Source organism: Cervus elaphus, chromosome 18, assembly GCF_910594005.1.
Source record: "Cervus elaphus chromosome 18, mCerEla1.1, whole genome shotgun sequence".
NCBI classification, from domain to species: domain Eukaryota; kingdom Metazoa; phylum Chordata; class Mammalia; order Artiodactyla; family Cervidae; genus Cervus; species Cervus elaphus.
Genome location: NC_057832.1, coordinates 42,008,919 through 42,511,529, shown reverse-complemented (window position 1 = coordinate 42,511,529; position 502,611 = coordinate 42,008,919). Strand labels below are relative to the sequence as shown.

Genomic DNA, 502,611 nt, shown 5'->3' with positions numbered 1-502,611 from the left:
TGTAGGCAGTCTTTGTAAGTTTTATATATTATACCTTTGCTTACCACGTATGTCACAAATGCTCCTCTCGGTTTGTAGTCTTTTTTTTTTTTTTGATAGTGGAGTGCAGTTTATTACACCGGCGGGCCCAAGGCAGAGTCTCCTCTTAGCCAAGGACCCCGACCAGCATTTGTGAAAATCTTTTATACCCCATGTGTACGATGTGTAGGTATCCAAACCCACTACCCCAATTCCCTTGAGACTTACATGAACAAAGGAAGGGTAAATACAACTACAACAACCCCATCATTCACGTGTTATGTGTTCAAACAGTCAGTAATCAACAAGCCCGCAGTTACATTCCAAATAGTTAATAACCGATAAGCCTGTGCTTACATTCTGATAGATAGTGTCTGGAGGCAGGGGTGATTAGTGTCTGTTTTCTCTTAGGTGATGAGTAACCTGGATATGATCTTCAAGGTTCCCCTGTCCGGAGGGGATCTTATCCTTCCATTGTTGTTCCCACAGGCACTAAGCAAAGAGTTCAAAGTCCACTGGAGAGGTGGCCGAGTACAATCAGCACAGACAGGCCTGAGATGGAGTCCAGGCCCTATGAATTCCTTCTTTATTCCCCCCTCTTGATGCTCTTAGTTTCCATAACGAGCATAATTCATTGAGATATATTGTACCTTAGCCCTCCTGTCACCTGTGGTCTTCTTTTTAATTTTGTTTCTGGTGACCTTTTCTGCAGAAGACTGTCATTTTTATGTACTCAAATATTGCCACATTTCCTTTTGTGAGTTCTTCCTTTGTTTTATGCTCAGAGGTACTGTACCTCTGCAAGATCAAATAGATGCCTTTATTTTCTTATTTTGTTATTACTTTCCTTATATGTTTTTAATATTTAATCCATTCAGAATTTAAGTCAAATTACATTATTATTTTTGTTACCTAAGTGGGACCTAACAACATGGTTAATGGATTGAAAACAATTTCTTTCCTTGTAAAAAATAAAAGTCATCCCAGTTACCTTAGCTTACATGACAATTACAAATTTTCCTAAATGGGACAATTTACCACTTTCAATAAATTATTTTCTCATAGGATTTTCACCTAGATAAAACATGTTGACCTTAAATAGTTAAGACCAGCAGGCAGACTGGTAGAGAAACGAAAATTCTGAGAAAAATTTGTGGTTCCTTTGTACTTATTTATTTTAGAATTTAACTGCAGGTTATTCAGTTGATTACTGATTATCTGATCAATCAATTCAGTTCAGTTCAGTCACTCAGTAGTATCCAACTGGTTGCAATGCCATGAACTGCAGCACACCAGGCCTCCCTGTCCATCACCAACTCCCAGAGTTTACTCAGACTCATGTCCATTGAGTCGGTGATGCCATCCAACCATCTCATCCTCTGTCGTCCCCTACTCCTCCCACCTTCAATCTTTCCCAGCATCAGGGTCTTTTCTAATGAATCAGTTCTTCGCATAAGGTGGCCAAACTATTGGAGTTTCAGCTTCAGTATCCGTCCTTCCAATGAATATTCTGGGTTGATTTCCTTTAGGATGGATTGGTTGGACCTCCTTGCAGTCCAAGGGACTCTCAAGAGTCTTCTCCAACACCACAGTTCAAAAGCATCAATTCTTCGGCACTCAGATTTCTTTACAGTCCAACTCTCACATACATACATGACTACTAGAAAAACCATAGCTTTCACTAGATGGACCTTTGTTGGCAGAGTAATGTCTTTGCTTTTTAATATGCTGTCTAGGTTGGTCATAACTTGTCTTCCAAGGAGCAAGCATCTTTTAATTTCATGGCTGCAGTCACCATGTGCAGTGATTTTGGAGCCCAAAAAAATAAAGTTTGTCACTGTTTCCACTGTTCCCCCATCTATTTGCCATGAAGTGATGGGACCAGATGTCACGATCTTAGTTTTCTGAATGTTGAGTTTTAGGCCAACTTTTTCACTCTTCTCTTTCACTTTCATCAAGAGGCTCTTTCGTTCTTCTTCACTTTCTTCCATAAGGGTGGTGTCATCTGCCTAAGGGTGGTATCATCTGCCTATCTGAGGTTATTGATATTTCTCCCGGCAACCTTCATTCTTAGCTTGTGCTTCATCCAGTCCAGCATTTCTCATGATGTACTCTGCATAAAAGTTAAATAAGCAGGGTGACAATACAGCCTTGACATACTCCTTTCCGAATTTGGAACCAGTCTGTTGTTCCATGTCCAGTTCTGTTTTTTCTTGACCTGCATACAGATTTCTCAGGAGGCAGGTCATGTGGTCTGGTATTACCATCTCTTGAAGAGTTTTCCACAGTTCGTTGTGATCCACACAGTCAAGGCTTTGACATAGTCAATAAAGCAGAAGTAGATGTTTTTCTGGAACTTCCTTGCTTTTTTGATGATCCAACGGATGTTGGCAATTTGATCTCTGGTTTCTCTGACTTTTCTAAATCCAGCTTGAACATCTGGAAGTTCACAGTTTACGCACTATTGAAGCCTGGCTTGGAGAATTTTGAGCACTACTTTACGAGAGTGTGAGATGAGTATGATTGTGCAGTTGTTTGAGCATTCTTTGGCATTGCCTTTCTTAGGGATTGGAATGAAAACTGACCTTTTCCAATCCTATGGCCACTGCTGAGTTTTCCAAATTTGCTCGCATATTGAGTGCAGCACTTTCACAGCATTATCTTTTAAGATTTGAAATAGCTCAACTGGAATTCCATCACCTCCACTAGCCTTGTTTGTAGTGATGCTTCTTAAGGTCCACTTGACTTCACATTCCAGGATATCTGGTTCTAGGTGAGTGGTCACACCATCATGGTTATCTGGGTCATGAAGAAACTCGTTTCACAGTAAAATAATTAAGGCCAGTGCTCTTGGGTTTCACTAGTAATTCCACAAAACCTTCACTCAAAAGCACCCGACTTATAGCATAGCAGAATGGTCCAAGGAACCAATTTAATGAGTCAGCTAGGAAACAATGCCTTTTGACATTAGGGTGGTATCCTTCAGTATAAAATATACAGTATTATCTGAACTAATGACTAATATGTGATGCTGTTTCTCCCCAAACCAGACATATATTAATATAAGAAAAAATTAACATATGATTATATACATAGAAGAATAAGGAAGAAACTGTGGGCAGGGACAATCATTTCCATTTCTGCAATTGCTTCTGAGATTATCTGCAGCATTGGTCACTTTCTTCCTCCAAGTTTCATTCATGCTCATACAGCTCCTCAGCTGGTCATGGCTCTTTGGTTAATAGGCTGATCAAAAGCCTAATCCCTGAGTAGGTCTGAACCTTGGTGATACTTGCTATATGGGGTTGCTGTGGTCTGCCATTAACTTTTGGCACTGGATATCACAATACTAGGAGGTACTCCAGAGAAATTCCTGAGCTCCATCTTAGAAACTCATAGTTAACCACTCTAGTAAACTTCATTTTTCTTCCTGGTCCATTGGCAGGAGGAGCCCAAAAAGCCAAATGGCAGTCTTAACAACCCAATTTTCATTCCATTGTCTCCCCCAGTGAAATATTTATCCACTGAATACTAAGACCTTCAGGCTAGCAGGACCTGGATTTGGGAAGGAAAATTTTGTGCTTTGGTCATTCAGTATAGTAATGAGAAATACCACCCACATTGTACTCCTTGATTTCTGGACCAACATGTCCTGGTTGGGGGAGAAACAGCATCACATATTAGTTACTAGTTCAGATAATATTGTATATTTTATACTGAAGGATACCATCCTAATGTCAAAAGGCATTATTTCCCAGCTGATTCAGTAAGTTGGTTCCTTGGATCATTCTGCTATGCTGTAAGTTGAGTGCTTTTGAGTGAAGGTTTTATGGAATTACTAGTGAAACCCAAGAGCACTGGCCTTAATTATTTTGCTGTGAAATGAATTTCTTGATTAAAAACAATATTCTATGAGAACACATGGTATAATAAGGCAAGATGTAAATAAGGCATTAAGTCAACAGACTCAGCAAAATGGCCCAGGAAAACAAACCAGAACCAGAATACTGTTCACTCCATAATGGAAAGGACTCAATATAATCAACCAGCAGGTAGGCTGCCCTCTCATTGTTATACATTATGGAGAGCTTTCTATTGGTCTCTACAGCTGGCTGATTGGCATTTAGCCATAGTGGGAGAGCCAGGTCAACCTCAGAAAGGGGCAATCAATTTCTTTATGGAGGCATATCCAATCATCATCACTGCTATGATGCACTATTGTTTATAAGCTCATTGACACAGCAAGGTCACTAGGGAAAGAAGCTGACTGACATCAATGGTGAGTCATCTTGTTTACCTGGTCATTGAGCATGTGGTGAAAATTCACATGGTATATTAATATTCCCACAGGCTAGGCCCATTTCAAGAGATACAATCACATAATTCTTCTCCAATACTCCTTATCAGCAAACCTCCAATCCTATTCTTTCCAGATTCCTTCACTACATCGCCAAACTTTTAGCTATTACCTGGGAGCTGGTGTAGAGCTGACATCATGGCACCTTCCTGGTAAAGTTCACCATAAGGATTGTACCCACTGGAGGAGTTCCCTTCGTTGTCCTTCAGAGCCACTCATGATTTATTTGTTAATCAATGTAAAAGCAGAGGATTGGTCCCTGAGTTTTTCAGCACATAATTCTAAGGCCAGGAGGCATGAACTAAAAATCAAAGAAAAGTTAAACCACTTGGAAGCAGAATATTATGCTGAGCTAGATAAATGTCAATACAATTTTTTTCTGTACATACATTGTTCCAAGAATCCTCTGCCCTCTGCAATAACCAGCTTGTCTGTGAACCATATACTAAATATTTGCATGCCCATTAGCTAATATATTAGGTGGGACAGGAGCATTACTAGCAACTAAAGCTGAGCCATCAAAAATCCTATGACCTGACAATTCCTTTATCATTTTATCCACTTCCCTATTCCAAAAGAAACACAAGTATGATTGGCATGCACAGATTCTGCAAATCCATTTACCCAGATAAGAGCAGGGAAGGAAATAAATTCTAGCCCGTTAAAGGTCAGGGATATGCAATTTTTATTTCATGTAAGTGACTTCAGTCAAATAATTTGGAAGAAAAGACTAGGTGAGTGGATGCAGATTTTTTTTTAAGGTTTTAAATGTTAAGCACAGTAAAGAAGTCAACAACTGAACCTCAGGAAAGGATTGGCCTTTAAAGATCACTGAGCCAAATCCCATCTCAAATCCCTGAATCCTCTTGGCAAGTCTCCCTCAAATGACTTTTCAGACTTTAAAAAAAATTTCAGTGACTGAGAAATCACTACCTTTGCAGTCATGTAAGGAAGTCTTTCTTCAGGGAGCAAAACATCTGTGTCACAGTCACAGTTCTAACTCAGGCCCAAACAGGGCCAGCTCCATTCCTCTTTCAGTGACAACCCTTCCAATAGCTTCTTCTATCATAACCTTCTTTTCTCCGAAATAAGTGGGCCCAATTTCTTCCACAATTTTTCACATGATCTAACTTTACATTCACCTCAATTTTCCAATATTCCTCTTGAAAGTATACATTTAAACTGAAGTAGTAGCATAGATTTAGTATACAATATAGTAGAAGTATAATTCCATATATTCTAGAGAGACTATAGTTTTTTCAACTTCATGTCCAGGTGGATTTTTCTGAAAGTTGCACCAATGTTCACTCTGATTGCTAATATTCACCAGGAGCTCACAATGTGCTAAGTACCTTGAAGACGGCCTCATATGCGTCATCTCATTTAATTTTCCTGACAACCACCTGTGAGAAAGGCACTATTTTTATGCCACTTGCAAATCAGGAAAATGAGGTTTAGAAAGAATAAGTACCTTGGAAAGAAAGTGAAAGTGTTAGTCACTCAGTTGTGCCACTCTTTGGGACCCTATGGACTGTAGCCCGCCAGGCTCCTCTATCCATAGGATTTTCCAGGCAAGAATCCTGGAGTGGTTTGCCATTTCCTTCTCCAGGGGATCTGCCTGACCCAGGGATTGAACCCAGGTTTCCTGCACTACAGGCAGATTCTTTACCAACTGAGCTACCAGGGAAAGACTTAAATGTGAGTGAGTGAGTGAAAGTTGCTCAGTCGTGTCTGACTCTTTGCGACCCATGGACTATACAGTCCATGAAATTCTCCAGGCCAGAATACTGGAGCAGGTAACCATTCCCTTCTCCAGGGGATCTTCCCAGCCCAAGGATAGAACCCAGGTCTCCCACATTGCAGGTGGATTCTTTACCGTCTGAGCCACCAGGGAAGCCCAAAGTACCTTACCTAAGGTCAAATACCCTATCAGTGGCAGAATTTGGTCTGTCCCAGGATTTCTGGGAAAGCAGCAGCACCTATTGATACTTAGTATGTGCCAACACTGTGCTAAGTTCTCACTTCAAACAGTTAAGTACTTAGTATTAATATTCCCATTATACACATAGGGAAACTGAAACTTAGATATAACAAAATGATTAGAAATAATGAGCTAGCTTATCTGAACAAGTTCAGTTTATATATCCAGATTTGGGATTTTTAATTACCCCTTAAAAAATTAATCTTGCTGGATTCAGTCTATGACTCTGTCAAATTTTTTTAGAGATACTGATTTGTTCCAAAGTATTTTTATCTCTGCTCCATTTTTATAACTGCAAGTTTTACAAGAAAGTTTCCATGTGTTCGATTTACCAACAAATTACACTGCATGAAAGGAGACATAGGAAAGAGTCACGCACAAACCACTAGAACCGTCTTTCCAGATGCTATCAACATACTCACCAGACCATATCAGCCAGTCATTCAACCTTTAATACACTATGTAATCTAGGCCATATTTCTCCATTTTGTCCATAAGAACACAATTTATTGGGTCTTACTGAAATACAGATTTGTCATCCCAGCTCAAACTTAACAACCCTATCAAAATAGAATCTTATATTAGTGTGAAATAATTTAGAGATAGTAAATCTATCTTGGATCTCAGTGATCTACATGTGTTTCTAAGTGTTTGCTATGTTTTCAGAAAGAAAACAGTAAATTAAATGTATTTGCAGTCACTTTCATGCTCATTATGCTATATTTTTATTCATGTAATTAGAGGCAGCACTTTCTCCATCATTAAAATGATATCTGAGTTCCAATTAGTCTTCTGAGTTGATTTTTGACTCTTGTGACTTGATTTTTATAATCCATGCTTGTGATCTTGACCTCTTGGGCATCTTTAAGATTGGCAGTATAATTTTAAACTTTTTTTTTGTATTTCCTATTTTGCTAGGTTGATAGTTTTACTTTTTCCATCACTGAATTACCCATCAACTATAAGTAAATTATCTTCTCCTGAAAGTCATCGAAAAGCTTTTGACAAATAGAGGCTTGGCACCTGAATAATAATCCTTTAAGACCACAAATCTGTCATAGAACCTTTCCTGGCTTTGAAATGCCATGATATATTCAGTAGATTTGGCAGTTTTCTGTTACCTCTGATTTCACTGCTTGGCATTTAATAGTCCTTCTTTGTATAAAATAATGTTCCCTTGTATATATATGGCTGAGTCCCTTCATTGTTTATCTGAATCCATCTCAACATTGTTAATTGCCTATACCTCAGTACAAAATATGGAGAAGGAAATGGCAACCCACTCCAGTGTTCTTGCCTGGAGAATCCCAGGCATGGGGGAGCCTGGTGGGCTGCCATCTATGGGGTCGCACAGAGTTGGACATGACTGAAGCAACTTAGCAGCAACAGTACAAAATAAAAAATTTTTAAACAAAAAAAAATGTTTTCATTTAAAAAATAACATTTCTTTTCAGTATTACAATGATATTTAAAACATTGAAAGCAATATTATAGATTTAAACTTAAGTTAACTACAAAGCTACAGTCATCAAGACAGTATGGTACCGGCACAGAGACAGAAATATAGATCAATGGAACAAAATAGAAAGCCCAGAGATAAATCCACGAACCTATGGACATCTTATCTTCAACAAAGGAGGCAAGAATATACAATTTAAAAAAGACAACTTCTTTAACAAGTGGTGCTAGGAAAACTGGACAACTACTTGTAAAAGAATGAAACTAGAACACTTTCTAACACCATACACAAAAATAAACTCAAAATGGATTAAAGATCTAAATGTAAGACCAGAAACTATAAATCCTAGAGGAGAACATAGGCAAAACACTCTCTGACATAAATCACAGCAGGATCCTCTATGACCCACCTCCCAGAATACTGGAAATAAAAGCAAAAATAAACAAATGGGACCTAATTAAACTTAAAAGCTTTTGCAAAACAAAGGAAACTATAAGCAAGGTGAAAAGACAGCCTTCAGAATGGGAGAAAATGACAGCAAATGAAGAAACAAAGGATTAATCTCAAAAATATACAAGCAACTCCTCCAGCTCAATTCCAGAAAAATAAATGACCCAATCAAAAAGTGGGAAAAATATCTAAACAGACATTTCTCCCAAGAAGACATACAGATGGCTAACAAACACATGAAAAGATGCTCAACATCACTCATTATCAGAGAAATGCAAATCAAAACCTCAATGAGGTACCATTACACGCCAGTCAGGATGGCTGCTATCCAAAAGTCTACAAGCAATAAATGCTGGAGAGGGTGTGGAGAAAAGGGAACCCCCTTACACTGTTGGTGGGAATGCAAACTAGCACAGCCACTATGGAGAACAGTGTGGAGATTCCTTAAAAAACTGGAAATAGAACTGCCATATGACCCAGCAATGCTACTCCTGGGCATACACACCGAGAAAACCAGATCTGAAAGAGACACGTGCACCCCAATGTTCATCACAGCACTGTTTATAATAGCCAGGACATAGAAGCAACCTCGATGCCCATCAGCAGATGAATGGATAAGAAAGCTGTGGTACATATATACAATGGAATATTACTCAGCTGTTAAAAAGAATACATTTGAATCAGTTCTAATGAGATGGATAAAACTGGAGCCCATTATACAGAGTGAAGTAAGCCAGAAAGATAAAGACCAATACAATATACTAATGCATATATATGGAATTTAGAAAGATGGTAACGATAACACTATATGCAAGACAGAAAAAGAGACACAGATGTACAGAACAGACTTTTGGACTCTATGGGAGAAGGCGAGGGTGGGATGATCTGAGAGAACAGCATTGAAACATGCATATTATCAAGTGTGAAACAGATCACCAGGCCAGGTTGGAAGCATGAGACAAATGCTCGGGGCTGGTGCACTGGGATGACCCAGGGGGATGGGATGGGGAGGGAGGCGGGAGGGGGGTTTGGAATGGGGAACACATGTAAATCCATGGCCAATTCATGTCAATGTAAGCAAAAACCACTACAATATAGTAAAGTAATTAGCCTCCAACTAATAAAAATAATTGGAAAAATAAATAAATAAAACCTATCCTGTTCATCCCCCCCAGAAAAAAAAATAAAAGCAAATGCATAGAGAAAAAAAAAACTTAAGTTAATTTAGGCATCTGAATGCTACCACATATGACTGTAATGTTATTCACAAAGATAATGACCACTAAGAAGCATAGGAATTGCAGCATGTTTCTTTTGACACTGCCTTTTAGAAAACACCCAGATTTCAATATGTCAAAACATGGAAAATGTGTAACTCAGATAATTGAGGAAAAACAATAGCTATGCTAGTTTTTGAGTCTATGGTACAAATTGTGCCCATGTTTCAAAGCAGTGCAAAACTGAAAACTTTCAACAGTATTTTCCTGTCCTCCATTCCCCATTTACAACCTATAACAGAAGGTGAAGATGTTTGATTAGGAAATAATAAAGGTCAGACATCTGTCTAATATTATGAAATGCTTTGTTCAAGATACTTTGCATTTTTCAACTGATTACCAAATTTCTTCACATAATCTTGTAAACCTTTTGTCCTGTCCCAATTAGCTTTATTTTAAATGTATCTGTAGAGCTATTATCCCTTTGAGAGATACAAAAGGTCACTTTCTTTTTTTAAAACACAGAATTATTCAACAGAGCTTAATAACTACACTGCTAATGTAATTCTTACTATACCTCTGAGATGAAATGCTCCTTGAGATAGATTCAGACCAAGTTTCATTTGTAATGTTAATGTATTTTGCCTGAGAAAGCCTCAGCTGTGACACTTCCCCACATGCTGGCCAAATCCTAATGAGGTTTTGGTACTACAGTGAAGAAAGACATATATTTTCACTTTTTGTCTCGGTTCAGAAATTAAAATTACATTAGCCATTTGCAGTATGCCTATTAGTGTTCCTTTGATAATTTTCTGATCCTTAGCATTTATAAAGTAGACCTTGAATTTTGATACTACAAATCCTGATTGACAGTTAATGATTCTTTTCCTTATTAATAAAATGGAGTGGCCTGAGAAATTGATAGAGATGCTCTGTTAAACTAACATCATAACCTAAAAAGTAAGATAAAATAAGCAAAAGTGAGCAGGAACTAGCTCAGTTCTTCCTCTTCAAAATGAGGGGGAACATTTGTTTCTAAATATCGTGTCCTCAGTGTTACAAGTCAGACGAATGTTACTCATGGAAGAAAAACCAAGATGTGGTTTCAAACCTATTCAGAAAATAAATTTTTTTTTTCTAAGCAATGGAAGAAAGTAATTATATAAACCACATTAAGCCATTGTCAGAAATCAAGATTATTCATATCAGACACCCTGAATAAACACCAACATTTTTACTTGTTTCACACCCCCATTCTTCATCTCACTCTAGTTTAAACCCCTGTTTACAATTGCTAGAGTTTAGCTAATTCTTTGTTTTTAGATACTTTATTTATTTGACAGGGCCAGGTCTAGCTGTGGCACATGGGATCTTCAATCTTTATGCAGTATGTGAAATCTTTGTTGTGGCACATTGGATCCAGCTCCCTGCCTAGGGGTCGGACCCAGCTCCGCTGCATTGGGAGCACGGAGTCTTATCCACTGGACCATCAGAGAAGTCCTGAATTTAGCTAAGTCTTGATTCTACTATTAGCCCCGCATAAATGACACATTTTAAACTGTATAAAATTGAGAAGTTAATACATTAATGACTCTCAGTCCCCCACTAGTTTAAGATCAAATGACAGGGCTTAGAATTCATAGCCCTTCTTGTTCTGGCCTCAGCCTAACTTTCAATCCTTGTCATTAACCATTTCCTTAAAACTGCTTATGATCCAATCACTTATGAGATAACATACAATTATCTCAGCTGCTCCATGACTTTTTATCTCTACACCTTTGTTCACATCCTTTGGTCATTTATCTGAAATGAATGTCCAGGTATCTCCCCCTGTCTATCCTACAAAGTAAGCTAAAATATCACTTTTTAGATAATGATTTGTTTTAGTTCCCCAGTTGGGTATCAGCATTTAGTTTATATGATCTTTATTGAATTTATTATTTACACCTATAAATGATCAAATGATCTTTGAAATCCAAGGACCTTTCAATATACTTTCTGGCAGCTTCTGCAGTGTAACATAGCACCTCACATTACAGAGTTCTCAGTAAATATGTATAAGAGCGTGAATAAATGAATAAATGTCTAGTCTCTGGTCTTATATTTATGCTATCTATTATTCATAAAGCAACCTCTCTTTTTTTCATACCAATCTAAACTTATTATAGGAATAAATTATTTTCAAGGACTAGGAAAAAAATCCATTTTCAGTAATGTGACCCATGACACCATGCCACTGAAAATAATTAAAATAATGAAAAATATTTTTAAGTATATCTCATATAAGCAAGAAAATAAGGCCCCTCAGAGACCAAAAACTAAGTAAATACAGGAATCCAAAGAAGTAAGCTGAACTTTGACTCTGGCTTTCACTTTGAGGACATTTGCCCATGGAGGTGAATTTGGGTTTCTGTATTCATAGGTTACAAGGAGATAAATCCTGGGAGCTACCTGACCAAGATGAGCAATCTGACAGGAGATGCCTTAATAAATCAGGTACCTCACAGGCCTAAACTTTCCCGGTATATGTGAACTAGAAATAAATCCAGAGGACAGCAAGGAAAATGGCCTATTATAAAATGTGTCATTGGGTAGAAGCAAACACTAAATCGCCGCCTTGGAATTCCTACCCACAAGCTGGCCCTCACTTGAACTGGTAGCTGAATCTCATACCATCTGGGTACATCCAAAAAATCCTCAGGCAAAAAATTTAAAGTATTTCCATGTTGGTAAAGTTACCCAAAATTTGGCAGAAGCAAAAGCAAGTAGTCACTGGAGATATAAATTGCAAATACAGGGCTTAAAAAATTCAAAAGAAAAATTCCCAAACATATGAACTTATAGTTTAAAAACTCACACAGGGCTTCCCTGGCGGCTCACTGGTGAAGAATTCACCTACCAATGCAGGAGACACAGGTTCGATCCTGGTCTGGGAAGATGCCACATGCATGCCATGGGGCAACTAGGTCCACCTGCCACTACTGAGGCTCTGCTCTAGAGCCTGAAAGCTGCCACTACTGAGACCACATACTGCAACTACTAAAGCCTGGGCGCCCCAGACTCTGCTCCACAAGAGAAGCCACTGCAGTGAGAAGCCTGTGCACCACAGCTAGAGTAGCCTCTGCCTGCTACAACTAGAGAAAGCTTGCATACAGCAACAATGACCCAGAACAGCCAAAAACAAATAAATAAATAAAACAATAAATTTTTAAAAACTCATACAGCGTATCAGGAAACAAGCCACCTAGAGTCAGTGGTAATAGAAACAACAGATAGCAAAGTCAGATAGGTGAAGATTTCAAATATCGGATTTAGAAGACAGGGACGAAATATTAAACTTTTCTATTTTAAAATTTAAAAGGAAAATGAAAATACAAAAGAAAAATAATAATGAATGTTTTAAAAAGACAAAACTAGTTTTAGAGAGAGAGAAAGAAGGAAGGAAGGAGGAAGAGAAAGATAGAGGAAAGGAAAGAGGAAAAAAGGAAGGAAAGAAGGATGAAAGGAAAGAAAGAAAAGGGGTGGGAACTACATAGAACATTTAGAAATTAAAGCTATTAAAGGGGAATAAAAAAACTCAGTAGACTCTCCTTTCCCATTCTATTTCCCTTTCTCTTGCCCCAGCCCAATAATTCAACCTTGATTTTTTTTTTTTAATTTGCAAATTGTCTTAACCTAATTAAGAGTATTTATAAAAACTACCACTAAATGTCATACTCGATGATAAAAACTTTCCTTTCCTGATCAGGATAATGACTAGAATGTCCAATTTTTCAGCTTTTTACTGGAATTTCTAGCCAATACCAAAAAGAAATAAACAATAGAATATAGGGGAAGAAATTAAAATATCATTACTGTCACAAGATATGAGTGTTATGAAAATTCAACAGAACTGTAGATATTTTCTAGAATAAGAAGAGTTTATTAAATTTGCAGGGTAAAATCTATTATATTTTATACATCAATAATACAGAACTGAAAAATATTTTTGAAACCAAAATAAAAATTTATAGAATACTCAGAAATAGACTTAATAAAAATATGCAAAATCATTATGGACAAAAATATAAAGCTATGCTGAAGAACATTAAAGACCTGACTAAATCAAGAGATATATCATTCCCATGAAATAAAAGAGTAATATCATATAGATGTGAAGAAGGAAATGGCAAGCCACTCCAGTATTCTTGCCTGGAGAATTCCATGCACAGAGGAGCCCGGCGGGCTACAGTCCATGGGGTCACAAAAGAGTCAGACTGAGTGACTAAACAACAAACAACAATCATATAGATGACAACTCTGTTATGTAAATTCAATGCAATGCCACTAAAAATCCCGTCGGATGTGTGTGTGTACAGATTAACATGCTGAGGCTAAAATTTGTAGTGAGATTTAAGGATCAAAAAATTGTCAAGCTACTGTTTCAACTGAAGGAGAAAAAAATGTTTGGAAAACTTGCCTTACTAGAATATCAAGATTTTCAATACAGTTATAGATATTTAAATCAGATGTTGTTTACACAGATTGACAATTAGAGAAATGAAGTAGAGTAAAAAGCTTAGAAATAGACATATATTTATCAGTTGATATATGACCAAGGTGGTTTTAAAAGTTCATGAAGGAGAAATTGACTTTTCAAGGCAGTTCTGGGATAGTTGAGTATCCATAAGGGGAAAAGATGATATTATAGCCTTACCTGATAGCATAAATATTCAGTTTTATTTGGATTAAATATCTACATGTGACTGTTAAAAATATAATTAAAATACAATATAGGAAAATATAATCATGACCTCACAGCACAGAAAAATTTCTTAAAATGTGCAACATAAAGGAAATGATTGATAGAATTTACAGAAAAATAAAGAACTTTTGTTTCTCAAAAGATACCATAAAAAGATTAAAAACAAAGGAGCACAAAGAGAAGAAGATATTCCTGGCAGAAGGATTTATATCTAGAATATATAAAGAATTCCTATGAAACAAAAAGAATGCAGAATCCAACAAGTTTATTAAAAGTATCCTTCCAACAGATTTAACCTGTCTACAAAAACTTCCTAAATCTCTACCTCAGTGACCCCTAGCCATATTAATTTTGGTAAATTTAATATTGAAGTAATCTTGTTTTTCCTAAAACTAGAGTCATCCAAGTTCAAAACTTGTAGTCACACTTAACATTTACTTGACTTTGCTTTCCATATTCAATTATTTATTAAATACAGTCAGTTCTTTTTCTGCAAGTTTTCTCACATTTTTGTCCTTTTCACCACCATGTCATCTTCATCTTCATGAATCAGAACCTCATTTTCTTGACCTGTGGTAAATTCCTAACTGGTCTCCCTGCCTCAAATTTCTCTTTTACAATTTTCCTGGCTGTTTCTCAACAGATCTAGATTCATCCACCTAAACCACACTTTATTTTTCAACGAAAACACATTTAATCACAACCATATAACAAAATGTTGTTGAATCTGATCTAAAAACAGGGAGTGGCTTTTTTATTACACAAGTCAAGAAATCTGTTATATGACAGCATTAGCACCTCAATTTGGTAGAGAATGTCAGAATTCTAAGTGGTTAACCATTCGGAAAAAATAAATTATACTCCTAAAGCACACTAGATATATCAAGAAAATCATGTATTGAAAAATAAAACATTTTTGAAGAAGATGAAAGAGACTATCAATAAAACCTTAGGCTAGAAAGGGTTTCTTAACTGACACAATAAGTACAAATTATACGAGAAACAATGATAAACACAAAAGAAAGTGCAGTTGCTCAGTCATGTCTGACTCTTTGCGACCCCATGGATTGTAGCCTACCACGCTTCTCCGTCCATGGGATTTTCCAGGCAAGAGTACTGGAGCGGGTTGCCATTTCCTTCTCCAGGGGATCTTTCCAACCCAGGGATCGAACCTGGATCTCCTGCATTGTAGGCAGATGCTTTTACCGTCTGAGCCACCAGGGAAGATAAACACAACTACACTAGAATTTAATACTTGTGTGTACCCAGAAAAATTATTTTAAAAAATGAAAAAGATAAATCATAAATTGAAAGATCTGCATCACAAACTACTGTCAGATGATTAGTATCCAGAAGATATGTTTCAAAAAAACACATGTTCAAATCAATGATCAAAAGACAACCCAATGGAAAATAGGCAAAGATCTTCAGACCAAATAGAAACAAGAAGGACCAAAAACATAAGAAACAGTGTTTAATCTCATTAGTACTTGAGATATACAAATTAAAACTACACTGAGTTACCAGATTAGCAGGAGTTGAATAAAAGTGACAATAATAAGTGTAAAAGGTAGCTGTGGAACAATTAAAACTTTTACATGACTCTTGGCAGTGTTCTGATACAACACTCACTCTGGAAAAACAGTGTGACATTATCTGATAAAGTTGGTACAACTTTATGATCCTGTATAGTTGACCCAGCAAATATACTCCTAAGAATATGTCTCCCCTACAGCGACACATGCACACATGCCTCAGAATACTTGCAAAAATAATGCTCACACCAGCATTTACTTGCGACAGCAAAAGCCCAGAAACAACCCTGCTGCTGCTGCTAAGTCACTTCAGTCGTGTCCGACTCTGTGACCCCATAGACGGCAGCCCACCAGGCTCCGACGTCCCTGGGATTCTCCGGGCAAGAACAATGGAGTGGAGAAACAACCCTAGTGTCTGTCAAAACTACAAGTGAAAAGTGAAGTCACTCAGTCATGTCCGACTCTTTGCAATCCCATGGACTGTAGCCTACCAGGCTCCTCAGTCCATGGGATTTTCCAGGCAAGAGTACTAGAGTGGGTTGCCATTTCCTTCTCCAGGGGATCTTTCCAACCCAGGGATCAAACCCGGGTCTCCCGCATTACAGGCAGATGCATTACCGTCTGAACCACTCCATCAAAAATACAAAGAATAAATAAATTATGGTATATACACACGATGGAATTTCACATATGACAGTAAAACTTAAAGAACTACACCTACACAAAACAGTATGGATGAATCGCAATGATATAACATTAAATAAAAAAGCAAGCTATGGAAAATGCTTATAATATGATTCCATTCATATAAAGTATAAAAGTATGTACTACCTACTGGGATTTTTTTCATTTATCAATATTGCTCGTTCTTCACAATCAGAAGCAAGCAATCTATTTTGCTAAACTGTGAAAATAATTTCACTATATATTACTTTCTTGGGAGTCAACCAAAGAGAGTCCTGTCCATCAGTCCTTTTCCAGAAACTGATGAGATATAAATTAGAAAGGAAGAAAAAGAGAATGAGAGCATTGAATGGTAGAGAGGTACCTATATTTTCTGTGATCAAAATCAGTAAATATCCATATTTTTTTCTTTTTTTAAATTTATTTATTTATTTTAATTGGAGGTCAATTACTTTAAAATATTGTAGTGGTTTCTGCCATACCTTGACATGAATCAGCCATGGGTGTACAGGTGTTACATATCCATCTTTCACCTTTCTTCTTTCTTTGTTTTACCTTTTCTGTGGCATTCCAGTGACTAATCTTTTATTCTACTTGACATGGCTCAATAAAATGCACAAAATATCGGTCAGAGATTATAATAATCAGTTATATTCATGTCACTATTACAAAGCAAGGCAAAAAAAAGAAGTCCAAAGACTTAGTTTCCAGTTCCAGTTCTCCAAAGTTAGAAATGTGTCCTTCATCAAGTCAAGCAACTTCACTGTGCTTCAGTTTTGTCTTCTGTTAAAACAGGGGTAATCATGCCTGCCTCAGAGCATCCTCATGAGAATTAAAACAATAAACTTATTTTTTTTTAAATCGACCAACACATAGTAGACATTCAACCAATGTCAATTCCCTACTACCATCATTGTGCTACCTGAGCACCTGAATCACTTCTAAGTACAAATAGAGGCAAGGTGGGGTTGGGGTGGAGAATGAGCAAAATTGTTCCTCGGGATGCAAGCAGCTGCTTAATTTGGTTTCATTCCATAATTACAAGGTCACCAAGTCTTTGGAAAATAAATTTATGTCTGTTGCGACAAAAAGAAGGTCATGGTAATTCTAACTTGTGTTTTCTTTAGCTATTAATGTCATTACATAATCTATCATTATGCTTGTTTCTTTTCCCCCTTATTTTATATAACAGCCCTTGCCAATTTGATGACAATCATCATGTCCTGTCACTTGTTTCCTATTCTTTTATCTAGCTTTCTCGACCCAGATTCCAAGTCCCAGCCTTATCCTCCTTTAAGACGCCACTGACTGCTTCACATGCAGTATCTTATGTTTATGCTTCTGAAAAAAACTAACCTAACATATGCAAGTTCCTCTGACTGCTTAGGCCCACCCTCTTCAGTTACTGAACATGGAGGACTGTTTGCAATCACTACCAGCAACTGGGGCATCTAAAATGAGCCCAGAATCCATGTTATCTGATATATACACCATAATTTGTATATTATTTCTAGAGGTTAAATGTGCCCCTATTTCTAACAACTAACTCACAATAAAACTTCGAACTCAACCTATTATTGAATGATTTGCTTAAACAGAATAAGTCAAAAAGACTTCTTGCCTTAATCCATTCTCTATATCCAAGCATGGGACTTTTGACCTTCTTTCCACTTTCATGGTACTTAAACAACAATAAATATTGCTGACTGACCATTTCTTATTAGAAAATATGACAGAGACTATAGGAAGGTCACATTTCCCCACTCTTTGCATCTAGGTCAGGTCATGTAATTTTGGCCAGTGAAATATGGGTGGTCATATAACCACCCATGTAACATCCTGGCCCCTATAACATCCCATGTGGCCCTCAACCCTCTTTGCTAATTAGCTGGCCAAATGGAGGGTACCCACTGAAGGACTTGGGAGCACCTACTAGAATTACAGCCACCAGCTAAAATGGGCCTGGATCCCTGACTCAACACTGGAGGAGAGAACCCCTGGGAGAGCCATCTGACCTGCTTTGGGCTGTGACATGATTAAGAAATAAAGCTTTTTTGTATTATGTCACTGAAACTTGGAAGGTGTTCGTTATAGCAGCTAGTGTTAATTACCTTGACTAATAGCATGAACCACCTTATTACCCAACAGTGTGCATGTCAAAATAAAACACCAAACAAAGCTGTAAACTTTCCTAAAAGAAATTTGGACAATTTGGGGAAATGCAGTCTTTAGACTGTGATTGTCCTAGTCAAGACTGTATCTGTAGGTTATCAGCTTTATGTAGTTGTGCTCTTCCTAAATGTTAAATAGGAAAGATATACAACTGTAAAATGAATAGATAATCTGGGAAATATTTGGCAGATATTAAACCAAATTGTTTTATTCATATTAATCCCTGGTTTTTGGTAGTTCCCAAACTTTTATGATAATAGTCAAGCCTATAAGACTCTGAGCATAGTTTCTTCCATATTACCCCTTCTAAAGAATACCGCTTCTACCTTTAAGGCTGAGCTGGGAAACTTGATGCTTTTGGTTGAAGATGTGTATGTTGAGAGACAGTTCCCCATTTATCTTTTGTGTTTCTTCACATCATGTAAGCAGAGGCCATGATAGCCTTTTACTTTAGACTATCTCTTCTAGGATGGCTGCGGAGGGAGTAGTCTTGAAAAATAGAGATAGTATGCCCTTTTGGAATACAAGCTTGTTTTTTTTTTTGCTGTCCAGTAAAACAAAAATAATGCCTCCCTTTAGTTCAAAGTTTGAGCGGGTTTGGGTGGGTTTGGGCTTTCCTAAGCTTGAGTTCCTCGGCTGTGACATCAACCTTGTGTGTGTACAGCACCCATCTAGGGCCATCATCCTTACTGCCCAGGACCTAGGGGAACTGGGGAATGGGCACTCACATGAAGCTCATGCTGCCTCCTGTGCCATGAGTAATTCAGCCCCTCGTCTCTGACCCAGGAGTCTCCTGAGTTCTGCCAGCAACCATGAAACCGTGACAGGCTAACTTGCTAGCCAGGGTAAAATCTCAGACACCTTACGATTCATGATGACATGAGGTAGGAGGATAAGTCCACTCCAAAGAGAAGCAGGATGGAGAAACCTCTCCACTCTCACAGTCCAGGGAGAGTGTGAGAAATACGAACAATGAGGAATTAGAGCAATAACAACAAATGACTGTGCTGCCCCCCTGCCCTCTCAGAGTGGAATGCCTAGACAGAGTGGGGGAATTCCAAGAACATCCATTAGGAATCAGGCGAGGCTAAAGCAGGCTTACCCAGGGTAACAGATGCTCTGGTATGGCACCCCGTTCTTCCCTTCTTCAAGACTAAGACACTCATTTCCCTGGCTGGTGGGAGTATTGATGCTGACAGTTCATAGCTAAATATTTCTCAGAGAACTGTTCTCAACTCAAGACAGTCCCACTGCCCAAGGGAATCCCCTCTGGGGAGCAAGAGAGTAACTCTCATCCAGGGACTGGTCAATACAGAGTTACACATGCCTTATTAAATTCAAGACCACTCTACCGTTCATTTCAGCTTCAGAGATTCTCCATAGGATGAGCTGTGTCTTTACTACATTCCATCATAACGTTCCTGATGTTACTGATCCTGATGCTGGGAAAGATTGCAGGCAGGAGGAGAAGGGAACGACAGAGGATGAGATAGTTGGATGGTATCACTGACTCAATGGACATGAGTTTGAGCAAACTCCAGGCCATGGTGAAGGACAGGGAAACCTGGCATGCTACAGTCCATGGGGTCACAAAGAGTCAGATACGACTCAGTGACTGAACAACAACAATCACACTGCTGTCATTCCCCTCCTCCAAGAATAGTTTCCCGGGAAACTTCTCAATAAACTTCTGCATGCAGTGAATCTCTATCTCAACGTGTCTCCTGGTAACCTTATCTACACCACATAAGCATAGCTTAAAGACTTTATGCCCCTAGATGGAGTGCCACATACAGCCTCATCTGGCATGGTGGGAAGCAGTGACGCAGTGATGGAGAGATGAGCCTGAAGCAGCACTCATGTCCTCCTATAGCCCACTCAAAGGATGCAAGGGGCACATAGCACTGCACTAAGAAGCATAAGATTCTGAGAGCTGTGGGACCAGCAGAAGTTTGGATTGTGAGGCCACAATGTATGGAGATTGTGACTCCAGAAATACATGTCTAGGACAGGGGTCTATTGTTTGTGGGTTTTTTTCATTCAGTTGCTCATGTGTGTCCAACTCTTTGTGACCCCATGGACTACAGCAAGCCAGGCTTCCCTGTCCTTCCCCATCTCCTGGAGTTTGCTCAAACTCATGTCCATTGAGTCAGTGATGCCATCCAACCACCTCGTCCTCTGTCATCCCCTGTTCCTCCTGCCTTCAAACTTTCCCAGCACCAGAGTCTTTTCAAATGAGTCAGCTCTTCATATCAGGTGGCCAAAGTATTGGGGCTTCAGCTTCAGCATCAGTCCTTTCAATGAATATTCAGGACTGATTTCCTTTAGGATTGACTGGTTTGATCTCCTTGAAGTCCAAGGGACTCTCAAGAGTCTTCTCCAACACCACAGTTCAAAAGCATCAATTCTTAAACACTCAGCCTTCTTTATGGTCCATACATGAAAGTGAAAGTGAAAGTGACTCAGTCATGTCCGACTCTTTTCAACCCCATGGACTATACAGTCCATGGACTTCTTCAGGCCAGAATACAGGAGTGAATAGCTTTTCCCTTCTCCAGGGGATCTTCACAACCCAGAGATTGATAGATGACTACTAGAAAAACCATAGTTCTGACTATACAGATCTTTGTCAGCAAAGTAATAATGTCTCTGCTTTTTAATATGCTATCTAGGTTGGTTATAGCTTTTCTTCCAAGGAGCAAGTGTCTTTTAAAAAAATTTCATGGCTGCAGTCACCACCTGCAGTGATTTTGGAGCTCAAGAAAATCGAGTCTGTCACTGTTTCCATTGTTTCCTCATCTATTTGCCATGAAGTGATGGGACTGGATGCCATGATCTTAGTTTTTTAAATGTTGAGTTTTAAGCCAGTTTTTTCACTCTCCTCTTTCACCTTCATCAAGAAGCTCTTTAGTTCCTCTTAGCTTTCCGCCAAAAGAGTGGTGTCATCTGCATATCTGAGGTTATTGATATTTCTCCTGGCAATCTGGATTCCAGCTTGCTTCACCCAGCCTGCCATTTTGCATGATGTACTCTGTATGTAAGTTACATAAGCAGGGTGACAATATACAGCCTTGACATACTCCTTTCCCAATCTTGAACCAGTCCATTGTTCCATGTCCGGTTCTAACCAGCAGAGTGTCCAGGCTCAAGAACATTTCAATGCATACTAATCTAGGAAGAAAACCAGAAGAGTCACTCCACAGCAGACACCCCTGTACTCTACTATGATTGTGTAGTCACAGAGCCTCATCCCTAAACACACACAGATACCATTTTGGAAAGGTAGAGGAAGAGGGGAAATAGATTTTAAACCTAAAAATCTGAGTCAGCCAGAAGAAAATACTTAAACCAGAAGATATTGTAAACTGGCAAATTTAAAGTTTATATCTCTTTCTCCCCCATTTCACCATCACTAGACATGAGAAGCCTTCATTTTATTGGCACACTGTTCAGTTGGCCCTTAAACACACAGGTTTGAAATGCATAGGTCCACTTACATGTAGATTTTTTTCAGCAGTGAATACTGTAGTACTACACGAATCCAAGGTTGGTTGAATCTGCAGATGCAGAACTTGTGGATACAGAGGGCAAACTATAAGCAGATTGTTGACAATGTGAAGGGTTGGTTCCCCTAACCCCTGTGTTGTTCAAGAGCCAACTGGATGAGAAAAGTTGCAACCACTGGTAAATATAGGTCTATAGCAGTATCATTTTAAAAATTCTAGTTTTCAAATCCTAATGCTTATTAATAACGTATTACAAAGGACTAGAACCTACATGGGTGGTTTGAAAGTCCTCTGCTGCAAGAATATGAATTTTAAATTGACCAGACTACCAACTCCTTGAGTATGGCAACAGAGCTTTACTTATTTTTGAATCTCCCCAGTGGCTAGCAAAGCATATAATGAATAAACATTTCAACATAATTTACTATCAGCCTATTATGAATCATTTGGGAACCTATTGCTCCACTTTTTGTCCTTCAGTCTTTGGATTTTCCAAACTTTTGATACTGTGAAAATATCCTTGGAAGGATCATTTGTTTAGCTCCTGTTAAAAAATATTTTATCAGGATTAACCCAGGGCTGAGAGTAAGAAGAGAGCAGAGTTCTGGGAAAGGAGAAATAGAGCTGGAAGGAAAAAAAATTGACAGGTCAGACAAATCGCATCACCATTTTGCCATGGGCCAGCCCTGAAAAAGAGCTTGCAAGAATAGCAATTTTACTCCTGAAATTTTACACTACACACTCCTGTATTTTACACTACAACAGCTGAAGCAGTAAACTAGTATGACTGAGAAACAGCAAAAGGAAAACAGTATTTCCCAATGACCCTGCCCCACTTCAGACATTATCCATTCTTCTGAGTTAAAGTATTTGTGGTTGGTAGGATTATGTACTCCACTGGAAAGATGTCCATGTCCTAAGCCCTAGAACCTGTGAACACTTGGCCTTCCATGCCAAATGGGACTCTGTGACTGCGATTAAGTCAAGGACCCTGACCTGGGAGACTATCCTGAATTAACCAGGGTGGCCCCAAGGTAATCATGAGGGACCTTAAACATGGGAGACACAGGAGTGTCAGTGTCAGAGAGGCGCACTGTGAGAAAGACTGGACAGGCCTTGCTGGCTTTAAAGATCCAAAGGGATGCAAGAGATCCCTAGATACTAGAAAATGCGAGAAATCAGTTCTCCCCCAGGGCCTCTGGAAAAGAACACAGTCCTGCCAACATCTTGAGTTTAGTCTGGTGAGAACTGTTTCAGACTCCTGACCTCCAGAACTGTAAGATAATAGATGCCTTTTATGCCACTAGATTTGAGGTAATTTGTTTCAGCAGCTATACTAGGGAACCAATCTAGTGTTCACTGAAGATTTCTTTTAAAATGTAAACATAATCTTGGGGAAGAAAAGCAAGGCTAATGCAAGAATCAAATCATTATTCAGCCAGTGTGTTTGTTTAATCACTTGAGAAGAGGTGTGTGAACTACATCTCCAGACACAGACACTGTCACTCGTTTCTCCATCAGGAAACATCCTACATGGCGTCTTTTCAGAGAACACGTCTGACTGAGCAGCTACCATGGGTTTTTACACAGGAAACAAGAGGCTAGACGAGAGCTAGAGATACTGCAATGGAGAAGGATCCTAGGGGCTTTTTACGTTTCCCTTTTCCTGAGAGATTTTTTTAGTGTGAATGGTGAAAAAGGATCACAGCAGTACATATTCATGCTGGTGGGATAATGAAAAAAATCAGTCATCTCAAAACAACTTCATTTCTAGGGTGACCTCAGTAATTTAGGAAATAATGGCCTGTCTTAGATATGAATATGTTTCTTGACTTTTGGAAAATACATGCAATCTTACATTTCACAATGAAAAAAGAGGCAGGTGACAATTAATTATTTACTGACTAAATATTCTATAAATACATTTGAAGTTAAGCTAGAAACAGTGAGAAAATAATAATGTATCAATTTTTTTCTATTCATTGAGCATTTTTCAATTAAAATTAATGCTAAGAAAGAAACCAAATTAACAATGGTTGTCTGTAGGCGGTCAGTCTAGAGAGTTGTCTATTTTTCTTTCTACTTTTTAATATTCTTCCAATTTTACACAATAAATGTGTATCACTTTTAAATTTGATTAATTAGTAGGCCTTAAAAATTAATGAGGAAAGTTTTTTTTAATGTTGTGAAATGTTAACAATTAAAAAAGTAAAGTCACCTCTTAATCATCAGGAGGCAACTTTGCATTGTATCAGTGATCTATAAAAGTTTTCTGAGTAATTATACCCTTAAAATATGCCTGTGAAAAGTAGCCCACCCTCTTTAGGAGACAGTCATTCTGCCCTGTCTTCTGAGAAATTTACTAGTGACATAGAGACCATAAATTCTTTAAATCTACAGACAAGAAAACACAATATTATTGAATTTGTACTAACAAAAAGGGGTGATCACAAACAACTTAAGCTTTATCTGCAATGTTTTCATTTTTGGAGCAGGGGTAGACAAACTTTTTCCATAAAGGGCCAGAAAATAAACGTTTTAGGCTTTGCAGGTCAGAAGGTTTCTGTTGCAACCGTGCAACTCTGCCTTTGTAGCTCAAAAGCTCAAAAACATGCACGCAGCAAAGTTACTATAATGGATTGCAATTTTAGTTTTTGCATGTTATGGGACGTCTCACAATTTTCTACCCATGAGTCAAATGTGAGGGAGAAAACAAGTATGCATGAACATAAATGTGTAAAATCAAAGTGGCCTTGAGTCTTGAAGGACACGCCAAAACAATCTGATGAATTTTGGCCTAAATGAAGTTTTATAAATGAGTCTCAGAGCAAAAGTAATAGATGTGGTTCCTTGCTCTACATCTACTCCCAACAAACTTAAATTTAGAGGGCCCTCAGTGTTTTCCTACATAAAGTGTGTCAAAGCAATCAGACTCCCTCATCCCTAGGCTGCAGAGAACCACCATCACAGTCACACAGTTATTTTTATGGATGCTGGAGCTCCTCTCACTAATGTATTTCTCAGTGTCTCAGTGAAGGGAATGATTGCTGGGCCTTCTCCAACTTATAGTGGAGGGAGTGGGGCAGTGTGAGATTGCGTATGATTAGTCCACTCCAAATTCCCACCTCCCTAACTTTTTGAATTCCTTCCTCAACATTACACCTGGAAATCCTGGCATCTCAACTTCAATGAATGTAGACAACCAGTGAGCCCAACTTTAATTCAATTAATCAAGCAAATTGCTACAGCCACTTTCAGCCGCTTGAACCAGTATATTAAATCCAAACTCTCTGTGAACGCATATCAATAAAAAAATTTAGCCTAATCCAATGTTATAATCCATCTATCTTAATCTAACAACTAGAAAATCCATTCCCACATAAATTCACCAAGTTTCTGCCAACATATAATAGCAAATTTTGAACATAGCTATGTAAGCACTTTTTGGCAGGTAAGAGCCCTTTACAGGAAAGAGCTCTGCAGGAGGCCCCATTGTCTCATCACGAACCTTAAACCAGGCACCCCAATGCTCTGCTGATCTCCATCCCCTGCACACCTTTCACATCTTTTGATCACATACTACTTCGCCTAACTTGTTTGTTCTTTCCATAGATCAAAGACGTAGAAGTGAAGAATAAGTAGTTAACAGCTAACCGTATCTCTTCTCTAGCTTCCCCTTCAGTAATCTGGTGAATAAACTGTGTGAACAAAACAGCATTGAAAGAAGAATCACAAGAAGTCAACAAGCCTGCACACAGGCATGCACGCGGTGGGGGATGCCAGTGACTCTGACACCCTGTCCCAGTGATTGTTGTTGTTTAGTCACTAAGTCAAGTCTGACTCTTTCTCAACCCCATGGACTGCAGCCTGCCAAGCTCCTCTGTCCATGAGACTTCCCAGGCAAGAATACTGGAGTGGGTTTCCATTTCCTTCTCCAGGGAATCTTCCCGAGCCAGGGATCAAACCCATGTCCCCTGAACTGGCAGGCAAGTTCTTTGCCACTGATCCACCAATAAAGCTCTATCTCAATGAATAACTGATACAATGTTCCTTTCGAAGCTTTCATGGCTGAACAGAATCTTCAGAGATGGTTTTTGGGGAACACAGGAGTCCACCATCTCTCCGGATTGCCGGCATTCTGCTTAAAAGGAATTTTCCTTACTACCAACACTTGCCTCTCTCACCAGTATTGATTGTCAAGTAGCGAGCCGCCACACCTGAGCTCCTCGTACCCATGACCTGTACATGTTCTGACTCAAGTTGTAGAGGTCAGGACAGATGGTACTTGTGGGTCTTGACAAGGCTAGGCATGAGGTTATTACAGGACCTTGTTGTAAGGGAAAGCCAGTTTCCTCAGTGACAGCAGGAGGCAAAGGAGGCTCAAAAAACCCAGGGATTCCAAACTCTCAACTTTGTCTGAATTTGCACAGTTACTCCATTCCAAGTCCCACTCCTTCCCAATTAAGGTTTTAACTTTCAAGTAAGAGACTGACAGTGTATAAATCCAACTTGTATTGTAATTCTGCAGTCTACACAACTAAACTGTGGCCTGCTCTTCAGCAAAGTCCATCCAGGGGCTACAGTAAGTAAAAGATTCTTTTTGGGCTGCTATAGAAACTCTCTGAATCCCCAGGAGTGTCTTCAGCTGAGAGCTAAAAGGTCTGAATTGGTCATTTTCTCTCAGAAAGCTCATCAGTTCAATCAAGGAGTTACCCTGCCTTTTAGATTTTATAGTTTTCACTACAAACAAAAAAAGATACATACGACAGCCACTTGGTCTCCAAGACATTTGCTTCAGCAAATACTTCATCACCATCAACCACAAGAGATTATTTAATTAATCATGACACTAGTGCATGTCATGGACTATTAACAACTCATTTTTTATTACTAAGGCATTAAGCAGTAATTCAAGGCCAAGAACATAACTGAACCAAATCCAGAAATCCATCTTTTAGGATATGCTTCCTGGGACCATTTCTGTTACTACACATTGGAATCTAGTCAGGAAAACAGACACCAATGTAAGTATTTCAAGAGGGAATTAAATATAAGGAATTGGTTATACAGGTGTTGGTGGGCTGAAAGGGCAAAATAGAGACACTGGGGTGGGCCAGAGAAAAGTACCCAGGGAACTCCCCGGTAGCCCAGTGGTTAAGATTCCACCACCACAGTGCAGGGGGCACCTTGGTCAGGGAACTAAGATCCTGCATGACGTATGGCACAGCCAATAATAATAAGTGTAGCTATCACCCCTTATGCCAGGGAAACACAAAGGGGAGTTTAGATTATCAGAGCCTGGAAGCTCAGAGGAGGGAGACCTGGCTGCTCCAGGTACCTCTGAGCAGACAAAGGAGCAAAATACCTAAAGAAGATGGAGCCTGGAACAAAATGCTCATGTAGGTGCCTTACTAATGGGAATAACAAGCCAATAGGATAAAAAAGCTTTTCTCTCCTCCTCCTAATATCCAATTTCTTTGAAAAACCTGCTATTCAAGGAAACTGGCAGGCAAAGGTTTCTGGGAAATATAGTTTACAAAGACCTAGCTCCAACATTACAGAGTAGACTAAAATAGGTTAAATGTAAAGTGAAATGAAAATGGTACATTGCCATTTTCTAAGTAACTGGTACATTGCCATCTCCCAAGGGTAGACTCATGTCAGTTCAGGAAACTGAAGCATCAAAAACCAAATGCCCACTTAATATTATACAGTTTTTTAAATTGCCATACAACTAGAATGTGCAAAGCCAATAGGATCAGCACATTCTCTCTCTCTTTAGAGGCAGATTTCCATGAGGGTAAAGACAAGAAGCTTTGACCTTCAGTTCCAATTCAACCTTCACATTTAGAGCATTGCATGCGAGCTAAGTCGCTTCAGTTGTGTCCAACTCTGCGACCCCATGGACTGTAACCTGCAAGGCTCCTCTGTCCACGGGGATTCTCCAGGCAAGAATACTAGAGTGGGTTGCCATGTCCTCCTTCCAGGGATCTTCCCGACCCAGAGATCAAACCCATGTCTCCTGTGGCACCTGCATTGCAGGTGGATTCTTTACCACTGAGCCCCTGGGAAAGCCTCTCACTTCAGTTCAGTTCAGTTCAGTCGCTCAGTCGTGTCCAACTCTCTGCAACCCCATGAATCGCAGCACGCCAGGCCTCCCTGTCCATCACCAACTCCTGGAGTTCACCCAAACTCATGTCCATCGAGTCAGTGATGCCATCCAGCCATCTCATCCTCTGTCATCCCCTTTTCCTCCTGCCCCCAATCCCTCCCAGCATCAGGGTCTTTTCCAATGGGTCAACTCTTCGCATCAAGTGGCCAAAGTATTGGAGTTTCAGCTTCAGCATCAGTCCTTGTAATGAACACCCAGGACTTATCTCCTTCAGGATGGACTGGTTGGATCTCCTTGCAGTCCAAGGGACTCTCAAGAGTCTCCTCCAATACCATAGTTCAAAAGCATCAATTTTTCGGCGCTCAGCTTTCTTCACAGTCCAACTCTCACATCCATACATCACCACTGGAAAAACCATAGCCTTGATTAGACGGACCTTTGTTGGCAAAGTAATGTCTCTGCTTTTTAACATGCTATCCAGGTTGGTCATAACTTTCCTTCCAAGGAGTAAGCGTCTTTTAATTTCATGGCTGCAATCACAATCTGCAGTGATTTTGGAGCCCCAAAAAATAAAGTTTGACACTGCTTCCACTGTTTCCCCATCTATTTCCCATGAAGTGATGGGACCAGATGCCATGATCTTAGTTTTCTGAATGTTGAGCTTTAAGCCAACTTTTTCACTCTCCTCTTTCACTTTCACCAAGAGGCTTTTCAGTTTCTCTTCACTTAGAGCTTTAGATATGTGTAAATACCAGTACCCTCCATGACTCCTGTGTCAAAATTCTGATTCATCGTCTCATTTTAATTAGTCCATCCAGAATACCACCTGAGACTTTGCCTACTAAACTCGGAAATGAAAACTACTACTTCTTCAGTTCTTCAGGCCATTGTATTCTTCAGGTTCCCTTGTATTTAACAGAAAAAAATTAACTTCTCAAAGCATAACCAATTAGGACTTTTTGTGGCTACAAATGACAGAAGCCTAACAAAGTAGCTTATGCAAAAAGTAGAATTCATTAACTCATGCAAATCTGTTGATATATGTTTATTAGGTATACCAAGTTCAGTTATCCAGGTGGGGGATATAGAGTGAAAAGCTCTCCTCATTGGTGTGGCCTGGAGTTGACTGTAGGTGCCTGCTCTTCTTGCTTAATAGTCTGCAACTATACAAAGGGCCTATCACCTCCTATGTTCCAGTTCCCTCTTCTTTTACCTATGCTCCAGCAAAACACAGTTGTCCCCTGAAAAACAAAGGTTTAGACGCACTGCATTATCCAGGTAAAACTTATATAACTCCATTATCCACAGTTCGTACATATCCCCAGTTCCAAATATGAGGATTCAACCAACCTCAGATGGAATAGAACCATAGCATTTACTCTTGAAAAAAATCTACATATAAGAGGACCCACGAAGTTCAAACCCATATTGTTCAAGGGCCAGTTGCATGCAACCACTAGACCCTAAGGACAGTTTCAGCAATTCTTTATTCAGTGGTTCGACAGAACAGTGCCAATTGTAGAGAACCAGGGACTAAAGGATATAGGATTAACCACTGAGCCTCCAACCACTTCATTCCTTTCTTCTATAGTCAGCCCTCCATATCTGAGAGTTCACAAGCACAGATTCAACCTGACATGGATTGAAAATAACTGGGAAAACACATTCCAGAAAGTTCCAAAAAGCAAAACTTGAATTTGCTGCACCAGAAACTTTTTACTTTGCATTTACACTGTATTAGGCATTATAAGTTATCTAGAGATGATTTAAAGTATATATGCTAGGATAAGTGTAGGTTACACGCAAATACAATGCCATTTTATACAAGGGGCCTAAGCAGATTTGGGTATCCATGGGGTCTTGGAACCAATCCCCAGGGGGTACCAAGGGATGGCTGTACTTGGAGGGGGGAGGCCTCTTTGCTATCTGGGGCCTCTGGAGGAAGGAAGCCAAGCACAGGGCTCAGCTTTCCCTGCTCTCTCCCTTCTCTCCAGTAATTCCTACAGTCCCCTTTCCACCTACCAATTCTCTCCATATTCTGAAAAGTTGCTTCCCCTGTCTTCTTATTTCTTACAAATTATGTTGCATATAGAAGCTTTTTCTATCAGAGTCTATTGATTCTGCTAGAGAAGAAGTGAACATGGGTTTGTGGGAAGTAGGGGTAGAAAGAGGTGAAAACTCTACTGCTATCAGTAAAAGAGAAAGTGTTGGAATATGATCTTCAAAAATCTAAAATCAAGGAATCATAACAATAATTGCTAACATTTATATAACATTTGGGCTTCCCTAGTGGCTCAGATAGTAAAGAATCTGCCTGCAATGTGGGAGACCTGGTTTGGGAAGATCCCCTGGAGGAGGGCATGGCAACCTACTCCAGTTTTCTTTTTTTTTTTTTTAATTTATTTATTTATTTTAATTGGAGGCCAATTACTTTATAATATGGTAGTGATTTTTGCCATACACTGACATGAATCAGCCATGGGTGTACATGTGTTCCCCATCTTGAACCCCCCTCCCACCTCCCTCCCCATCCCATCCCTCAGGGTCATCCCAGTGCACCAGCCCTGAGCACCCTGTCTCATGCATCGAACCTGGACTATTTCACATAAGATAATATACATGTTTCAATGCTATTCTCTCAAATCATCCCACCCTCATCTTCTCCGACAGAGTCCAAAAGTCTATTCTTTACATCTGTGTCTCTTTTGCTGTCTTGCATATAGGTTCATCATTACCGTCTTTCTAAAGTATTCTTGCCGGAGAACCCCCATGGACAGAGAAGCCTGGCTGACTACAGTCCATGGAGTTGCAAAGAGTCAGACATGACTGAGCAACTTTCATATATAACATTTATTATGGACCAGGTACAGTCATAAGTACATTATAAATACCAATTCACTTAATCCCTACAAAAAGTGCACCAGAAATCCTGGGTCCTTTACTTACTAATGGTGGGATAAGCAGGAAACTCTTTACTTCACTGAACCTCTGCTGAAAATGTGGGTAATAGAAGTAGCTACCCCAAGGCTCATGGGGTTGTTGTGATGAAGAAATAATAAAATACACGATGCACTTGGCTGGCTCCTGTCTGGAACAGAGTAAGCACAGAACAAATCATTAGTAAAGTTAAAAAACTTAACAAACATGCATTACACTGGCTGATTAATTCCCTTTTGAAATCCCCACTTCTCTTGCACAAATGATTCTTATAACTTCCTACAGATTTCCCACATTTCTCTTGGGGTTCTGCTTCTCCCAGTGGTGGGGCTTGAGGGAGGGTTGGAAGAAGAGGTCTTCTTAGGGACACTGATTTTCTTTGCAATCCAGCCAATTATGTCATGACTTCTCTCCAATCTTTACATTTTTCCCCCAAGTCCTTCCCTTTCGCCCCAAAGACCTAAGTTTTTGAAACTCAGAAAACGGGAAAATATTTCTTTGTCTCTGCTAGACACTACTTCCCTCCAAAGGCAAAAGCATAAAATAGTGCCCCTGGGTCCTTGAAGTGTGGTCTTCAGATCAGCAGCATTGGCATCTCCTGAGAGCTTATTAGAGATGTGTAGAAATAGAAAATTTAAAAAAAAAAGTTAGACATATGCAGATCTAGAGAAAAATTAAATCTATGAAATAAAAGAATATGCATTTGGGACCCTGAAGAAAATCTAAGTATAGTCAAATCTAACTATAATCACTTAAGGTTAAATATTGAGATAAGGGAGGTTGTTTTGCATTAATATCTGTGATGGTTAATTTTATGTATCACCTTGAAGAGTATCTTTGAATGTGATTCACATTTAAATCAGTGAACTCTGAGTAAAGTAGATGGCCCTCCATAGTATCATTGCTGTTATTCAGTCATTCAATTGTGTCCGACTCTTTGCGACCCCATGGACTGCAGCACTCCCAGCTTCCCCGTCCTTCATCATCTCCCAGAGCTTGCTCAAACTCATGTCCATTGGGTCAGTGCTGACATCAAATCATCGCATTCTCTGTCGTCCCCTTCTCCTCCTGCCTTCCATCTTTCCCAGAATCAGGGTCTTTTCTAATGAATCAGCTCTTCGCATCAGGTGGCCAAAGTATTAGAGCTTCAGCTTCAGCATAAGTCCTTCCAATGAATATTCAGGACTAATTTCCTTTAGGATTGACTGATTTGATCTTCTTGCAGTCCAAGGGACTCTCAAGAGTCTTCTCCAACACCACAGTTCAAAAGCATCAATTCTTTGACACTCAGCCTTCTTTATGATCCAACTCTCATATCCATACATGACTACTGGAAAAACTATAGCTTTGAGTATATGGACCTTTGTTGGCAAAGTAATGTCTCTGCTTTTTAATATGCTGTCTAGGTTGGTCATAGCTTTTCTTCCAAGGAGCGAGCACCTTTTAATTTCATGGCTGCAGTCAGCTTTTGTGGTGATTCTGCAGCCCAAGGAAATAAAATTTGTCACTTTTTCCATTGTTTCCCCATTTATTTGCCATGAAGTGATGGGACCAGATGTCACAATCTTAGTTTTTTGAATGTTGAGTTTTAACCCAGCTTTTTCACTCTCCTCTTTCACCTTCATCAAGAGGCTCTTTAGTTTCTCTTCACTTTCTGCCATAAGGGTGATGTCATCTGCACATCTGAGGATATTGATATTTCTCCCAGCAATCTGGATTCCAGCTTGTGCTTCATCCAGCCCAGCATTTCGCATGATGTACTCTGCATATAAAAGATTTAGTGTAGTTAATGAAGCAGAAGTTTAGATGTTTTTCTGGAATTCACTTGCTTTTTCTGTGATCTAGTGGATGTTGGCAATTTGAACTCTGGTTCCTCTGCCTTTTCTGAACATCTGGAAGTTCTCAGTTCATGTACTGTTGAAGCCTGGCTTGGAGAATTTTGAGCATTACTTTGCTAGCATGTGAGATGCGTGCAATTGTGTGGTAGTTTGAACATTCTTTGGCATTGCCTTTCTTTGGGATTGGAATGAAAACTGACCTTTCCAGTCCTGTGGCCACTGCTGAGTTTTCCAAATTTGTTGGCATATTGAGTGCAGCACTTTAACTAACAGTGAAAGGTTGTTGCTGAACGATAAGACACTGGGATTCTTGGCCTCCGGAGGAGACGAATTCAATCCGGGGCCAGAGACAAGGCTAGATCGCTCAGAGCTTTTGTGTAATAAAGTTTTATTAAAGTATAAAGGAGATAGAGAAAGCTTCTGACATAGGCATCAGAAGGGGGCAGAAAGAGAACCCCCTTCTAGTCTTCAGCTGTATGTTATATAGTCACTCGCAGTCTGTTAATGAAAAGAAAGGAATGTCTTAAAATTTAGAATGGCACCAGCTAATTCATCCCCGACCATAAAGGATTGACTTGAATCTTGTAGAAGGGCAGATTACCAAACAAACAGTTTCGTTTACATAGATTAGGGGAACAATATCTGAGTAAGTAGGTTGGGCCATTTGGCGGGAACTTACAGAGTCTGGGGTAAATTAACACATCTTAAGACAAACATTTCCATAAGAAAAAAGATGTATTGGTTAACTCACGGTTTGCGAATAGTTAGCTTCAGGTGAAACCAGGTGTCATGGCAACACAGCCTTTTAAGAGAAACCGCCTTTCAAATCTGTATAGAGAAGAAAAAAAATATCACTAGTTTGTTTCCTTCTGCCGCTTAAGAGAGATTAAAAATGTCTGGCGCTTGCAGCCTATTTCCTCCGTTTGGAGACCCCTGGCCTTTCTGCCTGTTACTCTCTCAACAGCATCATCTTTTAGGATTTGAAATATCCTTATCACCTCCACTAGCTTTGTTCTTAGTGATGCTTCCTAAGGCCCTCTTGACTTCACTCTCCAAGATGTCTGGCTATAGGTGAGTGATGGCACCATGGTGGTTATCTGGGTCATGAATATCTTTTTTGTATAGTTCTTCTATGTATGCTTGCCACTTCTTCTTAATATCTTCTGCTTCTTATCTTATCCAGTAACCTGAAGACCTGAATAGAATAAAAACACTGCCCTCCCAAGGAAGAGAGAATCCTCCAGCAGATTGAGTTTGGACTTTATCTGCATGACTGCCTCTCCTGGTCTTGCATGTGCCAGCCCACATCGCAGGCTTTTTAACGTGCTAGCCTCCATAACCATGTAAGCCAAATCCTTATAATAAATCTCTGTCCACCTAATTAAACTTAAAAGCTTTTGCACAACAAAGGAAACTATAAGCAAGGTGGAAAGATAGCCTTCAGAATGGGAGAAAATAATAGCAAATGAAGAAACAGACAAAGGATTCATCTCAAAAATATACAAGCAACTCCTGCAGCTCAATTCCAGAAAAATAAATGACCCAATCAAAAAATGGGCCAAAGAACTAAACAGACATTTCTCCAAAGAAGACATACAGATGGCTAACAAACACATGAAAAGATGCTCAACATCACTCATTATCAGAGAAATGCAAATCAAAACCACAATGAGGTACCATTACACGCCAGTCAGGATGGCTGCTATCCAAAAGTCTACAAGCAATAAATGCTGGAGAGGGTGTGGAGAAAAGGGAACCCTCTTACACTGTTGGTGGGAATGCAAACTAGTACAGCCACTATGGAGAACAGTGTGGAGATTCCTTAAAAAACTGGAAATAGAACTGCCATATGACCCAGCAATCCCACTCCTGGGCATACACACTGAGGAAACTAGATCTGAAAGAGACACATGCACCCCAATGTTCATCACAGCACCATTTACAATAGCCAGGACATGGAAGCAACCTAGATGCCCATCAGCAGACAAAAGGATAAGAAAGCTCTGGTACATATACACAATGGAATATTACTCAGCCATTAAAAAGAATACATTTGAATCAGTTCTAATGAGATGGATAAAACTGGAGCCCATTATACAGAGTGAAGTAAGCCAGAAAGATAAACACCAATACAGTATACTAACACATATATATGGAATTTTAAAAGATGGTAACGATAACCCTATATGCAAAACAGAAAAAGAGACACAGATGTATAGAACAGACTTTTGGACTCTGTGGGAGAAGGCGATCCTTAGGATGTTCCTGGGAACAGCATGGTCAGTCATGGGATATAGTGAGTTCTCCATTATTGGGGGTAATCACATAGAAGCTTAGTGACTATTTAGCAAGAATATTGTAGAAGGGTTTCGACATCAGATAAGACATTAGATGACACATTTTGAGGCTTTCCCAGCTCTGAAATCCTTAAATCTATGACTTTAAACACACAAGTAGAAAGTTAAATAACAAAGCAAGCCAGCATACAACTAGGACCCAAACATATGAATGATGTAGGAGTTTTACAGACAGGCAAGGGTTCTGTTAACAGTGGGCCCAGAAACAACCCCCTGGAGGTGCCTTAAAGCACTGGTCCCCAAACTGTTTGGCATGAGGGACTGGTTTCGTAGAAGACGATTTTTCCATGGATCAGGATGGGAGGATAGTTTCAGGGTGATTCAAGCACATTACATTTATTGTGCACTCTATTTCTATTGTTATTACATCAGCTCCACCTCAGATCATCAGGCATTAGATACCAGAGGTTGGGCACCCCTGCCTTAAAGAATGGTTTGGGTGTGGGCAGGACATTTCAAGAGGAGGGAACAGCACATACAGAAGCACAGAGTAAAGAAGATGCCTTTTGGGGACAACAATTATTTCAGCCTATCTTGGGTAGAAAGTTCACACATAGGGGATAAGATTGAGCAACAAGATTAGAAAAATAGAATTGGTTTCAGGTACGCTCAGTCTCTTCAGGCAGGTCTAACTCTTTGTGACCCTGTGGACTGTAACCTGCCAGGCTCTTCTGTCCATGGGATTCTCCAGGCAAGAGTACTGGAGTGGGTTGCCATGTCCTCCTCCAGGGGATCTTGATGACCCAGTGATAGAACCTGCAACTCCTGCAATGCAGGCAGATTTTTTACTGCTGAGCCACCAGGAAAGCCCAGTAGCTCTGAAAGCATTTTTTGCTTTTTGTTTTTCCCCCAAGAGTGGACAGTCTTTAGAATTTTTTTTCCAAGTGATCATATAAATAATATACATATTTTGAAAAGATGAGAACAGTAAATAGAAGACAGCTATAATTATACAGGGCCCAAATTGGTCAGCAGCAAGAGGATTAAAAAGAAAGAGACAAGAAGAATCATCAGAACATTTACATGAATTTTAAATGGGTCAAAAATGTACTTGTAAAAATGAAACTATGACTGTACTAGAAGAAAATTTAGGTAACCTCTTTTATAGTCTTGAGATGAAGAAAGATTTTCTAAGCATGACTCCAAAGTAAGAAATAAAGGAAAATATTGACATTTTTGATTATATAAAACTTAACATTTCTGGTAGTATAAAACACAGCATAGGTTAAAAAAAACAACCGATAACCTGGAAAAATACTAGCAATTTGTATATAACATTACTAGGATTTAATATCCAGATAATACCCTAAATAAAAGTGTTTAAAAGACTGCTTTGAAAGAGATGAGTAATCCAAAATGGAGAATATTTAAAGTACATGAATAGGTAATTCACAAAATAAGGGGTATATTCAAAACATTGAATGAAATCTAGAAGAAAGAGGCAATTCAATAGTTCAGTTCAGTTCAGTTCAGTTGCTCAGTTGTGTCCAACTCTTTGAGACCCCATGAACTGCATGCAGCACACCAGGCCTGCCTGTCCATCACCAACTCCTGGAGTCCACCCAAACTCATGTTCATTGAGTCGGTGATGCCATCCAACCATCTCATCCCCTATCGTCCCCTTCTCCCCCTGCCCTCAATCTTTCCCAGCATCAGGGTCTTTTCAAATGAGCCAGCTCTTCGCATCAGGTGGCCAAAGTATTGGAGTTTCAGCTTCAACATCAGTCCTTCCAATGAATATTCAGGACTGATCTCTTTTAGGATGGACTGGTTGGATCTCCTTGCAGTCCAAGGGACTCTCAAGAGTCTTTTCCAACACCACAGTTCAACAGCATCAACTCTTCTGCGCTCAGCTTTCTTAATAGTACAACTGTCAAATCCATACATGACACTGGAAAAACCATAGCCTCGACTAGATGGACCTTTCTTGACAAAGTAATATCTCTGCTTTTTAATATGCTGTCTAGGTTGGTCATAACTTTCCTTCCAAGGAGTAAGCGTCTTTTAATTTCATGGCTTCAATCACCATCTGCAGTGATTTTGGAGCCCCCAAAAAATAAAGTCAGCCACTGTTTCCACTGTTTCCCCATCTATTTGCCATGAAGTGGCAATTTGATAAACCACTGTAAAAGCAAAATTTTGTTAATTTAGCAATAAGAAAAAATAATAAAATCTGTACATTTTTGTCCCAATAACTTTACTTCTAATAATTTAGCCTAAATAAATAATCAGGTAGGGACTTCCCTGGTGGCATAGTGGATAAGAATCCACCTGCCAAGGCAGGGGACATGGACTTGATCCCTGGTCTGGGAAGATTCCACGTGCTGCAGAGCAAATAAACCCGTGGACCACAACTACTGAAGCCTATGCACCCTAGAGCCTGTGCACCGCAACAAGAGAAGTCCCTGCAATGAGAAGCCTTCTCACCACAAGAAGGAGTAGCCCCTGCTCGCCACAACCAGAGAAAGCCCACACAATGCAACAAAGACCCAGCACAGTCAAAAATAATATAAATTGATTTTTAAAAATTATTTAAAAAAATAAATCATCAGATATGTGTACATGTGTACATATTTGGGCTTCCTAGGTGGCTCAATCATAAAGAATCTGTCTGCCAATTCAGGAGACACAGGTTCATTCCCTGGATAGGGAAGATCCCGTGGAGAAGGAAAAGGCAGCACACTCCAATATTCTTGCCTGGAAAATTCCATGGACAGAATGGAGCCTGGTGGGCTATAGTCCGTGAGGTCGCAGAAGAGTTGAACATGGCTTAGCAACTAACAACACTAGAGATATTCATTGTGGTGTTGTATGTAGTAGTAAAGAGTAGGTATAAGGTTAATATTTTATAAGAGGATATCAGTTAAATGCATAAAGATATATCCATTTATTTGGATGCTACGAAACCATTAAAATTGTTTTGTAGACATAGCTTTATTAACATGAAAAGATGTACACAATTCACTAGGCAATTAACAAGTTAAGAAGACAACCCAAAAATATATATAGTATAATCTAATTTTTTAAAATACGTGGGATTTTAAAATATATGGAAAGCATATATATATGTCTGTAAGAATGTACATTACAATATTGAGAAAAGGTATCTCTGAATGGTGAGATGACTGATAATCTTTTACTCCTTTCTCCATACTTGCTAAAATATATGAAATCTTACATCTCAATGAACTCTTTAATGTTTATTTTACAAAGGCATAATAAAGTCATTTCTACTTAGGAGATAGGTAATGAACTAGCCTGACTTAACAACTGGATATGGGTGACAAGGGAGATAGGAGAATTAATAATAGCACTGAAGTTTGGACCCACAATTAATGTAAGAATAATACTGGAACTGAAGAAAGGATGACAGCAAGGGAATCACTTTGAAGTTGAGAAATTGAGTTTTGTGTTAATCTTTGTGTCTGAGATGACATGAAAGAAGCAGAAATATCTGGCAAGCACTCTTTCTTCATTTCTCTGACCAAAACCAAAATGATGAATGTGGGAATCACACAGGTTTCAGCCTACTCTGTGTTGAAATTAGGAATCTATCCTCAGAGGATGGTTTTGAGGCAAGCAAGGACTAAGCTGAGGCAAAGTGAGATGTAAAATTGAAGGGGTGCCAAAAATCAGATCAAGATACGTAGTATTTTATGCAGTATTTTAGAACATCAAATGCAAAGAAAATATCCACAATGAACAAAATAAAGACAAGATCAATATTACTAATTTTTTATTCCTTTTGCTCCAGGCTCCAATATGCTCAGCACAAAGCTACCACTTATCCTATCCTTATTTAAACTTTTTATATTTTGTTTGGCACCGATTTTTTTTTGCATTAATTTCCATTCCTTAAATATTAAATGAGGATATTATCTATATTCATTACTGAAGGGTATTTTTAATGCCCCTTAAATGTTGGGCCTGAGGCAAGCGCTTTGTTTTCTTTGCCCTAGTCCCAGACCTGTTTAAGAAAAACAGAGAAAATTTTACCTATGTGTATTAGTTTACTAGGGCTGTCATAACAAAGTACTACAAACTGGCTGGCTTAAATGAAGTTTATTGTATCACAATTCTGGAAGTTGTAAATCCAAGATCAAGGTGTTGGTAGGTTTGGTTCCTGTGAGGGCTGTGCTCCAGAACCTGTTCCAAGCCTTTCTCCTAGTCTCTGGTGGTTTCAGGAAATCGTTGGTGATCTTTGATCCACAGATGCTTGACTCCAATACTTGTTTTCATTGTGTTCTCCCTGTGCCTGTGTCTGCCTTGAAATTTTCCCTTTTGTGAAGACACTGGTCATATAGGATTAGGGGCCCACTCCACTCCAATATGACATCTTATTTTAAGTAGTTACATCTACAATCACCCTATTGCCATGTAAAGTCACATTCTGCAGTACTGGAGATTTAGGACTTCAGTAAATGAATTTGGGAGGGGGGACACAATTCAACCTGTAACACCATGTTTAGTAAATTTTCTATCTGCTTGAGTCTAATATTCTTTAGAAGTCTTAACACAGTTAAGCTCAGAGTTTCTGTTCTGCATTCAGTGATGAGCAGGGTTGACTTATAGCCTCTGACTTCCTATCTGACTATTAGTTCTATGTCTACTTGCATGCTAAGTTATCTCAGTTGTGTCTGATTCCCTGCGACCCTATGGACTGTAGCTCGCCAGCCACCTCTGTTTATGGGATTCTCCGGACAAGAATACTGGAGTGCGTTGCCATGCCCTCCTCCTTGGAATCTTCCTAACCCAGGGATCAAACCCATGTCTCTTATGGCTCCTGCATTGGCAGGCAGGTTCTTTACCACTAGCGCCACCTGGGCGGCCCAATAAGTGACCTACAAATCATTAATATTAATAGTAAGTTCTTTAGAAAAAATTATATTCATTCTTCCTATTTTGAAAACACTTCATTATCATTTAATGAGTAAAAACACCCCAAGATAGATCAGAATATTCCTGACATTATGGAGGATGTCACTTAGATCTATATGTGGACTTCCCAAAATCTAGTTAAAGAATAATACATATATATATATACACTGCTGTTATTGTTCAGTTGCTAAGTCATGTCCTACTCTTTGTGACCCCCATGAACTACAGAAAGCAAGGTCCCCTGACCCTCACTGTCACCCGGAGTTTGCCTAAATTCATGTCCATTCACTCGATGATGCCATTCAAACATCTCATCCTCTGTCACCGCCTTCTCCCCCTGCCCTCAATCTTTCCCAGAATCAGGATTTTTTCCAGTGAACTGGCTCTTCACATCAGGTGGCCCAAGTATTGGAGCTTCAGCTTCAGCATCAATCCTTCCAATGAATATTCACGGTTGATTTCCTTTAGGATTGACTGGTTTGATGTCCTTGCTATCCAAGGGACTCTCCAAGAGTCTTCTCCAGCACCACAATTCAAAAGCATCAATCCTTCAGTGCTCAGCCTTCTTTATGGTCCAACTGTCACATCCATACATGACTAGTGGAAAAACCATAGCTTTGACAATACAGACCTTGGTTGGCAAAGTGATGTCTCTGCTTTTTCATAAGCTGTGTAGGTTTGTCATGGCTTTTCTTCCAAGGAGCAAGAGTCTTGATTTTGTGGCTGCAGTCACTACCCACAGTGATTTTGGAGTCCAAGAAAATAAAATCTGTCACTGTTTCCACTTTTCTCCCATCTATTTGCATATTTATATCATATATTGCATATATTTATATTATAAACATATGTACATATTTTATATATAATTTATATAATTACATAAAAGCAATGGGGCTTCCCTGGTGGCTCAGATGATAAAGAACCTGCCCACAAAGTGAGAGACTTGGGCTTGATTCCTGAGGCAGGAAGATCCCCTGGAGCAGGGAATGGCTATCCTCTCCAGTATTCTTGCCTGGAGAATTCCATGGACAGAGGCTACAGTCCAAGGGGTTGCAAAGAGTTGGACACAACTGAGTGACTAACAGTAACTAAAAGCAATACAGAAAGACAAAAGAGGGAGAAACGTAGACCACGGTGAGCTCAAAATATTCCCTATCTTCAGACTTCTGTTCCTTAAACTGAGTTCTAGCATTTCTACTTGGAAAAAATTCCTTTTAAAACTTAAAACACATCTGCCACTCTGACCACCTTCTGCCAACTCCTATGTTCTCCCCAAGGAAGCAGGAATTGCTTAACCAGACTGATAAGGCTCAAAATACTCATCTGGCCACACATAAAATATAAGCATTCACCATGCATTTAAATGCAAAGGGTACACACAGGTGACCTATTTGCCTTCTTTATTCTTGGGGTTAAGTGTATAACCAGGCCTAGAATTGCCAACAAGGAAAAGCAGGTCCTTCCAGCTCTTAAGGAACTGGTTATTGCTTCTTACTGTGGTAATTTGTGGCTTCCCAGAGAGCGGTGACATGCCAAGGTAATAGATTGGGTTTGGGAGCAACAGGTGGGAGGCACTGTTTAGGCTTCCATGAATGCTTTTAAAATAAACACTGATAAATTGGAATGTGTCCAGAGGTACAAAGGCAACCCTTTGGGAAACACTGACCTAGGCTCTGTGTATCAGGTATTAATAAATGACCCTGGACAACCTGTCCTTCACTTTATCCTCTCCTCTTGTTGAAAGATGAACTGCAAGTCAAGGAAGCAGCCACAGGTGAGGCAGGTATTGGTTCTGATGGCTAATCTGATATGAACATTCAGCCTATAAAAATGCATCTTATTTGCACCCACAAAGCTCAGCAGGAGGAGCTCCTCTCCTCACTTCCTTGCAGGCCACAGCCATTTTAAAAACTCTTTTCCTACCCCCCATCCCGCAATGGCTTAGCGGGTTAAGAATCTATCTGCAATGCAGGAGACACAGGCGGTGTGGGTTCCATCTCCATGGGTCAGGAAGATCTTCTGCAGGAGGAAATGGCAACCCACTACAGTACTCTTGCCTGGAGAATCCCATGAACAGAGGAGCCTGGCAGGCCACAGTCCATGGGGTCACAAAGAGTCGGACACAACTGAGTGACTAACACTTTCACTTTCCCTACCAAGGCTCTCTGTGCTCCTCGTGACTTGGTAGCACCTGATTAACAAAACAGATGGAGCAGAAAAGGGGACACACTGACTCATCCACCCCAGGTCTTGCACCCTTCACTCCACCCCAAGGACTGCCCACTTCCTAGAACTAATTAGAAAAAGTACAATCAATAATGCATTAGCCAGTCTTTTGAAATTCCTCTTGGGTCAGCAGGCATGGGCCCTGTTGAATTTTACACTTGAGAAATTAACCAATTCTTGATTTTATTTCAAAGGTCAGAGTAATAGGGAAAATACTTCTTTCATTTCCAAGAAATTCATTTTAAAATTGGCATCCCACACATAATAATATCACTTACAATAAGTCTGGAGCTAAAGTAAAAAGAACTTTTCTCCCTAATCATCCTATCAATCTTTGAAAATATTTAGGTATTAACTGTTTTAATATTTCCCTCCCAACAGCAATGTCACATGTGATTCTGATAAAATACCAGTTAAGTATGTATGAATCTGAAGTATTAAAATTTTAAAAGTGAGCAATAAACAAAAGTACATCAAGATACTAATATAATTATATTCATTGTTGAATTTTTGAAATGGCAAACTCCTGGAATGGACAAAAATATCTATTGATGGAGGTCTAAATAAATGAATCACAGTACATCCACAAAATAGTAGTACATTCTGCCATTTACTTTTTTATTTTTAATGAAATTTTATATCTGGAGGTCTTTCAGCCATAAAAAGGAACTAGGTAAATTTGTGTGTGTTTTCCTGGGAAAATCTCTGAGACATATAATCTTTTTAAATGATAGCATGATCCCATTGGTGTAACTTTCTTACAGTGTGTGCATGTGTGTGACTGTGTCTGTGTCTGTTCCTCTGTACGAAACGTAGGGTCATTCATTCAATAAAATATGTATTATGCCCTGCTATGGACCAGGCACTGGGATTTTTTTTTTTTTTAAGATATCACGGAAACAAAGAGGAACAAGACAAAGTCCTCATTCTTAAGAAGCTTATTTGTGAATGGAGGAGAAAAACAGTAAGCAAGTAAATAAATAAATAAGGTACTTTTAGATCGAGACCAACACTATGAAGAAATAAAACTGACCAACGACAAACTGCATAAGATAGGCTGAGGTAACACCTGAAAGCCAGAATAGATCAGGGGAGTCTTTCAGGCAGAAAAACCTTCTGATGCAAGACCGTCAGACAGAACAAAGCCAGTGAGGTGAAACAGGGCTAAAGAAGATGGTAGAAATAATTGAAGAAGCAGGCAAAGCCAGATCAAGAAGAATCTTCTAGCTTATTTAAAGCAGTTTACATTTTATTCTATATGCAGTAGGAAACTAAGGAAGCTGGGATTGAGTGATGAGGGAGATGACCCAGGATGAATTCCAAACCTTAAAAATTGCATAAGCACTCCCCATGCCAGTCCTTAGGATGCATTAGAGGCACCCAAAATTGAGGCAGAAACTTTTTCTCCACTGTTTTTTTAACTATGTGCAAATAATATTTGAAATGTTTAATGAAAAAATGGGCTAATAATGTAAGGTGGCAAACCAACGCTGAGAATGTTTTCTGGTTTAATGTGCAATACTTTTTTCTAAGCATCAGTCTTCATCAAACTGTGAGCAAGGACAATGTCATACTTGCATTAACTAAGACCTCCAAACTTCTGAATGCCCCACCAATTAAGGAAAAAAAATTACTTTTTAAGTTCATCCTCTTTCTAGCCAATTCAAACCAATTATTTAACCTCTTTAGACCTAGCTTGGGCTTCTTTAAAGAGAGAAATGATGTCTAACTCAGATTTAATGAGTTAATGCAGGAAGAACTTAAAGTTAGGTGCATATTGGAACTACCCAGAATGTTAGTACAGGTTACAGAGGATCACTGCCATAGGATAAGATCTGAATATCTGCATTTTATCCAAAGTTTCCAGGTGACTGATACGCACCGAAGCTTGAGAACCAGCAAGTTAACATATGTGCCTAATCTAGTGCAATTCCTGGCATAGCAAACCCTAATAAAAAAATGTGTGCTCCTCACTCTTCCTTCTTCTGCCTGAACTACAGAGTAGCTGGTTTCCCTTCTGTTATCTGTCTCACCAACTCTTCAGTGAAACTAACAAAACGAAAACTAAGAGAGGTAAAATGTATGACCCTTGTTGTTCAGTTGCTAAGTCGTGTCTGACTATTTGCGACCCATGGACTGCAGCATGCCAAGCTCCCCTGTCTTTCACTATCTCCTAGAGTTTGCTCAGATTCATGTCCATTGAATCAGTATGCTATCTAACCATCTCATCCTCTGCTCCCCCTTCTCCTTTTGACTTCAATCTTTCCCGGCATTAGGGTCTTTTCCAGTGAGTCGGCTCTTCGCATCAGGTGGCCAAAGTACTGGAGCTTCAGCTTCAGCATCAGTCTTTCCAATGACTATTCAGGGTTGATTTCCTTTAGGGTTGACTAGTTTGATCTCCTTGCAGTCCAAGGGACTCTCATGAATCTTCTCCAGCACAATTTGAAAGCATCAATTATTCAGTTCTTAGCCTTCTTTATGGTCCAAATCTCACATCTGTACATGACTACTGGAAAATTCATAGATTTGACTATAAGGACCTTTGTTGACAAAGTAACGTCTGCTTTTTAATATGCTGTCCAGGTTGGTCACAGCGTTCCTTCCAAGGAGCAAGCATCTTTTAATTTCACGGCTGCAGCCACGGTCTGCAGTGATTTTGTCTGTTCTGCACAAACAATAAAAGTCTGGGTGCAGATGTTAAGTTTTATGTGCCCTGCAATTACAGACACTTCTTTGGCACTTTAGAGAATTTGCATATGCATGAGATGGGTGGGAATAGTGTGGGACCTGCCCCTCTCAATGAGTGACAGTTGATGGTAATGATTTGCTCCAGCCCCCTGATCCTCCCCAACATGGGAGAGTGATTCATTTGCATCCAGACTCATCCACACTGTTGGTGATATCTCCAGACACCAGCGTCTGACTCAGCCTCCCAGGAAGTAAAGGTCAGGCACTGACAAGGCTGCGGCTGTGCCCACCGTAATGGAGCCACTGAAGTCCTGGAGGTGCTCCTTGAGACTCTGACTCTTCCCACAAGCTCCCTCAGAAGAGCTGCATGAACTCTGGGTTCTCCCAGTGGAGGGGCCAGAGAAACACAATTCAAGAGTATGGAGGAGGTTACGTCTTCTGAGAGATGAGACAGAAAAAGGAGCCAGCAGATAAAGGAGACCTGCTCTTCTGGATTCTCTCCCTACTCCCCATCCATGTTATACCCCTTCCCGAGCTCTATCCCCATATCAAATTGATACTTCCATGAATCAGTCCCTAAGGCCAACGTCAGGGCCCCAAACACATAGCAACTAAAAGTGAGATGTTAAAACTAGGCAGCTGACTTCACTCCTCTTCATAAAATATGATAGACAAGGAGGACCCCCTACTCCCACCTCAGGAAGAACCAGAGGTATGAATGGGAGGACAGAGGAATTTCCCAGAAAACAGAAACATTGTCCACTAGATTGACAGAACTTTCATGACACCACAGAGTCCTTGCCGCTCCCACCCACCAGAGTCTGAATGCATGCTGTGCACCAATGACAGCCAGATATTTTTACTGTCCCTTTCCAAATGGAAATTTCTTTTGCAATTTTTCCTGCTAAAGTTTAATTACTGCATATGTTTGTGTTGAAAACCAATAACTTGTATTTAAGTTTTTACATCATTTGACACAGGGGAAACACAAGGAGACCAGATGGAAAGGAATGAACATCACTGAGAGACCATAGACTTTAAAGAAGACTTTATATAACTATAAAGAGGGTTATATAAGTGGAAAGAAAAATGTGATATTGAGTACCAAACAGCTGGACTCTGAAAATTCACTTCTACTAGCATGATGAGTATACCCTTGGCTTCTGCATCACTGCTTTCAATAGCTATTATTGCTTTTTATATCTTTTCTTTTTTTTCCCGTCAGCATTTTCTAGTCTGAGAGGTATAAAGTGGTACGTTAATGTTAATTTAGCTTACATTTTTATGACTACTAGCACATTAGAGCATCTTGTAATATATTTATTGGTTGTTTGGATTTGCTCTTGTGAATTGCATAATCATATCCCATGTTTGTTTTTCTGTTGAGTTGTTTGTCTTCTTTGTCAAATTGTAAGAGCTGTGTATTATAGTTATTAACCCTTGCTAAATCCATCATCTGCTTTGCAAATATTTGTTCCAAACTTAATGACTGTCTACAAGCATTGCTTATACTTTATTTTGCATAAAAATTTTAGTATTTTGTGCTCAGATATATCAATTTTTAAATTGATGCTAGAAAAAACTTATTGTAAAAGTTTTAAATAAATAGATGCTAGGCTTATTATTATTTTATTATCATCACCATTAAGGTCTTTCTTTCCCCATAGACTGTATGCCTTGTCTCTTAGATTTTTTTCTAAAATTCTTAACATTTTAATTTTTATAATTAAGTCTTTGAACTGAAATTTACTTTCATATATGTGAAACATAGGAATCCAATTTTATTTTCTTATAGATGAACAACAAGTTGTACCAGCACCAATTGTTAAATAAATTGTTTCTCCATGAATTAAAATATGCTCTTCATGTGTTAAATTTTGATGTTTCCTGTATGTCTGAATGAACAATTTGTCTACTCCTCTGCCAGTTTCATATTACTTGGGTTGTAATGGCTTTATGCTATGTTCTAATATCTAGGAAGTCCCCCTTACTATTCTTTTAGATATATTTCTTGACATTTTTAAGCTTTTTTTCTTGCAACTGAACTTTCATGTTATTGTGTCCAGTTCCACAAAACAAATCCAAGTTGGTATTCTAGTTGGAACTGTATGATATTTATAAATTGATTTGGGAATAATTAGCTCTTTACAATTACATCTTCTTATCTAAGAATATACTATGCTTTTCAGTTTGTTCAGACCTTGATTTTATACTGACAATGTGATAGTTTCTTTCATGTAGAGCCTTCATCTGTTTTGTTAATTTGGAGCATAAGTTGATGCCATCAGTGACATTGTAGAGCCAACTACCTTTCCGTACCTCATGTAACTTGCTTTGGCCTAAAGAAGGGGGCAGAAGTGACAGAGTGCTAGTTTCAAGCCTAGGTCTCAATAAGCCTTGCATATTCCTGCTTGTTCTCTTGCACCTTTCCCACAGCCATGAAAAGAGCTTTCTCTATAACTTTTTCTCTATAGCCACTGCCCCTTCAACCTAGAGACAGACTTTAAAGCAAAGCCACTCAGCCAAGTTCAGACAAGAAATATGGGTGAAAATACCTGTCAGGGTGGTCCATGCCAAGATCCTGTTTATCATTCCCACTGCGCTCTTGCTATCTCTGCTGTGACTTACACTATGTACATCAAATACAACCAAGACTGCCATTTTGACCACAGAAGACTGGATTCTTTTCTATGCTAAAAGCACATATGGTTACCTGAACATTAGGGAGAGCTAATCCTTTGAAGCTTAGAATAAAACTCTGCCCAATAGGGATACCCTGTATCAAATGGTAACAAATCAACAAACTTCATTCCTCTTGCTAAGGATGAAGTACTATGTAAACGGAAAAGGGTCGGTATAGCCATTGTGTCATAAACAATTGCTCCACTACTCCACATAGTTTGCTTCCATGCCAGTTTTGGAAGTGTTGGCTATTCTCTTGGGTTTAGCCTATGAATGTCAACAAATCTGTACTTTCTAATCTTTTATTTTCCAACAACAAAATAATAGCTGGTATATTTTAGTATTTACCAAGCAACAAAAATAATACCAAAAATACCCTATATTTAACATATATATGTCATTTTGTTAAATCCTAATAATCTGTGAGGTAGTTAGTATTATTGTTTTCTTTGTACAGGTGAGGAAACTGAGGTTTAGAGAAGTAAAATAACTAGTAAGATAACCAGTTCATTGTCACATAGCATGGAAGTAGAACTGGGATACAAAATCAGACCTGTCTGGCTCCCAGGATAGTCTATAGCAATGGTTCTGAAAGTGTGGTCCTCAGATTAGCACATCAGCACCACCTGGGAACTTCTTAGAAATTCTTGGGTCCCACCCAGACCGACAGAATCAGAAACTCTGAGAAACGGACAAAAAGTCCACATTTTAACAAGCTCTCCTCACCAGGATTTTGATGCCTGCTTTAGTTTCAGAACCACTGCCCTAGACCATACTACCTCTTCAAAATAGTTTTAAAGGCAGGAATAAATTCTGTGAACAGAAATGATCTGAAAGTCTTCCTAAAGACCATAAGCTGAGCTTTAGAGGATGGAGAGAATGAAAGTGGGTGTAAAAAGGAGATGGCAAAAATTAAACATACTCTAATCAAATGGACTTCCCTGGTGGCTCAGATGGTAAAGCGTCTGCCTGCAATGCAGGAGACCTGGGTTCTATTCCTGGGTCAGGAAGATACCCTGGAGAAGGAAATGGCAACCCACTCCAGTACTCTTGCCTGTAAAATCCCATGGACAGAGGAGCCTGGTAGGCTACAGTTCATGGGGTCACAAAGAGTCAGACACAACTGAGTGACTAACAGTTTCACTTTCAACCAAATGACCCAGTAATTGCATCCTTCGTTATTTACCCAAAGCAGTTGAAAACTTATGTGCACACAAAATGTAGCACATGGATATTTACAGCAGGTTTATCCAGAATTGCAAAATATTTGAAGAAACCAAGATGTCCTGTAGTAGATGAATGGATAAATAAACTGTGGTATATCTACACAGTGGAATGTTATTCAGTGCAAAAAAGAAATGAGCTACTAAGTCATAAAAAAAATAGAGGAAATCTGCTGTTCTTGTTCAGTCGCTAAGTCACATGCAACTCTTTGTGACCCCACGGACTGCAGCATGCCATGTTCCTCTGTCCTCCACTATCTCCCAGAGTTTGCTCAAATTCATGTCCATTGAGTCAGTGATGCCATCTAACCATCTCATCCTCTTCTCCCCCTTCTCTTTTTGCCTTCAATATTTCCCAGCATCAAGGTTTTTTACAACAATCCGCTCTTTGCATCAGGTGGCCAAAGTCTTAGAATTTCAGCTTCAGCATCAGTACTTCCAATGAATATTCAGGACTGATTTCCTTTAGGATGGACTGGTTGGATCTCCTTGCAGTCCAAGGGACTCTCAAGAGTCTTCTCCAGCACTACAATTCAAAGACATCAATTCTTCAATGCTCAGCCTTCTTTATGGTTCAACTCTCATATCCATACATGACTACGGGAAAAATCATAGCTTTAACTATATGAACCTTTGTCAGCAAAGTGATGTCTCTGCTTTTTAATAAGCTGTCTAGGTTTATCACGGCTTTCCTTCCAAGGAGCAAGTGTCTTTTAATTTTGTGGCTGCAGTCACCATCTGCAGTGATTTTGGAGCCCCACAAAGCAAAGTCTGTCACTGCTTCCACTTTTTACCCTTCTTTTTGCCATGAAGTGATGGGACCAGATGCCATGACCATAGTTTTTTTAATGCTGAATTCCAAGCTGTTTTTTTTTTTTTTCACTCTCTTCTCTCACTCTCATCAAGAGGCTCTTTAGTTCCTCTTCACTTTCTGTCATTAGAGTGGTATCTTCTGCATATCTGAGGTTGTTGATATTTCTCTCTGCAATCTTGATTCCAGCCTGTGATTAGCTGATTCCATCCAGTCTAGCATTTCACATGACATACTCTGCATGTAAGTTAAATAAATAGGGTAACAATAAACAGCCTTATAGCACTTCTTTCCCAATTTTGAACCAGTGAATTGTTCCATGTCCAGTTCTGTTGCTTCTTGACCCACATACAGGTCTCTCAGGAGACAGGTAAGGTGGTTTGGTGCTCCCATCTCTTGAAGAATTTTCCACAGTTTGTTGTGATCCACACAGTCAAAGACTTCAGCAGAGTCAATGAAGCAGAAATAAAAGCTTTTCTGGAACTCCCTTGCTTTCTCCATGATCCAGTGAATGCTGGCAATTTGATCTCTGTTCCTCTGACACTTTGAAACCCAGTTTGTACATGCGGAAGTTCTCAGCTCACGTGCTGCTGAAGCCTAGCTTGAAGGATGTTGAGAATAACCTTGCTAGCACGTGAAATGAGTAAAATTGTACAGTAGTTTGAACATTCAGTTGTACAGTAGAGGAAATTTAGATGCATATTAATAGGCAAAATAAACCAATTTGAAAAGTCTGCTTACTTGTAGTAGATGACTCCAACTATATGACATTCTGGAAAACACAAGATCCTGGAGGCAGTAAAAAGATCAGTGGATGCCAGGGAATGGGGACTCTGAGAGATGGAGCAGAGAGATTTTTAGGGCAGTGAAAATACTTTGTATGATAATATAATGGTGGATACATGTCATTAGGCATTTTCCAAACTCATGTAACATACAACATCAATAGTGAACCCTAGTGTAAACTATGGGCTTTGGATGGTTACGATGTGCCAATGGAGGTTTAGCAATTGTAACAAATGTCTCACTCTGGTGAGGGATGTTGACATGGTAGAAATTATGCACATATGGGAGCAGAAAGCATGGGAAATCCCCACACCTTCCTCTCAATTTTGCTGTGGATCTAAAACTGCTCCTTTAAAAATTGCCTTAAATAAATAAAAAATAAAATACTAAATAGAAAAAAGTACTTTGCCTGGGTCAAAAGAGTGATTATGCAGATGAAAAGACCAAGACCAGCTTTCATGGGGGAGGTAATCATTTAAAGAAGCTATAAAGAACAGTTAGAATTTGAACAAAGAGCAAAGGACAGGACTCTCTAGCTTGAGATTCTCAACCTTGGCACTAGGGATGTTTTGGAAGAGATCATTCTTTGTCATGGTGTCTGCATTGTAGAATGTTTAGCAGCATCCCTAGCCTCTATCCACTAGACACCAGTGGCATCCTCGAGTTGGGCCAACCAGAAAGTCTCAATACTGCCAAATATCCCTGGCAATAAGAGGAGGGAAAGAGCAATGTCACACGTGGTTAAGAACCAGATAAAGAGCCAGGTGAAAGGAACAGCAGTTGGAAAGGCAAGGAGACAACACAAAGCATGAGAATGGTTTGGTTAAAATACAGTTGTCAAAACCATTCATCATTAAAGTCAAAGCTGGAGTGTCATAAAGTAATGAATGGTGGGGCTAGGAAAGTCTTCTGGGACCACAAGTTTTCATGGAAAGTGAAAGTGCTAGTCGCTCAGTCACAATTCTTTGTGAACCCATGGACAGTAGCCCATCAGGCTCCTCTAAGGAATTTTCCAGGCAAGAATACTGGAGTGGATAGCTATTCCCTTCTCCAGGGGATCTTCTCGACTCAGGGATTGAGCCTGGGTCACTCACATCGCAGGCAGATTCTTTACCATCTAAGCCACCAGGGAAGCCCCACAAGGCGTCATACTTTGAACTTAAAAGTTTGGAGTACACCCTGTAAACAAAGAGGAAATAGCAAAGGTCTTTGATCTAGAAGTAATAGCTTAAGAGCGCTAAGATTTGTGGATAATGCTTAGAAAGAATTAAAATGACTGCTCAATGTCCTTCTTTGGGGAGAGGATTTTAAAGGGCTGCTACATAGTTAAACCATTAACATTCAATATTTTTTTTCTTCAGGAGATATAGAGGCTGTTTAAAAGAGCAGAGGTCCAGAGAGGAACCACATGGGGGCTTGCTGAGTTGAATCTCAGGGGGGCATCCAGTTTGTGTCTAGGCTGGAGTTAGAATTGTAGAGGTGCAGAAGGAAACCCTGTCCTTCCTAGTGGCCATACCCTGTGGCCAAAAGTGGAACCTTCCCCCTAACGTGCCTGCCTATGGAGCAGGTATTGGAGGCTGTGCTGTACCTGTTTGATGGGATGTTCCTGCTCCGGGCTTCTAACCTGAGTGGCCACTGCTGGACTGGCCCCCTCAGGCTTTTCAAGGCCACTTTGTGCCACCCCCAACGAAGGTTTCTGCTTCACTGGAGTCCAGACAGAGGCCAGAGTGGCTAACCTCACTTGGATAGGAGACAGAGGTATCCTAGTGGCTTCTGATCCAGGTGCTGTTGAATTGTGGGAGCTGGATGAGAATGAGGCGCTCGCTGACAACAAGCTCTGCAAGTATAAGCACGATGACATTGTGTCTACAGTCAGCGTCCTGAGCTCTGGCACACAAACTGTGAGCTGGTAGCAAAGACTTCTGGATCAAGGTTTGAGACCTTGCTCAGCAGATGGTTCAAAATTCCCACCGAGCTCATTCTGGGCAGGCCACCTGTGTCGCTGCCTTTCTCCACAAGGATCCTGTGTTTCTTTCATGTGGTGAGGACAATACAGTCTTACTGGAGGATATCTGCTGTCCCAAGCCAGCCTCACAGATGGGACACAGTGCCTCTGGCTACCTTCTTGCATCCCTGGCGTTGCGTCCTCAGCAGACTAAAGTCTTTGTCTTTGGGGATGAGAATGGGACTGTCCCACCGCGGACACCAAGAGTGCAAGCTGTGCCCTCAGCTTGGGGGTGCAGTCCTCGTGTGTCACTGGGCCAGTGTTCTCTCCACACAGTGCTCCCCTCCTGGCCTCTGTCAGTGACAAACTACTCACTTGCTGTACTGGACTTAGACCCTCCGGAGGTTTAGAAGCCAAGCCCACGGAAACTTTGTGAGCAATGCTACTTGGTCCTCACTGAATCACTCCCTTCTTACCACAGTGGGCTGGGACCGTGAGGTCCTCCACCATTTCATGCCCACAGAACCTCTCCCAGAGCCTGGAACTAAGAGTGTTGCCGAGTAGGTTGGATTCCAGACAAAAAGCAAATCCCCCGAGAGTATCCACTCCCTTTGCTCCTGCCCTCTCATTGTGTGAGACAACACAGCAGCCTTATATAGTGTGTGAGTATACCAGATCTGTGCAGTTAGTAGGCATTGTCTCTCAGGCTGGGAGAGGCTGGATTCTGAAGCCCTATAGTCAGGGAAGAACAACTTCATTGAACATGAAAAAAAAAATATTTTCTACATCAGCTAGAGGGTGGTGAAAGTTTTTTGGACAAGAGTTTATGGAATTCTTCAGGAAAGAATACTAGAGTGGGTAGCCATTCACTTCTCCAAGGAATCTTCCCAACCCAGGGCTCGAACCTAGGTCTCCTGCATTGCAGGCAGATTCTTTCCCATCTGAGACACCAGGGAAATCCCGTATAAAATATTTCATACTAAAATCTTTTTCTTAAAAAGCTCTTAATTTTTAAGTTTTTTTTTTAATTTTTAAGTTTTTAAAAAGGGAGATTTTTAACATTTACTACTGTTTTTTCTATCATACTATGAGCTCTGAAGAAAGTGACTGTTCTCAGCTCAGAACTGACATAAATGGGAGCTGCTGCTGCTGCTAATGTGCTTACTGGAGGAGCTCAGTCATGTCCGACTCTTTGCGACCCCATGACCTATACCCCGCCAGGCTCCTCTGTCCATGGGATTCTCCAGACAAGAGTACTGGAGTGGGTTGCCATGCCCACCTCCAGGGAATCTTCCTGACCCAGGGATCAAACTCAGGTCTCCCGCATTGCAAGCAGATTCTTTACCATCCAAGCTGCCAGGGAAGCCCAAGAATATTGGAGTGGGTGGCCTATCCCTTCTCCAGGGGATCTTCCCGACCCAGGAATTGAAATGGGATCTCCTGCATTGCAGGTGGATTCAATGAATAAAGCTTTTGACAAAAGATAATGATATATACATCTTGTTCTAAGATGTAAATGAAATTGACTTTTGCACTTCTGCATTACCTATTTCCAGTGATCATACTTCAATTTTCTGGTCTTTAGAGTCTATCTCCGGACCGACAAACCCCTCAGCACAAAATATTCATGCCCTCATTTCACATGGCTCTCAACATAATATCATGTGCTACTGTAATACTGTGAAGATAATATGGTAATTAATGCTCAATTAGCTTTAGCAGCAAGTGAATTATTGTTTGAGAAGATGAAAGAGGACATTCCAGAATTAGTTTTGTTAAACTAAAAACTTACAAGAATTGGGGAAAATTTAAATCACAAGAAAAAGAAAAATAATTTATTTCATAGGACATGAGATATTAAAATCTGAAGGAGACACAAATTTACTAAGTAGAAGATTATAAGTGGCATTCCCATTCTAATGCACATGATGCAAAAATGTTAGGATTATTAATTCTATTAGTAATAGTCCTACTGGAGCAGATCATATGATAGAATATGTATATTTTCCATAGAAGTAATGCCCTTTCTGTGATTTTGATAAGCGTATCTTTAGTTATGCATTAATACATAAATAATAATACAATTTTGAATTTACAGAGCTCCTCTAAAAAAATCACATGTCCTGAAAAATTATATTCAAAGTGACCTGAATGAAAAAAGATTTTTTCCACTGTGAAAGAATTTCCTCCCTCTCTCCAAAGTAACTGGGGAATGAACAGTAACAATCGAACAGAAGGCAGACAATGCATGTCTAAATCAAATGTAAATATGTTGTCTTAAATATTTTACATACCTTTTGAAAGTCAGAAGAGACTTCTTTAGGAAGATGATTATTTTAATTAACATATAAATATGCATCATGATTTATGCATGCATGCTAAGTCACTTCAGTCCTGTCTGACTCTTGGCGACCCCATAACCTGCCATCTCCTTTGTCCATGGGATTCTCCCAGCAAGAATACTGGAGTGGGTTGCCATGCACTTCTCCAGGGGATCTTCCCAACCTAGGGATCAAACCTGTGTCTCTTATGCCTCCTTCATTGCCAGGCAGGTTCTTTACCACCAGCAACAACTGGGAAGCCCATGACTTCTTATAGGATATTTTAAAGGGGGATCTAATTTGATTGAATCCAAATTAGAAAAGAAATAGTTCAAAGGTAAGATGAATAAAGGACTTCCCTGGTGGCTCAGATGGTGAAGCGTTTGTCTACAAAGCGGGAGACTTGGGTTCCATCCCTGGGTCAGGAAGATTCCCTGGAGAAGGAAAGGGCAACCCACTCCAGGACTCTTGCCTAGAAAATCCCATGGACGCAGGAGCCTGGTGTCCATGGGGTCGCAAAGAGTCGGACATGACTGAGGGAGTTCACTTTACACTTTTTAAGACGAATAAACAAAATTCAAAGGACAGAAACAAATATCTATGAAATTTGAGATGCTTTGAGTCAGCATTTGAAGGTTGTATTAGCCCATGACTTAAGATAGAGAAGTCCCGGGCAGAGCAAATAAGAAATGCACTGATCCAAGCAGTCAAGGTTTGCAATCCTTTCATTTTGAGTGTGGGCTGGATTAGTGGCTTCCCCTTAACAGACTACATGACACAAAGCGATGGCTTATTACTGAGGTTAGGTTCCATAAAGACCACGGCTTCTGTCTTTGAGGTCCCCTCTTACTCTCTCACACATTCGTTCTGAGAGAAGTCAGCTGTCATGTGAAGAGCAGCCCTCTGAAGAGACATAGCAAGGAACTGTAGATCATGACACAGAACTCATTAACAGCTAGCAAAGAGCACAAGCCCTCAGTCCAGCACCCTAAGAGGAACTGAACAAACTCACAAGTGCATGTTTCCCCAGTTAAGCATCAGATGAGACTGTGGTCTCCTCTGATAGCTTAACTGAAACCTCACAAGGGACCAAGGGCCAGAGGCATCTAACATCTGACTCACAGAAAATGTGAGATAATAGACATTTGTTACTTGAAGCTCCTAAGCTTTAGGGATAATTTTTTAAGCACTGATAGATAACTAAAATCAGGGGTGGTTTGAAGCCCTGAAAAGAAGCTAAAATAGAACTTATATCTACAGCTTGGAACTGGCTCCATGATAAAAAGAATGTATTTTCAAAATGTGCAATGGAGGGGATTGATTCTTGGTCAAGTGATAAGATCCTGAGACCAAGGTGTAGTGATGGCAGAGGAAATTGGAAAAGATTCCTGGTTTCTAAATAAATTCATCTCAACTAACCCAGTTAAGTAAGAATTTACTTTTAATTTTGCTTAAAATATATGTCATTAAATCTCTTTATAAAATAGAAACATCTAGTTGTACCTTGGAATGAACTATTCTGGACTATATTTAATAAAAAGCAGAGAGAGCAATGGGGAGCTACCAGAAGAAAAGAAAGACCATGGAGACATCTAGTTCCAAAGAGCTTAGCCTTTGGAAAAGTTCACTTCTTGGGGTTTCTACCCACTCCCATAAAAGAAAATCCAAGATCCACGATAGAACTTATTCTGTACTGCAATTACTGGTGTATCTGTCTTCTGTACCTGACAATGAGAAACTTGGGTAGAAACTGGGACTTATTTATAAATATATTCTAACACATTTTTAAGGTGTAGAACACAGTAGGTATTCAAGTATTTACTGAAAAAGTAGATCAACAAATAAGTAACTCTAGTGGATTAAGGATCTTTATATCGCAATACACAGTGAACATATCAGATCACATACGTATCAGCTGTTTAAGAGCTAACCAAGGAATTTCTGTTTCCATTTAAGATGGTTTAAGCCCACTACACTCTAACTCTCCTGGTAATTACAAATAAAACCCCTGCAACAGAATACAAAAAAAGCAACTATCTGAGGATTTTGAAAATAAATAAGAGCAAGCACATTGAGGAAGGCAACCAAAACTCAAAGAACAACCTGAACAGCAGTTTCCTAGCCTGGCCCAATGGCAACCCAAATCCTGGAACCGTGCAGCAAGTGTGGACATGAAAATCTCCAAAAGAAATGCTTTTTCTGATCAGAGGATGGGGTAGTGACATGTCTGTGTGCTTTGGTGAAATCTCTCTGCTTTGTTTTGTTTTCCTGTATTCCAGCCTTCCCCAAAGCAAACCCCAGTATGAGGGCAGTGACAATTATGGTTGGATGGACTCCTAAAACTCTGAGAGAAAGCCTTTACCTTCAGTCAGAAGATCCAGGAAAGAGCTTGCTCCCCACCCTCAAAAATGTATGGGGGAAACCCAGGATATTTCTTTCTTTTTCCTCCTTCCTCTATGCCCCAGGTATGGGAAATGCACTACAGTGTGAAGCAGCTAAACTCTGAGTGAAACTGCAGTTTTCCAGTCAGGGGACTGGGATAATGAACCTTAGACACTGGGGAAACAACAGGAGAGGAGCTCAAGGAAAATCTCTCAAGCTGGGTAACCCTGTATGAACCCACACAAGTCCTAGGCTCACCTCCAAGATGTGAATGCACAAAATAGACCCAAAACAGCATAATGAAGGCTTTAGAGATGAACTACAGTGTAACTCCACCCAGGTCCCAGACTCACATCCAGTGGGATACACATGAGATGGGATCCCAGGAGCTGGAAAGACTTTAAAGACAGAACCACTTAGCACAGAAGACAGTCAGAACTTGTAGTCTGAACCTAACTAGGCTTACTGCTGCTAAAATAACAACAACAAAATCAACAATTTCCAGATGAATTTTACACAACCCAGAGGTTCACAGCATAATGTTCAAAATGTTCAGGATAAAATCCAAAATTACTAGGCATACAAAGAACCAAGACAATCTAAACAGCTCTTAAGAGAGAGTGCAATCACCAGATCCCTGGAAGCAGGTAGAAATGTTAAAGAATATAGAGGTCTCCTATAAATCTATAATTATGCAAATACACTTGACTATATAAGCAGTTTCACAAACTAAGAATGACTTTAGCCACAAGAAGACTAATTTTGAATAAGGAAGCTTCAGGGCATTACGGTAGGAACCCCTAGAAATCATTAGAACCTCAAATTGGGCTCTGGCTACACTCACCCTCCACAGATGCCAACAGTACAAACTAACCCAGGTCCAGCCTGACTTCAGCACATTTGCCAGCTCTGAAACTTTGACAAAGCTACACTGAAGTAACTTCTTAGTGCCAGCTTCTGAATTAGCAAAATGGACATAATGGCACTTGCCTTAAAGGTACTTAAAAGTACTTGTGAGGATTTATAGGGTTAAAACATATAAAGCACTTATAGTAGTTCCTGGGGAGATTTTTGTGTAGAAAACAAATGGATAACATTTCTTGTGTGCCCTATGTGCCTGCTCCTTCCTTCTCCACCCCCTCTAAGCTCTTATTATGTAGCAGGCACTGTACTAAATGCTTTACACACTTCATTCCATTTAATCTTCACAATGTCACTGTGAAATAGGATGGTGGCTCAAATGGTAAAGAATCTGCCTGCCATGCAAGAGACCCAGGTTTGATCCCTAGGTTGGGAAGATCCCCTGAAAAAAGGCATGGCAACCCATTCCAGTATTCTTGCCAGGAGAACCCCATGGACAGAGGAGCCTAGCAGGCTACAGTCTATGGGGTTGCAAAGAGTCAGACATGACTGAGCAACTAACACTTTCAATTTTATCTGCATTTTTTAGATGAAAAAATTTGGATTAACTCACTTTATTTCTGTACACACAAAGACACACATATCTTTATTTTTTACTTTTATTTGTGAGTTTTCTTTCTACCTAATATTTTATATACCTTATATATCTACTATATATTTATTTTATAGATTAAATCTCAAAGGAAATCCCCATTTCTCTTACATTAAAATTTCTTGGGTGGCAACACACTGTTGCCTCCATATACCACCTAACTTACTCTTGATTATTTTCCCTTTAAATATGTTATTTTATAGACTTTCCCTGACCTCCCTTGATCCGGGTCCTTTGGCCTCATGACAGATAGTCACACCATGGTATACATGCAGAAATCTGGACCAAGGCAGGTGTTTACTGCACCTGGGAGTACGCATTCTTGGAGGCAGTGTGGGGACAGTTCTCAAGAGCCATTTCATGTTCTAAGGACAGAAACATTGTACTAATGTTCAGGCTCTCTCTGGTCTTTGAAATAGACCTGACTCCTTTGGAATATATTCTTTAAAATAAGTTGATCAATTATTTTGTACTTAATGCCAATGGCTGTGTCAGCATTACTGATCTGGAGACTAATTATGTGATTTCATAGCTATTCTGGGAAAACATGAACATACTGGAAATAGAATGAGGGAGGTTATGGAAATGTTGAATGAAAAATGTAGACAAGCCAAAACTATTAATGACTTTCATGCTGCTCAGCAGAAATCACCTTTCATGTTCTCTGTTAATACAGTTAGAATCTAGGGATGACAGATTTCCAAGTTATGGATTCTCAAGAAGTAATTACAAGAAGTTATCTCTTCCTATAATTTAAAAATATAAGATCTATTTAAAATAAATAATCATTATTCAACATTTTATTAACCAAATTTTTGCATTGTTTCCTACAGGAAAGAAGTATGGTAGGTCTCATACAAGAATAAATTACATCTAAGGACAATAATCTCAGGAAGTCCTTCAAAACTAACTGGAGGAAGAGATACAAGTTAGGGAGAGATGAGAGCAGAACTACTTATGGAGGTTAAGGAATTATTTTATGGGGTTCCTTCCATTATCAACATTTATATACAGACAAAATCAAGTAAAATTACATTACATGCACCCTTTTTTGATTAATTTTTATTGAAGTATAGTTAATTTTCAATGTTGTGTTAGTTTCAGATGTGTTAACTTCAGATGTAAATTGAATTAGTTATATATATACATATACCCACTCTTTTTTAGACTCTTCCCATACTGGTCATTACAAAGTACTAAGTAGATTTCCCTGTGTTATACAGTAGGTTCTTATTAGTTATCTATTTTATATTTAGAAATGTGTATATGTCAATCCCAATCTCCCAAGTCACCCCTCCACCCCTTTTACCCTTGGTAACCATAAGTGTGTTTTCTATATCTGTGACTATCCTGTTTTGTAATAAGTTCATTTATGAAAAAGTTCATTAAAAATAATTAAAATGTTGGATCCACTGACAATCATCATATTTGAGAGAAAAATCAACTCAAACTGACTTTAACAATAAAGGAATATATGACATCAAAGTCTCAGTTTCACACTACGTCTCCATTCTGCCTTACATAATATATCTTTAGACTGGCCTTCCTGGGAAGCTTCACAGTTTCCCTGCTGGTGGTAGTAATATGCTACAATACAACCAACTTTACATTTGTTATACCTCAACATCCAGTACCAAAAAGATGTCTCCTCTGCCATTTCTCACGTGTGAATTTTTATTTACCCTCCTTTTAACAAGATAGCAATTGTCACACAAAATATCATTGTTCTGATCCGGTTATGCACCCATGCCTGAAACAATCACTGTGATCAGAAGGATGGGATACAAAGATTGGTCATTTGTCTTACCCTTCTAATAGATAGAACCCTTCTAAAGTACTAAATGCTCTAACTTCAATCTAATTGTCTCAATTAATATCGAACTATTAAATAGCTACAAATTGATTTATCTATAGTTCTAGAATGAGGCTTCCTTGCTGGCTCAGCAGAAAAGAATCCACCTGTAATGCAGGAGACATGGGTTTGATCCCTGGGTCAGGAAGATCCCCTGGAGAAGGGCATGGCAACACACTCCAGTATTCTTGCTGGGAAAATCCCATCGACAGAGGAGCCTGGTGGGCTATGGTCCACAGAGTCATAAAGAGTCGGACACGACTCAAGTAACTGAGCACACACACACAGTTTCAGCAACATCCCATTTAATTAATTTTTATTTTGCTCTGAAAGGTAAAGGCTACATACAGATAATGCCACATTTACTGCTATGTTTAAAAATGCTGAAATGGAATGCTTTTTCTTTGTTGTTTTTATCATTTACATTATGCATTTATTTTTCCAACTGATTTTCATCTGTTAGGTAAGTACTTCAGTTAAAATTCAGTTAAAGGTTCTGAAATAGTTTTCAAAGTAACTATGATATTATAGAATAGAATTTGAAAGAAATGCAATTCCCTTTAAAGTAGTAATATAACTTGTATCCCTGTTCACATTTTTGACTGGGTACCTAGAGCTACAAATATATTTGGACTTTTAAAAAATATTAAAATAAATCTTTAAAGCATGTATTTCTCAAGAAGTTTATCTATGCTTCCCATTTCCACCTTCTCACCTCCCCCCTACATTTTCCAAACCCCTGGAATTTGGCTTCTGCCCCATCATTATCATTACCAGTAGGCTCCATGTCACTCATTTCAACTGCTATTTTTCAGTTCTTGGATTACATTACTTGATCTTTCAAAGTCTCCAACAGTTGGGCCAGTCACACTCTCCTTCCTTGGATGTTTTGAGTCTGCCCTCTCCTGTGAGCCTCCTACCTTTCTAATCACCCCTCTTGTTTCTCCATCGCAGGCTTATTCTCCTCTATGTGGCCATTACATGTTGGAGTCCCTCAATATCACTCTTAGTTGCTGTCTTCATCTCACTCCTCGCTTTCTTCCTAGGAAATTTCACATGCACACAGTGGTTTGATGACAGTCTATTGTGCCAGCCCTAGCAATGCAGATCACAAGCTGTATCCTTGGCCCAGAGAAGTCATCTGAGCCCTGGACTCAGGGTTCCTACTGCCTGATTATGCAGACACTGAAAATACTGTTCAAACCCCACTTCCTTCAAAAAGCTCCTGGCCAGTCAGCTATAAAGAATGTGGCAAGTTGACAGACAAAACTCAAAAAGATGCATGCACATCTATGTGTTTACAGCGGCACTCTTCACAATTGCCAGGACATGGAAACAACATAAATTCATCCATCAGTGGATGAACGGGTAAGGAAATGTGGTACATACACATACACACAAAGAAATACTACTCAGTCATGAAAAAGAATGGAATAATGCCATTGGCAGCAACACAGATGAACCTAGAGATTATCCTATGAAGTGAAGTAAGTCACAAAGAGAAAGACAAGTACCATGTATCACTTATCTGTGGAATCTAAAATACAAAACAAATGAACCTATCTACAAAACAGAAACAGATTCACAGAGAGAGTAGACTTGCGATTGCCAAGGGGGAGGGGGCTGGAGAAAAGATGGGGTGGGAGGTTGGAGCTAGCCAGATGAAAACTATTACTTACAGAATGAATAAACAACAAGATTTTACTGTATAACACAGGGAACCATATTCAATAACTTGAGATAGATCAAAGTGGAAAAGAATATAAAAATAATGTGTATATACATACACACACACACATATATACACAACTGTATATACACTTTACTGTATAGCGGAAATTAACACATTATAGATCAACTATATTTCAATTAAAAAAAAAAACTGATTTGCCAATACACCATGCAGCATCTCACTAATCCAGCTCACAAAGACTGATGCATAAACTCAATTTCAAGTTACTAATTTGCAAAGGAAAGTGTTTACTGCCTCTTGTTGGTATGGCCTACACATTCTTTACCTGTAGGAATGCTACACAAAAAGTCAAATTATAGTCAAAATGTTTCTTGGTGATTCATAACCTTGGAATGAATGGTGTCAGTTCTATGCTATCTCTGGGCCAAGTCTTCTGTGCCTACACACAGTCAATCTGCCTTTTTTCTGAAATTTCAGGGCTGACCAAGCCCCCACACCATTTGATTGTCATGTGTTTTTCTTTAGCTACTAAATATAGTCAATTAGGTTACACAGTTCAGTGTGACCTGGTGGGCAACCATTCTTCCTTTTTAGAGAACAGTTTGCTATTCTGCCCTATGATCCTTTTAAAACTTTAATCCCCAACAAACAATCTAACGTCTCACGGAGAAGGAAGGGAGCTCACCTCCCTGCTCAGTATTCACAACATATAGGAATGTTTAATTTCAAAAATTCCTCCTCCTCTAGCCTTCCCGCATACACCTCTAAACTGTCATCTGGCCAAAATACCATTTTAAGCAGAAGAGAATTTGTAAGAAAAAGGGAAATGATGGAGAAAGGTTAGTATCTGGATATGGGATAAAACTTAGCCATTGTCTGTTCCCAAACGAACATATCAGAAGCTCAAAAATATATACAAAATGAAAGTAAGGATAAGAAAATCAAAAAGAGTGAGAAACTAGAAAAGCAAACAGAAGTCATAATTCATGAATAGGGAAACCTAAAACATGGAGTCGGTCAGAAAACAGTGCACGCAGGAACCAAGAGTCAGGGGCTGGGGCTGTCCCACTTGACATTCCAACGGATGCCTTTCACATCACCATCTACGTGAACAGATTCCAGGGGGTGCCTTTCACATCACCGTCTACGTGAACAGATTCCAGGGGGTGCCTTTCACATCACCGTCTACGTGAACAGATTCCAGGGGGTGCCTTTCACATCACCGTCTACGTGAACAGATTCCAGGGGGTGCCTTTCACATCACCGTCTACGTGAACAGATTCCAGGGGGTGCCTTTCACATCACCGTCTACGTGAACAGATTCCAGGGGGTGCCTTTCACATCACCGTCTACGTGAACAGATTCCAGGGGGTGCCTTTCACATCACCGTCTACGTGAACAGATTCCAGGGGGTGCCTTTCACATCACCGTCTACGTGAACAGATTCCAGGGGGTGCCTTTCACATCACCGTCTGCATGAACAGTGCTTGCTAGAGTTCTGTCGTGTGCATGCTCACTGTTTACAGAGGCCCTGGATATAAGGGTAAGATCAGAAGTCCAGATCCACAGGAATAAGGAACTGAAAGGGAAGGGCAAAACAGGCAGAAGATGTGCGGCCACCACACTCAGATGATTTAAAAATTTTAAATACTCTCTGTTTTGGAGAGCTTTCCCATAGTTGTGCTAAGGAAAGAAACACATTCTTTAAATATGACTGATCTATGACAGCAAATTAAAGCCAGCTACATAACCTATTGAAGTGAGGAGGGGAGGTGGGGGAGATGGCTAAGCCCAAGAAATGTTGTTTACAGCCAGCATTTTATTCTGTGTTTCACACTGGATCTAGGATGGTTTTTCCAAACATATATTGTGATCCAGCTCAATGCACCACTGAAAAAAGGCTTTGGTGGCCAAGAAACATTTCAGAAATGAGTAGAATGTATTTCCCTAATGGGAATTTACAACTCTCAATAATTTATAATGACTCATACATAAAAGGCCAATCTAGCTTATTTGAATATGAAATATCTTTTTTTCCTTGGTAACATTAATATTCTGTGGATGATGCTTTAGGACCAGGCAATTACTGTCATGTGAGATAACTGCTTAATTCTCCCTCAAGATTTTCAGTATATTTACACTTAGAAATACTGTACTCCTAAACAAACAAGATGAGAGAAGAGATCATGGCAGATGTATCCACTGGGAAATTGTTTGGGCTGCTAGAACTGAGGCTCAGTTATAATGGTTAAAACCCATTAGGATCTCAATCTCTTTCTCTTCTCTCTCTGTCTCTTTGGGTTTCACTGTCTTTCTCTCAGTCTCTCTGTCACACACACACACACACACACACACATACACACATAAAAATGTATGCTAAGTGGTCCTACAAAGTTATGAGGAACTTACACTCCATCTTTTTATTCTGGCATCCTTATGTCATGGGTTCCACATCAAAGTTACATAATGATTGCCAAAAGGGCAAAACAAGGCATAAAAGGCTCTCTGCCGAGCTGAGCCAGCCCACCACTTATTTTACATACAGTGAAATATACAAATCTTACATGCACAATTCAATGGATGTACCATATAACCAACATCCCAATTAAGAGAAAATATTCTCATAACAGTAGTAAATTACTTTGTGTCATCTTCCATTCAGGAAGATGAGTGGTGCTCATCTTCCACTCAGAAGATTACTATCGTCCTCACAGGGAGCCACTGTTCTGGTCTATTTTTTTCATAGTTTGCTCTTGCCTGCTTTTGAAATTCATATAAATGGATTCATCCAGGGTGTTTTTATCTGTGTCTGGATTCTTTCACTCAACATAATTATTCTGAGATTTATCCATGTGATAGATAGCATGCATCATTTGTTCTTTTTTTTTTTTAATTTTTACTAAGCAATATTCCACTGTATGAATATACCACAATTCTCATGCACTCTCCTGTTGGTATGCATCTGTGCTGCTTCCAGCTTTGAGCTTTTATGAATAAAGCTCTATAACTATTTTTTTTTCTATAACTATTTTTATACAAGTCTATTTGTGACGACCTTATAAATTTCTGTCCACTGAAAGGCCTGGGAACAGCAATGTTCCAATAGTAATGACCATACTTAGTGCCCAATTCTTGATTTCTAAATACTGCCCTCCACCAAAAGAGAACCAGAGCTTCTTGTAGAAATTGCTAATTCATAAAGTGGGGAATGGGAAGTACAAAATGAGTCTAGAAACAAGGCCTGTTTCCTTGTTTACTGACTTTATAATTTTTAAAATAACAATTTAAAATTTTAGTTTATAATCCATAAAAACCCATGAGGAAAGACGAGGGAAGGAGGAAGCAGGAAAGAAACAGTGAGAAAACTGGCAGTCAGCACTTTCATCAAGTGATAAAACTGAACATTATAAAAAATAAGTCAGGTAGGTAGAATAATGTACCCCCACATAAAACTCCACATCCTAATTTCCAGACCTGTGATTATATTCCTCTAGATAGAAAACAGAACTTTGCAGATTAAGGTTAAGGACATTGAGGTGGGAAGAATATTCCAGATTATGCTGGTGAATCCAATGCATTAAAATGATCCTTAAAAGTGGAAAAGTAGGGCAGGAGATGGAGTCAGAGAAGAGGATATGATGAAAGCAGAGTTCAGTGTGATGTGATTATTATCTTTGAAGATGGAAGGGAGCCACAAGCTGAGGAATGCAGGCAGCCTCTAGAAGCTAAAAAAGGGAAACAGAGATTTTCCATAGAGCCTCCAGGACAAATTCAGCCCTGCTGATAAATCCATTTTAGACCAGTGAACCCATTTCAGGTTTCTGATCTCTAGAAGTATAAAATAAATTTGTGTGGTTTCAATCCAACAAATTTGTACTGTAATATGTTGATACAGCAATAAAGGAAATGAATGCAATGAGATAAATCAAAATTTTGTGTCACCTGACAGGATGCAATGAGAGGAACCTGGCATTACTTCTGTGATACTTCCGAGAAAGGCACAGAACCTAACTTTAATGGTGAGGACACATTAGACAAATACAAATGGTGAGACATTTTATAAAATAACTGGTCTGATTGCTGTGTTTAGGACTTCCAATACAATATTGAATAGAAGTGGCCAGAGTAAGCATTCTTATCCTGTTCCAGATTTTAGCAGTATGGCTTTCAGCTCTTCACCATTTGAGTATTATCTGAGCTGTAGGTTTGTCATAAACAACTTTTATGATGTTGAGATATGTTCCCTCTATACTCACTTTTGCAAGGGGTTTTATCATGAATGAATGTTGAATCTTATCAAATGCTTTTTCTACCTCTGTTGAGATGATCATGTCCTATTGTACAGCACAGGGAACTACATTCAATATCCTGTGACAAACCATAGTGGAAAAGAATATAAAAAAGAATATATACATATAACTGACTCACTTTGCTCTACAGCAGAAATCAACACAACACTGTAAGTCAACTATACTTTAATAAAATTTAAAAATATTTTTTAAAAACTGGTCTGTAAACTTCGTAAATGCCAAGATCAAGAAAATGAAGGAAAGACCAAAGAACTCTTCCATACTGATGGAGAGTAAAGAACAAAGACAATAAGTACAACACATGGTTTGAACTGAATTCTTTTTTCTATAAGGGATATATTAAGACAGTAGGTGAAGTCTGAGGATTAGATGGTAGCAATCTATTTATCATGATTGTGCTAAGTCGCTTCAGTCATGTCTGACTCCATGCGACCATGTGGACTGCAGCCTGCCAGGTTCCTCCATCCATGGGATTCTCCAGGCAATAACACTGGAGTGGGTTGCCATTTCCTTCTCCAGGGTAGCACAGCACATTTATTATGATTATGCAGGGGAAAAGGTCACTACAGGATACACACACAAAAGTATTCATGGGTGACAGTGCATTATGATAGCAGTTTACTCTCAAATGGCTTCGGAAAAAAAATTAATTATACTGCACATGCAACTTTCCTGTAAGTTTGAGATTGACTAATTTGAAATAGAAACTAAAACAAAACTATGGAGAAATATCTTTACCAATAGATTAAATGTTCAGAATCCTATGAATAAAGAAATTTTTTTTAAAGGAGGAGGATATTTTTTAATTGAGGTACAGTTGATTTACAATGTTTCAGGTATACCAAAAGTGATCAGTTATATATGTGTATATATACATACATAAGGACTTCTCTGTAGTGCATACAGTGAAAAATCTGCCTGCAATGCAGGACACCCGGGTTTGATCCCTGTGTCAGGAAGATCCTCTGGAGAAGGGAATGGCAACCTACTCCAGTATTCTTTCCTGGAAAATCCCATGGACAGAGGAGCCTGGTGGGCTACAGTCTGTGGGGTCACAGAGTTGGACACAACTGAGCAACTAAACCACCATCCTACACACACATGTGTGTGTATATATATATACACACTCTTTTTTAGATTCCTTTTCACTATAGGTTATTACAAGATACTGACCATAGTTGCCTGGGCTCTACAGTAGGTCCTTGTTGTTTATAAAGAAACTTTCTAGAATGAATTAACTTGCTCAAGGACAGGTAACTGGTCAATTACTGAAGATAAGATGAAATAACAGATACAAACTTTTGGCCTAGATTTAAAAAGATTTTTCCCTGCTGGAGACAATTCTGTTATGTTATTTTGGGTCATTTTAAATTGTCCAGTTCTTCATATCAAAAATTTCAGATATTTCTGTCTTCAAAGTTCAGTTTAAATGCAGTTTCTAATTCTGTTCTCTTTGTGTTGCTCAAAGCAGGCATATGGAGATGTCTTTGGGTTAAGGTCATCCTACCAGTTCTCCAGTGATGCTGAGGTTGGGGGTGGGGATAGGGAAGTAAGAGATAAGAAGTAAGGAGAGGTATGCTTTTTCTTCAATTTAATTCTATCTCTGCTTTTTCAGAGCATTCTTTTCACCTTCCATTTCTTCCCAAATGAAAACCCCAAATGAGGGCTGTGTACCAAAATGTTTTGGGAATATAGAATATTGTGGGAGAGAGAACCATTATCTTTCCTTCTCCCCAATCTGAAAAAGTATAATGACATAGTCCATATATCATTCTATAACTTTTCCACATGTTGTAAAAAGTCATTTGCATCACATTTTCATGTGAATATTTAAAGTGCCAGTGTTTCCATGAGACCATGGTTCTCGTTTAATATCCTTCCATTTTTGTCAACAGTTCATCTAAGTACTGGCAGCTCAAACAAGCAGCATATGCTCTTCATTCATTCTTATCTCAAATAATTATTTGAGCAAACAATTATTAGTCACTAATTTGCCATTTGTCAGAGATATTTTTATTCATGTATGTAACTGCCAAATCCCTAGTCTGGGGCTTATACTGACATACTATAACATCTTATCTTATAAGTACCTTTTTGATTCATGAAGTTAAATCTCCACCTCTTCCCCTCCCTCTTCCACAGTCTCCCACATCAGCTGAGTACTTTACTAGCTCCTTTCACTGCATTCTACGGCATCTATGTCCAATTGTCAAAGCTTTCTGCACCCTCATATTCTTCCAGCAGTATTTTTTCTTTCACACAGTGAACATCTGGCTTTTCCCTTATGATATCTTTAACCTTAAAATCTGTTATAGTGGGATAATTATTCTTTTTTCCTCCAATTTATAGGGAAAAAAAGTTAATCCTTTTCTTAATTCCCATTGCCTTTTAGTTGTCTTCATCCAATTTCCCTTCTCTGCTTTTCATTGCCTCATGCCACCATCTCCATATACTTGTGCAGCCTGACTTTCTAGGTTACACTGGCCTATGATTGACAAGGGGATGTCAAAGGGGCACAGGAGCCAAACTAAATCTGGAACAATTTGAGCAATAAAATAAAAATTAGTATCAGGTTATAACCCAAAGCATATTAAGCACCCAGTTCATATTGATGTAAATAAATCAGAGTAAATTAATAAATGGAGAAGAAGAAATAAATCTCCCATGTAGAGCAATTCCAAATAATTTGTGTAGATATTTCATCCTTAAGGAACGGGAGAATGACTCCCCAGTGCTTAAGTGTGGGCTGAGCATAGTGACTTCCTTCCGAAGAGCTCATGGCTGGGGGCAGGGGCATTGGCAGGAGGGTGGCTTTACAATGGAGGAACCTGACAAAACTGCCTCAGCCAGGTGATCAAGACTCACATTAACAGTGGGAAGTCATGAAGATAGCATGTACCTTTGATATGTTGACACTGGCACTCTGCCTCTGGGGTCTTCCTTCCAAAACCTCATAAACCAAATCTAACTATGAGAAAAATAGTCAAATTCCAATAGAGGTACATCCTACAAACTATCTGGTCAGTGATCCTCAAAACTGTCAAGGTCACCAAAAGCAAGGAAAGTCTAGAAAACTATGACAACCAAGGGGAGACATTACAACTACATGTAATATGGTATTCTGGGATCCTTGAACAGAAAAAGGACATTAGTAAACACTAAAGCAATCTAAATAAAGCATGGATTTTCATTAATAACACTATATCAGTATTGGTTCCTTACTTGTAACAAATATACCATAATGTAAGATCTTAATAGCAAGGGAATACTAAATATATGGTGTATGAGGATTCTGTACCATCTTTTCCATTCTTCTATAAATCTAACACTCTTCTAAAAAGACAGTTTTCTGGCTACATTTAAGGCTAATCACCAAATCTGTGCCCTTCCTTTCTGTCCACAAATTAAAATTCCAAATTTTCTTAGTTTAGTATTCAAGAACCTAGAAGATTACAAAATACTGCCCTCTGATTATTTGCAATTCTTCCTACCAAGAAGTGAAGTGTTATCTACACACGTGGGCTTGGACGGTGACTTGCTAATATGAAACAACTAGAGGCTTAGAAAGTGTTTGAGCATTGAGGTTTGCTTTCTTTGCTACTCTTGGAATATTGTTGCCGTACAGAAATCTGAAGCCAGATACCTGAAGTGACAACATGGAGGAGGACTAAGCCATACCAGCCATCAACCTATCAACTAGACATGTAGATGAGGCCACCCAATCCCAGTTGATCTTCCAGCTGACTTCACCTGCATGAGTAAGCCCAGGTGAAACTGGCCAACTGCTGCCAGCCCCAACTGACACCAGCCCCAGCTGCCAACCCATTCATAGTGAACTAATGATTGTTTTTGTTAGACACTATAAAATTGGGTGTTTTGTTACACAGCAAATTAGCCAAAACTCACTGATACACTCCTTCATTACCTTACCTCTCTGAAGTCAGTCCAACTTTCTTTTCCAGAATTATTCTATGTTCCACTCAAATTGCTGGGGGTTTATTCCTTGTAAATTATTTATACTTTTCTGAATATTACCTCATAAAATCTGACCCCCCTCTACCTAAAGTAGAGTAGATACTCTCATATCTCTATCTAAGGAAATGTCACTCATTTTACATTTCTACAGAAAGTTTAATATAGAAATACTAAGAGGGGAGGAAATCTGGTTCATCAGAGTTCTTCTTAGAGTCTAAGAAATATCCTGGTGTGAAAGGTAAGAGCTTGAAGACATTGTACGGATTAGTGTATATGAGCTACAGAAACAGGAACTCAAAATACACATAGATTAAAAACAGAGGTTTACCTCTCTCTCATGTAACAGGGCATAATCATTCAAGGACAGGTGTGGGAAAAATCAGATGTGGGGAATTAAATCCCGCCAGTCTATCTTGTTGCTCCACTCTTCCTATAGCCTTTATCTGTGTAGTTAAAAATGATTCATTACCACCACACCCACATTCCAGCCAGAAGTAAAAGAAGAAAGCAAAAAGGAGGGCAGGCTCATTCCTTTAGGGAAAATATCCAGATATTGTACACATCAGTTCTACATATAATACTTGGCCAGAGTGACAGTCATACAATTAAACCTGGATGCACAGGTTAGGAAATTATTACCAGGAATTATCTTGGCACTCAAATATTTTACTATTACTGAACAAGGGAAGAACAAATATGGGGACCAGTAGTAGATTTCATCACAAATAAGATCAAGAATATTAGCCTTCCAAATGTTGTATCTAATGGCTGAGGCAAAAAGAACTGCCTCTGTTCTGAGGTAAGAGAGAGTAGAAGAGGAAAAGCCAGGCAAATGTTGGAGGGCTATGAATCCTCTCTTAAAACCTCTAAATTCTTGGAATGACAAGCCCTGTGACAACTGGTAAAGAGAATAGATTCTTCAAGGTAAAATAAATTCAGGAATTAGAGGAAGAGTGAACCATGATAGCATAAAACTGAGAACCTGCAGAAGACTATGGAAAGCTTTGAATGTAACTGGATTTTGGAATTGGGCATTTGAGGCAATCTAATACTGACTTCCCGATATAGGAAACAAGACCCTAGCTGACATGTGAGGATTGCCAAAGCTCCTTTTATTATTTCTGAAATATAGAAACACTATTTATTTGGAGACGTACAATGCGGGTTAAAATACATGCCAGCATTTTTTCTTTTTCTTAGTAGAGTATAATTGCCTTACAATATTTTTAGTTTCAGGTGTATAAAATAGTGATTTCATATTTTTATACCTTATGAAATGGTCACCACTATAAGTCTACTTACAAGTTGTTACCATGCAAAACTATTACACTATTATTGACCATATTTCCTGTGTTGTACATTATGTCCCCACGATTTACTTATAACTGGAATTTTGTACTTCTTATTCCCCTTTTACTTATTTCACCCATCCTCCCACCTCCTCCACTCTGGCAACTGCTAGTTTGCTCTCTGTATCGATAAGCCTGTTTCTGTTTTGTTATGTTTGCTTGTTTTTTAGATTTTGTATATGAAAGGTCATAAGGTATTTGTCTTTCGATGTCTGACTTATTTCACTTAGCATAATACCCTCTAGGTCCATTCATGTTGTTACAGATGGCAAGATTTCATTCTCTTTTATGGTTAAGTAATATTTCACATATATAAAGCATATATGTTTACATACATACATATATACATGTATTTTATATGTATACATCTTCTTTATCCATATACCCATCAGTGGACACTTAGCTTGCTTTCATATCTTGGCACTGGGTGCTTGTGCTGTGCTGTGCTTAGTTGCTCAGTCATGTCCGACTCTGCAACCCCATGGAATGCAGCCCGCCAGGCTCCTCTGTCCATGCGGATTCTCCAGGCATGCAGTGGTCTGCCATGCCCTCCTCCAGGGGATCTTCCCAACCCAGGAATCAAACCCAGGTCTCCCACTTTGCAGGCAGATTCTTTACCGACTGAGCCACCAGGAAAGCCCAAGAATGCTGGAGCAGCCTATCCCTTCTCCAGGGGATCTTTCTGACCCAGGAAGTGAACTGGGGTCTCCTGCATTGCAGGCAGATTCTTTACCAGCTGAGCTACCAGGGAAGCCCCACTGGGTGCATATATCTTTTCAAATTAGTGTTTCATTTTCATTGGATAAATACCTAGAGTGGAATTACTGGATTATAGTAGAAATAGTAGTTCTATTGATTTTTTAATTTTTTGAGGAACTTTCATATTGTTTTTCCACAATGGCTGTACCAATTTACATTCACTCCAATAGTGTACAAGACTTCCTTTTTTCTCCACATTCTCGCCAACATTTGTTTTTTCTTGTCTTTTTTGATAACAGCCATTCTGATATCTCAGTGTGGTTCTGATTTGCATTTCCCTGATGATTAGTGATGTTGAGCAATTTTTCATCTGCCTGTTGGCCATCTGCACATCTTCTTAGAAAAGTGTCTATTCAGGTCCTCTGTCCATTTTTAAATCAGATTGTTTGGGTTTTTTGATATTGCATTATATGCATTCTTTATATATTTTGGATATTAACCCCTCATTACACATATGATTTGCAAATATCTTCTCCCATTTGGCAGGTTGCCATTTCATTTTGTTGATTGCTATCTTCACTGAGCAGAAGCTTTGTTGTTGGACAAAGTCCTGTTTGTTTATTTTTCTTTTGTTGCCCTTACCTGATGAGACAGATCCAAAAAAACATTGCTAAGACCAATGTTAAAGAGCATCCTGCCTATGTTTTCTTTTAGGAGTCTTATGGTTTCAGACCTTACATTTATGTCTTTAATCCATTTTGAGTTTATTTTTTTATACAGTGTAAGAAAATGCTCTAGTTTCATTCCTTTGCAAGTAGCTCTCTAACTTTAGCAACACCATTTATTAAAGACACTGTCTTCTCCCCATTGTATATTCTTGCCTCCTTTGAGGCAAGATTAATTGACCATGTAAGTGTGGATTTATTTCTGGACTCTCTATTTTGTCATTCACCTATGTGTCTGTTTTATGCCAGTACCATATTATTTTGATTACTATAACTTTGTGGTATAGTTTGAAATAAAGGAAGAAGTAAAACTGTCACTATTTTCAGATGAAATGATACTATATATAGAAAACACTAAAGATCCCATAATAAACTACTAGAACTAATAAATGGATTCAGTACAGTTGCAGGATACAAAATACACAAAAATCTGTTACATTTCTATACACTAACAACTATGCTATCACATATATACACTGCTATATATAAAACAGGTAATCAACAAGGACCTACTATATAGCATAAGGAACTCTGCTTAATATTCTATAATAAACTACATGGGAAAACAATCTGAAAAAGAATAGATATATGTATATGTATAAATGACTCACTTTGCTATACACTGGAAACTAATACAACATTGTAAGTCAACCATACTCCAATATACAATAAAAATTAAATTTAAAAAACTGACCAAGCCTGGACAGATTAACCCTAAGTCTATTAGTCAACAATCTCTTCCTCCACTTCCTCTCCATAGCTTCTAAACATAGGTTTTCAGTGCCTCACTCTCGTGAGACAGACAACCAAGAAAGGCCAGGGGTTGTTGTTTTTTTAATTAATTTATTTTTTAATTGAAGGATAATTACTTTACAGAATTTTGTTGTTTTCTGTCAAATATCAACATGAATCTGCCATATGAAAGTGAAGTCGCTCAGTCGTGTCCAATTCCTTGCGACCCCATGGACTGCAGCCTACCGGGCTCCTCCGTCCATGGGATTTTCCAGGCAAGAGTACTGGAGTGGGTTGCCATTGCCTTCTCCAAGAGCAAGTTGCCCCAGTGTCTAAAAGGAAATCGACAGATTGGCCTCCCACAGTTATTAATACCCAGGGCTCCTCAGGTGTAATTAGGACAGGAGCTTGTGTGGGGACTCCCAGGCACCTTCAGTCCTGATTGTCTTGAGAGTCCAACCCCTGAAACCTACACCTCTGGGGGCAGTCTCTCTTCCACTGCGATCCCTTGCAGAAAGGACATGGAGCAGGGGGCAGCTTGGATGCCTGAGGGCAATCCTGCTTGAGGTGCCCCTCCTTTCCACAGTAATAGCAAGCCCATCCCTTTTCACCTGGGTCCCTCTGGGCATTTTTCTCAGACTGTTTAAGAAGGGTATACATATGTCCCCTCCCTCATGAACCTCCCTCCCATCTCCCTCCCCATCCCACCCCTCTAGGTTGATATAGAGTTCCTGTTTGAGTTCCCTGAGACATATAGCAAATTCCCATTGGCTATCTATTTTACACATGGTGATGTGCTCAACATCGCTCATTATTAGAGAAATGCAAATCAAAACTACAATGTGATATCATCACCTCACTCCAGTCAGAATGGTCGTCATCAAAAAGTCCACAAACAATAAATGCTGGAGAGGGTGTGGAGAAAAGGGAACCCTCTTGCGCTGTTGGTGGGAATGTAAACTGATACAGCCACTATGGAAGATGGTATGGAAATAAAACCACCATATGACCCAGCAATCCCACTCCTAGGCATATACCCTGAGGAAAGCAAAATTGAAAAGGCCAGGTATTTTAAGAACATCTCCATGATGGAAGACAAAAAAAGAAACAAGAAGAAAGAAGGAACTTTAAAAATACTATCTGATAGAGAAATTAAGAAAACCCCTCTGCAATTGCATCAAAAAGAATAAATTTAATCAAGGAGGTGAAAGACTTGGGCAATTGATAAAATTAAAGATGACACAAATAGGAAAATACACTGTGCTCACAGATTCGAACAGTTAATAGTTAAAATTTCCATACTACACAGTGCAATCTACAGAGTTAATGCAATTCCTACCAAAATACTCATGGCATTTTTCACAGAGCTAGAACAAATAAACCTAAAATTTGTATGGATGCACAAAAAACCCTGAATAACCAATGCAATCTTGAGAAAGAACAACAAAGCTGCAAGTATCACAGCTCCTTCTAAAGTCTGTAACTTTAAAAATAAATAAATAAATAAAGTCTGTAACTTTTAAGAAAACAAGGGTGCTAGGAGCAGGATAAAGCATGGCTGAAAAAATATGGTTTCTTTAAAAAAAAAAAATCGGTGTAGACTTCCTAATTGTGCTACTTATAGCAACTATAAAGTTAGCAATTTGAGAGAGCTTTTAATTAGGCATAACATAGTGTTAGTTTTAGCTACTGGAAATAGACATGAAGTATGAATCACTTTCTTAACAGAAATGTAGGCTAAATGTATCCACCACAGATTTTAAGAATTTCACCTAAATTTCTTCTTAGCCACATTTTGCCTACTGACACTGAGACATCAGTAAACAGGATGAACTAGCCAATTTCTGTCTTTCCAAATGAGTCCAAATGAACTATAGTTTATAATGTCAGTGGAAATGACACAGCAGATGGACAACTGCACTTATGACAGATTGCAACATGCCTGATTACAAAATAATTCGTTGCTGAATAGGCCTCATCACCAGCAGAAGTTCTCATGGAGAAAGTTTCTTTAGAACCAAATATACATAAAGCAAGAGTCATCAGGAAGCATTAAGTGAGCCTCCATGTGTCATTTTCCAGATGTTAACCAGGTACAATACAAGAAGGCTCTCTCAGAAAAAAAATTCCTGGAACAAGTTACTCTTGCCCTTCCCATGTAAGCTGTGGGAGAATAGCTGTTCAAATGTCTGGCCAACCAGGAAATGCAAAACATGACTCTGCCCTCTATGAGCTACTGGTGGGATTTTAGATTCAGGTAACCTCTTTGTTATTGATTAACGACATGTAGAATCCAGGTAAGTTCTATGAATATTTCATATTATTAGTAATATAACAAATATGGGAATATCTATTGCATCAACATTCCTTTTCTGCACCACCATGGCTTGCAAGTGCTTGCATCAGCAATATTTTAAAATATGTTGAAAGTAGCATATAACATTTTTTTAGTTTCTAACCTATAGAATTTTCAAAATCCTAATCTTTTTAATTCTTAATCTTCTATGAAAGGACTCAATATCTCTGAATTGTGCTCTAGCAACACTTCCGTGCCCTCATGCCACTATCTTATCTTCCTGTCACTGGAAAGGAGTCAGGTGGATACTCTACTTCCAGCCTTTTAAAACCCAGAGGCATCTCTGTAGTCTTTGGAATGCACTCTGTGAGTTGCCTGTCTCCTGAAAATCCTGGTAATTCCCAGGTACATTTTTCCTTCAGTCTCTATTTCCTATGGTACAACTGTGAAAATTGGAATTCCAGTCCTGGGTATCCATTCCACATTCCCCCAAATTTCAAAATCTATCACAAATAAATAGATAAAAAGATAATTAACTATAACATATACACATACTTTGTGCAAACTTTTATTAATAGGTAAAATCAAATACCACTTACTATCAACATATAAATCAATGCTAATTATCCCGCAGTATAATCATTTCTTTGCACTATTAGTGGGTTGCTGTTCCTCCCTGCACTTTCTTACACCTGTTAATCCTTCCCTTACCATAAAAGCAGCTTTGATAGTTTTCCATGCTCTGATTCAGAGGAAGAATATGCATACAGGTGAGAACAAAGAAGTCAATAAAATTTTTGAATGGATTTTTATAAATTTTCATGAGACAATACTGAAATCCAGAACTTTCGATCTTTAAGAGCCAAGAATATGAAGGAAAAAAAAAGGATTTTGAGGCTTCAAACAATAATCATTTTATTATTACTCATAGCTTCTATCGATCAGAATTCTAGGGAAGGTTGGGATATGCAGCTCCATCCTGCAGGTGTTGCATGCCTTTGCAGTCAGATAATGGTGGGAAGGTGCCCACAAATTCCTTCAAAAGGTAGAGCCCAATCCTTATCCCCTCAAGTGTGGGTTTACCTTAGTGTCTCACTTCTAATAAATGGAACAAAATAGAAGTGACAATGTGTAACCTCTGAAATTAGGTCATTAAAAGCATTGCAGCTTCCTTACTCTTGGGTCACTTGCTCTTCAGGAAGCCAGTTGGCCTGTGCTTGAGGACACTTAAGCAGCTCTATGGAAAGGTCCATATGGTAGGAATTGAAGCCTCCAGCCAACAGTCAGGAATGAAGTCTCTTGCTTGGAACTGGATCTTTTAGTCTCAATCAAGCCTTCAGAGAACTGAAGCCCCACTCAACATCTTGATAGCAAGCTCATGAGAATCCCTAAGAAAATCACCCATCTAAGCCACTCTTGAATTCCTGACCCATAGAAACTGGGAGATAATAAATGCTTGCTGTTTTAAGCCACTACATTTTGGGGGTAATCAACTTGTTACACAGCAATAGATAACTAGTTAGGAGGGGAGGCTGGAGCAGCTGGGGGCTCTCTAATCATCCTTCATTTTTTATGTTCTCAGTATTTCTCTATGTGGTTTATATGGGCTAGCTTGGGCTTCATCACTGTATGGCAACTGGACTGCATATATGATGGAGGAATATGTGTTGGCTGATAGGCCTTTTATAATCTATCTTTAGAAGACACACAGCACCACTTTCTGTATACTTTATCGGTTAAAGTAGTCACACAACAGTGGGAGGACAATTAGAGACTAAGGAAAAAGCATAAAATGTCTGATGAAATAAAAGCTATGTCTTAACACACACAAAAAAGTAGCCACAAAACCTGTCCAGTGTCAAAGGGAGGAGTCATGCACCTCCATCTCCTAATGAAAGGAGTGGCAAGTTGTACTGCATGAAGAACATTTTGGATTGGAAATACTATTACAGCCATCTTTAGAAAATGCAATTTTCCACACTGTAAGCCTTCCACATTTTAAGCCAAGTACCATATCCAAAAAAAAAAAAAAAAAAAAGGCATTTGAATAACAGATTAGCAGAGTTATAAATTTAGGAGTCATCAGTGTATAGAGAGCAACTGTAGCCACTGGGAATAGATAATATCACCTAGAGAGAGAATAGTGTGAGGAAGAAATGTAGGCCTTAGAGGTCACCATGAAGAACTCTGAAATTTAAGAGCCAGGCCAGCTAAGAAGCACATTGAGAGGTAGCAGGAATTTCAGAGTATTTTATGTCAAAGTCAATAAAAGAGGAGTACTCAAAGAAAAATGCAGTCATTTCAGGAGCAAATGCTGCTGAAAATTAAGCTAAATGATAGAATATTTTCACAGGATTTAGCAATGTGGAGGTTGTTAATGATTTTCAGGGGCATGTTGGAGGCACAAGCTAGACTAAAATGGTTGAAAACAAAAGAAGGAATAAGCGTAGTCCCAGGAGGGAGATGAGATCATAAAGTACAAAAGAATGGATTAGCCTTGAATAAGAGAAGGAACATCTGTAGGATTGGAGGAAAGGAGTTTAGGGTGAGCTTGGATGAGCACATAAGCAGGGGCAGGGTAGGGGCAGCAGGCTATCAAGGAAGTTAATGCTTAAAAGTCTCTGGTAAAGGTCATTTGTTGAAGAGGGGGTAGAATGAATAGCTCTTAAGAGTCTGAGAAGGTCTCTGAAGGCCTGTTGCTGAGGAAATGACAGATTTACTCATTGTAAACCTATAGTGTATAATCTATGATTTTAAAAAAGTTCATTGACTTGAATTTAACTTTTTGTTTAAATACCAATAAAAAGAAGTTAAATCAACTATGTTGATTTCTACTTTAAATTTAATAAAAATAAAATTATCTATACAATATCAGATTTTCCTACCAAGTGAGTATGGAAATGGTAGGAAAACCCTGGTCACTTATGTTATTCTACTTTCAGGTATAAGCCTCCTATGCTAGGGAAATCTAATTTCTAAATGCTTCATTTGATTTATTACTTTATAAAAGTGTAATTGCAGGGAGGAGAGACATAAGAAAGGTCTAAAAGCAGGAAATTATAGGTCTATTTTCATTTTTACTCATTGCAAGAGACATACTGCTTATACTATACCTACGATGATCTTTTCAAACATAGCTAATTTATAACATTATATATGAAACACTGTTATATCATATATTCCTCCTGCAGTTGGTCTACAATGGGTTCCTTCTCAGTCAAGACTCATGTGAAAATTTATTACAGACTCATGATCAAGAGTGTTCTCAATAGAGAATGACTCCACAGCAGATGGATCTTTGACAAAGAGGAAAAAAAGACAAGACTGCAGTATCTTTTGCAGTATCTGAAAATGGGCTCCTGTTCAACAAAAATGAGCTTATCCAATTACAATGGAAATAGAGAAAGGATTTTTACCTCTGGACAATGGCTGTAAGAACCTTAAGTCTTGCTACACCACATTGAACCAACACAGACCAAAATTCAGCATAAATGTAAACTTCTGCTAAAAAACACAGACACAGGAAAAAGATTTTAGTGATACTCTCCTGCTGCAGCCACATATCTTTCTTACCCTAGGTTTGCTAAAATAAATACAATACAGCTGTAGAGGCTACAATTATATGATTATATATAATAATAATATTCTCAAGTCTGAACACATAATCCTGTTATTCCCAATTTCATTAAATTAACTATTATGTATTACATGTCTTCACCAGGTCTGTCCACTTAAGGTGCAGTTGTTATAATAAATGTTATTATGCTCTGGAATTTAATTTACTACGGTTTTTTAATGCAAGGTAGACATTCTTTATGAAACAGAAACAGATTCACAGACATAGAGAACAGACTTGCATTCACCAAAAGGGAGAGGGGAAGTGGGGAAAGGATTGAGATTTGGGGATTAGCAAATGCAAACTACCATTAATTTAATGAATAAACAAAGTTCTACTGTATAGCATGGACAGAGGAGCCTGGCAGGCTACAGTCTATAGGGTCACAAAGATTAGGACACTATATAGCACAGGGAACTATATTCAACATCTTGCAATAAACCATAATGGAAAAGAATATGAAAAAGAATGTGTGAATCATTTTGCTGAAATACACAACAGAAATACAGCAGAAATAATACAACATTGTAAATCAACTATATTTCAATAAATTCTAAATATATATATATAATGTATATTTTCTTAAGTACATATTGTAAGACTAGGCTGATAGTTCAGGTAATTGGGGAAAGAAATAGCTTACTTAAGAAATAGTATTTCCTATTGGGTTTAGACTTTGCCTGTAACAATTTCAGGTCAAGGAAAACCTTTAGCTTGCATGTATCTATATATTTCTATTACACTTATATTAAGGGTATCCAGTTAACCCCCATATCATTTTTTCTAGTGCTTGAAACACTTTGCCCAGAAACATTAAAACAGACCAATTTCCAAGAAGGAGTTTAAAAAAAACAAAAGACTTAGAACAATGGAACTTAAAATATGCCTTTTCATACCTTTCAGCAATAGACTGCCATTATGAAACACAAAGTTTTAAAAGGTATTCATTGAAATAGAATTGTTGTCCTAACAAATCCTACTCAACATTCAAATAAGGCAAAAATTCTCTTTTCCTGTTTTTTATCCTTTGCTGTTATGATGGGTAAATACAAATAATAATATCTGGCACTTCTGAAAATCTACTATTTGTCAGATATTTCTCAGAGTGCTTTGACTAAGCAAGACCAATGAAGAACGGTCCATCTTTCCTAGTATCTGCAATTTAGAGCAATCTGAGGATACCAAGTGATTTGATTCATATTTTGTCTCAATCTTTCACTAAGTTGATAATTATGAGCAAGTTCCATAGGCAACTGAAATAATTTAGTAAATCTGTTTTGTACAAGAGGGGAGGGAGGGAGAGGGAAGTCGCTCAGTCATGTCCGACTCTTTGCGACCCCATGGACTGTAGCCTACCAGGCTTCTCCGTCCATGGGATTTTCCAGGCAAGAGTACTGGAGTGGGTTGCCACTGCCTTCTCCATGGGATCTTCCTGACCCAGGAATTGAACCTGGGTCTCTAGCATTGTAGGCAGACGCTTTACTGTCTCAGCCAGGAGTGTCTTTGTTTTGTACAAAGACACATTGAAAAAAAAAAAAAACCTAGTATTTTGTAAGCTCCTTAATACCTTGTCTCTTGATCTCTGCCACGTTCCTGTTCCCTATGCCTTGGATAGGGCTCAACACAAAGGACATGCTCACGAAGGTCTGCTCAATGAAAGGAAAGAATGGGTATATCACAAACATGCAAACTCTTCAAAGCTATAAAGGTTACGCAAGTTCCCTGTTTCTTTCTGTCATGGCATGTTCTGTGCAAGGGAATTAGACATACATCGAATAAAAGAGAAAAGAATTAATAAATTAGTCTTTAAATGCTAGAGGGTCTTTCACACTTGAATTTCAAAGCATAATCCCTTTGGTTTCAATATTCTTGAGGCTTGTCAATTGTCTACCACAGCTTATCACTAACAAATACAAGCCACAGAATTCCCATCTACTCTTGTAGCTACTGGTCTGGAAAGGGGAAAAAAAGAAATCTTGCTGAACAATAAGGACATCTGCTGGTTAAAATGGAACACTCCTATCCTTGAAATGCTGCAACTAGATGGACAAGATTTGGGTAATAAAGTTTAGAATAATGCCGAACATGTGATATCTTGTTCAAATAACCTCCCGCTAAGTAGAGTAATTATAAAGGTAACATTTGTTTATTTTATTCCAGAGTTGTCCAAGTAGGGACACTATCTGAAAAAAGATTGAGCTCTCCCGCCAAAGAATTGTTGTTGTTGTTTAGTCACTAAGTGTCTGACTCTGTGATCCCATGGAATGTAGTACACCAGGTTTCCCTGTCCTTTGCTATCTCCTGGAGTTTGCTCAGATTAATGCCAATTGAGATGGTGATGCGATCTAACCATCTCATCCTCTGCTGCCCCCTTCTTCTTTTGCCTTCAGTGTTTCCCAGTATTAGGGTCTTATGTCCAATAAGTCAGCTCTTTGCATCAGATGGCCAAAGTATTGGACATTCAGCTGAATCCTTCCAATGAATATTCAGAGTTGATTTCCTTTAGGATTAACTGGTTTCATGTCCTTGTAGTCCAAGGGATTCTCAAGAGTCTTCTTCAGCACAACTTGAAAGCATCAATTCTTTAGCACTCAGCCTTCACAGTCAAACTAGATTTAGAAAAGGCAGAGGAACCAGAGATCAAATTGCCAACATCCGTTGGATCATCAAAAAACCAAGAGAATTCCAGAAAAACATCTACTTTTGTTTTATTGACTATGTCAAAGCCTTTGACTGTGTGGATCACAATAAACTGTGGAAAATTCTTAGAGATGGGAATACCAGACCACCTGACATGCCTCCTGAGAAATCTGTATGTGGGTCAAGAAGCAACAGTTAGAACTGGACATGGAACAAGAGACTAGTTCCAAATAGGAAAAGAAGTACGTCAAAGCTGTATATTGTCACGCTGCTTTTTTAACTTGTATGCAGAATACATCACTAGAAATGCTGGGCTAGATGAAGCACAAGCTGGAATCAAGATTGCTGGGAGAAATATCAATAACCTTAGATATGCAGATGACACCACACTTATGGCAGAAGGCAAAGAAGAACTGAAGAGCCTCTTGATGAAAGTGAAAAAGGAGAGTGAAAAAGTTGGCTTAAAGCTCAACATTCAGAAAGCTAAGATCATGGCATCTGGTCCTATCACTTCATGGCAAATAGATGGGGAAAAGTGGAAACAGTGACTGACTTTATCTTTCTGGGCTCCAAAATCACTGCAGATGGTGACTACAGCCGTGAAATTAAAAGATGCTTGCTCCTTGAAAGAAAAGTTATGAGCAACCTAGACAGAATATTTAAAAGCAGAGATATTACTTTGCCAACAAAAGTCCATCTATCAAAGCTATGACTTTTCCAGTAGTCATGTATAGATGTGAGAGTTGGACTATAAAGAAAGCTGAGGACTGAAGAATTGATGCTTTTGAACTGTGGTGTTGGAGAAGACTCTTGAGGTTCCCTTGGACAGCAAGGAGATCCAATCAGTCCATCCTAAAGGAAATCAATCCTGAATATTCATTGGAAGGACTGATGCTGAAGCTGAAACTCCAATACTTTGGCCACCTAATGTGAAGAACTGACTCACTGGAAAAGACCCTGATGCTGGGAAAGACTGAAGGCAGGAGGAGAAGGGGATGACAGAGGAAGATATGGCTGGACCACATCACTGACTCAATGGACTTGAGTTTGAGTAAACTCCAGGAGTTGGTGATGGACAGGGAGGCCTGGCGTGCTGCAGTCCATAGAGTTGCAAAGAGTTGGACACGACTGAGCAACTGAACTGAACTTCATGGTCCAATTCTCACTTCTGTACATGACTACTGGAAAAACCATAGCTTTGACTATACAGGCCTTTGTTGGCAAAGTGATGTCTTTGCTTTTTAATATGCTAAGTTTGTCATAGCTTTCCTTTCAAGGAGAAAGTGTCTTTTCATTTCATGGCTGCAGTCACCAGCCACAGTGATTTTGGAGCCCAAGAAAATAAAATGTTACTGCTTCCACTATTTCCCCATCTACTTGTCATCCAGATGCCATGATTTTAGTTTTTGAATGTTGAGTTGTAAGCCAGCTTTTTCACTCTCCCCTTTCACCCTCATCAAGAGGCTCTTTAGTTCCTCTTCACTTTCTGCCATTAAAGTGATATCATCTGCACATCTGAGGTTGTTATTTCTCCAGGCAATCTTGATTCCAGCTTGTGATTCATCCAGCCCTCCATTTCACATGATGTACTCTGCATATAAGTTAAATAAGCAGAGTGACAGGTTTCCCTGATACCTCAGTTGGTAAAGAATCCGTCTGCAATGCAGGAAACCTTGGTTCAATTCCTGGGTCGGGAAGATATGCTGGAGAAGGGATAGGCTACCAACTCCAGTATTCTTGGGTTTACCTTGTGGCTCAGCTGGTAAAGAATCCTCCTGCAATTCAGGAAGACCTGGGTTTGATCCCTGGGTTGGGAAGATCTCCTGGAGAAGGGAATGGCTATCCTCTCCAGTATTGTGGAATGTAGTCCATGGGGTCACAAAGAGTCAGACATGACTGAGTGACTCTCACTCAACATACAGCCTTATGGTACTTCTTTCCCAATTTGGAACCAGTCTGTTGTTCTATGTCTGGTTCTCACTGTTGCTTCTTGACCTGCATACAGGTTTCTCAGGAGGCAGGTAAGATGGTCTGGTATTCCCATCTCTTCAAGAATTTTCCACAGTTTGTTGTGATCCATGCAGTCAATGGCTTTAGCACAGTCAATTCAATGAACCCAATGTTTTTCTGGATTTCCCTTGCTTTCCTGATGATCCAACAAATGTTGGCGATTTGATCTCTGATTCCTCTGCCTTTTCTAAATCCAGCTCGTACATCTAGAAGTTCTCAGTTCACGTACTGCTAAAGCCTCGTTTGAAGAAGTTTGAGCATAACATGACTAGCATGTGCCAAAGAACAGAAATGGCTAGATTTCTGATCTGATTTCTGATCTTCAGGTTTAAGACACAAGCATCTCTGAACTCAGCAAACATTTTAAGTGTCTGTGAAGTTAAGGTACTGTACCAGGTGTTGAGAAACTGAAGCTGTAGGACAAAGCAGAGGCGACAGATGGTCCAGCCACCTCTGGGCACATGCCCAGTCCCAGCCTTAGAGGAAGGGGGTTAAACTCAGTTAACATCTGCGAGAGACCAAATCAATTACTTACCAGCACTGTGCTCTCACCATTTTATAAACATCATAGGCCAGATACTTCCTTACTAATACATTCTTTCCCACACTAGCTGGACAGACGCCTTCCTCCCTCCTGTCCCCTGTTCACCTTTCCAGTCCCTGCTGAAGTGTCTCCTGAGAAAGGCTAACCTGGAACTCCCTACATGAAGTTCACCTTCAGAGAACTCCATTTGTATCCTTTTTAGAATTTACCAAACTAGCAATTGCTGATTGGTTTGCCAATATTTAGGAAAGTTATGACCAACCTAGATAGCATATTAAAAAGCAGACACATTACTTTGCCAACAAAGGCCCGTCTGGTCAAGGCTATGGTTTTTCCAGTGGTGATGTATGGATGTGAGAGTTGGACTGTGAAGAAAGCTGAGCGCTGAAGACTTGATGCTTTTGAACTATGGTGTTGGAGAAGACTCTTGAGAATCCCTTGGACTGCAAGGAGATCCAACCAGTCCATCCTAAAGGAGGTAAGTCCTGGGTGTTCATTGGAAGGACTGACGCTGAAGCTGAAACTCCAATACTTTGGCCACCTGATGCGAAGAGCTGACTCATTGGAAAAGACCCTGATGCTGGGAGGGATTGGGGGCAGGAGGAGAAGGAGATGACAGAGGATGAGATGGTTGGATGGCATCACCGACTCGATGGGCATGAGTTTGAGTAAACTCCGGGAGTTTGTGATGGATAGGGAGGCCTGGCGTGCTGCGATTCATGGGGTCGCAAAGAGTCGGACACGACTGAGCGACTGAACTGAACTGAACTTGCCAATATATTGTCCCTCTCCCTTCAAAGCAGACTATAAAGGAACAGATATTTGAATCTGGGTACAAACACTCTCCCAGTTTTAGTAAAGTAATTTAACTGTTTCTGTTTTGTTTTGCCCACAGAACTTTCAAGGACAGAATGAAAACTTTTATTCTCATTTGCTGCAAGGATCTGAAGTTCTCCATTCTCTTAAGTAGAAGAGGAATGAATTTTTGCTAATGTTCCATTAAAAGGCCTCAGTAAAGACCGACTGCAAAAGAAAATGAAGTGAAGAGGATATGGAGTGATGATAACCAGGCTGACAGATTAAAAGAAGTATAGAAATGAGACACTGACACAACTGGAGGGTAGGAAGGAGTTATGAGATGGAGTGCCCTAAGCCCCATAGAAAGACCTAGATGACAAAATCTGAGACAGAAGAGGACTTGGAAGGGTCTGATGCGTGGGCCTAGGTAGGGACAGTTTGCTCATTTCTCTGTTAGCATAGGAATTCCCATCAGCTCACCAGAAATTCTGGAAGGCCTTCCAATGTATACACATCCGTTGTACTAGCAGAACTCAAGAGACTGTGTAGAAAGAAAATGGGCTACTCAGTAATAATATTTTTCATTTACTAACAAAAGTTATTGCAAACATCTCTTTCCTGAAGAATGACATCTAGAACACAAAATCATGAAACAATAGAATTTGCCTCTCAGTATTTGAACCACTTTTATATCAACATACCAACCTACCAACCTTTCAAAAAGGAAAGGCCATTTCATCAATATTGTATTGCTAATGAGGTTCATGAAAGTGTTATAAAAAATCTGGAGTCCAACAGAGTTAATCATAACTAGCAAATGAAGTAAATACCGTAAGTGTCCTATACTTTTATAATACCTTCTGTTTGTGAAAAAACTATTTCTCCAGATTTTTCTACAAAACACTTCATTCCTAATTAGGTAATTACTAGGATAATAGTAAAACTCTCATGCATTCTCTGCTACTGCTAAGTCACTTCAGTCGTGTCCAACTCTGTGCGACCCCATAGATGGCAGCCCACCAGGCTCCCCCGTCCCTGGGATTCTCCAGGCAAGAACTCTGGAGTGGGTTGCCATTTCCTTCTCCAATGTGTGAAAGTGAAAAGTGAAAGTGAAGTTGCTCAGTTGTGTCAGACTCAGCGACCCCATGGACCGCAGCCTACCAGGCTCCTCCATCCATGGGATTCTCCAGGCAAGAGTACTGGAGTGGGGTGCCATTGCCTTCTCCAAATGCATTCTCTAGGTACTACTAAATAGTGAGGTATGAAACACCTAGAATTCTAATTGCAGAAAGTTTCTCCAGGTTTAAAATTGTTATGGATTATCTTACACTGATTAGGCAAGTTAAAGAGATATTACTACTATAGATTTACTTTTAAAGTTATGGGTTAAACTGATACTAAAATAGACTTGTTTTCCCAGAGTAAATACCAACTGACCTTGAGGAAAGGTAGTTATGAAGGAAACTCGCCCAGAAAGGAAAAATTACGAGGATGAACTTGACTTTTTTAGGGACTTAACAGCCAAATGCAGACTAACCTAACATTTTTCAGGAGAGAATGGGCAGCAATTATAATTTAGATACCACTGTCTTATGCCTCAGCCAAGAAGAATCCGATATGGTTATGCTTTGTGGAAAATGTAGCTAATTAAGAACCAATTCCTAAATGATAATGTTAACAATTTTATACACATAATTATTATCTCATTAGAACTCTACTTTCAGTAATTTAATTGCTTTCCTGGTTCAGAGGTTTATTTTCCATTTTTAAGTGCTTAAAACATATGACAGGCTCTGTGCAAAGCATTCTACCTACATCATTCTGGTATTTTAGTATCTCCACTTTTCAAAGGCAAGTGAAGCTTAGAGATGTGTAGTACTATATCCACTGCTAAGCAATATAGTCAAGATTCACACTTGGGTCTGACTCCACAATCTGTACCACAACAAGACCCTGCCTCACGGTATTGGTTACCTACAGTTATATACTCATTTAAAAACTGATACCAGCCATAACCACAGGGGATGCAGAGATTACCACAAATTGGTAATAATGTTAGAGGCAATAAAATGCTGCTCCTGACATTTACTTTTGAAAAATGGTCAGACATATCCATCTTCCAGTTTAGTAAAGAATCTGGAAACTGGTTGTAATAATTTTTCATTATAAAAAGACTTGCAAAATGTACTTTATGAACTGCAAGAGGGTAGTGCAGAGCATGGGCTTGGAGCTGAGTCTTCTATTCTGACTCTGCCACTTATTTGCTGTGTGTCCTTGGACACATTCCTTCACTTATTTGATCCTTGTCCAAAATGGGAATCATTTACAATAACTATACTGAAGCTTTGGCACTTGTGAATGTTAAACCCATTTAATATGTGGAAATCACTTAAATGATACATAAGCACTCAAAAAATGTTATCTAACCTTGTCCAAACTCAGTTCATATTTTTTTTTTTAAACTAGACCTTATTTTTGTGGGGTATCATTTAAGATTCACAGCAAAATTGAGGGGAAGGTACAGACAGTTCCCATATAGTCCTTACCCTATACATGAATACTCTCCCCCAATATCAACATCCTCCAAGGGAGTGGTATATTTATTGCAAAGGATGAACCAACACTGACATGTCATTAACAACCAAAGTCCACAGGTTATGTTCTATGGGTTTTGATAAATGTATAACACGATGTATCTACTGCTACATTCTAAGTATTATACATTTTATGGGTTTTGATAGACGCATAACACAATGTATCTACTGCTATAGCATTAAACAGAACCATTTTGCTGCCTTAAAAAACCCTCTTGTGCTCTGCCTATTTTGCTTCCTCTGGCCTCAAATCCTAGCAACTACTGATCTTTTTATTAACTCCATAGTTTCCCCCTTTCCAGAATGTCAGATAGTTGGAATCATTCAATATGTAGCTTTTTCAGATAGACTTTTTTTCACTTAGCGGTATACATTTAAGATTCCCCCATGTCTCTTTCATTTCTTTGTCTTTTCATGGATAGCTCATTTCTTTCTAGCACTAAATAATATTCCATTGTACAGGATGTACCAGTTTATCCACTTACTTACTGAAGCATACCCTGGTTGCTTGAGTCAGAAGAGACACACACACAACTCCTGGCCTTCCTCTGCATCCAGACCCCGCTTTCAAGCCGTTCCACATGCCGGCTCCCTCCGTTCTGTGGCCCTAGGTAATTACGAAAGTCGGCTCGCGAGGCCCAACGGTCCCCGGGCCAAAAGGATCACAGATAAATATTCATCTGCAGGGTTTTATGTGGACATAAAGTTTCAACTATTCCGGATAAATATCAAGAAGTAATTAATGATCACAGGCTAAGAATATGCTTTGTTCTGTAAGAAGCCACCAAAAAGATTTCCACAGTGGCTGTACAATTTTTGCATTTAGTGTTCCAAAGTCTCATCAGCACTTGGTGTTTTGGATCTTAGCACTTCTAATCGGTGTGTGATGGTATCTCCTTTTCCACTTTTTTTATGAAATGAGGTATTTATGAGTGAAAACGTTATCCCAAAGAATAGATAATGTGGACTACTGGTGAAACTTCTGTACCTTTGGCTTAAAATCTAAACAAATATTTATCTATCTAAACCCATTTCTCTGTATAGTTTCTTCCACTTTCTCCAAAGAATTAGTGTCACTTCCACGAAGTCTTTCAACTATATTTTGTATTCAAAAGAAATCAGTTATATAAAACAAATTTTTTAAAAAAGCGAAAAATAGAGGAAAAGAAAGCAAGCATTACTGACTTGATTAGATAAGTTCAATTCAAAACGTATATATTCACATCTTGAAAGCCTTCATTTGACCTTTACAACTGATGCTGACCACATTTGCACTGTGTCCATGTAGTGTGAGTCTACACATACGTACTGGACGAAAGAAATTTCTCAAATCTCATTTCTGAACTCCTCTCATCCCCCTAGTGAGAGAAAAGCAGCGAACAATAAACCAGTTTTATAAACAAAATGAGGTCAGAATCACAAGAGTTGTAACAGGGTTCCGACGACTCATTTTCGAAACTCTTTGAAAACAAAAATTTCTGCCGAGACGGTTCTCTGGCAGGTTCATGACTCCGGGAGCGGGGCCGAGTATTTCTCTTCCTGAGAGCTCCCCGGATAACGAGCAACCAGCGTGTCAGGGCCGGGCTTTGTAAGGCGTACTGTGCATTGCAGACCACCGTCTTCCTACACTCACAGAGCATACATTTCACCAAGAATTGCATCACAAGCTCAACAGGTAACACGTCTACGCGCCTACAGCAGGGCAGACCCAGTCAGAAGAGCCACACACACAATTCCTGGCCTTCCTCTGCATCCAGACCCCGCTTTCAAGCCGTTCCACACGGCGGCTCCCTCCGTTCTGTGACCCTAGGTAATTACGAAAGTAGGCTCGCGAGGGCCAACGGTCCCCGGGCCAAAAGGATCACAGCTGAGCCGAAGAAAGACGGCCCTCCTACACAGTATCAGTAACGGGGAAGTCTGTACTTAAATTTCCTAGTATGAGGTAAGGAAAACAGCAGAAAACAACCCCTACTCTGACCGAGACCGAAGCGCCAACATCCAGAGACGCTTTTTGGCGCGCCGACTTGGCCGGAAGTGACGCAACAGCCGGCGCGCAGGGCCAACCCTAGGGAGAGGAGGCCGGGCGGGGGAGCGTGCGGGGACTGGGGGCGGGGCGCGGCCGTAGCTCCGTTTCCGGTGGCTCGTCGCGCTCGCTCACTCCAGCTGCAGCCACTCTTGCCCGTGGCTGCTTCCTCCATCCTGGTATTTTTTGGAACCTCCATCCTGGTTCTTCCAAAGTGCCCGGACCCAAAACAGGAAGTAAGTGCGATAGAACCTTCAGGTCCCAACCGCCGCCAGGGCCGCTCCGCCCAGTGGAGTCTGTCCGGCCCCCTTGTTGCCCGCCTGCTCCCGCCGGCCGGCGCCAGCTGCCGGCGCTCGGGCACCGCGGGCGGGGTCGGAGCTGGGCCTTCGTGACGCCGAAGCTGCCGTTCCCGCAAGCTCAGGCCAGGGCCTCCTTTTCGGGGCCGGGCCTGCGGCGGTGGCGTGGGTTGCAGAACGGTAGCGAGTTGCCGCCGAGGCACAGCTAGCGATCTGGCGGGGGCGGAAAATGGCGGCTTTGGAAGAGCTAAATGGCGCCGGGACCCCTGGGGGTGGGGTGGGCCGAGAGCTTGGCTAGAGAATCGGGCCCGGGAACACGGAAAGTAAGGAAGCCTTTCTAGCTTTCTGGGGGACGGCGGGGGGGTTCCTTTCTTATGTTTTTGTTATCTTTTCGGGGTTTTTTGGTTTAGCGAAGGAGAGGTGGGCTTGGATGAGATTGAGAGAATTGGGGCGGGTCTCGCCCCACCCCACCGCAGCTCGTTTTTTCCTCGTACCTTTTTGTGTCTTCAAATTTCCAATCTTTTGGGGTTCTCTCTCGCTCAGCTGTTGATGGCCCAGGCGGAGGGAATCGGGGTTGCTGGCCGAATAACTCAGGTTGTCATCCTGAGTCTTAGAAAAGGGAAAGATGGGACCTGGAGTGCGGGGAGACAACCCTAAACCGACGGAGAACAGGAAAATGCGCCTGCAAAATAGGAATTGTGTTTTGCCGAGATTCGAGGAAGTTTTTAAAATTTGTAATCTTCGTCCTTTGAAATAGACTTTGAGAATCTTAAGTGAATCTGCGGCGTAGATTTGAGGGTAGAAGTGACGAAATGCTGTTCTATGCAGTTGAATGATACAGCATATGTTTTTAGAATACAAATAATTTGGTGTAAATAAGGAGAGGTGATAAGTCTATGAAGTGTAAAAGGACTCCGTTTCCCTGATTTAATTTAGAAATTCAAATCCAATGGCTATTTTCTCGTTAACTTTGATTCATCGTTGTGCACCTTCTTTCTGACAGTAGGTGAGGCTACTCCTTGGGACATTTGACAAAATGCGAATTCTGTAGGATTACTTTCTAGTATTCAGTATTTTAAACTTAGAATAATACCATTTGGAAATGTTTTATCTTCACTGATTTTACCTTTGCTTCGAGTTCACGAAAGACAGCCATTTATAGCTTTTAAGCTGCATTTGAAGTAAGACATTCTTGCATTGTGTTAAAAGTTTTACAAACAGAAAAATGTTTAAGTGAAGGATTTTCGTGTTTTCCATTACTTCAGATTTTTTTCCTTTGAGTTGGGGTCTTAAATTTATGTTTCAAATAACTATCACTGCATTTTTAAAATATTTATTTAGTGATGTGAATAGTTTACCATCACTTAAACGTTTAAAAACTGTGGTGATGTTACACCAAAAACTTAGCTTTTTTACTATGATGTTGTAGTGGTAAGATTCATTTATTAGGTTAAGATTTAGGGAACTTAGTTAAGGTTCAGGAAAATATTGTTTACGTTCTTTATCGTTAAAGTTGTCAGGCTGTAAAATTTGGTGTGAAAATCAAGTTTTTTCCCTTCATTCACTAGAGACAAAAAATAGCTTGATCCTTTCTGAAATTACGTGTTATGGAGAAAAAATGCATTTCTTGTTTTGTGATAATCTTATTATTTTACCCCCATATACTAAGTACTTTTATGTGCCACCAAACAACCTAATTTTTTTTTTTTTTTTTTTTACTATTTTAGTTGATAGGCTCACCCCAAAATATGCTTTTTGGGACTGATCTAGAACCAGCATATTCTTCGTGAATCTCTTTAATTGATTGCAGTTGAGCTAGATGGTGGAGCCAAAATGCTATTGCCCTGTCTTCATCAACAGTTAATCAGTAAGTACTGGGCATTGCATACTTATATAGAACTTTTAAGTCCATAGTTTAAGCAATTATATAAATAAATATATGCTATATAAACATTTTTCTCTGAGTGTTCAGGTTTTAGAATTATTTGAGGGGAAGCAATCACAAAACAGTATTGGGGTTAGAATTTTAAAGCAGAGTATGGCTGGGAAATGGTTGTTGGTAGAGAATTCTATCCCCTCCCCCAAAAAGGTAGTTGTCCTCTTTATAGCCCACCCCCCCCCCACCACCAAGTTTTCTTCTTTTACAGGCTTTTTTAAGATGGAGAAAAATTGTCTCATTTCACCTCCACCGCAGCAGGAGAGAGAAGTGTAATTGTAAGGTTAGCTAGACCTTAGTAGTTAATATAGAAGTAAAAACAGCAAAAGTAGACCTTACCTTTCGCTCATGTTTATCTTTCTGCTCACTTTATCCAACAACTATAGACCCTAATTTTTATTGATGTTGTAATAAAAGTGTTTCCTGAAAATATTGTTTTAAAGTTGTTTTCTTCATGCTCCATTAAGAACGTTGGCTTAAGTTAACATTTGTGACAATGAATCAGTTAATGTGAACCCAGTGTCTGGGAACTTACAGCCTGGTACATAGATGTTAAAATTTTGAGGGGATTGGAAAGTGTGTATTCTTGTAAAAACATCAAAACTTTAAAACAGTAATTAGGAAGAATTCCAGTTTTTTAATATCATATGTAGCATCTGCTTGGAGAAGGCAACGGCAACCCACTCCAGTACTCTTGCCTGGAGAATCCCATGGACGGGGGAGCCTGGTGGGCTGCCGTCTATGGGGTTGTACAGTTGGACACGACTGAAGCAACTTAGCAGCAGCAGCATTAGCCTGCTTTCTCAAAGTGGGATTTTCTTTTTTAATAGTTTTCTCTTAACATCATCATTTTTAGCACCCCCCCCCCCCCACAAAAGGATTCCTTAGGAATTGGTTTGCTTCTAAATGCTTTGAGTTCCAAAGCCTTTTCTGTCCTCAGATAATATGCAATGACCTGAGAAAATGAAAAACCTATTGCCAAGAGTCTTAAGTATGATTAATAACATGCAGTTATGAAATGTATGTGGTATTTATTTGCTTTCCTATCTTTTTCTCCCTTCGTTTTTTTTTCCTTTTGTGAAGAAGATGCTTGTAATAGAAGTCACAAATATGTTTTGTTTTTGTTTTGATTTCAGAAAGGTAAATGGTAAACTTAAATAAAAGAAGGAGCCTGATTATCGTGTCTTTTTCAAGTTTATGGAAAGATCCCATTCCATGACTCAATAGCAGAAAGTTGTCATGAGAAAGCACACTGGAGAGCCCTCTATGAGCAATTTAACTTGTTTTTTTTGTTTGTTTGGTGGGTATATGGGAGGGATGTTAACCTTATCCCATATTTTTAAGCTGCGCTTTAGTTGTGTGCACCCTGTTGTCAGGCCATTCTTTCAAGCACCTGGTTATCTTTTTTGACCATTAGGTGTTAATGCATCAAATGAAATGCTTATTAGACTTATTTACTATCCACGTAGTTTTGTATTTGTTGAAGAAGTGTGGTTTAAAAAGCAGCTTCAGTGTGTTGATATACTTAATCTAAGTGAAAGCGAAAGTCCGTGGACTTCTTCAGGCCAGAATACTGCAGTGGGTAGCCTTTCCCTTCTCTAGGGGATCTTCCCAACCAAGGGATCAAACCTAGGTCCTCCTGCATTGCATGTGGATTCCTTACCAGCTGAGCCACAAGGGACTCTGCAACTCCATGGACTAACACTCCAGGCTCATCTGTTCGATTCTTCAGGCAAGAATGCTGGAGTAGATTGCCATGCCCTCCTCCAGGGGATCTTCCCAACCCAGGGATTAAACCCAGGTCTCCCTCATTGCAGGCAGACTCTTTACCCTCTGAGCCACCAGGGAAGCCTGAAAGTTGCTCACTCATGTCTGACTCTTTTCGACCCCATGGAATTCTCCAAGCCAGAATACTGGAGCGGGTACCTTTCCTTCTCCAGGAGATCTTCCCAACCGAGGGACTGAACACAGATCTCCTGCATTGCAGGTGGATTCTTTACCAGCTGAGCCACAATATTTAGTATTCTTGCCTGGAGAATCCCTGTGGACAGAGAAACCTGGAGAGTTAGATATTTATATTTAGATACACTCTAAAGTGATAATTTAATGTACTCCCTTTAAAGAGCTTCTCATGATGCTTAACATAAAGGACTCAGTTTTGAATGGACAAAAATCTTAAAATGTAGCCAAATACACATTATATTAGCTCTTAAATCATGCACTGGGTGAAAGACGTTTTTGCTTTTTAATAAATGGTATGATTATATTGCCAAGCAAGGTATGAAGTGGTGCACCATGAAATGAATGATTACTACCAAGTAATTTTCTTTTACTCTAATAATGTCACTGTTTCCAGTGGTTGGTAATTGAAGTCAACATCTTAAACAAAGCCTTTTATAATAAATCCCAGTAATATCTTTATTGACATTTTATGGTATTACCTTAAAACAAAGCCATAATGAACATTAGTTAGCTACCATAATTCAGTATGCCTTATGTTCATTTACAGCTCTGCTTCTCACACTTTACACAAAGTATAAAGAACAAATCCCCAGGGGCCTGGGACCATAGTTCAAAGCACTCAACATCAACCATGAAGTGTTCCCCATTCCCATTTTTAATAAAATCATTATTTAAGATGTTATTCTGTGGTGTTGTCTGTTTTCTGACATCCTTCTATGTACCCTTGTTCAGGATGTAGGAATTTGTTACCTATTCTCTTCCACTAACACTTTCTATTTAGCAGATTTTTCATTCTTTCAAAATAAAAATTTTTTAAACATTTTTCAAATTATTATATGTTACTAAGCAAATCCCCATGTAAGCATTTCCTAAGGTGTTAGTTACCTATCACCAGGTCTTATAGTGGCCAAAATAGTCTATAAGAGCAAGACCTTGAAAACAAAAATGTTCAGTAATAAGTTAATGCTTAGATAAGTTTGGGTACTATGTACCCAAATAAAGTGCTATGAAAGAGTTAACTAGTAAAAAAAAAAAAAAGAGTTAACTAGTAATATTGGAAAGTCAGTGCAAAATAGTTACAAAAGATATAATAGGTATTATTTAAAGCAATAAACATCACAAAAATTTGGAACATCATCACACAGAATAGTAAAATGAGTGATTTTCTTATGTTGGGACAGGAAAAAAGACATTTGAAAAAATGTGTCCTTACTGCATTATTAGTTGATTATCCCAGAAACTTTGTCTCAGCTACTGTTTCTCAGTCTTTGCCTCATCCAATAAAATTCTGGTGCTTTTATGTTCTGTAGCTTGCCTGATTTCCTGCTGCAAAACTATTGTAATATTTTTCATGCCATGTAGTCTCATCCCATCTTGTAATGTGGAATCATAACTTCAAGATTGAAGGGTCAGCAAATGTTAGCTCTACTTCTAGTGATCTCTACTAATGTTTGATACCCTTCCCACCTTAAACTTGAGTACTGTGCTTGGGAATCAGTGACATTTTTCTACAAAACTAGGAAGAAATGCCACTTTTCTTGGTTTGATCTAGTTTTTAGAAGATTTGATACTTCAGTTAAGTTGCTCAGTTGTGTTTGACTCTTTGCGATCCCATCGACTGCAGCACACCAGGCTTCCCTGTCCATCACTAACTGCCGGAGCTTGCTCAAACTCATGTCCATTGAGTTGGTAATGCCATCCAACCTATCTCATCCTCTTGTCTCCTTTCCTCCTGCCCTCTTTCCCAGCATCAGAGTCTTTTCCATGCTCAATAAATCTTTAATCCAATTTTCTGTTGATGGGCAGGGCTGTATTCCCTCCCTGTTGTTTGGCCTAAGGCCAAACTGTCACCCAGACTCCTGGACACTCACAGGCAAGTCACAGCCTGTTGCATAAGTTCTCTTAGAGGAGGTCACCATCAGTCGCACCACAGAGCCACTGAGCAGACGACCCACAAACTGCAGAACAATTATACCAGAGAAATTCTCGTACTGTTAAGAAAGTTCTAGGACCCACAACAGATTTCCCAACCTGGGGAAATCTGAGAACCCCCTAGGGAATTTGACTTGGGAGGCCAGTGGGATTAAATTACAGAACTTCCACAGGACTGGGGAAACAAATTCTTGGAGGGCACAAAGAAAACCTTGTGTACACCAGGAGAAGGGAGCAGTGTGTCCCCACAAGAGAGTGATTTGATAATTGCCCAGTAAATCAGGACAATTATGTAGGTTTAATTGATGGAAATAACTAGTTTAAGATAATCCAATAAATAAACTTGACATCATACAGAACTGGAGTAGAATGAAGGACTCATTTCCTTAAATTGTAAAATAACAAATTCAAGAATAGCGGGTTTTTTTGGTTTTACATTGATTAGGGTCATGTTCATTGGGAGCTATAAATGTAAACAAATACATTTCTCATTTAAATGTAAGTATTATAAAAATGTTTTGTACCACATTTCAGGTATTCTTGATTTTACTGAAGTATTGTTTCAGATGCCCCCCAAGTGATGGAAGCATGCCAAAATGCCATTTCACCAATTAAAAATGGATGTTAAAATTTTTTTCAAGTTCTCACAGTTGGTAAAACAGTACACATGGTATAACCCATTTTAGAGAAAGAAGGGAAGATCTAAATGGGATGATGGTATGTGTTTATTTGCCCCCAAAATTTGATATTAGCTATATTGCTGATACATTTCCCTGATAAACCAAGTGGAGAATGGGTTTTCAATTTAGGCATAGTTTCATGCATAATGATTACAATACAAAGCACTAAATTACTCAGCTTTGTACCTTACTTTCATAAGTTGATTTATTCACCAGTATTTTTCACTTAGTCTAATAGTTATACTAAGATACAGATGTATTCTTCCTATAAATAACAGCTCTCTTGACTCTACCATCAGCAGTGTCTACTTAACTTGAAAGCTAAGCCTTGTAGACCTGTTTTGCATTACCTTCTATACTTACAGTTCTCTGTATCCCAGTAGATGACCAGTGTTCTCAGTATTGCTGAATCAAGTAGTCACTTCTCCATCTTACCCTCTCAGCAGTGTTTAACAGTCAACTACTGAGTGCTCTTTGAATCTCTCTCATTTTCTTCCTATATCCTGGCTGGTCCTTCTCGGTCTCCTTTACTTGCTTGTGTATTGCTTGACTTTCCAGTAGTACTGGGCTGTCTTCTCTAACTTCTCTAGTTGATCTTATCTCTCCTGTTTGCATGCCACGAACTCATTTATCATTATCTAATTCTTGCCTGTTGAATCACAGCTTCCAACTGGTAACTTGGCATCTTCATTTGGTGCCTTATATCTTAATTTGTTGATATTAACAGTAATAAAATACTTAATAAAATATATTTTAGTGCCCCAAAACTCAGCTATTCAAGCCAGAAGCTTAGGAATCATCTTGAAATAGCTCCTGTTTTTTAATCTTTCAGCAAATCCTGTCAACACTGCCTCCAAAATAAATCCTCTGTCCAGACTCCTTTCATTTCTGCCACCTATTGTGACAGTCATTTCTTAGACAACTGCTTGTCTCATGACTTACTCCCTTATCTGTCCTCCATGTTACAATCTGAATGATCTTTTTAAAATGTAAATTATATTTCCCAATTTAAAACAGTCCAAGAATTTGTAAGGCCTTGTGAAACATGCCCATGCCTTTTCCTCCAGTCTTAAATTCAGCCACTCTCTTGCACAAAAGCCCCTGCATGGTGGCTTTCTTTTTTACTCCACTCCCACCCAGCCAAGTCAGGTCCCACATTGAAGACTTGGCTGTTAATCTGTTGGCTGGCTTGCAGTCATGCACTTGAAATGGTATCTCTTCATCTTGCTGTTGAGGCAGTGTAAAGTAGCCACTGAGATAAGTAAGGTTCAGTATTTGTAGGATGATAGTATTTCTGTAAAATATATGCAACAGGAAGGGATGTGTATGTGGGTCACTCAGTTGTGTTCAACTCTTTGTAACCCCGTGGACTGTAGCTCTCCAGGCAAGAATACTGGAGTCGGTTGTCATTTCCTCCTCCAGTATATCTTCCCAACCCAGGTCTCCTGCATTGCAAGCAGATTCTTTACTGTCTGAACCACCAGGGAAGCCCCAGAGAGGAAGATGTATTTTCTTACATAAAGTAACTGGAAGGAGGCATGAGAAATCAACAGCGTTCTTTACCTCCATGAAAGGGATCTAGGTGACTGGGGAACTAGAGGGGAAAGTAGGGTTCACCATTACCTTTGAATTTTGAACCATGTAAATCTATTAACCTAAAAAAGAAAATTAGAGGAGTTTCTTAAATACTAATAAATATAGACCATGTAGCTCTCACTACAAGAAGGGGAAAACCCCAGGAAAATGAGTCAAGAGCTTATATTTTGGGGGTTTAAAAAAGTTGCGACTGTCTTAGAGTGTCTCACACATTGAGAATGTGATATATATTTGTTGATTGAACAGATGTGCTAATTAATTTGTAAAGCATTGTGGACCCATTTACTTGTCTCCAACATGAATTACCAAACTTTTAAAAATGAACCTAGATTCCTGCTTTAAAGCTAGCACACTGTTTGGGATCACCTCAATTTTGATAACATAGATATCAAGGATGATAAAGCTCCTATCTGGCTATTTCAGACTCCCTTTTCCGTGTACTGTTGTCACTTTTTTTTTCTTCTCAGAGTTTCAGATTAACTTGGGTCCTCAGATCACATTCATTAAAATTCTAAGCCAGTAACAAATTTGCACTTATCAAATGAACAATTGTGCTTTTTTGTTTGTTTTTACTTTGTTGTTTCTTTTTTAATAAAAGTACTGGCAAGGTTACGAGGAGTAGACTTTACATCTAAATGGTTGGACTATAAATTTGCACATCCCTTCTGCAAAATAGACTGCAGTATGATTTAAGAGTTTATTTTGTTATTCTTTGATCTAATAACTTTTTAAAGAGTACAGAAAAACCTCAGTTAAATACCTAGCTTGGCTTCCTTCACAGTTTTCAATGCAGGATATAAAAGTGCTTCTATGGTATAGTCTCATAAACATGTTGAGAGTGAATTATAATTTTGGAAAGTTTATGATGATTTTAACTTTTTTTTTTTTTTTGATTTTAACTTTTTTTAACATTTCATTTTTCCGTCTTCTGGAGTAGGTACAAACCAGCTTTTAAGAAGTTTTTAATGGATTCAGAAATGAGAACAACATGAAATCTATTAACTGACTGGATGTTTCTCTAGCAGGATCTGTACCTGTTGCACTGCAGACTCGTTTATGTATAGCAGTTCTTAAAGATACCCATCCTGGAGAGGAGTTCTAATTAAAATACTGCAAAAATGAGAAATTTAATTATTGGTTTTGCATCCCCTTAAACCTAAAATCTTAGTATGCTTTTTAATTTTTGGTTGATCCTTTGGGATGAAGATGAGAATCCTATTAAAAAATCCTTTAAAAGTCAGTCGATTCAAATTTTGTAAATTTCACATTACATTGAAAAGTTTGTTTATAATGTACATTTTCTGGCCTGATTGTTTAGGATTTCTTTTTCCCACAAATCCCTAGGCAGAGTTAACAGATAGTGTATGGTTTTTAATACTTTAAGATGAAATATAGTACTACATATAAAGAGAGGTGCTAATTATTACAAAGAAAAAAATAACAGTTATTGGTAATACTTGTGGTACTGGTGGTTAGTGTACTCCCTGGATCGAGTTACATGTACCCATGTCTACAGTTCATAGAACCACTGGTATAGTTCAACTTGTTTTTTTCCAAGAAAGCTTGACTGCCTAATGAGGGGCAACTTAGGTTGAGAAACCACATGTAAACTGACGTAGTAGGCATAGGATCCTATCATTTCTGTTCTTCATTGGAGAATAGTTTTAGAGGCTGATTTCCAAAAGCACTGCTTAAAGAATTCTGGGTTGGTCCTTCCTCTTCTACTTGAGACATCACAGAGGCCAGAAGCTAAATTATCATCAGCATACTGCTAGCAGACAGTTGTTTGTTCTCAATAAGTGTTATTGTGTAATGCTATTGCTTTTTCAGAGTGTTGCAGAGGTAGGAACATGGGGGAGAAACAATCTGGATAACATGAAAGTGATGCTGGTGGCTAAGGGAAGGCATCTGGATTCTGTGGGAAGGGCTATAGCTGATCCATCTGTTTTCTAGGTAAGCATTCCTTTGTTCTGGGTACCTCACCTCATGATTTGCAAATTTTCATCATAACTAAATCATGGTCTCCATTTATCTTTAATTTGGAAATGACATCTTTGACATTGTAAAATGAATGATGTCCTTCTAAAACAGTAATTTGTATAGTAAAACTTGAATAAATCACTAGATCTTCACCATGTAAATGTTAATAGTTCTTAAGTTTTTCTGCCAAGGAAAAATGCATTTGTGTAAATGGCAATTATATGTATAGACTAATATCTTACATATAGGAACCAAATAAATATTGAATGATTAATTTGAAACACATCAAGGCTTATGTCCTCTGTATTATTTAGTTGGAGGCTTCCCAGATGGCTCAGCCGGTAAAGAATCTGCCTGCAATGCGGGAGACCAGGGATCGATCCCTGAGTCGGGAAGATCCCCTGGAGAAGGGAATGGCAACCCACTCCAGTTTTCTTGCCTGGAGAATTCCATGGACAGAGGAGCCTGGCGGGCTACAGTCCATGGGGTCGCAAAGAGTCGGACATGACTGAGCGACTAATAATAGACTACTAGACTAGACTATGTGGACCAGACCAAAATTGAGTGTTGAGACAAGAACTTCATTGAACATTACAAGGTAAGCCCAACGACTTCAGTTTAGGTCACTGATTACAATTCAGTGCATTTCCGCCTGTCAGCCATGACATACTGCAATTAAAGTACTGATCATTCAGTTTGTCTAAACAACAAAAAAAGAAAGTGTAAAATAATAGGTAAAGACTCAGTTCTGTATTTCAAAAGAAGGCCTAGCTCCATGTCTATTAGGAAAACAGTTTGGTCAATGATAGATATATGTACTTATTCAATATTATTTAAAAAGTAACAATTGTTTAGTGTTCATATTTTTCAGATAGTAATAAGCTCAAATACTTGTAAAAAAATGTTTTAGAGAAATAATTCTTAGATTAAGAGAAAAGTTGTGATGGATCTTCTGCTAAAGAATCGAAAGTTAAACACCTGAGTATACAGAGCTCAGAGCTGTAAACACAGAGCTGCCAATTAAAAAAAGTGGTGAGTTTTTGCTCATATGTCAGACAACTTGGAATAGACTGTCTTTCATTGGATGTTATAAAAATAACTTTTTTTAAAAATAAATGCTTTAAGTTTTAATTAATCATTGCATTTAGATTGTTGAAGATTATTTTAAGTAATTGGTATAAACTTTGGAAAAACAAGTTTTGAAACTTGAACCATCATTGCAGTTTCACACAAAGAATACTGTAGGCGGATATATTTGGAGAGGGCTATTTTATGTTCATATTTGGAAATGATTTTTTAAACCCTAATCTGAAACCTGTTCTTTTACAGATTTGAGTATGAGCACAGTTGAAGAGGATTCTGACACAGTGACAGTAGAAACTGTGGACTCTGTGACTTTGACTCGGGACACAGACGGGAACCTCATTCTTCATTGCCCTCATAATGGTAGGAGAACCTGCTGACATATAAATCTTTTTGGATTTCTGGATTTCATGTCACCTTTAAACCTTATTACTCAGACAGTTTAGTCTAGAATAGTAGAAAAGGAGGTTATTGCTTAGATAACCTTAATTCACATTTATATTTTTGAAATATACTTTGTATATTTTTTGAATTTACCATAAATTTCTATCTTTATGAATCTTGTAGCTATTTTATAAGTAGAATTTGTTGAATTTCTAATAATGATGGATTAACTATAAATACACTTCTTCTTTGACACCATTTGATACCAGCAGTATATACAGTATATTAGAAAATGTAGAAATAATCCTGCCAATGAACACAGAAGAATTGTTTTTCTCTAGAACCTGTGTTAGAGAATTTTACATGACTGTTTGAATAGGACTTAATATCATCTGTAATGAACTAAGATTTAGTTGACTTGAGGCTTGTGGTTTTGTTATTTCTATACCTGTTCCATATTTATATTTATTTTGCTTTATAAGTTTATCCTTGTTCAACCTAGGTTCTGTGTTCTTTTTTCGCTTTGTACTTAATCCCTGGGTTATTTCATTCAAATTTTTGGTTTTAATTTCTGCATAGCTACTACAATGATTTAAACCTCTCTTTATTCTGAATTCTGTTTCTCATAGGCACCTTAAATTTCACATGTCTCAAACTATGTCTCAGGTCCCCTTTCCTTTGTTCAGGTTCTCATTTCCCACATGAGTAGCCTTTTAGCCTATCTCTCACCTCTAATTTATCCTTCAAACTGCTGATGATGGTGGTCATGATTCAGTAGTACACAAAAGCTTTTTTTTTTAAATAAGCTTCCCAGGATTTTTAGAATATAATTCAGGTTCTTTAATTTGGCACATAGGCTTCCCACCATCTCAGCTTTCTTTCCAGCTTCGTTTCCTGCCACATTTCATATATCTGTGTTCCAGCAGTTCACAACTGTTATTATTTTCCTAACTTACCGTAAGCTTTTCATACCTCAGTATCACTCCACGTATTATTCCTACTGACAGTGATAATCATTTTCCCCTGACTTCTGTTTGTTTTTGAAATTCAAGACACCTTTTCTAGAAACCTCCCTTCACCTCCAGTCTAAATTAAATGCTTCTCTTCTCATATAACAGCCTCTTCATTCCACCTTCATCGTTCTTATTAAACTTTTGAAATTACAGTCATCTCCACTGTACTATGAGCTCCTTGACTGTCAGGGTGTCTCTCATTGTTCTGTTTCTCGAACTTAGCTGATGGTAGGCATTCAGTAAATATTTGTGAGTAATTAAATAACCAATCTTTATCTTTACATGTGAAATATCTGGAAAGCCAGGTAATCACAGCGCAGAAGTGTGATGTTTTAAAAAGGACCACCTTGTCTCCCGGTTCCTTGTCATAAGCAGTGGAGCTGAGGTAGGCATGTTAGGGCAGTGAGTCTTCTTGCACAGCTATCTTTTTCTGACTTAGCAAATTAATAAGATTATTTTACATTCATTATTTGTGGACGATTATGTTTCCTCCTTTTTTATTTGAAGATTTCTGAGGTTTTTTGTTCTTGTTTTATTTCATTAGAAGCTGATGAAATAGACTCAGAAGATAGTACTGAACCTCCACATAAAAGGCTTTGCCTGTCTTCTGAGGATGATCAAAGTATTGATGATTCCACTCCTTGCATATCTGTTGTTGCACTTCCACGTAAGTCACTGTACTAACCTAGAGCTTCCCTTCTGAATCAAAATTCACATTGCAAGAGATTAAACTGGCATCTCAGTTTAACCCATCAGTTGGACCCATTATTTTTCTCCTCATTTAGTCAAAAAACCTTTAATCAGCTCTTAATGAGTGCTTATTTATGTGCCAGGCATGGCTCTACATACTTTTGCATATTGCCGAGTTTAATCTGTCAACCTTTTATTTTAATTGATCCCCCATCTGAGAGTCTTTTTAGACATTTTCTTCATAGTCATGCTCTCCCACATGAAATTATAATTTCAGTATCATTGTCGTTTTGTTTTTAATGTACTGTGTGTATGTATGTATGTCCTTGCTTTCTTAATAAAGAGAGTTAAGATTTTTTCACCTCCTCTCCTAAGAAGCATATTCACCCTCATTGAGAAGGCACTCTCTAGAGTAGGTATTTTTATCCTTATGTTATAAATAAGAAAACTAAGGTACTGAGAGGTTAATAACTTGTCTAATGTCTTACCCAGGCATTCTGGTTCTTTTAGTTTATGTTCTTTTTATGTGTTATATGGCTAAATGGAAAGTAGAAGCCTGATAAGTTTATTCTCACTAAGATCATTTAGAATACACTGGATTCTAAGCAGGTGTATTTTGGATGAAATACTGTTGGTGATAGACTACAGCACACCAACTGTAATGTTAGATTATATTTCTCATTTGTTTAGCAAAGAATATTGGAATCTGTTGAACCGTGCTGGCCCTCCAAGGCTGGAATAGATACCTCAGCCCTCAATAATGCGGTTCGGGCCCAGGGCTATTGGTGACGCACTCTGCACAGAGGAGGGTATTGCCATATCCAAGAACTTCCAGTGGAAGAGAACTAAGACTGGGTTTTCATTGTTGAAAATCATGTCTTCATAAGCAGATGTGTACTTTGTATTTGGAGTTAATTGCTTGTTAAACTGAGCAGAAAAGTATAGTATTAACTGTAGTCACGATGCTGAACATTACATCCCCAAGATATAAAATAAAAATATTTAATTAAGTCAGAATTTTTGCATGATTATCTTGATGTAAATTTTGACCTGTTAATTGATTTGGTTAGAGTGCCTTGAATGTGATTGTAGGTTTGATCTACACTTGATATTTTGTTCTATTTTATGGAGTAAGACTAAATCCTTCACACACTCATTCACTTACCTGGATAAGATAATATGGATGTGTTGACATCCTATCCCTTTTGCCTACTTAAGGACATAGTTGCAGGAATTCTCTCCTTTCTCTTCTGAATCAACAGTTTTTTCTTTGTCATCTGGATCATTCCCATCAGCGTTACAAAAATACTGTAGTTTTTTCTTTAAAAAGTCCTGTTAGCTCACTTTGGGCTCCGATTCAGTTTCTCTACTTCCCTTTAGAACAGAAGTACCTTGGAAGAATTGCATATACTTGCTTCCATTTCTAATTCCTTTGTTCCATAAGCCCACTCCAATCAGTCTCTCAGCTTTTAATGCTATACTACAAATGTTGTCTCCAAAGACTTTCTTTTTTCTTCTTTTTTTCTTTTTTTAAGTTTTTTTCCAGAGACTTTCTTGTTGCTAAATCCAGTGGTGATTTTTTTTAGTCTTTGTCTTACTTGATCTCCCCACATTTTTTATCACTCCTCTCTCAGACTTGTTGTCACTTGGCTTCCACGGAATGCATTTTTCTAGTTTTCCCTCTGTTCATTTCTTCTTAGTCTCTTATGCTGACGTGTCCACATCTCAGTAGTACCCAGGATTCAGTCTTAATTGCTTTTTTCTGTTTTTACTCCCTAGAATTCATGCTTTTAAATCCCCCGAGTTACTCCAGTCCATACCTCTCTTAACTCCAGGTGTTTGGGTTTAAACATCTAGCATGTTTAAAACTGAGCTACATTTTTAAACTTGCTTCTTTTTAAACTCTTCTCCCCATTTTATTATTGGTAGGTACATTCTTCCAGTAGATCAGGTAAAAAACTTTTTAAATTCCATTCTTGACTTTTTACTTTCTTTCTTATTTGGTTTATCTGCATGTCCTGTTGGCTCTACCATCAAAATATATCCACAATTTGAACTACTTATCACCCTCACTTGCCTTCACTCTAGTCCAAGTCACACCTTTTACCTAGTAATAGATTATTACATTAGCTTCTTCACTGATCTCCTTCCAGCTAGGGCTGTCCTTCAGGCTATTTTCCCCTTAGCAGCCAGGGTGATCCTGTTAAAATAAAACTCAGTTTATATCACTCCTCTGCTCTAAATCTTACTATGGTCACCTCAGTGGAAGAGAATTAAAGCCAAAGTCTTCATTTACAGTGGCCTTCAAATCCTACACAATATCTTGTTTGGTCTACTATGGCCAAACTGTCCTTGCTATTCCTGTGAACAATCCAGGCAGGTGCTCAGAACGTTTTTGCACTTGGCTTTCCATCTGCCTTAAATGCTATCTCTCAAGATACCTTCATGACTAGCCCTTTTCCTTGATTTGTTCCAAATCCTGGTTACTTTTCCTGGCATCCTATTTAAAATTTCAAACACTTGACCCCACTCCCAACACATTTCCCATACTTCATTTTTTCTCCTTAACACTTTTCCAACATAATACTGTGTTAATTTTGTCTTCCCCCTAGACTCTATAAGTGCCTTGAAGGCAGAATTTGGGGGGTTTTTTGTTTATTGTTGTCTCTCCGTTGCCCAGAACAGTACCTTGCATGTATTAGGTGCGCTGCTGCTGCTGCTGCTAAGTCACTTCAGTCGTGTCCGACTCTGCGCGACCCCATAGACGGCAGCCCAACAGGCTCCCCGTCCCTGGGATTCTCCAGGCAAGAACACTGGAGTGGGCTGCCATTTCCTTCTCCAATGCATGAAAGTGAAAAGTGAAAGTGAAGTCGCTCAGTCATGTCCAGCTCTTAGCAACCCCATGGACTGCAGCCAACCAGGCTCCTCTGTCCACGGGGTTTTCCAGGCAAGAGTACTGGAGTGGGGTGCCATTGCCTTCTCCGTTGGTGCACAGTAGATACTCGTTAAGCAAGTAGGTATGTGTGTATATCACACACACTTAGGTGTATGGATGTATTGGCGAGGAATATGTTAAGAAATTAGATGATCACATCCTAATTCTTTGGATATATTTTTTTAATAATTAGGACCTGCTTTTATTACTCTGGAGATGAACTGTTCTTTTTCTTGAAGTTTCAGAAAATGATCAGAGCTTTGAGGTGACCATGACTGCAACCACAGAGGTGGCAGATGATGAGATTGCTGAGGGAACTGTGACACAGATCCAGGTATAGTAAGTCTTTGTACTGCTGTAAGAATGTTATCCTTCGTATGTAACCTTAGGTGATCAAATGATGAGACGAGATTCTGTCCGACAACATGCGTGAGTGCTCCGTCTCTTCATTCATATCTGACTCTGCAACTCCATAGACTGTAGCCTGCCAGGCTTTCTGTCCATGGGCTTCTCCAGGCAAGAATACTGGAGTGGGTTGCTATGCCCTCCTCCAGAGGATCTTGGCAGACCCAGGGATTGAACCAGTCTCATACCTCCTGCATCATCTGGTGGGTTCTTTTCCTCTAGCTCCACCTGAGAAGCCCTGAGTCTGAAAAAGTAGCAATCACAGAATGGAAGTAAGACTTATTATTCATCCAGGTTTCCAGTCCCCACATGAGTCTCAGAATTGTAAACAACAATAGAATTTTAAAGCTGATTCCTTGTGGAGTGGTTCACATCTGTTGAACTAGATAATGAATGTGCATTCTTTATCTCCCTAGAGTGATCTCTTTTGAGCTGTTAAATAACTTTAAATTTTATCTACCAGTTATATGAGATACTGATTGGGATATAAAACTTTTTAAAATAAGCTTTACCCGGCAGTTATCTGTAGTGACTGATTTAGAAAGGTTCCATGTGTTCTCTGCCCTAATGTGAATGAAAGCTGGTCATCTCAAATACATTTTAACTATAACAGTGGTAGTCATAGTTGCTTTTGATAACCTGTACAACTAGATAGATTTTACTGTATGTTGAGGTTAAATAATTAGCCTGTTTTCCTATATGAACTTCTTTAATTGTCTCGTGTTATTTCTGCCAAAAGCAATCATCATTCTTAGCTCTCTTCAGTGGCCAGCAGCTTAAATCTGTTTTACTTGTAAGTTTATTTCTGGCTGATTGTTCTTTTGCTCTGTCTCTTCATTTAATAAAATACTTTTTAGCAGACAGTAGAGACATTGTACAATTATTTTCTTATGCGAAGCATCATAATGACCCTTCCTCATTACGAAGTAGGTACAAGTTGATACATATCAGGGACTAAGGACGTTTCAGAAGGGTGTACTGTGAATTGCAGTGAGGAGCTTCAGAGCAGTTGCAGAATGACAGGATTTCCAGAGAAGCAAGTCTCATAATATGTTCCAGACATCTTCGAGGCAGGCTGGGGAATTTGAACAGAAATTTTTTCTAAATCCTCAGAAACAGTAGGGCACATTCTTTCTTCAGAATGGATCTTGCAGGACTTCCCTGGTGGCCCATTGCTTAAGAATCCACCTGCCAGTGCTGTAAACATGGGTTCGATCTCTGGTCCAGGAAGATCCCGCGTGCAGTGGAGCAGGTAAGCCACTGCACCGCAACTGCTGAGCCTGTGCTCCAGAGCCCGGGAACCACAACCGCTGAAGCTTCACAGCCTAGAGCCCTGCTCTGGGGCAGGAGAAGCCACTGCAGTAAGAAGCCTGTTAAGTGTAACTAGAGAGCCAAAAAGAAATAAAATTTTTTTTTTTTTTTTTTTAGAAATAAAAATTTTTAAAAACCGTTCTTGTCATTCATTTCATTTGTAGTGTAGGCTCACTTCCATTTTTAGCATGTTGAAAATAACTATATACATATGTCTGATTTGGTTTCCAACCTAGTTACTATCAGATTGATCAGTGGCAATGTACACAAGTTTTAGGGTTGTTTAGATTATTTCCGAAGAGTTAATGAGTTACAATCTAATGCTAACCTCTTGGTTTGTTATTACCATTTTAGTGAATGAAAAACTTCTAATAATTTCTAATGTTTTTTTTAAATAAGATTAACATTAGATTGGGAGTGAAAGTCAGCACAGTTTAAAGTTCAGAAATAGTGTGATTTTTGCTGTGCCCTTTGTGTCAAACTAGGTGTAGTTATTTCACCTAGTTTAATAGCTAGTGCCCCTTATCCCATTCCAGTGGTGGGACTAGCTTGAAAAACAATTAGGAACTAAAATAAGCTTCCTGTGTATGTAGTACATTGTGGTTGCAAGAGGTATTTAGTGAGTGAAATACTTATTTTCAGATTTCTAAACCTGTATATATGATAAATAAGAAACCCAACAACCAATTAAAGACTTCATTTAGAAAAAGCAACAGTAAGTTAAACAAAGCCTGGGTAACTTGAAAAGATTTATATATAAAGTAGGAAAGTGTCTGGTACTGAGTTGCTTCAGCCATGCCCAACTCTTTGCAACACTATACACTATAGCCAGCCAGGCTCCCCTGTCCTCCAGGCAAGAATACTGGAGTAGGTTGCCATGCCCTCTTCCTCCTAGGGATCTTCCAACCCAGGGATCGAACCCAAGTCTCATGTCTCCTGCATTGGCAGGCAAGTTCTTTACCACTAGAGCCACCTGGAAAGTTCTAAAGTAGTGAGAAACAGGGATAAAATACCAAAAAACTTAATCACTATCTGTATACTAAGTATAGATAGATAGCCTCTTAGCTACCTAAGTCTCCTAATACCCTCACTTTGATTGACAGTGTTGAAACTGCTGGAATTTAGTAATTATTTACTTCATTTGATGATTTTCGTCATGTTTAACATTACATGGTTTAAGTAATGTAAATCTTCTTCAGGAAATTTTGCACCATAAGGCATTAAGTGTTTATCCAAAGACAGTAATTAATCATGAAAGGTTTATTCCTGAGATTCATAGAGTGGGCTTTGCTATATATTTAGACTCACTTTGGGAAATGGTGATTTTATTCTTTCAACAAACCTGTTAACGTAAGAGAAAGTCATCTCAGGAGATTTTTCTGCATTTCTTAAAAGTATTGTATGTGTCAAGATCTTTTGATAGCTCTCCGTGTTGTCCTTGATACGTAACTCCTATATCAAATGTTACAGAATTGTGATCCTCAGAATGTAAGAGGCCTTGGATATTGTCTGACTAGTCTGTTTAAGTTCTCAGCTTTATAAGGTCCTCTTAACCTTTAAAAGAAAAAATCTTTTTTGTATATGACACATAAATGCTGGGTTATAAAACTTTTCTTGTTTGTTCTAGTGATTTCTAGCTTTTGCCCATGGTTTTTTTTTTAAACCACATTAATAAATACAAAATATTACCACTAGGTATAAAAATAGTAGGTAACAATAGGCATGGCTTTTCTCCTCACTGTGCCTTGGTTCTTCATGGACAGCTTCTCTCTTTTTGAAGTGAGATGCTTTCATATCTTCTTGAAAATAGAGATCCAGTTTCTGCCTACTCAAGAAACAGTCAATCTTTGTTATGACCTACCTCCAGAAAGTGACGTAGCTTAGTAGTTGATCCAGGCCAGAGACCCAGCTGGGTTGAGTGGTCCCTAGGCCTATGACTCTCCTCTTCTCCTGGTCTGCATATAACAGGCTCATCATACCTGGTATGGTAGCACTGTTGCCGTATCTTCCTCACTTATACCATAGCTCTCTCTAGCCCACAGCCAAATCTCTTAAAAACAGCTTTGTTCCTGCAGAATTTTCTAGATACTTCCTAATTGCTGATAGCTGCATAAATACACTGAAAGCCACTGAATTGTATACTTTAAAGGGTGAATTTTATGATGTGTGACTTATATCTTAATAAAGCTTATTTAACTATATTTCTCAATACAGGCTATTTTATTGCAATAATAATAAAATTAGTACCATATGGTTCTTTGAAAAGAATATGCTTTTAGGAGGGTAGGTATCAGCTCTAAATACCTACCCTCCTAAATGTAAAAATAAAGTTGTCAGTAAACAATATGCAGACTACAGTTATGCAATAACATCTTTTGAATTAGCCTGTTAATCTTTTAGATTGATCAACAGGTTATATTACAGATGACCATATATTTCGGCAGCAGACTACCTGTGAGAACATGAATATCATGACACTCGACCCCAGCATTTCCATCTTATTTTATATATGAGCTTGTTTTATACTTAGTAGTAGTTGAGTGGCTAAGTCATGTCTGACTCTTGCGACCCCATGGACTATAGGTTCCTCTGCCGGTGGATTCTCCAAGCAAGAAGAGTGGAGTGGGTTGCCATTTCCATCTCCATGTTGTATACATATAAATATACAAATGGCTTTTTTTCTTGTTGAAGATAATTTTGTTTTCATGCTGTCTTAAAAGCAAGAAAATATTTGCCTTTCTATGAATTCAGTGTAGTTTTATTATATCTAAAACAAATGAATTTCATGTTACTAGAAATTCATTTGTTTTAGATACAGCAGAGTTTTATAATGCTTAGCATTACAAAGGTGAATCAGGTTGGGTGTTAAATCAAGCTGCCACTGTTTTGTTTTGTTTCTTTTTTCTTTTTTTTTGCCTTTTCAAGATTCTACAGAATGAGCAACTAGATGAAATATCTCCCTTGGGTAATGAGGAGGTTTCAGCAGTTAGCCAAGCATGGTTTACAACTAAAGAAGATAAGGATTCTCTAACTAACAAAGGTAAGATACACTGAATTTCAGTGACCAGTGGCAAAAGTGAGTGTCAAAAAGAGCTTATAGTCATAAGGATCCTAATTTGGGCCTTCATAATTATGGTTGAATAGTTACAGTAATTTGAACCTACTCGAATTAAATTTGGCTCTGAATGGGACTGGGGAACCAATATTCATTTTACAATAATTGATCACTTGTCCCATATGAAGTAGGTTATAAACAAATGCACAGCGTTACCATTTAAGTGAATACAGTTATTGCTTATGGGAGAAGAAAGTCAAACCTTTTCAAAGTTCTACTAACTTTGATCTGATAAGTTGCTTAGAGGTTTAAAGTAAGTGTTTATAGTGCTACTGCACTCGTAAGGATTGCTAGGAAGCTACTTCAAGAAAGTGAGGGTTGTGTATATGCCACTCTGAAGTAAGGAAAGGAAACAAGAAATATGTAAATAGATTGTTTTCAACCCCTGTACAGTAACTACTCATTAAGAATTAATTACTCACTTGATATTCCAATATGTTATGTTTACCTTGTCCTAGAATCTTTTATATGTATTTTTTTCCCATAAAACTTACTTTTCACTGCAGAAATTTTTCAGAAAGTTTTGAGTGTGATTTGGCTTTTACACTTTTTATAAGTCCTGTCCTGCTGAAAGGGTAAGAGATGTAATTAAGAGGAAGTATTTTTTATGACTCTTTTACTTATTACCCCTGTTTACTAGTGTCACTTGTATTCTTTCTTAAAAACCAGAGGTCACAGAAGCAACTTTGCCTAGGGATTTTTCAGATTTCAGATGAATAAGACATTAAATTAGCTACATTCTTTCCTCTCAAAGAATAACATTATCAATAGCATTACTTGTTTTCTTTTAAAGGACATAAATGGAAGCAGGGGATGTGGTCCAAGGAAGAAATTGATATTTTGATGAACAATATTGAACGCTATTTGAAGGTATCTTATGGCATATTTTTTTTGTTTCACTAATTTTTTGATTGCCAGTTGCAAAAATACCAAAGTAGCACTTTTCAGTAATTATGTAGTTGATAATTGGCTAACATGTTGTAGCTTATTAATTTCAGTTGTATTATAGTATATTTACACATTTTGAATTCTCAGTTTAAAACAGCTTTATTAAAAAAAATAAATAAAACAGCTTTATTGCTTTAGGTAACACCCCAAAGTTAAGACAGAATTTTAATAGCCTCTCAGAATCTTAAAGCTCCATCTTTTCAAGCAGCCTATAAATTGGAGTTTAAATTTATGCTATGTAAAGCCTAAGACATGTGTCTTCTTTGAATTTATGACATCTCACTAGTCCTTTCCCTTAAAAAAAATTAGTTCATTTTCATATTCAGGCCTAGTCATCCTTTTCATTAGATGACTGATGAAAATAATTTTTAAAGCACTGGAGATAGAAATTGCCTTAATACATAGTGTTAGCCTTTCAAATGCCAACAGTCCATGTGGGAATTCTGAAAACACGTGAAGAATGATACAAGGCTTTGTTTGCATATTGGATAACATGTTGGGAATTCTGCATGAGAGCAGAAGGAGGAGTTTACTCTCAGGGTTGGGACAGGTACAGAAAATATTTACAAGAGTAAGGATTTGAGCTGAGTTTCAAAGAAAGGGGTAAGACTTAGGGGTAGAGTAGGGCAGAGTACATCATGAGAAACGCTGGGCTGGATGAAGCACAAGCTGGAATCAAGATTGCCGGGGGAAATATCAATAACCTCAGATATGCAGATGATACCACCCTTACAGCAGAAAGCGAAGAACTAAAGAGCCTCTTGATGAAAGTGAAAGGAGAGTGAAAAAGTTGGCTTAAAACTCAACATTCAGAAAACAAAGATGGCACCTGGTCCCATCACTTCGTGGCAAATAGATGGGGCAACAGTGGCAGACTTTATTTTGGGGGGCTCCAAAATCACTGCAGATGGTGACTGCAGCCATGACATTAAAAGACACTTACTCCTTGGAAGGAAAGTCATGGCCAACCTAGACAGCATATTAAAAAGCAGAAACATTACTTGGCCAACAAAGGTCCGTCTAGTCAAGGCTATGGTTTTTCCAGTAGTCATGTATGGATGTGAGAGTTGGACTAAAAAGAAAGCTGAGTGCCAAAGAATTGATGCTTTTGAACTGTGGTGTTGGAGAAAACTTTTGAGAGCCCCTTGGACTGCAAGGAGATCAAACCAGTCAATCCTAAAGGAAATCAGTCCTGAGTATTCATTGGAAGGACTGATGTTGAAGCTGAAGCTCCAATACTTGGGCCACCTGATGCGAAGAGCTGAATCATTGGAAAAGACCCTGATGGTGGGAAAGATTGAAGGCAGGAGGAGAAGGGGATGACAGAAAATGAGATGGTTGGATGGCATCATCGATCCGATGGACATGAGTTTGAGCAAACTCCCGGAGTTGGTGATGGACAGGGAGGCCTGGCGTGCACAGTCCATGGGGTCACAAAGAGTCAGACACAACTGAATGACTGAACTGAACTGAGGGCTGGAGGGAACATTATGAGCATTATGAGCACATTAATGATGTGTGTTGAGGATTCAGAGTTCAAACCCAGAGTATATTAACATAACCCCTTTAACTTGAACCAAGATAATTGGCTGCTAGAACTTGAGCTTTGAAGTTTAATTCTCCTATTGTTTGATAGTTTACGTATAATTTTTCACTATTTTCAATACATTGCTGCCTAGTATGTCTACATTCTTAAGCTTAATTTTAAGCTACACTCCTCCCAAACTACACTTTATAAAAAGAAAAACTTTACTTCTTTATTAGGGAAGGAAGATCCTTCCCACCAAGCTAATTGTTTTAAGAGAAACAGAAATTCAGTGACTATTGAAATATATCCAAAAGTGTATTAAAAGTTGTCCACTAATCACACATACTTTAGTTAAAATTGGGGAAATGCTACAGGTTTAGTAACCAGTTGGTAAAAAAAAGAGAAAAAACACTGAATTCGGGAAATTAAGAAGCTGATTTCTTATGTAAGAAATTAGAGTAGATGATTTCCAAGGACTCTTCCAACTTGATGGTTAAAGGGCAGCTTTATGATTAAGACCTTTTAGATGACCATTTCATTTGACCAGGTTGTGAGTAGTAAGAACTTTAAATTATAGTAGTTGAAATAGTTGGAGAAGGAAATGGCAACCCCCTCCAGTATTCTTGCCTGGAGAATCCCAAGGACAGAGAAGCCTAGTGGACTGCTGTCTGTGGGGTTGCAGAGAGTCAGACACGACTGAAGCGACTTAGCAGCAGCAGTTGAAATAGAATTAGCAGAGAAAAGACAGATAAGCAAGTAGTCTTCTGAGGAATCCTGGTGACTAAATACTGGCTAAGAAGGAAAGTGAGGAAATGGAATAATTTAAGAGTTTTTTTTTTTATTGAGGATGGTTAGAATGATGATGGAATTGTCAGAAGTAAGAAATGTCCAAAAAAGATACACTGATCTTGGGAAGAGATAATTTGTTTGATTTTTATTTTTGACTATGATTTTTTATTATGTGGTACTCTTGCAAGAACATTATGGAGCTGTTTTTAAAGCAAATAATTACATGTCATATATTCCATATTTTGGGTAAAAATATAAGATACTGTCGCAAGGAACCGAGAAAAAGAAAAGGCTTTTCATCTCACTGTACTATCATCCTGCAACACAGTGCCTTAGATCTAGGTACTTGTAAATATTTAGGTTTAATTGTTTCCAGACTTGAAATTGCATAAAAGAATTTTGAAAAGGATTCTAAAATTTAGAAACTTTTTACTGTAAAGTTTAATACAGTCAAAAGAGTGTATATAATGCGTCAGTGGAATTTTACCTGTTTTAAAATTTACATAAGTAGGTTTATTCTCTGGGTATTCTGTAACTGGCTTCTTTTGTTCAATATTGTGATTTTGAGATTCATCCCCTGTTGGGGTTTTGTTTTTTTTTTTTTATTGAAACCTGTGTTTCATCATGTGAATATATAAGTTATCCATTCCACAGTTAATGGTCATTTGGGTTCTTTTTAGTTTTTTGCTGTTAATTTGTTTAATTCTGGTGGGTGTAAAAGGTATTTATTATGGGTTTAATTTGTGTTTATCTGATTATGTGTTGTTATATGCTTGTTGGCCATTTGTGTTTCCTCTTTGAAATTCTTGTTTGTGTCTTTTATCAGTTTTTTTCTATGGGGCTGTTCATTATAATTTTCTTGATGTTCTTATTTTATGCTGGATACTAATGTTTTTTCAGTTATGTTACAGATCAGATATCTTGTCCCAAGTTAGTGGCTTGTCTTTTCATTCTCTCTAGTATCATTTGATGAAAACAAATTCTTCATATCAGTGTCAAAATTATCTATTATCTTTTTACTGTTGTGTTTCTGTGTGTTTAAGAAATCCTCCTCTGTTTCAGGGGCATAAAGATATTCTCATATATTATAGTTTGGCCTTTCACATTTTTTTTACTGTGGTTATGAGATATCATTTCAGTGTTACTGGGTTGTGGTTGTTTTTGCTTTCTTTTTGTATTGATAACGCTTGTTCCAGCATTATTAGGGAATGTCTGTCCTTTCGCAGTCTACAATACCCATTCTGTCTTAACTCAAACTTAAAAAGATGTGTTTCTAGCTTTTCTGATTTGTTCCTAGGTTCTGTTTGATACCTACACCAGTACAGCACTATCTCAGAAGCCTCAGTGTCTATCTGATGAGGCAGGTCCCTTCATCAGTGTCTTGGCTGTTCTTGGACATTTGCTCTCCCGTTATAAATTTAGATTCAGCTTGCAAAGAATGAAAAACTTGGAATTTTTATTGGGATTACATTGAATCTGAATCAGTTTGAAAGGAATTGACATCTTTTTAATATTCTGACTTCCTATTGAAGAACATTTTATAGCTCTCTATTAGTTGGGCTTCCCTGATAGCTCAGTTGGTAAAGAATCAGCCTGCAATGCAGGAAGTCCCAGTTCGATTTCTGGGTCCGGAAGATCCACTGGAGAAGGGATAGGCTATTCAGCTGGTAAAGAATCCGCTTGCAATGCAGGTGACCTGGGTTCGATCCCTGAGTTGGGAAGATCCGCTTTAGAAGGGAAAGGCTACTACGCACTCCAGTATTCTGGCCTGGAGAATTCAGTCCATGGGTTCACAAAGAGTCAGACATGACATTGAATCTGCATCAGTTTGAAAGGAAGTAGCATCTTTTTAATATTCTGACTTCCTACTGAAGAGCATTGTATAGCTCTCTGTTTTAGTTAGTTCCTCTTTAATTTCACTTGATAGTTTTATGTTTCCTTCATGAAGGAATTGCATAATTTACCTAAGATTTAGTCCTAATTTTGATGCTATTACTAGTGAATAGTTTTAAAGATTTTTATCAGCTTTGTCTAGAAATACAAATGACTTTGTTAACTTTGTAACCAACATTCTTGCAAGTACTCTTAAATAATTTTTTCATAGATTTGTGGGTTTCTACATGTATAACATCTGTAAGTAATTCTTCTAATCTTTATGCTTTTGTAAAAGTGGGGTGTAGTTGGTGTACAGTATTATATGTTTCAGGTATACATAGCAATTTACAATATTTAAAGGTTATACCCCATTTATGATTATTACAGTCTTTATGCTTTTTGAATGTTGGATTTTATGATTGCTCTTTCCATAAATGTTGAGATTTTATTTTTTTCCCTGTAAGTCTACTTGTGTAATTAATTACTAATTTTTGTGAAACTAATACAAACTCATTCCTAGAGTAAGCTTACTTTTTGCATTGAGTATTAACTTTTTATATATTACTGGGTTCAGTGTGCTAAAAGATTTTGAGGAGTTGGGTGATCTATTTTGATGACTGAACTTGGCCTGAAAAATCTTTTCTAAAACTCTCCTTGTCTGGTTTTGCTTTTAAGATGATGCTAGTCTAATGAGTGGGAAGTTATCCCCCTTTTTATATTTAGGATAGTTTAAAATCAGAATTATGTTTCTCCTAATTGTTCGGTAGGATTTACTTGTGAAGTCATCTTGGCCTACTGTTTCCATCGTGGGAAAATGATTAATAACTGGTTAAATTTTCTTCATGGTCTGTGCTTATTGTTAGATTTTTTTTCTCTTCCTGAGTCAGTTGGTAAGTTGAATTTTTCTAGGAATTTGTAAATTATATGTAAGTTTTCAGATTTATTGCCATAAAATTTTCATGAGGTTCAACTATATAATCTCTAGGCTCTAGGCTCTTTTTTTAAGGTTTGTTGTAAGTTTGTCTTTTTGTCTTTTATTTTTAGTCTTGTGGAACTTTTCAAAGAAGCAGTTTTTAGCATTGCTTATCTTTTCTATTTTTGATTAATTTTGTTCTTAAGACTCCTTCCTTTTCTACTTTATTTAGATATAATTTTTTATAATTTTAAAAGTGATTTGCAGGACTTCATTGAATTATATACAACTTATTTTTGGAATATTTAAGTATCATTTCTTATTTGACTTAATTAGCAATACATTATTTTTCTAAATGCCATTGCTTTTAACATTAAAAAATCTTTTAAAAAGCATAGTATATCCATATGTATTTTATCAGAAATCCCTAAATCAAAGAAATGTACCCATTTAGGCACGCGGAATAAAAGATGCTACAGAAATCATCTTTGAGATGTCAAAAGACGAAAGAAAAGATTTCTACAGGACTATAGCATGGGGTCTGAACCGGCCTTTGTTTGCAGTTTATAGAAGAGTGCTTCGCATGTACGATGACAGAAACCATGTGGGAAAGTATGAAAACTTGTAATACTGCATGTTTTCATGTAACTTAGATGGGAAATATTTAAGGAACTATCATTTTTTAACTAAAATTATGATCAAAGCCTAATTAGAGACAGTTGCAGATTACTATTGAGCAGTGTTAGTATTTTTATTCCCCAGGTACATGTTGTAAATATGGTGAAACCTCATTACAATAAGGCCTCTTTTAGAAATTAGAATCTGAAATACCTTATATAGGTTTAATTTAAGACTTAGTTCAGTTAACATTAAGACGTCAAAATCTGCTTTTGCGGAAAGTAGTGTTAAAGAAAGTATAAAAGTAGTTAAAGATTTAGGAGATGTAAAAAAACTCTTAAATTCATTGATAATGTTTTTCCTATTCATTTTTATAGTGTAACATTTCCTAGGGCAGTCAGTGACTTTTTTTTTTTTTAATAAAAGCAGAACAGAAAATAACTAAATTTCTGGATATAATGCATGGATTTCTGTCATAGATAATATCCAAAGGAAGCCTTCATACCTTCAATGCAATGATAATAATGGTGTTATTGACATATTTTAAATTTCTCTTTGGGACTTGTAGATGGTAGTAGTGTGGCATATTAGATACTGCTTTTAAAAAGAACATTGCATTGGTTATGTTGAGTACTTGCTACTAAAAAAAGTCTTGACTTTGGAGCAAGAATACATCAGTTGTCCATGTGTAGGTAGAGAAAGAGAACTTGAATTTTTTCAGTGATTTGTAAGAGTTGACCATAGATTTTCTTTTTAGCTCCAGTTTACCGTGTCATCATCTTTCAGAATAGCCATGGTATTAGAGTACCTGAATCTAACTTGAAATAACACAAGTGTTAGGCAGCATAGGAGAAAATACGTTTTAAATGTTGAATTTTCCTAGAGAAAATTGTTACAGTGCTAACTTTTATTAATAGCTTAAAATATTTTTTAAGAAAAAAAAAACATTAATTTTTATTAATCTACTTAGAAATTGGTTACTTTAAAAATATTGTGAATATGCCAAGTGATTAACATTTGGCTCCCTAAGTGAAATTCTGATTTTTATTAAGGCTTTTAGCATTCTTTGTTTAATTGATCTTTTAAAAATTTCTTTAAATTTCTAGATATACACCTGAAGAAATTGAAAAGCTCAAGGAGTAAGTTTGACTTTTTTTCCCATTTTACTTTGAAAATGTCAAGAGATTATTGGTAGGCTGGTATAACTTAATCCTGCTGTTAAGCAAAGTTGACCATATAAAGACCTTATCAAATCTATACTTGCACAGAGTAGCCATGTCCATAAATTCAGTCTTCTTTTATTGTCCTTAGACAACTAATAGGGGTTACAAAAGAGATTAGATGGCCATTCTTGGTAACCTAAAGACTAAATTTGGGGGACTTACATACCAGGATCAACACCAAGGTTGTGCTAATGGCTTAGTTTAGAATGATTTAGAGTTGGCAGATGTTTCACCGACTATACAGTCCTATTTTGTAGGAAACATAATTTGGGGACCATGAAGTATGGGTTAACGGATTGTGTTGATCATGAAAGGAAAAAAAAAAGCCTGATCCAGTTTATGATAATAAGAACTTGCAAAATTTTTCAGGTGTCTGAGAAGAGCTTGTTAGGAGTACTCAAAAGGGAAAAATCTGGGGATTGCCTGGGAGATTGTGTCAGTAACCTGAGGGGAAATTTGGTCTTTTGAACACATATCCAAGTTACTTATTTCTTCTCTGACCCAGGAAAAAGGCAATTGCTGCCTGTTTTTTTTCACCCACAGACAACTGTGGACCCCAAAAAAAGGCCACACTTTCAAACTTTGGCTCTCAAAGTATTGCTGCCCACCACTTCCAAACCAGTCAAATGGGAAGAAGAAGAATGAAGAATAAATGATGAAATTAAAAGGGAGAAACAGTTGAACCAAATGCTGATTGGCAGACTCTTGTTTTAGGCTCCGGATAAAGCATGGCAATGACTGGGCAACAATAGGGGCGGCGCTAGGAAGGAGTGCCTCTTCCGTCAAAGATCGGTGCCGACTGATGAAGGACACTTGCAACACAGGTACTGTGCGCGCCCCTGTTCTTTGTCGCCATTCAGCCCTCCTGCCCCTTCACATGCTTCCTTCTTTTCTGTTGTGGAAAGAGCTTTACTACTCATTGAAGTTTACATTTTTTCTTCTAGTGCCCTTTCTTTTCAACTAGACCCAACTAATCCTTTATTTTTGAGCTTTGTGTAGTAAGGTGATATTTTCATAGGGACATATCGCCTCAGCTTCAAAGGTTTTATTTAGGTCTAGCAGGTTTCTGTTTTAATAGCAATTCAAAACTGCTCCAGGTGGGAAAGTATTTTTGTCCTATACAGGTACTTTTAAGGCATATGTGCAGGAAGTAATTTTAATTTAAGTCCATCTGACTATTGAACTGATGTTGGCAACAGCTTATCAACTCATATTTATGAAAATCTTTAGTTCAGGCATGTCCCAACTCAGGAAGAAGCTGTGTTCCAAAGGCTGTACATACTTTGCCTATTTCAAACTTGAAGAACTTTTTCCATAGAAAAAAATTGTGGTTGGTGTTTCAGTTCCCAGGCCAGACCACAGATACCCAGTTCATGTATACAAATTACTGATTGATGATACTGTTCAACCTAACCTTTGTGACCAACAGCAGTATTTAGGCTCCACCACCAACTCTCACTTACAACCTGTTTCCTCTGTAAAATAATGAAGGTAAAATAAATGATCTCATAGTTCGCTTTTTAGCCCTCAAATTACCTGAAGGATCCACAACCTGTGCTCAGTCTTTCAATTAGAAATAAGTTCCGTTTGTTCTCAAGCTAGGCTTGAGCTTCCAGGGAATATATTTTTGATCTCACCCCCTAAAGTGGAATCAGGAATGTTTCCTGCTTAACCAGTCCACCAGCGGTATTACCTCTAAGGCAGTGAAAACATAAATTTCACCAACTCTTATTGTGTAGTAAATGAAGCAGAAATGGGAGCTTTAGGTTTACAGTGGGACCCCGGAAGTTAATGTAAGACATTGAGTATAGAAGCCCTTCTGTGAGCATAATGGAAAAACATTATGGCATTCCCTGATTGCCAGCCTGAAGAAATGCTCTGCTGTTACCTTTCCTTGTTGCTATTTATTGTTTTGGATCAGGAGTTTTGTCTTTTGACCACACCATGAGACGACAGTCTGAGTTTCCCCTTCCTTTTTTGCCATGCTAAAATAGGAGAGCAGGAACTTTGTCTTGAATCTCTGGTATCCAGAGCTGTGCTTAGCAGATGAATGAATGAATCCCGGAAAGGCAAGCACATGGCCTTTTTGAAATTTGCAGCTACTGCTAAGAAAATAGAAACTTTAGAGTGGAAGACATTTTAAAATGGTTCTCTCTTTTTTTTTTTCCCCCTGTTTTTCTGCTTAAGCTTTTTTAAAGAAAAAGACCAAAGGGAACATGTGATACAGTTAGGTTTATGGGTTCAAAAAAAACTGAAATAGAAATATGTGTGAATACCAGTCTCAGACTGGTATTTTATCACAGCAGCCTGGAGTTGGGACAGGAAATGGTATAAACCAAGTTTTTGTTTTTATTGAAATGGGTGGGAAGCCATAGGTATTGTTCTACTTGTCCATCTTCATTCATTCCTGTCAGTAAAGGTCTCTGTTGAGCTTACTACTACACTTCTGCACAGCTGGGAATCTTTGGTGGGACTAAGAAAAAAGTATGAGTTTCTGTGTCCATCAAGCCATCAATGGAACACTTCCCAGTTAGGACTCAGTATAACTTGAGAGAATATAATTCTTTCTAGCTATGTTTTAGATAGTTTTTCTTTCCTTAAAGAGTCAGTTGGTGCTTTCTATTAGGATTCTATGTTTTCATTTGTAGTACTAAGAACCTTTGTTGTTTAGTCACCAAGTTGTGTCCAGCTCTTTGTGACCCCATGAACTGTAGCCTGCCAGCCTCCTCTGTCCCTGGGATTTCCCAGCCAAGAATACTGGAGTGGGTTGCCATTTTCTACTCTAGGAGATCTTTCCGACCCAGGGATCAACCCCGCATCTCCTGTGTTGCAGGCAGACTCTTTACCACTGAGCCACCTGGAAGCCCAGTAAGGACCTTACTGGGCTAGTAACTGTCTTAGTAGTTACATACAGGTTTTCCGTATGTCATTCAGAAAAAATTCTGACAACTACTGCATACTTCCGATCAGTCCTTTGAAATACAGTGCTGAATCTGATTTGCAAAATAAGAAAAAGGTAGCAGTAGTCGTCTGGATGCTCTCCTTCTTTCAGGGAAGTGGACAGAAGAAGAGGAAAAGAGACTTGCAGAGGTGGTGCATGAATTGACAAGCACCGAGCCAGGTGACATAGTCACTCAGGGTGTGTCTTGGGCAGCTGTGGCAGAACGAGTGGGTACTCGCTCAGAAAAGCAGTGTCGTTCTAAGTGGCTCAATTACCTGAACTGGAAGCAGAGCGGAGGTACCGAGTGGACCAAGGAAGATGAAATCAATCTCATCCTCAGGTGTGTGTCCTAAATCTTCTCATGACAAAAGCTGCAGAACTGCTGTGGCTGTCTAGATTGACTTTCCTCTTTTGATTTCCATAGATGCCTAATGTCGGAAAAGCATCTTTTCCATAGAGAGCCACTGTTTAAAATCCTAACTGTTTCATATTGAGCTCTTTTTTGTTTTGTGTTTGCTCCTCTTTTAGTGGATTTAGTGCTCGTGCACAGTACCAGGTTGAAGGCGTGGCGACTGCAGTCCCTCTCTGTCCGCGGAGCAGGCGTGGCACGGGCCGCGGCCGTGCGGCTTCCCACTGCCCCGCTGTGCCTCAGGCCCGGCCGAGGGGGACCGTGCTGAGGGTAAGGGGGCTGGCAGTCTCCATGCCCTCAACCCTTGGCTACTGTGCGAATAAGATAACCCACATTAGTTCTCTCCCGCCTTCAAACTGGGCCAGATTAAGACACTTCCATTTCATACATATCCAAAGATAGCTTTTAGATAATAATCCTAAGCTTATTGTTAAATTAGTTGGTCTGTGATTCAGTGGCCAAAAATACCAGCAGGAACTTTTGTGGCTACTCCCTACTGAAAATCAAAATCCTGACAGTTTACTAGAAAACATATAGACCATTAAAACCCCAAATTTAGCTGTATTATTTTGTGTTAATTGTGGGGTTTGGGGTTTCTGCTCAAGCATTGTTTTATCTTTTTATCATTTTCTTTTGAGTTTTATTTTTATTTTTTTTAATATATTTTACTTATTTGGGTGTGCCAGGTCTTATTTGTGACAAGTGGCATCTTTGATGCAGCATGCAAGATAATTTATTTGCAGCATGTGGGATCTAGTTCCCTGACCAGGGATTGAACTTGGGCCCCCTGCATTGGGAGCATGGAGTTTTAGCCACTGGACCACCAGGAAAATCCCTTCTTTTGAGTTTTATTTTTAATATAGCTTTTCCCCAGCTAGTCATCTTTATAAATAGTTCTTTTCTGAAAGTGAAAGCCACTCAGTCGCGTCCAATTCTTTGCAACCCCATGGACTATAGAGTCCATGGAATTTTCCAGGCCAGAATACTGGAGTGGGTAGCCATTCCCTTCTCCAGGGGATCTTCCCAATCCAAGGATCAAACACAGGTCTCCCACATTGCAGGCTGATTCTTTACTCCAGCCTGAGACATCAGGGAAACCCAAGCCACCTGGAGTGTGTAGCCTATCCCTTCTCCAGCAGATCTTCCCAACCCAGGAATTGACCCGGGTTCTCCTGCATTGCAGGCAGATTCTTTACCAGTTGAGCTACGAGGGAAGCCCCATTCTTTGCTACGTAATTTTATTTTACAAGTGGAAGAGCTCAGATCTAGGAAATACCATTATATAACACACTACAAAACATTATAGAACACTATACAACTAAACCTGTTCTTATTCTGTTCTAACTTTTAGCTCTTCCCTTTCCTTCACAGTTCTGGTTCTGACCATTTTTATGGTTCAGCATATTGGTAGTACCATTAACGAAAGGCTATCACTGTGGTGCATCTTAGCTCTTAGCTCAGGAAGCAGGCCTGTACTCCCACAGTCCATCCTTTCCCATGTACCTAGCTTCTCAGTGACATACCCTGCCATTCCCTTTATTGCCGGTGCCATCACCTGTAGTCAGAGGACGATTCTTGCGGAGAAACAAACATCTCACAGATGCTTATTTTGTAACCTATAGGATAGCAGAACTTGATGTAGCTGATGAAAATGATATAAACTGGGATCTGTTAGCGGAGGGATGGAGCAGTGTCCGTTCACCACAGTGGCTTCGAAGTAAATGGTGGACCATCAAAAGGCAAATCGCAAACCATAAGGATGTTTCGTTCCCTGGTAATGTATTATTTGCTCCTTAAGTCCTTACCTTATCTTACAGTATTTAGTACTCAAGGAATTAGCTGTTATAAGTTCTTTGCCTCAGCTAAAGAGAGATGAATCATGGTAGATTTTTACTTCAACCTCTGTCCTGTTTCTTTGGGTAACAAACTTTCCTTGAGCAGAATTAATATGATTTGTAATTCTCAAACCACCAAGGATAGAATTACACATATTTACACACATTCTTCTCACATAAACTGTGAAGAGGAGATAAATTTCACTTGTGTTTTCATTGCATACAAAGATGTAAGAAATTACATTTAAATCAACTTTTATGAATTGAGTAATTTCAAATTACTTAACTGCATTATTTAGAGAAATTCTGTGGAGATTTATTTTGTAGAACAAATGCTGGGGAAGTTTCTAATTTCATTTATTGTGTAAATCTAGAGATCTTAGGTTTGCTTAAAAGTGAAGTATGGCTTACTTTGCACTTCACTGTCTGCTCTGTACTTAGGCACTGAACCAGGTAGTACAGTCTTTGATTTAGGTAATCAGATTCACTCTCACTGATATAATGCTCCAGCTTCATTTTTGCAAAGGAAAATTAAATGCTGAGGAATTTGGCTTGATGAAAATGTGATTTCTTTTCCCCTAAATACCCAGTTACAAATTTACTTTGCATTGTAAAAATTGTAGTATAACCAGGAGAATGAAGGAATACTAAATGTAACAGGAACCCAGCCAGGTGCAAGATCACCTGGGATGACTGATGTAATTTATCACGGTTAGTAGAGGAGCTGGCTCAAGTCATTTGCATACTGCTGTTGGGAAAAGCTCAGCTGCCACTCTGGGGTTGTAAGTTAGATGACAGCCAACTGACTGTTCCTGCAGTGGCTAAAACAGTCAAGTGCCATTTGAGTCAGGGCAGGGGGTGGGTACACAATTCATTACTGAATAAAAATGTTAGTTTTCTTCCTAAATAAGAATTTTATCAAGAAGCCCTAAGACAGAGAAAATGTTGTGTTCCCATGTTCCTTACAATAGCTATTAATGTAGCTTTTGATGGCAAGAATATTCGGTTGTGAATTTTGTAAAAAAATTTTTGATATAGATAAAGTTTCCAAAAATTTCCAGACAGGTTATGGCTTTTAAATATTTTTATTATTATTTTGCTAAGATGTCATATCCTATATACAACTATTTATTCCAAATACTTTCCCTCCTTACCCCCCACTTCCCTTGCTGCTTAGATGGTGGTCTGTCGGAGAATCAATGTTCTTTTTGTCTACCCATCTCCCTTCAGTCTTGATAAAAGGTCTTAAACAGTTACATGAAAATCAAAAAAACAACCCAACGCTTTTGGAGAATAAATCAGGACCTGGAGTTCCAAACAGTAATTCCAATTCCAGTGTACAGCATGTTCAGATCAGAGTTGCCCGCTTGGAAGACAATGCTGCCATCTCTCCAAGCCCCATGACAGCCCTGCAGATTCCCGTCCAGATCACCCACGTCTGTAAGTAACCTCAGAACTCCTTGCTATGTGACCTGTGTGATTTAGTGAATGTGCCTGACACCTTTCAGTCTTCTAGAATTTTGACAGAAATTTATCCAACTTGACAAATTAAAGGAGATCTAAGGCATTTTATGTTTATTAGCTTGATAAATATTTGCAAAGGATGAATGTGTGACAGGAAAGACTGATAACCTACTACCCAGCCATTATAAACCATTTTAAATCATCTTACTTTCTAGATGTTATAAAGAATAAATGGTTAATAGAAAACTACTTAAAATACTGTCAGCTAAGCAAGGACATAGAGTCTCTAGGATAGCACATCATTTGTAGTAATTCACCAGAAGACATACAAATGAGGAATGGATTTGAGGTGAAATGTAGAAGAAATGGATTTTGGTGAGGTTGAAAAAGATTTTCTTTAGGGAGTAAAGACCCAGTTTCCTGCAGGGATTGTTTTGTTTACCTCTCTGGTATAAACAGAGAGGCTTCCCTGGTGGCTCAGTTGGTAAACAATCTGCCTGCGATTTGGGAGACCTGGGTTTGATTCCTGGGTTGCAAAGATCTCCTGGAGAAGGGAACAGCTACCCACTCCAGTACTCTGGCCTGGAGAATTCCATGGACCGAGGAGCCTGACGGACCACAGTCCATGGGGTCACAAAGAGTCAGACACAACTGAGTGACTGTCAACTTTCTCTTCTCCTTAGCCTCTGACTGACATCTTCTTGTGCTTAATGAGATGAGAACCCAGTGAGTTATAGGGAGAGAAATTCATTTTCTAAGATCTAAGCCAAGTTGATCTACCTTTCTTTCTATCATAGAAGGACAGAAAAGGAAAGAATTAGGATAAAAATCTCAGAACCATATTATTTTTTCATTTTTATCTCACTTTTTCCCCCTACACAATGTTATTTGCCTATAGAAAGGCCATTGCTAAGAGTTTTTCAATCACTGAGTGTTATTCTCAATCCAGGGATTATTGGCATTTTGATTGGGACAGTTCTTTGTTGGCAGGATGTCCTCCTACACACTGCAGGGTGTGTAGGGTCCCCTGACGTCAGCCATAAAATGCCAAGCAGTGCTTTCCAGTCAGTGTGACAGATACAGGCAACTTACAGGTTTTCATATGTACTCTATTGATCACATTTGAGAATCTCTGGACCACTTAGTTGGCATTATTAACACTGTATTTCTGGGAATTCCATTAATTATGCTTGTCTTATTCAAGTTCTAATTTAAATGTGCTTATTAATATTAATTAATAAATTAATATTAAATGTGCTTTAGCTTTCTATCAGTATAGTCAAACATGAAGAATTTATTTTCTTTAACCCTGCTTGTTTCGTTTTATAGTCTTGAGAATTGCAAAGCAACTGAAATTACTAATCCACCATAAATATGAGAGAGTCTGTTGACTAAAAATTATTTATGCATGGAGAAAGTTATAATTTTCCTTGGCCACTGGGTTGGTAATACTTATTGAGAAAATAGCAAACATTTTATAGATGCTGCCTTAATATTCATTCACAGCATGCTTTTTTAAGTATTAGAATAATTTTATTTCATCCAGTAAGAAATACGGGTACAGTAAGTTTTACAAGACGCCCATTATTCTTGGCATTTGAGCTAAAATCTCATGGTTGTTTGTTTCTTTATTAGAGGTCAGGGATGCAGACTATTTAGGGCCAGAACAGTAAATGTATGTTAGGCTTTCCAGGCCAAGGCCAGATAGATCTTATGGAATTTTCTGTTTTTGTTTTTACACAATCCTCTAAAAATGTAAAAACCATTCTTAGCCTTGAGCCACATTTGTCCCCAGCCATAATTTGCTTACCTTTGATTTAGGTTATTTATCTGAAATCAAATTATTCTATGTATGATCTTAAGAATCCATGAACTAGTAAGAGAAATAACAGGAATTAAGTGCATTTCTCTGAAACTGAGAAGTATTATAGTCAGAATATAATCAACAATAAACATCATACATTAGAAGTCAATTTCAAATCATTTTCCACATGGATGTACCTACAGGTGGGACTGACAGCACCAAAAGAGCTCACATTTCTGCTAGTTTGCTGTAGTTCTGTATACCTTGTGCAGACACAATGAAGCCTGAGCTTCAGTTGACATACCTGTCTGATCTCTAAAGTACTATTTATTCACCCAGTACAGTCATTTGAAACAGTACTGCATGTATTTAATGTTTTTGATCCTCACAACTACTGTATGAGATAGACAGGGCAAGTAAGTCTCTGAACATTAGTTTGGATTGAAGTAAGTTATTTGCCTGGATTTACATTGCCAGAAGTGATGTCACTAGAACTAAAGCCAGAAGTGATGTCACTAGAACTAAAGCCTAGGGTTCTCGGACATCTCTATATTCCAGACATCTGTACCTTCTTACCAAAAGGTACAGGAAAACTTAGCATTTTATCAAGTTCCTGTATCTTTGCAGGTTAGCCTTAGCGTATTCCTCTTTCTTACTAACTATAATTTTATGATCTATGCCAGGATTAGCAAATTTTGTCTCTGTCATAGCTACTCAACTGCCCTTGTAGTGCAAAAGCAACTACAGAAAATACATAACCAAGCAGGCTTGACTGTGTTCCTATTAATACTTCCATTTATAAAAAACTGGTAGTGAGCTGGATTTGGCCGTGGGTCATGGTTTGCTGACCCTTATCTGTGCCATGCCAGACAGATCCATTAGATTTGTTATCTGTTAAATTTAAATGATTGTGGGTTTCCAGGCCAGTTATTCAATATGAGATGGCCGTCCTATTGAGTACACTAAGGAAATTGAAATTTAGAAAGTGTTTTGTTTATTGTCCTTGTTCTTGCCACAGCTTCAGCAGACTCCACCGCTGCTGCTGTTGACTCGGAAACAATAACACTAAACAGCGGAGCACTGCAGACGTTTGAGATCCTCCCAGTGAGTAGCCGCCTTACAGAGCCTAGTGCGCGAGAGCAGCTGGCGTCACTGTTAGAGATGCTGCATGAGCAAGTGAGATAGGAAAAGTAACCTGACTGTCATTACGTGTAACTCTGCCCATGAGTTTGGAAGCCAACATAAATCAGACTTCTACTTTTTATAATTAATTTTTCAATCTGATATAAACCAATAACATGTTTTTCTTATATAGATGAAAATGACAATGCTAACATGTAGGGTACATGCTACATATTTTTATCGAATTATAAATATATACTTAAAAAGTTCATATTGGTTGAGGAAAAGTTTCTGGAATGAATTATTTAACAGAGTAACACTGCACTAGCCATTGAGGATACAGGGTTTAAAAGTCCTAGTCATAAATGATGTAGCCACTTAGGCAAAGAATCTTGCAGTTCCTTAAAAGGTTAAATATTGTTACCATATGACCCACCAATTCTAATCCCGGGTATACCTAAGAGAAATGAAAACATTATATCCATGAAAAACTTATACATGAATGTTCATAATAACTAAAAAGTAGAAATAATCCAAATGTCCATCCACTGATAAATGGGTAAATAAAATGTAAGTAAGTAAAAAATATGCTACCACAAGGATGAACCTTGAAAATATTACGCAAAGTGAAAGAAATGAGACACAAAATATATAGTGCAGGACTCACATTTGATACGTCAAAACTAGGCAAACCTATAGAGACAGAACATAGATTAGAGGTTAACTATGCTAAGAGTTTTTGCGGGAGAGATGGGATATGTCTGCTAATTTAAATGTAATTTCTTTGGGGTGGGGGGTATGAAAATTCAAAAACAGCCCCAGTTCTTTGCCTGATTTCTAAAATAGGTAAACCCAAAATTATTGGCTCAGTTTTCATGAAGAAAAAATGTATTTTATTTAAATTGTGTCAAGATTTATTTGCTGTGAAAAATATAAGGAGTACTAGTGCATGAGTTTATTTATATCCTATACACAGCCAAATCTCATGATGGCCCACAGAGCAAAAGATTCTCTTTTGGAGCTTCTGCTAGGCTGCTTACTTAACCTAAGCCTCGGGTTCCTAATTCAGTGGTCTTCAAAATAGGGTTGTAAAAGAAAGTCATTTGTCACAGGTACAAAACAAATTTGTTTTACCTTTTTTTGCTACTTTCCCCCTGGCCAAATAAATAATGTACACACATATATTTGAGGTATGTGTTCCGGTTTCAACTTATGAGGTCACAATCAAAGATTTAGAGACTTCTGTCCTAATTTATTAATAAAGCATAATAGTGCCTCAGCTCCAAAAATGTATAAGCATTAAATGTATTTAAGTATATTAAAATATGCATATGATATACATGTGCATATAAAGTATTTACTATATCACCTGATGATATGTGATGAATAAATACAACCTTTAGAAAAACAGTCAGCTACACTTTTATGAAGAGGGAGAGGGAAAAGTGAGTTGAATCCCAAGTGTGTGCCAGGCACCATCACAATCATTTCTAATCCTCACCAAACCTTTCTGTGAGAAGCAGTTGTTATCCCTGCTTTCATGTTTAAGAAACCTAGATTCAGTGAGTCAGAAGCCAGTAGAGCTGCTGTGGAGGAAGTCCACAAGACCATGTCGGACTAGAGACCAGGAGATATGACCTTCACCTCCAGCTCTACGTGCACATGCTCTTCCTTCAGTTTTAGGGTAAACCAAACTCACAGTACCATGGAGAAGCTTATGGTTGTGAAACGTGTGTTGCTGTTTCAGTGGTTTTGTTACACTTCCATAAAACATCTAAACATACTATCAGTTAAGCAGTTTTCAATTAGGAATTTTTTCTTTCAGAAGAAGGCTAATTGCTATTTCTGTACCTCTTCTCCTAACATAAAAATTTTCTAAAATTATACTATGAAAAAAAATCTATTCAAGCAAGTAAACACTGCCATAGTGCCTTTTCAAAGATGTGAAGCTTTTTAACTGGGAGACTGCTAGGTTTTATGTGCTACAGAGAAAGGATAAAGAGGGTGTGCTGGGTTACTGCGCTGGAAACAGTGGTTTATGAGGCAGTGTCTTGGACTGAGATTGAGCTGAAACCAGACCATAGACACACAGGGCGTGAAGAGTAGGACCAAGGCCTTGCCTCTCTGTTAAACCTGCAGGCTGTGAAATGACTTATAACACATAAATAGTCCATAATATTATGCTTTTTATTATTTGCACCTTCATGATTGGTACCAAGTACATTTGCACTTGACTAGCAGTAAAGTCCCCATTTTGGATGTAAAGCTAGATGTAGTGAGCACTAAGTCTGCTTACTCAGTGATGCACCTGTGTTGACCAGATTTTTCTTTTTCCTTTAGTCTTTCCATTTACAGCCCACTGGCACTCCAGGCACCTACCTGCTTCAGACAAGCTCAAGCCAAGGCCTTCCCCTCACCCTGACTGCGAGTCCCACAGTCACCCTGGCAGCTGCCGCTCCTGCTTCTCCTGAACAGATCATTGTCCATGCTTTATCTGTATGTCATCTTACATAAATTCCTTGATTTTTCTAGTTTCTGTAGAAAAGACTGGCTAAACTGATAAATGTCACCAGAGATAGAACTCATACCTTGGGGGAGAGGGGAGATAAATTTTGAGCTCCAAGACTTCAGGACCTGTTAGGGACCAGAATTAGTTGATACATAATATTAAGAGCCAATACTACTGTAATCCATGGATTTAAACTATTCTTCTACCACTGTTGTCCCAGGAGCATGTTTTACACCTTCACTGGGGTACCTCCCTCATTCCTGTACATGAGATGGACGTACATTAGGGGAAAGGGGCTCTTAGGAGCGCAGAGGCCCCAGTAGGTCAAGAAACAGGAATTCTAGAGGAACATGGTAAGAACACTGCAGATCCAGAGGTGAGAGGCATGGAGGGGACACCAGGGTACCACGTGTAAATGTCATTTGTTGTCTATAACTTTAGGCTGGTATGTACTTTTTCATCTTGCCACTGATTGTTTTCGTTAACATTCTATAGCCAGAACATCTGTTGAACACAAGTGACGTCACAGTGCAGTGTCACGCACCAAGAGTCATCATTCAGACAGTTGCCACAGAGGACATCGCCTCTTCCATATCCCAAGCAGAACTGACAGTGGATAGTGATATTCACTCATCTGATTTTCCTGAGCCTCCAGATGCCCTAGAAGCAGACACTTTCCCAGATGAAATTCATCAGCCTAAGATTACAGTAGAGCCGTCATTTAATGATGCTCATATATCCAAATTCAGTGACCAAAATAGCACAGAACTGATGAATAGTATTATGGTCAGAACAGAAGAAGAAATCTCTGACACCCACCTTAAACAAGAGGACGAACCCTCACCATTAGCCCGGGCTTATGTTACTGAGGTAAGTTGCACTTAAACAGCCTTAAGCCTCAAACCTACAGTTTGGGAAAAGCCTAGAAATTGTTTATGGAAAGATGTCCTCAGAACCTTCCTACCTTCTTTTATTTTATTTATTTTTTTTCCTATTTTCTTAGACACTCAATGTGCAAACCTCTCCCTGACAAGTGTCATTCATCCAGCAGGGCTGTGCTCTTCCCACAGTTCCTCACTGAAGCCTTTCCCTCGCCAACCCCCAGTAGATTGAGAAATGCTTGTGGAAACCATCTTCCTGTGGGTGGTTTGTAACAAATCTTTGTGGTTCAGCTTAGGAACCTCATCCCACAGTGAAACAGCAGGACCTGTCACTGAACTGGCTCTTTTATTTTTTTTGCTAGTATATAAAACATCAGAGTGTGAGGTTATTATTATTTTTGTCTGTTTTAAGACCTTAACTTTGGTTTCTTTATATTCTAACTTTAGGATAATATTTCAAAGTCCTTTCAAGCCTAAATGTGTTTGGGGACTTAAGGGAAACCAGGAATATGAGACAATCTTTTTTTTTTTAATTGTTATTACTTAGGATTTAGGCTCTCCTACCATAGAAGAGCAAGTTCATCAAACAACAATTGATGATGAAACGATACTTATTGTTCCTTCACCACATGGCTTTATCCAGACATCTGATGTTATAGATACTGAATCCGTCTTGCCTTTGACAACACTAACAGGTACTGTAACGCCATCGTATGCCTGATAAATCTTAAGGGGGAAATCAAGCAGTGAGTCTTGTTAAATTTTCACTTTGGTAGAAGAACACTTATTCTAAATTCTTTGATGTGGATTAGACGATATATACACATTTAGGATCAACTTGAAACTTATCTCATTACAGATCCCATACTCCAGCATCATCGAGAAGAATCAAACATCATTGGATCATCTCTGGGCAGTCCTGTCTCAGAAGACTCAAAAGATGTTGAGGATTTGGTACACTGTCATTAGGTAATTCTTAGAAACAAGCCATTCAGGCAAAGTCACACTGTTCATTATATCTCCAAAGAAATAGGAGCAACCCCCAAGAGGCTTAATTTACCATTCCTCTGGCTTTTGAATAGCTGCAGTGCTCAAGCCACATTCAGTGTTGCTGCTATGACTTTTTACCTCTTTAAATATATCATCTGAGGTCTAGTCTTACAACAGTGTGTAGTCGAGTGGAGCACTAGGGTCTTAACTGCAGAGATCCCAGTGATTAGTGTTTCTTGTCAGCAGGGAATTTGATTCACTTTAGCTGAGAGAATTTTAAAATCGCCAAAGCTTAACTACTGTTTAAAAAGCAGTAATATTCATCTCTACAGTTCAGACATGGCACTCTGTCCGGCCTCAAGTAGGCCTGTTTATATTTCAGAGAAGTCACATTAACATGCTCTAGAGCTTCCCAGTGACGACCTGCACAGAGATATCTTCTAAGTAGTTTGAGACTTGAGGTGATTGTGTGGGGGTTATTTGGGTTTACCCATTGCTGGCAGTGGGAGCTGATTTGGGCTGGGTAATGGGAAGAGTATTAAAAGGGTTTAGAAAATTCACTACAGGTTTTTTTTTTAATTATTTTTTAAAGGGAATATGGATGAGAGTGGTAAAACAAAATTCACCAGAAGCTAAGCATTTTCATCCCTCAGAACCCACTGTCACCAGTTTACAAAGTTAGCACTTTGAAGTAAAACTAAATGGGAAAGGAAGTACTAAGTTGCCTATCCTGTACCATGACCTTTTATTACATGTTTTGCTATGTAAATTACCCAGGAAATAGCAGAGTATCAGAGTTTGCCGTTCACTTAGTGCATTAACTGGTGGGGGTTTGATATAACTTCTCCCTCTCAGGCAATTTAAAAACACAAAATTTGCTTCTTTAATGAAAGGAAACAAACCAAGAGTCATTCCTATACTAGAGAAGGTTAAGCCAAAATTAGCCTCTAGGGCTTTAATGAATATGACCCCTATAGAAAAAGTTAAAAAAAAAAAAAAAGGAAAAAAAACTTGTATAAATTATTTTATTTATTATTGTAATTAGATCTACACAATCAAAGTTGTCTTTTCACCGTCTGTGTTTTGTTAACGTGAAATTGTAGTTATAAGCAAAAGTTGGTTGCCTAGGGAACAATAATTGTATATTCAGTTTAACAGAAATAAAAGAATATTTGTCTTAAAATGCAAGATTGTTTGTTACATAGCCTTGCGCCATGCAATTACTTTATATAAAAAATTTCAAAAGTGAAAATGACTTGTCCTTTAAGGGGTAATGTTTAAGTGCAACATCGGCTCCTTAAAGAAAAAGCAAAGTGATATAGGATATGTCTCCCCTGCAAGAGGGAATTTAGATTTACAATTAACATGAAAATCATGTATCAGAGTTTTGCAGGAGACTCTTCAGCATACCTTATCCAGCTCTTATTCGAGTCCAAATGTATTGCTTTGAAGAGACCTGGTGAGTGTATCTCTTGGCAGCCTCACTTTCCCACATCATGGAAGTACAGATTCGCACATATACATAACATGATGATAGAAAATAAGATATAGTAAATAAGGTTTCTAAATTTCGGTTCTAAATCTCCTTGTCGATACCAGTAGATCTAAAAGAAGAAGAATTAAATAGAAGTTTAAGTAATAGCATTGGACTGAATATTAAAAATTTAAAATACAACTAATTCTTTTCCACTGTGACCAAGTCCATCCACATATACTTTTCCCCCTAAATGAGGCTAAAGCAGCCAGAATTTTATTCTTTGTAATTCAAGTAGTACCAGCTGAGTTTATATCCAAAATCATACTTTATTCCTGCTTTCTCAGTTAACTTTGTTCAATGTTTAAACCAAGAGTCCACCAATCATTTGGTGAGTCATCCAAGAATATATATCTATCTTCTAGAGATATTTTAATTATATGTGAATAAAAGTTACCAACTTTTTAAAGTACTGGAAGGGAGGACAACTTTTAAATTCCTTTAACTGATTCAAATCGCCAACAAAACCAGAGCTTTACACATGCATGCCTCTAGTTTAAACTGTTACAGATCACTGTCAGCCACTCTGGCTCTAGGCGGGGAGTGGGAGAGGAGCTTTGTTCCCCCAAGCTCTCAAAGTCCGAGGGGCCGCTCCTTCCCTCAGGTCAAAGGAATAGAACAGTCAGTGAATTTGAAGCTGGGAAATGTACCCTTTAACTCAGAGAAGCACATTATTATTTATGATTTAAGTTCTATGTGAGTCAAAACAATTATGTTTAAGGGTTTTGATTCTGCCTTTCCTCAAGGGAAATGAAACAGCTGCCAACTAATGATGACTGGGCAGATACCCAACTGAGGATTGGCTACTGTCTTTGTTTCTTTACCATATTATAAAAACTGAACATTCTTGTGAAAAAGATACAACTGTAGCTTTAGGTTTCTCAAGAGGTTTTGGTGTTAATTACTTTCATTTGGGGAGCTAATACTCAAAGATTAAAATAGACTGGTTTTGTAATTATTAGAGGAGTAATAACATTTCCCAAAGACTGTTGGGCTCTGTATGTAGTCCTTGAAGGAAGATGAATTAAATTACATCATATCTTTGGTGACCTAAGTTGTTTGTTTGGTTTTTTTTTGTATCAAGGGAACAGAGTTGCCTTTTAGGGTTACAAGGTTACAACTTTGGGATTTAGGAGAAAAGAAGACAAATTCAAAAAAAAAAAACACCCTGGGACTTTAACAATGAGAATTGTGACATCCTTTGGGGGAGAGGAGTAGTGGTGTATTAGAGACACCTTTTCATACAGACTTCTACCAGGGCTGGGAATTCTGTCCCAGGCACTGCAACCATCAGCCCTCAAGGATACTGAATTTAAATTCTCAGCAGTACTCACCAGTATGCAGGCAGTGATACTGCTCAAAGAGATGCAGACAGCAAAAAATATATTCAACGGTTTTGGAGGTAGTTGAGGGAAAACAAAAGCACTAATCAGCGTTACCTGTATGAAAAGAAAGTGTGTCAGGCCTCAGGAGTAATTCCAAGACTTGGTTAGACTGGCATCTAGGCAAAGTAACATTATAAAATGCTCCAAATGGTGAAATGGCATCTTATCTACCACCAGGTTTATCTTCTGGAATGTTAATGTTTAATAAAATACTTAAATCTTTTCAATTGTGTTATTCCTTTTAGTACTTCCACTTAATCTTCCCGACCTCCTCCTCTATGAACGGAGACAAACCACCATGAAGCAATAAAACTAGCTAACCTCAAAATAAACTTCTTCATCAACAAAGATTAGGAAGCAGTTAAACATCATTCCCCAGGATTAATGACTATACTGGGGAAAGTTCTAACCTTTTTGTCATTTTGAGTATACCAGCAAAAAAAATATATCCAAAACTGTTTTTCCTTAACATGAAAAATACTAAAAAATAGATTTCTAATACCCTATAAGTTCTCTTTCTACCTTAAATATAAGGTTACCCATTCTTTTTATGAAGAAGTCATAGAGACTTCACCAAAATTCTCTTAGATTTACTAAAAATGTGCCAAAGAAAGGCCATTCTCAGATGTAGCTTTGTTTTATTTTGATAGCACCAAGCTCTAGTATACAGAATGAGAAATTAAAATAATCTTTTAAAACCAAAGGATAATGAACGTACTTTAGGAACAAAATAAATGTAAAGATACCAGCAGAGCTGCGGGTTACATACAGTGGGGAGTTGCTAGTAGCTGCTCACATACTACAGATTTCTTAGGCAAACCCAGGGGGTGAGAGAGGAAATCAGCTAGCTACTCCACTTATACCAAATGCAGTTTTATTCAAGTGTTAATAAGATTGAAAGCATTATTTTAACTACAATTGGAATATTCCATGCTCATGGAAAACCTTAAGGTTTTTTTGGAGAGTTGATTGAACTGCAATATTAAGGTTTTCAAATCTTTGGATAAGACCCTGGCTGACACACAAAGAGATACTTACTAGGATCAGTAAAGATGTTAAGCTGCCAACAACTAAATTGATGATTCGATCCTGAAAAAGAGAGTTTTTTTTAGCCATATGATAAACTCATGGCATTTTAGAAAGACACAATGCAAGACAGAATGGAGAAAGCACTACCCTGCCCCTCTGAGCTTCACACAAACAACTGCCAGAAAGGCAGAGTGTACTGCGCCACCAGGTAAAGACAGGGGTTTGGGGAAGCTGGACAGCTGCTTAGAGAAAGTTTCTTAAAGGGACATGGCATTTTTACATGAGGGCCTTTTGAAGATGGGAAACGGAGGCTTACAAATAATCTACTTTTGCTGCTGAGAACAGTATGAGCAGAAGCAAAAGGGACAGGAGCGTGGGCGTGGCCAGCCCAGATCCTTGGTGAAAACAGTCAGGAACCAGACTTAGGTGATGTCTCTTCCATGAGTTTCAACCTGTTTGTGATACAGATGGTATCCTTGTTCATTAATCTTAAGAATTACCTGAATGAGGAGCCTGGGGTTTCTACCTATCGAGATCTCTTATACCCATCCTTGCCCCAACCAACTCCAAAGAATGCTTTGAAAAACTGATCTAATCCAATCCTCATTTTACTGGCTAAGGTAAATTTTGGTTCAGTGCGTGCAGTTAAACTATTTGCCTAAAGTCAGACAGCAAGTTACAATCAACTTGAAACAGGATATCTAAATCAGGGTGACTGGTTAGATGGTTTCAGTTAAAGGAACTGAAAAGTAAAGTAATATATAAAAATAGTATGCACTGGGAAGACCCAGAGGAATCGGGTGGAGAGGGAGATGGGGAGGGGGGATCGGGATGGGGAATACATGTAAATCCATGGCTGATTCATGTCAATGTATGACAAAACCCACTACAATACTGTAAAGTAATTAGCCTCTAACTAATAAAAATAAATGAAAAAATAAAAATGAGCAGAAGAAAAAATCAATTAAAAAAATAGTATGTACTAATATGTATATTAGGTTGATAGCACTTGGAGACCTTACAGAATGAAGTGACAAGGGTTAAAGACCTGATGAAATAACTATCTTATGGCCAATGAGAATATCAAGTAATCTTAGTTTGGAAAAGTCAAAGCTGAAGTCTTGAATGAATCAGTTTTAAAGACTGTGTTGGTAACGTCTGAGCACTTTAAGATCAGCAGGATATGGAATATGAGCAGCCAATAAACAAAAGCTCAGCAATAGGAAGGGCACAGGATCTTGCACAGAGTTGTCTGCTTCTAAAGATAAGAAGCCAAAGAAGAGTAGGGCAGGCAAAGCTGGGAGGGCGAGAGGAGCGAAGCCAAGTGTTCTCTCCAGGGTGTCTGACCTCACACTCCACACCAAGGCCACTGCAACTTAAATGTCACACAGAACAAAGGAAACAACTGAATACCAAATCTGAGAACTCGGAACAGATCTTATCAGCTAGAGAAGACCACACGGCACACGCAAGAGTGAAACTAGAACCTCTCCTTAAGAAAGTGACCCAGGGATAAAGCGCTGATCACTATTAGTCCTGCACAAGACACATGTGCAGTTAACATAAAATGTGTTTACAGACAACCCATTTATGAGAACCCCACTGTTTCTGCCTTGTGAAAAAGTTTCAACTAAACTCTGGTCTATTCTAAGAAGTAAAGAATATTTGCTCCCATCTCCTTATAAACTCCAGGGATTCTTAAAGGTCTGCATATGTCACAAGAGCTTTTACCAACAGAAAGAAGCCACTGAAGAGGTTCAGGTGACAGGCAGCCAACAAGAATCCCTGTTCTCCAAACGGTACAGCAGGTTTGCCAACCAGGATCAAAACAGGGAGAAGAGGGGGTCTAATGGTGAACAGATGGCAACTATGCCAGAAGCTTTTGTGTATCTTCTAAAAAATTCCAGGATGAAAGGCTAGCATGACTATTTTACAAGTGGAAACACAAGCTCAGGGAAATTGAGAGCTTGCCCCAAATCTCAACACCAAGTAATGGAAACAGGATTCAGTGCAACAGAGTAGATTCCATTTCTACTTTTCACAGAAACGGCAGCGTAGCATGTAACTGCTGGTCTAGACAAAGATTGTTGGTTAGTCACTCAGCCGTGTCCAACTCTTTGTGACTTCATGGACTATAGCCTGCCAGTTTCCTCTATCCATGGGATTCTCTAGGCAAGAATACTAGAGTGGGTTGCCATTCCCTTCAGGGGATCTTCCCGACCCAGGGATCCAACCCACATCTGCTGCATTGGCAGACAGATTCTTTACATCTGAGCCACCAGGGAATTTCTAGACAAAGATAGCAAGTTGCAAAGAACAAGCCTATTAGCAAAGTACAACAGTACTACAGTAAAGTGTTTATCTTTCAGGAATGAAAATTTCCTCATAAGTGATTGTTTTAGATTGGTGAACTTAATCATAGAAGCCTAACCGGTTTCAGTCATTCACGAAAATACATCTAAACTTTAATGACTTCCCTATTTGCCTTCTAGACAATCTACTGTCTAGAATCTCAACTCCTCTTCATGAATATCAGGTATTCAATCATTAAAATGCAGTCTCTCTGGGGCTCAGTGGACATGAGTTTGAGCAAACTTGGAAGATGGTGAAGGACAGGGAAACCTGGTGTGCTGCAGTCGGACACAACCGACTGACTGAACAACTAGGACTCCCAAGATGGGACAAAGTATTTAGAATATAGCACAACTATTTCTCACAGTCTCCTTCCTCCAAGCCAAGGTCTTGGCTTCAGGCCTTCGGCTATTGAAGTAACCTTGAATGCAGGCCAAAGAAACAGCAGAGTTAACTTTGGAAGACCTCCCACTTCGGTCTAAACTCTTGCTATGCAGAGAGCTCTGGCCCTGCAGCACTGGTCTCACATGAGAGCCTGTAAGAAATGTGGAATCTCAGGCCTTGCCCCAGACCAACTGAATCAGAATCTACATTTTAACAAGAGCCTCACACTATCTGTGTGCACAGCTGTAAAGAATCTAAACCATTTAGAACATTGCTAAATTCAAATCTTAGAGACCCTCCCTAGGCCCAGAGATGATTTTTCAGAACTTTAGCAGCTCCCCTCACCCTCCCAGTCTCCAAAGATAGAACAATAGAGAATAATTAAATTGCCCTTAATTAGCATTTCAAAGGGCAGTGTTAGGGCTAATATGTTCCAAGTCAGAACAGAGTGCATGGAGAAAAGGGAATATTGCATTTAAATTTGCTGTTTATGGAATGACTTGAAATTCAGGTTGTCTCCATATCAAAAGCTAGTTTCTATTAACTCAGCTACTCTGTTCCTCACAAAAACTAGCTCTGTTTCTTCCTCAGTTTTATTACTGCTGTATTTCCATCTAACAAAACCATTCTCCCCACCAGATCTTTACACTTTATACTGTTACTTATTTTCACTCCCCAAGAAAGCTCAGCAGGATCAGAATCAGCCCTGATCTTTACCCACGGAGATGACAGGACAGGTTGTCTTCCCTTCCCCTCAGGGCTTCCCTCATGGCTCAGACAGTAAAGAATCCGCCTGCAATGCCAGAGAGCTGGGTTCAATCCGTGGGTTGGGAAGATCCCCTGGAGGAGGGCATGACAATCTACTGCAGTATTTTGCCTAGAGAATCCCCATGGACAGAGGAGTCTGGCAGGCTACAGTCCAAGGGGCAGAGTCAGACACAACTGAGCGACCAATCAGCCCAGCACAGCCCTTCCTCAGACATCTACTCGGCAATTAGGCCAAGAGACTGTCTTAACTCATATGTATGAATTTATGAGCACATAAACATAACAATATACAAACATACATAGTATAGTTTTGACTGGGATTCTTCATATATTGGGCTTCCCTGGTGTCACAGTGGTAAAGAATCTACCTGCAATGCAGGAGACAGGTTTGATCCCTGGGTCAGGAAGATCCCTTGGAGAAGGAAGTGGCAACCCACTCCAATATTCTTGCCTGGAGAATTCCATGGACAGAGGAGCCTGGCAGACTACAGTCTCTGGGGCCACAACAGAGTCGGATTAAGTTTACTGACTAAACAACAACTGCGTATCTGCATATATTACCTCTCGTGTGCTTAGTCGCTCAGACGTGTCAGACTCTTTGCAGACCTAAGGACTGTAGCCCACCAGGCTCCTCTGCCGAAGGAATTCTCCCAACAAAAATACTGCAGTAGGTCACCATGCCCTCCTCCAGGGGATCTTCCCAAGCCAGGTACTGAACCCACGTCTCCTGCATGTCCTGCATTGGCAAGCGGATTCTTTACCACTGAGCCACCAGGGAAACCCATATTCCCTCTTAAGTCATTTATTTATTCACTTAAACATTATCTCAGTTATCTCAATAAATGCTGGAAAAAAAAGTATCTTCTACATCGTAGCTCAGGATGAAGGGACTCCATAGAGACCTGGGGAGAACAAAGGTCATGACAGGGAAGAAGCTGGGCTGCGATGCACAGGTGGAGACGGCAGCCCAAGTCCAAAAGAGGCACGTCTTCCTTTGAAATAATGAAGGAGAGAAAGACTGCTGTGGCTACAGTGTCTGTTCCTGGGGTGAGACAAGGTAGCTCTGAGCAGCAGTAAGGAATATGCTCTCTCCATTTACCAGTGGGAACTGGGTTCAATTAAACCTATTTGCCCAAGGTCATACAGCCAGGTAGTGGCAAAAGTCTCCTCCCCAAAGCTCTCTGCAAAATGCAAGGCTAACAAGCAATTCAAAAGGTCTAAGAATCCTTAGACATGTATGTGGTGGCCCTGAAATGAGAGTTGAGACCAACGTTATCGCACTGGCTAGCCAGAAGGCTTCAAAAAGACCCCTTAACCCACTTGGGTCTATCAAGTGAGAGGACTGGGCTGATATCTGGTCCTTTCCAGTGTTAACCATTTATGGTTCTGGGTCATCAGCCTTAGACAGCACCTGGGCCAGAGGAGAAGACCAATCCCTCAGCAATCAAAAGGCACAGGAGCCCCCCAGATTCCTTGGTCAGTCATTAACCAGCATCCTGATACAAAACAGAGAACCCCAAATTCACTTCAAGTGCTCAGGTGGTAAGGTTCTGGGAACATCCCAAATAACCAAAAGCCGGCCTTTGTCCTCAAGCAACCCAAAACAGCCTGCTCAGAATGCTGACGGGTAAAATCATGCTTCCAATGCCACAGTAATTTATGCTCTGCCTTATTCCAAAATGGACCTGAAGCTTGTGCTATCTTAGCAAAACCATAACCCATTCGAATAACAATAAAAAAGGCAAAATTTCTAAAGGGATTTGGGGAGTAGAAAGAAGGAGTAAAAAGATTTATGAGGGAAAAAATCTGACCATGGGACTTCCCTGGTGGGTGGGTGGTTAGGACTCGGAGCTCTCACTGCCAAGGGCCCAGGTTCAATTCCTGGTCGGGGATCTAAGATTCCACAAGTCAAGTGGCAGAGCAAACACTGAAGAAAACCTTTCTAAGTTCAAATGTTAGCTCTAAGGTTCCGAGCAGCCAAGAAAGAAGTCAAGTGGATTTCAAAGCTCTCAGATTGATGACAGTAAGCACAGTGCACGATGAGAAGAGGCAAGCTTCTCCTGGGTCTGAGGAGAGTTTGTTGCAGGGGCACCCAGATGCAGAAAGCACATCTACTTCATACATAATTATTTCTCTTATTGACATATAAAAATAGCTGAAGGCATAATGCCCCCAGAAGAGTGAGCTGCGGGGTAAGAAGTGGGATGGCTGAAATGCCACACACCCAATTTAACTGCTCTTCCTTCACAGCTCAACTCAAACATCGCCTCCACTGTAACTCCCATCCAGACAGCTTCCTCGGGCACCCCTCAGGATGGGAGCTGTCCCTGTCTCAGGTCTCCAGGATCGCACGGTCCACATGTGACCCTTCTGTATTTATTGCCTGTCGCCTCCTCCACTAGGACTGGCAGTTTATTAACCATGGGGAAGGTAGCCTGGCGCCCTGCCGGCCAGCGCCCTGTGAATGATGCTTAAAGAACACAATCATCGACAGAAGTGGCTGATGGCATTTTCCTTAGAGCCTCTCACCAGGAGAGGCCACTCAGCGGGGGCCTGACTTTGAGAAACCCCAGCTTCCGGTCGCTGCTGTAGGACAGACACACAGCCGCGCCACAGAAGTCACAGGCTGGCTCTGCAGCCCACGAGGTCAGGCTCTCCCCAGCTCTGGGGGCTGAGCCTTCACACTGCCTCCATGGTGCCGGCGACCCCATGGAAATGCCAGGAGTGAGCCTCGGGCACCTCCAGGTCCAGGCTTCCTAAGCCTGAGGATAAAAGCCTGGTCACTCATCTCCTGCCAGAGCAGCACCAGCCCTAGTTTCAGAGGCATGACAGCAACTCCTGCCCAGGAACTGGTCTGCATGCCATGCTCCTTTGCACTCCCAGGCAGAAGCCACAGAAAGCCCCTTGAGGGAAAGGAAAACCCTGGATGGACAATGCCAGGAGAACATTCCCTGACATGCTCTGGGGGGAGCGGGTGGAGGTAAGGGAAGGCTAAGAATCCCCCTTTCTCTGCGACTCCACCCAAGTCCTCCTCAGACATCCCCAGAGGCGGCCCTACAGACCCCATCCCTCCCCAGGTGCGCTCCAGCTCCATCCTCACCCCTCACACCCGCCGACACCGGTTCCATGGGAGCCAACCTGGACACAGAAAGTTCTCTTGAGCCCTGATCTCCCCTGCAGCCTCTGCCTTTCAACTCTCTACCCAACAGAGCCTGTGCCACCTACATACTCCCTCCAGGTTCACTGGGCCAGGAAGGAGTCGGGACAGGGCACATCCTGCTTCCCAAGCTGGAGAGAGATGGCAATTTCAGTAATACCCTCTACTATGTTCACAATGTTTGTGTCCCCCTAAAATTCTCAGGTTGAAGTCCTAATGGCTAATGTGACAACAGGAGGAGGTGGGGCCTCTGTGAGGGACGTGGGTCACGACAGTTGAGCCCTCATGAATGGGACTGCATGCATCCTAAGTCACTTCAGTCGTGTGTGACTCTTTGCGACCCGGTGGACTGTAGCCAGCCAGACTCCTCTGTCCATGGGATTTCCAGGCAAGAATACTGGAATGGGTTGCCATTTCCTCCTCCGGTGGGTCTTCCTGACCCAGGGATTGAACGTCTGTGTCCTGCGTCTCCTGCCTTGGCAGGAGGATTCTTTACCACTGAGCCATCTGGGAAGCTGACAGACAAAAGCATCGTCTATTTTTAAGACACATGTCCCTGGCAGTCTCATGCCACCTTCTTCCCTTCCTCTTCCAATTATTTCAGCACCTGCTCTGCCAGATCCCTCTTCTCCAACCCTCTCCTCCTCTGCTCCTGAGCCTAGTCTTCATCTTCATCCACTAACTAGATCACTCCCAATCTGTGTCACCAAGGCCCTGACCGGACCAGTTTGAGCATCCAGAGTCCCCCTGCTCTCGATGCTTTGACAATCCAGTCCTGAGTCACCCCCAAGCCCCCCCAATCACTTCCAGACTCTGGGGCTAAGCCTTGCAGTGGAGCCTTTCAACAATCCTACCTGTAACTGTTCACTCATCTGTCTTCTCCTCCACGCTGTAAGGCCTGGAAGGCCGAGGGCCACGTCCCCCTTGTTCACGGCCAGGCTCTGGGCCACTACCCATGGCTGACTTCCAGCTCCATGGTGCCCTCTCCAAACCGTGTGCCCCTCTGTGGGCCAGTGCCCACCCAGTGCCCACCCAGAGGCGGGAGAGCTCTGTCTAACTCAGACCAGGCCAAGCCATGTGGTTGTGGGAGCTGCCACCACCCAGGGTGGAGACAACGTTCCTCTTAACCAAACAAAATGCCACCGCACCAGTGGGCGGGGATGCGGGTCATTCCCCTTTTATATATTCCTAGCATATACGAGATATTCAAATATTAGCTGAAAGAACAAACTAACTGGTTTACTACAAGTTCACATGTTCACGGCTGGGCCTTCGCTGTATTTTCATGGCCTTTCATTTTGGGTTGATTGTCCCTGTCTCTCTCCAGGAAGCAGACTGAAGCTCCACCTCAGCTCAGGTTTACAATCTCACTCTTGAAGCCTGTCCATCAGCAGAGATCCTTATAAAATAAAAGATGCCCAAGAAAGAGGATTCCCCCCCATTCCTCCAGCCTGAAGAGGACTGGGGGGCAGCTGGCTCCTCTGCCAAACCCTGGTCTTATTAGTTACCTCTATCCTACTCTCTGTGCTGAATCTCTCCCTGGTGGAGTCCACCTCTGGCCCCCAGATCTCAGCTCCTCCAACATCAGAAGAACCTTCTGTCCACCCCGCTCTCCATTCTGATGTTCAGCATCCATTCTCCACCCTTTTCACATGCCAAGTGTGAGGAAGTCAGGAACTAAGACAGGGTAAGTAAAGAGTGCTCAGGGTGGAGTTGGGGGGCTATTTTTAAAAAAGAAGGTCAAGGAATCCTCCTGTTTGAGCAGGGACCTTTTTAAGAAAAAAGAACGAGACACCCGAGGATCTAGGAGACGGGTACTGCAAACCAGGCAGTATAGCACTTGCAAGGGCCCTGAGGCAGGTGTCAGCTTGGAAACTAGAAGAAAACAAAGAAGGCTAGGATGACTGAAGCTGAATAAGGAGGAGAGAGGGAAGAACAAGGACTTGTTTAGCACCTTTCTCTCCTCTATGCAGTACACACATGCTCCATAAGAAAAGATACACTCTCGGGACTTCCCTGGTGGCCCAGTGGTTAAGAAGCTGCCTGTCCGTGCAGAGGACGCAGATTCAATTCCCAGTCAGGGAACCAAGATCCCACACGCTGTAGGGCAACTAAGCCCACATGCCACAGCTACTAAGCCTATGCACCACAGCGAAGACCCTGTGCAGCAAAAAATAAAATTAAAAAAAGAAAAAGAAAAGATACACTGTAGCACACAGCACACTCCCTGGGACACAGTATGCACACAAAGCATACATCACATGCACATCACATGCACACTGGACCACTGCCAGCCTCCAGAAGAGAAGTGTACTTCATATAGCAACTCCAAGTTCCAGAGTCTGCTCACAGTGGAACACTAGGTTCCCTCCCCTTTCTGGCATTTTCCTGCTCCCAACCCTTCAACCCGGCTTGGGATTCCCAGTCACCTCCTCCTGTCAAATCTGACTCACGTTCCTGGGCCTAAGAATCGAAAGTCCTTTGTCCTGATGCCCCCAGTAGAATAAATATCCCCTTCTTCCGTGCTCCCCGGAACTCTATGCCTCCTGTCCTTACAGGGCTCCACCCCACGTCAGTCCTCCTAGCTCACAAGACCCTCAGGTCCCGGAAGGACGATCATCTTTTCTTGTGAGGGAGAGAGGAGAAAGGCAATCCAGTCACCACGCATTAAATATACCAGGAGCCCACACTTCCTCCCACTGTCAACTGGGACTGAGGGATTCAGGCCCCGTGGGCCGCATCCTGCAATTCCGCGTGCAAAGGTTTACATTTCGCATCACAGCTTTGTGTCCTGATACCAGAAACCAAAGGCCAACTCGCGGAAGTGATTTCCCTTTTCTTCTTCCAAGTCGCAGTGGAAAACATCTCGTCAGGAAAGCTGTGGCAGTGGCCCAGTCAGAAGCCCCAGGGGCAGTCACGTAGGGACAGAGACGCTGAGAGGACCCGACATGTGGGAGGAGGTTTGGGTTTGGTGGAAGCAAGAAAAGTCAGGCCCTGCCGGTGGGTCTCCTCGGGAACCCCCACAGCTGCGTGGTCCTGAGGAGACAGGAGTGTCCCCCAAAGCTGTGGCCAGAGGCAACCAGCATCCCTGGGGTGAAGCCAGGGGCCAGTCAGCCTCCCCGGATAACTCTGGGAAACGGGGAGCTCCGATCACAGGGCTGCTGTCCCCAGGCTTCAGAGAGAACCCCAGGGGCAGAGGCACGTGAGGAAAGCTTATGAGACTCACACACACCCACACTCGCCAACTCTCCTGCTCTGAGCGCCGTCTCAAACACACCAGGGCCTCCACAGCCGCCTATAGCTCTGAACGCCCACTTCTGCCTCAGGCCCTTCCAGAGAAAGGAGACATTATGGACGCCTTGAAACATCTCCCCTATTTCACAGATTCACATTCTGAAGCATCTTTCACTTGTGAATATTTCTGTGATACCCTTCCTGCCAGATTCTCCTCCTCACTGTGAGGCACACTTGAAATATATTATTTTCATTGAAACATCACTTAGGGAAATGAGATCACAGTAAAAATAGAAAACAGACCTACTCCACATGTTTAGGGGACAAAATGATCCCTAGCGCTGGTACCATAGGAAGTGCTGGATCCTTTTCTTTTTTTTCTTCTTCTGTTTTTTAGCCTCACCACACAGCATGCAGGATATCCCAGATCACTGATGGAACCCATACCCCACCCCCCCCAAGAATTGGAAGCATGGAGTCCAAACCACTGGACCACCAAGGAAGTCCCAGAAGTGCCAGGCCTTTATGTGCTCCTACCTTCAGAACTGGGAGACCAAGAACAAGGGCGAGGACATCAGGATCATGACAGACCCACTATCTGTGTTTTCTCCTGCCACATGCCTGCCTATGACCTCAGGTACATCATGGAACACTGCAGCCAAAGTTTCCATATTTGTACAACAGTTTAACATGCGGGGATGCCATAAAGATTCAGATATATTACAGTAAAGTCCTAGAACAGCGTGACATTTACAAGGGTCAGTAAACGGCTGTTGACATGCTATTAGTATTCTTTCCACCACGTCTAATGGGGTGTCATTCACCAATGGGATTAGGTCCTCAGAGATGAGTGTGAGTTGAGTGGGTCCCAGAGCCTGGCCCCCCTTTCAAGAGCAACCCAATTTCAAATGCATTCCATCATCCCCACCGGGACACTTAAGTTTGTCAACCCAAGTGTCTCCATGGCAGCACAAAAAAATATGGTCATTATGGGTGCTCAGTCATGTCGTGTCCAACTCTCTGCAACCCGGTAGACTACAGCCCGACTGGCTCCTCTGTCCATGGAATTTTCCAGGCAAGAATACTGTAAGGGGTTGCCATTTCCTGCTGCAGGGGATCTTCCAGGCCCAGGAATCAAACCCACGTCTTGTGCGTCTCCTGCATTGGCAGGTGGGTTCTTTACCACTGAGGCACCAGGGAAGCCCCATGGTCATTATATCTACACACAAACTATGGACTGAACCTAAGGGGAAAAAAAAAGACTAGTAGACCCAGTCTGTTGAGCTGTGAAAACCTTGTCTACGGAAAGAAAAACACAGCAAACCACCAGCTTCTGAGAGACCAGGCCTCAGTTTAAGTTTTTACATAGTATTGTAATATGTTTATGGGCTCAGCAAGGAGAGGAGAGAGTGATGCCCTTAACTGCACAAGAGCCTGTTGGTACCCAGCACCCCAGGTTTCTGAACACCAGACCCCATCTTCTGCTGATGGTTCAGGAGGTCCCAAGAAAGTAGGTTACTTTTTGGTGATGCTAGATGCTCACTTCACTTAAAACTTAACATACCCAAGAACATAAGAAGAAGCAGACATAGACAGAGAGAACAAACTAGCATTTACCAGTGGGGAAAGGGAAGGAAGGAGGGGCCAGACAGGAGTAGGGGATGTAGAGGTACAAACTATGAGGTATAAAATAAGGGATATATTGTAAAATATGGGGAATATAGCAAATATTTTACAATTGCTATAAATGGAATATAACCTTTAAAACTGTAAATTTCAGGACTTCCCTGGTGGTCCAGTGGCTAAGACTCTGCACTCCCAATGCAGGGGGCCGGGGCTCCAACCCTGATCAGAGAATTAGATCCTGTATGCTGCAACTAAGACCTCGCACAGCTAAATAAATAAGTTAATTAAAAAAAAAAAAAACAAAAATTGTAAATCTATTGCATACCTGCAACTCACATAATATTGCACATCAACTAAACTTCAACAACAACAACAAAAAAACATAAAATCCAGAACTAGGTAAGACATTGTGCCAAGCACTAAAAAGGCTGGAGAAATAAAGCAATTGGCTGCTACCCTCAAGGAGTGTAGACTCTGGCCGGGAAGGCAAGACCTATATGAACCCCTCACAGCACAAGCAGAGAATACCAGGAGGCATCTCTGACCACCAGGCTCAAAGGAGAGAAGCATGGATGTAGGCTGGGCAGAAAGGAAGGCCCTAAGGTAGAAAATCAGACGAACCAGGATGCAGGTATTTGGGGGCGAGAGTGTGCTACAGAAAGTAGAAGAGACCAGGAAGGCAGCCCACGCACAGAAAGAGGCCCAAGGAGAGGGGCCAGCCCAGACCGGGCATCAGAGAGCAGAGTTAAGACCAGGGCTGTCAGCCTCCTTGTGCACCAGCATCCTTGGATGAGCTTTCTCAACATACAATCGCCTGAGCCCATCCCTCAGAAACCTCCCAGTCCTGGCATCTATCACCTGGAACCATCTCTCTAGCACAAGAAACGGCAACTAAAAGTGGTTTGGCAGGCTGGGTGAGAGCCCCGGGGACAACGGATCCATCCTTGGAGAGACTAGCTCCACTTTGAGGGAGAGGAGACAGGTGTGCTCAGAGAATCACCGGGAGGAGGCTGTGTCAAAAGGCAAGAGTCGAGAGGCCCTGGGGCCCTGGGCAGGGGGAGGGCGGCAGGCAGACCCAACACCCCTAACCACGGCTTTGTCCTTAAGGAAGCAGCAACCCTCACCCCCACCCGCAAAAGGCAAGAAGCGACCCTAACCTTAACACAGTTATTTGCAAAGTCAAATGCTCCAAATCTGAACTGTCTGAATTTGACTACAGGTCATCAAAAGACCCGTTTTTCACTTTTTGTTTTTTGACTTCTTTTGCAAGGAGGGGAGGTAAGGATTCAGGAATATGCAATAGAACATGAAACTTTTTGCCTTTGGTACTAAAGACCTCAGCCTCAGTACCCACTCACTTGCTCGCTACATGGAGAGCCCCTCCATATTATGAGGCCAGTGTAGGCGCCTTCCTCCAGTATCGCTCACTCTTCTTATATCACATCCAAGTAGGAACAAAGGGATAGAAGGGTCACCACCCTTCTTAGAGGATGAATCATTTATTATTAGTGAAAACCAACAGAAGAGGCTGGTCCAGGAACTGGCTTTTGCTGCATTCCATGAAGGGAATGCAGCTAATTTCAGTAATATACTTTATTTCCATACATCTAAAATACTGTCATTTCAGTACGTACTCAATACGAAGAGTGGAGAGATTTTTACATCTTTTTTTGGTACCAAGCCTTTGTAATCCACTGTGCGTTTTCGCTTACCCCTCCCTTCCCCCCTGCCAGCCTCCCACCCCGGCCCACTGCACTGGCTGTGGGAGGCGGGTTTACCTTCCACCCCAGACAGAACCATCCTCCTTGTTCCCACAGCTTCACCCATCCACTGGCTAAAACTGATTTCACATGATTCTGCAGCCAGCTAGCAAATCAGGAAATCAACATCAACGCACAAGCCCTGAGGATAACTCAAAGCATTTCATTACCCAGACAGACAGATGGCCCAAAGGAAACTTTTTACAGGCAGCTGTGGCCAAGAGAGGGACAAATACCTCCAGGGTATAGTTCATACTAGGAAGGGAGGAGCAAGGAAGAGATTCCTAGAGTGACATTTCCTGAAGGGAGTTCTGTAGACACTCAGTTCAAATCTGCGGTGGGTGGAGGCAGGCAGGGTAGGACTCCAGTAAGGCAATGATTGTGCCAATGCTAAGAGGTCAGCCACCAAAGGAGCACGATGTACCATCCCCCTTCTCCAACTAGACTCTCAAGGAAAACGAGCACATTAAAGGTTCTGAGAAGTCCCGCGGTAAAGAAAAATGTTTCACAAACAGGACTGTGGAACTACCATGACTAAAAATTCACTTGCTTTAGAACTGCAGACTGAAGTACCAAGCTCCGTGTGATTACTGAGGAGCTGAAACACAGCTATTCCAAACTGAGATGGGCTCTGAGTGAAAATGCACACTGGATTGCAAAGGCTTAGTTCAAAAAAAGTACGTAAAAATGTCTCCACCTTTCATATTGAGTACGTACTGAAATGACAGTATTTTAGATGTATGGAAATAAAGTATATTACTGAAATTAACTGCATCTGTTTACACTTTTTAAATATATGGCTATTAGGACACTTAAAATCTCATACATGCTTCACCTTATATTTCTATTGGGGTAGTGCTCAAAATTCAGAAAATGCTAATCAACAGCACACGCTCAGAAACCTCAGACACATCATATTATCGTATCATTTGTGCCACATTTGTTTTTTCCCTGAAAGAGATGTACTGCATCCCAGAACTGGGATGAAATAAAAACAGATGAGAAATACACCTGGATATTCAGACCAGGGTGGGTAAGACAGCCCACCTAGCAATATAAAATTCCAAAGGTATCAAGGAATGAGTATCTCGGCTTTTGTCTATTATCCCTTAGACATTTATGTAACAACAGAGAACTATTTCGCTTTGCCATTCACTCCAAGGCTGTATCTATAAAGTTATTGCTATAATATCATGCTAACAACTGAATAAATCCAGGGTTTGGTAACTGAAAACAGGATGTAAAGACAGAAGTTCCTTTAGGGACTGCCCATGCGGGCACTGCTCCAGACCTGCTGGGTCGTGTATTTCTTGTTCTACGGCAGATTCTAGTATCTTTCACTTACTCCATGACTTTGGGCATATATATTCACCTATTTCCTGTGAAAGGACCAAGTATGTGAATGCCCACAGTGCTTCCTGGAGCATGTGACCCAGACTGCGAAAGTCAACATTTACTGTCCTAGTCAACTCATGACACATCGCCAGAGGAGAACCAGTTGCGTGACTGAACACATAGCCTGCTTTGTAGTTCAGCTTCCCTGCTTGCGAAAGGAGTGACAACATCCATCGCACAAAGGAACTGGGGGATCAAACAAGGTGACGCTGGATGCAGGGCACGCTGCCTGGCCCTCAGGAACCACCACTTCCCTCCCGACTCCGCTCTGTGGGCTTCAGTCATCTTGGCCACAGAGTTAGAGACTAGACCTCAACCTCTGGTCCTTTCTAGGCTTCAAAGTGCGAGGCTATCTATGGTCAGTCATTAGAAGGCAATGAAGAGGACTAAAAGCTCAGAAGATCTGTCAGACTAGGACAGAAAGTGGGCTTTCCCTTTTCTGGATTTTTTACTCAAAGGCGACAGTTCATTAATGAATTGGCTGTTGTGTCCAGTTTCCAGGGAATCTCTGGGAGCAAACTCACACAGCGGCCATCAACAGTTTCCGAAGGTCCCCAGGAAGCCACCCGGCTGGCAGTGACTGTCCTCCATGGGAATGGCTCCACTGTAACATGTCCTGTCCTTTCACTACTGAGGTCCCATCCTGTGCCCTGCTCGCTCACATCCCAAATAAATCATTTGCCGTCATTAAAGACAGATGCCTCTTCTTCCTCAAATACGACAATTTATATGAAACATGATGTTTCTTCCTATCCTAAGGCCAAAGTCTCTCTCCTTTCTCCATTCTGTTTAATTTCCATATGTCCAATCACCTTGTCAGCCCTACAGAAGAAGCTAAAGGGAGGAATTCTGAGAGATCTGGAAATATATATTGTTCTTCATTTTTTTTTCTCTGAGTAGCTGGTCCTACTGTTATGAGATCTAAAACTGATTTTAGATAAGTAATGTTGAGAGTATACGCTATTTGATTAAATAAATCTGTGATAAACAGATGTATTTGGAATAGTCAAATTCTTGGATGGATTTCAAATGGATCATAGGCAATTTTAGTATATGTGCTACCAAAGTGAGCAGTGGATCATAGGCAATAGGGAAACTTATAGTCATTGACTACTTAGGCCCAAGTGAGTCAGAAAACATCAATATTTCTAAGTGTCTCTATAAATCAATAAGTCCCTTATCGATTCCTGTACATCAGTATTAAGGGGCTAAAGGAGGTCAGGTCTGCATCACCAGAACCCCACAACCCTTTGTGCACCAAGGTATGTGGAGGAGAGACTGAACCTCTTCATTCTCAGGCCAGCTGGGCAGCCACTGGGTAGTCCAGTGGCTAAGACTCTGCTCCCAATGCAGGAGACCTAGGTTTGATCCCTGGTCAGGAAACTAGATCCCACATGCCCCAACTAAGAATCCTGTGAGCTTCGAATATGACCCCGCACAGCCAAATAAACAAAAAAATATTAAAAAAAAGGGGGGGGGGCAATCTGATCCCTTCAAGCAGTCAGCTGCCTCTACCCTCCAGGCCCCAAATCCTCTTCCAGTCAACCCCCAATGTAGGGGCCTTCATATCTGAAAGCTAAAGGCTACCAAACGCTCAGAATGGAGAATTCTGTCGGGAGACGTTATGGGAGGTCCCGCCCGTGACGAGGTCATGAAGAAAATACCGGGCAGGCAAGGCCGTCCGGGACCCCATCCATGACGAGGTCACGAGGGAAATACCTGACAGGCAAGGCCGTCTAGGATAAGGGACCCTCCAGGTTGGCCTCGGCCTCTACCCTACCCTATATCCTCCACCCTTTTCTGCTGTTGTTCTTGTTTGCCCTGCTGCGGATTCTTGTGTTGCCTGCCGAGAGCTCTCCTGCTCCTCTTTCACTGAATGAAGACCAACTTAAAACCCTAATTAATAAATCTCCGGGACGCTGGTACCCTATGAAGGGGCCAGGGATGAAGGAAATGCTTCAGTTCAAACCCTTTTGCTGGCATTCTGGCTTGTGTGATAAGTGTGTGCTCTCATTGCACAAAATGCTCATGATTGTTCTAAACATCCTAAGCACAGTACGCTAACAAAAGAAACTATTAAGCATAGGCCCCTTCGCGGGGTGAGAAAAGCTCCACAAATATTATAGCCACAAATGTGCCTAATAGAAAATAGTTTAGATAGAGATTAGCTGGCGACTTCTTGCAGGTAATTAACTTTTAGACTAAGAGCCTGTTTTGTGCCATATCTGCTGTTTTTGCAATCCTTTGCATTTCTGTTCTGTAAAAATGTAATCCTATCTAGTTCCCTTGGAGATGACACCTAATAGAAAGAAAATAGATTAACCACAAATAAGACAGGGTCGGCTACTGAAGTTGCTTAAAGTTGCACCAGGTGCAAGCCATAAATTGTCAACAGGCCTGAAGGCCAAAAGATATTATACATAGAGATTAACCTTAAAAAAGGCCCTAATAGGCACAGAGCCCTTTGAGGGGTGAGGAAGCCCTATTAGAAAATACAAAAGATATCGTTTTAAAAGTGGTTATTAGATCAACGTTTGATTGATGTTAATGTGCTGAGGTTGTGCAGTGGAAACTATTGTTAATATAGTTAAAGATCTAGTAAAATAAGAGTTTAGCCCTAGTGTAAAAACAATAAGATAATTGTTAATTTTAACCAAGAGTGCTAAACAGGGGCTGCCTCACCAGAGCCGCAGAGTCTTTGTGTGTTAAACTTTTTAGATAAATTTAGCTGAGAATTTCTGCAAAAAGACTGATTTTTATGTTAACAGGATTGTATTTCTATTATGTTACAACTTGCTGTACCATGAGACTGCCACTTTTCTGTTTTCTGCTAACCTCAAGGCCAGAAGATAATGTACAAAAAATCTATGGGAAAAGACTCTCATAAACAAAAAAATACAGAGCACACCTGGTTTCGTGAAGGACAAGCTGATATAATGTTAAACTAAGTCTGTATACTTATCTGCCCCTTAGAAATGTACCAACTTAGGGTATAAAGGCTACGATGAAAAATAAAGCAACTGCCAGACTCTGCTGCATATTCCTGGTCTGGTCTCTTTCCTTCTCTCTCTCTCTCTCTCCCTCGCAGACTTGGCCCTATCAAGGCCGGTCCTACGTGTCTCTGTCTCGCCGACACCATTCATCCTGAGGGTTCCCCTGGATCCTGCTGGGGCTGGACCCTGGCATAATTCCATCCTCTAAGATCTTCCCAAGCTTCACAAATGGACTACTATCTCCCCTGTCCCCTAACATGCCCCCTCTATGCCCCGTCATAGCACAGATCCAGCTGCCTCACGTGTGCTTACATATTTCTGCCATCTGCCTGGATTCCTTGGACCCTACCCTCCCCCCGCAGGCCTATCACAATACTGTTAGCAGATGGGAATTCCATGGCAGTCCTATGGTTGACTCCTCAGCGATGAGAGAGCACCTGGGTTCAATGCCTGGTCAGGGAACTAAGATCCCACCAGCCATTCGGCCAAAAATAAAATAAAAGAAAAACAATGTTAGCAGAAATAGGAATATCTATTGGATTCTGGGATTATGCAAAAGCCACACAATAAACAAGAAGCATCTTCCTAGACATCAAGCTTAAAACATTTTCTTGTAAAGACACTTAGAAGAGAAAGCAAAATCCACAGGGAGGCAAAAAAAAAAAAAAAGCAGTGGTCTCCTGGCAGACTGGAAGCTTCCAAATTCAGGGTCATGCCCCAGGTTGTCAGCTGGACAAGCTTTCTGTCCTTTCTGCTAAAGAGGTCCCTACCTGAGCGGAGAAACCCAGGAAGCTCTGAACTCCATGTGCCCTACTTTCTAAGAGAGACTGAGAGTACTTTGCCAGGGGTCAAAGATCACCAATGTCGCTTTCTAACTGAAAAAAAAAAACAAAAAAAAACAAAAACAGGCTAATCTTGCCCAAACAACTCAGAAAGTTAATGCTGGGGACAGGAAAAGAGCTCTCTTCAATTACTGGCCCACGACATCACAGGATTAAGCTTGTAAGAGGACATTATACTTTTTTAAAGCCTGAAATATGGCACTAGAGCGTGTATGGGTCTGAGACCCTTTGATCACTTCCTGGAATGGAGCCCCATCAAAGGAACCCTAATTTCATGCCTCTCCTCTTTTTCTCTGCTTGGCTGCCTCAGCAGTAAACCCTTACGGGCTCTAGATAAACACAGATCAGAAGCACCACTCTTGGGCCCTTACGGAAGCCTCAGAAGCCTCTTGAAAGTCAGCACGCCAGGTGGACCAGCGGATGTGCAAACAGCCTGACCACCCAGCTGGGAGGCGAGGCAGAGAGCGAGCTTCCGCACTCCGGTTTAGGGCCCCTAATAGTCCAGAACTTTCTGAACTTTTCTCCACCCTCAATCTTCAAAGGCTTTCGGCCAATCCTGTCCCAAAGAGGGAGCCGAGGGGCAAGGCGAGGATCCTGAGAGGGATGAAGGGGGTTCTTGCTGCAAGTGCCCTCCAGGGGCCCGCAGAAGGACCCCGCAGGGCTCCGGGTCCCGGGGGCGGGGAGTTGGACAGACACGCCACTGAGCCCCGCGTCCGGGGCCGCACTCACCTTGGCAGACGTCTCTCCGAACAGAGGTCTGTTGTCCAGGCCACTTGTGCCGTAGGTCCTGGTGGAAAAGTCCTCCATTTTAGGGTTTCTTCACTGTCCCCGAGCCAGCATTGCCTCCCGGAGTCCCGGGTCTACGACTCGCGGCGCCGCCGGTCACCGAGCGCTCATCGCCGAAGCCCAGGGAGGCCGGAGTCCCGGCGGCGGGGGTGGCGCTCAGACCCGCGGGACGAGGCCGCTCCGCCCGAGCCTCTCTCCCCTCCTCATCGTGAGCAGCTGCCGCAGGAAGTGAAAGGAAACAACACCTCGAGGCCGCCCCGCCCGGCCGCTCCCGCTTCCCCCAATCTCAGCGCCCCGGGCCGCCCGGCTGTCTCCGCAGCTCGCGATGCAAATCGGCTTGGCCGGCGCTCCCCGCTTCCCCGCCCTCGCCGCTCCGCTCTGGGACACGACCATTTCCCGAGCTTTCTAAATGTTCTGGGGAGCAAAGATCCCTCCACGCTCGAAGGCGGGGAAAAGTTTTCCCGGGAGAAGGCATTACCAGCCCTCCGCACCGCTCCGCCCCTCTCGCCCCCGCGGGCAGCGGCCGGAGTAGTGAAGCTCCGGGTGCAGAGCCCAGCGCTCCGCCTGCCCCTCCCGCGGCGCTGCGGGATCAGGTCGCGGCCGCGCCGAGCAGCTCGGATCCCCGCTCAGGTGTTGCCGGCACCCCCGGGCCGGCGCGCTCTCGCGGCGGAAGACGGGGATCCTGCCTCGGCCCGCACCGCTGGGCCACCCTCCGGGAGCCGCCCCGCGCCCGCAGGCCAAACCTCGGCGTCTCCAGCCGCCCGCACGCTCGGGAGTCCTGGCCGCACTGGGGAGCGCGGGTCCCGGTCCACGTCGGCGCGGGGATGCGGTGCCAGGCGTCGGGGAAAGAGAGAGACCTTCCGCGCGGGCGGCGAGACTGTGCTGCGCGGCGGGTCCCCGGTCCGTTCCCACGGCCGGGACCCGCGGCCACTGTCGCAAACCGACTCGGCCCGCCCAGGCCACGTCACGGCCGAGGCCGCCAATCCCGCACGCCGGGGCGCCGCATTGGCTACGGAGCCTTATTTCTAGAGGTGCCTGTTTATTCCCCTCGAGGCAGCGGATCTCCCGGCTCCCCGCTTTCTCTGGCTCCTGGTAATTAGCGCTTGCGCGACCCACGTGGGCAGAGCACATCTCGGGAAGATAGCCTCGCAGTGGGCTGAAATCTTCTTAAAAACAACCAGCCTGCTTTAACCACGCCGGTCTTTGCACCACTAGGATGGAAAGGGAGTGGTTGATAAATTAGTTGTTTATCATGTTTGTGTGTTTGTCTGGTTTGTTCTGTGATAGGGAACCTATGTCGTGGACAGAGAGGGTCAAGAGGTAATCCGTGCTTAGGTTTTTCTTCGACTTGTCCACTCATCCTGCTGGTGATGCTGCTGAGAAGCGTATGCGTAGCCGCAGAGGAAAAATGCGTCGTATGTCAGCCTCTTCGGGTTTGAAGCTGGAGAACCGGAGGTGGACAGGCACCCTAGGCAACCCAGCGTCACTCTACATTGGGAGCCTTTGTAAGTACTAGGGAACAAATGCAACCACGCTAGGGAACCCGGACACTACAGCTGCTACACTGAAGCAGCTTAGTTTGTCCGCAGGGAGAGCGCGTGTTGGAACACTGTAGCCCTGTAACACTTAGAATCCAAGCCAAATTTCCACGTGGTCCCTCTAGAGTTTAGGACAAAGGATTAGGATAAGGGATGGACTAAGAACCACAAAGCTACAGTAGAATCAGGTGTGGAGCGTATCGATCTACCAGCTGTGTATGTTATGGATCTTCTCTTTGTCAGGACTTTTTGTTCTAAGAGGAGTGCTACACAAGCTTGCACCCAGTTCTATTAGACGTTTGACCCAATAAGTAGTTTTATTCACTCACAGGCGGCCACATTCATTCAACAATACTTCTGAGAACCTGCTCAGTACCAGGCAACCACCAAATAGAGTAATACAGTCATCAGGAGACAGTCATGGTCCAGCCATGAGGCTGGAGTGGCATAGAAAGACACGTGACACAGTGGAGTGACTAATAGCACAAGCTTTGAGGTTGATTATATCTGCCCTCAAACCTTGATGTCACCATCTACAAGCTATGTAATCTTGGGAAAGTTATCTAACATCTAACCTCTCGAGCTCCTTCTGATATAAAACGTGAAGATGATAATAGTAAATGGAACTAGAATATCTAACTTCACTCTTAAAAAAATAATTGAATAGAGAATATTTAAGACACCTGGCAAGTAAGTTTCCAAATGGTTGCTTGTTTGAATGCTTCCTCAGTCATGTCTGACTCTGTTACCGAGTCCAAGCTTGCTCTCCTCACTGCAGGATAGGCCAGTGAATCCGAGAGACGAGATGCTGCGGCAAGGAAGAGACTAATCCGGGAGCCGGCAGACTGAGAAGATGGCAGAGTAGCGCCTCAAAATAGCCATCTTTTGGGGTCTGGATGCCAGGTTCTTTTATAGATCAGAGAGAAAGAAGCAATGAGGAACTAAAGTCAAAAAGCAGACTAGAGAGGGAGAGGCAGTGGGAAAGTAAAGTGAAAGTTTCTTCAGTCTTGCAAAACATCTCCAAAGGGATGTCCAGCCTTTAGAAAGGGTGTGTTAATCTCTTCTATTCACAGGTGGGCAGGGACAAACAATCTCTCCTCAAACTGAACAAAGGCACATTAGTTTACAGTCAAGCAGAGGGGCAGGTTCCTCTAAACAAGCCATTGAGTATGATTATAATAATAAAGCCAGGTCAAAGAAACAGTTTCCAACATGGAGTCAGAATTGGCTCCCTCCCTGCAACATTTGCAATCACACGGATTGTAGCCCGCCATGCTCCTCTGTCTATAGGATTATCCCAGCAAGAATACTGGAGTGGGTGCCATTTCCTTTTCCAGGGGATCTTCCTGACCCAAGGATCAAACCAGTGTCTCTGGCATCTCCTGCATTGGCAGATGGATTCTTAACCACTGAGCCATCAGGAAAACCCCAGACTATGGAGATGCACTCACCCTATTCTGGTGGCAGGGAAAGCCTCCCCAAGGAGTGTTTTAAATCACCCCCCCCCCCCAAAAAAAAAGAGCATACATTAGCCAAGGTGAAGAGCAGAGTCAAGAAGACAGGCCAGAGAGACTAGATATTCATGTAGGGTGTATTTGAGGAGGAAGGTTGAGTCAGGAATAGTGACCCTCTGGCTCTTTAGCTGCTTATTCTCTTGTCTCGTGTCATTCAAGGGAGCATTCAAGCAAGCAACCATTTGGAAACTTACTTGCCAGGTGTCTTAAATATTCTCTATTCAATTATTTTTTTAAAGGGTGAAGTTAGATATTCTAGTTCCATTTACTATTACCATCTTCACTTTCTATATTGGAAGGAGCTCAAGAGAGGTTAGATGTTAGATAACTTTCCCAAGATTACATAGCTTGTAGATGGTGACATCAAGGTTTTAGGGCAGAGGTAATCAACCTCAATTGATGAGGTTGAGAATTTTCTGTGCCTCTGTTCCATTCCTTTTCCTAAAACCCAGTTTCCTCATGACTGCTACTCACCCAAAACTTCAATAAACCAATGGCTTTAGTTTGGGTTTGTAGCTAAACTCAGGGAAAATGGATTATAGCTCCAGTGCCCACCACTGCTTGGGGGGCTCAGTCTCTCGTCTTTGAGTTCAGATTCTCATGAGAAATTTCAATGGGCTCAGTCCAGATTATAGACTGATCTCTAGTTGCATAAGGTCCTCCATCCCCAAGAGTCAACAGGTGGGACCACATAGAACACATTTTCTAGGGACCACCCCCTTGAGGATGGTTCGGTTCATTTCAGTTGCTCAGTCATGTCCAGCTCTTTGTGACCCCATGGACTGCAGTATGCCAGGCTTCCCTGTCCATCATCAACTCCTGGAGCTTGCTCAAACTCATGTCCATCAAGTTGGACGTGCCATCCAACCGTCTTATCCTCTGTCATCCCCTTCTCCTCCCACCCTCAGTCTTTCCCAGCATCTGGGTCTTTTCACATGAGCCAGTTCTTTGCATCAGGTGGCCAAAGTATTGGTGTTTCAGCTTCAGCATCAGTCCTTCCCATGCATATTCAGGACTGACTTCCTTTAGAATTGACTGGTTGGATTTCCTTGCAGTCCCAGGGACTCTCAAGAGTCTTCTCCAACACCACAGTTCAAAAGCATCATTTCTTCGGCACTCAGCTTTCTTTATGGTCCAACTCTCGCATCCATACATGACTACTGGAAAAATCATAGCTTTAAGTAGATGGACTTTTGTTGGCAAAGTAATGTCTCTGCTTTTTAATTTGCAGTCTAGGTTTGTCATCGAGTTTGTCAGTGAGGAGGGTAGAAGATTGTTTAAATAAAGAAGAGACTATGTCTGTATCAGGTCAATGATAGGATTTTCCAGTGTCTTGCTGCTCAGGGTGTGGTTCCTGGACCACAAGCAGGGCATTACCTGCTAACTTCTTAGAAATGCAGAGCTTCAGTCCTCACCATAGATCTACTGAATCACAATCTGCATTTTAATAAGATCCCCAGGGGACTCAAAAGTCCCCTGAAGTAAGAAAGGTGCTTTTTCATACACCTCCATTTTTACAAATTGGCCACATAGATGACACAGCCAATAACCATCACTTCTTATTTATTGATCTTCATTGTGCTTCAGCCACTCATTCCAATGCAACATTCTGGACTTTGGCAACACCCAGAATGGCACTGTATTTGAAATAGGCCCAGATGGACCATTTAGTAAGCCTCCTCCTCCAATCCCTTTAAATCTCTCACTCCTGGTCAGTGCATCAGTCCCTGGGTCACTTCAGTGTCTCCGACTCTTTGGTCTCTTGACTCCTTCTCGGTGGATCTCCTCTCTCGCTTTCACTTTCTTCCAGCTTAGATTCTGTGTTCTATCATTGCGGTCAATCTTGTGAAAGTATCTTCAGTTCTCTTATCCCACACCTGGGCAGAAAGTCCCCTAAAATACTAACCCTTCTGCTTTCTCAACACCTGTGGCCAGGTGTCTAGTGCAGCTGGAGGGGGAAAAAAACATAAATGTCTCTGATTAGAGTAATTTTAGATTTAAGGCAGCCAACCTCAACTATGCCCTTAAAAACCATGTGGAAGTCCTGTGTTGCCTGGACAACTGTGCTGTGTGTTGTCTACACTCTCTGGCCCTCAGCAGATGACTCGGCTGCCTACTTCACAGGGAAAAAGCCAAAGCCATTCCATGGAAATACCCTCTACTTCCCAGCACACCTACGCACTCACCCGTCCACCCTCTTCTATTCCTCCTTCCCTCCAGTGAAAATGGAAGAGATGCCTGTCTGTTTCTCATGTTTTATGTTCCACTGCACCCAATAATCAGAGGCACCTCACAGCTATGATTATAATTTTTTCTGTGAAAAGCATTTAAACATGCTCAGTTTCAACCATGTTAAAACAAACAAGCAAAAACCTTGCATTAAACCGGTGTCTGGCTACCACACTCCTCCACACCCTCCCTGGAACTCTTGGTTGCCTTGGTAGGCAGCTTAATCCTCCCCTCTTCTCCCTGGAAAGCAGAGCTACCTCCCATTATAAAGGGGAAAACATGCCAGATGTACATTTGTAGCTGGGGGAGTGGAAAGTGAGTGTTAGGGCCACTGAATCATTAAGGCAAGTCTGCTGGGGATTTTTAGGAGGGTTTTGTCTCTGATAAAAGGAGGGAAGCACATGAAGAGGGCTGTCCCTCTAGACGTTGTCATGTGATGAAGTGGCATTTGGAGATGCTTCTACCATCTTATGACGTGAAAGGTGGCTAAGAATATCCCAGAGAAACCAACTGGAGTCTTAAGTTGTGTGTTTCTTACATGTTGTGTGCGGGTCTGTGTGTGTGTGTGTGTGTGTGTGTATTGAATGGGAGTGACTCTATGGTCTGAATCATTTTTATCTGGGTATTCCCATGCTCATAGATGAAAGTGTATTGACACATTTTTAAAGCCAAACTTTCTGAAAAAGCTCCGTAGAGATCGTATCCACTTCCTCCCTTCCCACATTTGCCTCAATCACTGAAATCTGGTTTAGCAGCACTACTTCTTGGGTGTTCTCTCAGGAAGGTTCTCATGAGAACTTTTTTGCTGAATCCACTGGACCCTTTTCAGGTCTTCTCCCACCTGACCTTTCAGTGGCACTTTGCCTTTTAAAATGCAGGAAGTAACCTTTACCATAGGTCTTCTGCTCTTCCTCTGCACATCTCTTAAATATACTCCCCAGGGCTCCATCCTTCACCTTTTCTCTTCTCACTACATGCTTTGCAAGGGCCATGGCTTCAATTTCCATCTCTATGTTAAGGACTCCCAAACCTATATAAATGGACTTCCACACTTTGCCAGGAGAGAGATAATTTATGAAGAAAGTCACTTGTGAAGTTAAATAACTCCTTTATTTCAGATATAATCGAATCATGCTTCTCCCCTTAGACTGTCTCTATAGTAAAGTTTCCCTAAGAGAGCAGTGCCTCTCCATTCCGACTGGACATTAAATACTTAGGACTTTTGAATACCCTGGTGTTTGGGGCCACACCCCAGGCCAATAATATCAGAATCTCTGGAGACAACACTCAGCAACAGTATTTTTTCAAAACTCCAGACAATTCTGATATGCAGCTAAATAGAGAATCACTGGTTAAAGGGCAAAGAATTGGGCTCAAAATCTGGGCCCGAAGTTTCACTGTGGATCTTCATTCTGTTAGGGGAAGCACGCTTACTGAAACTGCCCGTCCTCCGGGCACCATAGTAACCATTCGCATGAGTTGTTTTACGACAGGAGGTCCTGGTAAAGAACACAGAACTAATAAGCCATCGCCAACCTGGAGAGCTCAGGAAAGGTCAAAAAGTGTCACCGCGTGTCCAGCCACTCCCAGAATCCTTCTTGCTGGCATCCTTCTTGGCCAAACAAGCATGCACCACCAGGAAGGACTCAGAGTCAGAAAGACTGGCTAAAGACAACACAGAAACTAATCCCATCACCATAAAACCCAAGATTGCCAGCTACCGTGGCAGAGCAGTTCTCCTGGGTTCTATCCTACTGCTCTCCGCCCACACACTCTTTCCCAATAAAATCTCTTGCTTTGTCAGCACATGTGTCTTCTCAGACAATTCATTTCGAGTGTTAGACAAGAGCCCACTTTCAGGCCCTGGAAGGGGTTCCCTTTTCTGCAACAATTCTATCATCTGAGAAGCCAACAACACAGACTGCAGAGCTGGCAGATGTGGGTTTGAAACCTGGCATGATTTTTTTATTATTATTATTGTTATTATTATTATTATCCAGCTCTATTTTTATTTCCTGAGATGCCGGGGTCCAGCCTGGGCAGGATCCAGGGGGTACCCTCAGGATGAACGGTGTTGGCGAGAGATAGAAGACACGTGAGACCAGCCTTGATAGGGCCAAGTCTGTCTTTTATTTTTTGACAACAGTTTATATACCCTCACTCAGAATGTATCCAAGATACAAGATGCTTACTCATGTTTATACAGGGTTAGTTTACATTACATCAGTTTGTCCTTAAGGAAGAACAAGATGCTTTCTGTATTTTGTTTCTATAATAAATCTTTACACATTATCTTTTGGCCTTGGGGCTATTAACATTTTATGTAAGTCAGGTGAATGTAAACCTATTTTCTGTTTCTGTGGTGATCTTAACAGAAGAGTTACAGTCTCATAGGGCAACAGTACAGCATGTCACAACATAGTAAATATATGACCCTGTTAATACCAACATCAATTGTTCTGAAAAAGTTGTCAGTTAAATTATCTAAGAGTTTTACCCCATACAGACTCTGCAGCTTAATAAGGCAGCCTCTGCCTACCACTCCTGGCTAATAATTAACAACTATTTCACTGTTACAACACTAAGGCTTAGCTCTTATTTTTCTAGATCTATAAGTATATTAACAATGGTTTCCAATAGCACAGCCTTAGCACACTAAAAGCAAAAACACAGCAAGCAAACGTTAACCCAATAACCACTTTCATAATAATTTTTTCTTATATTTTCTAATAGGGCTTCTTCACCCCCCAGAGGGCTCTACATCTATTAGGGCCTTATATGTTCAGGTTCTTTATGCTAATTAAAATAATATAAGCAGTCATGCATATTAGCACCAAGGGCATAAACGCATTTGCCAAACAAACTAAAATATCAGCAAAGGAGTTTAAATTAAAACACTCCTTTCACCCTAAATAATCTCATAAAATACCACCACCCAAAAAACTTATAAAGTTCTAAATTGATTCTTATTTGGAAAGAAATCTGGGAAGGCCTTCTGCCTATGTTACAGAAATTAGGGAGTAGTCTATTAAAGCAAGCATCAGAAGAACAGATACCATCTTTAAGGTGAGCGCTGGGGGCAGCTTTGGGGCAGCTTTTCGGAATCCCTGAAAACCTGATCCGCCTTGCCCGTCAGGCTTTCTCCCCATGACCTGACCTTGTCATCGGTGGGATCTTGTGAGCTAGCCTTTTCGGAATCCTTGAAAACCTGATCTGCCTTGCCCGTCAGGCTTTCTCCCCATGACCTTGTCATGGGTGGGATCTTGTGAGCTAGCCTTTTCGGAATCCTTGAAAACCTGATCCGCCTTGCCCATCAGGCTTTCTCCCCATGACTTTGTCATGGGTGGGATCTCTGTGCTGGCTCCCGGCATCGAGACTCATTAGTGGGCTTTACCAGTGACATTTACATAATTGGTGAACTGGTTTGAGATTGAGCCTCACTTGAGGGGTCACTGGTAGTCCTAACATCAAGTCCAATGATTCTAAGTAAACAGAATAGATTTCGTGATTTTGAGCCAAGTTGGGTCTCAGTTTGGACTTTCATGAAATTACAAAAACAATACTTTCCCTGTAGCATTTGGTAAGAATTGAACAAAATATTTTAGACACCTGACACATAGTTAAAACTGTGAATTATGCATATTATGCATTTACTACATGAACATAATAAAGATTGTAACAAAATGGGGGAAAAAAATGACAATGTTAAGGGAAAAACTAAACATAAAGTATTAAATATAGTCTTTATTTATACAGTTAACCCTTGAACAACACAGGTTTGAATTGTGCCGGTCAACTTATTTGTGTTTTTTTTCCAATAAACATGTATTTCACTATCTGTGATTGGTTGAATCCTCAGATGCAGGGCCGGGGATATGGAAGCACGGCCAACTGTAAATTTATTAACATACACAGAATTTCCATTGCACAGAGTGGGTGCCACCCCTAACCTTTGAGTTGTTCAAGCATAAACTTTGTGTAAAATACCTTTGCATGTGAATCAAGACTGGAAAGGAACATGGAAAACAAACAACTTTTTAAAAAAAAATCTTTCTCTGTTTTCCTGAATGGTTGTGATGGTCCATGCTTTTGGAGAAGACAGAAAGATTGGAAAGGATACATTCATGCTTCTTTCTTGTTTTCCTTTTTCCTTTCTTTCCTTAATATACGCTCAGTATCAAAGGGGGAATAGCCAAGAGCAACAGTTTTCAGAAACTGAAACTAGACAGAGGTCAGGAATGGGTCAGGTGAGAAGTATCCAAGGTCAATCCAGGAAGTGAGAACCAGGGAAAAAATCAGAATCCGATACCTGTCAGCAGGAATGAAGTAATTACCCACGGGCAGCCTTTGTGGTATATGGGATGATGTGGGACAGCCGGAGGGACCAGGGGTCACCCAGATGCATTTGAAGAGGGTGCTTCTCCCAGTTCCCAGGGCTCAGGGGTGAGAGGAGGGCACACTGGGGACCCCGTGCCTGAGTATGGTGGGACTGGATGTTTCTTTAAGGGCAGGGCAAGGGAGAAGCACATGTTTTCCAAACCCTGCTCTGAGTGTGACCCTTGCAGCCTCACTGAGTGGACTCCAGACAAAAGGTAAGGGGGTAAAACAAGTCAAGATGGAACAAAGGCTGCAGTACCAAAGGAAAGCAGCAGAAGAACACAAAGGAGGGAGAAAGTGTCTTCCTGCAACATGGGTGCTCAGCTGCTAAGTCATGTCCAGCTCTTCATGACTCCAGGGACTGCAGCCTGCCAGGCTCCTCTGGCCATGGGATTCTCCAGGCAAGAATCCTGGAATGGGTTGCCATTCCCTCCTCCAGGGAATCTTCCCAACCCAGGGGTCAAACCCGAATCTCTTAAGTCTTCAGCATTGCAGGCAGGTTATTTACTACTAGCGCCATCTGGGAAGACCAAAACTCAGGGGCGGGAGCTAATGGAAATAACTGCTGGGGGCCTTTTCAGGTTTAAAAGGTGACAACAGGCCCCTAAGGGAGTCACTTGTACTTCACATCCAACCCACAACTTGATAATAACCTAATTGCAGTTTTGACCCCCCAGGAATGTCACCTTTATCCTGGGATGACTGGGCCAGCACCTGTGAGGTCACCCAGCAAGAGGCCCTATGCTTCCCCTCAGGAAGGCAACCTCACCTGAAACAGTGCATTCCTTGCTAACAATTTCCTTTTTCAGCCACCTTGACAGACCTTGACTTTTCTACAACTTGGTGAAACTCTTTTCCACTGCTACACGGGAGGCTACCTGATTCAGAAATCATTGAATAAAGCCAATCTGAGCCTTAAATTTACTCAGTCGAATTTTTGTTGTTTAACAAAGGACATATAGTTGGAGTAGTCACATGATGGGAAAAATGACTCACAAATATATTGAATTTAGGCATCGAAACAGATTGCACCTATCAGTCTGAATATGCTCCCAGGAGCGGATGAGATATGTAGCCTTACTGCTATCATTTTTTTTTACATAGAAGGATGAGATTTCTACACACTCCCTGCAAATCAGGCAGGTGTTGTGAAAGAGCCAGCTCAGTAATCAGGAGTCACCAGTCTGGTCTGAGCTTTAAAAAGTTCACTTGGGCACCAGTCTCCTCAACTGTAAAAGGAAAGAGTATATCCTACCCTGACAGGTCTAAAATGCTAATAAATTGTGAGAATAACTGGAGGATCTGTTTTTTAAATATTTTTCTATTTTGAAATACTTGTAGATTTATAGAAAACTTCTAAGGGTAGCACAGAGAGTTCTAGTACATACCCTTCACCACCCACCTTTCCCCAATGTCATGTTACACAACTATGGCATATTTATCAAACCTGAGAAATTAATGTCACTCTGATACTATTAATTGAATTACACACTTTATTTTGGAGTTTCCTAGTTTGAAATAAGGCTGATGTGTAGTAGAGAACTGTGGTACTGAACATGTGTCAGAGGCTCAGTTTTATATCCATTAAAAACTAAAGGAAAAGAAATTTCCCCAGAGGGTGTGAAAATGAAATGAGATATGGTAGATGAAGCTGATTTTTATACTCTAAAGTGCTATTCACTGGAATGAATCACAAATGATAGAGAGTCATTTTTAGATGTTTTTATAATTGATTTGGCATTGTTACTGAAGTGGATAAAATATGAAACAGTGGTCTATTGCCCATAGCTGGAGCATAGTTCTCTATTTGAAAGTGCAAAATTTGCACAGAGAAATTAGAGCAATGAAATAAATATGCTAATTTAAGCCAATCCTCTTGAATAGGATCAAATAGATTTTTTAGCTGAGGAACAGTTTACTGAAGTTCTTACAATAAATTGTGAATTTTAAATTATGTGTATATTGCTTTTAATTATTTCTTTTTTTTTTTAAATTATTTCTTAATTTAGAAATCTGAAATTAGTTTCATGGACAAGGTAAAGAATTTTTTAGGTTTTGAACTATAATACATTATTTTATTTTATTTATTTGGTTGCTGGGTCTTAGTTGCAGCACACAGGATCTTTAGTTTTAGCATGTGAGATCTAGTTCCCTGGCCAGGGATTGAACCCAGGCCCCCTGCAGTGGGAGCCCAGAGTCTTAGCCACTGGACCACCAGGGAAGTTCTATAATACATTTCTTAAGAAAGCTTAGAAAAAAATGATGGGAATGACAGTAGGCAGTTATCTTTTGTTACCATTTCATTCAAGTTTTAGGATATCCCTGAAAATGATACTGAGTAAATTAGTTAAAATTCAGGCATTTAGCTTTAGGAGTAGTGTGTACTAAGTCTTGGCTTTGTCACTAATTGCATCACATTTAGTTATTTATTTAACCCTAAGAGTTTCGGTTCCTCATTATAAATGAGAACTATTGGAAAGATTGCTTTTTAAAGATTTGTGGCACTAACATCATGTGACTCTTTGGCCCTAAGAGAGGAAAGACTGAAGTTAAAGAGGAGAAAGAAAGGAAAATATAAATATATATGTAGTTTACAGATGCAGTGTAGTTGTACTAGCTTTTTATACAATGACATTGGATATTTTTGATCTTTTTCTGGGGGGGAGGGCAGGCCTAAGATCTTTCTCACAAAGGTGTTTCCTCTGTGACAATTAGATATTTTTAGGGCCGTCACCACAGCATCACACACTCAAGCCCTAACCTGCTCGCCTTGCTGAGGGGGTCCTTCCCCTGTGGCTTCAGTTGTCCTCTACATAGACCTGACAACTGGGTAATCACACTTCTTTTCTTAGAATAATGTCACTTTAATTATTTTAAGGGAGACAAGACAGGAGTCCGGCTATCTCATTGCTTAGGAATCCACATTCATAGTGAAAAACATCTAAAGAAGTAAATGGTATCATTTAACAAACTATGATGTCTCTTGCTAATTATGGGAAATTTATCAAATTAACTTTTTAATTGTAACAATACAGAAAAGTTTTCAAAAATGAAAAAGCTAAGCTTTCATCATTTTTACTTCTGACTTGTTAAATAAAATAAATAGGACATTACAGAATAGATTTCTTTTCCAGGGAAGAACTTTGGGGAAGTTGGTTTGTTTGTTTTTTTTTTAAGAAGCACATTAAGATCTAGAATAAAACAATTAAATAAATAACCACCAAGGTAAAGAAACTCTCATGCGACCTGTCCATCCAACAGCACACACAGTTTTCCTTCTTCAAGAGTCATTTATATTCTCCCTGGTGAAAATATTAGCACCACTTCCCCTTTGGCTGGGTTCCCTGACACTCCCTACAGTGAGAGCAGACATCTGTTACTGAGCCTCTATTTTGGGAAAAGATAGTAACACTCAGAATACACATAGGAAGAAATCTCATCGAGAACACCCGGTGTATTTTTCAACCCCATCCCCTGAAAGAGTGATAGGAGCAGAACCTCTGAATGTCTGATATAATTAGCCAACAGTGCCTTCCGTTCCCCACTGGTGGGTTTCATTGTGGATTCCCAAAAGATGTTTACCAAACACCTGTGACTGTAACCTTATCTGAAAAAAGGATCTTTGCAGGCATAATCGAGGTAAGAATCTCGAGATGAGATCATCCTGGAATAGCATGGCCCTACATGCCATGACGAGGGTCCTTGTAAGAGACGAAGGCCAGGGGAAGACAGCCTGAGGCTGTAGCGCCAAGGGATGCTGGCAGCTACCCGAAGCTAGGAGACAGGCAAGAAACAGATCCCCCTCAGAGCCTCCAGAAGGAAATAACCCTGCTGACACCCTGATTTTGGACTTCTGGACTCCAGAGTTGTGAGAGAATAAATTTGTGTTGTTGTCAGCCACTCGGTTTGTGGTTATTTGTTATAGCAGTCCTACAGAACGAATACTGGCACTTCTGGGAATTGCTCCTTCTCTCACTAGAGATGTTGCAAGAAGTTAATAAGGTTGGCCAAGCTTTCTTCTGAGGTAAGTCCCCTAGAAGAACCACTTGTTCCACAGTGAAGAGGGTCCTAAGGAAACCATTAAGTAGGTGTACAGAGAAGGAAGCCTATTGCCTGCAGAGTAGGACACTTACCTATCAAATAAAGACACTGAGTTTTTAACAGACACACAGAACTTCAGGATCATCCTACAATGTCATCCTTACATGCTATACCTGATTCAAGCTGCTACCTTCACTCACACTTTTTTTTTTTTTAACTTTACCACATGGGATGCGGGATCTTAGTTCCATGACCAGGGATGGAGGTGGCATCCCCTGCAGTGGAAGCATGGAGCCTTAACCACTGGACCTCCAGTGAAGTCCAACAATAGCATTTTTAAGCAAAGATATAAAATACTAGCATATCTCCATCTCTACTGCTGGCATTTCTGTCAGAACTGCTATACTCGTTAGGTCATAGAGATGCAGGTGACAATACTTCTCACCCCAGCAATTCTAAACCCAGGATTGTAGAGGCAGCTCTAAACCAACACGGTAAGAGACTTGTGAGTTTCGAGGTAGCATTACTTGTGATAACAAAAGAGTGGGAGCAGCACAAATGTCCGTTAACAAAAGAATGGATAAAGTCAGTGGACCAGATCTATACAGTGGAATATACCAAGGAAAGTGAGTGAACCACAGTTTAATGTTTCAACATGCCAACATGGATGAATCTCACAACCATAAGGATGAACAGTAACCAAAAAAAGTAAGTTGCAGAACGCTCATGAGTACATAGCAAACACTGGAAGTGCCCTGCTCATAAACCCTTAGGCCTTATCATCGCAGCACAGGCCAATCTAACCCCTAACTGTCAGTAACTTAAACCCTTTGCCGGGGGTGTTGCTCTGTTTGCAAAGCCCGCTCTGCCTGCACACCAGGGCAAGCGGGAATGCCAGGAAGTTCACACCATCCAAGAGCCAGCCCTCAGCCAGTGATCCACAGGGCTTGGGGAGAAATTCTTGGGAGGAATAGTTCCACCGTGTATCTTCTACTCTGGCTCCTCAATGCAATTAAGATATAGATGTCCACAGGGGTCGTAACTTCTTTCTTGGCTGCTTTTTCTTCCTTGTCTCAGGTTCCCACTCCCTTGCTGGGCCTTTGTGACTGTGATGGCTGATTTTATGTGTCAGCTGAGCTAAGGGATACCCAGATGGCTGGTAAAACCTCTCTGGGTGTGTTTTTGGCGGGGGAAGCCATGCCTTGGAAAGACATTAGCATTTGAATGAGCAGACTAAGTCAAGACGGTCCCAACTGGGGTCACTATCCAGCTGGGGACCTGAACAGAACAAAAAGGCTGAGAAAGAGTGAATTTGCTCTCTCTGCTGAGCTGAGACACCTGTCTTCTCTGCCTTTGGACACTGGCGCTCCTGGTCTGTGAGCTGTCGGACTTATACCAGGACTTACACTCTTGGGCCCTGATTCTCAGGCCTTCAGACTCAGGGTGAATTACACCTCCCGCTTTCCTGGTTGTCCAGCCTGGAGACGGCAGATGGTGGTACTTCTAAGCCTCCACAACCATGCGAGTCAACTCCTATAATAAATACAAATCTCTTCTTATATGCATCTATATATATCCTATTGGTTTTATTTCTCTGGATAACTCTGACTAATACAGTGGCTCGCCTCTCAGATAAACTACTTGTATTAGAATTCATATCTCAGAGAGTGCTTCTGGGCAAACAAAACTACGGCAGTAGGGCTCTATTTGTATGCAATTCAAAAATAAGTAGAATAACAATCTGTTGTTAAGAAGAGGTGCAGCATGTAGTTAAGGGAACAGAAGCTAGATTGGACAGCCTGGGTCTGAAGTGTCTGCCACTTACTAGCTGTGTGCCTCTGAGCAAATCTCTAAACCTTTCTGTGCCTCAGTTTCCCCATCTGCTGAATGGGGATGGTAACAATATTTATCTTTAATGATTGCTATGAGGACTAGACTTAAAATATGGAACAAATTTAGAATACTGTCTTAAGAGTCCAAGCTCTGAAAGAATGTTATCTATTACAACTGCATTTGCAATAAAACCATAAGGGAAATTTTAAACACAATATTCAGAAGGGTTGTAACTTTTCAAAGCAACGAGTTTGATAGGTTCAGAGATGGGTATATGGGGGGTCGCAAAGGTGCTAGTTAAGTTCTATTTTTTTAAGTTGGGTAATGGATATATCTTTGTTGTTTTATTATTACACTTTATTTTTTTAATTTTTTAATTACACTTTATAACTTACATGTAAACTGTCTTTTAAAATATCTATCAAATAGTGCATAATTTTTTAAAGGTGAAAAAATAATCTCCACCAAATATATTCAAATTTGTGTCTCTTATGATCTTAGGGTACTCTCTGTTTCAGCTAAGGTTGCCCCTCCCCCACTTTCCTAGCACTCCCTGGAGGTAGTGACCTTTCAGATTTTACCTGAGTGGCCCCTTTCAGGAGACTTTCCCAGACACCTGCACCCTGTGAGGCCCTGGGCCCAGCCCACATCACATGATCCTCCTGGAGTTATTCAGCAACCTTGTACTGTTATCTTTAAACATATCTTGACTTTTAAAATTCTATCCTATTAAATGAGCATCGCACTTGAAACATTTAACAATTAGTGTATGTTTACTTTGGGCTTCCCTGCTGGCTCCGTGACAAAGAATCCGCCTGCAATGCAGGAACTGCAGGAGACACAGGTTCGATCCCTGGGTTGGGAAGATCCCCTGGAGGAAGTCATGGCAACCCACTCCAGTATTCTTGCCTGGAGAATCCCATGGACAGAGCAGCCTGGTGGGTATAGTTCGTGGGGTTGCAAAGAGTTGGACATGACTGAAGCCACTCAGCACATACACATGCACACATATGCTTACTTTAGGAAAAAGATGCTTGTGCAAAAAAAGAAAAAGGTATTCTCACAATATCATCACTCAGCTATAACCACGGTTAATATCCTGATGTCTGTCCTTCAGCACTTTATATTCTATTATACATTTAAAAACAAAATTACATTATAAAGTAGTGCTACTAAATGATATCCTTTTAAAACTTAATATACTGGAAACATTTTTTTTTTTTTTTGAAAAGATTTCATTGCAGGAATAAACAGAAGAGATTCAACGGCTGCTAAGTCAACAGAAAAGAGGCAGAGTTTACTATAAGGATGCCTGGCACTCAGGAACACAGGATCCACGAGACCCTAGAAGGAAATGCAGTTATGACAGGCCTTACAGAGCCATGGGCTCTGGGGACACTGGCAGCAGGAGTTTGAGAAGCTCCTCTAGGGCTCCACCATTAAAATGATTACATGTCGCTGTTTATCCGGGTGTTCTCTTCCCTATATTGACAGGCTTCCTTGCCCTAGGTATCATTTTTCAGGTCCTTAAATCTTCTGCTTTTTCAATTTCTTCTTTCTCGTGACTTCAACTTACTGAAACCTTTGGCTTTTTCGTGACCCATTATTACCCTTTCAGACTCTCTTTATCTTGTGGAGTTTCACCTTTAGCCTCACTCTGCCAATCACCTAAATCTCTCTGCAGTTTCTATTTCAGGCTCAGGAGACTCAGATTCTGATAGACCTTGACAGTCTCCTTAGGGGCAGGACTTCCGTCTCAGGACTTGAGATGAGTCAGTGGTCAAGAGACTGGCTGTCCTTGAGCCGGGTGTGCACTCCTGGTCTACCTGGCTGTGTTCTTCCCCTGCCCCCATCAGTTCAGTTCAGTTCAGTCCTCAGTCGTGTCGACTCTTTGTGACCCCATGAATTGCAGCACGCCAGGCCTCCCTGTCCATCACCAACTCCTGGAGTTTACTCAGACTCATGCCCATCGAATCGGTGATGCCATCCAGCCATCTCATCCTCCTTCATCCCCTTCTCCTCCTGCCCCCAATCCCTCCCAGCATCAGGGTCTTTTCCGGTGAGTTAACACTTCGCATCAGGTGGCCAAAGTACTGGAGTTTCAGCTTCAGCATCAGTCCTTCCAATGAACACCCAGGAGTTATCTCCTTTAGGATGGACTGGTTGGATCGATCTCCTTGCAGTCCAAGGGACTCTCAAGAGTCTTCTCCAACACCACAGTTCAAAAGCATCAATTCTTCGCCGCTCAGCTTTCTTCACATGGCCCTCCTTTATTTTTCCCTATATAATGTGTCTTGTTAGAGCTGTGGTGCCCTCTTGCGGAAACTCTAGGTATTTAGTGAAAGAAAGTGTTGCAGTATCCAACTCTGCAACCCCATGAACTGTAGCCCCCAGGCTCCTCTGTCCGCGGAATTCTCCAAGCAAGGATACTGGAGTAGATTGCCATTCCCTTCTCCAGGGGATCTTCATGACCCAGGGATCGAACCCACAGTCTCCCACATTGCAGGCAGATTCTTTACCGTCTGAGCCACCAGGGAAGCTTTTGGGTATTAAAAGTACCATCATTTTCTTCTAAAATTGTTTTCAAATTATGGGTACATTAATTTAAGGTGATAAAATCAACTAGAGGGCTGGCAACTAGAATTTTAAGAGTGGAATAGAGTGGAACGAAATGGAACAGAACAGAATGGAACTGAAAAGAATGGAACAAAGCAGAATAGTGTAGCACAGAAAAGAACAGAAGAGGATAAATGAGTGTATCACGCTTCCTATGATTGAGTACTGTTTCATGAAAACTTATTTCAGGTGTGTGTGTGTCAAACAATGTATATGCTGTTCAAAAACTTTAAAAACTGGCATGACATAGGAATAGACACTCATCATAAATAACTAGTACAGTTGAACTGGTGAGGGACAGCTGCACCTCAGCCTGTTATGGATGGCCATGGTCATGGTAAACGTGTTTATTTATTGATATCCGTCACGTCAAAAGAACTTGAAAGACACTGTTCTGGGACTCAGTATAGTTATATATCAGAATTTTAATGATCATCCTATTTGTACAAATGTGCTACAATTTATGCAACCTAGTGGTCGTCTCCCTTTTTTCACTCCTCTTTAATCCCAAGGAATATGAAACAGTCCCACCACTAAGAGAGGCCCTATGTGATTTGGATACATGCTCATGACACAACTCTCCAGCATATGACACACATATTCATCCTCTCACCCCTCTCTCCTTTCCTCCTCCTCCTCCTTCTCTCTTTTTCTCTCTCTCTCACACAGCATTACTATTTTTAACTGTTTTCCTGTTATTGGAGCAGTGGTAAAGTGGCCTGGTTAAGAGTGTGGGCTCTAGAGGTAAACTGTTGGGGTTAAATCCTGACTGTTTCATCTACTGGGTATGTGGACCCATGAATTAACCTCTCTGTGCCCCAGTCCTTCATCTGCAAAATGGGCATAATAATAATAACAGAGTTGTCTGGGGAGGCTGAATGTAAAGTCCTTAGAAGAGTGTCTAGTACATAGTACTCAATTCAATGATAGCTCTTATCATTATTTAGATTGTGTCCAGTGCTTCACAATTACAAGTAAAAACATTGACTCAGTGAGTACTTCTGTAGCAAAATCTATGGAAAACGGACTTAAGTCACCTTAGGGAAATAGATTGCTAGGTGAAACAGATAAATTTTTAATTAAAGCTTTTAAGAATTTTGCTAAATTATCTACCTGAAAGGACTTTCTTCCACCAGTGTTTGAGAGCGTGTTTCCCAGAAACTGTAGTCAACACTAGGAGCTATGATTTAAAACAAAAAACCCTGCTAACCTGATCAGGAAATATGATACTTATCACTATATCAATTTGCTTATCTTTGCTTACTAGCACAGTAGAATAATTTTTCAAGTGCTTATTGGCCATTTATGTTGACCCTCCAGCAGAGCATCTTGAGAATGTGTTTTGATGCTGGGTTAGTTTTACATGAGATTACATCCCCATTAACCTGTAAAACTCTCACATTCAAATCTTTCACACCAGCTGAGCACAAGTCCTGTATGCAATTGGTTCCAATACAGCTTAGCTGAATTTAGTATCACAGCTACCACATCTGATTTCTGCAATGAATTTTTGAGTCTAGCAATCAGAAAAAGGAAGACATCAGATTGATCTACATTGCACTGTCTTACAAATAGCCTTGAACAAAGGAAGGCAGTGTCCTTCCTTTGTGAGTCTGAGAACTGGGTGACTACATGTTGTTCAGTTGCTCAGTCATGTCTGACTCTTTGCGACCCCATAGACTGCAGCACATCAGGCTTCCCTGTCCTTCACCATCTCCCGGAGCTTGCTCAAACTCATGTCCATTGAGTCAGTGATGCCATCCAACCATCTCATCCTCTTTCGCTGCCTTCTCCTGCCCTCAAACTTTTCCAGCAACAGGGCCATTTCTAATGAGTCAGCTCTTCACATTAGGTGGCCAAAGTATTGGTGATTAATAAGAGCATTTACATATATGTTTAATTACTGTTTCTCTGTGGAGGTTATTTGTCAAAACGTTCCTCTTCTCAAAGAAAAGAGAACTGTTTTCATATTGACACTATGCAAAGACTATAGTTCCAAATGGGACAGCCTTTCCATCATCTACAAATGTGTATAAGGCAATTACTGTGTGCTAGGTATGGGAAAGGAGTGTGTGTGTGTGTGTGTGTGTGTGTGTGTGTATGCTTATGTGTGCAAGGGCAGGGGTGGGTATGTGTACAATGCTCAAAACACACGCCCTTCCCTTGGGAGACTGGCCTTTAGTTGGTGAAGGGAGTAGCATGGCATGAAGAGAATGATGCTGAAGGGAATCCAGAATCGGGCATCCTGTACCCAAGCAGCTCGAACTTACTTTGTCAACTTGGGCAAGTCCCTTAACCTCCCTGCACTTCAGTTTCTTTACCTGGAATTCATTACTAAGAGCAATGAGACTGTGTTTCTAACAACCTCCTGTGAGCTATAGAGTATAAAGGGATGGGACGAGACAAACACAGAAGACTCATAAGTGGTCGCTGTCAGGCAGTGAGAGGCGGGCCAGGCAAGGGAGCAAGGTTTAAAGCAGGGGGATGGCATGTCCGGGTGGGGCAATCGAGGGTGATTTGTGTAAAAGCTACATCTTCGCTAACCTGGTGGATAGAGCAGAGGGCGTGGGCAACAAAATTGGGGGAACAGCAGGAGCAAGGGACAAAAGCTAAGGTAAGAAAGTGCCAGACATCTCCATGGAAGGAGAATGAGCAGTTTGGCTGGAACTCAGGGTTCACGCAAGCAGCCACTGAGATTTCACTGGGAAAATGAAAGAGGAGCGGGGAAGGGCCTTGGCCTGGCACAGGAGTTCACCCACAGGGTTCTGGGCCAGAGGCAGGAGGAGTGTCTAAGGATTTCTAGGAGCACCAAGATGAGAGAGGAGCATGCAGGGGTCTCTTAATGCATGTGTGTGGGTAAGAGCGATGGGGGGAGGGGCTTCCCTGGTGGCTCAGTGGTAAGGAATCTGCCTGCAATGCAGGAGACACGGGTTCAATCCCTGACGCAGGAAGATCCCACATGCCACTGACCAGCAACATTTGTGCGCCATAACTATTAAGCCTGTGCTCCAGAGCCTGGGCATCGCAACTACTGAGCCTCCATGCTGCAACTACTGAAACTCATGCTTTGCAACAAGAGAGGCCACGGCAATGAGGAGCCCATGCACCACAACGAGAGAGTAGCCCCTGCTCAACCCAACTAGAGAAAAGCCTGCTCAGCAACAAAGACCCAGTGCAGCCAAAAATAAATAGATAAAAGTTTTTTTTTTTAAGAAAAGAGTGAGTGAGATGGGTCCATGGGGCATGGTCATTCCAGCTATGAGTTGTGGGACAATGTGAAGGTTTTTTGAACAGAGTCAACAAAGAGCAGTGTTCTAGGGCAACTAACCTGGGGGAAATATAGAGTAGGCTGGAGAACTAAGAGACTGGAGAAGGGAGGCCAGTTAGGAAACTATTAAAGAATTCATGCCCTCGGGCCTAACTCTGGGTTCTGGCAGTGAACAGGAAGTAGTAGTTATGGCTACAAGAGCTTCTGAGGAACTGCTGACAGAAAATTCCCCACAGGAAGCTGGTGATGCACACTAAAGGTGGAGGTGAGAAAGGCCCCAGTGAAGGGCAGACGGTGGAATCACAGAGCCTGGGAGCACAAAGGAGGAGAAACGCTTGCTCCTCTGAGCTGGGGAAGAAGATTTCCAAATGGAGGAGAAAGAGTTCACATCTCTGTTTTTTTCTTTCTTTTCAGTAAAGTATGGTACAGTGGGAGGAGGTCTCCTGAGTAGTTTGGGGAGGGAGTTTTGCAGCCAGACAGACATAGAATGATTTTTAGTTAGTGGCTCTGCCACTGACGGGCTTCCCTTGTGGCTCAGCTGGTAAAGAATCCACCTGCTATGTGGGAGACCTGGGTTCAATCCCTGGGTTGGGAAGATCCCCTGGAGAAGGGAAAGGCTACCCACTCCAGTATTCTGGCCTGGAGAATTCCACGGACTGTATATATATATATAGTCCATGGGGTTGAAAAGAGTCTGACAGGACTGAGCGACTTTGACTTTCCACCGCTGACAGAAGGGATGACAATCCGTAAGGTTATTTTAATCTAGTTAAGATTCTGCTTCCTCATCTGCAAATGGAGATGTTAATGATACCTTCTGACTAGGCCCCTTTCGAGGTTATTGACCTGGAACAGAACAAAGATAATAAATAATCGCTATTGCTTAAACCATAATTATTATTTTCATGTATTTCTATTTTAATATATAACCACAGGACTAGTCCAAACTAGCCCTATCTTATTTTTAACAAGGTGCTGAGCTGGTCTTCAGAGACAACAGAACAAAACTCTAAGTCATGCTGCCAAAGCATGAGCAGAGGAGAAAGTGTTGACCTCAAACAAGACCTGGAACAGAAGTTTCTCCCCTCATAGACCCAAAGTACCGGACATGCCAGAGTACTGGAACCCTTTCGGAAGCGGAAGGGCCGCTGTCCAGGAAGATCTAGTGCTGAAACCCCATTCCCACACCTGACCGCAAAGGGCCACTTTCCAAAACTCGCCCGCCAGTACAACCTCATAACAAACTCCTCACCTAACTCAGAAATGGGTGAGAAAATCCCTGATGGGGAGAGAGATTTGAGCTTTACCTCCTGTCTCCTTACTTGGCCGCCTTGCACTAAAGCCCTTCTGTCTGCGAAGACTGTTCCCTCAGTATCGATATCGGCGCAATAAACCCAGCTCGCTCTGAGACAAGAATAGAAGGGGTTCGGCATTGTGACTGGAGGCTAAAAAAGTGCTGAAAGTTAAACAACTCGTGAGGGAAAGGAAAATGGGGATTTTTGTGATCAAGTATCTGGATTCTCCTTTTTTCTCTCTCTTTCAAAAATTTTTACTAAAGAAGTTTTCAAATACTAATGAATCTGTATACAAAACAAAACAGACTCACAGACATGGAAAACAAACCTGTGGTTACCAAAGGGGAGAGGGATGAAGAGAGGGCTAAATTAGGAATATGGGATTAACAGATGTAAAACTACTATACATACAATACAGAAGCAACAAGGACCTACTCTGTAGCACAGGGAACTATACCCAATATCTTGTAATAACCTTTGGAATATAATCTGCAAAAAACAAACAAACCACAAATTACTATGCTCTACACTTGAAATTTAACATAATATTGTAAATCAACAGCACTTCAAAAAACAAAAGGTAAAGATATTTTCAAACACAAAAGTAGATGCATCATGAACCTCTTTGTACCTAACACCCAAGTTCAACATTTTGCTAACCTGTGTTATTATTTTTTGGATGAAATTATGTTAAAGCAAATCTCACATATCAATCAGTTCAGTTCAGTTGAGTCACTCAGTCATGTCCGACTCTTTGGACTGCTGCAGGCCAGGCTTCCCTGTACATCACCAACTCCCAGAGCTTGCTCAAACTCCTGTCCATCGAGTCGGTGATGCCATCCAACCATCTCATCTTCTATCGTTTGCTTCTCCTCCTACCTTCAATCTTTCCCAGCGTCACGGTCTTTTCCAGTGAGTCAGTTCTTCAGGTGGCCAAATTATTGGAGTTTCAGCTTCAACATCAGTCCTTCCAATGAATACTCAGGACTGATTTCCTTTAGGATGGACTGTTTTGATCCCCTTGCAGTCCAAAGGACTCTCAAGAGTCTTTTCCAACACCACAGTTCAAAAGCATCAATTCTTCAGCACTCAGCTTTTTTTATAGTCCAACTTTCACATCCATACATGACTATTGGAAAAAACATGGCTTTGACTAGATGGACCTTTGTCAGCAAAGTAACGTCTCTGCTTTTTAATGTGCTGTCTAGGTTGGTCACAGCTTTTTTTCCAAGGAGCAAGTGCCTTTTAATTTCTTGACAGCAGTCACCATCTACAGTGATTCTGGAGCCCAAGAAAATAGTCTTTCACTCTTTCCATTGTTTCCCCTTCCATTTGCCATGAAGTGATGGGACCAGATGCCATGATCTTAGCTTTCTGAATGTTGAGTTTTAAGCCACCTTTTCCACTCTCCTCTTTCATTTTCATTAAGAGGTTCTTTAGTTCCTTTTCAATTTCTGTCATAAGGGTGGTATCATTTGAGTATCTGAGATTATTGATATTTCTCCAGGCAATCTTGATTCCAGCTTGTGCTTCAGCCAGTCTGGTATTTACCATGATGTACTCTGCATATAAGTTAAATAAGCAGGGTGACAATATACAGCCCTGATGTACTCCTTTTCCTGTTTGGAACCAGTCTGCTGTTCCATGTCCAGTTCTAACTGTTGCTTCTTGACCTGCATACTGATTTCTCAAGAGCCAGGTCAGGTGGTCTGGTATTCCCATCTCTTGAAAAATTTTCCACAGTTTGTTGTGATCTACACAGTCAATAATCAATAAAGCAGAAGTAGATGCTTTTCTGAAATTTTCTTGCTTTTTCTATGATCCAACAGATGTTGGCAATTTGATCTCTGGTTCCTCTGCCCTTTCTAAATCCAGCTTGGACATCTGGAAGTTCACAGCTTACATACTGTTGAACCCTGGCTTGGAGAATTTTCAGCATTACTTTGTTCATGTGTGAGATGAGAGCAATTGTGCAGTAGTTTGAACATTCTTTGGCATTGTCCTGCTTTGGGAATGGAATGAAAGCTGATCTTTTCCAGTCCTGTGGCCACTGATGAGTTTTCCAAATTCGCTGGCATATTGAGTACAGCACTTTCACAGCATCATCTTTTAGGATTTGAAATAGCTCAACTGGAATTCCATCACCTCCACTTGCTTTGTTCATATTGATGCTTCCTAAGGCCCACCTGACTTCGCATTCCAGGATGTCTGCTCTAGGTGAGTGATCACACCATTGTGTTTATCTGGGTAATGAAGATCTTTTTTGTACAGTTCTTCTGTGATTGTTGCCACCTCTTAATATCTTCTGCTTCTGTTAGGTCCATACCATTTCTGTCCTTTATTTTGCCCATCTTTGCATGAAATGTTCCCTTGGTATCTCTAATTTTCTTGATATGACTTCTTGTAATCTTTTTAAAAGAACATGAAAATCAATTCCCAGTAGTATCATGGATGAGCTTTTAATAATCACGGATCTTTAAGAAACACTCCACTGATTTTTTTCCCCCCAGTGCTGAATTAAATATGGGCAAAGAAACTAAAATGCACTGAAGAGTTAGCAAGGAAGAAAAGAATTCTCAGAGTCAAAAAACTAAAACTAAAAATCAGAAAAGTATGCAAAGAACTAAAACTAGTTTTCACTTTGAGAATTAACTTCACCCAGCTGTGCATGACTTTCCATTCTTACAGGTTTTCTAAAAGTGCAGACGACAGCACCCCAGGCCCAGTGTCCACAGAGTGGGTGCTCAGTCACTCAGCCATGTCTGACTCTGCCACCCCACGGACTGTAGCCGGCCAGGCTCCTCTGTTCACGGGATTTCCTGGGCAAGAATATCGGAGTGGGTTGCCATATCCTCCTTCAGGGAATCTTCCAACCCAGGGATTGAACCCACATCTCCTGCATCTCCTGCATTGGCAGGCAGATTCTTTCACCACTCAGCCACCACTGATGCTGGGGTGCCATGGGGCTACCTCCTCGGTGCAAACGTAAAGGAGAAATAATCAGTTTCTTCACAAAGCAGCAAGAAGATGGATTGTCTCAAACCTTGACGGGGCGGGGTGGGGGGGGGGGGTGGGGGGGTGGGGGGGGGAAATGGGGGCGGGGTGGCAGGGGGGAAGAATTTATAACCACGAAATGGCCTCACAGTAGGTGTTCAGTCCCCAAAAAGCTCTCTCAGTGTACCATGGAAAAAGAAAACCCCTCAGGGCAAGAATGTAAAATGGTTCTGGCTTGGCAGTGCCTTCAGGCTCTGAGAAAAACACTTAAGTTCAGGCCTCCAAGAAGTCCCACCGAGAAGGCTCCAAGAAATCTGGATTCACTGTCAATAACCACAACACTCGTAAGGAAACAAATAACCATAGATGAGAGCTCACAGGAAAAAAACAGGCTCCAGAATCAGAACCACAAAGGCAATACAGGATGATCAGACAAGTATCAGAACAAAGTATGTAAAGCGGCGAAGTAATTCCCCTGAGGAGAGAACTGGGCAGTAACAGAGCTGAAGTTTCTAGCCACAGTCTGAAATCAGATTTATCAGATAATAAGACATTTTCTTTTTTCTTTTAAAGGTAATACTTAACATGCTCTGTATTTACCATCCTCAATTTTGCCAACACTCAATTATGTTTGCTGCATAATTTTTGTAAAAAATTAAAACATATTTAATAGATAACTTTGAACGCCCACTTATACCTCTGAGCCATTTCATTTCTGTCCTTCCCTCCCCAGACGTTTGTCATACTTCCCAGACTTTTCTAACTCTTCTTCAATTTGTTCTTCCTTTGACATTGTTTTGAACAGTGTACCTATCATACGTGGGAGATGTTTGGTATAACTCAGGGTAGGAAACAAGGAGTCTCTTTTATCTTGTTAGATTTAGCCAGTGGCTTTCCAGAAAGATTTTATGCTCCCACCAACCTTGCATCAGAGTTAGTTTAGCTCCACATTCGAACAAGGATCAGTTTTATCAGCTGTTTTAATTTTTGTCAATACTGTGTGTGCGAAGTCACTTCACTCACGGCATGTCCGACTCTTTGCGACTCTATGGCCCACAGCTCACCAGTCTCCTCTGTCTATGGGATTCTCCAGGCAAGATTACTGGAGTGGATTGCCATTTCCTTCTCCAGGGGATCTTCCCAACCCAAGGATCGAACCCGAGTCTCTAAAGTCTCCTGTGTTGACAGGTAGGTTCTTTACCATTAGCACCACCTGGAATATTATAGTTCTGATATTGTGTCTCAATGTATTAATTTGCATCCTCCTGAATATTAGTGAGGCTGAACCTCATTTAAAATGGGTTGTCTCCTTACTAACTTGCCTGTTCAAATCTTCTGTTTATTTTGTGACTGGTTCCTTAGCCCTTTTCTGGTTGATTTGTAGGAGTTCTCTGATACATGCTGTTTACCAATTCTCTGTAAATACGAGTGCTGTGAATATCCTCTCTCAATCCATGGTTTGTCTTTTCACATTTTTAAAGGTTTTCTCTGATGCCCAGAAGCTTTAATTTTGGCATAATCCACGTGTTAATATTTTTAATTTTTTCTTTATGTTTTGTTTATAAAAGCATTTTTCTATCCAAAGTCATAAAGATACTTTCTGATATTTCATTCTACATAATATTTCATTCTATATTTCATTCATCTCATCCAAAAGTTTTGCTTTTCACTTTTGAATCTTTAATCTATGTGGGCTTCCCAGATAGCTCAGTGGTAAAGAATCTGCCTGAGAAGCTGGAGACCTGGGTTCCATCCTTGGGTCGGGAAGATCCCCTGGAAAAGCCAATGGCAACCTACTCCAGTATTCTTTCCTGGAGAATTCCATGGACAGAGGTGCCTGGTGGGCTACAGTCCATGGGATCACAAAAGAGTTGGATACAACTGAGTAACTAACTTTAAACTGTAAGGGGAACAGTAAGTAAAGAGTAGTTCAGTTCAATTGAGTTCAGTCGCTCAGTCATGTCCGACTCTTTGCGACCCCATGGACTGCAGCATGCCAGACCTCCCTGTCCATCACCAACTCTTGGAGTTTAATCAAACCCATGTCCATTGAGTCGGTGATGCCATCCAACCATCTCATCCTCTGTCGTCCTCTTCTCCTCCTGCCTTCAGTCTTTCTCACCATCAGGGTCTTTTCAAATGAGTCAGTTCTTCGCATCAGGTGGCCAAATTATTTCACTTTCAGCTTCAACATCAGTCCTTCCAATGAATACTCAGGACTGATTTCCTTTAGGATGCATTGTTTTGATTTCCTTGCTGTCCAAGGGACTCTCAAGAGTCTTATCCAACACCACAGTTTAAAAGCATCAATTCTTCGGTGCTCAGCTTTCTTTTTAGTCCAACTTTCACATCCATGCACGGCTACTGGAAAAACCATAGCCTTGACTAGATGGACTTTTTTTTTTTTTTGACTAGATGGACTTTTGTTCGCAAAGTGATGTCTCTGCTTTTTAATATGCTGTCCAGGTTGGTTATAGCTTTTCTTCCAAGGAGTAAGCATCTTTTAATTTCATGGCTGCAATCACCATCTGCAGTGATTTCGGAGTCCAAACAAATAAAGTCTGCCACGTTTCACTGTTTTCCCATCTCTTTGCCTTGAAGTGATGGGACTAGAGGCCATGATCTTAGCTTTCTGAATGTTGAGTTTTAAGCCAACTTTTCCACTCTCCTCTTTCACTTTCATCAAGAGGTTCTTTAGTTCCTCCTCAATTTCTGCCAGAAGGGTGGTGTCATCTGCATATCTGAGGTTATTGATATTTCTCCCGGCAATCTTGATTCCAGCTTGTGCTTCATCCAGCACAACGTTTCTCATGATGTACTCTGCATATAAGTTACATAAGCAGGGTAACAATATACAGCCTTGATGTACTCCTTTTCCTATTCGGAACCAGTCTGTTGTTCCATGTCCAGTTCTAACTGTTGCTTCTTGACCTGCATACAGATTTCTCAAGAGCCAGGTCAGGTGGTCTGGTACTCCCATCTCTTGAAGAATTTTCCACAGCTTTTTGTGATCCACACAGTCAAAGGCTTTGGCATAGTCAATAAAGCAGAAATAGATGTTTTTCTGGAACTCTGTTGCTTTTTCAATAATCCAAGGGATGTTGGCAATTTGATCTCTGGTTCCTCTGCCTTTTCTAAATCCAGCTTGAACATACGGAAGTTCTCCATTCACGTACTGTTGAAGGCTAGCTTGGAGAATTTTGAGCATTACTTTGCTAGCGAATGAGATGAGTGCAATTTTGCGGTAGTTTGAACATTCTTTGGCATTGCCTTCCTTTGGGATTGGAATGAAAACTGACTTTTTCCAGTCCTGTGGCCACTGCTGAGTTTTCCAAATTTGCTGGCATATTGAGTGCAGCACTTTCACAGCATCATCTTTTAGGATTTGAAACAGCTCAACTGGAACTTCATCACCTCCACTAGCTTTGTTTGTAGTGATGCTCCCTAAGGCCCACTTGCATTCCAGAAGTCTGGCTCTAGGTGAGTGATCACACCATCGTGGTTATCTGGGTCATGAAGATCTTTTTTGCATAGTTCTTCTGTGTATTCTTGCCACCTCTTCTTAATATCTTCTGCTTCTGTTAGGTCCATAGTGTTTCTGTCCTTTATTGTGCCCATCTTTGCGTGAAATGTTCCCTTGTACACACCAGGAGCCGGGAGAAAGGAGCAATGTCCCCACAGGAGACTGAACCTGAGGGAAGGCCTCCTCAAAGGGGGCCCGCCGGCATGCAGTACTCACGTGTGCCAGCAGGTGCCGCTCCACCACAGCCGGCCCCTGCGGGAGAATCAGAACCACTCCTCACTGAATCTATTTCTTTAAATCTGCAACCTGGTAATTAGTAACCGGGCTGTTCTCAGGTGTATTATTTTTGCCATGTCATTACCAGGAGGAGATGTGTCAGGTCTTTAGATTACTTCTTGAAGGCCCTTTAAAATTACTTTCTTTTATAGTCAGGTATTTGACGATTCTCGGTAAGTGATGTGTTACATGCTGGAAACTTTCCCAAAAGTGGACAGCAATGTATGTTTTGCTTTCATTCAAGATTGAGTCATTGTAGGAAATATAGTCTTAGTAAGTAATTCTGTCAAAATGCTAAGAAAGTTAAGCCTACTTTTGGCATTAGGTGGACTCTTTCAGAGGCTGAAGCCACTTGGTCTCACCACCTGTGCCAGAGGGTCTGATGTGGTGAAAGCAATAGTTCTCAGCAGTGGGCAGGAAACAGGCTCGAAGGCACAACTGACTGTTATCAATGTACATGGTAATTTTGCTTTTGATTATTTTCTTCCCTGGGGGGAAAAATGGCCACAGTAAATGGCTTTCATAAACTCCACAGAGGTTCTGCTATGGAGGGAAAAGAACCCTGGGGCTCTCAACCCGGCCCCTCTGGGAGCACTCCAAACCGAGGGGAAAGCATTCTTTAAACTGCTCCTCCTCTGCTAGTAGAGACTTGTGTCCCAGAGCTAGATCTGGTCCAAAGTGAAGACAAACTGATGATCAGCGCTTCTATTTGGACTTTGTACGGCTAGAGGGGATGCACTAGGATTATACTCTCTATTGTTTGAAGACTAAAATGGGCCTATTTTTTAATATGAGAATATTAATAGATTTCTGGGCAAATTCTGGAAGCAGAAAAATGAACAAAGAGGAACTGACACGGTGGAGAGCTCTCTCCCTTGAGCAAAGGGGCGTTTTCTAGTGAGGCTGCATTCGTAGCAACGACTCTCATCCTTCATATCGGTTTAGACTCTGCTCTTTCTCACAGCTTTCCCTGAAGGGTGCATATGTGGGGTGGGGAAGAGGTCCATTAGGAACCTGCCAGAGAATGGAAGAGGTGCCCCCCCATTTCACGCTCGCAGAGAATTCTCCAAGGAGACCAGAAGACTTGGAGGATCAAGTCCACATGGGATCAATCTGCTAGAGTACCTCCTACCATTCTATGTTAAGATTTGAAGACTCATCCTGTGGACAGTCGTGTCTCCAAGATGCCATTGGGATTTATTATAATAGAGTTTTGTTCTTAGGAAATACCTAGTTTAACCACAGCATTTAGCAGATAAGGCAAGTAAAGTCTGAAGAGGAGAAATGCACTGCCCAACATCATTCCACTAATTAGGTAGTCAGATTGGCTTTTCTTATTCTTGCTTATATTAGTATATTCCATCCCTTCCTTAAGTTATTGAAATGATATTTTCTAGGGAAAGTATATAGTGTTTCCAAAGCTCTCTTATCATCCTCATCACATGAGAAAAAAGTTCCAGAAAACCAGAGCTTACTGTTTTTTTCTTTCACCACTGTTGGCTCAGAGTAAACACTCAACAGATCTGTACTGAATAAATAATACTGTAATGTTAAAAAAAAATATGCTGTTAGGGATGAGATGGGGACTCAAACTTTAGCTGTGTTAGGGGTTTTCCTGAGGAAGGATGGGGTGCAATTTGTACCATGAGATACTGAAGTATCTTCTCTCTTTCTGAAGAGGTGAGTGAATACCAGGACAGGGAAAGAGGCCATGTCCACGGAAGGGCTTAACTATTTTTTTTTAGACCTGTGATGTGGGCACAGTTATAATTTGCATATAATTTAAAGTTTTTCCCTTACATTGAAATTTCTGTAGTCATGGCTCTTCAGCAAAGCCAGTTACAGGAGCAACAGTTTTATAATGGTGATGTCATCCTTTCCTCTAAAGTTCAGGACAGCTGAGGAATAAGGCATTAGAAAGAGATGAACTCTCAGCTCCCTTACCAAAACGGTGACCTGGAGAATGGGGCTGGCCTGAAGAGCCTGGCCAGATCACCAAATCAGGAGTAGGGAAATGATGAGCTGGCTCTTGAGCTACAGAAGCTTGGTTTTGGGTGTGGTTTTTTTTTTTTTTGTAATAATTTCATTTATTTTGGCTGTGCTGGGTCTTTGTTGCTGCATGGGCTTTTCTCTAGTTGCAGGGAGTGGGAGCTACTCTCTCGTTGCGGCATGCGGGCATCTCATCACAGCGGCTTCTCTTGTTGCAGAGCTTGGGCTCTAGGGCACGCGGTCTTCAGTAGTTGCAGTTCCTGGCCTCTAGATCACAGGCTCAGTAGTTGTGGCACCCAGGCTTAGTTGCTCTGTGGCACATGGGATCTTCTAGAACCAGGGATCTAACCCACGTCTCCTGCACTGGCAGGCAGATTCTTTACCACTAAGCCACCAGGGAAGCCCCTATAAGAACTTGTTTTGAAGAGAAGTGGGCCTGGGTTGGATCCTATAACAGGCAGGACAATGTGAAGACACTCTGGTGTCATTGTTGGCCTGGGTTGGTCTTGGGTCCCATGAGTGAATGAGGATCATGGGAATTCCCAACCTGCCTTTTATAATTGGGTCTCCTTGCTTTTCTAAGGTTGTTCCCTTTTAACACTCCTCATCCTGTAATGAGGAGGCTACAAGTAAGCACTACCCAAAACTTCAGTTTCTGGAGTCCAGCTCTGCTGCTTTCAATGGCCAGATGTGGAAGGCCAGGAGTCAGGATTCTCACTGCTTGAGTAAGGAGACAGTCAGTGAGGCTGCTGCTGGGTTTAGGTTGCTATGAAAATGAATGCTGAGTGCTCGCTTCGGCAGCACATATACTAAAATTGGAACGATACAGAGAAGATTAGCATGGCCCCTGCGCAAGGATGACACGCAAATTCGTGAAGCGTTTCATATTTTTTGTAACTCTGTGAACCTCTCTGGTTGTCCCTCACGGTGGAGGATCTTTTCACCATTAACCTAGAAGTTTTATTATCAGTGCTGTATAGTTGGAGAAGCCTTGAGACTACTGGAAGAATAAAACTGAAATCCAGAGGCAGGAGACTTAAGCCCAAATCCTGAGAACACCAGAAAAATCCGGACTAAACAGAACATTAAGTAATAAGAGGCCATCCAAAAGCCTCCATACCTACACCGAAACCAACCACCACCCAAGAGCCAATAAGCTCCAGAACAAGACATACCACGCAAATTCTTTAGCAACGCAGGAACATAGACCTGAGTGTCAACATACAGGCTGCCCAAAGTCACACCTAACACATAGACCCATCTCAAAACTCATTACTGGACACTCCATTGCACTCCAGAGAGAAGAAATCCAGTTCCACACATCAGAACACTGACTCAAGCTTCCCTAACCAGGAAAACTTGACAAACCAATCGTCCAACCCCACCCACTGGGTGAAACCTCCACAATAAAAAGGAACCACAGACCACCAGAATACAGAAAGCCCACTCCAGACATAGCAATCTAAACAAGATGAAAAGGCAGAGAAATACCCAACAGGTAAAGGAACATGAAAAATGCCCACCAAGTCAAACAAAAGAGGAGGAGATAGGGAATCTACCTGAAAAAGAATTTAGAATAATGATAATAAAAATGATCCAAAATCTTGAAAACAAAATGGAGTTACAGATAAATAGCCTGGAGACAAGGATTGAGAAGATGCAAGAAATGTTTAACAAGGACCTAAAAGAAATAAAAAAGAGCCAATTAAAAATGAATAATGCAATAAATGAGATCAAAAACACTCTAGAGGGAACCAAGAGTAGAATAACGGAGACAGAAGATAGGATAAGTGAGGTAGAAGATAAAATGGTGGAAATAAATGAAGCAGAGAGGAAAAAAGAAAAAAGAATCAAAAGAAATGAGGACAACCTAAGGGACCTCTGGGACAATGTGAAATGCCCCAACATTCGAATCATAGGAGTCCCAGAAGAAGAAGACAAAAAGAAAGGCCATGAGAAAATACTCGAGGAGATAATAGCTGAAAACTTCCCTAAAATGGGGAAGGAAATAGCCACCCAAGTCCAAGAAACCCAGAGAGTCCCAAACCCAAGGCGAAACACCCCAAGACACATATTAAACAAATTAACAAAGATCAAACACAAAGAACAAATATTAAAAGCAGCAAGGGAGAAACAACAAATAACACACAAAGGGATTCCCACAAGGATAACAGCTGATCTATCAATAGAAACCCTTCAGGCCAGAAGGGAATGGCAGGACATACTTAAAGTAATGAAAGAGAATAACCTACAACCTAGATTACTGTACCCAGCAAGGATCTCATTCAGATATGAAGGAGAATTCAAAAGCTTTATAGACAAGCAAAAGCTGAGAGAATTCAGCACCACCAAACCAGCTCTTCAACAAATGCTAAAGGATCTTCTCTAGACAGGAAACACAGAAAGGTTGTATAAACGTGAACCCAAAACAACAAAGTAAATGGCAATGGGACCATACCTATCAATAATTACCGTAAATGTAAATAGGTTGAATGCCCCAACCAAAAGACAAAGATTGGCTGAATGGATACAAAAACAAGACCACTATATATGCTGTCTACAAGAGACCCACCTCAAAACAAGGGACACATACAGACTAAAAGTGAAGGGCTGGAAAAAAATATTTCACGCAAACAGAGACCAAAAGAAAGCAGGAGTCGCAATACTCATATCAGATAAAATAGACTTTCAAATAAAGGCTGTGAAAAGAGACAAAGAAGGACACTACATAATGATGAAAGGATCAATCCAAGAAGAAGATATAACAATTATAAATATATATGCACCCAACATAGGAGCACCGCAATATGTAAGGCAAATGCTAACGAGTATGAAAGAGGAAATTAACAGTAACACAATAATAGTGGGAGACTTTAATACCCCACTCACAACTATGGATAGATCAACTAAACAGAAAATCAACAAGGAAACACAAACTTTAAATGACACAATGACCAGCTAGACCTAATTGACATCTATAGGACGTTTCACCCCAAAACAATCAACTTCACCTTTTTCTCAAGTGCACACGGAACCTTCTCCAGAATAGATCACATCCTGGGCCATAAATCTAGTCTTGGAAAATTCAAAAAAATTGAAATCATTCCAGTCATCTTTTCTGACCACAGTGCAGTAAGATTAGATCTCAATTACAGGAAAAAAACTATTAAAAATTCAAACATATGGAGGCTAAATAACATGCTTCTGAATAACCAACAAATCATAGAAGAAATCAAAAAAGAAATCAAAATATGCATAGAAATGAATGAAAATGAAAACACAACAACCCAAAACCTATGGGACACTGTAAAAGCAGTGCTAAGGGGAAGGTTCATAGCATTACAGGCCTACCTCAAGAAACAAGAAAAAAGTCAAATAAATAACCTAACTCTACACCTAAAGCAACTAGAGAAGGAAGAAATGAAGAACCCCAGGGTTAGTAGAAGGAAAGAAATCTTAAAAATTAGGGCAGAAATAAATGCAAAAGAAACTAAAGAGACCATAGCAAAAATCAACAAAGCTAAAAGCTGGTTTTTTGAAAAAATAAACAAAATTGACAAACCATTAGCAAGACTCATTAAGAAACAAAGAGAGAAGAACCAAATTAACAAAATTAGAAACGAAAATGGAGAGATCACAACAGACAACACTGAAATGCAAAGGATCATAAGAGACTACTACCAGCAGCTCTATGCCAATAAAATGGAAAACTTGGAAGAAATGGACAAGTTCTTAGAAAATTATAACTTTCCAAAACTGAACCAGGAAGAAATAGAAGATCTTAACAGAGCCATCACAAGCACAGAAATCGAAACTGTAATCAGAAATCTTCCAGCAAACAAAAGCCCAGGACCAGATGGCTTCACAGCTGAATTCTACCAAAAATTTAGAGAAGAGCTAACACCTATCTTACTCAAACTCTTCCAGAAAATTGCAGAACAAGGTAAACTTCCAAACTCATTCTATGAGGCCACCATCACCCTAATTCCAAAACCAAAGATGCCACAAAAAAAGAAAACTACAGGCCAATATCACTGATGAACATAGATGCAAAAATCCTTAACAAAATTCTAGCAAACAGAATCCAACAACATATTAAAAAAATCATACACCATGACCAAGTGGGCTTTATCCCAGGAATGCAAGGATTCTTTAATATCTGCAAATCAATCAATGTAATACACCACATTAACAAATTGAAAGATAAAAACCATATGATTATCTCAATAGATGCAGAGAAAGCCTTTGACAAAATTCAACATCCATTTATGATTAAAACTCTCCAGAAAGCAGGAATAGAAGGAACATACCTCAACATAATAAAAGCTATATATGACAAACCCACAGCAAGCATCACCCTCAATGGTGAAAAATTGAAAGCATTTCCCCTGAAATCAGGAACAAGACAAGGGTGCCCACTCTCACCACTACTATTCAACATAGTGTTGGAAGTTTTGCCCACAGCAATCAGAGAAGAAAAAGAAGTAAAAGGAATCCAGATAGGAAAAGAAGCGAAACTCTCACTGTTTGCAGATGACATGATCCTCTACATAGAAAACCCTAAAGACTCTACCAGAAAATTACTAGAGCTAATCAACAAATATAGTAAAGTTGCAGGATATAAAATTAACACGCAGAAATCCCTTGCATTCCTATACACTAACAATGAGAAAACAGAAAGAGAACTTAAGGAAACAATACCATTCACCATTGCAACAAAAAGAATAAAATATTTAGGAGTATATCTTCCTAAAGAAACAAAAGACCTATACATAGAAAACTATAAAACACTGATGAAAGAAATCAAAGAGGACACAAACAGATGGAGAAATATACTGTGTTCATGGATTGGAAGAATCAATATTGTCAAAATGGCTATACTACCCAAAGCAATCTATAGATTCAATGCAATCCCTATCAAGCTACCAACGGTATTTTTCACAGAACTAGAACAAATAATTTCACAATTTGTATGGAAATACAAAAAACCTCGAATAGCCAAAGTAATCTTGAGAAAGAAGAATGGAACTGGAGGAATCAACCTGCCTGACTTCAGACTCTACTACAAAGCCACAGTCATCAAGACAGTATGGTACTGGCACAAAGACAGAAATATAGATCAATGGAACAGAATAGAAAGCCCAGAGATGAATCCACGAACCTATGGACACCTTATCTTTGACAAAGGAGGCAAGGATATACAATGGAAAAAAGACAACCTCTTTAACAAGTGGTGCTGGGAAAACTGGTCAACCACTTGTAAAAGAATGAAACTAGAACACTTTCTAACACCATACACAAAAATAAACTCAAAATGGATTAAAGATCTAAATGTAAGACCAGAAACTATAAAACTCCTAGAGGAGAACATAGGCAAAACACTCTCCAACATAAATCACAGCAGGATCCTCTATGACCCACCTCCCAGAATATTAGAAACAAAATCAAAACTAAACAAATGGGACCTAATGAAACTTAAAAGCTTTTGCACAACAAAGGAAACTATAAGCAAGGTGAAAAGACAGCCCTCAGATTGGGAGAAAATAATAGCAAATGAAGAAACAGACAAAGGATTCATCTCAAAAATATACAAGCAACTCCTGCAGCTCAACTCCAGAAAAACAAATGACCCAATCAAAAAATGGGCCAAAGAACTAAACAGACATTTCTCCAAAGAAGACATACAGATGGCTAACAAACACATGAAAAGATGCTCAACATCACTCATTATCAGAGAAATGCAAATCAAAACCACAGTGAGGTACCATTACACGCCAGTCAGGATGGCTGCTCTCCAAAAGCCTACAAGCAATAAATGCTGGAGAGGGTGTGGAGAAAAGGGAACCCTCTTACACTGTTGGTGGGAATGAAAACTAGTACAGCCACTATGGAAAAAAGTTTGGAGATTCCTTAAAAAACTGGAAATAGAACTGCCATATGACCCAGCAATGCCACTTCTGGGCATACACACTGAGGAAACCAGATCTGAAAGAGACACGTGCACCCCAATGTTCATCGCAGCACTGTTTATAATAGCCAGGACATGGAAGCAACCTAGATGCCCATCAGCAGATGAATGGACAAGGAAGCTGTGGTACATATACACCATGGAATATTACTCAGCCATTAAAAAGAATTCATTTGAATCAGTTCTAATGAGATGGATGAAACTGGAGCCCATTATACAGAGTGAAGTAAGCCAGAAAGATAAAGAACATTACAGCATACTAACACATATATATGGAATTTAGAAAGATGGTAACGATAACCCTATATGCAAAACAGAAAAGGAGACACAGATATACAGAACAGACTTTGGACTCTGTGGGAGAAGGCAAGGGTGGGATGTTTCAAGAGAACAGCATCGAAACATGTATATTATCTAGGGTGAAACAGATCACCAGCCCAGGTTGGATGCATGAGACAAGTGCTCGGGCCTGGTGCACTGGGAAGACCCAGAGGGAGCAGGTGGAGAGGGAGATGGGAGGGGGGATCGGGATGGGGAATACATGTAAATCCATGGCTAATTCAAGTCAATGTATGACAAAAACCACTACAATATTGTAATTAGCCTCCAACTAATAAAAATAAATGAAGATTTTAAAAAAAATTAAAAAAAAACAGAAAGAAAATGAATGCTGATTCTAATTCTAACGTTTTAGAAAACATACCATGAGCGTCACTACAATCCACCAGGAAATATTATCCCTCATTCACAGGAGAGGCCAGTGATTTTCTTCATCATTCTATACTCTTTTTCATTCACAAGCTCATTCAGATGGTCTTTTAAATATCAGTTCTATAACCTGGACAGAGATCTAGTTTCTGAAAGTGTATCAAGTTTGGGGTTGATATAGTTCAGGGAGAGTCTTGTTGTTTTACTGGACAACAGTTTGGTTTTAAGAAGTCAGACTGACAGTGCTCTCCCAACTATAATGTCACTGAAATAACAAATATAAATGACATACATATGAAATATATTTCTATATTATAAAATTATATAACAGTCTGCCCAGCAACTTCTCCCAGGGTGGACTCTCCCACCTGAGGATCACTTAGGTGCCTCCCACCACTGCACCACCCCCCCCGCCAGGAAACAAACCCCACGCCCTTGTGATGGGATGCACTTATGATCGATCAGTCTAGACTACTGCCCAGAAACCACCTGGGGATCTTGTGAAAATGCACATTCTGACTCAGAGTCTGACAGCTCCCAGTTAACAGCTCCCGGGGTGGTACTAGTGCTACTGGTTTATCGACCACACTTTGAGTGTCCAGAAAAGGTCTAGACCAGCATTCTCTAACATGGGTTCCCTGAAACCTTTTAAATGGAAAACCAACAACAAATGTCCACAAACTGGAAAAGTTATCCCTAAACCCTTCCTCAAAATACACTGTTACAAATCTGAGGAAGTTTCATATCAGTAATTATCTCAAACAGGACTCTCTCCATGGCTCTCTGATGATTTAAAGTTTCAAACTTCTCAGACCAGAGGGTGACTCTCAAGACACTGTTTCGGAACTCTTAATACAATGTTTGCAATTTATTTCCTGACTGGGCCCTGGAGTTAGGTAGGTCTTCATGGAGTCCTTGGGATGATAGAAGAAACCAAGTTTAATCTTGTGTTTTAATTGCCAGAGTGTGACAACAGGTGCAGAACTTGCTCAAAAATACATGGGAATTGCTCTGAGCATGGAGTAAAAATCCAAATAATAAGATCCTACCAGAGACATAGAGCCCAGCCCAGGGAGTGGGGCACTTGGGGAACTGGGGGGCAGATGCCCTTTCAGGATAGGGCACATCTGATCAATTAGGAAAGAAAGAAAGGAAAAGAGGCAACGGGGAAGGTAGGGACCGCCTCTTTTCGGGTAACCTCTTTTGAAGCAAGGGCACAAGCTTAGGCAGCAAGCTACTCATTTAAATCCTAACCTCCAGTGTTCTTTGTTAAAGCTCTCTGTTCTGCTTAGCTTCAAGCGGAAGCTGCTTACCCCACTGCCTGCCTCTGGGTTTAGTTTCCTGACAGTCAGGGACAGCAGACAGAGCTTTGTGCCACGGGATTTGGGGGGCAAATCAAGCTAGCCGGAAATTTTGGCTCTGATGAATGACTTTCAGCAAGTTACTCATTTCCCTGAGCCTGTGCAATGAGGATAATACCCAGTATCTTTTGCCTGGGAGAGTTGAGGGGTTAGAAACATGATGTATAAAAGACCCAGCCAGGCACAAGGTATTTGCTGTTTGTTTTAGTATTACTACTGCAGAGTATTAAAGAATGGAGCTACTCTTCATGTTAGTATTCATACTGGCAAGCCCTGATGGGTATGGCTTAGCAGCCAGCAGCCACCTAGAGCCCAGTCTTGGAGTCTATAACTTTCCTTCCTTTTCCCACCTTTGTCAGGTAACTTGCATGGAAGTGGTGTGCTGGGGGTTGACACTCGGTAGAAGGAGGGGCTGTATGTAAGACCTTGGCGAGGACACAGTCACAGCGACGTGTCTGGGAGACAAGTGCCATATCATGCAAGTCTCAGCAAGTTCAAAGACCCAAACAAAGAGTGGAGCCTGGAACAGGACGTTCCATGAGGAGGAGACGTGTGCTTATGCCTATGCTAGGGGCAGGAGGGTGCCTCCATGGTGGGGGCCTTGCTCTTAGAAGGAGCAGCAGCTGGACCCAGCCCCAGAGCTTTTATGCTCTGTCACTTCCCTCTCACTTTCAAGTCATTGCCCAGGGTTGCCAAGACAGAGGGGGTAGTTATGAATCTAATCTGGGCTCAGGTCACATCTCTTGCTATTATTTTTTTCAATGAACCGACTTTGGGGAAGTTGTCTCTCTGAGCTTCATTGTGTTTTGTCAATCATGAAATTGGCATCCTTTATCTAACCTCCATCATGGTTCATGACTAGGATTGCCAGATAAGCAAATAATGCAGAACATGGTTCAATCTGAATTTTAAATAAGCAATAAATTCCTTTAGTGTCTAGGACATAGTTGAATTTGGTCACTGTGATGTGCGGTGCTTAGTCACTCAGTCGTGTCCAACTCTTTGCGACCCCATGAACTGTTTCTCACCAGGCCCCTCTATCCATGGGGATTCCCCAGGCAAGAATACTGGACTGGGTTGACATGCCCTTCTCCAGGGATTGTGTGGTATAATTGGTCCCAAACTAAAATAAATAAATAAATAAATAAATTGTTGGTTACCTGAAACTCAAATTTAACTGGGTGTCCAATATTTTACTGGACAACCCCATTCACAGCAACTAAATGTTTAAGAACATTTAGCCGAAAGAAGGTACAGATGTGACTGCGAGCAGGGGCTACTCTTTCCTGTGGTTTTTGTTGATTAATTTTGGCTATGCTGGGTCGTTGTTGCTTTTGCACGGGCTTTCTCTAGTTGTGGCAAGTGAAGGTTACTCTCTAGTTGCAGTGTGCAGGCTTCTCATTGCCGTGGCTTCTCTTGTTGTGGAGCACAGGCACTAGAGCAAGTGGGCTTCAGTAGTTTTTGCAAACAGGCTTAGTTGTTCCTCAGCCTGTGGAATCTTCCTGGACCAGGGATCAAACCTGTGTCCCTTGCATTGGCAGGTAGATTCTTAACCCCTGGACCACCAGGGAAGACAAGAGATGATTGAATTTCACTAATCTCGCCAATAATGATGGAGGTCACTAGTGGCATGTGCATGGATATTTTTATTCTTTATTTCTTAATGGCGGCAACATTGGTTTAAAATATTTCGTGTGTATAACACAATTCAATTTATGTATATAATGACAGGTGTACACCACCAAAAGTTTAGTTTCTGTCCAAAATACACTTGACCCTTTTCACCCATTTTTCACCTCTTCCTACCCCCTTTCCTCTTTGGCAACCACCAAGCTGTTCTCTGTATCTGTTCACTTTTGTTTTGTTTTTAGATTCCAAATATCAGTGAAATTAAATGGCATTTGTCTTCTCCTTCTGACTTACTTCATTTAGCATAATACCTTCCAGGTCTAGTAATGTCACAAATAGCAGGATTTCATATTTTTTTAATTGGTGTGTCTGTGAGCGTGTACCACACCTTCTTTATCCATTTTATCCACTGAAGGACACTTAGTTTGTGTCCATATCTTGGCTACTGTAAATCTACAATGAGCATAGGGGGACATACAGACACAGTGAACAGACTGGTGGATGCCAAGAGGGAGGAAGTTGGGGGAAGGGGAGAGTGGGAGGCTGGGATTAGCAACCTGCACTTGAGTCTTCCAACAAATGCCTTATACGCTACCTCTAAATGCCTTATTTTCCAAACTAGAAAATATAGAAGAACTGTATCATAATGAGACATTTCATTCATGTGTTTCTCATTCTGGAGCCTACAAACACTGATTACAGTGGATGACTGTGGTATTTGTACCGTACTGACACTTTTCTTAACTCTGCAAACTTCTAAGATTTTTGAACGAAATTTTTGAGAATTATATGATAAAAATGTGTTCATGGAAAGCCACCCTTAGTGGAGGGGCAGAAAGGTTAAATTTTAAACAGTACACAGTAGGGGGCTGTAAAACCACTGGGTTCATTTTGGCAAGTTAAAATATACTTATGATATGGAGTAACTGAAATAGTTGCAGTTAGTATTTAGAATTCTAGAAAAAGAAGAAATTTATAACTTCTCCAGGTATGTCAAAGGAAGTATTGACAAGTTTCTGTATTTCTGCAGGAAAAAAAGAACTTTTTTTAAAATTTTTTAAAATACAGAATCTTGTATACTTTTTAATGAGAAATTTTTCATGATGAAATAACTTTATAATGATATGATGACAGAAAATTAAGGAATTTCTTAGGCTAATCAAGGTTCAGCATCGTTAGAAGGCCTCAGGGCTTTCCTAAGAATCCTTGCCCAGCTCTCATCCAAGTGGTTACTGGCAAGGGCAGAAACTTCTGAATCCTTTCAGACCTAGGCACAGTTGCACAGCCCATCTCCAGTTGGACTTTCTGGACTGAAAAGGAACCATGTAGTTTTGGAAGATGGCAGGCCTATCGCATCAAAGAACTTTGGTATTTGCTGCAACTGGTCTTGCTTGTAGCTCAAACAGTAAAGAATTTGTCTGCAATGAAGGAGACCTAGGTTCAGTCCCTGGGTTGGGGAGATCCTCTGGAGAAGGGCAGGGCAATTCACTCCAGTGTTCTGGTCTGGAGAACTCCATGGACAGAGGAGCCTGGCGATCCTATAGTCCGTTGGATTGCAAAGAGTCAGATATGACTGCGTGACTAATATTACTTGTTGTATGGGATATACTGAACACAAGATATTAGGCAAGAAAAATCACGGAATGACTCACTAACTGAAAAAGACTTTCAATCAACCCTGCTTACTGGTAGAGAGAATTCACATAATAATTCAGCTTAAGGAATATAGAATGATACACTTAACAGACTACAGAATTCTCCTAGGATTACTTTAATCCATTGGATTGAAATCATGAATTCTGACTCAGAGACTTTCTCTCCAATTAAAATGAGATTTAGAAAATTAAACTTTTAATTTTGAGATACTGTAATTAACACCCAGTTGTAAGAAACAAAACAGAGAGATCCTGTATGTAATTACCTCCATTTTTCCTGATAGTAACATCTTATAAAAAACTATCATACAATGTAACATCCAGGGTATTAACAGTGATACAGTCAAGGTACAGAACAATTTTATCACCACAAGGACACCTCCTGTTACCCATTTATACAGCCACATCCAGGTCCCCTCGCACTCCTACCCCCTCCTTGACTTGTGACAGTCGCTACTCTCTTTTGCTTTCATCATTTTATCATTTCTGGAATGTTATGAAGATGGAAACAAACAGTCTGTAACTTTGGGGGACTGGCATCTTTGCAATCAGCACCCCCCAGATTGTTGCATATATTTACAGTTCATTCCTTTTTATTGCTGAGAGGTAGATCATGATAAGAATCTACCACTGTCCCTCAGTATCTCCAGGGGATTGGTTCTAGGACTCCCACAGACACCAAATTCGAGCATGCTTAAGTCCCTTATGTAAAATGGTGGAGTGCCTACATATAACCTACACACATCCTCTGCACACTTTATATCATCTCTAATGACTTATGATGCTTCAGTTCAGTTCAGTCTCTCAGTCGTGTCTGACCCTTTGCAATCCCATGAACCGCAGCACGCCAGGCCTCCCTGTCCATCACCAACTCCCGGAGTCCACCCAAACCCATGTCCATTGAGTCAGTGATGCCATCCAAACCAACTCATCCTCTGCCATCCCCTTCTCTTCCTGCCCTCAATCTTTCCCAGCATCAGGGTCTTTTCAAATGAGTCAGCCCTTCGCATCAGGTGGTCAAAGTATTGGAGTTTCAGCTTCAACATCAGTCCTTCCAATGAACACCCAGGACTGATCTCCTTTAGGACGGACTGGTTGGATCTCCTTGCAGTCCAAGGGACTCTCAAGAGTCTTCTCCAACATCACAGTTCAAAAGCATCAATTCTTTGGCACTCAGCTTTCTTTATAGTCCAACTCTCACATCCATACATGACCACTGGAAAAACCATAGCCTTGACTAGACAGACTTATGTTGACAGAGTAATGTCTCCGCTTTTTAATATGCTGTCTAGGTTGGTCATAACTTTCCTTCCAAGGAGTAAACTTATGATGCTGACTACAGTGTAAATGTTATGCAAATAGTTGTAACTACAATGTAAGTGCTCTGTAAATAGTTGCAGGTATGCAGTAAACTTGCTTTTGGAAATTTCTGGAATTTTCCCCCCAAATATTTTTGATCTACTGTTGGTTGAATTTGTAGATGTAGAACCCACAGATATGGAGGGCTGACTGTGACTGTACCTGAGTTTGTTTAACTCATACACATATGGCCATGCTGTGACTGTCAATAAAGGATCCTATTCACCCACTGAAGGACATCTAGGCTGTTTCTAGTTTTGGCTATTACAAATAAAGGTTATGCATGAATATTCACATACAAGTTTTGAGGTGGACAAAAGTTTATTTTCCTGGAATAAACACCAGGAGTGCAATTGCTGAGTTACATGGAAGTCGCATGTTTAGTTTTTAAAGAAACTGCTTGCAGAATAACTACATCATTTTATATTATCACCAGCAATCTATGAATGATCAAGTGTCCCTGCATCATGACATGGGTAGGATGGAAATGATCAGACTCAGAGAAGTTAAGTTACTTCCCCAAAGTCACAAGACTGGTTAATAGCACAGAGCCTAGAGGGAAACACAGCCCACCAAATTTTCTTCGTCAGAAACTATTTTTCCACAGAACACACTAAGTCAGTTACTAAATACTTAGTAAATGTACCAGTAACTTTCAAATCTGCCTTTAACATGAAAAAAAAGTTGGAATAAATTCTTATTATCAACAATTTCCTTGAGAAAATTTTTTGAAGGATAGTTGATTTACAATGTTGTGTTGGTTTCAGGGGTATAGCAAAATTGATTCAGTTCCACATATACGTATATATTCTTGTTCAGATTCTTTTCCATTATAGGTTATTATAAGATATTGAATATAGTTCCCTGTGCTATACAGTAGGTCCTTGTTATTTATCAATTTTATATATAGAAATGTGTATCTGTTAATCACAGACCCCTAATTTATCCCTCTCACCATCTTGTTAGGGGAAATATTTTAATGCATTGGACAAATGGTTCCTCAGTCATCTTTATTAAAAACCAAAGACAGTATCCAGGCTTAATATAGCAAATAAAATGAGGTTGATAATATGTCATAAATGATCATGTATCATATTATCCAGTTTAATTTTTTTTCCACTTTAATTTTAATATTACCTTTAAGTTAAATCACTTGAAGTGATAGAAGGATTATCAAGGGCAGACTTCAGAGGCAATCTGATTTATACATAAGGAACAGAGGCAAATAGGGCAATAGGAATTCTTGCTTCAGAATGTTCCTAAAATGGTAACCTAGTCAGAGAATTCTGTATCCAGATGCTACAGTGAAATTTTGTCAGGGGAAAATGAGGGGAAAGATGTGTCTAATTAAAAAGGAAAATAGCAATTAACAGACCAAGGAGAACTGGGTAGCCTCAAAAAACTAGCAGAGCTGAACGCTTAAGCAAGACAGCTCACAGGATGAGGCTGTGTCCCATCTTCAAGGGTTCTTTCCCTCATTGGAAGCAGTCTTTCTCTCTCTCTCTCCCTCTCTCTCTCTGGGTGCCTGTTAATTTACTAAAAGATGAATTAGTTCACATCTGTCTTGGAATTAGGGAGAAAACTTCTGTTTTGGGGTCAGTCATCAAATATGAAATGAATAGGGATAAATGCAAAGAGAACGTGTCCAATGATGACCAAGTTGGCCATGCAAACATGTTTCTTCTGCTCCATCACCATTAGTGGCCTTGGACAGGGAAAGCAGGATAGAGTTACTAGCTGTAGTGGATACCTGTTACTTTTTTGTTTGCCCTGCATCCTCTCCTTTTGGGATCTACAGGTCCATCCGTCTCTGATGAGGCTGTCTGTCAAGGATCCTACTTCCCTGCCCTAGGCTATCACTGGGACGGGTAAGCAACTAGTGCAGGGGAAGGCAGCGTGATTCAAGCAGATTCAGTCTAAATTCTGTGTTGAATATTGATAGCAAGAATGAAAAGAATATTTTTTTAAATGTATATAAATATGCATAACCGAATCACTTTGCTGTACAGAAGTAATTAACACAACACTGTAAATCAACTATACTTCAATCAAAAAAAAAAGAGAGAGAATGAGTTAGAAGCTCTTTCTTTGGAGATGGTGAGGGGTAAGAGCCAAAACCTAAAAGCCTAGATTGATTATATTCTTTGCAGCCAAAGATGGAGAAGCTCTATACAGTCAGCAAAAACAAGACTGGGAGCTGACTGTGGCTCAGATCATGAAATCCTTATTGCCAAATTCAGACTTAAATTGAAGAAGGTGGGGAAAATCACTAGACCATTCAGGTATGACCTAAATCAAATCCCTAACGATTATACAGTGTGAGAAATAGATTTAAGGGAGTAGATTTGATAGACAGAGTGTCTGATGAACTATGGACAGAGGTTCGTGACACTGTACAGGAGACAGGGAGCAAGACCATCCCCAAGAAAAAGAAATGCAAAAAAAGCAAAATGGCTGTCTGAGGAGGCCTTACAAATAGCTGTGAAAAGAAGAGAAACCTAAAGCAAAGGAGAAAAGGAAAGATATACCCATTTGAATGCAGAGTTCCAAAGAATAGCAAGGAGAGATAAGAAAGCCTTCCTCAGCAATCAATGCAAAGAAATAGAGGAAACAGAGGAAAACGTTCACTCTCCTGTTTGACCACTTCCAATTTGCCCTGATTTGTGGACCTAACATTCCAGGTTCCTATGCAATATTGCTCTTTACAGCATCGGACCTTGCTTCTGTCACCAGTCACATCCACAGCTGGGTGTTGTTTTTGCTTTGGTTCCTTCCCTTCAATCTTTCTGGAGTTATTTCTCCTTTTTAAGAATCTTCTGAATAATCCTGTCATCTTAAATGTAGGGAGTCGATCTGGTAAGATCTTTCTATTGTTAGTTCTAATCCTGTTATCTTAAAATGTATATTATGGGAGTAGGTCTAGTAAGATCTTTACAACCTTGAGACACTCTTTTGATTTAGTGTAATAACCAATTAAAAAGTATATAGCTCCCTTGCTAAGACTAGTGAGTGGGGCCCTCTCCATCCCCTTTCTGATGTCTATGTCAGAAGCTTTCTCTGTCCTCTGTCACTTCAATAAAACTCTGCTACACAAAAGCTCTTGAGTGGTTAAGCCTGGTCCCTGGTCCTGAAGCTAAATCTTCTTCAGAGATCATGTTCACCATAAGCTATCACCAACTATCCACTAGTAGTGTTTTTTATTAATGTCATCTGCAGAGATTAACGTATGCTCTTCTTTCTAGGCTTTCTCACTTAAAAGTTGTGAAGGGTGTTGAAGCTACCCTTTTGAAGGAAAGGGAGGATGAAAGTTTGCTCTCACCAAATATAATTCCTTTATGTTCTGTTCTATAACTTGACCATGATGGCTGCTCAGAGTAGACCACTAACATGAACATTCTTCCCTGTTCTATTAGAATTAAATTTACGTCAAGGCTCTGTTGTTAACAGGTTCACTTTAGATCAAATGCCCTTGTTAAGCATTTTAAGGGCAATCATCAAGTTATGACTGCCCTTTGTAACACAGATGTGCATTTAGGATTAACTCTCTGTGTCCGTGGAAACAGGATATCTATATTCTTTCAGAAGCACCTTAGAAAAATGATCTGACTTTTATTTTTAAGCTTCCTTTCGAAATGAAAATTTGTTCCAACGTGGATTTTAAAGGTTCAGCAAAATTGTTCATGAATGACTTGTTTTACTCCATTTTTTCCAGCTTTATGGAGGTAAAATTGACAAAAAGTGTATACAGTTAGAGTGTACAGCCTGATAATTTAGTATACACTGTATATGATTACCACAATCAAGTTAATTAACACAACCATCACCTCACATAGTTATATTCATTTCTTTTTTTCCTTTTTCTTTTTTTTTTCATTTTTTGCAGCGAGAGTACTTAAAATCTACTCTCTTAGCAAATTTCAAGTATATGTTACAATATTATTAATTATAACCCCCATGCTGTGAGATCCCCAGAACAAGTTCATCTCATAACTGAAAGCTTGACTAGTTTTAGAAGCATCCCTTCATGTTCTAGAAATTCCTATTAATTAAATATCTATCTCTGGTCTCAAGTGTTCCTTTCATATTCAGACTCCAAATTACCTGATTTTTTTCCTTAAAGAGATATAAGCTGTTTCTCTCCTTTCTTTGAACCTCGTTTTATTATCCTAAAATTTTTCTCTTCCCTATAAAAGATGAACTGCTATTGAAATTATATTCTCCTATGAATCAGACTGTTTACAATTGTGAGTTAAATAGATAACCAGTTTTAAATTTCATTCTCTTTATCTTGTATTTCTAAAATTCAAAAAGAATTTGTGAGAAGAAAAAAATTGCAGATGATTATATTTAATAATCCACTTTTAATTTCAAAAATTGAGATATATAAGCTATATTAGTTGCAAAAATGATTGCATACATTGTTGAACTTTGCCATTTGACACTGGAATAGATTCTTAAATAAATGTGATTATGTTATACATCATTTTCATGTGCATTTCTCACTTTATTTTTTTTTTTTTGCTAATGACTTATTACTTGCTGTTTATTTTACACTTATTTTAAACTATGAAATGATGTTAGACAAAAAGCAAATTTGAGTGATTTTTTTAATTGAAGTTCCAAAAGGTTCGTAAAGCAGTCAAGACAACTCGCAACATCAATAATGCATTGATAGTGCCGTGGTGGTTCAAGAAGTTTTGCAAAGGAGATTAGAACTTTGAAGATGAGGAGTGTAGTGGCAGGCCATCGGAAGTTGACAACTACCAACTGAGAGCAATCATCGAAGCTGATCCTACACGAGAAGTTGCCAAGGAACTCAATGTGTACCATTCTATAATCATTCAGCATTTGAAGCAAACTGGAAAGGTGAAAAAGCTCGATAAGGGGGTGCCTCATGACCTGACCGCAAATCAAAAAAATCATTGTTTTGAAGTGTCGTCTTCTGTTATTCTACACAACAATAATGAACCATTTCTCAGTTGGACTGTGTCATATGTTGAAAAGTGGATTTTATATGACAGTCGGTGACAACTAGCTCAGTGGCTGAACCGAGAAGAAGCTCCAAAACACTTCCCAAAGCCAAATTTGCACCCAAAAAATGTCACAGTCACTGTTTGGTGGTCTGTTGCCTGTCTGATCCACTACAGCTTTCTGAATCCCAGCAAAACCATTATATCTGAGAAGTATGCTCAGCAAACTGATGATATGTACTGAAGACTACAGTGCCTGCAGCTGGCATTGGTCAACAGAAAGGACCCAATTCTCCACAACAACATCCAACCGCATGTCGCACAACCAACACTTCAAAAGTTGAATGAATTGGGCTACAAAGTTATGCCTCATCTGCCATATTCACCTGACCTCTTGCCGACCAACTACCACTTCTTCAAGCAATACAACTTCTTGAAGGCAGAATGCTTCCACAACCAGCAGGAGGCAGAAAATGCTTTCCAAGAGTCCATCGAATCCTGAAGCATGGATTTTTACACCATGGGAATAAACGAACTTATTTCTCATTGGCAAAAATGGGTTGATTGTATGGTTTCTATTTTGATTAATAAAGATGTATTTGAGTTGTGAAGTAATTAGCCTCCAACTAATAAAAATAAATGAAAAAAAAAGATGTATTTGAGCCTAATTAAAATGATTTAAAATTGATGGTCTGAAACCACAATTACTTTTGTATCAACTTAATAATTCACACACTATAAAACTTACCACCTTATTTATATTATACAATTCAGTGTTTAAAAAATATATTCACAGGGTTATGCAACCACCACCACTATCTAATTCTAGAACATTTTTATTACTCCAAAAAGAAATCCCATATCCACTACCAGTCTTTCACCTTTCCACTCATCACTCCCACCTCAGCTTCTAGTAATTACAAATTTACTTTCTGTCCCTATGGATTTGCTTATTCTATGAACGGAATATTTATGGAATCATGTAAATGTTATCTTAGGTAAGTGATCTTGTTTGCCCTGTTTCACCTACTATAATGTTTTCAAGGTTAATCCATGTTTTACCAGTACTTTGTACCTTTCTGTGGCTGAATAATATTCCATTGTATGGCTGAATAATAGTCTCCTTATCCATTTCTCTGTTGATAGACTTTAAGGGTTGTTTCCACCTTTTGGCTATTGTGAATAATGCTACAATAAATATTTGTATATACATATTTGTTTAAGCTGTTGTTATTGTTAGTTGCTAAGTTGTGCTGGACTTTTTGCGATCTCATGGACTAGGCCAGGCTTCCTTGTCCTTCATTATCTTGCTCAAATTCATGTCTATTGAGTCAATGATGCTATCTAACCATCTCATCCTTTGCTGCCCTCTTCTTCTTTTGCCTTCAGTCTTTCCCAGCATTAGGGTCTTTTTTAATGAGTCAGCTCTTCACATCAGGTGGCCAAAGTATTGGAGCTTCAGCTTCAGCATCAGTCCTTCCAATAAATATCCAGGGTTGATTTCCTTTAGGATTGACTGCTTTGATCTCCTTGCAGTCCAAGGGACTCTCAAGAGTCTTTTCCAGCTCAATTCAAAAGCATAAATTCTTTGGCACTCAGCCTTCTTTATGGTCCAAATCTCACATCCTTACAGGACTACTGGGAAAACCATAGCTTTGACTACATGGACCTTTATTGGCAAAGTGATGTCTCTGCTTTTTAATACACTGTCTAGGTTTGTCACAGCTTTCAAGAAGCAAGCGTCTTTTAATTTCATGGCTGCAATCACCATCTGTGGTGATTTTGGAACCCATGAAAATTAAATCTGTCACTGCTTCTACTTTTTTCCCATCTATTTGCCATGAAGTCATGAGACCAGAAGCTATGATCTTCATTTTTTGAATGTTGAGTTTTAAGCCAGCTTTTTCACTCTCTTCTTTCACTTTCATCAAGAGGCTCTTTAGTTCCTCTTTGCTTTCTGCCATTAGGGTGGTATCATTTGCATATCCAAGGCTGTTGATATTTCTCCGTGCAATCTTGATTTCAGCCTGTGATTCATTCAGCTCAGTATTTCACATGATGTAATCTGCATATAAGTTAAATAAGCAGGGTGACAATATACAGCCATGTCATACTCCTTTCCCAATTTTGAACCAGTCAGCTGTTCCATATAAAGTTCTACTATTGCTTCTTGACCCACATACAGGTTTCTCAGAAGACAGGTAAGGTGGCCTGCTATCCCATCTTTTGAAGAATTTTCCACAGTTTATTGTGACCCACACAGTCAAAGACTGAGTGCAGTCAATGAAGCAGAAATAAATGTTTTTCTGGAATTCCCTTGCTTTTTCTATGACCCAATGAATGTTGGCAATTTGATCTCTGGTTCTTATGCCTTTTCTAAAGCCAGCATACATCTAGAAATTCTTGGTTTGAGTACCTATTTGTTTGCGTGCCTATTTTCAATTCTTTGGGGAATATATTTGGAAAAGAAGTTGCTCCTAGAGGAAAACATAGGCAAAACACTCTCCGACATGAATCACAGCAGGATCCTCTATGACCCACCTCCCAGAATATTAGAAACAAAATCAAAACTAAACAAATGGGACCTAATGAAACTTAAAAGCTTTTGCACAACAAAGGAAACTATAAGTAAGGTGAAAAGACAGCCCTCAGATTGGGAGAAAATAATAGCAAATGAAGAAACAGACAAAGGATTCATCTCAAAAATATACAAGCAACTCCTGCAGCTCAACTCCAGAAAAATAAATGACCCAATCAAAAAATGGGCCAAAGAACTAAACGGACATTTCTCCAAAGAAGATGTACAGATGGCTGACAGGCACATGAAAAGATGCTCAACATCACTCATTATCAGAGAAATGCAAATCAAAACCACAGTGAGGTACCATTACACGCCAGTCAGGATGGCTGCTATCCAAAAGTCTACAAGCAATAAATGCTGGAGAGGGTGTGGAGAAAAGGGAACCCTCTTACACTGTTGGTGGGAATGAAAACTAGTACAGCCACTATGGAGAACAGTGTGGAAATTCCTTAAAAAACTGGAAATAGAACTGCCATATGACCCAGGAATCCCACTTCTGGGCATACACACTGAGGAAACCAGATCTGAAACAGACACGTGTACCCCAGTGTTCATCGCAGCACTGTTTATAATAGCCAGGACATGGAAGCAACCTAGATGCCCATCAGCAGACGAATGGATAAGGAAGCTGTGGTACATATACACCATGGAATATTACTCAGCCATTAAAAAGAATTCATTTGAATCAGTTCTAATGAGGTGGATGAAACTGGAGCCCATTATACAGAGTGAAGTAAGCCAGAAAGATAAAGAACATTACAGCATACTAACACATATATATGGAATTTAGAAAGATGGTAACGACAACCCTATATGCAAAACAGAAAAAGAGACACAGATGTATAGAACAGACTTTTGGACTCTGTGGGAGAAGGCGAGGGTGGGATGTTTCGAGAGAACAGCACGTATATTATCTAAAGTGAAACAGATCACCAGCCCAAGTGGAATGCATGAGACAAGTGCTCGGGCCTGGTGCACTGGGAAGACCCAGAGGAATCGGGTGGAGAGGGAGGTGGGAGGGGGGATCGGGATGGGGAACACATGTAACTCCATGGCTGATTCATGTCAATGTATGACAAAACCCACTGCAATGTTGTGAAGTAATTAGCCTCCAACTAATGAAAATAAATTAAAATAAATAAAGAAAGAAAGAAAAAAAAAATAGCATCCACACTAATAGATGGTAGGTGGTATCTCCTTGTACTTTTGATTAGCATTTACCTCATGATTAGTGACATTGTACATCTTTTCATGTGCTTGTTTGCCATTTCTATGTCTTATTTTGAAGTGTCTGTTCAAGTCCTTTGGCCATTTACTGATGCTTGAGTTTTTGTGGTTGAGTTTAAGAAATTTTCCATATGCTCTGGATATTATTTTCCTTATCAGATATATAATTTGCAAATATTTTCTCCCATTCCTTGGATTGCTATTTCCCTCTGTTGATAGATTCTATGAATAAAAAATTTTCCTAAAAAAAAAAAAAAGAAAGAAATTGCTGAGCTGTGTAGTAATTCTATGTTTAACATATTTAGGAATTGCCAAACTGCTTTCCAAAGTAGCTGCACTATACTACTCAGACATAAAAAAGAATGAAATAATGCCATTTGTAGCAACATGGAGGCAAGTTGAGATTACCATACTAAGTGAAGGAAATTAGAAAGAGAAAGACAAATACCACGTGATATCATTTTTTATATATGAAATACAAAATACAACACAATTGAGCCTATCTACAAAACAGAAACAGACTCATGGACATAGAAAACAGGCTTGTATTTGCCAAAGGAAAGAGGAGTAAGGGAGGGGTGGAACAGGAGGTTGCAGCTGGCAGATGTAAGCTATTATATATGGAATGGATAAACAACAAGGTTCTACTGTATAGCACAAAGAACTATATTCAATATCCTATGATAAGCCATAATAAAATATTTTAAAACTGTGTGTATGTGTGTATATGTGTGTGTGTGTGTGTGTGTGTGTGCGTATAACTGAATCACTGTGCTGTAAGGCAGAAATTAGTGCAGCATTGTAAATCAGTTAAAAATACTTCAATTAAAAAAAAGTAGCTGCCCTATTCTACACTTCCAGGAGCAATGTTCAAGGATTCTAATTTCTCCACATCTTTTCTAACCCTTGTTATTTTGCTTTTTTTAAAAAAATAGTCATCTTAGTGGGCAAAAAGTGGTTTCTCATTGTAGCTTTGGTGTGTACTTCCCAAATGATTAATGAATTGAGCATCCTTTAATACACTTGTTGGCCATTTGTATATCTTCTTTGAACTAATGTCTTCTCAATCCCTCTGCTCATTTTTTTTAATCGAACAGATAGTTTAAAAATTTTGTCTTGTTTTATGAGTTCTTTATATATTCAGGATACTAGACCCTTTAGATAGACAATTTTCAAATATTTTCTAATATTCTGTAGGTTGTATTTTCACTTTCTTGATTGTGTCTTTAGATGCAAAATTTTTTTTAAATTTTGATGAAGTCCAATTTATGGGTTATTTTTTCCCTTTGTTGTTTGTGCTTTTGGTGTCATTTCAAAGAATGTGCTGCCAAACTAAAGTCTTTTAAAACGAAATGTCAGTAGAATCCTTCCTGTTTCCTCACTAGTACAAGCAGTATTCATGAACTAGTAAAGTACTAGCAGTACTTTAATGGATCTGCAAGTCTTTTATTTACATACTGTTATGAACTGATTCTATTCCCTAAAATTCATATGTTGAAACTCTAATCCCCTCTAGTCTAATAACTCTAATCTAATACAGAATGTGACTGTATTTAGAGACAGAAATTTTAAAGAGATAATTAAGTTAATGAGAGGCTATTAGGGTGGTCCCTAATTCAGTCTGACTAGTGTCCCTATAAGATTAGGACTCACAGACAGTAGGGATACAAATGCATAGAGAAATGGCCATGTGAGGACACAGCAAGAAGAAGCCATCTGCAAGCCAAGCAGAAGGGCCTCAGGAGAAACTGAACCTGCTGATGCCTTGATCTTGGACCACTAGCCACCAGAATTGTGAGAAAATTAATTTCTGTTGTTTAAGTCACCCAGTTTGTGGTATTTTGTTATGACAGTCCTACAAAACTAGTACACATGTAGTGGAACTTATATCCCAATTTACTTGGAGATCATTACAGTATTGGTAACATCAAGGGGCATATTTATTCTTTTCAATGCTAATGACCTTCTGCATCAGTTTGCTTCTTTTCGGCAAAAGATTTGAAAAATGACCAAAATTTCCCTTCTGTTTCAAAATTTTCCCTCTGGACTTTGGATATTTGAACCTTGACATATGACAGCTTCTGGTATCAAGGGTGACTTATGTAAGTTGGAACTAAGTCCAAGGAAGTACGCTTTGATTTTGTAAAATAACTTGAGATAAGTAAATAAGTTGAATTTGGGAAATCAACTGTAGCTAAAATGAATTTCCACATGGGTAGGTCTTCAAATTGCCTACTCAGACCTATTTGAGCTTTGTGGCCCTCTGGGGGAAAGAAGAGCAGGTTCACTAAAGTGAGCAGAGTTGTTAAGGAATAGTATCCATTTCAAAATGCCTAACTTGGTCAGGTTGTGTCTCAAATTAAAAAGTAACCATTGGGACTTCTCTGAAGGTCCAGCCTTCCGCACTTCCACTGCAGGGATTGAAGGTTTGATCCCTGGTCTGGGAAAACTGAGATCCCACATGCCACGTGGTGTGGCAAAAAAAAAAAAAAAAAAATCCTTGAATGACTGCAATCAACCCAAGTTTTCAAAACATCACCTACCTGAGATTTGACAACTTGAACTATGTTTTGTTTTATTTTTATGAAAAACTAAGTATTATACAGTCATTCTAGTAATGACAGGCTAGATTATTCAGATCAACAGCCCTGTTGAAAATTTAAAATATTGTGTTAAAAAACAGATGAATGCCCAACCACAGGATTTGACCTTTGGTTCTGAAGCACCTTTGGTTCTCCTCCACAACAAGAAAAACAGGAAGCAAAATCTGATACTGCCTGAGGTACAAAATCTAAAGACATGTTCTTCATAGCAAACTGGCTCCTTACAAAGCTACCCCTTAAGGACAAAAATAATTGCATAATTAAACTAACACAAATATCTGGAGCCCAAATTTTCTTCCATTGAGTAACCCAAACACCTGAAGCTGTAAATTAAGTTTAAAGTAATCCCAAGTTAGCATATGTCTAAAGGCAACTGTCAAGAAGGCAAGTTAATTTCTGGATGGAGGAAGTCACCTCCATCCAAGACCTCAAGTTTTCCCTAAAAATAACCTGAGAATGATGAGTAGAACGTGATGAAAACAAAGTAAACAAGAAAATAAATCACCATAAAAGAAAATAAGCAAAACAACAGAAAGACCTCAGATACAGGATCTATTAGTACTAGGAAAGCAACGTTTTATACTGTTATCAGAAAATTTTACAAAGGAGCCTAAAGGTAACTTTAGGAGAAAGTATAAAGAGTGAACTAAAGTAAGTGAAAAGGAACAAATAAAAGTTTTAAAATAATTGCAGTAATCTCAAATAAAAATTCTATAGCTATGAACTGTGTATAAGATACTAAGAGACTTAATGCACTGGAAGACAGAGCAGAAGAAATTATCCAGAATGTGATTTAGAGAGAAAATAATGGAAACACAGAAGGAAAATTAAGAGACAAAGAGAGTGGAGAAAGAAGGTAGAATATAGGTGTAAGGAGTCCCAGAAGAAGAGTAGAGAGAATGGAAAAGAAATAACATTGACAAGGTAATAGCTGATAATTCCCCAGAAATGAAGAAATACAGTGATCTTTTGATTTAAGAATGAATCTCAAGGACTGCACAAAAATAGATTTCAAATACAAAATAGGGGGGCTTCCCTAGTGACTCAGTGGTAAAGAATCCGCCTGCCAATGCAGGAGACACGGGTTTGATCCCCAATCTGGGAAGATTCCACATGCCACGGGGCAACTAAGCCTGTGCGCCACAGATACTAACCTCTAGAGCCTGGGGGCCACAACTACTGAGCGCATGAGTCATAACTCATTGACTAGAGCGTGCTCAGCAATAAGGGAAGCCACTGCAACCAGAGAGTAACCTCTGCTCTCCACAACGAGAGAAAAGCCCATGCAGCAACAAAGACCCAGTACAGCAAAAAATAAATAAAATACCAAACCAGGAAAACTACAGAACACCAAACACATAGAATAAATAGAAAGGAAGACAGAGAGAGAAATTCATATATGGAGTAACCTCAAAGGAGTAATCACTGACATCATCAGCAAAAGTGGAAACTGAAAGTTGGTGGAATGCTAATGTTAGGTAGATAGAATAGGAAAAAGGAGTCCAAAATGGCGTTGGCTAAAAGACAAAGAAAGGAAAAAGCCCATAAAAATGGAACAAAAGAAAATCCAAGGACTGGAGTGAGAACCTCAGGTGAAACAAACAGCCCTCCTGGCTAGCCCAGCTAGCCTTTTCCAGCTTCTTCGAGATCATCTGCATTCACTGCTCTGTAGCCTCCTTCCAACTTCAAGGCCAGCAGTTATATAATTCCACCACCTCTTCATCCATCTTCACATCTCCTTCTTTGACTCTGTCTCTGCCTGTTCCCCTCTTGTGAGTACATGAACCCAGGTGACGAATCCCAGAAACCCTACCTATCTCGGTTCAGTTCAGTTGCTCAGTCATGTATGACTCTGTGACCCCATGGATGGCAGCACACAGGCTTCCCTATCCATCACCAACTCCCAGAACTTGCTCAAACTTATGTTCATTGAGTTGGTGATGCCATCCAACCATCTCATCCTCTGTCGTCCCCTCCTCCTCCGCCTTCAATCTTTCCCAGCATCAGGGTCTTTTCCAATGAGTCAGTTATTCGCATCAGGTGGCCAAAGTATTGGAGTTTCAGCTTCAGCATCAGTCCTTCCAATGAATATTCAGGACTGATTTCCTTTAGGATGGACTGGTTGGATCTCCTTGCAGACCAAGGGACTCTCAAGAGTCTCCTCCAAACATCACAGTTCAAAAGCATCAGTTCTTGGACTCTCAGCTTCTTTATAGTCCAACTCTCACAACCACACATGGCTACTGGAAAAACCATAGCCTTGACTAGACAGACCTATGTTGGTAAAGTAATGTCTCAGCTTTTTAATATGCTGTCTAGGTTGGTCATAACTTTTCTTCCAAGGAGTAAGCATCTTTTAATTTCATGGCTGTAGTCCCCATCTGCAGTGATTTTGGAGTCCAAAAAAATCAAGTCTGTCACTGTTTCCACTGTTTCCCCATCTATTTGCCATGAAGTGATGGGACCAGATGCCATGATCTTAGTTTTCTGAATGTTGAGTTTTAAGCCAACTTTTCCACTCTCCTCTTTCACTTTCATCAAGAGGTTCTTTAGTTCTTCTTCACTTTCTGCCATAAGGGTGGTGTCATCTGTATATCTGAGGTTATTGATATTTCTCTCAGCAATCTTGATTCCAGCTTGTGCTTCATCCAGCCCAGCATTTCACATGATGTACTCTGCATATAAGTTAAATAAGCAGGGTGACAATATATAACCTTGATGTACTCCTTTTCTGATTTGGAACCAGTCTGTTGCTCTATGTCCATTTCTAACTGTTGCTTCTTGACCTGCGTACAGATTTCTCAGGAGGCAGGCCAGGTGGTCTGCTATTCCCATCTCTTTCAGAATTTTCCAGTTTGTGGTGATTCACACAGTCAAAGGCTTTGGCATAGTCAATAAAGCAGATGTTTTTCTGGAATTCTCTTGCTTTTTTGATGATCCAATGGATGTTGGTAATTTATCTCTGGTTCCTCTGCCTTTTCTAAATCCAGTTTGGTGCTCACTTCGGCAGCACAAAATTGGAACGATACAGAGAAGATTAGCATGGCCCCTGCACAAGGATGACACGCAAATTTATGAAGTGTTCCATATTTTTGCAATTCAAAATCTCAGTGAGGTACCATTACACGCCAGTAGAATGGCTGCTATCCAAAAGCCTACAAGCAATAAATTCTGGAGAGGGTGTGGAGAAAAGGGAACCCTCTTACACTGCTGGTGGGAATGCAAACTAGTACAGCCACTATGGAGAACAGTGTGGAGATTCCTTAAAAAACTGGAAATAGAACTGCCATATGACCCAGCAATCCCACTCCTGGGCATACACACTGAGGAAAGCAGAACTGAAAGAGACACGTGTACCCCAATGTTCATCGCAGCACTGTTTATAATAGTCAGGAATGGAAGCAACCTAGATGCCCATCAGCAGACGAATGGATAAGAAAGCTATGGTACATATACACAACGGAATATTACTCAGCCATTACAAAGAATACATTTGAATCAGTTCTAATGAGGTGGATGAAACTGGAGCCCATTATACAGAGTGAAGTAAGCCAGAGAGATAAACACCAATACAGTATATGAACATATATGGAATTTAGAAAGATGGTAACAATAATCCTATATGCAAGACAGAAAAAGAGACACAGATGTATAGAACAGACTTTTGGACTCTATGGGAGAGGGTGAAGGTGGGATGATCTGAGAGAATAGCATTGAAACATTTATATTATCAAGTGTGAAACAGATCGCCAGTCCAGGTTGGATGCATGAGACAAGTGCTTGGGGCTGGTGCAGTGGGATGACCCAGAGGGATGGGATGGGGAGGGAGGTAGGAGGGGGGTTCAGGATGGGGAACACATGTAAATCCATGGATGAGTCATGTCAATGTATGGCAAAAACCACTACAATATTGTAAAGTAACTAGCCTCCAACTAATAGAACTAAAGGGAAAAAAAAATGCTCCAGCCCCGGGAGGAGCAGAGGAGGATGGGACAAGACTAACAAAATATTAGTAATTGATGAAGCTAGGTGATGGGTATGTAGATGATGGCTATGTTATTCTCTCTACTTTTGTATATGCTTAAAAGTTGTTCCATAATACAAATAAATAAATAGCATCTAAAAAAATATGTATGTTTCCTTACTCCTTAGCTTGTAAAGAGTGTATTACTTGGGCAAAGGCTATGTACAGATATACATAACCTAAAGCATAAATACTCAAGTATGGCCTATCTGGGATGGGCATTGTGTAAGTTAAGAAATTGTCTGGAAATAGAACAGCTTGCAAATTCAGCTCTGCCAGCGTGTGACTCACAGGCAAGCTACACTCTCATTTTTTATCTCAATCCAACATAAGGAAATGTGCCTTAGATAAACCTATTATATATCTCATAGAAGTATTATCTCTGATGATAATGACTAAGCAAAGCTTTGATAAACTTTAAAGTATCTTATTCTTTTAAACAAGAAAGTTGGCAGAGATTATTAGTAAGGTTTCCTCTACTATTAACATTTAATAATTCCAGAACAGTTTTTGAAGGACTCATGAATCCCTACCTTTTCTTTGTTGTTCATTCACTCAGCCGTGTCTGACTCTTTGCAACCCCTAGAACTACAACATGCCAGGCTTCCCTGTCCTTCACTATCTTCTGGAGTTTGCTCAAACTTGTGTCCATTGAGTCAGTGATGCCACCCAACCATCTCGTCCTCTGTCACCCCCTTCTACTTCTGCCCTCAATCTTTCCCAGCATCAGGGTCTTTTTCAATGAGTTGGCTCTTTGCATCAGGTGGCCAAAGTACTGGAGTTTCAGCTTCAGCATCAGTCCTTCAAATGAATATTCAGGATTGATTTCCTTTAGGATTGACTGGTTTGATCTCCTTGCTGTCCAAGAGACTCTCAAGAGTCTTCTCCAACACCACAGTTTGAAAGCATCAATTCTTTGGCGCTCAACCTTCTTTATGGTCCAACTCTCACATGTGTACATGACTACTGGAAAAACCATAGCTTTGACTAGATAGACCTTTGTGGGAAAAGTGATGTCTCTCATTTTCTTTAGAGAAATACTAATTCCATACTTGTTCATGGGATCCCCTATAGTCCCACAATGAGAAACAAAACTGTATGTCACCAAGGCTACTTTAAACATCAATTATTCTCCTTAAACCACAGAAGCCTGAGTCTGGCATAATTATTTTTAGCCTCGTGACTTCTACATGCCACTCTGATAGCCTGGCTCATGATTCAATACGAGACCTTCTAACTGCCTTGGATTCTTTCCAGTTTCCAGGCAGACTTGTGATTAGTTCATATCTTTGCCATGCCCTCACTTCCAACTCCCATCTGACTCTGCTCTTTCCTCAGTTGGGTGCCCCCTTACTTGACAAACTCCTGCTCAGATCCCTAATCTCAAGAACTGGCACTGTGGATTCTCTATCACTTTCATTTTTGCTATTCTTAGGATTCTTAAGATGAGATCTATAGATATCTAGGCCCTGAGATTCTGACATTTGCTGTGCATTCTATTTGCTTGGAGGGTAGGGAAGACAGTTTTGTGAGAGAGGCAGATTCCTGGGCCCCGCTGATCCCTCTGATTCAGAAAGTCTGGGAGGAAGTTTGGGAAATTTCATTTCATACAAATATCCTAGGTATTCAGATGAAAATCATAGCTCTTTCTTTGAGCAACACCAAGAGGGTTTACATGAATGAACTTCAGGGGATCTGGGAATCTCCAAAAGTTTTTACAATGTCATGTTTCTATGTGTATTTGTATTTCTCTGAGGGTAGGTTCATAAATCTCAAAAGATGATTTAAGGAGTCTGTGAGATTAAAAAAAAACAATTTTTAAAGTAATGCATTATCATGTTAGATATTCACCTTGAATATATATATATATTTGTCCTCAATGAAGAAAAGAAACCTTCCTCCTTTTTTGAGGAATAAAATATGGACTCAGGAATATCAACCTCCTTTTTATAAAGAAATCAGTTTTGATTAACGATAAACTATGAAATAGTCATGGTTAAAAAAAAAAAAAGCATAGGAAGATATAAACAAGAAATAAGAAGAAAAATACCAACCCACAATCCAGAATTAATCAGTTAATGTTTCCTTATATTTTCTTTAAGGCATTATTGTGAAAGTCTAATATATGCATTTTACTGTATAAGGCATTCTTAGACATTAAAAAAATACAAACATTTTTAAATTGACTAAGGACTGTAGATGCACACACAAGATGCCGCACACTTTGTTTCAAGTTCTGGAAGGCCAGAGATTTAACGTGAAGTAGGTAGTATACATGTACGCTAATGGAAGAAAGGATGGCACCACACTCTCAACATGTCATGTTCATTTTAACAGGAAAAGTACAAAACTCGCAGCTAGAAAAATCTTGGTTCTGGTCCTTCCTCCATCACCTCCTACTTGTATAATTCTAGACAAGTCACTTAATATTTCTGGGCTTCTGATGACTGACCTCTTAGAAGGCACATAATCTTTTTGAAGACAGGACACAGTACTGCATGATATCCTGTCTATGTATATGTTTTTACATATATGTAGATATAGATATATACAAACATATATGTGTGTATGTAAACAATTATGTATGTTAGGTCATTTGGAAAATGCAGGAAGAGTATAAAGAAATAAAAAGTAATCTGTATGATTATAATGCAGAGATAAAAGCTCTTATCCAGTATTTTTTTTTTTTCCCACACCTAAAAATTAAAGCATCATTGACTTTGGCCTGGCATTGTGCTAGAAAGGTGCAAAGTATGCCCAATAAAATGATATGTATCCTACATTCAATTTTTATTGAAGACGCAAACATCACTGCAAGGGATAGTATTAAGTTCTACAGGTTTGTATAAGTTAGGAAAAGACATAAAATACAGCACTTGTATTTATACAAGCAGAATGTCAAAAGTATTTTTTGTAGAAGCTACACAGTTGGCAGCCTACTATTATACCTTACAATATATGTGTTTCACCATCACATACAACGAAGAATGCTTCATGACTCCCACCTTCTATGAGCTGCCGTACACAGGAGACGGAAAACAGAACCAACGTGTTGGTTTGTACCTGGATTTAACATAACGCTGGGCAAGGACTAGTGCTTAACAAACATGTATTTGTATAGCGTTTCACCTCTTTAGCTAATCACATTATCAGCTTCTGTGGAACAAACAAACAAAGTGAATCTGGCACACACCAAAGCAGAGTCCAAGGTATTTAGAAGGCTAAAAGGAAAGCTACCGAAAGGGGCTACCAGTCGGAACAACTGCGTCAAGTTGCCCAGTCACAGTAACTGTCCCAGTTAGCCAACTTCAGTAGCGCAGGGGTGAAACTATATGTGAGGATGGTTCACAAGGATTACAAAAAGGATGGGCAATGAAGAATTTGTGTGAGAAAACAGGTTGTGCAGTCAGCCTGGGTTGTTGGTAAAAAGGTGAGAAGAGAACAGGAAAGGGAGCACCAAGAAAGGGTTCCTACAGGAGTTTGCGTGTAAGAAGGAGCAGAGGGCAGACCCGTGAGATGGGGGACATCATCTTATTTCCTAAGGAATTCTCCAAGTTTGCTGTGGTAGACTGCAAATCTCTCTTTCTCTTTCACACACACACAAACTTACACATACACACACTTACACATACATACACACACACATATGTGTGCCATGACCGCTTCACTTTCCCATAGGATTTCCACCCATCAAGAGACATGGTCACAGTGAGCCCTGCTTTGGGACAACCTGGAGGCTCACTGGAAATTTCTCAGAACTAAAACATAGGCAGGGATGAAGGAGCTCTGAGAGCAGCCATTTTATTTCCCAGGGAATGCCACGATCTACCTGGGGTTTCAATGATTAGCTCCAGACATATTTGTTAGCAGCACAAGTAGGTTTCTAGACCTTCCCAGAAGTGCCCTGACTATACCACCCTACCTCCTATCACATTCTTGGAATTACATGGCCCTGCAATAGAATCTTGAGGCTCTCCAAGGCTATTCTGAACTCTCTTTACAAAGGTTCATTGTTTATTCAAGAATATTATATTCTCATTTGCAAAATTCTATTTGGGAAAATGACAGCCTTAAAATCTAAATGGTTTTGTGTCCCAGATAAGTTCCAGGACCCAGAAGAGACATAGGAAACATCTTATACACAATACGTTATCTCAGTGAAGCAAGAATTCAATGTTGAATAAAAGCTGATACACTACTGTGTGAACATCAATATGACAGAGTATCTGTAAGCTTTTAAAAAGATATGAAAGTATCTTTAATCTTAGTGTTTCAAAACTAATTTATTTCTATTGACCTAAGGTAGGTCTTTTGAAGCTTTGTCATAAAAACAACAAGTTGTCAGGTTTCTATTTTTTTTTTTAGGAGAAAAGTTATCATTAATTAAGTGGAAGTCGCTCAGTCATGTCCAACTCTTTGTGACCCCATGGACTCTCCATGGAATTCTCCAGGCCAGAATACTGGAGTGGGTAGCCTTTCCCTTCTCCAAGGGATCTTCCCAACCCAGGTCTCCTGCATTGCAGGCGGATTCTTTACCAACAGAGCTGAAGGGCCTTAACTTTCTTTTCTTGGTACCCAATTCAATATTTCCTCAGAAATATTTTGTATTGAGTAATATGCATAGATCTGGGTATGTCTAGCCCAAATTCAGACTTAATTGAAGAAAGTACAGAAAACTACTAGACCATTCAGATATGACCTAAATCAAATCCCTTACAATTATATAATGGAAGTCACAAATAGATTCAAGGGATTAGATCTGATACAGTGCCTGAAGAACTACAGATGGAGGTTCATAACATTGTACAGGAGACAGTGATCAAGACCATCCCCAAGAAAAAGAAATACAGAAAGGTAAAATGGTTGTCTGAGGAGGCCTTACAAATAGCTGAGAAAAGAAGAAAAGTGGAAGGCAAAGGTGAAAAGGAAAGATATATCCATCTGAATGGAGAGTTCCAAAGAATAGCAATGAGAGTTAAGAAAGCCTTCCTTAGTGATAAATGCAAAGAAATAGAGGAAAACAATAGAATGGGAAAGACGAGAGATCTCTTCAAGAAAATTAGAGATACCAAAGGAACATTTCATTCAAAGATGGGCACAAGAAAGGACAGAAACAGTATGGACATAACAAAAGCAGAAGATATTAAGAAGAGGTGGCAAGAATACACAGAAGAACTATGCAAAATAGATCTTCATGACCCAGATAACCATGATGGTGTGATCACTCACCTAGAGCCAGACTTCCTGGAGTGCAAAGTCAAGTGGGCCTTAGGAAACATCACTATGAACAAAGCTAGTGGAGGTGATGAAATTTCAGCTGAGCTATTTCAAATCCTAAAAGATGATTCTGTGAAAGTGCTGCACTCAATATGCTAGCAAATTTGGAAAACTCAGCAGTGGCCACAGGACTGGAAAAAGTCAGTTTTCATTCTAATCCCAAAGAAGGGCAATGTCAAAGAATGTTCAAACAACCACACAGTTGAACTCATCTCACACACTAGCAAAGTAATGCTCAAATTTCTCCAAGCTAGGCTTCAACAGTACATGAGCCGTGAACTTCCAGATGTTCAAGATGGATTTAGAAAAGGCAGAGGAACCAGAGATCAAATTGCCAACATCCGTTGGATCACTGAAAAACCAAGAGAATTCCAGAAAATGTTAATGTTAGCTTCATTGACTACGCTAAAGCCTTTGACTGTGTGGATCACAACAAACTGGAAAATTCTTCAAGAGATGGGAATACCAGACCACCTTACCTGCCTCTTGAGAAATCAGTATGCAGGTCAAGAAGCAACAGTTAGAACCAGACATGGAACAACAGACTGGTTCCAAAGGGAAAGGAGTATGTCAAGGCTGTCTATTGTCACCTTGCTTTTTAACTTCTATGCAGAGTACATCATGAGAAACGCTGGTCTGGATGAAGCACAAGCAGGAATCAAGATTGCTGGGAGAAATATCAATATCCTCAGATGTGCAGATGACACCACCTTTTTGGCAGAAATTGAAAAGGAACTAAAGAGCCTCTTGATGAAAGTGAAAGAAGAGAGTGAAAAAGCTGGCTTAAAACTCAACATCCAGAAAACTAAGATCATGGCATCTGGTCCCATCACTTCATGGCAAATAGATGGGGAAACAATGGAAATAGTGACAGACCTTATTTTCTTGGGCTCCAAAATCACTGCAGATGGTGACTACAGCCATGAAATTAAAAGACACTTGCTCTTTGGAAGAAAAGTTATGACAAACCTAGACAGCATATCAAAAAAAAAGAAAAGCAGAGACATTACTTTGCCAACAAAGGTCCGTCTAGTCAAAGGTATGGTTTTTCCAGTGGTCATGTTAGGATGTGAGAGTTGGACTAAGAAGGTTGAGCACTGAAGAATTGATGCTTTTCAACTGTGGTGTTGGAGAAGACTCTTGAGAGTCCCTTGGACTGCAAGGAGATCCAACCAGTCCATCCTAAAGGAGATCAGGCCTGGGTGTTCATTGGAAGGACTGATGTTGAAGCTGAAACTCCAATACTTTGGCCACCTGATGCGAATAACTGACTCATTGGAAAAGACCCCAATGCTGGGAAAGACAGGAGGGCAGGAAAAGACCCCAATGCTGAGGGCAGGAGGAGAAGGGGATGACAGAGGTTGAGATGGTTGGATGGAATCACCAGCTCGATGGACATGGGTTTGGGTGGACTCCAGGAGTTGGTGATGGACAGGGAGGCCTGGTGTGCTGTGGTTCATGGGGTCGCAAAGAGTTGGACACGACTGAGCAACTGAACTGAACTGAACTGAAACCCATATCATTAATACCTAATGTTCCTGACTTCTGAATATGAAATAATACATGAATGGAAACCAGCTGTCCTCTGAGTCAGGTGAGACAGTTCAAAGCACACAGGTATAACTTAAGTGGAATGTTCATAACTTCCTAGAAAGCTATTAATCCTGCTAAATAGGGACTCTGTATATTAATCTCACCTTTTCAATGCAGGAACTATAACTATACTGCGGCCACAGGAGTGCTTCCTAAACAGCAAGTTCTTTTCCCCCTTGGTCATGAATTCCATTCTTTCTTTACCATTAAAGACTCTTTGGTTCTATCTCTTCACAGCTTATCCCCACTGTGCTACACTTTCTTTTTTTGAAAGTCACAGACAATTTATCTTTCTCTAAATAGATTAGGAGAAAAGAAAGTGAAGAATGCATTGTGGGCGAAAGTGCATGCTAAGTTACTTTAGTCGTGTCTGACTCTTTGTGACCCCATGCACCGTAGCCTGCCAGGCTCCTCTGTCCATGGGATTCTCCAGGCAAGAATACTGGAGTTGTCATGCCTTCTTCCATGGCAAGAAGTAGTAAGAGTCTTTTAGGGTCTGGCATTGATTCTCATAGCAGAACATACAGCAGAGATGTGGGAACACACAGGTTACTCTTATGTTCCCTATGTTGCTTAAAGGGATGCTGTTGCCATGGTAGTTGGCTATGCCCCACAAGTGGGGTGCTGGTCGTTCCCCAGAAATCTTTATCCTAGTCTTCATCACAAGGCGGGCATTGCCACGGGCTCTCGGCTAGAGTCTCTTGTCCAAGGTCCGTGATTTGGCTGACCACATCCTGCTCAATATGCCTTTTTGTCATCACAGCTTGATACATGGTGACTGATTTCAGCCTGAGGAAGCTGATGGAGAACACTGAAGGGACAAGCAGCCCATGTGTTTGTGACGACAGGATGATTCTTTGTCCACCTGATAAGATGATAAGGAAACCTGCAGGCCCTAATCTGGCGGTTTTTATCATAGGGGCATTATAATAGCTTTTCAGGGTCCAGGGAATCATGTAAATTTCTTCCATGTTGGAAGTGAAGAAGCCAAGACAAAGAGCTCAGCCAAGACACGCTCTCCCTACTGTCGCCTTCAACGCACACCCACCTTACTCTGCTACACTTTCTAAAGTACTTTCTAACTCATAAACCTACAACAGCTTTCTATAGTCAAAAGAAATCTTGAGAGACAATGTGGGATAGCAGAAAGAGCCCGAAGTAAGGCCAGCTTTAACAGTGTGGGGGTGTGTCTCCCCAGCTTTCAAGCACAAAAAGTGAAAAGTATAGTCTTCACTCAGTCATGTCCGACTCTTTGTGACCCCATGGACTGCAGCCTGTCCGGCTCCTCTGGCCATGGGATTTCCCAGGCAAGAGTACTGGAGTGGGTTGCCATTCCCTGCTGTAGGGGATCTTCCTGACCCAGGAGTCAAATCCAGGTCTGGCTTTTCATCAATTATTACTATCTCTCCATCTCTCCGTATACAGCCCCAGTATGAATCTCTCATCTCACCCAGCCTCCTCACTGTCCTTTACACACCTGTCAACATGACTGTCACTTTCAGAAGGAAAGTCCATCTTCCTCCCTCCTTACCAATAAACACGTTTCCTCTGTGGCCCTTTAATTCCAGATTTTCTCTGAGTTAGAGCTCATAATAACCTCTCTCATGTTTTAAAATACTATGGCACTGGTATTTATGATCTATTAATATATGACACCTCCTGACACTCAATTTTCAAAAGGCACAACCTCTTTTCCAGTTATTTTTGCATGTACATTTATTCCTGTACCTTTAAGTGCATAAATATTTTTTCTAACTCTTGATTCCTCCTTCTTCCCATGCTTCCCTCTTTTTACACATAACTTGAAATCAATTTCAATAACAAAAAAGGGAACTACAAATAGATGTAAGACAAAGGACACTGTTCATATGATTTAAATTTTGCTGAGTTTCCTGGCAGCTATAGCTTAAAGGAAAAGTTTAAATCTCATTAGCAGAAAAGAGGAACGATACCAAAAACTTTCTGTGAATTTAACCCTAAAAGAAAGGTTTTTAATGTGAGACATCATAGGAGATATTGTTAGTGATGTAATGAACAACATCCTTAACATTTTCACAACATTTTTCAATTTCATGTAGTTGCTTCTTGAGAGGGCCTCCAATATGGGTTGAAGACAAAACACTAATATAAATCTAGTAAAGATGATACTTTAAAAAAATCCTCTATAGTTTCTTGCAGAATATTAGGCATTGAGTAGGTACCTAATAAATACTTGCTAGTGACCTCTTTAAGGGAACTTTAACATTATTTTCAATTAAAAACTAGTGATGGAAATCAGCAATGTTTTTCTCTTACAGGCATCTAGGTAATCAAAGAGAACACGGGAGGTAAAGAGAGCCAGCTCCCTAAGTTAGTAAAGTTTTTTTTTTTTTTTCCAATTATTTTTATTAGTTGGAGGCTAATTACTTCACAACATTGCAGTGGGTTTTGTCATACATTGACATGAATCAGCCATGGAGTTACATGTATTCCCCATCCTGATCCCTAAGTTAGTAAAGTTTTAATCAATGGTTTATTTTCTTTGCACAGAAAGTTATGAGTTGGACTTTCCACCCAAAGGAAGTAAGAATTTGGTTGTCAGGCTGAAAAGATATGGTTACATTGAATTAGAACAGATTTTAATATTGATTCTGACCTTTGGCAGAGTTCCCAGTGAGGTAAGAGATAGAGAGGCCTCTGGGCTAGACAGCTGGTGTTTGTCAGGTGGAGTAAAATTCAAGCTTTGTTCTCACCCAGACACTCCAAGGGCAGAGCCAGTGGCAGAAGCTGAGCTCTGCTGAAGGAAAGAGATAAGGTGCCCACTCCTGAAGTCAAAGAAAACTTCCCTGTTGGGACAGGCACAGGAAGGCCGCCTGAGGGTCAAAAAGGGAGGGGGTACCACTCCATGATAAATGTGGACCTACCCTCACAGGCCTCTGTGGTGGGGTTCATCTTAGCAAAAAGTTGTGTCCACATGTTGGGGAGGGTCCTAGAATTAAGATCTCTCTTCAGGCCCACTCACTGCTGCCGCTCCGGGATCAGCAGTATGGCAGAGTACCAACCCAAGTCACTCTGGGTTGGAAGGCCAAACGGCATGCTTGAATCTCACTCTTCTCACTCATCTACCTGGACCAGGATTGCCCAACCTCAGCCCTGTTAACATTTGGGGATGGATAATTCCTTCTTACAGGGGGCTGTCCAGTATAGGGTATTTAGCATCTCTGGTCTTTACCCACTATATGCCAATAACATTCCCACCTGTAGTCGTGATAATCAAAAATGTTTTCAGACATTGCCGAATGTCCCATGATGGGCAAACAACTTCCTTTGTTGAGTTACTGCTTAGAATGTGTTGGGATAGATACTCAATAGTCTCAATGAAGCCCATTTATGGCTAGATTCTAGTTGTCAGAGGATACATTTGTAGTCTGTATTTCATTTCTATGCACTTTGTCTTAAAATTACTGTAAATATTCCTTTTGAAAATTTAGGTTTGTACCAGCTGGACTAAAAGAAAATGGAATTTTCCTTACCTTAGTTTAGGAAGGTAACTCAGAGCCCTGGAGGACAGTAATGAGTTATCCCAGGGAAGCACCCAACACACAGAATAGAGAGGTATAGGGGGAACTGTGGGTGCTGGAGTTTTCCCTTTAAAAAACTCACTACTTTTTCCCCCTGGAATTTCATAGGATATCTGTATTTTCTTTGCAGTCTCACACAAATGTTTTCATGACCTCCCAATTTGTACACCCAAATATTCACTGACCATGTCTTCTGACTGTTTCAAGACCCCTCAGCATCAACACAGGGCCTTGGAGCCACCTTAGGAGAGCCTGGTTACACCTCACGTGTATTCTCTGAGCTTTGGGCTCACATGAATTCATGTGCTCAGACATAAACAAGACAAAGAAATAAAAACCAAAACATTCAGATGGCTTTGGGGGCCCTATGAACTCAGAGAAAGAGAAAGCTGAAAGGAAACCACAAATATACTCGATGAAATGAGACTTTTGACAGATACTCAATGTGCAGAGCTAAAAGAAAGTTCAGCAGAGAATGCCAGAATAAGGGAGACCAGGGGCTGTTAGAAGTTCCAATAAGAAACAGATGGTTCCATCTGGCTCTAATAAAAGATGAAACTACTTCTTCAAAGCAGCCTAGTTACCTTATGAATGTGTGTCAGGAAAGAAACCAACGACTGGAAAAAGAATAAGGAAAGGGATTTGTGTTGTGAAAATAAAGAGGGAAACGTCATTAAAATGGAGTCAGGACCTCTATGACCCACCTCCCAGAATATTGGAAATAAAAGCAAAACTAAACAAATGGGACCTAATGAAACTTAAAAGCTTTTGCACTACAAAGGAAACTATAAGTAAGGTGAAAAGACAGCCCTCAGATTGGGAGAAAATAATAGCAAATGAAGCAACAGACAAAGGATTCATCTCAAAAATATACAAGCAACTCCTGCAGCTCAACTCCAGAAAAATAAATGACCCAATCAAAAAATGGGCCAAAGAACTAAACAGACATTTCTCCAAAGAAGACATACAGATGGCTAACAAACACATGAAAAGATGCTCAACATCACTCATTATCAGAGAAATGCAAATCAAAACCACAGTGAGGTACCATTACACGCCAGTCAGGATGGCTGCTATCCAAAAGTCTACAAGCAATAAATGCTGGAGAGGATGTGGAGAAAAGGGAACCCTCTTACACTGTTGGTGGGAATGCAAACTAGTACAGCCACTATGGAGAACAGTGTGGAGATTTCTTAAAAAACTGGAAATAGAACTGCCATATGACCCAGCAATCCCACTTCTGGGTATACACACTGAGGAAACCAGATCTGAAAGAGACACGTGCACCCCAATGTTCATCGCAGCACTGTTTATAATAGCCAGGACATGGAAGCAACCTAGATGCCCATCAGCAGATGAATGGATAACGAAGCTGTGGTACATATACACCATGGAATATTACTCAGCTGTTAAAAAGAATTCATTTGAATCAGTTCTAATGAGATGGATGAAACTGGAGCCCATTATACAGAGTGAAGTAAGCCAGAGAGATAAAGAACATTACAGCATACTAACACATATATATGGAATTTAGAAAGGTGGTAACGATAACCCTATATGCAAAACAGAAAAAGAGACACAGAAGTACAGAACAGACTTTTGAACTCTGTGGGAGAAGATGAGGGTGGGATGTTGTGAAAGAACAGCATGTATATTATCTAGGGTGAAACAGATCACCAGCCCAGGTGGGATGCATGAGACAAGTGCTCGGGCCTGGTGCACTGGGAAGACCCAGAGGAATCGGGTGGAGAGGGAGGTGGGAGGGGGGATCGGGATGGGGAATACGTGTAACTCTATGGCTGATTCATATCAATGTATGACAAAACCCACTGCAATGTTGTGAAGTAATTAGCCTCCAACTAAAAAAAAAAAAAAAATGGAGTCAGGAGGCCAGCAAGGGGTGGAGGGAGCTTTCATGCAATACCACTCATTGTCCATGACAGGAAGAATTGTCAAGATCAGCAGAAGGAAAGAGTCATTGGTTACAGGCCCCCAACAGGAAAATACGGACATTGCATCTCCTACAGTTCTGCCAAGAGAATGCACTGGTCATAGCAAACACCCTCTTCCAACAACACAAGAGAAGACTCTACACATGGACATCACCAGATAGCCAACACCAAAATCAGACTGATTATTTTCTTTGCAGCCAAAGTTGCAGAAGTTCTATACAGTCAGCAAAACAAGACCAGGAGCTGACTGTGGCTCAGATCATGAACTCCTTATTGCCAAATCCAGACTTAAATTGAAGAAAGTAGGGAAAACCACTAGACCACTCAGGTATGACCTAAATCAAGTCCCTAATGATTATACAGTGGAAGTGAGAAATAGATTTAAGGGAGTAGATCTGATAGACAGAGTGCCTGATGAACTATGGACGGAGGTTTGCGACATTGTAGAGGAGACAGGGATCAAGACCATCCCCAAGAAAAAGAAATGCAAATAAGCAAAATGGCCATCTGAGGAGGCCTTACAAATAGCTGAGAGAAGAAGAGAAGCCAAAAGCAAAGGAGAAAAGGAAAGATATACCCATTTGAATGCAGAGTTCCAAAGAATAGCAAGGAGAGATAAGAAAGCCTTCCTCAGCGATCAATGCAAAGAAATAGAGGAAAACAACAGAATGGCAAAGACTAGAGATCTCTTCAAGAAAATTAGAGATACCATGGGAACATTTCATGCAAAGATGGGCTCAATAAAGGACAGAAATGGTATGGACCTAACAGAAGCAGAAGATATTAAGAAGAGGTGGCAAGAATATACAGAAGAACTGTACAAAAAAGATCTTCACAACCCAGATAATCACGATGGTGTGATCACTCACCCAGAGCCAGACATCCTGGAATGTGAAGTCAAGTGGGCCTTAGGAAGCATCACTACGAACAAAGCTAGTGGAGGTGATACAATTCCAGTTGAGCTATTTCAAATCCTGAAAGATCATGCTGTGAAAGTGCTGCACTCAATATGCCAACAAATTTGGAAAACTCATCAGTGGCCACAGGACTGGAAAAGGTCAGTTTTCATTCCAATCCCTAAGTAAGGCAATGCCAAAGAATGCTCAAACTACCACACAATTGCACTCATCTCACTCGCTAGTAAAGTAATGCTCAAAATTCTCCAAGCCAGGCTTCAACAATACGTGAGCCATGAACTTCCAGATGTTCCAGCTGGTTTTAGAAAAGACAGAGCAACCAGAGATCAAATTGCCAACATCCACTGGATCATCGAAAAAGCAAGAGTTCCAGGAAAACATCTATTTCTGCTTTTTGACTATGCACTTTTTGAGTGAACCGAGGCGGCGGACCCATTCGGAATCGGCCGGCTATCGCCCGCGGCGCGACGGGCGGCGGCGGCAGGAACCGGCCGGCGCCCTACAGCAGGCCGAAACAACTTCCTGACAAATGGCAGCATGACCTTTTCGATAGCGGTTTTGGGGGTGGTGCCGGCGTGGAGACCGGTGGGAAACTGCTGGTGTCAAATCTGGATTTTGGAGTGTCCGACGCTGATATTCAGGAGCTCTTTGCTGAATTTGGAACTCTGAAGAAGGCGGCTGTGCACTACGACCGATCTGGCCGCAGTTTAGGAATAGCTGACGTGCACTTTGAGCGGAAGGCAGATGCACTAAAAGCTATGAAACAGTACAACGGCGTCCCTTTGGATGGCCGCCCCATGAACATTCAGCTCGTCACCTCACAGATTGACACGCAGCGGAGACCTGCACAGAGTGTAAACAGAGGTGGGATGACTAGAAACCGTGGTTCAGGAGGTTTCGGTGGCGGCGGCACCCGGAGAGGCACCCGTGGAGGCAGCCGGGGCAGAGGCAGAGGCACCGGCAGGAGTTCAAAGCAGCAGCTTTCCGCAGAAGAATTAGATGCCCAGCTGGATGCTTATAATGCAAGAATGGACACCAGTTAAACAGACCGGCAAATCCGTGCATGGACCAGGACCCAGAAGTCTCGTCCGTGCTCCCTGGCGGGAGGGGGTGACAGACTGGGGCTGTGTGGCCAATGATGGATTTGTTTCTTTTATGTTTTAAAATAGGATTTAAAATTCATGTAAAGGTTTCTTTTTCCCCTTTTTTTTTTTTAATTCTGAAACAGACCTGTTTTGTACTGAGTTATTTTTGGGATAAATTTTACTGGTTGTTGTTGTGGAGAAGGTGGCATTTTCACCTTTGCCATAATAAAATAGAAATGTGTGTTAAAAAAAAAAAAAAAAGCTGTGGAAGTGGAATTCTGTGGAATTCTGAAAGAGAAGGGAATACCAGACCACCTGACCTGCCTCTTGAGAAACCTGTATGCAGGTTAGGAAGCAACAGTTAGAAATGGACATGGAACAACAGACTGGTCCCAAATAGAAAAAGGAGTATGTCAAGGGTGTATATTGTCACCCTGCTTATTTGACTTATATGCAGAGTACATCATGAGAAACACTGGGCTGGATGAAGCACAAGCTGGAATCCAGATTGCCAGGGGAAATATCAATAACCTCAGATATGCAGATTATACCACCCTTATGGCAGAAAGTGAAGAACTAAAGAGCCTCTTGATGAAAGTGAAAAAGGAGAGTGGAAAAGTTGGCTTAAAGCTCAACATTCAGAAAACTAAGATCATGGCATCTGGTCCCATCACTTCATGGCAAATAGATGGGGAAACAGTGGAAAGAGTGGCTGACTTTATTTTGGGGGGCTCCAAAATCACTGCAGATGATGACTACAGCCATGAAATAAAAAGACGCTCACTCCTTGGAAGAAAAGTTATGACCAACCTAGACAGCATTATGTAAAAGCAGAGACATTACTTTGCCAACAAAGATCCCTCTAGTCAAGGCTATGGTTTTTCCAGTAGTCATGTATGGATGTGAGAGTTGGACTACAAAGAAAGCTGAGTGCCAAAGAATTGATGCTTTTAAACTGTGGTGTTGGAGAAGACTCTTGAGAGTCCCTTGGACTGCAAGGAGATCCAACCAGTCCATCCTAAAGGAAATCAGTCCTGAATGTTCATTAGAAGGACTGACGTTGAAGCTGAAACTCCAATACTTTGGCTACCTGATGCAAAGAGCTGACTCATCTGAAAAGACCCTGATGCTGGGAAACATTGAAAGCAGGAGGAGAAGGGGTCGACAGAGGATGAGATGGTTGGATGGCATCACCGACTCAATGGACATGATTTTGAGGGAACTCCAGGAGCTGGTGATGGACATGGAGGCCTGGCGTGCTGCAGTCCATGGGATCACAAAGAGTCGGACACGACTGAGTGACTGAACTGAACTGTTGAACAGGAAACCAGCTACTCCAGCAACTCAGCCAATGAGAAACAGTCATCACCCTACACTCTCACTTTTCTCCAACAGACTAATTCAAAATAATACTTCCTAACTTCCTCTTTCTTTCTCTTATAACATTCTTTTCTTTTGTTGAACTTGCCTATGGCTTTTGCTCTAGCTTGCTTGTCCTGAATTGCAGCTCCTCTGGTATTTCTGAATAAACCCATTGTGGTGAAATAACTTGACTGATTTATTTTTAAGGTCAACATTACTTGATGATAAAAAATGGGATCCCAAGAAGACCTCCAACAACTCCCAAGGTGTGTGGGCAACCCACAGAGCCCAGAACTCATTGCTTTCTCACTGACCATGAATTTGAGGAAAAGAGTCTCCTGGATTTCAAGCCCACACTCCTTGCATTTTGAGTTCAGGCTTTATTTGGGATCTGCTTGACTGCTTTGTTCTTTCTGAGAGTGTTCATATGGCCTTTGGCCCAATTCCCTTGGAACTGGGCTGTTCCCACTGCAACTCTGTCTATTGGAACTCTGTTTATTGGAACCGTGTTAACCTTTAGCCTCATTCCTTTTGGAACTAAACTGTTCCCACTGGAAGTCTGTCATATCTATCAGATGTGTGTGCTGTGCTGATCTTTAGCCTAGTTTCTTTTGGCACTGGGCTGATCCTATTGGAACTGTACGTTTGGGAATTTTTCTTGTTGCTTTAGAGGAAAAAATCCCAAAGAAATGAGATCCCAGTGATCAGAATGCTTTGAGGGTGCCCCCAGCCAATTTTATGTTTAAAAACTTGGATCTCCAAAAAAAAAAAAAAACTTGGATCTCTCATTAAAAAGGATGAAATAATGCCATTTGCAGCGACATGGATGACCTAGAGATTGTCATACTGAGTGAAGTGAGACAGAGGAGAAATACCTTATGATAGCCCTGTGGAATCTAAAAAGAAATGATACAAATGAACTTACTTACAAAACAGAAAGAGACTCACAGATTTAGAGAACAATCTTACGGTTGCTGTGGGAAGGACAGGGGAAGGGATAGTTAGGTAGCTTGGGATGGACGTATACACACTGCTATAATTAAAATAGATAATCAATAAGGACCTACTATACAGCACAAGGAACTCTGCTCAATGTTATCTGGCAGCCTGGATGGGAGAAGGATTCTGGGGAGAATGGGTACATGTACATGTATGACTGAATCTCTTCACTGTTTACTTGAAACTATCATAACATCATTAATCGGCTATAACCCAATACAAAATAAAAAGTATGAAAAAAAAAAACCTTTCCTCATGTGTATTTCTAACTCAATTTCTAACAGTCAATAGACTGACTTAACCAAAAGTAACTTAGAACACTAATGGCCACTATGGGGAACTTCCAAACTCCTCATACTTTTCTTCAAACTGAATTGGACAGCTGTGGGCTCTAAAGCTGTCAAAACCTAATGGGACACATATTTTCAATGATATTTTGAGGCTTCCAAGCATTATCAGGAGTCTAAAATTGCTTCTCTGCAAATACAATTTCTAAATTAACTGAGGCAACAAACGACTCAATAAAGACAAAACGGCTTCTCCTCCCCTTCCCTCATTTTTTTTTCCCTTCCCTCATTTTTTGAAGGCAGCCCCCTTGTGCCAGCCCCCACCTCTGGTGCCATCCTCCTCCCCTGCTGCACCCTCAGTTTCCCCAGTCTCATTCTTTCACCAAACTTCCCCTTTTCCCTGAGCCTCTCCTCACTTTCCCCTTCTCTGAGGCTATCAGAACCTTTCCCTTTAAAGGTTTCTCTTCTGAGGATCCAAATAAACCCCAAATGTCTTCTGGTCCCTGGACTATAAGGTCAAATTGACAGCCCTTAAGTAACTGAGGACCCCCATAGGTTTGCTGAAGTATTTAACATTGTTGTTCAAACTAACCAACCTGCTGTCTCAGATTTGGGTCAGTTAGTCCACTAGCTTGTTGCTGATAGTCAAGCCAAACAGTGAACCAGTTTTGCTGGATGGCAACATCCTGAACAGATGTAGAAAAACAAACTCTTAACTTTTAGCAAAAGGCTAGAACACTGGCTGAAAACTTTCACTGGGCAATTACAGTAGCTCTACCTAAGCCTGATCAAAATAAAACGAAGGCTTGCCTATAGAAATCTGAGGAACCCCTTCATTACAATTATAATAGACTTCAGATCGTTTTCAAATGAAATTTGGGTCTTCCTTCAGATGCTGAATCCACTCAGACAGGCTTTAACTCTATGTTTATTAATGGGCTGAACTAGGGTCTTTTTCTGCTGGTTAAAACACCCAGGGTTTGAGTGGGAGGCCATGTCTACTTCAGAACTTAGTTAATTTAGCAAATCAGCTCATTTGAACTCTAGCTGACTCACCTAAATGAGAGACCACTAGAATTCTTAATTTTCAACTCCAGCAAATGAAAGCCCTGAAACAAAACTGAAAACCTCCTAGTGGGGCTTTCCTGGTAGTCCAGTGGTTAGGACTCCTTGTTTGCCCTGCAAGGGGCGTGGGTTCGATCCCTGGTCAGGGAACTGACAGCCCATATGTTGTGTGTCCAGAAGAAAAAAAAAAAAAAAGGCTATCAAAAACCTCCTCTTACTGCTGTTTCTATAAGAACCAACATATTGAACAAAAGGTTGTTACAAATTCAAGTGCTCCAGGAGTTTTCAGCCCTCTAGCCAGTCTAATTCCCAAGACCTCCTGATCACAATGATGGGGTCTCCAAGGAGCTATAGGAGCTCTTCCCAATCCTCCCTCTTAATCAGCTTAGAGACACCACTCTCCAGATTGGGAATGTATCTCTCTGTCCTAACTGACCCAGAGCTACCCTCTCAGTGCTCAACCAACTGCTATAAAGCAGGCCCTGCCTCAGAGCATTAAGACAGTTCAAAGAGTGAGGATCCTTAGTAAACCTCCCCAGGCTCCCAATCTCTAAACCTGGTCCCTTTTGTTGAGGCCTTCTGAGAATACACACCTTTTTTCTCCTTAGTTCCTCTGCTCCTATTCATTTACTAGGCTGAGGCTTCTTAGAAAAGTATCATGCTGGAATTTCCGTCTCCTAAAAGGCAAAAACAATGCTAGAATTTGACAGTAGTAATAGCCAACCAAGTGAACTAAATGACATTTCACCATCTTTTATTTGCTTTTATTTTTGTTGGCACTATAGCTGAATATGGGGATACACTGGTCACTTATCCCTATTGGATCAGCTACCATCCTCCTTATGGGAAAAATCTTCAAAGGATGTTTGTAGAATCCACAGTGCACCTCCTGTCAAGATTTGAATAGATCCCTCAAAGCCTCTCTCCAGAATTAACACCCTATTAATAAAGGGGTCCTTCAAGGCATCAAGCCATAATAGAGGATTACAAGTCTCAGAGCCTCATTATCCTCTACTTTAGTCCCCGTGCATGTGTGCGTGTGTGTCTGTGTGTGTGCGCGTGCGTGCGTGCGTGTGCGTGTATGCATGTGTGCGCACGTGCGTGCTCAGTTGCTTCAACTGTGCCCATCTCTTTGCTGCCCTATGGACTGTGGCCTGCCAGACTCCTCTGTCCATGGGATTCTCTAGGCAAGAATACTGGAATGGGTTGTCATGCCCTCCTCCAGGGGATCTTCCCAATCCAGGGATCGAACCTATGTCTCCTGCACTACAGGCGGCTTCTTTACCGCTGAGCCACGGGGTAAGCCCTCTAGTCCCGGTAATACCCATTTTACCTGTAGTAAAACTCAATGGCCCCAATGAACATTCAACCAGAACTTACAAGCAATAAACAACTCTCTCATCTCTTGACACCCTGTTGTTCCCAGCCTCCACACACTGCTGACATCCAGTCCCACTGAAAGCACATTTTCACTGTAATTAATTTATGGAGTACATTCTTTAGTATTCCAGTTGATAAGTTTATACAACACCCTTTTGCACTCACCTGGAAAAAAAGGTAATAAATTTGGACAGTAATGCCCATGCATTTCACGGGAACTTTGCCTTACTCTTCACAAATCATGAAGGTTGATTTGGATGGTGTAAAGTTTTGCAGGTTCTACTTTGTTATAATACATGGGTAGTTTGCTTCTCTGCTCCCTTTCTCAAGCTTTTTCCCAGGAAGACAACATTCATGTGTTAAAACTGTTGGCCTTGAAGGGACATAAAGTCTCCAATTAAAAACTGCAGTTTGCTCAAACTCAGGCTTGATATTCAGGCACTTCTCAGTCTTTTGAGCTAGTCACAGCACATCCAATGCACCTGGCCCCTGCCTCTTTTGATCAACAGCTGATAAAAAGGAGATACATTTCATTATCATAAAGGCCTAATTGCTTGTGTTAAATATAAGCATGCTTTGGTAGAGCAATCCTTTCACAGCATGCTCCCAGGAGGCAAAGACCCTAAGCATCACACTTTGCAGCCTGCCTGTTGGAAAAGACACCTCAAGAAAGGTCCCCTTCAGCCTCGCTTGAAAGCCTCTATTGGGTACTGCTAACCATTCCTTGTGCCATCAAACTCTACAAAACAGACTCTTGGATTCAAAAAGCAATTCTGCTGCTATTCCAAAATAACCCCATTTTTTGCTGCTGAAATATTACTACTTTACTTTTAAGGTTAACAGTGTTTAACTAACTTCACTACAATTGAGATCTTATTTGTATACTGTGTGTGTCCATAGTCCCTTACATGTTAATATTTTTAGATAAACTTCACATGATAGAAAGGGATTCTCTTATAGGGGAAAGCTTTGTGAATAACTTTTTTTCCTTATAATAACTGCATAAATGAAGATGTAGCTGATCTACATGAATTAGGTGTTGCCGTGATATGGGAAATTGGGCTTCCTAGGTGGCTCAGTGGTAAAGAATCTGCCCACCAATGTGAGAGATACAGGAGACACAGGTTTGATACCTGGGTCAGGAAGATCCCCTGGAGGAGGAAATGGCAACTGACTCCAGTATTCTTGCCTGGAAAATCCCATGGACAGAGGAGCCTGGTGGGCTACAGTCCCTGGGGTCACAAAGAGTCAGACACAACTGAGCACACATGCACATGATGTGGGGAAGAACCAAGGACTTTGAAAGTTCAGTTTACTAACTAGATTAGGTTGCTTTCTTAGAAGCCTGTGATATAAAAAAGTCAATATTTATGTACCAAATGAAACACTACTTGACATCTGTAACTATATTGCAAAGTGTTACAACATTGGAAAGGCAAGAGATCCAGAATAGCCAAAATGATCTTGAAAAAGAAAAAAGAAGCTGGAGGACTCAGATATCAATTTCAAAACTAAAGAACTGTGGTACTCAAGACAGTGTGGTACCAGCATAGGACAGACATGCAGGTGAATCAAAGAGAATTGAGAGTGAGAAGTAAAGGGTATCATGTATAGTGCACTGACTTTTGACAGAGGGGCCAAACCAGTCTAGTGGGAAAAGTCTTTTCAACAAGTAGTGGTAATAGGACAAGTGGATTCTACATGCAAAGGAATGAATTTGGACCCCTACTCCCCACCACACAGAAAAAGTAATTTAAAGTGAATCACAGGCATAAGTCTAAGAGCAAAAACTACATAACTCTTAGAAGAAACACAGGAGTAAGTCTTTATGATCTCAGATTAGGCAATGATTTCTTAGCTACAACAGCAAAATCACAAGATTGATTGCCAGAACATCATTAAAATTAAAACTGTTTGTGCTTTAAAGAACACAATCAAGAAAATGAAGACCATCCACAGATAGGAAAATATTTGCAAATCATGTATCTGCTAAGGGATTTGTATCTGGAATATATAAATAACTCTTACAACTCAACAACACAAAGGCATTTATCCAAAGAAGAGACACAAATGACCAATAAGCACAGGAAAAGATGCTCAACACGTAGTCTTCACAGAAATGCAAATTAAGACCACAGTGAGCTAATATATCACATCTATTTGGATGCTATAGTCAAAGAGATGGACAATAACAAGTGTCATATTGTTATTGTTATTACGGCAGAGAGAGATTGGAACCCCTATACTTTGCTGGTGGGAATATAAAATCATGCACCCACTTTGGGAAGCAGTTTGGTAGTTTTATCAAACCAGTCAAACCTAAAGGAAATCAATCCTGAATATTTATTGGAAGGACTGATGCTGAAGCTGAAACTTCAATACTTTGGCCACCTGATGTGAAGAGCCAACTCAATGGAAAAGACCTTGATGCTGGCAAAGATTGAAGGCAAAAGGAGAAGGGGACGGCAGAGAATGAGATGGTTAGATAGCATCACTGACTAAATAGACATGAATTTGAGCAAACTCCAGGAGATGTGGACAGAGGAGCCTGGTGTGCTACAGTCCATGGGGTCACAAAGAGTATACAACTTAGCAACTGAACAAGAACACATGTTAAACACAGAGTTACCATAATAGGTAACACAACAATTCTATTCCTAGGTATTTACTGACGATAACTAAAAACATAGGTTCACACAAAGACTTGTACATAAATATTTATAGCAATATTATTTAAAATACTCAAAAGATGGAAACAATCCAAATGTTCATCAACTGATGAATGGATAGACAAAATGTAATATACCCATACAATGTGATATCATTAAGCCACAATAGGGAATGAAGTATTGATATACGCTACAACATGGATAAATCTCAAAAACATGCTAAGTGAAAGAAGCTAGTCATAGAAGACCACATATTGTGTGATCCTATTCATGTAAAAGTGTCCTGAATAGGCAAATCTATATAAATAGAAAGTAGATTATGATTGCAGAGACCTGGGGAGGTGGTGGCGGTCTTTTTGGGGTGCTAAAAATGTTCTAACGTTAGATTATGGCTATTGGATAAACCTGTAAATATAGTAAAAGCCACTGATTTATACACTTTAAATGAAATCTTAGGGAACTGCCTGGCAGTCCAGTGGTTAGGACTCTTTCACTGCATGGGACATAGGTTCAATCCCCAGTCAAGGAAATAAGATCACATAAGTGGCATGGCAAAAGTAAATAGATAAATGGGGGTACTTTATGGTATGTAAATTATATCCTGACAAAGCTGTTAATTTATGTCCTGCTTAGTAATACAGACTTTTTCTGAGATTTAAAGACATCATGGTTATCTTAAATCTTCCTTAGGATTTTGGTGGTAAATTTTTATATACAGTAAATATCACTAAAGACAACTCTAAACCAAAGAATAGTGCTAAGAAAATGCCCTTTGTATGTTTATCTGCTGTTGGTAGAGGAGTTAATTTTTAATCTCAGGTTGATTACTTGGTATCCAGAATGCTTTAATTTGTTGTGAGTTGCTTCCTCAAGTGATCACCTGTCTACTGCCCCCACCCCCTCATTAAAAATAAGAAAAGATCACATAATTATTTCTTTAATATGTTCATTTTATACATTGGAATGAAAGTAGATTAAAGATCTATTCCATAGGTTACAGCTGTTTATACTACAACTCATTACTTATCAGAGTCACAAGTCTTAACAGTTAGCTAGCTGTGCATATCTAAAGTATAAATTCCTGGTGTTTTTATACTTTTTACAGTGAAACTTATCCAGATTTGTCTACAGGAGCTATTTCTGTTTGTGGTATACTGAGAAAGAACTATATAGGATGAAAAATGAAAGGTCTCATGGGACTAAATATGAAATATCTTTTATGGCAACTTAAAAACCTTACTCACTACTTGGGCTTTCCTGGTGGCTCAGTAGTAGAGCAGCCATCTGCCAATAAATGCAGATTCGATCCCTGATCTCAGGAGATCCCACATGCTTGCAGCAACTAAGCCTTGGGCGCCACAACTATTGAACTTGTGCTCCAGAGCCTGGGAACAACAATTACTGAAGCCTGTGTGCCCTAGAGCCTGTGTTCTGCAATAAGAGAAGCCACAGCAATGAGAAGCCTTTTCGCCGCAACTAGAGAGCAGCTGCTGCTCTCTGCAACTAGAGAAAAACCCACGCAGCAACGAAGACCCAGCACAGCAAAAACAAAGTTAAATAAAAAACGTTATTATCACTACTTGTAGTAATTACAAGTTTTTCTTCAGAAAAATATTTTGACTCACAATCAATTTTTAACCTTGGGACAACTTCTTGTTAACAATATATGTCATGTCCCTGAACATACGGCTCAAGAGCCATTACCAGCCACCCCACTGCAAGAGACGTAAACGAATTCAAATTTAACCTGAACAGAATTCAGAATCTGCCATGAAAATACATATTGTGTATTTTGAAGAAAAACAAGTCACTTTTAACTATATGCTTTGGGGAATTATTGGTAGACTTGCTTATTCATATATTTTTAAAGATTACCTTTTCTCCCCTGCATACCCAAGTCTCTGTTTCCCTCCTTTGCATTCAGTCCCACGGGTTTTTTTTTCTAAGAATCCAGCAATGTTTACAGAAATATTGTGTTTCCCTTTAAATTAACAAGATTAGGAGGCATTGACGCTAAGTGACCCTAAATTCTATGCCACCCTGAGGTATTAGACATGCAAAAACAGTAAGAGGTACCAAAATTCACTAGGGAAGAGAAAAAAATACTTTGAAGCTTTTTTGACTATTTTTTAAGTTGTGTTTAAGAATAATATCTTGCAAGCTAATTTTAACATCCAGAACATAGCATCTAGATACTATGAAAGAAGTCCTCCCCCCCCCCCGCATCTTTAGAAATCACAACTTTATAACCCCTATCTAAAGCCTTATTTAGCCTCATATGTTTCAGAAATCAAAACATTTATCAGAAAAGTGTGTCTGCCACTATTACGTAACATCATTAGTGCAGAAGATGCACTGCAACCAAACTCATTCATATTTTCACAGAGAACTTAACAAATACTCATTTGTATCCTCAGTTTCCTTCTGGTCAGATTTTACAGAATTAGGAAAAGATTGGGGCCTGGAACGGACATGTTAATTTGAAACCCAGTTATTTATATTTGATAGCCAGTTCACAGTCACTGTAAACTATTGGCCTTTTCTTTCACAAAAATGAAAGTGTATTTAAAACGAAAACTGAAACAGTGTATTTCCAGGAGTAAATGTAAAATAGATCTGCTTGTGAAGCTATGTTCATTGTATTGTGATCGTTCTCTACACTTGCCTAGTTCCCTCTGGTTAAAAACTTCATTTCTTGGTGCGACAGTAGAAGGCATCAGGTCAGCCTGAAGCCTGCAGTGTGAGTCCCTGGCGCTTCAAGGACCTCGGGCAGCAGGAAGAACTGTGGGAGGGTGGGGAAGCTCCGACAGCCCAGTGCTGCAGGATGTCTACGCTGGGCAAACTTCAGCCTCGGAGGATGAAGCCAAAGAGAGACCAAGTGGGGATTTATGTGGTTACTGTTCTCTTGGTAGGACATGGAGGGAACGACAGTATTCCTCCTTCAGGCACTGGTATAAATTCTTACTTGGGAGTTACAAAAAGTGACAAGGAGTTCTTCACTTTGGGAAGAGCGGCTGCTCAGTAGGAGCTGGAGCTAGAAGAGGACAGCGCAGCGAGTCTTGCACAGCTTGCGTGAACATGGGCCATTTGTTCTTATACCGGTTCCAGAGTCAGGCACCTGAGCGGAGCGCGGCCGGCCCTCGGCTCCAGCCACGTCCCGAGTGAGGCGCTGTGGTCCACCGGCTGCAAGCAGTCAACTACTGCCAGGCTGGGTTCGGACTGTGGCCCTTAGCGCCCGCCCGCCAGGCCTGCGGGTCGCCGGCAGCCTAAAAAGCTGCCCGGGACCAGGAAAGCCCGAGAGAGGCGGGGCCAGGTCGCGAGACCGCGCAGGCCCGGCCCGCCCTCCGCGCCTTCAAGGACCGGGCGGGACCCTCACGGCATCCCAACCAATCCCCGTCCCCCGGTGACCGCGGGGCGGGACCCTCGCGGCTTTCCGTCCAATTCTCGCTCCGCTGGGCGTGAGGGGAGCAGGGCCGAGCAGCTGGGGGCTGCGGCGGAGTTGGTGGAGTTGCGCTCCCTCCCTCTCTCCCCCAACATTTTGGGGGTGGGGAGAAGTTAAGGACAGAGTTAAATAGTGTAGAGCCGCAGAGGTGACAGGACTCGGCGGAGGTGACTTCGGGCATCTCGCTGGCCGGGGTCTGAGAGGTACTCCTGAAGTTGGGCCGCTGGGCTGGTCCGTGGTGGTGCTTCGTTAGATTGCTGTCCCCTGGTGGCTTTTAGGGTGTGCGGAGCTGCCTTTGCTTTGGTGGGGGGCGTCTCCGGGCTCTCGTCGCCCCTCCTCCTGTCTCTAGAGCCAGGCTTTGAACTTTCACCCCTGCGATAAATTGCCAGCACCAGGTCCCTGGGCACCGGGAGGTACATTGTTATCGGGGGCTTATCTAACGGAAGGGAGTGCGGTTGTCCTAGTAGTTAACCTAGTTAATCCGTGTGGTAATTTTTATCTCGCTTTCTGGCAGATGGACTTTTTGCATGTGTTTGCTGTGAGTTCCGAAAGGATGAGACTTGGCGCCTCCCAACCCTTCAGTTGTGTGTCTTCCACCCTTTTTCACTCGTTGTTAATTTTTCACTCCTGCAGTTGTTAAGCTGTTTTCGTCCGTCCACAGTTCACCAGCTCAGTTCACATCCCTGTGGGTCCTGAGCAGAATTGTTGCAACAAGCACTTGGCAGTCCTAAACAACTCATCTTGGTTTACTGGTATGTGGTAATCTATGCCTTTTATTTCTGTCCCCTGATTCTGTTTTTTACTCAGTTTCCATCTTCCTGCTCCCAGGTGGCCCACTGTAATTAAGTCCGGCCTCATCACTTTCCTAAAGCATTTATTTATAAGTTCTTTTGGAATTGTTTTATTCAGTCTTTGTGATTGAGAGTTCAAAACAATCCTCCATGAAAGAATCGGATAATTCATATTTTTACTGTGTACCTCTTGCGGAATTAAGACTGTAGTGAGTATGGAGTTGATAGTCGTGGTCTCAGATGCCTAGAGTCTTTAAGTGGCACGGATGTATACAGAGGATAGCTTGTTTTTCAACATAGGTGTATTAGTTTCCTATTGCTACATAACAATTTGTCACAAACCTAATAGTTAAAAAACAAATTTATTAACTGACATCTCTATAGATGCAAAGTTTGGGTAGGTTTAGCTGGGTTCACTGCTTAGTGTCTCACAAAGCTGAAATGAATTTGTTGGTCCAGGCTTTCTGAGGGAGAACCCATCTTCAGATTCATTGAGGTTGTTGGTAGAATTAATTTCCATTAGGACCGAGGTTCTTATTTCCTCACTGGCCATCACCTGGGGCCTCTCTCAGTTCCACAGGAGCATGTGCATTTTCAAAGCCAGACAACACCTTCAACCCTTTTCATGCTTTTAATCTCCCTGACTCATCTTCTGCCACCTCTTGGAGAAAGCTTTCTGCTCCTTAGAGCTCAAGTGATTAGATTGGGCCCACCTGGCTAATCCCTCTCCTTTGAGGTCAATTTTGGAATAACACCATCACAGTCCAAGAAGTGATAATCTCATATTCACAGGTTCTGGGTATTAGAGGGCACAGAATCAAGAGGGCCACTTACAGAAATCCTGCTTAACATGATGTGGTTGTCTCAAAACTAGATTATTTTTATAATTCAGTTTTGAAGGTATTAAGGAAAAAATTAACCCTAACAACGACTCTCATTACTTGAGTATCCTCTCTACAGATAAAGAAATTCAGATAAAGTTATTTGTCCCAGGGCATGTGAGTAGAAAATGATGAGCTGGCATTTGGACCCAGATCTGCATTTCCTTTAGTCCTAAAGCCATGTTTATAGATGGTCACAGTGAAGTGCAGTCAGTCATTTAGATAGGAAAAAGCTGAGGAATTGGGATATTTGTTGTATCTCAGTTTTGGATTATCTCTTTATATTAGTGGTGCAGGCTAAGCTCTTCTTCCTTAACAAAGAAAGCCAAACTACAGCGGTGTAAGTAAAAGGGTTTTTTGGTGGTGGTGGTGGTTTTTGTGTGTTTTTCTCATACATCTAGAGGAAGGAGTCCAGGGCTAGTAGGAAGATGCTAACAGCCTCAATACCTGTCTCCTATAAATGGGTCCAAAGTGCTAGTCCAGTTGGCGCTTTCCTGCTTGGTAGTGAGGAGGAGAGAAAGCAGAGAACACCTGTAGTTCCTTACAGGGGCGTGGTCTGGAGGCAGCATACACATCCAAAGGCCATACCGAGCTCCAAGGGAGAGTAGGAGAGAGACAGCTGTGTGGCCTGCTTCCCAGCTGAGACTCGGGATTCTGTTAAGGAAGGGCGAGAATTATATTGGCTTAAAGCAGTCTCTGCTACACCATTGTGTGTGTGTTTTTTTTTTTTTAATGTTTTATTCTGTAACTTTCTGTGAGTGGAGTATACTTTTTGACTTTGCTATTAGTTTTAACAAGTAGTATTTGAAAGGACAGGAAACTCTTTTTTTTTTTTAGGACAGGAAATTCTTAATATTACTGTTCCTTGATTTCTCAGCTGCTATTTTAATATATAATTTTAAAGACTTCTTTGAGGAATTTCTTTTTCTATTCACATTTTGTGTTACTTTGATTTCTCTAAAAATTAATACATCTGGAAAATGTTCAAGATTGCTTTATGATACTTGATCATTTTGTGTAGGCCTCACACCACTGCACAACTAGGTTACAGCAGTTTATGACTTATGCATTCTGTTGATTTATGCATTCTGGAATATTTTGTAAGTTTATGATTTAATGACTCTTCCACGCCTTTTCATATTTTCCTCTTGAAATTTTTCTCTCAGTCCGCTATCCTTTTCTACACATTTGCATTCAACCTACCCATTTTGACTTACTGTAAGTCCCCTCTCCCACTATCAGGTATGGGAGGAAGATTATGGTCAAACAGATCCGTATTTGAGTTGTTGGTTTGATCTTAGGCAATTTACTAAATCTCTGAGATTTGACTTCTTATGTAAAATGGCAGTGAATGCCATTTTCATAGAATGAAGATGAAGGAGATGACATGTTTCTATCACACTTACTGCAATACTTGGCCAGTATTCAGTGCTCAAAAAAATATAGTAATCTTGAGGATCACTCCTTGACCTCTAGCAATTTGAGTCTCTGTTTTTGTTTTTTGTTTTTTTTAATTGATTTTCTCTCTGACGAATCTGTGAATTCCTAAGGACTAGAACCAAGTCCTAGATATACTGTGATCCCTAAATATTGATGTAGTGGATTGAAACGAGTACCTAAAAGAATATTTACAAGATTTAATTATGAGGGCTTTTTTCTACAGTGTTCCTATTGTGACTGCATCATGGAAAATCAACTGGCTAAATCCACTGAAGAAAGGACATTTCAGTACCAAGATTCCCTTCCATCACTGCCTGTTCCTTCACTTGAAGAATCATTAAAAAAATACCTTGAATCAGGTATGTTTGTGATCTTTTAATGTATGTTAATATTGCTAGCAGCTTAACTGTGAAATTGTCAGAAGTTGATGAGGGTCTAATTGTTTTGTCCTCTAGGCTCATGATAATTAAAAGTATCCTTAAAATGTCCAAAACATTTCTGTCTTTCTCTCATGTTAATTTTTCTATAGTTTAAAAAGCCAGGTAGTACTATTAGGTTTTTATGCTACTCATGCTTGATTGTGTGGCTGAGTATAGAATTCTGGGTTGGAAATGACTTTTCTTAAGTTTTGAAGGGACTGTTTCTCTTGAGAAACCTGATGCTGTTCTGGTGTTTGACCTTTTATATGTGACCTGTTGTTTTTCACTCCCTAGATGTGTTTGGAAACACATTTCTTTATCTCTGTTATTCTGAATATCCCAGTGATGTATCATGATGTATAGGTATTTTCATTATTTCTCTGAACATTCAGTGGGTCCCTTCTGTTTAAAAGTTATGTTCTTCAAAAAAAAAAAAAGTTCTTCAGTTCTAGGAAATTATTCTTTTTTTTTAATTAGAGGAAAATTTCTAGCAATCCCACTCCTGGGCATACACACTGAGGAAACCAGAGCTGAGACACATGTACCCCAATGTTCATCGCAGCACTGTTTATAATAGCCAGGACATGGAAGCAACCTAGATGCCCATCAGCAGACGAATGGATAAGAAAGCTGTGGTACATATACACAAGGGAATATTACTCAGCCATTAAAAACAATTCATTTGAATCAGTTCTAATGAGATGGATGAAACTGGAGCCCATTATACAGAGTGAAGTAAGCCAGAAAGATAAACACCAGTACAGTATACGAACACATATATATGGAATTTAGAAAGATGATAATGATAACCCTATATGCAAGACAGAAAAAGAGACACAGATGTATAGAACAGACTTTTGGACTCTATGGGAGAAGGCGAGGGTGGGATGATCTGAGAGAACAGCATCGAAACATGTATATTATCAAGTGTGAAACAGATCGCCAGTCCAGGTTGGATGCATGAGACAAGTGCTCGGGGCTGGTGCACTGGGATGACCCAGAGGGATGGGGTGGGGAGGGAGGTGGGAGGGGGGTTCAGGATGGGGAACACATGTAAATCCATGGCTGATTCATGTCAATGTATGGCAAAAACCACTACAATATTATAAAGTAATTAGCCTCCAACTAATAAAAATAATTGGGGGAAAAAAATAAATAAATTCTAAAAAAAAAAAGAAAATTGCTTTATAATGTTGTATTGGTTTCTGCCATACAACAAAGCAAATCAGTCATAATTATATGTATATCCCATCCTTCTTGAGCGTCCCTCCCCCGCACCATTCCACCCCAGAAATTTTTAAAGTATCACTTGTTTTGTAGTTTTCTCCTCTCTTTTTTTCACTCTTTCTGAGAGAAGCTCCTATTACTTGGATCTGGTTCTTCTGGGCAAAGTTTTTAATTGAAAAGTTGTTTTCCTTTCATTTTATTAGTGAAAGTGAGCGTGTTAGTCACTCAGTCATGTCCGACTCTTTGCAACTCCATTGCCTGCAGCCCACCAGGCTTCTCTATCCATGGAGTTCTCCAGGCAAGAATACTGGAGTGGGTTGCCATTCCCTTCTCCAGCAGATCTTCCTGACCCAGGGATTAAACCCAGTTCTCCTGCATTGCAGGCCGATTCTTTACCTTCTGAGCCACTTGTCCCTTTTTGGTCCATTTAATATTTGGCATCATCAGTCCTTTTTTGGTCTGACTCCTACATGAAAGGCTTTCCTCTAATATGTGGCAATTCTTTGTCATTCACATTTGAGTCAGATCCTGAGAAGCTTATGGGGAGCTCTGAGTGTGTGGGTAGACCTTGGTGACCTGTGGGCCTCATAATGAACCATAAAGGGTAATAGGGCAGAGATCTAGAAGTTCTATTGGGACATATCCAAATGCCCAAACTCCTTTCTCTTGGACTGATATTTTCCCCAAAGAAGAATTCTCTCATCTTTTGTTAAGAAGGCAGAAGCCTGATGGCTAGTATTTGGAGAGCTGAGTGGAGGAAGAGGCAGGAGGGATCATTGTTCTAGTGTGCACTTTCATTGTTAACCCTCTTTTTAAAATGTGAGCTGGAATTCATGTATTCTGCTAGTTTGGTACAACTTCTCCTAAGGGTAAACCTTCATATTTCTAACGCTATTGGGAGGGAGGAAGTTGTCTGGCTTTCTGGAGTGTAGGACATTCACAAGGACGAGTGTGGATGGGGTGGTTGTCAGCTGCTTTTACAGGCATTGAAGCAGTCATACTGTTTTCAGCCTCATATTGTCCCTTATCTTTAGAAGTTTGTATGTCTTGAATTTTTGAACCTTCCTAGAGTTCCACTGCAGGACTTGGTTTGCTTGGGTTTGCACCAAACCCTCCTTACCCTCCCATTTCCTTCTACTCCTAGGCTATGGATACTTTGTCCATTCTGTGGTCAGTCACCATTTCCCCACCTGTTTTCTAATTTGTAAAATGTTAACCTCTCTGCTGTCCTCTCTTCTTTCATGTTCTCTGTCCTTATACTTTTTTTAGTAATTCTCATTTTAGTGAGTTACTAGAAGTGAAGATACATTTATCAACTTAGTTCCCTTTGTTTAACTGGAAGACCTCTGATTTTTTAAATTTTTTTTCTCACTGACTTTCATCTGGGAATTCTAGTTTCTTTTTTAAAAAAACTTTCTGATTATTCACTTGTGCTGTCTGAATGCAGCTATTTAAATTAACATTAAGATTTTGAGGAGGCAAAAATAAATCAAAAGGAAGGTATTAATGCCCCTTGATTTCTAATTAAGGGATTTCTACTTTCATCTATAGCTTAATTTTCAGAACACTTGGTTTTCATGGACTAGGCACCCTGTATTCTGTGTATGTGTTCTTGAAGAAAATCGTTATTGGCTGCAAGTGATCCTAAACTGCTCTGGGAAGGCTTTACACTTAAATCTACATATATGCTGCGTTTACATTCATAATGTGTAAGGCTCTGCTTGAACATTAATGGAAAGAAGCTTTTAATTTCTCACAGTAATGGCTAAACAGGATTTACTTTCCTATTGGACGAACAACTAGGTGATAGTCCTGTGCGTCATTTTAACTATCATTGTCTAGAATGATTTTAAAATAATTTTGGGAGAAACAGTTATCAGACTGCATAGTATCCACTGTTTTATTTTTTGAAGTATTTTGCATTATTGCTTTTCAGCCATTTTCATGTTATAAACTCTAATTTAGTGGACTGCTCTAATATATATATAAGTGTTTTCTATAACTAAGTCAAGATTTATATAAGTAATAATAGAGGTGAGTTTGTGGTACTTGACATCTAAATACTTTAATGCGTATTTCTTCCTTTTACAGTAAAGCCATTTGCAAATGAGGAAGAATATAAGAATACTGAAGCAATTGTCCGGAAATTTCAAAATGGTATTGGAGAAAAATTGCAGCAGAAATTACTTCAAAGAGCAAAAGGAAAAAGAAACTGGGTATTTATGTTATTGTATTTATTAGAATATTGATACTTAATGAAAAGTAAACGTGTATCTAGCTTTCATTTTTAAATTATTACTGTAGAATATACTGTAGAATACTATTACTGTAGAATTATACTGTAGAATCCTTACAGCTACTGTTGGCTTTATCATCCAAAAGAATGAATGAATTGTTTAACTCTGGGGAGTTTCAAGTATTGTGTGTGGGTTCCTCTTATTATGTGGGGGAACTTGGTAAAATGCAAAATTCCTGGGACCAGTGATTCTGATTCAGTATCTCTGGAAAGGGGGCCCAGATATCCTTATTTAACTACCCTATGCAGTTCTGATGCAGGTTATCTTTAGACCATGTTTGAGAAAAACGTTTTGTCCAGATAATCATAGCCTAAAAATAAAGCCCAAAATACTAAAATAGATATCACATTGATGGTGTGCAAATATTTATACAGTGCATAGGAGAAAAGGGCCATTAGAAAACTGGAGTGAAGAATGGTTATGAGCATTCTGTGTTTCAGTTGGAGAGATTGAGGAAACATTGGTATACAGATCTCAGTAATTTTTCACAAGGAATCTTCTTTGATTTTTCATCTTTAACAACTGTACTTCCGTAGGATGAGTTTTCATCATTTTAAGATACAGCCTTAGTCTAGAAATAATGTTTGTAACTATCATTTAGTTTTAGAAGTAAAAGGCAAACTGATCTTTTTATTGTTCTTTAGATACCTATGATGTAGTAATACAAGTTTATATGTCTAGATTCCTTTTTTTCTCAGTTTTGAGCCTTCAGTGACTTTAAATTAGGGTAAAGGTTAAAGAAGTCATTGTTCTGCCTGTATCCTCTTCACTTGCATTTTTCCAAACGACTGACTATAGTTTGTAACATCAAATTCTTCAAAAAGAGCTCCAGGTAATTTGATGAGATCCACTTACTTACACATGAAATTCAATTGCAGTTGTGAACAGGTACTCTGGGAAAACACACCTAGGGTGCTTTGTTGGATATTGATGATTTTAATATGCTCTGTCTGAAGGTGTTTCTTTCAGTGCTTTCCTGTTTCATGTTTTTGATAATGTAGTTATACTTGAACAGTACTTAATTCAGATCCCATAATTCCAAAAGAAAGAAATGATCACAATAGCATTTTTACTATTTGTAATGATTTAAAATGAAATGTTTTTAAGTGTTGAAGAGTAATTAAAGAAAAAAGAACAAATAGAGCTTTTTTTTTCCTTCTCAGCAGTTACACCTTCAGGTATTGATACTATCAATAGCATTAGGCTGATGTTCTTAATTTCTTTTAGCTAGAAGAATGGTGGCTGAATGTTGCCTACCTGGATGTCCGTATACCATCACAACTGACTGTCAACTTTGGGGGTCCCACAAGCCAGATTGAACACTACTGGCCTCCAAAGGAAGGCACACAATTGGAAAGAGGAAGTATAAGTCTTTGGCATAACTTGAACTACTGGCAGCTATTAAGAAAGTAAGGATAGTTATGTCAATTCAGTTACATATTTACCCAAAGTCTCTGGTGGCGAAATCTTGAGAAGCTTAATTTACTTATTTGGGGATGAATACTATAGGTGTGACTATTTGGTTTAAAAGTTCTATAATGATTTCTTGGTCAATATACTTTTGTTTGTTTGTTTGTTTTTAATAGAGAAAAGTTAGCTGTTGAAAAAATTGGAAATATTCCTCTAGATATGAATCAATTCCGAATGCTATTTTCCACCTGCAAGATTCCAGGAATTACTAGAGATTCAATTATTAATTATTTTAGGACTGGTAAGTAGAAAACTTTTGTACTTTTTCTGGTAAAAGCATTGGGATTTGGATAGTTGTTTTTTTTTTTTAAGATGTATTTATTTAATTTATGGCTGTCTGGGTCTCTGTTGCTGGACTCGGCTTTCTCTGGTTGTGGCGAGTGGGGGCTTCAGTAGTTGCAGCACCCGGGCATAGTTGTTCCTCAGCATGTGGGATCTTCCCGGACCAGGGATTGAACCCTTGTCCCCTACTTTGGCAGATGGATTCTTTACTACTAAGTCACCATGGCAGCCCCAGGATTTGGGTGGTTTTGCTGCAGTTTTTCTGTGACGCTGTGGAATGTACTCTTTTTTTTTTTGACTGTGCCGTGTGCCTTACAGGATCGAAGTTCCCTGACGAGGAACAGAACCAAGGCCCAGAGCAGTGCAAGTGTCAGGTCCGACCACTGAGCTGCCAGGGAGTTCCCGTGCTGTTATGGAACATACTATTTTGAAGAATATTTCTTACTGGATTTTGACTAGTTTTATTGGATTTTGATTTGGACTAGTCATAGAAAGACTAGGCTTTCTATGAACTTTATCGTTCAGCCATAGTGATTTAACTGGAAGTAATTTATGGAAATGGATTTTTTTTGAAAGTGTGTCTTACATAGTTCAATACAAATCCTAGTGCTTACATTGCATCATTTGATAGTTTGAAATGGTCGTTTTGGAAAATGGGAAAAGCACACATTCTGTACAAACATAGGGTACCTAAACAGTGTTGAAATGTGTGTTTATGAGTTTAAAGTTAGACTGTATGGTATATTGTATTTTTTCTTAAGCAGCCGCAGTGGAAGAGGGAGTGAAGGATTTTTGCAAGGGAGAAATTATAATGTTGGGTATGGAATCTACTCTGGTTAAGGAGAAAATCGAAGAAATTATGTGTTGATGGGGATAACAGCGTGCTAACCACTGCAGCTAAGATGCTAGTCTCAGTAAGGAAGTAATACTTAGGCCTGGTTTGAAGTTTCTGCTGTTTTTTGTTTTTTGTGTGCATGCTAAGTTGCTTCAGTCATGTCTGACTCTCTGTGATCCCATGGACTGTAGCCTGCCAAGCTCCTCTGTCCATGGGATTCTCCAGGCAAGAACACTGGAGTGGGTTGCCATTTCCTTCTCCAGCGCGTGAAAGTGAAGTCGCTCAGTCGTGTCTGACTCTTAGCGGCCTCATGGACTGCAGCCTACCAGGCTCCTCTCCTACAGCCTCCAGAAGGAACCCAGACTCGGGGACAACCCTCATTTTAGCCCAGAGAGACACATTTCAAACTTGTAGTCCCCAGAGCTCTAAGACAATAAAATTTTCTTGTTAGTGGTGATTTACCACTAAGTTAGTGGTAATATTGAATGTATTACTACATTTATATTAATAATTTATTACAGCAGTCGTAGAAACATATTCATTCAAATGTTAGCCCATTTTGCAGCCCCCTTGCAGTGCTATATTACATGTTCATATACTTTGTCTTCTCTTTATAAAGATGGATTCCTGATTCCTAAGGATAGCCCTTCTGCATGATGTCCTGGGCTCCGCCACCTCTTGTTTAATCATGGGCCTTGCTTTTGCATTATCCTTCCCTCTGTGCTGCCTTAACAATTTTCCCTCTTTACTGGGTTGGACAGGTTTGTAATATGTCCCATCTTAAAAGGAAAAAATTGACCTCTTGCTTTCTTTCAGTGTCACACCCTAGTCAAAGCCACCATCATCTCTCTGGTTGTTCTCACCTGGACTACTTCAGTTACCTCCTAACTGATCCTGTTATGTATTCTCTTCACGCTTATAATCCCTTCTTCATATGGCAGCTGGAATACCCTTTGTAAAGTATTAATTAGATGACATTATTACTGTCCTGCTTAAAACCTTCCCTTGGCGGCTTTTCCATCATTTTTTAAATTGCAAGCCCTTTCTAAGGCCTGTAGGATGTGGCCCCAGTTTTTTCTGCCATTTTACTCATTTCTCTCTGCTGCAGCTGCACTGACCTTTTTCTCCCTTTAAGCAGACCAGCTCATTTTGCCCTAATCCTTTGCACTTCCTGATTCCTTTGCCTGAAGCTCTCTTCCTGCACATATTTCTGTGTTAGCTCTTTTACTTTACTTTGGTCTCTTATCAAATACCACCTCTGATGCTCATCCTTAGGTAGCACCCTCTGTCCTCCTCTCCCCAAATATTAACTTGGCCTCAGGTTTATTTCCTTTTTACAGCCCCAAATTTTAAGTAGTAGAGGACAATAAAAGGTAGTGACGGTAAATGTAAAAGGATATGGAGGTTTGTGAAGGGGAAGAAATGATTTGGAAATAGCCATGAGGGACACAGAAAACACATACCCCAGCTCTGAGGAAAGAGGATGTAAGAGGAAAAATAATAGTGCTTTCAGGAAATAGTTCTTCCTCATAGCTAATGAGTAGATATCATGAGAAAACATGTGTAAAGCATTTAGCACATTTCCTTGTACATATCAACCAATCAGTTTGCTTCCAATGGCATTATATGTCTCTCCTAACTTCCTTCCTTTTTTGGGAGGGAAGAGGCAGAGATGGTATAGGAAGAGCCTTGTCAGAGCCTAGTACTCAAAAAATGGGACTAAGTCAGAATAGTCTGTTATTTACAAATCTCAAAAACAAATAGTTCCTTAGTAATTAAGGTGTGCCAAATGAGTCAAACAATCGTCAGTGACTTACCAGGTGTTATCAGAGCCTTCGGTAACACTACAAATTGGGCAGAATTCTTTCTCCTTGCCACTCAAGCGAAAAGTACCCTTATTGTACTGAAAAATACTTTGCTGAGAAATCCTAGCTAGATATTATTGCAGTTTAATAATCTGATGATCAATCAACAGTAAAGTAATCCCCCAAAGAAACTTAACTCAAATAACTCTCCTCCTGGACTTCTCTGCAACCCTTTCCCCCTCCCAGCCTATCCATAAATGAAACTAGAAAGCCCTGTAGTAGTATGGAATTTATATGATTCTTAAAGTATACAGAATTTGAAACATGAAAATCTAGATGTGTGACAGAGGTTTCAAGAACATGTATTTATGACATAACTGAAATTTTATCACCTTATTGTTTTTATTCACTTGACATATTTGATGAATATATGATAAATAAAATATTGGAGGAATGATTTTTTACTCTTGCTTTCAGAGATTTGAGTCTTGTGTTTTCTTTTTTTTTTTTTCCAGAAAGTGAAGGACATTCCCCAAGTCACCTTGCAGTGTTATGTCGAGGACGAGTTTTTGTCTTTGATGTAGTGCATGAAGGATACCTGATGACTGCACCAGAGATTCAGAGGTTTTCAAACTACTTTCTTAAGTCTCATTAGGTCTTAAACTTTTACTTGAGTTAAAAAAAAAAAGTTCAATATTAGCTTTTAAAAAGTGATAGTAAGCTGAGAAATAAGAATTTTATATATGCTAATTTTTAAAAGCCTATTTTTATTTTATTTTTAATTTAAATTATCTTTTCATTTTATTCATTGTATATGAATAAACTCTCCTTGGAGAAAAGATAAACATTACAAACATTACTCATCCCCTTCGCTGCCCCAAAATTAATCACTGTTGCTAGTGTGGTGTGTCCTTCCAGACCTAATGCAGTGAATTTACATGCACATACAGATTTTTTTACAAAGAACATATATATATATATTTTACATATGCTGCTGCTGCTAAGTCACGTCAGTCGTGTCCGACTCTGTGCGACCCCATAGACAGCAGCCCAACAGGCTCCGCCGTCCCTGGTATTCTCCAGGCAAGAACACTGGAGTGGGTTGCCATTTCCTTCTCCAATGCAAGAAAGTGAATTCGCTCAGTTGTGTCCGACTCTTAGTGACCCATGGACTGTAGCTTACCAGGCTCCTCCATCTATGGGATTCTCCAGGCAAGAGTACTGGAGTGGGTTGCCATTGCCTTCTCTGATATTTTACATATAGTATGTGGTAAAAGTGAAAATTGCTCAGTCATGTCCGACTCTTTGTGACCCCGTGTACTGTAGCCTTCCAGGCTCCTCTGTTCAAGGAATTTTCCAGGCAAGAATACTGAGTTGGTAGCCATACCCTTCTCCAGGTGATCTTCCCAACCCAGGGACTGAACCCAGGTCTCCCACATTGCAGGTGGATTCTTTACCATCTGGGCCACCAGGGAAGCACATAGTATGTATTTTATATATATATATATATAGTATGTACATGTAATAATGTATAAGGAAATGGCACCCCACTCCAGCATTCTTGCCTGGGAAATCCCATAGACAGAGGAACCTGGTGGGCTACAGTCCACGGGATCACAGAGGGGTGGACACGACTGAGCGACTAAACAGCAAGCAGACTGTTATTTTGGATGTTTATATTTTTAAAGTTGGCATTATGGAAAATTTCCAAAGGTAGAGGGAATTATATAATGAAGCTCCCCCATGTAGTCACCCCTAGATTCAACAGCTATTATATTAACTCCTAGCTTCAACAATTATAAATTCATTGTCTTATTCAACTATACCTCCGTGTGCCCCTCCTGTCACTCCACCACAGATTAGTTTAAAGAAAATCTCAGACATAATATCCTTTCACTTAAATAGTAAGCTTCTCTAAGATAAAAAGACTCTTAAACATAAAAAAAAAAAACCGTTATCACACCTAATGACTTTCTTCTCCTAAAATATTAACAAGAATTCTTTAATATATTAATATACAATCAGTTGTTCAAGTTTTCTGGTTTGTCTTCTAAAATTGTATGTATGTGTATATATTTTAAATTATTTTTATTGAGTATTACAACCTGTACACAAGCACACACAGAAGTCCACAACTACATACTCATGCATCTACCACCCAGGTCAAGATACAGAACATTTCCATTATACCCCTTGTACCAGAAATCCCCCTTCTCAAGTGTAATCACTTAGCTTGCTTGCAAATTTTATTAATACAAAAAGTGCTGCTGTGAACATTCTTGTACGAGTCTTTGATGTATACATGCGTGCATTTCTGTCTCATTACACTCAGGAGAGGACTTGGGGAATCATAGTTTATGTGTATGTTCAGCTTCAGTGGTCATGCCAGTTTTCCAAAGTATTTGTGCTGATAAACACTTCCCACTCGTATAGGAGTGTTGGAGGAGTTCGTTATACATTCTCAACATGAGGCTTTCGTGGATTTCAAAGCGTCTCTTTGATCATCAGAAATTCTTCATCTGAATGTAGTCCAATATATCAGTATTTTACCGTATGGATTATACATTTTGTGTACTGTTGAAATTTTTTTCTAATTTTTTAAAATTGGAGTATAATTGCTTTATAATGTTGTGTTTGTTCCTGCCGTACAGTTGCACGAATCTACTCTATTTGTACAAATATCCGCTCCCTCTTGGACCTCCCTCCCTACTCCCACCCTAGTGGGATCATCATCCCTAAGCTGAGCTCTCGGGGGCATGCAGCAGCTCCCCACCAGCTGTTTTACACATGGAGTGAATCTGTGTCACTATTACTCTCTCAATTCGTCCCGCCTTCTCCTTACCCTCTCTATGTGAGTAAGACCGTCCTCTGTGTCTTTGTCCCTGTTCCTGCCCTGAAGATAAGTTCAACAATACCATTTCTCTAGATTCCATATATATACGTTAATAAGCAGTGTTGGTTTTTCTCTTTCTTACTTCACTCTGTATGACAGATCCTAGGTGCATCCACATGACTACAAAGGACCCAATTTCATTCCATTTTATAACTGAGTAATATTTACTGTGTATGTGTGTGTGTGTGTGTGTATATACATATATATATACACATCACATCTTCCTAGTCCATTCATCTGTTGATGGACGTTTAAATTCCTTCCATGTTCTAGCTGTTGTAAATAGTGCTGCAATGAACACTGGGTACATGCATCTTTTTAAATTATGGTTTTCTCAGGGTATATGCCCAGTAGTGGGATTGCTGGGTCATATGGTAGCTTTATTCTTAGTTTCTTAAGGAACCTCCGTACTGTTTCCCGTAATGGTTATATCAGTTTGCATTCTTAGCAACAGTGCAAGAGGATTCCCCTTTCTCCACACCCTCTTCAGCATTTACTGTTTGTAGATTTTTTGATGGTGGCCATTCTGATTGGTGACGTGATACCTCATTGTAGTAGTTCTGATATGCATTTCTCTCATAATTAGGGATGTTGAGCATGTTTTCATGTATTTGTTGGCCATCTGTATGTCTTCTTTGGAGAAATGTCTGTTCAGGTCTTCTGCCCATTTTTTGATTGGGTTTTTTTTTTTTTGGAATATTGAGCTGCATGAACTGATTATTTTTAGGGGTTTATTTTTAGGGGTTAATCCCTTGTCAGTTGCTTTATTTGCAAATTTTCTCTCATTCTGAGGGTTATCTTTTCATCTTGTTTATGATTTCCTTTGCTGTGCAAAATCTTTTAAGTTTAATTAGGTTCCGTTTGCTTATTTTTGTTTTTATTTTCATTACTCTAGGATGTGGGTCATAAAGGATCTTGATGCAATTTATGTCATCTAGTGTTCTGCCTAGATTTTCCTCTATGAGTTGTGTCATGTCTGGACTTCCATAAAAATTTTTTTTCCTAACACATTGTTAGAAAGATATTTTCTTACATTGTGCTCTAAACTTTCATTCTTTTATCTTTCACATTTACGTTAAAAGTCTGCCTAGAATTGATTTTTGTATGTGACATGAGGAAAGGGGTAGTTTTATGTATTTAAAAATAGTCTTTTAAAAATGATTAATTAGTCAATTTATGTTTGGCCGCACTGGGTCTTTGTTGCTGTGCTTGGGCTTTCTCTAGTTGCCACGAGTGGAGGCTCCTCTTAACTGCGGAGTGTGGGCTTCTCATTGTGGTGACTTCTCCTACTGCAGAACACAAGCCCGAGGGTGCACAGGCTTCAGTAGTTGTGGTGCATGGGCTTAGTTGCTCCGCAGCATGTGGAATCTTCCCAAACAAGGGATCCAACCGTGTTCCTTTCATTGGGAGGCAGATTCTTAACCACTGGACCACCAGGGAAGTCCAGGAAATAGTTTATTTTAGGTATTTTTCTGCAGTTCATTTCTTTTAGTGAATAATAAGACAGTGAATAATAAGACAATAATATATTCATACTGGAATAGACATATCTACCTTACTCTTTTTAACTGTCATATAGAATTCCACCAAATGGTCATACTATATAGTTTGACATTTCTCCCTTAGTACCCATTGAGGTAGTTTGCATTTGTTACTATAAAAAACAACCAACATTTTCAAGCATGCCTCTTTGTGTATTTGTGAGAAAATATCTATGTATTGACATTAGAAATGAAATTTCTGGAAAAAAAAAGAAAAAAAAATGAAATTTCTGGATCATAGGATACATACCTTTAAATTTTTAAACAAAGTCAGATTGTCGTTCATAGCAGAATTATGTTTCCTGCTAGTGTTTTAGGAGGATACCTACTGCTCTACATGATTGCTGACATAGTATAATTAAGCTTAAAACATGATGAACTGACCCATGAAAAATGGTTTTCGTTGTTGCCTGAATTGACACATCCCTCATAACTAGTGAAATTGAATATATTTATATATATTTATAGGTCATTTGTATTTTCAACAAGTTGCTTTTGCCTATTTTTCTATTTGCTATTTTTTAATTCTTATTGATTTGTAGCAATTATATGTCTGGGCACTCATCCATTAGTAGTTATATGGGTTGCAAACATTTCATTCCAGTTAAATTTTTTTCGTAATTGGACAGGCATTGTTGACTTTGATATAGACATAAAGATCCATTTTTTAGGTTTTTTGCTTTTGTTTCTTGGATGATCTTTCTGTCCCAGCTGTATTTTAAAATTTGTTCCAAATTTGACTTAAAATAATTGAAGTAAAGTGAAGTCGTTCAGTCGTGTCTGACTCTTTGCGACCCTGTGAACCCCGTAGCCCACCAGGCTCCTTCGTCCATGGGATTCTCCAGGCAAGAATACTGGAATGGGTTGCCATTTCCTTCTCCAGGGGATCTTCCCGACCCAGGGATTGAACCCAGGTCTCCCGCATTGCAGGCAGACGCTTAAACCTCTGAGCCACCAGGGAAGCCCAATAAAATAATTAGGTCAGGCTTATTACTTGGATCACTGAAAGCCACTCTCTCAGAAACTGCATACATGTGATTTGTGGTCTGAATTCAGCCTGTAGCCTGTTTTGCTTCGATAACAGAGAATTTGAATTGCTATTTAAAAATCAGGAGAATTCACATAAACATTGACTTCTGTTTTTATTCATATAAAAGCTTGGATTTCTGTTCTTTGAAATAAAATCCTGTTTGTTCAGATTGTTAACTCTGATTCAGCCTCACAGCTGGTTTTCTTGCTTCCCTACATTCTCTACAGTCATCAGTCCTGTGACTTTAAAAATTCATATTTGATTGAATCTCACCTTTGCTTACAATTCTTGAGTAGTTCCTTGAGGTCTAGCTAACAGTCTCATTTTTTAAACTGTGGTCTCGATCTGACCTTCGCCTGTCCCTTCAACCTTGTCCTGTTCGTCCTCCCTCTGCATCCTATTCTACCCAATTTCTCTGCTTGCCGTTCTGAAATGTTAGATTATCTGTTATCTTTGCGTGTGCTCATGCTTTCTATTGGACTGCCTTCCCCTGCCTTGTCCACCTTTTAAGTAAGAATTGCTCCTCGTGCTTTGCTTCTGTTCACGTGTCACCACAGGCTTACTACTTTCTATTTTATGTTTTATTTCATAATTTCCCATTCCCTTTCCTCTCTTCATGGCCCAAGGACTTAGCCTCTTATTTATCTCTATTATATTGATTATTAAATTGTATTGAAGTCATTTATTTCTATATTTTCATATTCAGATGGAGCTCTAAGAGATTACTTAAAGATTTTTTTTTTTTAATTCCCTCTGCTTAATACAAAGCAGAAAGGTGTGGGTGTGGATGTGTGAGTGAACTGAGTGATTAGGCCAGCCCTATGCATTAGGAAATTTTATTTAGAAAACATAAGATATGTATTAGTAGTATAAGATAAATTGGTCAGATTCTGAATCTTATGAGTTGGAGCCTCAAAAGAGATGTGTTAAAATTTGCAATAATCCAGGAAAAAAGTTAGAGGTTGGGACTTTAGGATATGGAACACTATTCATAAATAGTAAGATTCTACTGTATGGTATAGGGAACTATATTCAATATCTTATAATGAACTATAATGGACAAGAATCTGAAAAAGAATATATATGTGTAAAACCGAGTAACTTTGTTGTATATCAGAAAGTAATACAATGTTGTAAAGCAACTATACTTCAATTTATATATATTTTTAAAAGAGATAAATGCAGAAGAAGTTTTAGAGATAAGATTAATTTGAATTGGTAACTGGATTTAGAAGGAAAGGAAGCTATTACTGAGTAAGTAGATAGTGTTATAACAGAAGAGGAAGTAGCATTTCAATTTTCAGTTTTTTCTTGTTTTTAATACTAGCTTTGAGGCAATTCACATACTACACAGTTCACCCATTTAAAGTGTATATTTCAGCATTTCTTAGAATATTCAGAATTGTGCTGTCATCTTCACAATCAACTTTAGAACATTTTTGTCACCCCCCAAAGTAACCCTGAACTCATAAGCAGTAATTCCCCATTTGCTCCCCAACTCTTACCCATCCATTAGCAGACATTTCTCATATTTCCCAAACACTCCCATCCTACCAGCCTGAGGTAGCTTTTCTATCTGTTTCACTTGACTTTTTGTCTCTATGGTTTTCCTTCTCTGGACATTTCATATAAATGAACTCTTAAATGGCCTCTTCTGTCTAGGTTCTTTCATTTAGTATACCTTACATTTTCAGCATCCATCCATGTTGTAGTGTCAGCAGTCCCCAATCTTTTTGGCACCAGAGACTGGGTTTCCTGGAAGACAGTTTTTCTGTGGACATGGGCTGGTTTCATGATTCAAGCGCATTACATTTATTGTGCATTTTCTTTCTAAATATATCACATTGTAATATGTAATGAAATAATTATGCAGTTGTCACTTGTCACTCACTGATAGGGTTTGTATACAAGTCCATAAGCAACTGGTTTATCATGGTCTATGTGATGGGAATACCCGACCTCTTGAGAAACCTGTATGTAGATCAGGAAGCAACAGTTAGAACTAGACATGGAGCAACAGACTGGTACCAAATAGGAAAAGGAGTACATCAAGGCCGTATATTGTCACCCTGCTTATTTAACTTTTATGCAGAGTACATCATGAGAAATGCTGGGCTGGTTGAAGCACAAGCTGGAATCAAGATTGCCGGGAGAAACATCAGTAATTTCAGATACGCAGATGACACCACCCTTATGGCAGAAAGTGAAGAAGAACTAAAGGGCCTCTTGATCAAAGTGAAAGAGGAGAGTGAAAAAGTTGGCTTAAAGCTCAACATTCAGAAAACTAAGATCATGGCATCCAGTCCCATCACTTCATGGCAAACAGATGGGGAAACAGTGGAAACAGTGGCTGACTTTATTTTTCTGGGCTCCAAAAATCACTGCAGGTGGTGACTGCAGCCATGAAATTAAAAGATACTTACTCCTTGGAAGGAAAGTTATGACCAACCTGGAGAGCATATTAAAAGCAAAGACATCACTTTGTCAACCAAGGTCTGTCTAGTCAAGGCTATGGTTTTTCCAGTGGTCATGTATGGTTGTGAGAGTTGGACTATGAAGAAAGCTGAGCCCTGAAGAATTGATGCTTTTGAACTGTGGTGTTGGAGAAGACTCTTGAGAGACCCTTGAACTGCAAGGAGATCCAAGCAGTCCATCCTAAAGGAGATCAGTCCTGGGTGTTCATTGAGAGGACTGATGTTGAAGCTGAAACTCCAATACTTTGGCCACCTGATGTGAAGAGCTGACTCATGGGAAAAGACCCTGATGCTCAGAAAGATTGAGGGCAGGAGGAGAAGGGGACGACAGAGGATGAGATGGTGGGATCGCATCACCGACTTGACAGACATGGGTTTGGGTGAACTCCGGGAGTTGGTGATGGACAGGGAGGCCTGGTGTGCTGCAATTCATGGGGTCACAAAGAGTCGGACACGACTAGCGGCTGAACTGAACTGAACTATGCAGTCAGACCTCTTCGCTAGTGATAATCTATCTGCAGCCGCTCCCCAGAGCTAGCTAGCCTCACCACCTCACCTCTACCTTAGATCCTCAGGCATTATATTCTCATAAGGAACTCATAATCTAGATCCCTCGCATGCGCAGTTCACAGCTCCTATGAGAATTGAATGCCCCGCTGATGTGACGGGAGGCAGAACTCAGGTGGTAGTGGGAGCGATGGGAAGTGGCTGTAAATGCAGATGGAACTTTTGCTCACTCACCCACTGCTCACCTCCTGCTGTGTAGCCTGGTTCCTAAGAGGGATTGGAGACTCCTGGTAGCATTTATTAGTACTTCCCTTTTTTTGACTGAATAATAATGCAGTTAATGGCTAGACCACATTTTATTTAATTATTTATCAGTTAATAGATGTTTGGGTTGTTTTGACTGTTTGACTGCTGTGAATAATGCCGCTGTGGACATCTGTGTATAGGTTTTTGTGTGGACACTTCTCATGGGTATATTCCTTGGAGTGGAATTGCTGGATCATACTTCTATGCTTAACCATTTGAGGAACTGCCAAACTGTTTTCCAGTATGAGTGCACCATTTTACATTCACATCAGCAGTACGTGAGGGTTCCAGTGTATTTTCATTCTCACCAGCACTTGTTATTGTTAGCCTTTTTGATGGTAGCCATCCTAGAGAGTATGAAGTAGGATCTCATTGTGGTTTATAGTTGTGTCTCCATAATGACGAGATTGAACATATTTTCATGTGCCTATGACTATAAACTCTGGGAGGTAGTGAAGGACAGGGGAGCCTGGTGTGCTGCAGTCCATGGGGTCACAAAGAGTCGGATATGACTTAGCGACTGAACAAAAACTTGGAGAAATGTCTGTTCAAATCCTTTACCAACTCTTAATTGGGTTATTTGTCTTTTTTATTATTGAGTTGTAAAACTTCTTTATGTATCCTAGATGTAAGTCCCTTATTGGATACATAAATTACATATATTTTTGTCCGATTCTAGTGTTTACTTCGCTTTCTTCATGGTTGCTTGTGAAGGGCCAACATTTTAATTTTGATAGAGTTCAGTTTATCTACTCCTCAGTTATTTGTACTTTTAGTGTCATATCTTAGAAACCATCCCGTAATCCATAGTCATGAAGAGATAACTATGTTTTCTTCTAAGATCTGTTTTGTCTTAATTTGTCGGAAGAGGTCAGGGAGATAATTTTTAAATGTATATTTAATTTGGAACGTTGGCAGAAATTGAGGTGGATATATCTGACAAGCATTTGGAAATTTGGTATTAGAAATTTAGAGAGAAAATAGGGTTAAAGTTAGAGATTTGGTTGCCTCTTAGGTAAAGGTGATAATTGAAGGTATTCAAGTAATGGGTGAAATTACCAAAGAAGAAACTTGTAGAAGAGTTTGGGGGAGGCCAGTGAGGGGAAATTTGGGAAGACACACATTTGATGGTGGATAGAGAACAACAGTCGGTGAAAAAGATCAAGTAGTCAGTGAGTTAGAAAGACCACAATGTAACAGTGCTACAGAAGCCAAGGCAGAGAGAATTTCAAGATTGACTCCTGGGCAGCAAATGACTTTATAAAGAGAAAAATGAGACTGAGATAAAGCTGCGAGATCTCACGGGACGCCATTGCTATTATTCAGAAACACATTTTCAAGATAATCACTGGAAGACAAAACCTGATTACATTAAAAGAATGAGTGGAAAGTAATGAAGGCAGAAAGATTTTGAGGAAATATCAAGGATAAAATATTTTAAAATATGTATGATTCTGAAATGTAAATATTGTTAATACAAATTTTTGTGCTTTTAAATATCAAAAATTGCATGTGTACTGAAAACAAGTCCATAGATAGTCAAATTGAAGGAGAAGAGGGGTAATTACAGTTACCAAATCTGTACCTCTTTTTACAATATGAATAGAGAAGTTATTTTTAAACCACCTTTGAGGTATGATTGACATATGAAGCTGTGCATATTTTTCTCTGTACAACTGGATGAGTTTGGAGATAAGTTTACACTGATTAAACTATTGCCATAATGGATACCATAAACATATTCATCACCTCCAAAGGTGTCCTTCCCTCTTTATTTTTAAAAAAAATTTTGGTGGTAAGAACACTTATCTTAAGATCTACCCTCTTAGCAAATTTTTAAGAGTGCAGTACAGTATTATTAACTACAGCACTATGGTGTACAATAGATCTCTAGGACTTACTTATCTTGTATAACTGAAACTTTGTGTCACTTGACAGTTATGCGATTAGTCGCTCAGTCGTGTCCAACTCTTTGTGATCCCATGGACTGTAGCCCACCAGACTCCTCTGTCCCTGGGGATTCTCCAGGCAAGAATAGTGGATAGCCATGTAATACATGGTTGCCATGCCCTTCTCTCAGGGATCTTCCCAATCCAGGGATTGAACCCAGGTCTCCTGCATGGCGGACGAATTCTTTACTGATTAAGCCACCAGGGAAGCCCAAGAATACTGGAGTGGGTAGCCTATCCTTCCTCCAGGAGATCTTCCTGACCCAGGAATCGAACCACAGTCTCCTGCATTGCAGGTGGTTTCTAATGCCTCCTCATTTTCTCCTTAGCCCAGCCCCTGGCACCCACCATTCTTTTCTGCTTCTAAGAGTTTTATCTATTTTAGATTCCACATATAAGTGATACCATGTAGTATTTCTTTTGTGTTTAGCTTATTTCATTTAGGATAGTGTCCATCAGGTTCATTCACATTGTTGCAAACAGTGGAATTTCTTTCTTAAAGCAGAATAAAATTCCATTTGTATGTTTATACCACATCTTGTTTATTCATTCTTCCATCATTAAATATTTAAGTTGCTTTTGCCTCTTGGCTATTGTGAATAATACTGCAAGGAACATGGGAATGCGGTGTCTCTTCGAGACCCTAGTTTCAGTTCCTTTGGATCTGTACACAGAACTGGGATTGCTGGATCATATAGTATCTCTAATTTCTTGAGGAACCTCCATAGTTTTCTACAGTGGCTGCACCAGTTGACGGTTCCACCCGAACTGCAGAAGGGTTCTGTTTTTCTTCACATCATCATCAGTGCTTGTTACTGCTTGTCTTTTTGGTAATAGTCATTCTGACAGGTGTGAGAGGGTATCTCATTGTACTTTTCATTTACACTTCCCAGATAATTAGTGATGTTGAGCACTTTTTCATGTACCTCTTGGTCATTTTTATATCTTCTTTGGAGAAATGTCTGTTCAATTCCTTTGCCCATTTTAAAATCAGGTTGTTTGGGGTTTTTTGCAATTAAATTGTGAGGGTTCCTTGACCTCTCATCAGGTATATGGTTTGCAGATATTTTCTCATATTCTGTAGTTTGCTTTTTCACTTCACTGTTTCCTTTACAGTGCTAAAGCTTTTGGTTTGATGTAATCTCATTTGTCTATTTTTACCTTTGTTGCCTGTGCTTTTGGTATCATATCTAAGAAATGATTGCAAAAGGTTAATGTCTGGAAGCTTTTGTCCCATATTTTCTTCCATGAGTTTTACTGTTTCAGGTCTAATATTTAAGCCTTAAATCTATTTTGAGTTGATTTCTGTGTAAGGTGTAAGGTATAAGATAGGGGTCCAGTTTCATTCTTTTTATGTGGTGATATTCCCAACACTGTTTACTTAAGGGACTATCCATTTCCCATGTATTCTTGGTCTCCTTGGCACCTCAGTTGACTGTAAGTGGATTTATTTATAGGCTCTCTGTTCAGTTCCATTGACCCGTATGAGTGTCATTTGTGCCATATTGTTTTGATTACCATAGCTTTGTTTGGGTTGGCCAAGATGTTACAGAAGAACCCTAATGAACTTTTTGGTGAACCCAGTATGCTTTTGGAAAACTCAGCAGTGGCCACAGGACTAGAAAAAGTCAGTTTTCATTCCAATCCCAAAGAAAGGCAATGCCAAAACACTCTCCGACATAAATCACAGCAAGATCCTCTGTGACCCACCTCCCAGAATATTGGAAATAAAAGCAAAACTAAACAAATGGGACCTAATGAAACTTAAAAGCTTTTGCACTACAAAGGAAACTATAAGTAAGGTGAAAAGACAGCCCTCAGATTGGGAGAAAATAATAGCAAATGAAGCAACAGACAAAGGATTAATCTCAAAAATATACAAGCAACTCCTGCAGCTCAATTCCAGAAAAATAAATAACCCAATCAAAAAATGGGCCAAAGAACTAAACAGACATTTCTCCAAAGAAGACATACAGATGGCTAACAAACACATGAAAAGATGCTCAACATCACTCATTATCAGAGAAATGCAAATCAATACCACAATGAGGTACCATTACACGCCAGTCAGGATGGCTGCTATCCAAAAGTCTACAAGCAATAAATGCTGGAGAGGGTGTGGAGAAAAGGGAACCCTCTTACACTGTTGGTGGGAATGCAAACTAGTACAGCCGCTATGGAAAACAGTGTGGAGATTTCTTAAAAAACTGGAAATAGACCTGCCATATGACCCAGCAATCCCACTTCTGGGCATACACACTGAGGAAACCAGATCTGAAAGAGACACGTGCACCCCAGTGTTCATCGCAGCACTGTTTATAATAGCCAGGACATGGAAGCAACCTAGATGCCCATCAGCAGATGAATGGACAAGGAAGCTGTGGTACACATACACCATGGAATATTACTCAGCTGTTAAAAAGAATTCATTTGAACCAGTCCTAATGAGATGGATGAAACTGGAGCCCCTTATACAGAGTGAAGTAAGCCAGAAAGATAAAGAACATTACAGCACACTAACGCATATATATGGAATTTAGAAAGATGGTAACGATAACCCTATATGCAAAACAGAAAAAGAGACACAGAAATACAGAACAGACTTTTGAACTCTGTGGGAGAAGATGAGGGTGGGATGTTGTGAAAGAACAGCATGTATATTATCTAGGGTGAAACAGATCACCAGCCCAGGTGGGATGCATGAGACAAGTGCTCGGGCCTGGTGCACTGGGAAGACCCAGAGGAATCGGGTGGAGAGGGAGGTGGGAGGGGGGATCGGGATGGGGAATACGTGTAACTCTATGGCTGATTCATATCAATGTATGACAAAACCCACTGCAATGTTGTGAAGTAATTAGCCTCCAACTAATAAAAATAAATAAATAAATTAAAAAAAAAAAAAGAAAAGCTAAAAACAAAAAAAAAAAAAGAAAGGCAATGCCAAAGAATGCTCAAACTACCACCCAATTGCACTTATCTCACACACCAGCAAAGTAATGCTCAAAATCCTCCAAGCCAGGCTTCAACAGTAGTTCAAGCTGGATTTAGAAAAGGCAGAGGAACCAGAGATCAAATTGCGAACATCCCTTGGATTATCAAAACAAGAGAGTTCCAGAAAAACATTTATTTCTGCTTTATTGACTATGCCAAAGCCTTTGTGTGGATCACCACAAACTGTGGAAAATTCTGAAAGAGATGGGAATACCAGACCACCTGACCTGCCTCCTGAGAAATCTGTATGCAGGGCAAGAAGCAACAGTTAGAACTGGGCATGGAACATAGACTGGTTCCAAGTAGGAAAAGGAGTATGTCAAGGCTGTATATTGTCACCTTGCTTATTTAATTTGTATGTAGAGTACATCATGAGAAACACTGGGTTGGAAGAAGCACAAGCTGGAATTAAGATTGCCAGGAGAAATATCGATAACAGATATGCAGATGACACCACCCTTCTGGCAGAAAGTGAAGAGAAACCAAAGAGCCTCTTGATGAAAGTGAAAAAGTTGGCTTAAAACTCAACATTCAGAAAACTAAGATCATGGCATCTGGTCCCATCACTTCATGGCAAATAGATGGGGGAACATTGACAGACTTTATTTTCTTGGGCTCCAAAATCACTGCAGGTGGTGACTGCAGCCATGAAATTAAAAGATGCTTATTCCTTGGAAGGAAAGTTATGACCAACCTAGATAGCATATTAAAAAGCAGAGACATTACTTTGCCACCAAAGGTCAGTCTAGTCAAGGCTATGGTTTTTCCAGTGGTCATGTATGGATGTGAGAGTTGGACTGTGAAGAAAGCTGAGCACTGAAAAATTGATGCTTTTGAACTGTGGTGTTGGAGAAGACTCTTGAGAGTCCCTTGAACTGCAAGGAGATCCAACCAGTCCATCCTAAAGGAAATCAGTCCTGAATATTTATTGGAAGGACTGATGCTGAAGCTGAAACTCCAGTACTTTGGCTACCTGATGCAAAGAATGAACTCATTTGAAAAGACCCTGATGCTGGGAAAGATTGAGGGTGGGAAGAGAAGGGGACAACAAAGGATGAGATGGTTGGATGGCATCACCAACTCAATGGATGTGAGTTTGAGTAAATTCTGGGAGTTGGTGATGGATAGGAAGGCCTGGCGTGCTGCAGTCCATGGGATTGCAAGGAGTTGGACACAACTGAGCAACTGAACTGAACTGAATAGTCTTTATAATGATTTTAAGTAACAATGGCACATATGACAATATTTAAAACTACCTGGTATTTCTATTTTGGGGATTAAAACCCAAGCATTAATTGGGTATAGGATAAGTCCTCTGTTAATATATTCACATAGTTTTTAGTTAGATAAAATATATATGATATTTGTGAGATTATGTGCCAGAATATTTTTAAATTTCTCCGTTATGCAGACTATTTACTTGGATCTTGGAAGTGTGTGTACCTTTTGAAAGTATAAATTATATCAAACAGAAAATTTATTTACTTAAGCTCTTATCAAGTATACTGATATTAATAGCCACATAATCACTGTCAGGGGGGGAAGGTGTAGGAAATAACTCCATTGCTGTAGAGACCATAATCCCTGTCTTTGGATAATACAGCAAAACTTTTAAGTACTAATAAACTTCGTAGCCTATGAAAGGCCAAAGTAGCTAGTGCTCCTGCCTGTGCTCTTTTTGAATCTTCCTTATTTAATCTTCCAAAGGCAATTGACATACATCCAAAAGAAATGCCACAGTGAACCTGACGGACCTGGGGTAGCGGCATTAACTACCGAGGAGCGAACTCGATGGGCTAAGGTTATAATTTACATTTTTCTTTTCTTTTGAGGTACAATTGACTTACAACATTCTATTCGGGTATACACATAAGGATTTAGTATTTGTTTATACTGAGAAATATCACAGTAAGTCTGGTTAACGTCCATCACTGTATAGAAAATTTAAAAATTTAGAAATTCTCTCTTGTGATGAGAACTTTAAGATCTATTCTCTGGCAACTTTCAAATAGGCAGTACAATATTATTAACTATAATTTAACCTTGGGGAGAGGATGTACTATTATTTTGTTTACATTTATACTTCAAGCACTCAGCTCAAGCACATGCTGGCCGTTTGTTCAGATTTTGAAATAAAGACAAATAGACAGCTTTAAGCTTTAAGCAGTGTTAAATACATTGTACAATATTGAGCAATCAGAAAATCTAGCGGGTGGCATAACTTTATGTGTGCTTAGTCACTCAGTCATATCCGACTTTGTTGACCCCGTGAACTGTAGCCCACCAGGCTCCTCTGTTTATGGGATTCTCCAGGCAAGACTATTCGAGTGGGTAGCCATTTCCTTCTCCAGGGGACCTTCCCAACTGAGGGATCAAACCTGGGTCTCCTGAACTGCGGGCATTTTCTTTACTGTCTGAGCACCCAGGAAAGTGGGCATAACTTTATACCTTTATACATTTAGTAGCACAAGTGTAGGGAGTAGGCATGCTGTTGGAGAAGAAAACCTGTTCAGGATTCAACACACAGGTCCTTGAATATACACTTTTCTTGATGAACCTTTTCTCTAACTTTTTGAGAACCTGTTGAGCTTTTCTGGCTATTTTATATTTAACTTGTAACATTTTATTTTTTCTCCTTGCCCTTTAGGCACGAGAATATTTGATTAGTCTTAATCCCGAGAACCTGACTATATTAGAAAAAATTCAGAGCAGTTTACTGGTATTTTGTTTAGATGATGACAGTCCACATGCTACACCGGAAGATTATTCTCAGGTATTCAGCTATCTTGTTCTGTTATTTCTTTCTTTCTTTTTTTTTTAAAGAATTTATTTATCTTTGGCTATGCTGGGTCTTTGTTGCTTTGTATGGGCTTTCTTTCTAGTGGTGGCAAGCGGGGTGTATTCTCCAGCTGCGGAATGTGGGCTTCCCACTGCAGTGGCTTCTCATGGTGGAGCACAGGCTTGTAGGTGCGTGGGCTTCAGTAGCTACCACTTACGGGCCAGACCTCTGTCCCCTGCGCCGGCAGATGGATTCTTAACCATGAGACCACCAGGAAAGTCCCTTGTTTTATTTCTCCCCACAGATTTTTCTGGAGAACTCTTGTGTAAATTGAACATGAGAAGAATTTTGTTACATGCAGGCTTTTTTTTTTTTTAAAGTATCACTTTATTAAGTATAATTGACATGCAAAAAACTGTATATGTTTAATGTATACAGCTTAGTTTGAAGTATACACCTATAAAACCACCTTGAAACATAATCGTGAAAACAATTGTTTCCTAGATTTTGAAAACATCTTTTATTTTAGAATGAGGCAGCTAAGAAAAGAAAGCACAAATACTAAGTCATAAAATATAAATATTTTGTGCAAGCTTTTAAAGCATTTTCTTAGCTGCACACACACACACGTATCATAAGATTATACGTAAATAAATCTGCTACTGCTAAGTCACTTCATTCGTGTCCGACTCTGTGCAACCCCATCCCTGGGATTCTCCAAGCAAGAACACTGGAGTGGGTTGCCATTTCCTTCTCCAGTGCATAGAAGTGAAAAGTGAAAGTGAAGTCGCTCAGCCATGTCCGACTCTTTGCGACCCCATGGACTGCAGCCTACCAGGCTCCTCCGTCTATGGGGTTTTCCAGGCAAGAGTGCTGGAGTGGGTTGCCATTTCCTTCTCCAGAGGATCTTCCCGACCCAGGGATCGAACCTGGGTCTCCCACATTGTAGGCAGACGCTTTACCGTCTGAGCAGCAAGGCTGTTTAGACAGATCTTATATGTTGTTTAAAGAAGTATGATTATTATTTGCTTATCACATGGCACTGGTTCCCAACCTTTCCACTGATTATATATATAGAAAATTTGCATAAGGCATGGGGCAAAATGAGCTTTTCAAACCAAAGGTGACATGAAAACCTACCTATAGCCCACAGCAGTGGGCCTTGATACCTTAGTTGGTGAGGTCTGTCCTAAGAATTACGTCACTCTTGTGTCTTATTTTATCATTTGGTTTTATAAAACACACTAACGTTAGTGAGTTTAAGGATAATTGGGGTTTTATTTTTTTTTTTCTGGGACATTACCATTTCCTGGGAAAAAACAAAAGATAAGCAGTTGTATTTGTAGGAATCTCAGAATCTTTGCATCCATCAGTATTAAATGAGATAAATAATATTGGATTGAAAAATCTTGTAGCTTGAAAATTTTTCCCTCTTTAGCTGCTTTTTTATTTTTATTTTATTTATTTATTTTTTTAAACTGTTAAGAAAATTTTCGTGGTTTTATTGTATCATGAGGCATTGAAACATCTGAACAAATCAATATCTGGGCGGTGAGGCAGCTACTTTCTCCTTCACTTCTTTGGGTTACTAGAGCAACTGTCAGTAGATTTAAAAAAAAAAAAAAGACAACCTTTTGCACTACTTAAGTCTTTCCAAGGCATGCGCTGGTACAACACAAACTTCTCCTGTGAGATGCAACTAGTCTAGCGTCCAAACATCATGCCCAACACCTCGGTAGCAGCAGCGCACTGCGCCCACGCCCACCGCAGCCCTGCTCATTTGTGAATGATATTTGGAGCATCTGGAGGAGTGTGAATAATATCGGGAAGAGGAGGGAGGAAGAAACAGCATGAGTGCCTGGCTGGGAGGTCAGCCAAAGTTGTGCAGGGCAAGCCTGAACATGTCATTGGTGCAAACCCAAGCATCGTTGATGTTCTTTAATAGGAACATCTGGTGGAACCCCATGATGGGGTCTTCATCGGCCTTGAGCTGGCCCACAACCATGCTGATGATGCAGCTGTCTGGTGTGGGCTGATGGTCCTGTGCCGTGATGCTGTGCTGGATTTTCTGGAATGGAAGGCTAGACAATTTCTCCACAATGGCAGCTTTCCCCTGGGATTGCTGTCCTTCCCACGTAAGGCATGATGCATCAATCCAAGGGGTTGGCACGATGGCGGCGGCAGCGGCGGCAACCCCTAACTGCCTTTTTAAAAGTAGAATCAACGAACTTCTTGAGGAAGAATATATTTTAATTAAATGTTGCTCAGACTTTTTTGCTGCAATCTACAGTTAGACATATTTAGATTGTAGCTCATTAAACACACACACATGTGCTCACACACACAAATGCATACATAGTAGAAGTTTCACAAAAGAGTAATTACTTTGACTATCTGTGATATACTCTGATGTTTATGTTCTATTGTTATTCCTTTTGTTCTTTTCCTGACTCATTTATGGCCAAAACCTACCATTTGAGAAACTGGCTTAGTGGGATATGAATTCTTGAAATATTTTCCTTGTAACTAGATTTTCATGACTAAACTTCAATGCTGCTTATCCTATTAAAGTTGCAAACACCTTGTCCTTTTACTTTGATATTCTCTAAACATTCATGAATATTGTCCCATCCTCTTTTCTGGTAGAATTTCTTGGATTTTGAGTATTTAAATAGTCAGGACCTGAATTATTATTTCTTGAGAATAGCTGTTATTTTATTAAATTTGGTTTACCTGAAGAGAGGAAAAGTGAGATCATGTGTGTTTGTATGTATTTAAGATACAAATACTTAAAAACCAATATTAAGATTCTTTTAATTTGAAATAATAAATTTATTTTAGGTTTCTGCAAAGATTCTTAGTGGAGATCCAACAGTACGCTGGGGTGACAAATCTTATAACTTGATTTCCTTTTCTAATGGAGTATTTGGCAGTAATTGTGATGTAAGTAAACTACTGAAGTTACTTTTTCCTTTTACTCTTTTCAGTTAAATGAGTGGCAGTAATCTACAATAGTTAGGCTGTCCTGTGGCAGGATAATAAATCATTTTTTAGCTTTATGGCATTAGAGTAAAAGTTTTAGTTATGAATTCTCAGTGAAAACAGTATAGGACAAATTATTTTCATCTGTAGTTAGGCTGACAGTTTGGTGTGTGTCTGTAAAATGGAATTTGCATGTATCTTTATGTGGTAGAAGCTCTTTTAAAATCTACTGCTACTTGTTGAAAATAACAACATATTAAAAAAGATATAGCATTATGCATATGTTCTGTGTACAGAAAAATGTACTTAGCTATATTTGTAAATTTGCCTAGTAATTTTGTAACCTTGTTAAAAAATGACACATGATCTTTGAAACATTATTTACTTCTGGATATTAAAATATTTGGTACTGGATAGCATTTTTTTTTTTTTACCTTCTATATGCAAGACAGAAAAAAAGACACAGATGTATAGAATAGACTTTTGGACTCTATGGGAGAAGGCGAGGGTGGGATGATCTGAGAGAACAGCATCGAAACATGTATATTATCAAGTGTGAAACAGATGGCCAGTCCAGGTTGGATGCATGAGACAAGTGCTCGGGGCTGGTGCACTGGGATGACCCAGAGGGATGGGATGGGGGTTCAGGATAGGGAACACATCTGCACCCGTGGCAGATTCATGTCAATGTATGGCAAAAACCACTACAATATTGTAAAGTAATTAGTCTCCAACTAATAAAAATAATTGGGAGAAAAACAAAAATAAATAAATAAAATATTTGGTACTGGATAGCATTGTTTTTTTTACCTTCTTTACAAAATATATGTATACACACACACGACTTGTTTCTCTTCTATTCTCCTATGTTTGTCTTTATCATCTCTCCCCTGCCATTTTCTGATGGACATTCAGGAGGTCCATGAACCAAGAAAATGAAGAAATCAACTGAAGTCAGAATTGCAATCTATACTTATAATCTTGTTATATAACTTTTCATAAAGTATGTGACTTGGTATAAAGTAGTATGAGATAGATTTTTTTGTTTGTTTGTGTTTGGGGGCTTTCCTCCAAAAGATTTAGTGACTAAAATACTAAAAAGACCTGTTGATCTGGGTTCAGTAGTTGTATTAATCAGTAATGTTTTTCAGTTTTAGGTGATAGCAACCTAAATCAAACTGTCATTACCTTACGGAGATATTTGTGGCATGGGATACAGCTAAATTTGGGTCAGGCTGACTTCCAATGTCCAGATGCTTTCGTTAGAAATTTCTACATTTTTTGGCATCACTTTCCTAGGCTCAGCTTTATTTTTATGTAGACTGTACCATGTGATGGTTTTACCTACAATCTCATGTTTTCACAGCTCTCCTAGTACGTTATTGTTCTTCATGGAAATAGCCAGCTTTTTTTTTTTTTAACCCCTCTGGTTCCAGCAAAAGACCTGAGAATAATGCTCGTTGGTTGTATCAGCCTGTGTGCATCTTGTGCACATTCCAGGGAGTCCACCTGGCCTGGGTCACCTGCCAAACCTTGGGACCCAGCTAGTAGGATCACTCACTCATTCAAACCACCACAGAGATGTGTGCTGGTTGCCTAAAGAAAAATAAGGTAGTTGTTACTGCCAAAGAAGGTGAAGTAGTTGATGTGCAAGTAGTAGAATGTCTGTTAACAGTTGTCTTTCTTCTTCCTTAAGAGTCCCCTGTTGACAAAAGATTCTTGTTAATTGCCTCAGCTTTTTTCTCTTCAGCTCCTTGTTTGATTCTCCTCAGTCTGGTTTACAGCCTCACTATTCCCTGAAAACTGTGCTTTGTAAAGTAGTTAACAACCTTCTGGCTTCTTCCTTCCATCTCTCCTTGACTTGTCGGATGGAAAGGATCTCCCTCTTCTTCATGTGTGTCTCACATTGCCTTCATCCTCCTAAAAGTCTCTTCCTGTCTCCAGATTCTAAAACTGAGCTTAATATTATTCATAACCATTTTCCCCCTCTGCCTGCTCTCTCTTCTGATTTGTTTGCACTTATATTTTTCTAGTTTTTACTCCGTACTCTCATTTTGAGAGTTTTGTTTCACTGTGTGTTAAATTGTCCAAACCGAATGTTACATTGTTATGTAAGGGATAAGTTACTCTCATCATCAAGAGTTCATCTTCTTGCTTTCCTCCCTCACTCCAAGCCCCCTAAAATTACCACCTTGTACTACTTTGATTTTTACTGATGACACCAATATCCTGCGGTTTGCTCAAATTCAGGAGAAAGTAATTTTAATCATATTTTCTATTTTGGGATAAAAATACTGGTCCTATAATGAGCATGTGTCTTTGTACAACTGAGATGCTTTCTTGTAGTAAAGTGTGTGGACATATTTTCTGTGTATGCATTATCCCCCATATATTTATAAAATTGATCTGATGGTCTTCACTAGATAATATGCTTTCAAAATTCCATGTAGGTTACTCTTGCACCCCAAGATGATTATTGAAAATACTATTTAACCTATATAAAACATTATTAGTAAAGCATATATACTGTAAAGTTACTTGCTCTTGATCTAGAATCATGTTGCTGCTCTCTTACGTTGGTACTAAAATATGTGCTTTATTGATTAGACTACATAATCACATTTCCCTCTAGGGATTTAAAATCCTGGGCTCAACTGTTTTGTCTTCTCTTTGTTAGAGGGTTTTGTGGAGATCACATTTGTTGTTCAGTTGCTCAGTCATGTCCGACTCTTTGCCACCCCATGGGCTATAGCATACGAGGCTTCCCTGTCCTTCACTCCCTCCCAGAGTTTGCTCAAACTCATGTCCATTGAATCAGTGATGCCATCCAACCATCTCATCCTCTGTCACCCCCTTCTCCTCCTGCCTTCAGTCTTTCCCAGCATCAGGGTATTTTCTAATGAGTCAGCTCTTTGCATCGAGTAGCCAAAGTATTGGCACTTCAGTATTGCTCTTCTTACTGGTTGCATTTTAACACTATTGTCTCAGTGAAACAATATATGCAGTGTCTGTGAAAATTTGTTGTAAAGCTACAGAATACTATGCAGCTGTGAGATGCAGTTAGAAGAGGGTTTGTCCATGACCGGTGAGTCTTGTTACCTGGCATACATGTCACTGGGACCTCCATCTGCTTTTCCATAGTGGTCTTACCATTCCTTAACATTTTACCATTCTATACGTATATGTGTATACCTCCTTTAACTTCCAGTACAAATAGCAATTGTCTTCTTTTTATGATTCATATTTACTTTACATCCCTTCCCATTACTTCAAGAGCCCTGATTAGTTGCTTCTAACTTTAAATATGCGTTCTTCCTCAGGAAATAAAATACATCAATTGCTTACTATACTGTAGAATATCCCTATCTTTATCATTATGAAGTGAGGCAGATGAGAATTCTGCTCTTGTGTGTTAAGAGGGGGGCAAAAATGAAAATAGAATACTGGGTCAAGTCTTAGCTTACATGAAGTATTCAAAATTTTGTATGTTTTCATTTTAGCATGCTCCTTTTGATGCAATGGTTATAGTAAAAATCTGCAATTATATTGATGAGAGCATTATTAAGAATGAAGGAAGATGGAAGGTATGTTAGAACAAATCATTTCCTCCCTTTTCACCTCATATTTTTATAGATACAGTATTTTTAAGTTTTCTGTATTTTCAGGGCTCGGAAAAAGTACGGGATATACCGGTTCCAGAGGAGCTTGTTTTCACTGTGGATGAAAAAGTATTAAATGACATCAGCCAAGCTAAGGCCCAGTATTTCAAGCAGGTAGATTTTTCACTTTTCTCTTTGATAGTTAATACTTTATCTTTTAACTACTGTGTATGAATTTTTGGCTATCATCCAAGTATGATGGCATAAAACATTTAGAAGTTATAGCTTTTAACACTTTTATTTCTGTTTTATTCATTTAATGCTAATAATAATTTGGTTATCTTTGGGGGTATTCCCCTTGAGTATATGCTCACTCTTCCCATTTAATTCTGTTTGTTAGGCATCCGATCTCCAGCTTGTGGTGTATGCCTTTACGTCTTTTGGCAAAAAGCTAACCAAGAAGAAGCAGCTTCACCCTGATACGTTTATTCAGCTGGCCCTTCAGCTGGCCTATTACAGACTTCATGGACGGTGAGGACCAGTCCTTCTCCATTTTCAGAGTCTGGAGGCCAAAGAGGATATCTTTATTCTAGCTTTTCTACTGTAACTCCCGTGTTTCCTCTGAGGTTTTCCCCCCACTTGGCGCTGTGCCGTAATTTGTACTTTGATCAGCAGTGTTGTTAGGTTTCCACCTGTGACACTCTGACAGTCTTTCCTTGTTTTTCATTACCTTGATACTTTTGAAGTACCTGTTCTCATCTCACAGAGGTTTGCCATGCTTTGAAATTCAGATCACTTGGTTTTCTTGAAGCCTGTTTTCAGATGGGCTCATGAAAAGATAGAGTTTTGTGGAATCTAGTCTTTACTCATTTTTAGGATAAGAGAGATGGTATGTTGTGACTTTCTACATCCGAAGCAGAAGTGGAAGCTTCTTGATCTTTTTAAAATTTTATCTGAGAATATGTATCCTTATGTTTTTAAATTTTGTTTATTTTTGGTTGAGCTGGGTCTTCATTATTGTGCATGGGCTTTCTTTAGTTGCAGACAGTGGTAGCTACTCTTCGTTGCTGTGCACAGACTTCTCATTGCAGTGGCTTCTCTAGTTTTCAGTGTACAGGTCTTTTTGTCTCCTTGGGTAAACTTAATCCTGTGTGTTCTTTTTGATGTTATTGTAAATTGTTTTCTTGATTTACTTTTCAGATTACTTATTGCTAGTGTATAGAAATGCAACTGATTTTTGTGTGTTGACTTCATACCCTGAAAAACTGAATTCATTTATTATCTCTAACAATTTTTTTGTGGATTCTTTAGCATTTTGGTATCTATGAATAGAGATAGCTTCAGTTTTTCCTTTCTGATTTGGATGCCTTTTATTTCTTTTTTTATAGTTAGAATAGCCAGTACTATGTTGAGTAGAATGGCAGAAGCAGGCATCCTTGTCTTATTATTCATCTTAGCTGGGAAATTTTTGGTTTTCCACCACTGAGTATGGTGTTAACTGTGGGTTTTTCATAAATCTTTATCATATTGAGGAAGTTCCTTTGTTCACTTTTTATTATGGGAGAGTACAAGATTTTATAAAAAGCTGTTTCTGTATCAGTTGTGATTATCATGTAGGTCTTTTTCTTCATTCTATTAATGTGGTGTATTACATTGATTTTCATATGTTGCACCATCCTTGCATTCGTGGGATAAATCCCAGTTGGTCATGGCATACAGTAAGTTCCCTACATACAAATGAGTTCTGTTCTGAGTGCTCATTTCTGAGTCCAGTTTGTTAGTAAGTCCAACAAAGTTAGCCTAGGTACTCAACTAACACAGTCAACTGTATAGCACTGTACTGTAGTAGGTTTATATATTTCACACAAATAATATATAAAAAACAAACACGAAAAATTAAACGTTTAATCTTATAGTAAAGTACCTTGAAGAATACAGTAGTACAGTACAACAGCTGCCATATGGAGGCTGGCATTGAGTGAACAAGCAGGAAGAATTACTGACTGGAGGAGGTAGAGGAGATGGGGAGATGGTGGAGCTGAAGGATCATCTGCAATAGGAGATGGAGGGCAGTTTGAACAACCACTTGCAAAGGTTGCATGCTCATGACAATGTACGCCAGACACGTGAACTAACTCACATGATTGATAAGTGAACACACGTTCACATCTTTGAAAGTTGGCAGCTTGAAGGTTCATATGTAGGAGACTTACTGTGTCATCCTTTTAATCTGCTGTTAAATTCAATTTGCTAGTAAATTGGAGAGGATTTTTGCATCTATTCCCTGATGGCTCAGCATTTAAACAATCCGCCTTCAATGCAGGAGACATAGGAGACAAGGGTTTGATCCCTGAGTCAGGAGGATCCTCTGGAGGAGGAAATGGCAATCTACTCCAGTGTTCTTGCCTAGAGAATCCCACAGACATAGGAGCCTGGCAGGCTACAGTTCATGGGGTCACAAAGAGTCAGATGTGACTGAGTGATACTATTTGGATTTTGGACATAAGGAATATTGGTCTGTAGTGTCTCTTCTTACCGTGTTTTTGCCTAGTTTTGGTGTCAGGGTAATGCTGGTCTCATTTTATGAGTAAGGAAATGATCCCTCCTCTCTGGTATTTTTGGAAGAGTTTGAGAAGGATTGGTGGTTGATTTTTTAAAATTTAGAATTCATCAGTAAAGCCATCTGGTCCAGGACTTAACTTTGTAGGGAGATTTCTGATTGCTGATTTATCTCATTACTTGTTATATGTCTGGTCAGATTTCTGTTTTTCATTGAGTTAGATTTGGTCATTTGTGTATTTCTCAGAATATGTCCATTTCATCTAGGTTATCCAGTTTATTGTAAATGGTTGTTCATAATGTTCTCTTATGGTGCTTTTTTATTTCTGTGAAGTCAGTAGTAATGCCCTCTCATAGTTGATGGTAATAATTGATGTCTTCTCCCTTTTTTCTAGTCAGTACAGCTAAAAGCTTGTCAATTTTGTTGATCTTTACAAAGAATCAACTTTTGGTTTAGTTCACTTTCTTTGTTTTTCATATCTGTATTTTTTTTTTTATCTCTATGATGATCTTAATTTGTTTTTTTGCTGGCTTTGGGTCTAGTTTACTCTTCTTTTTCCTAATTCCTTAATGTGTGCAGTTAATTTACTGATTTGAGATTTTCTTCTTTAATATAAATATTTAGAGCCATAAATTTCCCTCTGAACAGTGATTTTGCTTCATTCTATAAATTTTGGTAAGTTCTGTTCTACTTTTCATTTATCTCAGTGTGTTTTCTGATACTCCTTGTGATTTCTCCCTGACCAGTTGGTTGAGTGTGTTGTTTTATTTCTACATGTTTGTGAATTTTTCAGTTTTTCTTCTGTTGCTTTTTGGCTTCATCCTATTGTCATTGAAGAAGATACTTTGTATGGTTCCAGTCTTTTAAAATTTATTGAGATATTCTGTGCCCCATTATATGGCTGTCCTGGTAAATGTTCCATGTATACTTGAGAAGAATTTATATTCTTCTATTTCCTAGTGGCATATTCTCAATCTGTCTTTCGCACACGTGCATGCTAAATTGCTTCAGTTGTGTCTGATTCTTTGTGACCCTGTGGACTGTAGCCCACCAGGCTTCTCTGTCCGTAGGTTTCTCCAGGCAAGAATACTGGAGTGGGTTGCCATGCCCTTCTCCAGGGGATCTTCTCAACCGAGGGGTTGAACCTGCATCTCTGCATTGCAGGCGGATTCTTTACCATTGAACCACTGGGGAAGCCCTTGTCTTTTAGGTGTAGTTGCTGCTCAGGCCTTCTCTTTCCTTGTTGATCTTATGTCTACATGTTTTATCCATTATTGAAAGTTGGATATTTCTGAAGTCCATGACTTGTTGTAGAGCTGTCTAGTTCTCTCTTCAATTCTGTTAGAGTTTGCTTCATGTATCTTTGAACTCTGTTGTTTGGTACATATATTTTTATAGTTGTTATATCTTGATGAGTTATATCTTTTATCAGTATATAATGTCCTGTGTGTCTCATTCAGCTTTTTACTTAAAATACTGTTTGTCTGATAATAATACTGCCACTCCAAATAGAAAAAAAAAAATCTGTAGCCACTCTAGCTCTCTTTTGGTTACTATTTTTTTCATCCTTTTATTTTTAACCTCTATCTGTTTTAGTATCTAAAGCAAATCCCTTGAGGATAGTATATAGACTTACGTTTTTGTTCATTTTGCCAAAATCTACCTTTGGAGAGTTTAATATATTTATATTTAAGATGATTGCTGATGAGGAAGAACTCTGCCCTTTTGCTATGTATTCTGCAGGTCTTACATGGTTTTGTTCTTCAGTTCCTTCATTCCTGCCGTTTTTGGTATTTAGTTGATTTCTTTCTGTAATGTACCATTTTGATTTCCTTGTCTTTTTTGTCTCCATTTTTAAAGCTGTTTTCTTTATGGCTACCTTGGAAATTACATTTAACATCTTAAATTTATAGCAACCTAGTTTGAATAATACCAGCTTAGTTTCAGTAGTATATGCTGTGCTTTTGTCCATCATTGTGCTTTTATTTTGTCACAGATTACATTTTTTTACATTGTGTGTTCATTAACATAAATTTTTACTACTATTTTATGTATTTGTCCTTTAAGTAAAAAAACTGTTAAGCATTCTTGCTCTGTCTCCCATGTTTCCTATAAACTGATGGTTAGATTTGGAAACTTGAAAATAGTAATCAGTAAATTTTATTATTTTTTATAACAGTAAATCATATAGTTCATCTTATTTGTTTCCTATCATATCCTGTTCAGTTGTTAGCCGACATCCATTATAAAGTTTCCTCCCTGATGTTTTTACCTAATGGTTTTAGTGGCCATTGATGATCATTACCAAGATATCTCTATTATTTCATTACAAGTTGCTGAGTAGTGATATTTTTTCATTCATTCTTACTGCGTTTATTTTTAATTTCTTTAAAACTTTTTTTATGTGAGCCATTTTTAAAGTCTTTGTTGAATTTGTTACAGTATTGCTTCTCTCTTGGTTTATTGGTCAGGAGGTATGTGGTATCCTAGCTCCCTGACCAGGAATTGAACCCACACCCCCTACATTGGAAGGCAAAGTCTTACCCACTGAACCAGGAGGGAAGTCCCTAAATTGTTACTTACACTTTCTTATTCCCATTTTGGAAACGATACTAGTTCAGCTCAGGGAAATGGTCATAGAAACACTGAACAGAGGAGGCCCAGTAACTATTTGAGGGAGTTTCTTGGTGGTCCAGTGGTTGAGACTCGATGCTTTCACTGCCACGGACCCACGTTTGATCCCTGGTCAGGGAACTAAGATTCCACAAGCTGTGTGGCAGGACCAAAAAATAAAACAGTGTTGACCCCTTTTAGTACCCACTTTCAGACCTTTTACTCTAATTCCATTTGATTGCTTTAACTCTGAATTCCTATCACCAGGAAAGAGAGCTTTGTACCAAAAGTTGTTATATCATTTATATCATTCTCTAACCCAGGAAAATAGTCATCATCCTTGGGCGGCAGTTCCCAACCTTTCTGGCACCAGGGATGGATTTTGTGGAAGACAGATTTTCTGTGGGGGGATGAGGGGGATAGTTTCAACATGATTCAAGCACATTACATTTATTGTACGCTTTATTTCTCATATTACATCAGCTCCACCTCAGGTCATCAGGCATTAGATCCCAGAGGTTTGAGGGCTGCTGCCCTAGGGAACTTATTAAATAATGCTTTTACTTAATTTTACAGTCAGTCATTCAAGCTCTACACAGCAATAGAGAATACAGAGTGCTTGGCCTTTAGTTCTCTCATATAGGCCAAGCACTGTATTCTCTATTGCTGTGTAACAAATTACCCGATATCTTAGTAGCTTGGAACAGCAAATGCTTAATTGTCATCTCACATTTTCTGTCTGTCAGCAATCCAGGCGCAGCTTAGCTGGATGCCTCTGACTTCAGTTGTTATAGTCAGGGTGTCAGCCAGCGCCACGTCCTCATCTGAAGGCACTCCTTCACAAGGATGTGCTTCCAGTCTTACTCACGTGGTTATGAGTAAGGTGCCTTTCCTCCCAAGCTGTAGCCTAGAGGCCTCTCTGTTTCTTGCTCGCTGGGCCTCTCTACAGGGCGGCCCCCAGCACGGCAGCAGGCTTTCCTCAGAGTGAGGAAGTGAGAGCTCATCAGAGAGCTCACTTTGTAATCTGATTTCAGAAGTGACCTCTCACTGCTTTTGTCCTGTTCTTTTTGTTAGAAAGAAGACACCAAGGCCATCCTGCACCCACCATGAGGGGCTATACCAGGGCATTAGGAGCTGGAGGCATCTTAGAGGCCACCTACCACAGACACCAAAGCATACAGCCTGATGGCAGCCACGCCTTTGAGACATTTGTTATACCAGGCCTGAGTAGTTTTTGCTCTTGGCTGTTGAAAATAGCCTGTTTGTTATTGAAAATCTCAATTGCAGTCTATACCATAGAACTTAATCTCTGACCAAAGCCAGCTTTACTAGGTAAACTCTTTGTAGTAACATTATAGTGTTTTCTTTCTCATGATACATTCTCTTTCATTTTCATTTTTTCTTATAGTCCCGGTTGCTGCTATGAAACAGCTATGACAAGATTATTTTATCATGGCCGTACAGAGACTATGCGACCGTGTACAGTAGAAGCAGTCAGTTGGTGCCAATCCATGCAGAATCCTTCTACCAGTGTGAGTATTCAAAAAGCAAAAAGATAAGTTGTTTGTCCTAAAGGAAACTTGACCCTTGAATAACTAACTTCTTCAAATCCCTGAATCAGTAAAATATTTTCAAACCTTTTTTCCTGGAAACTGTCAAACATTTCTTCATTTGTCAGTGAAGTATGTACTTGGAGAGAGGAAGAAACAGGGAAGACCTGATAAGCCCATTTGCATCATCTTCTAGGCAAAGTAATTTCCCACACCTTGAGTATTTCACTACTGTTGATCTGCCTTTAGATAACACGCACACAATGCAGACTCTTCCCAAACGCCTTTACAAGGGAACTTTTCTTGATGTGGTTGAATGTTTTTGAAATGAGGTTTTTTTTTTAATATTAGAACCAATATAGCTTTATATGTTTTGTTGTTTTATACTTACTTTTAAGCATTTACCACAAAAGAGTAGTGCATTCCCACTGCTGTTTTGGTATTGCATTTGCTTCTTTAGTCTTAATAGACATAGTTATATATTGTTGTTGTTTAGTCACTGTCGTGTCCAACTCTTTGCAACCCCATGGATTGTAGCCCGCCAGGCTCCTCTGTCCCTGGGATTTCCCAGACAAGAATAATGGAGTGGGTGACCATTTCCTTCTCCAGGGGATCTTCCTGACCCAGAGATCGAATCCCTGTCTCCTGCATTGCAGGTGGATTCTTTACCACTGAGCCACCAGAAAAGCACCTAGTTATATATGTGTTGCCTTACTTTAATTTCATGGAGCTGCTTAATTATCTTTTTTGTACAACTATGCTTTCGTTTTGAAATCATAATTGCTTTTGTCTTTACACTTGTTAATATCATGTTAGTGCTACCCACAGGTTCCTATTTTCTTGTTCTGGAAAGGAAATAAGTCTCAGAGCGTATAGGAGGGAAAAGGCAGTGAAAGGAGGTAAGGGTTGAGGGGGGATAGGTTGGAGGTTTGGAATTGACATGAACACGCTGATATATTTTAAATGGATCACCAACTAGGACCTACAGTAAAGCATAGAGAAGTCTGCTCAGTCTTCAGAGCATAACCACCTAAATGGGAAAAGAATCTGGAAAAGGATGGATAATGTATATGTAGAACTGAATCACTTTGATGTGCACCTGAAACTAACACCACATTGTTAATCAACTATACCCCAATATAAAATACATTTTTTTTTAAAAGGCAATAGAAGAAGTGCTAAAAAAGACACAAAAATTATGTGTCTCGAGGTCTTTCTTGAACTCTTTCTTTTTTCTCTTATAAATTACCCAATTTCTAATTACCTTGAGCTCAGGTTTTTCTGTTTGGTTTCTGTACACTCTGTTATTAAAGTATCTCTTGATTTTTTAATACAGCTTCTTGAGCGGCAGCACATGATGTTAGAAGCTTTTGCAAAACATAATAAAATGATGAAAGATTGTTCAACTGGAAAAGGTACTTACACTGGAATTATTATCACTCAAAAAAAAAATTATCTTGTGCAGGAAATTCTTCTAACCTCAAGTTTGGGGTTCTATTGCAGGATTTGACCGTCATCTTTTAGGCCTCTCACTCATAGCAAAGGAGGAAGGCCTCCCTGTTCCGGAACTCTTCACAGACCCCCTCTTCTCCAGGAGGTAACGTAAAGCGGTGTCTTGTCACCTCAGCAGTTCTTCTTCCTGGATGTTCAAAGCTTTTCAGAAACAACATAAGCCTCTATAGGCCTAGTAAAATATCCTTTCTTTGTGCCGTACAGTGGAGGCGGTGGGAACTTTGTTCTCTCAACCAGTCTGGTTGGTTATTTGAGAGTCCAGGGCGTGATGGCCCCCATGGTGCACAATGGCTATGGGTTCTTCTATCACATCAGAGATGACAGGTGAGCCTGCTCTTTTTATTCCTACTGCTCGTTTTCATTGTTTGAGTGTCTTCCTTGCACTATGATTCTGATGTTCTTGTCTGTCACTTGCTCCATGGGCAGTTATTTTTTACCACTTAGGTGTTTGATGCATAATTAGTCTCTCCTGCTTTTGAGACTTTTGTGATATCAGTCCTTGAGGTGTTTTGTGCACAACACTGTTTCAGCATTGACTCGGTGACCATGTCCTCATCATCCTCCAAAATCAGTACACATATTACCATACTTGTTCTACCTCAGGTATTTGATGCTAAGTTCAGGTAGAAATTGATGGTCTAAACATATGTGGTTGTTAGTACAGTCATAGACAGTAGCAGTGATACCAGGACAAGAGACAAGGTAAATTAATTTACATTCAGAAAAGGATGGTTTACCCTTTCAGATGCATTTCATTTTTATTGTATGGGGTTTGACTTAAATTTTTGGAAAGAGTGAGAAAGAAAATACTAAAACCTGGCAAGAGAAAGAGAGGTGGAGAACAAGGTAATCAGGAATTGACAAAGACTTGGAAGGTCCCCGTTCATAGAGTCTGGCTGTCTCTTCTGTAAGAGCTTGGGTCAGGGAATTAAAATAACAGGGCTACATTTAGCACTGTGTGAATAAGAAGAGAGCAGGCTTAGAGGCATTTCAGGTGGAATGTGAAAAATGGAAATAATGGTATGTCTGACATGTTTCACTTTCTAAAATACTGTTTTTCTACTTTTCCTTTTTAAAAGAATTTAGTCAATATTATTTTTTCAAAATTTTATTATCTGCCATGTCAAGCGTGTTTGTGTATACCCGAGGTGCTTGTGTTTGTTGACATCTAAGTCTTAGATGGCATATTCCCATAGTCATATTTGCAGTTTCTATACATTAATTTGTGAATTAATGATAAAGCTTAAACATGGATCTTATTATCCTTTTTTGCAATAGTCAGAAGTCAAAAATCATTATCACATACAGAGAAAACTGAAGACTGTAACATATTCCCTGCCAAGTCATGGATCTCACCTTGCATGCAGGGTTAAAAGTTTAGGCCAGATATGCCTCAGGTCTTTGACTTTTTGAAAAAATAAATTTTTCATGATCCTGGGACAGAACTTCTATTCACTCATTCAGGAAATATTTAGTGAGAACTTACAATGTGCCGAAGATTGCTTTGGGTGCTCAGGACACAAGGCAGACGAGATCCCCGCTCTTGAGGATTGTACTTTTTACATGGGAAACAGGGACCAAAGGGGACAAACAAGCAGGGTGACTGCAAATAATGGTGAATATTGCAGAGGAAATAATTGAGTCAATGTGGCCATAGAAACAAACTGGCAGGGAGACAGAGCACTGCTTTATATGGTGTGTGGTCAGGGGAAGTGTCTGAGGGAGGGCTGATGAGGCTGAGATGGCGAGGACGTGAAGGAATTCATCATATCAATCGCCAGGAGGACAGCCCTCCAGCATCTGTCCCCCGCTCACTCTGCAGCAGGTCCTCCGGGCTCTTCTTGCTTTCGCTTCCCTTCCCTGCAGACCATTCTCTGCGCAGCAGCCCTGATGGCCCAATGGAACCCAAGTCATATTCTCCTACTCAGAACCCTCCGAGGGCTTTTCCTTTCAGTCACACGAGATCCAGTCCTCCTGAGAGACCCTCATGATCTTGCTCTCTTCTGCCTCTCTGACCTTGTCTCCTGCAGTGCTTCTGATTGCCTCCACTCCAGCCCCAATGGCTACCTTCCACCTGCCGGGAAAGCACTGTCCTCAAGGCCCTCACAGCCGTCATTTCTTCCTCTTAGTAGTCTCTTACCTGCAATATGTGCAAGGGTGACCACCTTATTTCAGAGGCTCTCATCAGAGAGGCCTTCCCTGACCATCTAAAATAGCAGTCCCCTTTCCCCACACACAGCTGTTGCATTTTAACATTTATAATCACCCAGTGTGTGTGTGTGTGTGTGTGTGTGTGTGTGTGTGTGTGTGTATTATCTATCTTTACTTCCTAGAATATAAGCCTGCAAGAACATGATTTTTAATTTTTTTGAATCCCCAGCTCAACATGTGCTCCTTCCTATTTCCCAGTGACTTTGTTGTTTAGCAGAAGCACGCAAGTCTGAGGATAGGGAAGAGCTTGGAATATTAAGGCGCAGTGTGGCTATACATTAACAACTGAGTGGGAAGTTGGTAGAAGAAGAGACAGAAGAGGGGGAGACCAGAGCGAAAACTGGCAGGAAGGGCAGTGTTCTCAACCCTGACTGCATCTGAGAATTACCTGGTGAGCTTTAGAAACAGTATTCCTGGAGGTACTGATTCGGTTGGGGTGCTCCGTTGATGTAGGGCCTTGGTAAGGAGTTTAGATTTCCTCCGAAAAGTAATGGGAAGCATTTTACCAATTTTAAGTATGAAAGTTACTTGTTTTATTTACACTTGAGAAGGACCCTTGGCTGTTATATGCAATATAAATTAGGTAGATAGTATTATGAACAAGAATGAGGTGAAAGAAATCAGGAAGCATGGAAGGTATGTGTGTTGAACAAGGCAGTTGATACTGAAGGTGGAGAGCAGTAGAGAGGTTTGAGAGATGTTTTGGAGGTAGAACCAGTAAGACTTATTGATGGATTACTGATTCTAATGGTGGCATTTACTGGGATGGAGAAAATTACAGGGGAAATGGGTATGTTAGGGTAGAAGTAATAATTTCATTTTGTACATGGTCACTTCAAAATTTCTGCTAATATAGGAATTAACTATAATTTGTATTTATATACAAGATAATATGCCAGTAGGCAGTTGGATATATGAGTTTGGAGCTCAGAAAACAAGTCAGAGCTCAAGGTGTACTCAATTTCTGAGTCATTACTGTGTATATACCCCAAATACATAGAAATTCTCTGAAAGGAATTTCTCCTTCACTGTTAAGCTTGAAAATGTATGACCTAGAGAAAGTTAGTTTATTTTTGAAATAGCATTTTATTTTATGTGTACTTCATGCTCATTGTTAAAATATTTTGTAAAATATGGAAAAATATAAGAACAAATTTAACATTTCCATTGTAAGACATGACATTATCTTTCTAATCTATAATGTGCATAGATTATAGCGTATACTTTTTTATAAATGTAGATCATATTATAAGTATTTTAGCACCCTTTTTGTGAATTGCATTCTCAATATTATTTCAAGCATTTCTCAGTGCCATTAAATATGCTTTGAGGTATTTTTGGTTGAGTAATATTTAGTCTTGTTGTTTAGTCACTAAATTGTGTCTGACTCTCTGTGACCCAATGGACTGCAGCACGCCAGGTTTCCCTGTCCTTCACTATCTCCCAGAGTTTGCTCAAATTCACGTCCTTAGTCAGTGATGCCATCCAACCATCTCATCCTCTGCCGCCCTCTTCTTTTGCCCTCAATCTTTCCCAGCATCAGTCTTTTCCAGTGAATTGGCTTTCCGCATCAGGTGTCCAAAGTATTGGAACTTCAGTATCAATCCTTCCAATGAATATTCAGGGTTGATTTCCTTCAGGATTGACTGGTTTGATTTCCTTGCAGTCCATGGGACTCTCAAGAGTCTTTTCCAGCACAGTTGGAAAGCATCAACCTTCTTTATGGTCTAATTCTCACATCTCTACATGACTACAGGAAAAACCACAGATTTGGCTATACAGACCTTTGTCAAAAAAGTTATGTCTCTGCTTTTGAATACACTGTCTAGGTTTGTCATAGCTTTCCTTCCAAGGAGCAAGCAAGCATCTTTTACTTTCATGGCTCCAGTCACTGTCCGCAGTGATTTTGGAGCCCAGGACAAGAAAATCTGTCACTGTTTCTACTTTCCCCCCTTCTGCTTGCTGTGAAGTGATGGGACTGGATGCTATGATCTTAGTTTTTTGAATGTTGAGTTTTAAGCCAGCTTTTTCACTCTCCTCTTTTCACCTTCATCAAGAGGCTCTTTAGTTCCGCTTCATTTTTGGCCATTAGAGTGATGTCATCTGTGTATCTGAGGTTTAGTCTTATGGATTTCCATAATTAAACCACTTCCCTACTATTTCCAGTTTTTCACATTACAAATAATAATATGATAGCTAGTATTCCTTATTTTATCACATCATTGCCAACTCTAGGCATTATAAAGCAGTCTACAAATTTTTATAGGAAAATATAACCTAACCTGAATTCATATGAAGAAAGACATTCTCTTTGTTTATTGGCATCTGTGTATATTCTTTGGTGAATTATGCATGTAGGAATGATTATTCTTTCTATAGTTTAAAAATATAACTGAATTTAAAAAAATTTAACACAGAAATCGTTACTCTTTGTGAAGAAATACTTAGCTTTTGCTAAATATTTAGAGGCGTATGTACAGTATAGCTAGAAAATGCCTACTGATCATGAATCACCAGTGAAAGCAAGGCAGGACTTTCTGTAAGTTCCTATATATCTTTCAGCAAATATAATCCACTCAAACATTGGTTTCATTATTATATACTGAGCCAGAACATGTTTTTATTTCATTCTGCTTTGTCTAAAGTACATGTCGAAGATACCTACTTTCCTGTCTTAATTTTCAGTGATGTGAAAATCGCATGGTCATCCGCAAGACTTATATTATACAACATCTTTATTTTTTAAAAAATGTATTTATTTTAGTTGGAGGCTAATTACTTTGCAATATTGTAGTGGTTTTTACCATACATTGATATGAATCAGCCATGGATTTACATGCATTCCTCATCCTGAACCCCCATCCCACCTCCCTCTCCATCCCATCCCTCTGGGTCATCCCAGTGCACCAGCCCTGAGCACTTGTCTCATGCATTGAACCAGGACTGGCGATCTGTTTAACTTGAGCATAATGCATGCTTTGGTGTAGAAAATTTGTGTGTCTATAAAGGGGAAAACTAGTTCCAAGAGAATTAGTAGCCACATTTCTGCTCTGAACCCTCGAAGAGCCAGGCTTTCTTCCTATTTATTTCAGCTTCCTGGGGCCACCTTTATCGGCTACTACATAGGGGATTTCTTCACCAGGAGCTTCTAGAAGAACATAGTGTGGAGGGCATATCTTGGTTTCAAGAAAGTTTCTCTGGCTTTTCTAGAAACAGCCTTTCTCTCCTCTTACCCTTCTTTTTCTATTTTATTATTTTTGTTTACTCTCTTCAAGTATTCTTTAAAAATAGTTGAAGTTTTATTGCAGACAGTGGCATGAATTCATCTAACTCATCCCATCTGTGGCATGTTAGGAAGGTATTATATAGGAAGAAGAGTTATTTAGCACACTCAGACCTAACTCCAGAGCACCCATGAGCTCTGACTAGTTTCTTGTTCCCTTTTGTCCTTAGGCTCTAGTTACAAGGTAAATTGGGTGTTGCGCTATATGCACAACTGTGGCTTTACTTTCTCCTGTGTCCGGTAACCTTTGCCCATGGTGAGCGAACAGTCCTGTCTCACACATGAGTAGCCGGGGGAGTAGAGGCCGCGGCTCTCTCCCCTGTCACCCTTGGAGCCGTCCGTGCGGACAGGTGTTGTGTAATCATTCATTGTTTGTGCTTCGCAGGTTTGTTGTGTCCTGTTCAGCCTGGAAGTCATGTCCAGAGACTGATGCAGAGAAGCTGGTTCAGCAGGTTTTTCATGCTTTCCATGATATGATGCAACTGATGGAAACGCCTCATCTCTAGAGACTAATCATTTATTAAGCACTTACCAAAATATATAATTGGGTGCCGGGAGTGGGTGGTATTGTGAGATAGGAAGGGATATTGACTGAAGGAAACTTGTTAAATGTAGAGACCAGTAGAATCATGCTCTCAAGATTTATCCTGACATAGAAAGTAGAAATATTTTTAAGCTTCCTCTGATGCAGCAGCAATGCAAATTACAATATGATTATAGAACTATGCAAAGTTTAAGATCAGCCTCAACAATGCAAATTTTTTTAACAGTGCAACTCTAACTCTTAAATATCTTTGTTGGTACCTAAGTAGGTAATAAGTCTCTCTGGACATCATTGTAGAGTCCATCTTTCAAGCACTTTAACATTTTCTAGTTGCCAAAGGATATGAAATACATGATTGGACGCTAACTTCCCTGAAATCAGTGGTTCCACATTCACCACAAGGATACAAGCCTACTATGTTTAGGAAAGACCACTACAGTTTAATCTGAAAGTTTATGTAGAACAGACAGAATTAGGTTGCAGTAAGGAGGTTTACATGCTCTGACACATACAAAAAACCCTCGAAAATTTATTATATCATTACATTGAATTGCCCAAAGTTTGTTTGGGTTTTTCCATAGCATCTTACAGAAGAAGCCAAATGAACTTTCTGGCCAAACCAATAATTAGTTTTGTGAACATGAACTTAAAGCACTTATATTTAAACTTAATGACTTTAAAAGGATTGAATACTAAATCAAATTCTCAGGATTTCTTTTTCCTTTATCCAGTTTTATAGTTTTTACCCTCAGAAAATAAAATTTTCAAAATCACATAGCTTCTTGTTTTGTGTTTGAGTGATTCATTCCTCTGTGGCCCTCTACTTTCTGATCAGTTGCATATTTGTTGTCTAATAACCGCCCCCAGAACTTACTGCCTCACAACAGGTGGTCGTCCCATGATGTGTCAGTGGACTGTGCCCACTCGCTCGGCTGTGCTGCTCTCTTGCCTGAGTTACAGCACTGCCCGTACCAGGCAGGCGGTGAGGCTGCAAAGTCTGAGACAGCCTCACACCTGCCTGGGGACATGGTGGCTGGGACTTGTCTGCATGGCCTTTGATCATTCAGGATTCTAGCCTGGACTTCCGAACTGGGCAGTGGGAATGTTCTAGGAGGGAAGGGTGGAAGTTGAAAGACCTCTTGAGGCCTAGGCTCTGAAGTCATGTTGAAGGCACATGATGTCCCTTTTGTGTGCACTTGGCTAGAACGAGTTACCAGAGCAGCCCAGGATCAAGTGGAGGAGGAAAAAGGTTTTGCCTCACAGTAAAAGGAGCAGCAAAGTAATTTATAAATAATTTGGTAAATGTAAATGAGTGGGCACAAGAAGGCATGGTTTATTGGGGGCCATTTTGTAGCAACCTACCACAAATATTACAATACATTTAGTGCACTGGTTGTAGAATATGTATCCTTTTTTGGTTACATTTTCATAGGTTCTGGTTCTGATGACTGGTTGTCATTGTTATTTCTTTGTGAAAACATTCAGAATTGGCCTCTATGGCACTTGATGTATCCTTAAGAGTTAATACAGACTACAAAGATGAAATCCGAGTTAAGACCTTTATACTCACTAGTACAAGTGTTGACTTGATTGTCAGCACACTTAGAATCATTTGGCTGGTTTTTTTTTTTCCTCTTTTTTAAAAAAACATTTAATTGGGGGCAAACTGCTTTATAATGTGTTGGTTTCTGCAGTACAACGTGAATCAGCCATAAGTATACATATATCACTTCCCTCTTGAGCTGCCTTCCTCTTCCCCACATGGTGGTTGTACCAACTTACATTCTCACCAACAGTATAGGAAGGTTCCCTTTTCTCTGTACCCTTTCCAGTATTTGTTATTTGTAGAGTTCTTAATGGCCATCCTGACTGATGTGAGGTGATACCTTATTGTAGTCTTGATTTACGTTTTTCTAATAATTAGCAATGTTGAGCATATTTTCATATGCCTGTTGGCGATCTGTATGTCTTCTTTGGAAAAATGTTTAGGACTTCTGGTCATTTTTTGATTGGGTTGTTTGTTTACCGAGTTGTAGAGCTGTATATTTTGGAAATCAGTCCCTAGTTCACATCATTTGTATATATTTTCTCCCATTCTGTAAAAGCTTGTAAGTTTGATTAGGTCCATTTATTTATTTTTGTTATTATTTCTGTTGCCTTGGGAAACTGACCTAGAAAACCCTGGTATGAGGACTTCCCGAGTGGTCCAGTGGCCAAAACTCCATGCTCCCAATGCAGGGGAGCCCAGGTTCAATCCCTGGCTGAGGAACTAGATCCCACATGCTACAACTAAAGATCCTGCATGCCGCAATGAGGATAGAGGATCCCATGTGCCACAACTAAGACTTGGTACAGCCAAAAAAAAATTGGTATGAATTATGTCAGAATGTTTTGCCTATGATCCCTTCTAGGGAGTCTCATGGTGTAATGTTTATGTTTGTCTTTAAGCCATTTTATTTTCACTTACAGAGTGAGGGAGTATTCTGACTTCATTGATTTACATGAAGCTGTCCAGCTTTCCCAGTACCACTTGCTGAAAGAGACTGTCTTTTCTCCATTGTACATTCTTGCTTCCTTTGTCAAAGATTAATTAACTGTAGGTGTGTGGTTTTACTTCTAGGCTGTCTGTCTTGTTCCATTGATCCATATGTCTGTTTTTGTGCCAATAACATGCTGTTTTGATTAGCTTTATGGTACTGTCTGAAGTCTGAGAGGGTTAGGCCTCCTGCTTTGTTTTTTTCCTTCAGGAAAATAATTGCTTTGGCAGTTCTCTCTCTCTTATGGGTCCATATGTATCTTAGGATTATTTTAGTTCTGTAGAAAATGTCATGAATAATGTGATAGGGATTGGATTACATCTTCAATCTACAGTTTTATATACCTAAATTTTTTACTTTCTTTTTTTAAATTCATATATAGTTGATTTACAATGTTTCAGGTATACAGCAAAGTGATTCCATTATTTTTATATGTCTATTTTTCAGATTCTTTTCCATTATAGATTCAAGATATTGAATATTGTTCCCTGTGCTATACAGTGGGTCCTTGATGTTTATTTTTATATATAGTAGTGTGTTTCTGTTGATTCCAGATTCCATATTTAAGCAATATCATATGGTATTTGTCTGAGAAACATTTAGTTAAGATAATGACTGATTTTATTAAGATAATCTCTAGGTCCATCTATGAGGCTGCAAATGGTGTTACTTCTTTTTTTATGGTGAGTAGTATTCTCTCCATACATTTTTGGTAACTCAGAGCCAGGCTGTTTTCATGCTGCCTGAAGCCAGATGTTACTTTTAACAACTAAATTTCAAAAGCTGTAATATCCAACCCCAAATTGGATGTTGCAAATTGGAATAAGATATACCTATGTTTTATGGTGACTTATAAAAGAAGTCTCTAAATCAGAAAAAGTTGTCGGAATTTATTTTTAAGATACACTATAACAAGAGTTCATCAGTTCTCTGTCCCAGCCTGGACGCTGACCATGGTGAAGTAGATGCCTCGCTGTGCCAGCAGCTGCTGGTGCGTGCCCTGCTCCCTGACCCTGCCGTTCTCAATCACCACTATCAAGTCTGCGTTCTGGATGGTGGACAGGCGGTGAGCGATCACGATGCAGGTGCGGCCTTCTCGGGCGTTGTCCAGGGCTTCTTGGACAATCTATTAATAGAACAGAAGCCTCACCTTAAAAATGATAGAAATAAGTTTTAAAAGTAAAGGAAATCCAAATATTTTTACCATCTATACAAAAGAAAGTCACCTTTCATTTCTTGTGTCATCGTTGAATTTTTAGCTTTATGTATTGAGTTTTACATAGTCCGTCTTGCATACAGTTATGTTCTTTATAATAAAAATGTATTCTCAAACTAATCTTCACAAGTATTTAAATTTTCTAACCAGTCACAAAATAATTTGAACTAACAGCTTCAATTTTGAGTGTTTTTATTTCCCAGTTTTTCCATTATTAATATGCTAAAGCATTCAAACAAAAAGTGCAATAAAAGTACTTTTTGTGTATAAAAAGTACTTTTTGTGTATAATATTTTCTAAAATCATTTTAGAAAATTTGGAAAATGCTGGAAGTAAGGGATGAAATAAAAATATTTTACCTCAAAATAACTGCTGTCTACATTTGTTTACTTTTTTCTGTGCTTACCTATCTTTTAAAAATTTTATTGAAATATAGTTTACAATGGTGTCTTAGTTTCATGTATGCAGCAAAGTGATTCAGTTACATATATCCTTTTTCATATTTTCCATCATAGATTATTACAAAATGTTGAATAAAATGCCTATACTATATAGTAGGTTCTTGGTTATCTATTTTATATATAGTAGTATCTATATTTTAAAATCAAACTCCTAATTTATCCCTCCCCTCTTTGATAACCATAAGTTTGTTTTCTGTGTCTATGAGTCTGTTTTGTAAATAAGTTCTTTTGTATTATTTTTTAGATTCCACATTTGCATGATATCATAATGGTATTTCTTTCTCTGACTGACTTCACTTAGTACGGTAACCTCTAGGTCCCTCCATGTTGCTGCAAATAGCGTTATTTCATTCTTTTTATGGTTTATTAGTCCATTGTTTATATGTACCACATCTTTATCCATTCTTCTGTCGATGGACATTTAGGTGCTTCCATGTCTTGGCCATTGTAAACAGTGCTGCAAAGGACACTGGGGTGCATGTATCCTTTCAAACCAAGTTTCTTTTCCAGATATATGCCCAGGAGTGGGACTGCTGCATTATATGCTAACTTTACTTTTAGTTTTCTAAGGAACCTCTATACTGTTCTCCACTGTGGCTGTCTGAGTTTACATTCACCACCAGTGTGGGAGGGTTCCTTTTTTCCACACCCTTTCCAGCATTATTTGTAGACTTTTTGATGATAGCCATTCTAACTGGAATGAGGTGATACTACACTGTAGATTTGATTTGCATTTCTCTAATAGTGATGCTGAACATCTTTTCATGTGTTTGTTAGCCATCTGTATGTCTTCTTTGAAGAATATCTAGGACTTCTGTCCACTTTTTTTTTTTTTTTTTTTGCCAGAGTTCTTTAAAAATATTGAGCTGTTTGTGTTTTTCTCATGATTGCATGAAAAAGTTTAGTTTTATGAATTGAATGGGATGTGAAGTAGGACGCCGTACCTTCTCACTTTCAGTGTCCAGCGCTGATGTAGCTTCATCCAGCAGTAGGATGCGGGGGTGTCGGACGAGGGCTCGGGCAATAGCAATCCTCTGTTTCTGTCCCCCGGAAAGCTGAGTCCCCTTGTCTCCCACTCTTGTTTCATATTTCTGCAAGTTAGCCATTAATAAAGTTAGTAAGGTTCTAGTTTAGAAAAATCCTAATAGTATACTGAATAAACTTTACTTAACACTTGACAGTTCTAATTGTAGAAAAAAATACTTAATAATAAAGTTTCTATAACAACTACCAAGTTGTGTATTTACTTTTTTTTTTAACATGACATTCAAACTCAAACTAGAATGTTAATGATCTTAGTTTTCATTTCATTTCATATTCTGCAACAAATTGTCTAATTCCTATCATTATCTGAACATCAGTTCCCTTCTCCAGGGGATCTTCCCAACCCAGGGATTGAAGTCTCTTGCATTGCATGGACTTCCCTGGTGGCTTGATGGTAAAAAAAATCTGCCTGCAATGCAAGAGACCTGGGTTCCATCCTGAGGTCGGAAGATCCCCTGGAGAAGGGAATGGTTACCCACTCCAGTATTTGTGCTGGAGAATTCCATGGACAGAGGAGCTTGGTGGGCTACAGCCCATGTGGTCACAAAGAGTCAGACACAACAGAGGAACTGACACTTTCTTTCACTCCTGCATTGCAGGCAGATTCTTTACCATCTGAGCCAGCAGGAGTCCTAAAATGGTTACATGTCAGTATTCAACATTTTTAATTTAAAATATTCACATGACCCACACAGAGCCTAATTTACTCTTTTTTTAAATTCACTCATTCACTTAAATATTTACTGACTACCTGTTATGGTAGAACTGTGGGAAGTATAAAAATGAATCTGCCTCTCTTACCCTTAAGGAATTTGTAATCAAGAGAAAAAAATACATAGCATGCAATATAAGATTAAATTACTTGTAACAGAAAATTGTGTCACTGAATTCTTACCTTAGTTTTCAAATCCGTATTGATCTCACTGCAATTTGGCTATAGCCACAGCTGCTAAAGTGAAGTTGCTCAGTTGTGTCTGACTCTTTGTGACCCCATGGACTGTAGCTTACCAGGCTCCTCCGTCCATGGGATTTTCCAGGCAAGAGTACTGGAGTGGGCTGCTGTTTCCTTCTCCAGGGGATCTTCCTGACCCAGGGATCAAACCCAGGTCTCCCACATTGCAGACAGGCGCTTTACCCTCTGAGCCACCAGAGAAGCCCCAAGGGTGTGTTACCTGCCCGTCGGGGACTCGAACCACAGTCTCCCACGCGACAGGCGGGGATACTCACCACTATACTAACGAGGATATATACTATATATATATATACTATACATATGCTATATACTAACGAGGATAGCAACTAAATGAGGTAACAAATAGGGAGTGTTTGGGGACTGGAAATTGGAGAGTACAGGTCCTCTCCAAAGAAATAAAACACTAAAGAGAAACAGCCTTATGACAAAATTAACTCAAAGTGGAGCATGAAATTAAAACTAAATTGTAAAACCATAAATTTAGAAAATAAACAGTGGAGAAAATCTTTAGGACCAAGGCCTAGACAAAGAGTTCTCAGACTTGACATCAAAAGTACAATCTGTAAAAGGAAATAAAGGATGAACTGGGACCTCATCAAAATTAAAAACTTAAGCTTTGTAAAAGACCCTGTTAAAAGGATGAAAAAAGATAAGCTACAAACTGGGAGAAAATATTTGCAAACTACATTTCCAACAAAGGACTTACTAGTAAGTAGAACATATAAAAATCTGTCAACACTCAACAGTAAAAAAAAAAAAAAAAATCCAATTAGAAAATAGGCAAAATACATGAAAAGACATTTCATCACAGAGGAAATATAGATGGCAAATAACTATATAAAAAATGTTCAACATCCTCTGCCATTAGGAAATGCAAATTAAAATCACAATAAGATATCACTGTGTACCTAACAGGATGGTAAAAAACAGTTGCAACAGCAAATGCTGGCAAAGATTCAAACTATATCCCTCATCCCTGCTGGTGGGAATGTGAAATAGCAACACCACTTTAGAAAACTGTTTAGCCATTTCTTATAAAATTAAACAACCAATTACCATATGGTTTAGCAGTTATACTCCTGGGCATTTATCCCAGAGAAATAAAATTCAGGTTCACACTAAAACCTGTACACAAATACTTGTAGCAGCTTTACTCTTAAAAGACTAACTGGAAACAATCTCAATACACTTCAGTAGGTGACTAGTTTAAAAAGCTGCAGGTCATACAGTAGCTCTAGTTTAAGGAACCACCACACTGTTCTCCACAGTGGCCGCACCAATTTACATTCCCACCAACAGCGACAGGAACGTTCTCTTTCCTCTGCAAAACAGAAATAGAGTTACAGATGTAGAAAACAAACATGGTTACCAGGGAGGAATGGGGAGGAGGATGTTAAATTAGGAGACTGGGATTGACAGAAACACTCCACTATATATGAAAAAGAACTAATTATGACCTACTGTACAGCACATGGAACTCTGCTCAATACTCTGTAATGGCCTCTATGGGAAAAGAATCTTAAAATTGAGTGTATGTGGAGACACACATATACGTAATGTATAATCATCATATATATATATATATATATATGATTCACTTTGTGTTTACCTGAAACTAACACAACATTGTAAACCAATTATACCCCAATAAAAAAATTTTAAAACCTGCAGGCCATCCAGACCATATATCCATCTGATTCAGTAATAAAAAGGCATGAACTACAGTTAACACACAAGAGCTTCAGGGAATTACGCTGAGTGAAAATGCTAATCTCACGAAGTTATATACTGTACATGTCTTTATATAACATTCTGAAAGTATGACAGAAATGGAGAACACTTATTTGCTGCCAAGCGTTGTGGAGAGTGAGGGTAAGGAGGAGAGGTGTGTCTACAGAAAGGTAACATGAGGAATCTGTGGTGATGAAAACGTTCCACGTCCTGACTGGAGCAGTAGATGTGAGTCTACACATGCAATAAAAGTGAAGAGAACTAAATACACATGTATACAAATGGATACAAGCAAAACCGTCAAATTCTGAGTAAGGTCAGTGGGCTGTATCAAATCAGTATCATGGTTGCAATACTCATCACTTTTGCAAGATGTCATTGGAGAAAACTAAGTCAAAGGTACATATGATCTCCATATTCCATAACAACTGCATGTGAATCTGTAATTACCTCAAAATAAAATGTTTCATTAAAAAAGAAAGTGCCACTGTTTATAATTGCCAGGACATGGAAGCAACCTAGATGCCCATCAGCTGATGAATGGATAAGGAAGCTATGGTACATATACACAATGGAATATTACTCAGCCATTAAAAAGAATTCATTTGAATCAGTTCTAATGAGATGGATGAAACTGGAGCCCATTATACAGAGTGAAGTAAGCCAGAAAGATAAAGACCAATACAGTATACTAACGCATATATATGGAAGTTAAAAAGATGGTAACGATAACCCAATATGCAAAACAGAAAAAGAGACACAGATGTACAGAACAGACTTTTAGACTCTGTGGGAGAAGGTGAGGGTGGGATGCTCTGAGAGAACAGCATCGAAACAAGTATACTATCAAGGGTGAAATAGATCACCAGCCCAGGTTGGATGCATGAGACAAGTGCTCAGGGCTGGTGCACTGGGAAGACCCAGAGGGATGGGATGGGGAGGGAGGTGGGAGGGGGGATCGGGATGGGGAACACATGTAAATCCATGGCCGATTCATGTCAATGTATCGCAAAAACCACTACAATATTGTAAAGTAATTAGCCTCCAACTAATAAAAATAAATGAAAAAAAAAAAAAAAGAAAGTGCCATAAGGGATAAAGCAAACAGGGCTACAGTCCGAACACAACCCACAACCAACAGTTTGAGGTGACTTAACAATCGCCTTACTTCCCACGACCTTGGTACAAGATAAACACCACAACTAATATTTCCATTTCCCAATAAGGAAACTTGGTATCATGGACTTCAGTGTGTAGTCCAAGGTCACAGTGCTAGTACAGAGGTGAACTCTGGGACCTGCTGGAGGAGGAACACAGTCTGCAGTTGATTCCGACCTCATCCAGGAAGTCACCAGTTCACTTACGTGGGGCAAGGTCTCAATGAAAGGATGGATGTTGGCTGCTTTGGCTGCGCTCACAATTTCAGGCATGGTTACGGGCCGGCTGTTGTCCCCATAGGCGATGTTGTCGGCAATGCTGCAATCAAACAGGATGGGCTCCTGGGACACAATTCCAAGTTGGGCTCTGAGCCACTGGATGTTGAGCTTCTTTGCTTCGTGACCATCTAGGAGCTGAAAACCAAACCCCACAAACTGTAAGAAGGACTTAAAAAACAAACAAAAAACTGAACAGCACGTTACTAAGAGGACTGTGGCACAGGGACGTCGGCAGCTTGTGAAATACCAACCCTCACAGCCTGTAAGCTCTTATACTGTAAGAGCCTGTAAGACCCACACAGCCAACAAAAATATTTTTTTATGGTGACTCAGCCATCCCTTTCTTGTTCTACCTGGGAAAACGGTAGCACATTTGGCCCTGTCTTTCCACATTACTCTGTCTGTTCCTGTCTGCCTTCATCCAGCAAGTGTACCATCCTCTGCCTTCACCACAATATTGTAAAGTAATTAGCCTCCAATTAAAATTATTAATTTTAAAAAAGAAGCATGCAATTCAGTGTCCTACTTGTATCTGCTGTCGCCGAACAGCTCTGACCTTTTCACTTTGACGCTGTGCCCCATCTCCAGGCACACCAGGAGGAAAAGCAGGTCAGTAGCAGGGCCCACATTCTGAAAGCTGGTTATCTCCTGTCTTACCCCCCTCACCTCTCTTTCCCCTGAGAACTAGTAGTCTTCACCTACCCTCACTGTTGGCTCAGATGGCAAAGAATCTGCCTGCCAATGCAGGAGACTGGAGTTCAATCCCTGGGGCGGGAAGATCCCCTGGAGAAGGGAAAGGGAACCCACTCCAGTATTCTTTCCTGGAAAATTCCATAGACAGAGGAAGCTGGTGGGCTACAGTCCATGGGGTCACAGAGTCGGACAGGACTGAGTGACTAACACACAAGGACAAGAGTTCAACTGCAAGTGGATAAGCTCAAGAGTAGTATCTTTATCTTTGGTGGTGGTTTTATTTTTTGTTTGCTGGAAGCAGAAGGCCTGATGCTTCTAGAGGAGCCTTGTGATGTGCTAAGTGAGGATACAGCTTCCACAGTGCAAAGGACATGGTGAAGAAATACACACGAGTCCAACTAGTCTTGGCCTTTTAAGAAAGAAATCCCCACCGGAGGATTAGCATAGCATACCTGCAGAGCACTGTTGAGCTGGTTTGCCCAAATTCATATCTTCATAGTAATTGTAATAGTGGAAACATAAGATTTTCCCCCAAAGAAACAACTCAAGAAGGTTTAACATTCTGGTGACTGTCTACATGGGGGTTGGCTCCCTGGACCAGGTCGGTGGGTACCATCCCAAGGTAATGGGAGATGCAGGCATTATTGGTAAGAGCCACATTTCCGCTTGAAGAGGGCCAGGGGCTAGACACCAACAACATCAATGCTAAAAGCCAAATGTGAGAGGCCCGGAGGTAAGGATCAAAGAGAGCTTCAAGTTCAGGGCTAGAGAGATGGCCAAGCAGAAGGGAGGGGAGGGAGTCCTGGGAATCTGCTCAGAACTCTGGCAGGAGTGTGTGGTTACCTTTATAACCCAGGAAGCTAGTGTGTGTTCTCGCAGGGGGATCTGGCTGGTGCAAAGGGCCCAGGGCGGGGTAGAGATCAATTTCACACTCAGACCTCTCTGAACTCCACTCAGTTCCAGATATTCTACCATACTGTCCCCATATATTTGTCTGACTGTGGGCGCCAGTTTCGGATCCACAGAATGTGATCATTTTTTCATTAAGATGATAGGTCTTGTCCGATAGTGCCTTAAATCAGGTTACCGATCTCAGAAAGCATGCTCACCACTGTGCCAGCCAAGGGATCGTAGAACCGCTCCAGGAGCTGGACGACCGTGCTCTTCCCGCAGCCGCTGCTGCCCACCAGGGCCAGCGTCTGGCCCTTCTTCACCTCCAGGCTCAGCCCCCGAAGCACAGGCACGTTTGGCCGGCTGGGGTAGCTGAACACGACTTCATTAAGTGTCACATTCCCTTCAAACTTATCCTAAAAAATAGGTATGTTTATATTGCTACTATAATTAGTCTGATAAATCATTGGAATAAAAAGTATAAATTCAAGGAAGCTTTAACAGAAACTACAGCAGAGTAACATAAAATCTGTGTTCAGTACAAGTGGTGGCACCAGTTAGTATTGGTAGCAAGTTGTTATAAAATGAAGATGGGAACCAGGGCTACAGGTTAAAGAGAGTCATATTTTAGAGTTGTCATATATACAAAATGAAGATGGGAACCAGGGGTTCAGGTTAAAGAGAGTCATAGCGTTGTTGTCTAAACTCAAAATTTCTGTGTCACTGAAGACAAATATTTAGTGTTCCCACATGATGATTTTGCAGCAGAAGCCAAGTCAACGGCTCAAGGCTCAAAGGCGTGGGGATTTAGAGCAGTCTTGGGGGACAGCCCTTAACTCAAGCCCTGTGGCCTCTCTAAGTCACTCACTCGGCACAGTAATTTTGTCATAACAGGAATTACATGATAAAGTCCCCAAAATGTTGCATAAGTCCCCATCTCTTTACCCAAGCTGCTTCACATTAGAATGTGCAGTGGCTCGTATTATACAAAGAACACCGAGAGCTAAGCGTGGAGACAGTAAAGCCTTATTCCTCCTACGCTGAATAAAGTAGCCGTCTTACCATTTACAACACAGCCATTACACCAGGTGATGAAAGCCAAATTGCTAATGCAGTTACTCACAAAATTAAAGCCACATACCTTCCCTGCAGGAATGACTCAATTTTCATGGAAATTATTTCGTTCTAGTACAATCTGGATAATTGGTGGTTGTTTTTTTAACTTTTGATGTGCTCAACTTGAATCCTTGCGACCCCCTATGAAATTTGAAAATGCCGGGAAAGTTGGCCAAATATTATTAGCCCTGTAACTATCACAAAGCTAGTGAAGTCAATGTCAGCGTAATCACTGCAAATTTATCCTGCGGTTATGATTGCCACTTGACATCTGCCTCTCATCTACAAGGGCTAAGCCACAAACTGCTGTAACTGCTGACCTTCAACACCCCCTGAAAGGGGTTCAAGGCAGAGATCAGGAATGAGGCACCCTGTGCTCTGGGAAAACACCGGCAGAACAGGCCTGCAGACAGACATTTTCAGGAGAAAATTTTATGAACCCAGTTTCTTGCATCTTCTCGTAACTAGAAAAGCACTAAAACCATTAGCAGAAACATCTGTTACTTGTGACTACCAGAAAACCTCTGCCAAAATGTGTGCCTGACGGCAGGTACCCCCTTCAGTAAAATCAAATGGAAAACTGTGGAGCAGTCTCTCAGAGCTATCTGAGATGCTGTCTCCCGGCTATTGGCCTCATTTTGCCCCAAATAAAACTTAACTCACAACTCTCACATTGTGCTTTTTTTTTTTTCCAGTCGACATGATCTAGCAGACAGAAAACCTTGAGGAAAAAATCAACCAAGTGCTCATGAGACAGCAAGGAACTCACGGGCCTCAGGCCTTCCTCACTGTGGCTGTCAATCAAGGGTTGTCTTTCAAACAGCTTGAATAAGTGGGCTGCAGACAGCTTGGCTTTAGCATAGTCTGGAGCGAAGGAACTAGCATGTCCTAGAGCCACGGCGCCCAACACAATCGCTGAGAACACCCTAGATGGAAGCAGAGGGATTTTGAAAATTAGTTTATATAAGAGCTGACTCACTGGCAAAGACCCTGATGCTGGCAGACTGAGGGCAGGAGGAGAAAGGGATGACAGAGGATGAGATGGTTGGATGGCATCACCGATTCAACGGACATGAGCTTGAGCAAACTCTGGGAGATAGTGAACAGGGAAGCCTGGCGTGTGGCAGTCCACAGGGTCACGAAGAATTGGACACAACTAAGCATGCTCTGACTTCCTTCAGGACTTCTCATTTCCTGGATTTCATGGACCTTTGTAAAGTCCTTCTCTCTCCAGAAGTTGCTGATCAGACAATCAGAGTTGTGATGATTCTACTGATAATTCTCAGGTAATTCTACTGATTAGCTGCTTACCCTGTTTGGAGTTGAGGGAACTGGAGCTCTGGGTGCTGAAGGGACTTGAACAGGACCAGATCAGGAGTGAGACTTCCTCCCAACTCTACAGCCCTGACCTCCAGACAGTGACTTCCACACCCCCACTCCCCACCTCTCCGCTGGGCAAATGATAATCATCGGCACTATGCTTAAAGAATTCTTACTAGGCAAAATAAGCCTTTACTACAAACAGCTTTTCTCTTATAAGTAAAATATCTATTGCTACAACCCTCAAAAAGCAATCCTCTTAACCTAAAGGTCTATTCTCCAATTCAGAGAGTGGATATGGATGATAAAATCTAGGAAGAACTAAAGATCCTGAGATCTGCATGTGCATGCTCAGTCGCTCAGTCGTGTCTGAATCTTTGTGACCCCACAGCCCACCAGGCTCCTCTGTCCATGGGATTCTCAAGGCAAGAACACTGGAGTGGACTGCTGTGCCTTCCTCCAGATCTTCCTGACCCATCGATCGAAACTTCATCCCTTAATGTCTCCTGAATTGGCAGGTGGGTTCTTTACAATTAGTGCCATTTACAAAGCTATTTACTTCTGGCATCAGAGCTCCCCAAAGAAAGAGGAGAGTAGGAAGATCTCTAATAATAATGGAGAACTTAAAAAAAATTTCCCCCAAACTTCTAAGTTTTTTTTTTTCAAGCTGTTTGTATTGTTTTGTCTCTTTGAGCTACATTCAAATAAGTGAGACTAAAGTTCCACAAGCTTGAAAACACCTGAATCAAATTGAATCAAACTCCATGCACTGAATCGTCTCTGCTTTGCTTCTGTACCCTGATACGGATTAGATAATTCTGGGCTGGGTATCATGGCACTTGGCTTCTTGTTTTGGCTTGTAAGTTAATTTTTTTCTATTTTTAAATTCTTTTTAAAAAATTGAAGTATAATTGATTTACAAGACTGAATTAAGTATTGCTGTGCAGCAAAGTGTAAACCTAATTATTAAAGTGTGTTTTAAGTACACGAGGCTGGGGATGGTGGGTAGAGTATTCACGTAAGTACGTGAGAAGGTTGATTACCAAAAATCAAATTTTCAGAGAGAGATGAACAGCTCACCCGTAGCTCGCTGCCTGACCTTCCTATAGAGCCTGCCATGCAGCCTTAGTATGAAAGACTTTAAAGGCTATCTTCCAATTACCCAGAATTTAACGTTTTAAAGATAAAAATAAGACAGCTTTCAAAAGCAGGGCCAATTTCTTCGATGGTGTTTTTCTAGACAGTATGCATACTCCAAGTGGTAATTCCCAACTGGCTGTTCGCATCTGTCTCTCTGAAACCACTTTCTACTCTCCATCTCTACCTGACACCATCCTCCTTCCTCTGTGCCTTAAAGGCTGACCTACAGGGTCTGCATCGAAAGGTTTCCTGTTCCTCTGGCTCCTGATGGCATTTGGCAAGGACCAGCACAGTAGGGATGGAGGCTGGAGGAGAGGGGCCAGGGCATTTGTTGTGTTGGCCCCTTTTCTGGTGGATAGTTGTGGTGGTCCCCCCGGACCGCGTGCTGGGTTCTGAAAATCCCTCCCTCTTCTTGCCCTTTAGGCTTAAGTAACATCTTGGAAAAGACCCTGATGCTGGGAGGGATTGGGGGCAGGAGGAGAAGGGGATGAAGGAGGATGAGATGGCTGGATGGCATCACCGACTCAATGGGCATGAGTTTGAGTAAACTCCAGGAGTTGGTGATGGACAGGGAGGCCTGGCGTGCTGCGATTCATGGGGTCGCAAAGAGTCGGACACGACTGAGCGACTGAACTGAACTGAACTGAACTGAACATCTTGATGGTTCCTAGCTAGGCACTGCTGACCTCGATATCTCTCACACCTTTAAAAACAGACCCTTCATTGTTTTAACTGCAGGATAATTGCCTTACAATGTCGTGTTAATTTCTGCTGTACAACAGTGTGAATTAGTTCTAAGTAGACATGTACCCCCTCTCTCTTGAGCTCCCTCCTCCACCCTGTCCCTCCCCTCTAGCTCATCACAGAGTCCTGAGCTGAGCTGCCTGTGCTATAGGGCAGCTTCCCACTAGCTAGCTGTTTTATACATGGTAATTTATATGTGTCAATGCTACTGTCCCAATTAGAGAGACCCCGTACTTTGCAAGACCATTTGTCCCTGCTAGGATCCTGACTGATGCAAAGATACATATTTCTTTTTCATGGTTATTTTAATTTTGGATGAAAACAAAAGAACAGCTTGTAAACTCTTTCACTTTGTCTGTCTTGACCCTGTTTTTTTTTTTTTTTTAAGTTGTTTGCTACTGCTTTAAAAATCATCCCATCACACCAGAAATATGCCAAGTGATCCTAAAAGAATAGCTTCCCCTTGGCAAGACTAGACTGCAACCTAATTGAATGTATTTGGCATATTTTGAAAGACCATTGGTTAGCCTTGGAAACCAAGACAACAGGAAGGCGAAGAGGCAAGAGGGGGCAGGGTCATCCCAGGTCTGACCTGGGAAGAGAGTCTTTCCCAGATTTCAGTCATGCATTCCTACCCCACTGGCAAGGCCATCTTTGGTTGCCCATAAATAGTAAGCTATTTAACCTCTTGAAGTTTTCTAATTATGTTTTATTTCCACATTGAGAATACTGGCTATCCTCCTGTCCTTCTATGTATTACTAGAAGTCTGGTTTATGATTGTGTACACTAGCTTGGCTGACTTCAGTCCACTCGATAAATGAAACTACCCTTGGAGTACTGACAACGTCCAATTTTTGGAGTAGATTCAACTCTCTGGCTTCATCATAAATTAGTTTTTCAGTCTACTACAAACTTTTGCATAGACCTGCTGAAGCTCTATTATGGAATAATGTCAATAAACTTAAAAAAAAAATTACTTACAGAATAACATCTCTGAAGCGCATGTGTCCATTTACGATGAGATAGGCACCAAATCGAAAACAACCAGCATAGGAAAAATACATAAATGCTTGTGAAATACTAAAACTAATCCCATAGACATGTGCCTTCCGCACAGAATTCCTGAAAAGCAGATTAGTATATCTGTAACCATCTCTTCAGTCTCTTTAACACTGGGTTATACAAACAGCACAGCTTCTAAGTTTAGTCTACCTGTTAAGTTTTGCTCCCAATTATAATCAGAGGAGGTGATTTAACCTCTCTCTATATCAGCTTTCTGATTTGTAAGAGGGGGATAACCAGGATATACAAAACTGCTTTGAGATCTAAATACACAATATAAATGTCTAGCACAGTACCTAGCTCACAGTGGATGTTCAAATGATAGTTGCTATTCTTATTACACATGAATATCTAGTAATTCAGACCTTCAACACATGATATAAACATGATTGTTGTGTCAAAAATAAAGGATGTCAGAGTTAAGACTGAAGCTTGAATGATCTAAATTCGATTGTCTAATATTATCTCGTCTTCTGTGACTAGTTATAGTCTCTTATGTTTTGGATTATAGTCTGTTCATGTTTTGGATTTGGAAAAGTAGGGTCAACGAGATCTACACAGGCACATCAGAACTTCTTCCTGGAACTGGATCCCACCAGCCCCAGCACAATTTGTTCTACACCATTTCTAATTAGACCTCATGCTATCCTCTACGACTAGTTTCGCTACTTTATTACACTTCATTATTCTAAATCCTCCAAAAGAACAGTAATTTATTTACTTTCAGATTAGAAGGAAGGCACTTGGTAAGAGGGAAAATTCAAAGTATTACTTATTTGGCTAGTTTGACTTATGTGCTGTAAGCAGTATTACAATACTTAATGTTACTGAACAATTTACAGTGCTACTGACATGTATGTCAAACATCAAAGGGACAGAAAAACGTCGCTACATGAAGTATACATAGCTAAGAAGGTGGATACACTGAGAAATTCACAACTATCTCTGTCCAAATATGTAAGTGTTCAAAACCACTGTTCTAGTCCACAAAGTTGCGATTCAGCTTGTGTTCAGGTCTGTTAGTGCTAAAATATATCCATTCATGAGAAGGGGCCCTAGTTGGAAACAAGTGGCAAACAGATGCTGGAGACTTGTTGAGTTGCTCAAGAATAAAGGAGAGAAACAGACTGTGTCTTTGTTTTCAGGATAGGATGGATCTGGCCCTCATCCAGAAAACAATGGAAACACTTTAACCCCAAAGCAAGTCTCATCTTTGGTTTAGTCTTACACAATCCAAAGAAAATAAAGGCTTGAGCAACTGCCTAAAAGAATGTTTACCCTGAATCACCAGATGGGTTGTTTATGTTGCCTGCACTGGTTAAAAAAAAAAAAAAAAAGTACTTGTGCAGCCCTCTGTTCCTGTTAGCTCTCAGAGACCGAATCATACTATTTTATGAGATGTAAAAATCCAATCTTATAGTCCAACTGCATCAAAAAATTACTTGTTTTCAGTGAGATAATTATTGAAAAAAGGCCATCCTTATAATCATATCATTATTTGCAGCAGCAATAAAAACTGCAATCAAAAATTCAGCCTAAAAATTGCAATCAATAATACTAGGTTCTTAGTAACAATCATATGCTCATTACCTGTAAGCTCCATACAATTTTTCAACATACATGGATTCAAATTTTCTTTCCTGGGTCAAGGACACGACTGTCCTAATATTTTCTATTGCCTCTGTTGCAATCTGTAACATAGAACAGACCTTGATTAGAAGTGGGGCTTTTACTTCTGAAATAATAAATAATACTACTTCTGAAATAAATGATAAATATACATGTATTTATTATATATATAATATATATAAATAAGTCTCAGGGCTCTGTCCAAAGAACTCCAAAGTTTCCATTGAGGAGTTTTCTATTCCTTCAGTTTGTAGAGCATGGGCATAATGTGTTATTCAAGACAAGCTCTGTGAGAAACCTGGGGCATCTTCAAAGCCCCACTGGTTGCGCTATTATGTATGGTGGGCAAGCCTTCCTATGCCCTAGGCTGAGAGACAGATCATCTTAGGGCACGAACAGTGGTCTGGACATGAAACCAAATTCTGTTCCCAGCCTTGCCACCAGGCAGTTACTTGACTGGCTTTAGTCAAACCCCTGTGTGACTTCGCTTTCTTTATAGGGTAGGATCTTAGAAGAGATAATCATGCTAAGTCCTTTAGTCATGTCCGACTCTCTGAGACCCCATGGACTGTAGCCCACCAGGCTCCTCTAACCACGGGATTCTCCAGGCAAAAATCCTGGAGTGGGTTGCCATTTCTTCCTCCAGGGGATCTTCCGCACTCAGGGATCAAACCTGCATCTCTTATGTCTCCTGTGTTGGCAGGTGGGTTCTTTATCACTGAGCCACCTGGGAAACCCCAAGTGATTTCTAAGAGCCTACTGAAGATGCAATCATTTCTTCCCTAAGGTACACTGCTTCTTAGGAAAGAAAATGCTTATCCTCATTTGAGAACATTCCAATTGTAAACACTACGACCTGGCCTTAATGATGAAACCAAGACAGACATCTGACTGATTTACGCCACTTGGATTTAGTTTCTGCACTTGAAGGCAACTCTGTGACTTGGGAGGGCCTGCAGATACAGAGGTTAAGGTCACCAGAGCGTGTGTAGGAAGCTGGCCTGAATATTCAGTGACTGAGGAACAGAACAAATGTCTGAACAGACTCAGAGATGAGAGAGCTAGTGGCTCTAAGAGAGGAGCTGCTGGGGGTCCTGCAGTTACTATCAGCTGTCGGTGTTCCCCTCACTCCTGCATGTGCTTATAGCAAACCCTTTGACCCAAACCCGCCAGAGCAGTTTTCTGACTGTGACAGCTAAACCACCCCTGATTGAAGTTAATTGTCTGTGACTCTGCTATTTAGCCTAAATCAGAGTTCTGCAGTTGACTCATCTAAACCATTGGCACAAGGAGCATGAGACAAAAATCTAAAACGAAATCTTAGGTTGGAGACTTCTATCTCAGTTCTCAGCTTCTGGAACCTGATAAAAGAAAGATATTCAATACTTCAAGCCGAAGAGCCTTTTATCTTTATTATAAATGAAACACCTAACAGCAATCACAGCCGGAATAGAGAATGTGCTCAGTCGTGTCTGACTCTGTGTGACCCCATGGACTGTAGCCTGCCCGGCTCCTCTGTCCATGGGATTTCCCAGGCAAGAATACTGGAGTGGGTTGCCATTTCCTCCTCCAGGGAATCTTCCCAACCCACATCTCCTGCATCTCCCGAGTTGCAGGTGGATTCTCTACCGCTAAACCATCTTGGAAGCCCCTGAATAGACAATACAGATTGGCTTTTACTCTGTGCCAGATATTACCTCATGTGACAACCCTGTGAGGCCCATGTTCTTATTCCTTTTTGCACAGGTGAGGGAACGAAGGCTCCAGAGTTCATGAGGAGGCGGGACAGGATTCCCTACCAGGCTGTTTGATACCAAGTCCCTGCTCTTAACCCATTATGCTCTTCTACTTTCCCTGCTTTGTAATTGACACAAGGAGAAACTAGTTGTTAGGACTTTCCACCCAACTTCTCGTTTTCTGGTCCCTGGATTAAGTGCTTCCAGGGTTCATTCTGGTTCAGCAGGCCCCTTATCTCAGTCAGCAGGCAGGGCCTGAGTCAAGAGGGTGACTAAACAGCCTCCCTCCCCTCTTTCCAGTCCAGCAACCAACACCCTCATTACTAAGCCTTTTCTGGAAAATGAAAATGGGAAATTATCCCAAGTCCCCATGTTCCTGAACCATGACTAATCTGCACACATGTCAATGAGAACTTTAAAAAAACACCAAAAAACAGTGATGTGGCAGAAGAGCAGAGGGCGGGGTGGGGGGGGGTGGGGCGCGGCAGAGATTCCAAGACCTTTCTAACCCTCATTTTGGGTTAATCAGGAGTTGACAGAGTAAACCAAATTGAAATATGATTGAATTGCTGATAATTAGTATTTACAATTTCTAACCTCTCGTTAAAAAAAAAAAACCAAAAACCCTTATGAGGTTAAAATAGCTACTAAAAATATTTCAGACTGGTCAATGTGAGTTGTTCATCCTCTGATGCCTGAAACGACAGAGTAGTAGCTGAAAGGAACCTGGGACATTATCTGGTACAATTTCTCACGTTACATAAGTGAAAACTGAGGGCCAGAGGAGTGGGGGATCTTCTCCAGTGTGATATACCGAGTGGCTACAAGGCCAGGACGGATGATCCAAGATGGCGTTTTGTTTGCCAAGCTGTTCCATCCTAACCGCCCTACTACTGCCAGAAAACTCTGGCTACTTTCAGTGTCATTGGCCATTTTTAACAGAAGTGAGGCTCTATCAACTAGATTTAAGATCTTTTCTTCCATGTAACTGGTCTAAGAAAAATGACAATTTCCCTTCTGAAATGTGAAAAGCAGTAGGGTTCGGGAGAAAGGGAACAAACACTGTGGGGTGGTTTTTAGTGGCGACAAACAAGGAAATGACGCCATAAAGAAGCCACAGCCAGCAGCCAAGAGGTCTTCCAGGACTCTGGATACGAGAGCTGAAGTCTGGGGATCATGCTGACTGCTTTTCTTCCCCATGAGCGAGACATGCTATCTGCCCCACCTCGAGCAACCATAACTGTATTAAGGCCTGGGCAGTATTGTCTGTGAAAAGGCTTTGCAAATGCTGTGCTGTAGAAACTACATCACAATTTTCACTATTTCTTCACCTCTTAATGTTTCAGTATAGCATAATATTTACATAAGTAAGGATAAAAAAAAAATTCCTGGTTGTTGTCTACATTTAACATTTAAATACATGTACGTCTAAATAAAATGTAGGTTTAGACACATTTAAACCCATACGAAGAGGCTATATAGTAAAGAACTTTGAAATAGACCAGGACTTGAATCCCAGCCATGCCTTTAACTTGTTTCATTCTTGAGTTCCGCATTTGTAAAATTGGCAAAACATTAGTACTTGACTCATAGGATTCTTGTGAGGATGAGTTGGAACATGTAAATACGTAGAACAATAACTGGCTCAAAGGTCGGTCCAAGTTTAAGTGTGTGCTCAATTGCCATTACAATTAGAATCACAAATCTGAGCATTACTGCCCTCTGGTGGCTGCCTAGCTTAACTACAGAAATCACAACCAAGAAGAACAGGACTGTCTACTTAAAACAATACACTTCTATTTCTCTGCCTTAAGGACTCTTCATCTGTAAAACAGGGGTAACCTTTGTCCTAACAATGGCATCATTGTACAAAGTAAAAGGTAAAACAAGCTCTGAAAGCTCAGAAATTCTCTGAATATAGCACTTTCTATATGCTAAAAGTTTTACATTAATTGTCCCATTTTCAAGTTCTAGGCATTGACACAATAAGATATTTCATACTCAATATTGACCACTATTAGTTGTAGGGAGCACTAACATTATCAAAACATGCATGTTGTAACAAATCAATCAAATAAAACCCATGTCTTAACAACCATACTTATATCCACTGAAGCCTTATTTGACCCACCTTTCCAGCAGTTTCCAGTTCCTTTTTATCTCTTTTGGCATTTCCAGCCAGCAATTTCATTTCAACAATTCCTGATACAGCAATAATTGGAACAACCGATAACAGCAAAAGGGTTAATTGCCAACCGTAGATGAATGCTATGATAATACCAGTTCCAAGGTTAGCCGTATTCTGTGCAATCAGAGCCAACCTGGTCCCAGTGGCCTGGATGAGCAAAAGAAGAGAGGGAGCTGTAGTTGAAGTTGCAGATCTATGAGCTACAGCCTTCAGCCTCCTGGCCAGAACCATGAGACAGGGATTCATGCCTGTGCTAACATTTGCTCTCGTTCATTACAATAAACCCAAGATTGTTGTTATTGTTTAGTTGCTCAGTCGTGGCCAACTCTTTTGCGACCCCATGGACTGCAGCATGCCAGGCTTCCCTGTTGTTCACTATCTCCCAGAGTTTGCTCATACTCATGTCTGTCTGTCACCCTCTTCTCCTCCTGTCCTTAATCTTACGCAGCATCAGGGTCTTTTCTATGAGTCGGCTCTTCGCGTCAGGTGCCCAGAGTAGTCTCACGCATCACTTGGGAGGCTCTGCCGCTTATTCTCTGGCTGTGCCTTTCAGCTGTCACTCCTTTCCTGACCACATGGATTCAGCATCACAGAGCCAGGTCATCACTGCTCTGCTTTGGGGAGAGGCTATGGGGCACATACACTTTTTCCTGAAGGCAACGTTTAAAGAGGAAATAAACCTCAGACACTCTGGTCATTTTAAAAGCCTGTTTGCTTCACATGTATAAGAGGGAGGCTCATGAGCTCCAAGAGACCATCAGTTGCAAAGGGTACAGATCCTAAGAGACCATCCCCTGGAAAACCTTTATAATGATGAAGTACTGTTTCCACCAATCAGAAAACAAGGGATGTCATAGGGACATCACAGGTGACATCTTGCATTGTGTAGAAGCAATGGGCTTTGTGTAACAGGCCTCAGCTCCAAGGCTGGGGGCAAAAGCCAGGGAGAGGGCGACACCCTCTGGAACCAGTTATTGGTTCAGTGTTGGGTATGCGGCCCAAATTAATCTAAGTTAGATTTAAAGGAAGGGTGTTTGTTTGGCGGTTGAGGTCCAGGTATGCCTTCTCTTCCATTGGATGAAAAACAAGGAAGCTTATAGCTCCGGTTGCTCCCAGAAGCCACCTTGTGGCCACAAGGGAAGGAGCCTCAGGGTGAAGCCAATTCTGAGGACTGAAAGCTGCTCAGAGTCAACAGAGTCCTGGGTCCTTTTGGACACTTGTGAGCCAATGGATCCATCAGTCCTGAAGTCTTACCTTCCTCTTTGTTGTTCAGGCCAGTTTGAGTTTTCTGTTATTTGCAGCTGAGACAGTTTAAAGGTGGCAGCTATGCCATATGTTTCTCCCAGACCAAGTCAAAGAAAAACAGTAGTAGAATGAGGTCTACATACCCCTTGGACTTGCGAGGCATCCATTGCAAGTCTTGTAGAAAGTGCACCAGTACTGTTTTTATGATCATCAAACCAGCTCATGTCCTAAGGCACACGATACACCTTTAAATTAGTTCCAGATTAAAACAAGCAGAGAAAAATAGGGTGAAACATCTCAAACTCTCAGTGCTGAGGAAGTACCCACTCTGAACTTGGCTGTTGGAGTTTAGGGGAGACCTCCCATGTGGCGGGGAGCCCGGGTCCCTGCCCTGAACACACACTGGGAGCCCACAGGACTCCTCCCAGCTGTGCCCGGAAAGCACACCATGGGTGCGGGGCTTATCCAGATGGCAGCCAAGCTCACCGCCAGCTTCACCGGAGACCGCGGTGCCTGCGGGTCCACCCACCCACTCCTCAAACCTGTGCTCCCAACACCTGCTCCCCGAGGGGGCCACTCCGCTCATAAAGGGTGGCGGAGCTGGGCTGAACATGGCTCTTTCTTCTAAATTCTAGGCATGAGATCATCAGCCCTGGTTTCTCACCATGTTTTGTTGTGTTTATTTGAAGCCAGGATGAAAGAGTCTATCTTAGGGCTTCCATGGTGGCTCAGTGGTAAAGAATCCACCTTCCAATGCAGGAGACAAGTTTGATCCCTGGCCCAAGAAGATCCCACATGCTGTGGGTCAACGTGAAGCCTGTGCACCTCAACTATTGAGCCTGTGCTCTAGAGTCCGGGAGCCCCAACTACTGAAGCCGTGTGTGCCCCAGAGGCCATGCACTGAGACACAAGAAGCCCACGCACCACAACTCGAGAGGAGGCCCCTCTTGCAGCAACTAGAGAAAACCCTGAACAGCAATGAAGACTCAGTGCCACCAAAAATAAAGAAAGAAATAAATTTTAAAAAATTTAAAGTCTTAGATATGATTTTAATTATATGCCCCTCATCCACAGAATCTTTTAGTTTCATATAAAATAATTTTCCCTACATAGCAAGAGTTTAAAAGACACTGAAAAAAGTCTTGCACAGAATATGATACCAGCCCTGTGCCCTCCTGTGAACCAGAATGTCATCCATTCCTGTCAACTACATGGATAATATTCTGGCCCTCTCTTAAAGCCTTCTCTATAAAATAGAGAATTCATGCCTGCACATCTTCCCACGAGTCCTGTACTAGGCGTCACCCTCCTGATGGGGCCCACAATGCACGTGATAGTCCCAAAGACCAGCACACCATCTGGGACATAGCGAGTGACGCTGGAGTGAACCAAGTGAACCGACATGGAAGAAGAGGTCCAACAAAACTCAGTGATCAACACGTGGTGACGCCCATAGTAAGTCGCATCAACTGTTGGGCAGAAACCCTGCCAACCATTGTTGCCTTTGTTGAAAGGCATCCCGGTGTCTCAAGTGACTCCGAGGACCTGCACAGAATCCGGAAAACACAGGCAGATCCTTGAAGTGAGAGCATCCACATGGATAGAGGGAGTTGCAAAAGAAGCCCCCAAAGTCATGACATACTAGCCCCTATTTATTACATAAACTGAGCCTATTCCCATGAAAACCCTAAGAGGTCTTTGGATGCTGAAGGACTAGTACAACTAGCGGGGATCTGACCAGTTCCTGCATGAACACCCGGGACCCACAGCACAGAGGGCAGCAGAGTGAGGCCCGAAAGGAAAGGAAAATGCTGCCCTGGTGCGCACACCTACCTGTCTCAACATCGCTTTAAAAGCCATTGACCGTAGCCTTGTGGTGAGGATCTCACCAGCCTTCCCAAACGTGAAGCCCTAGGCAGGAAGAAAGGCTCTTGTCTCTCTTAATCATCACAAGCATTTTGACACAAGTGTGTGTATTCACATGGAATTCTATAATCTTTATATATGACTCAACTATTCAAGTAACAAAGTCTATGATCAGATACTAACTCAAAGTCCCAACTTCAAATTCATGTGCTACTAGATGTATGCTATTACAGTTGGAATAGATAAACAGCAAGGACCTACTACACAGCAAAGAGAACTACATTCAGTATCCTATGATAAACCATATGGAAAAGAATATTTTAAAATGTTTATATATGTGTAACTGAATCATTTTGTTGTACAGCAGAAATTAACATTGTAAATCAACTCCACTTCCATAAAAAAACAAAAATAAAAAATTCATATACTGGTAAATCATTGGTATGCAATAGAATCCTAAGACCAAAATCTGTAAATGTATCTTAGAAATAGGCTTCTGACCCATTCTAAAGAGACTTCCTTTTCAAAACTCTCATGGACAACATCTCGGTGAGAATAATACCGTCTTAATTACAACCTTCAGAGTGTACCTATTGCTTGAAGCAAAACGGTCTCCAATGCAAGTAACAAAATTCTATGCGGGGATGAATTTTGGCTCCTGTAGTCTACAGAGACATCACTTTGCCAACAAAGGTCCATCTAGTCAAAGCTATGGTTTTTCCAGTAGTCATGTATGGATGTGAGAGGTGGACCATAAATAAGGCTGAGTGCCAAAGAATTGATACTTTTGACTTATGTTGCTGGAGAAGGCTCATGAGAGTCCCGTGGACTGCAAGGAGATCAAACCAGTCAATCCTAAAGGAAATCATCCTTAATGTTCATTGGAAGGACTGATGCTGAAACTGAAGCTCCAATACTTTGGCCACCTGATGCAAAGAGCTGACTCACTGGAAAAGACCCTGATGCTGGGAAAGACTGAAGGCAGGAGGAGAAGAGGGTGACAGAGGATGAGATGGTTGAATGGCATCACCAACTCAATGGACATGAGTTTGAGTAAACTCTGGGAGACAGTGAAGGACAGGGAGGCCTGACATGCTGCAGTCCACGGGGTTGCAAAGAGTCAGACATGAATGAGTGGCTGAAAAACAACAACAAAAATTGGTCCCCAAGCTTTTTGGCATCAGGGACCAGTTTCATGGAAGACAGTTTTTTGACAGATGGGGTGGGGAGATGGTTTGGGGATGATGCAAGAGCATTACAATTTATTGTGCACTTAATTCCTATTATTATTACATCAGCTTCACTTCAGATCATCAGGAGTTAGATCTTGGAGGCTGGGGACCCCTGGTGTAGACAGATGTCTCTAGTGCTGGCTCCAAGGGAGTTTGCTGCTTCCCCGTCACAGCTCTGCCTGCTCTCAGATCAGCCAACGGTCAGTCTACTTGTCTTCTCCCAGCATCCTTGCCGGACACTTCCCTCTTTCTAACTATAGAGAGCAGCCCAGATGTCCACAGCTGGGCTTGCTTCCGGGGCCCTGGGATGGGTCTCCAGCCACGTTGAGTGTTGGTGCAGGCATGCGGGGTGCTCTTTGGGAGCACATATCACTAAGCCGAGAAGATGGGTGGTCAGTACCCCTGGAGTCCAGGCCTAGAGCTCGCTGATTTCCTAGAGTACCTTTGCTGGCAGATTGCTCAAGGCCTGGCCATCTGCCCACTGTTGGTGCAGCATGTGTTTGTAACTAGCTTCACTCCCTAACACACCGGGGCTTGTGGCTACATTGGACACTGAGTTGCCACCAGCAAGGCAATCGTTTCTAAACAAAAATCTTGGCTTACTTTTACCACTGGCTCAACAACAGCAAAAGAGAAACACACTAGGCATGACTAGGAAATATTTTGTGGACTTAATGGATTGTACTAAAAAGGCACTGAGTTAAAGAGACAAAAAGCCACTGGTAAAAGTCTAGGTAGGCAAGTACAGAGTTTACTAGTTCATTTTGGGCAGGTCTATAATATCTAAATGCAGTATAATGTTCATTCTTTCAAATAGTTCATCAATCAAGGAAGAAAAGATCAGAGAAGTTACTTGATATTATATAAAAAGTAAGGTGGCTTAGACAGTAAAGAATCTGCCTGCAATGTGGGAGACCCAGGTTCGATCCTAGGGTTGGGAAGATCCCCCAGGGTAGGGAATGACTACTCACTCCAGTATTCTTGCCTGGATGATCTCATGGACAGAGGAACTTGGTGGGCCACAGTCCACGGGGTTGCAAAGAGTCGGACACAACTGAGCAACTAACACTTTCAGTTTCAAAAAGAGAGTGCTGTTGTACTGATTTTTCTTTCAGTTTATGTCTCGTTGCATTTAAATGGGACTTATGTTGTCCTGTGAATTAAAGTCTCTTTCCTCCTTGGCAATGAATGTCTAGAGGGCCAACCTGTAACATGATGTAACTTAGCACCCAGGGAAGTCACAATGCCTACTACTTAGGACTCTGCCCTCTCAAAGAGCCTTGTGCCAATGGAGTCTGTAATTCATTTCAGTCTAAGATTTGGAAACTCCAAATCAAAGCTAAGGGTTTTTACATTTTTAAAAAATTTTAAACTGGAGTATACTTGCTTTACAATGTGCTAGTTTCTGCTGTACAATGGCATTAATCAGCTACAAGTACACATATATCCCCTCACTCTTGAGCCTCCCTCCTACTCAGCCCCCCTCCCACCCCTCTGGGTCATCACAGAGCACCGAGCTGAGCTCACTGTGCTATACAGCAGCAAAGCTAAGGGTTGGATAACCTGTTTCCTTTATTGGATTTTGATTAATCAATAATTAATCTATATTAACATATAATTAATGAAAATCTAATCGATAATTAATCTATATTCTCTACTTGAATATAGACTCGATAAAGAAGATCAAATTATAGGTACCTACCTGAAGGAAGAAAGTAAAAAAGGAAATAATTCCCAGGCCTAAGAAAAGCAATGAGAACATGTTGCATTTCTGCTGCTTCACTTCATCGTCTCCTGGTCCAAAAATCTACAAGAGGACATTTAAAATACCCACTTGGATTACATGAACCTTGTATATTCCTCCCAGAAACAATGGCTTGAGCATTCCATTTTAAAAACCAGGTTTTGAATATGTGTTGTCTTTTTTCTAACTGTGGTAAAATATATGCAACATCAAGTTAACTAAGTGGTAGATTTTAAGTGTACCACGCAATGGTGTGAAGGATATTCAGAGTGTTGTGCCACCTTCGCCACCATCCATTTCCATAACTCTTCATCATCCACAATGAAATCCTGACCCATTCAACAGGGACTTCCACGACCCCAGCCCTAGCCATCTAGTCCCACCATTCTACTTCCTGTCTCCATGAATTTGAGGAACACAGTAAGTGCCCTACATATGAATGAGCTCAGTTCCAAGAGCAGGTTCATAAGTCCAATTTTTTTTTTGTAAAGCCAACAAAGTTAGCCTAGATAACCCCACAAACACCATCGGCTGCATAGTAACATGTTTATAATACTTATTGCACAAATAATGCATACATAAAAAACAAACGCAAAAAATGAAGGAAACCTCTTAAATCTTGTAGAAGAGAACCCTGTAAAGTACAGTGGTACAACAGAGGCAAACAGGGCCTGGCATGTGCGTTTGCATCTTTGAACGTTCGCAGCCTGGAGGTTCGTATGTGGAGGACTTGCGGTGTGGTTGTTGACGTGGGCTGAAACACTGCACATGGACTGTGGTGGCTGCCCACTCTTGTGTTTATTCCTCTTCTTCTGCACCTGCTGTTCCCCTGCCTGAACTCCTTCTGCCCCTCACCTGCCTCCCACCCCACCCCACAGGGCCTCGGCCCGAAGAGGTCTCTCCTGACCAAACTGCACGACACATCACCCCCACTGCCAGCCCCTCCACTGCCTGACAGTGCTTTTAAAATGCCTGCCATCCTGTGATGTGTAACATACTTGTTTTGTGTGTGTGTGTGTGTGTGTGTTATGTATCTGTCCCAATAGAAAGTAAACTGTTTAGGGGCAGGACTTGGTTTATTTTGTTTTCTACTCAATCTCCAAAAGCTCCATTTGACACCAAGAAGAGGCACCCACATATAAATACAGCCCACACTGTTTTTGAATTGCAAGAGAGTCAGGGATTGCGTTATTCTGTACTGTAAAAACAGTTGGTGGGTTCTCCCTAATTCATTTATTTTTTAATTTGTGGTCCTAACTGTAGACCAACGTTCCAATTCAGAAGCATAATAAATTCTTTATATGATGGGGAATAATTAAACTCTAACAAAAATTATCTCCAATAACATTAGAGATTAACTAAGGTTATAAAACATAAATGTTGGGTTTTATGGAGCCTTAGATATTTCTGATCACTTCTGATAAACATCCCTCAGGGAACTTAACAATTGGATTGTAGGAGTTTTCTCTCTGTGTCTCAGCCTCTCCAAGCCTTGTAAGGATTACTGAACAATGATGTAGTAGATAGCACTTTTTAATACTTATTTTGAGGCAGACACTCTTAAATGCTTTCTGTATATTAATCGTTACTTATATCATCTCTCTTTTAAAAAATTTTTCTTGGCGTATAGTTTTTATCATCTCTTAATCATCAGCCATTCTAGGAGGTAGGTTTGTTTTACAGATGAACAAACTGAGGTACAGCAAGGTGAAGCATTTGCCCAAGTTTGCACGGCAATTGGGGGCTTCCCAGGAGGTGCTAATGGTAAAGAACCCACTTAAAATGCAGGAGACGTAAGAGACATAGGTTCTATCCTTGGGTCAGCAGGGTGCCCTTAAGGAGGACATGGCAACCCGCTCCAGTATTCTTTCCTGGAGAATCCCATGGACGGAGGCGCCTGCTGGGCTCCACAGGGTTGCAAAGAGTCAGACATGACTGAAGCGACTCAGCACAGCAATTAAATGGCGAGGGGTCTGAGCCCAGAGCCCGGCCTCTTAAGCCCTTGAGACTTGAACTCTTCCCCCACCCCCACCCCCAGCCATCCTGTGAGGTGGGCATCTCCTCTCCACAAACAGGGTGGGGGTCACGGCCTGACACCAGTTCACCCGAGCGGAGAGAGTGACTAGAACGCCTCCTTCAGGGACCTTGCAGTTTCTAATTTCCTTGACAGCATCACTGGCCGACGTTTTCTTTTGCCTCACGGCCTTCCTCAACAGGGAATGAAAGCCTTTGGCTTAGTTTCATTGGAGGCTGCCTTACTGCAGAGTGGACCGGGCTGGCATGAGAACTGATTTCCTGGTGAAGTGATTTCACTCAGGCCATCCAGTGGTGTCCCCACACTCACCGCTATCATTTCCGAGAAGATGACCGAGAAGGCCGGCTGGAGCGCCCCGTTGGCAACGGCGCACAGCGTTCCCACCACTAAGTAGGGCCACTCTGTCTTGTTCAGTTTCAGGATCTTCAGAAAAGACACCGGTGGCACAGATTCATCCTAGAACACACACACATCAAGACGAACAGGCAGCAACACCACAGTCACGAGTGTGGACCCGGAGAGGGCCCGGCCTGCCCTCCAGGGACTTGTAAGTTGGGCGGGGGGAATGACGAGGCCACGGCAGACCACGGGAGGGTCCCACAGGACGTGACAAGATGCTAACTGTGTCCCTGTCAATCCTAAAGGAAATCAACCCTGAATATTCATTCACTGGAAGGACTGATGCTGAAGCTCCAATACTTTGACCACCCGATGCGAAGAGTCTAGTCATTGGAAAAGACCCTGATGCTGGGAAAGATTGGAGGCAGGAGAAGAAGGGGACGACAGAGGATGAGATGGCTGGATGGCATCACTGACTTAATAGACATGTGTCTGAGCAAACTCTGGAAGATAGTGAGGGACAGGGAAGCCTAACATGCTGGGGTCCATGGGGTCGCAAACAGCTGGGCATGACCGAGTGACTGAACGACAACAAATGGACTGCACAGCCTAACCTGAGGGAGTCCATCACCCAAGGAGCAGTCCTCACGGTGTGACCAGCAAGTGAGCAGAAGCAGGATCTGGGCACCAGATGCCCTAAAATTCAAGTCATGATGTTGGGGTCACACAAGATACGACCCACAAATAGATGGGTTAAGCGTCCTCACCAACACAAGGCGCTGTGATTCATCTGAGGGCCTGGGCCTGGTCTCCTCACCCCAGAACCCTGCCTAGCACCTTATGCGTGTCATGTCCTAACTGACAAAACTAAGTACCCACGCCCTTTTCTTTCACTACTACTAATGGTAGGGCAGACTAACTTTAGTCTGCATTCCCTACAGACTTCTGCTTCATAGCTTAACTTGTTTTGTGATTTTCCCCCCATTTGTTTTTTTTACATATCTCTGTGACTTTGTTTTAAGATGTCTTGGCTTATGTCTTGGCTTTCACTGTGGCTCAGATGGAAAAGACTCTGCCTGTAATGCAAGAGACCCAGGTTTGATCCCTGGGTCAGGAAGATCCCCTGCAGAAGGAAAAGGCAACCCACTCCAGGATTCTTGCTGGGAAATCCCAAGAACAGAGGAGCCTGGTGGGTTACAGTCCATGGGGTTGCAAAGAGTTGGATATGACCGAGTGACTGACTGAATGACTAACACTTTATTTCCTTAGAAATGGCCCAATGCCTGGCACATACCAAGTTCTCAGCAAGTGTTGAACCTGATGTTTGGTCAAGCATGAGGGATTTAAGTCACATAAAGGAGAATATTATAGGGAATTCCCTGGCAGTCCAGTGGTTAAGACTCTCTCAGCACTTTCACTGCCATGGGCCCTGTGTTCAATCCTTGGTCAAGGAACTAAGATCTCACAGACTGTGTGGGGTGACCAAAAATAAAAATAAAAAGGAGAATATTCTGATTATAGAGGTGGTTTCACAGTAAACTAGATACCATATGTGCCTATGGAATCCCATGGCCTTACAGTTGTTTAAATAGGTCACATTTTTGTCCCTATGAAATACAGAACATAGGAATAGTTTCTATTCAACCCTTTGCTTTCAAACCACCCCTCTCCTCTGAATTTTAGGGTTTTTTTCCCTCCCTGGTTAGTACTATCTTTTAGACCTGGCCTCCAGCCTGATAAAGGAGCTCAGGCTGCTTTTCACAAGCAAACAGTCTTTCTAATCAGATTTAATCTCCCTCTCTACCTGGGCACACCATTTATCCCTCTATGATGGCACCAAGGACAGTCGTATTGATTGTGGCATTTTCTGCCTACCCCTCTTTGCATTTCTCCAAGAGAAGTGCTCCTCTAAAATACCAGACTCCAAAGATGTAACAGTGTAACTATCCAGACAAATGCGAAAAGGAGAAGCAAATACTTCACAGACAAAAAGGGAGAAACTGTTTATCTTACTTACAATAATATAGCACCACAATAATACAATGTTATTCTCTTTCTATAAATACACCAAGATTGAGACTGCTAAAAGAGCCCTTCTCATCTCTGCAGTGAATAACATCCTGGGCAGAGAAAAACAGACGCAATGAACTCTCAGTAGGATCAGTTTTTTCAGGCCAACACAAGAGGTAAAATACACTCAGCTTTTATTAACTGTTGTTTCGTTGCTAAGTCAAGTCTAACTCTTCTGTGACCCCCTGGACTGGATGTAGCCCACCAGGCTCCTCTGTCCATGGGACTATCCAGGTAAGAATACTGGAGTGGGTAGCCCTGTCCTCCTCCAGGGGATCTTTCCGACCCAGGGATAGAACCCCTGTCTCCCGCTTGGCAGGTAGATTCTTTACCACTGAGTCACCTGGGGAGGCCCCAGATTTTATGAGTAAATAACATCAAAGTGAAGGGAAAGTTGCTCAGTCATGTCTGACTCTTTGCGACCCCACGGTCTATACAGTCCATGGAATTCTCCAGGCCAGAACACTGGAGTGGGTACGTTTTCCCTTCTCCAGGGGATCTTCCCAACCCAGGGATGGAACTCAGGTCTCCTGCATTGCAGGCAGATTCTTTACCAGCTGAACCACAAGGAAAGCCCCAAAATACTGTAGTGGGTACCCTATCCCTCTCCAGGAGATCTTCCTGACCCAGGAATCGAGCCAGGGTCTCCTGCATTGCAGGCAGATTCTTTACCAACTGAGTTACCAGGGAATAACATCAAAATACACTCCTAAACTGTTTCTTAAAGTCATAAAATATCTTTTCTTAGAATGTGTTCCCTTTCTATTATAAAAGCTTCTGTTAACTTGAATTAATAACATCCCAGTTACTTCTCTTGAGGTCCTTTGTGTTTTATACTGTAAACATGAGATTTGTGTAAACATTTGTATTATAAAGTTGTTGATCTAAAGATGTTGATCTAAAAAAAAATCCCAAGGTTTCAGGTGAGAAATATTAAAGAATGTACTCCTTGGCTATTTCTGGTTATTCTGTCCTTTTTCCTAGTAAGAGAATTCCAGTTTTACTCAGAGTAGCAATGCATATAGCAAAAAGGTTCCGTTTTCTACCCTCCCTTGTAGCTAAGTATGGACATGTGATTAAGTTATGGCCAATGATATAGGTTTTGTTTTGTTTTGTTTTTTTAAGTACTGTATGAGATGTCTGGAAACACTTTGTTTCTTCTTGCTGCTTGGAACATGGATGTGATGGCTGGAGCTTCCAGAGTCATTTTAGATTATTGAGAATGAAAGCTCCATGCCAGGGTAGTGAGAGTAAATGTGAAACGAGCCTGAGTCCATGGTGACCATGGTGCAGTGACCACTGTAACCCTGGGTTTCTCACCTCTAAGTTTGTTTGTTTGTTTGTTTTAATGTGAAAGAGAAATAAAACCTTATTTCTCTTAAATTGATATTACTCTGGGTTTCCTAGTATAGACAATCAAAAGTAATCCTACATAATAGATCATGCAAATATTAGGGCCTCTTATTTTAGACCAGCCTGGCTTTACTCTGGATCTGAAAAATGAATGGAACATCTCGTTTTAATTTTAAGCATCTAAGCACAGAGCCTATGTTTTGGGAATCCCTTTTCATTGAAAATCCATTGTTAATTGGAATTGATTTCAATTTTTGACAAGTACAATTAATATTGGATATGTCCTTCTTTTAAGAAGAGTATGGCTCATGGTGGGAATCTTCTGTGCCTACAATATGCTTGCAAGGCTACGGATTTCACCAGCAAAACTAAACAATGAAAGATAATTGAAAAACAACTTACAAGTTCACTGGTTTCCACATCAAAGCCCTTCTGATACTGTCGTGAACTCCTCAGGCTTTTATGAAGAGAACGCCTAACTATGGGATGAGTCAAACCCATGGCAGGCTTTTCATCAGCAAGTGTGACTTTAAATTCTTCTGACTGGATCTGGCTTCCTGAAATCTAGAAGAAGAAGAAAATGTTGAGTTGTGTGTCCAGATGGATGTAACCTTCAAGTTTAGAACCAGTAACTATCATTTGTCAGGCATCTATTTTGTGTTAGGTGCTTTTCAAACAAACAAACAAACAAAATATATATATATATATATATATAATATATATATATATATAACAGCTTTATTGAAACAAAATTCACATACCATGAAATTCACCCTTTTAAAGTGCTTTTTATAGTATATTCAGGTGGGGCTCATCACTATGAACAAAAATAGTGGAAGTGATGGAATTCCAGTTGTGCTATTTCAAATCCTAAAAGATGATGCTGTGAAGGTGCTGCACTCAATATGCCAGCAAATTAGGAAAACTCAGCAGTGGCCACAGGACTGGAAAAGGGCAGTTTTCATTTCAATCCCAAAGAAAGGCAATGCCAAAGAATGCTCGAACTACTGCACAATTGCACTCATCTCACACACTAGCAAAGTGATGCTCAAAATTCTCCAAGCCAGGCTTCAACAGTATGTGAACCGAGAACTTCCAGGTGTTCAAGCTGGATTTAGAAAAGGCAGAGGAACCAGAGATCAAATTGCCAATATCTGTTGGATCATCGAAAAAGCAAGAGAGTTCCAGAAAACATCTATTTCTGCTTTATTGACTATGCCAAAGCCTTTGACTGTGTGGATCACAACAAACTGTGGAAAATTCTTAAACAGATGGGAATAGCAGACCACCTAAACTGCCTCCTGAGAAATCTGTATGCAGGTCAGGAAGCAACAGTTAGAACAAGACATGGAACAACAGACTGGTTCCAAATAGGGAAAGGAGTACGTCAAGGCTGTATACTGTCACCCTGCTTATTTAACTTATATGCAGGTACATCATGAGAAATGCTGGGCTGGATGAAGCACAAGCTGGAATCAAGACTGTTGGGAGAAATATCAATAACCTCAGATATGCAGATGACACCACCCTTATGGCAGAAAGTGAAGAGGAACTAAAAAACCTCTTAATGAAAGTGAAAGAGGAGAGTGAAAAAGTTGGCTTAAAACTCAACATTCAGAAAACTAAGATCATGGCATCTGGTCCCATCATTTCATGGCAAATAGATGGGAAAACAATGGAAACAGTGAGAGATTTTATTTTTTGGAGCTCCAAAATCACTGCAGGTGGTGACTGCAGCCATGAAATTAAAAGATGCTTGCTCCTTGGAAGAAAAGCTATGACCAACCTAGACAGCATATTACAGAGACATTACTTTGCTAACAAAGGTTTGTCTAGTCAAGGCTATGGTTTTTCCAGTAGTCATGTATGGATATGAGAGTTGGGCTAAAAAGAAAGCTGAGTGCCAAAGAATTGATGCTTTTGAACTGTGGTGTTGGAGAAGACTCTTGAGACTCCCTTGAACTGCAAGGAGATCAAAACAGTCCATCCTAAAGGAGATCAGCCCTGAATATTCTTTGGAAGGACTGATGCTGAAGCTGAAACTCCAATACTTTGGCCACCTGATGTGAAGAGCTGACTCATCTGAAAAGACCCTGATGCTGGGAAAGATTGAAGGTGGGAGGAGAAGGGGACGACAGAGGATGAGATGGTTGGATGGCATCACTGACTCAAAGCACATGAGTTTGAATAAGCTCCAGGAGTTGGTGATAGACAGGGAAGCCTGGCATGCTGCAGTCCATGGGGTTGCAAAGAGTCAGACATGACTGAGCGACTGAACTGAACTAAACAGGTGCTTATTTCTTAGCCTTGCAGCAGCCTCACATGGTAGATTTTGTATTTCAAATGTGGAAACTGAGACTCAGAAGAGTTAAATTATTTGTCAGAAAACAAAACAAATTTTTGACTTAACTTTTTTGGAACCCACCCTCACCCCACTCCCTGCCACGTGCTCCCAAAGGGCAATATTTAGAACAGAGAATTACTAGAAACAAGTCACGTATTCAACTTTAGAGAAATGATTGAGCATTTTATTACACATCAATGTAATTACTGCTGAGGACATATAAAATTATAGTATTTGGATGATGTGTATCTGAAATGTGAAGGAAAAAATAACAAAAATATGTACATATTAGTTACAGTTACCAAAGCAAATGTATAAACTTTTACAAATAGAAGAATTGTGTTTACAGGATAAATGTTTTTCAGTTATTTATTTTGCAAAATTGCTCAAGTGACTAATTTCAATAATAAGGCAAATATAATTATCAATAGAACCTGCTTTAGGAAATAGAGTGAATAGTTGTTGTTGTTGTTGTTGTTTTAAAGGAAAACCAAACTCAGGAATTCCCTGGAGGCCCAGAGGTTAAGACTTGGCACTTTCACTCCTGTGGGAGCAGGGTTTGATCCCCAGTCGGGGAACTAAGATCTCTCAAGCCAAAAACAAAAAACAAAACACCGAACTATTCACTTCCAAGAGCCATGAATCTTGCCATTGCTTTATTAGGATGATCTGGGGAGTATTTTAAGGTCTCATAGGACTTCTCCCAACTGCCAGAGATCCTGGCATCAGTCTCTTACCCCCACCACCGCTCTGAACATCCCTAATCTACTGGGGGAAGGACCCATTAGTTTGAACAGGCAATTAAGAATCACTGTCCTAAACAACAAGTTCAAAATGTTTTTGGCATTTTCTTTTACTTCCCCCTCTTCCCACCTTTCTTTCAAGATTCTTTCAACGACTCTGAATTAAAGTCTCAGATGTATCCTTGGCATCTTTCTGATACTTCTGATTTCTCTGTACAGCATTAGCTATATGATATTTTAATAAAGAAAGATATTATATTAAGGATAAAACAACAGAAAAACTTCCCAAGAAGCAGATACCTGCGTGTTTACCAGCCTGAAGTACACCCCTTCCTTCTTCATTAGTTCTCTGTGGCTTCCTTGCTCCACAATGACTCCGTCGTCAAACCCAGCGATGACATCTGCATTCCGGATCGTAGACAGCCGGTGGGCTATCACTATGGTGGTCCGGCCTTCCCTGGCCTAGAGGGGAAAAGGACAGGCATGGAGGGCAGCAGGGTTACACCTTCCTTGCACTGTTGATTAACACACAATGAAGCACGCAGATGGGGGTGTCTGTGGTTGATGGGACAGCAGCTCATCATGCCTGTGTGATCAGGGCACAAAGGCATCGCTCACACGTGAATGGATACAGGTGACTTAAATTCTGGACCAGACCGGAGGCCAGGCCCCCAGGATGAAGATGGAAAACTCTGGAGTTTCTCTAATGTTTTCATACTATTGTGAGGAGCCCTGGTTCTGAGTTATATGATATGCTAAGACTTTAGCAGAAGCATGTGCAGAAGTTGTTGCCACATAAGGCCTTCTCCAGAGCACTTCTGTCTGATTTCTTCTGAAGTGCCTGCAATTCTGTAATTAACTGTGATTGTAATTCTGATGGACTATGTGCAGTTACCTTAGGCAAAAACATACCCTGGGGTCTAGATGGTTTAAATCATGGTTCAAAGACCATCTCAGTCACAAACTCTGGAGAGGGGCCAGTAACTGTAGTTTTTAACACATACTTTGGGTGGTTTTTATGGATACTGAAATCTACAAATCACCCCCTAAGTAGTTCAGTGAACTCACATGTCATTAGCTTGATGGGTTTATGAATAGGCATTTATACCCTGGAAAATGTCCATCAAATTATTCACGTTATGTCATTAACAATAGTTATTCTTTTTAATATTCATTACCCTATTAGACTAACAACCACGCCTACCTACTCTGAGGCAATAAAACCACGTTGTTAGGATGGTATTTAGGGTGTGGCCCAAATCACCTAAGCAGTTAAAAACATAAAAACAAGAGGCTAGATTCATAATAGCCAAAAAGTGAGAACAATCCAAGTGTTCAGTTGATCAGAAGATAAACAGAAGGTAGTATATCCATACAATGGAATGGCACTGGGCCAGGAAAAGAAATGAGATTCTGATACATGTTTCAATATGGATGGACCTCGAAAATATGATGCTAAGTTAAAGAAGTCAGTTAAAACAGACCATTCCTTGTATGATTCTATTTATAGGAAATGTCCAGAATGGGAAAATCCAGAGAGAGAGAAAGATTAGTGGTTGCCAAGAACCAGGGTGAGGGTAGAATAGAGTGAGTACTATGGGGTACAAGAGTTTGTTTTTTTTTTGGGGAAAGATGAAGATATTCTGCAGTGAGATCATGCAGATGGTTGCAAAATCTTGTGAATATATTAATCCTAAAAACCAATGAACTGTGCATTTAAAAAGGGTGAACTTCATGGTATATGAATCTTTTTAAAAGATTCATCAATCTTTTTAAAAAGAGCATCCACAAAAATTCTGAAAAAGTTAATAAGTATCTGGGTAATAGCTCCACTAGATACTAAAACATAAAAAGCTACAGCAATTAAAACAATAAAATCCAGAGGATGCTATCACATGAACAATTTGATAAACAGAACCATATACAAAGTCCAGAATAGATACATTTTTAAGAATTAGTGTGTGATAAATATGCATTGTCTATCAGTAGAGAAAAGGTAGACTATGTGATTAATGGTACTGAGTCAATTGTGTAGCCACCTGGAAAAAAAAGTTTTTTTCTTCAGGCCTTATACTAATAACCAGATAAATCAATCAATTATGTTTCAATAAATATAAAACAGCCTGGTAGCTCAGATGGTAAAGAATCTGCCAGCAATGGGGGAAACCCAGGTTTGATCCCTGGGTCAGGAAGATTCCCTTGAGAAGGAAATGGCAACCCACTCCAGAATTCTTGCCTGAAGAATCCCAGGGAGAGAGGAGCCTGGCGGGTTACCATTGATGGGGTTGCAGAGTCAGACACAACTGAGTGACTAACACACAAGAAAGCATCAAAAGACAGAGACGAGAGCATAACTCTACTGGACAACATTTAAGACTGTTCTTTGATTTTTAGCAATGGGGCCCCAAAGGAAACCTTCACAGATCTTTACTGATATACTAAGAAGGAAGTTGCACAGCTTTGTCCATGAATGATAAGGTATATAGGAAATAATTTGATCAATCCAATTATATTCATGATACTAATAGTGATGAGTAACTGCTAACAGTGGCTGGGTTTATCATTATGATAACAATAGGTTAATGCTATGTAAACTTAAAAAAATAAAAACAAAGGAATTGGGAGTCAGACTTGTGATTAAATGACCAGTGTGCAGGAGAAACAAAGTATATATTTGTGAATTTCGAAGTTAGCAACTGTCACCCTTGACCAAAGAATTTTGGCTAGAGTAGAGGAGATATGACACAAAAGAATATGTTCAAACCCCCCCACGATGACAAGACACTGGCAAACAAGTATCCCAGATTCAAGGAGACCAACTGTGAAGAAATCTGAAACTTCTAATGTTGGATGTGCAGGCGGGCTTCCCTGGTGGCTGTGACGGTGAAGAATCCGACTGCGATGAGGGAAACCTGGGTTCGATCCCTGGGTTGGGAAGATCCCCTGGAGGAGGGCTTGGCAGCCCACTCCAGTGTCCTTGCCTGGAGAATCCCACAGACAGAGGAGCTTGGCAGGTACAGCGCCTGGGCTCCCAAAGAGCTGGACACGACTGTGTGATTGAGCACACAGCACAGGAATGAGAGGTGGGCCCAAACAGAGGAAGGACTGATCTATGAGTCTCTTTGACTTCTGGGGAAAAAAGCATAAATGGAAACTTTTAGGGATCATTTCATTAGATCACTATTTTCATTCTTTTCCTGCCCCTCCAGTATGGAAACACTATGAGTAGAAGAGGGACACAGGTACAAAACTTTGTGATTATTGACTTTCTTTAAAAAATCAAAATATAAAGTCTGCTTTTCTATTCTTTAAGATTTTATACTGGAAAACCTATTATTTATTTTGAAGAACAGTTGCTATCTATTGAGCCAAAAGTGGATACGGTCATTAATTATTTTTTTCTAATGTAGAATGTATTACTCAATGAGCTAGGCCATGGTAATCAATTCAGTAAAAATTTATTCAGGCTTTACTATGTGCAGGCACTGGAGTAGGTATTATAGAGTAAACATGAGCCATTTATTCGTTCTGCCTCTTAGGAGAGAGAAAGAGAGAAAGCATATAAATAAACAGCTAATTACAATAACATGGTGCCAGACAAGAGATGGTGCTAAATGTAGAAAGGATCTACAAAAGGAAAATATTATGCTTCCAGGCTAGGTAATCAGAGAGGAGAAACAGTAATAGTGTTATATCCTTATGCTCCTCAAGGGACAGAGAATTACAAAACTCAACTTTTCATTGTTAAAAGAAAGTTGGTTTTTAACCAGATGAAGCGGCCAACTGACGAACCAGTATCACTGGGGGAGAGTGCAGTATGAAGGACTTCCCTCTTAAAGGCATAGTTTATCATCTGAAAAATATTTCAGTTATCTTGCAATGGATGGAGTCAATTCCGTAGATTAGAAACCATCTGTAGCAACTACGGTAGATAAAAAATGGCCCCAAACTCTTTGCAACTATTCCCTTCAGAGATGGACTGTATTTTTCCACCTCCTCAAATTTGGGCAGGCCATGTGACTAGTTTTAAGCAAAAGATGTGAAGGAATCAATGCTTATTCAATGTCTGAAGCATAGACTTTAAGAGGCCTTAGAGCTTCTGTGTTTGCCAACAAAAACTGCTAAAATTGAAAGAAGTAATGTATCCAAATATGAATTAAAACTTGCACGGATACAACTTCTGCTGACAGAATCCACATCATGAACAGACTGGTCAGTCATTCTGCTTGTTTAGCACAGCCAGGGCTGCCACCCTTGAATGCACACCTCCTAGAAAGCTTTGGGGCCTGGGTCCAGGGCTGGCTGGGACTTTTCCCTAAATACCTCTTATCGCACGCAACTCTATGCTAAAAAAGCTATACTGACATGTTTTAAATCGATTGTTTAATGAATGCATGCATTTGTTTTCATGATTTCCTGGTTTAAGTCACTTCTAATTAACCAACCAAATATAAGTCCCCTATGTGTTATATTTTGGTTCCTTGAGACTTAATATACATGAAAGCAATGTAATTCAGTACACAAATTTATGAGGAATAATTATCATATTCTCTCATTAATTATTAAATTACATTATATAAAATAAGCCAAAATGTTAATGTGATAAACCACGAAGCCTGAATTAACTACAGTTTATAGCACACAAGGCAGTTGTGTTTACTTAGGATTCAAGTATAAGTTTTCCTGAGAAAATAAGGTTCATACAGCTCATCTGTATAATTTCAAGAGGACATATGTCAGATATAAAATATATAATATACATACATAAACATATATATGTATGACTGAATCATTTAGCTGAACACCTGAAATTAATGCAACATTGTAAACCAACTATATTTCAATAAAAACTGAAAAATAAAGTAGGTCAATTCAAAAAAACAGTATTTCAAGAGGCAACGTGGATAGACTGTTGAATAACTTGCACATTTTATTACTAAACTTTCTGAAGTCAAAAATGCTTATGACGTTTATGTGTGTGAAATCTATTTACATAGTGTCATCTGACTAGTCTTCATACTGTGTTGTCATGACAGATGACACCAGCACGAACCTTGAAGTGTCCCAAGGTAAGGTTCATGCTGCGAAGCTTCAGCTTAGTAAAGACGACAGTGAGAGATTTAGAAACACTGAGCCAGGCCCATGAGTTCAGCGGCCTTGAAATATGTTCCTTATTTATATGCTTAAAGAAACACACAAATCGAACTTTATTTCCGGAGAAGCACCCCTTCACTTTTATGAACAGATAAAGATGATGTACTGCTACAAAATAAGGCAAGTATTTTGAACTGCTTTTCAGATGGACCATTGGGTAAGTAATCAGAATTTTCTTTGTACACTTTACTGCAAGAACTTTTGACTAAAGTCCTAACCATGTGTAAAAAACCAAACAAAACCCCCAAAGCTAAGCAGCTCACTGCACAGGCCTGGACTGGAGGATAACTGCACCTTGGTCCAATAAAGCAAATCAGGAAATGGGCTGCCTGCCTCTCTCTGCAATGTGCCCTGACAGAAAGGAGAAATCAAGAAAGTCCCATGGCATTGACACGTACACACTGCTGTATCTAAAATGGATAACCAACCTACTGAATAGCACAGGGACCTCTGCTCAATGTCATGTGGCAGCCTGGGTGGGAGCGAGTTTGGGGGAGAGTGGATTCATGGATTGGAAATGCTGAGGCGCTCTGCTCTGCACCTGAAACTATCACAACACTGCTAATCAACTGCACTCCAACATGAAATAAAACGCTAAAAACAAAAGCCCCACGGGCGAGCTTCAACTGCTCTCGTGTTCACGTTTTTCAGCCGAGGCTCGCAAAGCATTGGTGAGAATTTCAGTGAAGTTTCAGTGGGCTGGTCCTTCAGGGGTGGAGGATCCACCCACCTTATCCAGGGCCGCCTGAACCTCGGCTTCACTCTCCGTGTCCAGCGCTGAGGTGGCCTCGTCCAGCAGCAGGATCTTGGGGTTGCGAACCAGCGCCCGGGCGATGGCGATTCTCTGCTTCTGTCCACCGCTCAGCTGGACCCCTCTCTCTCCAACCAGGGTGTCAAATTTCTACAACAGAAAGCGTGGTAGAGCTCTTGAAATATTTCAAATAGAAGCAGCTATGGAGTCTAGGGATTCATGGAAGACAACAGGGCGTTTATGAGTCACAAATCACAATAAATCATGTCACATTCTAAAAAACTACTAACACAAACTCTGTATAAAATTTCCTGTGAGTCACTGTACCAAGCTACACTCCTTAACCCTCCAAATGGATAACTCAAGGGACTTACCTAGCAAAGTTGGACAACCTGGAACCTCAAACATTATTAGTTTAAGCTTTGAAGAAAGAACTCAGTGGCATGAGTGAAGTTCGAGGGCACTCAAATGAACAGAGGCTTTACCTGTGGTAATCTCATGATAAACTCATAGGCGTTGGCTTCCTTCACAGCTTGCTTTATTTCATCCATGGTGACATTTCCACGGCCGTAACGGATATTTTCAGCAATGGTGGTGGCAAAGAGCACTGGCTCCTGACTCACCACTCCAATTATTTCCCTCAGATACTTTACATTAAATGTCCTAATATCCTGCCCATCGATGATAATCTGAAGAAACAAGACACTTCCATTAAATCTTTTAAACCATCTGACGTTGAAAGCATTTGTCACCAAAAAAGCCTTAGCTAATGTGTGATTCACGTTGTAGAGCAGAAACCAAGACAACACTGTAAAGGAATTATCCGCCAATTTAAAAAAATAACAATAAATCCACTGGATCCATACAAACTGATGAGCTATTTATGATTTTACCACATGACATGTAAATAAAATGGTGCTAATAAAATTTTTTCTTTTCCTTTTTCTGGCCATGCCACTTGGCTTGCGGGATCCTGGTTCTCAAGCAGGGAATCAGATCCAGGCCATGCAGTCAAAGTGCTGAGTCCTAACCACTTAGAGCGCCAGGGAACTCCTGCTAATAAAGTTTCTTCACTAGCACTCACATAATATTAAAGTCAGCACCAGTGATTTATATCTTTATTCTTTTAAGAGACACTTTAGTGGGATTATCAGCTATTTCTGCTTGCCGTGTTTACAAAGGTCCTATATTTTGAATGCTTTAATTTTTTATTTAAATTATTACCATTCAATTTATACACTGGAATCTATTATTTTAATTGGGGTGTTTTCAACATTGGTGAAACCTATCTTTTAAGTAATCTTTATCAGAACTTTGCATATTATTTTTAGAATATAGCTCAATAAAATCTGTTTGCTGACAAGACAAAAAGAAAAAAATACCTTAGCTAATATTTAACTTATTTCAGTGGTTAGAAATGGGAATTGGAAATAAAGAGCAATGTGCAAGGCTAAAAATAAAGTCTATTCTCTCTTTTGATTTTATTATCTTATGTATACTGTTTTTCATGGATGGAATATTCTCCATAAATGATTATATATTGCTATGTATTTTGGCATAACTATGATTTTTGCTTACCATTATTAAATCTGAATTAAAATGGCCATTTACCTGCCTAGTCTACATATCACTTTGATGGCCTTATGATGTTTTACTCTACATAATGTGTCAATACCATAATGTACTTCTGCACTTCCCACCTGCTGAGTATTTGGCTTCGTGCAAAGAACACTGAAGGACAATCATAGTAAAAGGACAGAATGACCAGACTGAAGAGTGTATTTCATTTTCTCTTCTCCAATAATAATTGCTTAACTCATACAATGACTGTCACATGTTGGGTATTTATTATTTGCTGAATAAAGGTTGAACAAACTCTCTAAAAAGATTTTTAATAATTTACAGTGTCAGCAGGAATATATATATTTGCTTCACTGTAATTTACTAGCTTTTATCATATTAATCTGTCTTTTCTAATTAATAAGTGTATGGTATTAGTTATATTTAATTCATATATAAGTGAAATTGAGCATTTCTTCAAACTTTTTTACAAATCCACATTTATTCTCAAAAGATATGCATGTTCATAGCCTCTGATAGATTCATATTAATTTATAAAATAGTAATATAATAGTTTTACCATATATCATAAATTTTTCATTCCAATTTCTTTCTTTCTTAAACTATAGCTTTATTGATTTTTATTGGAGAGAGATTTAAGGGAAAATTGAATCAATCAACTGTACCACTGGGCATTTTTTCCATTATTTCAGCAGTAAGAAAACTTAAATCACAATTTGAACAGTGAATATCTCTGAGTTATAGAATTTCTAAAGACCTTTTTTTCCTGCTGACATGTATTTTCTTTTAAAAATGTATTACTCCAATAGTAATTTTTAAAATAAGATGTTTTCAAATGCTTATCTCAATGTAAGTACTTACTAGGTTCTTTTTTAAAAATGAAGAAAACTGTTTATACTTAAACCAACCTAGAATTTGCTTTAGGAAATGAGAAGGGACCCATGTTCCTACTTGGTGTATCAGATTTTTCAAAGAAATTTTGTTAATTTTATTAAAGAAAGTAAAGAATTCGTGTATCCTAGAATCTCTGTCCTATATTAATGCCTTTTTGTGGTTTTTTTGTGTTTTTCTGTGTAACTTGTAAACTTCTGTTTTCATAATTATAACACATTTCAATGTCAGGTAAACTCAATGTTCGCAAGTCAGTACAACTGAGGAAATTTGAATATTTGCTGTGGGCCCCTATATTACTGTTAAATTTACTGATTTTGATAATTGTTTTGTGATTAAGTAAGAGAATGTTGTCCCCTCAGAAAATACATTCTGCTTTGCTATACGCCTGAAATGAACACAATATTGTAAAACAACCTATAATCCAATAACATTAAAAAAAAAAAAGAAATTATACTCTAATGTATGTAAGGGTCAAGGGGCATAATATCTTTAACTTACTTTCAAAGGTTCAGAAAAAAAAACGGTATGTATGTTTGTGTTGTGTTTTATACATACACATAAACATGTAGTAAGAAAGAAATGATAATAATGCAAGTAGGTCAAAATAAAAACAATAAATCTGGGTGAAGAGTATATGTGACTTCCTTACTTGCAACTTTTCTGTAAGTTGGAATTTATAATAAAAATTTTAAAAGATCAAAAAACTATACCATAGGCCATTACTGTTTCTCATGTCCCCAGTTTCTTAGAGACTGTTCCACTTTCTTTTTCAGATATTCCAACACTGAAGAAAACTCAACTGTCTTTGATGAATTTAATTACTGTCCTAAGATTTCTTGTGACCCTGAACACAAGCTTATTGACAATTACTAATGTGGAACATTTTAAACCAAACTCAGTAAGTCATTGAAAATAATCCTCTCAGTGGTTTGGATGACTATTTTCCAGTGACACAGTGGATTATGAAAAGCTTAGCTGGAACAGAGAAGAGCACTGTCTAGCTTCTTTGAGTTTTATCGTCTTGACTACTTTTGTCAAAATAGCCCAAGGGTTTGAAGGTCTTACCCAGATGCACTGCAATTCCATAGCACCCCCCGCCCTTTTTTTTAAACCAAAATTGGATTCACATGCAAATATGTTATCAAAAAAATTTTCTAAGGGCTATTTGATACCCAGCTTCCCACTTGGAAGAGCGGGGCTCTCCCCACTTACCCGCCCCACGTCAGGGTCGTACAGCCTCTGCACCAGCTGGACTACTGTGCTCTTCCCACAGCCGCTGTTCCCAACCAGGGCCGCCGTCTGCCCGCTCTCTACCCTCAGGTTGAGGCCCTTCAAGATCTTTAAGGGAAAGAGAGAAAAACAGTACACTTCACATCAAGAGCCTGAAGGAGAAGTAATCTGACTCAATTTCACATTTGGAAAAATAGTATTAAATAAGGGAATATAACCCCCAAAGGAAAAGGCACATACATATCAAAATAACAGAGACTGTGGATTCCTGAAGATGATTAAACAATCAATCTAAATTAGGAATCCCTATAAATATAACTTATAATACCTTGACATCCGGCCGAGCAGGATAAGAGAAATGAACATCTTTGAACTCCAAATTCCCTTTGATGTTGTCTGGTTTGTGTCCTCTCTCTGAAAAACTGTCAATTGTAGGATCCTAAACAAAACAAAATTCAATGGCTATTCCATCATAGCATTTTTAAGGAATATGCTTCAGCAATTCCAAAAACAGGACCCAGAAAAGCATAATTCCCTTCACGTGAGTCAGAACCCAAGTTGAAGACTATATATGTGTGTGTGTGTGTGTGTGTGTGTGTGTGTATGTTTGTGTTTATGTGTTTAAGGAAGTATTCCTTCTCTGAAAATAGGTTTTTCTTAAAAAGCACATAAGGGATATATTCTTTTCATTTCATATGATATTTCACTTTAAGTTTCTGGCATATCCTCATAAATTTTCTAAATGTACATTCCTATGACTGCAATTACAAAATATACTATAATTGATATATCCAGGTATTTCAGCATTTAGTGAAAATTAGCTTATTTCTAAACAATAAGTGTGTGGACTGGATTGAGAAGACTGAACAATTGGTTAGGGACAAGTTAGTTTGGAATGATGTAAATTTTCAATATATGCAGAAGCTGAACAATTTTCTCATGACTTAGACTGATGAAACAGGAATTGCTTGGACTAGACAATTACATTTCAGTTAGCTAGCTAGCATTTTCTCTGTATAAATGCAGAGACCACCTTTAATGTGTCAAAATGATTTTCTTTATTTCACTTCAGTCAAGATAACTTATGCAATACAACTGATTCAAAATTATATCATATATACAGTGATAATTTTTTTTTTTTTTTGAGAGAGAGGGCAACCCACAGCAAAACATACTATCAATTTTGGTCCCACCAATCACTCTTCCATCCACTCATCCAGTCTACAAAGCATAATATTCTCAGTCTGGCTACAAGATGAAAGAGCAAAGGAGAAAAACTAGGAAGACAAACATCTTTGCTTTGAACTCTAACAATGACACATTAGTTCAGAGGCACTTTCCCAAATGAGATCAGTGCTATTTGATTAAAGATAAGCATTCAGAAATATTTTTTCTTTAAAATAAAGTTTATTGGAGAGAGAACTCTTTTAAAAAAAAAAAAAAATCTGTTCTCCTTTATAAAAGTTCTTAGCACATTCTGCCTTTTATTCCCCAATTGGCTAACTCAAAACTTAAATTTTATTAAACCCTAACTTGAGGCAGGGACAGTAATAAGCACTCCTAACCTCATTTATTCCTTACTTGAAATCCCATTTCTATTATTTATTATTATTTTGTATTGATTCTTTAATTTGGAACCATTGTGAATGTTACAAATAGTCAAGTCTAGGCTTAACCAGAAAAAGTTTCCTCATCATTTAGAGCTGGTTTTGATTACTGATCTTGGGATCCTGTGAGTTCTCAGACTTAGAATACAATGCAAATAATTAACCTTGAAAAAGAGGTAATTTTTCAAACTTTCACAAATATTCAAAAGAGGCATTTGGTTTTATTCATTAAGAAGCAGAGGTTTTTCATGTCACTTAATTTTTACAGGACATTTAACATAAAGCCAGATTTAATTATCCAGGCCTCAAACACATTTTCAGCATTAAAAATAATAAATGACTCACATTATCAATAATAGCAAAGATCGCATATGCTGCTCCTCTTGCATTGGCAAAAGCATCAATACAGGGAGCCGCCTGTCCAATGCTGAAGGCGCCGATCAGGATTGAGAAAAAGACCTAAGCAAAAGAGCACAAGGAAAAGTTACCTGTCCCATCCCAGTGTCCACTGTCACCTGAGACATCATGTTCGGAACACGGGCTGCCCGAAGGGTCAAGATCAGGTCTGTCCCTTGAAGATTTTTTTCAGCACAAGAGCAAAATTTACAAGGTCACTACAGAATTTTGTTGCACAAATGGGTTTCTTCAACCTCAAAAATATTTTTTCATCTATCTTGTCAAACTATTGGTTGTTCTTCTCCTGGGCTTAGACAAAATCAGAAGGATTTTTCAAACCTGTTGCCTTGATTCTGAAGCCATTGCCACCAGAGGAAAACATTTTCCATCAGTATTATTCATTACTACATTATTTTCTCTAACTATGCATGGAATTACACAGAATGTTCAAGATGAAACAAGGTAGATTTTGGCCCCATATAACTTTCCTTAAAAAGTGCCATGTTTTATATATATATATATATATATATATATATATATACACACACACACACATATATATATACATTTTAATAAGATTTTTAACATTAAAAAGTAACAGTTCACACATTATAAATCACATCTGTGTGCATTAGTTAATAATTCCTGAACTGGAGGAATCAACCTGCCTGACTTCAGACTATACTACAAAGCCACAGTCATCAAGACAGTATGGTACTGGCACAAAGACAGAAATATAGATCAATAGAACAGAATAGAAAGCCCAGAGATAAATCCACGAACCTATGGACACCTTATCTTTGACAAAGGAGGCAAGAATATACGATGAAAAAAAGACAACCTCTTTAACAAGTGGTGCTGGGAAAACTGGTCAACCACTTGTAAAAGAATGAAACTAGAACACTTTCTAACACCATACACAAAAAATAAACTCAAAATGGATTAAAGATCTAAATGTAAAACTAGAGACTATAAAACTCCTAGAGGAGAACATAGGCAAAACACTCTCTGACATAAATCACAGCAGGATCCTCTATGACCCACCTCCCAGAATATTGGAAATAAAAGCAAAAATAAACAAATGGGACCTAATGAAACTTAAAAGCTTTTGCACAACAAAGGAAACTATAAGTAAGGTGAAAAGACAGCCCTCAGATTGGGAGAAAATAATAGCAAATGAAGCAACAGACAAAGGATTAATCTCAAAAATATACAAGCAACTCCTGAAGCTCAACTCCAGAAAAATAAATGACCCAATCAAAAAATGGGTCAAAGAACTAAACAGACATTTCTCCAAAGAAGACATACAGATGGCTAACAAACACATGAAAAGATGCTCAACATCACTCATTATCAGAGAAATGCAAATCAAAACCACAATGAGGTACCATTACACGCCAGTCAGGATGGCTGCTATCCAAAAGTCTACAAGCAATAAATGCTGGAGAGGGTGTGGAGAAAAGGGAACCCTCTTACACTGTTGGTGGGAATGCAAACTAGTACAGCCGCTATGGAAAACAGTGTGGAGATTTCTTAAAAAACTGGAAATAGAACTGCCATATGACCCAGCAATCCCACTTCTGGGCATACACACTGAGGAAACCAGAGCTGAAAGAGACACGTGCACCCCAATGTTCATCGCAGCACTGTTTATAATAGCCAGGACATGGAAGCAACCTAGATGCCCATCAGTAGATGAATGGATAAGGAAGCTGTGGTACATATACACCATGGAATATTACTCAGCCATTAAAAAGAATTCATTTGAATCAGTTCTAATGAGATGGATAAAACTGGAGCCCATCATACAGAGTGAAGTAAACCAGAAAGATAAAGACCAATACAGTATACTAACACATATATATGGAATTTAGAAAGATGGTAACGATAACCCTATATGCAAAACAGAAAAAGATACACAGATGTACAGAACAGAATTTTGGACTCTGTGGGAGAAGGCGAGGGTGCGATGTTTTGAGAGAACAGCATCGAAACATGTATATTATCTAGGGTGAAACAGATCACCAGCCCAGGCTGGATGCATGAGACAAGTGCTCAGGGCTGGTGCACTGGGAAGACCCAGAGGGATTGGGTGGAGAGGGAGGTGGGAGGGGGGATCGGGATGAGGAATACATGTAAATCCATGGCTGATTCATGTCAATGTATGGCAAAAACCACTACAATATTGTAAAGTAATTAGCCTCCAACTAATAAAAATAAATGGAAAAAAAAATAATTCCTTTACACAATTAGTCTGTACTATAGCACACAAACTTAACACATTTCCCTTCATATTTTCTTTTTCCACTAGGAAAACAAATTGATACAGAAAAGTTAAGACTGTAGTTTCAGAAATCCAGGTTATTAGCATACATTAACTGAGAAAACATAAATGAAGAGAAATGACTCCTTTCTCTCTGGGCATGGTGAAGCATCTACTTATAGTTCGGCTTTTCTCAGAAGATGACAAAAAACAATAACACTTAACATACCAGGACTCAAACATCTATCTACTATCTGCCATACAGAGAAAGACCAGCAAGAGAGCAAAACAACGTCCCTACCAGAAGCAATGCCATAAAGTTAACACACTCGAGTCCTTGGTCTTTATGAAGACGTCATCACTGGGCTCCCTGCATCATGGGATCACTCTGCCCTCCTATTTGGGAGAAGTCACTGTCTACACCCAACAAATGGGGAGACCAGGCCAGAGAGGATGAATGCCAGAGTCAGGGCTCAACCTCCCTGCTTTGTAAAATTTAGCAAGCGAGGAAGTAAAGAGAGGTGGCGTGCTTCCAAGCTGACAAGGAGAGGGGACCAACCAACATGAGAAAAAACAGACTCGGCAGTGATGACACCTCATCCAGCCAAACAGCCCTCAACACTTTGACGGGGGTCTGAAAGTACCACTCTAGAGAACATTCTGAAATGATACATTTTCATAATGCCCCTAAGTCATCATCAAGGGGTCAAACTGTGTTCCATGTCCCCTGTTTAGAAAGACAGGGAAGTGCAGGTTTTAAAACATGGCTAGTTGAATGGTTACATGGTGTCCTGACCATCACTGACATGGAAAGAAGGTCACAATATCTTGTTTATAAAAAAATTTACAAAAAGATATGCATAATACAATTTAGGTTTCAAGAGAAAAAAACCCATATACAGAAAATAATCTGGAAGATATACACCAAAAGTTATCATTACGCATATATGGATTTTTAGATCATAAGTAATTCTAAGTAATTTCTAATTTTTAAAAGTATTCTAATCTTTTGTATAACTAGTATGTATAATTTTTCTAATCATAAAATGAATTTATTTTCATTTTATAGAAGAAAAAAAACCTAAAATCACTTTTCATCTTGTATTTGGAAAGCCTATATGATATAAATTAAATGTTCTTTCATACTATGATCTATGTATAATAATGTTTACTTTCTTATATAATGAAAATCACAGGCACCACGAGGATGGTGCCAATTGATATTTGTTCATTCATAAACTCTTTCCATCTTTCTTTATATGCTCCATATGTTTCTCAATTGGCCTAACCACATGTTACGCTCTGTGTATTCTAGAAGGCCAGCTCTGCATAGGACTGAGCAAAGATTTGCCACAAGTAAAAAGGTTAGAACTATGGTTCATCCTTCAAAAAGGAGGAAAATGAAAGAAGAGGTAGAGAGATAAACAATATTTTCAGATTTGTCACAAATATTAGGAAAATGACTTACTGTAATTGCATTTCCAATAGTGTATTCTTTGGCTATAACTAGAGTGGATCCATACCAGAAGGCCAGTGCATACGATGCATATATTAGCAGGAAGGCAGTGCCCATAGAAATGTTCGCTGAAATAGCTTTTTTAATTCCAATCCTTTTGGCATTTTCTAGATGTTTCTGATACCTACCCGAAAATGAAGGGGGAAATATGATAATAAGAATCCATAATCTTAGCTATATTCCCCTCCTGGACAGCTAGAAGTTTAAGGGACAAAAGCCATCAAACAAGAAACCCGTGGAGATACCCAGCTACCCGGGAATTGAACCAGTGCAGGGTCAGCCTGGACCACAACCCATCTGAGCCTTTTCTCTACTGGCCTGGACACAACTCCCTCAGTCCCCACCAGTCCCACCAATGTTCCCAGAGCTGATCCAGGACTGAACGCCCAACCCTGGGAGAACCTCACCATCAACCTTCATGGTCAGCATCACAAGTCAAGGTTAAGGAGGAAGAAGAGAAACCACGCCCACCAGGAGTGACACCAAAATGTAAACACTGTTTGGGATTCTTAAAGCAGTTACATTCTCAGGACATGCTACTTTGTCTTCTCTGCTGTCCCACTGGGTGAAAGGGAAAGTGTGAGTCACTCAGTCATGTCTGACTCTTTGCAATTGCATGGACTGCAGCCCACCAGGCTCCTCTGTCCATGGGATTCTAGGCAAGAATACTGGAGTGGGTTGCCATTGAGCTTCCTGACCCAAGGGTTGAACCTGGGTCTCCTGCATTGCAGGCAGATTCTTTACCATCTGAGCCACCAGGGAAACTTGACCCCAGTGGGTAAGGATGGGATTCTACCTGTTTGCGTACTTACACTCCAGCCTTTGCTTTTTTGCTTCGCTTTGGTTTCTGTTTTGTTCTGTTTTTGATTAAGCCAGGGTACAGGGTACAAAGAGGTCACTACTTATGGGATATAGTTTCTTACTCAACTTTTTTAGATTTTAGTTTAATCACTTGTAAAATGGAATTGCTTTTTAAAAATTGAAGTATAGTTGATTTACAGCATTGTGATAGTTTCAGATGTACAAAGGGATGCAGCTATACACACACGCACACACATTTTTCAGATTCTTTTACCTTACAGATTATTACAATATATTGAGTATAGTTCCCTGTGCTATACAATAGGTCCTTGTTGCTTACCTATTTTATATAGAGCAGTGAGTGTATGTTAATCCTGAACTCCTAATTTCCCCCTCCCCTCCTTTTCCCTTTGGTAACCATAGGTCTGTTTTCTATGGCTGTGAGTCTGTTTCTGTTTTGAAATAAGTTCATTTGTATCATTTTTTAGGCTCCACATTGTCATAGGATTTCTGTCTTTGTCTGGCTTACTTCTGGTAGGATGACAGGCTCTAGGCCCATGCACAACGGCTGCAAATGGCATTACAAAGTGGAGGTACTGATGCCCACCTTGCCAGATGGTGCGAGGTGGACAGACAATGTCAGAAAGTTGTTAGAACAGTGCTGGCACACAGTTGGGGCAATCTGATAAATCCTATTCTTATCATCATTGCCATTGTTTTAGAATTTAATCTCTTCCTAAATACCACTCATTCTATTATTACCGTAAGTTTAAATATTTAGTAAAATCCGTTATTACTGGCTTCTGGGATTTGACATGAAGGTACACATGTCTAGAATGGTTCTGTTAAATAACAATGTTTTTTTTCCATCAATTTCAGTTAAGCCTGTCATTCCATGAGAGATGCAGAGAGTATATAAAATTTAATTTTGGCTCCTTAAAGTCAGAAAAGAAAAAATCCACTGGATGTACAATGAGGCTTTAGGGAAAATATCATATCCATTAGAATGTTTGTAACAAAAACAACATCATATCTTTTTTAGTTTAACCAAATAAGATGCATTTTAAAAATGCATCCTGCCACCCAAAATTATATCTTTTGATTACTGAAAGCACCTGAGCCTCCGGTGCTCTTTCCTCAGTGCTGGGCGAGGCACTGACTCAGCAGAGCTTTGTCCCTGGGGGGACAGCCGGCACCCCACGCCCGGGGCTGTGCTGAATCCCAGGGGGCCCGGCTGCAAGGTGCGGGCAGGGAGCTTTACATCTGCCCCAGTGACACGGGGTCCGGGGACACTGGTGGACATGCTGTAATTACCTTTGCTTAGATGGCTCGCCTTTTGCAGCTAATGGAGCGGCACTGATTACACTCACATCCTGAGGTGTGTGGGCTACTGTGTGCAGGAAACAGCAGTGAAAGAAAAAGGAAGCGGTTAGAGAACCAGGCACAGGTTGGCTGTCAAGAGGACTTAAGGAACAGAAAAATGAGAATGAAAAAGAGGGGAGTGGGGACCTTTGCTTTCAAGGCTAGAGAATTTCCTGAGAATTTCTCTTTCATAGAGGCGGGGGCATCAGGAGTCCCGCAGAATGGCAAAAGAACATATTTTACATGGAGTCAAACTTCAGTTATATTAGGGTATGTTATTATTTAAAGAAAACTGGTTGGAGAGTTGAGTAGCCTTTATTAGGGGGTATGTTCTGGCCCATACATTTTTGTCCATCAACTCCCCTTAGACCAGAGGTACTCGATGTGGAATCTCTGCTTAAGGAATTTAAACTTTACACTTTTAATTTTGTTAACCGCTAGCCAAAATTCAGCATTTCCTTCGATTATCAGTGCAGGCAACAAGCCCCTGTAGTGTTAGCAGTAACTGTGACTGTGTTGCCAATAGAAACCCCAGATCATTTTCATATCATGTTCTACTTTGTACAGATATCTTGAAATACATTTTACCCACAGACCTACTTTGAATTACAGTAGGTATAAGACCTATAGTTAGTTCTTGATATTCAATAGGTTAAAAATAGAGACATGGATTTATTGTATCACAATTTAAAGAATGTTTTGATGACTGTGCCTCACTATAATTGGTTTTCTGTAAGCCTACGTATTTTGTTTTATGCATTTAAAATCATTATTCTAAGAGGGAGTCCATAGGCTTCATCAGACTTTCAAAGAAGTCCATGGAACATAAAAAGTTCAGAAAGTGAAAGTGTTAGTCGCTCACTCATGTCCAACTCTTTGCCATCCCATGCACTGTAGCCCACCAGGCTCCTCCATCCATGAGATTCTCCAGGCAAGAATACTGCAGTGGGTTGCCATGCCCTCCTCCAGGGGATCTTCCCAACCCAGGGATCAAACCTAGGTCTCCCACATTGCAGATGGGTTCTTTACCATCTGAGCCACCGGGGTAGCCAAAAAAGGTCAGAACCCTGCTGTAAAATCTGACAAACTCCAGCCATCAATAAAGGGTGTCTATGTTTTGTGGGTAAGTGGTTTATATTAGGCAAAGGAAAGCAGTAGACACGTGTGCATGCCTGAGTGCTAAAAGTGTCTTCAGTTGTGTCCGACTCTTTGTGATCATATGGACTGTAGCCCTCATACCACAGAAGAATAAGTAATAAAATGCAATAGAAGAGAGCTCTTTGAGCCAGTGGACAAAGGGCCTTCCTGACCTCTCCAGCTCTCTCTTCTGGCCCCCAAAAGCGATCACAGTCCTGATGGCCCCCAGAGCTTCTTCCGCCACGGCACCTGCTTTTGCGTATGCAGCCAGTTCTTTGTCACTAAACGCTGAGAGTATCTGGAAAGAAGAGAAACACATGACTTTCAAATAGGGAAAAAAGTTAAAAGACACTCTGATCAACTCTTCAACTTACTTTTTCTTCCCAAACCCTGTCCTTTACCAAACGCTGTAGATATGCAGCAAACATCACTCAGTGTACCACATCCCACAGCTTCTTCCACTCCCCTGCAAAGGCTAGGTGTGATCTGCCTTGAGGAACTCTGCCCCAGGGAAGTTGTAAGCAGCTCTCAGGAAAAAGCTCTCCACATCTGCTACTTTTTCTCTCTATTGATTTCTCTCTCTCCCTCTGTCATCCCACCTACCTTAAACCAAGCAGCCCCATGTTCTGCTTGTCTCCAGCCCTAGCACAATTTTTTTTTTTAAATTTTTGGCCACATGTAGGACCTTAGTTCCCCGACCAGGGATCGAATTGACACCCCCTGTGGAAGGCAGAGTCTTAGCCACTAGACCACCAGGGAAGTCCCCCTTTCAAATCTTTTGATCACACAATACTTCACCTAACTTGTTGGTTCTTTTCATGGATCAAAGATGTAGAAATAAAGAATAAGTCATTAACAAATGGCCAGGTCTCTTCCCTGGCTTCCCCTTCAGTAATCTCATGAATAAACTGTGTAAAGAGATAGCATTTAAAGAAAAATCACAAGAAGTTGACAGGCCTGCTCATAGGTCTGCATGATGGGGAGTACTGTCAACTCTGACCCTCTTGTCACGATGATTAACTGAGATGCTTTCCTTTGCCCCTTAAAAATATTTCATGAGTGAACAGAATCTTTGGAGATGGTTTTTGGTGGACACTGAGTCCACCATCTCTCCCAGATTACCGGCATTCTGATTAAAAGCAACTTTCCTTTCTACCAGCTTTTGCAAGTAATGATTTTTTTCAAGCAGCCAGACTTGATTCAGTAACAGAGTGAGGAAAAGGAAAGGCACATATAATTCACTAGATAGTGTTTTTGGTAATAGTGTTGAGTTCCACATCTACTGCCATTTTTTCTCTATTGATTGCAAACTAAACTAAACTAAAATCTTACTTCTTGGAAAGGATTCATCATCCTTATTATTATTGTGTAATGATTTTTAATCACTTTGAAAACCACATTTCCAGACCTACTCATGGATAGTCTACTGAATTATAAGATGGCTAAACAAGATGCTGCAGGAGAAAGCTAAAGGAAGAATCGAAACACAAGAGATGCCAGTTGTCTATTAAGTAAATCATCAACCCCAAAATGAGCAAAAATTGCCAGTAAAATTTCTCAACCCTGTAGTGTTGGCTGAAATGCAACAGGTTATGTGGATTTTACTGCAAGGCAAAATTGGCAGAGTGCCATGTAACCGTCACAATTAAACAGCAAATCCAAACTTAGTTAAATGTTTTATAGTCATGCAATAATTTGAAGTTATGTTATATTTTTAAATTGGGCTTCCCTGGTGGCTCAGGTGGTAAAGAATCTGTCTGTAATGCAAGAGACCCAGGCTCGATCTCTGGATCAGGAAGATCCCCTGGAGAAGGGAATGGCAACTCACTCCAGTATTCTTGCCAGGAGAATCCTAAGGACAGAGGAGCCTGGCAGGCTGCAGTTCATGGGGTCTCAAAGAGTCAGACACGACTGAGTGACTGACTGAGTGATGTAACTTTTCTTTTTTTTCCAAGAGGCGATGTAACTTTTAAATTATGTTTCTTTAAATAGGGACATAACGATTTATGTATTTTAAATTACTATGCCAGGAGATTTACCCAAGGTAATAACAACAGTGCAGGGACTTCCCTGATGGTCCAGAGGTTAAGAATCTGTCTTCCCATGCAGGGAACACGAGTTCAACCCAGCTTCAGGGAACTAAGATCTCACATACCACTGAGCAACTGAGCCTACTCTCCACAACTATAAAAAGTCCATGCACCACAACTGGAGAAACCCATGCAGCACAACAAAAATCCCATGTGCCACAACTAAGACCTGACACAGCCAAATAAATAACCATAAAAAAAATTATCAATAATATTTTATTGATTTTAAAACAAGTAAAAAAAAAATAAGAGTGCAAAAACTGTAATTGAGGTAATAACTGTGATGTTTTGGTTTTTTGGCTATGCAGCATGTAGGATCTTAGTTCCCCGGCCAGGGAGCACACTCAAATCCCTTGCACTGGAAACTCGGAGTCTCAACTGCTGGACCACTAGAGAAGTCCCGTGTCTGACATTTTGAATCACATTAAAAATACTCTTCCCTATTAGAGCACCATATTAACAACATGCTTCTGCATGCATTTTGAGTGACATTTAACATAGATCTGTACTACACACAACCAGAATCCTGCATCTTGAAGATAACTCTATCTGTGTCAGTTAACACACATGGTCATGCCCATGTTTCACATACCTTTGCCCAAACAGCTGTAGAGAGTCCCAGGATAGGGCTGATGGCCATTATCACAAGAGTGAGCTTCCATCCTCTGATAAACCCCACTATGAATCCTGCAAAAAACGTGGCTATTGCTTGAAAGAACATTCCAACCTTGTCACCAATTCCTTCACTGATTTTGGAGATGTCACTAAAAAAGATCACACCTAAGTGGTTACAGGTCTTCAGTCAGAAAGGCGAAGCAAACATCTAACCAACACAGACACAGGCAAAGCTCGTTCAGATGCCCGCAAGCCCTTCTCACAGTCTTAGCCTCTTGAATGACACTTTCCCCACCTAAAAACTGTACAAAGGAAGAAATTCAGGATTAGTTCATGCTTCTGGGAAGTCAGTATCATTAAAAGTTGATGCTGTTCAGTTAGTTAATCCTATTAGAGAAGGATTAGCATTTTGAACATATGTCTCAATTTTGTTTGAAAGTAGGAATAAGGAAGTGCTCCTTCCTTCTACCCGTGGTGCTTCTGTTAACCCACTCTGTTCTCAGTACAGCAGCCGGAGTGATCCTTTGGAAATGGAAGTCTGAACATGCTACTCCTCAGGTCAAAAATGTCCAGTGGCAGACCTGAGGTCCCTATGGAGGCCAGCCAGGCCCTAAGTGCCCTGATCCTCCTTCCTCCCGGACATTTGCTCACTACCCTCTCGGCAGGATCTCCAGCCAGAAAACGCTAATCATCTATCACCCCATCCTGGAACATAAGCAACAAGAGGCTAGAGATTTCTGCCTCATTCACTGTTAAACCACAAACATCTAGAACAGTGTTTAACAAGCCCTCAATTGTTTGTTGAATAAGTGAAGAGTCAACAAGAACTAAGAGAAGTCTCTTTATGAATTCATTCAATCCCTGACTCACTCATTCATCCATCTTACCAGAGTGCCATCTTAATATCTGTCAGGCCTGTGATAAGCTCCATGAGAGAGAAATAAGTAAAGGATGTGAGTGTGTGTGTTAGTCGCATCCGACTCTTTGTGACCCCATGGGCTGTATCCTGCTAGGCTCCTCTGTCCATGAAATTCTCCAGGCAAGAATACTAGAGTGGGTTGCCATCTCCTTCTCCAGGGAATCTTCCCAACCCAGGGATTGGACCTGGGTATCCTGCATTTGCAGGCAGATTCTTTACTGTCTGAGCCACCAGGAAGCCCCAAAGGATGTGAGCTCAGTCCTCAAATACACCTACTTATGTAACTGAGGCAAAAAAAACAAACCTAACAGGTAAGGAAGATGTACTGTGGCATAGGCTCTAACTGCTAGAGATGGCTATCAGATCATCTATTCCCAAAACACACCAAATGTTTAATTGAGCAAACTTTTTTTTTCATTTAAAATCTTCCCTTGACAAGTTTGCACATAGCTAGTGGTTAATTTCTTTACGGATGTGTAGGTAACAATATACTTACTCTGTTAGCCGTGTATTGAGTTCAGTGATGTCACTGATGTCAAACCAGCCTATTTCCTGTCGTAGAATAGCATGAAAAAACTCTTGTCTAATTTTCTTTATCTGTCGGCCAGCTGCCAAAGTCCAAAATGAAACCTGTACATAGGCAGCAACAAGAACTCCAGCACCTAATCCTGAATAATAATATGCATATCTGGAAAACAATTCAGAAGTTTCTTTTAAATAGAGTCTTAATGTTTGGGAGAGAAATATTCAGAATTGGAAATTAATAAATTTACTGACAGATCTCAAACACCATGTAGGACATTATAACACATACACATTTTTTTTCTCTTTTCTTACATTATAATAGAACAGTGGCCAATCTATCCACTTGAATTACTAGCCAAAGGTAAAATAAAGTTGTGTGGTTAACTGCAAACATACAGTGGTGTGCATGAATCATTTTAAAACTTATATTGATAATCTGTAGACACAATTTGACTCTTCCATAATTCACATTCTAGACTTGCATATCTTACTGTTCTGAAAAGCTTCACCACATTGCAAATACAGGAATAAATAGGCTGAACATGCAAAATGGCTCTTAGTGTAAGCTTTTCCCATATTGTTTACACAAAGAACAAAAAACCCTCTTCCTGATTGGCAGAAGTTGAAAGATTTTTTTAAAACCAATGCTAAAATGTTATGAATTCAAATCAACTCAGAGTGTAGTCTTAACTAAATTAGAGGGAAGTTAGTATCATTAGAAATAAATTCAATTTCATTACTCGCAAATATATTTTCCTTTCAGGCCGCTACGGTTACAGACAGTACTCATTTAAGTCAGCAACATTAATTGAAAAGTCAACATACAAACATTATGTGACAGGCTTTGGGGATTTCTATTAAGAAGGCTGAAGAAGGAAAAAAAAGAAAAAAGAAAAAAAAAAAAAGAAGGCTGAAGAAAGGGGAAAAAATGCCTAAATGACATTATTAGATCAACAGACAAAACTGGAATTCAGATGGTAGACCAGGTCTAAGTATTGTATCAATATTAAATGTACTGAGGTTGATGGCTGTACTGTGGTTACGAAGAAAATGCCCTGTTCTGGGAACCAACCTGAAGTATTTATGAGTAAAGGACCATGCTCTGGGCAACTTTTAAAAAAAAACATTTATTCATTTGGCTGCCCTGGGTCTTCATAATAGCACGTGGGATCCATTTCCTTGACCAGGGGTCAAACCCAGGCCTCCTGCATTGGGAGGACAGAGTCTTAACCACTGGACCACTAGGGAAGTCCCCTGTGTAACTTACTTTAAATGGCAGGGGAGGGGTATAAATGGAAGCAATAGGATAAAGAGTCTAACAAAAGCTAAAAAGTATACAGGGATTCCTTGCACATGCTTATAACTCTTCATAAGGTTGAAATTATTTTCAAATAAAATGTTTTTTAAAAGTACAATATAAAGAAGTACATATGATATATACACATATTAGCCAATTACCTAGTCATTTCTTCTTCCAGAATTCTGCCTGGATTTAGCATTGCCAGTGAAAAATTCACTAAATAAAAACAAAATAAAAATAAGACATTTTTGAAAGGCACTGCTAGGTTTTTAAAATCTTTTTTCTCTTCCCCTGTCGCTCTCAAGTCACTCTTAGCATCTGGCCCATGTAAAGGGCCCTCGGGTTTAGGCGCATTGGGGGTCCAGTTGGGGAAGTAAAGCCCCCTCCCCCCCCAGCAGGTACTGCCCCCCTACCAGAGGCCTTGGGCCTTTAGCAACACAGCTTCCTAGAGCAGCAGAGTGGAGCTGATTAAGGGCATACAGAAGGCAGAGGAAGAAAAAAGAAATGGTCCACATAGAAACACAGGACTTAACAGGCACTTTTTTCTTAGTGGTGCAAAGCACTTTACAGATCTTTGCTTCTTTTGATTCTACTTTACTATATGTGTGTGTTTCCCTTACACACTTCCTCACAACATAATTAATGGAAAGTCTGAATTACATTCATGGCAAAGGGAGAAAAATTAAAGACAAGAAAGATGACTGAGTTGCTCAAAGACAAGTCAGTGGATCCCTGGTGATCCATCAGGGCCCTGCATTCCTTGTCTTGGTTGTTAGCAGTCCTGTAAATTGGTGTTTTAAAGCAGCATTAACTGGAAGGAAATGGTCTTTTACTTTGAACTAATTTTGATAAAAGTGTCAATGTGCCTTTTCTGGTTCACATGTTTTAGTAACAGCTAGGATCCAGTGAGCATTTATTATATGCTGGGCATTGTTCTGAATACTATACATGCTTTACATGGTTTAATTTTCACAATTCTATAGATAGGACTACACAGGTAGGGTTCTATCATAAATTCCTGTTTTACAGATGAGGAAACTGAAGCACAGGGATATAAAGTAACTTACCCAAAGTCACTCAGTTATTAGAGTAAGCAGGCTGAGTCCTAACACTACATCACACAGCACCAGACACTACACCACACCGACTGATTCACGTGGTAATGACTTATTTTCACTTCTTTAACAAACACAAAGTAAAAAATAAAAGGAAAACAGCCCATACCTACTGCATTCCTAGAGTAACAGGATAAAATGTTACCCCAGCATTGTTGGGAAAACACACTTACCATGATGCTAGGGGAGAAACTAGGCTTTGTTCCTTTATTGTGTGTAAATAGCCCTGAGGTCACATTTTCTGGGTGCTGTATTATCATTCTTATCTTCTTCCAAAGGAAGATGAGGTAGAAATTTATTTTAAACTTAACCTACCATCAGGATCAATTACCAGGCCTGTAGCCCTAATGGTGGCATAATTTCTCTCTCAGGATTGTTCTTTCTATAGATGTTCATAGCAAAGTGTTTCTGCTTATTAACCTAGCTCTTTATCAGCTACTAGGTCCTTGAGAAAGCAGACTCTATTTTACTTCTGTTTTCATCCATTCAGTTCTGTGTGCTCATTTGCCTCCTGAGTTCATAAATCTGGCACGTTCGATAGCTACGTTGGAACTGTGTTTGGAACAAGAGGCAGACAAGCTATGTGAAAGCCGAAGTCTGTGCAGAAATCGTTGTTTGAAACCACAGTAAACCTGCAGATTATGCATACTATTTTCAGGGCTATTTTCCCCCTGAACTTAGAAAGCAGGTGAAATCTTAAAATGACTTTTTCTCTCCTCCAATACCAATATTGTAACTCAAATTGATCTTCCCTCCTTGCAAGTAAGAATCTACAAACATTACAAACTTGACCTGCTCCTGTCTCAGAGCCCCAGGCCAAGAATGGCAATCTAATTCTGGGTGAGTAACCCTAGAAGCCCTAAAGACCCTAGGAAACCAAGTTTCTGCTGCCAAAGGACCAAGGTGTTACAAATGTGTATGAATGTGTTCCTTGAAGAGTGATGAGATGAAATCTAGAATGCTACATCTGGAAATCTTACAGGATTTGATCTGGAGAAGGCTGCTACCTGGTCTTCCCAGATGCTATATATTAGGCTTTGGCTTCATAAACAATCTTCAAGCAGTTATCTGGTTGAGTGGTTTGCAGCACTGTCTGCCTGTTAGAATCAAGTAGGGTGGATGGAAAAAAATACAGATGTCCAATGGGGACGACAGAAGATGAGATGGTTGGATGGCATCACCGACTTGATGGACGTGAGTTTGAGTAAACTCCAGGAGTTGGTGATGGACAGGGAAGCCTGGTGTGCTGCGATTCATGGGGTCACAAAGAGTCAGATATGACTGAGCAACTGAACTGAGGCTCCATCCAAGACCAGCTGAATCAGAACCTCTAACTGAGTCTAGATCATAATCTAAAAATTGCTTCCAATTGACTTTAATGCACCAGGATGGAGAACTCCTTCTCTATTCTGCCTAAATGCCTCCCATAGCAAAGAAATGGGAAATTCTAAAGCTGCCTTTTCATTTTAGACAGCTCCCATATACTCCATAGAATTTATAGATGAGGAAACAGAATCTAAGAGTGGTTGTTGCATTTCCAAGTTCTTACAGCCAGTTTCCTCTCAATATTTATGCTCCAGACACTTGACATAAGTCATCTCATTTAATTCTATCAGCAAGCCTACCTTTCAAAGCTGATAACAGTAGGGATTACAGAGGTTAAGTAATTTGCCCCAAATTCAGGTAGAGGCCTAAATAATAAATGTATACCGTAAGGAACACTCAAAGAGACATTAAATAAGGAGTGCTGACTGTCACTTTGAGTCTCAAAGTAAATGTCTGCCTCCCTTGATTCAGTCCAGGACCTCTTTTATTAATATTACATAGAAACACTCAGCACAAGACAGAATTGGTGGATGTCCAGGCAGTTTTAGCAGTATGGGTAATAAATCAAGGTAACGGGGGCTCAAAAATGTCTTTTCCTTTCATCTATGTGGCAGTGCAAAGGCACGCAGGGTGTATAAATTTCTCCACACAACCTCCTACATTATTACAGACACACAGACTTGGCATAAAATATCAAGTTCCTAATACTCTGTAGAAACCCTGTTTCCTGTGACTCCATTCTTAAGGTTTGGATGTGGAATGTTTTACACATAGTTTCTGCACAACTGAGTCATTGTGAGGGAACAGCCTTGTCACGGAGACTTCACTCTGTTGACAAGGATGGACTCTGTTCACAATAACTCATTGTCAGATCCTCTTGTAATTTAAACCTTTTCTTTTTTTCTTCTAACATTCTCGTCTCATTTGGCTCCCATTGAGTCTTGCTGTCCAAAAATCCAACTCTAAAGAATAGACTATAAACCAACATCATCTCAGTGAGACGACCTAGCGAGCTCAGCTAAGGACACCTGAGGACTCTATGTCTCTCAACCCCCATGACTTTGGCTAAATTCTACTAACCTAAACATATCAATGAGCTCTCTGGATTCAGAGCGAGCATGAAATGTAACAATTCATTTTCTCCAAAGAGCCATGGGAATATTATTTGTACAAACCTAGAGAGTGGACACTGGCATTAATAACATCTGGGGGACTTCTCATTCCAAGCCCCCCAAGACAATCAAGCTGCCTGATGACAAATGTGGCTGTGGAGAGCCAAGTGTCACTTAATCCGGAGGTCACCGAAACTACGCTGGCACTCTGGTGAGTGGATCGCTCCGCAGTCACAGGTCTGCAGGTGACTTGCTAGTGCCACTCCCCAGAAAGACCTTGAATTTGGCCCTGGGCACAGTACGTGGCACCTGCCTGCCATTCCAGCTTCAAAGCAATTCGGTTGCATAATTAGAAACACATTAAAAATAAGCAGACTGCTCCAAATAAGAAAGCTGTGGAATTACTCTGGTGTTAGCAAAAACAAAAATGGGACTAATACAACTGGACCAAAGGTCAGCTTCCCTGGGATAAGTACATTGCATCCAATTTTAAAAAAAATTAACTGTGATAAAATATACATTACCATCTTAACCATTTTAAGTGCATAGTTAAGTAGTGCTAAATATATTTACACTATGGTCAAATCAATCTCCAGAACTTTTTCGGCTTCCCCAACTGAAACTATGCCCATTAAACAACTTCCCATTTCCTTATCCTCCACCCCCAGCTACCATATCTTCTTTTCTGTTTCTATGAATTTGGCTACTCTAGACACTTCCTATAAGCAGAGTAATATAATATTTGTCTTCTTTCACTTAGCATAATGTCCTCAAGATTCATCCACATTGCAGCAGGTGTCAAAATTTCCTTCCTTTTTAAGGCATTTTAACACTCCATTGTATGTATGTGACAACTTTTGTTTATCCAGTCATTCATCTGATTTTTTAAAATCCTAAATTGAAACCAGTTTTGATCGATATATTCTAATATGGGCATCCTCCTGTTCTGTGTGTGTGTGTATTTATTATACATCTATAAATCTTATAAGAAGTAAAAGGAAAATAAATTAAAACTTCCTAGTTTCCTTAAAGACTTTTTAAACTATCCTATCTTACTCTTTACAGTATTTGTGTTAAAGTTTTGGCCACTGGTCAAAAGCAAGTAATCCAGTTAAAACTTTCCCAGACACAATTTCTAAAGGAGAATGTACAGTTACTTACATTGGCAGTATAATGTATACAGTCATGAGCATGGTATGGATGGTAGAAAGACCTGAGTCTGAATTCTGCCCTAACACTGTATAATTTTGGGAGGTTATTTATTCTCTCCAAGCCTCAGTTGTCTTCATGTGTCACTGAGAAGAAGACCTAGCACATGATACACACTATGAAAGATTTCTATTATTTTTGTTATAAAGAGGTTCTTCTCAGACACAGTAGTACTAGAGAACAAATAAACTGTTTTTGTAGGAGTGTGCTTTAACTATTCAAAGGATGCTTCTACTAGACATCTAAAAGGTTTTAATATTCACCAATATTTATGTAAAGAGATCCTATTGTATAAATTAAGTCATCATGTTCTTAGGTAATTACATCTAAGCCCTACAATGCTAACCAAACATGTAGTTCTCAACAGTGAACACTGAAAACTCTTTCTGAGTGTCATCTAAATATAGTCTACTGTTTCTCAGGTGTCTTTACTATGAAAGCTGCCTCTCCTTTATTAGCTGTTTCCTTTATATTCCCGCATCTGTGCGCCAGGACAGCTTCCCTCGGTGTTCTTCACCCAGTGCCCACAGGTCTCTAGGGAGGAACTGAGCCATCATGCTCAGTAGAAAGCATGGATATCTTCCTTTCTGTCTAATATGAAACTAATTTTGTCCATTGGAACCTCACTCCAATGTCGCTGACGTAGCCCCTCGTATAGATGGCATTAACTTATGTGACTCCTTTTACACTTTAGTAATTTTAGTCCTTTGGGTGAGTTTCAAAGCACATCATTCTCATACTGAATCCATTCACTCTTTAGTAAAGAGTTCTGTTAAGGAACACTCAACCTTGTTGATCCAAATATTAGAGGCAGAAAGTAGGTGTAATTTTAGGAAGAAGGATGGGAGAGAGGGGGAGGGGGAGGGGAAGAAGAAAAAAAATCAGAAACAGACCTGCAAGCTGAGGACAGCTAAGAAGTATTGCCATGCTAACTGATGCATTTTGAGGCTCATCAATAGTCATTAACTGAATGGACACTGTGTAGACATGCTCTGCTATGGTTCCACCACCCTCAAGCAGACTGACTTCCTTACTTTATTGAAATACAAGCTTTTTGGAAATTTCCCTATTCTATACTTAAAGTCCAATAGCATACACTTATTTGTTGAAATTTAACTGATTATTTGAGGAATTTTACTGAGAATTTTAAAACTCCTTCTGTGATATCTGAAGCTACCCAAATGTCCAAGCGATGAAGCAAGTAGATGATGAATAGAAAAGTCAATTTCTAATCTTTCACTCAGTTAAATAAATGAATACATCTATACATCTACATATCTTAATTAAAGAAATGCTTACCTGGAAGGGAGAAATTTCCTCCAGTATTAACAAATCTGTCAGTCATTTCTCCAAATACTATCATCATGAGGGGCAGACCTGATCCATGAGTTATGGCCATGATAGTGCCAAAAGACATAAATAATTTATCCTGCCAATCAGAGTATCGAAACTAAAAAAAGAAAGAAAGGAAAGATAAGAATACTTAGCTTCTATGACAGAATTTCTCTTTTTTCACAATGTATGTTCTTTGGATTCCTCTTTAAGGTCAGTACTTTTGTAACCATTCCAAATAAATGTATAAGGGAAGAAAGAGAATTTCAATTCAAATCATTGACAGAGTAATTTCAAGAGTCTATTTATTTTGTATCTGTGTGGAAAACATTCTACTTTCATTTAATCAGTGTCTTATTTGGATAAGTCATTGCAATATAATCAGAAGGGACTAAGATTTGGTTTCATTAAGAAATACTGTTTGATCTTCCAGAGCTCCTGAGCTGGTGAATTAGAAACAGCTAGGGGTTGATGTCATTTACATACACACACATAATACATCCTTTAAAAAGACATTCAGAATATTTCAGAGGGAGAATTATAAAGGGCAGAGAGGGAACAGATATTCTGGGTTTTGAGGATAAGTCCCTTTTAAGAGGCTTAAGTTAGCTTTTGGAAGACAGATCAATAGTGAAGGGCAAGAAACTTAAGGAGTGCCTGGGTGTGTGCTCTAGGGAAGTCTTGCTTATGGAGATGATCCTCATTGTAGAATCTTGAAGGACAAGGGGGAATTAGCTGAAGAACTGGGGAGTGCAGAGAAAGTGGGGGCTTAGAACAGCAGGGTGACTGGAAACTACATGAGTCCTCAGGGAACCCCATGTGGTGGAATTTCTAAGCACACAGTACAGAGCATGGAGGACGATATTAGAGAGAGGTCTAAGAGGCCTGGTGGCCACACCAACTATCTCGGATTTAGCACCGTTCGTAGAGGACTTCCCTGGTGGCCCAGCTGGTAAAGAATCTGCCTGCAATGTGGGAGACCTCGGTTCGATCCCTAGGTTGGGAAGATCCCCTGGAGAAGGGTAAGACTACCCACTCCAGTATTCTGGCCTGGAGAATTCCATGGGCTGAATAGTCCATGGTGTCGCAAAGAGTCAGACACGACTGAGCAACTTTCACTTACCACTTACAGAGGGAAGTGGTTATACCAGTAAAGTGCACAACACCCAAGAACTAACCGGCCGATCAGTGTCATAATACTCCAAAACCCTTTGTCCTTCACCACCTTCTTTAGTTCTCTCCAAATTCCCACTTTTTCTCCCCATTTCTGATTGACTGAAACTATGCCTCTCTCTTTGTTCTTCTTTCGTCCTCTGCCCTCCAGACTACATCTCCCATCTCTTAGTTTTCCGTTTCTATACGTTCCCCTCTGCCCCCCACATCTTTCTCATCTTTTTAACCCTTATCTCTGCCCATTTCCCCACCCCACTCCCTTTGGGGGACAAAGAAGGAACAGTCATCAAGAGAATGGGTGATGAGTCAGGCTGGGCAGAGTGGGGCCCTTGAGAGTGGAGGCTGAGTCAGAGGGCGTCACTATGCAGGGGCACCCTGAGGTTAAAGTCGGGGGGGGGGTGCCAACTGTTCTCAGGGGTTTCCAGAAGTTCGGTCTGGGAGACCAAATTCCATCATTAAACACAGAGGGCAAGCGAGAGTGTTGAGAGAGACAAAGGGTGGGAAGCCAGGTGGAGCTTGGAATGAAACAAGGTGGGCAAGTAAAGTCCAGAGCAGGTGTTGGGGGGGCCCTAAAATTGCCACAAAAGGGACCAGTGTCCCCAAGGTTCACCTTAGTGGCTGGAGTGGAAGGGAGATAGAGCACTTGAGTTTCTGGGCCACAGCTCAAGCATAGGAGCAAGGTGACATGCAATGTTGTCTTCACCAAACATTTATGTGAAACTGCTGCTGCTAAGTCACTTCAGTTGTGTCCAACTCTGTGCGACCCCATAGACGGCAGCCCACCAGGCCCCTCTGTCTACGGGATTCTCCAGGCAAGAATACTGGAGTGGGTTGCCATTTCCTTCTCCACATGAAACTGAGGAAAGTTTTAAAGGCTTTTCACAGCACATTTGAAACTCATGTAATGTAATATATTCACTGTTCCTCAATTAAAAAGTTTCTCATATTAATGAAACAAAATTTTATTGTCACCAAGCTTCAGTGAAAATTCCAGGGATTTCACAGTAATATCCTAAGTAGCCTAGGTCTGTTTTCAGTGATTTTTCAACAAAAGAATGCCTTTCTGTTTTGTGCTGTACCCCATGGACTGTAGCCCGCCAGGCTCCTCTGTCCATGGGGATTCTCCAGGCAAGAACACTGGAGTGGGTTACTCCATGCCCTACTCTGGGGGATCTTCCCAACCCAGGGATCGAACCCAGATCACTTTGCAGGTAGATTCTTCACCATCTGAGCCACCAGAGAAGCCCAAACGCCTTTCTAACTCCTATTAAAATGCAGTTTTATCCTGACCCTCAATCAGAACAGCAGCAAAAAAAATCTATTAAGACAGTGAAAAAGATTACATTTATATTTAAGGTTAAACTTCCAAATTCAAATGAAAATTTCTGTTTCTACTTTAAGGTTTGTGACATTTTGTTTTCTGTAAGATGCAGATTTAAAACCTTTGCATTAAAACCAGATTTAGTTTTACAAACAATTTATTCTCTAAAGTACTGAATTGAAAAAATGTTACCCTTACTGAGATTTTTAAACACAAAAGTCACAAGCATAAGGGAGAAGAGAAGGAAACTTGATAAGTTGGAGATTTCAGATGACATGCTTTTTTTTTTTTTTTTTTTTTTACCAGCTTCTTGGCTATCAAATAAAGGCTGTCATAGTTTGAAACATCTCTTATTCACCAAAAGTGGGTACACATTTTCTTGGGTCCCCTCTCTAAGACATATTACAAATGAAAAACAGATTTGCCTTCTTCCAAAACTATGTTGGCTTGCCCTGGACCAGTGGAAAACCACTGAGAATTGTCATAAATACATCTGAATCTGTAATAGTAACTTCATATTTAATCAATTTTCCTGGAGGCCAATGTGAACATAGATTTCTTAAACATTTACAATTTTCTATAGTTAACAATCTCCTTATATGCAAGTTTATTTTAAGGTAAATTTGTGTGTGTGTGTGTGTGTGTGTGTATGTGTGAAACAAGTGCAGAGATGTATTTTTATGAAATTAATTGGTTTGTATGGTGCTTCAAACACCAGTCCTAACTTCAGTTTCCCTGTACACCAGTTAGCTCTGCTCTCCCAGCCAGCCTATCCCTACCTGTTTTATCATCCACCTTGAGAATGTGGGCCATTAAATACAATGTGCCAATCCAGGACATCTATCGCTGCCTGCAGACAGTCTTAAAGTACTTCTCACTACAGATTCAAGACATCAAACTTAAATGAAGGCAGAATTGATTCAAACAATATTTCACAGCTTACCAATGTTAATGGTCCAATCAAATTTACTTTCTTCATTTTTTCCTTAGCTTGGTTGCTGTAAGAAAAATATGTAACCAAATTTAAAAACTGTCACAAAATATTTCACAGTTAACTGAATATAAATTTAATAGTTACCATATTTGAATATTATATTTTCAAATGTAAAAGAGTGATGTCCACAAACTGTCGGAATTATCCAGTTTAATACACGGTGTAAGGCAATAACCAAGTGCAAAGGTGCTATAGGAACCTCCGGATAACCGGGGAATGGTCACCTGCCTTGCAGCATGCATGCACAGAAGGAAGATGATCATGTCAACAATGTCTGCAAGATCAGTTAATTCTTCATGTGCCAAAAAGGTACATATTGATCTAAAATTAGTAAAGGCCACTCTTCTGAATGATCATAGGGAGTGGCGTCAGGAAACCCTGTCGGCTCTACAATCAAAATACATCTAGAGTTCAGTCACTCTTCACCACTTTCATAAGTATCCTAATAGCCAGGAGAACTCCTGCCTTGTTTCTCCACTTCCACTTATGCCCACTTCAGTCTATCCACAACACTATACTCAGAGTCATCATTTAGAAACACAAGCCACATGCTTGATAAAGAGGAGGAAGAGGCGAGGGACGGATTGGGAGTTAGGGATTAGCAGGTGCAGCTATTACATATAAGATGCATGAACAGCAGGGTCCTACTGAAGAGCACAGGGAGCTACACTCAATGTCCTGTAATAAGTCATAATGGAAAAAAGCGTGGAAAGAATGTGTGTGCAAATATATACACAGATATGTATAGCTGATCATTTTGCTATATAGCAGAAATTAACACAACATTGTAAATCAACTACACTTCAATAAATTAAAAAAAACCCTCAGGTCATACTATGCTGCTACTCTGCTCCAAGACTTACAAGCAGCTTCCGCTTTTCTCAGAGTAAAAGCCAAATCCTTACGTTGGCCTCTAGGGCCCACATGATATTCCTCTGGTACCTCTCTGAGCACAGCGCCCACTCCCACTCCTGCTGGCTCGGCTCCAGTCACCTAGGTCTCTCTGCTGCTGCTGTCCTGTGAACACGCCAAACACGTTCCCCCTGCAGGGTCTGCATTACCTCTGCCGGGAGTGGTACATATATGCCACACAGCTTTCTCTTTTTGTTTTCAAGTTCTTGCTTAAATATTGCCTTCTCAATATGACCTACCTTAACTACCCTATTTAAAATAGCTTTTTTGCACTCCTGATTTCTTTAGCCTTAATTAACGTGTTCCCATAGCATTCATTACCTGCTAACAATTGTTTGCAAGACTAAGTGCCCCTGGGAAAAGAGTTTATGGATGCTTCTTTTTCACAAATGACCACATATTTGCATAGATCTAACTTTATATTACTTAAAGCCCAAGAGTGCCCCTGGTCTGGGATATCTGATGCCCTTTGGTGATAATTTGTCTCAGAAGCCACAGGTTATTAATTTGGCTTTAGGTTGGAAACGCTGTTGCTTCCTCAGTCTTGGGTATAGAATGAAACACAATCTGGTTCTCCCCTTAGGCAGGAAGATGGAATTGGATACAATATTTTTCTTTTATGTATCTTGGGCTTTAATTCCATGGCATATAAAGACTACTTGCAGGATTTTAGCAATTACATGTTCAGCATATGTGTTGTTTACATCTATCCTCAACAATAAATAAATGCTAACTCTAAGAGGGCAGACTTTTTTACCTAAATGCATTTATTTAAATTACCAGGTAAAGTTTTATTCACAGGACTTGATCCCAAATTATCTGGAACATTTTCTAAAATCAAAGGACTGACATCTGCGATGAAATATGTTCACAAGTATGTGACCGGCAAAACTGCATGATTGGAACAACCATGTAACTCTCAATTTTCCCTAGACAACTGAAGTGAGCTGAACTTCCTTTAACATACAAGTTTTGGTCTATTTTTTATAAAAATGTCTCTCATTACACTTAATTTCACAATCTTAACTTTTTCTTAGTCTTCTGTACTCTTTGCACTGTCTTCTTCCCAACACAAGGCTGTGAGCTCCACTTCTGAGAACTTCCTTGGGTTCTGTTCTGTCACCGCATCTTTTGCAGGGGTAACCCCTCTGTACAGTCACCAAGGTTTAGCCAGTGCAACACAGAAATAGACTTCTTGGAGAAAATGCCATCTATTTATAGATTCACAGTCAATTCCAGCCTAAATTGCCAGCAAATGAAAACCACATTTTTCTAGAAGAAAAAATACCATCCATGGGTTTTCCAATTTTATAGGGCAAACTAGATATTCTGTGAATGAATACCATGGTACGTAGAAGAAATAAAGGAAGATCACTGAAGAAATTAACAGACTAAAATAATGCCCCGGTTTAACCACCAGATAGGCATGTTCTCTGCTAACTAATCAGGCCACTTGCAGCTTGAGGACCCACTACAGAACCTGATAAGTTTGTCCCTCTGGGTGATCACTGGATGACACCGGTCAATTAGTTCTGGGTGGCTTGGCATGTACTCAGAGACCACAACAGCCTCATACATTTTGAGGCTGAAAGCGAAAATGATTCACTATCCTCAGAGTGAAAGAGGGACAATGACAGCATGCCACTTACTGATTGCTTATGCCCCGCTAAGGTGGAGAAGTGAGAGTGACAAGGGCCCTGGGGAGCCACAGAGCCAGCAGAGGGAGAGAGACAGCAAGCAGAGAAAGGCGAGAGGTTCCCCCTGCATCGGAGCAACGATTTCTTTGGAAGCGCAGGTAACCCTCCCCACCTCACCCCTCACCCCCCAGAGGGGAGGAAGAGGGAACCCGAGAGCTGAGAGGAAGGTGGGTAAAATGAGGAGGAAGAGGAATAATGAGTGGAAGGAAGGAGCTGCCTGCTTCACTGCACTTGTTTAAAAAGCACAACCGTCAACAGCAGATGTCTGATGCTCTTTAAGCCCAGAAGATCAGACGATGTTTACGAAAGTTTTCTGGAAAAGTTGTGAGCTACATAATGCAGGGAATGTTACACCACACGGGTTCATCGAAGGGCCCTGCACAAAGAGAAGAGGGCACTCTCAAACCCATGCTCTATTTCCTGTTGTTGTTTACTGGCTAAGTCCTGTCTGACTCTTCGCCACCCAGAGGACCGTAGCCCACCAGGCTCTTCTGTCCATGGGGATTCTCCAGGGAAGAATAAGGAGTGGGTTGCCTTGCCCGTCTCAAGGGGATCTTTCCAACCCAGGTATTGAACCCGCATCTCTGAGGGATACTTTACCCCTGAGCCACCAAAAAAGCCAGCCTGTCGCAAAAGAAGCCTCAGTGACATTCCTTGGGTAAAGTCAGAACCACAGAAAAGATTCTAAGGAAACTCCAAAACAATGGCCAAAGGCATCATCAACTCAACTTCTTTGCTCGGCTACATGTGGCTCTGCTGACTCGCGTGTAAGGAGAAAAGCAGAAAAGCGGTGGCTGAGGGTGATGTACCTGCTGACACCCAGTTCAAATCCGTCCTCCCTCGTCTCGGTGATCCGGAATGTTGCGATCCTTCCCACCTCTGGATCCATCTCAGCCTGGGGAGAAACCAGTCTCAGGCCCAAGGGCACCAGCCCCAGCTTGGGGAGGTCGCCCAGCCTCCTCACAACACCCCCCTCCCCACCCCGCCGGGGGATCGGGGCCAGCAGACTGGTCGCGGGGACCCGGGAGGACCGCGCGGATGGCACGCTGCCCCCAGCCCGGAGCCCACCTTCCCGAGCTTCCCTCACCGGGGACGGCGCCTGTCTCTGGCCGAGCCGCTTGGCGCTGCGGCTGCGGCCGCGGGGCCTAGGACTTTGCTCGCTCCCGCCCCCCGCCCCCACCCCACCCCGAGTTTGTCCGGCCCCAGCGACGCCTCCTGAAGCCGCCGGGGCGACGGCCCCAGGCAGAGGAGGCGCTCCAGCCGCCAGGCTCGCTCCGCACACCCCGCGGGGAAGGGTGCCTGGCGCGCCGCCGTCCGCTGCCGCCCACCCCGGGCGAGCCGCCAGACCCGGGCCCGCCGAGCCAGCTGCGGCCGATAAGCCCCGCGACCAGCCTGGTGCCGCTGGAATTCCGAAAGCCTCGCCTGGCGGGCCACTCGAGCCCTCCAGAGTGACGGTCACACTCCTTCACTGCAGTTTTCTTTTTGAAGCCTTGCGGGGGACAGTTTGGACATGCTCACCTGTGATGGGGCAGCTGAGGGACACGAGAGACCCCTAGGTCGCCTCCCGCTGCTTCTGCATCCTGGGGTTTGCTCCCCGGGGGGCACCGAACCCACCCATCTCTAGGGACGCTGCGAACAGGGCAGGGCCGCCCAAAGACATCGCAATAAGCTCTTCGCAGGATAATGCAGTTGGTGCATTTTTAACAGAGGCACAGAACTTTAGGGCTAGAGGGGGCTTTAGACATCGCCAAATTCAAAACCGCTTCTCCTCCACTCCGTTTCCAGTAAGAAGCTGATGCCCAGAGAGGTCGAGTCTCGCCTGTGGCTACATCCTCAGGACCAGGGTCCAGTCTGCAGTGACCTCTCCTGGCATCCTCTTCTGATCCTGGACTCTAAACCTCTAAACCTCGCGCTCACCAGAATCCTCTGTGTGGTTCTCTTGTCCCTTTTCCTTAACCTTGAGCCACACTCCTTCCTAAAGGAAAAATCTAAAACAGGGAGCAACATGTTCTCATAGCTTTGAAGCCAGTGGGATTCAAACTCAGAGCTTCCTATCTTACTAGTGATGTCACCCTGGACACTTTCTCGCTTCTCTAAGCCGCAGTTTCCTCATATGGTAACATGAGGATAAAACAGCCCCCTGACTGGGTCACTGTGAGGAATGAATGAACTAAGAAGCTGAAAGGAGCGAGCACTGCGCCTGAACCAGAACGCACCCCGCAAACACGGCTTCCCTTCTCCCCACCAGGCAGCGGGGCTCCCTGCGGCTCCTTGCTCCTGCTGTCTCCTTAACACAGAAGTCATCCCGTGGCTTTCTCGGGTTCCCAGAGAAAAGTAACGCAGAGCATCCTACAGGAGGAGGTGCTGTCAGCAGACCTTGGATCTCACCTGTGTCACCTACCGTTTGGCCTCAGGCGATTTACTTAATTCTTGATTTTACGGAAACCGTAAAATAGAGGTGTTATTAGGATGAGACATATTGTGTGTAAAGTGCCTGGCATGTAAGAGGAACCTAGTATTAATAGTTACAAGATCAGAAGAGGCTGATGAGGAGAGACGGAGAAGAGACAGGAGCCCGAGCGCTCACTCTAAAATATGCCACTTACTCCACCCCGCTCTGCATATCACCTTGAGCTAGGCAGAGCTTGACTTGAAGAGATGACTTAGTGTTTATTCAAACTGTGGCATGTTCTAGAATTATTAGAAATGAGTTTATTTACAGGTTTTCCTAAAAATGTTTTTTTCTTCTTAGCCCATCTACCACAATCAGGAGGATTCTCTTCTTTGATCAACCAAAATTCCTCTTCTTCACAAGTCTAACAGGTGGTCAGATCACTATTTAAAAAATACTCTACAATTAAAGCAGCTGAAATTGTTGAGCTGGAAGAATCCTTGGTGGTGACAGGAGGACATTATAAAACTCAGGAGCCTATAAGGAGATGGTAGTCTGCTGCTGCTGCTGCTAAGTCGCGTCAGTCGTGTCCGACTCTGTGCGACCCCGTAGACGCAGCCCACCAGGCTCCCCGTCCCTGGGATTCTCCAGGCAAGAACACTGGAGTGGGTTGCCATTGCCTTCTCCAATGCATGATAGTGAAAAGTGAAAGTGAAGTCACTCAGTCATGTCCGACTCCTAGCGACCCCATGGACTGCAGCCCACCAGGCTCCTCCGTCCATGGGATTTTCCAGGCAAGAGTACTGGAGTGGGTAGTAGCCTGTTAAGTTTCTATAAAAGACATCTTGGAGGAGTGAAAAGGTAGATAGTTGAGAAAGTAGGAAGCTTCTGAACTAAAACAAAAACAAAAAACCAACACATAGGAATATGACATTTTCCCCTGTCAGAGTCAGTTCATAAAGTTATCCCTATAAAAAGTGTTCATCATATGTTGCTTGCATATGAGGCCTGTGTGTGGGAGAGAGAAGCCATGCCCACATGAGTGTACTTATGTATTTGCCTGTGTTATAGCCCATTCCAAGGGCTACTTTTACATTTATCTAATAACAGTAAAACCACCTTACCTGGTGCATCCATCCAGCTAGTCATTAAAAAACAGTATTTAAGCCACTGTAATAAACTGGAGAGTTCTCCATGACACTCAGGCTGTAAGAAATCTCAACTTTCTTTGGTTGGTAGGATATTGAGATAATCCTGCTTTGTCCTCCTTGATGTAGAGTTAATGTCCTTCCCTCCGTCTTACTTCTACATGTTCCATTAGTTCCTTCTTTCGTTTTTAATCTTAATTATTGCTTTTTTTGGATTATTTTTATTCTTTGTTTCTTTTCCCTTGATTTAGTAAGTACATATTTCATTTCTATTTAACAGTTAACTCTTTCCTAGAGATTACGGCCCATCTTTGACTAAACAGTGGTGCTTTTCCGTCTTCCAGGCCAATGCAAGGACTTTAAAATTCTCAAACCTCATTTATCCACCTCTTACTTTCACACTACTGCTGTCATGTACTTTCATTTTTTTCTATCTTTTATGACCCTTATGAGAAATTATTTTATAGTCATTATCATTTAGATTTATCTATATATGTATTATCCTTTTCTTTATTTCTTCCTACATCTCAGAGCCACTATCTTGGATCATTTTCCTTTTACCTAAAGAATGCTCTGTGCTTCCTTTAGCCAGTGATAACTTTTATCAACTTTTTTTTCCTGAAAAGTTATTTCACATTTATTTAGGAAAATTATTCAGAGATTTGCCTTTGTTGTTGTTGTCGTTCAGTTGCTAAGTCGTGTTGGACTCTTTGTGACCCCATGGACTGCAGCACGCCAGGCTTCCCTGTCCTTTACTATCTGCTGGAGTTTGCTCAAACTTATGTCCATTGAGTCAGTGATGTCATCCCACTATCTCACCCTCTGTCATCCCCTTCTCTTCCTGCCTTCAATCTTTCCCAGCATCGGGGTCTTTTCCAGTGAGTCAGCTCTTTGCATCAGAGATTTGCCTTACTGGATATCAAGAGTTTTATTGTGAAACTATAGTGATTAAGGCAATACATTTTGAACAGAGATAAACAAAATTAAAGTGAAACAGAATACAGATCTTATAACTGATGGAGCCAGAATTCTAATCCTGCCACTATTCTTAGCCACCACATTAACTAGAGCAGGGCAGTGGGGATGAAGAAGATGGGTCAGATGTATTGGATGGTTAAAACATCTTCTTCCTCCAATTCATTGATCTTAGCATATTTTAACTGTTCCTCACTATTTTGGTGTGCTGTCTTCCACTCATCTTGCAGACATCCACAACCCCTTGCCTTCTCTCTTTATCAGGTTTCTTGGTAAAAACCAGAACTCTGGCTAATTTAAATTATCCAACTACTGCAAGCTTCCACCATGCAACAGAGCATGGCTAAAGAAAAACCACAAAACCATTTGACTTGTCCCACCATGAAACTAAGTGATCCTTTACTATATATTTAAGGTATTTACTCTGCTTATTATTTATTGTCCATTCTGAGGGATGCAAGATTCATAAGAACAAAGTTTTTGCTGTCTTATCCACTGGTGTATTCCAACCTTTGCTGCCCAATAGCAACTGTTTCCTTATTCACTCTTCCACTATGTCAGACCATTACTTCATGCTTCCTTTTCCCTCAGATATCTTTCAGTCATTTTATATCTTCACATTCTGCTAAAGTACTATGCTTCTTATTTCACTGATAAAAGTCACAGTGTTTGGAAGGGACCTGCCATAATCTCCTGCCATGACACCTACCCACTGGCCAGCGTCTACACCCAGCACCCCGGCTTCCCTAAAAGAACCAGCTTCTCCAAATGAACTATCCATGCCCTTCTATGCAACCAGTCCTTTTGTTTGTACTTTTATGCTATGGATCCCAGCCCCTCAGGAATGAGTTCTTTTGCAGACATTATTCCTTCTCTCTCCTGCCTCGTCAACTTTTCTGTCCCTGCTGGACCATCCCTGTTTCTTCATCTTAAAAAATAGTCTCTTGACTCCACTTTTCTTACTAACTGCCACTGCATTTCCCTCCTTCTCTTTGCAGCTAAACTACTTAAAAGAGTTCTATCACTTTCTCCGTTTCCTCCTCCCTGAAACACACTCACATCAGGAGTTTGACCGTTCACGCTACCAAAACTGCCCTGGTGAAGTCACTGATAACCTCTACCGTGCTACATCCAAAGGTCAATTTTTTGTCCTCATCTGACTTAACAAATTCAAGCAGCTGACAAATTTATCTCTCTTCCTTGATACATTTTCCTCACTTGAATTCCAGGACACCACGTATTTCTTGGATTTTCTTCTGCTTTACTGGTCACTCTTCCTCAGTGTCCTTCCGTTTGTGTCTCTTCTTTCTGCCTCTCAGCCAACACTGGGGCGCTCCGAGGCTGACTCTGAATCTTCTCTGTCTAGTCTCCCTCCCTCTGTGATCTCAGCCGGGCTCATGGCTTTAAATACCATCTGTATCCAACAATGTCTACGTTTTCTTCTCTAACCTAGACTTCCTTCCTGTATTCCTGGCTCATATACACAACTGCATCTTTGATCCCTCTACTTGGATGTTTAACGTGCCAACCTTGACTCTTGACCTTTCCCCTAAGCTGGCCTCTCCGACAGGTGTCTCTCCTCAGTTGACAGCTCCAGCCATCCAGCTGACCAGCAAAAATATTGAGTCATCCTGCATTCTTCTCTTTCTTCCCCACCTCATACTCCATGAGAAGATTTTATAGGTTCTGGCTTCAAAATATATGCTCAGTTGCTCAGTCATGTCTGGCTCTTTGACCCCTTGGACTATTGGTCCTGTTGGGCTTCTCTGTCCATGGGATTCTCCAGGCAAGAATGCTGGAGTGGGTTGCACTTCCCCCTCCAGGGGATCGTCCTGACCCAGAGATCGAACCCGGGTCTCCTGCGTCTCTTGCATTGGTCGGCGGGTACTTCTTCACTGCGCCACCGGGTCTGCCTGCCTGTCTCTCCCCAGTTCGACCAGCGTGGCGCAAGCTGCTCTCATCTCTCACCTGAGAGGCTGCAGTAGCTTCTTCAGGCCCCTGTCTTGGCCTCCTCTGCTGCCTTTGTTCATTCTCAAAGCAGAAGCCAGAGTGAGTCATCTGAAAAGTGGGTCAGAGCACGTGACGCCTCAAATCCTATTTCCCCAGAGGCCCCAGTCCATTGGGAGCCTTGGCCTGCAGTGGCTGGCCCTCTCTGTGATGTTTCTGACCTCATTTTCTACCTCCCTCCCTCCCGCACTGGCTTGCCAGCCACACTGGCTTCTCGGATGTTCCTCAAACAAGACAGAATTACACCTCAGGGTGTCTGTGCTAGGCGTTCCCTCTGCCCCGAAGTCTCTGCCCCCAAATATTCACATGGCTGAAACCTTCACCTCCTACAAGTCTCTTCTCCATTCCCATCTTGTCAATGAGATCACTCCTAACCTCCTTAAAAACTGCATCTCTTACCCCCAGGACTCCCAGTTCCCCTTTACTCTACCTCAGTTTTTCTTCCCATATCATTTCCCACCACCTAGTATACTATATAATTTATTAAATGACTATGCTTGCTGTTTATTGTCACCTCAGTAATACATCAGACCTGAGGGAAAAAAAGGTATTTTTCTATGCTTTATTCAATGAGGTAGCCAACATTTGCTACCCACACTTACTAAGTACCAGACCTTGTGCAAGGATTTGAGGACATAAAGAAAAACAGGTCTCAGCTCCTGCCTCAAAATGGACTGAGAATATATCAATACAAAAATCAGATCGCTATAGTGTTTTATAAAATTATGAAGCCATCACATGCAGGTATCACCTCATTCAAATCTCAAAAGAAGAAGCATGTTCAAGGTAAACAAGTGAGGTGGTATTATTCTCAGTTTAAAGGTGAGGAAATTGCAATTCCTAAAAAGTGAATGGAATTAGGATTCCCTGGGGAAGACTAGTGCCAGCAGAGTCAGGCCTATCTCTTTATCTGTCCCCAAAGCACCTGAAGGTCATTAAATGTGTACTGAATTGATCCATAGCTCTAAGCTGTAGCATAAGAGATTTACATGGAAAAAAGAAATGCCTTATAACTAAGAGCCAAAGGGAAGAACAAACTCCATCAACCAAAGTATTTTAAAATACATAATATTTTGTATATTTTATATAATATTACATTGTAATACTTGAATATACTATTTTATATATTTTATATTATATTTACATGTGTATTAATTTGCAACAGTTTTCTCTGCAGAGAGAATGATGGAGTCGGTTCTCTGTTCAGTGGACCTTCAGCTTGATGGTAATACTCTCTGCAGTGTTTCTCCCACTATATTGTATTTGTGGCTAACAATTCTCTGACTTTTCATCTCTGAAGATAGACTGTTTGATGTTATCTTTGACTGTTATATTTGCATGTCACCACACTTCACTGGTGCTTCCCTAGTAGCTCAGCTGTTGAAGAACCTGCCTGCAATGCAGGAGACCCCAGTTCAATTCCTGGGTCAGGAAGATCCCCTGGAAAAGGGATAGGCTACCCACTCCAGTATTCTTGCCTGGAGAATTCCATGGACAGAGGAGCCTGGAAGGCTACAGTCCATGGGGTCACAAAGAGTCAGACACAACTGAGCGACTAACAGTTTCACACTTCACTACATTCTGTTTCAAAATTTCCTGCCACCAATAGCTCTGCTTAAATCTTCTATCTTCCTCTCCAAGTTGATAGATCATCATTTCTCTTGTCTTCACTGCTTTCAAACTATGTTCAATCTTACAATTTTCTCCCAAAATTCTTTTCAAAAACCTTCTTATCTGCTTGAAAAACAAAAATTCCTCTCCACCTCTGATCTCTTATCTCCTAAAAATCCTTCCCTTTTGGTCTCACTTTTCTTTTGCTCATTATAAAGTTCATCTAACTTGGCTCGAGCACTTTGGAAGGCATTTGTAAGATGTTATGGATGAGGGTGATGCTGATTTCCAATGTAACTGCCTTTAACGGATATTTCCAATGATCCTTTCCTTGTCCGTTGTGTGTGTGTTCAATCATGTCCAACTCTTTGGGACCCCATGAACTATATAGCCTGCCAGGCTCCTTTTGCCATGGAATTATCCAGGCAAGAATACTGGAGTGTGTTGTCATTTCCTACTCCAGGGGATCTCCCCAACCTAGAGATCTAACCCGCATCTCTTGTGTATCCTGCACTGGGAGGCAGATTCTTTACCGTTGTGCCACCTCGGAAGACTGAACTCTTTCTTACACTCTCTTAAACCAGGGTAGATTTGCAAAGGTATGACAGAAGTTAAAATTAAAGCAGTTGGGAAGAAACATCATTATTAATCATCAATGTCATATCATTTCCTCCAGGATAGAGTAATGGCACATTGAGAATGCCAAGGTCACACTGCCTAGTGGAATTCTGTGCCCTGTGAGGATTATGGTAACAGTTGTGTAGACAGGAAGGGGTGCAGGGTGCCAAGGTTGGAGAGTGAATGAATAAGCCCCAGGTGGGGTCACTATGCTTTGGGTCATTAATGTTGACTCTAAAGTTTATTCTAAAACTGCACATTTTCAAAAAATTATACTTTACTTTGTAACAGATTAACAATATTTGCTCATATCATACTAAAATATCTATGGCTAAGATAACAAAGAAGAACAATAACATTATGTTTGCATTTGATGTTAGTTCTCAGTTACTCGCAGCACTATTTCCTAGCCCTAAAATTGTGGCATCTTAAGGGTTCTTTAATCACATTAAAGAGTGTTGTGAAATGTTCAGAAATCTACCGAAACAAAATAATTTGGGTTTGCAATCATCTGTGCAATATTTTTGGAACTCTACTAATATTAGGTAGAATCTACAGCTCTCTTTATCTCACTCCTTTGCTACTCTTTTAAAACTTTTAACTTTGAAATGCTTACAGATTCACATATGGTTGTAAGACAAATACAGAGAAACTCACTGTATACTTTTCTTAGTCTTCCCAGTGGTGATATATTTTATTTATGTATCTAAATTGATAAGGGATATTGGTCTGTTGAGTGATATTCCATTGAGGCTTGGACATCTGAGGTATGATGTTGTGAGATTCCAGATCTTACTGAAACCTCCTGTCTTCCTTGATTTGAGGACAGTGCTCCGCCAGGGAGAGCGATGTCACTCTTCACTTGGTCTCCGCTGACACTGAGGTGGGAGGGGCCCCTTGTTACCTCAGAGCCAGAGCGGAGGCAGCGGTTCTGACTCCCCACGAGGCCTCCACTGGTACCCTCCTGGCCTGGCAGAGAGGGAGTGCATTGTTTCAGCTCTCCACGTGGTCTCTCCTGACACCGCAATGGGGAGGGAGCCTTGTTACTGTCAACATCAAAGTCCTGAGCCTTCACCAGGCCACCGCTTCTCAAATCCCAGAGGGGAGAGGAGAAGGTGCCTTACGGCTACTAGGGAGGGATGAAAAGTCAGCTCCCTGCTGGCAGGCAGTGAAGCTGGGGTGCGCTTGTTATGGCCTCGTGAAGGTGGAAGTCAGGGCTTGCCCCTCAGTCTTTTCAGGCGTGGGTCTGGATGATACCACAGTTTTTCCTCTGATGTCTGGCTAGAGTGGAGGCTGCCATCCACACATTTTCTATTTTGCTGGGCTGCCCCTTTCCTGGTCCTTTGGCTCGAGAGAGCTGGCTTTTGTTGGGGCTTTTTTGGTCTGTACACACTGACATTTCTGGATTTTCATCTTCTTCAGCTCCAAGCGGACATATATAAGGCAAGAATAAAGCAAAACAAGACAAAAACATCAGACAAAAAAAAGAAATAAAAGATATCAAAATTGGAAGGAAGAGGTAAAATTATCATAGCATACAGATGATATGATGCTCTATATAGAAAACTCTAAAGACTCCACATGAAAACTATTAGAACTGATAAATGAATTCAGCAAGATAGCAGGATTCAAGATTAATATGCAGAAACTGGTTGCATTTCTTTACAGTGATATGAACTACCAGAGAGAAAAAAAAAATCCCATTAAAATCCCATTAAAAAAATATCTAGGAATAAATCTAACCAAGGATGTAAAAGACTCATACACTGAGAACTGTAAAACATTGATAAAGGAAATCGAATATGAATCAAAAAAATGGAAAAATAATCATGCTTTTGGACTGGAAGAATTAATATATGTAGTTAAAATGGCCAAACTATCCAAGGGAACTCTACAGATTTAATGTGATCCTTATCAAATTACCCATGACATTTTTTTCATAGAACTGAAACAAATAATTCTAAAATTTATTTGGAAACACAAAAGGCCCAGAATTGCCAAAGCAATCCTGAGGAAAAAGAACAAAGCAAATCTATGGAACAGAGTAGACAGTCCAGAAATAAACCCACACACCTAAGGTCAATTAATCTTCAACAAAGGGGGCAAGAATATAAAGTGGGAAAAAGTCCTTTAGTAAGTGGTATTACAAAAGCTAACAGCCACAATTAGTGAAGTTAGAATACACCCTCACACCATGCACAAAAATAAACTCATAATGGCTTAAAGACTTAAATATAAGACATTACATCATAAAACTTCTGGAAGGGAACATAGGCAAACACTTTCAGACACAAATCATACCAATGTTTTCTTATGTCAGTCTCCTGAGGCAATAGCAATAAAAGCAAAACTAAACAAATGGAACCTAATCAAACTTACAAGCCTTTGCTCAACAAAGAAAATCATAAACAAAATGAAAAGATAGCTTATGGAGTGGGATAAAGTATTTGCAACCATGCAATATGGTTGCAAATTTTATTATTGGTTGGTTAAACCATGTAACCAACAAGAGCTTAATTTTCAAAACATACAAACACCTAATAAAACTTAATTTCTAAAACATATAAACAGCTAATAAAACCAACAATATTACTGGTTGATTAAACCATGCAACCAACAAGAGCTTAATTAATTTCTGAAATATACAAACAGCAAATAAAACTCAATAACAAAAAAAAGAACCATCCAATTAAAAAATGGGCAAAAGACCTAAAGAGACATTTCTCCAAAGAAGACAAACAGATGGTCAAGGAGCACATGAAAAGATGCTCAACATCATTAAATGTTAAAGAAATACATATCGAAACTACAATGAGTTATTACCTCACACCAGAATGGCCATCATCAAAAAGTCCACAAGTAATAAATGCTGGAGGGGGTGTGGAGAAAAGGGAATCCTCTTGCACTATTGGTGGGAATGTAAATTGCTGCAGTCACTATGAAAAACAGTATGGAGCTTCCTTAATAAAATTAAAAAATAGTTACCATATGATCCAGCAATCCCATGCTATGCTGTGCTTAGTTGCTCAGTCATGTCCAACTCTTTGCAACCCCATGGACTATGGCCCACCAGGCTCTTCTGTACCTGGGGATTCTCCAGGCAAGAATACTGAAGTGGGTTGCCACGTCCTCCTCCAGGGGATCTTCCTGACTCAGGAATTGAACCAGAGTCTTCTGCATTGCAGGCAGATTCTTTACCAGCTGAGCTACCAGGGAAACCCCCCAGCAATACTACTCCTGGTCATACATCCAGGAAAGACAAAAGCGCTAACCCAAAAGATGCATGCACCCCAATGTTCACAGTGATTTTTAGCCAAGACATGGAAGCAAAACAAATGTTCACTGACAGATGAATGGATAAAGAATATGTGGTCAATCTGTATACAAAGGAATATTACTTAACCATAAATAGAATGAGAATGCCATTTGCAGCAACATAGATGGATCTAGAAATCTCACTAATTGAAGGAAGTCAAACAGAGAAAGACAAAGATTATATCACTTACAGGTGAAATCTAAAATATAGTACAATTGAACTTATTTGCAAAACAGCAATAGACTCATAGACGTAGAAAACAAACAATGGTTACCAAAGGGGAAAGAGGGGAAGGGTAGATGTGGAATATGAGATTAACAGATGCACATCACTATATATAAAATAAACAACAGGATCTGCTATAGAGCAGAGGGAGCTATACTAAATATACTGTAATAAATTGTAACAGAAAAAGAATATATACATATATATATATATATATATATATATATATATATATATATATATACATGACCAAATCACTTTGCCGTACATCTGCTATGCAACATTATGAACTATACTTCAATTACAGAAAAACAAAAATCCCCACAAGCCAAAACAAAAATGAGGAACTCAGCACCACGTCATTCTTTGGATTCCAAGTTCCTTGGCTTGGTTGTCTTCTTCTCTTCACTTCTCAGAGTGTTCTTATGGTTGTTTTAGAAATAATGTTCTGTGTTTCTAGTTGTACTTAGCAGGAGGAATAGGGAAAAACTAGTCTCCTCCATCTTCTTGGAGGTTGCTGCTGGATTTTTAAAATCCATTTTCTCTAATTGGATGCCAAGGCAAAGGAAGATTGTGAAACCAAATGAGCAAATCTTTATATTTGTTCATCAGTAGAAAAAGGGATATGAAGTATTAGATTAAAAGATTTCTCTAAATTAGATGCTCACTCTCCTCCTCCACACTCTCTCACCTTCTTAGTAACACCTAGTAGGTGATAGCTACTTACAAAAATCTATGTTTTTAAATGTAAAATATGCAGGTAGGTGGATATTGCCTGGCCTTAAACTTACTCTATAGTAAAATACGAAGTCAAATGCTGATAATTATAGGGCTTATCAAAATAGAACAATGAGGTGCCACTAAAAAAGCCAGGGTAGGGATTTTGCTGGTGTTCCAGTGGCTAAAACTCCACGCTCCCCATGCAGGGGGGCTCAGGATTGATCCCTGGTCAGGGAACTAGATCCCTCATGCCACAACTAAGAGTCTGCATGCCACAACTAAATATACTGTATACTGCAACTAAGACCCAGCATAGCCAAATGAATAAATACACATATTTTTAGAGAAACCAGGGTACAAGATCTTCATAGTTTTATCTTATGCTGTATTATACTGCCTTAATTATTCTAACATCTTTTTCTTCCCACTAGACTGATTGCCTTAAAGAAAGCGGATGAACTAAATTTAGTACCCAGCACATTGCAAGCACCTGATAAACACTCTTCTCTACCTTCTCTCCCACTTCTCTTCCACCCCCAGCTGGTTCAGCAATCAACAAAGAAAGCCCAGAGGAGAAACTCCATCCACAAATCATCTGGGCTTCAGGGCTCAGGGAAGACCTCTGATTCGAAATCCAAGCACCATCAATCAGTCCCTCAAACTAAGTCTCGCAGGAAGTGCGGGTCACCTCCCACCCCACCACACACATCTTGCAAGATTCTGACACAACAAGCACTGATGGATTAAAAGGAAAGGGTGACGGATCCTGTCTTCCATGTCCCTTCTCTGAGAGTTCTGACCAGTTTTGTCAATATTTGTTCAATAAATATTTATGGGGGAAGAAAAGGATGGATTTTAAAGAGCAAAGTTTTCCAAACTGTGACCTGAGGAGCCCTACCACGTGCTTAGATAACCAGGCTCCCTGGTCACATCAGTTTAAGAAGTGCTGGCTACAGGCTGCTCTCTCGGAGGTCAGGAGGATACCAACGTTCTGAGAGTTCTATAGGAACAGGTCATTTAGCTTTTTTAAGATGCATTTCTTTCCTCCACTCCCAGACCACAATATCCATTGGAAATACAAAATCCATATTCTCTAATCTCACGCGTGAAGGTCATCTAAAAGAAATAATTCTAAAAGTCCAAAAGCAGGAAATAATACAGAAACAGATAAAGTGAAGAGTGGAGTGGGAAGGAAGAAGGGATGATCTGACTGAGGCAAAAGGCAGATAAGGGTGTGCTGGGGTGTGTGGTAGAACAGATTAGGTGGGAGTCTAGACTCACAACCGTTATGGAGAAGGTTTTTAGAAAGCAATCATTACCTTGTCAAGAATGGTGGCTTCTTTTTGAATAGCTGTAACTGTCTTTTATCAGTTGAAGTCCCACAAGGAAAGGCATAGCACACTCTAATTAGGATAATCAAGGCGCATGTAACACAGTGACTATTCACAAAGGCATGAGCAGAACACAGGGTACCGTGGACACACCATGACGGACAGGAAGGACGTTTGGGCCATGAGAACGGGTTGGGGGCTGCTGCCCAGGTCAGCATGGCTGAGGGGAGGGAGGGAGGAGGTACCAGATCACTTACGAATGTCATGTCAGAAAACTGCTCTGAGAAGGGCAGTGATCCTCTCCAACTGTACCCCAGGTTTTCCTTTAGCTGAACCCACAGAAGTCAATCTCCCAGGGCAGAAGCCATGTGGAGAGAAGGGAGGACAGTTAACATACAAGGGCAAAGGGAAGATATCTGGTGCTTGTCTCAAGTAGAAGAATCTGGAGACTGGCGACTCTACCATTTCCTGCCTAGCTATGTCTATTCATGATTCACACAATGCTTTTTTTTTTTTTTCAGTGGGTTTTGTCATACATTGATATGAATCAGCCATAGATTTACACGTATTCCGCATCCTGATAGAAGAAGACGTGTACTAGGTCAAGATCCTGCACTGAGCACAGAGAAGATATATAGACGACAAGATCAAGAGCTTGCCGTCAGATATATTAAAAACTGATAAACAGAAGAAAAAAAAAGCAAATAATTAAAACATTGTGAAACATAAAAAGGTGTAGAAAGTATATGGTAGTTTGATGCTGACCTTGCCCTTGATATGCAATGCTAGTATGTAAAATTGTCAGCCAAAGTGGACTTTCTGGCATAAATGCAAATTTTGAGAATCTAAAAGGTACTTGAAATTTAATTCCATCCATTAATAGCCAATAAAAATTTTTGCTTCTCCAAAAAATTGCCTTCAGAATTGAAGTACAGGCAAAAGATTTATTCATGAATTCGAACTTTCATGAAACATCCAATATTTTGTATTGAGCCTCTGACACTCTTAAGTATTTGTTCTCACAGAGGAAATTCATAAAATTGTTTTTTTCATTTCAACCCAACCATTTCCCTTTAGCATGTTGCTCTCCAGGTTCTATTTATATGTACAAGTTCCAGACCTGGGCTCCCTGATTCCAAACAATTTCACACCATTTTTTAAAATTAATTTTTTATTGAAGGATAATTGCTTTACAGAATTTTGCTGTTTTCCGTCAAACCCCAGCATGAATCAGCCATAGGTCCACATACACCCCTCCCTTCTGAAGCTCCCTCCCAGCTCCCTCTCCATCCCACCCCTCTAGGTTGGTACAGAGCCCCTGCTGGAGTTTCCTGAGCCACACAGCAAATTCCCGTTGGCTGTCTATTTCACACAGGGTGATGTAAGTCTCCATAGAGTCTAAGGAAGCAGATTATTGTGGCCTTAGTGTTCCTCAAATAATTCAGGTAGGTTCAGCCATAGCCTGGCAAGAACTGCCAGTCTTGCAGGCAACACAGACCATCCATGGAAAAATGACTTATTGCCTGAGTCATTTATTTAAAGTCTAAAAAGAGTGGGAGCAACAGGGTCATTGCCCACAGTGACAGACATGTTTTGCATAAGAGGGGATTGGATAGGGACAATGAACTCTTTGAAGTGTTAGTCACTCAGTCGTGTCCGATAATTTGCGACCCCATGGACTGTAGCCAGCCAGGCTCCTCTGTCCATGGAATTCTCTAGGCAAGAATACTGGAGTGGGCTGCCATTTCCTTCTCCAGGGGATCTTCCCAACCCAGGGAGTGAACACAGGTCTCCCGCATTTCCAGCGGATTCTTTACGGTCTGCGCCACCAGGGAAGCCCAATGCACTCTTTGGGAAATGCAGAAACTGTCATACTCAAATTCTGACAGAACAGAAAAGCTTCAAATGCCATTGTTTAATGATAAAAATAAATATTAGAAGTATAATCTTGACAACATTGTTTAGTTTTCTCTATCTCTTCACTAAAATGAGAAAAAAAAAAAGCCCTCTTCCCCTCACCTTGCCTTTCCCCTCCTTCCCGAAAAGAACAGTGTGATTTCTGGCCTGAGATGCTAGGATGCTGTGGCCCCTGATGCTTGTGGGTGAAATATCCCGATAGCAAAAGCGGTCTTGCACGTTACCCACATGTGCAAGGGTAGCAAGCTAGGTCTCTATAGTGTGTTCTTTTCTTCCTTTAGGTAAGGAGTTTGTAAAAGGCTGATATGTCCATCTGCATAACAGAAATCAAAGAAGTTAAATGTGATTTATTTCATAAAATCTCACTGCACAGGTACCCTTGTAGGAATGTGGACACCTGAAAGTCAGGCATATCTCAACACTCTCATTATTGTAAACAAACTACAGCAAGAATAAAAATATATCTATTCTGGGACTTCCCTGGTGGAGCAGTGGGTGGGAATCTACTTATCAATGCAGGGGACATGGGTTCAATCCCTGGTCCTGGAAGATCCCACAAGCTGTGGAGCAATTAAGCCCCTGCCCACAACTACTGAAGTCTGTGTGCCAAGAGCCTGCAAACCGCAACAAGAGGAGGCCCTGCAATCCTAAGTCTACACACCGCAAAGACAGTAGCCCCTATGAGCCGCAACTAGAGACAGCCTGCACACAGCAACAAAGACCCAGCACAGACAAAAATTAAAATAATAATAATAAATAAATAACAGCAATTGTGTCATTAAAAAAATAAAGCATTAAAAAAAATCTACACCTATGCTGGCACACCTGGCCCTTCAGGCTCAGTTCCTGACTTCCTAGCCTCATCCCGGTGGTGGCCACCACCCACTGCTCCCAACCCAGCACCTGAAACTGACCATGAGTCACTTCCGACGCAGCCTTCTGGGATGTTTACACCGCTCGCCCTGTGCACAGATTTCCTCCAGCGTCCATCTGACAAGTCGGTACTCAGTTCTCCAAGAAACTTTTTTAACCCTCAGAGCACTCCCAAGAGAAGTGCTGGCGTTCTGTTTAGTTCCCCAAAAGTCTTGTGTAATGGAACCTACACATTACTAACCTTATTTCCTGTCTCCTTAAACCGTGAGCTCCTTATCACTGTGCTCCTAATATCTAGCCCATAGGCACTTAAGAAAATTGTTAGGTGAAGAAACACAAAACAGAACTTTCTTTTCATGCAAGAAAACAGGTGGCCTTGAAGAGCAAGAAGTGAAGGCAACCAATATTATTATTGTTTTTGCAATATTCTATCTGATAAGCATTGTCCTAAATATTATATATCTAGTGTTCAAATAAGCCAGTGAGGTAGCTATTGAAATTCCATAAGGCCCAATGAGGAAATAAAGACTTAGAGACCATCAGTAACTTGCCCAAAGAACGACATATGTAACAGCCAGCCAGCCAGGAGAGAAACCCAGGGTTTTTGGCTGGAGAACCTTGATGCTTCTCCACAGAACAACCGACAATCAATAAGAGGGAAAACATTTAAATTGAGCTGCCTAGTACAGAAAGCAAAAATGTTCCATTTCCAATTCAAAGGTCACTTTTCCTTATGGCCTAAACTGGCTCTTTTGAAAGAGTCCTGGTGAAAACATTTCATCATGTATCTTTGCCTCTTGCACACATCAGTAAGCATTCCCGCTTTTCTCTTTGCTATCCTGATTCCTCCCGGCGCCAAGAGCAGAGGTCTTTGACCTTGGTGTTATAAGTTCCAAGTGGGACAAAGGACTACAGCTACAGATGGTGCTCCTGAAAATCTCTTGTCTAATCTCTTTCCTAAGATCAACAGATCTTTTGCTGTTTTCACTTAACAGATATTCTTAGTGAGGACTTCCAATGTGCAAGATGCTGACTGGGGTGTTGTGACAGCCTACAGGATACTTTTGAAGTTTTCAAGAGTTAAGGTAAGTGAAAGTCCTTTATAGGCTTTCCAACTCAGAGGGGTATTACTCGCTCTAGTTATCAATTGGCTTAAAATACTGGGTTTTTAAGACTCAAGGTTCTGTGGATTGACTGGGCATGGCGGCTGGGTCTCGTCTCATGAGGATGCAGTTAGCTGCTAGCTGGAGCTAGTCACCTAAAGGCTTGAGTGGGTTGAAGTCTGTGGTGCCCCCTCACGTGGCTGCCACTTGATAATGGCTGTGGGCTCTGCTGAGTCCAGTCACGTGGCCTGCCTATGTATCTCGGGCTGCTTCCTATGGCAGGCTGGCTAGGTGCTGAGGGAAAGGCAGTCATAGTTCAAGATCTGATCCTCAGCTTACATCACTCCCAAGCTCCATTCTGTCAGCAGGGCTCCCAGAGGACGCAGGCCAGTGCTCCTGCCTTCATGCCGCCCTCGGCCGCGCTCAGCCAGCTCCAACCACAGCACCCTTCTGTGTGTATTTCCAGTGCTTTTAAGCAGAGGCTGAAAGGCGCTACTGAAATTAGAGTAGACGCTGGGATTCCTCCACCTGAAATGCTGTCCCTGCATCCCCAGGGCCTGTCTTCTCCACTCACACCACTTCTTGCGTAACTCATTTTTCATTTTAGCCCACATAATTAGCACTTGAAGAGCAGCAGATCTTTATGTTTCACCACATGAGTCTATCTTTAACTTTTTGTTGTTAAATAATCATAGACCCACAGCACATTGCAAAAGTTGTAGAGTCCCGTGTACCCCTCATCCAGCCTCCCTAAATGACAGCAGGTAACAACTATAACAGGGCTTCCCTGGTGGCTCAGACAACAAAGAATCTGCTCGCAATGCAGAAGAGCCAGGTTCAATCCCTGGGTCAGGAAGATCCCCTGGAGAATATAAAATCAAACCCAGGCGGTGATATTGGTATCATACTGTTATGGGGTTACTCTCACTTCATACAGATATTTTTCTTTTACAAAATTATGGACACAACTCCTAAAAGGCTTCCCCCTTTATTTGGTAGAGTAGGTAAAGCTGGGTCACTGGTCTTATAGTAACAATGGGCTTCCCTCCTTATTTTTTATGTAAAACTATATGGCCTTACAAAAGAGTACTCTTAATGTATCTTATATGAACAAATCACTTTTCAGATCTTAATTTTTGATAAAACTAACAGATAGGAAGGTACATACTAGATTTTTAAAAAACTTAGCAGATGAGCAGACACTTACTGAACCGTACTGAGTATATACTAAGGACACTGCCAGATAAAAGAACAAAGTGATGCAAAGACACAGTCCTTTCTTCAAAAGGTTCATAAACCAGAGACAGGCACCTGAAATGAAGATGTGAGTATGAAAAAGGAATCAAAAACACTTCTTCTACCTGAGACCTGGGAACAAATGGCTGCTGTGTGCATCAGGAAACAGAAACACATTTTGACCTAAATTCAGAAGTCCATTCTGGTGAACAAAAAAATCATCATCATTGTTTAAAGTTGGACAGAGCTGGGTAATCCTAGGATGGAACCAAGAAAATAAAACAGCTGGACGTCAGGTCGCGCCGCCTGGACCACCGAAATGCGCTACCTAGAAGTGCAGTGGGCGCCAGCGCTCGCTTCTGTGTGGGCTGTGAGAGTGCTTCTTGGGGTTCGGAGGGGAAGAGGCTTGTAAGGTTCCTGCTTTTCCAAACCGGGAAGAGTGCACAGAGCCAGGGGACATCAGCCATGCTCCAAATCACTTGGCCTCAGCTTGTAAGGTTCTTGCTTTTCCAAACCGGGAAGAGTGCACAGAGCCAGGGGACATCAGCCATGCTCCAAACCACTTGGCCTCAGGAGCCAGTGACCTTTGAGGACGTGGCTGTGTACTTCACCCAGAACCAATGGGCCAGCCTGGACTCTGCGCAGAGGGCCCTGTACAGGGAGGTGATGCTGGAGAATTATGCAAACGTGGCTTCCCTGGTGTCTCCATTCCCCAGACCTGATCTGATCTCCCAGCTGGAGAGAGGGGAAGCTCCATGGGACCCCAATCCCTGGGAAGCAGAGGATTTGAGAGGCATCTGTCCAGGTGGTGAGAGGGGCATCAAGACAGAAGAGCCAGCAGTAGAGCAGCAGGCCTCTGAGGGCACAGAGGCCCACGGCAGGCCCGTGGGAGGGCTTCTCACGAACGTGTCTCATCACTTGGATTTTGAAAGCAAGGCAGTGTGGCAGACTTTCAATCTGAATCCCAATCTGATACTTCGAGGCGGCATGAAGTTCTACAAATGTAAAGAATGTAGGAAGATCTTCCGATACAACTCAAAGTTCCTTCGGCATCAGAGGAGCCACACTGGGGAAAAGCCCTTCAAGTGCAAGGAGTGTGGCAAAGCTTTCAAGTCCAGCCAGAATTGTATCATACATGAGAAAAATCACATTGGTCAAGGACCCTATGAATGTAAGGAGTGTGGCAAAGGTCTGAGTTCCAAAGCCGCCTTGACCCAGCACCAGTGGATCCACACGGGGGAGAAGCCCTATAAATGTACGGAGTGTGGCAAAGGTCTGAGTTCCAGCACTGCCTTGACCCAGCACCAGAGGCTCCACACTGGGGAGAAGCTCTCTAAGTGTAAGGAGTGTGGGAAGGCGTTCACCCAGAAGGTCACCTCCATTCAGCATCAGAGAGTTCACACCGGAGAGAAAGCCTTCAAGTGGTACCCCAGCTTTCTTCAGCATCAGAAAAGGCACCGTGTGGAGAAGCCCATCAGGGCGCTCGGGCCGCCCCTGCTGCGTCCCCAGGGCCCCTCTGCACCCTCAGCTCCCGGGCGTCTCCAGGGCCCGGACTCTGCTCCTGCTGTGGCCGTGGCCTTGCCACACACCATCCTCACTCCTGCCTCCGGGCCCGTGTTCATGCTGCTGCCCGCCGCTGGGGTGCTTTCGTCCCCTGTCCACGTAGTTCTTGTCTTCCAGGGTCTTCCTCCCCCTGTGAAGCCTTCCCCAGTTATTCTGACCCCTGCTCCTCACCCCCCGTGACCTCTGTCTTGGCATTTCTCTTGCTGTTACAGCAGATCTCTAACCTACCTTCAGCTTGATTATACTGTACCTGTGTTCCAGCTATTTGAGCATAAACCCTATTGTAATCGAGATATATTTAAAGACTGTGTTATATACAATATATTCTCTTCTGGGTAGAAAATGGAAACGCTTGACTTTGATATTGGTCCCTTTCAGACTTGAACAGTGATGACCGTATCTGCATCATGGGGCTGCTCGTGGGTGAAGTGCTGGTAGGACGCTGCGGTGAATTACGGACATTTGAGAGAAGATATCCCCGTGTCAGGTCCCTGTGATGTGAGAGAAGCTGCCTGGGAGAAACAGGAGGCATGTGAGATCTGTCAGAGTTTAGAATTGGCCTGAGTTTCCAACCAGGGCCTCTAGAAATTAATGCAGGTGGTTCAGTGGTTGAAGGTTCATGGTGTTTTCATGCAGTTGAAGTTGGGTTATCTTTGACACAGATCATTGAGGATCTCGTACATCTGCAAAAAAATCATGTGAAATAACCAGTTAAAAAACATGTATTGGGCTTCCCTGGTGGCTCTGGGGTAAAGAATTCACCCCCAATGCAAGAGAAACGGGTTCAATCCCTGGTCCGGGAGATCCCACATGCTCTGGAGAAACTAGGCCCCTGTGTTGCAGCTACTGAGCCCACCTGCTTCAGCTGCTGGAGCCCGATTGCCCGAGAGCCCATGCTCTGCAGCGGGAGAGGCCGGTGCCGTGAGAAGCCTGTACTGCAACTAGAGAATAGCCTCTGATTGCTGCAGGTAGAGATCAGCCTGTGCAGTAAAGAAGACCCAGCACATCCAAAAAAAAAAAGAAAGAAAATACGTGTACACAATGATAGCAATTATTTATATGATTGATAGCAATCATGTCCTGAAAGGTTTTTTTTTTAATCTTTAGTGTTGCTCTTGATACATAGTTGTTTCCTTTTAACTTTGGTTTCCTAAGCACACATACACCAAAGCATTTGTCTTTGCTCCACCTATTGTGTACATTTTTCTTGGTGGTGGTTCTAGTTTGCTGTTTGCAAGCATTGGTTTCTGCATTTCCTTTTCTCCAGATAGCATAAATTATGAGTTTGGCAAATTACTGAAGAAATAGGAGCAGATGATTTGGGGGAAATCTGAATATGCCTGTGTCATGTTTTTAAAATAATTATTTATTAGTTTTTGTTGGCACTGGGTCTTCATTGCTGCACATGGGCTTTCTCTACATGTGGTGTGTGGGCTTCTCATTGCAGTGGCTTCTCTTGTTGTGGAGCATGGGCTCTAAGATGTGTGGGCTCAGTAGTTTTGGCACATAGCCTTGGTTGCCCCATATTATGTGAAGTCTTCCTAGACCTGGGATCAAACCTGCAGCCCACCAGGCTCCTCTGTCCTCTACTGTCTCTTGGAGTTAGCTCAAATTCTTATCCATTGATGGGTGAAGCTAGTTAACCATCTAATCCTCTGCCTTCTCCTTTTGCCTTCAGTCTTTCCTAGCATCAGGGTCTTTTCCAGTGAGTCAACTTTATATCAGGTAGCTAAATTATTGGAGCTTCAGCTTCAGCATCAGTCCCTCCAGTGAATACTCAGGGTTGATATCCTTTAGACTGGCTGGTTTGATCTCCTTGCAGGTCAAGGGACCCTCAAGAGGTTGTGACAGGTTCGTGAAGTAGAACTTTGGACTGCTCTTGCTTTTGACTTTAGATGAGGTCTTTTATAACTATGCAAAGGACTATGTGAAGTAATTCCTGGGAAAAGAACTTGAGTTATGCATTACAGGCACTCCTTATTTTATTCCACTTCATTATATCTGTTTTGCATATACTGTGTTTTTTACAAATTGAAGGTTTGTGACAATACTGCATTACTGGAAAATGGCTAATATTTTAGCAATAAAGTAATTTTTAATTTAAAAAAATAAAATAAAATAAATTAAAAAAAAGAAAAGAAAAGAAAACAGCTGATTTCAAGCAAACAGCACACAGTGGGACCCATCTGTGTTTAGTTAGTAACCAGAGGCCACACTTTAAAAAACCTTCTACTATGATGTCACCTTCAAGCCATACGAACAAACTGTCTCCATCCGTGTCATAGCGTTTTCCTAGCCAGTTTCTTCCCCTCCTTCCACCATTCATGTCTAGACTCTGGATATTTCTCATAGCCACTGGTTCTTCTCTCTTCTCACTAGCCCAACTCAGAGTCTCATTACCCTTCTTTTTAAAAAGTAAAATAAAATAAAAGCATCATGTTTAGCTTCCCCGATCTGAGGTTTCTATTAGTTTCCCAATGCTACTGTAACCAATTAACACAACTTTGGTGGCTTAAAATTAGGGAAAACAGTGTGAAGGTTTCTCAAAGATATAAAAGACAGGGACTTCCGGGTGGTCCAGTGGTTAAGACTCCACCTTCCAATGCAAGGGACGTGGTTTCGATCCTGGTCGGGGAACAAAGATCCCACATGCCTCGGGGCAACTCAGCCGGTGCACCACAACTAGAGAAAGCCTAAGCACCACGACAGAGAGCCTGCATGCCACGACGAAGACCCAGCGCAGCCAAAGAAACATTTTTAATTAAAACTAGAACTACCACGTGATACAGCAGTTCCACTTCGGGGTGTGTACCTGAAAGAAACAAAATCAGCACTGCATGTTCATTGTTACATTGCTCACCACAGCCAGAATATAGAGACAACGTAAGTATCCATCAAAGGACGACTGGATAAAGAAAACACAGTAAATACTTACAATGGAATATTGTTCAGCCATAAGAAGGAAATCCTGCCATTTGTGGCAACACAGATGAATCTGGAGGGCATTATGCTACGTGAAAGAAGCCAGGGAGACAAAGACATTTTCTGGTAGAATCCTTAGGGTTTTCTATATGTGTATACGATTATATCATCTGCAAAGACAATCTAACTTCTTCCTTTCTGATGTGGATGCCTTTTATTTCTTTTCTTGCCAGATTACTCTGGCTAGAATGCCCAGTACTATGTTGACTAGGAGTCGAGGGCGGCGACTCTTTTCTCTTTCCTGATCTTAGAGAAAAAGCTTTCAATCTTTCACCAATGAGTACGATGTTAGCTGTAGGCTTACGACATACGGCCTTTATTCTGTTAAGGTATACTCCCCCTATGGCTTCCCTGGTGGCGCAGTAGTAAAGAATCCGCCTGGAATGCAGGAGACATGGGAGATGCAGGTTCAACCCATGGCTCAGGAATGTGCCCTAGAGGAGGAAATGGCAACTCATTCCAGGATTCTTGCCTGGAAAATCCCATGGACAGAGGAGCCTGGCAGGCTACAGTCCATGGGGTTGCAGATGCAGACACAACTTAGTGACTGAACAACATATTTCCTCTATAAACAATTTGTTGAAAATTTTTTATTATGAAAGGATGTTGTATTTTCTCAAATTCTTTTCTACATCTCTTGAGATTTGATTTTTATTTTCCATTTTATTAATCTTATTTAATAGAATTAATTTATTACTATTGATTTGCCTATGTTGAACTATCCTTGTATTCTATGGATAAACCTCCTTGATCATGCTGTATGATCCCTATAATGTGCTGTTAAATTCAGTTTGCAAGTATTTTGTCAAGAATTTTTGCACCTATATTGATCACACATATTCATCTGTAGTTTTCTTGTAATGTTTTTGACTTTTTAATCAGGACAATGCTGGCCTCATAAAATGACTTTGGAAGTGTTCCCTCCTCCTCCATTTTTTGAAAGAGTTTGAGAAAGATTGGTGTTATTCTTTAAATGTTTGGTAGAATTCACCAATGAAGCCATCTGGTTCTGAACCTTTCTTTGTTGGGAGGTTTTGGTTTACTGACTTAATCTCCTTACTCATTATTTGTCTATTCAGATTTTTGATTTACGATTCAGTCTTGATATAGCGTATGTTTCTAAGAATTTATCAGTTTATCCTAAAGTTATTCAACTTGTTAAGTGTGTAACTGTTGATGGTAATCTCTTATGAAGCTTTCTATTTCTGTGGTATCAGCTGTAATTTCTCCTCTTTCATTTCCAATTTATTTGGTTCCTGTTTTTACTTCTAGCTAAAGTTTCGTCAACATTGTCACCCTTTGGTGGTATAATGTTTCCTTGATTTTTCATGTCCCTTGAAGTTTGCATTGCAGTCTTCCCATCTGAAGTAATATTCACCTTCTCCTGTCTTTATTACCTGGTTCAGGAGAGAAGTATCTTCCATCAGCCCTGCCAGTGATTCTGAGGCTTTCTGACTTCCTCTGATTACACCTCATCCACATTTCTTTTTTTTTTTTTTCCATTTATTTTTATTAGTTGGAGGCTAATTACTTTACAATATTGTAGTGGTTTTTGCCATACATTGACATGAATCAGCCATGGATTTACATGGGTTCCCCATCCCGATCCCCCCTCCTGCCTCCCTTTCCACCCGATCCCTCTGGGTCTTCCCAGTGCACCAGCCCTGGGCACTTGTCTCATGCATCCAACCTGGGCTGGCGATCTGTTTCATACTTCATCCACATTTCTTGCTCCCTCTTGTGGCAGAACCCTTAGGCTTATCTGCCTTCTCTTGATCAGCAGGGCAGCCGACCCTGTACTGGCTGTCTTCCTCCTGTTTCGCCAAAGGCGGCACTAAAGCTCAAGTTTGCGGTTTCTCCCTAGCCGGTAGATTTGGCTCAGCCGTCTGTGTGTGCTCTCCAGTCATCAGCCAGCTAGACCCTGCTCTTGCCACTGCTGTCGGGAGCACGCAGGGGGCCGGCCACAGGGTCAGGGGCTATTTGTGGGCGAGGTATCCTGAGCACTTACGGCTCAGAGGGTAAAGAACCCACCTGCAATGCAGGAGACCTGGGTTTGATCGCAGGAGGAAATGGCAACCCACTCCAGAATTCTTCCCGGGAGAATCCCATGAACATAAGAGCCTGGCAGGCTACAGCCCATGGGGTTGCAACGAGTCGGACACGACTGAGCGACTAAGCACAGCGCGGCATATGCTGAGCACGCAGGAGAGGCATCCCTGCAGCCTGAGGACAAGCCTCTTGAGTGCGGTCAGCTGGACCCGTGTGCCTTCGATGCCCTCTGAGGGGGCTACCTGCCATCTCCACCTCTTCCTGCCTCCCGGTCATGCAGTCCACGTTTCACGACTCTGGATGTGGGGAGAGAGAAATGAGCTTCTGTGGCAGCCTCCCGCGTGGACTGGGAAGCCACGTGTCACCCACAAGCTCTCACTTGCCCCGAGAGAAAGTGCAGGATGAGATCTCTCTGGCCCTGGGCTGTGTCCCCTGGGGGCGGGGTGGTGCAAGTCAAGGGAAGCTGCACCTTGCGCTCTCTCAGCGCATCCAGACTCACAGTTTTGGGCCCCAAAGGTGGGCTGAAACTTCTCTTCTGGAAGCCCGGACTTCTCAAAGGCTCTCTGGTCTGTGGGTGACTGTTTTAGACAGGGTTTTCCAGGGGCTACTGGACCAAGGCTGGGGAGGGGGGTGCGGGCTGCTCGAGCCAGTTCACGGGCTATTTCAGGGTCCAGCCAGAGCCCAAGCTGTATCCCTCTTAGTCGCCTTGTGGGGAAGCAAGACTCCTCTCAGGTCCCCTTGGCACAGGGTGCCGGAGGCCACAGCTCCCAGACGGTGCTTCTGTTCGTGGTTCAATGCCAAACTACTCTCGCTGAGGGCAAAACAAAGGACGTCTTATTCTGCCACAAGGCTGACGTCACTATTCAAGGGTTTGTCGTTTTAATCTGCATTGCTTTGAGACCATGCACTTTCTTTCTCCTGCATTTCTTCCTTGGGAATTTCTGGACCATGTTCTCTTCCCATTTTTCCTTGGAGGTGATGGCATTTTTGGTCCTTTTAAAATTCTTCGTGTTTTCAGGATACCAATTGTTCATAATAAATATGGCAAATATTGCTCCCAGCTTGTGCCTTTCAGTCATGTTTATAGTGCTTTTTGGCTTGTCTTTTCATAGTCAGAGCACCATTTTCTGATTGTATTTAAACTTATGGCACATTTTAATCATCTGCCACCAGAAGGATCAATTTGGAAGAGATCAGTTTACTGGGAAGAGTGATTCAATATCAAAACAAAGGAAGAGTTTTATTGTTAAAAGTGCAAAAAGGAACTTCTTGGTGGTCCAGTGGCTAAGAGTCCGTGCTCCCAAGACAAAGGGGCCTGGGTTTGATCCCTGGTCTGGGAACTGGATCCCACATGCCGTAAGTAAGAGTGTGAATGCCACGAACAGAAATCCCACATGCTGCAACTGAGACCCAGAGCAGCCAAATAAATACATACAAATATTTTTCAAAAGTACAAAAAGATGAAAATTCTGTAAAAGCCCTTTATAAGAACAATGCAACAGTCAACATACATAACAGTATATGCTTCACAGCTGTCCATCCTCTGCCCCATTTCAGCCCCTACAATCCTGTTCTGATCTATGTGACTAGTCTGAGAGTCAGCATAATGTGTAAATACAAGAATCAGCAGGATCAAGTTCAAGAAGAACAAAGCCATATGGCTTTGTAGAACCCAATGTGAAAAGACATGTACAACAGGAATTAATACACAGTTTAACCATTCTTACAAAATTAACGGGAGTTTTTAAAGAATCCCTTTTTCTTAAGTGAAGAAATGATCTTCAGTAGTCCAAGTGAGAGATGACAGATTTACAGGCACTTCAGACAAGATGACTCCAGTCATATAAAAGTTTACTTTTATTATAGGCACTATATGCAAACATTCAGTACTTTTTGCTACTTCTATAATCTTTTAGCAGGGTAGTCAGTTACAGTCCGAATAAGAAAATATAAACAAAAATTTATACACTTTATTAACAAAATCTACTTTGAATGATTCTATAACCTTTCTAATGCCATCGAACCCATTGTTTTACGCCCATCGATGATGCTTCTTTCTGTTCTTTCAATTATAAAGTCTCTGAAGACCCAGAACAGAGTGGGGTGGATCTTCCATTGCGGCAGGAAATGTTGAATAAGTAACTCTACATAGTTTCTCTGGTAAGTGTTTGCTTTTTAATTTTGACTAAATGCCACATTTAAACACAAATACTATAAGACACCATTTAACAGCTTACACGGTCACAGCTCACTAGCGCTTCGTTCCGGCCTGGACGCTGACCATGGTGAAATAGATGCCTTTCTGCGCCAGCAGCTGCTGGTGCGTGCCGTGCTCCTTGATTCTGCCGTTCTCAAACACCACGATCATGTCTGCGTTCTGGATGGTGGACAGGCGGTGAGCGATCACGATGCAGGTGCGGCCTTCTCGGGCTTTGTCCAGGGCTTCTTGGACAACCTGTTCAATGACCACACAAATTACCTCTGGTCAGGATAATCCTCCCCCTTGAATTTCTCCTTCATAACAAGCCTCACCGTTAATGTATCCAATGATAAGTGTTCCTTTAACAGTGTCAGTGGAATATAATACATATTTTACAAAGCAAGGGATCTGTTATACTGGAAGATACCAAATCCTAGTTGTGTTACTTCTCGGGTAGGGGCTATCTCCAAGTTGTGACTATAAATACAGCCCCTGTGATCATTTAAAAGCATTCAGTGGTGGGCTTAGCCACGCAGCATCCTTCTGGTCTAGCAATACAGTTAAGTCAGGAAGCCTAGGCATGGGCCAAACACAGATTCTTTGAAATAATTCTCAGTACAACATTATAAAATAACTATATTTCAATAAAAGATTTTTTTAAAAAAAATCTCAGAATGAGTTCATCATTCAGATACCTGAATACTCAACTTTTTCTCAAACTAAAAACAATAGCTAGTATTTACCTTAAGGAACAGCCAGGTTTAAACATTTTTCTGTGCTTCCACTTTTTTATATAGTTGTTGAGGAGATGCTGTCAGGAGAGATGGGACCATGCCTCCTGAATGCAGCTTCTTGGATCAATACAAAATGATCCAGGGCTATTTTTTGGAGCACACATGCTATAAAACTAATCTGCCTCATTTCATCTTAGTTCTCTTGAATGACAGCTACAAAAAGTATTTAAATTCCACTGAAAGTAACAAAATTTGTTATCAGCCTGTATTTTCTTCTCTACTATAGAAGACAGTAGCACAAATTTAAACCATCTAAGGACAGATGCTTCAAGTGTGAATGAGTCCAATTTAAATTCTCACCTTTTCACTTTCTGTGTCCAGAGCCGAGGTAGCTTCATCCAGAAGCAAGATGTGAGGCTGTCTGACAAGGGCGCGAGCTATGGCAATGCGCTGTTTCTGGCCACCAGAGAGCTGAGTTCCTTTGTCCCCTACTCTGGTGTTGTATTTCTGTAAACAGGGTTTTGTTATTATGAAAAGTAGAACTAATAAAGCTGTGAGAAAGAGTCTGCTTATAGAAAATAGGGTAACCATTTCCATATACACGAAAACGTTGAGGTTCAGAAGCTAAGAATGGGTTGATGAGTTTAACAGCAAAAACAGCTCTAAATGGCAGGATTTATTTCTCTTCTTGAAAATAGACACTTGTGTCTTAAAAATTATGTGTTAGTGTGGACAAATTAACCTGAGGAAGACTACTGTTGCAATGTCAGGCTCTTCAAGCCTTTTGGTTTCATTATATGTGGGACAAAGACTGGTCAGAGGAAGGAAATTTGATTTTAACAGGCTATGCATAATAATATAATTGAAGCTCATTTTATTTATAACCAGTAGGTGATGCCCTCTGCATTATTTCAAAAAGTGAGGAAGGGAAGATTCTTAGAATGCTAACCTTTTGCTGTCTGTTTTTATAAGACTATTTCCAAAGCTTCAACAATTTTAATGGATGCTAAGAAATTCTATTTTGCTATCTAACTTGAAAAGCTGAAATTTCCTGATTTACTTTTGTTTTTAAAATTCTCCTGAGATTTTTCACATATTGTTTCCCACAGTAGATAATTAAGTATTAAATATGATGATAAGGACTAGAATTAAATAGGGTAAATAAGTGAGAGCAGAAATGCAATATATAACCTAGAAAACAACATTATCTTTTTCTATTCTCAGATCCTTGGCAGGCTGAAATTTTGTAAACTGTGGGCTCTGATTCTGACATCCAGAGTTTGATTTTAAATCACATCCTACCTCCTACTCTGTTGGTGAGAATGTAAGCTGGTGCAGCCACTATGGAAAACAGTATGGAAATTCCTCAGAAAACTAAAAATAGAATTAGCATGTGATCTAGTAATCCCACTCCTGGGCATACATCCAGACAAAACTCTAACTCAAAGAGATACGCGCACCCCTATGTTCACAGTAGCACTATTCACAATAGCAAGACATGGACCCAATCTAAATATTCACTGACAGATGAATAGTTAACAAAGGTGTGGTACATACATACAATGGAATATCACTCAGCCATAAAAAAGAATGAAATAATACCACTTGCAGCAACATGGATACAACTAGAGATTATCATACTAAGTGAAGTCAGTCAGAAAGAGAAAGACAAATATCATAAGCTGTCACTTACATGTGCAACCTAAAACATGACACAAATGAACTTAGCCGTGAAGCAGAACAGGCTTGCGGACACAGAGAGCAGACTTGCAGTAGCCAAGGGGAGAGAGGTGGGGGAGGATGGAGTGGGAGGCTGGGTTGAAGCGGAAGTAATTACTATATACAGGATGGATCCCCAATAAAGTCCCACTGTTTGACACAGAGAACTAAATTTAGCATCCTATGAAAACCATAAGGAAAAAGAATATTAAAAAAGAATGTGTACATATACAGGTAACTGAATAACTCTGCTGTATGGCAGAACTTAACACAACATTGTAAATCAACTGTACTTCAATTAAAACAAACTCATGTTCTATGCAGGGCTGCCTGTTCTTGCTTGCTATTTCTAGCAACCCTAATTCTGTGGCACTCAACATAGAGCTCTCCACCTGCAGAGGCTGTGAGCGAGCTTGGGGGAGGTTTGGTCAGACGGTTGCAACAGGCCCACCCCAGAGCTGCAGCCCCCGGGGAGCCGATGCACTGAAGTGAGTCCCACGCGGGTGACAGATCCCACTGAGGCAGGTAAACGCAGGACTGTAAACCCTGAGAGAAGGAAACTAGACCAGCCCCGCTGCAGGATGAGGTAACTCCTAGCATGAACTGCAAAGGTGAAGAAAGTAGGACTTCAGGGGTTTTGCCTTTTCCTTCCACATGTAGACACTGAGGAAAAGAATTCTGATGTGTACAGGTGTAAAGAGCCCAGAGCCCAGAAACATGGGTCCCTGTGGCAGACAAAGTGAGAGGCGGCAAGATACATTTCATAAGCTGGATGATAATCCCTCTCAGTATTTGCCTTTGTTAACCCCTAGCCCACTGGTTCTCTAACTGTACCTGCATCAGTTATCACCTGCGGTATTAGAACAGAGACTCCTAGACCCCAGATCCACGTTTCTGGTACAGCAGGTCTGGGGTAGGGCCTGAAAACCTGCATTTCTCACAAGATCCCAGGTGACACGGAGGTGCTGGCCCATGCCCAGACTAACGGACCTCATCAGTAGTGAAGGAGACTAAAGTTATACATTGAATGTTCCAGCCTTGGGAAGGGCCAATTATCCACAGATGGGCTAGAAGGTTAAAGGAGGGGAGAGAGGGGACACTGCTTCTTCCTGGGGGGCTGTGATGTGTGGTGACGGCAGTGATCCAGAGAAGAGCCTCAAGAAAAGGCCGTCTAGGGAGTGGGCTAGGGCCATAGGGCATTGTCATCTTTCCCCACGAGGAGAGGACCTTCTCTGCCGGACTGAAGTTGAGCTTTGTTTTCAGGGGGCAATTCCTTATAATAAAGAACATAACTTGTGATAATGGGGGGCATTAGATAAGACAGGTCTAGTGTATATGTGTTGTCGTGTCTGAGTCTTGCGACCCTGTAGACTGTAGCCCGCAAGGCTCCTTTATCCATGGGATTTTTCTGGGCAAGAATACTGGAGTGGGTTGCCATTACCTTCTCCATACAGTCTGCTGCTGCTGCTAAGTCACTTCAGTCATGTCCAACTCTGTGCGATCCCACAGACAGCCCACCAGGCTCCCCTGTCCCTGGGATTCTTCAGGCAAGAACACTGGACTGGGTTGCCATTTCCTTCTCCAGACAGTCTAGATGCACTTAAAATATAGGACCTCAGTGGCTTAAGAGAAGGTAAGAGGCTCCACTTCTCTAACTTTCTAGGAGGAATTCAGAGGGCATCAAAGGGACACCAGCCCAGGGCAGGCTTCAGTATCAGTCCTGCAAGTGAAGCGTGGGGCCCACGAACGTGCAATGGTGAGAGACGACACCGTACCACGGACACCCCAATAACTCACCCTGCTCAGAGCCTTTTTTCTGAATGGGTCCAGCCCCCTGGCCTGGCCTGACTCCACAGAGAGAGGCTTGAGGCTTGGGGGAGAGCTGCAAGAAGGCGGAGGGATGAAGGCTGGGAGAGAAATGACGGGGGAGGGTCACGCCTGCTTCTGTGGGCCCCATGCCCTGATGTGGAGGGAAAGGCCCCCAAGACGTGTACTTTTTAGTCAGACTGCTCACAGGGAGTCAGGCAGGTGATTGGGTCAACATGACATAGATGGGGATGGGGAGTGTCGGGTAAACATGACATGGATGGGGATGGGGAGTGTCATATAGACATGACATGGATGGGGATGGGGAGTGTCAGGTAAACATGACATGGATGGGGATGGGGAGTGTCATATTAACACGACATGGATGGGGATGGGGAGTGTTGGGTAAACATGACATGGATGGGGATGGGGAGTGTCGGGTAAACATGACATGGATGGGGATGGGGAGTGTTGGGTCAACATGACATGGATGGGGATGGGGAGTGTCATATAAACACGACATGGATGGGGATGGGGAGTGTTGGGTAAACATGACATGGATGGGGATGGGGAGTGTCATATAAACATGACATGGATGGGGATGGGGAGTGTCATATAAACATGACATGGATGGGGATGGGGAGTGTCATATAAACATGACATGGATGGGGATGGGGAGTGTCATATAAACATGACATGGATGGGGATGGGGAGTGTCGGGTAAACATGACATGGATGGGGATGGGGAGTGTCATATAAACATGACATGGATGGGGATGGGGAGTGTCGGGTAAACATGACATGGATGGGGATGGGGAGTGTCATATAAACACGACATGGATGGGGATGGGGAGTGTCATATAAACATGACATGGATGGGGATGGGGAGTGTCAGGTAAACATGACATGGATGGGGATGGGGAGTGTCGGGTAAACATGACATGGATGGGGATGGGGAGTGTCATATAAACATGACATGGATGGGGATGGGGAGTGTCATATAAACATGACATGGATGGGGATGGGGAGTGTCGGGTAAACATGACATGGATGGGGATGGGGAGTGTCGGGTCAACATGACATGGATGGGGATGGGGAGTGTCATATAAACATGACATGGATGGGGATGGGGAGTGTCGGGTAAACATGACATGGATGGGGATGGGGAGTGTCGGGTAAACATGACATGGATGGGGATGGGGAGTGTCGGGTAAACATGACATGGATGGGGATGGGGAGTGTCATATAAACATGACATGGAAGGGGATGGGGAGTGTCATATAAACATGATGGGGATGGGGAGTGTCGGGTAAACATGACATGGATGGGGATGGGGAGTGTCATATAAACACGACATGGATGGGGATGGGGAGTGTCGGGTAAACACGACATGGATGGGGATGGGGAGTGTCGGGTCAACATGACATGGATGGGGATGGGGAGTGTCGGGTAAACATGACATGGATGGGGATGGGGAGTGTCGGGTCAACATGACATGGATGGGGAGATGCTTGTCCACAGCAGGGGTGTGTTTTGGTTGCTCATTTCTCTTCACCTTTGGGATCCAGCCCTTTACAAATCACAACCACAGGCTCCCAGGCACCGCATCTGGTGAGAGACTTACGTCTGGCAGCATCTCAATGAAGGGGTGGATGTTGGCCGCCTTGGCCGCGCGCTCAATCTCCTCCTGGGATACGACGCGGCTGTTGTCTCCGTAGGCAATGTTCTCGCCAATGCTGCAGTCAAACAGAATGGGCTCCTGGGACACGATGCCCATGTGTGCTCGCAGCCACTGGACATTCAGGTGCTTTATTTCCTTGCCATCGACTGACTGAAAACAGGAGATCATGGATCAGCCTCAGAACCAGAACATTTTTGAATTTAGCAAAATTAATATTGTTATTTCCTATGTTAAGACTGCCAAGTTGTTATGAGACTTTTGTTGTTGCTTTTAGTTGGATTGTCAAGGTTAACTGAATCAGGTTATAATTGCATGCTTTGGGGAACCATCATGTTTCTTCTCTTTTAACTCTGGCTTCTGATATATGCATCTGGTAGGCAGAATAATTGCTATCCCTTAGACTGCAAGATCAAATTAGTCAATCTTAAGGGAAATCAACCCTGAATCAACCCCTCACCGCCATTGGAAAGACTGATGCTGAAGATGAAGCTCCAGTATTTTGATCATCTGATGTGAAGAACCGACTCACTGGAAACGTCCCTGATGCTGGGAAAGATTGAGGGCAAGAGGAGAAGGGGGTGACAGAGGACAAGATGTTGGATGACATCACCGATGCAATGGAATGAACTTGGGCAAACTTCGGGAGACAGTGAGGACAGGGAGGCCTGGTGTGCTGCAGTCCATGGGGTCACAAAGTCAGACACAACTCGGGGACTGGACAACAGCAACAAGGCATGGTGATGCCCATCTCCTCCATCCAAGATATCCACGCCCTAATTCATGAAGCCTGCTAACGTTATTCACACGCAGAGAGAGAATTACGATGGAAGGTTGCTCATCGGCTGACCTCAAGATGAGGAGCTTATCTTGGATGATCCACGTGGACCCAAGATAATCATAAGCGTCCTTAACTATGCGGGGGTGGAGGGCAGGAGAGTGGGGGTCACAGCGAAGCAACATGAGGAGGACTCGACCAGTCGTTGCTGGCTTTGAAGATGGAGGAAGGGGCCATGAGCCAGAAAGGATAAGCAAGCAGATTCTCCCTAAGGGCCTCCAGAAGGCGCACAGCCCCGCCGACACCATGAGGTTCACTTCGGACATCTGACTTCCAGAATTTGTAAGATAGATTCTGTGGTGTTTGACTCCCCTAAACTGGCTGTAATTTTTTGTAGGTAGCAGTCACCAGAAACTAATAACACATATTCTATTTCTGGAATGTATTCTGGCATTCTTTTTTTTTTTTTCTTAAATAAGATGACTTTTTCATTTTAGTTTTCTGGCCATACCATATGGCACATAGGATCTCAGTTCCCCAACCAGGGGCTGAACCCTAGTTCAACTGGAGTCTTAACCACTGGACCAGCCAGGGAAGTCCCTCATCCTTACTGCGATGCATTGATTTTTCACAGGAAAAGTAGCCACGATTCGATTGTAAATAAGTGACTGCTATGACCACATAACAGGCCTGGAGGTCACATTTCTGATCTGACCTGTTAGGATCAGGTTTTTGAGGACTCAAATAAAACAGAAGTGAGCGTGGGAGGACGCCGCTCTCTCTCTAAATAGTTGTGGATCTTAGGAAAGTGAGTTAGTATCTCAGTTTTTTGCACATAATCCCTAAACTCCAGAATTGAGGATTAAGTGATGTCAGTATGGACCCCACTGAACACAGTGCTAGGCACAGAGTATATGAAGGACTGTCTGTGGTTTGGAACGGTGTCTGTGTGATGTACTTGGAACCACAGCAGATGGATAGAGTCTGAGGGGATAAAAGGAAGGACAGACATCTACAGCTGACCTAAAGGAGCAGGAGGGAGAGCCTAGCCTTTCTCTTGGAACCTGGGTCCCCTAGGATCACCCTGCAGAAGCCTGGTGCGTGCCCATTACAGCCTCACAGATAAAAGCCTTCCTCTCTGATGGAGATGTATCTGCCCTAAAGATCTACTTTGCAAGAGAATGCTGGCATTCAAGTGAGAGCTGCCATAACCGCTGAAGACATCAGTGACTCAGCTTCGAGCTTTTCTAATACTGAGGAGTATATCCTGAGCTATAAATATACTCTGAATCCCATGAGCCTGACTGCACGCCTCTGGGAGACAGCTGGCCAAGGACAGGGAACATACGGGCTTTGCTGCAGGAAGACGGCTTCTATTTGTGAAACTAGCAGGTGCAAAGATGGATGGAAAACACAGCCATGACCTTACCAGTACCAAACCCAGTTGCCATGGAGACTATTCCAAGCATCTATGCTCTAGGCTTCCTCATGGTGTTAAGTGAAAGTGGCAAGCAGAGGCTGGAGAGAGGAAGGAAAACCCACACGAGGATGGTTAAAAGCCGTATAGCAGGTCACGTTAGATAGGACACTGCGTACTGGAGAAATGGAGAACTGAGGAAAGAAAAAAAAAATTTTTTTTCCCCATACTTATAGCCCTAAGGGGCTTCCCTGGTGGCTCAGATGGTAAAGAATCTGCCTGTAATGCAGGAGACCCAGGTTCAATCTCTGGGTTGGGAAGATCCCCTGGAGAATGGCAAGTCATTCCAGTATTCTTGCCTGGAGAATTCTATGGACAGAGAAGCCTGTGGGCTACAGTCCACGGGGTTGCAAAGAGTCGGACACAACTGAGCAACTAACACATACACACGCACACATACTGCTAGGGAAAAAAAGACACTGTTTAACTAATATAATCAGATGAATATGACTGATTCCTGCAAGCTTCAATGAGTCTTTCCATCAGACATATAATAAGATGCTTAGAGCTCCTCATCCCCACACTATACACAGCTACTGCTAACTATTTAAAACTTTTTTGTTTCCTAAAGATCCTTTCTTGAGAGAAAATATGTTTAAAAGTCCAAATGTAAAAAGATCAATGCACATCTTCTTTGGCTGAGGCACGGGTGATGGTCTGAGGAAGACCAAGGAAATCCAGTGAGTCTGTGAACACTGCTCAAAAGATACTGGCCTAAATGAAAATCTCAAGTAACACACTGACAGTAACAATGAAAGGCTAAATTAAATGATGAGCCATCCCTATTCTAGACTTAAATCTACTGCCTGATTTCAGTAGCACAATCAAATGTTAAAGATGTATCATTTTCCGGTATGTATTTACTCTGAAATAATCATTTTAGATAAGTTACTGAGCACTGATTATTATAGGTCCTGTGATTAAGTACATTAAGAGTACCTCATGCACTCTCTCATTTCATCTTGACAAAACTTGCAAGATAGGTGTGACTTTAATGCCCATTTTACTGATGAGGACATGAGCAGAGTTCGGTCACTTGTGCAAGGTCACATTCTTAGTGACTGAGGGAGCTCAGATCTGCACACTACAGGTTAGATTTTGGCTACACAATGGTTGAGAATCGAAAAATACTTTCTGTCTTCTTTCAAAAGAACAATGTGTACATCTTAGCCCAGGTACCCAGTGGGTAACAGCCAGACGACAGGCTTCTAGCTGTGTCCTAAGAGGGAGAGAGGACTCTGATGGTGGTGTGTAGGATAGGCAAGGGGAGAAAGAAAAGGTCAGGGGAAGACTCAAGACTCGAGGGAGTCTCAGTGAAGCTAATGAATGCAAGATTCAAGGACCCTCATCTGCAGGCAAATGCTGGGAGTTAAACAATGTCCTGGGTGAGGGGAGGCCAGGCTTTTCTGGGTAAGCCTTTAGGATAACTTGCCTAAAAAGGAGAGGGATCAGCATCCTTTAAGGCTTTAATATTTTGTTGTGAATTTTTTTCATTAGAAGTAAATATTTACTCTTGTGTCTAATTCTGTGTTCCTAACTTTGGACTCTTTCAAGTATAGTCCCTGAAATTGTACCACTTTCAGGCCCCACAAAACTCAGAACCTCTACTCTCTGAACAATCCCATAGCTTCATTTTCTAAGACTTGCCACAATGTGACCTGAAACTTGCAAAGTTACCAGTTCAGTGGTTCTCAAAGTCTGGGTGGCATCAGAATCATCTGGGAAAGTTTAAAAAATGAAAAGGCTGGGTCCTAATCTTTGTGAGTGAGCCAGGGTGGCTGCATTCTTTGTGAGCTCTCCAGGCCATTCTGACCCACACCAGTCTGAGAACCACCGCTCAGGTCAATGTTGCTAAGTGTGACGTCAGGCTTGTTGATGGTCACAAGGATTTCCTGACCTCAGGGTCAAGTCCTTGCTTCAGTTCTTACAATCAAATGACGCTCCAGCCCCCAGACTCATTTTTTTCTTTTTTCATGGCAGTAAGAACTAATTGCTAATAACCTATTAGCTTAGTCTTTTTCAAGATCACTAACTGATGTTCATAAACAGAACTTGGCACATTGACTAGCCGTTATTGTGGGCACTTCCACTAAGAAGTCTGGCTGCGGTGTGGCACGTGGCGGTATCTCAGAGCTCCAGTGCAAACACACAGGAGCAGATCACCGTATTCCTCCAACAGATGAGGGCGCTTTGTTTCTGATCCGAGCATCACCACTGTTGTCCGGAGAGGGTTATTCTCCCATGCACACAGCATTCATTTCCATATTCTTCTGTGTCTGTCCTCTCACCTATCAGGGGACTGGAGGACTAAAATCTATTTCCTAGGCTCCCTTCTGGTGCCAGAAGTAACTGAGGTTCTGTCAGTGAGATGACCTGTGCAAAACCTGGAAAACAGAAGCTGTGGTAAACTATCACACGTGTTCCGGCAGAGAGGAGCTTTGCAACCGCCAGATTCTGTTCTTGAGTCTTTAGGTTTGGAGCAGCTGTGACATGGGCATAAGTTCCGGCAACTTCCTGGCCACAGAGTTTTGCTGGGAGCGCTGACTTTGACTTCCACTCTTCCAATGATTATGTAAGGACTGAATCCCCCTCATTAAACATGCAGCTGCTTGAAATACCCACAGCACCTGGTTTCCTACACCAAACCATAACTGATACAGTTCATGTCTTTAATTTTGCTCCACTGTGTTAATGTATGTGGAGAATAACCATTTATTTCTTTACGTTCTTGTAGTCTGATTATTTTACTGTTTACCATTATTGCTGCTTTGTTATTAACACTTTGTTATTACCAAGAGTTTTTCCCACTACAGTGACTACAAGTGGTTAGCGGGGCAAGGTGGGGAATGAAAGTTTTTGCCTTTCCTAACTGGGTTATAATGAAACAAGTTTGAGAGTCATTATTCTAATTAAATCTGCTATTTCAATCAACTTATGCTGCATGTGTGCAAGATTAGTTGCTTTTGTTGTGTCCGACTCTCTGTGACCCCGTGGACAGTAGCCTGCCAGGCTGCTCTGTCCATGGGGATTCTCCCGGCAAGAATGCTAGAGTGGGTTGCCATGCCCTCCTCCAGGGGATCCTCCCGATCCACAGATTGAACTCATGTCTCCTGAGACTCCTACATTGGCAGGTGGGTTCTTTACCCACCTGGGAACCCCAACTTATGTTATGCTACATTAGGAACAAGTCACTCATCAGCTACAGCTCACATTATCTTTCATCAAACAACATCTCAATTGCACACCCTTATAGCCTTATGCCTCTAGTTCTAGTTTTCCCTTAAGAATCAACTCTAGATCTTTCATCTGTTTAAAAAAAAATTTTGGCCACTCTGGGTGGGATCTTGGTTCCCCCACTAGGGATCAAACCCACGTCCCCTACATTGGAAGCATGGAGTCTTAACCAATGGACCACTGGAGGAGTCCCAAAGTCTATCTTCTTTAAGTCATGGAGGGATATGCCCTATCTCTTCAGTTAAAATCTTTAAGCATCCCCTCTAATTCATTAGAGATTAACATATAACACGCTGCTGAATAAATGCCTCTTAAGGACCACGACCACTATCTCAGAGTCAACATTTCCTCCTCTGACGGCTTCATTCGCCAGGAAGGTCTTCATTGAGTTCTCTGTCCAAACTTCAATCATGAAACTGAAGCATGAAGTCAGAATTCAGAAGATATGTCATAAGGTAGTGAAAATAAGGAACCGAGCTTAAAGAAGAACAAGCATACATAACTGTCACAGAACAGACTCACTAAAGGCACAACTGTCTCTGGATACAGTAAGAAATACTTATGATCATTGTGATCACTGTGAGGAAGTGAAAAGAGCCCTCACCTACAGGAGAAAATTCTATTTCCAGTCCATCATTAATGCAAGTAGGACCCACAAGGAGCTGGCGGGCATCAGTCTCACTGTACAAAGCAGGTGTCCGTCCTGGCTGGGCAGCGCCCAGGCCATTCCAGTTGGTGAATATTTGGATGTCACCCCTGAGTATAACCAATAACTCAAGGCCAACATAATGGAAATGTTTTGGTATAAATTTCACTCCTTCCTAATTTGATTCTTTTCTAGTCCCCATTACAGTCATTTAAAAATTCACTATTTGGGGGAGTTCCCTGGCGGTCCAGTGGTTACAACTTTGTAATTTCACTGCAATGGCCCAGGTCCCATCCCTGGTCAGGGAACTAAGATCCCACAAGCTGCACAGTGCGACCAGAAAATAACAATAAAAAATGTCCCTACTCCTTTCACAACTCCTATCTCGTTCCCAGTACCTAGGATAGTCCCTGACAAGCACTCATTGACAGTTTACTGAATGTCCCATGAATAAATCTGACCCTTCACTTATCCTTTTAGTTTAGAAAGAAAAGAGAATCCCTCTATGTTCTTTATCTGTTTCCCAAATTTGTTGATATCGCTTTTTTTTTTCTTAGAATGTCATCTGAATTTCCTTTCTCCATCAATGGTTTTATCCCATCTTCAGCCATAAAAACGTTCACGAGTCCCCACGATAAACGCCTTCCCTGAGCTCTGCCCCCTCTTACTTTGCTTCCTTCTCCTCTGATCTGCACTAGTCTACACACACTTCGTCTCCATGTCCCTCCCAACCACACCTCAGCCATGCTCAACGCTTTTCTCCCAGCACCACTTCCCTGAGAAGACTGTGAAATATCAGAAGCAGCCCATTAACTGCCAAGTCCTCCCATGTCTTTTCAGCCTTCATCTTACCCCGTCTCTCCATGGCATCTGTCACTGGTGACCACCTTCTCCTTGCCATCCCTGGCTTCCATCTTGTTTCTCTCAGCATCCCTCCTCTGCCTTTCTGGATTTCCTCCTCTCCCCCGGATCCTCTCATGTAAACTGAGACCAAGGGAAGGGGGACAGCAGGTAAAAAGGCTGCTTGCAGAGGAGTGGAGGGTGGTAGAGCTGAGGGAAAGGTTGGACAAATTGGCTGGAACAGTGGACACAGCTCTGAGACTGTATCAAGGAGGTCAGACTTTAAGTGGAATCATTGTTGAAAGGTTTGTAAAGCCATGGCTTATAGTCGAGAATTAAATACATCTAGGCATTAAGAAGACGAAAAATTTGGAATGAGCTGAACAAGAAAGGATGCTCAGAAGGATCTAGAGATTATTATACTAAATGAAGTAATTCAGACAGAGAAAGGCAAATATCATATGCTATCACTCATGTGGAATCTAATTTTTTTTTAAATTATACACATGAACTTTACAAAACAGAAAGAAGACTGTCAGATTTCGAAAACACACTTATGGTTACCAAAGGGGAAACATGTTGGAGAAAGATAAATTAGGAGCTTGGGATTAGCACACACAACCCTCTCTATATAAAACAGCTAACAGACAAGGACCTACTGTTGAGGGAATGCTACTCAATATTGTGTAACAAGCTGTATGCGTGAAGAACCGGAAAAAGAGTGGAAATATGTATATGTGTAACTGAATTGCTTTGTCGTAAACCTGAAACTAACACAACACTGTAAATCAACTACACTCCACAAAAAAATAAAGAAAACAGTGTGCTCACCACTGTGCCAGCCAAGGGATCGTAGAACCGCTCCAGGAGCTGGACGACCGTGCTCTTCCCGCAGCCGCTGCTGCCCACCAGGGCCAGCGTCTGGCCCTTCTTCACCTCCAGGCTCAGCCCCCGAAGCACTGGGATGTCTGGTCGAGTGGGGTAGTTGAACACGACTTCATTAAATGCCACATTTCCTTCCATTGTACTCTAAAATCAGGACAATAACAGTACATTTGATTGTTGCAATCCTGAAAACTGACTTTAGAGCCAACCCTCTGGACTGCCAGGTATCAGAAGGCAGCGATCTTGGATTCCAACCAAGCTTCAGTTGAAACTGCTAAAGTAATACAGATCTAAAAGGGTCGGTGTTTCCACAGCATGTCTCATTAACACAATACAGATGTGATAACCCAAAGCTATAACAGAATAACCTACACATAATAAAACCTGATTCGCAGGATTTGTGTATAAAATGGGCAGTATTCCTATATCCCTGTGGCTTTGTTATATAAAAGTACTAGATGTTAACATGTATCAATATTATCAGCATTTATTAAAATGAACCCATGATCAAAAAAGTTTTATTTTACTACCAGCAAGTAAAAGCACAGCTTTTATTAAGCTTCCACATAGAATACATTCATTCATCAGTTAGGAGCAGATCACAGAATCAAAACATGAAACTGACCAGCTTTAGGCCTTCTGTGCTGTAGCTGTCGATTAGAGGAATTTTTTCAATGATATTGATGACGTGGGCCGCTGACACCTTGGCCTTGGCGTAGTCAGGAGCAAATGAACTGACCTGTCCCACAGCCATGGCACCAAAGACAATAGCTGAGAACACTCTGCCAACAACAAAGACAAACCGCGTTAAGAGTTAACGACTGCAATGCCAAAAGTGTGACACGTCTACAACCTGAGAGCGCTGCCGCGACGAATCACAACACATTAGTAAAAAAATAAAACAACCGCTTCCTTATAAGTTCATTATCAGTGTGGCTACCTGATTGCAAAATCACCCCATGCTTCATCTCTCTTTGGGTTTTCGCCTTCTTATAATGTGACCTTGCAGTTTCTCCATAGAAGAAGTGGCATTTGTCTTCCTACCCTTGGAATCTGGGTTGGCTTTGGGACTTGCTCTGGCCAACAGGATGTGGTGGAAGTGACGGTTTCCAGCTCCAAGCCTATGACTCAGGGGGCCTTGCGTGCTCCTGTCTCTCATTCTGCCACAACCACAACCCCGGCTGGCCTGCTGCAGGACAAGGCACAGACAGAAGAGTGTCGTGTGGGCCCAGCCAACCAGCCCACTGCTCATTGCACACACGCGTGAGCCCAGCTGAGATCTACTCTGCCTAGCCCAGATCAGCAGAACTGCCTGGCTGACCCACAGACTTAAGCACCAAGAACAAATGTTCACGACTGTATATTCCTGGGGGTAGTAGGTGGCTGTCTTGCAGCAGTATCTGTGGCCATTGATAATGGATACAGGCAGTTTTGCTGGAATTGGATCAGAGTCTTAGAAAACCCGTGAGCCATGCAGCAAACAAGAGAGTTCCTTAAACAGCCAGATAGTATGCTCCTCTCAAGAAGCACTGAGTTCTTTTTGGGTTTTTTTTTTTGGCCATGCTGCAGCTTCTGAGATCTTAGTTCCCCCTAGGGATCCAAGCCAGGCCACAGTACTGAAAGCAACCAAGTCCTAACCACTGGACCACCAAGGAAGTGCCTGCATCACCATTCTTAATCTACAACATGAGAATTATAGCAGCTTCAAGTCGGGAAGGACCTCACAGGATGTCAAGTCCAGCTCTCCAAGTTTGTGCCAGGGCACACACCCCAGGCCAGCTCCCGCCCTTTGTTTTAGGAAGGAGGAAGTTTGCTGGAGGAAGCCTTTTGTTAAAAAGTTCCTTTTCAAATCAAAGAGAAATGTACATCCTTTTGCCTAATACTGCCCTTCAAAGAATTTGAATTATTACTTAAAAAGCCCTTTGCATCTTTGCTAACTCCTTTCACTCCCAACATTCCAGCTGCCCTTCTCTGGACACATTGATCAAAATGTCTTTTTAAACAGTGGGCCTAGAACCGATACCACATTGGGGATCTTCCCAGGATAATACCGTGAGTCCATCAGGTCCGTTTCTTTGGGCTCTATGCCTGAGCTCATGGAGCACCCAGCGCTGTTTCTAAACACCTCTGAACAAATCACTCAGATGGTTCATGTGGTCTTCTTATCTAGACCTGTGGGATCTTTTTCAAACATAGCTCTTCAGACAGGTCTCCCCTATCTCCTACTCAGAAGACTGATTTTCCGAATCTAACAATCCAAGAGTCAGCAACTTCCATCAGTTGAATACCTTAACCTCAGAGTAAAGCACTAATTTGGATTCTCTGGTGACTCAGACGGTAAAGAGTCTGCCTGCAATTTGGGAGACCTGAGTTCAATCACTGGGTCCAGAAGATCCCCTGGAGAAGGAAATGGCAACCCACTCCAGTATTCTTGCCTGGAAAATCCCACAGACAGAGAAGCCTGGTGGGCTACAGTCCATAGGATTGCAAAGAGTCGGACACGACTGAGCGACTACACTTTCATTTTCAAAGCAATAATTATCAGATAATTATCTAATCAAAGCACCAATACCAGTGATGCCTGAATACAATCTTTTGGTCACAGTTATAAAGAGCACCTGCATATCATCTGTCAGATAGAGGTTGAGTGGAAATTTTACAGTCTTCTGTTGGGGTCATCCTGAGAACCTGGAATGCACACACAAATCGATGTCTAAGTAGGATGTAAATATTATACTGACACACACTTCCAAGTTTCAATGGTGCTGGTTTAAATGTAAACCTGTGTCACCACTGATTACGGTATGCTATCAAAGGGCAGCTCAGACATCACCAAATCAAGACACTCAGAAAATTACACTCACTTTTCACTACCAAACCACGTATTTTAGTTTAACTGTATATTCAGTATTTTAGAAGGAAGTCCAGGCCTGTCTTCTGATTCAGGTACAGTGTTCTGCATTTCACGGTGATGAGCCAGATATTCTCACAGAGCTTTCCTTTTTCATTCCTCAATTTCTCCAGCTCTTACCTTCTAATTCCTTTTATCAAGCAAAGCAAATGTATCCTAGAATATTCCAGGGCTCTCAGAACAGTGCTCCACATCTATTCTTTAGCTGCCCTGTTCAGAATCTTGTCAAAGGAACCAGGTACTTGACTCTGGGCGAGGCTTCTTCCCAAACACCCAGGCCTGCTGAAAACCCCTTGCTGAATCACAACCCCACCTAGCCATGGATTTGAGAAGGTCAAATGTGTGAGTCAGTACTGGGGAGAAGGGCAGATACCAATTCCCCAGCTGAAATGGGATGCTTTCAGAGTAACACATGGAGACTCAGAGGCAAAACGCCAACTTCTGAATCACCAAAATCTCTTCATGAAGCTTCACAGTAAGGCTTCCTATCCAGGCATGAAGCACATGCACCTTGGTTTCATCTCTACAGCCCGAGTGTCAACAGCCCATACTTACAAGAGAACATCCTGAAACTCCATGATGCCCTGAGCTACTAAGTAGGCACCAAACCGGAAACAGCCAGCATAGGAGAAATACATCATTGCCTGGGTGATGGAAAATGTAATTCCAAAGACATGTGCTTTCCTCAAAGAGTTTCTGAAAAGAAGACATTGTGACATTTACTTGACTTTCATTTCTCAGTCCTTAAAACATAATCTTTGATGCGTTAGCAGTAGGGGATGGTGGCATAGCAGACAAAGTGGGTTTCATTTCCAAAACACTAAGTTTGGTCCTCACATCTCCACTTCAATGGAGAACTAACCATACCTCGAAGTGTTGAGGTCAAGGTAAAATAAGCCAAGGACAAGAAGAACAGTTTGTTAGGGGTTAATGCACTCCTTCCCTTTCCCCCTACCCGTGGACATGTAACATGTATATACTCTACACTGAACAAACGCTCAGCACGTGCTGACCCAACACCCATAAGCTGCAGGGACGTGAAGGGCCACGCAGAGGTGCCAGGTGTGTTCTTGTCCTTGGGGACTCAGGAGTTGAGTTGGATTATTCATGCAGTGGAAGATTACCTTATAACATGTTACAGCAAGAAAGGAGGAGGCACTAACCCTCTAGGGGGTTTAGGGAAGGTGCCACCAGGCAGTTAACAGTGTGGTTTTGAGCCACATGGAACTGGGTGATGTGGGCACAGACTGGTGAGTGGGCCTGTTTCAAGCAGGGCAGCTCAGCTTCTGTTTCGAGTACTGGGATTTAAACAATTTTTTTCCTATAAAAAGGCTCTACTATAAGACCCAAATCTGCTCCTTTCATCGTATAAGGAACAAGAGAGTCAAAGAGGTCAGGCCTGCTCGTATCCAGGTCACTTTTTAGAGCACTCACGATGAGTTCATTAAAAGACAAAGGGTCTGCACTGGAGACAGGTAAAGAGAAGAAGGAAGGGAGGGTGTCCTCAGGAAGCACCACCCCCTCAAGCCTCACAGACGCCCCAAATTTCATGTTCCACAAAGAAGTCATTCCCAGCAGGGTCATGTGGTAGGGTCATCACACAAACACAGGGTCAGAGGCATTCTCAATATCCTCACTCCCTCCTCCACCCTCAGATACCTGCTCTCATAGGTTCTACCTCAGAGACATTCTTGCCTTAGGTCAGGTCCTGTGATTCCTCTCTTGGAGAATTACAACTGCTTCCCAATTGGTTCCCTTCTAGAAGTCTCTCCACTTACTCCCTACCTTCTGGTCAAAGTAATTTTCCTGAAAACAAACCTGATGATTGAAAAACTCCCCATACTCCCCTCCTACTAGTCAGTGGCTATTACCTGTATGGTACCTGCAAACTCTGGGCATACATATATTCAAACCTCTCCTCCCGAGTCAAAGAAACAACAGTCCGGAAATTTTCTATTGCTTCGGTGGCAATCTGCAACAGAGAACACTCCGTCACTAAAGGTACAAAAGTCAACAGTGGCAGTGAGTTGGAATTCCACTAAAGAGATTAATATTATATATTAAACAATATTTATTATGACCTCCGAGTTTCTTTGCTATGGAAAGAGATACTAAGTATGTTATCAAACTGAGTTTTAGATCTGGAAAGAACATGAGCTAATTTAAACTCCTCTCTGCAGAAAGAGATTCTCAAGTGCAACAGATGAAGGCCCTTACCTAAAGCCACATAGCTTAACTGGAGCAAAAGTAACCTGAGAACTCAGTATTTTACCTCTATTGAAGTGCTCTTTTTTCTAAGATGGTCACATTTTAAGTTCATAATTATTATATATAAATTATTATAATATCATTATAATTGCTATTATTAAAAATATGTAATGTTTATATTTTTCTCTGCATAACTGTCATTTGAGACAACTAGAGAATATTTGGAAAATACTAAAAAGATAAAGAAGGTAATGAAAAGTTACATATTGGTGTATTTTACATAATAGCTTACATGCTGTTTGTTATTTTCTAAAAATATACCTGTTTAACAAAATTGGACTGAAGTTCTATGTTTGGCTTTACAGCCTTATTTTTTACTTTAACAAATATCAAAAGCCTTTTCCAAGGATGTTAAATATATATATTAACAATGGGTTGTTTAAAGGGCCCCTGAAAAAAGCTTTTACTGAACAAAGTTTTCAATTCTTATTAAAAAGAATGCTGTGAAAACATCCTTGCACATTTATGTCCCTATTAAATTATTCTTTTAGACATTCTTAAAAGTGAATTAACAAGATCAAAGAAAATAAACTAATTTTTAAGGAGTATAGCATATATTAACAATTTGTTTTCCAGAAAGTTTCTATCATTTGATTATGTTTTAGTTGAAAGTTAACTTCCAACAAGGCTATCTCATTAGGACAAGTACACCATTACCACCTTTTAGAGTCTGGGTAAAAAGGCTATACAAAATACAGAAAACACCAGTGTACAATACAAAATGATATTTCAGCCTGCTTCAGCGTGGGACCTTAAAACATCTGTCTTGTTCTCCTCATCTATAAAATGAGGATAGACAAGAGGGTCTCTGAAGTCCCTTTTAACTCTACTTTTAAGACAAATAATTTTTAGATTGAAAGTCTAAATTATAAATCACTAAGAGAAATTACCCATATTAAGATGTTCTTCCTTTCTCTGGCCTCTTCCTGGTCAGAACTGACTCTAATACAGGCAAATTCAATTATATGAGAGTGATTTATGGCACAAAAATCACAAATCCAAAATCTCACTTATTCTTTACTGAATCCTACACCAATACCTAACTTCAAAGATAATAGTGAATATTTGAAAGGACATTGTTGGTTTTAATGACTAATGCGAAAGAAGAAAGAAATTAAAACCATGTTCTTAAAAACAAAAAAAGTATTTTAAAAATACAGTTAAAAATATTATATTCTATCTCAATTACACGAAAAAAATTGTTAAAAATTCAAACATATGGAGGCTAAATAACACGCTTCTGAATAACCAACAAATCATAGAAGAAATCAAAAAAGAAATCAAAATATGCATAGAAATGAATGAAAATGAAAACACAACAACCCAAAACCTATGGGACACTGTAAAAGCAGTGCTAAGGGGAACGTTCATAGCATTACAGGCTTACCTCAAGAAACAAGAAAAAAGTCAAATAAATAACCTAACTCTACACCTAAAGCAACTAGAGAAGGAAGAAATGAAGAACCCCAGGGTTAGCAGAAGGAAAGAAATCTTAAACATTAGGGCAGAAATAAATGCAAAAGAAACTAAAGAGACCATAGCAAAAATCAACAAAGCTAAAAGCTGGTTTTTTGAAAAAATAAACAAAATTGACAAACCATTAGCAAGGTTCATTAAGAAACAAAGAGAGAAGAACCAAATTAACAAAATTAGAAATGAAAATGGAGAGATCACAACAGACAACACTGAAATGCAAAGGATCATAAGAGACTACTACCAGCAGCTCTATGCCAATAAAATGGACAACTTGGAAGAAATGGACAAATTCTTAGAAAAGTATAACTTTCCAAAACTGAACCAGGAAGAAAGAGAAGATCTTAACAGACCCATCACAGGCACGGAAATTGAAATTGTAATCAGAAATCTTCCAGCAAACAAAAGCCCAGGACCAGAGGGCTTCACAGCTGAATTCTACCAAAAATTTAGAGAAGAGCTAACACCTATCTTACTCAAACTCTTCCAGAAAATTGCAGAAGAAGGTTAACTTCCAAACTCATTCTATGAGGCCACCATCACCCTAATTCCAAAACCAAACAAAGATGCCACAAAAAAAGAAAACTACAGGCCAATATCACTGATGAACATAGATGCAAAAATCCTTAACAAAATTCTAGCAAACAGAATCAAACAACATATTAAAAAAATCATACACCATGACCAAGTGGGCTTTATCCCAGGAATGCAAGGATTCTTTAATATCCGCAAATCAATCAATGTAATACACCACATTAACAAATTGAAAGATAAAAACCATATGATTATCTCAATAGATGCAGAGAAAGCTTTTGACAAAATTCAGCACTCATTTATGATTAAAACTCTCCAGAAAGCAGGAATAGAAGGAACATACCTCAACATAATAAAAGCTATATATGACAAACCCACAGCAAGCATCACCCTCAATGGTGAAAAATTGAAAGCATTTCCCCTGAAATCAGGAACAAGACAAGGGTGCCCACTCTCACCACTACTATTCAACATAGTGTTGGAAGTTTTGGCCACAGCAATCAGAGCAGAAAAAGGAGTAAAAGGAATCCAGATAGGAAAAGAAGCGAAACTCTCATTGTTTGCAGATGACATGATCCTCTACATAGAAAACCCTAAAGACTCTACCAGAAAATTACTAGAGCTAATCAACGAATATAGTAAAGTTGCAGGATATAAAACTAACACACAGAAATCCCTTGCAAGTGGTTGACCAGCTTTCCCAGCACCACTTGTTAAAGAGGTTGTCTTTTTTCCATTGTATATCCTTGCCTCCTTTATCAAATATAAGGTGTCCATAAGTTCGTGGATTTATCTCTGGGCTTTCTATTCTGTTCCATTGATCTATATTTCTGTCTTTGTGCCAGTACCATACTGTCTTGATGACTGTGGCTTTGTAGTATAGTCTGAAGTCAGGCAGGTTGATTCCTCCAGTTCCATTCTTCTTTCTCAAGATTACTTTGGCTATTCGAGGTTTGTTGTATTTACATACAAATTGTGAAATTATGAAACTAGAACACTTTCTAACACCATACACAAAAATAAACTCAAAATGGATTAAAGATCTAAATGTAAGACCAGAAACTATAAAACTCCTAGAGAACATAGGCAAAACACTCTCCGACATGAATCACAGCAGGATCCTCTATGACCCACCTCCCAGAATATTGGAAATAAAAGCAAAAGTAAACAAATGGGACCTCATGAAACTTAAAAGCTTTTGCACTACAAAGGAAACTATAAGTAAGGTGAAAAGACAGCCCTCAGATTGGGAGAAAATAATAGCAAATGAAGAAACAAAGGATTAATCTCAAAAATATACAAGCAACTCCTGCAGCTCAATTCCAGAAAAATAAATGACCCAATCAAAAAATGGGTCAAAGAACTAAACAGACATTTCTCCAAAGGAGACATACAGATGGCTCACAAACACATGAAAAGATGCTCAACATCACTCATTATCAGAGAAATGCAAATCAAAACCACAATGAGGTACCATTACACGCCAGTCAGGATGGCTGCTATCCAAAAGTCTACAAGCAATAAATGCTGGAGAGGGTGTGGAGAAAAGGGAACCCTCTTACACTGTTGGTGGGAATGCAAACTAGTACAGCCGCTATGGAAAACAGTGTGGAGATTTCTTAAGAAACTGGAAATAGAACTGCCATATGACCCAGCAATCCCACTTCTGGGCATACACACTGAGGAAACCAGAGCTGAAAGAGACACGTGCACCCCAATGTTCATCGCAGCACTGTTTATAATAAGCCAGGACATGGAAGCAACCTAGATGCCCATCAGCAGATGAATGGACAAGGAAGCTGTGGTACATATACACCATGGAATATTACTCAGCCGTTAAAAAGAATTCATTTGAATCAGTTCTAATGAGATGGATGAAACTGGAGCCCATTATACAGAGTGAAGTAACCCAGAAAGATAAAGATCATTACAGCATACTAACAGATATATATGGAATTTAGAAAGATGGTAACGATAACCCTATATGCAAAACAGAAAAAGAGACACAGATATACAGAACAGACTTTGGACTCTGTGGGAGAAGGCAAGGGTGGGATGTTTCAAGAGAACAGCATCGAAACATGTATATTATCTAGGGTGAAACAGATCACCAGCCCAGGCTGGATGCATGAGACAAGTCCTCAGGCCTGGTGCACTGGGAAGACCCAGAGGGATGGGATGGAGAGGGAGGTGGGAGAGGGGATCGGGATGGGGAATACATGTAACTCCATGGCTGATTCATGTCAATGTAAGACAAAACCCACTGCAATGTTGTGCAGTAATTAGCCTCCAACCAATAAAAATAAATGAAAACAAAAATTATATTCTGACCCAGCAGGCCAACAAGACTGAACTAAGGTTACCCTAAGCTACTAACAAATACAGGGAAATGTCCAGATTCAATTTATGTTAGAATATTTTATGCAATTATTTACATATTATAAAAATTATACTTATTTTAGAAACACTAACAGTGAAGAAAGCAAAAAGTTAGAGGAAAAAATCTCTCCAGTCAAACCCTCAGAGATAATTGGTGGTAGAAATATTTTCATTTATGAGGCTTCAAACAAAGAAAAGAGGCTTTCTGTGCATTAGTTAAGAAAATTCAGCAAACTTTAAAACTGTCTGCTAAAAAAAAACAGACCTTACTGTGAATTTCAATGTAATGATTTTAAGAAATATTTATTTTCTAGGCACATTTTTTCTAACGCCAGTGAGTATTGTTTGGTTTGTAACGTCATCACTTTATAGAGTGTGTGGACAGCCCAATAAAAGTGAGAGTTCATGAGTTACACACCTTGAATAGTGAGTAAAACAATATAATCACTGCACAATCATCTTCATCTTGTCACAAAGAAGAAATTAGGAAAAGGCTTAATTAGTATTCTGCATCCTCACAGCTTCATTTACTCCAAATTTTACATAGAGACCCAGTAACCACTATAGGAGAGAGAAGTTGTAATTCAAGAGGAGGAAATCAATAGCACTGGATTTCCCTCAGAAGTCATCATGTACTCAATAATTTTTAGGAATGCAAAAAATATGCATAGGTTTCCTGAAAAACCTCACACTTCTCTTCCTACCCTTGTAGCAACTCAAGTGTGATTACAATTTTCTTTCTAAAAAAGAAAAAGCATCTATTCTACAAAATTGTTCATTCGTGAATAATGTAACAGAAATCAATGAAGCAGAGATCACGAGCAGTGTAGAGGTTTTAAGACTGGCTCTGCCATCACACAGTCCTGCTCTGCACTGCTGGACCTGCTCCGTCCTAAGGGAAACCAACAGATATGATACGGGTCCCCACCTTAGTAGGGAAGGTGGTCATTAATCATAAACAAGTGGGAAAGAAACATCAAGTGCTGAAAAGTGTTAGCAATGAACTCGAATGTCAGGAGAGACCTCTCAGAAGAGCTATGAAGACCAGAGGGAACCAGCTTGGAGTTTTCTAGGAACTGAAAGAAGGCCCGTGAGGCCAGGGCAGGGTGGATGAGGGAGACAGCAGTGCAAGACAGGGTCAGAGAAGTCATCATGGGCTGGGTCATGCGGAGTTTTATAATACAGGGTTGATTTTACTGCCAGTGTGATCAGAAGTCACTGGAGGGGTGGAGGTTCAGTTCAGATCAGTTCAGTCAATCAGTCATGTCCGACTCTTTGCAACCCCATGAACTGTAGCACGCCAGGCCTCCCTGTCCATCACCAACTCCTGGAGTCCACCCAAACCCATGTCCATTGAGTCAGTGATGCCATCCAACCATCTCATCCTCTGTCGTCCCCTTCTCCTCCTGCCCCCAATCCCTCCCAGCATAAGGGTCTTTTCCAATGACTCAGTACTCCACATCAGGCAGCCAAATATTGGAGTTTCAGCTTCAGAATCAGTCCTTCCAATGAACACTCAGGACTGATCTCCTTTAGGATGGACTGCTTGGATCTCCTTGCAGTCCAAGGGACATTCAAGAGTCTTCTCCAACATCACAGTTCAAAAGCATCAATTCTTCTACACTCAGCTTTCGTTACAGTCCAACTCTCACATCCATACATGACCACTGGAAAAACCATAGCCTTGACTAGATGGACCTTTGTTGGCAAAGTAATGTCTCTGCTTTTCAATATGCTGTATAGGCTGATCATAACTTTCCTTCCAAGGAGTAACTGTCTTTTAATTTCATGGCTGCAATCACCACCTGCAGTGATTTTGGAGCCCAGAAAAATAAAGTCAGCCACTGTTTCCCCATCTATCTCCAATGAAGTAATAAGACCAGATGCCATGATCTTAGTTTTCTGAATGTTGAGCTTTACACCAACTTTTCACTCTCCTCTTTCACCTTCATGAAGAGGCTCTTCAGTTCTTCTTCACTTTCTGCCATAAGGGTGGTGTCATCTGCATATTTGAGGTTATTGATATTTCTCCCAGCAATCTTGATTCCAGCTTGTGCTTCCTCCAGCCTAAGGTTTCTCATTATGTACTCTGCATATAAGTTAAATAAGCAGGGTGACAATATACAGCCTTGATGTACTCTTTTCCCTATTTGGAACCAGTCTGTTGTTCCATGTCTTGTTTTAACTGTTGCTTCCTGAGCTGCATACAGGTTTCTTAAGAGGCAGGTCAGGTGGTCTGGTATGCCCATCTTTTTAAGAATTTTCCACAGTTTATTGTCATCCACACAGTCAAAGGCATTGGCATAGTCAATAAAGCAGAAATAGATGTTTTCCTGGAACTCTCTTGCTTTTTCGATGATTCAGCAGATGTTGGTCATTTGATCTCTGGTTCCTGTGCCTTTTCTAAAACCAGCTTGAACATCTGGAAGTTCACGGTTCACGTATTGCTGAAGCCTGGCTTGGAGAATTCTGAGCATTACTTTACTAGCGTGTGAGATGAGTGCAATTGTGCAGTAGTTTGAGCATTCTTTAGCATTGCCTTTCTTTGGGATTGGAATGAAAACGGACCTTTTCCAGCCCTATGGCCACTGCTGAGTTTTTTAAATTTGTTGGCATATTGAGTGCAGCACTTTCACAGCATCATCTTTTAGGATTTGAAATAGCTCAACTGGAATTCCATCACCTTCACTAGCTTTGTTTGTAGTGACGCTTCCTAAGGCCCATTTGACTTCACATTCCAGGATGTCTGGCTCTAGATGGGTGATCACACCATCATGATTATCTGGGTCGTGAAGATCTTTTTTGTACAGTTCTTCTGTGTATTCTTGCCACCTCTTCTTAATATCTTCTGCTTCTGTTAGGTCCCTACCATTTCTCTCCTTTCTTGAGCCCATCTTTGCATGAAATGTTCCCTTGGTATCTCTAATTTTATTGAAGAGATATCTAGTCTTCCCCATTCTATTGTTTTCCTCTATTTCTTTGCATTGATCTTATCTCTCCTTGCTATTCTTTGGAACTCTGCATTCAAATGGGTGTATCTTTCCTTTTCTCCTTTGCTTTTCGCTTCTCTTCCTTTCACAGCTATTTGTAAGGCCTCCTCAGACAGCCATTTTGCCTTTTTGCATTTCTTTTCCATGGGGATGCTCTTGATCCCTGTCTCCTGTACAATGTCATGAACCTCTGTCCATAGTTCATCAGGCACTCTGTCTATCAGATCTAGTCCCTTAAATCTATTTCTCACTTCCATTGTATAGTCTTAAGGGATTTGATTTAGGTCATACCTGAATGGTCTAGTGGTTTTCTCCATTTCTTCAATTTAAGTCTGAATTTGGCAATAAGGATTTCATGATCTGAGCCACAGTCAGCTCCTGGTCTTGTTTTTGCTTGACTGTATAGAGCTTCTCCCGGAGAAGGCAATGGCACCCCACTCCAGGACTCTTGCCTGGAAAATCCCATGGACGGAGGAGCCTGGTAGGCTGCAGTCCATGGGGTCGCTAAGAGTCCGACAGGACTGAGCGACTTCACTTTCACTTTTCACTTTCATGCATTGGAGAAGGAAATGGCAACCCACTCCAGTGTTCTTGCCTGGAGAATCCCAGGGACGGGGGAGCCTGGTGGGCTGCTGTCTATGGGGTCGCACAGAGTCAGACACGACTGAATTGACTTAGCAGCAGCAGCAGCAGCATAGAGCTTCTCCATCTCTGGCTGCAAAGAATATGATCAATCCGATTTCAGCATTGACCACCTGGTGATGTCCATGTGTAGAGTCTTCTCTTGTGTTGTTGGAAGAGAGTGTTTGCTATGACTAGTGCGTTCTCTTGGCAGAACTCTATTAGCCTTTGCCCTGCTTCATTCAGTACTCCAAGGTCAAATTTGCCTGTTATTCCAGGTGTTTCTTGACTTCCTACTTTTGCATTCCAATCCCCTATAATGAAAAGAACATCTTTTTTGGGTGTTAGTTCTAGAAGGTCTTGTAGGTCTTCATAGCACTGTTCAACTTCAGCTTCTTCAGCATTACTGGTCGGGGCATAGACTTGGATTACCGTGATATTGAATGGTTTGCCTTGGAAACGAACTGTCTGTCGTTTTTGAGATTGCACCCAAGTACTGCATTTCGGACTCTTTTGTTGACTGTGGTGGCTACTCCATTTCTTCTAAGGGATTCCTGCCCACAGTAGTAGATATAATGGTCATCTGAGTTAAATTCACCCATTCCAGTCCATCTTAGTTCGCTGATTCCGAGAATGCCGATGATCACTCTTGTCATCTCCTGTTTGACTACTTCCAATTTGCCTTGATTCATGGACCTAACATTCCAGGTTCCTATGCAATATTGCTCTTTACAGCATCAGACCTTTCTTCTATCACCAGTCCCACCCACAACTGGGTGTTGTTTTGGCTTTGGTTCCATCCCTTCATTCTTCCTGGAGTTATTTCTCCACTGATCTCCAGTAGCATATTGGGCACCTACTGACCTGAGGAGTTCATCTTTCAGTGTCCTATCTTTTTGCCTTTTCATACTGTTCATGGGGTTCTCAAGGCAAGAATACTGAAGTGGTTTGACATTGCCTTCTCCACTGCATTCTGTCAGACTTTATTGCCAGTATGATCAGAAGTCACTGGAGGGGTAGAGGTTGGCAAGATCTTATTTGTGTTTGTAAGAGATGACTGTGGCCTCTGTCAGACAAATATAAAAAGTAGACAGACAGACCAATTAGGCTGTTGCTATGTGACTTTGGGCAAGTTACCTGACTCCTCTGAACCCTGAGATTTATGATCTAACAGGGTAATTCAAAAGGGTTATTGAGAGTATCAAGTGAGAACATGTAGCATTCTTCGTATGATGCCTGGTACATAATAAACAATCAATAAATGGTAGCCTGAGAATGATGATCAGATGGGAGCTGACTTTCACTATTTCATAGACTGGTTGGTACAGCAATCACTTCCCCTGCCTGCTTTTATCTCTCTCACAAATCACCACTGATTTAGAGCATTTAACTCACTCCCGACCTTTATCCAGAAAACCTGCTCTACCCAAACATATTCGTTTCCATCTGCACCCCTTCACCTGCCCCACCTCCAACAAATTACCAGAGTCTTAAAGCTAACGCAATACTTCGAAGGTGAAAACCTGTGGCTTGCAATGAATCAGCTTCTGACTGCTCATCTTCCTACAAACAACCTAAACCTCCTCTCTGGGACACTTTGAACACCTCCATAAACAATGACACTAGAAGCAGTAATGCACTTTCTTTGTATGCACATTTTTTCATCTTCTCATTAGATGAATCAACACATAGGGGAAAATCCCACAAATTAAAGGATTAAATGAAGTGACTGGTCACAGGATGGTTCTCTGCCAGGGGCCGATGTCACCTGGGCCTGACCATACCCAATGTCTGAGGGCCAGCGCCATCCTGCTGGACTTCAGGACCAGGCCTCAGACTGCGCAAAGGGAAACCTCACACGAGGACTTTCTCCCCCAGACAATCACCGAGAAGCACTAAAGCTGATCCAAAGAAGTTTCCTGAAGGAATCCCAAGGACACAGAGTACAAAGTCAGAGGAGATAGCAGGGAGGCAACGGAAAAAGTGTGAGTGCTGACACCCAACCAAAAGGACCCCTTTCATTATCCTTATCGGTGAGGTGCCTGGTCCAGAGACAAAGTACCCAAGGCTACGGGATCTGGGCCACTGGATCTGCCCGGGTCGCTGCCTTGACTCTTAGGAACCTTGGAGGGTCCACGGGTAGATGTATCCCTATCCTAGACGGTAGGCCTGGTTCTGAGGGAGCTTGGCTCTGACCGCTCATTTCTGCAACGATACAGATGATGTGATATCAGACTGTGTCCCGCTGTCAGCAGACCTCTGTTTTGTTTTTTTAGTGGAGGATAATGCTTACACTGCTGTGCTGGTTTCTTCTGTACAACGCGAGTCACTCTAAGTGTACGCACATCGCCTTCCTTCTGAGCCCCCCCTCCCCTCCGTCCTGCTCCTCCAGGTCAGCACGAGCACTGAGGTCAGTCACCTGTGGTAACAGCAGCGTCCCACCAGCTGTGTGTTTTACAGGTGGTGGTTTGTATGTGTCTAAGACCTCTTTGTTTCTTAACTGAGGTACAACTTGGGAGCATGACTGTCTGGGTTTGAATCGAGGCTCTGAAACTTCTGAGCTCTGAGGCACTGGGGGCATTAGCTGCCTGTGCCTCAGCCTCACCTGTGAGGGCAGCTGACAGAGGAACCTCTCTCACAGGTCACCCTGAGGAGGAAAGCAACTGCCGTAAACGCACCTGTTCAACAACAACTCTACTCAAAACTCGGCAATAACCTAAATGAAGAAAGAATTTGACAAAGAACAGACACATGTATAACTCAATCACTCTGCTGTACACCTCAAGCTAACACAACAGTGTTAATCAACTATACTCCAATATAAAGTAAAACTTTTTGGGGAAATAGGGGGGAGATTCAAAATGCAAATCAAACAACGATAACAAACAGGCAAGCAAGCAACATGCTCCCCCCACGCCCAGCAAAATGTGTTAGGATAAAGGGTAAACGGGGTTTCCCAGGTGGTTCAGTCAGTGGTAAAGAATTTGTTTGCCAATACAGAAAACATAGGAGACGCAGGTTCGATCCCTGGGTTGGGAAGACCTCCTGGAGAAGGAAATGACAACCCACTCCAGTTATTCTTGCCTGGGAAATCCCATGGACAGAGGAGCTTGGCAGGCTATAGTCCATGGGGTTGCAAACAGTCGGACACGACTGAGTGACTAACAAAAACAACAACAGACGGCAAACATAAGTAACATGAAGGGAGGAGGTGTAATGAAAGGGAGACAGCGATAATATTTTAGCCAGTTAGAGTGAATACCTTTAAGACTTCAATTTTTAAAAATCTCCCCTCCCCACATTCTAATTAAATAGGCCTCCTTTCCTCAATAAAGCAATGGATTTCTGGAGAAAGGGGAAGGAAGGAGAAAAAGGGATATGAAAACAATTGTCTGTAACTAGAAAAGTCCCACAAAATTAGTCGTCAGTCTGTGAGTCTAAGAATTTGTTTTGCTACTTTTCTTCAGATTGCAATCTGCTGAATAAGTGTCAAATAAGACTGCTTTGAGGAATGGTTACAAAAACATTCTCAGGGACTTCCCTGGTGGTCCAGTGGTTAAGACCCCTGTGCTCCTAATGCAGTGGGTCAAAGTTCAATCCCTGGTCCAGGGACTAAGATCCCACATGCTGCAACTAAGTTCACAGGCCACAACGAAGACTCAGCACAGCCAAATAAACAAACACAAAAGCCATCCTCAGAGCATAGAAAGTAGCCACGACTAACAGAACAACACGGCTTTGAATAGTTCACTCTATCCAGGTCAGAAATTTTATCTTATCTGACTCACCTTCCCAGCACCTTCCAGTTCTTTCTTATCTTTCAGGGCTTGTCCAGAGAGCATTTTCATTTCAATAACTCCTGCTACTGCAATGATGGGTACAATTGCTAACAGGAGAAGTGTCAACTGCCAGCCATAGATGAGGGATATAATAATGCCTGTGCCAAGATTTGCAATATTCTGGGTAATTACAGCAAGCCTGGAACCTATAGCCTGCAAAACAAAAACGGAAAACACTGTTAGATGCCTTCGGATCTTCTCTAAAGTTCATGCTCATGTATTTTCTTAGGGACTGTGAAAATTCAGCTTTGTGAAAATCTCATCTCCTCGGTTATGAGCTAATAAGTTAGTAAAAGTTTACATGTAACCTTATTTGGTTTCCCAGATAAGGATTTCCATGACTTCAGAATAAATACAGAAAGTAGGTCAATAATTCAGAGTTCAATTACATATTTCTATCTCATTTGATTTTTTATACCACAAAACTTTTCATTACACAATGACACCATGATCCCTAATGTAAGCTCTGCAAATTAGCAAGATAAAAAAGTCTGACAATTATGTTCAACTGGGACTGTTGGAAATTTCCAATGTTAGATGCATGACTACCCATAATTTAAGCCTAATATTGTCATTGAGGGTATCCAAATATTTTGTGGCTTATTTGAGATGCTTATTGTGTTTAGATGGCTTCCCAGGTGCTACAGTGGTCAAGAATCCACCTGCCAATCCAGGAGATGCAGGTTTCATCCCTGGGTCGGGAAGATGCCCTGGAGTAGGAAATGGCAACCCGCTCCAGTATCCTTGCCTGGAGAATCCCATGAACAGAGGAGCCTGGTAAGCTACAGTCCATGGGGTCACGAAAGAGTTGGACATGACTGAGCTAGAACTAGAGAGACTGTGTTCAGAAAAAATACACAGAGCTGAATGTTATGGAATTTAAATTTACGATACTAAGCAGGCATCAGAACCTTCAGTTTACATGCCAGAAGGCGCCTGAAGCATAACTGTCAGAAGCATTCAGTTATTTCCAACTGAAAAGTCAGAAGTCAAAATACAAAGTCAATTCACTTCACTACTCTACACTTCTCTCCCTTACCCTGGAAACACCCCACAACCTCAAGCCTTTCCAAATTTCTGCTCTGGCCCATGTCTTATCAACTCTCCAAATTTCCTCTGCCTGAGTGGGGCCATTCGCAGGGAAAGATTAATGATGGAGACCAGTCTAGAATGGTCATTTCCACCTCTGGGGTCCGGGTCAATATTTTCCCAACCCCAAAATGACTGGATACACTGAATAATAACCAAAGCTTCTGGCGGCCCTGAGTTTTAAGACAGAATTCTTTCCAAGCCCCCTGCCTCAATGTCAACCTTATGAAATCATTTGAAACTTATGTTGGTATAAACACCAAATCAGTAACTAGGGGGAAACAGTATTAAAAAACTACCAATAGCTCTATAATTAAATTCCTTATCAAGGAATTGCACCAGGTCTGCAAAAAAAGGCATATATAACAGAACATTTATTTTTATCTGATGCCATCACTGAACTTATATAAAGGGAGGTTCACCCATATCTGGCATAAGTCAGAGTGGAGTGGCCTTTCAAATCAGCTATGTATTTGTACATTTTCAATTTCAAAGTCAAGGATTATAATCTGAAAAGAGTCTGTGGCGCAGGCAAGATGGAGACTGTTCCTTTTTCAGTATCCACCAGCCCTACTCAGAACTCATTTCCCACAGCACCTGACTGAAAGAAGCACTCAGAACATCCCCCAAGTTCACAGCAGACAAATTACTCCAGTATCTAAGCTTCCATACACATAAATGTTTCACCGAGGATGGCAGCCAAGGCCACAGAAATAAGTAAAATGGATCAAAGATGCTTCTTTAATGTACATGAAAGATGATCCAAAAAACCTAGAACCTTAAGCTGGTGGGGAAGTCCCTTGGCATAGTATGATTAAATGCGTCTGGTGATATTGCACTGGTTACTGTTCTTTATTCTAATGACACATTCACCGTCCCAATATCTATTCCTCATACAGAAAAAGTCTCCAGAACACTCCATGGGAGAGCATAGATTACTAGAAGCCAGAGACTTTTCATTTCAACAATGAGGAGGAGGGTAGGGAACATTCTAAAGCCAGAGCCCAAGAGTGAAACAAAGTTAGGACAAAAATGCTTTAATATCTGAAACTCACAAAGTCTTTCCTCAAAATCTCTCCACCCCACTATGCTATCACATTTTTCTACCCACCTTTTCCTGTTCCTCTCTCTCCTGTTATTTATTTCCTCCTCAGAGCACCATCATATCACTTGAAACCCAATTTTAAAATATGTGAGTTTACTAGGAAAAAAAAAAAAAAGCCTATTTCCCGAAACTCCTTTTGAAATTAAGAACATTTCATCTTTCTCTCATTCCCCTTCTCCAGAAATTTTTTTCTAAAATATAGTTTCTTTTGACTTTTGCTGCTGCTGCTAAGTCACTTCAGTAGTGTCTGACTGTGCGACCCCACAGACGGCAGCCCACCAGGCTCCTCCGTCCCTGGGATTCTCCAGGCAAGAACACTGGAGTTGGTTGCCATTTCCTTCTCCAATGCATGAAAATGAAAAGTAAAAGTGAAGTCTTCTGACTTCTATATGGCTCTCATTTTCTTTTTTTCCTCAAAATTCCAACCCTTTTATGAAAATTAAACAGCCCACCATTTCACAGGCAAATATTGAGATTTTTGAAAGAAAATAAAAGTTTTCTTCTGATTTATGATTAGCAGGATTAAGCAAGCTACTTACTCAAAAATATCAATACATCAGAGAAAATCATTGATGGTGAAGTTAAATATGAAAAAATTAGATAAACACTAACTATATACACACAGACCTGAGTTTGCCCTGTTTTATGTGGCAATGATTTTTGACAGCATTGCTTGCCTAACATATTTATATATTATAAATTATATACTTATATATTATATAATTATATATTATAAAATATACTACTTTCTACTGTAAAATAGATACACACATGTATATGTATATACATATTCTGAATTCAAGCATGCTCAGTCGTGTCCAACTCTTTGCAACCCCATGGACTATAGCCCGACGGGCTCTTCTTTCCATGGACTTTTGCAGGCAAGAAAATTGGAGTGGGCTGCCATTTCCTCCTCCAATGGATCTTCCCGATCCAGGGATCGAACCCGTATCCTTTGCATCTCCTACACAGAAGGCAGATTCTTTGCCACTTGGGCCACCTGGGGAGCCCCATGTGTGTCTGTGTGTGTATACATTTGTACATATAAACACACACATCCACCATCATAAGCAGGTCAGTTGGTGGCATGGAGGGGATTCAACTGTCCTCTCTCAGCCAATTTGTGACAACAGCTATATTTTATTTTGAAAGTTATGGGTATTTGCATTTATGAAATTTTACTCTTTTTTTTTTTCAACTGGAGGATAACTGCTTTACAATGTTGTGTTCATTTCTACTGTACAATGTGAATCAGCTATCACCTTATGCTAGCTTAAATTAAAAAAATAGAGTAATACTTTACATCTTCTTCCACCTACCATCCCATTTCCCTGCCCCACTTACGAGAAAGTCTTACGATGATTTGTCCAACTGTGTCCTATTCCTCTTTCCCTCTTTGTCTTAAATTCATTCCCATCAGGCTTTCATTCCCGTCACACCATGGAAACAGGTCTTGTTTGAACCATAAGCACTTCCATGTGGCTACAACACTGTACAACATATGCTTGTCTTGCATGCTTATCAGCAGGATTTGAGACCCTAGACTGCTCTCTCCTTAAAATGCTTCCTCATGTTGTTCTAGGATACTGCCCATCTCCCTCAACAGCCAAGAATTCTTGCTCTTCTTCACTGGGTCATCCTCGTAGCTGTGCTCACACTATTCTCTTTTCTCTATCCACCCTTGCTCCCTTTGCTATCTCCTCCTGACTCGTGGCTTTAAAAGCCACCCATGGGCTGAAAATTCTCCTAATGTTTATTTCCAGATGTCTCTGCTAACCTTCAGACTTGCAAACCTATTTGCCATCAGGACATCTCCCATCTACTGTGGGCATCTCACATGCACCATATCCCAAACACAACTCTTTTCACAGGTTTCCTGGTTTCATTTAAAAGTAATTCCATTTCTTCAGTTGTGCAGATCCAAAATTTTGGAGTCATCCTTAAATCTCCTTTCCCTTATATCTCACAACCACATTCAGCCACTCAACAAATTCTGTTGGCTATTTCTTCAAACTATATCCAATTTGATTTTGTCATCACGTCCTCTATGACTATCCTAGTCTAAAACACTATCTTCCCTCCCTCTGGATTACTGCAATGATCCCCCTGTCTCTCCCTGGCCCCTTTAGCCTATCACACAGCAGTCTTCAAAAATTTCAGATCATGTACCTACTATGTTCAAAACTCTACAATGGTTTCTCATATAATTTCAGATATGATGTTGATCTCAACTTATGACATTTCCTTTCACTCCTTTTATTCCCAGCCATACTATCTTCCCTGCTGTTTTAGGACCAGTTGTGGAAATAAAGGCTCCAGGAGCCTCAGGGGGCTTTGCCCTTGCTGATCCTTCTGTTACAGAACATGCCACTCTAGACACCTACAGGGCTGGCAAATTTCCTTCCTTCATGCCTCTTGAGTTCGTCACCACATCACTGAGACTGAGGCCTGCCTTCCCTACCATGCCCTAACAGCGTACCCTGCAGCCATTTTTCTCATAGCACTTACGACAATCTGACATCCTGTGAGGACTTCATAAGGGCAAGATTATTGTCTGTTTAGGAAGTTCAAAGTTATTTCAAGTGATGTTTACCTTCTGTTCTGTTAGACTCTGTACAGTTTGACCTAGACCTCAATTTCTGTTGATGTGTTTGCTTTAAGCAGAGATCTGTATTAAAATAACAATGCCTTAAGATTTTATTGGGATGTTATAACTCTGTATCGCTTCCACACTCATAACTGAGTTTATTCTTACAGAAGCCCCATGTATTAGTAGAAGAAATGTAATCACAGTACTCTTACAGAAAGATTAAGAGCTAAAGACTGATATGGTTCAAGGGAGGTAAAGCCACGGCAGAGATCACATGCTTCCCCCGCCCAAATCCCACATCCTCCTGTAGATTTTTCCCATAAACAGACCAGGTGGCGCTGGTGGTAAAGAACCTGCCTGCCAATGCAGGAGACATAAGAGATGTGGGTTCAATCCCTGGGTCAGGAAGATCCTCTGGAGGAGGGCACGGAAACCCACTCCAGTATTCTTGCCTGGAGAATCCTCATGCACAGAGGAGCCTGTGGGCTACAGTCCATGGGGTCGCAAAGACTCAGACACAACCGAAGCAACTTAGCTTCACCCGTGGTGCAGTTAAGGAAGAAACTGTCACTTTACCCACCGATCAAAGCCTGCTGGCTTAACAGTTTCTAGTGTTATTAATTACAGAGATTCATGCAGTAGCAGAACTTAAGCTTTATAGTCTGATAGAACTGTTCCTTTTACCCTTGTTTTAATTTTTTCATACTCTTTTCATTTCTTTCAACCTTTGTCCAGATATTCTTCCCTCCCCTCTGAATTCAGTGCCCCTAAACTTTCTTACAGCAACCACACACACTTTTTTTCAGGAGCAATTACAATTTTCTGGGGATTTGCAAAGCATTAAAACAGACTGAAAAGATTAAAAAAAAAGACTGGGCTTGCATGATACACTGATAAATACTTTCTTTTTAAATAATTATCCTTCTACATGTATTTAGATAATAGCATGAGTAAGATGGAAAATAACAAACAAAGCTCAAAAGTTATCACTGTTATAGTGATACAGCATATGATATTTAAACAGATAGTATTTTGTCCATAAGGCACATGATATATTGCATAGGTTAAAGGTTTAACATTTTCTAAATGATGATGAAAATTAACTGTGGGGAGAGAGTTTCATGCTCAAATTCTAAATGGCCCATTAGGACAATCACAGCAGAAAGGAGGCTGTCATACCCCTTTAACTTGAGCGGCGTCATTGGCAAGTCTGGTCGTCAATGCTCCCGTGGTGTTTTTAGGGTCATCGAACCAGCTCACATCCTGTGGCAGAGAAACTGATTTCATTATCTTAAAGCCTGACGCAGGAGACCTTCAGCTCAAGAGCACTGACACGGTGCCCTTATTCTCCTACATTAAGCACTTAGGATTTGACACTGAATAGATAAGAAAGGGACTTAATAAAGTCATAAAGAGATCATGTCACAAAAAAAGTTTTTTGAGTGCCTGCTCTGTTTCAAACATAATTGCTATGTGTTGGACCTATTCAACACTGAACAAAAATGACAGAGTTGCTGCTTTCCTGAAGCCCAGATTCCAGCGACAGAAGCCACAAATTAACATACACCATGCCAAGGGGTAATACATGCTAGGAAGAACACCAGAATGGGGTGAGAAGGAAAAAAATGTGGGGGGAGGCACCATGTTATAGATCGGGGAGGTGAGAGAGAAGGCCTTGCTCAGGGGACGTTTGAGCAGAGACCTGAGTACAGACAGGGATGAGCGTATCTGGACAAGGAAGGAAAAGCATGTGCAAGAGCCCCGAGGCAGAGGCATTTTTGATCTGCTCACATACAAGCAAGAAAGCGTAAAGGTTGTCATCAGCCTTAAAAGCACCTCTATGTAAACGTATGAGGTGAAGCTCTAGGAGACGAGGTCTGGGGAGGTCGTGGGGGCACAGAGTTTGTGACTTTATTGGCAAATGCAAAGATTCCAGATTTGGGGAGTGGCTAGGACTCCACGCTTTCACTGCTGAGGGCCCAGATTCAATCCCTGGTCAGGGAGCTAAGATCCTACAAGCTGTATCACATGGACAAAAAAAAAAAAACCCAGATTTTACCCTGAGAGATATGGGCAGCTTTCAGCAGCTTTTAAGCAGAGGTATGTGATTTAACTTTTATCTTGGAAGAATGCTTCTGGTTCTTGGGCAATGAAGCTAGTGGACTAGGATAAGGATGGAGGCAGTGAGACGGGTTAGGAGGCTGTTGTAATGTCGGACAAAGGAGAGGGGACAAGGACAACTCCTGGGACTTTAACATGAGCAACTGGCAGAATGGAGGTGCTGTTTATTGATATTGGGGAGATCTAGGGAAGGAGTAAGCCCTTCGGCGAAGGGTGGGAGGGGTGTCCAAAGCTCAGTTTTGGAGACATTTGGTGTGAAATTCTTAACAGACATTCAAAGAGAGAAATAAAATAAACAGCTGACTATGGTTTATGGCCGAATAACTGAATTGGGTTTAAAAAAAAAAATCAACCAAAGAAATCTAGATTAAAGTTTAATATTCTACATAAAACAGAATTTTCTTTATAAAACCACTTACACTTTTAAATACAAAAATAGTAAAAACATTGTGAGTTTGAAGTCTCAGTTTGTGTCTGTTACAAAAATAACTAAGGTCCTAAGAAGTTATCTCAACTGTGATTTGCAGTTAAAGCAGCATTTATCAAATATTCAAGAAAAAACTAATTATAACGCATTATAATTTATTATAGTGCATATCCACTTGCTTTTTTAAAACTGTTAAGTGCTTAAGTGTCTCCCCCATTGGAACATAACTGCCATATATACAGGAACCACTCTGACTTGAAGACCTTTACAACACCTAGTGTTATGCCTTGTAAGCAGAAGGCGCTTAATGCACGATGGCCGGACTGAATAATTTGTGGAGAGGGTATGACACAAATCCTCAACTCAGCTTCCAAAGTATAAGGGGCCTAGGAGTTGGCCTACGGCCTGGCAGGGGAATGGGGCATTTAGCCCTGGGTCCAGGCCCTGAGTCTAAGTCAGATCTGTTATAAATACTTTCTGACTGAAAACCCTGACAAGAGGCCCTACACCAAACAGGGCTCTCTCACTCACTGGACTTGATCCTGGCTCTGTCAGTCCCAAGCCAGCAATCCCCATGATCATGTCTTGGTTTTAAGTGGCAGGGGGTCACCATGCTTATGAGCCAGGGTTCAAATCCCGCCCCATGCCCCCAGATATATCTGAGGCATTCTTCTGAAGCATCACTGTATTAGTGATTTTTAAATGGAAAGTTACAAAGTCACAGGCAAAATGTGCGTGATTGTTAAAGATACCTTCCCCTTTGAACTGATCTGCTTTGAGTGACATGTCTTGAACCCCCCTCCCCCTTCCCCTAAGAAAACATTCACACCCATGTGTTGTCAAGGTCTGGAAGGTGCCCAGTGTGAGAGACCTAAGTCATTATCGGCTGTAACACTGCAGCTTGAATGAGTCTATCAGTCAAGCCCCAGCAAAGAAACCAAGCAGCAGGAAGTGGGCCACGGGGATGCCTTTTGATCTGTGGAAAGAAAGGGTTCAGAGGGCACTTCTTGGCAGGAATAAACATGAGCATCATGGGTCTCCCGGGGAGAGAAGGAAGGAAAGAGAGGAAAAGGATGTGGGGGCACGGAAGATCGCTTCCATCTCCTCTGCCTACAGCTGCTGAGATGGAGGATGGAGGTGAACCTGCCTTGGAGACGCCATCTGTCTGGCGGGCACCCTGGTCCCCGCGCGCATCCCCAGCAGAGCACCCAGGGGCTCACTCTACGTCACCCGACAGCAACCCCGCCGCCTCCCCACAGGGCACAGTGCACCCTCCCGGGCACCGTCCCTGACAGACACACCTGTCTCAGCATGGACCTGAACACCATGTACCGCAGCCGCCTGGTGAGGATCTCTCCCGCCTTGCCGAACGTGAAGCCCTGTGAAGAGAGACACGCCACAGGGGATGGGACGGGTCAGAGACCTGGCCGCCGATGACGCCACAGGAAAGGGACTTGGGGGTCAGTGCCAAGGGAGGACACCGAAGTCAGAAAGCCCGATTTCAGGGCTTGGCGGCTCTGTTTGTCAAACAGCATACCATGTGCGTGGCCACACCACCAGCAGAGGTGGGAGGATCTGGTTTTGAAATCGACACTGCTGCTCCCCAACCAGCGGGCGGGCCCATCGCGGATCTACAGGAAAGTGGTTCCTCTGTCTCCCTTCCCATTCCCGCTCCTCTCTCTCAGAAACCAGGGTCTGTCACTCAGGAAGCTGGGGAGTTCTTCCCAAGGCAAGGGGAATTCGACTCTAACCCAGGGGTTTATATTATGAATCATCCCAAGCAGGAAATTTTTGAGAGTGAATGGGGGGTGGTGGGTGGGTGGTGGGCACTGGTCACAATTACACGAGACCTGAGGTGCAACCTGGAAAAACAGGAATCTGCAGCCGCTCCAGCCATAAAAGATGCAGAGAACAAAGATATCAAATTCTTTGTTTCCAAGTTAAAAGAAAAGCCAAAGTCTAGGAGAGAAATAGGTTGGAAAGGAAGGCGTACTGGAGAGAGAGTTTTCTACACTGGTCTCCCCCTTTCCCCAACGACATGACCTGGCAGGAGAGAAGAGAGGAAGGTGTGACTGCATGGCCACGCCGGGCCACATCTGGGGAGGAAGGGGGACAGACCCTCGTCCCGGGAGCCTGGGGACATATAGGCCAGACTGAGGCCCTGCGTCGCTTTCTGTCTGGAGCTCCGGGAAGGGGAAGTTCACACAAGGAGCCTGCCACACAATGGGCCAGGGAGAGCAGAGTGGAAATGGCTGGATGGTGCATTAGAAGAAGGGAAGCCCTAGGAAGAGCCCAGAGTCTCCTGCAGCATCTGAGACACGACAGAAGGCAACCGTAGCTCCTCCACACTCGCAGGTGGCAGGCTGGACATCATCGAGAGAGAGAGGAGAAACACGGCAAAGAGCCCAAGTGAGGAGAAAGCGAGCTCTGCCTCGTGGTCCTGGCCAAGGGGCACAGCAGGCTGGCCCGTGTAACTGCAGCCAGCAGCCCCTCCGGTCACCTGTGTGAAGCGGGGGGGGGGGGGGGGGGGGGCGCAGACCAGCACCCCCACCCGGGGCTGCAATGCTGCGTACCCTCTCTGCTAATACACACCAAGCCAGGGACGGGGGGAGACAGAGACCCTGGATTAACTGAGCTGAAGCCTGCAGTTACCAAAACGATTAACTTGACTAGGAAACGACCACATGGAGGTTTCCACTTGTTAAACTGAATGAAACCTGAACTATCCTGCCCACTATGAGAATACTACTCTTGTCATTTGGCTGAGAACTAGCCATTGATAAGTATGTCAGGAACATTATCTCTACAAGTCCTCAGGACAAACCTATAATTACCACTTTACAGAAGAAATGGAGGTTGAGGGGGGCTGGGAAGTGGCCAGAGGCTACAGTTCTAAGGCGGCAGACTTGGAATCTGATGTGCATCTAAGAGAACCTTAACCAGAATGAGCACCCAGAGCCTGGGCTGTAATCCCCTGGTGAGCTCCTTCCTTGCTTTTCTAAATGAGGGGCCAACTCCATCTAACACCATGTTCTGATCCCACTGCGCTGGACATGCCACCTCTGCACTTCTGAGGTCCTGAGCTCACAGCCTTTGTTCTCACCTGGGTTTGCCAGGCAAGCCAGGCTCCACTCTCCTGGGCATCACTGTGTGACCAAGGTACCGCTTTAACTGCCTTTGCGTCACCAACTCAGATTTCCAGCTCAAAGCCTATCCCGCTCCAAGCTCCTTAACCAACTGCACCCTCAGCAACCTCTACATTCTCCCAACTTCTTTGGCATTAATACTTGGTATGACAATCCTGTATACAAGTTAGAGTGTCACATTTGTTCTAGTATGATCAGATTCCCCGAAGAGACTTGAAGGACTCAGTAACAAAAGAGTCCAGGGTTTGGGATCTCCTATCATGTCCAGAAAAGTGTCCTGTCTATGCAAAATATATAAACATGCTCACACCATGCAAAATAAAGAGATCTATTGCGAGTTCTATCTTAAAAAATTACATGTGACTAACCACTCATTCTGGAGAAGGAAATGGCAACCCACTCCAGTATTCTTGCCTGGAGAACCCCAGGGACAGAGGAGCCTGGTGGGCTGCTGTCCATAGGGTCACACAGAGTCAGACACGACTAACGTGACTTAGCATGCATGCATGCATTGAAGAAGGAAATGGGAACCCACTCCAGTGTTCTTGCCTGGAGAACCCCAGGGACAGAGGAGCCTGGTGGGCTGCCATCTGTGGGGTCGCACAGAGTCAGACACGACTGAAGCGACTTAGCAGCAGCAGCAGCCACTCATTCATTTAATAAGTGAATGTGTTTATAATCATCTCACACACAACTAGGAATTTACCTCTTTTCATCATCAAGAGTCAGCTACCATTATCCCCGTTTTAACAGAAGAGGGAACTGAGGCTTACACAGTTTAAGTTATTTACTTGCCCAAGGACACAAAATTAGGAACTGGTGCAACTCACACCTGACCCTACACCTAACACCAAAGCCCATACTGCCTTACCATGTGGAGCTTCTAGAGTGCTTAAACTCCTGGCAATTTCATTCCAGCCAAATGATCTGCAATCTGTAAAATCTGATACTTTACGTATGCTTACTACAGTTTTTGTTTGAAGACTGACATTCTTCCATCATTAGAAAGGTTCCTTCTTCAGGAAAAGAATGACAAACTCTTCAAATATTTTTAAAATCAGCATGACTGGCTTGTGGGGCTCTAAGGTTTGTCCTTGCTTTTAGAACACTGGGAGATACTCGAGTATCAGAACTGGATGGCAGTACTTACATATCCAAACATATGTCCACAGCTCCCCTAGATCCCATTTTTAAGACCCCTGCTTTTACTTCTAATCATTGTGTTAGATCAGATACTCTCTGTTCTCTCTGACTTCATGAACATTTCCAGTCAGGGGAGAAGGTGGGGAGAAGGAAGGAAGCAAGGGTTCCTTCCTTTGGGGTGTAAGAGGAAGTCAGAGGAAGAAAACATCTTTGATTTAAGTCAAGGTAACTGACTGCTAAGAGCCCAGTGACTAGAAGAGTGACTCTACTAAAAAGCAAATCACACAGATGTTTAATAAATTCCCCCAGCTGGGTAATGATACATTTCTCCAAATGGAAAAAAAAAGTGAAAATGCAGACACTTACCTGAAGGAAAAATGTAATAAAAGAAATAATTCCAAGGATTAGAAACAACAGTGAAAACAAGTTACTATTCTGTCGTTTGGTTTCATCATCCTCATTTCTGGTGAAAATCTGGCCAAAAAAAATATTTAAAGGGTTTTCAGTACCACTGAAGAAATCATTCAAAATCTGACCCATTTTACATCTAGTTATAGTATTTGGGGTCAAGAGGGCCTTAGCATGTGGAGGTCAGGCAGGCTTCCATAAGGCCAGACTTAAATGGGGCAGTATTGTGGGGGACACGTTGGGGGGCGGGACAGTCGCCTGGTCAGTACCATGGGCTGTCTTCCAGGGTCTCATTCCCAGGGCCCGAGGACAGAAACCAACTGCCACGACAAAGGGAGTTTTGAAAAATCGGTTTTCCTATCACAAATAAAACTTTCACTCCTACATCTTCGAGCTACTAGATGAAGGTGCAATGCATGGTTTTGTGGCTTTTATATAAATTTACATACACAAACAGTTCATTCTTTAGTCAGGACTCACAGGTAAGTCCCCAAAATGAACATAAACACTTACTCCTATAATCCTTGAAAATATGACTGAGAATGCTGGTTGCAGACCTCCATTTATAATGGCGCAAAATACACCAATCACAAAATAAGGCCATTCAGTTATATTCAGCTTCAGAATCCTCCAAAAGGAAACTGGAGGTACACTTTCATCCTGGAGAACACAAAATATTACAACAAACTAGTTAGGAAAATAACTGATCTTAATGGATTGAACTGATGTACAGTTCTTCTGTATGCACAACAATTTTTAAACAAATATATCTTATTCCTACTTCCTTATCCATTGTTGGCTATGTAACATTTTTTAAAGAGTGCTGACAGATTCTGTTACATTGTGCCTTCATTTTTAAAGAAATACATGATGAGTCCATAAATATTTAAGTCTCACCTGACATCTGGAATGTGACAAGCATATTTGTAAGGATGAAAGAACAAAAATGTTTGTATTTGAAGACCCACTATTATCTCTTTACATTATAAGCTCTAATTCTAAAATTCTTATCCTATAAATTACCATTCATAAATTCCACCTTAGAGTTAACATGTTGAGATTTGGGCCTGTGGACCAAGCTAAGGGATAGGACAGGGAATTCTGGATAACCCTTTCTTGCTCCCACTCCGATCCCAGCCTTAGCCCACTGGTAAAGACATCAGTCTGCAGCCTCCTCTGTACCAAAGTTTCTTCTGTACTGAGCTTTCTGTCCTGGGTTTGGGATCCACGGATACTCCTGCGAGTTGATTTTCTTCTGATTAGACTGGATCTTGAATCTTGGGAGGACGTGTACAAGTCATCAATTTCACTTAGGGATTCACCAGGGGTATTTTCTAATTCAAGTTCATTTCCTTTTGTCTAGAATAAACAAGAAATATGCATAAATTGGTTAGGTGGAGTTAACCAATGGAATCTAATCGTTCAATAGCAGATATCAAGGAAAATGGTAATTTAAGTCCTTATGGGAAAGGATGAAGTGGAACTGCCATTTTTTTGGTGTGATTATATTTGAAAATTAAAACCATTAAATAAGTATCCCCATAAACTATGCTGAAACAACATGGCATCCATTCCAAGTATCTCATCTAGTCACCTCCTTTGTGTGAGTGTTTTTGGCTCAAACAGATTTGCTTTGGACCAGTGACATCAACACAAATAATGGTGCAAGTCATACTGTGAGACACAATGTTTTCAGTAGACATGTCAAAAAAAGTGATAGGTAAAGTTAGTTTTAATTATATATTTTATCTAACCTCAAATGTATTTAAGATTAACCCACTTAATGGTGGGTTATAAAAACTTTTTGAGATAGTTTGCATTTTTCTTTGGACTAAGTCTTTGGACTCTGGTATGCATCTTCAACTTACAAACACTGCAGTTCAGATTAACCACCACTAACGTGCTCAACAACCGTGTGTGGCGAGCAGCTGCTAGAGCAGATACTGCCGCGGCTGCTGGTTAGTTGCTCAGTCGGGTCCTACTCTTTGTGCAACCCCATGGACTGTAACCTGCCAGGCTCCTCTGTCTGTGGAATTCTCCCAGCAAGAATACTGGAGTGGGTTGCCATTTCCTTCTCCAGGGGATCTTCCTGACCTAGGGATTGAACCCACTTCTCTTGCCTGGCAGGCAGATTCTTTACCACTGAGCCACCTGCGAAGCCCTAGAGTGGATAGCTCACTTGTAAGCCTTTTTAACTTCACCTTTCTCTATCCTTCTTCATTTCTCTCCTTTCAAGAGGGGAAAAAAAAATATCTAAAACCTGGTGTGATCCTCAATCCCCCTGCTTCCCACCCAAGAATTTTTTTCCCTCTTCTCAAGATAATTAATAGTAACATACATTTATAGCACCAAATACAGCAAAATCAGCTCATGCCTGAGATACTTGAGGAAACTGCTAGAGTCAGACTATACCTGCATTGTGACAAGTTTGAAGTAAATGCCTCTCTTCCCCATGAGCTCATCATGACTGCCTTTCTCCACAATGACTCCATCATCAAGACCAGCGATGACATCAGCATTACGAACCGTGGACAGACGATGCGCTATCACAATGGTGGTCCGGCCTTCCCTGGCCTAAAGGGAGAAAAATCTCATTTTTGAATACATGAACAATTATATGAAAAAAATTCAGTAATTCAATGTATATTTACTGACCACCAATGCCCTGGACATTGCAAAACTGTGTAAGCTATATGAGGCTGTCTCTGGCTTCAGTACATGTATTGTTAATGGTTTAATATGATGTTTTAATAAGTATAAACACAAATATGACAGTCTCATATTAATACTATGTAAGCCTCTAAGATTTTACTCAATCTCTACTAGCCTAAGTTTACGTAATAATCAAGGGCTTATACAGAGGTAAAACACTCGAAAGCCCAGGAATCAGCCAACTAGAGCAGATACAGGCCCGCTGCTATCCCATGCAAGCCAGCCAGCACCAAGTCCCCCTGAAGTCACCCTGTGCTCCCTCACAGACATCTGGATGACCAAGACAACAATAAATGTGAGGCAACAAAGGCCAGACTTCATTCAGCATCACACTGATCTGAACTCAAATCTTAGTTCTGCTCTATATGAATTCCAGGGTCTTATACAAGTCTTTAAACCAGTGCGAGGTTCAACTTATTCACATATCAAATGGGGATATTAATACAATGCTACTTTCTGGAGTGGTTGTGATATACAATAATGCACAGGTAGCACTTGATGTACACAGTAAGTGCTTAATAAATGATGCTTATTTCTAGGGAGAAGCATTATGAAAAAACTAAGGAGTTAAGTAAATGTCTTAAACACCCAATCTCATTTTTATTTTCATATGAAACAAAGCCAGATAACCAGCACGTGTCTGAGATTTCTTTAACCTTTATAACTTTCCCAATGCTTATAATTTTTCCTATTCATATTTCTCTCCAGGAACTAGCAATAAAATTCTCAGAATAAGCTAGCAAAAAGAGGTATAAGGATCAGTATGAAAAAGAGAAGTGAGAAAAAGTCTAGGAAGAGAAAAAAATGCACATCAGAAAAATTAGGTGGAAATAACTAGAAAGCGGAGAAGACAATGGATCAATTCTTTGGATGTTTTCAAAGGATGAGGTGTGGAATGCCCCCTCTAAAATGTGCATTAAAAGGAAAAGGTATTTTTAAATGCAACCTTTCTAAATTCATTTTATTAATAATTTAATACACAGTAACATGGTAGAATAGAAAGAAAACACAGATAAGCAAAGTGAAGAGGGAAAAGCAGACTCAATCGCATCTCCATCTATTTTGGTCCACAAAATTCTCAGGGACCTTTTTTCTTTTTCCTTTCTCAACAATCTGTTATGCACTCTGACAGGATGTTTAGAGAAACAGAGTTGTTTTGTTATTAGAAGAGGGAGAGAGTTGGGGCAGAAATGGGTTCATCTTTTAGTTCTACTGGGAGCACTTCAACTCAGAGCACTTATGAGTGAAAAGGTTTCCGCGTTCCGAGTCCTCACAGAGCGAGCCTCGCTGTCATCAGACACCAGAGGCCAAGCGCACAGTGACTCGCATGGCACACGCATCACGTCCATCAGGTGAGTGAGTCACACGGACTCAGGCACTGCAGGAAGGTCGACCTCTGTTGATGGTCAAGGACATTTCATTTCATTCCCAGCGTCATCAACTCTCTGGCACTCTCCTCAAGGTAAGAGGTCTCTCATTTCCCATTGTCTCTGATAGGCATCTGACCTCTTGAGAACTAGATGTAAACCTTCCTCGTGCTGACAACAGTAAGAACTCATAAAGCCTAAGTATCAGGGTTATCTCTAAGGCTATAACATCACAATGAAGACCAACTTTCATCTGAGTCTATATTTCTGATTGTTTAACTTAAAAAAACGTGCAAGCATCTTTCAATGAAAGTTTATTCATCTCTACCTAAAAATATACCAGAGAAATAGAAGTTATACAGATCCAGAGAGGCCTCATGGTTCTAATAGCTTAAAGAATTACTTTAGGAGAGATTTCTTTAAAAATAGTATTAAGAAGAATTAACAATGGAATGCTCTTATGCTTATAAACCAGCTAGGATTGAACTGAGGTTCACCCACCTTATCCAGGGCCGCCTGAACCACCGCTTCACTCTCCGTGTCCAGCGCTGAGGTGGCCTCGTCCAGCAGGAGGATCTTGGGGTTGCGAACCAGGGCCCGGGCGATGGCGATTCTCTGCTTCTGTCCACCGCTTAGCTGGGCTCCTCTCTCTCCAACCAGGGTGTCAAATTTCTACAGCACCGAAAACACAGGAGGATGAAACAACAGAAAAAGCAATCTCAGCTCAGATTTGTAAGATGGGAAGTAATCCTGTAAACAACCCAAACCTCACAGGCACATGGTCCAGTTGTGTGTGTGTGAAGTCGCTTCAGTTGTGTCGAACTCTGCGACTCTGTGGACTGAAGCCACCAGGCTCCTCTGCCCATGGAATTCACCAGGCAAGAATACTGGAGTGGGTTGCCGTGCCCTCCTCCAGGGATCTTCCCAACCCAGGGATTGAATCTATGTCTCTTATCTCTCTTGCATTAACAGGTGAGTTCTTTACCATTGGCACCACCTGGGAGGCCTCAAAAATTGGCAATAATCAACCCTAATCAAAAAAAAAAAAAAATGTCAGGGCTTCCCTCGTGGTCCAGTGGTTAAGAATCTACCTTGCAATGCAGGAGACACCTGTTTGAACCCTGGTCCAGAAAGATCCCACACGCCAAGGAGCCAATACCGTGAGCCACAACTACGGAGCCTGTGCTCCAGAGCCCAGAGCCCCAGAGCCCTGGGTGCCTAGAGCCCGTGCTCTGCAACAAGAGAAGCCGCCACACTGAGATGCCTTCGCCCGCAACTAGAGCAGCCCCTGCTCCCCGCAGCTAGAGAAACCCACCTGGCAGCAATGACGACCCAGAGTAGTCAAAAAATAACTAAATATTCTTAAAAAGTATGTCTGCTACTAGTTGATGCTACTAGAGCTTTAAAATCTGGAGTCATCTTGATTTGCCACCTTGGGAAGTTCCTCCAGTTTATATTCCTTTCCTGACTTCTGATGCATCAGGCCAGCATGCCATGACTCTCCAAGCACAACAAAGATGGAGAAGGACTTACATTAGGCAGTTTCATGATAAAGTCATAGGCGTTGGCTTCCTTCACAGCTTTCTGAATCTCATCCATGGTGACATCTTCACGGCCATAGCGAATGTTCTCGGCTATTGTGGTGGCAAACAGCACAGGCTCCTGACTCACCACCCCGATAATCTCCCGCAGATACCTTACATTGATGGTCCTGATATCCTGTCCGTCGATACTGACCTAAAATAAAAAGGAGCTGTGATATGCACACAGCGCAGATTTGTGACGTGCGATCTGCTGAGCTAAGTCAGTGCTGCAGCAGCTGGCTGAACAAGAGTCATCTCACCATGCCCTCCGTGGGGTCGTACAGCCTCTGCATCAGCTGGACGGTGGTGCTCTTCCCGCAGCCGCTGTTCCCAACCAGGGCCACCGTCTGCCCGCTCCCTACCTTCAGGTTGAGGCCCTTCAAGACCTATGAGAATGAATGAGAAATAAACTTAAACCGCAGATTTCAGGACTACATACATTGCTGAATTGTCGAGTAATCATTTCATTGTACCTTAACTTCACTTCGAGATGGGTAATGGAAGTGAACATTTCTGAATTCCAGATTTCCTTTAATATTGTCGGGTTTGTGCCCAGTCTTTGAATAGCTGTCAATGCTTGGTTTCTAAACAGAATACAATGTCAGAAGGTTATGGCAACTACTAGGTTACAATAAATACTTTCAATTACATTTGTGGAGAGCTGAATAAAAGTGATAAAGAAATGGACTGTTTTAGACAGACAGATAAATGGCCAGCCCAGACTTACGTTATCAATGATCTTGAAGACTTCATAAGCTGCTCCTCTTGCGTTTGCAAATGCCTCTATGTTTGGAGATGCTTGTCCAATACTAAAAGCTCCAATTAATACAGAAAAGAAGACCTGAGGAATGTGAAGTAAAAGCATCGAGTTACTTAGTATTTAGTATGCTTTTTTCATAACTTTCACATCGCTAGTTAAATTTTTACATGGCAAGATAACATATGAATACTGACTATTAAAACTATTTTAAAATTGAAGTACTCTTCAGTTGAGAATGCTGAATTCATCTTACTGGATCCATGAAATAATAAATTCTATACGACTGGAATACTTTCATATGTCTTCAGAGGCCAAGAATTTTGGGTTAGAGCATCAGCAGGGTATAGTGGAGATAAACTCTATTATGAGAGTCAGAAACCTGAGGTCTGAACCCTGGATTAAGCACTAAATGGCTGTATGTCTTCAGGTGATTCTCTGACAGTCTGGACTTCAATTTGTTTATTTGCGAAAAAACAGACAAGATTCTGTTTTCCCTACCAAGCAATCTTAGTGTTGTATCAAGTAGAACGGTACATCGGAAAATATTTTTTAAATGATAAAGCACACATTCTCCATCAGATGGAATCTTTTTATCCCCCTCCACCAAACTCTATTCTTTTTGAAGTCTGATGAACAGATTTTTTTTTCATTTTGCCCAAATCAGTTTCTTATCGTACATTTGACACTGTTCCTCTACAGGTGTTAAACAGGGCTAAAGTCACTGTTCATTTCTTTCTAAATCACACAGTAGTTATATTATCCAACAACTTACAGAGAAGAAATTTTGCTAAGTGTTTGTATATTCACTTTCTCGATTAGTCCTTACAACAACACTAAAAGTTATGGCATCTTATTCCTGTCAATTCCATTTTGCGGAAGACGTAACAGAGTCTTCAAAGGTCTAGGTGGCTGAACCAAATCATACAGTCAGTAAGTGGCACAGCCAGAATTTGAATCAAACTGGCCTGATATCAAATCCCAGGCTCTCACTCACTCTTCTTGGTCATTGTTTAATAGTTATTCAAAAATATATTCTCTAACAGTCAAACCAACACCATTAAATTTCATTGACATTTTAAAGGTGATTCATCTCTTACTATAACATCACTTACCGTGAGCACTTGTCCAATGGAATATTCTTCTGAGAGGACCAAGGAGGTCCCATACCAGAATGCCAGGGCATAGGATGCATAGATCAACAGAAAAGCAGCACCCATAGAGATGTTGGCCGTGATAGCTTTCTTTATTCCAATTCTCTTGGCTTCTTCCAAATTTTTGTTGTACCTGGGAGAAGTAACAAATTATCGCACATGCTTGTAAAATCTTACAAAATGGGTCAATACAGCATGATGGTTGTTGAGTACTCAAGACGCACCAAGGCCTCTGATGGGCACTTCGCATGTATTTTCTCCCTTTGTCCACAGGTTGACCCTACGGTGTTAGTACTATTTTAATCTCTTCTTGTAGAAAAGGAAACTGAGGCCTTATGGAAATTAAGTAATCTGTGGAGGCATGTTCTAAAAGCACCTTCTCTGGCCTTAGCAATAGTGAACTAAAAGAAGTAATACTTAGCACACTTACAGCACTTGCACTGTTTCATATATAAGACAAAACACAAGCTATGAAAACACTTTTGTTTTCCCTTTAAAATCTGCATGCATTTGAAATGTATTAATAAAATGAAGATATAATGCTAGGAAGTCCTCAATACAGATGTTTGTGGAGATGTGGACCTAGAGACTGTCATACAAAGCAAAATAAGTCAGAAGAAAACAAATATCATATATTAACACAAATATGGAATCTAGAAAAACAGTACAGACGATCTTATTTGCAAAATAGAAATAAAGACACAGACGTAGAGAACAAACATACAGACACCAAGCGGGGGAAGAGATGGGGTGGGATGAATTCGGAGGTTTGGACGGACACATATACAACTACTGATACGATGCATAAGACAGACAACTAATGAGGACAGGCAACTCTGCTCACTGCTCTGTGGTGACCTAAAGGGGAAAGAAATTCAAAAAAGAGAGGAAATGGGGGGGGGTTGGTGTCTGTGTGTGTGTATGTCTGATTCTCTTTGCTGTATGACAGAAACTAGCACAACATTATAAAGCAACTATAGTCCAATAAAAATTAACTTAAAACAAAGAAAGTACTCAATACAAGTAAGTCCTTGAAACCTCTGCACATCAAGGATGGAGGCAGTTTGCTCCCTGTCCTGCCTCCCTCTGGGCCTGCTGGAAGGACCATGTGAGAAAAACACATGTGTAGGAGCAATCTGAGCGCTGTGAATTGCCATCTAAGACTTTTTACATGTAAATAAACTGTGTCCTTTGCTAAGTCCTGCCCAACTCTTTGCAACCCTAAGGACTGTAGCCCGCCAGGCTCCTCTGTCCATGCGGTTTCCCAGGCAAGAATACTGGAGTGGGTTGCCGTGCCCTCCTCCAGGGGATCTTCCTGACCCAGGGATGGAACTCAGGTCCCCTGTATCGCAGGCAGATTCTTTACTATATGAGCCACCAGAGAAGCACCCACGAGTAATTCTTACAGCAAATACAGGGCGTTACACAAAAGAGGGCAAAGCCAAGGAAGCAAACAAAGCAAACAAAACCGAAGCAGTGCTGGAGACCATTGATAGACATTTCCCTCTCATTCTAATCACTTAACATAATTTGAGCACTTTTTAAACCCTGGGGAAGTGGTTGATTTCTGATATTCAAGTTAAAGGAGATAGATACATAGCAGACTGTTCCGCTTAAGAAGAGCGATATGGAGGTAAGTGAATGGGGATCAGACTTAAAGAAAAAGAAGGATCTTTGCAGATACAGAACCATGGTAAAACTATCAGAGAGAGAACAGATTGTAACTGAGCCTTAAATCTGTCCTTATTCTCTTAATACAACTCCCTACAGGACGTCAGAACATTGCCTTGCTGAAAGAGGAGCTCATAATTGCTGAAGTGAAAGAATTTATTTCTAATAGGATGTATTTTGAGTTCTTTGATCCATAAACACATCATGGTATAAACATTATACAGCATTATATTAATTTTTTGGAGTATTTGTTCCATTTGTTAGAATGTACAAGCAGAGGCCAAGCCCTGCTCAGGTATGAGCACGTATTCTTTCACGCCCTCATGACATTTAAAACTACTTCAACAATAACCAGTTACCAAACCATGGCATGGCCCAATGAAATTTACATGATTACTTCCTAAAGAATAAATTTAAACAGAACTTTATAGTGATAAAACAGTAATACATTATTAAAGTTTCTCCCTCCAAAAAATGTAAATCAACTAGCCAGTTATAACCCTTGACCAGAAAATTATTTTTGAGAAATGTCCTTCAATGGTTGAATATACATGTCTCCCACTTTATGAGCTGATGTGATGTGAAAGTACCACCGGGCATAAATTGCACATGATTACATTTAAGGAACTTTAATGCTTATGACTCACACTTTGTTTTGCCTTTATTTCAGTTCTTGCTTACCGAGACTAATGTAGAAATCACTGTGATATGCTGTGTCCCAAGCAGCCAGAGGAAACTTTTGCACAGGAAGAAGCAAGAAGGAAGAAAATCACTTAGATGCCAGAAAAGATAAATGAAAAAAAGAAGGGGGTAAGGAAGGAGGAGAAGCAAACACTACTCCTTTTGTATAGGCTTTTTGATTAGCTTGTCAACAAAAATGTAACATGTACAAAATCAGATATTAAAATCATCAATTCATTAAAAACTCTAGTATCAAAATGGTAAAGTAGGATTTCCTAAAAGGGGTCAAAGTTACATAACAAAACATTGACAATTAGAAAAAACTATTCTTCTTAAGTAATATGAACACATTTATCAATGACGCAAATAGCCACCTATAGAGCAAGGAAAAATTTCTGCTGTGTGTGTGTGTGTTAGTCACTCAGCTGTGTCCAACTCTTTGCAACCCCATGGACTGTAGCCCGCCAGGCTCCTCTGTCCATGGGATTCTCCAGGAAAGAATACTGCTGTGGATAGCTACTCCCTTCTCCAGGGGATCTTCCTGACCCAGATATCAAACCCAGGTCCCCTGCATCCCAAGCAAATTCTTTACTGTCTGGTCCACCAGGGAAGCCCCATTGTATACTATTGAATTAAATTCACTTTAAATTCTGAGAGAATTTGAGAGATCCTACTATACCTAGATAGCATATTAAAAAGCAGAGACATTACTTTGACAACAAAGGTCTATCTAGTCAAGGCTATGGTTTTTCCAGTGGTCATGTATGGATGTTAGAGCTGGACTGTGAAGAAAGCTGAACGCTGAAAAATTGATGCTTTTGAACTGTGGTGTTGGAGAAGACTCTTGAGAGTCCCTTGGACTGCAAGGAGATCCAAGCAGTCCATCCTAAAGGAGATCAGTCCTGGGTGTTCATTGGAAGGACTGATGCTGAAGCTGGAACTCCAATACTTTGGCCACCTCATGTGAAGAGTTGACTCACTGGAAAAGACCCTGATGCTGGGAGGGATTGGGGGCAGGAGAAGGGGACGACAGAGGATGAGATGGCTTGATGGCATCACCGACTTGATGGACATGAGTTTGAGTAAACTCCGGGAGTTTGTGATGGACAGGGAGGCCTGGCATGCTGGGATTCATGGGGTCGCAAAGAGTCAGACATGACTGAGTGACTGAACTGACTGACTGACTATACCAGCTAATTTGAAGAGAAAATCAAAGTAAGACCTTAATTACCTGTCTATGTGGAAGCAGCAAAGGGAAGGGTAAGAACTAGAAGGAAAAGTGAAGAATTATATTTGGTCTAAGAATAGCTTTAATAATTCTATTATTGCTATTGTTTTATCACTAAGTCGTGTCTGACTCTTCTGCCATCCCATGGACTATAGTCCACCAGGCTCCTCTGTCCATCGGATTCTCCAGGCAAGAATACTGGAATGGGCTGCCATCTCCTTCTCCAGGGGATCTTCCTGACCCATGGATCAAACCTGTGTCTCTCACATTTTCTGAATTGGCAGGCGGATTCTTTACCACCGAGTCACCTGGGAAGCCCGTTAATAATTTTACTTCCAAATTAAATCCCAAACCCAGGGACTTATCATCCTTCTTCTGGACCACTTCAACGGTCTTCTGAGTAGTTCAAATTTTTGACAGCTCTCATCCATTCACCGGACCAATCAGAGACAGAGAAATGATTTTAAAACATCAAGTAGACAGTCATTCCCTTGCTTAAATCCCTCAACTGCTTCCCTGTGCCCTTGGAGTTAAATCCTGACTCCTTACCAGGACATGCAAGTCCCCATGTTCTGGCCCCCACCCACCCTCAACAGCCCCTCTTCACCTCAATCTCCTCTCACTCAACCGAGCTCCAGTCACACAAGCCTTAGGATATTTTCTAGAATATACCAAAGTCTCTGCCATCTCGGGAAACCTGGAAGACTCTTGTGTCCCTACCCTACCACAGCAGGCTTTTTCTCCTCCCTCAAGCACCAGCCTCCAGGACACCTCAAATGTCCAACACGCATGCCTTCCCCGACCGCCATGGCTAAAGCAGACTTGTCCTGCTCACCCTCATCAGCACATTCTTTGCTTCCTTCAGAACACGTTTAAACAGTTCATGGTCTAGTTCATGCCTCTGACGATTTTCTTCTTCCTTCCTGCTCTCCTCCCGCCCTTCCTTCTCTTTTTTCCACCTCATGATTTTGACCAGGGATCATATGAGGGCAAAAAAGGCAAAGTAGCATATCAAGCTGTCGAAAGACATATAGACTTCCTATAACTCATAGCCTGAGGAAATGTGCTAATTCTTTTACAAGGTTCGCATCAAGAGGGAAGGTAAGTGTAGTGTTCTAAATACAAACTGATGAAGCATTAGGAATTATCTGAAAAGTGAAACAGAGGAATATGATTATGACCTGAAACTTCCTTTTCTTAGGTTTTTAACTGTTTAAAAAACTTTTACATTTACTTTTTGAATAATCATTATAAGAAATAGTTAATAGAAACAGCTTTTCAAGGAAATTCTAATATGAATACCAAACAACATCACCTAATGCATAAGTAAAATTAAAATTGAATAAAATTCAGAAAAGTATTTCTGTCATATTCTGGAGGGTTTAACATAATTATATCCACATTTTGAGAAAACATTTCTAAATTTTCATTTTGCTTACCAGACAATTGATTTTTAAGCTTCTTGATGTTAAAAAAAATATCCAGTGAGGTCTACTTTGGTTTTGAAAGTTTATTATAATTTTTGAAGACCTGGTTACTTATTTGTATCAACTTAAAAAAAAACAAAACACTGCTTAATTGAATCAGCTTAATACCAGAATTAAAACTCAATAAGAATGCCAGCATTTAATATGTGAATAATGCTAGAATGTATAAAAAAATCAGCCTGAGCACTGATTAAAAAAGATATTTCTCAAAAAAAAAAAAAAAAAAAAAAGATATTTTTCTTCCTATTTTTTATTCAAAGATTGGAGAAGGAAATGGCAACCCACTCCAGTATTCTTGCCTGGAAAATTCCATGGACAGAGGAGCCTGGCAGGCTATAGTCCATGGGGTCGCAAAGAGTCGGACACGACTGGGCGACTTTCACTCACTGCCAATACACAAGTGAAAACCCAGAGCCTAGCACAGTGCTTGACATGCTGGATAAATTTGCCAAAAGAACTGAACGTTCAAGAAATGGCCAAGCTGGAGAGAACCTTAGGCCATCAGGTTGTAGTCTTGAGTCTACTCCTGATAGTCACGAAAAACTATTTTCCAATAATTCCCAATTTTCCAGGAGACCTTGCAAAGACAGAATCCAATAAACAACATCTTCTGAAGGAATAATTCTACGCATAAAGTGAATCTTTGAATATAACTGTGTAAGCCCATTTGCTTGTTAAAAAGTTGATCACTATCTTCTCTAAAAAACAAAACAAAAAAACCTATATCTAATTTCTTCAGTTCACTCAGTTGTGTCCGACTCTTTGTGACCCCATGAACTGCAGCATGCCAGGCCTCCCTGTCCATCACCAACTCCTGGAGTCCACCCAAACCCATGTCCATTGAGTCGGTGATGCCATCCAATCATCTCATCCTCTGTCATCCCCTTCTCCTCCTGCCCTCAATCTTTCCCAGCATCAGGGTCTAATGAGTCAGCTCTCCACATCAGGTGGCCAAAGTATTGGAGTTTCAGCTTCAACATCAGTCCCTCCAATGAACACCCAGGACTGATCTCCTTTCGGATGGACTGGCTGGATCTCCTTGCAGTCCAAGGGACTCTCAAGAGTCTTCTCCAACACCACAGTTCAAAAGCATCAATTCTTCGGTGCTCAGCTTCCTTTATAGTCCAACTATTACATCCATACATGACCACTGGAAAAACCATAGCCTTGACTACACGGACCTTTGTGGACAAAGTACTGTCTCTGTTTTTTAATATGCTGTCTAGGTTGGTCACAACTTTCCTTCCAAGGAGTAAGTGTCTTTTAATTTCATGGCTGCAATCACCATCTAATTACTTAAATCTAATTACTTAGCTCACTCCATTAAAAAATACTTTCAATTCCTTTAAACTTACAGTGAACCAAAATAAGATTTATCTAAGTTTTTAATATTGGACTTGACACCTTTCCCTCCTTACACCCAGGTTATACATCATAATAGTTTTTCATTGCTAATAATATCTTCTAAAATTATCATGTTCTTCAAATTTTGGATGCCATGAATCTAAGAAGTTTTATAATCGTGTTCTTTTATGCAACATTAATAAAGGAGTTTAACAGAACACTCCGTATACAGCAGGGACCCAAAAGGCTCCAGCCTCAATATAATAAGCATGTGCACCACGGAAAGTGCCAGCAGGGGAACCTGCTTGTCTCAACCTTGACGACAGATGAAGGGTGGGGGGTGGGGGGGGCGGCGGTGGAAAAACATGTCCCCTGGGAACTGGAACCATAAAAGGCAATGCATATACCGGTCTGAAAAATACAAATTCACCAGTGTGGTTCAAAAACTCCTAGACCAAGAATATAATGTACATGGGCTCAGGTTAATAGTGCCCCCAGTGAGTGGCAGAAGCAAACACAAATCCTTCCTGCAAGAACTCAGCTTCTCAATCCAGACCCACAGCAACTGTAAGATGGCTCTGATTGTAGGATTTGTCTCAATTTCAGAGATGATGAATTGCAAGAGAAAAATGTGTATCCTAGAATTGACGGAATACTACACGTTCTCTAACTGTTCACTGCTGTCCACAGGAATGCCATTTTTACCCCTGGACTGGGTACCCAGAGGCCTGCCTGTACACTGTTGGTCTGCAGATCTTATTACACTGTTACTGGGATTGCTGTGTAGACAATCATATGCTCTATACAGAATGACAGTTTTGCTTTTTGTTTACCAACCTAATAACTTTTCTTTTTTATTATTATTATTCTTACTCTTACTTTTTCCTTAATTTTATTATCTTGTACCAGTACAACCCTAAATAGAAATGAGGCTAGCAGACATATTTGTTTCCTTATTTTAAAGGAATGCTATTAACATTTTACCATTTAATAAAATTTCCTGTAGGTATCTGGTATATCCTCTATTAAATTAAGAAAGTTTTTGTCATGAATCATTTGTAATTAATACTTTTACCTCATCCATCAAAACAAAATGTCTTTCTTACAGTCTACTAGTGTGGTTAATTATATTAATGGATTTCCTAACTTAAATCATCTTTGCACTTATGGGATCAAGTCATCAGGTTCAGAAATTTTTTTAATTTGATGATAGTTTTCACACTGATTCATTTAGCAAATAATTTATCTAGACTTTCTGCATCTATGTTTTAGATGAAACTGTTTTATAATTTTCCTTTCTCATGTACCTGCTATCTTGTTATGATGTCAAGGTTATACTAGCCTCATAAAATGAACTCACAACTTCATATATATATGTTTTTTTCATTCTCTAAAACAATATCTATTAGATGGGGTTATCTCTTTCATGAAGTTTTGGTAAAATCTGTCTGGAAAATTATCTGGACCTGGTGGTTTTTGCATGTTTATGCATGTACATATATGAAAGGCAAAAGATGGAGATTTTAAACTGGATCCAATTCCTTTAATGATTATGGTTCTACTCAAATTTCATCTTAAGTGAGAATTTTAACCTATATTTTTCTGGGACATCATCTATCTCATCAGGGATTTTTAATTACTGGTATAAAACTGTAATTCTTAAAATAAATTTTTAAAAATCTGTAGCAACGTTTTTCCTTGTTCTCTTTCATTTTGTTCCTGATTAAACCTTCAAAATACTACTTCATTATTTATCTATATTTTCATAAAAATTAATGATTTTTTGTTAACACTTTGCTTCTTTATCTTTATTTTCTATTAAAATGTTTTTGCTCTTAATCCTTTACCCTTCTTATATTTCCTTTTCTGTTATTCTTTTTCCAACTTCTTAATTTAGCTGCTTAGTTCACAAATTTTCAGCAATTTTTAAATTTCTTCTACCAAACACCCTAGTGCTACCACTAGACTCAGTTTCATTTTTAATGTGAAACCCTCAGCTTTAGGAAGAGACAGCTCCCTGGTCCTCAGAGTATTTATTATAAATTCACACTCTAGCAGCACCTGAAGATGAGGCTTGCAGTTTTTATTTCTATGGAGAGATGCTTTCCCTTGGCGCAATAACTAGGCAGAATCAGATAAGATTTGTCACCCCATGTTGGTAAACAGATTCTTTTTCTGATACACCTCTCCATTGAGAAAAACTGGAAATGAATGCCAAGTTCAAAACTTCATTCTGTCTCTACTCAGACATTTACTCAGAATGTACTTTGTTGAATAAACTCTTGAAATAGTACCCCCCCCCTCCATGATTCTAACGGAGTATTTAACTTCCCCAAACAATATTTACCCCAACTGGTACATTAGATATGTTGTTGACCTGTGGTTGTTTGTATCTGTCCCCTCCCCTTGCCAGAATTTAAGCTCCAAGAGAAGAGGGGCTTCATTTGACTGGTTATTTCCCATTTTTTAGTCAGACTCATGCTAAGGCAAAAGCAAAAACCTTAGCAAAAAATGAGATAGAGCACAGATATTGCTTTCCTCTGAACTATGATAGGTACAGAGCCATCACAAATTCTCTCAGAGGATATCTTTATGGGTATGAAATATATCATATGAGAAAAGTATACTCCAAACACAGTATGAACAGTTTAAAGAATAGACAGTGAGCACTCGTGTAAGCACACCTGAGGTCACGAAATGAAACAAGGTCAGAATCAAGACGCCCCCACCATGTGCCCCGCTTTTCTCACCAGCCCCTCACCTCCCCCAGAAGTGACCATTATTTTCACTTAATGACCCCATCGATCTACAATACTCATTCTTAGAAAATCAAGAATTAACTTGATGGCGAAAAATTATCATCAGAGATATTAATTATGTTTCAGCCTTAAGAAACTATTTTATCTCACTACCCAACCTAGGAGACTCTAGAAAACACTTTGAATTAGCAGATATAAGAAGAATTACAACAATTAGAATGACAACTTTTCCAGAATATTAACTATGCTGTAATATACCCAAGAAGCTATTTCAGGAAACACATACATCAGAGAACACCCTTACAATCATCACCATCAACCTGAAGGGCATTTAAGATGACAGAATTTAACAGCTCTACCAACTTAAAAAAGGAGACTCAAACCTTTCAAGTTCTTTCTTTTGTCCTCCAAATGCAATCACAGTTCTAATAGCCGCTAAGACCTCTTCAGCTACTGCTCCAGCTTTTGCATATGCCAAAAGTTCTTTATCAGTAAATGAAGACAGTATCTGTTTAAAAATGCAATTGCAGATAATTTAAATTTTTTAACAAGTTAATTTTACCTTGTACACAAATGCTGCTGTCCATAGAATACTGTACTGTATATAAATCTTTTACTCGTCTTTGGTTATGAAGTCCTCTTTTTTAGTATACATATTGTAGACATTTCTTTTTGGATGGAGATGGTATATAATAAAGCAAAATTTCAACTTTTTCACTATACCCCATGGGTTCTCATACAAATAAATAAATCTGGGACTTTGGGGGAGATTTTAAATCTTAAAAACAAGTGTATACTCTAAACATCAATAAATAGATCGAAAAATGGGGCAGTATATCAAAAAAATAGGTGCATTCAACATAGCAATTGCTAATTATACTCTGCTTCTGAAATACCAAGGTAGGAGGCTAGAGAACACAGGGAACCAAGTACTGTGTAGTGACAGGACCTCAAGAAGGTTTCAAATGGCAGGGAGGCAGAGTTCCTTTTACTAGAGTTTCTGAACACGACATTAGGCCACCATGGAGGTCTCTTTTATGGATGCTCTTTGATTTTTCTGTTTGGTCCCTGAACATCTGTTCTGTGGAAGGAACAGTACTGGGTCCTTTATATACACAGGATCTCCTTCACCGATTCTTCTCAAATGTACCAAGAAGTAGGCATTATTTTTCCTGCTCAATACATGAGGAAATGGAACAAGAAAGAGGTCAAGTCAATTGCTAATAAGTGAAATATCCAAGATTTAAGGCTTCACAGCATGAATCAACGGCCACTGGAGTGAATCTCTCTCTAAAACCAGCCACTGACATGTGTGGAATCCCAGAGGGCCCTGTGATTGAAACTGAATCAACTGGCATGGGCCAAGGACTACTATTGTTACCTGAAATGCCTGACTAGTCAACCATCTAAATATTGCAAGAATTCAAATAAAATTCTGAGTAAATATATTATATTCTTTCAATAAATAATTTATAGCATCTGTGGACTTATTTGTATAAGTAATTAACAATCTATTCCTTCTTGTCATAAAAAGTTCTATGTTTTGATTTTAAGAGTGCATTTCTTCTGCTGCTGCGTGCAAAAGTAAAAGGAGCTACGACAGGTGTAGGAATGGGTGGGTGAAGGCAAACGAACCTTTATTAACCAGGTTCTATGTGCAGATGTTGTACTGTATACACCTTCTTCTTTGGTACCCCAAACAACCACCCAGTGATGCTCTAGACCTTCCTGACCTCTCCAAATGACCTGCCCAGGGCTGCCCTATCACATCTGCCACAACTGCTCACAGCGCTGGGCCCGAACCAGGGAGATCACTGTCATCCCTGAACAAACAGGTCTGCATCAGGCAAGAGGCGCATACAATACAGTTTAGCCCTGCTTCTCTGCTCTTGCTGAAAACCTCAACCATCAACCACACCAGAAGCAGCTGACAACAGGAAGATCAGCAGAACTATTTTTGAATGAGGAGTTTCAAAACATGCTATTCTAATTTATTGTTGAAATATCAAGTACCATTCCAACTGATTCAATAAGCCTGGCTTCTCTATGACCTTCCAGAATGATAAGCATATCCTTAGGCAAGACTACAGTAGAATGTTCATGAAGTGTTTTGTTTTTTAACAGATCATGTCTGTTGAAAGAAAAAAAACACTTTCAAATACTCTCAGGGATGTGAAAAGTCAACTTTACTGTTCCTCTAATATAAAATAACAGGATGGTGATACTTCCATTATTACAATCACCCACCTAAACGATATCAAATTTCAACTAACTCATCCCTTCTTCCAAAGGCTGCTAATTTTGTTTAAACAAAGCCTAATTGTACTAGTGCCAGACACATGAAACTGTTATTCCTCTAAGTTAAAAGCTAATACAGGCCACTTTATATTGTTCAAACTAATACATTCAGAAGGAATAGTTTTGACCACGACAGATGTTCTGGCCTTCTTCTTTGTCCCTTTTTTCCAGTTCTCAGTGTAGGTTTTTATTTCATTTTGTTTGGGATAATTTATACATGCTTTATTTTTTTAAACTTGTTATTCTGAGATAATTGTAGACACAAAGGCAGTTCTAAGGAAGACAGTCAGATCCCATAAACCCTTTATCTGGTCTTCCCCAAACAACAACATCTCCAACATCTCTTCAGAACAAGATCCCAGCCAAAAATTCAACACTTAACATTAATTCAATGTTATTCAGATTTACCAGTTTTACATGCACTCGTGTGTGTGTGTGTTCAGTTCCAAGCAATGTTATCACGTTAGATTCTTGTGACGACAGTCACAATACAGAACAACTCCATCACCAGGCCCCCTCAGTCCTACTCTTTGTAGCCACGGCCACCTCCTTTCCTACTCCTCACTTCTCCTCCCCTCCACACCATCCCTAACACCTGAAAACCACTAAAGTGTTCTGCCTGTTATATTGTCATTTCAAAAATATTATATAAATGGAGCATAAGGCATGTGACCTTCTGGGACTGGCCTTTTTCACCAAGTGCAAATCTCTAGAGACTCATCCAGGTTGTGTGTGTATCAGTGCTACTTTCCTTTTTATCACTGGATGCACCACAGCTGCTCAACCAGTGACCCGCTCAAGGGCATCTGGGGTTGTTTCAGTTTGGGGCTACTGCTCATACGGCTGCTATGAACGCCTGAATACAGACTGAGTGAATACATGAACTTAATTTCTCTTAGATAAATGTCCAATACAACTGCTGGACTGTATGGTAATTGCATGTTTAGTTTTATAAGACATCGCAAGCTATTTTTTCAGGTTGAATACCATTTTACATTCCCACCAATAATACATGAGTGACCCGGTTTCTCTGCATCTCAGCAGCATTTGGGGTTTCACTTTTATTTTAGCCATGTTGGTAGACGTATAATGGTATCTCGTTGCAGTTTAATTTGCTTTTCACTGATGACTAATGCTGTTAAACAACCTTTCATGTGCTGACCTACCACCTGTATAACCTCTCTGATGACGTTTGTTTATCTCTTCTGCCTATTCTCTAACTGGTTCATTCGGGGGTTTTTTTCCTTAATATATACTTTTTATTGACGTATAGTCAGTGTCTCAGGTGCACAGCAAGGTGATTCAGTTACACAAAAACACACATTATTCTTCAGATTATTTTCCATTACAGCTTATTACAAGATACTGACTATAGTTCCCTGTGCTATACAGTAAACCTCTGCTGCTTGTGGCATATCTATTTTTCAATTAGAAATCTAGCATTCTATTTATACGAAGTCAAACAAGTGGAATCAAGATGTTACAAATTTTTTTCAGTTAGGCAAAAGTTTGTAAGTTTTCTAAAAAGTATATATTGTACATACTATTTATATATATGTAGACAAAAGCTTTTCTACTATGCTCAATAAAGGCTTGAGAAAGAACATCAAAAAAAAAGAGAGAGATGGAGAAATTGGAAAACATAAACTAAATGAAATGCCAGCACTGAATAAGAAATAGAAAAGTGAAACAAACTAAGTAAAATTAAAGATCATTATACAGTCCAGTTGTTTTGAAACATGGTTGCTTATTAGGAACATATCTGGAACTCTAGAGAAAAAAAACAATACCTGGGCATTTGTATTTTTCAAAAAACTCCAAGATAATTCAAATATGTATCTGGACTTTAAAAAGTGATTGCAGGTTTTTCTATTAAATAGTAGTTTTGGTGATTTTTTTTTTTAACGATCAAATTTTGAGAGTTCCTTATATATTCGATAAAGACTTATCCTTTGTCAGACATGTGACTTGCATGTTACTTTTTCCCAGCTTGTAGCTTGTGTTTTCATATCGTTTACATGGTTTTCACAGCGCAAGAGTTCCCGCTTTTTGGGGAAAGCAGATGAAGTCTTCCTTCTTCTAGGGGAGACTGTATAAAATTGGTGTCAATTCCTCTCTAAACGTCCAGTAAATTTTTCCAGTAAACGTTGTCTGTGCCTGGAGAATTCTTTTTCAGGAGCTCAGAACTTACAAAATAGATTTCTTTAATCACTATTTCATCTTAGTTGTTCTGGATATCACAATATTCCCAGGCGACATAAAAATCTACTGGTATCAACTTTTTACCACTAGTAATTTTGGGTTCAATCACCAAATAGGATTTAGAAATCTCCTGGGAAAAGAAAGGCCCAAATTCCTGCTCTTTCTGTTGTTCCTTTTCCCTTCCTGATGCTCCCTCCAGTATGCCTTGTATCACTTTCCTTCTGTTTGAAGAACTTCATTTAGCCAGTCTTTAATAGGCAGTATGCTAATGGAAACTTCCTCTACAGTCTTCCATGATCTGGGAATGTTTTTATCTCCCCCATCATTCCTAAAAAATACTTTAACCAAGTATCCACAGTTGACAGGTCTTTTTTTTAAGCACTTGAAATATAATTTGCCACTTCCTTCTGGTTTTTATGGTTTCAAATAAGAAATGTATTGTCATTCACATTGGTGTTCCCTGTAGGTAATATGCTGTGTAGCTTTAGCCAATTTCAACTTTTTTGTCTTTAGTTTTCAATGACTTAACTATGATGAGTTTTAGCATGGATTTCTTTGGATTTACCTTGTTTGAGGTTAGCTTAGCTTCTCGGACCTGAAGGTTTGTCTTTCACAAACCTTGGACATTCTCAGCAGTTATTTCTTCCAATAATCCTTCAGCCTTACTTCTCTCCTTTCGTTTGGGACTCTGATGGTCGCAAATGTTCTACATTGTCCCTGAGGCACTTTTCATTTTCTGTTTCATGGTGGGTGACTTGCATCGTTCTATTTCCAGGTCCACTGACTCTATCCTGTCATCTCCACTCAACGAGATTAAGCCCCTCCATCATGACTTTTGTTCTACTGCTGCACCTTTCAGTTATCTAATTTCATTCTGTCCTTTTTTCTTAATTTGTTTCACTGCTGATATTTTCTATTTCCTTTTGTTTTAGGATAATTTGTAATTGATTAGTGAAGCATTTTTCTGATGACTATTCCAAAATCCATGCCAAACAATACTGACATATGAATTATATCAGCACTTGTCAATTAAGTGTTTTTTTCTCATTCAAGTTGTGATTTTCGTAGTTCTTGGTATGACAAGTGGTCTTTTTTTAACTATATTCTGGGCCTGGTGTCTATTATGTTAGGAGACTCTGGGTCCTATTTAAAGTCTTTTATTTTAGCAAGCAGTTTCCCTTTTGGGATTTAGCATATAATTCTTAACCTACTTCTGTGAATTGTGGGTCAAGCAGCAGTTTTACATTCAGAGTGTTTGTGGTATTATTTTCATCAGCATGGTTTGTCTGCAGTTGCTGGGGCCCCTGCTTCTGCTACCTGAGGGAGTGAAAGTGGTTCTTAAGGTTGGACCACCTCACGTAGGAGTAGGATATGGTAGTTTCCCCTCCCCTTGCCCCCTAGCTGACCCAGTGTCTCTGGGCGGGGTTAGAGAATTGCGTGCAGAGATCAAAAGAGGCCTTCTGGAGTAGGAAGCTTGCTGGGGCCAAGCCTCTTCCTGTTCTGCCTTCTTGCTCCAATGCCTCTGAGTTACAGAAGAGAGCCTCAGAATCACACGGACAAAGCAGCTTCCTCCACCAGGCTTCATTTCTTTTTTTAGAAAGACTGACAACCAGACAATTTAAGGCTCCATTTATTAAATAGTATCTGAAGTAATGCACAATTAATTATTAAAAGAGTAACTTACTGTTTTTCCCCCTAACTTAACTAGAACAAACATCAATACATTTTAGAACAGTTTTTCAGCAAATACTGATATGAAGAATCTGCCACCTGACTTGCCTAACGTGCCAGTAAACAGAAAAATCAATTAACACAAAGGCTTCTGCCAAATATTTCAACAGATGCTGTTTAGCCACAAAGAACACCATTCAAACATTGTGTTAGTCTGAACAATAAATTAATAAGAGTTCTCAGAACTTCAATTTCTTCCTCTGTTAAATGAGATGATGTCTACACTTTATAAGAACATGTATTTCATGCCTTTGAGGAAGAAAATAATATGATGGAATGAGGGGGAAAATATTCTGTAATACAAACTTCTGCTTCATACGTAGAAAATATTATAGCTAAATATTGCAAAAAGTGTAACTAACATTTACTAATTTGGGGGGAGATTAAGATATGTTGTTATTTTATACTCTGAAATGCCCTGGGATTTTTTAACCTAAAAAAAGTGGAATCTGGTTAACAAGGTCCTATTGTATAGCACAGGAAACGGTATTCAATAACCTGTGATAAATCATAATGGAAAAGAATATGAAAAATAATGTGTATATATATATCTTAATTACTTTGCTGAGCAGCAGAAATTAACACAACATTGTAAACTAACTGCATTTCAACAAATATTTTAAAAAAGAGAAAAATATATATATTTCCCTGACACAGTAGATGCTTTAAAAAATGGCAGTTACTGTTTATGATAGCAAAACAATATCCATCCTATGGGGTTAAATTTTTTAAATTTCTTAATACAGCCTGATTTGTTTTGTGTTAGGCTTGGGTTTGCTTGGCCCTCCATTATTTTACATCCTTTTGCCATGTGAATGTGTTGTGCTGTCTCTAATTTCTCTTTTTCTCTAAGAAACTACATGCCAGGCCAATCTCTCCACAGCCACCTACACTTACACAAAATCAATTTAGAATGAACACCACACCCAGTCTCAACAGAAAGGCCTCCGTGCAGAGACGGGGAGGGCCATTTGCATTGCTTTGCTTTCGTGACAGGGAACTGCAGACCTCAGATGCACATGCATAAGGGGCTAGAAAATACCTTTTTAAAAAATTGTCTTCACACCAATGGACTTAAGTATGTAAAAACACAGAGCCATTTATAATGCTGACAAAACTGTTCTGCCAACAAAATAAATAAAATCTACAAAAACACTGACATCAATAATGGTAACTGGATGGGATTTACGTGCTAGTCACTGAACGTGAAGCTCTTCTTGTGAACATGGAACTGTCTGCTGGGGGACACAGCTCTCCAAGAGCCGGGCATGCCATTTGCACGAAGGCAAAGAAGAAGATGGGAGAGCTCCATCGTTCCCTTCGCCCATAACAGCACAGAGTCTGGGTGGGGACACCTCAGTGACCTCACATCTGCCTATCCCCACTGATGTGAACAGAAGATTTAACACCAAGATTTATCAGAAGATTTAACGTCAGTGTCAGGGCCATCATGTGACAAAAACAGCCTTCTACTGGAGGAGATGTGGGGTGTTTTTTGAGGGTAGAGACAGTTTAATAGCCTGGATTCACAGGCTTCACACCTACCTTTGCCCAGATAGCAGCTGACAGGCCAAGAACAGGACTGATGGCCAGAATCACAAGGGTGAGCTTCCAGCCTTCTGTAAATCCTATTATAAAACCAGTGAAGAATGTTGCCATTGCCTGAAAGAACATTCCAATTTTGTCACCAATTCCTTCATTAATTTTGGAGACGTCACTGAAAGAAGAGTGTTAGAAATAAACATCAGGATTATGAACACCAGAACTTTCCTCCTGAATCTAGCTGAGCGTGTGTGTGTGTGTTAGAAATAAACATCAGGATTATGAACACCAGAACTTTTCCTCCTGAATCTAGCTGAGTGTGTGTGTGTGTGTGTGTGTGTGTGTGTGGATTATGAACACCAGAACTTTTCCTCCTGAATCTAGCTGAGTGTGTGTGTGTGTGTGTGTGTGTGTGTGTGTGTGTGTGTGTGTGTGTGTGTGTGTGTGTTTCAGTGTGGGGTAAGTCAGTTTACACCCAGGATTTTCCTTGGGAACGTCCCAGGCAAGCACCATGCCGCCCTAAGCTCACTCCCACAGGGTGTCTCGGGCCTGGCACGTCCAGCCCCTCACTCACTGCCGGTCGTGCGGGACCTCTTCATGCCCTGCCAGGGTTCTGGGAACGAAAAGACGCGTGAGGCACGGTCAAGACTCAGAAGGAATTTAGCTTCAGAATTACTTCTGAGGGATGGGCGCTACCTCCAGGGATTACCTCCTGACAGATTTTATGACCTCGTTTCCATTTTAAAAGAATAAGAAGCACACGTCAGAGTTCAACACACACCCAGCTACTTACTCTGTGAGCCGGGTGTTAAGTTCTCCAACGTCATGCACGTCAAACCAGCCTATCTCCTGTTTCATGATGGCATGAAAAAACTGTTTTCTGATTCTGTGTACTTGTCTTCCAGCGGCCAGACACCAGAACGAGACCTGGATGTAAGCAGCAATAAGCACGCCAGCGCCGATTCCGGAGTAATAGTAGGCGTACCTGGAAAACGACGGGACAGCTGCACGCGCGCCGCTTTCCCGTCAGCGCGCCTGCGCCCAGCGGACCACGCGCCCTGGCTTGTCAGTCACCCGGCAATCCTGCCCGCCCTCAGAGCAGAGCTGAGGGGCAGCATCCAACTACGGCCACCCCGGTAGATGTCATGGTGAAGAGTGTGCTTGCTGTTTGGGCTCAAATCCCAGTTCTTAACTGCTAGACAGGCTGACTTCACCTTTCGAAGTCCCAGTTTCCTAACTGGCAAAATGGAGATAAGAACTGTAACACAGTGGGACTTCCCTGGCGGTCCAGCAGTTAAGACTTCATGCTTCCATTGCCAAGGGCATGGGTTCAATCCCTGATTGGGGAACTAAGATCCCGTATACCTCGTAACATGGCCAAGAAAAAGAACTGTAACACAGTAATATATAAAAACACTTGCGTCTGCGCCTGGCACACAACTAGCATGTAGAGAATGCCAGTTCTTGTGAAAGACGTGAGTGGTGCCTAAAAGCATCACAGCATTAGGTAAGGTCTACCAGTGTCATCCTGCATACCTGGATTACCCCTGTATCAGCTGATGGACACTTGGGATGGTTTCTGCACACTGGGGAACGGAAAGAAGTGACAGAACTTGCCAGCAAGTGAAACCAAGAGACAGAAATGGTCACCTGACCTTTTGGGTTATTAATCTGCCAAGAGACAACTGAGAATAAAAAATGTTTTTATACCATCTGCCCAACTGGCCATCATGAGTTATCCTGAAATGCTTAATGAATCAAGTAGCAGGCCCTCCAGTTTAAAGGGTTTAACAATAAAAAAACATGAGCATCTTCTAAAACCAGACCCTTGATCAACTAGAAATGCCAAATTTACATTTCTTTGTCTGAGTCTTCATACAGAAAAAAGCGAACAACTCATGTGCTTCACTAAGCAATTACTTTTCAGGTAAAAACAAACATTCAAAAATGAAATACAGGATTCCAATATTCCCACTTTTAAAAAACTTGCCACCCTCAAAGAAAAAACTTGTATGAATCATGCAGAAACTATAAAAATGGTGATGTAACAACCAAATAGTTGCTGATGTCGATGCTCACAGCCTGATGTAAATGTATCTTCCCCAAGTTATACCTGGTAATGTACAATGTATTTATCAGGGAAGATAAAATACTAAATTTTAGTTAATAGATAACTCAATATTTATTATCCAAGTGTTAATGATACAGCAAGAAATAGCTAAAAACAAGTTCCTCATTAACAAGTGGAACGTGTGCTTTGAAAATGAGCTAATGTATTTTAAGCCACTGGGCTATGTTTACTCAGAAAAAAACAGCTGTACTTAAGCATTTATAAGATGATGACGGGCTTCCCGGGTGGTTCAAATGGTAAAGAGTCCACCTGCTATGCAGGAAGCCTAGATTCGATCCCTGGGTTGGGAAGATTCCCTGGAGAAGGTAACAACTACCCACTCCAGTGTTCTGGCCTGGAGAATTCCACAGACAGAGGAGCCTGGCAGGTTACAGTCCATGGGGTCACAAAGAGTTGGACATGCCTGAGAAACTTTCACTTTCAAGATGATTATAAGGCACTGTTTTTCATCAATACGAAAAAAGTGCCTCTCCATAAGAGTTTCTGGAGGTGTTTGCTTCTCAACTTTCAAAATATGGTCAAATATGTCCATTTTAATCAAACCTACTAGAGTACTTACAGGATAATGTGAAATCATTTTCTTCTGAATCACCAACTCATGGCTTTGGACAAGTTTTATAAGCTGTTCTAAGAGCAAACTTCAGGGTAAGTAAATCATTAATAAAGCTTCCAAAGCAAATTAAGGTTAAAAGGACTATATTTATTCTGGAATGCCTTGTTTCATTGTTCAGAATAAGATGCTATATTTTAAAAAATCCTGTTAACTGATCTCATTATATCATGACTAAAACTATCCAAGAAGCAAACTAATAATACAAAGCCATTGCAAATAATGTGATTCTTAACTTCATTTTAAATAAGCTCACTTTGAACCCCTCTAATTTCCCTGCAGATGATATTCTATATTTACCAATGCATACATCAATCTGATCCAGGCTTAACCTTCACTTTAGAGTGTCTTATGCAGCAAATTCTATTCTTGAAGAAAAAGACCTATACTAAATCCTCTTAAAAACTAACAATGATGTTGCTCCCCTCAAAACTTTGAATCTTTATCATAATAGTGCAAAATTTTAAACCGTATCACAATTGGATTAAGACAAAAAGGCTTAGCAATAGTAGAAAAATGTCTACTTACGTGGTCATTTCCTTCTCCAGCTTCTTGCCTTGCTCTGTTTTGTCTATAATACCTAGTTCACCACAAAACAAACATACACTATTATGTCTCTTTATTTTCCATTAAAAATATGCATGTAAATAGAATGTCCTCCACAGTCCAGTATTAATAATCTGCTTTCCAATGCAGGGGACCTGGGTTCAATCCCTGGTCAAGGAACTAACATCCCATATGCTGTGCATGACAACTAAGCCCTCATGCCCTGGAGCATGCATGCCACAACTGGAGAAGCCCATGCACCCCAACAGGAAAAGCCCACGCACCCCCAAAAAATTCCCACATGCCACAACTAAGACCCGACACAGACAAATGAGGAACTTTCAAAAAGATAAGCATGTAAAAATGAATCAAACTTGGGTCACTTAACAACCTACACAAAAACAGGTCGAACTAATTTAATTGCAATTATCTGTAAGTATCAGGGCATCTGTGCAAATCCTTTACTACTGGCTGTGTGCAACCACACACACACTAAATTCAGTGAAGCTTACTTGCGAGAAGAAAGATGCATTGATTAAGGAGCCTGTCAGCAGAGATAACTAGTGTCCCTGGATTAAAATGTTTTATGAAATACCACTCCAAGATGACATGGAGAAAAATCTTTTCTGCGGGCTTTGTCCTGATAAATATCAGTGCAGACTTGACCCTAAACCATTTAGTATTTCAAACTGAACATCACATTTCTTCAGTTTTTATTTTAAAAATTTAAGATACAAAGAATGTAACAAATACCAGTGAGCTCATTATGCAGTATTAGCAAATGTTAACATTTTAGGACAAGGTACATTAAAACTCCTCCCTCCAAACATACATATAAAACACATAAAATACCTCGCTCCAAACACACACACACACACACACACACAGACACACACGTGTGTGCATGCACTAGCCACTGTTCATATTCTGGTGTGAATTTTTCTTCAGATTTTATTTTCTATATGCAAGTATACACATACATCAATACACATACATGCTTATTTTAAAGGACAGAATCACAGTTCACATACAGTGGCCAATTTTCCATGTCCGTGTGTGGGTATATGGGGCCTCCCCGGTGGCTTAGTTAGTAATGAATATGTCTGCAATGTGGGAGACATGCGTTTGATCCCTGGATTGGGAAGAGCCCCTGGAGAAGGGAACAGCTACCCACTCTAGTATTCTGGTCTGGAGAATTCCATGGAAAGAGGAGACGGGCAGGCTATAGTCCATGGGGTTGCAAAGAGTCAGACATGACTGAGTGACTTTCACATGTGTGTATATATGTGTATCTTTATTTTTTCAAAGTTGCATCTATTTCAGTTGCTTCCAGTCTTACTGTTACATGCAATGCTGCATTAAACATACCTGTCCACATATATTATATATGGTGAATATTTTTGGAGGATACATTATCATAATCAAGATGGCTAGATCAATGGGGGGAGCACATTTTAAGTCTTGTAGTCATTCCAAAAGTTACAATGCAACATAAGAGGGCCTAGTTCAGGTGAGTGTGCTCTTGACAGGTATGGGAAAGAAGAGGAAAAGTTTTTCTGGCAAAGAGAACAACATTGCATATGTGAAGAATGAGTAAGCTGCTTTGGCAGGAGTATGGGTGTGTTGTGTGGATGGAAGGAGGTGGATACATGGTTGAAAACATCATCTAGGCTCCCTAGGTATGGTATACAAAAACTAGTAGACATTATGTGAAAAAATAAAAATAAATAAAAACTAGCAGAAATTATGTGTATATGAGTGTATATATATATATATATGTACATGTATATGTGCACATATATATACTTTTCTTCAGATTCTCCAACATATTGAGTGGAGTTCCCTGGGCTACACAGTAGATCCTTGTTGGTTTTCTATTTTTATATACAGTAGTGCACACATGATAATCCCAACCTCCTAATTAATCCCTCCCCAACAAGAAAAGTCAAATGTTTAAGTGTAGCTTTATTTTAATAAAATACTTGCTTAGATTCTTGACCACGTTCTCCTCTGGCTTCCAGAACCTCATTCTCCTGGTCCTCCCGTAACGCCGATCCCTCTCGCTTGGTCTCATCCACCAGTTCCTCACGCCCTCGCGTCCCTCCGTGCTGCTGCCTCGCAGAAGGCTGCACTCACCCCAGGGTGGCTCTACACTCGTGCCGCTTCAGTGACCCCCGATCTGTCTGGGAGCCGCTCAAACCCTCTCCTTCCTCACAGCCAGTGTCTGCCTCAGGTCCCATCACCTCTCACACCTGCTCCAACAAGAGCCTCCTAACTGGCTTTTCTAATCCCATCAAGTCTTTATCTTGCCACCAGATCTTCTTTTGGGGAACAAAAATATTGCCCCTGTTAATAACCTTAAATGACAGTCCACTGAATAAAGGACAAAGTCCAAGAGCCGTAACATGCCCTATTAGTCCCTTTGCAATCTTACCACAATAAGCCACACAATGACTTTGCAGTTTTTTTATCCCCACCCTTTCTCCTCATCCAGTAGTAGGGCACTGTGTAGTCACCATCTTGGGTTGGGGGTCGGGGGCGAGGATACCACAGCATAAAAGGAAGCAGTGCCCAAGTCTGCTTGATCATCATGTTCCTGAAGCCTTTGCCCTTGGGACTGGAGAGGAAACTGGGCACGACAAAAGATGTTGCTTAAATTTCACGAGACTAAACGCTGTCCTTTGAGACTAAAAGCTACTTTCCACATACTGAGATGAGATGGAGAGGAGAAGTGCTGGCGGTTTTCCTCCTCTAAGCCCTTATTCATTCTCCTCTCTCTACCTGGACTGCCTTTTCCTAGTCTTTCTCCTGGAAAAGACTGGGCCTTCATGCATGAGCTCAGTATGACCTCTTCCCAAGTGGCTTATCTCCAGCAGGGTGACTCACAGGGTTCCAGATTAATCGACACACGATTCACTAAGTCAACCCTAGAACAGACACGCCACTGTTTACATCCACCTCCTCCTCCCATCTCCACTGCTGCGAGCGCCTAGAGAACACGACTGTGTCACTTACCTTTGTGCCCTTGGCGCACACCCTGCTGCTCTGTCTGCTGCCCTGAGCCTGTTCCCAAGATGCTCAGAGATCTCACAGAGCCAGCAACACGCGGACCATTGATAAGAATATTCCAACAATCACTCTATTTTGTACATGTGTCTTGCATATTGTAGGGTTAAACAGAGATACAGCAGACCGCCACCTTACTACCTGGGGGAAGGAAGGCCTTTTCTAAAACCAAGCAAGACTGCAAAGAAACCTGCAACTAAACAGGCTTCTGCCTGCAATGCAGGAGACCACCTGTAGGAGACTCAGGATCGATTCCTGGGTCAGGAAGTTCCCCTGGAGAAGGAAATGGCAACCCACTCCAGTATTCTTGTCTGGGAAATCCCATGGACAAAGGAGCCTGGAGGGCTACATTCCGTGGGGTTAGGGTTACAAGAGTCAGACACGACTTAATGACTAAACCACCAAACAGTGTCTAGCACCACAACTAAAGACTTCATACCATTTTGGAATCACATTTAATTACATTTTTATCTGACCCAAATATCTCAATAAGTTTAGTAGTTTTAACTACTGAACACTTAATAGTATAAATAACAAGTATGTGACATGGATACACTTGTGATTTCCTAACTGGTAAAATCAGATTATGTTATAAAGGTGTTTTCAAGCCATACTGCACATCACGCACTGTTCTAGATACTGTGGGCACAACCCAGAGCCAGAGTGCCGCTTTTTCTAATCTCACTGGATTTCTGTGCGAGTAGGAAATCCTTTCACCATCAGACCCCAAACTCCATGTGATAGGGTACCACTGCTGAAACATTAAGATAGTTAACCTAAGATAGGAACTTTTCTTCTGTTATACCTTTCTTCCCATTTGAGAAGCTGTAATAGCCTGGCAGGCTGCAGTCCACGGGGGTCGCAAAGAGTTGGACATGACTGTGTGACTGAACTGAATTGAATAAACAAGTAAATCAATAAAGCAATAAGATAAGTGTAATAACTCATAAAAGGGAAATAAACCAGTGATGCTACAGTAACTTTGGAGTGGACTAGGGACAAAGGTCTTTCTGAGAAAGAAATAAATGATAAGAAGCTGGGGCAGGTTCTACATGGCCCACAGCCAGGAAGGAAATGAGAGCATTCGTGGAACAGTGAGAAGGTCACTGTGGCTGGGCTGTACTCAGAAAGTAATAAGCAATGAGACTGACGAGGCAGGAGGCGGCCAGATCAGGTGGGCCAGGTAGGCCAATGGAAGACGCATCGAGGCTACGGAAAACCATCGAGGACAGATGTGACCTGCCATGTGTTTGTAAAAGCTCATTCTTAGGGACTTCCCTGGTGGTGCAGTGGCTAGGACTCAGCAATCCCAATGCAGGAAGCCTGGGTTCAATCCCTGGCCAAGGAACTAGTTCTCACATGCAGCAAATAAGAGTTAGCATGCTGCAACTAAAATCCAGAACAGCCAAACAAAGTTTTTCAAAAAAGTTTTTAAAGCTCATCCTGAGAGTGTGTGGAGAACTGGATACTAGTGGGTGGGGGTGAGTGGAAGCACAGAGAGGAATTGGGAAGAAAAAGGATGAGTCGGCACAGGCTGCAGCCGGGACATATGTGGTGGCAACATATGCAGCGACTTCAGTACTGCTGCCAGGCGGTAGGAGAGACAATTAGCAGAGATCCTCCCCTCCACCACTTTCAGCCAAGGAAGGCTCTCTTTGAGCTGTTTTCCCCAGGCACCATCTATGACAGACATCATTCACACAGGAAGATTCTCTGATTAAAGACATGAGTAAACCACTGCCTTCAGGGGCCTGTCAGGTCCGTTCTAGCTCAAGAACGCTATGACTCAATTTTTCCCGTCATCTTGTGCAGTAAGCTCCATCAGACACAAGCAAGACGAACTTGGACCTTCTGCTTAGATGGTCACTCCCCTCTGGCACTTGCCTGCCACTCAGGGAGGCCGGGCTCATCGCAGGTGACCGAGGCGACTCTGGGAGCCACAGTCCCTCCCGGCTGAAGAGCAGTACCTCGGGGCTGCCCTGCCTGATACACTAATATGTAAGTCCACAGGATGGCTTCTTAGGGAGAGAAAAGACCAAATGAAAAGTTGGGTTTGAAGCTTTTGCTTCAATTTTAGGCAGAATTTGAAACCACCAAGAGAGTGGGGAAAATACCAGAATAAAAGGCAGGCTTGCTGGCCCAGGAATTCAGCAATGCCCACTAGCAAGCAATTCCATTCTGGCTATGTTGGTTCAACTTCCTGAACACTGGTTTCTATATCTATCAAATTGTGGGTTTGGGCCAGATGACTCTCTGGGCTCCTTTTCACCTATAAAATTCTGTGATTTGGTCTCTCATTTATTCATCTCACTTCTTAAGCACCTAGAACGGGTCACATATTATCTATTTTCACTTTTTGCTGCTTTTTATATTATAGAGTTTACACTGTAACTAACCTACTTTTTAAAAAAGCGTCTCCCCCATAGTAACAAAAAAGAAATCTGTAGTGTAGTATTCTACACTACTACTACTATTCTAGAAAAATTAGACATATTTTAAGTTTTTACTCAAACTTAAAAAATAAACTGCCACACTAAACAACATACTGCAAAATATTTTGCCATTAGTTGGTATTTGATTTTTCCAGAAATTTATCTCTAAGAAATTTTCCAATGAAATAGTTGGGAGCAGAGGAAATCCTTGAGCAAATAAAAAAAACAACCATCATGGAAATTTTTACGAAGTACTTAGAACTGAAATATCAGCTATTATTCTAGTTGGAAGCACACTCATCATGCTGGCCTTGAGGACACTGACCGCAGTGTTTCCTATATTTTCAAGACCAAGGACACACACTCAAGATCTGCATATTCTTTATATGTTCATAGTTTAAGCAGAATATAGATATTATTTTGATTACTGGCATTTCACAAATAGTTTTCATGTTCCTCATGTGAGTTTTAGTGAGGCAACAGTAGAAATGGTAAAAGATAAATAGAAAAGTAAGTTATTTCTACTTTTTTTTCCTTTTTCCCTGAATTATTAACTTGTCTTAGAAGTTGAGTGTCCCCTGTTCTCCCTTCCTCAGCCCACAGTCTGGTAACCGGAGACTAAACAGAACCAACCAAGACATAGTTATGGAGAAAAAGAAAAGTCATCCATGTACCATCAACTGAACCACCAGAGACAAATAATCAAGAGTTTATTTTAAGGGTACCTCTGGGTGACAGTCACATCATGAGACATGGCAGATCTCGCCCACGTACTTTCATTTCTGGATTAACATGTAGTCCTCAAAGTGTCTTCCTTTCTGGGTCTCCCACTATCTACCTGATTCCTTGGACTTGGGGCTGGTCTGCATGGGTTCAAATAGTGAGTAACTCTATAACCTCCAGTCAATTAAATATACTCAACGCTCTGAGCCCTGGTTTCCTCATCTGTAATGTATAGATAATAACAATATCAACCTCATGCCCATGAAGAAATAAAGGCATTATACACATAAAGCATTAAGAAGAGTGCTCAGAAGATATTAAATGCTCAATAAATCTTAGCCCAGGAGACTTATCATCCCTTCAACTCAAGTGATGCCAAATCTCTAGGCCTACTATTTATGCTAAGATTCAGTCTCTCAGCTTTAACTGCCTGGATATCGTTTACACTTGTACCCAACCTGTCACCTTTAACACAACATGTCTAAAAATGACAATCACCTTTATTCAGGCTCATTTTCAGGCAGTGCATAGTCTCATGAGGAAGATGAGAACTCACAGAATACTACAGAACTTCAGCACTGGTTATGCTCTGGTCACACGAGTGGACCAGAGTTCACAAGGCCCAAGTCAACAGAGATTTTAAAGCAAAGGAAAAATTTAACAAGATGGAGATGCAAGGGAGTAGGATATCAGGAAATCAGGTCCACAACAAAAAGATAAATAGAGAAAGGTGTTACAAGAAGAGAAAGCTTATAAGGGGTCAATTACAGCAGCAGAGAAGGACATGCTCGCTCAAAAGTTTTTATGACTGTCTAGTTAAAGCCTATGTTTATTGTAAAACTCCCAGACTTTCAAGAGCCTTAGCAAATCCAATCTTCCTTAAGCAAGGAATACTTCCTGTCCAACAAGGAGGCTCTGGTACCTAGTCTGCCCCCATGAAGAGGTCACGAGGTTCTACCTGGAGAAGGACAAGAAGAAAGGTCTGAGAGTGTCTGGGGTCCCAGAAGCATCAAAAAGCTCGCTTGCCCTCGTCTTCAGGACCAACATCAAAACCTTTGAAATCCTTCCCATCCAGGCAAATTTCAGGACATCTGGAAGTCTGAATCTGCAAACAGGTTTACAACAGAATACTGACTGTCCCAGGTTAAAAATTACTGTAGAGATAAATCATAAAGACACAGAAGAATATATGACAGGGGAGAGGCAATCAGGAGTCGTGGTGAGAGAAGGGTATTAGCTTTGTTTTTTATCTAACATTTGTTTTTAAATGTTTTCACTTGTTACACAGAACATGTCTACTGTGTGCAGGAGAGAGATACCATCTGACCACACTTGGTTATCACCTCCTCTTGGAAGCCTCCCATGATTCCTAGATGGAGCCAAACACCCATCCTTTCCTTCCCAAGTATTTTGTGTATCACTGTATCATAGCACTACTCATATCCAACTGCACTGGTTGGCTCCCTGTCCATTCCACCCATTATGCCAAGTTTCCTGGGGGCTGGAAATGCTTCTTTAGGACACATACTGTTGCTGGTACATAGAGCACTCTGTCAACTTTTTAAAAAATGCACAAGAGAGTTGTGAGCTAAGTTTTATTTTAGGCAAAATGAGGGCTATAGTCTGGGAGACAGCACCTCAGATAGCTCTGAGAAACTGCTCCAAAGAAGAGGTGAGGGAAGTACAGTATATATTCAATTTTGATAAAGGGGGAGTTCATGCAATCAAGCACTTATCTTTGCAAAGGTTTTCTGCTAGTCAAGAGGAACTAACGTTACCATGAAGGAAATAAGTGCTTTTCTAGATATGAGGAGATGCAAGAACTGGGCTCCTCAGATCAAATCCTGAAAACATGTATCTGAAGACCTGTTCTGCCAGTTCTCTAGAGCACAGAGTGCCTCATTTCTGATCTCCATCTTAAACTCCCCTAAAGGGAGTAGCCATAAATAGTAAAATAATGTCTGTGGCTTCCATGAAAGCAGCCATAGATAATATGCAAACAAGCGGGCATGTCTGTGTTCCACTAGAACTTTATGTATAGATACTGAAATTTCAATTATTTTATAATGTGTCACAAAATATTTTTCTTTCTTTTTTCCCAGTGATTTAAAAATGCAAAAATCATTCTAAGCTCACAGATGGCATAAAAAGAGGCAATAGGCCAGATATGGCCCACGGGCCATAGTTTGAGGTTCTTGCCTTCCCTACAAGGCATGGCTAGCAGTCCACAGTTACTAAGGAAATGCACCTGAAAAGGACAACTTCACGTTGATGACAGGTGCTGAGTGACTTGCAGTATGCCTTCCAACAACTATAAAAACTGAGTTAGTGTCACAGAGTTCTGAAAAGATAAGATGAGACAGGGAGCCATATCACTGCAAGTTATGAAGGTTCATTTGCGAGGAACATGGAAGCATGAGCTTCTTGTTGATCATTATAACAAATATTAACAATTATTGAGCACTTTTTTATTACTAAACCCTCTTCTGTGAGCCTTAAGTGAGGAATCCATTTAATTCTCACAATCCTTCTATGAAGTAGGTTCTACTGCTATCTAACTGTTCCAAAGATGAGGAAACTAAAGTATGAAAATAATCCCCCAGTCTTCTTAACTAAAAAGTGACAGAGGTGGAGTTTCAGAGCCAGGCAGTCCTACGCTCCAGGGCCTGCACTTAATACAGCTTCTCCTAAGAAGGCAGCAGAGACAGAGACAAAACATCCAAATAGTTCTCTAAATTTCCCCAAGACTGGAAGAGGGAGCTGGATGGGAAGGACTGGCAAGCAACACAACATGAACTACATCCCCATGTGGAAACTCTATGATCTGAACATCTCTGAAGACGCATGCCGAAGAGGAGCATGTCTCCACAGCTGGGCCATGTTGAGAACCTATATATGCTACTAGGTAACTAAGTCAGGTTACTGTCCATCTCACATGTAAATATGGACCAGGTAAAGCCAAGACACAGTAATGGTTAGTACTCCTACTTAAAGAGATCGATTACTTTCTTATGAAAGTAAGGGCCAAGTAATTTTTCAGTGATCGAGATTAAAATGTATATAAATGTTAATGCAGTTTAAAAAAAAAGACCAGTTGAACACACATCCCAATGTTCATAGCAGCATTATTTGCACTTGCCCAAGCTATGGAAGCAACCTAAGTGTCCACTGACAGATAAATGGATAAAGAAGATGTGGTGTATATACACATATACAATAGATTACTACTGAGCCACAAAAAAGAACAAAATCTTGGCACTGGCAGCAACATGTGTGAACTTCTATGGCATTATGCTAAGTGAAATAAGTCAAAAACACAGACGAATACTGTATGATATTATCAATTATATGTGGAACCTAAAAAAAACCCAACAAACTAGTGGACATAATAAGAGACGCAGACTCACAGATACAAAGAACAAACTAGCAGTCACCGGAGGAGTGGGGGAGAGTAGGGGAGGGGCAACATAGGGATTGGAGAGGGAGGTACAAAACTCCTGGGTTTAAGACAGGCCACAAGGGATTTGGTGTACAACACAAGGACTACAGTCAGTATTTTATAATAAACGGAAATGGAAAACAACCGTTAAACATTGTATAAAATAAATGTACACAAAAACGTTTCAAAAAATAAAAATAAAATTTGAAAAAGACCAATCCACACAGTTCAAGGTGAGTTTACTGTGGCCCATGCGAGCTCAGCTCTGCTAGCTTCAGGTAGCCATGTAATAGTCCACTCTTCTCAGATGGGGCCAACCTTCAACAGTTGTGTTAACAGCCCAATATTTCCTGATTAACACAATGAGTTCAGAACTGGCCCTCCATGGAGTACATGCAGGTCACAGAGTGGTAAGTAGAACACCTCCCAAAGTTAGATCAATGTGTGTGTCTGGACTCAATTAAAAAATGAGTAAGATCAAAATGGGTCACAGATGTACATATAAAGTCGGCTGAGCTACCACAGAGCACTGGAAGATTCTAGCATTGTAAGGTGGTAACACAACTCCAAAGAATACTGCTAAATTACAGCATGCATGGGCACCAATGAACACAGAAAGCCCTAAACATTTCCTTTTGGTGACTGGTATGAAAGAAAGGTACCAGTCCAAATGCGATGCAACATCTTCTGACTGGTCCCTTTGAAGGAGCTTACAAACACAAGAGGATTTTACAGAGCTCAGACACACAGTAAGATTCTCTAGCCCAACTCGTTATCGGCGTTCACATAAAGTGAAGTAGTCCAGCCGCAGGGTAAAGAATGTGCTCTTCAGGATCACACACACACAAAAAAGTTCCTAGGACCCACAGACAGATATCACAGGATCCATAGAGACCCCCAAACAGCATGCATATCTATGTGCTTATTTCTGGGGGAAAAGATTCATAGCAATCATCAGAGACTTAAAGGTCCTGCAAAATCTATGTCACTAAGTCCTGGAATGCACAAACAGGCCTCTTCAAGGTTTCCATGACTTGGGTGCACATCAGGCTGTAAGTCTTTGTGCATTCTAGTTGAAATCAGCATACACTTGACCAAAGGTGACTTGGGAGCTCACAGTTATGAACCAGTTTCTCCTCAATCAAGTTCAAGGATGTGAAAGTGTGACACCCTAGTCCACTCACTTTCTCACTCTGCTAAGAAACCTGTTTTAGTGTTTTTTTGGCCATGCCATGCAGTTTAGGAGATTTTTTTAGTTCCCTGACCAAGGATTCAACCTGGGCCCTCAGCAGAGAGAGTGTGGAGTCCTAACCACTAGATGGCCAGGGAATTCCCAGAACTTATTTTAGGTTTCCTTTCTTGATCAGCCAAATGTCTTGCTTCCTATTTAACTGAGAAGACAGGTTCTACAAATCCTCATGTCCAAGTACACCAACCTTTGGGCACTGACTTTCAAATACTCTGTCTTCTCACCTGTTATTATTGGTGAACTATTCATGCCTCTACTTCAAGCAAGTATTTCCTCTTAAGCATAAGTTTCCTTCCTTTCTTAAGGACAGCACTCAAACCAATCTCTCTCCTCTCCCCCAAAGCATCACTTTCTCTTCTATCTTGGATAATTTCTATTAGCATACTAACAAGCTGTTCTCCATCCTAAACACACACACAGCTTCTCTTGTCCCCATTTCTCCATTTTCATGTTTCCAAAAAGCCCAACCTGTGACAATGCCCAAAATTAAATTTCTGGTATTTACTGCCAAAACTGATCTCCCTCTATCTTCCTCACCTCAATTGACAGTAACTGCATCCAGCTTATGCAGTTTCTCAGACTAAAACTTTAGAATCATCTTGGATTCCTGTCTCTTATACCCATAATCAATATGTCAGGGAAATGCGTAACTGATTCCTACTTACTATTCAAATACCAGATTAAGTTCCAATACCTTTTCCTGAAACTGCCTGGATATTTCTGACTTCACAGAACTCTCTTTTCCCATCTATCTCTACCTGCACTTCCACTGTATGTTCTAATGACTGTGAATATCATCTTCTCAAATTCATTACAGATATGAACTATAGCTCAGACCCCTCCATCTCCTGCAGCACTAAACATATTAATGCATACTTAGTGAGGACTCCACAAACCTCACTGTGAGTCAATGACTTTTCATCAAGCTTTCAAAAAAATCAGTACCACAAACAACACTTACTTGTATTAGTCGTGTTTAAAAAAGTTATGTTTCCTAAACTTCCAGCACCTGCAAAGCTATCCGTCATGTCTCCAAACACCAGCATCATGAGGGGGAGTCCAGCTCCATGGATGATGGCAGCCAAAGTCCCCAGCACCATATACAACCTATCGAGCCAATTTGAATAGCGAAACTAAAAAAAGAGAAAATACAGAAAATAGGAACAATTAGCACGATGTCATGGATGGTTAACCTTACTTTCCAAATGTATCCAAAATCTAAATAGTTAGCTCTCAGCCTACTATTGCAATCACCTTGGCCTAATAACCTAAGAGAAACAGGCAATTGCTGCTGCTGCTTTTTTTTTGAGTTTTGACCTTCTTCTTTATATTGGACTCAGTCTATCCACTTATAAAAAATTAAACTACAGTTGATTTACAATATATTAGCTTCAGCTGTACAACAGTTACTCAATTATGGATTATACTCTAAAGTTATTATAAAATAATGGCTATATTCCTTATGCTGTACAATATATCCTTATAGCTTATTTATTTTATACAGTTGGTTTATACCTCTTAATTCCTACCCCTATCTTGCCCCTCCTACCTTCCCTTTCCCCACAGATAATACTCTTGATCTCTGTATCTGTGAGTCTGTTTCTGTTCTGTTACATTCATTTATTTTTCAGATTACACATATGATAACATACAGTGTTGGTCTTTCTCTGGTTTATTTCACTAAGCATAATACACTCTAGGTCCACTCATGTTGTTGCAAAAGGCATAACTTCATTCTTTCTACGGCTGAATAGTATTCCATTGTATGTATATGTGTGTGTATACTACATCTTCTTCATCCATCTGTCGATGGACAATTAAGTTGCTTCCACATCTTGGCAATTGTAAATAATGTTATTAAGAACACTGAGGTGCAGAGATCTTTTTAAATTAATGTTTTCATTTTCTTTGGATCTATATCCAAGAGTAGAAGTGTGGTTCTGGTTTTATTTTTTTGAGGAACCTCTATACTGTTTTCCATGCTGGCTGTACTAATTTACAGCCATGCCACCTTGAACGTGCCTGATTTCATCTTCTTTCTTCTCTTACATACGAGGGCTTCATGAGATGCACAGGACATTCTGGAACATTACAGAGATCTATAACGGCTCAATATAAGAAACATAGTATTTGTGACTCTGATTCCCAAGAGTGGAAGCCACTTTTCAGATCAAGATTTTTCTTGGTTAAAACACCATCACTGCCAAAGGTCCCTCTGAGAACACCATTGAGGAAACATGTTTTGCTGCTTTCAGAAAGTGGCTTGGGTCAAATATCTGCTGCCTAACAGCACTAGCATAAATGTTAAGTGGTATTAATGTAATTAGGCCTCCATGCCTGCATGCATTCTCAGTCATGTTTGACTCTCTGCAACCCCACAGAATGTAGCCCACCAGGCTCCTCTGTCCATGGAATTCTTCAAGCAAGAATACTGGAGTGGGTGGCCATTTCTTTCAACAGGGGATCTTCCCAACAGAGGAATTGAACCTGCATCTCCTGCAGCAGCAGGCGGATCCTTTACCACTGAGCTACCTGGGAAACCAACTAGGCCTACATAGTGAGAAGGAAAGGGAAAGCAATGAGTTATATACATGCTTCCCAAAGACCAGAGCAGATCTGCATATACTCTTTAATTGTAGGCAAATCACAAGAAAGAAAGAGTGAGCTCTTGAGACGCAAACCTGATGGGAAGAGAACACAGTGAGGGGAGTGGGCGTGGGGCTGTGACAGGCCCACCTGGGAAGCAATGAATACTTCTCCCATATGGGAGGATCTTCCTGACCCAGGGGTCGAACCCGCATCTCCTGCACTGGCAGGCAGATTTACCTTCTATTAAAAACCATACAGTGGAAAAGTATCAAATTCCTCAATAGAGGAAGAAAAGATAATTGATATACAAGGATTTCCCTCATCACCACTCCCAAAGTACTGTCAACCTCAAAAACTAATCACTGGCTGGAATAAAAGTAAGTGGGCCATGAATATAAACATTTACTAAATGCTACTCAATGACTGAAGAAATCCAGTAATAAATACCGAAAATACAATTCAAATTAAAAAAAAAAAAGGATATTCAGTATATATTCTGCATGCCTTGACAGCAGGGTATACAGAGTGGAGAAGACACAAACGAGCGAATGGGTCATTCCGTCCTTTGTGAAAAAGCTTCATAAAGAAGGTGATGCTTCCTCCCAGATTCGAAAGCTTACCACGGGTTGAAAAGCAAGGAGGGGGACTTCCCTGGTGGTCCAGTAGTCTAGCAAGAAATAATGCGTGTGATTAAGAATAATTTGGAGACCAAGTAATGCAGATAGCATGTGGACCATTGTTTTATGACCTTAAGACAAAAGCGACAGAGATGATGGTTACTAGAGAGGGTTGTAATGCCAAGGGATAACTATTTAGAGAAATCTTCTTGGAGAAGGGAATGGCAACCCACTCCAGTATTCTTGCCTGAAGAAGCCCATGGACAGAGGAGTCTGTTGGGCTACAGTCCATGGAGTCTCAAAGAGTTGGACACGACTGAGTGACTAACACACTACCTGGAAACCCCCCGTGGTCTCCAGACTTTCCCGAAGATCCTTCATTTGTCAAGGCACTGGCTACAAGGCCTTTTTGGAGGAACTCACTTCTGGGAAAGTTTAATATTCCCAGCATCTTCTGTGCTCAGTTTCCTCATCTTTAAAATAGTGCTACTTGTGAGGATGAGTGAGTAAATACTTGTGAAATGTTAAAAAAAAAAAAAAAAAGAAATCGTCTACATGTTTGTAGGTAAATGAATCAAAGAGAGCATTGGTGAAAATACAGGAGGGAAACTGAGATGCAGCAATGTCCCAGAAAATAAGAGAAATAACTACTTTGAGAACCTGGAGTGAGGGATCATCAGCAGGCATGATAACTATTAGGAGAGACAAGATATTCCCTGATGCCCAAGACCCCTCATATCTGCAAGGGGGTAGAGCTCCTTCCACAATGGAGGAATCCAACCTGTCATCACCTTAATCAAGCGATCAAACTCGGTACCATAAAAAAGTAAAATACACTGACATTTGATGTTTCCAGGTGTGATGAGACATGAAGTACACAGCATTCCCTATGCAATTTTCTTACCAAAACTACTTAGCAGGAATGTATTAAAATCTTTAGACTTAACTCTCAGTTATAGGGCTTCTCTGGTAGCTCAGATGGTAAAGAATCTGGCTATGCCCTGGGTTCCATCCCTGAGTCGGGAAGATCCTTTGGAGAAGGAAATGGCAACCCACTCCAGTATTCTTGCCTGAGAAATCCCATGGATAAAAGAGCCTGGGCTACAGTCTATGAGGTTACAACAGAGTTGGAGATAACTGAAAGATTTATACTTTTTTTTTAGCATATAAGAAATGCAAGATGTGGAATAATAAGTTAAATGACACCAGAACAAAGTGATAAAAATTGTCCAGAAGGTGAAGCATTCAATAGGAAAATTGGTACCATATTTTCAACACGTCAATGTTATTTAAAAAGAGAAGAAAACAGAACAAATCAACTGGAAGACACACTTAGCGGAGCTAATTGTGAAAGTTCAAATATGAACTATTACATAATACTGAGGAATTAACATTCATTTTGTTAAATATAATCACTTATTATGTTTTAGAGCAAAATTTTTGGTAGGAAAAATTTTTAAGAGACAGAAATGGAGGTACTTAGAAAATATCATGAAATCTATAATTCCAGGTGAAATGTATGTAAAAAATGTTAACAACTACTAGTTATAGACAATGGTTATATGAGTATGCATTTTCTATTTCACCTTTCTACGTGGTTGAAAAATCAAAATAAAACTTTTTAAAAGGAGGAAAGGTTCTCCAATAGGGAAAGGTATGTCTCTTCGTCTCAGGCTAGAAGGAATGAGCTAAAAGTGAGCACAAATACAAACAAGTGTCTGAGAATGAGGACAAAGTTGAAAAAGTACAAAACCTCATATTTATTTGTGATGTGAGGCAAGACTGATTTCTGGAGGGCATGTGGTAAGAAGATTTTGAGAGGGTAACAGGCAGGAAGGCCAGGGGTCTCAAAATGGAGGAAACAGGCTGCAAGTGTCAGACATTTTTTCTCTCTCTCTTAAGCAGCAGGAGGAAGCAAACAAGTGTTGGATTTTTTCCCCTTCTCTATGCACATTTAGAAAGAGGTTTCTCTTAAAATTCTGTGTTGCCATGACAATACCTGGCTCCACCTGAGCTTAAGTTTTCTCAAACTTTGAGCTAACCAATGGGTTTTTCTTACGGAAATGTTTGTCTTAAGCTATGTTAAAGGACTATGCATTTACCCTAGACTCTGTCTTCCAGTCTTTTCTGCCTAAGACTCAGAACCACCTTGACAAACTCACGCAAAAGTTCTCTTAAGCTGTGTTGATGAGACTGTATTTGCTTGGAAACCTGCCTTTCTTCAAGATTCATGTCCATCATTTTATGGCCGGGAAAACTCACCTCATGCCAGTGTTATCTCAAACTGCATGTTGTGGGTGAGGGGCCTGGTGCCAGCCTCTGAGTTTTGAGACATTTCCTTTCTCTAATTAGCAGACTGCTCCTAGCAATCTAGCATCCGGCTAAAGACTAGCAGCGGGGCACTCTTTCTGCCCCCTTCTGATGTCTATGTTAGAAGCTTTCTATCCCATTTATTCTTTAATAAAACTTTATTACACAAAAGCTCTGAGTGATTAAACCTTGTCACTGGCCCCAGATTGAATTCCTCTCCTCTGGAGGCCAAGAATTCCGGCATCTTTCCCGGCTCAGCAACAACCTTTCAATTTGAGGGCAGCAGTAACACTGCTGAATAGGACAAAAGCCTCAGGGCAACATCGCACCTCTGTCATTTACTCAAAAGGAGACTTTGAAGGGAAAAAAATCTCTTAATAACCTTGACCTTCAGTTTCTACATTTATGAAATGAGGAAAATACTCATATACAGAAAGTTTCACATAGCTGTTATGAGACTAAAACCAGTACTTCATACTAGAAACATTTATTAGGCATATGATATAATACTAATATACAATATAAGCAGGTACTGTCATCAGTTTTAGAAATATAAAATAAGATTCTTTAGGAATTTACAGTAAGGGATCAAGTAGACAAAAAAAAAAAAAAGTAACACATAGGGTGAAATGTAGGAAAGTGAAAGTGAAGTCGCTCAGTCATCTCCCACTCTTTGCAACCCCATGGACTGCAGCCTACCAGGCTCCTCCGTCCATGGGATTCTCCAGGCAAGAACACTGGAGAAGATTGCCATTTCCTTCTTCAGGGAAATGTAAGGCAGAAGTTTATTTACAATTAAAGCCCTTTAAACAAGGAAATGAAAACTGTTTGGTCAGACACTTATAGGGAAGAGAGAGGGGATGAACCAGAACCACACGGGAGACAGGGTGATCAGCACTGAAAGTCAAGGGGTGGACTTCCCAGGGCAAAGAAGTAGAAGGTGCTGGCAGGGGAGAGGCTTAGGTAATATCCAGCAGGCAAGATGGCGAACATGATCTTACCATGGTACCTGGCTGGAGGCCAAAGTCAATGAATTCATTCATTCATGCATGCATTCATTCAACATTCAAAAAATATTAAGCACCTAGTAAGGCTCAAGCGTGGGTCTAGGTACTAGCAAAAGTGACTAAGACAAGCTATCTCTCCTCATAAAGCTTATATTTTACTAATATGCAAATAGAGAGAAAATAGACATATTTAACAATCATTCACAATATTCAACATTCATTCAGTATGTAAGTCCCTATTAAAGTTCCAGGCACTCTTCTAGGATCCTGGAGCACAGCAATGAAGAAAACACACCAAACCCCCCTGCCCTCAAGGAGCTTAGATTCAGGGAGAAGACAAACATAAACAAGAAATCAGACAGTGGTTAATTACTCAGGAGAAATATCACACGGAGTGAGGTGTCATGGTGACAGGTAGCTGGCTCAGATTGGTGGGGCAGGGAAAGTCACTATGAAAAGGCAACATGTGAGCTGAGTCATCAGTCATAGGAAGGAAAAGGTCACGTGACAATCTGGGAACAGAGGATTCCAGGCAGAAAGAACAAACACAAAGATCCTGGGGTGAATACAAGCCCTGTGTGTTTCAAGGACCAGATATGATGACCACTGTGGCCAGAAGGTGAAGGAGACCTGTCTGACGTGAAATTAGAGATGAGACAGAGGTCAGGTTACAGATGGCCTTTGATGGCCAGAAGAGGGAGTTTGTTTTTATGCTAAACCTCCCATCTGAGTGTAAAAGAAAGGCCTTCCTTAGAGGGTTTTCAGGCAGGAACTGAGGTGACTTGATGTGACTACTATGGGTAGGATAATTTGTAGAAGAGCTAATGTGGAGGAGGGTGACTAGGAGGTAGAGAGTGGTTGACAGAACCAAGTCCAGAGCAGGAGTGGGAGGCAGAATAATGCCCCACCTCCCGAGCTTGACCACATCCTAATCGCAGGAACCTGTGAATATGCTTCCTCCCATGATAAAAAGGACTTTGCAGACATTAAGGATACTGAGATGGGGAAATTATCCTGGATTATCCAAGTGGGCTCAATGTCATCATAAGGATCCTTACAAGAGGAGCCAGGGGGATCAGGGTCAGTAGTAGGAGAAATGATGAGTGAAGTAAGGAAGGGGCCCAGAGTCCAAGAAAGCAGGAAGCCTGTAGAAGCTGAAAAAGGAGGGAAACATTCCCTCTTGGAGCCATGAGGAGAATCCAGCCCTGATGGCACCCTGACTTCAGCCCAGTGAGACTCTGAGCCCCAGAATTATATGACAATACATATGTGTTGTTTTAAGCCACTAAGCTAGTGGTACTTTGTTCCAATAATAGAAAATGAATGCTCAAAGTAAAAAAAAAAAAGGATGATAAGGGAGAATGGCCAAGTGAGAAGGATCAGAAGTAGTGGGGGGAGCGGGGGAAGAGGTTCATCTGAGTTTACAGCAGCAGAGATGGGAGTCCACCCAGATGATAAACCAAAGGTCTTTGTTCACAGTGTAATTTACTAAAGGAAGGTAGGGATGTGGCAGGTAGGTAAAGAATGTGGCACCTAGGAGACGTTAATAAGGTGACCAAAATAAAAGAATGAAGAGAGCATAGGTGAAGGAAGGAGAAGCAATCAAATGCCAAGGTTCTCAATGGAGAAGCAGAAGTGACTAGAAATCAGTAGAATTATCGCTGCCAATGGACAGAAGGTATTATAACTGTGCAGAATGAAACAAACATGAAAGGAGCTCTGCATGAAAATGATTTCGAAATGGCCATGTGAAACTAGAGAAATGCCAACACCACCACTGACTCCAAGGACTGAGGGTGGAGGAGCTCTAAGTCACAGGCAAAGGCGACACAAGAAAAGAACCAAAGACCTGGAGGAAAACGAGCAGACTCCGGCATCGCAGAAGCAAACAGGAGGAATGGATATGGCGAACAGCGTCAAGTGCTCCTTAAACGTCAGCAGAGACTGTCCACTGAATTCAGTGAGTGGTGGAGGCAGAGCTAAATTAGAATGTAAGAAGCGATTTGGAGATGAAACAGACAGAAAGCAAAGTCACCTCTTATTTGTGAAGCAAGCTAGAGGAGGCTTAGTGAAATGAAGGAGGGCATTGGTAAAATTAAAGGTAAGTGACATGTAAATACCAATCGGAAAGACCCAGTTGAGAGGGAGAGATGGAGGATACAGAAGAGAAAGGATGATAATAATAATGTAAGGGCCTTGAGAAAGTAGAGGATACAGGAGCCAAAGCACAGTGTACAAGAGGGTGATTAAAAAACCAAATGCTTCCTCTGTTATAACAGGAGGGAAGGAGGAAGCAATTGACCTGGGTACCCGTGTGTTTGTAGACTGGGGGGTAAGAGCTGAGGAACTTCTGTCAGGTGGCTTCCATTTGGTTTGTGAAATTAAAAAAAAAAAAGGGGGGGTCATCCACGAAGAGCTGGGGCTTGGGGAGACATGGGAAATTTGTAAAGGGCTTAACATATGCAGTGAGAAGAGGAAGAGTAGTATTTCTGTGTGGGATACATGCTGCCATGAGGTTTTTCTCCAGCACCCATCAGATGTAGGGGTTCAGGCACCAAGAAAGCAGATGGTCGATCTGCCTGGGCTGGGCTTGACAAGTGACAGGTGAAAGGAAGTCTGCAGCTCAGGCAGGAGCAAAACCAAAGTGATGATCATTGCTCTAAGGTGATAAGAGAAGGGAAACAAGAAGGGGCTGATGGTAAATTGACAGGTCAGTGGACTCAGGATCCAAGGGAAACAGTGAGCAGGTTGAAGACAGAGGAGATAGCTGGCTAGTTCTATCTAACTGCTTCATAACAGCACTTTGGATGTAGAACAGTTTCAAATAACAAAATCTAGGATCTAAGTGTGTGCGTGCGTGGCTGGAATAAAGGAGAGGGAAAGAGTGGTTATCCTTATAACACCATAAAAGTCACCCAAGATAGTAGGAGCACCAGGGGCAGAGAGGGAGACACTGAGCCAGATGGTAAAGTCTCCAATGAAGAATGACCAGGTGGCCACAAGGTAACTGCATCAAAGAACCTTTCAATTCCAAGCAAATAAAAATTTAACCAATCACATATTATCATAAATGATTAAAGCTGTTAAAGGCTCTGGCTCTAATGTAAGCAAGGCAACCCACTCCAGTATTCTTGCCTGGAGAATCCCATGGACAGAGGAACCTGGTGGGCTATAGTCGATGGAATCACAAAAGAGTCGGGCATGACTGAGCGACTAAACAATAACAAAATGTTGCAACAAAGCCTGATAGAAAATAAAGGCCAGCAGAAAAATGTGAATCTATTCCTTACCTCTTTGTCATCATTTTCTCAAGACTGCTAAAAAAAAGTCTTCTACTAGAAAAAAAGTTAACAAGGCTGGTGTACAGAAAACAGTTAACACTGCAAGTCTGAGACTGCATTCAAGGTTAGCCCTTGGCTGGCATCTAGAATTTGGATTTTGGGAAGAGTAACCATCACCCTAACTGATAGCAGTGTCCAAACAATTTGCACAAACAACGTGCTTTATGCTGACGGTCTGCCTTCCTTCTGTGAGTCTGGAATTTTGGTACATGCTGTGCCTACATCATCAGCTCCCAGTCAGAAACCCTCGGGCACTGAATCTCTACTGAGCTTCCCTGACAGCATTTCACACAATGAGCCGGCACAACTCATTGCTGGAGGAATCAAGTCGACTCCACTACACAGGACACTGGGCGCTTCTCTTGTACCTTTCCCTCCTTCCTTTGCCCACTGTTGATTTCGCTTTCTGTCCTCTTGCTGTAATAAATCTTAGCCATGAGCATGGCAATAAGCTGTGTCCTGTGAGTCCCCCAAGTGAATCATCGAACCCGGGGTTCTTGGAAACTCCCAACACACATGAGTTTTTACCTTAGCTGGAAATTTTTAATTAATCAACAATGCTAATGAAAGGTTGTTGCTGAACCACGAAAGACGCCAGGATTCTTGGCCTCCAGAGGAGAAGAATTCAATCCGGGGCCAGAGACGAGGCTTGATCGCTCAGAGCTTTTGTGTAATAAGAGTTATATTAAAGTATAAGAGAGACAGAGAAAGTTTCTGACACAGGCATCAGAAGGGGGATGGAGACTGCCCCCTCACTAGTGTTAGCAATGGAGTTATATACCTTTTAATTAGTTATTACAATGAATCAAAAGAAATGTCTGGAGGTTGTAAAGATCTTACTGGACCCACTCCCATAGTTCACATTTTAAGATAACACGATTAGCCAGAAGGTTTTCAGGAAGGAGAAACTGTCCTCAAGCAGGATACATTGTTGTTGTATAATCCCTAGTACAGAGTTTAAACTGAATTGTGTAACTGACTAAGACTAAGGAATGTAGACAAAAAAAGTTTGTCCTTTCCTCCTCCTTGAGAATTCCAGACCCCTCTCTTCATGGGGACCCCCGGATTTCTTACCAACCTGCCTAGGAATTGACTGTGTCACTAACAGCATCAGCATTTTACTGTCAAACATTCTTAGTATGTCCCTGTCTATACAGATTTTACGCATAAGTTCAGTTTTCTGTGTCAACCCCTTTAAGACAAAGGCATGAGAAAAAGCCACATAAACATTTATTTCTCTGCCTTTTCATCTTGTTTAGGTTGCTGTGTTTGGAGTGGCCTTTCTGTATTCTGGTGGTCTGTGGCTCCTTTTTATTGTGGAGGTTTCTCCCAGTGGGTGGGGTTGGACGACTGGCTGGTCAAGGTTTCTTGGTTAGGGAAGCTTGCGCCAGTGTTCTGGTTCGTGGAACTGGATTTCTTCTCTCTGGAGTGCAATGGAGTGTCCAGTAGTGAGTTTTGAGATGGGTCTATGTGTTTGGTGTGACTTTGAGCAGCCCGTATGTTGACGCTCAGGGCTATGTTCCTGCATAGCTGAAGAATTTGCGTGGTATGTCTTGCTCTGGAACTTATTGGCTCTTGGGTGGTGGTTGGTTTCAGTGTAGGTATGGAGGCTTTTGGATGATCTCTTATTACTTAATGCTCCCTGCAGTCAGGAGTTCTCTGATGTTCTCAGGTTTTGGACTTAAGTCTCCTGCCTCTGGACTTCAGTCTTATTCTTCCAGTAGCCTCAAGGCTTCTCCAACTATACAGCATTGATAATAAAACTTCTAGGTTAATGGTGAAAAGATTCTCCAGTGAGGGACACCCAGAGAGGTTCACAGAGTTACATGAAGAAGAGGAGAGGGAGGAAGGAGATAGAGATGAGCAGAAGAAAAAGGGGGACTCAAGAGGACAGAGACAGATCTACGCAGTACTCTGTTCCCTAAGGGTTCTCCATAGCCCAGACACCCACAGAGAGTCACAGAACTGGATTGAGAAGAGAAGGGGGAGGGAGGAAACAGAGGTGATCTGGGGCAGAAAAAGGCGAGTCAAGAGGGGGAGAGAGTAATCATCACACTCCTGAGTAAAAATGGGTACTGAATATTGGATTCTTAAATGTCCAAAATTGATATCAAATGCTCCTTTCGAAGACGATGGGCTGCTTTTCTGGGCGCCTGATGTCCTCTGCTAGCGGTCAGAAGTTGTTTTGTGCAGTTTGCTCAGCGTTCAAATGTTCTTTCAATGAATTTGTAGGGGAGAAAGTGGTCTCCCCATCCTATTCCTCTGCCATCTTCCACATAAACATTTAGTATAGCTTTCCATCAAAAAGCTAAGAATATATTCCTTCCTTCCTATGCCAACCTGAGCACTATGATTTACAGTGTGAATTTCTCAGGTCTGAACCTTGGCCCTGACGAGTATTCCTGGGCAAGTTAGTAAGTCTCACTTCCCTTTCTTCACCTACAAAATTAGAACAATAATAGTATCTAGCTCCAAGAGAGTTGTAAAGATTAATGCATTCACATAGAAAGTATTTATTGCAACCCATGGCATAAAAAGCTATATTTGTGTTGTAATTACTACCTGGCCTTCACACTTCAGATTTTTATTCTTTGGTGGCCTGAATTGGTTTAATAGTCTTACCTCTATATATTAGGTCTGTTAAATTTTCTAAAACGTAAGACTAATTTTTTCAATTTAACTTACTTATAAAAAAATGAAATTACAAAAGACAGAAATATTCTAGTCTCAAAATGACAGAATTGGAAATTAAATCTGGGGAATAAACCCTATTTTAACACCCAAGCTCCTTTTAAGATAAGAATATAAAATGAAATGTAAAACAAAAACTGTCTCTTGGTTATTTCTGAGAATAACCCGAGTAAACAGTCTCATTTCCCCAAAATTCCAAACAGAGTAGAGATGGACTCAAAGGTGGAATTTTATCAAGAGCAAGTGGAGGGTGAGAAGATGAAGTTCATATAAGATCACTGGAGTGTAAAAGATAGCTCTTTTTTATGCTTGTAACCATACTTAATATTCAATTTTACTAACATTCATTTTATAATTAGCCTATCCTACACACATACACAAATTTTATAAGTGTCTGGTGCGTTATGCCTGAATTACAAAGTGTATACTATAAGACTTAATTGGTTCAGTAAGTCTTCCAGGTTCTAACTGCATTCTCAGGAGAAAAAACAAAAACGGATACAGGTAAAGAGGGTTCATCAACCAGCCTGTCTTATTCCAAATATGATTAAAGAAAAGCTTCTAAGTGGCCACCATGAAACCAGAAAACAAGACAAAGAAGTATATTAAGGTTTTCAAATTCCAGATTTTCAGTTATTCAGCACAGAAGCATAGTGACAGGTACTAAGTCATAGTAATTAATAACCCATTGCTAACTTCTGAGTGCCTGGGACCTTGACCTCAAACCTGCCAGGATTAGAGCCCTTGGCGACAGCGTGCCCCAGGTTTTGTTTGAACCACACTCCATGTGGCTGGTTTCCTGTGTCTAGGACTGAGGCCACCAATGGGAGAAGAGCTTGTGCAGCTGACGTATCACTGGTGACGTAACTGGCTAGGAGAATACTGAAACCCAGGCCAGGACAGGGGACTCTGGAGGCTCACCGCACACAGTCTGTGTACAATGCTCATCACTCCCCGAAAACGAGCTAAGTTAAGTGAGTTCATTTCACCTCTTCATTAACATACTCTCCAGGAAAATATTATACCAGATGAAATACCTCTTTTTTAGATCAAGAGAAGTCATAGCACTTTTTCTTCTGTTTTGCTTTGTTTTCATTGGAGTAAGATTGGTTTACAACCTTATGTTAGTTTCTGGTGTACAAAGTGAATCAGCTGTGTGTGTGTGTGTGTATATAGAATAATTCAAACTCACCATTGCAAAAGTACTGACAGTTGGTCTCTTTTCTTTCTTCTCATCTTTTTTACTGAAAAACCTAGCAACAGAATTACATAAAACTTTAAAAACTATGTAAATCTATATCAATCAACGTAGAGCTTATATTTAGCAACAAACAGGACAAAGAAACATGTCTACAATGTCAGTAAAAAAGAAAACAGGTTATAATATGATCCCATTTATCAAGTTTAAGTATGTTTATATATACCTAGAAATCTGTGCATGGGGTTATCACTGAGTGTTGAGATTTCTGTCACGATTTCAAATTATTTTCTTCCTTGTACCTCTGGTATTTCCTAATTTTCTATGATGAATACACAGAGACACACAAATTTGGAATTACAAAAACTGACACTGAAAAAAAGAGAGCTTTCTGTCTTTCTTGTACTTAGAACTCACTCATGCTCCCCAGAGTTAATCCCCTTAATTATTATCTCGGTGATTTTAGCAACAGGTAGACTATCCTTCTATCTACCTAGATATTATTCCTTTACCTCAGGGAGAGTAGTGGCAAACAGATGCAGGGCATAAATTATCCTAAGAAAGAAACATAATTCTATCACTCTCCATGAGCAAATCTAATTCTGAAAAGATGTCTGGAGCCCTAAATGGGCCATTGTGGCAATACACACAACCTAGAAAAAGCACCATCAGAAAAGATGGTTTGTAAACTGCAAAAAAAAAAAAGGTGTCCTCATGCAGAGAAAGCGCAATTATTTCAAGCGCAGATTCAAAACTCTCTAACTAGTGTTCTAGTCTAACTGCCATCCAGCATACAAGAGCAACCTCCGCATCTGTATTTTCGTATTTATAAAACAGAGACTATCTGAGGGAAGAAGTACATTCTTTTTACACAGCTTTTCAAGTTCAAAAAGTAAATTCATCTGTGTCTTTGTTCTTTATGCTAAGCAAGGTCAAAGAGTTGAAGAAACTTCTAAAGAAAAAAAAAAATCCAGAGTCTACTCCATATTTGGCTTTGGAGCAACGTTCCATGACTGAAAAACAGACAAAATACACAAACATAACTCTTCAGATTCGGTTCCACCCAGGCATGGTTTCAGTATCCCTGGAAGCAGGATGAGAGGAGAAAAATAGCCATCCAGAATTGAGTTTTAGCTCTAAGCTTTTTATTTATTTTTTCATTCTCCAAAACTGCGGCTACTCTGAAGAATTTATAATGTTCCAGACACTGGCTAAGTAAACACTTCCCATACAAGACCTCATTTCATCTTAATCTCTGTGAGGCAGGCACATTCTTACCCTTCCTTTACAGACAAGAGAACTGCAGGTGAGAAGAGTTAACTCACTTGTCCAAGGTCACACAGTTAGAAAGAAGCCAAGCTTTCCATGGAGAAGTCTAATTTCCAGACACCAGGCTACCTGGTGCAGTGTCAGACTTCTGAAACACTGCCCTGCGGGGAACACTGATTGTCAGCCCTCTTAGAAGACTCATCTGTCCCCATTCGCTCCAACACAGTGCTGACAAATAGGAAGTTGCTTCTCAAATCGCATTTTAATAAACAATCTTATTAAAGCTCAAAAGAAACATTGTTTTCAAAATATGGGCTCTTACAGAAGAATAAATAAGTAAATGTCCCACAAATATTTATTGAACACCTTTTCCAAAAAGGTTCAAAAGGGAGGGGACATATGTATACCTATGGGTAATTCATGTTGATGTTTGGCAGAAACCAACACAATATTGTAAAGCAATTGTCCTTCAATTAAAAATAAATATATTTGTAAAAACTAAGGTGTAACTGACATACACTCTATTAGTTTCAGGTGTACAGGAGAATGATTTGATATTTGTATATATTGGGAAACCATCACCACGAGTCTAGTTAACATCTGTCATCATACAAAGTCACAGAATTTTCTTCCTTGTGATGAGAACTTTTATGATGATGAAGATTTACTCTTAGCAACTTTCAAATATGCAATGCAGTGTTATTAACTGGAGTCACACTGCTGTACATTACACCTCCATGACTTATTCTATAACTGGCACTTTGGACCTTTTGACTCCCTTCACTCGTTTTGTCCCCTTTCCTCCACCTCTGGAAACCACCAATCTATCAAATTTCTTTCCTTCCACATAGCCTTAATACTTCTTATTTCAATGTCCCTAAGTGTTTGCATCAAAAAACACGTATTTGTTTAAGGTACCAAGTTTAAAAACTTAAAAACAAAAACGGATGTATCTACCTTCCACTCTATATAATCTATTTTATGAGAATTTATTATGAAAACCTTCAAACAAAAAGAATACTGACTACCCATTAAAAATTCACCTAGATTCAGCAACTGTGAACATTTTGACCATATTTTCTTTAATGCATAAGGAACTTTATGACTGTTAATCGCCAAACTATTTGAAAATAAGCTGCAAAGATCATGGCACTTCACAGTTTTCCTACCATTATCACATACAATAAAATTAATAGCAATTTTAATATCAATCCACATTCAAAATTTCCAAGAATGTTTTCTACAGGTTTTTCCTTTTTAGAACTCTGATGTAACTAAGGCTCATGTATTACATGTGATGGTTTTGTTTCTTGTTGTTTAGTCACTAACTCCTGTCTGACTCTTTCGCCACCCCACGGACCGTAGCCCACCAGGCTCCTCGGTCCATGGGATTTCCTAAGCAAAAATACTGGAGTGGGCGGGCTGCCATTTCCTTCTCCAGTTGTCTCTTTAGTCTCTTTTAAATCTAGAAATTCTTCTCCCCACCTACCTCCCGCCAAACATTGACTTTTTAGAGAAACAAAAACAGGTGTCTTAAAGAATGTCCCACATCTTGGATATGTCTGTTTCACACTTTGTCCAAACTGTGCAGTTAGGTGTGAAATACAGATTTGAGGATGCAGTATAAAAGAGAATGCAAACTATCTCATTAATAATCCTTATTACATGTAGAAATGATAATAGCTTAAATATACTTGGATCCTTAAAATGTATTTCCAACATTAATTACACCTGTTTCTTTTTACTTTTTAAAAGTTGCTATTAGGAAATTAATACTTACAAGTGTGGTTCACATTATATTTCTATTGGACAGCATTAGTCTGAAAGCTTGATAAGTTAGATTCACTAAATGATTTTGCAAACATACTTCCTAGGTGGTGTCGTGTCACTAACGCAGTCTGTTCCACCAGGAGCCAGGCCAGGTATGATCACTTGGTTAAGGTGGCAAACTGCAGTATCTTTCCACTGGAAAAATCACATTTTCCTTTTTCCAATAAAGAATTGTGGCTAATTCATAGATTCATCCTTTCTCTGAGTGGTTTAGGATCCATTAACAACCCTTGCCTGAACCAATTATAATAATGCAGGTTTCAACATTTTTCTGTGAAGGTTCTCCCTCTCTCTCCATCTCCCTCCTCCTCTCAGAATTTTATTAAAAATTAATTTACTCAGTATCTCACAATCAAGTATAGTCATTACTCTTGTTGATGCTCAAACTGTTCCAGATTTGGGCCAGTGAAAGCCCCTTCAAGCCAGCTCCTGTGTCCTTTTGATAATTGTCCTTCGCCTCTTGTTTTCCGGTACCACAAGATACTCCAAGCTCAGGCTCAATTGGCATTAACCCTTTCTCTATGGGGTGCAGATTCCTTTTTCATAAGGAAGGATACTGAGAAACCAAGATTGACAGTGAGTGTGCTCTTTGCCACTCACTATCCATTTCAATGGACAGAACCTGACCTACTAAAAAAAATCATGAAATCACATTCAGATTCAACATTGTTTTTAAAATGTCTACTTAATGTCCACACTTGTATGTCTTTTCTCTTACACTGAAAAGCTTGGTTTCTGATAATATTAATATCTTTACTAATTTAACTTTACCATTTATTACTAACAAAGAGCTTACTGAGTGAAATTAAAAATTTCCTGTACAGATAGTGCACTGTGATCAAAATTTACTTAAGATAATTATTTTTCCTATGTGATTACAGAACCAATTCTATATACAGTCAGGATAATTTTACAGCATTCTAATAATTCTTCGGTAGTACACTCGCCTCACAATTACTTCTAACAGAGTCAGACACTCACTGCCTTAAAAAGAAAAAAGAATACTTAGAAGTAGTTGTGGCCTTCTGTCCCATCTACTGCGTGCCACAAGCATGCAATGTTCGTGTGACTGTTTTACCAAAAGGAACAGACTGGACCACAAGGCAGAACAGAAGCAGCGCACGGTTCTGGCTCATGCAAGATCAACATCACACGTGAAGCAGAAGGTTATAAAACACACGAAAGGAAATGAGCCTTGGTCTGTGTGGGACCAGAAACCTGAGGAAGAAGCTCACTGTGCAAATGCTGGGCTCAACTCAAGCCAGCGAACCTCCGCAACTGCCTGCATTTAAGATAAAAAAAAAAAAAAACCATCACCACCACCATCATCAGCTCATTTATTTCAGAGTTGGAGGCCAGAAACAAATCTCCCAAGTTTCTCAAGCCATGTAAAGTATGAAAGTGAAACAAACTACCTTTTTTTGTCCCTTTTCAAGAAGTTCTTCCCCCCTGCTCTTCCATTGCGGCCGTCTTCAACATCCATCGCGACCTGAGGAGCAATCCCAGCCAGTCAGTCAAACCTAAGATCCCCAGATGGCTAACGTGAAACTGAACTTCGGTACAGCGCTCCGGGCAGAAGGGCGGAGCGCTCGCCCTGATGCACCAGCGGCTCGTGGCCGCGAGGGTTGCCGCAGGGACATGCCTCCGCGCCAGGCATCCAGCCTCCGCACGCGAGCCGAGGGGCAGGGCGGCGGCCCGGCCCGAACTTTGCCCGCCTCCACCGCGGCTTCTGCCTCCCGGTTCCCCACGCCATCCATCTGCCCGCGGGCTCAGCGCCCGGCTGCCCGCGCAGCGCTGGCTCTGCAGGCTCGGGGCAGCAGACTCCAGGACGGATAACTAGCGCAAAAAAAACCCTAGAGACTGGAGTGCCTCAAGGGCTCCCCGACTGAGAATAAGTCTCACCCCTTTTTGTCCCCTTGGACTTGCCAATTGGAGTCTCCCCTTCCCTCTCCCCGAAGCCCTCCGCCCCAGGGGACCCAGCTCAGGAAATTAGAGAGCCCACCCATCCTCCCCCCGAACCTTCTCCGTCTGGTCCCCAGCTCCCCGCGCCCTACCTCGGGCTTTCTCTCGGAATGTTCACTAAGGCGTGAATCTTGGAAGTAGAGATTCAGACTCCAACGGAAAGACGCGCCGGATGCGAACAGCGGTCTCCGTTCCTCTGAGTTTCGAAGAACCGCCGCTCAAAGGCGCCCCGGCTTCCCGTGGCCCTGGGAGCGGGGAGCGGGGAACTTGCGCAAAGCCCACGCCCGTGCTCTGCGCTCGGCCAATCAGCCGCAGGCTCGGGACAGCTGCCGGCCGGTCCTAGTGAATCCTGATTGCGCCAAGTTACGAAACAGGTTGGAATTGTGGGAGGAATGTCCTCGCTTCTGCTGCCCCTCAGTAAAAGGGCGAGCAGGGGAACGCTTATCAGCTGCATCACCGAGGACTTTTATTTATAGAGCCCTTGTACAAGTCCACGAAATTATGAATATATAGAGAGATATAAATGTCACTATACAATTCGCTTCTTGTGACTCGAGTAGATAAGGGAAATTTTTTTTGATATCGCATCCAATGTATTCTAATAAAACAATCTCCGGCCTTGCCCATTCTGTAGTTAAAATTGCCTTCCGCTCTCATATTTTGTTTTTCATTCCACATCGTTTGTTACTTGTTTTTTTTTTTAAGTCATATATTTTTGTCTTTATAACAACAAATTAGATATGGTGAAAAAATAAAATTCCCCTCCAAGCAGCATTTTTAAAAAGGCCAGGTGAAATTTTTCTGCAAGTGTTTTTTTCAGTATGTTTGACAGTTTCTAAGGTGTATATATTTATCCTTATTTGAAGAGACATACAAATAAATGTTCTTCCCTGGTGGCTCAGATGGGAAAGAACCTACCTGCAATGCAGGAGATGGGGTTCGAACCCTGGGTGGGGAAGATCCCCTCGAGAAGAGAATGGCAACCCACTCCAGTATTCTTGCCTAGAGAATTCTATGGACAGAGGAGCTTGGTTGACTGCAGCCCATGGGTTGCAGAGTCAGACATGACTGAGCGACTAACACTTTCTGCTTCAAGAAATAAATAGGAAAGGTTTTTTCTTAAACGTATAAATGGAAATGGACATTTCAAGGTAGAAATGTATGTAAAAGAGTGTAATATTTTGGTGTTTTAGCCATCAGGTGAAAGCCCTGTTTTTCTCAAGGCATTTTAAAACATATTTTTATTTGGATTCTAAAAGTATTGTGTATTTTAACATGTTACTTTAGTTGTAATTTAATGCCATATCTACTGTTACCATTTACAGGTTTTTCTGATCCTCTCTTTTCCTCAAATTGATGAAAAGTAAGTGCAATTGTGAGGACAATTCGAATTCATAAAGCAGCATTAACTCACATCAAAGCTTTTCATACGTGTCAACCCAGGGGAAATGGATGTTTTTGTAACCTTTTGTCTGCGTTCTCTGACTTAGAGGAGTTACCTCTCAGCTCACTGCAAAAGTTTAAAAGAAGAAAATCTTTTTAGTTTTTACTGCATAGTGTTATTTTCTGTACTTTAAGTAACTCATATTTCAAAACCATAGTTTTCTTTCCTTCTTTTATTCCAGATTTTCTTTGCCTTGATTTTTTTTTTTTTACTTAGCTATACAATTAGGTTTCTTTCTTTAAAAACTGTTAATTAGCCTTTCTAACAGACCATTCATATTCTCTGTGTTCTAATTGGAAATGTGTGTGTACAGCATCAGCCCAACCATTTAAAGGCTTAACACCAACCCTTTGTTCCACCTGGGGCAAATGTATAAGGCTTTCCCACTTTTCCCTTAATCTGATCCATGCTTCTGTTCTTTTTTCCAATTTTGTTTTACCTTGTCCCTCATTTAGTTTATGTGATCTTGTCATATATTCAATATTTTATGTATCCTTGAAAAATGCCCTATATGCTCCCTAAAACAATGCAGAGTTTTTTTTAAATTCAAGTATAGTTGATTGTCAATGTTGTGTTAGTTTCAGGTGTGCAGCAAAGTGATTCGGTTTTATTATTTTTTTCTATTTTAGATTTTTTTTCATTATGGATTATTATAAGATATAGAATATCGTTCCCTGTGCTATACAGTAATTCCTTGTTATTTGTTTTATATATAGTACTGTGCATATGCGATTCCCAAATTCCGAATTATCTCCTGCTCCCTTTCCCCTTTGTTAACTAAAAGTTTGTTTTCTATGTCTGCAACTCTATTTCTGTTTTGTAAATAAGTTCACTTTTATCAGTTTTTTAGATTCCACATAAAATTGATGTCATGTGATATTTGTCTTTCTCCCTCTGACTTACTTCGTATGATCCTGTCTAGGTCCATCCATGTTGCTGCAAATGGCATTATTTCATTCATTTTTATGGCTGAGTAACAGGATATTTTTCAAAGTATAACATATATTTTGTTGATTGCACTATTTCTACAGGCTTGCGCTACAACTGATAATCTCTATCAAGGAGTACATGGTTTAAGGATTAGAATAGCCCACAGAATTTTCAATAAAGCTCTTATATATATATATATACATATATATATATATTAGTTGTTTTGCTCCACTGGCATGAAGATATGGATATAGAATACAATGGACCTAAAACAATGGACGGTCCTAGCTCCTCCCAAGCCGTAACCATTGATGTTCAAGGCTGACTCCTGTCTCACGTTGCTGCAGCCACTCCTGGTAATACTGAACAGCCGGACTGGGCACTTCCGCTATGAACCTCATTAACTTCCGGTGAAACCCTTTGGCGAGCAACCCCTTTGCAAGTCTTGACTCATTCACCTTCATTCGAGCAGCTATGTTTCCTTTTGAAGTGTGCTTCCCCATAAGCTGTACCTTCCTGTCTTCCACTGGCTTGTCGTCCTTTCACAGGCTTTAATGTACTCTCCCAGCATTCAAGATTAGCATCCCTGCCACAGTTTATTACATACCTGCGGGAATAATAACACATACCTACGGGAATAATAGTAACTAGCATTGACTAAACACTGGCTGTGTGCCAGGAACTATCCCAAGTATTTGAAAGAGATTAAATCTTTTAAACCTCACAATTATCCTCTGACATGTGTAATTTTATTGTTACTCCCATTTTACAGTCACAGAAACGGAGGTTTGACATTTCGTGCCCAAGGTCACACAACTGGTGAGCAGCTGACCCATGACTTGAGAGCAGTCCCGCTCCCAGCCCTCATAACTGCACTCGGCCACTTGCCTGCAATGGTGCGCTATTGTAGCACACTCTCCTCACTGCCTTTTCAAGCCCCGTGAAACATTTTCATCTATGACTCTATCTTAGAAATCATGCAACGGCTCCTTCCCACCAACTGTATCGTATCTGAGAGTTTCCACTTGACTTTTAAGGGCTGTAACGCACCATGTCTCTCTGATCGTCTTCATCCACCTCGCTTCCTTACACTCTCTCCCTCAACCCCAACACATACAGGAGTGTTCACGCCATTTTGGCCCAACTCACCTCTTAGTAGATTTGTTGTTTTTCCTCTGTGCCTTTTCACATGTAAATCTTTAATTTACAGCAATTTTCTTTTTCGGTACCAAACTCCACAAACAGCTCGAACTTAGATTCAGCTACTGCATGCAGGCTAAGTCGCTTCAGTCACGCGTGACTCTTAAGCGACCGTATGGACTGTTGCCTGCCAGGCTCCTCAGTCCATGGGATTTCTCAGGCAAAATACTGGAGTCAGTTGCCATGCCCTCCTCCAGGAGATCTTCACAACCTGAAGAGCGAACCTGTATCTTGGGTCTCCTACATTGGCCGGTGGGTTCTTTACCACTAGCACCACCTGGGAAGCCCTTTCACTGTGTAAGTTTGAACAATTCACAATTTACTTAACTTTTCAGTCCTTGAGTTGTCTCTTTGGTAAAAGGAGATAATAATGGTACCTTATAGAGTTATTGCAAGATTAAGTGATTTGTATATTGAAAAGGCTTGTACAGTGCCTGAAACACATTAAGCACTCAATAATTGTTATATATTAGTAATAAAACCCCCTTCTGAGTCTATTTTTGCCCTTCCTTGCTATTCTTCACCACTCATGTGTGTAGCTACATTTATGTATTCTCTGTTACTTTGAACAAGCTTTCCAGGTGACTCAGTGGTAAAAATCTGCCTGACAACGCAGGAGACACGGGTTTGATCCCTGGATTGGGAAGATCCCCTGGAGAAGGAAATGGTAACCCACTCCAGTATTGCTGCCTGGGAAATCCCATGGACAGAGGAGCCTAGTGGGCTACATTCCCTGGGGTCACAAAAGAGTAGGACACGACCAAGCCACTAAACAATAACAAGACTTTCAACAGTCATAGAGGTGCTAAATTATAGTGATAGATGGTATAAACATTAAATTCTGCCTTCAGGAAGATTGTAGATTGTTTTATTCATAGAAGTTCTTCTGGCCCAAATAGACTGGGATTGTGTGTTTTATTATTTGTTTTATTATTTGTTTGTATTATATGTGTTGCAGTTCATATAGTGCTGAAAAGTACAGTTCTTATAGTACTGTACTGTCTGTGGTAGAGATACCATAAATGCCATTGTCAGAATAGTTTCCCTATTTTCTTTGAAACTGTTTGCCATTCAAAGTAACATTAACCTCTTCTGAAACACACCTTTCTACCCAATGTCAAGCAAAACTAGTATGCGATGCTCTACCAAAAAACTCTTTTTATTGAGATATAATTGATATACATTGCAGGGAGCCGGCCTGAATGTACAGGCCCCTTACGGCCCTAAGGGAGAACAAAGGGTCGCTCTTTGTCCTGCCACCCCTTCTTGCTAAAAGTATGGACTGGCATTTGTCTCCTTCAGGGAAAAAACACACCGGTGACCTTTTGCCTGTTTTTCTGGTGCTGATAAACTCATCATGCTCAAAACCTGCTTTCCATCTAGATAATGTTCTATTGATGAAGCCTGTTTTCTATCTAATGTTCTATTGATCTTAATCATGTTGGGCGCTAGGGTAATTAATGCTTTACTGATCTTGAGTGTGGGAATTTAAAACATCTGTAGCTCTGCACGTATGCAAACCCTCGATCTATTCTTAGTAACTCCTGTTAGCGTATATACAAGCGTGGTATTCTCCAATAAAGTTGGCGGAGTCAGACGCAAGCGGACTCCGTCCCTCTCAACCCCAGCTTTCTGAGTCTTATTTTCCTAGGTACTCTGGTAATTGCGTTCTCGACCAGTTCGTTTGCCGGCAGGCTCCGGCAATACATTATTGTATTAGTTTTGGGCTTCCCTGGTGACTCAAATGATAAAGAATCTGCCAGCAATGTAGTAGACCTGGGTTCGATCCCTGGGTTGGGAAGATACCCTGGAGGAAGAAATGGCGACCCACTCCAGCATTGTTGCTTGGAAAATCCCATGTACAGAGGAGCCTGATGGGCTACAGTCTGTGGGAGTCACAAAGAGTCAGACACGACTGAGCAACTAAGCAGCAGTATTCATTCTAGGTGTACAACATAATGATTCAATATTTGTGTATACTCTGAAATAATCACCACCATAAGTCTAGTTAACATCCGTCACTATGTCTAGTTATGGAGTTTATTTTCCTTGTAATAACCACCTTTAAATTTCACTCTCTTAGCAACTTTCAAATATGTTATTCAGTATTGTTAACTTCATGCTGTACATTACATCTTCATGACATTTATTTTATAACTGAAATGTTGTACCTTTGACTCTCTTCAGCCATTTGTCCCACTCCCACTTTCCACCTCTGGCTACCACCAGTCTATTCTCTGGATCTATGTGCTTGTTTTGTTTTTGTTTTTAAGATTCCACATATAAGTGAGATCAGATTGTATCTATCTTTCTCTGTCTGAATTAGTTCACTTAGCATAACGTCCTCAATAATGCCCTTAGCATAACATCCATCCATGTTGTTGAACATAGTAAGATTCATTCTTTTTATGGCTAAACAATATTCATTTTATGTATACATGCCACATTTTCCTTATTCATCTGTCAGTGGACACTTAGGTTTTTCCATATCTTTGCTATTGTAAATAATGTTTCGATGAACATGAGTACTCATATATCTTTTAGTGTTGGTGTTCTTGTTTTCTTCAGGTGAATACCCAGAAATGGAGTTGCTGGACCATATAGTGGTTCTGTTTTTAATTTTTTGAGGAAACCTGCATACTGCTTTCCATAATGATAGTACCAATTTGCATTCCAGCAAGTAGTGCACAATAGTTCCCCTTCCTCCATGTCCTCACCAGTATGTTCAGATGACTCAAACTTAAATGTAAGGGGTATTTGCCATGTAAGTCCCATAAGTGGTGAGTTTCACTCAGTGCATTGAAAAATTAGATATTATATGTGGAACCACCAGCACTTTAACTACTTTTATTTAGTTGGCTTTATCTTACAGCCTATTAAACTATTCACAAATGAATCTTAATTCCAACTCCTTGCATTTTAATTTTGTAAATGTGTTGTTAATAAATGTTTTTATTTCTTTAATGTAGAATTTTCAGAAGTTTTGAATTCTGCCATTAATAGAAAATCCATTACATGTGTTTTTATCAACTAACAAGCACTGACTAAAAATGGATTCTGAAGTATGAACAGGCTCTCTGGTTGTATATTTAGATGACTATTTATATCCTAGCTCCCTCAACCCTTCATTACCTTTTCAAGCTACTCTTACAATTTATTTTTTATGCTCTCACCTACTTTCCTTCTTCTCCTAAGAAGAGAATTTTTTTATTCTTCAGGAGGTTCTTCTTCCCATGACTCTTTTGTGGTAAATCCTGTGTATTTCTTTCCCTGGTCTCTCCAATAATTCATTTTCCTTATTTCTCCTACTTCTATTTAGCCAATCTGAGTGTGAATTGAAGATTCAATATTTTAAAAAAGGAATGCAAATTCACACTGATGAACTCTGCTGACCTGAGCCAGAGAAAGAACACACCGGAAGTTTCAGTCCAAAGAGCAAGACAGATGACAACTGTGGCAACAACAGTCAGGGATCCACACACCCTCCACCCATTTATGTGTAATTAATTTTATGTACAAAGGATGTGTGACTATCTTGATGACAGGGGACATTAAATGACTGTACCTGAATTCACGTTGGATTATATCAGATTGCTTCTATGCACACACGCACTTTAAAAAAGAAAAACTCTTCACGTAAGCACATTGCTCCCCAAAGAGGTTCTTTCTCTTGACATTGTTTAACCAGTGGATGCAACAGCCTTGACTTGGGTGAAATGGTGATCAGAAGATAACAAATTGACTTATTCTAAAACTAAGTGATTAAGCCATGTATCCAAAGCGAAAGTCGCTCAGTCATGTCTGACTCCTTGTGACCCCATGGACTATACAGTCCCTGGAATTCTCCAGGCCAGAATTCTGGAGTGGTAGCCATTCCCTTCTCCAGGGAATCTTCCCAACCCAGGGGTTGAACCCAGGTCTCCTGCATTGCAGGCGGATTCTTTACCAGCTGAGCCACCAGGGAAGCCCAAGCCATGTATCCAAGTCAATGACAAATAGAAGTCTGAATTCTACTGTTCTGTGTATCCTTCTCAGTCTATACTAGCCAGGAGTGACTCTTACCCACCCCCACCCCCACTGCTAATTATCTGTGTCCCTCATTTGGTATTTATTATTACTTTTTATATGATTAGGAATTTCTTTCTTTTTCTTTTTTTTTTTGCCACACTACAAGTCATGTAGGATCTTAGTTTCCCAAACAGGGACAGAACCAGTGCCCCCTGCAGTGGAAGCACAGAGGCTTCCCCTGGACCACCAAGGAAGTCCCAGAAATTTCTATTTATATTTTAATAACACAGCACATTAGATAAAGATTCAACACAAACTTGTTGAATCTGTTAAGCACTGAGTCTGATGTCAGAGACAGCTTTATAGAAATTAGACCAGTAGACCAATTGCTCAAGTCAGTGCTTTGAGAGTTCTATAACCTTTATCCACCTCTCGTAGCATCTTGAATACTCCAATAGCGAATCATCCCTCTGAGTAAATCACTGTCTTCTATTAAAATAAATCTACCATAGTAGCACAAGAAGATTTTTAAAGTAAATCACAGAATTAATAGGAGAGAGAATAAGGCAGTAAGAACAAGGAAAAGAAGAGTATGAAGTGAAGCTTGGTGGTGGGTGGTCTAGTTACTAAGTCGTAGCTGACTCTTGTGACCCCATGGACTGTGGCCCACCAGGCTCCTCCATCCATGGGATTTTCCAGTCAAGAATACTAGAGTCAGTTGCCATTTCCTTTTCCAGGGGATTCTTTACCACTAAACCACAAAGGAAGCCCTAAAGTGAAGCTTAGGAGGCTTTGAATTTTAATTGCATCATTTATTGACTGAATCATTTTGGACAGGTTACTCCAACCTTGATTTGTCCACTGTTAAAATTGAGACAATAGTAGAATCCACCTAAGGTTTTTGTAAGAAGTAGATTGGGTAAGACTTGAAAAGTGTTTGGTGTTGAGTAAGTAGTATTATTACCCAGTTAGCCTAGTAAAGATGATGAATGGAATGTCAGGAATAAAAATTAAATACAAGAATAAAAGTGTCTGAAAAGGACTGGTGATGGTCATTGAAAGTAAATAATCATATGGAAAATATAAATAATTATTTGAAATAAAGCTAAAAAGAAGGCAAAACTTATCTTGAATAAATTTAGATTTAGAGGCAACAACTAATCAAATAGTTCTTCATTGTAAATATCATGATGGATTAATATTCTTAATATTTAAATGGTTCATGTGAGTGTAGAAGAAAATTCAAAAGCCCAAATAGAACTGGGCAAAGTACACAAATAGATAATTCACACACAAAAAAGCAATAGTATTCTGGTCAAGAAAGTAGGATATAGTGAAATGTTCACACTCACAGTACAAAGAAATTCAAATTAAAACAGCAAAGACATTTTGAAAAATGAGACTATCAAGTGTTCACAAGAGTGAAGTAAAATAGGTGGGAAGTGAAAATTATTAAGATGAATAAGGAAACAATGTTTGGCAATATATACTTTAAATGTTGGACTCAATCCAATATTAGGAATTCTGTTCTAAAGATATAATCCAAAGAACAGGAAAAATGTCAGGCACAAAGACATTCATTGCTGCTTTATTTGATAACAGTGAAAAATGAGAAGTAACCTAAATACATAGTCACATATAAATGGCTGAGAAAGTTATGATGCATGCATTCAAAGAAAATATATAAAATGTACTGTGAACTTCATATTCAACAGTAAAAAGCTATAAGTATTTCCTCTAAGATCAGGAACAAGACAAGGATGTCCACTCAGACAGAGAAAGACAAATACTGTATGATATATGGAATCATATATCTTGTAATTCTAAAAAAAACACATGTGAAATCTAAAAAGTATAACAAACCAGTGAATATAACAAAAATGAAGCCAACTCACAAATATAGAGAACAAACTAGTGGTTATCAGTGTGGGGAGGAGTATATATGGGATGAAGAAGAACAAACTATTAGGTGTAGAATAAGCAACAAGGGTATATTTGAACAACACATGGAATATAGACAATATTTTATAATTACTGTAACCTTTAAAATTGTGAATCACTATATTGTACACCTATAATATGGTACAGCAACTATACTTCAATAAAAGTAATTTTTTTTAAAAGGAAAAATGTACCTTCAAAGAATTT

The 502,611-nt window shown here is 40.6% G+C and overlaps 7 protein-coding genes, 1 non-coding gene and 2 pseudogenes across 19 annotated transcripts; 7 read left to right on the top strand and 3 right to left on the bottom strand.

Moving 5' to 3' along the window:
* The first annotated feature begins 45,823 nt into the window (after positions 1 to 45,823).
* On the top strand, positions 45,824 to 53,170 carry LOC122673853 (annotated as a pseudogene).
* A 37,595-nt stretch (positions 53,171 to 90,765) lies between these two features.
* DMTF1 (cyclin D binding myb like transcription factor 1) lies at positions 90,766 to 135,028 on the top strand. 6 transcript variants are annotated; one of them, XM_043872022.1, is made up of 19 exons: positions 90,769 to 90,914; positions 92,702 to 92,841; positions 100,911 to 101,033; positions 102,390 to 102,506; positions 104,085 to 104,207; positions 107,405 to 107,499; positions 111,807 to 111,921; positions 112,790 to 112,866; positions 118,504 to 118,661; positions 119,774 to 119,806; positions 120,605 to 120,714; positions 122,943 to 123,171; positions 124,863 to 125,014; positions 126,306 to 126,515; positions 129,362 to 129,447; positions 131,806 to 131,961; positions 132,470 to 132,844; positions 133,403 to 133,550; positions 133,715 to 135,028. In XM_043872022.1, the coding sequence occupies exons 4-19, from the start codon at positions 102,398 to 102,400 to the stop codon at positions 133,822 to 133,824; spliced, it is 2,286 nt and encodes a 761-aa protein (XP_043727957.1). In that variant the 5' UTR covers positions 90,769 to 90,914; positions 92,702 to 92,841; positions 100,911 to 101,033; positions 102,390 to 102,397; the 3' UTR covers positions 133,825 to 135,028. The 6 variants fall into 6 exon arrangements, with proteins under 6 accessions (XP_043727956.1, XP_043727957.1, XP_043727961.1 ...); XM_043872023.1 differs by lacking the exon at positions 90,769 to 90,914 and adding an exon at positions 90,940 to 91,297; XM_043872021.1 differs by lacking the exon at positions 92,702 to 92,841 and having other exon boundaries at positions 90,766 to 90,914.
* Positions 134,611 to 157,169, bottom strand: TMEM243 (transmembrane protein 243). The gene is made up of 4 exons (XM_043872027.1): positions 157,034 to 157,169; positions 137,803 to 137,853; positions 136,714 to 136,818; positions 134,611 to 135,449 (listed from the first exon to the last, which is right to left on the bottom strand). The coding sequence occupies exons 1-4, from the start codon at positions 157,109 to 157,111 to the stop codon at positions 135,327 to 135,329; spliced, it is 357 nt and encodes a 118-aa protein (XP_043727962.1). The 5' UTR covers positions 157,112 to 157,169; the 3' UTR covers positions 134,611 to 135,326.
* A 1,308-nt stretch (positions 157,170 to 158,477) lies between these two features.
* Positions 158,478 to 231,296, top strand: LOC122673852 (THO complex subunit 4-like). Its single transcript, XM_043871782.1, has 2 exons — positions 158,478 to 158,595; positions 230,382 to 231,296. The coding sequence occupies exons 1-2, from the start codon at positions 158,478 to 158,480 to the stop codon at positions 231,008 to 231,010; spliced, it is 747 nt and encodes a 248-aa protein (XP_043727717.1). The 3' UTR covers positions 231,011 to 231,296.
* On the top strand, positions 189,369 to 189,475 carry LOC122674917. The gene has a single exon (XR_006335081.1). It is a non-coding gene; the product is annotated as a U6 spliceosomal RNA (small nuclear RNA).
* Positions 215,639 to 215,738, top strand: LOC122674951 (annotated as a pseudogene).
* A 10,960-nt stretch (positions 231,297 to 242,256) lies between the features above and the next one.
* CROT (carnitine O-octanoyltransferase) lies at positions 242,257 to 291,804 on the top strand. Of its 2 annotated transcripts, none has more exons than XM_043872659.1 (18): positions 242,257 to 242,459; positions 242,918 to 243,008; positions 245,592 to 245,727; positions 249,106 to 249,230; positions 250,539 to 250,720; positions 250,898 to 251,022; positions 254,219 to 254,327; positions 269,102 to 269,195; positions 270,042 to 270,167; positions 273,015 to 273,116; positions 276,656 to 276,739; positions 276,821 to 276,928; positions 277,155 to 277,285; positions 283,336 to 283,459; positions 284,814 to 284,892; positions 284,981 to 285,074; positions 285,194 to 285,313; positions 290,869 to 291,804. In XM_043872659.1, the coding sequence occupies exons 3-18, from the start codon at positions 245,613 to 245,615 to the stop codon at positions 290,987 to 290,989; spliced, it is 1,839 nt and encodes a 612-aa protein (XP_043728594.1). In that variant the 5' UTR covers positions 242,257 to 242,459; positions 242,918 to 243,008; positions 245,592 to 245,612; the 3' UTR covers positions 290,990 to 291,804. The 2 variants fall into 2 exon arrangements, with proteins under 2 accessions (XP_043728594.1, XP_043728595.1); XM_043872660.1 differs by having other exon boundaries at positions 242,890 to 243,008.
* Positions 291,805 to 294,434: 2,630 nt separating this feature from the next.
* On the bottom strand, positions 294,435 to 365,408 carry LOC122673830 (phosphatidylcholine translocator ABCB4). 4 transcript variants are annotated; one of them, XM_043871722.1, is made up of 28 exons: positions 365,317 to 365,408; positions 365,058 to 365,143; positions 361,589 to 361,643; positions 358,119 to 358,269; positions 352,216 to 352,273; positions 350,729 to 350,920; positions 349,291 to 349,462; positions 346,782 to 346,906; positions 343,261 to 343,432; positions 339,479 to 339,592; positions 337,855 to 337,965; positions 337,509 to 337,634; positions 334,307 to 334,510; positions 333,801 to 333,971; positions 328,217 to 328,378; positions 325,232 to 325,393; positions 321,377 to 321,523; positions 318,991 to 319,095; positions 316,024 to 316,101; positions 314,334 to 314,417; positions 312,889 to 313,092; positions 308,983 to 309,083; positions 307,312 to 307,452; positions 303,895 to 304,051; positions 302,228 to 302,425; positions 300,354 to 300,560; positions 296,186 to 296,332; positions 294,435 to 294,690 (listed from the first exon to the last, which is right to left on the bottom strand). In XM_043871722.1, exons 2-28 carry the CDS (start codon positions 365,135 to 365,137, stop codon positions 294,487 to 294,489), a joined length of 3,828 nt encoding a protein of 1,275 aa, XP_043727657.1. In that variant the 5' UTR covers positions 365,138 to 365,143; positions 365,317 to 365,408; the 3' UTR covers positions 294,435 to 294,486. The 4 variants fall into 4 exon arrangements, with proteins under 4 accessions (XP_043727657.1, XP_043727656.1, XP_043727658.1 ...); XM_043871721.1 differs by having other exon boundaries at positions 294,450 to 294,690; positions 365,336 to 365,397; XM_043871723.1 differs by lacking the exons at positions 352,216 to 352,273; positions 358,119 to 358,269; positions 361,589 to 361,643; positions 365,058 to 365,143; positions 365,317 to 365,408 and having other exon boundaries at positions 294,450 to 294,690; positions 349,291 to 349,385; positions 350,729 to 350,859.
* An 18,861-nt stretch (positions 365,409 to 384,269) lies between these two features.
* LOC122673851 (zinc finger protein 621-like) lies at positions 384,270 to 385,463 on the top strand. The gene has a single exon (XM_043871781.1). It carries the CDS (start codon positions 384,270 to 384,272, stop codon positions 385,461 to 385,463), a length of 1,194 nt encoding a protein of 397 aa, XP_043727716.1.
* A 6,685-nt stretch (positions 385,464 to 392,148) lies between these two features.
* On the bottom strand, positions 392,149 to 493,175 carry LOC122673828 (ATP-dependent translocase ABCB1). Of its 3 annotated transcripts, XM_043871718.1 has the most exons (28): positions 492,974 to 493,175; positions 492,335 to 492,408; positions 487,815 to 487,875; positions 475,029 to 475,200; positions 463,141 to 463,192; positions 460,665 to 460,856; positions 459,875 to 460,046; positions 452,482 to 452,606; positions 442,890 to 443,061; positions 441,745 to 441,858; positions 441,491 to 441,601; positions 441,278 to 441,403; positions 440,968 to 441,171; positions 439,936 to 440,106; positions 437,768 to 437,929; positions 436,538 to 436,714; positions 435,869 to 436,015; positions 435,314 to 435,421; positions 431,960 to 432,037; positions 429,290 to 429,373; positions 423,276 to 423,479; positions 411,094 to 411,194; positions 409,778 to 409,918; positions 406,937 to 407,093; positions 406,258 to 406,455; positions 398,398 to 398,604; positions 393,609 to 393,755; positions 392,149 to 392,769 (listed from the first exon to the last, which is right to left on the bottom strand). In XM_043871718.1, the coding sequence occupies exons 2-28, from the start codon at positions 492,400 to 492,402 to the stop codon at positions 392,566 to 392,568; spliced, it is 3,855 nt and encodes a 1,284-aa protein (XP_043727653.1). In that variant the 5' UTR covers positions 492,403 to 492,408; positions 492,974 to 493,175; the 3' UTR covers positions 392,149 to 392,565. The 3 variants fall into 3 exon arrangements, with proteins under 3 accessions (XP_043727653.1, XP_043727654.1, XP_043727655.1); XM_043871719.1 differs by lacking the exon at positions 492,974 to 493,175 and having other exon boundaries at positions 487,815 to 487,877; positions 492,336 to 492,387; XM_043871720.1 differs by lacking the exons at positions 409,778 to 409,918; positions 411,094 to 411,194; positions 423,276 to 423,479; ... (18 more) ...; positions 492,335 to 492,408; positions 492,974 to 493,175 and adding an exon at positions 407,252 to 407,352.
* Between the last annotated feature and the right edge of the window lie 9,436 nt (positions 493,176 to 502,611).

Excerpts from the sequence above, each read along its gene's own strand:
- DMTF1 (XM_043872021.1), top strand. The coding sequence starts at position 102,398 with ATGAGCACAGTTGAAGAGGATTCTGACACAGTGACAGTAGAAACTGTG. Across the intron at positions 118,662-119,773 it reads GACAGAAACCATGTGGGAAA|ATATACACCTGAAGAAATTG; the intron begins GTATGAAAACTT and ends TTAAATTTCTAG. Across the intron at positions 126,516-129,361 it reads CGTCCAGATCACCCACGTCT|CTTCAGCAGACTCCACCGCT; the intron begins GTAAGTAACCTC and ends TTCTTGCCACAG.
- LOC122673851 (XM_043871781.1), top strand. The coding sequence starts at position 384,270 with ATGCTCCAAACCACTTGGCCTCAGGAGCCAGTGACCTTTGAGGACGTG.
- LOC122673852 (XM_043871782.1), top strand. The coding sequence starts at position 158,478 with ATGCGTAGCCGCAGAGGAAAAATGCGTCGTATGTCAGCCTCTTCGGGT. Across the intron at positions 158,596-230,381 it reads ACTCTACATTGGGAGCCTTT|TGAACCGAGGCGGCGGACCC; the intron begins GTAAGTACTAGG and ends GCACTTTTTGAG.
- LOC122673828 (XM_043871718.1), bottom strand. The coding sequence starts at position 492,402 with ATGGATGTTGAAGACGGCCGCAATGGAAGAGCAGGGGGGAAGAACTTC. Across the intron at positions 463,193-475,028 it reads TTTAAACACGACTAATACAA|GTATTATAGACAAAACAGAG; the intron begins GTAAGTGTTGTT and ends GTGGTGAACTAG. Across the intron at positions 443,062-452,481 it reads CAAAAGAAAGAACTTGAAAG|GTACAACAAAAATTTGGAAG; the intron begins GTTTGAGTCTCC and ends TACTTCTCCCAG.
- LOC122673830 (XM_043871722.1), bottom strand. The coding sequence starts at position 365,137 with ATGGATCCAGAGGTGGGAAGGATCGCAACATTCCGGATCACCGAGACG. Across the intron at positions 349,463-350,728 it reads CTCAATACACGGCTAACAGA|TGACATCTCCAAAATCAGTG; the intron begins GTAAGTATATTG and ends GATCTTTTTTAG. Across the intron at positions 343,433-346,781 it reads CAGAAGAGAGAGCTGGAGAG|GTATCAGAAACATCTAGAAA; the intron begins GTCAGGAAGGCC and ends ATTTTCGGGTAG.
- CROT (XM_043872659.1), top strand. The coding sequence starts at position 245,613 with ATGGAAAATCAACTGGCTAAATCCACTGAAGAAAGGACATTTCAGTAC. Across the intron at positions 245,728-249,105 it reads AAAAAAATACCTTGAATCAG|TAAAGCCATTTGCAAATGAG; the intron begins GTATGTTTGTGA and ends TTCCTTTTACAG. Across the intron at positions 270,168-273,014 it reads CACCGGAAGATTATTCTCAG|GTTTCTGCAAAGATTCTTAG; the intron begins GTATTCAGCTAT and ends AATTTATTTTAG.
- TMEM243 (XM_043872027.1), bottom strand. The coding sequence starts at position 157,111 with ATGGAGGACTTTTCCACCAGGACCTACGGCACAAGTGGCCTGGACAAC. Across the intron at positions 137,854-157,033 it reads TCGGAGAGACGTCTGCCAAG|GATCGAATCATCAATTTAGT; the intron begins GTGAGTGCGGCC and ends TCTCTTTTTCAG. Across the intron at positions 136,819-137,802 it reads TAACATCTTTACTGATCCTA|GTAACGCTGATTAGTGCTTT; the intron begins GTAAGTATCTCT and ends CTTTTCATACAG.